Source organism: Drosophila bipectinata, chromosome 2L (assembly GCF_030179905.1).
Source record: "Drosophila bipectinata strain 14024-0381.07 chromosome 2L, DbipHiC1v2, whole genome shotgun sequence".
Classification (NCBI taxonomy): domain Eukaryota; kingdom Metazoa; phylum Arthropoda; class Insecta; order Diptera; family Drosophilidae; genus Drosophila; species Drosophila bipectinata.
Genome location: NC_091736.1, coordinates 12,330,264 through 12,859,541, shown reverse-complemented (window position 1 = coordinate 12,859,541; position 529,278 = coordinate 12,330,264). Strand labels below are relative to the sequence as shown.

Genomic DNA, 529,278 nt, shown 5'->3' with positions numbered 1-529,278 from the left:
AAATGTGGTTAATACAATTATAATTTCAATTTGCTCTTCAACGGTGTTGCGCACTTTGCCGAGTCTATAATGTGACTCTTCAATTTATTTTAAATCTCTCTGGCATCATTCTTAAAATTATAACAAATTATTTTGTTGATTGTGAATTTGCTGATGCCACAATATGGGCAAAGCGATAGTTGCATCTTTTTTATTAAACTAAAACGATTTGTGGATCAATTCAATTCAGGCACAATATGGACTCAACCAAAGGCTATATCTTTGCCAATAATCATCCAATTTACAAGCGGAATACCCTAATCGATTTGTATAGGGATTTCTTTTAAATCTGCATCGAAATCCGGAAACAAATTATTTTTAAAATTTTTTTCCAATTTTCTGAAGGATCACCTTTAAAAATGGGGAAAATGCATGAGGGCACAATATGGCCACCTCCGATAGCTATATCTTTGTCAATAATCATCCGATTTAAAAGCGGAATACCTTAAAAGATTTGTATAAAGATCTCCTATAAATCTGCATAAAAATCCAGAAACAAAATGTTTTTCAGATTTTTTGTTCAATATTCTGGACAATCCCCTTCAAAAATGGGGATAATGCATGAGGGCGCTATATGGCCCACTCCGATGGCTATATCTTTGCCAATACTCATCAGATGCAAAAGCGGAATACCTTAAACGATTTGTGAGTCAACTCTCTTTAAATCTGCATTAAAATCTCCCAACAAAATATTTTTAAGTTTTTTTGTCAAATTTTCTGGACAATCCCCTTAAAAAATGGGGAAAATGCATGAGGGCGCTATATGGCCCACTCCGATGGCTATATCTTTGCCAATAATCATCCGATGCATAAGCGGAATTCCTTAAACGATTTGTGGAGGGATTTCCTTTAAATTTGCATCAAAATCCAGAAACAAATTATTTTTCAGATTTTTTATCAAATTTTCTGGACGATCCCCTTCAAAAATGGGGAAAATGCATGAGGGCGCTATATGGCCCACTCCGATGGCTATATCTTTGCCAATACTCATCCGATTCATAAGAGGAATACCTTAAACGATTTGTGAAGGGATTTCCTTTAAATCTGCATCAAAATCCAGAAACAAATTATTTTTCACATTTTTTTGTCAAATTTTCTGGACGATCCCCTTCAAAAATGGGGATAATGCATGAGGGCGATATATTGCCCACTCCGATGGCTATATCTTTGCCAATAATCATCCGATTCATAAGCGGAATACCTTAAACGATTTGTGAATCGATTCCTTTTTAATATACATCAAAATGGAGGCATCAAATATGGCTGCCAGCGAAGACTACATCTTTTCTAATAACTATCCGATTTCAGAGCGAAAAACCTTTATCGACTTACGTATGTATCTTTTTCCCGCTGATCCATTATAAACATTTTTTAACTTTCAAACTCCAACCTTTATGTAAAATATAAATTACTTTTCGCGCTCTGCCATAATTCCATTGTTGTCACATATACACTGGGTTTGATCACATTCTTCTGCCAAGGCCACCCAATAGAACATTTCCAGGACATTCGTTGTGATTCAACCTCGAGGAATTTATCCTGCGCTTCCTTATTGCTATTTTTGTTGTACTCTAGCCTCCATTTTCTGTGGCATATTTAATAACAGCGCATTAAGATGCGACACATTTGCAGTCAAGTCAACAAATTGCCGGCGGCAATGCTAAAACCCCTCGCCTTCAACCCAACCCAGTCCAGCCCACCAGCAGAAAGACCAGCACCAGCCCCAGCCCCAGCATATCTTGCCCCACCAATGCGGCTCACACTCTAAAATGTTGACGACGTGCGCGCTTTAATCTTGTTTAAAAATGCGCAGCTGTAACAACAACGATGGCAACGCGAAATGCGTGACTATGTGTGAAGGCAGGGTGCCCAAATACCCAAAGAAAAGCATCCTTTAAAGTCGAATTTTAATACACTTGTGAAAGTCTTAAAGATAGTTCTTCTTGAGAAACTAAGCAGAAACTTGGTTCAAGAAAAACCTAAAATACAATAAATTTTTATTTATATTTTTTTTTAATTTATGAATAGCCCATATATAGCCCATTTAAGGGTATAATGAACTGGGAGAACTGGAATATGTACTTTTACTGAAAGGGAAGATGGTGCTGTGGGGATTCCAGCTAAAGGTGGAAAACGCTGGCTGTACTTAGGCGGACGTCTTGTCAAATCTGCGCCGTGAAGCATTCTAATGAGAAGTGCTTTGCTCCAAGTTTACTTGGCTCACCTTCGTTACAAGGCCAGCAACAAAAACAGCAACAACGCAACGGCAACAAAAACCCAAGGAAAAAGAAAAAACAAGCAAAACAACAAAGCCGTGCTATCACAACCGCATAATCAAAGGGCGTTGGGCATGGAAGCCACTTTGCCTGCCTTTTTATGCTCATCTCAGAGTTTCATGTTTTTTCCTCCTTTGCGCAGTGCTTTTTCTGTATTTTTTTACGTGCGATATATAATTTCATATTTTTTAAGATAATTATGTCGATAAGTTGGGAAAAGGTAATGCATGCCAGTAAGCCAGGGCGGGGAAGGCCTGGCCCAAGGGTGAAAATAAACTCGAAAAAGCAAATATAGGAGCAGACAGAAAAGCAAAGATGCTTAAAGAAAATTTCCACCACCTGGGAGCATCAGAACACTAGCAGTAGATTTTGTGATTTAATTGATTTAAAGTCTTTAAAAATAATGAGATTTTCGGTGAATAGATTGCTTAAAAACCATATGATTTTTAAACAAAAAAAAGTACCATTCTTAAAAAAAAAAATTAAGTTTAATACTTTAGTTTTAAATGAATTACAATGCTCTGAAATTTCGAAACTGGCGCAATATAAGCTTTTGTGAAATTTGTATTTCATGTGCGCATTGTGCGGAATTATCGTGACATCGGCCTTCCAACTTAATTAGTCTCCCCTATTTCATTGGTGTCGCGCTGTTACCCACTGGTCGATATAATCAATAGCTTCAATTATGCGTGCATCGAATATTGCAATTTGAAATGCGAAATAGTTGGCTCTGGCCGCGCGGCCACACAGCCATTGCCCAGGATCAGCGATGGAAACCTCAGCAACATTTAGCAGCGATGCATAAATCATAGCATACTTAGCAGCGCAAACACGCATGGAAATAAAGGCAACAACGCACACGTTCGCCAGCCGAATGTCCTGCCGGCTCGCGGTTGTTTTGATTTTGTTTGCAACCTTTAATTAGAAATATTGCCGCATACTAAATGAGTCGAAAAGTGCGGCCGCGTTGAACGGCCGAGTGAGGGGCCATAATTGACTGGGGGTAAGGTGGCCCGGGACGAAACAACAAATTAAATATTGAAAAACGGAATAATAATTATGAGTATAGAATTGAGTGCTGAGAGACAGAAGGTGAGTTAATCCTGGCAAATGCAGTTAACCGCACTCGTGCATTTATCTATGCATTTATGCGCAAAATTAACTAATTTAAGTGACATGAAATATTTTGGTTACCATTCGGTTTCCATTGACGAGCAGACAAACAAAGCTTTATTATCGTCCTGCCGCTGGTGGCAGTGCATTGAATTAGCCGCCAATTGAGTTATAATTGAGTTAGTTGGCGTACAGAACGAGTCTGGCACAAATTATACGTTTTCACTGATTAGGAACTACAAACAGCTCTATCTGCGATTGGGTTAAAATTATACCTATTTCGACCCGATGAAACTTTGTTTGTTGGGGAAACTAGGCAGGGCTAGTACTTTGGGGCCGAAACTTTGTTGCCACTCTGACTGAGAGCTCAGCACTTGCCGCAAATTAACTTGGAATTCTCTCATGAACAGAATCTCCCGCAAGAATTCCAAGAGGGCAACCTTTGTGGCCATGGCAAATCTCTAAGGTCTGCCAGTAAATCAAATACAAAATACTGGCACGTGCCGAATGCCAACGCGATAACTAGTCACCAGAAGCAGAACGAAATGATCTCAAAGACGAATCCACTCTGAGTTCCAATCCGGAACTCTGAAAAAGTGAGTGCAAAAAGGTTAGAGAACTTATGAAGAAGCGGTTCACAAATCCAATTTATAAATTTTTAAAGTCAAATATTGTGCCCGTTTCCGGCTCTCGTCACAAGGTTCTTGGGATAGGTCCTGGCCCAAAGCCTCACCCCACATTCAGCGCCTGTTGGGTCGGCTTCGATTATGGTTACGTGTATTCCGGGCCATAAATCACAGGACCAGGCGAAGATCTCGCCTGTTGTCTGCCACTCTAATCGCATTAAAACCTAAACGGCAAAATCTTTACTACGTGTTCTTGTTAACTTTTGCAGGCACTGGCCTGGCTGTGGTATTAGGCCCTAGAACAACTCCTCGGATGAAATTGAAATGGCAGGACTCCCAATTCGGGTGGTGAGTTTCTCTTTAAGCTATAAACACTTCTGGGTCAGGGAGTCGGCTTACTTGACCTCTGCGGGGATTGTAAAAGAAACGTCTGAAACGTCTTGGTTAGACTTAACAAATTTTTGAAATGGTACTGTAAGGGCTTAAAATTTTAACAAATTATTACCCAACGAAAATAGAAATAGTAAAAATATCATCTGAGGGGAAAAAATTAAATTTGTTTCTGCCAGAAGAGCTCAAATTTAATTTAAATTTGTTTCGTTTTCTTCGCATTTGTCACAGTTTTGTCAGACAGTTGATGCAGATGTTGAATGGATTTCTTTTTCATTGCTGGCCATTTTTGGCCCTTGTTGGTGTTATTGTTGCGTTTGGGTTTTCGTTCCCGAAACTCCCTTTTTTCTTTCTATTTTCAGAAGGGAGGGTGCTTGTGGGTTAAGAACTTTGAACTTGTGCTGTAACTTTTTCGTCGCTGGGGCTGGATGTGACAACATTTGATTGCTCATGAAATCGATCGATTGTGGAAACGTGTTGATTGTATTGTTGTGTGCTCAAACCCAAAGGTCAAAAGTTTTCAATTCTCTCGTAAAAGTTGTCTCTTTGCTGGGGCATATAAAATGAAGTGTCCTCGTTATTCTTGGCTTTAGAGAGAAATCATTTAAATACATCCCAGTTCCCGCAACACATTAAAATTGCATGCGAAGTGGTCCCGAAGGTCCGAAAGACGAAACAAAAAACCAACTGAAGGGCGGAAACATTGAATAGATACTGGCCTTAAAAGTCAGCCATTACACTTCTAGGTTCATTCGTCAAAATGTCGTGACTTTCAATGTGAGATTAATATTTGACTCGGAACATGATGGATGTCCGAGGCATATCATATTTTCGCCATTAATTACTTTTAATCTCAATATTCCTTTTCGGAAATCCTTTGTGGGGGTGAATGATCCTGATGGATCACTTGTTGATTCTTTGACCAAATAACGATTTGTCTCATCAGTCATTCTCGTTCAAAAAGTATCCCTAAAGATTGTCAATAAGATTTGTTTCTTTTCATAACTTTTGGAGGATACTATGTCCTTGTGGAATGTGTAACAGATTTAATATTTTTTTTATATTTGAATAAAAATTGTTTCTGTGCTATGCTAATATACGTTTATTGCAAATTGGCTTTGTGATAAATCTTAAATACGGAAAACAATTTTTGCAACTGTCGCAATATGCAAATAATTCAGTTAACATGTTATTCTATTTGATTGCACATATTTTAATTTGCATAAACATGGTATCCTCCGGCCCCGGTCCCGGACCCGTCTGACCTGATTTGCGTTTCCCTATCTACTTATTGCTTCGATGCTCCAGTGCACGATGCTGCGTGACACGTAAATCCGACACGTAAAATAATAAGCGGAAATGTTGAAAAATTCAAAACGCTTTCCGGCATCCCGGCGTGCCCCGCACCCCACCGCTTTTCCGGCTGTACCCGAAATGAGCACCTGAAGACTGGGTGCCATTATCGCATTGATGTTTGCCCGAAAAGTCAAGATTTGTGCGCATTAATGGCTGCGATTGAATTTTCAATATCTGAGGAACGTGACTGTCGCGGTCGCATCGATTTCATTGAAACCTGACGTGCTCAACATGTTTAATTGCATCAGAGGAGCGCGAAATACCGAAGCTAGGTGGGAATGGCATATGAATGGGAATGAGTATGCAAGGCTAACACCAATATTGAAGCTTCTGGAATATCATAGAGAGTGGGAGTGTAGTGTGAGTTGGGGTGATACCGACAGCCAATCTGTAGGCCATAAATTCACACAGCAATAACAGACAAAGTGCACACACCAGAGGGTCTATATATGACAAAAAGCAAATGATGGGTGACAGAAAGATGAACTACTTTCAGTACACTCTCTAATATTTTATGGTAGTTTTTGAATAAGAACTAGAAAGCTTTAATGGCTTAAAGATCTGATTTTGGTTGAATCTTGAGTGTACGCTGCTTAATTGCATTTTGAAGAAAATATAATGAAAAGGTTATTAAATTTTAAGATTTTTCATTTATCCCCTGCTGCCTGGACTTGCAGAAAACTACATATAAACATTCGGCTGTGCCTCTAGTCCTTGGGATGGGCTTTTGCACATCATACGTTAGGCGGAGATTAATGGCCGCACTGAGTGCTTGGCACCTATCAAATTCAATCAGAGGCATTCATCAATTTTCAATTTGGCATTTGCTGGACGCAGGACCAAGGACGGACCATCGACGATGAGCGACGAAGGATGTGGAAAAGAAAAAAAACTACGGAAACAGAAAGTTTATTTCGGCGGCTTGGGTTCCATTTCTCCATCCTATTGCCATATCGCCAATGTTTCCCATATCGAGGGCAGACATCAAAAGCGAACCCGGAGCGCCAATGTCAGAAGAAGAAGCGCAAAAAGTGCAGAAAAATATGAAAAATCGCCGCTGACCGCAAAGCAAACACACTCAAGCCCAGAAAAACACACACACACCAGCTCACACCTAGAAGCAACCCAACAGCAGTACTGTGAAAATTGATTCAATGTCATAAATTAGATTTGAAATACTGAAAAGCTTTGCCAGAGAGCTCTTTCTCTTTGCCCCTGAATGGGCAAGGCGACCATAAAAATGTGTGCGAAATTTGTTTTTTTGTCGTTGGCATTTTGCACTAGAGGAGATGATGGGGAGGATGGGACTCTGGAGCCCAATGAAGCACCGCAAAATAAAGTAAATTATATTTACGTGTATTTTGCATAGCAATTGCGATGTGATTTTATTTGGCCGCTTCGGAGTTTTTGTTTGTCAACCTCTCGGGCGTATGCGCAACATTTTTGTTTACACTACATTACCAAAAACAGTTCAATGGGAGACAGGGCCCGATCGAGGCTTGGGGGGAGACTGGCGCGTGCGTTATAAATGATGTACAATCAATTAATTTGCGGCCTGTTTACAGAGCAACTTAGAGCGCTGCATCGGATGGGGCATGGGGCATAGGGCGTGGGACTTTGGGCGAGATGCGGAAGCAATAACAAACACAAAAATGGCCTCCAAAAAATTATGCTCAATTTGGCATCAAATGTTGACGGCAGTTGCTCCCGGCATTTATCACACTTGATAGGCAAAGTGTTTTTCTTAATGACGCCCTGTCGCTTGACATTTCTAGAAAAGTAATTTGTTTCGGTTTCGGGTATTGGAGTCAGTCAGGGCAAGACAAATGGCTTTCAATTCAAACCAAAATTTAATAAAACATCCAGTTGATTATCATTTCAGAACAATTAGGAGAATTCTTGAGAGCAATTATTTATATTCCAAGTAAACAAAATCTGAATACAAATATTGAAAAGCCATTAAACTTTTATGCCAAATCGCGTAAATGACATATGATTTTTATTTTGTCCGCAGTATCAAGTACCAATGCAAATATTTGTTTTGCAAACAAAGCAAGGAAGATGTCAGAGTGAATCGAGTTGAAGGGTCCGCAACCCCAGACCCTCACAAGTCATCCTTTCCTCCCTCCCATCTCCTTTCGAGGCCCAGTCTCACACATAACCCAACGGTTTTATGACTGCAGTAACTTTACGCCATAAAATAGGATTTCCTACTGAGCCTATTCACAACTTTTCGCATTAGACTTAAGCGCAAAGCTCGCTGCCAGTTCTGCTAGCCCTTCTTCCTTCATATCACCGGTTTTACCCATTTTTTTTTTTTATTTTTTTGGAAGCGAAAGCGCGAAGCGTTTTGCCTTTCGGCCAACCCAGCACCAGGACCAGCACCCATGGCAATAAAAAACCTATACACATGTGAAATGTGAAATGGTGGCGGGATTTATGGATGCGACGCCTTTTGCCAGCGCCAGAGCCAGTGCCAGTGTGGGTTTGTTGCTTTATTTTTCTGTTGCGCTTTTTCACAATTTTTAATAACCAGTCAGACAAACCAACAAAGCCAAAAAACCAACGCCCCTCCCCAGGGCGTTTATCAGCTTTGCGGGTTTTCAAATAATGAAATAAAAGCACACATTTAAGAAATAATATTTGAAGTGTTTCCCCAAATAGCATACACTTACAAAAATGAATATTTTCTTTGGGAATTATCAACTAAAACCAGTGAAAAATATTTTTTACTGTGTCCAATAAAGACTTCGTTATCACCTTTCCTTTATGGACATTCAAAACAAACAGGAATCTTAATTAAATAAAATTCGTGCCAAAACAATTTGAAGAAATAAATATTTTATGCATCCGGAAGAGGAAAATAAAAACTCCAAACAGTTGAAACGTGTTGTGACCAGCAAATTGAGCGAATACCCGGTTAGGAAATCAAAGGCTTTAACCTCAGATATCCTTTTAAATGTTTCAAGCAGCAGCAGTATCAGGAATACCAACAACAGGAATAAAAATAGCAGAGAGGAAAATATTGGAAGGCAGGCAAGCAAATAAATCAATTCCGATAATATCGTGCGTGTGGCCCCTTACCCGTTTTATAATAAAAATGCTTTATATGTTTTGATGGCAAGGCCTGCCGTTTGCCGACTTCCGCAATATACCCCTCTACTGGCGTACGATGGCCTGCCCCAAGAAAATCCCAATAAATTGAAAAACAAAATCATTCAATCCAATGGCAGCAAATCAGGCGAGTAGGCTTGGCATCTCAGAAAAGGGTTTTTGGTAAGGGAAATGGGCGTGAAACATATAAGACATCAGCGTTGTTGGTTTTACTTCTTTTCTGGATGGGGAATAAAAATAAAAATGTTGAAATAGTTTTACGTCTACAGTATTTATTTATGGTTTTAATTAAGACCCAATTTATTAAATTTTTAAAGCTTGAAATTCTAGACTCTACTTCCCCTCGTTTAATAATCTCCCTTCTAATTTTAGATCTACAACAGGTTGCTAAAAACTTTCTGCACTCCTTTGTGGAAAGAATGTTCGCCTTCATCAGGTCGCTGCGTAATGAGAGGTGAACTCATAAATTAAAGTCAAGTTCGAGTGGGCTGTCACAACTTTGACCTTCGCAGACTCCCCAGTTTTAATTTAGTTTTAAGCCCCGACCGGAGATTCCTCGGATCTGTTGTTGAGGAGGTCATTGTTGTTGTCGGTATTGCTTTTGTCATAGTGTTGGGCTGTTGCTCTCGGTATTGTGAAAGTTTTCAAACTTTGCCATAAAGTTAAGTGGCGAACATTTTAGGCGCTGTCGAAAACAACAAAGAAACTAATTGACTTGGATTAGCGCTTTCGATGTATGTGGGTATACATATAGTATATGGTGTGCGGGTGGATGTATGTATGTAGATAAGTAGCAGTGTGACTGCCACTTCTAGCATAAATCTTTCAACGAAAACTTTGGACACAAGACAATTTCGTCTCAAGGTTGTCGCGTGGGCGTGATGCCTGAAAGCCTCGATTCCGATGGCCTTGCCACAAGTTATAGTTTCCAGTATAGCGCATACGCCATGTGTGCCGTGGAAACGCAAACTTCGAGCTTTAAGTCGATCCGCATATAAAATCAATAAGGGAAAGCAGCTCACTGGCCACGCCCCAACGCCCTCTGGCCACGCCTTTCGGACAGCGTCTTCCGCTGATTCTTGCCAACGTTCGCAAAAATTTATTGTGTGTGAAAATGTGTTGACTTCACTCAAAAGTTGCCAGTGCCAGTCCGATGCCAAGTTGGATTTATGTATATATAACACCATCTTTGCCGCCCCTCTCCCTTGCCGGGCTCCAGTGTTGTTTGGTCAAGTTATCGTGTGTGTCTCGTTTTTATGGGTATCTTTCGCTTTCTACCCAGCCGTAGATCCCGCAGTCTGTAGACATTGCATTCGCAGTCTCCTTAGATTTATTGCCCGCCCTTGATGGACTCGTACTTACTCCTTTTGCTCTGTTCGCTGACTTGGCAGGGTTATCCCCCGAAAATTCTTTAAGCGGAAAATCGCTGCTCCGCCACCGATTCATATGAAACAAATGATGTAAATGTGAAACTTGAGCTGGGAAACTGTCCCTCCGTCGGCTATTAAAAATCACTTTGAGCAGTCAGGCGCAAGGCAACAATTCACTCATGAAAAAAATTATGATAAATTGTAGTTTAATCTGTACAAAATTATGCAAATGCTAAAAACGAAAACAAAGGAAAAATCCAGCAACAATGCCTTTGGATTATTACTCTTTTTCCAACTCAAAAAAAAGGAGTTATTGAAATTCGTTGAAATGCAATAACATTACAGATAATATGCTTTACTAACGCTATTGAAATAGTTAGTTTTTGTTTTAGATTTTTGTGCATAAGCTTTCCTTTCAATAGCTTATATTATGTTTGGGAGAGTATTACATGGAAAACCCTTTGAAAAAATTGGGTAAACGTCAAATCCAAAAAAAAAAAGGGAAATGTATTAAAACGTCAGCAGCTTAGAAAAAAAGGGTTGTCCGGAGAATACCGGGCTTAGGCTCATTATTCCAATTTTTCATTTATCATTTTAGATTGATGTAAAAGTAATGAAAATTGGATTACCCGGTAATCATTGGTCTAGTCCCATTTGAAGTTAAATAATAGTTTTTTTCAAATGAAACAAAATAGTCTTTAAGGTCTGGCCGAGTTTAACAAAATTTTGCGGTGACCTTAAAGGAGCGTCGACATATTTTGTTGATTTATGGGCTGACCGCAGGAGTCTTACTGGCGGATTTTCCGCGAGTGTCGGCGGTTGTCAATAAATCAGGCCCACAATAAGGGCCAAAAGCTGCCGACCAGCTGTGAGGCGGGACGCAAATCTAATTGTAAAGTTTTCAAAGTGGGACCGAATTAGTAAACTCCAACAGGCCGCGCTGTGATTATTAACGCAACGGGGTTCCCAGAACAAACACACCGCAGAACTCGAACCATATTTCTCTTCATCCTGCCCTCTAATCCTGTCCACCATTCCCCAATGCCCAAGGCATGCCCCTTGTTTTCACTTTTGCTCCCTCACCCTTGGCTTTCCCGGCTTTCTCTGGGCACTGGAATCCTGGTAGGCTGGATTTGTTCCAATTTTAAAGCCATAAATTTTATGGCCCTTTAAGCGTTTAAAGCATTTTTGGCCAAGTCGAATATTTGGTATAACAATTACATAAATGCCGGCTGCTTATATGCATCAGTAGACAAGCCGATGTCTAAGAAGAAGTCAAGGCTCAAGGACCATTCTCGTCTCAAGAAGAGATAATAGCTGCGGGCAAAGAAAACATGGACAATTCCTATGGAAAATTTTTATTATGTTTTATAAGTCTATCAATGGAAAAAGAGAAATGCGAAGCTCAGTTTAGGGCTGGGTTGACAGGTATAAATCAACTACAAACTATTATATTAACCAATCCAATGATGATAATAGTGCACTTATTGTACAAGTTGTAAAAAATCTCATACTCTCCCTTGAATTCTAATTCAATTTGCCAGCCCTGGAATGCGTTGGCCGTATCCTTGGCGGCCGACTGCTAAAAATGCGCAGCACAACAAATCCCAAAATCCCCGCTAGCAAATTTATTTTAATTCACTTTTGGACGCTGCCTGTCGCTCGTTTCGCTCTGTTCTGTTCCGTTTGGTATCCTGTCCTGTCCTGTCCTCCTATTATATTTTTTTTGGTCGGTTCTTGTTTTTGGTTTTGGCATTGCCAATTTCCTGTGCCCCAAACTGCCCCGGCTTTTGGGGTCCAACTCCTGCTGCTGCTTCTCCTGCCCACGTCTTGCCCTGACACTTGGCGACATTGAAATGAGCACTTTAGGCAAATACGCCAAGGGCCAGGGCATTGCTTGGGATTGGGGAATTGGGGGCTAAGGACTGGGAACTGGGAAGACTGGGGAGCAGAGACCCAGTCGCCCACACAACGAACTAAACACCAAAAACAGAAGTCGTCACTGTTATCAAATGTATTTTTATGCTCTTTTGATTTTTATGACCACAGCTCTTCGGGCACTTGATAAGTGAGCTGGGGAATTGGGCGGGAACCCATGGCGATTATGTTCCAGGCAGCTTATGAGACTTGCCAGGGGAATAGTTTTAGCGTGGGGTTGTGCCTAGGGCTACTTAAAATTAAACAAATTACTGCGACAGACAGCATTGTTTATCCAAACGCTGTCGTCGATTTGTCCCCGTTGCCGTCATCGTTGTCAACGTTGTTTTTAGGGGATATACCATTGCCATTGCTATGTGGCAGGCGCGTGCTGGAATTAAATGTGCCGTGAAATAAATCCAAAAACGACACTGCCAGAGACCTCTCTCAGCCTCTGAAACTCTGCCAACCAAATGTCCTTCACAGCGACTGACTGAATCCCTGTCGGTTTCTGCCCATGTGCGTGTTTGTGTTGGCTTGTCATTAATAGATACAAAAAGTGAATTGAATCCGAAACCAAACAATCCCGAGTCAGAGAATTGCTAACAAGCTAAGGCTCCCACTCCCGCTCCCGGGGGTGAAATGGGATAGAAAACAAAAGGAGATGTTCGTACAAGAAGAATAACAATTATGGCTCGCCGGAACACAACCGTTCTTTAATGGGGATTAAATCCTCGGAAATAATTCAACAGCTTCTGCAGGATGTGTTTAACTGAAAAGCGTTCTAATGTTATATTATAATCGCATGATGCAAAATGTATATTATAATTGTTTTTCCATTGTTGGGGAATTAAATATAAATGGTGGTCTGCTCTCCTGCAACGTGCTATGTTTGTGTTTGTTGGCTATTGCACCTTAAAGTTAAAGTTTTTCCTGTTTTCACAGTGAAATACATTCTTTAGTTGGCTGGACAAAGTTGTTAACCGAATGAAAAGTCCATTAATTGAATGGAGGACTACAACAAAGTCAGCGTTAAGTTGTCTAGCCAACCACCGAACCGTCAGGCAGCCAACCACTTGGCCCTTGAGTTCCTCCCAACCAACCGCATTGATAGCAGCTGGAATCCTTGGCAACAAATGGTAAGGAATTCGGGCAGCCACAAGGACACCATCAGCATTTGGCCTGGAGAGTGTGTATGTTTTGTGTGGGCTTCCTTCGGCCTTATTTATCTCAACACAAAGATGACATTTGTGTTGAAACAGGCAAATTAGTATTTATTGCTTTCTGCTGCTGCTGACATATTATTTTATTTGTTTAATTAATTCACCCAAAAATGACCACAAAGCAGAATCATCAGAGTCCTACGTCTGTCTGTGTGTATGTACGTCTATGTGCTGCTGCATATGTGTGCTGTTTCCTCGTCCTTGGACTTTTCCCAGTTTTCTCAACGCTGTTATGTCATATGGCATATGGCATTTGTAATAAATAAGCAACAGATAACCGAAAAGAACAATTAAAAGACAACCAAAAACTTCGGGGCTCGTAAATTTTGTGCCGTAGTTGGAGTTGATTTAATGGTTCTCCTTCCTTTTATGTATCTCCCGCCCCAGTCCACCCCCAACTCACCCAGACAATGCCTCAGTATGTCCACATAATTAAATCAACTAAATATTTAACGGGACATTTGTTTGGCTCCCCTCGTCCGGGCCTCCCTTGCCTTTTGTCTTTGGATTTTTATTACGTTTCTGGAGCATTAAGTGAGCTGGAAGTGGGAGGAAAGTCTGGTATTCCCATCCATAAATCCAGAATCGCAAATTATATTAAGTAAATCATGTGGGGCAATATTTACAGATTGTTTTGGTTTTTTTTTCTTGCGAGTTTAGTGAATAATGAAGTGTCGATGGGTAGGACCCCATTTAACATGAAATTCAACGTTTGATGTACATTTTTGCTTACTAATTAAACTCTAGTAACTAATTACCTTTCTAAAATTTAACATAAATTTAAAAAATGCTAATAACTTATCTTAAAAAGGTAAAATCTATTAAAAAGGACGATCCAAAAGAAATATCCAACAAGCTTAATAAAATGTAGCATACTTAAGAGGGCTTTGCAGAATAGAATTCCACACCGTTTTGTAACCAATCCGCTGACCATTTCAAAATCCATCCGAGTGAAAACGACAGCCTTTTATGTGGGTGTAACGGAGCCGGTGGACTCGTGGGCGTGGCTGGTTTGTCAATTCGAGAAAACCACTTGCAACTTTGTAGCTTTATGGGTCACAACCATTTGACTGCATTCGTTTGGTGGTCGCTTGTTGGCGTCTTGTTGCCTTCTGTTATTGTTATGGCTAGTGTTGCTTACAGCTTGATGTCGCGTTGACCATAATAAAGCAAACATATGACAAGACAACGGCTATGGAATTCTTGAGAGAATCGCAAATATTTTGCCCGGCAGGCACTGCCGGACGAGCAGCGGCCAATAAAGTCGGAAGAAGCTCTGAACAAAGTCATGAAAAATGTTGCCAAAAAAAATAAACAACGGCAGAGTGCCAAGGCTGGATGGCACGAAGGGGTGTGTGTGTGAGTGTGTGCCGAAGGGTGGAATGTTGGTGGAAATGCCACAACGAGGCGGGAATGTATCTCGGTGTTATTATTATTTTTACTGCAAGGCATTCGCATAAAGGACATAATCATATTTTTCATCAAAGTCAGCAACAGCGATAAAAACTACAAACATACTCATACATATAGAAAGCCAAATATGCACTGAAAATAAAAGGAAAATTCTAAATTTATGAGATTTATTTAAGGCTATATACAAATTTACAATACTATATATTCAATGCTTTTTCTAAGAGCTTTAGTAAGGTTAAATAATTATTTTTGAAATCAGCAATAAGGCTCTATTTTCTCTCTGTGTACATACGAGTGATGGCTTGCTCATCCCCCTGCTCCTTGCCCCCCAACTCTCACACTCTGCTCACTCGGCGCATATCTATTCTGCAGTTGCTGTCAACATTTTTCATATCATAAACACTTTTAGTGTTGATATTACCAACAATAACTTTTCCCTCGCTCACACACACAAGCTTAGCACCAGGGCTATGTGGCGCTATGTGTGTGTGTGCGACACGCCCACCCGTCGAGCTGGGTGACGGTTTATCCTTTCCTGGCTTGATTTTGGTTTTCGTGCCCCTGACGCGACCCTTGGCCCAGAATCCGCTACACGAATGGTTGGCCTTCGATGGAAGTAAGCCAAGTCCTGGCCGCGTTTAAGTCAGAATGCGTGTGGCGGGGAAGCTCTTTAATGATTTTCCATCTATTCCCCAGATCGATCGAAAACTTTATCGTTTGGGGGTTAAGCCATCTTTAAACAAAGGCAAACAAAGATTTTTAGATGTTCTCTAGGATAGGAGGGGGTTTTTAAAGTTAAGAAATTAAAAAATACCCAGTTAAGAAGACATAAAATGGGCTTACAACAATTCTATTCATTATTTCTTTATTTCTGCTTGTGTAACCATCTTACTTATCCTTGGCTTCATGTGCCGTGATGCGGTAACTTTATTTCGTTTTTTTGCAGGACCCAGATTAAAAGTAATACTCTGCTTTGAACAAAAATATTTTTATTAATAAATAATCTATTAATTTTAAGTATATTAACAATTATAAATAAATGGAATCATAATTATAGAAAGCTTCTAAAGCCATACTTTGGAAAAAAATTCTTACAATACTAGTTTAATGATGACTTTTATTAAAAGATTAAAGGATTATGCTAAAAAAATTTTATTAAAATTATATTTACTAAAAAAAAATAAAGAGCATTTAATGTTCATTGCACTCATGTCGGATTTTTTTAAAACCCTTTCCTTTATTTAGTGTTTGTTCGCGCACTTTTTATTGTACTTTTTTCTGGTTTAAAGAGATAATTACGAAAAATGTTTTGCGTGCCGCGTTCATTGCGCGATGGGCCGGGCATAATTATGACTTCTGGTGGGGTTTCCTGACAGCGCCTGGGGGATACAGTAACTGCTTAGTGTGCGGGGCACTCAGCTCTTTTCACAGTTCAACACAGTTTTTTTTTTGGGGCCAGGCCGGGCCGTTTCATTTGGTTTCGTTTCGCCGCTTGTTTTTTATGTCTGGCGCGTGTGTTTTGTGTTAAAATTGTAGCTCCATTTTGTAGCTCCAGTCCACGTAGATAAGACATTAAAAAACGTGGCCCCGCCGCAGAAGGAAGTTAACAAACGGAACCAGGGACAGATAAGTGCCGGAAGAGCTCACGAGTCAAGACTGACTATTCAAAGAACAATTGTCCACCTGCTTATGCTGGTTGAATTGAGGAAATCAAGGATTATAGAAAATTTTCAATTTGCCAAGCAAATAGCTTGATCCCATGAGAAGAGTTGAAAATCGATTTGGGTCTGAATAGAAAAACACATGTTGCGTTTATAGCCACAGTCCATATCCCTCGGTGTGTTCACTTTTTCATTCAAAAAGATGCTGTCTGTCCATTTCATTTCGCTCTGTAGTGCAGTTTATAGTTTAGACCCCCCGAACCATCATCCCCGATCACCCCAGTCCCCGGAACTTTGGTTCCTCGTATACCTTTGATAGCTTGCCAAACAGTTGGAATATGATTTTTGCAATTTTCGCATGAACTCAACCAAAAAATTAAACTTGACTACACTGCACAAATTGTAAAGTTTTTAATACGTTCTGGGGTTGCTCCCCGTCCCCGGCCACCCCCTCTCTTTTTTTTTTGCAGCTTCTTCAAAGGGGGCGTGGCAGTTGCCCCTGTCATGGTTGTCAATCTGTGCGGCAGTCAATCGGGGAAAAAATGTGCAGCTCCACTCTTGCCACTCCAATTCGGTAATATTTGCACCGCTCCACTTTGGCTGGGGCTGCATGAAACTTTTTGCTACGAAAAATATTTGAAAATTATTTTAATTAAGGCATTTTAATTAACACACATACTCACACATACTCTAGCATGTGCGTCCCACACTCACATACTCTAAAGTTGATGTTGGGTTCATATGTTTGTTTTATTTTTATTTTGCATAAATTGTTTGGAGGTGAGCTCGGCAACATCTCACCAAGCCGCATGTTGACACAGAATTTAAATTTATTTTTCTTCTTGTTTGCGTGATTATTATTACAGCCCCATTCGAACAAAGTGAGGTATATGCGTTTACAAAAGAGCTTTGTTTCTTTTAAAAGGAATTTCTTAAGGGTTTTATAATTAAAACATAAAGTCAAGAGTCAACAAAGTGGTTAAGGATTCCAGACTTACTACCTATTTGATAATTATTCTTTCAAGTCCAGGGCATTGAGGCTTCGGGGTCCTGGCTTGAGATACATTTTTTTTGAGAGTTTTCCGCTCGCAGTTATGTAACGATATTGCCAAGCTGCCATTAGTTCAACTTGGCTAGGTCGCCGAGGCGAAGGCCTCTCAGGGCGCCTGTAATTTATTGACGTGTTTCTATGTAACTGGTTTTCCCTTTATATACACAATGTATGTATGTATATATATATATATTTTTAGGCCAAACACGACCGCTTAGCCATAAATTGTTGCGTTGAGCGACGTACGTAAAAAGGAAATAAAAAATAGAAGCAGCTCAGGGAAAAAGCCAAAAAACTGAAAACAAAAAGCATATGGAAGAAGGCCGTTGCGCTGAATTTCATTTCATGCAGCGCTGCGTTTCCAACGACATTCGAGTCTACTCCGTTGGGGTCAAGTTGAAAGTGTAGGCTGAGATTTATGGCCCAGCCAGGACTACTACACCCACACTCTCTCCCGATGGGGTGACAAATTTGCAAAATTGGCGCCGCGGTCAAGGCGTGCGCGGGTTAATTGAGTTCAAATATGCAATTACATATGCATTTGTTTACGGCGATTATTGCGACCTGTCACATGGCGCAATAAATCAAATAATAAAACTCTGATGTTTTAATTAAAATTGCCAGCAATAAAAATGGTAAAAATTCCAACAGCAAAAAAAGAAGCGGTGGCCCTTGCTCATTAATTTAGCTAACAAAAAGTGTGGTTGGTTTTTAATTAAAAACCACTAAAAACGAATTTACATTTCCATTTAGGTTATTATGAGCGTCGAATGGCTCAATTATGAGTTGAGCCTTGACTCGGTGGATCGGCTGCGAAATATGTTTCAATCGGCCAACTTTGTGCAGGGCGTGCGAGGTCATTTGAATGCTTAAAACAAAAACCAATATTAACTTTAAAACTTCTCTCTCGCCCAGGCAAGGGCCCTGGCTGCTAATTGCGTTGACAATGCCCGGGACAAAGTGGTCAGAGGAAAAATACAGAGTGCAGAGGCGAGTCCATGGACAAAAGGAGGTAACTTAAGGGGGTGGTGACTGGATCGTGGGCTAGGTTCGGGGGCTAGGACGCGACTCGCCTTCTGCTAATGAACATCGATTTGGCCTCAGCTGTGTGCGGGACATCAGCAGCTCGAAAAACGCTTTCTCCGTAATCGAAATCGGAATTTAAATTGACTCATTAAAACGAAGCAAAAAGCGGGTCGCACGACAATTAAACAAACGCCCGTTTCCCGGCCCTCTCACCAGCCACTTTTTCCCAGTTTCCCGGCAACAATACTCCTCCACCTACAGCTCTCGATTGGAATCCTTGGCCCCCCTGCATCTCCGTCATGGGGTCATTAGTTAATTTGCCAAAGCGGCTTCTCTTTGGTAATTCGCTGGCAGTGGCTTTGGCTCGGCTGGTGTTATAACATTGTTGGAAAGTTCGATAATGAACAAAGAAAGCATCCGGTGGGAAGATTTGGTAAAACGTTTACACCAGTAAGTCATTTCACAATTCATTATATTTTTAGTATGTTTTTATATAAATAATATAAATAGTTTCTACTCTTCATAACCACATTTTATGACAAAATTGTATACCCAGAAAGGAAATATACCACAACTTAACATTTTGATTTCATTAACTTGGCTAATTCTTTGGGGGCTAGACGATATATTCAACCGTGACGTCAGGCTGTCACACTTTTTGGCATTTATTATGATGGCTATCAACCCACTGCCAAGGACGAGCTTTGTCCTCCGTCGGGTAATTTATGTTTGCCACCTAACCAGGTCCGTCGCGTATCCGCCCCGTTGCCCGTTGCCTTGGTGCGGTGCGTGCCGAGCCGCAATCTTCCCGGGCTATTAGATTTTATTGAGCCGCTGATTTACACAATGCGCTTCCATTCAATTCTCTGGTCGATTCCACTGGCTCGGAGCTTTAGGTCGCACTCTCTCTATGCGATAATCGGTTGTGGGGCAAAAACTCTAAACGGGAATTTAATTTTCACACATAGTTTCGGCGTGGAAAAATCAATATGATAACACAAACAGACTGCTGGGAAGGCTGGCCAAAAACAAAACCATAAATCACGCGCATAATTTTGTTAGAATGTATTTTTCCTTTGCCTTTTCTATTAAAGCTTTTTTCTAGGCCATCGAGAACAACTCCCCTTTATTTGGATTTACTGACCTCGGGCCACCGAAGGGATGTGTTTTTCTGTTTCCTTGGCTTTCATTGCTTTTTTATCCTTTTTAATGTGGTATGGGTATGTCTAGGTCGGGTAATTTCTGACACGTGTGATGTAAGAAAATGTAACAAAAAAAAATCCATGTCGGCTAGATAATTAGATACTTGAGGAGAGCCATAACGTGGCTAACTACTTTGATATGGCAACTTGGCTATGAATAATAACCTATGCAGGATTGAGTGAATGAATTAGTTTTTAATTACTGAGTTCACCTTCAACTTGAAGGCTTCAAGTAATTAAAAAGTTTCCCCAAAATGGCAGCAACTTTTTATTCTTCCGTTGGCTCCTTGATGGTGTCGATTTAACTTATTCAACTCGAAGCTCCTCAGTCAGCGCGGTTGACCCCAACCAATTGGGCTCTGTGGCACGTCCACCCACGTATAAATTTGATTTACTAATGAAGCAGGTCCTGTGTCCCACAGGAGGGAGAAAATCAGGAGAACAAAAAAAGGAACCCTTGTCGGAGCATATGAAATTTTAAGTAGTTTTTTCGCTTGGCACTTGCGGTTTGTCTTGCGGGTGTTGGGAATTGTGGTTGCCATGCGAACCACACGGGACGGGTTTCATGTCCGAGCTGGAGTTGGCCAGCAGATTTAAATTGGCCAAGTGTGGGCGGCTAACGATTTCGGACATGTGTCGGCCAAAAAAACCAAATTTCAAATTAAAGCCAACAAAGTTGGTCTCAACTTCCGAATTGGATTCCAAAACAATAAGTTCCGACCGCAGAGCGTCCGAAATAATTAATTAACTCGCTTGGGTTTTTGTAGCTGATCTATATTTACTTCTCGAGTTCTGGTTTACATTCCGATTACTTCATTTAGGTTTTGTCACATTTTCTCTTTTCGTCTTAACACTTTTATTGATATTTACGCTTAATTCTGTTAGACTAGCCATTTTAAACTCTTCCATTTACTATCTTCTATTGTGGCTTAAACCTACGCTCTTCCTTCTAAACATTTAACGTTAGTATTACTTAACTCTAAGCAGGACTTTGGGCCGCACAGAACGGCGTTTCAAACTTAGTTACAACTATTATTTTTTAATATCTATATACAACAACAAAAGTAGGTTTCGGGTGTGAATATTATTTACTTTATACACTTTACCTTATGTACAAATTTACTTGCAGTAATATTTAATCCAATTCTAAGCTATTTTTATCTTTGGAATATTTTTGCTACAAAATATTTAGCTACTAAATTGTCCGAGTCTTTTTGAAGTTTCCTTAGAATAGTGTGTATATATAACTGTGTGGTTTAATGAACTTTGAACGAATTTATTAACTTCTCGAATGAACTGAACACAAATACAGTTTTTGGGCGAATTCTCAGCGAATTGATAGAAAAGAAAACAAGTCTCTAGAGATTCCTCCGATTTGTAGCCTTAATCTGTAATCTCGATATGGAGTTTCTTTATTCGATATAACAAGGGATATGCTATTGAACCAGAAGATATGGCCTTTTCCTGCCAGTTTACGCGCAGTTTAACAGAGTTCACGTTTCGCCTAAGTTTAAGATTAGATATGCACAGCACCTTAACGGGAACAAACTAATGGACTGGTTCCACCCTTCACATTCTTTTGAAAATGCTTACAATTTGGGTATTGGAAGTGAAAACTGAAACCTGTCCATTTGACATTGATACATACATATTCATATACCCTAAATAATTATTTAAACTTAAGATCCTTGTAGCCAGAGCCTTAGACGCAGCTCTCTGGCACCCTCTGCGTCATTAGGCAATCCTTGATCGCATTGATGTTTATGTTGTCATCGAGGTCCTGCGACGAGTTGCACGATGTTGTGGCTGTCGTTGTGGAGTTTGAGTTTTTGGCCACGCCCACCACGCCCATGACGCTGCCCGAACTGCCGAGCAGCAGGTTAGAGCCAGAATGGTGCTGTTGCTGCTGATGATGGTGCGGGAGGTGGTGCTGCTGCTGTTGGTGGTGGTGGTGCCTGTTCAGGGTGGCGGTGTGGGTGCCTCCCCCTCCAGGCTGCTGGTGCAGTCGTCCGGTGGCATAGGCGTTTAGTATGTAGCCCCCACCACTGCCCAGGCCCGGGGGCAGGGTGCCTCCCACTCCGCTGCTGTGCATCGGCTGGAGGTGACCCGCAGCGGCCGCCAAGGTCGAGTTCGATGACAGGGAGGTGGGTGAACCGATGACCATGCCCCCAATTCCGAGGCCCAGCGGCTTGCCCAGCCCGCCCATTCCACTCAGCATGCTGCTGCTGGGCGATATGACGGTGCTGCTGCAGCCGCCCCCCGCCGCCGCCACGGCCGCCAGAAGTTGAGCCCGCTGGGCGTTGATTTGATTATAGGTGACAGTTGCGTTCGATGCATCGCCGGACAGCATCGTCGTTGTGGTCAGGGGCACCACCTGTAAGTAGGAGAAAATCTTGTCACTGATACACTTGGAAAATAAGGTTAAATGACCTTATGACTGTTAAGCTCAGTCATATACATACATACTATTAATTAGTAATCTTAAAAAGCCTTATTCAAAAGTTTTATTGCATTTTTAGCCTAACTTTGAGTAGCTTTTAAGGAAAATGCTTTACCAATTGGAAATATGGGGTGTGTATGGCTTATGTTTGATTTCCTTTCAATTTTCAATTAGTTGAATACAATAAAACATTGTCTTAGCACAACAAAACCCAGTCTTGGAACTTGATAGCCATTTGGCTATAAATTCATTTAACCATTTCTATGCCCAATTTTTATTGGAAACAAAAACAAGAAAGTCTGAATAAATGCCATAAAAATGCTAAATGAACATATTCAAAAAGTAACCAAGTTTAAGAATAAATGTAGCTATTAAAGAACGAGTGTCTCAATAAAAGAAAAATTTCAATTGAATGTACATTTTGTTGTGTGTAAAGAATATTGCATCGGAAGCCAATCAATTGGAAACGTCTCTGCCAGGAAATTCCTAAGTTTTCCACGTGAACGAAATGCAATCGAATAATTCTGTTTGCATTAGTTTTCCCTAGGAATTGTACAATTTTTTTGTAAATCATATAAAAGAAAACAAGTGGTATGTAATTTTCAAAAAATCCAACAAACTACTCCGTTTTAAACGTGTTTAGACCAAACGATATAAATTCGCACTCAACGGCCACAAAATGCTCGTCCACAATCCAATTATAGCAGAATGCTCATGCTTTGGAGAGAACTCCTAAAATCGGTGAGGCAGTGCTTTGTTGTTTGGCATTTTTATTCTGCTGGCTGGCAAAATGAAATGAAATTCTAATTGAAATCTCTCAATGCAATTTGCAGGTGACGGGTCAGCGGGATGGGCTGGTCGATGGTAGCTAGTATGGTAGATGGTGGCTGGTAGCTGGCAGCTTGCCGGTTTGTATGTTCGGCTGTTATGGTTGGCAATATTTAAAATTATTTAATTAACGAATTGAGTTATGCTGCTATTGCCCATTGGCCGGCAGGAGACGAGGCCAACAGCCTCCCTGGCTCAGCCCATACCGGTACACACGAACCACATTTTAAGCCCGCCTGGAATGGTAATTTAAATGTAATTGAAATCTGCGCAGCACAAATCCCATTTACAGAATGAAACAAAAATTCTCTTTCAGCCGAACTCCGGATGCGATTGGGGGCTCGGACTCAGATACTTTGTTATCTGGTGGTTGGAGGGGAGAAGGGAGGCTTTTCCGTGCATTGCGGAATGTGTGGGTGGGAATCGGGGGCGTAAAACCGCAGCGCTGGCTGATTTTCCAGATACTTCTGTTTCGGCTTTTTTTCTGCATTGCAAATTGGTTTCGGTTTGGGCCGAGGGATGAGGCTAATGTTTTTGGCCAGATTAGTGATATATATACATATATTCGCGGACTGGCAGTCAATTGGTCATGGTCGATGCATATGGCCATTTCCCGGCTCTAATCTCGTTCGCACAGCTTATGGTAATGGCTTTCGGGGATCTCGGCCGTTGTCAGCGCATAAAAGAGATATATACATGTATGTCTACATATATATTTGAATATTCATATGTGCAGAATCCAGGCAGGCAGGGGCAGCCCATAAATAAATTCTAATTGCGAACTTAATGAAATGAAAACAAATGTGTTTTGGCCAACACTCTAATCTCGGATGGTCGACAAAAAATTTATTCGCCAAAAAAAAATATGAAAAGTGCGCAAAAAAATTTAAAGTGGTTGTAAAATTTATTATTTCAAAGAGCTATGCCCATGTATGAGATTTAATTTACCAAATAAATGCAAAAGCTGTAGGGATAAACCAAAATTTACCTACGTTGAGCGGGTAAATGATATTACATTTTAAGTTTTTTAAAAATTTCACTGTGAGTGGAGACTGGCTCCTTTGCAGATTTTTCAGGCGAACTGCATATTGCATACTAAGCACCACTATTCCCACACCTGTTGCCAGCTTAAAAGCCACTCCATCCATCAGCAAAAAACAACAAGCTAAAACGAAAAAGTATCTATGGCTTGGGGAATCCGATACCTCAGCTCCGTGCTCAATACAAATGCGGAACAAAAATTGATTGATTACGCCCCACTCAACATGATATATTGTGTTTTAAAAATCTCGCAATTACCTCAGAGCCCGCCAGCCAAGCTGCACGTTATACCCCGATTTAGCCAATGGATTTTTATTTATAACCTGAGTGGCAGCGGACCGAGGAGGAGCCCAAGTGGGCGAGAAATTCGAAGATGCCCTGACAGTTTAAAAGCTTTTTTTAATATAGTATGGTGTTAGGGGAGCTTTTCGCCTCGGACCCTGACGTGCCAGAGGCTGAGTGTGGCAGCATGCTGAATGCCGTTTACCAGTCAGCCAGCTAGCCAGCTAGCCATCCAGCCAGCTACTCTCTGCTGCCTGTTTAGCAATTTGACAATTCCGGTAGTTGATTGCTTTCAGTGCACAGACCAGATTGCCAGGACAAAAGGACAGCGGGCTCACAAAGTCTGGGCCAGCAAATGCGAACCGCAACTGACAACTGACAGACGTTAAACTGTTCTCCTGAACTAGTCCGGCTGCCACCTGGACAACGGAAGTTCGAAGCTACAGGACTATGGAGTCCTAACTCCTGGAGTCCTGGCAACAAAACTTGCCAAATCAAATTGCATTAGCAAACCAAAAGCAAATGGGAAAAGGCAGGAAGAGCCATTGGCTATCCAACATGAATGTCTGTACAGAGGTGACACGTTTTAATTGTTCGGCAATCTATCAGATAGTGATGAGAACTGAAAGCTGTTCTTAAAAATTGATAAAGCTAACGATTCATTATAAATTTTTCCCATATCATACCCATCCTTTAAACAGGACCTACGTCAGTGTCTTTGGGTACTTACGTTGCCATTGGGCGACCACTTTGAGGAGCCTCCTCCCACGCCGCCCACTGATGTGGCTGATGCAAACTGATGGGCATCTGCGGCTGACACTGCCGTTCCTGATACGGATGCTGATGCGGCTGAGCTGACCGCGGATGCCACCACCGCGGTAGAGGTGCTGCTGCCAGTGGCGGTGCCGGCGGTGGTGCTCCCCACGTTCGAGGCATTGCTGCCACTGCTGCCGGCGCTGCCGCCACCAACTGCTTGATTGAAATTTATTGATGAGAAGCCACGTTTCGAGTGCCCAGTGGTATGTCCAGTGTCCAGGGTCCGGTGTTAGATTGGCGGGTTCCGTCGTTAAAAATATTTACGATTAAAAGGAAATTGCATTGGGTGATTGGATTGGATTGGTTTGGTTTCATTCAGTTTGGGTTTGTTTCGGTTGGGTTGGGTTGGCATGGAGTCCGTGGCATTGTTGTTGTGTTGATGAGATTGATTACGATTGCGGGTCACCAAAGAACAAAGAAGCCGGATGTGCAGATAGCGATTGCCATTGCGATTGCGATTGCGGGACACATGAAAGTAAATGTCAGAGAAGTGGCCATAAAATTTGATTAAAGTTTAATACTCAAAGTGCAGACTATAAAAAAGCAGCTTGACTCTCTCCGGTTACTTTGCCGGACACTTGACTCGCGGGCTTGGCATTAAGAAGCACGCCGAAATTAAGCAATTCCGTCAAGTCGCTGACCGGTTGCCCTATCTTACTGTTGGCCACATAAAAACCCGTGGCATCATTTCCACACACTCTCTCCCTGCCAACGTCCCTGCCAAGTGTCGCCACAAAGTGCCAGCCACTGCTTAAAATCTTACCGTATTGCGATGGTATTACGTCCGGATCACGTTCGTCCTCAACCAAATCCTCCGATGATTTCGTTTTTATGTCCGTGTGCTGCCATCGCGGTTTCTCCAAGTTACCGCCCTGAAAACGAATAATACGTACATTAATTGCTCTGAAAATATAAGAAATCCGGAGTACGGAACTCGCAACTTGGCCAACTCAACCCACCTTGAAGACATCGCCAGGTTGGGGCGTCACTCCCGCGGCGGTCGCCTTGTTGCCGTGATGGCGATTGCGGCGCAAATTGTGCACAAATGTCACCACGAATATTCGTATCGCGATAGCCACACCAATAATTATGATGGTCAGAACACTGCCGACAATCACCGGCGACAGTGTCAGGGTTACGTCGTCGTCTGTTGTTGTTATTTGCGTAATTACAGGTTGACAATCGGCGTTCATAAATCATCATCGGGTTTTAGATAGATTGCCATCGAGCCATCGCACAAACATATCCGCACATCAAATTGATTGCCGTTCGGAAGTGGTAGTTAAGACAGGAGAGCGGGATTCGGTTCGGATTCCGTGGCACGTTAAATTTGTCGACAATTGACGGTTTTATTTTTAGCCAAAAAAAAGCGTAGCATGAAAATGGAAAAGGCAGGACGATAAGTATGTCATAAGTGTGTCAATGTGTTGAGGCTATAAGAGCGTTTAATGATTAATTCGGCTGGAGGATGTTGGGATGGAAGGCAAAGACCGTGGGATAAGTCTTGGCTTAAATAACACTTTTAAGTGGTAACACCATGAGGGATGTTTGACTTAAAAATATGATGTATATATTTATGAAAACCCCATACTGATAAAATATTTATAAAAATAAAAAAAATATACATATATTTTCATGCTGTCCCACCGTTCAGTGTCTTGGAACCACCCACGACCATGTCATAAAGTAATTTTACACATATTTTACGCCATCGGTTGATGGCAGCAGTGGAGTGATGGGGCTGTAAGGAAACCTGTGGCTGGCATTTTGATTACGTAAGCACTGCAGATGACTGGCGGAGAGACCCACCTGTCAAGGAGCCCTGAATGTTGAAGCAGAGGCTGTGTAATGGTGCCTATTGCCTGCATGGGATTATTGCAGGCAAGGAAATCACAGGCCTAGCCCAAAGAAGCCGAACCAGATATAATTCTCGGCGTAGGCCCATCAGATGCGGGCTGCTCCTCACTTGTCAAGAGCACAGTACCGCCCACATACTCTCCAATATATGTATAGGCAGGCATCCCATCATAGCGCCTCCATCCTATCATCCTATCATCCTTCCATCCAAACCATCCTTCCATCCATCAATCATGGCAAATTGTGATGTTCGTTTTTCGGCGGCGCCATCTGGCGGCTGGTAGTGCCACTCACCTGTCTTGTAAGCTGTTGAGCCAATTATGAAATCGGGCAGCAGATAAGCGGCACTCCGGCCCTTCTGGTTGTACGAGTAGATGCGGAGCCGAAGCGAGTTGTTCTCCTGGACCATCATCGAGGTCAGGGTGTCCAGGTTCTCCAGCGAGAAGAGGGCCTCCTCGGCGTTGCTCAAATTGAATCTGCGGAATTGGACAGAAAGGATCAGAGTCGAGATGATTGCGAATTAAATCAAACGAAATGGCTAGGAAATCAACGGCATTAAGCCTTTAATCAAATGTGCGGCCAGAGCGAATGCCAATGCCGCAAATACTTTCTGGCAGCCCTTTTTCTTTTGGCATTTTTACGGGTTTTTCGTTTTCATGTTTTCCTAACCCCAGGCCTGCCAGGCCCCCATTCCTTTCCAGCACCCCCTTTTCCGCCAAAGAGGATATACGCTCTTCCAATCATGACCTCAATTTGAATTTGATGCCTTTGCCAGCGACTGCGGCTTTGACTTGTCCGCCCCATCTGCTCCTTTTCGATCTGGCGGAATCTTTTCTCCGGCAAGTTCTGAAATATTAGGGTTCAATGTCTATATATACATTTATTTTTTTTGCCAAACATTTGAACATTGATGACGATGTTTGTTGCGTTTCCGCTTTTCAATGAGGGTCTTATATTTTTCCCTTTTCTTTTCTTCGGTTTTGATTATGTCTTTGTTTTTAATAAGAAATATTTATTTGCCATATCCCCGAGCCGTATTCAACCCAAAATGTATATGGCACAAAATTTATTCGAAACGAAAAATAAAATCAAATGAAGACAGTCTCGCATAATGTTATGTTCGGCTATGAATTTGATTTGCCATTTACCATAAACATGTGCACACATTTAATATCCACTACGAATTCAATGGCTTGAGGGTCCATTTAAAGACAAACACATCCTACCCAAGAGCGGTCTGTTTCACGCCTAATTACACACCTACATCGAGTGCTATATACATATCTTATGAGGTGAAAGCACTTGAAATACATTCACGAGTGCCCTAGCTCCGGCTCCTGCCGTCCGATATAGTGCCTTGCCTGGTTTCCTCGAACTATTATTGAATAAAATGATGCTGGTATGTCTTTGTGGAGGTGTCAGGCTCAGAAACAGGACGTGTTCTCTATCTAAATGCGATTTTACGGAAGGGCGGGCCAGTCCTCGTTCATATGTACTGCCATCGATGCATATCTACTTACATCAGGAATATAAAGACTACTACTGGTAGCTATTTATACTAAATTAAAGTATGAATTAACTTTCAGCACCTGTGGAGTTTTTTTTTCTCCTTGGCCCTTGACATTCAATTCAAAAAAACTAAAAAAATTGAAACAAAGAGCAAAAATGATTAAAAAAATATGAGAGACCTCAACCCTTGGGAAGGCAAACTGCAAGAATTATGAGGTATACCATTTGGCTCTTTATTAGCCTTTCTTTTTCATTTCCAAAACTTTCTTAAATTGTAACATTCTTTCAAGTAAGGCAAAGACCAATACATATGAAACTAAGCCCTGAAGAAATGGAAACTAAACCGGCTTTATTTGATTAAAATTATGTTATGTGCTCCAACATTGCCACGAACTGCCCGAGGGTTAAGGCCTAAGCATATACATACATGCATACAATATGTGTATTCCCGAAACGATATGGAGCCATTTGTTTGACATATGCCCCGTATCTGCACTCGGGGTCAATCTGGCACCGCCCGGCTGCGCCCTTGCCGTGATTGACCCCCTTGTGCTGCCCCCAGCACCGGATATAAGCGGCTTAAAAGGAAGCCACAAGCGGAACGGGAACGTGGACTGGCCTAGGGGTCGTTGTAGTTATAGTTGATTAATAAGCTTACCTGGTGATGCCGGTGCGTGTTGAAAACATTTCGAGAACAAATATTTGCGGCAGGCCGCCGTCATAGCCCGGTATGCACTGTATGTCAACACTCAGTTCGGTGCGGTTGAAGACGGTACAATTGCTGACGGCATTCGGCAGTGCTGAAATCGGAATGGGATTTGCAATCCGCACACAGGCATCCGAACCATTTCCAACCAGGAATCAGATTTATGTTTGGTCCACGTTACGCAGGAAATTAACAAGCAGCACCACCGACAGTATTACCACCGGTAACAGCAACAGCAATAGCAACATCCACATCAGCAGCACATCCACATGAGGAAAAGTAAAAGGGGGCAACATGAGCATTTGTTCTTTTTCTGAATGAAATCCCCCGGCTTTCCGCCCCAAAATGCACAAAGCCCAATCTCTGGTTTTTTGGTTTTGTTGGTTTTTTTTGGGGTATGACTTCGCCTGTCCAGTTTTGGCCCGGTGTGTCTCCCAGGACTGAGTGCCGTGCCCTGTCTGTGTTTGCATGCGGCATTAACATGTTAAGGTCAAATTGCACGTAATCAGCAAAGCAACAGCAAACAGAAACGAGGGCAGCTCAAAAATAGGGTAGTAGTGGTCATGTTTAGCTTATACAAACCTCTTTTTTGGACTGACACAAGATAGTCGTCCTTTCTGGATAATCAAACTATCATTACTAAACCTTCTTTTCAAACGTGTGCCATACGATCTATTTTAGCTTATTTATAAGTAAACATTTTTGATCCCTTAATTGGATAATTTTAAAAATTCATAACATGAAAATTGTTTATTTTTTTTTAAAGCAAGATCTAGAAACCATTTCTCACCCTCGGCTATCCCAAAGAACCACAGAGATTGGACATGGCTTTCGAGGGCGTTTTCTCCCCAAGGATACTCACCGGCCAGGACCACTTGGAACAGACAGGGATGCTGCTGGGTGCCCACCTCGTTCGAGGCCCAGCACGACAGTGTGCCATAATCCTGCAAATACATATTTATTTATTATTTAAATTGCGGCTCTTGCTTAATTGCCCGGAGCAGCTTTCGGTCTCCGCTGTGGACACTCTCCCGTCGTGCGATTATATATATACATATATAAGGTTCTATACGGTGGGGAATCAGAATGTTTACCTGATCTGTGACTGGTGTGTACTTTAAAATGCTGCGGCTGCCATTCACGCTGAATCGTTCACTGCCCACGTCCAGAGTTTCGCCCGAGTTGTTGAATTTCCAACGAAATGTCCTGCGAAATATTTGTGCACATGTGTGAGTAAGTTGCGTTGACATTTTGACAGAAGTCTGTGTGTGCGGAAGGCAGAAGGAGAGCGACAGGACACGCCAAGTAAAAGAGGATGGGTCAGGATGGTGAGTGAGTGAAGCATGTTTGCAAAGTTCTCCATTTTTAAAATAACTCGTTAAAATATTAAAGGTTAAACGCACATACGTCTGAAATCGTCACCGGCAGCCCAAAGGCCTGTCCTTCAGAGCCGTTTAAAAGGTTAATTATCTTTGGCATATTCGGTTGGACGCCTTTCCATCTTCCCAGTGCGAAAATAAACGTAAATCAATATACCCACGAATCCATTTTAAAATCGACAAGAAGAGAGGTAAATTAAATCAATAATTGACAGTAAAATCACAGACCGTTGAGGGACGTTGGTAAATTTATTTTCTTTCGTTTATGGTTGATAAAAGTAAAGTTTTGTCATAAATATTCTCTATCTTGTCCTGTTATTTTGATTATCAAATAAATTAATTAAATATTTCATCAAATAGCAAAGAAAGAAAGCAAATACTAGCTCAGTCTAATCGTTTCAAATCCCTCAAAATGCTAGCAAAAATTTCTGCAACAGTTTTGATTAAATTTTTAATACATTAACAAGCTGAAGAAATACATTTTTTTTCGCTGCCGCTTGTCAGGCATTTAAATGCTGATAAATTAACTTGTCGCACCCGACGCCCCTGTGCGTCCTTTCCACAGGAGACCAGCCTGTAAGCTGGCAGCAGCTTTTTAATGCTCGCAGACCTTCGTTGTCTGCTCAGATGTTTTCCATTCCCGGCAAGAGCAGCCACAACAATTACACGGCGCCGCAGCTGCCTTGGCCTCGGTTTCGGCCTCGCATATTTTCCGCCGGCTAATGATTAATTATTTTAGCATAAAGCGTCAGCTCAAGACGCAGCCCGGCAGCAACGAAAAAAATTGAAATTAAATACAGGACATGACAGAGGCAACGCAAAAGCGGCCAAGACAGACGCACTCAGACAGCAAGGACTAAGGATGAGTGGCAGTTGGCCGGAGTCTCGGTGTGGTGTGGTGGCCTCATTAAAAAAACATTAAAGTGGGCAGCATCCATGCTGACCGTCTAAATCCCTCTAGCCGGAAAGAGAATGCCAAAGCCAGTTGCACATTTAAAATGAATTAAAATCAACTATTTAAAGTGCATGGGAAAAAAATTACATTCCTAAATGGTAAATAAAAACGAAGATAAAAGAGAAAATTCAAGGGGATGAACACAAACCAAAAGAACAAAAAAAAAATAACAAAATATTGTTAAATTTTCTCACATTTCCTACAAAATAAACAGCATTTTCCGCTACGCACATCCACGCCGGCACACACAATCACAATCATTTGTCAATTTTGCAAACTTCCTTTCAACAGGAAACCGGAAGCAATCGCCTACAACGCAGCAAAAAACCTTCATGATGGGGACGAAGGCGGGCTATGGGTGTTCGGTTAGGGGTTCTGTAAGGGGGGATGAGCCGGAAGCTTCCCAAAGATTTTTTGTTTAAACTTACCGTGGTGGGGGGTCTGCCTGAATTTCGCACACAATCTCAACCGTCTCGTCCTTTGAGGCGCCAATTAATATTACGCGGTCGGAGTGCTTGCAAATGGGGGTGTCTGTAATGAGAAAATTACGATAAGTTCAGGGCCATGGTATAAGCTCGACATGGTGATACCATAACCGATGATTTTTAATAAATTCAGTGTCTGGAAAATTTTTCCTTTAATATATATTCAAAATATATTTATGAGCTATGTAACAGCTGGGCTGATTAGCATAAAAATTTATTATCCCTAAAACTAGACACTTCCGCATTCCTTTCACCTGTTGATGTGACTAACCAGATCCCCTATCGGCTCCAGGACATTAAAATGTTGTGAAAATCGTCGGGAAATGAGCCAAAGTATTTGCCTTTGTGTGGGCGTGGGCGTGGCATGTGAAAAACGCACAAAAGTGATTTAGACAGCAGGGAGACCGTCAGAAGGCGCGACGCCTCCACATCAGTCAGTTAGTCAGTCGACAAGGGATCGAAAACACTGGAAAAAGGGGTCCTTGGGGTCACAGGGGGGGGTCTTATTTGAAAAGCTTTCGAGTGACGGTCCCCTGTTCTCGTTCACGGGAAATTAATTAATGTGGCAACATGATTTAGTACTTCCCAGGTAAATAGGCGTTCCATAAATGTTAAAGGATTATTAGCTGACAGCACACGTGGCGTATGCGTAATTTGCTGTCGTCGGCGAACCCACCCACCCATCTTTCTCACTCCGTCACAGTTACTTCCTCTTTCGGCTCCCCCAGCCCTTGTGGTACATCCGCCTGGCACATTTTGGATGGGAAACTTGAATTTCTGATGAATTGTTTATCTTCAAAAATGTACACAAAAACCAAGGGGCGTAATTAATTAGCCGGAAAATTACGCCCAATTCGGGTATCCTTGTTGTTTCTCTTGTGGACTTAAATATTATGTATTTTGGATATAGAATGGGAAAGAATGTGGAATGATTAGTTGGTAGCTTTGCTAATTAAGCAGTACTTGAGGAGTGTTATGGGAAAGTTGAAACTGACCTACATATATGTGTATGGTTGGAATATGTGGGAAGTATTCCCAGAAAAAGCAACAGGTTTGTATAAGTTAAACCAAATTAAAGCATACTATTGTTTGGCTGATTTATTTATTTTTTTGTTATTTGTTTAAAATCAATAGCATAGTTTCGGCTTTATAGTTTTACATTTCATTAACGTTTCAATTATTAGAAACAGAAAACATGAATACACTTGGAATGTTTGAAGTTAAAACACAGAAGCCTATTTAAAATTTAATCAATTCTCATGGTTTTAAAATCGTTGAAATTTCTTCTAATTACACTCACAAGCTTTATTAACTTTTTCAGTGATTAAGTGGCATTCCCGATCCAATGTTTCTCAGTGCAGCCAGTGTAAAAGGCAACATCCTTTGCTCCTTTGCTGCAATGGCGGCGCACTCCATTTAATTTATGACTGGCAGCAATGCGCCTGTCAGGCTGTATGTGAGAGTATCTGTGTGGGGAACTGAGGCTGGGGCAGCAATTTGTATGGCTCAAAGAACGGGGCAAACGGGGGCTAGGAACTTGCAACTTGCAAGTGTAGGTACATGTGTATCACTCCAAAACAGACCCCAGCCGCAGTTGGAAATCGCTAGACTAAGCCACTAGTACGCCTGGCTCATTACGAGCCACGTAATCATCATCATCATCCATACAGAACGTAGTGCTCCTCATCAGGCGAGGCGTCTGTCAAATTGCTTAAATTCAAGCGGGGATCGAGAGGAGGTTGGCTCGGCAGCAGCTACATTTCGCGGGCTGTTAAATTGAAGCATAATTCCGCCAGCAGCCGGCTGGAGAGCGGCAGCCTGCGATGAAATATGGCCGAAGCCAACGCATGTGGCAAGCATATGAAAGGCGGAACAGCGGCAAACAAACGGAGAAGCCAAGGAAAATGTTGTATTTATGCAAAAAGCGGAATGAAAAATATTTTTTCCCCAGCCTTGACGTGCAACTGCGCCAAGACTCCCAGGCTTGTGTTGTAAAATGAAAACGGACCGAGCTCAGCTAAAGCTGCCTGCTATACTATACATACATAAGTATGAAAAAAGCGAAAAATAAATATGTACAGCCGGAGAAGAAAAAAGAAAATTGCAATACATCAAATGAGTCGTGGATATAGTAGGGGGGGTTTAGTCGAGGGATGACAACTGCGACGGCTGCAGCTCTGACTTTATGATAAGAAAACAGAAAACAGACGAGCTCCGAGTGTCAGACAAGGGCCAAACAAGGAGCCGGGTAGTGCCATGCCCCCAGATAGATGATGCATTCAAACAAAGTGGCGCTTGGCAAATTTATGCTTAAAATCGCTGATGCATCACAACAGTCCGGAATCCAGAGTCTGCTCCAACGACTCACAGGATCTTTGTATTTTTGAAGTAATATCTCTAGGCTAGTCATACTCACATTTCACCCGCAGTGGCAACTGATTGCTGACCGTCTCTCCCTCGTCGTTGATGGCACTGCATGCGTAGTTTCCAGCATAGTGCTTTGTGATCTTCTGCAGCACCAGGCTCTGGTTGGAGCGGATGACACGGGCCGACGTATTGTGCTCCAAGTGAATGCCCTAAAAAGCATAACAAAATCCATATAAAATAAACCAATCTAGAAATATAAGTAGAGAAGCTAAATCTAGTCTATATACTTGTCTATCAATGCTGTTCATGGGATACCCCATTGTAGGTATACCCCAAAAGCCTAAAATAAAATTTTCAAATCTGGATGCTGTATGGATTGTATTGCCAATCATTTGTTCAAACCTTCCAAACTGTTAATCTATGCATAAATCAGAACTAATTCAGTAATGGATCATTCAGCTAGGAGCACTAAAATCTAAAATCCGTTCTATAACCACTCGAGTTCGAATTTCAATTTGCCAAAATCCGCTAAGCGCTTCCGAAAAGCAAAAATTCCAGCCACCCACCAGACACACTCGCATCGACCCACCCACCCACATTGGACCATACTCTCACCCAGGGGGGCAGGAAGCGAGAACGGATGATAGTGGGATCTGGGAGGGATTGCGGGGAAATATGGGAACTTGGCCTGAGTGATTGGCAAGCGAATGCGGACTGCAGTTGAGCGACGGCAAATCAATGCCGCAAATCCCAAAACTATTTTACCCAAAATGGCACATCGTCAAGCCACGGACCACCCTCTTGCCTCTTGCCTCTTCACCACTAACCGGCTCACAAGCACTTTCGACCAAATACACACAGACACACACACAAACACACGGAGACCACAAGAATTGAAATGAGCAAATGTGGCACAGGCCAGGTTGCATGCATCATGACATCATCGGCGGCGTCTCCCAGAGCAGCCACCTCAACGCATACGCAACCTGCCTTGTTATTGACACTTAAACAGAAATGAATGCACGGTGCCAGCCAAGCAGATAGCCTGGGGATGCCTTTCAGTGGTTCAGTCCGGAGACCGGAGACCAGACATCGGAGAACGGAGACCGGAGTTCCTATTCCCGCTGTCCGGGCTCCGGAATCCCAGCATCAAATGGATTCGATTGGATCGAATGGGGAACGAATGCCAGGTCCCGGGCTATCCTTCTCTTTTCGGCTCCAGCTCAGGCGACCTACATTATGCAACCACAACAGTTTCCGCCACTGAGGATTCGATTGTACGTGACACTCGAAGTAAACATCGTCGCCTTCCTTGATATCATCCGGTGTCAAAGTTGAGCCCAAGCGTAACGCCACCAGGGGAGGATCTGGAAAGAGGAGCAAAAGAGCAAGTCAATTAGCCAATAATTGAGAAGATGGTATCTGTAGGTTTGTAAAGAAAGTATATATCATGTTTGGTTTAAAATATTAAATTAATTGTAGTTTTAATTAAAAGTTATTCTATGTTGTTCCTCTGGCTAGTTGAGGTTGAGATGGCTGGAGGAGTATCGGGTATCTTATATTCCCTGCTCTCCTATATTCATATCTTAAATTATTTCAAACTTTATAAGATGAGTAAATAAAATCAAGGCAGTAGCTAAGAGCTTCCTGGACTCACTCTTAAATCTATCCAGTTTATTCATACATCCCATCCGACATGATGTCTATATATAACTCTTCTCCACCATCATTGCCCTTAGCCCATATAGCGCACACTGTCATGATCAAGCTTATTTAATAGTTTTTGCAAATATGAGCGATTTAGAGCAATAACTGGAACAAAGTGAAGCATCAGCCAAGAGTTATGACGACACAACCCGAAATGTCCCGCCCATCGACGACCGCTGTTTGCCAACATGTGTTGCCGCTTAAGTCGTTTGAATTTGCTTAACGAGCCACAAACTTTGCAACAAACAGAGACCAACAGCGACAAGGCTAACCGGATCCGGGATTCCGGACCCAGACAACACCAGTCCCGACCAAAACCATGACCAGAGAACCAGGCTAAGAACCAAAGTCGGCAGAAGGACAAGAACCAGCTCGAGTATGGGTGTTGGTACGAGAGGGGCGCGCACGTGCCAACCTTAATATTGTTGAGTTATTGGCGGCCAAAACCAAACGCCGACAGTCAAGAGTTGGGCCAACCCAAACCGTAGCTAAAGCCAAAAAGTTCCCTTCCGCCAACTGAAAACTTTAGAATGGCCTGGAAAACTTTTGGCCCAGCCTGGGGTGGCACTTTTCTCCACTGGCATGCCGCGGCACTCAGCCCACTTGTCCCCACTTTGCCAGCCAGCCAGCCATCCAGGCGTCTGCCAATCAGGCAAAGTGCCCAAAGGGCTGCGAAAACTCTTTCGCCAAGAAAGTCGCGTCGCGTATTTCCGCACACATGTTGCAGGCCATTTTTGTGATTATCATTTACCGTTGCTGCCACCTTGGTTCCGGCCGGGTCCCAGCTCCTTTTACTTTTGGCCCAAACGGCCATCGATCGATATAACGGAGCGCTAGTCAACGGTTTCTCAGAATTTATGTGCAAATGAAGGCTGCCTTATTAGGCCGATTGCCTCGCGGATTTCGCAAAGTCTTGATTTAAATATTTAAGATTTTTTGGGGTATAAATTTAAGCTTAAAAAAATATAAGAAATGGCGTTCAAATGGGTTGTGGGTTACATAAGTATGAGTATGCGTTACATAATAGATTATTTTAAGGTTATGGTCAGAAGAACATAACATTTTCCAACACTTATCAGGGGCTTTTTTAGTACATTTTGAATTATATTTTTGCTAAATCATGACTAGTAGCTTTTGGTAAAAAAAAAAAATCAAGTAGTCTGTGGAAAATGACTTGCAATTTAATAAGAGCTCCGAACAAGAAAAATATTCTTCATTCGGAAAGAAGTTCTTGCATGGAACACGTCGTATAATTTCAATAAAGTGAAATAAATCCAGTAAATAATAATTATTGTGAAAAAGTTATTAAAGTGCATAAATTTAAAAACAGGAAAATAATGCCGGCCAGATCAAGGGCAAGTGGCTCTGGTAGAGGAGGAAGAAGTGCCAATGTGGCGAACGATCAGGCAAGTATGATAACAAATGAAGAGAGTCTGCAAGTGGCCGGGCCACCAAAGAGGGCTGGTAGAAAGACCCGCAAACCTCCAGAGCCGGTGGTAGATTCCCCCGAACCCGCCGCAGCTCCTGCGAAGAGGAGCTACAAGCGGAAGAGGTCGCAGACGAGCGCCAATAGTTCGGAACCCTCCGAAGTGGAAGCTAAACGAAAGCCCCGAGTCTATGCAAGTCGCAAGAAAAAAGATTCTTCAAATCCCCCAGGGATTGGGGGATTGGAGGATGAGGCTGAGAAGCCTCCATCCAAGGATGAGGCTGAGAAGCCTATCTGGTCGGCTCCACCTAAGGAGGAGGCTGAAAAGCCTGTCTGGTCGATTGCATCCAAGGATGAGGCTGAAAAGCCTATCCAGTCCACGACGTCCAAGGATGAGGCTGAGAAGCCAGTCTGGTCGATTCCATCCCAGGATGAGGCTGAAAAGCCTGTCCAGTCGAGAAGCTCTAGAGGAAGGGGAAGAGGAAGAGGAAGAGGAAGTAGTAGTGCGCCGCAGAGAACTCGCCGAAGCTACACTAGGAAGACTAAAGCTAACCAAGAAGAGGTAACTCCTTCCACTTCTTCGAAGGCCATTGGCGCAGTTATATCTGGTGAGGTGAGTGAACAAGCGACCTGGTCTGTGCTGGATACCAACATCAACAAGGGTAATATAATCAATGCGAATCTACCCATGAATATGCCAAGCTGTAACCAGGTATGAAAGCAATTATTGAAAATGTAGTTGAAAAGAACATTTTTTTTTAAAGAAAGAATTTTACAGGAAAATGTCTTAATGGAAAGGACTTTCATGGAAAACGTCCAACAAAACCTTGTCAACCCAATTCAGATGAAAGTCACCCCTACAGAGAGAAAGAAGAGGGTTTCCAAAAGATCTATTAAAAATGATCTGGTAGAGATCGAGGCCAAGGATACAAAGCCAGACATATCACAACCTATGCCGGAAGCGTCTGATAAACCAGAAGAAGAGCTAGTTCCGAAAAAAAGACGCACTCGAAGATCCCAAAAAAAAGACGAACCAGAGAAGCTTTCGGGACTGAATGGCGGCACTGATTCTACAATCGGCTTGGATAATTCCTATCGCAGTGAGTTGCCTTCTACCTCTGGACGGAAAACACGCGGTCGCAAGGATGTCAAGCCAGTGGATGCTCAAGCCCTTAACAACACCCGGGATCTTATGCGTCTAGCTGAAGCTGATTCCTGCTCCATGTACAAAACTAAGTACGAAGCAGAGACACCAAAGTTCAACTTCAACCCGAATGAAATCAAAATCGAAAGAGCGGAAGATTATCCGTTGCACAAGCAAGGTGATCCTTCATTAGAGACTTCTGGAGCTTTATATGCAGGGCTGGACAATTCCTATCTCAATGATTTGCCTACTACCTCTGGGCAGAAAACACGCGGTCGCAAGGATGTCAAGCCAGTGGATACTCAAGCCCTTAACAACAACCGGGACCTAATGCGCCTAGCCGAAGCTGATTCCTGCTCCATGTACAAAACAAAGTACGAAGCAGAGACACCAAAGTTCAACTTCAACCCGAATGAAATCAAAATCGAAAGACCGGAGGAATATCCGTTGGACAAGCAAGGTGATCCTTCATTAGACACTTTTGGAGCCCTAAATGCAGGGTTCAACAATTCCTTTCACAATGAGCTGCCTACCACCTCTGGAAGGAAGAGACGCGGTCGCAAGGATGTCAAGCCAGTGGATACTCAAGACCTTAACAACACCCGGGGCCTAATGCGCCTAGCCGAAGCTGTTTCCTGCTCCATGTACAAAACTAAGTACGAAGCAGACTTCAACCCGAATGACATCAAAATCGAAAGAGCGGAGGAACCTGTTAAACCCACCCATCCGTTGGACAAGCAAGGGGATCCTTCATTAGACACTTCTGGAGCTTTATATGCAGGGTTGGACAATTCCTATCTCAATGATTTGCCTACTACCTCTGGGCAGAAAACACGCGGTCGCAAGGATGTCAAGCCAGTGGATACTCAAGCCCTTAACAACAACCGGGACCTAATGCGCCTAGCCGAAGCTGATTCCTGCTCCATGTACAAAACAAAGTACGAAGCAGAGACACCAAAGTTCAACTTCAACCCGAATGAAATCAAAATCGAAAGAGCGGAAGATTATCCGTTGCACAAGCAAGGGGATCCTTCATTAGACACTTCTGGAGCTTTATATGCAGGGCTGGACAATTCCTATTACAATGATTTGCCTACTACCTCTGGACAGAAAACACGCGGTCGCAAGGATGTCAAAACGGTGGATACTCAAGCCCTTAACAACACCCGGGGCCTAATGCGCCTAGCCGAAGCTGTTTCCTGCTCCATGTACAAAACTAAGTACGAAGCAGACTTCAACCCGAATGACATCAAAATCGAAAGAGCGGAGGAACCTGTTAAACCCACCCATCCGTTGGACAAGCAAGGGGATCCTTCATTAGACACTTCTGGAGCTTTATATGCAGGGCTGGACAATTCCTATCTCAATGATTTGCCTACTACCTCTGGACAGAAAACATGCGGTCGCAAGGATCTCAAGCCAGTGGATGCTCAAGCCCTTAACAACACCCGGGATCTTATGCGTCTAGCTGAAGCTGATTCCTGCTCCATGTACAAAACAAAGTACGAAGCAGAGACACCAAAGTTCAACTTCAACCCGAATGAAATCAAAATCGAAAGAGCGGAAGATTATCCGTTGCACAAGCTAGGGGATCCTTCATTAGACACTTCTGGAGCTTTATATGCAGGGCTGGACAATTCCTATCTCAATGATTTGCCTACTACCTCTGGACAGAAAACATGCGGTCGCAAGGATCTCAAGCCAGTGGATGCTCAAGCCCTTAACAACACCCGGGATCTTATGCGTCTAGCAGAAACTGATTCCTGCTCCATGTACAAAACTAAGTACGAACCAGACTTCAACCCGAATGACATCAAAATCGAAAGAGCAGAGGAAACTGTTAAGCCCGTCGAAACCACCCCTCCGTTGGACAAACAAACGCATCCTTCATTAGACACTATTGCAGCCATAGATGCGGTCCTGGACAATTCCTATCTCAATGATTTGCCTATTACCTCTGGACGGAAGAAACGCGGTCGCAAGGATGTCAAGCCAGTGGATACTCAAGCCCTTAAGACCAAACGGGATCTGATGCGTCTAGCCGAAGCTGATTCCTGCTCCATGTACAAAACTAAGTACGAACCAGAGCCACCAAAGTCCACTTTCAACCTGAATGACATCCAAATCGATATGGCGGAGGAACCTGCTAAACCTGTGAATACCACCCCTTCGTTGGACAAGCAAACCCATCCTTCATTAGACACTATTGCAGCCATAGATGCGGTGCTGGACAATTCCTATAACAATGAGTTGCCTTCTACCTCTGGACGGAAGAAACGCGGTCGAAAGGATGTCAAGCCAGTGGATACTCAAGCCCTTAACACCAAACGGGATCTGATGCGTCTAGCCGAAGCTGATTCCTGCTCCATGTACAAAACTAAGTACGAACCAGAGCCACCAAAGTCCACTTTCAACCTGAATGACATCCAAATCGATATGGCGGAGGAACCAGAAAAGCCCGTGAATATCACGCATCCGTTGGACATGCAAGAGGATGACCCTCCATCCGATTCTTTTGCAGCCCTAGATGCGGAGCTGGATCAAATTTTCCGGGAGGTCACTGAAAGTGAACCAGGCTCTAATCCTAGTCCCGTTGATAAAGACTTCGCCTTGGAATTCGAGCTAGAGCCACCAAGTACCGAGGACATAGACGCTCGGCTGGAGGCTGAACTCAAGTCACTTATGCCCGACGAGGATGTGACTTCAGGGCAAGTCTCGACATCAAATACGTTCCAAGTACAAATACCGTCGCCTAGGCAACCGGCCACAGATGAAGATATCGAAGCACGTCTGCAAGCGGAACTAGACTCATTGCCCATGATTGAAGCCGATCCTAGCGAGCCTGACGAGTCTCTGGATGACATCCTCAGCTCGATCTTTAATGAAGTGCAGGCTGTACCTCCTAAGGCTACACCTATGGCTGGTGTCCCCGCATCCATGGCTGTAACTTCCGCACCTAGGATTGCTGCCCCCATACATAAGGATGCTGTCCCCGCACCTATGGATGTAGACCCCGCACCTATGATTACTTTCACCACATCTAGGATTGCGGCCCCCGAACCTATAGCTGCTGTCCCCGCACCTAGGATTGCTGCCCCCACACCATTGGTTGCTACCCCTAACCCTGACTCAATGGGACTACCAGTTGAGGGCTCCGGTCGTGCAGATTGCAGTTCCGTTAACGTTATGAGGAACGCTCCGGCTGCTGTAACCTTGTCCAGGGCGCCGATACATCAGCGTGGCGGCGTGGTCCCTCAGTTGCCGATGATCACGCGACTGCATAATGTTCAGGGCGAGGATATATCGGTCTCCTACACCACAGGACCAGACGGTCTTGTGACCAATGTGGCCATGGTGCAACCGCTGTCGGAGCCCGACAGGCCGGTCCAAGACATGAAAAAAAAGGAACTGCCAAGCCTTACGGCCAGCCAGCTGCATACGATTTTGCAGACCTCCAAGCCGTACTTGACCCTGCCGATGACCATGGCCGGCTGTCCAAACATCCGAGGGCGAGGTCGAGACTTAGTCAACCGAGTCATTCTGGCCAACGAGCAGGCCGTGGAGGACGAGGAAGTCGATTACGAGGAGATCGGCGTAGCAGACACTTTCGCGGAGTACTGGCCCAGCAAGCTCAAGGTTGGGGTGGCCCACCCGGATCCTGTTGTGGAGACTGCGACTCTGTCATCAGTCGAGTTTCCCGATATTACATACAAACTTTCCTTACCGGAACGTACTACGTCCTCGCTGAGTGCCCTTCAGTTGGAAGCGGTGGTATACGCGTGCCAGGCTCACGAGAAAATCCTTCCCAGTGGCGAGCGAGCCGGATTTCTCCTGGGCGACGGCGCCGGAGTGGGTAAGGGCCGAACCATTGCCAGCATTATATATGACAATTACCTGAAGGGCAGGAAACGAGCTCTCTGGATTTCCGTATCGAACGACCTGAAATTTGACGCCGAAAGAGACTTCCACGACATAGGAGCTTTGGACAAAATCGATCTCTGTTCTATAAGTAAATTCCGGTACAGTCGCATAGACTCTGATGAAAACGACAACTTTAAACGGGGGGTGATATTCTGTACATATACCGCTCTTATTGGTGAGTCCTTAACAAGCAGTAGTAAATACAGAACCCGTTTAAAACAAATCACCAGATGGCTGGGGAAGAAATTCAATGGCGTGATCGTCTTCGACGAGTGCCATAAGGCCAAGAATCTGAGCCTGATGAACGTCGGAAAATCCACCAAGACTGGCACCACTGTGCTGCAACTGCAAAAGGTGCTGCCCAACGCCCGGGTGGTCTACGCCTCCGCCACGGGAGCCAGTGAGCCTCGAAACATGGCCTATATGGTGCGTCTGGGATTGTGGGGACCTGGAACTGCCTACCCAGACTTTTACGAATTCGTCAACACGGTGGAGAAACGAGGCATAGGTGCCATGGAGATCGTCGCCATGGATATGAAACTGAGGGGAACCTACATATCCCGCCAGCTGAGCTTCAGGGACGTGAGCTTCCGCATCGAGGAGGTGCCTATGTCAAAGGATTTCCGGAAGGTTTATAACTTGGCCGCCGAACTGTGGGCCGAAATCAACAAAAAGTTCCAAAAAGCCTGCAGGCTGATGTGCGTCGAAAGTCGAGTACAGAAGATTATAACATGCCAGTTCTGGTGCGCCCATCAAAGGTTCTTTAAAAACCTGTGTATTGCCGCGAAGGTGAACCACGTGGTCAGGATGACGCGCCAGGCGACGCGAATGGGCAAGGCGGTGGTCATCGGCCTGCAGTCGACCGGAGAGTCGCGCACCTTGGAACACTTGGAGCGACATCATGGAAAGCTAAACTCATTTGTTTCCACATCGAAGATGATCATACAGTCGTTCGTGGAGAAGCACTTCCCGGCTCCCAAGCGTGACTCCTTCCATCATCTGCTGAACACAGGGGAATTCGTGCCAGAGTCCCGTTCACGACCACCAGGTCCCAAAAAGGCCAGGATGAATCCAGACTGGTTCGATGACGATATGGATGCAGAGGCTGGCGAGAGCGATATTGAGATGTACGAGAACAGCTGGATCTCTGAGGATGAGCGTAAGGCAGGACGAAAGCGTCGTGGCAGGCCCCCAAAGGTCGAAAAGGGTAAGTTTTTATCTTTTTTTTAATGAGATTTATAAATTTTATATCCATGTTTTATTTCAGCGGAGAAAATGACGATGCAGGAACGCATCTTGCAGCATTTGTGCAACAATATGCGGGATCAGGACAACGAAGACGATACCAACTACAATATCGACAATACCAAGCCGCAGAAGGCCAACATCACAGAACGTGATGTGGAACGATGTATTTGTTCACGGGAGGTACTACTGGAGAAGATCGAGGTCTTGGGCCGTCGCATGCCACCCAATACGCTGGACAAGCTGATCTCGGATCTGGGTGGACCCACCAAGGTGGCGGAAATGACCGGACGACGTGGACGCGTGGTGCGTACCGAGTACGATGGCTACAAGTATGAGCCTCGCTGTGAGAGTGATACCTCAACGGATGTGGTGAATTATCGGGAGAAGCAGCGCTTCATGAACGGCAGCAAGCACGTGGCCATTATTTCCGAAGCCGCCTCGAGTGGCATCTCCTTGCAGAGCGACAAACGGGTGTCCAACCAGCGACGTCGTCTGCACATCACCCTGGAGCTGCCGTGGAGCGCCGATCGGGCCATCCAGCAGTTTGGTCGGACACATCGCTCCAACCAGGTCAACTCGCCGGAGTACGTGTTTGTCATCACCGACTTGGCTGGCGAGCGACGCTTCGCCTCGACGGTGGCCAAGCGCCTGGAAAGCCTGGGAGCCCTCACCCAGGGTGATAGACGAGCCACCGATGCCAGGGATCTGTCCCAGTTCAATATCGACAACAGCATTGGCCGCAGTGCCCTAGAGAATGTCATGCAACAGCTGACCGGCGACAAGACCCTGGACATCTCGCACTTGCCCACCAACTACAAGGGCGACTTTGCCCAAGACTGCGCCAGGGCTATGGCCGGAGTGGGCATGTTGAATGTTCGGGAAGAGAACAAGACCAAGATTTACACCGTGGAGAAGGACAGCAACAACATTCCCAAGTTTCTTAATCGCATTCTCGGCTGCCGCGTCGAGATCCAGAATGCGCTCTTCAAGTTCTTCCTGGACAAGATGTACTCCCAGATTTTGCAAATGAAACGCTCGGGACGCTTTGATCTCGGCATTCTCGACCTGGACGCCCACGGGGCAAGTGTCAAATCGATCAAGCTGATGAAATTCACTCGCAAGCATTCCACAGGAGAGGCAGCCACTGAACTGCACACCGTTAAGGTGGAGAGAGGCATGTCCTTTGAAATCGCCGTGGCCAAGTGAGTATTAATTTTTAAATAAAACTGAAATTAATTTCTAATTCTTGCAGGTTCCGCAAGGACGCCCGTCAAGATCACGACGGCTTCTATGTGCTGAAGCAGTTGCGGCGCAACAAGAACTCTTCAATCTTGTGTCTCCCGGCCCCGTCTAATCCGAGGGATAATCCTCCTCCGCCGACCACACCCAACAAGATTAACTTACAGATCTACCGCCCGAACACCGGGCCTCAAGTGCGCTTGGAGACCCTTGGCTCCATTAACAATCGCTACGTACGAGTTTCTCCGGACGTGGCTCGCCCCTTTTGGCAGGAGCAGTATGATACGTGCCTAGATCACTGCTCTCACTCTTACTGGAACCGGTACTGTCCCAATCCCGTGACCTGCGAGGTGGGCCTTCGAATCCGCACCTACCACGTTCTCTCGGGCCTTATGCTGCCCATCTGGGACCGAATTGAGCAGATCGTTGAGACAAATGGACACAAAATACAGATCATTCGGGTCAAAACGGATGTAAAAAAGAAGATCGTAGGCACCGTGGTGCCGCACACCGTCTACGATGCCCTGGTGGCCGATTTGTCCACCGATTCATTGGTGGAAAGCTTCACCCCACCCACATTTAAAACACTCGATTGCGCAAGCTCCTCCAGTGAGCTAGCGCCACTTTAAAAATATCAACTCAAATTGTGGCATTCAGCGCAATACATATTGCGTTAGCTCTGGCTTTTTTCAAATGCCAGGCACGCTCCGGCATCCTCCAGCTACCATACAACATCCTACAGCGAGCTACCAGCATCCAGAAGGCACCGCGGAGCAGAAGCAGCCCGGCCATAAACAACAGCAACAAAGACACATACTGGAAGACACTTACAGCTCGTATGCGTGCGAATGTGATTCATACATATGCACTGAAGAAAAATACTTACTCTTCAATATTGTATTCTTAAAATTTAATTTTGTTTGCTAATTTGTTTTACATTTGGTTTCTAATATTGTTAATGTTCGGCTTACTTCAACTGTTACATTTTACAATTGGATTAATTAAGCATTCACATCTAAAAACAACTTCTTGTATTCTTAATAAAAAATTAAGCAGGACTGATACTATAGCCCTTTCAATCAAAGATTAAACACTATGCGGACTGGACCCTTTATGTTTTTCTCAGAATACGCAATATTACTTCCCTTTCAAAGTCGGTTCCTTTATCAGAAAAATATCCCTTTTCCTTCAAATTTTAATAATTTTTTTCTTCAACTGCACCATTTCTGGCTCTGCAGTGCACTCTTGGGGGAATCTGTAGAGCGTCTGTGATTGCATTCCATGTTTTGTCTTGTTTCCATTGCTAGGAGACCAACTAAGGCTCCCGCGCTCAGTAACATTATAAATTTTAAAACGAGCATGTCACACACTCGCTCTTTCCACTCACATACCAGATATAAACAAAATTATACAATGGGAGGGATTGGAGGGGACTGGGGCTTCGAATGGGGCATAAAGCATGTCCAAATGGCCTTGGCAAATGTCGTGCCTAAGGAGCCAAAACGCAGTTGGCATAATAACTCACGCGTGATGCAGATATCGTATGTACTTTATTCCATAAACGAAATCATCCCAAACGGAGACATAAAGAAGTCAGGTCATATACAATGTCAAAATTGGAAACAACTGCCAGAAATATTAGAGAACTTTAAAATAGAAATATAATTATTAAAAATTCCCTTAACCGTTTTTTGAATCTAAACATTGGCCCCCTGTTCTAGGTTAATGAGTCCTTCGTGCCCCCTACGGTCTTGAAAGTCAAGTCATTTATGCAAGAAAATTAAAAAACACATTCGTTTCTTGGAAATTACCCAAAAGCACAGCCTGCCTCAACAGGAAAATTTTCGGAAAACTCTCACATTTGCGTATGAGCTGGTTGTTGTTGTTGTTGCTGTTGCTCCTATACGTGCCGATCATAAAGTTTATTTGCGCCAACGTAGCAACAAAATGGGAACAAGAAAAACATCCTTGAGGATGGCGAGGAGCAGCAAAGGAGCGGCAATCGCCTTAACGTGAGCAAAAACAAACAAATAAAATATAATATTCTAAAACATAAAATATGAGCCTGGAATGTGAATGTGTGGCGCATAAAAAATATAATCATATTACGTTATAAACATATCTATATGCGCATACCAACAGACAAATATTGCCGTACTTGTAGTAATTTTTGGACTGAGAGTGGGCCTGGGGCATGAGCGTGTGGGTGTGGCTCAATCCCGGATTGAAGTAGCGAAAATTTTCATATTTTAACAAACGAAAAGCAAAGAAATGCCATTACGTGATGCCTTGGCAACATAGAGTGGGCAAAAAGGGAGAATCACATTTTGGCCATACATGGCGTATACGTAACGCAATTGAGTACAACGCGCTTGGGAAGCCAAACCGACACTTTTGCCGTGAACTTTACGATGTCCGCAGTAGCTCCCTGATGGTTATGTTGGGGCTATGGAATACGGATTCGAGTGGCTTACCGGGAGAGACATACAATAATTGCGAGATTTCATTAAATTTTCAGGTATACCTCCTCATCCTCTCATGGCGATAAAAATAATTTCAGACCCAATTTTGAATCTCCACTTTTGGACTACTTTACAAAGTTATTTTTTGTTTATTTTCAGGATTTTTTTTTGAAGCAGGGGTATATGGCAAAAGTCGTTCATTTAATTTAAGCGACTGCCATACATTTTGTTAGCCCACATATTTCATTTGGACCGTTCCCCTTCGATGCCACAGTGTTTTGGCCCTTTGGCAAATTATTCACAATTTGTCATTTGTCTTTGATTTATTTGCATTTTAAAGGCTTTCAACGGCTGCGATGGCGATGGCGACATCGCCGACGTAATAAATTTTAGCCTGGTCTTGTCCTGGCCCAGGACTGTCTACCTTTTGGTAGCTGTCGGCAATGGTAGCTTTTCCTTTGCCGTTGCCTCTGGTTCTCCTTTTCGGTTTCTTTTGGGCGGCCCTTTTCTTTGGCCTGCTTCTCCTTCGGCCGCTGCCTCTGCCACCCCAAACCTACCCCATTTCACTCATACTTTAGACTTAAGCACAATTTGTAATACTTACAAACGACATTCAATTTCCACATGGTCTCCAAATACAGGCCATTCACATTTGGATTTTCCGCACGGCATGTTATCGATTTGCCATCGTCGTCTGTGGTCGGCACAAAGCTCAGCTCGGAGCGTGTCGAGTTCTTTGATATGTCGTCCTGAAAAAGGAAAGACGAGAAAAAAAAGTGCACAGAAAATATAAGAAAATGTTTCTGCATTAATTAAGTTTTTTCCCCAACACCAGCCACTCCAGTGCCAGCCTGGCTAAGACGGTACTCCGACTTTGGCCAAAGGCGACGTTCCTTTTGCGTTTTCCCCAACAATTTCCCTCCTTTCTTTGTGCTTTTTTGTTTGCAAATTTGTCGAAATATTTTATGTTTGCAATTTAAAATTTATTGGTGTGTTTGCTCGGGCTTTATGTGCCCACGTGTGGGTAGTGGAGTGTGGGAGTGTGTGTGTGGGCTGGCGAGGTATTATAAATTTAATGGCAGTCAGGGACAGCGGCAAAGGCTTCGCACAATTAGTTGAGCTTCGCTCGCCGCCTTATAGTTGCTTTGGTCATAAAGCGTTTTACACACATCTCCCCTCGATATGCTCCTTTGTTGGCAGTTTGCACATTGCTCGGATTGCTCCAAGGCAACGTTTTCCCGAGATACGTACGAGTATGTGGGTGCCAGAGTGGGTTATGGGGAGTCGGGGTGTTAAAGTGCCGGCAGTTAGCGGGAATATAAATCCTTGTCTTTGGCGGCATATGACCGATTGGGTTTACGTGATTTTTTGCGGTGGAAATGATTGATTCTCAGAGCAACAGTAACCCGAAATAAAGTTTATTATTTATAGAGTTTAGATTTTATCTTTAAACTCCTTTAAATATTTTAAGGAAAATCAATTTTAGTGAAGGGTTGTCCGTTTGAAATATATTATAATATATTCCACAACCATATTTCACTTGTGTGTTCTGTTTGAAATGGTACGTTAAACTTCTCAATTAGAGCGTCTGCAGAGCTTTGATTAATGCCATGTTTCCACAGCTAAAACACTCAAACCAGAGGGGCAGAGCTCTAGTCTGGTCTCTGGTCTCCCCCACACACACAACCCGACATTCGGACAGACGCAGACATACATTAGAGACCCTAAAAGTAGGGTACCAAAAGCCATGTAAAACATGTGGGATGGCTCGACCGGGCCTCGATTGGCGAGGAGTCTATGCCGCATTACGGCAACTTTATGCTACATGAAAACTACTGAAAAACATTTCCGGCCTTTAAAAACATTGGCCCAGGAGGAGGCCCTAGCCAAAACGGCAAAGCAATCAGCGTGTATGCATATAGGCGGATAGACATGGACATAAACAACGGGCCAGACCTGAGCGGATAGACCGAAACCAGGACTCGACTCGAGGTCCCGGCACACAAAAATGAATTGCAACAAAATTGCGCCAAAACTCCCATAAATTTGTCCAAAGTTAAAGAAGCAAAAAAAACCAAAAAAGAAAAAAAAATGAAAACGCAAACCCAGAACAACAAGCGTAGTAAACCGAACATACAAATACGCTTACAAAATACATCAATAGTTTTTTTTAAATTTTTTTTTCAATATTTTTGCAAAATATATCTTCAAGAAGATGAAACAAGATTTCTTTTAAATAATATACATTATTTTATTAAAAACATACGTTGTATTTAATTGAAGTATAAGTTTAATGGAAAGAAACGACAATAAATTTTTAATAAAATTAAAAATACTTTAGAAACATAAAAAAGAAAATTATTCAACCCCAAGAAAGAGTAAAAAAAACCCAAGAGAAGGGAAAGAACCATTGCGATTTGCTAAGCGGGGTAGAATCGTTTGTGTATTGTGGAGTTTATATCACATTATCTGTGTTTATTCTAACCAAGTTGTGGGGGCGACTGGCGGCAACTGGACTAGGACACCGTTGAGAGTGTGAACCACGCCCAGGGACAACAAGTGGGTGGTTTCGGGGACCTGGTCTGTGTCTCTGATTCCGTTTCTGTCTGTTGTGGATAAAGCTGGAAAAGGAGGAGGTTGGTTCGGAGTAGTCGGTGGAGGAGTAGGAGAAGGTGGCCACGAGTTACGAGCTACGTTTGTTTGGCATGACTGTGCAAACACAATAAGTTATCGAGCTGAACGTGAGTCAGTCAACAGCAGCATAGAGCTGGCCAACTACCTGCGTCAATTGCGGTCACTCTACACTCCACTAACCACCACCACCCATTCTCGACCATTTTCACCCACCTTCAACCCACCCAAGGCCCAATTTGAACTACTTTTCCCCCCCACACTCACCTTTGTGCGTCGTAATTGCCGTTTTCCCTTGTACCATGTGATGATGGCATTCGGCCGGGAGCCGGAGGACTCGCAGGAGACCTCATAGCGACGATCTGCAGTCATGGAGCTGGGCGGATCCATGATTCTTACCACCAGGGGCTTCACTGTAATTGGACAGGAAGGACATTCAATTCAATGCAATTGTAATTAAAACAGTTTACCATAATATTTCATGGTCTCATAATTGCAGTTCGTTTTGTACAGCAATCATTTCTGACCACCTTCTCGGGTACTTAGCCTGACTATATCTCACTGTGAGTGTGTATATGTGTTCATATCAACAACAATTTGTGTCTATTACGTCTCGACAGCTCTCAAGTGCTGCACTTCCTGGCAGGATTATGACTTTGTCCGGCCTTTGGCTGACTGCTGCCGGGCGGGCTACCACGCCAGCAAGCTGCCTAGCTGCCGGGCTGCCAGGCTGGCTGGCTGCCGTGTCTACAGCTCGTTGATATTTTGCTCCTTGAGCTCCTGGCGTTTTGTGCTTTGTGTTTTGAGTCTTGAGGGGAAAACGGGGAAACTGGCTTTGCAGAACACTGTACTTTCCCGGCAGGTCCTGACATTCTACAGTCGGCGACGCCCACCCCATCGACAATGTAGTACTCCAGTTGGCATATAATTATTTAATGGCCCTTATAATGCTGCTTTGAGTTGGTATTTAACCTTATGGCAAATGTGCGTTGGACGCTGAGCCTATGCCAGCTCGAAATTCGTATCATTGTTTATAATCTAACCTATGCATAACCTGCCGCAGCCAGAGCTGTAATTTTGTTTAATTTCTAAGGAATATTCTCCGCAAATGGTATTATTTTATGTATATTATGGTTAGCTCTCTAGTTTCTTGTTTGAGAAGGTTTAATTAGATACAAGTAATAGGTACTAGTTACTGCCTTTCAAAGTACTTCAAAGTATAGATTTCATTAAAGACAATTTATCAATAAAGCCTTACTCATTCTTAGAAATTATATTTTCGGGTTCTTATATATATAATAGATTTACCAATAGATGCCCCGATTTCCAGGTACACCCAATCAATCGGTCTACTTACAGTGCATATCCAGTATAAAGCTCTTCTCCTTGGGCTTATCTAATTGAGTATTCAGTGCCTGACATGTGAATACGGAATTCAAATCGTTGCGCTGCACCGATGGCCACAACAGACGATTCTCGATAACATCGCCGGAATTGTGCTCGTTTTGATTGTCGACAAGCAGTCCATTTACGAGCCACCGGACTTGCGGTTGTGGCCGACCTATTGGGAGGACGCCCCCAAAACGAAAACCAATGGAAAAAGTTTAGTAAGCTGCTAGTAAAAACGAAAAATGGTGCAAATTAAAAAGTCAAGCTTGAAAAAATACCACAACCCAAGCCAAGCCGAGCCAAAGCCAAAGCTAAAGCTAAAGCAAGACAAAACCAAAGCAGACTTTGTGATATTTTCATTTGGAGCAGTTTTACTCCTTCGCTGTATGTTATCCATTTTTTTTTTGTTTTGCGTTTTTGCCGGTCAAAGCTTTTAAGGAAATTAACAGGAAATTGTCTAGCCGAGCATACGGATATGGCTCGTGTGTGTTTTATGTGGGGGAGTCTAAAGGGAGTGTGTGTTAGGGACTCTGGGTATTTGGTATTGGGGTTAAGTTCGTCTTTTGTAGTCAGTCAGCTCAACTTACCGCCCACCACACGACAAGTGATAACGATATCATCGCCCTCCTGTTTGGGCCCCAATTGAGTGCCATTCAGCTGACGACCCCATCGGTCCATGATGATTGGCTGCTCCGGAAGTACTAAAGAAGCAAACAGATGGTAAGGAAAAACAGAGACATTTTTCAATGACAATCATGAATATATTTCGAATGCTTCATTTGGGGTGACACTCACTTATTACTGACAAATTGAAGCGGAAACTTTGCGTTTGGCTGGTGCGAAAGTCCACACGACATCGGTAAATACCCTGATCATGACGCTTGATATCCTGCAAGAGTGCCAAGTTATTATATGGTTAGGTGTTTTAGTGTGTTTTGGGGGGAAACAGACGATTAGCATTCACACAGTTGCAGACCCAGACCAAGCTTATATTATTTTCAATTATTGCATGACACTTGAGCTTTTGCGGTTGGCAAACGAGAGGCCGTAAAATCCAACAATATTTTCCTCTTGTCACCTACATTTAAATTGATTCTCACATGACACTACTGTCTTTTTCCAAACCTTTTCAGATCCTGTTCCGACTGACTTGATTCTCTCATTAAATAATTCAATGAAGCGTAAACGAATTTCTTCCATTATGAAGTTTATGGTTGAAAATAAAATAAATCTTTTTTGACTTTAGACATTTGGTTTTATTTTGAGGTGATTTTTGTTAATTTTATATCAATTAGTATTCTATTGCTAAGCTTTTCAAATGCTATTGACCTCATGGGGACTACATCCTTTGATGTCAGCCACTCTTAGTTATCTTAGCCACTCTTAGCCACAGCGTCAGGTTAATTGGCTTGCAATTGAAACGCAATTAAAATTCATTTATAAGCTGAAACCCGCCCGCCAATCCCAAGCCAATTTTAGCACATAATTTATGAGTAATATTTTTACCCAGACCACTCTACTCCACTCCCTTGGAGTTACCTTGTCCTGCGAGTACTGCCTGCCAGTTTCGCATTATGAAGGCTTGCAGGGCTGGCCGCCTGTTCGTGTGCATTTCACATTCATTTCAAAATGCAGCTCGTTAACGAAAGGCTCCCTGGCTGGCTGTTTATTGCTTAACTCACTTAAGACCTTAACTAAGTTGGCCTTTAAAAAGTCAAAAGCCTGGGCAAAGACAAGTCCAGGGCAAGGCGAATGGCGAATGGCAATCCAAGGCGATACGCTGAATTGAAGTAGCAAACACGTTGCATAAGGACCTAACTCAGAGCTCACAGCTCACAGCTCACGCTTACACATACAGCTTACAGATGCGCTGATGTATGTGTTTGTATCTATGTATTGCATGACAGAAACGGTAAATCAAGTTATCTGTAAACATGCAAGACATTAATAAACATTTCGCGTGCGCCAAGCAATTTAACAACTTTTGATATCTAAATTTGTTTTCCACATTCCGTTCGGTTTCCTCGGCTCTTCTTAGCCATGTTTTCACCATTGCCGCTTCCGCTAGCTGGCTTACTCTCTTCCTGCTTTGTTATGCTTCTGGGAATGTATTTTTTTCCCCCCAGTACGCATTTCAGATTTTTCATTTAATGTACAATACTCACAGCGTCATTGGATTTTTATCACAAATTGCATTATGCGAATAACAAAAAAATTGTGTTAAGTTTGTTAACAATTTTCGCCTTTTTTTCACAATCGGTTTTAAATCTAAATATACATTCGCAGTGAGAGCAACGATTTTCCACAGATTTATTTATATTTACATTTTCACAACCCGCCACAATTTAATTTTTTTTTAGTTCTTTTTTTGTCGGCACATTAATTCATTTAAAATGTGCATTTATGTATACAGTTTTTTGTAATGCAATGCCCAGTGGCCCCGAAAAGTTGCCTTTTCAGGTGCATATCCTTTCAATGGCATATTCAATTCAAACTAATTTAAAATATTAAATCCTCCGCTGCTCCACCACTCTAGCACACAAATTAATGAGCGCAGGATTCATGATCCCACGGGCAAATCTCACCTTAATTTCCAAGGTTGCTGGCTGCGATTCAAAATGGAATTTGGCACGTGAGCCAAAAACCTCCGGTGCTGACCAGTGTCGTGGCTGGTTCCGGCTCTCCTTATCGCGCACATCGAAGCTGAAATGGAAGAAAAAAAACACACACACAAATACATTAAATAACATGAAGCCAGAAAATGCCCGCCCCATACCCATTAATATTTAATGTGGGCGTGGATCGCGAATTAAATCAAGCCCCAACATTTCGACCCACTCTGAAATTAATGAAATCCATAGCCGATATATATTTCAACCTTCTCTCTCTCGCGCTATTTTTGGATGCCTCGGAACTTTTTGCACGAAAATTAGCGTAATTTATTTCAGCCTGCTCATTAGGCGGGGGTGCAAATTTTTGGGTGGCTGGGGTGTGGATGGGGTTTGGGTTGGCTTTTGGCAGAGCCTTCCTTGCCAAATGCAATTTATGCGCTGCAGATAAAATTAAATTTTTGTTATGCTTTTCAAGGATTTTTATTTTTCAATTTCAACGGAACATTTAGGCCTGCATTGCATTTAATGGGCCAAGTTTCTGCTGTCACTGAGTTACGAACTTTCCAAGAAACTATAAATTTCAATGAACTCGGATAAGGATTAAAGCCAACTTTGGCAGAAGTATAAAGATTAAAGCTAAAAGAAAAATAAAATTATAAATCGCCGGAGATGTTTGGAATTAAGCACTAATCTTAATGTGTATATAACCATTTACCGATAAAATTTTATTTTGCGAATTAATTGGTAGACCGTAAATTTAATTTCGTTAAAGCTTCCCCGGCAAATGGAAATTTTTTGTCCGACCTATAAGAGGAATTTGTAGCCAGACTGAGGTCTCTCAATCAGAAGAGGTCCTCATTCGCCACTCCGATTGCTTCTCAACCCCTTCCCCTTACGCGGGGAAAATGTTTCGGCTGCGATTTCAGCCACTTTCGGCCGCTACTGCGGCGGTCTGAGCGTTAAGCGCCCTTTTGTATGCAACACACAATAATTTATGCGGGAAGCCGTGCCACCCCCCTCGTCGTCGTCCGTGGCAAATGCAACAACTTAATTGCGGCACGGCCAGCAGCCGACTCAAGTGCAGCTGCAGTAGTGGCAACAGCCAGGCTACACGACAAGAAAAGTTTAAATTTTAAAGTGTCTATAACTTATCTTAATTTTGGGGTCTTTCTATATCTTAAGAATCTTATACGTTTTTTATTATTTATATATTTTTTTCCTTAAGAATTGTATCTTTAACATTTCTTACAGTGCAGCTGAGAGCGAAAGCTCCCCAACTTTAACCCAATTTTTTTTTTTCCTTTTTTTTCGTTCCTTCGCGCCGCCATTTTAATTAAAAACTAAAAAACAGTTGCACTTCGCTTAAATGGAGGGAGTAGCAAGTGCGCGAGTGAAAGGGCTGAAAAAGAAAGAGAAAGGGCGCTATGAGTGTGTGTGTGTGTTTGTGAAAGTAAAATGGCTGAGAGAGTTGCCCAACTTAATAACGGTTCTCTGGGAGCCTATGCAGCAAATGTTTATGGCTAAATAATACGCAACGAACTCGGCTCAGAGCCGCGCGGCTCCATGCAAATTGAGTGTAATGAAAATGCACCGGACGGGCCGGGCCGGATGAGGTGGAGCTGGAAGGGAGTAAAAAAATATAGAAAGGACGAGACAGGATGCAAAGTGCAGGGGCTGATTGAATTTGGAAATACCCTTAAAGCAAATTGAGTTGACCTAAATGGGCCGCCTTCCCCCCACCGGCGACAGTTAAATGCAATAAAGTTTCTAAGCATTTAGGTAGCTTTTGAATGAGTCATGAGTTTTCTAAATAAAATATTCAATGTTTGAAATGAATAGTTTAAGTCTTTAAGTATTTCTAGTACAATCTTGAGTGAATTAAATTGCTTAGTAAAGTCTAGAAGCCTTGTAACCCCTCTTGATTGTATTTTGTGTCCAATAACCCTTACTATACCCTAACCAAGGCAAAAGCAATTACGTGCAGAAAAAAATCTTTGGTTGACAACCAAAAGGCGCAACGTGCCATGAAAATGCCGTGAATGCAATTAGAAGCTAACCCAGTGCAGGACATTTCTTTTTTTTTCGCCAAGGGCCGGCAATTACAGACACTTTATTATGGTCCTGCGATCTGGCCCTGCGTTTACTCGGACCTGCTACGTAATTTAATCTTTGAAGTCGGCGCTTGACTCGAACATTTTCGCCTGCACATAATTCCTGTGGTTTGTCATGCCCCCAGGTTAATCACTCTAAATTAGGTAAACATAATTAAGCTAATTCCATGGCCCAGACTGGGGGAAAACAAATGCCAAACAAAAAAAAAAGGAAAACAGAAAAAAAAAACTGAAACAAAAACAGGTGGGAGCGCTAAGCTAAATCACACATTCTTTCGACCCAGACCAGGACAGATAAACACACGGACCACACACACAGTCACACACACACAATCGCACGCAGAGGCATACTTAAAGAGGGTAAATCATAGCATACTTATGTGCGGCAGCGCCCCAAACGATTTAAAAAGCCAGAAACTCTTGGGACTCTGGTTTGCTTTTAATTATATGTGTGTGTATAAGCCGAGACAATGGACCAATTGAGTCCTCAGACTCCCAGGGTAACTCCCAGGCAGCTCTACTCACCTATAGAGGGGTATGCCCGCATTATCGCGGAACCATAGCACCATATACACGTTATCCAGTGGCTCTGTGATAGGGCAGGGCAAGGACACTGATTTACCCTCGACGGCCTCAATGTCCTTCGTTTTCACTGTGTAAGGTTCCGTTTGAAGGCACGAAAATTATGTTGTTACGGATTTTTTGGTTTTATTTCGTTGGTATGTGGTTGGTCAGCATCATCATCATCATCATCATCGTCGACGTCGTCATGAAAATAGAAAATAAATGCGTAAAATTTGTTAATTAAATGTTCCATTTCTCTGGCGTACTCGCTGGCACGTTTACATGGCATGCGTGGCTGCCTCGTTTGGAGTAAAGCTTTTAGCAATTAAATGTTGATGGCGGCTTAATTCCTACGTAATTACAAATGCGTAAATTTGAGCCGTCCGTTAACAGGCCCCAACATTCCGCCCCCATTGGCTTAGCAACATCCCGCGGCCTGAGGGCCATGGCCTGCCGCCGCGGCGGCTGTATTTATTTATTATGCATGTGCAAATGCGTGCACCAACATTTTGCCTTCTTTTGGGTTCGACAGGCTTTCAGGCCCTTTTATTGAATCCCAAAACCCAAAGCTTAATTGGGCTAGTTAGGTCCTAATAAAAAAAAAACCAAAAAATAAGTAAAAGTAAAGCTTGGTCTATTGAAACTCTCACAATATAGAAAGATCCATTGGATTGTAAAACATTTTAGGATTAAGTTGACGTATCTCTGCATTTATTTATCGTGCTTAGTCAGCAAAACTCTAATTGTTTCTCTCTTCAATTTTTCCCATTTTATGGATTTATGCGGCGTTTTAGCTGCAACAACGTTTTGGCATTGAATCAAGCCGCACAGTGGCAACAACAGTGATGGCTGTGATGGCTGTCACATGTGTGGCGGCGGCTGCCACTGGTGTTGCTTTTATTGTTGCCGCTCCGCGTCATCCCATGTCAAATGCGCGCAGATAAAAGTATATATAAGTACATATAAATAAAAATGTCTGCGTTGAAAATATTTCACATTATATGAAAACCAAGGACGGCCGTAAAAAAATGTTGTAACATCCTTCACAAGCCCCCTTTCGCCCACACCCCTCCTAAGCCTAAACCATCCCCAACCCCTGCCATCATTTTTTTTCCGTTGACTTTATGTGTAAATATGAAAAAATATCATTTTATTGCCACAATGCGTCGAAATTTTGTGAAAATTTATTGCGCATACGCAACGTTGTACAATAAATATGCGCTTAAATGCCCTCCAAATGGGTGTGAGTGTAAGGATAGGTTTTTGTGTATGTGTGTGTCTGTATGTGAGCATATTTTATGCTTTTCCTGTTTGTTTAGAACTGCCGCCTTTGTGGACAGAGGCTGGTTCACAGCATTAAAGCCAGCAGCGTAAAAAACTGAAACTGTTGCCAGCAAAGGTCGGGAAAACAGTTTTGTTATAATTTTTAAGCCTTGCCTTATTCAAATTATTAATATTTAAAAAGAGCGACAAATTGCATTGGGGATTCATGATAATGATTCCTCCTGACCCATTAATCTTGGCCTAAGAAGCTGTTTACCCATTAGTCTGTCATCTCGGCTCCTTGCCATTTGCCTGCCTAGGTATTCAGATGCATTTTCCAGGCGTCCAATGCCAGTGCGTCAAAGGCGAAATGCATAACGTCGCCTGCATTGCTAAACGAGTCTAAACTGCTCAACCCTTCCCTGGCCTTTTCCAAAAACTGTCTACTCAGCCCCTTTCCCATGCCTCAGCAGATGCAGCTTCTCTTCTTTCAATTTTTGTGTCTGTGTTTTTTTTTTGGCAGCATTTTTGTGTCGCCTTTCGGTTTTGGCCTTCACTTAACTACAGCAACCAGCCCGACAGCTCGTGCATGTTAAAAGCTATTTAAATATGCTCTCTTTGAATGCCTTGATTGGCTTACTTGGGCGCTCTCGGTTCGGGATGCCATTCCTGGCGTTGCTCAGTGCCCCTTGCCCCATGGCCTCTAACCACTTGGCCCGGAGTCCGCCTCTTTTGGCTTGACTTGCGTTCGGTTTGCATTTGCGTTTGCTTTCGGTTTGCCTTGACTTGGAAGCTGACAAAAAAGGATGGAAAAGCCAAATGAAATAACAACGAACATAGATGGCGAAGTGAAGTGCTGGTCCTGGTGCTGGGGCAGCATAACCTCTTTGCCAGAATTAACCCCATAGTGGCCAAGGGCCATTGAATGATAAAGTGCTCAATGGTTTTCAGATAAACTGGTTTATTCATTAAAAAACTTTAAGCCTATTATGATTGATGGATAAATCTGAATTCAACAATTATGAGCGATAACGCTCATTGGCGTTATTATATAGCCTATCCAAATAAAAAAGTTTATGTATCCCAACATTATATCTAAAAAATATAAATTTTTTCCACTTTAAAGAGATTTTATAAAAAAATTCTACTTAATGTCAAAACATCAAATGCATTTCATTCGTAAAATGTGATTTTTTTTCTGGGGTTAAACTAACCTCAATCAGTATCAGCTACCACATACACACAGGCATCTAGACGCGACAGCCACCACAGTGCCACGCCCCATCACACACCAGGCAACCACACCCACCGCCATGCCACGCCACGCCACCTTCTACCACCACCTTGCCTCCTACCTCGTGCAACACCCGCACTCAGAAGCTTTCTGTTGATGCAATTTCAAATGCAAAACTTTAATGGAATTTTGTGTTGGATGTGTGCTTCTGTTGGTCCGACTATGTCTGTGTGACAATAGTTTTGAACAACTTGACGCTATCGCAACTTTTACGTCAAATGCATTTTGCAAATATTTTGTTGCATATTTCTGGGAGTGCGTGCATGAGTGAGACCGAGGCCGAGGCACAAGGATTAACTTCTTGTCAGCCATTTTAATTGATATTTAACAAGGAGTCTCTGGTCGCAAAGCTATTTCTATTTCCGACATAATTGCCAAGAGGCCTCGAGACCCACAATTACCTGTAATCAAGGACACTAGCATGATGTAACCACTGTTGAGCCTTTCAACTCCTGGATCCTCCTCCTCATTTTTATTTTTTGTACACATATGCTAGCGACATTAACACGTCACCAGACTGAAGCTCTGCGGGATGGAAATGTACTTGTTTACTCTGGCATTTTTCGATTAATCGTCGGGCTCATTAGTGGTGAAAATTTTTATTATGACCCATGGGGCTGCAGTACGAGCGCGGGTGGACATTAAATATGTATAATCCAGCGCAATATTCGTAACTCTTATCTACACTCACCGATGACATAAGTTAAGCTGAATTTAAGTTGACTTTAAAAATTGAAGAAGGTAAACTCTACCATAGTTATATTGAAAAATCATTTTAAATTCATTAATGATTTTTTGCTGTAGTCGTAGGTACTCCGTTATATGTATATACTCTATTTTAACCGACCTTCCCATTCAACCCTTGATCTTTTTCCACGGCCTAATGAGCCAGAGAGCTGGTTGACTTTTTGAGCCGCTTTGTTGCCTCTTTCCTGTGGTTGGCATTATAAAAATTACGAGTGTTATGGCGACGCATTAAGCCGCTGCTGGAAATTATCGTATATCGTGTGCGTCCTGTGGCCAGAGAGTCCGTTTTCAGTGGCCATATCTCCTGTCCTTTTGCCACATTCATTTTTGGTCACTATGTGGGCTTACTTTACAAAATGCAATTTTTTGCGCTTTAAAGCCTCATACACTGGCAATGACCCGTTCTGGCTCGGTCAGGATGCCACTCAAAATTAAATACTATTTGAAAATGGCCCAAAATCCAATATAATGTAGAGGAACGACCGACAGCCAGACAGGGGCAATAAGAATGAATAACAAGGTAAACTTTTATTTTATTATATTTCAAATTTAATCAAAATGAAATTCAGACAGGACAAAGGATAACGACAAATTGGCTGGGTTCCAGCACGAAAATAAAATTTTAATAAGACTGGAAAAGAAACGAGACGAGAGACCAAAAACTATGCTTTCCCAGCAGCCAAAAATATTTAAATCTAATGATATTTTAACACAAAATTCAATTAAATTCCCCAAAAACTTGTCATTGGATTTGGGTTTGAAAATTCGCATAGCAATTGTTGCAAAGCCAGTTGATTGGAATTTGAAATTCGACGTTTGCGTCAATAAATGAAAATAAAGACTGGAAGCCAAAATTCCCCAATATTCCCCTTTTTAAATTATCGAAAAATTTAATAGACCCAAAGCAAAATATCTCAATGGTTTTTATATTGAGCATTGTCTGTCTCCCTGTATTGCTGTTCTAATGGGTCAAAAGTAAAAACAAAGCCAATCGCAATCGACCCGGAGCAACAGCAGTTGCTGCAACAATAGGATCACAAACATCCCCAGCAGCCTGTAGCTAAATCAACAGAGGAGGCAAACATCTAAGCCAGTTTTATAATAAAGTAACTGAAATCTGTTTGATAACCCTCCTCCTAGCTCGCCCCAGCATTGTGACCTGACCTGAACCTGGAACTTTGAAACAAGGCTTTGGGGTTCCCTGTTGTTGGATAGTTGTGGCCAAATCAAGCCGCTTGTCTGCTGAGCCCTGGATGGAGCCGTATTCAATTTTATGCTAAACGCAGAGGCAAAGGGGCGGCAGGACAGTAAGGGTCAGGACGGAAAGTTCAAAGGTGTTGACCATGTTGAGGGCAAAAAAGCATAGCGAATATTGAATTTGTTTTAAATGGCAGGCATAATGAGACGACAGGAGTTGCGAAAAAGTTTCCGTTGTCTCTCCCTTCCCTCAGCCACCGAGCACAGGCAGGTCCTGAGGTTCAGCAAGGCCATTTCTACCCAGGCCAAGGCAACAAGAGCCAGGACAGATAAATTTATGGCTCCTAGGGGCGCCTTAACTGCTACCAAAATTTAAATATAATTTGTTTAGTTGACTTTTGTTACATCGCCCGAGTAGAGGGGAGATAACGTTTTTGATGGTGATTTTATCTCTCGAGTTGGAAAGTTATTCTTCAGGGTATATTCGCACATACATACATATGTTTAAAAGCTTTTAAAGCGAAGGTTGTTTTCAAACGACTTTATCAATTTTCTGCAAAAAATAAGACCCTACATTTATATTAAAGTTTTGAAGGACATTCTCTAGAAAATGTGACAAACAATTTTGAAAATATTATGTTGTGAGAAAAGAGCCCTCCAGAACATGTGACTGTAAAAAATATTTTGTTCTGAGATTTTGATGCAGATTTAAAAGAAATCGATCCACAAATTGTTTTAGTTATTCCGCTGAAGAATCGGATGGCTATTGGCAAAGATATAGCCATCGATGTGGGCTATATTGTGCCTCCATGCACTTTCCCCATTTTTGAAGGGGACCCTCCAAAAGATTTGATAAAAAATCTAAAAAATATTTTGTTCTTAGATTTTTATGCAAATTTAAAGGAAATCGATCCACAAATCGTTTAAGGCATTCCGCTCAAGAATCGGATGGCTATTGGCAAAAATATAGCCATCGCTGTGGGCCATATTGGGCCTCCATGCAGCCCTTGTCTCGTGAGTGTGTGTTCGAATCGTTTTAAAATCGGCTTCAAAATCTTCAGAAATACTTTAAGCTTTTCAGTTTAAACATAATCCGTAATTCGAAAGGCCAAATGTTTTTCGAAACATCTAAAACAAAGTCCGATACATATTCTCCATGCATTTTTTCAAGAAAAATTGGCAATTGTTGGAGGCTAATAAAGTTTTATGAAACAAACTTAAATCATCATCTGGCCGAGATTGTGATTCATTCCGTTCAGCTTCATGGCAAAGTCTTTAAGCCGGCTGTCCTGGCTAAAGGAAAATCGACTTAATAACCCAAACCACCTGCGACCTGGGCAGCTGAGAGGGAAAATGCCAATGTGGAATGGGGAAGAGATTTACATACTAACATACTAGAGTGGTGAGCCACAAAATTCACCCAGCTCATAATCTTAAATCTAGGCAATATGATGAGTGAACGAGAAGGACACATCCGAAGAAATGCTCCAAGAAAGAGAGGGCATGGAACTATGCTCCGCTAGGAGAGCTTGGGGAGCTGTGATGAAGAAAATCGAGGCTTTCGGGCCGCTCAACCCACACACACACACACTCTCGTAATGATATGCAAATGTGCAAGAATAAGTGTGCTGAAGTGTGCCGAGTGAGCAGACTAACACTTATACAGACACACCCCCAGCCACCCACACTCCGGTCGTAATCCGGCTCACACATACAGGCACGTTGCCACAACATCAAAGTGAAGTCGAGACCTACGTCAGCTAGTTAGGAAAAGGAACACTCCTCCATTGGCTTCGACGTTAATGAAATGTGCAAATGTACCAATTGACCAAACCTCCAACCACCAAGCTGAACCACCAACACCAGCCCTCACCACCAACTGCCAATAGCCTCAAGACGCTCATTTAGTCATTTGCATATTAAAAGCTTTTGTCGCACAAAAGGTTAAATCAAAAGATAAAGCGCAATAATTTTTTGCGCCTTTTGCCTTTTCTTTGGTTTTTGGTCTTATGAGCGAGTCCTGCCCCAGTCCCCATGCCCCATATAGTTGTTAACATGCGAATCAAGTAGGTCTGGATGGGGTGATGGGCTTGTGGGTGTCGGCATGTGCGTGTCGATAAAATATTTTCCTTTGACGCTATGTAAACACTTTTGTGGCATTTCTTTGGAGTTTTTTCTGCGGGCCAGTGCCAGTTATGATTGACGGAAGAAAAAAACTGAGGGCAGTGCAATAACAAAATGCGGGCTAAAGGACTGAGTGAAGGAGGAATTTCAAAAGGGATATTCAGAAGTGAGAACAGGGCTTTTTTTTTATTGTTTCCGATTGAATATGTGGGCTCATGTTTGTTTCTATGAATAAAAAATGCATTAAAAATAAACAAATTGCAGGGAACATAGAGCACCGGATACAATTAATACAATCAAAATAAATTCCTAAGAAAATAAAGTGAATTCCCACATAACTGGCTTGTTTATTTACATTTATAATGACTAGCCACATATTTGGTTACTAAAGAAAAATATTTATTATTATTTTTTTCCAGAGCCACAAGTGAATTATTCCATTCATTTTGAATTCCTGCTTAAGCACATGAAGAGGTCGGTTTATAAAGAGTTTACCTCGATTTATTTGGTATTTTTATGGGCCAATAAGGAAGCAACTGAGGCTTGTGTGTATGTCGATTACTGTCCGCATTGCCCGCAATTGCTGAGAGTTAAATCGGCTTCAATGCCACACACACTCTGAGCCGACTTAAAATGCCACAACAATTGCAGACAGCTGCTGCCTAGAGAGCGGAGAAGGACTGCAAATGCTTAGCTCAGCACAACACAGCGATTGTCATTCCAGAAAGCATACAAACACACTCGAACTCGAACAAATATATAAAATCTGTGTGTACATTAGACTCGCGCTATAGTATATATACATATATGTATTTCATATCCATTCCATCTACTCCCGCTGTTATGGCCATAAAGTTCAATAGCGAAACCCTCGCAGCTTCGTTTGCCCAGGCCACCTTCCTGCCTGCCTTCCATTGCCACATCGTATGCCCGCAGCTGTGCAAGTTGACATGATGAGCGATTTTAACACTTGTGCGGTGATATGTTTAAAGGGACCAAGGCAGAAAATATTGCAAATATTCAACCTACTTTCCTGTGACCTTACCACACACCCCATCAACCAGCGCCAGCTAACAGCAACCAACAGCGCTGCCACACAAAAAGAAAACCAACAGCCATCGCCGATGTGTAGTTATTATGATGGCTTTTGTCCCGGCCCGGCTTATGGCAGCTAAGACTTTGGCTGCCAGCGGTCGGAGTGTGTCAGGGTATACATGATCATGGGAGGACCATTATGGCATGGCACTGTGATGCTCTCTAAATTGGAAGACCTACTGCAATGCCTTGAGGCCTTTAGAGGGTTATAAAAATTGAAAAAAAAATATCTCAAGGCTTTGTTTACTTATCTACTAGTAATAATTCATTTAATTTAATTTCTTCAATGCCTATCAACATTTTTTACTTAAAACTTTCCGATCAATTACTCAACATTTTCAAGTGCTAAGAAAAGGTATCTCCTTTCTGGATTCTGTACTACCCTATTGCGCTGCAGGGTGTTTATCAAATAATAACAAAAATATAAACGCTTCTATTTTATTGTTATGTGTCAGCAATGTTGTTGTTTGCTGTCGCCGATGCTGAGTCAAAAGCCACATAACCAACTGGCAATGACATTTGACAGCACACACACACTGTTACACTGGCGCGAACACACACTTACCACTCACACACTGATAAGGACATGTTTACATTTCCAATGGGGAGCCACCGGCCCTGGCAAGTACATACTGTGCTATATATAGTAAATACATATACATGATAAACAACAATAGCAATAATAGGGGAAAAAAATGAAACCAAACCCTCGTAAAAAAAGATAAAAAGTTATGTTTTTGGTTGCTCTCCGGCTTGAGGTCCTGGCTGGCTGGCTGGGGGAGCCTCGGGGGATATCCTGGAAGCGCTGAAAATTTCATGTGCGTTGATTTGTTTAGCTCGGCTGGCGCTCCATATTTGCTCAGAGGACTCTGAATACAATTACTTTTAATTTATTTGCGCGCCTTAAACGCGTGCCGGAAATCCTTTTAAAAACGCTTGCACTCGCACAGTCGCCGAGGGAAGCACAAATGAAGTGTAATTTCAATTTAATTAACTACGGGCGAAGCAGGGAGAGCAGCGACCGGGGCGGGGGAAAAAAATAATTATAATACACTTAAAGTTTAAATCCAGTATAAAGTGCCGAGAGCCGTAAAAGCAAGAATAAAATATATCGTAAAGAAACGGGGTCATCTGCATCTGTTCCGTGCTGGTCTTCATCCGGGATTTCGTAATTGAATCCGTATTAGCTGATGCCTCATCATCCAGCTCCATATCCAGCCATGTGGTCCGGCAATGGCAGGATATAATAAAGTTGAGAGGTCACGACACTAAAGCCAACCTAGCCAGCCCAGAAGACAGGATTGAGCGGAGAGAAAGGACTCCTATACACACACACACATGAGACAGCAGCTAACGAGGTCAATTGTAAGTTATTTTCCCTCCGCCCAGCAGCAAGGATATCGTATAAAGATGTGGCTGGGAAAAAAAAAACAAATAGAGAGGACAAAAGAAAAACAAAAGCGGAGAATAAAGAGTGAGCTGAGCTGAGCTGAGGTCCTGGCCAGTCCAGTCCAGGAAATAGCCGGGCATGAATATCATTAATGGCTAAAGAGCGTTAAAGGTCATTGTTCCTGTTAGCCTTCCTGCTGTGTGAAGTGGCAGCAGAAGTGAAAATAAAGAGCCAAGTCAGCTTAGTCCGGAGAGGAAAGACTAACTCATTATTATGGTTCCGATTCTCTTCCTCTGCGCTTTTGTGCGTAGCTCTGAGATCCATAGACTTTAATTAAAGGACTCCTCACTTAATGATGAAGTTATCCAAGAAACCTACCTAAAGATCATTGCGTATGGCCAGCCTAAGCAAAAAGCTCTTTAAAATCCTCTCATATTTCATATTATGCAGCTGTCTGCCAGGGTACGTGGTAGAACAATTCTCATTTAAAATACCATCAGCAAAGTGCATTTTAAATTCGAGAGAAAAATACGAAACGAGGAATGAAAATAAATGAAGCTAAATGCAAAACTATGAGAAAAGTAAAATTGTGTCACCTAATTTCGCAACAGCTCTTAGCTACGCATCATTGCACAGGACAAATATCACACATACGCCTCGTATGACAAATTGTTAGAGTTACAAAGGCAGCGAGAGAGAAGGCATCAATTGGAGAGATTTTGGCCAGAAAGAGACGGATTTTAAACTATGCACCTGAGCTCCATAGAAATAAGAGCAACATTTGCATGGAATATGGAATATGGTCTGCTGTCGCAGTTGCAGTCGCATTTATTTTTGCCTTTATTCTCCCTCTCAGGCGAAAGCTCAAATTTTCCAGTCTCCTTTCACTGTCGCTCAGACCAGACGCAGAGACAATTGTATGCATATTTAATAATTCATAACTTTTTTCTAGATCAGCAGAAATATGAATATTCAGATGCAACAAGAGTCAGAGACAGCAATGCAGTGTCACACATAACTATAGAACCAAGCATCACAGTAATTAAATTTGAATAATAATATGGAGGAATATATTTACCAATAATTTTTGATAATTTCATGGGAATAATGCGTATGCATATTTTTAATTTTTAAAATTAAAATTACTTCTCTATATCGCAACGAACATGAATGTAAACTTTCACAAAATTCTCTCATTGTTTTCCTCAGTCTTTTGGCTTTTCTGGCAGTAGCAGTCAACATTTATTATATTTTTTTTTCTGAAAAAGTTTAAAAAAGTTTTCCTGTCGCCAACATTGTCGCCGTTTCCCTAGGCTTATCGCCAGCCACTATAAAACTATAGTATTATTTTATTCTTTTCAAGCTTCAATTGTTTAAATTTGGGTCAATGCATGCATCCACCAAGAGAGAAATTGAGTGAGCCTGACTGACAGAGGCAGAGTCGGAGATTCCCTCATAGCCTTTGTCTATGGGCGGCAAACAAACGAGCAACCGGGAGGACATACGGAAGGACAATGGCAACCGAAACATTTCGAAACATACGTGCTTTGTATATATCAGTGCCATGTTGAGTCCTCCTCTTAGCCGAAAACAAAACGTGAAGCAGCAACGACAAATTTTATTTTATGCAAAATAGTAATGTGTGTGCTCGAGTGTCGCTTCGACATGGTACAATACAGAATGTTGTTGTAAATGTTTCACGTTTTTTTGCCGCATTTTGTTATTGTGTTTTTGTATTTTTGTTCGTTAGTTTTCATGTTGTTGCTGATATATTGATTTTTTGAATTTTTAGGTCGCACGACCTGGCTGCTGGGACCGTCGATTTGCGGTGTAGGTGTAGGTGGTGCGACGACCAAAGGTGGTTACGAAAAGGTGTATGTGATATGTGCGCCACACACACGTTTAATGAACACAGATTTATGATACGAGCACGAGACTCGAAACTTGTTCGCAACACGAACACGAAATCTAGGTTAAGGTGCGCTGAGCTCTGCACAATTTCTTCCGAAAATGTTCATAAGTTTTCCGCTTCTGCGAGCCAATCGAGCCAAAATTTCAATTTACATTTTTCGCAACTTCTACTACTACGCGCTGGCCAATTCAATCCTCTTTGATCTTGTTGCTAAGCACTCAGTTCCGCCTTCCTCAAACATGGGGTTTTCTTGAAATGCCCTTGGCTCTGTTGACCCCAAACTGAACCTGGTCCAGCCATAAACTGGCTAACCCCAAAGCGTTGCCTACTTGTCAGCCTCACAAGTCGGGATGAAACTTTAAAGGCGAAAAAAGGCAGGAGCTGAGTATCAGTAGCTGTAGCAGTAACCGAGTTTCCTCTGGTAAACATTAAATAAATTTTTAATAAAGTTTTGCCCTAGAAATTGTTATTTTTAGCTGCAGACTGTGGCTGGAAGAGCAACATCAGCAGTGTCAGCAGGCGAAGCAGCCAGTAGTGGGTGCAGATAAAATATGACATTTATAGCTGCCTGAATACGTAAAAGTTGAACGCACCCCGAGAGCCAGAGCCGGAGCCGGAGCCGGAGCCGAGAACGCCGGAGAAATCAACAGCGAGCTGAATTTTATGTGGCTTATGTAACGCGGCGGGGGGGCGGATGAATTTGATTGTGGTTGAATATATATTTCAGTGGGTGGGCGTCGCGACGGATTGAACAAAGTTTGTTTTACGACAAGGTGGAAGAGTGCTTGTCTGGTGGTGCCGGCAATATGATGATGTATCCTCTGCCAATATACAGATATGTATAAGTGGGAGGGTAGAACGAAAAATATACTTTCAATGCATATTCAGGTAAAGCCACTTATTTGCATAGCTCCGCTCAATTCCCGCATGGATAAAGGAACACACCCCCATTGAGTTACATGGGGCGATGGAGATCCTTACGAAGTTTTATTAAATTTTCACCAACTTCCTTGGCACTTGCCAAAAATGTAAATTACACAGGAGGAAAAGAAAGTAAAAGTAATATTTAAAAGAAAAAACAAATAGATAGGTACTGAAATAAATAAATTTGTTAAAATATTTCTCAAGGATTTATTTCCTATCTTATTTAATAAAACTTTAAACATATTATATCTTTCCTTTTAACTATATTTCTCTCAGTGATCCTGCTGTGACTGCCACAAAGACAAAGGACATTTATGCCAACACCTTCTAATCAAGCAAAGAGCTTAAAATAAAGTAAAGCCAAAAAGAATGAAATGAAAGATATTATGAAATTTCAAACACGCCCTCAACTGGCACACACACAGACTGGCATACGCGTTAAACGAAAATAGCAAAAGGCAAAAAGGATATATACGTGCTAGTGTGTTTGTGTGTGAACATGTGTGTGCCAGCTCGACAAAATGGTAGCCCTTTTCGGCATAAAGACAGAGATGGTATAAATATATACAAAGCACACATAACTGTCAACCTATCCCCTGGCAAGGCCCATCCCCCAAAAAAGCCTCGATCCTTTCGCATCCCACCCCTTCTAGTGCGTGTTTGTTAATGAAATGTTTGCCTTTCGCATTTAGTTACGCTACGTTAGACACTTTTGCTTATTAGTGCAAAGCGCAATTTAAGCGCTGGGCATACAGAACAAGAAAGAAAGCCAGGATACATAGCTAGAATTTCTATACGAATAGGAATTCTCTTTTTTTAGAAGATTGACCAAAATATTTATTCAACTTCATACAAATAGAGAAACTCTTGAAAGTTTTTATTCTTTAAATCAATTTAGATATTTAAAATTTTATTAAATTCAACCTTTAAAATTATGAAAGCTCCTACTAACTTGAAGAGTATCCTTAAACGTTGCCCACGTTTAGGCGCAGACAGGAGACTTTTGTCGGGACGACAGAGCCCAAGACAATGTCCTTGTATTAAGTTACGCCAAAAGCCAAAGGCTGTTGTTCGTTCCTCCTACTTTTTCGACATATTCTCCTTGTTTTTGTCAGCCGGGGTTCAAGGTTATAGACGTGTGGGCCTTGAATTTCTATTTATTCTTCTTTTTTCCATTCTTGTTTGTCGATTTGGCGCAGTGCGATAATTTCAGAGAATTACTAAAGTGTTGGGTGTTTGTGCACGTTTTTGGGCAATTAAAAATTAAATTGCGCATACATCACGTACAACAAAAGGAAACAAAAGTTGGAACTGGGCTAGGAACTGGCAGTGACTTACAAAGTTTAATTGGATTTTGAAGGTTGCTTGATAATTAAGGATACAAGAAGGCTGAAGTGAAATATTTCAACATACATGGAGGGATGTGAACTTGTATAGGCTATTATTACAAAAGTATTTTCATTTTATTTGATGAGTATTATTGATTTTAATCCTTATCCCTTCAGTATTCTTTATTGATTTTATTCACAATAAGCCCTAAAGGCTGACTGAGTCAATTTCAAGTTTTCTTAGCCTCCTGGCAAGACACTAAAAACGTCTAAACGATGGTGGTTACATGGCTTAGCCGCTGCATGTCGGAAACACCTGGCCAGCCCATAACCACAGTCACCTCAATGAACCAGGCCCACTCGGTAGTTTATTTAAATTAAACCTTTTCTCTCACACCGGCATCCACTTGGCTGGCTTTCCTTCAGTAGATTTTCTTGTTCTTTTGTTACTTTTTTTTTTTCAATTAACTTTCTAGGCCAGCCGCAAAACAGCAACAAAATACAACCCAGAAGACAAGCAGATGTTGATGGTAATGATGACGACGATGTTGGCGACGACGAGCCAGAAGAAGTCCAACAAATTGCAAAATCCCCGTCAAGCCCCGCCACCTTGGTCACGGCAGGGCAAACATCTTTGAGCTCTCGGCCAGGTGAGCTCAGCTTGACTGTGCACTCAGTGCGTATACTTAACGTAAAACCTTAAACCACTAAAACCACCAAAGGAAAACACCCAGAAACAGTAACCGTCATCATCATCAACACCGGCAACAACAAGATAGATAGATAGGATGGGAAGAAGACTTTGTGTATTTTACTGGCCACCATAGCATTTTATTTAAACTGCAGTTAATTTTCACTAAAACATTTTAATTGTATTTCTGCAATCTGTCTCTCACAAGTTTGCCACAGGGTCAGGCCCAGTGGAAGGAAAACCAAGAAGTAGCAAAAAACTGGGAGGGCGACAAAGGCCAAGACAGAGTCAGATCGAGGTACACTGAACTTAACTTTATAGAGTAAGAAATGGGTGATAATATAAAAATTATAAAACTTCAAGCTTCAATTAATTAATACTCCAACAATTATTAATCAATTTAAATTGATTTAATCACAGCCTGTAATTTCATTAAAAAATTAACGATTATTGCCATTTTTGGACCACTGTGAATTGGTTTTTTCGGTCGGGACCAACGCCCTTAGGTCCGAGGCCGCAATGGCCAAAGCCACTACCATTTTTAATGCAATAAAAGTCAACTTAAAATATGCAAATTACGGTAGTTTCGAAAAATTTGTGCAGGCTTTGGCTGAGACGCCGGAGCATTTACCAAACGGCGGATGGTGTGGCGCTATGGCGATGGGAATGGGCGGGGATCTTGAGGGTAAAAGGACTTACACTAAACTCCTGCTACGACAAACTCTGTGGCAGTCTGTTGTCATTAACATTTCTCTGGGCCATGGTCTTTTAATTGTGTCTACGACTGTGTCCGTCTACGAGTCTGTGTCTTTCAGTGGCTTTTCTGGGTTTTGGAGCTTCCTTGGGATCCCCATTGGTGACCTCAGGCGGTGTCACTCGGGGTGTCCTTTAGCAGTTGGCCCAAGACATTAATGTATATTAGTGTCGCAATAAATTAAAAGCATTTTGCTGTTCATATTTGCTGCCAGCACCCTGGCCAGCCGCACTTAAATCTAATTGCAATGGCGTAGCTGTAGCCAGACCGGCCAGAAATGGCATTTAAATGGCCACAACAAGGCGTCTAATCAAATGGCGAAACTCGTTCTGCAAAATCTTCTAATGAGCCAGATCGCATTACCTTACAGGGGGAGTGAGAATATTGTTACGCCTATCGATAGGAGACCTACGGATGGCCAAAAGGGTGGCCACTCGAGCTCAACGAAGTGGGCGAGGGTCGCTAACTTTTGACTTGGCTAAGCTGCTTAGCTGGGCGAAGGTGTCAAGTTTAGGAATCAATTACTTCAAAGTATGCAAATGTTAACCGTTCGGATGGCCTCTCCCTCTTAAGCCCTTTCCGTTGGCCTTCTAAACAAACTTCCAACGAGGGTGGGCTTACACAGAAAACAGCTTGGCCGAGATGGTTGGAAAACTCCGTCAACGGTTAAATCGATTTCGTGGAGGCAAGTACTTACAGATAACCTGGATTGATAATGGTTAATGATTTTTTTCAACAGTGCGCGGTAGATATTTCCAAGGGAAATTTTAAAGAGTTATTTTTTCTACCCAAAATCATTTAATATTGTGGTTTTAAGTTTTAATTTTAATTAAGTCTTCACATGCCCTCTTTGATATTTGTTTCCGGAAATTTAGAGCCATGGAATTTAGTTAAATAAACATTGCTCGTCCAAAGGCTTTGCCGGCACTTCCTGATCCCACTCCAAACTTGGAGAGGTGCTTCCACCGCCCCATTAGAAACACATGCCGCAAATGAATGTTTGTGCGCCACATTCAAAGCATATTTTTGAGCCACTCGGCGCTTGGAGCTTGGCGCTTGGCGCGTGTTTTGCTCGAGTTCACAACTTAAATTACGCAGCGAGCACACGCACAGGCCCCCACCCCACTACTACTTTTGCCCCTCCTGCCATCGAGTTTCACAGCCTTTGATTGATGAAGAGGCAATTCGTTGGGAGAAAACTCAGCCACGTCGGCCACGCCAGTGTTAAACACTAATGGCAGCTTAAATTAGATTACAGAAGACTCGTTGCCGGAGTTTGAATAGAGCTGGGGGGCTGGGATTGGGGCTGGAGTTGTGGGGGGACGAAGACTGAGTGCCAAGCGTGACCAACGCATTTGCAACTGCCTCGGCTGTCCACCCCATCTCTTCATCCCTCCATCCAACCATCATGGCATTTGTATTTTATAGCACAAACCATTTATTTAAACTATTCTTACTCAATTCTAGAAAAGTTAACCCCCCGAAAATTCAGCTGGTATCAAAAATCAACTCATAAAAATCGCACAAAAAGACATAAATAAGATTTATTGTTATAGTTTTACACCAGCCCCCCCGAGTCCCGCGTACCGGCCACCACGCACGCACACAGACACGTTTCAATTGCCATTACGTATACGCAGCGTGTTCGGCCAAATGTCCAAACCGAAATTCGCCACCGCAGCTGCTGCCTCTGCCGCTTCCTCTGCTGCTGTTCGGTCGTTTATTTTGGTGTTAAATTTCACGTAAAAATTGCACTAAAAATTAAATATAAATATTTGCTTAGGGCCATTAAAATACCCTTAAACTAAGTTGTTTAAGTTTTTCGCACAACTTGTGGAAACTTTTTAATCGCAACTTTTATGGCCTTCAAGTTTGCGCCTTTCTTGGATAGTAAATGGGACATAAAGTTACTCTAGGCTTGAATTTCTCAATGAATATACATAATTTATTATTTAAGATAAGAAAACTCAACAAAAGCGTATATCCAGTTCGTGGTATACATATATCATTATGTTTGCGTATTTTGTTTCGGTGTCGTGCTTAAATCAAAACACGAAAAAAATCCTTTATTATGCAGATAGTTTGCGATGGCTGGGGGCTGGCTAACCCCACGGAATTTCATGGTTACAAATAGTTAATGTACAGTTAATTATTACATAATCACTGACCGACACGAAACGAGGCACGGCTCCCCAATCTGAGGAGCGGAATACTTCCTACAACACACAGTACGTATGGTCAAGTGCATTGACTCTATGGGTGGCTTTTTCTAGTTTTTCCTTTGGATTCTTTGTATTTTCGTATGTTTGCCGGTCATAAATATTAATTATAAAACACGATATCCATTATACAATTCTTCAGGCACGAAATCATCATCATCAACTCAAAGGATTGGGACTACAACATTTTCCTTTTCCAGCTAACCAATTTGTGTATGAAACTTTTATGGCACTCGAAGCCGAGGGGAATTAAATATTGCTGTGCCTACTATTATAGTAGAACGCTAAGCTATTCGTGGGTATGGCAAGTGCCCTATTTTTAAATTGCTTTCCTGCCAGCAAATTATTCATTCAATGAAATCAAGACTTCTGGGTGAATGGGGTTCCTTGGCCCCTACCTGAGTAAACAGAGATTTAATTTCCAAGTAAATAGTAATTGATTGGGGCAGACAAGGCTAGAAACTTCTTTAATGTTTAATTTAGTTAGTTTGTAAATAAGAACTTAGAACAATTGAACTTTTATTGAATTATTACAATAATTTCATTTAATTTTAAGTGTCTTGGGTAATTAAATTTCAATTTTCAGTCTCCCATTTTAAAGTCCTCGCCTTTACTGCCTGAACATTACCCCCTGTTTTGTCCTCATTTGGTATGTATTGTATAATCATAACATAAAATAATTTATGGCAAATGAAAGTCACAAAAATGCCAAGCCTGGCGACGAGGAAATGGAACGAAAACTTGGTTTCATGCTCCATTCCCCAGACTGCCGTTGGCTGCCCATTTTCCCGCCGTTTCCCATGGCAACCCCTTTTCAAGGCGACTCTTTTGGAAAATGTGTTCGGCGTGTATATTTTTAGGCAAAAACCAAAGCATATATAGAAACTCGCCTGGCCGCGACACCTAAACTTTCATTTTCCTTGGCCGAGCACCGTTCCTTCTTCCTTTACAAATTTTAAAAAGGAGAGAGCTGGTGGGGAAAATGCGCCAAGAATGTTTCGCTTGTATCCAGGCTTTTGTGATCTGTCGTCTGGCCGCCCCTAGGTCTGCTCTTCCCTCCCATGTCTTCTACGATGCTTTCGGGGTTTTTTGGATGTTTCAGTCAAGCCTTTGTTTTAAAGGCTTTTGTCGCGAATGCTTTGAATTTGGATGTCTTTGCTGCACAAGCACAAGCTCCTGCTGTTGCATTTTGATGTTTTGCCGAAAATTGCGCCACAAAATTCAGAAATGCTCTGCACAAAGCATTTGCACCCCCTTGTACCGCCCCACCATTAAAAGCCTCAAAGGCAATGGAAATATTCGCTGGCAACGATGTAATATAAAGCTTTGTGTCGAAATCTCTTGATAATCTCAAACATTCAATGAACACAAAGGGGAAATAAATCTCTAGTATGCCTATCTGGGTATTCATTCAAGACTCTTTGAAATCCAACAAACATATAAAACTTTCCCTTATACTTATTTTGAGTTAATTAAAGCCACAGTTTCGAGGATACCTTTCTCTCTAGCCATCCACCTGTCAACCTGCTTGTCAATTGGTGGTAATTAGAAATTCTTTGTCTTTTAGCCTTCACTAATCATTAAATTCCTCCTGGTAGATGGGTTGTCACTAAAACTTGGTTCATTTGACTGCCAAAATATTTTCTATAAAGTTTTTGGAAGGCCAGGTATATAGGCCTGAAAGGTTCAGCTTCGTAGCTCACAAAATACTTTTAGTTCATTAAAAGTTCTATAAGCTTTATAAAAAAAACATCACTATTTTTAAGGATCATAACTTATTTATTTTCTCACAAAAACCTAACATTTTCATCCCACAATGTTGCCTTAAAAATTCGTAGTATGCAGTCAACTATGAAACATAAATTCAACTTCTAGTCAACACGCAACATTTTTATGTGTGAAGGGCTAATCTCACAACCTGGCCAGGGACACGTCTTGGCCAAACAAAAACCGTCAATCGCCGGGGTCCTTGACGCGCTGACTTCGTTTTCAGCACATTTCCGCGTCGTGTTTGTTTTTGCGGAAGGGCTTTTGTCGGTCGAAACGTGTTGCCGGCCACAAAAGTTTGCCACCCAACATTGCGGCGAAGGTAAGGCGGCATCAACCTTATTTTTTTTTCTCCACCTGGAGAGTATTTGGTAACTGCTGCACTCAACACGTTGACAAGTTTTTTGGAAATTGTCAGACTGGGACGGGTGCGGCGAAACGGAGCCAGATAGCGAGCTAACGGCTGAAATTCGTCAGTTAGTCACTCAGTCAGGCAGGCAGTCAAGTTCTAGAACTCGTTGCATACTTTTGCCGCCTGTTTAGCAGAAAATGCATTACGGAGAGAAAGCGGCAGAAGAAACCAGGGCGTCCAGCTCCTTAAAGATTTATTATAGCTCCTCCTGCTGTTTCTGCTGCTGCTCCTGTGTGGTAGTGGGTTTTGTTTTCGTTTCCTTACTCTTGTGTTCTAGGATTCTGGGGTTCCGTGTGATAAAATGCTTGACACTTTTCTAAACGGCCAAACTTTTTGACTGCCAAAGAGATTGTCCCGGCTATCTCTCACACTCCCGAATTTGTGCCTGTACTTTTTAATGCTCCATAATGCCTTGTCCTGTGCCGCCACCCATTCCCATACCAGGTCTTATCCCTTTCTCAACTTTCTCCACAACGCCCTTCCTTCCTTTTTTGGTGTCTTCTGTGCAGTTTGTTGACACTGTCTGGCTTAGAGAGCGCATAAAGTGGAAATGATTTACGCAGTTCACCTTGTTGTGCCAGTGCGTTGATGTGTATGCCACTGGCAGTGTGTGCGAGTGTGCGAGTGTGTGCGCTTACATCCTGTGGGCATAATAAATAGCCCCAGCTTTGGTCTGGCAGTTTTGTCAAATAGCACTTCTGAGCTTGAAAACACCTGAAAGCTGTTTTTGCTTCCGTAGACCCATGGCGAGAGCTTACCAGAGAATTCTACTCACCCAGTAGAGAGAAAGGGGGTCAGAAATCTTCGAGTATAAACTTTTCAATCTACTGCGCAAGTTGGCGTGCCTTTTGATTTGTGGCTTTTTTCACGCTTTCCAAATCTCCAAAGACAGGCAATTCTTAAAAATAAAACTTCTTGCTAATAAAGTTTATTTTAAAGACTTCTCGTTTATAGAAATATTTATGAAACCTGTTAATCTTTCGGCTTCATTTCGTATTAGCTTAAAACTCATTACTCTGATGCTACGTGGAACTGACTTCAACTGCTTATGGCTTATTCCCAACCTGTTCAAAATTCCATAAGCATTTGCTTTCCTGCTAATGGACAGTTTAGAGAGGCGACCAACGGAGAAGCTGCCACGGAACTGGCTGCAGTTGGGCTGCAGACTCACAATGGGCGAAATGAAATCATAAATGCCAGGACACGTGCCAGGACAACGTGCCTCCAGTTGCAACGAGGTGTTCAAGCATTTCCCACCCACTTTCTACACTCTTTCGCTTAGATTTTGCTTTTTGTTTTATTTTTATTATTTTTTTTTTGGCAACTCCCGACAAGTTGCGAGTGTCTCGCATTCTGAATGCAAGTTTGTTAAATATTTAAATTTATTTATTGGACTCGACTCCTGGACTCCTGGACTCCAGAATTCGTGTACTCTGCTGTCTGAACCCAAAAGCCCGGCAGCCAGGGCCATTTAAAATAATCAAAAAAAAGAGTAGAAATAAGGCAAACGGTAAGTAAGAAGGATAGAGGTGGACTTACCGTGTGCATCCTTGGAGGATGGGCCGCTCCCACCGCCGCCACTGACGCCGCTGGAGCCTTGGTTGCTGCCTCCGCCGGACATTCCGATGCCGGAAGTGGAATGCAGGCGCGCTAATGTGACCGGCATTAGCAGAGCTATCGCAAGGAGCAGGGCCATAAAAATTTTCCACATTGTTAACGTGGCCATTTGACTTTTATTGCACTTCATTTTCCAGTTCTTCCTCTGGCTCTCGACTACTCTCGCGTGTATATATATTTTTCTATAATTTTTCGCTGGCTCCGTTCGCCCTTCGCCGCTTGTTGATTTTAATTTGATGTGACTTAAGTTGGATTTGGTTTGCAGATTTTGCGTTGCACTTTTTTTTTTGCCCTACTATTATTATATCGCCATCCTCCTCCAGTTCCTCCTCCTTCTAATGGAAGCACATTTCGATTTTTCTGGGGCCTCGTCCTCCCAGAGCCAGTCCCAGTTCCAGTGGCAGCAGCTGCAATTGAGAAAAGAAAAGAGGGGGTGAATCCATCGGTTCCATTGGCTTGAGTATTGAAAAGTTTTTAGTTTGGAGGCTAGTTAAAAAGTTGAACAAGTTTCTTTTTGCTCTTTTATTCCACTCTAATTTTTTTTTTTTTTGTATTTTGTTAAAGTCAAGTTGAAGCCGCAATTATCGAGTTGTAAGGCGACGCGCCCTGCTAAGACCCCCACACAGATGTTCATGTTCACAGAGGGTGGAGGGCAGAGAAAAACTCAATTTTGGTAGCAAAAGTTTCTCAAAGAGAGATGAGCAAGTTCGTCACCTTGCTGGAAAGTTTTTTTGGGACTCTGAGGGAGGTGAATCAAAGGTGGTTTGACAACATTAGTCATGGAATTTAAGGAGCGTAATTACTGAAGCGAAAGGTCGGAGTGGAATAATAAAATATTACAACTCTTCAACTTTTAATACGATTTGTGAAGCCAGTGATTTTCTTAATAAAGTCAAAATACTTCATATCAGGTTACTTATGTAATATATATATTTTTTAAGCCATCTTGCAGTCCTCAATTCTTTTTTTCGTGGAATGAAATTTAAGATAAAAACGCCAAGACAAAAAATACAAAAATTTACCATTTCCGTTCATCAACCCTACCTTCGGCCAGCATCCATCTCGTCCTTTTAACCAACCGTAGATTGGCAACCAATGATAAAATTCGCCATAAGCAATATTCAACAAAGGACGAAAAATATCGCTCCTTTTCCCCATTCAAAAGGCAAAATAACTTGTACAAAATAAAGGTAAAAAAAATTGACACACGACTGGGGAAACAAAAAGACATTTCATGTATCTCTCTTCTTTGGAAAAAAATGTCCTCCGAAAATAATAATGATTTGCAAATATACAAAGCAGTAGACTGGGACTGGGGCTGGGACTGGGAAAAGGACCCAACTTAAAGGAGGCCAGGAGCTGACAAAGGAGGGAAGGTAGCGCCAAGAAACAGACACAAAAGGTAGCCGGAGAAAAGATACAGAGATGGAAGAGATGTTAACCCTGGGATGGGATAGACAAAAAGGCAAATCAATAGGCTACAAGGCGGCACGGACAAAAAATCAACCCAATGTTGGACAGAAATTTTTCAAGTTTTCCCGTTGGTTGGCCGCCCCCGGTAGCAGTTTCCGGCGCCCCTTGTCTCCATCGGCATTGCCATTGTCATTTTGTCAACGTGTCCGTCGAGTGTCGTCAACTTGGAAGATGGGATTGGGAGGACCTTCCTCTTCCTAATAATGATAAGAATGTAAGACAGCGCAATAAGCGACCAAAAATATGGCCAGCAGATAAGCAACAAGGGACGCTGTCGGAAAGGTGTCAATGTAAAGCAATATAATAATAATAATAACGACAAACCGCCCCCAACCCACCACTCAAAATAATGATGATAAAACTAATGGTCCGGCTGACAATTATAAACATTTTTTTTTTTCTTTACAGTTTTTCCTTCCTCAAAAAATAAGAATTGGGTAAAAAAAATACATAAACTGCAAGGGCTGGGGGGGCTCAACTTGAACTACACTTGAGCAATTCGCGCACAGTCGAGTGCGCACATTAACCCACACAAAGGACTCGCACTCATGGCCCGAAAATAAACAACAGGAACAACAACAAAAGGCCAATGGCAAAATCAACATGGCGTACAGTGAGCGGAAATGGAAACGTCGACCAGCCGAGCTAGTGACCAGCAACAGAACCAGCCAACCAATAGACAACCACAGAGGGGTGTATAGAAGGACGTGTGGTAGGGGCACTATTTTTTTTAAATATGTGAGGAGGTTTGGGAGATTGTATTCTAGAAATGCGACTAATAGATCTCCTTATAACTTAAATAATGAATTAAATAATATATAAAAAGTATGAAAAATATATTAAAATATTTAGAGATAAATAAACTCAATTCTTATAAGCACTATTTTCTAATAAATACTTATGACTTTCTCAGAAAATCTTTTTCTAAAATTACCCTTTAAACTAGTACTTGGAGATTAAGTTCCTTAAACAAGACTTGGCTAATTCAGGCTCTTTTTTTCCCCAAGAGAGAAAATTAAGCAAACGTTAAAGGGAAGAAAAAGGATACATTTGATAGACACATTTTATTGCATGCAGTCGTCGGCAATGGCTGTCGCTGCTGCTGCTAACGGACAGTCTGAAGGACTGAAGGCAAGTGCCCCCCGGCAAGGATCTCTTCCACGAAGCGAAACCAAAACTCATACACAGACAATCCAGACAATAGTTGTGGCATTCCGGCGCTCCCTTCCAGCGCCTTCTGTGGCTTCCGTGTCCTAAGCCCTGTCAATGGCTGCCTAGCACTTCCTGACCCTCAATTGCCCCTCTCACATTTGTGTCTGGCCCGACTGGCTCGACTGGCTGTTGTAGTTTATTATTCCCGCTAGCCTCATTCTTTTCTATTTGGTCTAAATAAATTTTTATCATGTGCAAAGGGCCATGGAGAGCAAACAATCTCTGGTTGGGGTCTGGTCCGTCACTCCAATCTGCGCTGTCCTGCACTTGGTACGTCATTCCGACGGCCCGTCCGTCATTCATTCAGTTATTCATTCGTTCAGTCACTTCATCTACATCCCAGGGCCTGCCCAGCCCCGTTTTTGCCTGTTTCTTATGGTCTTTGTGGTTATTGAAGCGATCATTCGGAACAGAATTTTCTCTCGTTTTTATATATTTTGTTCCACCAATCCCCCTCCACAACTTCCGTCCTCCAAAACATTATTAATGGAAAAATCGTTTAATATGCGAAAAATTTAAGAAAATTGCTTACATATTATGACATTAATGGCGGCGCGAACGATCCGATACAGCAATATCTGATTTTTAGTGTCGTTGAGATTAATGCTGTCCGATGTACGAGCATCGAGCATTTTCACAAATAAATCTGTATATCACTCATACATTTATGTACGAGCAGGGCCAGTTCTCTGTTGAGATATGGCCAACACTTAAGCCACTGGCTTTATGCCGCACCCGGCGTTGAAATTTATGTGGTCGCCCAGGAAATATCTCTTCATATATATTCGCACATATTCATGTATTTATTGTTTATACGTACTTGCGGTCAGGCAAGAGCAATCGACATGTTTTTGGGGGTTCGTCGCAAGGTCTAGTTTGATTAACTTTGATGGCCCAGTTGTGGATAAATACCAACAAAGTTCGGTTTATGTTATTGGAGCATAGAACATAACACAAAATATGGCTTCCTATTGATTTTCACTTAAGCTCTTAATGCCAAAGTGGCAACAAAAATGGTTTGTTTTCATTGGGCCTATCCATAGCCACAAAAATGGCATAAAAACAATGTATTACACGCTATCCATTGATTGTTGTTTTTTGTCTTAAAAATACTCCTATTTTTTTTTATTAAAAAAATAAACATAAGTAAAGGAGATTTGATTTATGCAAAAGGAAATTGAAAATATTGTTTTTAATTTAATTTTTCTTTGCGCCATCGAAAATTATATTCCAAACGAGGCATAACAAATAAGCCAACCAAAAAATCAAGAAGAAAGGGATCTTAGCAACAAGGAGCCCCATGTATGGGTATCAACCAGAGGCCTTAAGAGTGGGCGGAGAAAAACGACTCCTTCTATGTTTTCCTTTCCTTTGTCAAACATTTCCCTCCCGATGGCTGTTTCAATAAACTTATGCAAATATTCAATTTGAGGAAGTTTTTTTTGACAAATGATAAGACCAAACAAAAGGCAGCCAGACAAATAAAGTTTTCACACCCAAACCCGAAAAAAAAGGCGCCTGAATAGGGGATAAGGAAAGAGATATCCGGCGGTTTGCTTAGCAAAATTAAAATGGGAAACGCACATATAGGAAGGATGGTGTCTGTGTGGAAGCCTTAGAACGAACGGAAATGCAGAGTTCTAAACAACTTTTCACCGGTTCTCCATCATGCGAGCCGCCATACCAATCAAGCCAAACAACTTACTCCTGAGACAGGAGCTCCTGGCCCATACCCGGGCCGGCTTCTTCCATTGCCTTCTTTTGTTGTGAATGGAAACCGAAGTAAATTTCAATTTAACCTTCATCGACCAAAACTCATTTATATTTATAAATTCGCCGACAAAGCCGCAAAAAATAAAATAAAAATAAAAAAAGTGAAATAAAAAGTGTAAGCGAACAAAAATAGGGAAAAAGACAGACACAGTCCGAGGGAGAGAGTTGGAATATGTAACGAGTATAAATAAATGCCAAGTAGTGGGGTAAGGGGGCAGAGAAAAAAAAAACACAATAAATAAAAATGCGTGTGTCTGTGGTGGCATAATAAAATTGCAGCAAAGCAACAGCCACCAAACCAAACCGATACAACCAACAAAACGAGCAGGAAACAAATTCCCGAGTCCTTCACAAAAAGAGTGGAGTGGAGTGGCGGCAGGTTAAGGACGAGGCAGCGAATAATAAAAGTGCGGCTGGCCCACACGGAAAAGCGGCCAAAAGGGATAAAAATCCATCAAACTTGCAGATAAGCCACCAGACGACGAAGATGGGTTCCAGGACTCGTCGTAGGAGTATAACCAATAATGAAGACTGCTGTGGCTGTGGCCCTGGAACACACACTCTTGTCTGAGAACGAATTCCCAGGACTGGGGGCGGGCATTGGCATCGTAAAAGGCTAAAATATTGCGGAAAATGATGTTTCATTTCGGTAAAATAACATACTCATCATTGAATATACAATATAAATGCAAAAGGCAAACTGAAGGAGTACGAAGAAATCTTAGGTCAGGTTCTGGTAAACTTTAAAAATTTAATAAGTAAAGTAGAGTATAGTAAGCAGGTTCTTAAGATTATTGAATATCAAGTTTCATCGGAATAAAAACATTTGTTTGATTAAATGATTGAAAAGCAACCATCCATTATTTTATATAATTTTAGATGGCACGTTTTTTTTTTGGGGAAATTCAATAAGCCAAGATTTTTATCCAGAACCACCTGCCCAGGCTCCATTGGCTCCAACAAATTCAATTGCATTTTCCTTTCCAAGAACTTAACAGATCTCCCAAGTGACTACGTTACCAGCTCAAAACGTCTCCAGAAAAAATAAAAAAAGGTGAAAATTGTTTTGGAATCATTCACAGACTCAGGCAAAGCTCCTTTACTTCTCATCCTTGTTTGGATGAAACCTCAGAGCAGACATCTGTTTGCTTCACTGTTGGGTTGCGTTTTCATGCCACGTCAGGTTTGGTTGTTGTTCGGACGAGTAATATACAATTTTTTATGCCATTTCATTCTGTTATTGTTCAGATCGATTACCGTAACAAGTGCCAGATACTTGAGCGTAAAATTCAGAGAAAAACGCACGTGTCTACCAGCCGCCTTTTATTCTTGTTGCTGTTTTTGGTTTGTCTGTCATTAGGAAGATTGATTTCAAAAGCATGGAAATGTTTTCTTTATCGCCATTGTTATGGTGTTATAGCACCCACACGCAAGCCAAAGCCTGGACCTTAATATAGCTCGATATTAGGCTTCTGCTTCGGATGGTCCGCAACTCAGTAGTTTCGACTCCACAATGGATAATATATGTACAAGTGTGGGTAAAAAACCTCATTCAATTCTATAATATTATAGTGTTTATTTAATTTTAATAGAAAACCGCGAGCTGAATTACATCTTTTGTTTGCCGATAATAATTAATTTTTCTATATTTTTTCCCCTCCGACATGGCAATTAAATATGAATGGATACAGAACAGTGACAATAAAATGTTGAGATTTACTTTTCAATTTGCATAACTGCAAAAACTTGTCCGGGCAAACAAAAACTTTCTTAATGCACATTAAAAACATTAAAAAGAATCATGAAATTGCATAAAACTTTAACTTTCTGGGTACACACAAAATTGTACTGTTTGCCAAAGGACGAGACTAAGGACGGGTTGAGTTACGGGCTGGGGGGATGTAAGGTAACAGAAAAAGGGGATGAGAGGGTAAAAAGTACATTAAAATCACATTAACCCGTCAACGGCAAAGGTTGGGTATGCGTAACTTTTGTTTATACGTTTTGGCGTAATGCCTTTTTGAAGTATGCATACGAAGCACAGAGCCCTACACGTATGTATTTCCGTGGATCCATGTTTTTTTTTCAAGTCCAACTGTCAACTAACCCCGAGCTGCGGTAAATCCCTATGGAAAAATATTAATACCAAGCCGAATTTATATCTTATTTGTGTCCCCAAACGCACGTAATTGACATTTCTCCCTAAAACACACTCACACACAGTATCAGATGAAATTCATTCTGGCCATTCATTTCTCCACACTCACCAGCTCAATTAGCCATAAAGCTTTTGGAAATTGTCAAAAATGTTCCAGAGCAATGTGCGAGGAGGCCAATCAAAAATTCAGCCTACGAAGTTGTATCTATGTATCTGCATCTGTGTCTGTTTGTGGCAACCGACCGACCGACCGAACTAACTCCCTGCCATGGCCCTTATCTCGTATTTTTGGGGAAGTCGTGCGTGTCCATTTGGCCGCTTAGATCGGATTTAAAGGGGTAGTCTCATTTGCATATTGTAATTGTCAAAAAATAAGATGGGACTTTGTTATTTCACTACAAAATATAAACATTAACTTTTCCATCAGCCCAAAGTATTTCAGTCTTCTATTTTGTTTTCATCTAACTTTTAAATTTATTTTTAAACAAAACTAAGCTCTGTGGGAAAACTTGCTTGAAATAGAGCTAATAAGGTGGAGACAAGCTTCCACTTTTCTTAATGAAAAGCGACATGCAAATTTAATAAACTGATGAGAGTCCTGAAATTTAGATGTCCTAGCAGGTGGTTTCACTTTATTAAATTATGGCTTGATTTGTTTTCCCAAAAACACAGCATGAATATGAAATTCCTAATTCTTATTAATTTAAATTTTCATATTTTTAAAATACAAATTTTTAAAACATCCCATTCTACTTCCTTTTTGTGCTTTGCATTGCTACTACCTATTGTCTAGAAAACAAAAAAAAGATGAGGAAGAAATGGCAACAAAAAACAAATAAACTTTAGGCCAAAGTTTTTGGCAACTTTCTGGCAGTCAGTTGGCGCATTTTAAGTTACGACAATCGGCTCAGGCCAGAGGCATCGCGGCAGAGCCAGGAAGCCGGGAAGGTGAGGATATCACTGGGGAATACTGGAGAGTTGCGAGTGTCGGGGGGATAAGCGGAGGGGCGGCAAAAGTGAAAAACTGGCGCATCGAGACAAGAGCTTAAAACCGCGAATGCCACAACTCACGCACTGACAAAAAATGCTAGCATATTACAGGGAATTTTAAAGCTGAATTTAGGCAATAAAGGTTTTTATTTAGAGAAAGTATTAAAACCTCTATCTAAAGTCAAAACTATTTAATTAAATATAAAAGAAAGTACTTTTTCTCTCAGTGATACTGACAATGGGGAAGGCGATTTCAATGTTGGCTTCTAAAGTTTGCGGCTATAAACATAAAAAAAAGTCAACCTTAAAGAGCAAAAAGTGAGACAAACTTACCTAGCCAACAAAATTTAAATTTGTCCCACGCAGGATAATCCTTTATTGTAGTTGTAGTTATTTTATTTCTATTTTTGCTGCTGGCTGGTTTGTATATGTATATAGTTGCTGGACTTTTGTCACGCACAAGTCGAAGGCAGTGGGCCACTTGGAGCTGACCACGTGACCATCAAAACACAAATAAACACACAACCGAGGACCCGCATACACACGCACACTGGCACAAGACACTAGGACACTTGCGAATACTTAGTTGCTGATTCTGAAGTTGGAGTTGTGGCAGGTTTTAATGTATGGTGCCCCCAAACGAGAGCAGGCCAATTAAAGCGTCTAAGCGGAGACCGAGTGGAGCGTTTATGTGTGCAACAGTATCAGCTGCGAGTTGAGTGTGTCGCATGATTTTCTTGATTTCGAAGCACGCAAACATTTCCAGCTCCCCGCTTGGAGTTACTGGCAAACTGCAGTTTCCCTCAGCGTGAAGGAATATTCTAATTTAAGCTAATATGGATTTCGCTAATTTGTCCTGTTGGCGGTAGAATTTATGCGCCCAACACCGACTCAGTACTGACGAACGCGACTCCGAACCCGATTTTATGCAGGACGAGACCGATAACTTCGCTATTCGATGGCTGGCGCGACGAGCGTCAGCGTCCTTCCTGCAAATACGTTCGAAACTGTCCGACGGCTGAGCTTCAACTGATTCGGCCTGGCCAGCTCAGAGCCCCACAAGTCCCACAAGGTTTCCCCCCAGAAGCGGGAGCCCGAAGCTCTTCCAGTCTGTCGGCTGCCGAAGCGGTCGCGACCACCTGCCGAACGCCTACTAACGGGATACCAGAAAGCCGAGCATTCCTTCGGCAACAAACGGAGTCCTTACGAGCCCCCACAGCCGGCTGAATAAAGAGAAAGCTTCATTTTATCCTTTTAGCCTTGGAGCTGAGACTCTCATCGGAATTAGTGAATATTTGAAAATCAACAAAGATTATGCGAAACTTAAACATAAAGCCATTAGGTTTGGGAATTTTGAAAAGATAATATTTAAGTTAGTTTAGGAATAAATTTCAAAAATATTCAAAAATAATTGGAAGATATTTGGAAAATTTAATTAATAAAATATACGAGTATACTCTGAATCTTACATAATCAGGAGATATACATTTTAATATAAAAAATTATTCATTCAAGATTCAAAATAAGGTATATTTCCTATAAAATAATTCTTGGAACATAGTAGGAGTAGAGGAAGTAAAAAACAAAATTGTTTAAATTTTATTTTGATTTAAAAAACTAACAAGCACTCATTAGCTTTCATTCAGCTTAGGTATAAATATTTTGACTTTGCAATAAACTTATATTTTCTGATTGGATTTTATACCATAAACCTATTAAAAAAATAGATATATTACTTACTTAAAAATCAGTAAATTGTTAAGTTAAATAAGACTCACATATAATATAAAACCACTAACCATACAGCATATAGACAACCCATTTCATACAACGAAAATGGACGCGAAAATTTCTTGCTACAGGCCCCAGCAGGCCCCAGAGCGGATTTCTTACGCTCTCTTACGCTCATCGTTCGTTCATCTTACGCTCATTCTCGCATTAAATGTTTTCTGTTTCTCAGTCTCTAAACGGAGCGCGATGAAGAAGGTTGGCCTGCGCTTCGGTTGATCTTTGTATGTATGCGTGTCACACATTCACATACATGGGTGTATGTGTGCGTGCGATTTCGTTTCGAAGCCAGCGCACAAAATTTTGATTTTTCTTACTTTTAAGGCTTGCTACCCTAACAAAATTCGGGTATTCGTTATTTGATGAAATGACGAAAGAAATTATATTATTTTGTATATTATATTTTTTTATTATTTCAGCATACATTTTTAATTTATTTAGGAATAAGATTAAGTGTTAGTAGTAAAATGTTTTCTGTATATATATTTTTACGAATCATTAAAAATCAATATACTGAGAAAGTGTCAGAGTATATTTCGGTCGGAGTCACTTAAAGCGCCGTTTGCTTTTAAGTTTTTGTTGTTCTGCAAGAGGCTTGTGCATGCCTACTCTAACGATGGAATGATTTTTAGGGGAGGGTGAAGACGGGTGAAGAATTAAATTACTTTTTAAAGTTATTATATATAAGGAAATATATATAAGGAAATTATTAAATTAACGACAATAATTTAATTAAATCTCACAATAACCCAAAATATAATAACAAGTGCCTGAAAAATTGTAAACAAAAAAGGTAAACAAGTCCATCAGCTGTTTTCGTGTCTTCACCCTCCCCTAAAAATCATTCCATCGTTAGAGTAGGCATGCACAAGCCTCTTGCAGAACAACAAAAACTTAAAAGCAATCGGCGCTTTAAGTGACTCCGACCGAAATATACTCTGACACTTTCTCAGTATATTGATTTTTAATGATTCGTAAAAATATATATACAGAAAACATTTTACTACTAACACTTAATCTTATTCCTAAATAAATTAAAAATGTATGCTGAAATAATAAAAAAAAATAAAATAAAAAATAATATAATTTCTTTCGTCATTTCATCAAATAACGAATACCCGAATTTTGTTAGGGTAGCAAGCCTTAAAAGTAAGAAAAATCAAAATTTTGTGCGCTGGCTTCGAAACGAAATCGCACGCACACATACACCCATGTATGTGAATGTGTGACACGCATACATACAAAGATCAACCGAAGCGCAGGCCAACCTTCTTCATCGCGCTCCGTTTAGAGACTGAGAAACAGAAAACATTTATTGCGAGAATGAGCGTAAGATGAACGAACGATGAGCGTAAGAGAGCGTAAGAAATCCGCTCTGGGGCCTGCTGGGGCCTGTCGCAAGAAATTTTCGCGTCCATTTTCGTTGTATGAAATGGGTTGTCTATATGCTGTATGGTTAGTGATAAAACTTAAGAGCAAAATACCTATTGAAAAGATATCTCTTATAAACACTTTTTGGTATAAATGGTTTTAGCCAAGACTTAAACCTTTGCGTAAGATGATAGGGGTGTAAAAAGATATTTTTACATGGAAATCCATACAAAAAAAATCTGAATTTATATATTTTTTAGATAAATATTTAATGTATGAAGTTGCATATATTTGAATGATACCATAGAAAATTAATATTTTAAGATAACAGCACCTAAAAAATAATTGGTTTGTTATTACAAGAAAAATTCGCAGTTTAAATAACAAGTTATTAGAAGGATAATGTCATATAATAAACCATTCTCTAATTAGTTGATTGACTTATACAAAATAATATTTATAAAATGGCAAAATTAATTATTGATACATCACCGACATCAATCCTATGCTAATTAATGTAAAATAATTTATCCTCCAATTACTCCAACCCATAACTAATTAATGTAATACAATTTGTATGCTAATTAAAAAAAAGCTTGATTTAGCTTACCTCCCATTCCCAATAAAAAGAATCCTGTGACTCAAACATCGTTTCCACCATGCGGCAATCACTCAAAGTAAAAATTGTCATCAACCTCCTGGCAGCTCATAGAGGCAGCTTAAAAAATGGCAGCCAGCGAAAAGGGCAGACCGGGATAGTGAAACCCGAAAACGAATTGCAGCAAAATGCTCAAACACACTCTACGAAATTGACTTAAATAAATAAATGGCATAAAAACAAAGACAAAACACATGCACAGCAAGAAAGTGAATGACCGGGCTGGGGACAGGAGGCAGTGGTGGAGCTTTCGGTAGACAGCGTGTCATAGAAACAAAGTGCATTCCCTTGAGCAGAAGACGAAACTTTACGGGGCTTTGTCAGCGTGTTCCTTGTTAGCTTGTTGCAACATTTTCATTTCATTTTATTCAGTCAATGCAATGCAACATTCGAATGCAACAACTGCTCAAGCAGTAGTGGAAGTGGCAACAAGGACAGCGTTTAGTAGCTCATCCATTTTCATTTGTATTAAGCAAAAGGCAAAAGACAGTTGCCGTGGCATGTCCTTTACCAAAAAAAACAAATAACCTCCCTAGCCCTAGCCGAAAAGTCCTTCGCATTTCTACCCGCGTAAAATAAAAGCGTTGGCATTACTCAGCAAATACTTTTGTTGTTGTCGTGTTTGTTAGCTGCCTTGACAAAAAAAAAACAGTCTATACCCCTCACCAGCATCAGATCCTTACCAGCAACCCAGCAACCATCCCTGGGGCTGCTCGTTAGCACAGATGCCAAGAGAATTTATCTTACTCCTACGAATGCAACTCGATTTTATTTTATTTCATTTTATTTTTCGTTTGCCCCCATTGTTTCTGGTTCTGTTTCTGTTTGGCATATTGGACATATTGTTAGCCCCACTGTGATCGATGCAAATTGATGCGTATTGTTAATGGAATTTCTTTTGTGCGGCATTGAGAACATGGCGGCATGGCAGCATGTCGCACGAAAGTATGCAACACAAATTGGGCGGAAAACAAACGCTTCGTTCGGAAAAGTTAATAATGCTAATGACTGTTTTTCAAAAGATCAAATGTAACTATTTTTTTGTGAATTATTTTATGAGATTTAAAGATTTTAAAACATAGCCTTAAATATATATTTTAGTTTCAGGACCTCTCTTGAAACTTTAAATCTTTCTCTTTTTCACCTTTCCTTAAAAAAAAAATAAAAAAAAAAAAGCAAGAAAGAAGGCCCAAAGCAACCGGGAGAGGAAAAAATGTCATAAATAAGAACGTTTGCAATTTGTTTATATTAAAATGGAGAGTCAAAAAGCAACCTTAGGCAGAGGGCGGCAACCGGGGACCTCCTTGTTGTATCCTGTGCACAGATTCCCATTGCATTTGGCTCTGCCAGCTACAACCACCACCCACTCCCGTCCCCATCGGTTTGCCTGTATCGCCTGCTGTTTTGTGAATTATGCGCCTTCCGTTGCATGTGGCGGCATTTCCCAGCCCCAGAACCAGATCCTACACTATGATAGATTATATTTTTGAAAGATTTCAACATAAATAAAATTAAACTAATAAATCGGAATGTAGTTTTATAAGAATGGGTCTTTAAAAGGGTTTTTTAATCCAATTCCTATAGCTTATCATTAAACCAGAAGCCTTTTAGCCTCTTATTTCAGTGTAACTGCTGCCTTTTCCAAGGCCCAAGCCCAAATAATGGCTTGACGCGCCTGGCTGCATATTTTTGAAGTCACTGTAGCTGCGGAATGCAGAAGCTAGTCTGGGTGATGGTGGAGGAGGAGGCGAGCTAGTCCACCGACTACTAACTGCGCTCGTTTTTGTAATAAAAATGTCATAAATCTTGATTTCTTGAACTCTAAACCGAAAAGCGTGCGATAGCGACGCAGGACATCGTCCTGGCCTCCTCTCACATTGTCTACCAGGTCCTCCCTGCCCAGCCCTGCCCCCCACTGGTATCCCGGGTGTGGGTGTGCAATATAACTGTCTATTTATGCTCGCCTTGCATATGAAGTACATTTTATTTGTTTTTATTTATTTGCACTCGCTGGCAATGCTTTGTGCAGGTCCTTGTCTGCCTCTAAGGAGGATGTGCTGAGATAATTGATTTATTTGACGGGTTTAAGTGAGTAGGTGTGCTTGTAAAGCGCACAAAAAATTTAAGATAAATCTACCTCAGAGATTTCTTCTTCATGGAGCTTAAGTCCCAACTCAGGCAGATATCAACTTTTACAAAATAATTAAAAATCTTCAAAATTTGTTCTTCTAGTCATCGTTTTTTTATCCTAATCGTTTTTAAACATTGTCATCGACTTAAAACTAAACTTACAACAATTTTACATATTTTCGCTTTTATCTTATGATTTACAGACACTGGCATTGAATTCATATTACAAATATTACAAATAATAAATTACTAATTATCTTAAACATTCGATTTTGTTGTCATAACTCCTGATCCTGGTTTCATCATCTTTATGCATTTTTCTGGGTACGTGTGGCAGGATTGTCTTATCACAAATGAACATCACTAAGAACATTATTATTTCTCTTTCTTTTTAAGCTTATGCCTTTAAAATAATTTAATTAGGATTAGGATTAAAGTTAACAATTTCTCATTCGATCGCCAAGGTCAATTACTAAAATGTTTGTATCCTACAATTTATGTTTCTGTTTAAATTAGGTGATTATCACAAATTGTTTTTGTCATTACGAGTTTTTTAAAAGTATTTCCAATTAGTCAAGTTTTTATTAAGCCCTAAAAAATGTTTGATTTTTATGGTTTGTCCAATGGCTGTCACCAGTGATCCATGTCACGTATACGCTCTACCGGAGGGTTACTGGAATGGAAGATGGAAAATATATTCATGACATATTTCTTTCGCAACTAATAGTAACTATAGATTATATTTAATCGAAAGTACTTACGGCAACATTCGCGCCAGAGCATGTTTGTGCAGCGGCGATATCTGAACTGCTGCCGAGGCGATACTGGATCCCGAGTCCTGGGACATGGTGCGCTGCATATGATGCATAGGATGCTGCACCACCGGCCCGCCAACGAACTGCAGTTGCTGCTGGTGGTGGTGCTGGTGGTGTTGATGGTGCTGCTGCAACGGATGCTGGTGCATCGGATGTGCCTGATGCTGTTGCTGTTGCTGCTGGGATCTGCGGAAGGGATAGCGCCAAGGACTCTTTGGAGCATCCGATTGGAAGGCCTTGTTTTCGACACCACCACTGGTGGACACTCCAGCCGGGCTGTCTCTTCTTGGGGCAGCATTGGACTGCATGTCGCGAGCTTTCGAGCTGAGGCGTCGCAGGATACGCGACCCTAGACCAGGCGGGTCCTCCAGGCTACGACTATTTCGCGGTTTGCGGTAGCGCACATCACTGGACTCCTCCAGGATCACATGGCGATCATAGGGAGTGCCGTAATAAACCTCCAGCACAGTGGAGAAGGTGTGCGGCCAGACCAGGTCGATGATGGAGATGAGAACCCCCGCTATGAAGCAGAGGATTCCTAAAAGAGTTCCATATATTACTATTTTCAAAAACTACTTCCGTGTTCGTTACAAGCAGTGGCTTGGCCACCCAACTTACCTGCTACCAACACCAGCCAGTAACACCAGCCGAAATGAAACTCCAGACGTCCGCCCTCGAGGTAAATGCAGAGAGGCCGCTTTGGAAGCAGGCAGTGGTAGCCAATGGTGGTGCAGACCAGCAGGGCTCCGGTTAGGGCCTTCATGTAGGCACCGTAACGCGGAACAGCAATTAGCAGCAGATTCATCAGCAGCCACGAGGCGAGCGAGGCCCACAACATAATGCTGGCAAAATAGCCGGCAGCCCGGTACTGTCCGCCCCAGGAGAAGCCCTCGCGACCTAAGCTGAAGTACTCGGCCACCGTGAGGATGGGAAAGGGTAATCCGCGCTGCAGGGCATGACGGTAGTTGGCACTCATGTCGTTGGCCCCCTCCCAGGTGAACCGCTCATTGTAGTCGATATCAGGTGGTGTCCAGTTACCAATAGGTATGGCTACAAAAAGATAAGTGTATTTTTGAGTATTTTATGAAATTAAATTAAAGACGAGTGTGTGTCACAGACCTAGTTACACAACCATTAAGCTAGGGCAACTGTAAATAAAAAAAATCCCCACTCATCGGGCCACTCAGACACATTCACTTGACAACCACTTTACAGTGTAAACGTGGCTCAAAATCAAGTTAGACCCCGGCCATTTGACAGGCCAGAACCTTTCATTCCCCCAGCTGACAAATGGCAGCTGGCAACACCTTCGAATCGCACTCCATCGCATAACCTTCACAGCAATTACAGGCAAAAAAAAACGAGCCAAACATAGAAATTCAAAATATCATTTCCTGCTGCAGCCGGAAACGTTTGTTGCACCCAGTGGGGACCACGTTGCGTATGCGTAATGCCGCTCCTCTCATCGAGCAATTCATTGTCAATGGTTGAAACAAGCTAACCTTACACAAGCACTCTCAAGTGAATGGCTTAAAAGTGCACCAGCAAAAACAACAACAATCGTAATGTGCAACAAGTAACATTTTTTTTTTTTTCAGTTTGCATATTTGATTCACATTCGTCAATGATTTTTCCGGTTTACAGCACACGCGCTTTTGGCCCGTTTTGCATTTGGCTTATATATTTTTTTGGTGTTATTTGTTATTGTATTCCTCAACGAGTTAAAGAGGCGAGAGAGAGACAAAAAGTTCGAGCAAATAAGCAAAAAATTTGCATAATTTATAGACAACTTTGCACACCTCTCGAGCGGCCAAACAACTTAAGCGAAGTGATTCCGCGTTCGTTAAGTCCATTATAAAACACAACCACCAAGTGAACACCCTTAGATATAGAATCACATGACGCAGGGGGGTTATTAGAAACTAAATCTGACTAATGGGCACTTTTTGGGAATTTTGTGAATGGAAGAGAAACTCTATCGTTTCCTTTCCAAAATCCATAAAACAATAAAAGGAATGCAAATGAAACTCACTGCCCACTCTAATGTGGGCAGAACTTGCGTCTTTTAATTCTCAAAACATTTTAAAAATTTATGCAGAAATCATTAATCTTTTATTTTTAAGTTGCTCTGGCCAGTTAAAAGGGGTCTTCATCGTCAAGAATTGTGAAATGATATATGACTTGGATGGTTTGAAGTCGGAGGTGCTCGGGTTGCCATAGTGTCTGGCACAGAGTGACAAAATATGCAAAAAATTAAATTAAATATTTAAGAACTCATTTCTAAGCTCTAATAAAGATTGTGGAAAAAAACATTGGCGAATAAAACTATTAATAAATGAGATGATTATATAAATATTCATAAGTCTTGATCGGATTATTATTTTAACAGAAAAACAAAGTTAATCATGACTACTCTTTTGGAAAAAGCAACTATGCACTATTGGAAATATTTTCATATTTTATGGAGATTCCCACGCTGAGTCTTATTATTATATTTCAGTGACTCATAGGAGAAACGTAAGCCGGCAACCGACTCCAATGTGCCCAAAATTGGCTGCCGCCCGCCAAAGTAAGCTTACAAATTACAAACTCAGCGCCACAAACAAATAAAATGTACAAAAAAAATTACATAAATCGTCAAAAGTTGTCATATAATATATGCTTGGGGCTTGGCCTTCGACTCGGAACAAGGTTTCGGCCTGGCCTCTGGTTTTCAACCCCTCCCCAGCCCGAATAGAAACTGCACCGAAAATGGCAACCCCGACCTAAGCCAAGCCAAGTCTACGCACTGTCTACGCACATTGTGGATCGATTTTGGATTTTGGAGTCATTAAACTGACAATCGTTATGATTTCCCAGTTGGCGGTGACCGGATAGACTTGTTCGAGACCGGGGTCTTTCGTGAACGTGGAAATGCTGTAAGTCGAACCGGTTCAATTTTCGTTGACCATTTGAAATGGTAATCGCTGAGCTGTTTTGATTTAAACACTGTTTATGGCTGCAGCGATACAGATCTATCAAAGGGGAAGTAACAACACTGAGATCGTAAAAAATTAACACAAAAACTGAAATGGGTGATTGAGTAAAAAGATACAAACTCAAGGAAATCTAATGCTTGTAGTGATCTCTTTAAAGTCTTGCTTAATTTTAATTAAAAAGTTTCAGAAACATTAAGAGTCTTGATTTGGCATTAGTCCGATTTCTTGCTCTTTAGAAACCAAGAACCATTAACCACTCGGCTCATTAATAACTTACAATACCCCATTGTTTATGGCACCCAGTATTAACTTCCGCAAACTTCAAACTTTTCCTAAAGAGCCAAGCGCTCTTTTATTGAAAATTAAAAGCAAAACCAACAAGAGCAACCTAAAGCTAAATAAAGAAAAAATTACCATATCGACGTATACGAAATTGATGTTTCCCTACTTGATACTTGAGGCGGATGACGATAATGTTGGATAGCTCGCGCTTAAGTATGGACACAAAAAAAAGCAACAGCAACAAGAAAACAAAAAAGATAAATAAATTTTAAGCATTTTTATGCCTTTTCATAATTTTAAGTGATGATTATGCTGATTTTCGTGTTTACTTTCAGTTGGCCAGAGGAGGAGGACGACGTGGTACGTTGTTTGGGGTAAAAACAATTTGCCAGCAGTAGCGGCGGCAGTTATTTAGAAAAAAAAAAAAAACCTAAATTAATCATGACTTTACAATAGACAGAGGCACACGACACACGACACAATACACCACAAAGACAATGAATGAGTTAAAATGTTTTTTTCTCTAAATTGTTGGCCATCACATCATCACTCGCCAAGTGTCGGCAGAACGAACGTTCCATTTCTGTCATTAGTTTTGAATAAAGCTCAAGTAGCCCATGTCCATCTCCATTAAATGATGGCCAGGGAAAAGCAATACAACATCCCAGATAGATAGGTACTTGAATTTAAAAAAAGAATTCTATAAAAATAGTTTCTTCGTTGGGGTCTATATTTGGAAAAGCATATGTGCCACACAAGGGTCATTGGCATTCAAGTTGATGGCTTTATGTCTTTCAGATGAAAAAGGCTAGAGGAATAAAAACCCTACAATATAGTAGACACAATTACGTGCAACACCTGGCAATTGAAGTCATAGGCCGCAAACAAGCCGACTAAACGCCGCAGGTAATTGAGCTTGCGGCACACACCCACGATAGACACAAATGATGGAAAAGCCGACACATTTTACATATAGCACAACCTATTCAAGAGTCGAATAAATGCCAGACCCAGACCGCAACGAAAAATGCAACACACAAATGGAAGTGCACCACAGTCATAATGATGTATAATTAAGTGCAACAAAAGTCACCGCAGATTGGCCCAAAAACTACAATAGCAAAAAGCCAAAAACAACAAAAAAATAAAAAAGAAGTCTTTATAAAAATCGGTAATCACCATTAAAAAAATATCATCATTATTGGGTTGTTACTCATATTTTTGTATACTTTTTTTTGTTACAAATGAATACATGACATTTGGTTGACTTTGATTTGGCAATGTGAACTCCTTCAGACTCAATTGAAAATTTCAAAAAAAAAAAAACATCGCGATGAATAACGAGTGCAACAATTAAGTTGTCAAGCCGGACTAAGTCTGATCCAAAATACCACTCTCAGAAATTGACATGCGCTTGATAACCGTTTTAAAAAATCAAAAATTGTATCTAAAACAAGAAATACTCGTCGAGCAGCTGCTGTCAACTTGAGCCAACATTTGCCCTTTTATCCAACCATCCAACCAAACGCCCACAAAGCCCCAAATCTAACAATAGAGAATGAAAACACGTGAAACACTTTTGGCAAGCGTCACTCAATCGGCTTTGAGGGATTCGGAAGGTGGAGCAGGAGGTCTGGCCCTGGGAAATGCTACCGAAATAGCACTCTGTCGGTGGGGGAGACCCCGGATGTGGGCCCAGGATACCCCACAAATCGGTATTAGTCAAAACCAATATGGCAACCGACATAATGGCCACAGTCAAGAGCCAAACAGGCAACAGGGTAAATATATATTAATGCAGATATGTGTACTATCACTAAGAAAAATTATTACTAAGAGGTATAGGATTAGGTTAGATATTTCAAGTCTTAATCTTTACTTTTCAAGTTCTCTAAGCCTATACTTACAGCCTTTATAGCCCAGATTTTATTTCACAAAATAAACATTTTTGAAAATCCAATTACCCAGATGCCAGAGCAAAAGCCAAAGCCCAAGCACTAGACCCACTGACGCAACAAATATTTAGATTTCCGTATAGTAGAAATCGTTTGCCCTCAAAGGGCATCATAAAGTTTAATCTCCCAATATGGCAAACAAAAAATTATTGTTACTGGGCCAAACAAATCCAATCCGGCCCGGCACCGGCACTTGCAACACCGATTTTGTGACCCGAGGATGAGGCGGTATGATAGGATTGGATGGTTGCTTGGATTATTCGTGCTCGAGTTGACTTCAAACTGGCATTCCAATTGATTCAGCTGGGGTCTAAGGTAGCCTCAGATCAAACACAAAAGCATTTCACCTTTTCGATGAGCCAAGCCAGTCAGTGAGTGAGTGAAACGAGCCAAGAATCAAACAGGCAAATGAATATACATATGTTCGGATGGATATGTGTGCTTAGAGGCCTCCTCCTCCTCCTCAGCGAGCGCTTGCCATTGGAATCGAATATTTCCGCAGGTTTCGAGCTAAGCGCGAGTCGAGTGGCATTTCAATTTGTTGTTGCTTTGCTGCCTTTTGCCAGCGATGTTGCTTTTGTTGGCAAGAATCGTGACATGCAACTTGACTTGGCACTTGGCAGGAGCCAACAAACAAAGCAGCAACAGCAACAGCTCTAGCAGCTACCACCGCAGCTGACGTCACCGCCCACACTCGGTCTGATAACTCAAACAAAAGCGAACGGCCCGTGGAAATATCACAGAAGAGATCTGCCCCAAGTTTTGAAATCAATTAGCCGCCAGAAGCTCGGCTCCAGTCGAACCTTAAACCGCAACTGCTACCCAAAAATCGGCAATTTTAATTAAAATTTATATATGTATATGTACACACGAATCCATTTTTTTGTCTTATTTTTCGGATGAGCGATTAAAATCTTGAATGAAAATTACTCAATTGTTTTCGTTGACGTTCGAGCCAGTTTATCTCCCATCGAGTATTGCCTCGAAAAATGGGGACGTGGGGTTTTGGGATTTGGGGGGCACGACACAGCCACCAGTTTCATAAAAAATCGACGCTGATGAAAGGGGTTTTCAGTTTGGATAATGAGATAAGACTCATGAACAATAAAAGGAATCATTAGTAAATCCTCTTACTATGAAAGCCCCATCGGTAGAGCTGTCAATACTATAGTTTTCTTAGATCATCTATAAAATTATGTTTGTTTTTTTTTTTATAAATGTTCAAAAGATGGCCCACAGCGATGGCTATATCTTTGCCAATAGTCATCCGATTCTTGAGATAAATACCTTAAACGATTTGTGGATTGATTCTCTTTAAATCTTCATCAAAGTCTAGAAACAAAATATTTCTTAGATTTTTTGTCAAATTTCCTGGAGGATCCCTTTCAAAAATGGGGAAAGGGCATGGAGGCACAATTTAGCCCACAGGGATGGCCATATCTTTGTTAATAGTCATCCGATTCTTGAGCGGAATACCTTAAACGATTTGTGGATTGATTCTCTTTAAATCTGCATCAAAATCTAGAAACAAAATATTTTTTAGATTTTTTGTCAAATTTCCTGGAGGATCCCCTTCAAAAATGGGGAAAGTGCATGGAGGCACAATATGGCCCACAGCAATGGCCATATCTTTGTTAATAGTCATCCGATTCTTGAGCGGAATACCTTAAACGATTTGTGGATCGATTCTCTTTAAATCTGCATCAAAATCTAGAAACAAAATATTTTTTAGATTTTTTGTCAAATTTCCTGGAGGATCCCCTTCAAAAATGGGGAAAGTGCATGGAAGCACAATATGGCCCACAGCGAAGGCTATATCTTTGCAAATAGTCATCCAATTCTTGAGTGGAATACCTTAAACGATTTGTGGATCGATTCTCTTTAAATCTGCATCAAAATCCACAAACAAAATATTTATTAGATTTTTTGTCAAATTTCCTGGAGGATCCCCTTCAAAAATGGGGAAAGGGCATGGAGGCACAATTTGGCCCACAGCGATGGCCATATCTTTGTTAATAGTCATCCGATTCTTGAGCGGAATACCTTAAACGATTTGTGGATCGATTCTCTTTAAATCTGCATCAAAATCTAGAAACAAAATATTTTTTAGATTTTTTGTCAAATTTCCTGGAGGATCCCCTTCAAAAATGGGGAAAGTGCATGGAAGCACAATATGGCCCACAGCGAAGGCTATATCTTTGCAAATAGTCATCCAATTCTTGAGTGGAATACCTTAAACGATTTGTGGATCGATTCTCTTTAAATCTGCATCAAAATCTACAAACAAAATATTTATTAGATTTTTTGTCAAATTTCCTGGAGGATCCCCTTCAAAAATGGGGAAAGGGCATGGAGGCACAATTTGGCCCACAGCGATGGCCATATCTTTGTTAATAGTCATCCGATTCTTGAGCGGAATACCTTAAACGATTTGTGGATCGATTCTCTTTAAATCTGCATCAAAATCTAGAAACAAAATATTTTTTAGATTTTTTGTCCAATGTCATGGAAGACCCCCTCGAAAATAAACATGTTTTTACATTATAGCTGCTTATGGTGGCTATATCTCAGAAAACAATTTTTTGATTTGTTTATCCGTATAGGTAGAGATATCAATACTTTAATCAGTTGTGTGTGTTTACTAAGATCCGCCTAAGAAGCCCTATACCTTAAAAACGATTAAATTTAAGCATACCAACCAAAAAACCAAACAACCCAAACCCCACACTTCGTAGTCATCTCTTTAAAAACTTCGGAATAATCAAATATGACATCTCATTCACCCATGGCGAAGTAGGTACTTGTTGGCGGATTGTTTGGATTAGATTGGATTGGATTGGATTGGCAAACTTACCCGTCAGCGTCACATTGACGTGCATGAGGCCAATGTGGGTGCCGATGCGCGCCGGTAGCTTCTCGCGTGAGAAGGCTTTGTAGGGTGCTATGATGGTTGCATGTGCCACATGCCACGCGGATCCCAAGCGGGTGACTGTTGAATAAAGATGTGTAGAGTTTCTCATGATATAGGCATTGTTGGTGTTTATCGTATGCAAATGGAATATAATATCGTGTTAATTGAAGGTCACTCTACTCACTTAGTATGACTAGGCCCACAAAAAGACTCAATGTGACTGTCGAAAAGGTTGTAAATTTCTGGGAACAAGAAAACATTTTAATCAAATTAGTATATGCTGTTATTAAAAGTGGCTAACTAACTAACTAACTTAAGCTCAGTGCTTGCAAGACTGTAATAAAAGTCAGAAGACAAGAAAAAAGGGCGCGCCAGGCGAAACGGGTTTACTTAAGTCACTCATTAGGTCTCTATATAGCCAAGATTTATCTGACATCTGTTGAAAACGTGCCAGCGATTAAAGCTGTTACCAGCAAGGGGCACAATTCAATTAAATAGACCAATAGTAGCGTGAGAAAATTTATTTCCAATCTAGCTAGCCATAGCTATAACAATATACATTTATGTATTTTTTATATTATAGATATTATAGTCATGACTTTTATAAGCCTTATTTCTTAATCTTAAGTCTTAAATAAATTGTATTAAAATACGAAACTCTCACCTGCTTCCGTACACCCGGAAAGATGACCAAAAATGCAACATAGAATGTCGCAAATAGCACTGATACGGCTACTATGGAGACGTCTCCGGTTACGGGTGTTCGATTTGAGAAGGAATATAGCGTTGGACCGCCATCGTCTCGAAACGCATCGAACCAGCCCTTCATGCTGGCCGCTGTTGGTTGTGTCGGGTTTTTGGAACCTATTTTAATGAAAATCACACCATTATATAAAAATATTATAAAAAAATAAAAACAAGCTTATAATTAAATTGATTGATATTTATGCGTGGACTTTTTGCAAGACCACTCAATTAAAAAGATTTGCATTGCAAAATCATGTGAGACTCTGCGAAACTGATCTCATCGCATCTTGCAGGCACATGTATCTGCAATTCGTGACTAAGCTTTTAGGTAGCAGATACTTCAGCTTCAAGTGACAGGCAGCTCAATGAAAAATTAGTTTGGTAAACCGAAAAAAATATGCAAATAATTTTTTTTCGCAAAAACATCAACACCATACGCAACTACCCGGAAATGTAAAATAGAAAATGACTTGATAATCGACACTGAGTATGAAATTACGTTCTTTTGGGAACCGAAACAAAGGAATTTCAACGCTCTACAAAATTTTGTTTGAGATTAAAAAAAAAAACTCAACAAACCAGAAATAAGAATGAGACCTAGAACCGGATCCAACGACAAACAAATTAACAATAAAACCCAACGTTGAAATCTTCAGAGACCATGCGGGGGGCTCGAGCAATTAAGAAACCGAAACAGCAACTGAGACCGGCGCGAAATCATCATCATCGCCAGTCGGAGACTGCTGGCTGACTTCTGCTTCTGAAGCCATGACGTAGGCAAAAGTTATAATTAAGTGTCGATAAAATTGAATAAGTGGAAAATAATAATATCATGATCATGACGAATCTGTAAATACCCTTAAAATGGGAATGCTAATGAGATAGGGCAATGGTCTTCAGAGAGACTTCACACTTGCGCCAGCTTTTGGCCTACAATTGAGTAAATAAATCGATTTATTTACGAATTTAATCAAGACCTCCATTATACCAGGATTTGGCACAAGAGAATATTGCGCATACGCAACGTGTTACGTGCACTGGCATGCGGATGTGGGCATCAGCTTGGATTTTCCCACTCGGCCAGAGTTCTCTGTTGTGAAAGTCGATAGACCCCGAGGGTATATGAATAATACAAATAAGAAAGAGAATTATACATGATCGTATCGCTGCCCTGAGGCTATGGAGCTGGCTAGTTCCGCAAAGGTTTTATTGTTCTTATTTGCAAGTGGTTTTGGTTTCTTCATCAAACGGAGCTTAATGGCCTAACAAATCATCCAGCATTTGTTTCATAATTCAATCTCATTCATCAAGTCTTAAAGTTCACTTACCAAACTTGTCAAGTAGAAACCGGCATACAAAATTATTGTTTTAAAATCTTGTTGTTGGTTTTTTGTTTTGTTTTGTTTTCAAATTTGTTGTATTTTTTTTATAATCCAATTTCGTTGTCCAATTAATAACTTCTATCTAAATAATCAGCAAATTTGCATTTATGATTAATGATGAAAATAATGTAGCCAGTCAGATATTTGAAAAATACACACACACGCTTCTAAACTTGTTGAAATATTTCGTTGAAAAATATTCTTGTTTTCACAGCTGCGAACAAGCGTTTAATAATTTTTTATTTAAACGGTTTTTAGTTAGCAAAATTAGAGATTCTTTTTTGTCGTTTTATTATCAGAATTTTATTTATTTTTCTTTTCTGGCTTTAAAATACTGATACAGAATCAGAATGCTACCTTCTTTGATTCCAATTAAAATACACATTTATTCATAATTTAACTAAATTGATTTCGTTTAAAATTTATTTTAGTTCAGTTGAAACATATTTGTGCAATTCTTTAAACGCCAGAAAAATGTTTTTCCCAGCAATTGCATTTTTCTGACTCTGGGGCTGACTCGCTGCTTGCACCCCCATCGAGTGGACGCTTTTTGTTGTTGCAGCCTGCTGCAATGAACCGGTTTAACTAGTCATGTTCGCCGCCGCCAGACTTTGCACATAAATTGCATTTTATTTTTAAAACCCGGTAATAAATTGTTTCATTTATAATTAGAATTTTTCACCAACATGACAGCTCCTACATAACTATTCCATAAGAACTTGAACTAAAAATGTACTATTTTAATAGTAGGGTGTTCTCAACCTCCTCCTGTTAGAGTTGTTACTGGTTGACCTTCGCATATTTTTCGGACAGGAGTTGCTTTTAGCCATAATTTCCAATGCTTTATTAGCCCAATTCAGTTCTGCTGGTGTCGCTGCCAGCGTCGACGCTGGACTTGGCACCAAAACGTAAAGCTCAACGCATGGCAGCGGCATGTGGAAATCGTCAAGCACAGCACATTACGTTGCTATTACGTTGCAACAACAATGGCCGAGCCGACACCCAACAACAATGGGAAAAACAGACATTACAGTTACAAAATGAAACTGAAACCAAGCGGCAAACGGGCCAACAGAAGTCAAGTACAGTGGGTTTAGATTGGGAGATCAAAAGAAACAAGATCAGTTTGTAAGCCTCAGTGACTTAACCTACTTTATTATTTAATATACATATATATCTTTATTTCTATAAGTATATACATACATACATAGATTCTTAATTCCTATATGAAATATCTATAAAAAACAAAAACTTTATTTTCTTCTTGTATGATGCTTCACTGTATTAGCCCCATCTAAACGCCATATGCATCCCACTTGCTTTTCGTGCTCTCACTCTCACTTGCTCTCTTTCTCCTGCTAGTCTTCTCAGACCAACTGCAGCTTTTATTTTCAAGTCCAACGAAAGTGAAACTGCCACCGCCCCTCTTTCACCTGCCTCTTTTCGCCATCATTTTCACCTTTTCTCTCTCTCGCTTGCCGCTTGCTGCTTGCCTCTTGCCCCGCCGGTGTTGAGGAAATGAAGCAAACATGAGATTGACATAATCAACACGCAGCTGGGCCTCTGCAAAGACAACAAAAACAACAAAAACCACTGTGCTTTACAGGTTTTTGTGTCGCCTTGTTGGTATTGCTTTCGTCGCTGTTGTTGCTGTTATTATTTGTAGTTATATTTTTTTTAGGTTTTTTTTTTTTTTAAAAGCTAGTGGCGGCGTGTGTTCAATGAGCGCTGGTGCGTGTAAATATGTAAGAGTTGCCTTCAACCGGCTTTTTCATGCAATTTTTTTTTCTCTTCTCTACTGTGTTTTTGCAGTGTTTTTATTTTTGCGCTGGTCAGTGTGCGGTGTTGAATCATCTGGCCATATAGGAAATGAAACGGGAAGATGAAGTAATCTTTGGGGCTTGCCATGGAAATTACACAGTCTAAACGCATCACCGAAATCAACCTGATGCACACACATCTCACATCACAAATTCAGCCCCACAACCACCAACAATCAAAGGGCAAGAAGCAGAAAAACAAAGCCAAGTGTTGGGTAAGCTCCCCCCAACAGAAGGCAACGGGAAAAATGTGCATCACGTTTTTCCCACTCCCACCCACACTGTTACACACACACACTCTTCACACTCAAAAACACCCACAGCAGCGTACTCGTTCTCTTTCTGTTTCTATAATTTCTATTTTAAGATTTCAGTTTCAGTTTATTTTTAATTTTATTTTTTTCTTGATGTATTTCAGACACTTTTGATAAAAAAATAAATAATTTATGAGATCATTGTTAACAGTATTTTTGATTTTTTTAATCCAAAGCCATTGGGAAACATTTAAAATAAACAACTTTAAAGCCACAGGTTTATTTGTAAGTTATTTCAACGTTTTATGCACTTTGAATTATTTCGCACTTTTTTTTTTTTGTATAAAACCAAAATTGCAAAATTTAATGGTGGCCAGGTTGATTTACTTTTTATGATTATGGCCAAAAAATTTGCTCATTTTTTATTCACTTTAATTATATTTTATTTGCCCTCAAATTGGTTGTGTAAATGTGTAAACTAAGCCAACTTTTTTGTAGCACTTATGTAGTATTTGCTTTATATAGTTATTATTTATGCAAAAAGCAGCCATCACTATTAACTAGATGAGCGCCAAACTTTTTACCGTTAGTTTACCGTTTTTCAAAATTATAAGTATTTGGAATTGAGCGCGGCTTTTGCGGTTTTTTTTTTGTTTTGGCAAACTTTTATCGGTTTTAGGAGCCAGCGTTGAGCATGGCATAACAACACAAAACAAAAGCAAACAAATAAAAACACAATTCAATTTCGAATTCGGCGTTGTTGTTGGCTATTTATTGGCCGCATGCGCACCGTCCGCGTCGACTTACTTTTCAGCGTCCGCGGTTTATTCCGTTTGAAGAGTCTGACGGCTGAGCGTATACTTTTTCTTATAACTTTTTATCCGAGCGAGCACCACGATCTTATCCGGTTGCCATACCCGGTTGAGAGAGAGAGCTCCATCGAGCGGTGGAGCACAAAAGCTCTACAAAAAAGCTCTTTTGGACCTCCCGCTAATTGCTGGATAACTGAGTGTGAATTTATGAAGCATTTCAGCGCAAAATCAACAAAAACTTGACAGGGAACCCGGGCATTACGACGAGGGCTGCTCCTGATCAGGGACCTTGTGCAAGTCTACTTTGGCATACTTTCCAGCCCGAAACTGGTTCACTTTGGAACGACCTCACACTATATAATTAATATTAATAAATATCCAAGATCAATATCAAATTGGCAGGTGATTCTGAGTAAAAAATACCTTTAAGTTTATTAATTGTCACTAATAAAAGACTTAACTAAAGCATAGCAACTAAGAAACCCACACAGCATTATTAAATTTTAAAAATTAAGTGCACCTGACCAGCTGCAGCGACTGTTGCTAATTGAATTAGCATCGAGAGCCGGTTAGTAATTAATATTTAATTTTCTAATTGAATTTTTACAAGCGACTACCGTGCCACGCACCATCCAAGACAGGCCAAGCCTGGCCAAATCGCCAAGTTAGCCTCCATGATCTCTGTTTATGTTCGTTTCAGCAACGATCTCATCTCGTAGATCTTGACAGTTGCAAATTTGGCTGGTCAACACGAAGACCACTTCTCTGTTGCATTATGCTAAGTTTCGAAGCACATACGTACTATGTATGTATTTTATGAAGTGCCAAATTGGCCATAAAACACATCAGCAAAGCAACCATTACAGTGAATATTGAATAAACATAAAGTTGCACTTTGAACTTGGTAAATGGGTAATTAAAAATCATTAAACAAAACTAAAATTGGATAATACAAAAGTTATGACCAACAGCGCGTATACGTAATCTATGCAAAGTCACATTACGCATACGCCGCGTATCCCAAATAATGAATTAACTTCCGGAATCTGGACCAGAAGCCCGTGACTCATCAGCAACAAATATTTAAAGAAATCTTAATAGTTCTCACAATAAATTTCGAATTTCGAACACATGTTTACTCACCCCAAGTTCGTTGCCGAAGTCTTTTGTTCTAGCGGCATTTATATGCAAAATTATCACCTTGATTGGCGTCTAAACGGACAACAAATCTGAAAAAACATGCCCAACAGCATCCCGGACCTGCGGCTAACCACAAACTTAAATTAACGAAAATTCGAAAAACCAAGGTCAGAACAAAGCGGTCATCGACTGCAGCCGCCACTCGGGAATGGACAACACGAAATGCCCTTTTCGGAACAACAAACGAATGGATTTCTTGTTGGCGTTGATTTGTTGATTGCAAGTAATAAATAAAAGCCAAACAATTAAACTGCAAAAAAAAATTAAAATTAATCACTCGACAAGGGAGCAAGCAGCAAAATCAACTTCTGGGCTACGCAAAAAAACAGCTACCGTTTAACATTTCATTGCTCACCCAAAGAGACATTAAACATTAAACAGAAATAAAGAAAAACCAGAGACACAAAAAAAATACGGATATGTCGCCGCTGACTATGAAGTTGGAATGCCTTAAGCTAGTCGAGGACGGTCATTGGACTCCGGGCTAAGAACCAGAGCTGAAATATACCAAAAAGATACAGATTTATTCGCGGATACAGTACGTGTCCCATATCAGGAATGCACAACACGCGGTGGTCACTTTCAGTTTTTTTTTTTCCTCTACGGGTTTTTTTCTTCATTTTTTATTGCTTGGTTTTGGGAACTTGCTCGACTGACTCAGTTTCTGCGAGCTTCCACTAAAAGCATTCATAACTCAGCCGCCAGCTGTCAGCGGCAGACAGAGCGGCTTACTTGCCGAAAAGGGAAAGGGCAGTGTAATGGAAAATTATAATGGAAATAAAGCGATTTGCCGGCAAGTGATGCGATGTGCTCTTTCAGCTTGCAATCGCCAAGTTCAAGGTCGGCTTGTTGGCCGTTCAGGGCAATGAGATTGCACTAAAAGCTATCCGAGGTGGGAGATTGTTGTCTGCCGATGGAATGGTAATTGTAGTACAATTATAATGGAAGACTCAATGTTTGCGATGGCAAATGACTGGTCAAAAAACTGGTATAAAATATGTTCAAGAAAGATATGGTTTTTAAAAAGAAACTATAATTAACAAGCTATATAATTATTCCGATTTTTTCTATAATATTTAAAACACTCCAATTCATTTTCCCATGCAAATCCACAACTATGCGTCACTAAATTTTATTTAAAACCAAATAAGGAAGTAATCAACTTGAATGTCAATTACAATTACACACGCACTTGGACTGCCAGACAGAGTCATAAATAAATCGAGTCGCGCATACGCCATGTAAGCCGGCCGCCAGTCTCCTAAAAATTCAATTCAGTCGATTCACTTGCCTTGATTTCAACCCGACAAACTACAAGCCAGAGCGAGCCAGAGCGCAACAAAAAATTACGTTACGCACAAATTAATTTCAAAAAGTTCAAAATCAGAAATTCCAACAGAGGCAGCGGCTAACGAATTACTTGGCAAGTATATGCCCCCTTTGTATCCACAACCCCTTGGATCCCTATTTTTTTATGCGGAAGGTCAAGTGCACGCGCCAAATGTGTTTTATATTGTTTTTCACATTAGTCTCGACTTTTTGTTTAATTAATTTTTAATACAATTTTTTTCGGTGGCTTGTTTTTGACGAGCGTGCGATGATGATGTGACAGGCGGCACACACAACCTGGGTGGTTCTGGAGGCTAATTGTAGCACTTGGCGGGGCACTTGGCAGTTCAGGTGTCAGATGAACGACCTTCGTTAAAGGGAAGTGGTGTGAGAGTTTAAAATATGGAAATATGGAATTGAATAGAAAAGCTATTAGTTAGCTCTCCAAACCTAATTATAAAATGTGAAGGGTTGGATGATAATTCCCAGATAATCCCAGTTCCTAAGATGACCTTCATAAGCCTGTAGACTCTGCCCTTGTTACTAGTTCACAGAACCTCTATAAAATAATTACACAATTCGAATCGACCGCCACTCATTGTTATCGAATGCTCAAAATCGAATTTAATTACTTCCACCCACTAACAACTTCCGAGGCACACTTCGCTCGGAAGCCTTGGCCAGCTCCATAATAAGCTTGGGTAGGTAGCTCCATACGAAAGGCTATCTATATGGAAATATTGACAAACTGGAGTTTTATTGTCAATCATTGTCAATCAGCCACCGAACAGGGGGGGCCACCCAGCAAGATAACCAGAAACCAATAATGACACTGAGTCTCCAAGAGAGACGGCTGGAAAACCTTTAAAGTTCAATCAACTGACAGACACAAGAGGCTTAATCACATTTTTCATATTTCGCTTAAGTAGGTTGGAGGGCTTATAGCCGACACCGATCGGCTATCATAGTTTATCAAATCCGTTGAAAGGTAAAAGGAAGTGGAAACAAGCCAAATCACAACAAAATCAAAAATATTGAATCTAATACCCGGCCCGATTTCGAATCAAAGCACCAGTTTGAATCTGAATCGAGGCTCGTGCCTCGAGGTTAGCCTTGCCCATGGCATACAAAGTCGAACATTGGTTTTGGGATATTTTTTAGGTCTCTCCTCGGGTTCAAAACTATTAGCGCCCGCATGCAAAAAAAAAAAATGAAAAAATACTTTAGAGCTCAATAGAGCAATCAAAATTGGAACAATGTATGAGGGTAAAACAAATAAGCTTTAGGCAGATACAGTATGGAACATTTTTAATACTATTTTACAAGATAATAGATACTACTAGATAATAAATGGTGTTACAAGGTACGAGACTGCTAGAATATCTAATAGATACCATTATACCAGTACCTAGTATTACTAGATTCTATTTCACCTTAATATGAATCTAAAATGCATATCTATGATTATAATAGAAAGAGCTCTAAATAAATTAATTAAAAAACACTTTATTTCAATCTTGACACCATTAAATTATAATTACTTCTTTTATCTCTAAACCTAATTAAACTTTATTATTATGATCCGCACTGTAGGTACAAGCTTAGGTGCTGTTGTCAGCAATATTGTTGCTGCTGTTGTCGTGCGTTGCTTTTTTGACAGTTAACTCTCTACTGGTTTTGAATTTTTTTTCGTGTACCATACGGGGGCCACTTAAATTTTGATGTTGATCGATTTTGGCGCAAAAAAAAACCGAAATAAACACATAGAAAAACGGATTTTTAATGCGAACTCAGCCTCGGGGCATAGTTAATGTATTAATTAGCACAACTTGGTCAGTCTGAGGTCGCTGCAGGGGTAGCAACAACAATGTTCTGCATGCCACGCCCATCCAAGCATGACGACAGGGGCGGGGGCAGTGGACGAATATAATTTGTATTATAAATATTCGCCACATGAAAAGCGCATTCATTTGCACGCTTCACACAAATTTTCTTACTGTTTGTTCGACTGCGCTTAACTCAAACATCGGCAACTCCAACAAAGCCAAGAAACCGCCTCCCCACCCACTCCTCGGCCACCCCCAGCTACTGCCATTGTCTAGTACAGTCATTAGTTAGTTCTTGAACTCGGCTTTTGAACCGAACCCATAGAGTATGAACGCGAGCCGCTCCAACTTCATAACTAATCGCGGGCTACTCGTTTCGCGGCGAGATCTTGACATAAGGAAGCCATTTGGTGGCTATATTGTATTGTAATGAGTGTAATTAGTGGAAGCCGCAAATTATTTGTTCGAGGGAGAGTTAGCACTAAGATATTAGGTTTTAAAATGTAATATTATTCAGCCAAAAAAAGATAATGTTTATCTTAAATTTTGAACAATTTCCTCTTCTACAGAATTTAATCTTAAAATCTATTGATTTTATTTTCTATATAAATGCAAACAATAAAAATACCAAACAATAAATTTTCATTGAATCTACAACATTATATGACTAAGAACCGCCCCTTGAAAATATTATATAAATTTTTCTAAAAATATCCTTGAAACATTTGTGGAAAACTCGCATTCCGAGAGCGTCGTGTGCCATGGCCCCCCATCTGATAGTCACCTTTGTTCTGTCAATCCGAACATCGCCACATACATATGTCAGAACACAGGTACACTCAAGCATATATGTATGCATTTATCTATGAATTGCCAATTATAGATACACTTTATCGATTGAAACAAAAGACTTGAACAAAAAACTTGTTTCACTTGCCGTTGTTGTTGTTTCTCGTTTATTGTTTGTTGTTGTTTTGTCGGTCAGCATTAAGACCTCCATGCAAAAAGTGAAAATATTATGCAACGTTCTCCCCGGTCGTCGTCTCTGTCACACTTTTTCCTTGCCTCACCTTGGGCCCCATAAATTCAATAAATACTTTTCTCAATTTTTTTTTAAGGTAATTGCAATTAATTTCATTTGTCGTTTCTCCTTCATTGTTGCATTATTTTAACTCTGGTGTTCTTGGCCATAGGATAGATACAAAATATTAACGTAATTCATTTGCAATTATTTAATTATATATGACATGACTCGAACTCAAACTGGATAGCACTGGCATTGTTTTAGTAAAAACTTAATTTTTATTTATTAATTATGGGCTGGACTGTTTTGGTTTTCTCTCTCAGGCAATGTTTAAAGTTTAAAACAAAAAATGAAACTGAAACGTGGGGAATTTTCGAGGGTAGGCGGTTTTTTGGAGTGCGTGTGCTTTTTGATCTTGATTAGCTAGCCATTTAATAATGAATTTCCAACAATAATAACCCATTATCAAGGTTGTGGATGAGTTGGTCACTGTAAATATTTACATAGCTTGTCAATAATTTTTTCCCCTCGAGCCATTCAAGGTCGTAAATCTTGGGATTTTATTTCAAGGCTATAAGAATGTTGGAATTCGAATTTCAAGGTTAAAGAATTATTCAATTTTTTGTAACTCTAAGAACTTTGAGATTTCATAAAATACTTTTAAAATTTTTTCATATAATACTGGAAAAAAATAGAACAAGCCTTTAAAAGTCCTCGCCACATGCTAAGATAGAAAGTCTAACTAAACTTATTCTAAAATTATATAAGAAAAACTATTAAATATTCGTAAAATGATATAAATAATCACCTTTCAACTGCTTTAAAATCTGACTAAACAACTTAATTAATAACCGATTATTCGCAACCTCCTCTTGATGAAAACAACACACAACTATAGACACAATCTGAAGAACCGAAAAGAAACAATTCCAAATCATTTATTCAGTCTACTCATTTGAGAGCTGTTTGTGTGCACAACTCAATTAATTTCCAAACATTGCTCAAGTTCAAGTTTATTAACCTTAGGTTCAAAAGTGCAAACACCAAACAGATTAATAGATTTTAATGTGGTTTTTCATATTGAAGGTTAGACGGTTTCTGTTCTTTTCGTGAGGCGGATTCTTCAAAGCAAATCAATAAAGTAAAACAATTGTCGGCAATTAATTTCCGAAGAAAAACAATAATGCCAAAGTTCAGATGGTTCACTCGATGAAGGTCAAGTGGGGAAAATATGATTTTCATAAAGATATAATGAATTGAATAGCTTGGAGGCACTCAAATCATTAATTAAAAACTGTTTATGAAGCTATTTCATTTACATGCTGACAGCATAATGATACCCTTTATTTGGGCAAACCCTAATCGATTGACTTCTGCAAAAGGCAGAGAACCAAACGAAAAAAAATAGAAACTGATATACGCAAACGCAAAACAAATTAAAATGCTACCATGATTAGCCCGCAACGAGGCATGGGCATTCGAGCGTGCACCTTGAAGGTTAAGCACAGGGCTGGGCCGCGATTATTAAAGAGCATTAATTGGAACATCGTTGCAGAGCCGGACAGCGGGAAGTTGAATTTTCGGAAGGTTACACCAATCGGCGGGGGGAGGGAGGCCAAGACTCGTTGATTTCGCCGCCAGCTGTGCGCCGAATTGGCTAGCGGCAATTATTCACATTTTCATTCTGCCAGAAGATTTAAATCTGTGAAGAGCAGCTGTCTAATCTGCATCGTGATTGTTGCTTGCAAAAGGTCAGGGTCATTATGGTTTAAACACCTGCATTACCCCTTTGGCAGTCGAAGACGCCTATAATTCGTTGCAAGTCGCGTGTAACTAATTATTAATTAGATGTAATGGAAAATGCAATGGGCTTGTTAGGGAAATTACAGACTGCTTATTGGTTTTTTTAAATTTCGCGGTTCTTGAGTCAAAGTCGATAGTTCTGCTTATCGATATGTCAGTAGTGTTATTAAGCACTCAATGTGAATAAATGCGACAACCCTGACCGCAACAAAACAAAAGTCCACAACATCTGTAAAAATATACAAAAAACCAGTCGCGATAATAACCCACTAAACTGCCAGGCCATTATGGAACTTCCCGACACCTACTACAGCAAGGATGAATACGTTGAGACGGCAAGTATTGGCAATGATACACATCGATGGCTTTATATCCCAATTATTGATGACCTCATCATACTAAAACTATGTTTTTTGTTACACAGGCTTCTGGAAATAAGGTGAGCCGGCACACAGTGCTCTGTGGCTCCCAGAACATCGTCCTCAATGGCAAAGTGATCGTCCAAAGCGGAGCTATTATTCGCGGGGATCTGGCCAATGTGCGAGCAGGGAGGTACTGCGTGATTAGCAAGGACTCTGTCATCCGGCCGCCTTACAAACAGTTTAGCAAAGGCATCGCCTTCTTTCCAATGCACATAGGCGATCATGTCTTCATTGGTGAAGGCGCCGTCGTCTCGGCGGCAACAATAGGTTCCTGTGTCTACATTGGAAAGAATGCTATCATTGTAAGATATCCATGCCATCTAGAGAAGATTTATAAAGATATGTTTGATTGTAGGGCCGCCGATGCACTCTTAAAGATTGCTGTGTGATTGAAGACGGCGCCGTGCTGCCACCAGAAACCACAGTGTCCAGTTACATGCGCTACACTAAAAAAGGCACCATTGAAGGCGGTCAGGGAAATCCTTACTTTGTGCCTGCAGCCATGCAGGAGGAGATGGTCAACTACACAAAGTCATTCTACGAGCATTTCGTTCGCACCCCTGCTCCGGCCAGCTGAAAATAATAGTTTTTTAATGCAAGTTCCGGTTTTAAAGTAAAGTTGGACTCTTGGCTTGAAAAGTTGGCTCCACAAGGGAATACTGAAACTGCTTAATTTTATACATTATTTATGAGATAAATATATAAGTATTCTACAATTAAGTATATTATTTTTCATTTCACTAATCTATCAAGCCAGTTTCACAATCGTATGCCTCGTCGCCAATCTCGAAAATCGGAAAACTCATGCCGGTGCGGCGGGCAATCACAGAAGCCAGTTCCTCCGAGTTGTTCTCCTTGCGGGCCTGGATATAACGATTGAGTAACAGGACTGTGGCAGTGTTCCGACAGTTGGACACCGTGGCGGTTATGTGCAAGGGCGTCTGCTGGCCTTCCGACTCTGCGTTAATGTCGGCTCCGAACTGAAGCAACAGGTGGGCACAGTCGGCATTGTTCCACTTGCAGGCCGAGTGCAAAGGTGTCCAGCCGAGCTCAGTGCGAGCGTTGGGATCGGCTCGGTGCTGAAGCAGTAACTTGGCCATGTCAACGAAATTGTTGTAAGCGGCCCGGTGCAGTGGCGTGTAGCCATCGTTATCCCGGGCGTTTACAGCGTCCGCATCCAGGCGCAGTATTTCGCGAACTTCGCTAATGCGGTTCTCGTTAACCGCCCACAGTATCATGCTCTCGATGCTGGCTGAAATTTAATCAATGAGAAAAACATTCGGCTTTCATATTTTAACTTACATTGCGGATTCTTGTCCTCCTCAATTAACTCGTCCGCATCGTCATCCCAGCCACTAACATGCATTCCACGCGGCACCTTCGCATAGCGGAGTTTCTCCACCTGCGATTTCTCATCGTCCGAGTCGTAGTCTCCCATTTTCAAAAGAAATTCAATAAAAAACCAAAAGCTTCCAGTTTTGTTTATCCTACATATGGTTAAGGACTTTTCCAATACTGGTCATGGGAAAACTATTTATCGATTGCATGATGTATATCGATATTTTTATTGCTCTGTTTTCCGAAATTTCCCAGCACTCCACATGCTGTCTTGAAAAACAACAAATATAATAAATTTTGTTTACGTTCGCAGAGTTAACCAACGCTATGGCAAATCCGCAGGAGGACTTGCTACCGCCCAGTGCCGAGGACGACGAATTGACCCTACCGCGAGCTAGCATCAATAAGATCATAAAAGAACTGGTGCCCACAGTGCGGGTGGCAAACGAGAGTCGCGAGCTAATCCTTAACTGCTGCTCAGAGTTTATCCATTTGATCAGCTCGGAAGCTAACGAAGTGTGCAACCTGCGTAACAAAAAGACCATCAATGCAGAACACGTACTGGAGGCGCTGGAACGGCTCGGATTTCATGACTATAAACAAGAGGCGGAGGCCGTGCTGCACGACTGCAAGGAGGTGGCTGCCAAGCGCCGCAGACAGAGCACAAGGCTGGAAAATTTGGGTATTCCCGAAGAAGAACTGCTACGTCAGCAGCAGGAGCTCTTTGCCAAGGCCAGAGAGGAGCAGGCACGCGAGGAACAACAGCAATGGATGAGTATGCAGGCGGCGGCAATGGTGCAACGGCCACCCCAGGCAGACGGCTCCGTAGCCAGTAAGCCCAGTGAAGATGACGACGACGATGATGATGATGATTACTAACGGAAAAACAATTGGTTTCTCTTAATGCACTAATGTAATTTAATCTTAAAATATATTGCCATAAGTTGTACTATCAGCTAATATCGGCCTTAATTTGTGGCTGCTCGTCTTCCTGCTCCGAAGAATGCTTCTCATTCAGTTGGTTCTCAACCAATTTGGGAAGTCCCTCTGGTGAACTGTAGCTTCCAGGGACATATTTTCCAAGGATCTCAGTGTGGTGCTTCCAGAACTGCGAAGAAATCAAATCTTCATGTAGAGGCACAATGGCTTGTCTTCCCTTTCGGTCCACCAATCGCTTTCTGAGCAGAATCGTTCCCTTTCGATACATGGCCGGAAGGTTGTTGTAGTTGATGCCGAACTCCTGGAAGAGTAACTCGTTCTTGTCGGCCGAGAAGGTTCCCCGCAGCCGCTCCTCTGCCTGCTGATTCGAAAGACCCTTGTCCAGGACAAGTTTCCAAAAGGCAGTATTGTAGAGATTGTTGACATGAACGTCGGCCTGTCGCCAGCTAAGATAGTCCCTTAAATTCTCGTCCGATGGATACAAAACTACCCTTCCGTCGAAGCAGGGAGCGTAGGCCAGGGGACCGCTCTTCCAACGAGGCCACTGCATCACGTAGCTCGAAGAAAAAAGGCTGGTGACATAGGTGAGTAGTTTGGCTGATCGCCGTTTGAACGCGGTAGTCTCCTTGCGAAAAACGAAGGAGTACTCATCGCTCTGACCATAGGCCAGAACAATATCCCGGAATTCTTGCATCACAGCTGTAGCAGCAGCATTCATTACATTAAGTGCTGTGGGAAATATTCGTCTTTAGTTTACCATCTTCAAACAGAGTTACTCCTTTTACCATTTTCATCATTGGGCTTGTCAAAGTCGTGGGTCTTGGAGAACTTGTGAAACTTCTTGCCATCAATCCGGATCACAATCCACACGTTGGGAAGGATGCTGTCGTCCTGCTCGAAGGACTTTACATACTCAAACCTGCTGCACGCCATTCTGCGAATGGGCAGAACTCGGGAAAATGGTGGATTCAGAAATTTGTAGAAAGTATTCAAAAAACCAATTGAACGCATTGAGGCGACCGCATGAGAAGATAACAGCTGATGGCTGCTGTTAGTTAACAGCACTGGTAACAGTAAGAGAAATAGAGATGGGAGTCAAATACATCTCTAGCGACCCGATAACATCGATAGCTCGAACGGTCTCATCACAACAAGGCAATCTAGTGAAATTATGAGCGTAAATTACGAACAAAATGCCGCTGATGAGCAATTTGCGAGAGCACACAAGGCTGTCAGCTTGTCAGATGACGAGGAAAGTGAAAGCAATGGAGAAGGACTCTCGGAAAGGCCCCAGGAACCGCCTGCGACATCCAGCAGTCTGGCACAGGAGTTCTACGAGGAGCCGGGTGGAAAAGGTGGTGGTGGTGGAGATGGCGAGACGCAGGAGGATGAAGCTGCCGGCGGAGCGGCAAACACACATGTGGTGGCCACCCACTACAACGAGCTTAAGGAGGCCGGACGCAAGGACCGGCAAAAGTCAAAAATCTTCTTCATGCGAAACTTTAACAACTGGGTCAAGAGCCAGCTGATCAACGAGTACATGGCGCAAATTAAGGAACAGAAGCGCGTCGGTGATGCTCTTCGCGTGCTAGACATGTGCTGTGGCAAGGGCGGTGACCTGCTCAAATGGGAAAAGGCGTCCATCTCGCATCTCATCTGCACGGACATAGCTGAGGTTTCAATAGAGCAGTGCCAGCGGAGGTATCAGGATATTCTGCGAAGAGCCGAGAACTCAAAGTTCAGCAACAAGTTCACCGCCGAATTTTTCGCCTGTGACTCGACACTAGTCCGCTTGCGTGAACGGTACAAGGACCCTTCTTTGCAGCTGAATCTTGTATCCTGCCAGTTTGCGTTTCACTACTGTTTCGAATCGCTGGCCCAGGCCGACTGCATGATGCGGAATGCGGCCGAGTGCCTGAAGCCAGGCGGCTTCTTTATAGCCACGATTCCGGACGCCTATGAGATTGTTCGAAGGCTGAAGGCAGCCGGTCCAGAGACGCGCCGCTTCGGAAACGATGTCTACAGCATCGAGTTTGACTGCGAAACAGATCCACTGCCACTTTTTGGAGCAAAGTACCAGTTTCACTTGGAGGGCGTCGTTGATTGTCCCGAGTTTCTGGTGCATTTCCCAACGCTGGTGAAACTGGGCCGTAAATATGGCCTACAGCTGATCCGGCGTTCCACCTTTTCAGAATACTATAAGGAGACCCTGCCCAAAGGTCGGCAGCTCCTGCAGCGTATGACGGGCTTGGAAACGGTTCAAACCCAGCGACATGGTAGCGAGGAACAGTTCGCCCATATTCGGAACTTCCAGGCAACGCAACGCGGAAGACCGCTGGGTACACTCTCCAAATCAGAATGGGAAGCAGCAAGTAAGTTTTATTTGCATGTTTTGATGATAAATATTTAACTATGGTTTTTTTCAGCACTTTATCTGGTTTGTGCCTTCAAAAAATGCAAAAACTCTTGGGATACCAATGGCAAACCCGTGTTTGAGTTTGACGACTGAACAGCAACCAGCCAATTATACGTAAAAAGAGTCCTTTCAAGTCCTGTTTATGGTGGCCCAAATATTTAAAAGATCATACTCGAAAGCGTGAACAGATTGTATTTTTAGGCATTTTATATGTGAAAGTGTTTAGTTAGATTTTTAGATTTTCAAATAATTACAGAGGTTTCTTTACTAAAGTTTTCACCTTTAAAATATTTACACTGATTAGCTACAAGAATTTATTTCAATTAAAGTTAAAAGATTGTTTGAAAACTGTATGAATATTATAGATCAACATGCAAATATAAAACTAATGTGTTATCTACCTTATTTAGTGTGGGGTCAAGTAGCATTATATGTCTTAAAAAGTGTTCATAAAATTTTATTAAAATCATAATAATAATGAGAACTTTTATTTTCTATAGAGGCCTTATGATGATTATAAAATATTAAAGATTAAATAAACAATGATATTTAATTTTGAAAAGTAAACTTATCTAAGTAAATATATTCCTTAAGATATTCCTTGACCCAACCTCTCTGGGGGGAGGAGAAACTGACTCGCGTGTGTTCGGTTCCACCGAAAGCTTTGATAAGAACGCTTTCGGATGGCTGAGACAAGTTCGAAACTGGAAGGACGACGATGTCGGAGAAAGCTTTCGTGGACGGGGCGCTGAGAGCGCACAGCTGTTGCTTTCACGGCGACGGCGCCTTTGAAGGACATTGGACAAAGGTTAGTCCTGACGTTTACGTTGCCGGGTCGTGCCTGCGAGCGACCTAACCTGCTCTGCTCCGCTCAGCTCTACTCCACTCTGCTTGGTAGCTCTGTTCCAAAACGTTCAGTTCCGTTCCGTTCAGGTTGGCCTGGCCCCTGGCCCCTGGCCCCGATGCGAACGAGCGTGTCGTGCCAGGCGCCCGATGCATCAATGAATTATCGTAGCTCAAGTGTAAATAAATATTTGATAACGTAACAAAGGTACCGTTGCGTCGGAGGGGGGTAGTGTGGTAACTTTCAGGTGGCCAATGGTGGAAAGGGGAAAAATAACGGCATAAATTACGCCATTGATTGGTTTTGAAGAGCCTGAAGAAAACTTTATATTGAGGCAATCAGTTAGCTCTCCCTTTCATTACCGCCCACCCTTCCCAATACTCTCTTTAACCACTGCCCCCCCGTTGGTTTCTCTTTGTCCATCTTTTCTTGAGATCCTTTGCCCAGTTTCTCCAAGTTCTTGTCAGATAATTTCATTATTTAAAGTTTTGCTCATAAAAATCAACTTTGGGTGTAAAGTTTAAATTTGTTTTGCACACACTGACGCACACACTCACACACATACACTGATTGTTTACTACAAGCGGTAGGCAAGCAGGAAGGCTGGGAGGCAGGCTGGGAGGCAGGCAGGCAGGCTGGAAGGCTGGCAGGCACGTGGGCAAGAGTGGGTTGCGCTGGTGGAGAATGGGTGTTCCTGGGCGGGCGGGATGGTTGGCTGGTCGGTTGGTTGGTTCGGTTTGCTTTGTTTAAAGTAGAGCGTGCGTATTTATAAGGCAAACAACGGAGCCAGAGCCAGAGCCCGAGCCAGAACCAGAGCCAGGGCTACCCTAGCTGTTTACGTTTACACACACGACGACTTTTCCTGTCCCCTGGTCCTATGGCACCTCCTACCCCTCCTTGTTTCCCACCTTCCCCCTTTACCTTTACCTTCACCGCACTCTCTTCACACAACTAACCCACCGCTTTTGGCCAGGTCCTTTCCGCATGTCCTTCGCCACGACTCGCTTTGCACTGATTGGCCCTAATGAATCTTTTTGTTACCTTCTCCATGCGGCCGCCTGCGCATTGTACCATAAGGTCTATGTAAATTAGTTCACTTTTAACCCAAACATACATACATAGCTCCAGGGTGTTTAAAATTAATAACAAATTAAAAAATATTATAAAGTTCTAAACTAGTTTAAAATATTTCAAAGCAAGAGTCCAAGTAGTTCTGAAGTTCCATGCCTATTGGCTGGATGATCCTGGCCGTTGAAGGGTTAAGGTCTATGCCACAATGCCACAGAACTGAGTAATGTGCATACGTGACTGCAATGTGCTCGTCGTCTGTGTGATGGGTCTGGGTGTTGGTCCTGCTGGGCACTGACAAAACGCAGGTAGGAAATGTGCGGCCTTACATTACGTATACGCAGTGTGTACAAACAAAATACATGCCGCAATGTTTGTTTTGTAAGCCTGTCGAGGCAAGCGAGCGAATAAGTGTCAGCCTCTCTCTCGCTCACTCCCCTCCCTGCCATCCTGCATCCTCGCTCATTTTCACATTCTCTGTAGATCATAAAATGCATGTATATGTTGGGAGGGGGGGGGTCTGTCTTGGTGTGTGTGTGTATATCTGTGTGTATTTGTGTGTGTGGTGGTGGGGATTGTGTTTATTCAACCGCATGGAACAATGTGAAAAACGCATGCCAGGCATGCGGCGGGACGGTGTCCTGGTCTTTGCCTCCTTACCCTCGCCCCTCGCCAGCTTCAGCATCAGGCCCATGCTCCTACTCAGCGGGAATGATTCAGAGAGTGTGTCCATGTCTGTGTGGAGCGTTCCGCTATGCTAAACTTTTTACAAGGATTGCCCCTGGAGCGGGTTGGCTTGGTTAACGCAACAATTTAACACAAAAACCGAAAAGAAGGTAAAAGAAATGAAAAGAACGAAAGATGAAAAAAAAGCGTTCCACACATATTTCTCCATATATGTATTATTGTATACTCTACCATAGTATAGTATGTATGCCCAAGGACTTAGCCGCGCACGTTGGCACCCATTGAAAGCCCATGTGAAGATGATGAGCTGCAGCTCATCGCTCGGTAATCTTTTGTGGTTCTTTTCTGGCCAAAGAGAAACTTGAACTCTGCCTTTCAACGCTCGAGTGTTTTAACATTTATCGTGGTAGTTACTCTTGGCTTAGTTGAATGCGGTTTTCCTTCCATGCCAGCCAGGTTGAGGTCAAATGTTAGCTTAGTAATTATTTTCAGTTTTGACATTCAGACTCAAAAATGATTGACAGAAAGTCTTTTTTTAATTTACTTCCCCTCTAGGTTTATTTTCCCAAAAAACAAATGTAATATTTAAAATTTTTGAAGTAGAGGATACTTAGTTATAGTTTGTAAAAGATGAACCTTTTTTCTATTTTTTATGGAATTAATAAATAATAAAAACATAATAAAAATGTTTGAATTTCTCTAATAATAATAATAATATTAATAAATAAGCAAATGTACTATAAATATGTAAAAATATAAATACTAAGCTGAAGGCCTTCTTTGTCATTGTTTTACCCATAGTGTTAGTATTAATTTTAATTATAACTTACCTTTTAAATAATAATATTAATAAAATTCAATAATAGACAAACTTTTAAAACTCTTTAAAGTTTAAACAAATCAGATTTCAAAGCCAACCCCTAACATTTAATCCTTATCCTCCCCGATTAGAAACTCCCTCACGCCTCAGAAAAACAAATCAATATGAAAGTTCATTAAGATCCTTATACAGTATTTGCCATTTTCCATTTTGCACCTCAATAAATACTACTGGCTTTGTAGATGCCATTTGACCTCATAAATAAATGAATTCAGTTTCCCCAATTATTTTGTGGCCAGGACTTTGAGGAAAAGTGCATTTCAATACTCCACCGGTTTAGTTCATAAATATTTGAACAATTGATTTCCCATGTTGATGAATTTGGCTATTTCCGTTCGGTGTCAGCAGTCAGCAGCCTTGGCTTAAACAATCGGTCTAAACAAATAGTAGTCTATTCCTGACCATGGACATAGTGTGTCCTTTCGAATGGATGCCACTTAAGGATGTCAAGTCAATTGTAAAATTGTCAATTATTATTTATTCAGAGCCAATTAAGTTGCAAACTAATTGTGAATGCCGGAAATCAAGTACGCTATCGCTATCGATTTTGAAAAATATTCAATAATCCGGGAGAGCCTTGATAAGCTCATCAAACATGCACATGCCGCCATAGCCGTAGGGGGTTGTGTGTATCGAGGACCTTCGGATTGTTTTCGGGTTGGCCACGGTTCCCACAGTCGCGCCCGGGCCCGGGGGTACCGGGTACCCCATAAATATAGGTAACTCGGTGTACAAGTTGCTATGGCTCAAGCTCAAGGCGTGGCATTTGGGCATTAGGTGTTGTAGTTATTTTTTGGTTGTTGTTGTTGTTGTTGTTCGTGTCGAGTCGAGCCGAGGCAACAAAAGGTCAACTCGACAAGTGAGTTAAATGACAAGGACCTCACCTTGCCTTGATGGCCTGGTATGGTCCCGGCCGAGGCCCGTGCGTGTTTGCATGTTTGAGTCGATTGGCGACCCCAAAAAATGAAACTTAACTTTGGCTTTGAATATGGCATGCAACCCATAATGGTTTCCCTTTCGCTTTCAAAACAAAGCCCCCAGCTCTCCAGTGGAGGAAGTACTACTACTACAACATACTACCAACTACCGTTGTTGTTGTTCCTCCTCTTCCTGTTATTATTGTTTTTGTTGTTGGTGGTTTGCTGCCCTTGGCCAATTGCGAGTGAATTTTGATGTTTTGACTGGCCATTCCTGAGGCCATTTGACAACTCTATAAAACCGGTGTCCTTAAACCCCACCCAACTTCCACCCCACTCCCTCTCTATCTCTCTTTCTCTTTTGGCCTCCATGCTTTTGGTGGAGGTCCACCCACCGCCCTAATAACGGTAATTGCCCGGAGAGTTTCGCGACTTTCAACTTAGCCACCAAACTAAAAGCGAAACTTCAAAAACCGTCTTGGCAACCGACTGGAAAAGCGGAAGCCGAAGCTTTCGGCACGCAAGCTTTCCACACATCTCGTCGAGAAGCTTTCGTCCTGGCGAGGCGAAAATGTAAATGTCAGTCATGGAGTTCCAGTCGTCGGATACATGTGGAACACAACGAACACAGAAGGAGCCATTCGCCGCGTCTCATCCCCCGAATACAATGCGAAAAAGTCTCTACAAAAAATAGACACAAAAAAAAAACTCCACTCTGTGCACCAAATAATACTCCCAAATCGTATCAAAAAATCGTAAAATTAACAAATAAATAAGTGTGTCTAATGGAATTGATAATGTGAAGTGTGGTGTTAAGGTTTACCGTTAGTGAAATTTAACCAATACATTAATAATTCAGTTCAATGAAATGAAAGAGAGCAAAGCTAACAGAGATTTGTAGAAGAAAATATATATATAGAAAAATTAATTATAATAAAGAATTAAAAGGAAATTAAAAGTTAAGCCGTTTTTTTTATTTTTGGCCAACACCGCTAAGAGGCTCAACACAATTTGATAATAATTTAAGCTTGGCCGAAAAGCTCCAGCCCCTCCCGTGTATCAGTTGAACTACTCAGTTTCCACGTTCCCCGTTTTTTTGTTGTTTTATTGTGAAAGTGCAACAACCACAACCACACGGAAAAAAACAAGAAAAAGAAGAAGAAGTAGAAGAAAGGGGCTGCTGCAGCAAAGAATTAGTGGCAGTCATCGTTTGGGGATTACGGAATTATCGGGATCCGTTTCATTAAAATGGATTTAAGTCAATGCCGATGCGCTGAGCTGCATTTGTGCATGGGATTATCGATTGTAATGCGCAGTCATCAAATTATGTTTGAACAACACCGCTCCAATAGCTGCGATACCAACATCATCATCAGAATCAGCAGCAACAACAACAGCAACAACAACAATCACTGAATTGGCCTCTTTGTGACCCCTTTGGAAAAACGCGCCCTATTGACGCCCCCACCACCCTTTCAGTTCAGCCCGCCTCGCTAAAGAAGAAGAGATTCTCGTCTTATGAAACAATTGAAGCACCGGCCAAAGGAGCAAAGGAGCAGACAGAGACAAAAACGAAGACCAAGGAGAAGAGACAACGGCAATTGCGATAGCAGCAACAACCAGGAGCACCAGGAGCAGGAGCAGCAGGAGCAGCAACAAAAACAATAGCCACCACCACCAAAATCGCATCACATTTTTAAACGGCAATACGCAAAGTAAGTGAAGTGGAAGGAGAAGCAGAGAGGGGCACGAATATCCTTTGCACTAAAAAAAATAAAAAACTAAAAAATAACTATAAAATAAATACAATAAAAGTTAAAATTAAAAGGGCTTAACGCTTTTTATTTAAGAATTTTAAGTTCTTCGAAATATTACGTATACGTCCTGTATCTTAGACTTAAGTAACAGTATTAATTTTAAAGAAAATGTATAAATTATATTCTATTATAATTAATTTAAGAACACTTTTGTAATGGTGTTTAATTTAATTCAATAAAACCTTACCCCATCATACGTTGCGTATACGCAATGTAAGCCTGTGTCAGCATGCCTTCTAGGCAAAGGCCTTCTTTACTTAAAAGACTCGTCTATTTCAACAAGCAACCTTCGTTTTTCTTAATTTCTACCATTTAAAAGACCATTATTATTATTTTTAGACAATTTGTTAACAAAAAGACAACAGAAAGGCGTTTAATTTTAAACAAAACATTTTATTTTTGGTGTAACTGTAAAGGAGAGGTGCAAAAGCTAGAGTGCCGAGTGGAATGGAGTGTGTGGAAGTGGAGATGCGAGTGGAGGAGAGAGACTGTAGAGGAGGAGGAGGTGGCAGGGGTACCAGGTGAAGAGGCAGCCAAGTGAAGTGAAGCATTTGTCGCATTTTGTGCAGAATTCTCGCCGTAATTAATGTTGTGAGTGTGAGTTTTTTAAGTGTGTGTGTGTGGTGTGTGTGTTTGTAAACTAGGTCACTAGGAAGTTAGCCCCCGTACCTATCCAACTGGCTTCCACCGTCAAAGGTGTCAACTCGCAAAATCTCCAACCACACCTTAGCTTAGTACATCCTACCTACCTGTACGCCTGTACACTCCCCGATACTCATACCATCCTGCCCACCTCAACAGCATGATTAACGCCTCAGTGAGATTAACTGGCAAACAAATTTGAAGTGGTTGTGGTGGTTGAATGACTGACTATATATACAAGTCTGGGTGTGTTGTGCGAAATATACATACATATAGTACATACATGATGACTACCGCCGTAAGCATTTTCATTCAATAACCACCGACACTCATACAAGAATACTTGACAAAATAAAAAAAAAATTATGAATAAAATGCAAATGGAAAATTTTTCGCTTGTATGTGAGTCCAAGAGTGTGAAAGAGAAATTATTTTTTCATTTATCAAACATCGAAAGTCTCGCCTCTCCGCCTCCATAAAAAATTCACAAATATTTATCCTTGTACAACAAATTATAATTTCGCTGACACAAATTTTAATACAATTTGAAGCCTATTACGAATTATTTCCACTCAACGCCTAAAAATACACCTGCAGTGCAAAAAGCTCACGTACTACTGTACAACACAGGTGCATACGTGTATATGCTAATTAATTAAAGTATTTTAATGGCAGCATTTATACTGCATTATGGGGTGACGAAATATTGATATTAATATCATCAAATGACAGTAGTAGAATATCCTTGGCAAATTATAAATATTTTTTTTAAATATCTATATATTTATATTTTTAGTCTCCATCCAGACATATTATATCTGTTTCTAAGTATGCGTGTATCTACCTCGCACTCGCTGGGACATATACAAAAGATAAGGAGGCTTCCCCAAACGTAAAAGTTTTTCAACGTTTTTATAGGAAAAAATTGCTGGCTGGAGTTTAGAACCTTGCCAGAGGGGCTGCGGACCAAGGCAGTGGGGGTGTTAGCAAGTAAAAGCCATAAAATTCAGGCGCCGAAGCGCAAAATGCCCTTGCCTTTTGCCTTTGGGTGGAAACCTACAATAAAAAACTGAGGATAAAAAAAAAATGAGGAGAACAACAACAGAATAAATAGAAACTGCTTATTTATTTATTTGTTTCGACAAATCTCAATTGAAACAAAGCTTAAAAGCTTGGAAATCAAAACTTAAATAAAACCACCCAGACAAGGAGGCGAAAAAAAAGGACACAGTCTGATGGGCAGTGCTGGCTGGTGGCGGGTGGGGGGCAGAACAAAGAGACAATTACTATTAAATCCAAGTTCAATTCGGTCAGCACACAATTGAATTTGTTGCAGATTTGATTTGGCCTCATGTGGCTGGCGATAACTATTATCTGGGATTAGTGTGGAAGCCACTCGGGCTACACATCCTAATGAGATTGTTTTAATTAAAATGAAATTCCTTAAATGAATTTAAATGATTTTAGGGGATATATCTATTATTCGATTATTGATTTTTATCAAAAAAACACAGGATAATTTTATGGCCTTAATACCTTTTTTGGGGCAACTGACCTAAGCTAATCCAGATTGACAATTTACAATCGATAAAAGGAAAATGTGTTGACATTTCTTTTATTTTATCATTAATATTTCATGAAACGGAGATACACAACATCTTGCGGGTATAAAATTACCGTAAAGTGGAGCTTATATTATGTCATTTTGGTAATTCACAGCTTATTCCAGAAAGAAAAACTAATAAAAAAAAAAACTCATTTAAGATGCATACAGTTGCGTCAATTTTGGGGAATGGATTTCGCGGGCCGCAGAGATCTTTTTATTTCAAAATTTGTTTAAAAGTATTTGCATATATTACGAGAAAAAAAAACACACACACAAAACAAGATGGAACAAAAGCTCTTAAACCTTTAAAGAGATATACGCATATAGGAACAAATGAACGAAAATCCGGGGCCTAATCCTGCATTAAGCGACAGCCAAAAACATATCCCAGAAGTATGCAACAAAAAGACGTTTTAAATCCAACTGAGGAGAAGAATGAATGAAATCTTTTCTTTTTCTTTTTTTTTTTGCTTTCTTGTATGGAAATACAACAATAGTTTTCTCTTCTTTGTATAAAGAGGATTATAACGAATAAATTTCAACAAAATGTTAACACAAGATCATAATGTTCGCTTTTGGGGCACAACAAAAAAATGGCTAGTCAGCAACTGAATATAATATGATAGTCATGGCTATTCGATTTAAAGAAGGAATAAAACTTCTGAATTAAAAATCAAGCTATTTTGATTGGATTATTATATTAGAGAATAAAGGATTTCTTCAATCAGACTCACTGAAATATGTATCAGCCATTTTATTTACAAGAAATACTTCTTATTTGAGGTGCGGTTGAGTTCCACAACCCACGGAGTATACCCCACTTTGAGGAACACACCAAAGTGTATAAATTGCTTACGTTTGCCCATGTAGTCATAAAAATTGCTTTGGCACATAAAACGAAGCTTGACGCTCGCTTTGGTTTGCCTTGGTTTTGGTTTCCCTTAACGTTTTGTCTCGTTTTGTTGCCATCGCCCATGGGCTTGTTTTTTGGTGGGAACGATATCGGGAGGTCCTTCTTATATTTCTATTTGTATATTTTTTTTTTTTGTATTTCTATTGCTATTTGTATTTGTATTTGTATTTGTATATTTGTAGTCACCGATTTGTATTTTGCGCGCTCACCAATTTAGTAATCATATTTCAAGCGTTTGTCTGTGTCCTTTCCCGTTACAGGATATGACAAGTGATGGTGCTGTTACGTTTTGGATATTTTTGCTTTGTTTGATCGCCTCGCCGCACCTGGAGGGGGGCGAGGCCGGGAGGCCCGATGAGCTGCACATCGGTGGCATCTTTCCGATAGCCGGCAAGGGAGGATGGCAGGGCGGGCAGGCGTGCATGCCGGCCGCAAGACTGGCGTTGGATGATGTCAACAAGCAGCCAAACCTGCTGCCGGGCTTCAAGCTCATCCTGCACAGCAACGACAGCGAGGTGAGTACTCTCTTCGTCCACGTCAAGTGTGATAGTTGAATGTGAGTTGGACGCGATAAGCCCTACTTACTATACTATATATGTATGTATATACGACCATAGTCTGTCCTAGTGTCCCGAGTTTCGTGCCCGTGTCCCGTGCCGACACATACCCTTGGGTGCCACTTATTTTGTTTCGTTTTTGTTTCTGTTCACTGATGACTGGAGTGCTGCTCCAACCAACTGGTTTCAGGCTGGCTGAGCACTGGCATTCATTAGCATATTTCTCTAGGGGATCACGGGGCTGGGGACGAGGCACTGAGAGCCAAAAGGATGAGGTCGTTAACAGAGAACAAACAGTTTTATTATGATTCCTTTGCCATTGTGCCGCATTAAAGGGTATTTGCCTGCTGTGTTCCACAAATTGAATGGAATTCTCCGCAAAATTTGCCATGTCCATGTCCATATCCAACCATATTTGGCAATGTCCCCGATTCCCCGATTAATGGCATCACATAAATTGTATTGGAGGCTTGGCTTAGAGCACGTTCGCGTACTGCCAATGGCAATTACATCGACAGAGTTGGGTTAATAGGGGCATTAAGTGCGTGATTTGTAATTAATAAAAGGTAGTTAACAAGAAATACTATTATACGAGTTTATTCAATCAGTGTCACGTCTTACATAAATGGATTTATAGATGGTACTTTAATAATGCTTTGTTTGGATAGAATTATCCACAACTAGCTACTGTTCTAGAAAAATTTTAATATTGTTTACGGCTTTAACTATTTTATTTCAGTGGATCTCTTGAAAACTTTTGTTAGCTAATAGAGCAACCACTATGAGACATAAATGGCCGCCATCTAAAGGGCCATATATCATTTTAAATGGCCAGTAAGCGTCGCAGTTTTCTAAACACAACAAACCCAACTAACACTGGCTGGTATATCAATGCGCCCTTTGGCGCGAACATAAAATACTATTTTTATTTAGTTTTCACATATTTTTGCAGATTTTTTGGTGTTTTTCATTTTAAGGGTCTGCGGTACAGTTGTTGCGGTTTTGACTACTTTGGTTTCCGTTTCCGTTTGGGGTTTTGGTTTCGTTGGCCTGCCTGGCTGGCTCTAGCTGGCTCTGGCTGGCCCTGCCCTGCCCTGCCTATTTATAAGCGCGAACCTCATTAGTTTTAAGTGAGCGAAAGCTTAACTACTTGTTTTGAGTTTTGAATGAGGTCACTTTGCCCCGGCCCTGTCGTAGCTCATCATTTCAGTTATTTTTATTCAAGGCTGGCCAGGAGGGACAGACACTATTCTAGTATATCCCCTTATCCTTACTATCCTTAGCCCACACGCCAACCAGATACGGACAGACAGATAAGGCCAGAGCCTGTAAAATACAGGACCAGAAGCAGGAGAAGGAGCTTGGTTAGTAGCAGGACCTCCGGTAAATTCAGTTCTGGTCCGTTCATCTCTATTTAGTTCTCAGTTCTGTGTTCCGTATTCCTATGTATGTCCTCTATGTGTTGTGGTCCCAGTATATTCTCTTCTGGTTAGTCCAGTTGAGTTCGCTTCGCTGGGCCCTGAGTCGAGCCAGGACGGGGACAGGACAACAGCTCGGGCGCGTTACGTTTGTGGCTTAGGCAAACAGCTTCCGTTAAATGCTGCATAATTAGTTGCCATCTCCCATGCCACATCACATGGCAAGCGACAAGCGGCAAAGGTCGCACGCAATGTTTGCCTTTGCCGTTGCCGTTGCCTTTGCCTCAGTCAGAGTCGCTGCCTTTTGCTTGACCTACTTTGATGTGTGAAAATGTCCCAGAGAAGCCCGCCCAGAAGCACTGAGACTACAAAAAAATAATAATAATAAAAATGTGGTTGGCTTTAAGACAATCGTGGTAATACTCTTTCCAACTTAAGAGTATTGAATCCTAAAACCAAGGCCAAGTTCACTGAATTTCCATTTAAATTGTATACCAAAAACAAATCTAGAAATGACCTTTCGCTTTTGGCCAAAATTGCATTTGCGGAGAGCATGCTCCTCTGGTCAAAAGTTCAAAATGTCCGGCCTATTTCAGATTGCGATCTAAACGCACACGGTTGACACATCCGTAAACGTGCCCACCAACTGGTCGTTGGACGTTGGACGTTGTACGTTTATGAATTACCTGTCGCTCAGTTTTGTGGCAGCCAAATGTCCGCTTCGTGATTTCGTTTTTATGAACGTTTTATGAATTCAGAACTGGACCAGGTTTGTGGTTGTTGGCCATTAAAATGATATATATATATAAAACAGATGTTTTACAGATAGATTATTGCAGTAAGCCAACGTCAATCTAAATTCGTTAGATGTCTCATTTTAGTCCATACCCTGAGCAAGAGTATCTTTAAAGGGAGTCACTAGGACATGCCACACAACTAAACATAAATTGATGGCGGGTGTAGGAACAGGATAATACTTATGCATAAACAGGGGCTGGACATGAGAAGGACAAAACAGAAAAACACAAAAAAAAGAAAACAATTAGAAAGGTTGTTTACACGCAAACCAAGTAAGAAATATGAAAACTGTCGCCTCCTTCCTGGCCAGAACTGAAGGCCTGGCTGGAGAAGCGGAAACGACAAACAGCGAAAACGAGTTTGCCATGTAAATGAATGAATGGGAGAATGAATAACTGAATGAATGAATCATTTATATGGTCAAACGTGGATATGTGTAACGCCACCCCCAATCTTTCAATCCCCCAATCCCCCACGTGCCGACAAAATGAACAAAAATACGGAGAGGAAGCGACAGGCATTCCTGAATTATTCATTGTCATGAATGAATCCTGTTTAATTGATAAATACCATGGCTTGGGAATTAATAAAATGAAACATGACCCAAAGTATTATCCAGGTGGAGGTACAAATTAGTAAGGCTATGAAAATTGAAATGTCTTTCAAACTATACCCTATATTTCTAATTCGAATTTTAACCAAATGCTATTTCCACTCACTTCCCACTTGGCGGCATATTAATCATAACCATAATTGTTTTCCAATGAAGACCAACATATAAATTATATGGAATCGAACATTAATAACTCGTCATGGGTAGCTGCTAAGAATGGACCGCGTAATCAATAATTCTCGACATCAGTCGAGCGAAACTTATTTATGAATATTTATCGAAGAGTGACGTAGAATATAATTTTTTTTGGCATCTCTCCGAGTTGGTCTATTCCGCTAATTCACTTTCCCTTCCCGACAGTGTGAGCCCGGTTTGGGCGCCAGCGTGATGTACAATCTGCTATATAATAAGCCGCAAAAACTAATGTTGCTGGCGGGATGCAGCACGGTCTGCACCACGGTGGCGGAGGCTGCCAAAATGTGGAATCTCATTGTGGTAAGTGGCACTTGCATAATGCCAGACGAGTGAGTCCGACCTTTGGCTTCATTCAAAATCCGCATCCCATCCGCAGCTCTGCTATGGAGCCTCGAGTCCCGCCCTATCGGATCGCAAGAGATTCCCCACCCTGTTCCGGACCCATCCCTCGGCCACGGTGCACAATCCGACGCGCATCAAGCTGATGAAGAAGTTCGGCTGGTCCCGAGTCGCCATCCTGCAGCAGGCCGAGGAAGTCTTCATTTCGGTATGTGGCACAAAATCCAATTTCCTATTCCGTTTGTGAACGCTAATGGAAATGCCATTTCAGACCGTAGAGGATCTCGAGAATCGATGCATGGAGGCTGGCGTTGAAATCGTAACTAGACAATCATTTCTATCCGATCCAACAGACGCCGTGCGCAATTTGCGACGCCAGGATGCACGCATCATTGTGGGACTCTTCTACGTCGTGGCTGCCAGGCGAGTCCTTTGCGAAATGTACAAGCAGCAGCTCTATGGCCGGGCACATGTCTGGTTTTTCATAGGTAACATCTTTAATTTCAAGAGAACCATGTCCTTTAATGACTCTTATTCAGGCTGGTATGAGGACAACTGGTATGAGGTCAACTTGAAGGCCGAGGGTATCACGTGTACTGTGGAACAGATGCGGATTGCCGCCGAAGGACATCTAACCACAGAAGCCCTGATGTGGAATCAGAACAATCAGACAACAATATCCGGAATGACTGCAGAGGAATTTCGGTAAAATATAAAAAGGATATCTAATGAAATAAGAAGGATATAATGTTTTCTGTTGACAGGCATCGACTGAATCAAGCATTGATAGACGAGGGCTATGACATCGATCACGATCGCTATCCTGAGGGCTACCAGGAGGCGCCACTGGCCTACGATGCCGTTTGGAGTGTGGCTCTGGCCTTTAACAAGACTATGGAACGATTGACCTCTGGCAGCAAATCGCTTAGGGACTTTACCTACACGGATAAAGAAATAGCCGATGAGATCTACGCAGCCATGAACTCTACCCAGTTTTTGGGTGTTTCGGTGGGTTTCCTATAAAACCACATCTTTAAGTAAAATTAATCTAAAAATTGTCTTTTTAGGGTGTGGTGGCATTCAGTTCTCAGGGCGATCGTATTGCCCTTACCCAGATCGAACAGATGGTGAATGGAAAGTACGAAAAGTTGGGCTACTACGATACCCAATTGGACAACCTGACATGGTTGAACACCGAGCAATGGATTGGTGGCAAGGTGAGTAGGCTTCCTATAGTATTTAGTTACCTTAGAAATATCAGTTGTATCGAATCGGCATTGGGGCAGAAAGTATTCTAACAAAATGTCGGAAAAACAAAATCCAAAAGATGAAAAACCAAAAAATTCTTCTGAGGAAGAAGATAATAAAGGTGACAACAAGGGAGAAAGTAATCGCGGTGTTTCCATTGTGGAAAACGATGATCCCGATTTAAAGCCCAAGGAGGTACCCGAGGGCAGCACAAAAAAACAATTTAAAATCGAAGATACAGAAAGAAAGTCGGAGACTCAAACTAGACCTTCCCCGGTACCCAAAAAAAAGGACTCTGTTTCGAAGCAGCAGTTTAAAATCGAAGATACAGAAAGAAAGTCAGACACTCAAACTAGACCTTCCCCGGTACCCAAAAAAAAGGACTCGGTTTCGAAGCAACAGTTTAAAAACGAAGATACAGAAAGAAAATCGGAGATACAAAGACCTTCTAGACCTTCTGCAGTATCCAAAAAAAAGGACTCTGATTCGAAGGCGAGTGGTTCGTTTGTATTTACCAAGAAGCCACTACCATCAGCCCTTAGCGATGATCTCCTGCAAGGCGAAAGAGTCTCCGATAGAAGATCCGAAAGAAGATCCGAAAGAACATCCGATAGAAAATCAATTTCAATCAAAAAGAAATCCCTAGAAGATCGTAAAGAACCAAAAGATGATAAAGATACAAAAGTTCAAAGATATAGTGAGGAAACCACCAGCATTTTAAAAGAACAAAAGTCGTCAAAGTCAGGATTAGATGATGAAAGACCTAGTACCAATAGAAAGCAGACATTCGAAGGTGTAGAATCCGGTGATAGCGATGATGACGAAGAAAGCCGAAAAAGAAGCGATTTTGGAAAATCAGTTACCATTTCAACTATAATCTCAAAAAAGACAATTGACCAAGACCAAGAAGTTGGTAGAAGAAGGGGAACCGTGGACACTTTTGGTTCCGATGATGATGACGATGTCGAGGGTAACGAGTACCTTGAATCGATGTTGGACTATCAAAGCTTAACCGATACCCAGGAGGACGAGACCGAATCCCATGTGCGAGACGGTTCCAGATATACAAGCCGGGGTACCCAAAGTGGCATTTACCCAATCGAAAAGACAACAACAAGCGGTCCTGACGATGAATGGTCTATCTCCACAGCTGCCACCGCGTCGGGCTATCACGTTGACGATGAGGGAATGGGGGAGGACGATAGCTTGTATGGGTCATCAACCACGAACAGCACCTGGGGGACAAACCAAAGTGGGGACGAGCGATCCGTGATTCTGGCCGAAATAATCGACATCGGGAAACTAAAGGAACTCAAGCAGGATGAACAGTCAACCCATGACTTTATGAGAAATCGCAGATCGGATAAGCCCATCGACGAGATCAGAGGTGCCAAAATCACTGGCACAGCCACGAGTCATATCGAGGAAGTGGGATATCCTTCCTCATTTGATGAGGATGAAGACGTTAAGAAAGAGAAGAAAAAGTGTTATATCCTTGGGAAACGGAAATCCCAAACTGAAATCTCCGAGGCATCTCGAAATTATTATAAGAAAGCCAAAATGGATTCAAAGCCAACGGGCCTGAATAGGTGGAGATTCCCCATCGAGGACAACTTGTACGATATCTCCGGGGAACCACAAGAACTGAGGCGCAAAGATAAGGTTCGCATTGGAAAAGTCACTAAGAGATATAGATATATGGGTGTGAATACGGACGTAAGCCGAAAGCCTCGTCCAAAGGTTGAGGTTCACGCCGAGAACGCCGAACCAGTCTCTGAACCAGAACCCGTCACCTTTACGGTAGGACGCTCAAATGCCAAACCCCGAGATGTGGGTGTCAACACCACTATTCCGGCACAAGTTTTACAGTCAAACATATCCCATCCCCGGCTCCACGTTCACGCCAAAATGAGGGATATAGGAACCAATACCCCAAAGTACTACGAGGCAATTGACGATGGGACACCTGTGAAGTTTTCAGATCCGATCCACCCGGATTTGGGACACCTTAATGAATTGATTGTAAAAAAAATGAAGCCGCCGAAGAATCCTATAGACTTGGACATTAAATCACGCAGTCGGCTGTATTACGAGGACTGTGAGCACCATTTCCCGCAGCGGAACTGGCGACGATACTACTACAAAAAGGACGAACAGGGCAGGCACATATTTCGACGACCCAGCCGCTGGCTATACACTATACTGTTTACAATAGGCTATCTACTATTTGTACTGCTCTTCGCCATGGCCTGGTTCGATCACATCACAACCAACACTAGCCTTTTGCAGCCCATGCTGAGAATGTCCCAGCCATCCTTGAGCCTTGCACCAAGTGGACCCAAGTCCAGCCCGTATTCCATAGCCTTTGATCCGCGGAATAACACGGAGGTCATGGAGAAGTGTAGCAAAGTACTCACAATGATGGAGAGGTATGGCGATTCTGGGCATAACCCACGTTTCGGGCCCTGTGTTGCCAGCGAGAAGTTTGGCTACGAGAGTGGCGAACCATGTGTTTTCATCAAAATAAACCGCATAATCGGCTTCAAGACCGATCCATTCACCCACGCCGATAATGTGGTTAGAGGCAAGATGGACATGAAGGACTACATGGCTCTGAGGCGCCTCTTGAACAGCATACCGTCCGATGCAGATCGCGAAAATCGGACATGGATCAATTGCCGTACCAATCCCCAGAAGATCGTCAAGGTTGAATACTATCCAGAGCCGGCCTTTCAAATGAAATACACCGATATCGAGTCGAAAGTTGAGCACATGATAGACAACAGAACCTCATTCTTTAGCCCCGCGGATGTGAACCGAATAGTGGCTGTAAGGATTAAAAATCTGAAACCCAATGAACGTGTCCACCTTAAGTGCCAAATATATGCCCGTAATATCAATCAAGATGGCCAGGGCCTGGGGCATGTTTCCTTTTATGTAGTTCTTGCCACCAAGAAGAGTCGCGAAAAGATGCAGAAAGTTCTTAAAACTCATGATTCATTATAAAGTTATTGTTTCAAAATTAATATTTGTTAATGTTCTATTATGTATTAAAATTGTTTGTAATTATTGTAACGAATGGAGTTTCATTTCTATTATAGGTTCCTCAAGATAGAACAATTGTCACGCATGTCCTGCGCACCGTGTCCTTGCCATTGTTTGTATGCATGTGCACAATATCCAGTTGTGGCATCTTTGTGGCCTTTGCCTTGATCATCTTTAATATATGGAATAAGCATAGAAGGTATAACATCTATTATCCATTTCAAAATGCATTTATAAACATTTTAATTAAATTTCTAGAGTAATACAGTCCTCGCATCCCGTTTGCAATACCATCATGTTATTTGGTGTCATCATTTGTCTAATATCTGTCATCTTACTGGGTATTGACGGACGCTTTGTCAGCCCGGAGGAATATCCAAAGGTAAGGACACATATATCTTTTAAATACTTTAATCTATATATGTTTTTAAATAGATATGTCAAGCTCGAGCTTGGTTACTATCCACCGGTTTTACATTAGCATATGGTGCTATGTTCAGCAAGGTCTGGCGTGTGCATCGATTTACAACTAAAGCAAAAACTGACCCAAAGGTAAGTTTGACTTGAAATTAATGTATTAAATATATTGATAATATTTTAATATATTTTTCAGAAAAAGGTAGAACCTTGGAAGCTATACACCATGGTTTCGGGCCTCTTATCAATAGATTTAGTGATATTACTCTCATGGCAGATCTTTGATCCGCTGCAGCGTTATCTCGAAACATTCCCACTCGAAGATCCAGTATCTACTACTGATGATATTAAAATACGTCCAGAGCTTGAGCATTGTGAAAGTCAACGCAACTCCATGTGGTTGGGTGGGTACTCTAACTATTCTTAGTTAGTCCTTTGACTAAATAGTTAATCTTTTTGTTTCAGGTCTTGTCTACGGCTTCAAAGGTTTAATCCTGGTATTTGGCCTGTTCTTGGCCTATGAGACGCGCTCTATTAAAGTGAAACAAATCAACGATTCACGATACGTGGGCATGAGCATCTATAATGTAGTAGTTCTCTGTCTAATAACAGCTCCGGTGGGCATGGTCATTGCATCGCAACAGGACGCGTCCTTTGCCTTCGTTGCTCTAGCTGTGATATTCTGTTGTTTCCTAAGCATGCTGCTGATATTTGTGCCAAAGGTTAGTTCTTTATATAGTATACAGCTTAATAAACTAATAATAAACAACCGTAGGTAATTGAGGTCATACGACATCCGAAGGATAAAGCTGAATCGAAGTACAACCCTGATTCGGCCATATCGAAAGAGGATGAGGAGCGTTATCAGAAACTGGTTACCGAAAATGAGGAATTGCAACGTTTAATAACACAGGTATTTAAAACAAATTCAAATCAAAAAGATCAGAAATCAAAAGATTTTTGTATCTTCCCTTAAAAATTTTGTTTTCCCTAACACTCAACCGATTCTCAAGCGGAGTACTTTAAACGATTTCTGGATCGATTTCCCACCATTCTGCATCAAAACCCCGAGACAAAATATTTTTCAAATTTTTTGTCCATTTTTCGTGATGGGATCCCCAGAAAATGAGGTTTTCCCCTGTATGGCCCACAGAGTTCGCTCTATCTTCCCCAATTCTGATCCGATTCTCAAGCGGAGTCTTTTAAACGATTTCTGGATCGATTCGCCACCATTCTGCATCAAAACCCCGAGACAAAATATTTTTTAAATTTTTTGTATATTTTTCGTGATTCCTAGGGATCCCTAGAAAATGAGGTTTTCCGCTATATGGCCCACAGAGATCGCTCTATCTTCCCCAATCCTGATCCGATTCTCAAGCGGAGTCTTTTAAACGATTTCTGGATCGATTCGCCACCATTCTGCATCAAAACCCCGAGACAAAATATTTTTTAAATTTTTTGTCCATTTTTCGTGATGGTATCCCTAGAAAATAAGGTTTTCCCCTGTATGGCCCACAGAGATCGCTCTATCTTCCCCAATTCTGATCCGATTCTCAAGCGGAGTCTTTTAAACGATTTCTGAATCGATTCGCCACCATTCTACATCAAAACCCCGAGACAAAATATTTTTTAGATTTTTTGTCCATTTTTCGTGATGGGATCCCTAGAAAATGAGGTTTTCCCCTATATGGCCCACAGAGATGGCTATATCTTTTCCAATTCTGATCCGATTCTCAAGCGGAGAACTTTTAACGATTTCTGGATCGATTCGCCACCATTCTGCATCAAAACCCCGAGACAAAATATTTTTTAAATTTTTTGTCCATTTTTCGTGATGGGATCCCTAGAAAATGAGGTTTTCCGCTATATGGCCCACAGAGATCGCTCTATCTTCCCCAATCCTGATCCGATTCTCAAGCGGAGTACTTTAAACGATTTCTGGATCGATTCGCCAGCATTCTGCACCAAAACCTCCAGACAAAATATTTTTTAGATTTTTTGTCCATTTTTCGTGATGGGATCCCTAGAAAATGAGGTTTTCCGCTATATGGCCCACAGAGATGGCTCTATCTTCCCCAATCCTAATCCGATTCTCAAGCGGAGTACCTTAAACGATTTCTGGAAGTTTTTAAAAAATTAAATTTTTGTAATTTGCAGAAAGAGGAAAAAATACGAGTCCTGCGACAGCGGTTGGTGGAACGAGGCGACACCAAGGGCACAGAACTGAATGGGGCAACAAGTGCCGCCTCTGCCACCGGCGCTGCGTCATCTTCGCAGCCCGCTTCTCTCATGAGCACATCCGCACATGCCACACCTGCTGCTACACTCGCAATCACACAAGGTGAGTACTGGGATTCCCCTTAAGGATATACCCATTAGCCCGCTGCATGTGGTATACAACTTATAGTATTGTTGGTATAGCTTTTGACGTACTTAATCGTTATGTTTTCAATTTTGAATAGAGATTTTAGCCATTTTCGTGGGTATTGACACAATTGATTAGGACCAGCCGATGGAGTTCAAAGGTTATGGTTGCTTATGTTACTGCTATCAAAGTTTCACAATTTGTGTGCTTTAGTAAATGGCACATTTCCACAAAAACCACTTTTATTATACTAATATATATATAATGTCCTCACTCACTCTGTAACTAATATAAAGATAAAAACTAATACTTCTAACTATGCTTTAAATTAAACTTAATCTTTACTTTAATATATATCTAATATATATAAATATTTTATATTTCAGATACTCATGAGCATCGTACATGAAAAAACTTGTCAATTTCCTTTGCGTGATAGGTGAATTATACAGAAAATTATAAAAAATATAAAATGCAAACAAAAGTGACGTCTGACAGGAGAAGGATTTAATAAAAAGGATGAAGCGTACTTAATAAACTTTGTATCAACTTTAAGCTGAGCTAAATAAGTGAATTGGTAGCAGCAATTTTGTAGAATAATGAAATATGTATTGTACCTTAAACGTGTTTAGAATTAATATTGAAAAACGAAATACTTTTAACTTAAAACATAAAACAGATAAAACAAAAATCGCTATAGCGTCTGAACTAAGCAAATTGTTAGGCTTTAATGTTGAAACCGAAAACCAAAAAGTTGTAGTAAGTCGATGAAATACCTAAGTAAAGATCATGTTAAAGTTAGTCATTTTTAAAGAAAACACAATGAGGGTAAAGAAACTGTTGCGTTTTTAGTGAATATTGTTTTTGGTTCGAACCTCTTTTGCTCAGTGCTGTCTCCTAGAGCTCTCTATATTGTATGCATAGATGAAAATATTTAGAAAAGATCACCCAAAATGGCGGCCTTCTCCCATTTCCTTAAGTTATGATTTTAGGCAGAATTTTCGATTCGAACCCAACCCCACTCCTAGACTTCAGGAACCAAACTATACTGTATGTACATCTCTCAGACCTCCATAGCATGGGGGATTCGGCTTGATTCCTTATTAGCTAAGTTAGCTTTAGAAAGTTTGTATAGATCCTTGTGTGTGTCCGTGTGAAAAAGTGCACTCGATAAAAAGTTTTAATAGTTTACAAATCGTAAATCGTAAATAGCACAAATCGAATGAAAAGTCTAGCAAATCGTAGTTAATGAAGGAATATGTATACATATAGGCATAGACTAGTGTAGCATCAAAAATGAATATTACATGAGACGGTAGATGGGGTGGTTCATGGCTCAAGCAACGTTTTAATTTTTATGTACTGTTATACATAGACAAATTAAACCAGTAATGAGACGTTTTTGAACCTACTGTAAGTTCTAAAATTGCATTTATAAAGAATATATATATTATACACAGGAAATAAAAAAGGAAACCGAACATAAATGAGCGCATCGTTATATAGGAATTGACTTTATTTAAACTAAAACTAAAAGAAAAAACAAAAAAAAATACGGAAGCCTATTGAAAAAGATGAACTCACTCAATCACTCACCATTACATACAGTCTTTCACTCACCTTTGAAATAATTCAAATCTTTAACTTAAATCACCAATATCACATTTTCACATCCAATCACTCCACTAAAAATGAACAAAAATCCATAACGAAAGTGCTATAAAAAAAACATACATAGACAACATCAAATTCCTACGAAATGAAAGACTTTAAAATCTAAGCCGTTAAATGAATGGAAAATAAAGTAAAAGAATTGAGAACTATACACACAATGATAAACAATGATTATATATAATTATTGAAATATATATATATATATGAAATTTACACACTTGGCAAGATACATCTCTAGTACATTGTAATTTGTTAAGGATCGTTGGAATTTGTAGTTTAATTGGATTGTATTTCATACACATACCATATAGGGAACGCTGTTAGGGTAGACGTGTAACTCGAAATCATGTATATTGTATATAGAACATTTAGCTGCGACTCCTAAAAAAATGAAAATAAAATAAAAACCGTAAAAAAAACACAACCAAAACCAGGCCAACAATTGCAATATTAAATGGTAATCAAATATTAATTTTCAAATCCGCGCATCGTTTAATTTGCTTTTATCCTTGAATCACAGCCGAAAGAAGAACTTTTAGTAAATTAAGACACACTTTAGCCAAGCTAATTGTTGTAAAATAAAAACGAGTAAATAGTAAAAACAGAAAAACAAAATAAATCCAGATTTATTTCAAATAAAAAACACAAAGCAAGTGAAAATCTACTGTTAGTGACAAAAAAATAATCGTAAAACCAGAACAAATGGTAGCAATATGCAGGAAAAAAAGGTCAAAGTATAAAAAACTCGGTATGTTCTTATGAATGTAACATTAACGAATTAATTTAAAGTTTAATAAAACGGAATAAATGAGAATTTTACTGAATAAAAAAACCAAACAGAATTCAAGAAATACTTGTGTTTCATTTTATTGATTGGAACCTGGAGTGACCATTCCCAATGTTTTATTTATACATTTTATTTGCTTCCATTTATTCACCCACAAATATTCTTTCTTAAAATGCAAATCACTTTCGATAAACCAACATTTTATTTTGCATTTTGCACTCGTGCCGCATTTTTAATAAGGGATTCAATAACCTTTTGCATTAAATCAACAGATGGATTATTAATGCAATCGGAACATTCTAACTTATTAAAATGTTGAATAATTCATTATGATTATTTACAAGTTCATAGCTAGAAAGTGACTCAAAGTATTCAGATTCATTTCAAATTCTTTCCGAGTCATTTAATGAAGTTTGAAGGCCATGAATTTTAAGGCCTATGATTGTTCACACTTCTAAAATAATTCACTGTAAGATGGGCTGGCTACAGGTATGAATGAAGTAACCCTGAATGATATTTAAAGCTATCCGAGTCGGAATAATTTTTATAGAATATTGACTCCTTTTTTATTAAAAAAGGAGACTTCAAATAGCCATTTATGATGTGTATGTTCTCAATTTTAAAGCTGGAGTTTCCTTCCCAATCCACAGAAGAGTCATCTAAATATATTGAAATTTTGCCACGATTGATTTTCTTAAGCTTCTTCAAAGAACGATTTAACAAAGAAATTAAATCGGAATTAATTTTCGAGCAACGCCATAAGACATTCAAGACCCGTAGGCAGCAGCACCCGAGCAGCAGTTCCAACAATTGCTTATTTGTAATGCCTTGCATTTGCAGATGTAGGTATTCAAGAGATTTCAGCTTCGTAAAGCCTTCCACATTAAAATTATCGTCTGTGCTGCCTAGCCAGAGTTCTCTGAGGGAAGGAATATCACAGATATGTCCTATCTGCTCCTTACACAGATTCGATCCAAACAGAATAAGGCTCTCAAGAGGAGTGCCAGTCCTACGTACAAGCCCCTTAATGAAACCCGGTCTTCGACGGGGATAAGTCAATATTATGTGCTTCAGGCGGGGCAGCTCACAAACCTTTTCGTATGCCGCATTATCGAGAAGTTCGTTGTCGGTGAACCCAAGCGTTTCCAAGTTCCGGCAGTTCGCGACAATCGCGGAGAAGTTTTCGTTGTTCAGGTTTCTGGTAAACATTCCAATTTTAAGAAAGTTCAGGTTTTCCATCTTGAAGCAGCAATCGGTCAGGTATTTGGCATCTAATTCGGTATTTTTATCTATCTCTAGATGCTGTAGTTTCTCCAGCACTTGGAGTCCTTTCCCATTGTAGTCGGGAGCTTTCAAGACTAGCTTTCTCAGGCACGGTAGGTTCTCTGATAGATTTGAGAAGAACTTCTCGTAGACATCAGTGCTACTAAACTCTAAATAGGCATGAAGAGTGTTTAAATTCTTCAATTGGTTCAAGTCCTCCCATCGGTCTTGCGTGAAAGCCATCGTGAGGCGCCGCAGCATAGGGCAGTGGATTCTTAGTAACCGCAATTGCTCCTCGTCTCTGGAGGAGGGATCCAGTGGTGACTCATAGCTGATAACATGTTCGTTGACTTGTTCCACTAAATATTCCAGATAAGATTCCGCGAGGGTGGTGGTGATGTATTTAGTGATGTGTTTGTACTTCCGTTGGGCGTAGTTCCTGTAGATGCGTTCTATTTTGCGATTGGAACGCGAAAAATTCAACTGATCTTTTAAGCTGAGAAATGAGAATATTATTTCTAGGCAATCGTTGTCCAGGACTAAAATATTGGACCAAGTTTTGGATGGTACTCTTTGGGAGCTTGAAGAGGGCGCAGCTGAATCTTTCGGATTATTTTCACTGATTGTGCCCTTTTTTGCACTCGAGGAAGAGCTATTTATAGGCGAGTCGCTCATACTTATTCCGCTCGCTTGGACTCGACAGCTGGAGACTCGATAACCGACTGACTGACGGCATTATAATCGCATTTGGTATACTTTGTGCAATAAAAGTGGGTACTTCCCCTTTTTATTTGTGTATTGTCGAGTGGTCAGCTTTTATCGTAGATTTCTGGAACTAGAATAGCTTTTAAAATCAGTGATGACAAATATATATGTGAGGTTGTGGGTTTTGTACAGGGTGTGACTAGTATATCCTATAGCTGTCATATAACTGATTGATCGGAAATGGTATAATTTTGGTGTTTTTAAAGTTAGAAAGCTGGAACTTGGTAAAGATTATATTTTTGGTCAGTTGATCCAACCTACCAAATTTCATTAGGATCGGCCGACTATATCCTATAGCTGCCATATAACTGAACGATCGAAAATGGTATTTAGTAGAAATATCAACTTTCGTATTTTTGAAGATAGAAGTTTGGGACTTTTTTAGATTTTTTATTGTAATAAATTGGATTATATATTCCTATTCCCATAAGGATCGGCCAACTATATCCGATGTTTACGATATATATCCGGTTTTAACTGCAAGGGTATATAAACTTCGGCTCCGCCCGAAGTTAGCTTTCCTTTCTTGTTTTTAATATTTTTTGGTCAAAAGTGTGCAACGCAGTGAAGGAGACATGTCCGAGCCTATACAGTATATATATTCTTGATCAGGATCACTTCCTGAGTTGATATGAGCAAGTTGAGAATGTTTTGATGAGAGAATCGAATTTCTGCACTGAGCGAATCGTAGAGTGCGCTGCTTATGAAATTATTTTGAACCCAAATAAATTTTATAGGTTGCTGGAGCGAAAGAAAATTAACAGGAAAAACTCAACAAGTCGGGACAATATTTTTCATTTTCATTCAATTATTTTTAAGTTTGTTTTCCGTTGTTTTCAGTGTATACGCTGAACGTAGAGAGCACCTTACGCTGATTTATGAAGCTAAGACGAAAATTTTAGTTACAAAAATTTTTATTGTTTAATGTGTGTTCATACTTTTTAATTATTCCTAATATAGAAGAGGCTGGCTAAGGGTATGAATGTAACAGTAGTCCTGACTGATATTAAAAGCTATCGGAGTCGGAATAATATTTATGCAATATTTCCTTTCTTATTAAAATAGGAACTTTCCATAGAGCGCCTTTTATGATTTTAATGTTGTCGAGTTTAAAGCTGGAGTTTCCTTTCCAATCCACAGAAGAGTTATCTAAATATATTGAAATTTGTTCACGATTGGTTTCCTTAAGCTTCTTCAAAGAACTATTTAGTGAAGAAATAAAATCGGAATTAATATTCGGGCAACCCCATATCACATTTAAGACCCGTAGGCGTGGGCATCCAAGCACCAGTTTCAACAACTGCTTTTTAGTAATGGCTCGCATATCCAGATGTAGGTATTCAAGAGATTTTAGCTTCATGAAGCCTTCCACACTGAAATCATCGTGATGGCTGACTAGCCAGAGTTCCCTGAGGGAAGTAATGTCACAGATATGCTCTATCTGCTCCTTACACAGATTCGATCCAAACAGAATAAGGCTCTCTAGAGGAGTGCAGGTCTTACGTACAAGTCCCTCGATGAAACACGGTGCTAGACGCGGAAAGGAAATTATTAGGTGCTTCAGGCGGGGTAGCTCACAAACCCTTTCGAGTTCCAAATCATCGAGGAGTTCGTTATCGCGGAATTCAAGCGTTTCCAAGTTCCGGCCGTTCGCGACAATCGCGGATAAGTTTTCGTTGCTCAGGTTTTTGGTCCCCTTTCCAATTTTAAGAAAGTGCAGATTTTTCATCTTGATGAAGCAATCGGTCAGGTATTTGGCATCTAATTCGGAAAAGTCATCTATATCTAGATGCTCTAGGTTCTCCGACATGTGGAGTCCTTTCCCATTGTAGTCGGGAGCTTCCAAGACTAGCTTCCTCAGACACGGTAGATTCTCTGACAGATTTGAGAAGAACTTCTCGTAGACATCATTGCTACTAAACTCTAAATAGGCATAAAGAGTGTTTAAATTCTTCAATTGGTTCAAGTCCTCCCATCGGAGTTCTACCATGAAATTCATTCTGAGGTGCCGCAGCATAGGGCAGTGCACTCCTAGTAACCGCAACTGCTCCTCGTCTCTGGAGGAGGGATCCAGTGGTGACTCATAGCTGATCACATGCTCGTTGACTTGTTCCACTAGATATTCCAGATCAGATTCCTCGAGTCTGTAGGTGATGTATTCAGGGATGTGTTTGTACTTCCGTTGGGCGTAGTTCGTGTACACGCGTTCTATATCGCGATTGGAACGTGAAAAATTCAACTGATCTTCTAAGCTTAGAATTGAGAATATGCTTTCTAAGCAATCGTAGTTCAGGACTAAAATATTGGACGAGGCTTTGGATGGAAGTCTTTGGGAGCTTGAAGAGGGCGCAGCTGAATCTTCCGCATTATTTTTACTGATTTTGCGTTTCTTTGCAATCGAGAAAGAGCTATTTATAGGCGATTCGCTCATACTTATTCCGCTCTCTTGGACTCGACAGCTGGAGGCTCCAAAACTGACTGACTGGCTATGGGGAGAGGGCAATATGATCGTATTCTGTATACTTTGTGGAATAAAAATCGGTACTTTCGCTTTTTATTTGCGTATTGCTTCTGTCGTAGATTTCTGGAACTAGATTAAAATCAGTGATGACAAATGTGTGAGGTTGTGGGTTTCGTACAGGGCGTGACTTGTTGACTTTCAAAAATTCGAAATGTTGAAAATTCTACATTTTCGGGGACTATCTGTATAAAAATCGGAAGTAGACTTGGATCCCCGGGGGCTATGGCTGCTTAGGCCTGTTTTATTTTGTTTCAGTATTGGTGTGCAGGCAGGGGCCGGACAGAGATATTTCCAACCTCCAAGGTACCTATGGATATACACATACATACCTCACCATTATTTCAAAAATAAGTTAAAAAATTATTTATTTGGAGGAATTTTTATTGTGTAATGTTTGTTCATACTTTTTAAATAATTCACTGTAAGATGAACTGGCTCCAGGTATGAATGAAGTAATCCTGAATTATATTAAAAGCTATCTGAGTCGGAATAATTGGTAATAAATATTGAACTCCTTTTCTATTAAAATAGGAACTTTCTTTAGATGGCCGTCTATGATGTGAATGTTCTCAATTTTAAAGCTGGAGTTTCCTTTCCAATTCACAGAAGAGGTCTTTAAATATATTAAAATTTTGTCCCAATTTGTTTCCTTAAGCATCTTCAAAGAACTTTTTAGTAAAGAAATGAAATCGGAAGTAATATTCGGACAACTTATCACATTCAAGACCCGTAGGCGGGGGCATCCAAGCACCAGTTCCAACAAGTGCTTATTAGTAATGCCTCGCATGTGCAGATGTAGGTATTCAAGAGATTTTAGCTTCATGAAGCCTTCTACACTGAAATCAACTTCAGTGCTTCCTAGCCAGAGTTCTCTAAGGGAAGTAATATCAGAGATATGCTCTATCTGCTCCTTACACAGATTCAATCCAAACAGAATAAGGCTCTCTAGAGGAGTGCCAGTCTTACGAACAAGTCCCTCGATAAAAGCCGGTCTTTTAAGACGCGGATAGGTCATAAATATGTGCTTAAGGCGAGGCAGCTCACAAACCCTTTCGAATGCCACATAATCGGGGAGGTCTTCATCGGTGAACTCAAGCGTTTCCAAGTTCTGACAGTTCGCAACAATCGCGGAGAAGTTTTCGTTGATCAGGTTTTCGGGCCACATTCCAATTTTAAGAAAGCGCAGATTTTTCATCATGATGAAGCAATCGATCAGGTATTTGGCATCTAATTGGCAAAGGTAATCTATCTCTAAATTCTCTAGTTTCTCCAGCACTTGGAGTCCTTTCCCAGTGTAGTCGGGAGCTTCCAAGACTAGTTTCCTCAGGCACGGTAGATTCTCTGATAGATTTAAGAAGAACTTCTCATAGACACCAATGCTTCTAAAGCATACCCGGGTATGAAGAGTGTTTAAATTCTTCAATTGGTTCCAGTCCTCCCATCGGGGTTCTCCCATGAAATTCATTCTGAGGCGCCGCAGCATAGGGCAGTGCATTCCTAGTAACCGCAATTGCCCCTCGGAGGAGGGATTCAGACTTGACTCATAGCTGATCACATGCTCGTTGACTTGTTCCACTAGATATTCCAGATCAGGTTCCTTAAGGCTGTCGGTGATGTCGTCAGTAATGTGTTTGTACTTCCACTGGGCGTAGTTCCTAAACATGCTTTCTATTTCACGATTGGAACGCGAAAAATTCAACTGATCTTCTAAGCTCAGAAGTGAGAATATTCTTTCTAAGCAATCGTAGTTCAGGACTAAAATATTGGACGAGGCTTCGGATGGAACTCTTTGGGAGCTTGAAGAGGGCGCAGCTGAATCTTCCGCATTATTTTTACTGATTGTGCGAATTTTCGTACTCCAGGAAGAGCTATTTATAGGCGATTCGCTCATAGTTATTCCGCTCGCTTGGACTCGACAGCTGGAGATTCGATAATCGACTGACTACTTTGACTACTTTGTGCAATAAAAGGGGATTAACGGATTACTGGAACTAGAAAGCTTTTGAAATCAGCGATGACAAATATGTGAGGTTGTGGGTTTTACACAGGGTGTAACTTGTTGACTTTCGTTACTTTAATAATTTTACAAAATTAAAAAAATTACATAGGCTAAGTTAAGTTTTTATACCCGTGCAGAGGGTATTATAATTTTGTCCAAAAGAGTGCAACGCAGTGAAGGAAACATCTCCGACCCTATAAAGTATATATATTCCTGATCAGGATGAGTTGATATGAGCATGTCCGTCTGGCATCGCACTCTTCTAACAAGAAAAAGAGCCTTCCCGGCTTTGTTTATGCACTGCCCAACAAAATGGGGATAATATCCATCCCCATACTCCTTAGAGCCAAGGTTAACCTACCTCATCCTCATCTTCATTTCATACTCAAGTAGTGAGCCTTTCGGTTTCGTTACAAAAATTATTTATTTGGCGCATTTTTCTTTCATTATTCTTAAGATATTTGATTTTTAAACATGTTGGGCTATAGTTTCTGGGTTGTTGCTTTTCTCCAAGGGTCTCCAGTTCCTCATCCTGCATCCTTGCCTGGCAGTTGGTCTAAATATGCATATGAATATGAAATTAGTATTAAAACCCGGGTCTGGTTGGGTTAGGTGCTGGTGCTTACCTTTCAAGTTTCCGTTTCTGCCATGGCCTGGTCCCGGTCCCTTGAATTGAATTGAATTTTCTATGCCAAGAGCTTGTGTCTTGCTTTCGGGTTGTGTCTAAGGGGGTTTCTAAGGTCTTGGCATAAAAAAAAACCTATGAGTTTAATGCGTAATTTAATGTTTGTTCATACTTCTTAACTAATTCACTGTGAGATGGGCTGGCTACAGGTATGAATATAGTAATCCTGAACTATATTATAAGCTATCGGAGTCGGAATAATTGTTATTGAATATTGAGCTCCTTTTTTATTAAAATAGGAGAATTTAAATGGCCATTTATGATGTGTATGTTCTCAATTTTAAAGCTGGAGTTTCCTTCCCAATCCACAGAAGAGTCATACAAATATATTGAAATTTTGTCACGATTGATTTCCTTAAGCTTCTTCGCAGAACGATTTAGTAAAGAAATGAAATCGGAAGTAACATTCCAACAATATAACACATTCAAGACCCGTAGGCGTGGCCATCCAAGCACCAGTTCCAACAATTGCTTATTTGTAATGCCTTCCATATCCAGATGTAGGTATTCAAGAGATTTCAGCTTCGTAAAGCCTTCCACATTAAAATTTTCGTCTGTGCTGCCTAGCCAGAGTTCTCTGAGGGAAGGAATATCACAGATATGTCCTATCTGCTCCTTACACAGATTCGATCCAAACAGAATAAGGCTCTCAAGAGGAGTTCCAGTCCTACGTACAAGCCCCTTGATAAAACCCGGCCTTCGACGCGGATAGGTCAATATTATGTGCTTCAGTCGGGGCAGCTCACAAACCTTTTCGTATGCCACATTATCGAGAAGTTTGTTGTCGGGGAACCCAAGCGTTTCCAGGTTCCGGCAGTTCGCGACAATCGCGGATAAGTTTTCGTTGGTCAGGTTTTTGTTCCACGGTCCAATTTTAAGAAAGTTCAAATTTTTCATCTTGATGCAGCAATCGGTCAGGTATTTGGCATCTAATTCGCAATTTATCTCTAGATTCTGTAGTTTCTCCAGCACGTGGAGTCCTTTCCCATTGTAGTCGGGAGCATCCAAAACTAGCTTCCTCAGACCCGGTAGATTCTCTGATAGATTTAAGAAGAACTTCTCGAAGACATCATTGCTACTAAATTGTAAAGAGGCATGAAGAGTGTTTAAATTCTTCAATTGGTTCAAGTCCTCCCATTGGGGTCGACTGAAAGTCATGTTGAGGCGGCGCAGCATAGGGCAGTGCATTCCTAGTAACCCCAACTGCTCCTCGGCTTTGGAGGAGGGATCCAGACTTGACTCATAGCTGATCACATGCTCGTTGACTTGTTCCACTAGATATTCCAGATCAGGTTCCTTAAGGCTGTCAATGATGTCTTCAGTGATGTGTTTGTACTTCCGTTGTGCGTAGTTCCTGAACATGCATTCTATTTCGTGATTGGAACGTGAAAAATTCAACTGATCTTCTAAGCTTAGAATTGAGAATATTCTTTCTAAACAATCGGTGTTCAGGACAAAAATATTGGACGAGGCTTCGGATGGAACTCTTTGGGAGCTTGAAGAGGGCGCAGCTGAATCTTCCGCATTATTTTTACTGATTTTGCGATTTTTTGGACTCCAGGAAGAGCCATTTATAGGCGATTCGCTCATACTTAATCCGTTCGCTTAGACTCGACAGCTGGATACTCGATAACCGACTGACTGGCTATGGGGAGACAGCAATATGACCGTATTCTGTATACTTTGTGAAATAAAAGTGAGTACTTCCCCTTTTTATTTGTATATTGGACAGCTTTTATCGTCGATTTTTGGAACTAGAATAGCTTTTAAAATCTGTGATGACAAATGTTTGAGGTTGTGAGTTTTGTACAGGGTGTGATTTGTTGACTTTCGATATCTTTATAATTGTACAAAAATAAAAAAGTTACATGGGCTTTACTTAGTTAAGTTTTTATACCCTTGCAGAGGGTTGAGAACTAATAAAGTTCTCCTAACGATCAGCCAACTATATCCGATATTTGTGATCTATATCCGATAATATAATTGATCTCGCATTGGGTCTATTGTATTTTTGCATCCCTGGTTTGGAGGAGTAATTGTGAAAGGGTCCCACTGGCACTTCAGCTGACTTTAGTTTTTGCGGCACATTGTAGAATGCTTTAATTATTGGGAAGATAATATTGGGCCTCCATGCGTTTTCCAAGTTTTTTAAGGGACCGCCTAGAAAAAAAAATCAAAATCGCGGGATTGGATTTTTTGCTTTGCAACAATTATGAAAATTGTTTAAGTTATAACGCTTTTCTCAAAAGAAGTCAGTGCTATTTTACTAGAAGCAATAAGCGAAATGGCTTTACTCACTTCTTTTGGGAAAAGTGTTTAACTTTAACAATTTTCATGATTTCCTAATGAAATTGGTCTCGTTTTTTTTATCGGGATTAATGAGACAATATTGATATGTATCAAATATGGTATCATTTCTTGGAAGTTGTACCGAAAAAATGGCGTCAAAGTCCGAAAAAAATCCAAAAATGTAATTTTCTTGTGTAAAAATTGTATCCTTTTTGTTTTAATTAATTAAAAATCTATTAATTAAAGATTTTTTTTTAAAAGCTACAACATTTAACTATTAAAAAACGTCGGAAATTTTAAATTACGCGTTAAGGAATTTTTAAAATCAAAAAAGTTTTTTCCCGAAAACCTAAGTTAATCAATATCGTTTGTCGTAAATCGTTTTTTCTAAGTTAATCAATATATTGAGGGTGTTAGAAATATTTCAAACACGGTTTTGTATTATATTCGACCTAATAAACAATTCCTACTAGTGTAATCATTGGCCAAGATATAGCCTTCACTGTGGGCCATAATGTGCCTCATGAAAAAAATCTAAAAAATATTTTGTGCTTGGATTTGGATCCAGATTAAAAGAGAATCTATTCACAAATCGGATAAACATTGGTCAATATGTAGTATATGTAGTATGTAGTATATTGGAGTGTTACATTGTAGATTATACACATTCGTAGACATTTAATAGGAAATGCAATCAGGGCAAGATAATTGTGTTACTGAGTGTTTGGCATGGAGCTGAGCAGTAGATAGAAGAATGAAACTACCAACTAAACTTTAGATACATTTATTTTAAATGGTGACTACACCAGATAGAGATTGAACTTGCCACAATAGAATTTATAGCCCCAACAAGGTAGTGCCTCTGTGCTAGTATTTATTTAATTATTTTAAACATCATTGTTATACCCTTGCAGAGGGTATTGTAATTTTGTCCAAAAGTGTGCAAGCAGTGAAGGAGAAATCTCCGACCCTATAAAGTATATATTCTTGATCAGGATCACCTCCGGAGTTGATATGAGCAAGTCTGTCTGTCTGTCTGTTTCTACGCGAACTAGTCTCTCAGTTTTAAAGCTATCGTCTTGAAACTTTGCACACCTTTGTTCCTTTGTACGCAGTTTAGGTACATATATATACATAAGTCGGAACGGCGGGATCGGCCGACTATATCCTATAGTTTCCATATACCTGATTGATCGGAAATGCTAGAACTTTGGTGTTTATAGAGTTAGGGATTTCGTACGAATGCTATTTTTGGCAAAATAATACGACATTCCAAATTCCAAATAAATAAACAGATGGATTATTAATTGTAACTTGTTAAAATGTTGACAAATTCATTATGATTATTTACAACTTTATAGCTAGAAAGTGGCTCAAAGTATTCAGATTAATTTGAAATTCTTGCCGAATCATTTCATTAAATTTTAAGGCCATGACCCATTAGTCTCCCAGACGCTACTCAGGGTTCACTGCACAGTTGATCATCTTCCAGATGCACACACTTATGCTAATTCCAGCCAGCTCCCTAAAAGTATTTTTAAAGTATTACCTAATAAATTCCAGATATGTATGTATGTATATTCCTTCCGCTTATTTTTTGCTAATTTTAGGTCCCCCCACTTGGCAATTGCCAGTGTCCGGCTGGTGGGTGCCTCTGTATAACAGATTATAACAAAGTCGAGCTTTAAGCTCTGCTCCAAGCGGAGCCAAGCCAACATATTAAGCCGTCTCCAGGCCAATCTCTTGCAGTGAGCGGGCTCAGCTCGAATCAAACGGAGGTGTTGTGACCGAGAACGAAAAAGCTAATAGAAACCCAACAATTGACAGCCGGGATCAACCAAAATGCATTCTTTGAGATTACCAAGTCTGGGTCTGGTCTTGTGCCTGATCGGCATCTTCAGCGGGAGTGCATCGGCCAAGCTGGAGGAGAAGTTCTCGTGGAAACAGCTAGCCTTCGATTGGCCCTCTCCGGAGGCCGAGGCGGAGGCCAAGTCTAATGGCCACTACATCGAGGAGAACAACCTGCCACTGGGCGTGGAGCGCTGGCAAAACAGAATCTTTGTCACTGTGCCAAGGTAAATCACCAAATTAATAACCGAAAAAACGTCCAACTAAAATTCGTGTTTACCCGTACTTACCTTTTCTTTAATTTTTTTTTTTTTATTATTTACCTTTTTTGTTGGTTCGGTTTGTAATTAAATGTCAAGCTAGACTTGCAAAATCATTTGAGTATCGAGGAGGAAACCGGTTCCAAGCTGGCTAGTTAACTTGATCAGTTTTTTTTTTCTTCATTGTGTAAACCTATTTTGCATTTCAAATCGCATAGTAGTTTCTAAATGCAAATCTAAACATCCAATTAAATTAAAATTAATAAGAGAAAACAACACATGACCGGAAAATTCTATGGAAAATAACTGATCCGATTCGAGTTGAAACCTTCGAAGCTGATGACCATCAGTGGTATGGTAGTGTGACGTCACCACTTTTTGGGACTCACCCAGATAACCATAATGGGGGAAAAAGTCCCAAAAACAATTCCCGTTTTCGGAAGCTATTAGTAATCAAAACAATAAACAAAAAACGTCATCAGATGGACAAAAAAAAAGACGGAATATTTTAGTTTGAAGAACTAATCTATTAATCATTTAATAACAGTGTTTTCTAAAAACCAGTAAGATTATCTTTCACTATATTTATCCATTATATTTTCTATTATAAAGGGAACTTTAATCACATTAAATTACAGATCTGATTTCCATTTTATAATATCACAATAGAGGTACCAGTTACCTTCATAGTACACACATAGATTCTTTTATAATTAAAAAATAATTCAAGGTATAAATTAAAGACATAAACTTTAATTAAATTAATTATTTATCTTTAAATTGCAATTTCCTTTTAATATCAGATGGAAGGCTGGAGTGGCTGCCACTCTCAACTACATCGATCTCAACTCTACAGAGAAATCCCCTAAGCTTCATCCTTATCCCAGCTGGGAAGCCAACAAACTCCCTATTGATGTTAAGCCGCAGGATCAGAAGACACCATCGGGTGGACGTCTGGATGCTGACAAGGCTCAGGATGCTGGGGTCGAGCTGAAAAACAACTCCACCATTATTTCCACATTCCGTATTCAAGTCGACGTGTGCGATCGTCTGTGGGTTCTGGATACTGGTCTGGCCGATATCCTCGGTAGTCCCAAGCAGATTACACCAAACTCCATCCTGGTTTTCGATCTGAAGACTGATACTCTGCTGCGTCGTTTCACCATTCCAGCGGATCAGACCAAGGAGGATACTTTCTTTGCCAACATTGTAAGACTACAATAATTTAAAAAAAAAAAACATACATCTAAAATATTCTAAATCCCAATCTAGATTGTAGATTCCGATCGCTCGGAGTGCCAGGATGCCTTTGCCTATATTCCTGACTTGGGCGCCTATGGAGTCATTGTGTACTCTCTGAGAAACGACAAGTCCTACCGCGTCAAGCACAACTTCTTCCACTTCGACCCCCTGCAGGGTGATTTCAACGTGGCCGGCGTAAACTTCCAGTGGACTGATGGAGTCTTCGGCATGGCCGTTGGTCCTATGAACCCCGATCACTCAAAGGATATCTACTTCCATGCCTTGGCCAGCACCAAAGAGTTCAAGGTCTCGAACCGTGTGCTGCAGAATGAATCGCATGTGACTGGCGGAGATTCGTATTATGACTTCAAATATGTGGGCGATCGTGGAATGAACGGCCAATCCACAGCCGAGGTCTTTGATCCCGAGACCGGCGTTATTTTCTACACTCAGGTGAACAAGGATGCCATCGCATGCTGGAACATCAAGCGACCATACACTCCAGACACCCAAGGCCTGATCGATTCCGATTCACACACACTGGTCTTCCCCAACGACATGAAGATCGACAACGAAGGAACCATCTGGGTTCTTTCCGATAAGATGCCAATGTATCTGTACAAGGAGCTGGATCCCTCGGCCGTCAACTACCGCATTCTGACTGGCCAGAATCGTGATCTCATCAAGGGTACACCGTGTGAAATGTAAACACCCAGTGTATCAGTGATACAGCAGAATCTTTAGAATAATCTAAGGTTATTCTGTTAGGTTAAAGATTTCTGCAACATCCTTGTACATTTTGGTCGAAATTTCGTGACGCGGTGCATTTTTGTATTTACATTATGAAATTATTGTTTGTTAGTAAGTCAGCTTAATAAAATATTAAAATGTGATTGCTTCAGTGGGTCGATTTGTTCCTAAATTAAATTCAGATGTCAGATTTCAACAGGTTATCGGCCAGTTGAACCTTCTCTCCAGGCTTAAAAGCAGGCATGCCCAAATAGGGGCAGGTGGAGCAGCGGAAGGCGTCACCCAAGTAGCACTAAAAGAAATTATATATTAATAAACAGAAATACTTGTTGTATAATCGCATTTTTGTATACTCTTCAACGAAGTTTCGAGAGCAACATAAATAGCGACTTCCAAAGACATGCTCTCTTGTTACACTTACATTGCCGCAGCTCGACTTTGCGTTCTCAGTAGCAGTCTTGGTCTGCTTCTCGCTCTCCAGCTCCTCTGCCAGACCACATGAGCAGTTTTTGCATGCCTTGCGCTTCCCTGTGGTGCTGCAGACACGAAGACCGGCCGGATCCGGCTTCTGCTTATCTTCCTCGTCCAGTAGATCCTCTTCATCGATTAGCTCCTCATCGTCACCGCTAATTTTCCAGACATTCAGGGCACTGGCATCCTTCTTGGCAAATGACAGACGAGCGGATGAGCCGGTTTCGTAGCCTGGTTTCTCGGCAGTCAAAGCATCATCCGCATCCTCGCGACAATTTATGAACCCTGACAGCTTGACTTCCTGCAACAGGCTGGATGCCGGTCCGATGAAGGCCACCAGGTGAAGTTTTCCGCTCGGCTTCAGCATGTGCAGCAGCTTTACGTAATTATCAGTCAACTGGGCACACTCGATCACAATTAAGTCGAAACTGGAGTTGGCGTAGGAGGCTGAAATGCACCCAAGTTTCCAAATAAATCTGCTGACTCACTGGCTAGACAAAAAAACAAGATACTCGCACGCAACTTACAGAACGACAGACGGTGGACATTTTCCAGGGCCACTTCGCCACCTGTGGATGATTTCACTTTCTCCACACGCTTGTCCAGATCGGTGCTGTCAGTCCATATGTATAAAGTTTTCTGCAGTCCTTTAAATTGTTCCATTATCACTGAGTTTTTAGGAATATCTACTAAGTTCAAGCACCGCTGTTTGATTTCGCAATTAGTTGTGGAAGTCTGGCGATATCGATTGTCTTTGCCGATAATAGTGGTGGTGTTCATCGATAAGTTCTTCCCAGTAATATACACACTGAAAAAAAATAGATGTATCTTTTATTTCAGTAATACAAAATTTCGCATAAAATTTTCTATAATATACTTCGATATTAAATAATACTGAATGAAAAAAGTTAACTCCTATAATCAAATGTTTGATCTAAAGTGGGTGTTCTGAAAATTGCTGCAAACATATTTTATTTGTCTCATAATGAACACTGAAATCTAGTTTCTAATTAATAAAAGATTAAAAATTCAGTAAAACCGTATAATTTTAATGATAATAGTAAATGATGGGACCTTAAATTCCCTGGAAATCACACAGTTCAACTTCTTATAGTGTTGTGCAACGACCAACATACCGGTAAATGGCGACTATCGTAAATAAAAGGCTATCGATTCATCGATACACAGTCAACATCCTCACTCACTTTTTTAGTTGTAGCATAAATATAACTCGAGCACTAGTCGCAGCGTTAAATACAAGCCAGCCGCTAGAACCGCCAGTCGCTAGTCAAGTGCTTCTTAGACATAAATATGTAATACCGGTGCTTAGGGCTAAATTAAATCCACCCACAATAGCAATAACAACAAAGCGAGTCCGCGGCCAAGAAGAAGAGTGCGTGAGAGAAACGACAGCTGCTGGTCGTGTGTGTTGGTGCAGGATAACAAATACAAAACAGCAAAAACGACAACAACAACAAATAGTACGCAAGCAGTGTCTAAGTGCCAAAAGAATTTGCCAAAAAGCCAAAAAAAAGTAAACCACCTGCCGGTCCAAGAGTATACAATTCATACACACAGCTCAATGCAGAAGACATGTGCATAAATGAAGAGCTACAGCCAATTTAATTTGAACGCCGCCGCCCCGCCCGCCATCGCCTTCGAGAACGCAGCCGCAGCAGCAGCCGCCGCAGCTGCCCTCCATTCGAATCCGAACGGATCGCCGCTGGATCATAGTCATCACCACCAGCAGCAGCAGCAGCAGCAACAGCAACGCCAGGACATGCCGCACTTTGGACTGGGCAGCGGTCCACAGCCACCGGCTCAGCAGCAGCTACAAGTGCATCACCAGCAGCAGCAGCAACAACAGCAACAACAACAGCAGCAACAACACCAGCAAATGCAAATGTCCTTGCTGCCAGGACCCTATCGGCCGCACATTGAAGAGAAGAAACTGACGAGAGATGCCATGGAGAAGTATATGAGAGAACGGAACGATATGGTCATTGTGATCCTGCATGCAAAGGTGAGGGGGGGAGGTCCTTTTAGTTATGATGGAAGGATTATTAGATGTTAAGGTCCTTTGAGGTTTAAAAATAATTTCGAAAAGATTTCCAAAAGAGGGCAAAAGTATAGAAACATTTTTTTTAAAAGGATTTCATTTAATAAAAAGTTAAAATACCAAATTAGTTAATGTTTAAAATAGTAATCTTGGTAATTTTCTTATTAAATAAAGTTTATTATAAAATTAAACCTTCAAAAAATCATTTAAAATAAGGATACTAATTATAGTTTTCCAAAAAAGGAAAAATTTGAAAAGAATTTTAAAAGTTAAAGTTTTTTTTAAATAATTTCTTACATTTCAACTCACAATTATTTGCAAATGTAGGCCAGTTTAGATCATTTTAAAATTTTTATATAAAATTTAATTTAAAAAAAAAATTAAAAATGTAAAATCTAAAGATCTGACAGGTCAGTCCGAGCCCTTCATCTCACCGTTCCGAACATTCTGAGGTGCTTTTCTATTGTCCACTTTAAAGTGTTACATTTTTGCGGTCTGGCGGTCTGGATGGCAGAAACAAAATAAAAATGGAATAAAATTGTCGCGGTTTTAGTTGGCGATTTAGTGGTGGCGATCTTCAAGCGCCGACTGCCGCCAAATGCGAATCCTTCACACTCGAATGCCCCCAAATTGAGCAACGCGAGCCCGGTCCGGTCCAGTCCGCAAATGAAAATAATTGAAATTAATTACAGAAAATTAACAAACTGCATTGCTTGCGGTTTTGATATGATTTTCCGATAATCTGGACGCCAATTTGTGCTAATTGAGTTTCCCTGCACCTCTGTGGATGCACTTTGGGTGCTGTCTTACTTTCAGGTGGCCCAGAAGTCGTACGGCAATGAGAAGCGCTTCTTTTGCCCACCGCCGTGCATTTATCTGTTTGGCAGTGGGTGGCGGCGACGCTACGAGGAGATGCTCCAACAGGGCGAGGGCGAACAGGGTGCTCAGCTATGCGCCTTCATCGGGATCGGGAGCAGTGACCAGGACATGCAGCAGCTGGATCTCAACGGCAAGCAGTACTGTGCGGCCAAGACGCTCTTCATTTCGGACTCGGACAAGAGGAAGCACTTTATGCTCTCGGTTAAAATGTTCTACGGCAATGGCCACGACATTGGGGTGTTCAACTCGAAGCGCATCAAGGTGATATCGAAGCCGTCCAAGAAGAAGCAGTCTCTGAAGAATGCCGACCTGTGCATAGCCAGCGGCACCAACGTGGCCCTGTTCAACCGCCTGCGCTCCCAGACCGTCTCCACGCGGTATCTGCATGTGGAGAACGGACACTTCCATGCCTCGTCCACGCAGTGGGGTGCCTTTACGATACACCTGCTGGATGACAATGAGTCGGAATCGGAGGAGTTTCAAGTCCGCGACGGCTACATTCATTACGGAGCCACCGTGAAGCTGGTTTGCTCGGTAACGGGCATGGCGCTTCCGCGTCTGATTATCCGTAAGGTGGACAAGCAAATGGCCTTGCTGGAGGCCGATGATCCGGTCTCACAGCTGCACAAGTGCGCCTTTTACATGAAGGACACCGATCGCATGTACCTCTGCTTGTCGCAGGAGAAGATCATTCAGTTTCAGGCTACTCCTTGCCCGAAGGAGCCCAACAAGGAGATGATCAACGATGGCGCCTGCTGGACAATCATCTCCACGGACAAAGCCGAGTACCAGTTCTACGAGGGCATGGGTCCTGTGGCGTAAGTTTCCTCGATTTTATTAGGAAATTATTGTTTTTTAAGAAAAGTATTCTCCATTTTAGATCCCCAGTCACTCCAGTGCCGATTGTCAATTCGCTGAATCTCAATGGTGGCGGCGATGTGGCCATGCTGGAGCTCAGTGGCGACAACTTTACGCCCCATCTGCAAGTGTGGTTCGGTGACGTGGAGGCCGAGACCATGTATCGATGCACGGAAACGCTTCTGTGTGTGGTACCAGAAATCTCACAGTTTCGCGGCGAATGGCTTTGGGTAGGTTGGACTTAAAAGACTTAGTAATATCACACCCCTAACTCTTGGCATATTACAGGTACGACAGCCCACGCAGGTGCCTATATCCTTGGTGCGAAACGATGGCATTATTTATGCCACCGGCTTGACCTTCACCTACACACCCGAGCCAGGTCCCAGGCCGCATTGCAATTCCCAGGCCGAGGATGTGATGCGAACCCGGCACAATAATAACAATAACATCACTAGCATCAGCAACAATAACAACAGTAACAATGCGGGTTCACCGGCCGGTGGCAACATGCAACAGCAACAACAACAACAGCAGCAGCAACATCAGGCGCTGCCCTCCATCTCAGAAGTGCAATGGAATAGTCACGGTAGCGGCTTGTCCTGAGTGCAGGACTATTGCATCGTACACTTATTTATCCTAAGTTATTTATAGTTTTTATTGGAGACTTTAGTTTGTAGATTGACAATTTTTCTCATACTTATTTTCCACCTGTCATGACGTAAACGAAACTGTGTGTCCCCCACCCTACTCCCTACTCTCTATAAAAAGAATCATCCTATATACACCTATAACTAGTACTAGTTTTGGAACCAATAGATTTGTAAATGAATGACAAGATTGTACATAAATCGAGAAAGCTCACTGACACATATATATCTTTATATATATATATCTTTGTATGTGGATGGAAATACATATACAATATAAAATGTAACTCTAGTTAAATATACAATCGATATAAGTCTATAGACGATTTTTTAATTGCGATGCGAATTTCCAAAGATTGTACCGAAAAGGAAAAGTACAATGAAACCATAAACGTTGGCCTTGCCATAAAGAAACATTCCATTTTCCCTTTTTCCAGAGTTTCCAAAAAAGTCATAGACAAGACATAGAGAAGGGAAACATTTTTCTTTAACCCATAGCTTTGGTGCAAGCTCCTTGGAAATTCGTAGCAATCACAGTCTCATACAATATTTTGTAATATAAAAATCGTAAAAAAAAGACAGAAATGCGATTTGTTTAAGAGCCTAAGAGAAAAGCCTAAAGTAAATAAATCAAGAACGAAACCCAAATTTATGACCAACACAAAACCCAAAGACCATGTCAGTTTAAGTTTTGGATTTAGCATGATTTGGACTTTATTCTTGTCCACCTGGGGGGGAGGATAGATGGCCTTAAATTGCTGTGGGAATTTGGCCCAGTATCGTGTGAATATTTTTGAACAAAACAAGTGCAGCTCTTCCCACGATGGCTACCTCCTTCCTTGGCGCAACCCCCCTGGTGGCCTGACTTTAATTATAGTTTGGTCTGGAATGGCTGAACGCCACCAAGTCAAGAAGCAAATACACATCTATATTTGTATATATATAACACTATTGTTTCCGTTTTGGCCAAGTTAAGGGACAGAATTTTCTCACAGCCCAAAAACCGCCAGTGCGGCTGCTGCTGTGAGAAATTTTAACTACCTTTTGTTGAATATTTATGCAGTTGTTGCTTTTACAGATTTACAAATTAAGATTCGCAGTTTTGAATTAATTATCGTTGACTTCCGCTCGCTGGAGTGAGAAGAAGGTTACCTGGCACTAAGCACTAAAACTCATCTCCCGTCTGGGAGACACATTTCTTATCAGAAGTCAGCCAAGCAATGAGAACGAATGCAACCCCTAAGATGTCCACTGCACCAGTTTATGAGAACGAAAGACTCAAACAACAAACCTCAGTTGCGTGATGATGATGATGATGGTGTGGATTTGAAGGGAAAACCCACCACCAAATGTCTCGGGGCTGGCAATTGGAACTGCAACCTCTTAAGGTCGTCGTCGGTGTCTTATAAGAAGCTGAATATGAAATTAGTTTGGAATTTTTAATGAACCTTTCCATCGCATTTCCCCCGACTTTCCGCCGACTACTGGGCAGGTGAGTGCGATGATTGTGGTCGTTTTTTAGAAAGGGGGGGACGTCAATTTCTAAAAGTTCTCAGGACTGATACACCACTTCATACCTAGCCAGCCACTACTAAAATAAAAAAAAGTTAATTATCTTGAAAAATCTAAGTCTACCGTCTTGAGTCGTTTGCCTGTTGACTGCTGCCGTTTTTCACACGCTGGGGAAAAATGGAAATTCTCGCAAAATACAATGCGTGGGAAATCGTTTGCGTGGGAGCCGACGAAGAAATATCCAGAGAAACTCTATATGCAAGTCCTACAAATATTTGTACTTTTAAGCCATGTATGGACACATATTAGTTTTAATAGGTTTACTAAAGGTATTGATTAAAAATGGTATTGAATGGTATTATCCTTGAGGGATATAATTATTATTTTATAAAAGTATTTATAGATTTTAATGGAATTGGATAAAAAAAAGGGGTCTATGGTAATAAAATAATTAGTTTTTATAATGTCTGTAGTTGTGTTTAAAATTTTATTTCTTTAAGAGTTTCCTAAGCTTTTTAACTAGCTATTTTGAACATGACTTTTAATAATATTTAAGGAAACGGCTGGTAAACCCTTGTGGTAAAGTCAAGTTTTTAAAGAATTTGCATAAAGGTATTTATATTTTTATTATCTTTAAAATATTTTTGAAATCCCAGCTTTTATTCAAAAATGTAGAATCCTTTCCTTCATATTATTTATACAGAAGGGAGAAAAATAAGGTACACGTTCAAAAATTGTTTTTAAAATGCTTAGAACACACGCGAAAGTTAGTATTCTTTCTAAGATTACGTATTCAATTCCTATAAAAAACTGCATATTTATTTTAATTCTGTAAGAATCTGTTCAGTGAATTTAAATTAAAAACCTCAGTAAAATTTAAATACCTCAGTAAGACAAAGTCTTGACTCTAGATATTATCAACCACAAAATATTTGAAATATAGTGCTCTCCCTTCCAATAAAGTAAAAAACTCATTTAAATTTTATATAATTTATTAAATAATTGAACATTTCTATGTATTTGATACAAAAAGTCATCAGTACAGATATGCAGTTAAGATATACAAAGAGATAGATGCGTAGACACAGTTCTTATCTACAAAACCTCAATACAATAGTTTACCGGAATGTGCGATAAAAAAATAACTTAAGACAGTTATTGCAAAATTTATACAAAAAATTAAACAGAATATTTAAACACAAAAAATGGAAAATTTGTTTGGTATAATCGATAGCTGAGCAAGCCAGAAGTGGAATGATTTCACTGTGGAGGGAATGCCATTAAAGTGTAGGGAGTCGAGCGTGTGGGGGAATACTTAAAACTATAAAGTACTAGGCATGTATAAGTTATTGCAATTGTAATTTATAATAATTATAAATATATTCCGTAATTGTAGGTTTTACTAGTTGGCTCGCAAGGTCCGATTCTTGTTCATATTGGTCAACATCAACGATATATATGAAGTCAGCAGATCGTCCATCTTGTAGCCCAGCGATGTTTCGCATAACAATTTCGAGCCCCGTACCAGATTGCCGATGGTCATGTGGAAATAGGTGTTACCCGATGACCAGTTCGAGATACGTGTAAATGGATGGGTGACCAATATATCCTGGACGTAATAAATACAAAAAAATTATCATAACAGAAGGGCTTATGCTGGAGTCAGGCACTTACCTTGGTCACTGGATGTATGAGACTCACGCCGTGTTTGTTAATAGCTATCAGTAACATTTCGGGATAGTTCGGTTCGGTAGTTTGTTTCACCTCGAAGAACGCAGAACCAAATGTAGGCCATCTGTTTAACATTCAAATATTTATTAAAATCATCCAAAAACATCATATTTTAAAGCACAAACCTGTAGACAATCTTTAAGAAAGCCACCTTGGCATCTTCGGAGGTCATGCCACCATCCTGGTTATAAGAAGCCACAATCGATCGCTTCCATTCGCTAGTGCTCTGCATTTTCATAATGTCCGAAGGAATGAGTTCCCTTAACATTTGCCTTAAAAAATATAATATAAAATAATAAAAAAAGGTTTAAATCTAATGAAGAGTCCTATCTTACGGTATGGCTTGCAGTTCTTGTTTATTTTCCCCGAAGCGCACCCGGAAGACAAGGGCCGCAAGTTTAGCCGCCTCCTCCCTGGAGCACTTGTGATAGCCGCGCAATAGCTTGGGCAACTCCTGGTGATAGTGGAAAATGAGATCGGCATTGCGATCCTTGCCTGGCACTGTGTTCGTCCACAGTTTCTTCATGAAGAAGACCTGGTAGGTGAACTGTGGATTGGCTCCGTCTCGAATGGGTCGCGCCTTCTTTATCCAGTCGGTCAGATGGCGTACAAAGTCGAAGAAAAAGTCGCCCTCTGGTACCTTAAACATAATATAAATATTAAAATTTAATTAATTAACTTAAGAGATATTCTTAATTACCGAGATAACTTTGTCAGCAATCTTGACGAACAAGGAAAAGCCCTCACTGGTCCGAAGCGATAAACGTTGCGAGATATTATTGCAAAAGTCCTTGGCCCTGGTGGAGCTGTCCACCTCAAATGCCTCATCGGTGTCATCGGGGAAGTAGACCTTGTGGAATATCTGTGTGGTTTTGTGCTGTATGGCCTCCACCTCCACTTGATGTGGCGGATACTTGCGCTGCCCGTGGCGAATGGTCTTTTGCAAACGATGCATGGAGTCCTAAAACAAGAGTTTAATTAATAAATAATATACTAACTGGCCATTTTAGTCAGTTACCTGCGAAATGGGATGACGACGGCTGCGCAGGAAGAGCAACAGTTCCTTCAAGAGACCCTGGGAACAGGCAAAGAGTCCTGTGGCCAACCACATCAGCTCCCATCCGCGCTCCTCGGACATTCGGTTCCTGTTGTCCGTCAGTTGTTTCATCAGCTGGCAGTAGATCTCATCCCGCAGGATTTCGTGCTTGAGCGGGCCATCAAATATGTGGTCTGTGATCTCGTTTCCCATCCGCGGACGCTTTGAGGGAAGATCGCCCATGTACTTCAGTATGGCGGCAAAGGCGAAGCAAGCCTCTTCAGCCAGCTCCTCCTTGCTTTGCAGCTTGCGCAGCAGTGGCGCCTTGATGGGATCCCGGGCATAGCGCCACAGTTCCTCGCTCCTCTTCGAGCTCAACGTAAGCGTCTTGGACATGGTGCGTTTGGGTGGCAGCCGAAAGTGGTCGAGAGCGTACTCCATCAGCGTATGTGGTCGGTCGCGTGGCTCAACTGCCCCGCCATTGGAGGCCATGCTCAGACGCCTGCCATGGTGAGCCTCCTCGATGTTGAACAGAGCCAGGATATCCTGCGGGGGCTTGGACAGGGTGGGCAGAACATAGACAGTCTCAGCGGGGAAGTCACCGCGCTCCTGGGAGCGATCGCAGCGTCCTATACACCAGCCGTTGTTCAGCACGGACTCTCCACAGGACTCGTCTTCGAGGATGATCAGATCGCCCTTGAAGAAGGACAGGAAACTCGTGCCGTCCGAAGGAGCGCGATAATCTTGCAAGGCGATGACGAACTTGGAACTGGAAGAAAAGCAAGGAATCAGTCAGACAGAAGTCAAGAATGTGGTTACTCCAAAACACCAACCGTTTCTTCAGACCATCCAGGAAGTAGACCACCAAGTCCCTTATATCCTCCGCGTTGGGACTCTGAAACGTGAACTCCTCGCCTCGCACTGTGGACAAGCTGAAGGTTTGGGTAAACACCTTGTTGGTCTTCTGGCTGGACACAGCGGTGATCTCCGGGAAACTAAGCTCGAGCAGAACCTGCTCCTGATCATCCACCACATAGACACCCGTCCAGTTGACGGCTATGATGACATCGTTCTTGGGCAGATTGGGGCCCGAGTTGCGGTATGCCTCGTAGAATCGTGAAAAGAGGAGTGGCCACTTATACTTGGCATAGCTGACGATGTCCTCCTTAATTTTCAGTGGGGCTATCTTGTCCTTGACGTAGTAGGACTTCTTGTAGGCCTGCAACACCAAGGCGGCCCACCGCTCGATGGCCTTGTCCACGCCGCTGAGACAAAAGTCGGGAATGAAGTTCGGCAGCAGAGTGAACAGCCGCTCCATGGACATGTCGGTGCCGTATTCGATAAAGTACTGCTGAGCCGCAATCATGGCCAGGTCCTCCTCCTTGTCGCAGCGATACTCCCCAAACTTGACGCCACGAACCACCTGCTGGTATATCAGATTGGTGGCCACCTGGTCATGGGTGGGTTCATGCCAGGGAGCAAAGATCTCCTTGCGGAAGAAGAGGCGCCACGGAGCATTCCTCTCCTGGGCGCCCTGCTCCTTGGCGTACTGCTCGCACTGGGAGATGGCGTCCATCACGTGATCGCCGCCACTGCCCAGGGAGCTGACTTTATCGAACAAAGCGATGTACAGCGAGAAGCCGAACTGGTCCTTGAGGGTAATTTTGTCCGACAGCTGATTGCACAGCTCCCGGGCCGTGGTGGCGGAATCGGCCAGCAGGGTTTTGGTATTTCCGTCCATGAATGTAATGGGAAGCATGATTGGCTTCTTGGACTTGGTGGCCTGAAGCTCCAGCCAGGATGGCGGCTGGTTGCGAGTTCCGTTGTTGAAGGTCCGCTTGAGCCTCTCCTCGCAGTAGGGCGCATATCCAGGTGGTCCTTCGCGAATAAATGCTCTCAAGTAGTTGACAAACTTCTCCGAGGGCGCAAAGCAGCCGACGCACAGGGAGAGCAGAATCCATCCCCTGGCATGGGAGGACTTGAGGGGATTGTTGGTCAACTGCTTGCAGATCTGGCAGTAGATTTCATCGCGCAACTCTGCCCTCAAAATACCATGCCCGATGATGAAGTGGAGCTTCTCGAGATTCGAGGTGGGCCGTGACTGCAGCCACGACTGGTAGCTATCCGCTGTATATTCGTCATCCTGCAGTCGCCTCCGGACATCCTCGCCCAACTTGTTCTTGCGCTTCAAGGTCAGGGACACGAGTTTGTGGCGAATCGAACGCGGCTTTTGCTTCAAGAAGGCGTCGGGATCCAGGCCCATGAGCTGGGCTTCTTGGAATTCCTTTAAAAAATTAAAAATATAATAAATAAGCGATAGATTTTAAGGCATTTCTGAGGCCAACTCACCTTGCTTCTTATGAAATTACGCCCCAAAGTGGCCGTCACTTTGGACATAACCGATGTGGTGTCCATGCGATCCATGGTGTGATACTTGGGTTCTGGCATGTCGCCGGTGAACCTGAGAATGGTTATCCATAGGGCCTGGGCGGCCAGTTGGTCTCCCTGCGTGTGGAGCGGCAGTAGAGGATGCTTGAGAGCCTTCTTCGCGTACTGATGATTCACATTGCCCTGGAAGTAGGTGGCGGCGAACTTTTGGAACTTGAACTCGGAAAGATCCTCCTCGTCCTCGGATATGTGGATGGGTGCAATAATATCCTCCTGGTTAACGTTTTGAGCATGGGGTAGGTCATTGAACACTGAGGTCTCCCTGCCACCGTGTGGAGTGGGAGCATCGCTGCTCGAGTCGGGAAGGAAATCGAACATGGCCTCCACCAACTTGCTGTCGTCCACTGGTTCCTCCTGTTTCCGGGCCGCATCGTTGATGATGTTCTTCTTGACCTCCACACGCCGTCGATCCTCAAGCTGCTCCTGCAACTCGCGCCTCTCCAGCTCGTGCAAACGATCGCGATAGTGCTGCTCGGCGATTTCGCGGGCATGTTTGTTGCCGCGATGCAACAGCTCCTGCTCCTCGAGCTTCCGCAGCTGCAGAACTTCAGCGAACTGCTTATGCTCCAGGCGGAGTTTCCGGTAGCGACGAACAGCAATCATGCGCCGCACATGGGACTGGATCTTGATGACAGCCCACATCTTGTGGCCGTACTCCCGCCTCACCAAGTAGCCACGAGCATGCGCCTGCAGGCCCACAATGTGACCTCTCAGATGGCGGAACCGATGGGACAGGACCCGGGATCGAATCAAGGCCTGCAGCCGCATGTAGCCCACGCGCATGTTGCGGTACCTCTTCCGCTGGGCGTATCCCTTCCAGAATCTCTGCACGGTGATGGCCGCGGCTCGAAGTCTGAGGAAGCGCCTGCGATATACCCATCCGCGAATGCTGCGCTGTAGGATGAGGATCTTGCGGGTGAGCACCCTGTCCCGCTCCTGCTCCAAGAACAGATCGTGGGCGTCCTTTAAGAACACCTTTGTGTGGCCCAGCTGGTAATCGGATTTTCCAAGAACCATTGCACAGATCCGCGAAGTGGCGGCCTGGCAATCGGTACGATGTGCCGGCGGCACTCCGGGTATCAAGAAGCGATAGCGCTCCACAAACTCCCGGAAGCCATGACGGATGGGGTAGCCGGCGCGTCGGATGCGTATGGTTTCCATCATACCGGAATAGCGTAGCTGCCGGCAACACAAGCCACGATCGAACATCATGGGCTTCTTCAGTTCGTTGGGCTTTATGCACCGAATGAAGAAGGGCTGGCAACTGCACAGGGTCTTCATGAGGGCATCCAGGGATTTGCGGAACTGAGTGGAAAGCGTCGGAGTTCGTTTCCTTGTCTCCGCGCCCATCTCAATGTCCTGGGCGAAAATTTGACGCAAGAACTTGTTGCCACTCTGGCTAACCAGGTGCAGCAAGTCCGGACTGAAGGTGTCCCGGTTCTTGTCGAGGAATCCTCGCGTATCGTAGAACACCACACCGGCAAAGTGGTTCAGACCGAAGCTAGTGTTGATATCAGACTTGGGTTTCAGATAGTTCTTGTGCGCTCCGTGGGTCTTGTGCAGTTTCGCCAGCATCGTCTGATCCGTGCCCTTGGGGAATCGGGCCTCCTCGTCGATCAGCGCCATGATGTTCAGCTGCTTGATGGCTATCAAGTCGAGGGCATCCTGATTGTCCACAAACTCAATGTGCTGCCAGTTGATGGCCTCGTGGTTGTACTCCTCCTGCTCCAGCTTAAAGATGTGCTGCACAAAGAACTGCTGCAGGTTCTCGTTGGCGTAGTTGATGCAGAACTGCTCGAAGCTGTTCTGGTCAAAGTTCTCGAATCCAAAGATGTCCAGTACCCCGATGGCATTGCGGGAAGTACTCCGCGGCTTGAAAATGGCCGTATTTATCTTCCTCACGATGTGCACAAAGAGTCGGCCATAGATGCCCTTTACAAAGGCATCTCGTACATCGACGGACTGATCTCGAGATAGGGTGGACACCACCGTCTCCCCGTGGGCAAACAGTGTGCGTCGTGTGAGGGCATCGATGAGGGGCCCTATCGGCAGACCTAGAAGTCCGGCCACACGCTCTACATTTATGTGTTCTGGTATCTCAGTGGCGTCCAAATTATCCACCACCGTGGCCTTGTACTTAATGTTTCCGCAATGCAGCAAGGCGGCAAGTAGCTTGATGATCTCCCAGATCTCCTGGTCGGAGAAGAGCAGAACCTTCATGGCAGACCGTATGTCTGAGAATTCGGCGGCATCATCTCGTCCCTCGCAGGTGATGCTATTGCCTCCGGTTAGGTATCTATCAGGTAAGAGGGGAGTATTATAAGAAGATGATCCATCTAGTTAGGCTTTTAACTCACTTGTAATCTGCTGCCATTCCCAGATCGAGACGTCCCTTCTCCTCTGATGATAGTCCCGCCAAAATGCAATAAAAGACATGATAATTGCGCTCGCTGTGATTCTGGGAGACGATCCGCGACTTCTCCAACAGGTATTGTTCGATCTTGGCTCCCTCGATCACGCCATTGGCGCTAAAGTGGATGTCTATATATTTGCCAAACCTGTTGAAGTCATTATATCAATTAATGCCCAATCTTTCTATAAAAATTAATAAATAATAATAGTTACCTCGATGAGTTATCATTCCGAATGGTTTTGGCATTTCCAAAGGCCTCCAAAATGGGATTCGCCTCGAGGATTTGTTGCTCGATCCACGAGTGCTTGCCACTGATGGCTGCCAGGTATTGGAGGATGAGTTTTGTGCTCTCAGTCTTGCCAGCTCCCGACTCGCCCGAGATGACGATGCACTGATCCTGGCGGTAGCGTTTCATGTGCGCATAGGCATTGTCCCCAATGGCGAATATGTGTGGCGGCAGCTCTCCGATTTTGCGCTCCTTGTAGAGTTTTATCTGATCGGCCGTGTAGATGGGCAGGATCTGGTAGGGATTCACCGCAACCAATATGGAACCAGTGTAGGTCTGAAAAGAGAGTATATTGTAGTCTACTTTCGCCTTGGAAGTTACTCAAATTTAATCAAAGAAGGAAGAAATATTGATAAGCCCTTTAATTCCAGACGATAATGATAAAAAAAACGATATCATAATTCAATGAATAATGACGTAATGGACTTCTTGATATCAGAACTTAAATAGGTTAGTTCTATTATATATTTTTATAGACTTTACTTCCTTCACTCACATATATCAGATTCTCCTTGTAGCGGATGAGAAGATTTCGCAGAATACCAGCCTCATGCAGATCGCCGAGGGATATCATGTCCTCCACTCCCTGTACGGAGGATGCGTGCATGGCCTTGATGCGGCGCTCCGGCGCCAGCCACACCTCGTCGCCATCGTCATCGCGAACCTGGATGCGGCGACCCTCGGCGGAGATGACACGTGCTCCAATGGCCACATCGAATTCTCGCCCCGAGGCGGGCTCTATCCAGATGTAGTCACCCTGTCGAAGTAGTCCATGATTAAAAAAAAATGCTACAATTTGACATTCAGCTCTCTTTACGAGGCTGCCACAATCGATGGCCATGGACGGAGGGGGCCATAAAAAAACGGTGTTGCCTTTTTTGTTGTAAGAATCACTTGAGCGGAACATGAAGCGAAATAAATAGTGATGCCAGGGACAGAGTACTATAGTACTAAAGGGAATATAGTACAGTGGGTGGTTTAGTCAAGGAATTATAACAATAAATAGTGGTACGAAAGTTCTTTTTAAAAAGACCTTAAACATCCACCTGTTGCACTATCCCCTGGCATATTATTCTCGTTTCAGCCCACTGTAGAAGAGGTATGGTAGCCAAAGTGAGGTATGGCTTACACACTCATACACTGGAAGTTGGTAACTTCCGCTTTTGGCTTCTGTTACCAAGACTGGGTCCCATGAAGAGAGAAGAGAGACTGTGATAAGGAGTGGTCTGGTACTTACACGTGTTACAATCACCATATTCGTCGTCCTTCATTTACTGATCCTGGCTGGGCATCCAAATACCAAATCCCGTTCCTCTTGTGGTTTCTATTCAAAAGAGAACAAGTGGAAGAGTTAGCCATCATCGACAATAAAAACAACATCAAGTTAGCGCCTCCGGCAACTAAAACCGGCTTTGGAAAAAAAAAAAATATAAAAAAAATTAAGGTGAAGTTTACGGTAAATTGAAAGAATTCACAACTTGTCGCTGTCTTCGTTTGTGGTCCGTCGTCGATGTTATTGTATTGCTGGGTCTTCTCCAACCCCAGCTAGAGCTAGAGCTGGAGCTAGAGCTTGAGGTAAACGTCTTTCTTTCTTTCTTTCGTCTATTTGGCAAACAGATACCAAAAGGTCTCTCATTAACGACATCCAACAACAAGTTAGTCATCAGTCACCACAAATCCATAAAAATCATACTTTCGATACTTCTTTTCTTCTTCTAAAAACTAGGGAAACCGAACCGAGTCAACACCAAGCTAAAAACCTTTAGAAATGCAAAAAAGGCCATCGAGCCATCGAGCCATTTTCACTTTTCAACTCGAATCCGATGTTCCGGTCAACGCCACAATCGATTGGATACGAGAACCATCCATGGGCTTCCATCGAAATGGAAGGTATCAAAGAAGTGCGATTGTTATGTAAATTACATATGGATTTCATTGAAAAAATTTACTTTCATTACTTAAAACGGTGTGACAACAACATGACAATAATATTTTTTTTTTGATTTAGGCAATAGAAAACTGCAGTGTCTTAATGGAAAGCTATAGGTGATTGAAGATCAACCTGATTTGAATTAGTATCTTTTTCCAAAAACCATGAATCAGAATTTGAAGCCCAGTCGGTTGCCTTGGTAACCGCCTTACAATTGGACACCCCATCCATCATTTAACACATGGACTAACTGGAGGCATCAGGTATATGTATAGCTGAACCATTTGGAGGCGTCTCTCTTCCCCATAGTAATTGCAACATGCCAGACTAGCACTAGCACTAGCAACTAGCAACTAGCAACTAGCGGCAACGGCATGAGCCACCAAATTTAGTGGCACACACAAAAGTGAGGCATGTACATATATACCAGTCTGGTTACGCTCTGCCGGGCAAAATACAAGTCCAATGCACATAGGGAAGCGATCTACACCGACAAACTACTCCCCAAAAAAAAAACACACTCATAGATACAATCATTCTCCCTACATAGCAACCTGAATTGTTAGTTAGAGTTCAACCATTTATGGTTAGAATGGAATATTAAATAATATTTCCTAATAGTCTACAGAGACTCTTATCAGTGACACAATTGTACTATATTCTCTCTTGAATATAGCCTCTAAAACTTTACATATTTCCCTAAAACTTGTGTTAGTCTGTTGCTAAACACAGTCATACTAGAATTATTTAAAGTTGATTGCTTAATACACAACTGCTGATATCAGCGGCGCTCAAGAGCAGGCCGGGAGATAAGCAAAAAAAAAAAAAATAATAATAAAACATTAAACAAGGTGTAAACTAGGGGGGTAAGGTGGCAGAGGTACATACATATCTCTGGGCATGACCAAATTACCGATTAAAAGCCTAAGAATTTCCGTCTCGACAGATTCTGCATCGGATAATGGCCATCAATGGCACTAGATTGGCACGTACCTAAACTGAATTGTTAAGACCGAGACGAAGACCGAGGTAGTGGCAGTGGCAGGGGCAGGGGAAAAGTGCAACACACGTGAGTGAATGAGAGAGCGCCAGCTAGTGGTGGAGTGATTCCAAAAGTTCACCGCGAGTCATTAGTGAAAGTTCGTGTGTGGCTGCCACGTACAATTACGGTTTTATGCCATCTACTCTACATATAGGCTTATACATATATCTGTATTATATACTAGATAAACCTTGCCCGAAGCTATTATAAACCTATGACTCTGACATTTGACAAAATGTTTCTCGTTTTTTTAGTAATCTAGGTTATAACCTTGGTATCAAGTCTGCCGATCCTCATTGTAATCTTATCTTTATAGGAATCTAATGTGTCTAAATTAGTATTTTATTTATAGAACCTTTTGAGGAAAAGCATAACTAAGGTTTGAAGTTTTGAGATTTCTTTTTAATTTATATTCTAGACATTTTTTTTATCACATTCACTCTTATCAATTACCATATTACCAATTGTTTACATGATAACCCCTTGAAAAAGTATTTGTTTGCTTTGCAAATTCTAATTTCTAAAAAAAACTAGGCAAAGTATGATATTATATTCATTTTTTTTTATTTTTTTTTTTTATTATGTATTTAGAGAAGACCTTAAAAAAGTTTCACCAAACAAACAGAAAGTCGCTGCGTGCGTCTACAAAGTCGCGAAAGCCCCCCCCAGCAACAACAATAAAAACAACCACTACGACAGCCAAGCAACACAACACATTAATGGAACCCAACAACCTAGATGAAAAATAAAAAAAAATAAATAAAATAAAAAAGGTTGCGATGGGAGAAGAAACAAAAACTGGCTAATGAAAAGCGTTTATTTCAAGAAAAAAAAAAGGGTTTTCCAATTGTCCACACACGAAAATGTCCCGTTGTGCAACAGCAGCAGCAGCAGTAGAAGTAGCAGCAACAACAAACCGGACAAACAAGTGTTGTTGGTAAGAGAATTCTTGGCCATTTAAGCCAGGTTCAAGCTCAAGGAGAGAGAGGGTGAGGGAAACAAAAAAAACCAGCGAGAGAGAACAGAACCAACAGCAACAGGCGGAAAGGTGGACGTTGGACGGGCACCCAATGGATGGATATGTGTTGCACTGTAAGCCTCTCTTTACGCATGCCTCTCTCGTTCGCTCTTCGGCAGGTGGCTAGTACACCAAAAAAAAATATATATTATAATATCTAATAGATATTTTTGAAGAAAAAAAAAGATCTTCAAGAAAACCTTTTTTTAGTTTTTATTAAAAAAATAAAATTAACATTTTTTTACAAAAAGTGTGGGTATTTTCTCCAAGTGTTGGTATTATGTGTGTGTTTGTGCACGAGAGAGAGAGCGACCGTGCATGTTAGTACCGTTCTAGTCAACGAAACCTGAAGCGTAGCTATAATTTGGCCATAAAAAATGCAATGCAGCCACGTCTTCGTCTCAAATATTTAAAAATCAATGAGACTTGAAATCACACAGATGCGCCGTAATTAGTTTTTAGTATATCTTTTCTCTTCAGTTGACCCTTGTCATTTTCTGTTGGCTTTTCTAGCATTATACACCAACACAATCACCAAAAAACACCGACTTGCAGGGTTAATGCACTCTTTTGGATCACTCTCTACCTATGTATATTTTTTCGCACTATTCGTTTTGGGCCGGAAGCAACTAAATAAAATAGATCTCTGTTTTAATTAGCACTTTAGTCACTCGGGACGGGAACCCAGAGTTGAAAGCGGGATAATCTTTTTTTTTCAAAAAACAGGTTACATAAATAGGTCACGCACCAACAATCGCTGGAAAAGTGCAGCGCGCCGATCGCTCTTTTCTCAAGTCGACTTAATCAATCAAGGGATTTAGATATTTTCCACCTTTTCCGTTTATCTATCGCATTTGTTTACTGAAATTCGAGGTGTAATCTTGAAAAAGAACCGAGCTCCAACCGAAACACGACCGGCCGCCGCCGCTGTTTTTTTTTGTTTGTCCCCCCCAATTCCAATTCTTCAACCGACCAGGGCTCCCACTAGCCATTTTATGGCTAGATATAGCTTTTTTTATTCTTTATTGACAACAACTCGCTTCGAACGGTTTGCAGCCCTTTCGACCTGTCTTCTAAGATTCAGTTATCAGTACTGCCAACTATCGATCGCCAGAAGAGGCCAAATAACAGTATCTGAACGTTTTTTTGTTTAAATATTTTTCAAATCTTGGTCATTGGGGGTATTTTCTTAATCTATTTTGTTTTAAAAGTTTGTTTCTGAAAGTAAACTTGTAATAAAAAGTATGTTATTCTCCAGGTTTCAAAGTAACAGAGCTTTATACGATTATGATAACAATTATGAAACGGACAAGCAGGATGTCTTTTTTTTACTTAAGATTTTAAATTTTTCACTCAATAAATACAAAAAATATCAAATAAAATGATATTTTAAGGTAAATATACGTGGTTTTTTAATGCTATCGCGAAACTTTTTCGTTATTTATTCAGAAAGGAATTTCTAACCATACAGAATGGAAATAATTAAAAATAGACAAAATGTTGGAATTATTTTGACTTCACCAAATAAAATTTTGAAACCAAATTTTGAAAAAAAAAAAAGTCCGTTACGATATATACCAAAAAAATATACCGAAACTGTTCGCTCTGGAAAGTGTGGCAACCCCAATGCGGCATGGTCTTTTTATTATTGGATTGGATTATTTATCAACGATGGAAACTGAACTGGATGGCTCTGAACTGGGAACAAAAGAGTACTGGGACTCCAGCTATACCCGGGAGATTGGAAACTACAAAAACCATGGTGACGTCGGGGAGATCTGGTTCGACGAAGACTCTCAGCAGCGCGTAATTGACTGGCTGATAAAGCAGAAGATCGAAAAACAGGCCCGGGTACTGGACTTGGGATGCGGCAATGGAATGTTTCTGGTAGGCCTGGCCAACGAAGGATACGAGCAGTTGACGGGTGTGGATTATTCTGCGAATGCCGTTGAGCTGGCCAAGAATATTGCTCAGGACCATGAACTGAAAATTACCTACAAAGTGGCGGATTTGACGCAGCCACAGAATGAATTGGGAGCATTCGACGTGGTTCATGATAAAGGCACTTATGATGCCGTTAGTCTCTGCCCAGAAAATCCCAAGGAGAAACGTGCTTTGTACCTGGCCACGGTGGAAAAGCTACTCAGCTCTGCGGAAAGCCTGTTTGTCATCACATCCTGCAACTGGACCGAAGAGGAGCTAGTGCAGAGCTTTGCCGAGAAACTGATCAAACATGCTACTATCCCGACACCCACATTTAAGTTTGGAGGCAAGGTTGGCAATGTGGTGACCTCGGTGGTGTTTAAAAAAAGATGAACACATTATTATTTGTAAATATCAGATTGCATTTGATGAAAACATCTTAATAGATTTAAAAATATATAAAAAATATACACGATAAAATAGTTGGGCTAAAATAGGGTTATAAGCATGCAAGGGTCATCGCTTCTTAGGTGTCCCCAGGGACACGACAGTGTCAAATGGAATCGCTTGCTCCTCGGCAAAAGCCAGGAAGTCAATGCCGTAATGCTGTATAAGCGACGTCAGCATGACCACATCAGCCTCCGCCTGATGAGCATTTGTTGCTGGAAGATTGAACCTGCTCGAGTATAAATTTCCCAATCGGTATTTTAAACGAGGAGGGAAGCGTTGAGTTTTTGCACATTCTAGTCCACTGAACAACTGACGTCGCGACCGAAATTCTTTTATCCCTCTTTTCGGTGTAGAGGGCTCCTCATCCTCATCAAATGGTCTTCGGCTCTTTAAATCAGCTTCACTGCGTTTCACTGGTCGCTTGGGAGTGGTTTCATTCATCTTTCTCCAATCAATCTCTTTTACTGGTTTTGGTTCCTGGAATGGTTGATTTTCTATCTCTTCAGAGAGCTCCTGTTTTTCTGAAAGCCCACTATCCTGAGCGGTATCAGCTTCCTTTTCTGGTTCAGCTTCCTCACAAGCTATCTCTGGCATTTCCAACAAGCTGTCTTCTTCGTGGCACCTATCGTCTATCTCCAAAAACGCACGAAGCGAATCCAGACAAGTTACTCCAGGTAGGAGTCCGGAGGAGGGAATTTCCGCGATGTGCTTCTCCAGGGCCTGCTTGAAAATCGGAAAATCGAAATGCCAACCATTGTGCGCCACTAGACAAACTGGAGCTGGCAAGTGCTTCAGAAAACTGAGTATTAGTCCCACGGAATCCTTGCTGAACTTTGATTCGCGTTCCAGAAGATAGTTACTCAAACCTAAAAGATATAGAATGTATTATTTTCTAATTGTGGGAGTTTTAAAAGGATTACCAGTGGTGTTCTCTGCCTCCGGGCTCATCATCATGGAGGGCTGAAACAGCAGGTTTAATTTATGCACCACTCGCGGTGGCGGTGGCAGGATAGGATTCGAACCATTTTTCCCATCCACCTTATCATTGGGTTGCTTCAAGAGAGCTGCATCAAATGCATGAATGCACAGTTCTGTAATTCCAACCCGGTTGTTACAATAGGCAGGTAGGTTTGTAGTTTCCAGATCGAGCACAGCGATTGTGGAAATTTGAGCACGATCTCTGCTAGTCCCTTCATTCGGATCCATCGTGTGTTTAATATTTTACTTTAGTTACACTGATTAAAACCTGGCATTCTATGAGTAATTGTACATATTTTCGAAATTAAATCTACTTGATAAGAAGATAAGATGCAAAGATAAGATAAGATCAGTGCTGCCAACTCAGCTTTTTTCACGTCAAATCTGGCTTTTTTCAAAGTCTAAATGCGGGAAAAATTTGGGAATTGCGGGAAGCGGGAATTCTGGATTTTTTTTAAAACGCAGTTGGCTTTTTTCCGCTTTTTCTAAATTTAAGAAAAAAAATAAATACAAAAAATAACAATAGCGCGGTAACACCTACCAGTGGTGTATATATGTAAGTGGCAACATATCATATGTTCTTGTCGATTTTTGCCAATACTACCATTTACACAAATTTACACAATGCCAACAGACTATAAGCAAAAGTGCAAATGCTATCGTTGCCATGGTGTAATCCAATCTCCAACGCTGAGATTGAGCGCGTATTCAGCCAGCTTAGCCTGGTAAAATCCAAGCTAAGAAACTCAATGAGCGTAAGCACGACTAACAGCATTCTTAGCATAAGGTAATATTTTATTGTAAGTAAAAAGATAAATCCAATTTTTATATCTTTTATTTGAATATACAGATATGGTTTACGAAGACTGGGAAAATTCTGCTATGAGTACGAAATTCCATTAAATTATCTTCGCATGATCGGAACAAACTTATTTTATGATAGCGAAACTAATGATAGTCGCAATGAATTGGACGACTTGTTAAATATTTTATAAATTACACAATTAAAGAAGATTAAAAACAAAAAAAATTTTTTGCGATTTTTTTGCGCTTTTTTCTTAATATTTTTAGCTTTTTTTTTGTTTCTCTCTAGTTAAAAACAGCTTTTTTTTTTAATCAAAAGTTGGCAGCACTGGATAAGATGCAAACAAAAAAGGTATCGATATGTAACGATAGGCCTATCGATTATTATTGATCATGGCCCACACTAGAAGGAAACGGAAATGTCATTGGTGGCAAATTTAAAACTTTTGTTTGGATTTAATTGAATTTATTTAAATTCTTTTTGTTTTATTAGAAACAAATTAAAATTCAAACACTTTTAACGTTAAAATACGGGTCAACTACAAAGAACATGTTAGTCAATACTGAGGGATTCTAAATCCCGCGTCTGATGAGTTAAATGGTGTGGAAAATATATTCGAGAAGGGGTCTGGCACGCAGAAGGCACGGGAAAGCTTTAAGTTTGTTAGACACCACTACCAGCCAGGGCTTTAGCTTCATCTTTTTTCTTATCTTTCGTTGCGCGCTCCACAGAGAACTGTAGATAATCGGCTGTCGTAGCCGCTTCATACTCCTGCACGAGGCATTCAACCGTCTCCCGGGACTCATCCAGTTCAGTGAGATCGTCATTAAAGACATCCTCCCGACGAAACTGGTCAAGAAAAGCGCCTCGCTTGCGCAATTTGTCGTACTGGTTAAGAGCTCGCTCAAATAGGGAGCAGATGCTAGTGTGGTTGGCCAACATCAATCCGGATACGCGGTGATTGCTTTGGACGTACGGTGAGGAGCGGGACAGGGCCACTTGGATTGACGTCGGGGCCCAGGGTATAAACTGGGCCAACTTGCGGTCGCGTATACGCTGCAGGGACTTGTGTACTTGTGTGGGGTCGACTTCGCCCTGGATAATGTTCAATATGGATATGTAGCAATGATGGTTCGTCTTGTCAGGACCTGTGGATACCATCATATTTTTCGGCTGGAGAAGACGTCGCATCACGTCCAGCACCGTAGTCTTTCGTACATTCACGGTCTGCTGACAGTTTACGTCGGAATCGCTAGTCAATGGCGTGTAGCCTGTCATGAGGAAATGCAGCTGTGGCGTCGGGATCAAGGGTGCCATTAGTCCTATGAGATTATTGTTCATGTAGGATGGGTACCGCAAGGTCGTGGTACTCACGCTCATGATAGTGGAAACCAAGTTATTGATTTGCGAAAAACTTGGGTTCTGAATGTGCAGCCTGTCGCATGCAATTCTATTAAGTGCCGTGTTGTCCAGCACGACCACGCTGTCTGCCGCACTGGTCAGTCGCTTCAGCGTTAGCATCGAGTTGTAAGGCTGCACAACCACATCGCTAATTTCATCCTGGTTGGGGAACACGCTAAAAGTCTGAATAAGCTTCTTTGGGTAGCGGTCCGCTAAGCGCTCCATTATGAAGGATCCCATTCCCGAGCCAGTGCCACCAGCTATGGAGTGGCAAAGAACAAAGCCCTCCAGGGAATCGCTTCCATCGGCTTCTCGGTCAATAATGTCAAACACCTCCTCCTGCAACTTGTCGCCTTGGCTGTATCCTGAGGCCCAATTGTTTCCAGCGCCGCCACCATGCTTGGATAGGTATACATTTTCTGGGTTGTAAAGTTTGGAGTAGGCTGATCCCATAATGGTGTTTATGACCCTCGGCTCCAGGTCCAGCAGTACCGCTCGCGGTATATAGTGGTCATCGTCCGCTTGATAGAAGAATACGTCTTTGCGGTCCATGCCATCGGTAGCAAAGTCCTCAAGGACACCATTCGGGGAGATGCCATGCTCCAAGCACAAACGCTTCCAAAACTCAAAGCCAACTGATAGATGAAATTCAATAAGCTCAAATGGGACTGCCATTATCTTTTGTTAATTACTCACTTTGATTGCCGCATTGGCCCAATTGAAGAGTGATTATTTCGCTTGGCATCTTCGATTGTTTTCAGACACAAAAGTAAGATGATGCTGCGTTCGTTTTTCCGCTCTCTTCGGTCCGAGCCTTCTTTTTCCAACGGATGGTAGATATTTGTATGCTTAAGATTATGAGCAACACAAAAGTAAACAGATAACAAATAGCTTTTCGCCTATTATTTAAAAAAAATGCCCCAGCGGGTTTCTGTTTGCAATTTTTTTTTTTGAACAGTGTTGGAAACGTTTTTTTTTAATATCATCCATGCACTTTGCCTAAAAGGTGGCACTACCCGCCTGTCAATTAATATCGATTTAAAATACAAGACACATTTTTTTTGTTTTTAAATGGTTTATTAAAAAAATGAGGGAACTATTCTGGTACTATTAGGCATATTTAAAGTTTATTTTATTTAATCGAACCGATACAAATAAATCAATCATTTTTCAATTGGTATTTCATCAGATAACACCATCTATAGGATAGATGGTTCTTTTTGTTTTTCAAGTTTAATAAAATTTTATAAATATTTTATTAAGAACAAATTCCAATAGTTTAATACTCCTAAAGAAGACAGTTAGTAAAGTTTTTGAAAATAATTACTTTTTTCAGTGCTGTGTAACGTCTTATAGTTTTATAATATTCAACACTGAAAGCCGGCTTCTTGCGTCGTTGCCCGCGCAGTTTTTTTTCGCGTGTTGATTAGACATCACCAAACAACAAATTAAAGGGCCAAAAATAAGACAAAATTAAAAAGTACTTGCCTTATACCTTTATTATTTTAAGCACATCTCCAACATAAAACATGCGCCGCGCCAAAACCTCAAATAAGAAGGCAGAGACTGTGTCTGAGGCAACCGACCCCACTCCCAATGGCAATGGACTAGTGGCAGCCGAAGAAACCGAAAAGGCTGCATCGGCACCTATTAAAGGTGCCGCTAAGGGAAAGGCACGTCCCAAAAAGAATGCAAAGGAGGAACCTGAACAGAATTCTCTAGAGGATCCGCAGCCTGTGGAAAATAAAAAGGCGCCTGCGGCTTCGCGTGGCAAGAAGAAGCAGCCGTCGCAGGATAGAGACGATATCAGTGAGCCTAAGGTAGTAAGCAAACCGAAGGGGCGTGCGAAGAAGCCGAGCGATGAGCCGGAAGCGGCTGAAACAGAGCAACCCGCTGTTAAAGCAGCTCCGGCCAAAGGACGTAAAAGGAAGGAGCCCTCTGCAGATGCCGGGACATCGGCCGAGCCACCCAAACGTCGCGCAAAAAAGGATACTGCGCCGCTAAACGAGGATGTGCCTGTGCCGTCTTCACCCCCAGAAGAGAAACCTAAAAAGGGAGAGCGTGTTTCCAAGCCGGTGCGGGGGACTAAGAGGCTGGCAGAATCTGAAATCGCTTCGGCGCTAATGGAGGAAGACGAACCGAATGTCGAGCCCCCTAAAACTGCGCCAAAGCGTAGCAGGAAGCAAAAGCCAGAAACTGACCTTCCCGAGGATCCCAAAGCTGCGGTAAAAGAGGAACCGGTTACAGAGCCGCCCAAGACTGCTCCCAAGCGTGTTAGGAAGCAAAAGCAAGAAGCTACTCCACCAGAGGATCCCAACTCAATAGAGGAAGCTCCACCGAGTGAGGGAGTCAAGAAAAGAACTGTTAAAAAGGTAAAGGAAAATGACGCTGACGCTGGCACTGAAACTGGTCGAAAAGGCCAAAAGAAAAACACAAAGCCTGCAGAGGATCCTGACTTAATTCAGGAACCTCCACCAAAGGCAGCCGCGAAGAAGAAAACTACCAAAAAAACTAAGGAGAAGGACGCTGAAGATGAGACTGAGTCAAAAGACGAAAAAAAACCAACAAAAGCGCGGGGTAAGAAGCAAGCTACAGAGGAGGAGAAACCGGTGACCACCAAGAAACGTGGCCAAAAGGCAGCCCCTACAAAGGACGATGCTGAAGATGAAATTCCTAATGAAAACGCTGAACCAGGTATGTATTAACCACTCTCGTCCAAATAAAAGCCATATTAATTTTGAAATCTTACAGTTCGGGGACGGAAGAAGGCAGTAGCTAAGAAGCAAATAGATGATGAGGAAGTGGACGGTTCGAAAAGTATGTTGGCTGAACAATCCGGCTGCGGCGGCGGTGCGGTATTGAAAAGCTTGCAAAACATGCTAAACTTCTGTTTTCCAGCATCCAAAGCTTCCAAAAACGGGGGAACCGGGGCTGTTACGGAATTGGATAAATCAGCGTTTACCCTTCCCAGTGACAAGACGTTCAACTTGAAAATATCCAGCTGGAATGTGGCTGGTCTAAGAGCCTGGCTAAAGAAGGACGGGCTCAAGTTGCTGGACCTCGAGGAGCCGGATATATTCTGTCTGCAGGTAAGCCTATATTGTATCATTCAACTATGGAGTGTAATTCAAATTCTATTTAAAGGAAACCAAGTGCTCGAATGACCAGTTGCCAGAGGAAGTTACTCGGCTACCAGGCTATCATCCTTACTGGCTGTGCATGCCCGGCGGATATGCAGGGGTGGCTATTTATAGCAAGATCATGCCCATCAACGTTGAATACGGTATAAAAAATGAAGAGTTCGACGACGTGGGTCGCATGATTACGGCGGAATATGAAAAGTTTTACCTAATCAATGTATATGTGCCGAATTCGGGACGCAAACTAGTGAACTTGGAGGCGCGCATGAGATGGGAAAAACTATTTCAAACTCACGTACAGAAGCTGGATGCACTTAAGCCAGTTGTCATTTGCGGCGACATGAACGTCTCCCACATGCCCATCGACTTGGCAAACCCGAAAACAAACACCAGGAACGCCGGTTTCACCCAGGAAGAGCGCGACAAAATGACAGAGCTGCTGGGTCTTGGTTTTGTGGATACCTTTAGGCATCTCTATCCCGATCGTAAAAACGCCTACACCTTTTGGACTTACATGGCCAATGCACGGGCTCGCAACGTAGGCTGGAGATTAGACTATTGCCTCGTCTCGGAAAGGTTTCTCTCCAAGGTGGTGGAGCATGAGATTCGAAAGCAATGTCTGGGAAGCGACCATTGCCCAATCACCATTTTCTTTAATATTTAAACATAATTTGAATGTTTTTGCTATCCGATTGTATTTATTTTTCTACCGCATTTATATTCGTAATGTCTGTTACACTTAACAATATGTATTATGTTGTAGATCGACCTCGAAATTTTGGTATTAAACCAACTCAATATTTCACTCAGAAACTGATATTGTGAAGAATAAAATTAATAAAGAAATAAAGTTTTTTTCGAATTGAAGTTTGAAATTTAACGGCTGATCCTTTCTGGAGGTGAAAAGATCGTGTCATCGATATAAGAATCGATTTTATTTCAACTTCCACCCCTGACTTCCCGCTCTATATTTATATTCCCGCCAAATTGACATTTATTTACAATTCATTAACATCATAAGTCGATATGGCTGAGCCACCGGAAAAGAATGCATCTTCCTCGCCCAGGATGTCGCCTCTTAAACAGGAGCGCCCAGAGGAAAACACCGACGAGAAGCAGTACTTGAATCTTCTGCGCAGTATCATCAATACTGGGGAGCGTCGAATGGACCGCACTGAAGTCGGTACTCTGTCCATCTTCGGTTCACAGATGCGTTTTTCTTTGAGGGGCTGCTTTCCCCTGTTGACCACCAAGCGCGTCTTCTTCCGAGCAGTAGCCGAAGAGTTGTTGTGGTTTGTGGCCGGCAAGACAGATGCGAAGCTTTTGCAGGCCAAGAACGTTCACATCTGGGACGGAAATAGCACCAGGGAGTTCCTAGACAAGCTGGGACACACGGACCGCGCCGTTGGTGACTTGGGCCCGGTATACGGTTTCCAGTGGCGGCACTTTGGTGCTGAATATACTACCTGTGACGATGACTACCGCGGCAAGGGCATCGATCAACTGAAGCAGGTTATTGACACGATCAAGAACAATCCTTCAGATCGACGTATCATCATGTCAGCGTGGAATCCGCTGGACATTCCAAAGATGGCATTGCCGCCGTGCCACTGCTTGGCTCAGTTTTATGTCTCTCAGGAGCGTGGCGAACTCTCCTGCCAGCTGTATCAACGAAGCGCCGACATGGGCTTGGGAGTGCCCTTCAACATTGCCTCCTACGCCCTGTTGACCTATATGATTGCTCATGTCACTGGTCTGAAGCCTGGTGACTTTGTTCACACCATGGGAGACACGCATGTATATCTAAATCACGTGGAGCCACTTCAGGAGCAACTCGAACGCGAGCCGCGTCCCTTCCCCAAGCTAGTTATTAAGCGCCAGGTGCAGGACATTGAAGATTTTCGCTACGAGGACTTTGAAGTTGTGGACTATAATCCCTATCCAAAGATAAAGATGGACATGGCCATCTAAGGATTTCTTATATATTGCTAGAAGAGGTACATGACATTCTCAAATAATTACATTTTATATTATTGATTTAATCAGCACCCATTCAAAAATTATAATAGAATAGAATATTGTTTTAAGCACTCTTTAAGAAGAAAATAAAGTATTTTCTGTAATCTCAAATTTATAAAAAAAATGCACGATTTAAACACATCATTTCATAGCTTTATTTGAATAAATTGTTGCTTTCATTCATCATGTGTCGCGTGTGTATGGTGTTTGTAAATTCTCAGAGTAATCCATAATGAAGTATAATTGATTCTTAATAAATCTTGCACAGAGTATACCGTAAATATGCTATATAAATTTACTTGACATTTTCTCCACCTAATAATGTGATTTCCATCATTGTTCGTATTGGTTTTCTTGTATTTTTGTTTTTGCTATACGTTAATTGAATGAAAATTCGAAGAAAATTGATTTTATGTTTAATATGAAAGGTTTCGACAGTAATTTAATATATAATTTATGCACTTTAATTAAACTGGATTAATTCTTTTCCGTTTGTTGTTCAGTGATGATTAAAGATAAGTATATATTTGCTACAATACAATACTGTCCACCAATATTTTGACAATGTATATAAATATAACGACGAGAAAGGATCATACATATTTTTTGTTCGGTATTTAATATATGGCATAATATACTATGCAAGCTAAACCATAGACGAATAGAAATTATTATATAATTATGTTATATAATAATAATAATTATATAATAATATTAACTTATGTTGAGCTTGAAAGAGCGAATGCCACTAGAGTTCTGAGTTGAGTTTAGATTCCATACATATATATTTTGAATTTTGGCTAAAGTGATTCCAGCTTCTTTAATTCAATTACCGTTCCCCTTGACATGCGTTTAACAATAGTGCTTAAAATTAGTACCTTTGACTAAGTTCCTTTCGGCTAAGACATTTTATTTAATTAATTTATAATAAACTTTAAGTGTTGTATTTTGTTACTTGAACATTTAAACATATATAGAGAACGTCATTCCCACCGAATTGTTATGACGACGAGCACTATTAAAATGGTATCTTTCTATGTAATATAGTATGTTTCGATAACCGCGATCAGTTAGATAATGCTATATATAGGACACAGGAAAACAAAGAGTTTGGATAGAAGACTCTACAAGCTCTCCGGCTGGGAAACTTCCGATGTCTAAATAATGCAACACATTCATGAGCAGGGCTTTCGCTAATTTCGATTCAAGTTCGATTCTCCTCCTAACTTATGTGTCTCGTATGTAGTAATTCTTTTTTTTTTTTTTTCTCCACAACTGTTGATGTGGAGAAGAGGAAACGGTCTTCCGGTTTGACCATTTGTTTAATTTCGAGTTATGTGTTGTTGTAAGAGAAACAGACAGATTTAAAGAGAGCGCGCTGCAGGCATCTGATCCTGTAGATCCTGCAGGCATTTGCACAACCTTTTTGGCTTCAAAACGCGAAGGGGCTTCAAGAATTGATTAACAAAGTGAGTTAGAATCGCTCACTGTGCTTTGCCATTGCATACGTCTTTGGTTTTCGGATTTCATTCCATTTGTTTTTTTTTGGGTGTAAAAGTATAAAAGTGTACTGTAATTAAGCCTTTCACTTGGTAGTTAAAATGGTTTGTAACTCGTCCATTTTTTGTAACTTTTCGATTTCGATCTCCCGCCGCGAGAGATCCCATTTTCATATACGAGTAGTCATCCTTTGTTTTCAAGATATGCGCTTTGTTTTCTATTTCCCATTCTTTAGTGTTTTTGTTTTTGTTTCTTCTTTTAAATGTTAACATTATTTCGTTTTTATTTTCCTTCATGTAAAAATTATCAATTTACTTGTTTGCCATATATTCTTCTTTCTCGATTCATTAGTCTTTTCTGAATTTAGTTAAAAGTTCAGTTATCAGTGATCCTTCCCGGATTTCGTATCCCATTTACGTATGTTTCCTTTTTCCTATCTTGAACTGTCCATCGCCCTATTCGACTCGAAATCGTTTTTTTTTTCAATTCATTCATTTTTTTTTGTATATTATTGTGCGGTGTTTTTGTTCGTTACCATACCCATTAAGTATTTAATATGTATATATAATATAATATATTGTATATATAGTACTCATGTATATATTTAAATTTTTAAAATACTTTTTTGGTTTCCTCCCATTACCTTTATCATTTATAAAACATTTCTTCTTAAAAAATGTATATAATCGATTGCTTTTTGTTGTTCATGCTTTTCAATTACCTTTACTCTCCTTTATCTGCAATTGCAGCATCCTCCTGGGCGATACGGATCGAATTCGGAGCTATTGCCACGCATGCGCACAAAAAATTGTGCCTTTATTTATTACATATTGTATAAAAAACGTTTCATCTTGGTGTTGTTTTCATTAACTATTCATTAGTATTCTTGCTTTGAAAATTACTGGAAGGTATTCTTTTTGTTCTAATTTACTGATGCTTTATAGCCAGAATTACAATTTAATTTTTCAGTCAAGCTTTTGCGCATGATTTGAGTTGGTTTTTGCAAATGTATGTATAGTATAGTATGTACGTGAGTGACCTGTTTGTGGTTTTTTGTTTTTAGTTTTTGGTAGGATAGAAAAGTGGACTAGAGGAATATAAGCCGATGAATTCTACAAACATTAGAATTGGCATTTTGGTTTCTCTATGGACTACGCACATACATACCTAATAATCATAACCATTATTATATGTGTGTATAATATCATTTTCATTTATATATCGCTCGGTTTTTCATTTGCAATTAGTTTCAAATAGTATGCAATAAATTTATTTGACTTATACATGAGAATGGATTTTCGATTTTTTAATGCTCTCCATGACTTAGTATTCATCGTATTTTCATGGCAATTATGTATAAGTATTTAAAATTTGCAATACACAACATCAATATATTGTTAATCATATGTAATAGTTTTTTTCTTGTATAGTTATAGATTTTTAAGATAAAGATATAGCATAGTTTAGTTTCGTAACATTGCGATATTTATCTATCGAGGGTTTCTTCTAAAAAAATTTAAATAGGAATAGTGTCAAAAATAAATGTTAAACTAAAAATTGTGATTTGCTGTAGGAATATTCCAGAAGATACCGTATTTTTTTTTGTAATTAAAAAAATATATCTGAAGCACCATATTAAATTATGTCATTTTCAATCCATGCCTTGCACAAACTTTCTTAATTTCCCCCTTTTACATTTTCATTTAAAAATTTATTTATAATTTGGCCATTGTTTTTCAAGTTAATTTTATTTAGTTTAAACTATTGCTGTGGAATTGGGCTTAAACAAATTCGTTTTAATGAAACGCATTGTCATCTACATACACATATATGTTACTAACACTTCGCCTGGTTTGCGTTACTCTGTTCGACTAGGGAGGGACTTTCTTATGAACCTTGTTATCAGATCTATAACATATTCTTGAATGGCATGCTTAGAGTTTGTAGCTGGCGTTGATTTGATCTCCTCAAGCGTTGATCACTTGTTGTATTTTCTCTCTCACTGTTTGGATTCCTGTTTTCAGTTTTTCTTAAACATTTATTCGTTGTATTCGAAAAATTCTGATTTTTGGATACTTTCACTAAGTACATGTGGGCCATTCATTTGTCAACTGATTCTGTTACCAACATTTTTTTTTTGTTTTGTGGGATATAGGCCTATAGTTTTAAGTGTTTAATGATGAATAAATAGCGATTAACATAGGGTAGTGCAAAGGGGTTCCTGGGCAACGGAACAAATATTACGATAGAATAAAGAGTTTGAGTATAATATTATGCATACATCTTTTATTTTAGCAAAAAGTTATACATTAAATATATAAAACATAAACATATGTATGTCTTGATTGTTTTGCTTTACGTAATTCCTATTTAGCTTTCATTTAGCATTTAGCATTTAGCTTTAGCATATCGCATTCCGCATTGTCTTCTTGCAAAATGGTTTGACTATAAGCCAAACGTTTTTCGGTTTAAACATTCAGTTCTGTTTGTCGTATTTCAATTTATACATTTATTTATAGCTTAAATATTTGTCAAGTTTGCTTTTCATTCTTTGGTGGATTGTTGGCTTCAATGCCTTGAAATTTTACCTTAATATTCTCCGTTTAAAAATATCCCATTGAGTATATACTCATCCTTCTAAATCTCAAACAAAAACTTAACTACAGATTTAGCAAGTTTCTTTTCTCTATTATCGTTTTTGGAAGCTTGTATTTTGCAAGAGATGACTAGTAGCGTTAAAAACTGCAACGAAATTTGCATCCTATTATGTTTTAATGTTGGCGCTTGATCGCCTAACCTAAGATAAACCAGAAATATGTAGACAAAAAATTAGAATAGTATCTCGGATAGAAAACTTAACGAAAAATATTTGAAACATGGTTAACTATAATAGATAGCTTGATAAACAAAATAAAACGTAGGACTCGGAAAATGAATGCCCCAGATAAGATAATAAACGGCTGACATACGTTCTGCGTCATAGAAGACGGTTGCAACAAACTAAGCAATCGCTGCCTCTTAAGGCTAACACTAATAGAACCAATTGGACCAGGCGGACATATAACCGTTGCTACTGTTGACGTTCTTGTTGCCAGTACCGCCACCGGGGGCATTGGTTACCGGATGTCCCAGCCCTAGTCCGATGCCTCCATTGGTTCGCTGGCTTATTGAGCTAGTTGAGCTGTTGCTGGGTGTAGCTGCGGCAGCAGCACTGTTTGCCACATTAGTCAAGAACTGGGCGAACTCCTGCTGCAGCTGCAATTGCTGCTGCAACAACTCAAAGTGATTTTGGGGCTTGTTGTATACAAATTTCGTAGAGGTCTTGAGGATGCTGGTCGACGATGACGGTGACGAGAATGTGGAGGTGGTGGCAGTGGCTCCAGTAGCATCGCCATTGGACTCATTGTGGCCATTGCTGCTGCTACGAATTGTTGCTGTTGTTGATGCTACAGTGGATGATGTGACTGAGTTGCTACTAACTGGCCTCTTCGGTGGAGGCAATATTTGTTGCTTGTTAGTCGAGTTCGATGGCTTCGGCTTGTTCGTATTGCTATTGTTACTAGGGATGTTGCTGTTGTGCTGTCTGTTGTTGCTATGATTAGCGTATTTGCCAAATGGATAGGCCGCAGTGCAGTTGTTGTGGTTAGTGTTTTTGATGTTGCCAATGGTGCTGTGATGGTGTTGATTGTGTAGCACTAGACCATTGGCCGCCAAAGCCGCCGCCGTCGCATTGGCATTGACAACAGCAGCCAACTTTGTTAATAATTACGTTTGCTTGTTCTTGTTGGTCTTGAAGCTGACCTGAAGTACACGGTTGCCAAGTGTATAGCCGTTAAGCGACTGAATGGCCAGCACAGCCTCCTCGTAATTCGTCATTGTAACAAAACCGAATCCCTTGCATTTATTGCTTTGAAGATCACGAATCACCTGTTAAAATATTGAATAATTAAATATATTGAAACTAAATTAATATATTAATGCTTACCTTGACTGACTGGACAGCTCCAAAAGGTCCAAACAGCTGCCATAGCACATTCTCCTCCGTTTCAGGGGCCAAGTTGTAGACGAAAATACACCATCCGGAACTGGCAATGGTATTGCCTTGGATCATCCCATTGGTGATCAGATCGCTGGTCAACGGTGAGTAGCGTGAGATTACAGAACTGTAGGCATAATAAATAAATTATTACTTAAGAATTTATTTAAGTACATCATTACCCACCTGTAGCGACCTGCGTTTGGATGAATGGCAGCGGCAGCGGCGGCGGCTGCTGCTCCTGCAGCGGCATTCGCCGGAAATGCTCGACCGCCCCTCGCATTTTGGGGGGCTATGTAGGCTGCCAGCGGTTGCATGCTATTCTTGTTGCTACTGGGATTATTGGCGAACTTGACGGTGATGGGTTCGGTGGAATTCTTTGGTGTGGTACCATTTAGCTCCTTGATAGCACGATCGGCTTCAAATCGTTGATCGAAGCGTATGAAACCAACGCCCTTGGAGAGACCTGAAAACATTAGAATATTGTTATTTGTGTGAATCATAAAAGAAAACTTTAAAAAACACAGGTTAAGATCAAATCATAAACAAGAATTAAGCTAATGATATTTTTTTTTCTAATGGCAACGTTTACAAATCAATGAAAATGTAAGCTTTTCTAAATGAAAACATCTAACAACTACCTTTATTTTATTAATATGCGTTAAAAACTTAAATTAGTTTGAATTTTTAAAGCTAAATATTCAAATAAGATTGAAGTAGAGTATCTACAAAAATCTGTAATAAATTAGAATCCACGCATGCGTATTCACACACACAGGATCCACCTGTTCTATCAAGCATTTGTTACATTTAGTCATAGTTTCATATGATAGCTCTTATTAAAATTAGTGTTGGTGTTATTATTTTGTCTGTAAGCTTCATGTGCGATGAACAGCAATCAGAAACAGTTAAACGTAAGAAAATTAAAATTAAAAAACATACCCTGTGCATGTTCATCTTATTTGGTTTGAATATTACATGTAAAAATAAGATAAGGTTGCATTAAATATAATTCAGAAATAAAAGCATGGAGAGTATATGTATGTTTTTATGGATCGCCAGCAACATTTCAAATTGTGCAATCTAGGATCATATAGTAAATTTCGAAATTTCACTTTATTGATTTTAGGATGACATGCTTCATCAAAATTATATGAAACAAAAGTTGAAAATTATAAGTTTCCCAACACAAATTTAATTTTTTTTTTAGATCTTAACTTACCAGTGATATTATCACATAGTATGCGCGAAGTTATGATCTTGCCGTATGGACTGAACAATGATTCCAAATCGGACTGAGTCATATTTTTTGGAAGACCCGATACATAGAGATTTGCACCTTTGATGCTCTCGGAACTGGGGCGAGCAATAGAGACCTTGATAGTTTTATTCTGAAGCCGCAAACCATTCAAGGCATTTATAGCCTTTTCTGCATCCTCCTGCTTCACATAGTTGACGAAACCATAGCCCAAGCTTTGACCTAAAATAAAGGTTTATATTAAATAAGGATTTTGAATATTGTATAATTTTTTAAGTTTTAAAAGCTCACCTGTCACCTTGTCGCGGATTAGTTTACAGCTCTCCACCTCCCCGAAACTAACAAACAACGAACGTATTTCATCCTGGGACATGGTCTGTGGCAAGTAATTCACAATTAGATTGGTCTTGGGATCCGGTTCATTGTTATTATTGTTGTTTGCGGCCGAGTTATTATTATTGTTGTTGTTGTTGTTGTTTTGGGGCGCATTATTAGTTCCCAACTGTCCACCAGTTGTGTTTGTTGTGGATCCAGCTGATGAGGACACTGGTGTTGCAGGTGCAGAGCCACCGTTTGTTTGAGCTTGGCTGTTGGTTCCATTGTTGGATGCCGTTGATCCTTGGCCTGCTCCAGTGGTGCTATTAGTACCGCCAGCTCCCGAAGGTTGTTGTTGCTGTGGCTGTTGAACGGCTACCTGTCCTTCCACCATGATTAGGCTACCGAAGTGTATTTGTGGTTAATACTTGATAACCAAATGATGATATAGGGCTTTAAGCTTGTGCGGTTAAAATAATATACTTATTTTTATCTTTAAAATTTTTATAATATTTTCTTTTTATATTACTGTAACCGCAAAGCTTTGACTTTAAGCCAATTAATCATTACTTCTTTGATGAAAACTTGGCCAAGAGACAGAATTAAAGAGGGAGAAGTTCAATAAGTGTCTGTAGATATAATACTGCTATAAAGTCTGAAAAAGTGAAAATTTTTAATACTGATTTAAAGGCTTATGCGAGTTTAAGCTTACCCTTTTTAGATGCACACGCCAAGCAACCAAATTTTTTCTAAAATTCGATTTTTCTATAGCCTAGTTTGAAGCGTGCCGGGATGGTACCCCACTGCTTACTGGCATCCAGTGCGTATGAGAATTAACTACGGGCCAAAGTTTACTGAAATGAAACAAAAAGAAAAAAAACTAGACCAAATAAAATAACAATAAAAAAATCAATTATTTTAATTCAATTTAAAGGAAATGCGGGTCTAGTTCATGCTTTCCAAGCCGCTGGGTGGTATTTTCCAATGTTTATCTCAGAAAAACAACAGTAGTAGGCTACTTTTATATGAAACCCTATAAATGTCGACATTTCTTGTCGCTGTTCTGGTTGGGTTTAGCGAATTTCCTGGTTGGCAGACATTTTTCAAAGACTATAAGGAGGTAGAAAACTAACTAGGTATATATTAAGTGTATTATTTTATTTAAATAATTATGAATTAAAATTTAAAAATATTCTCCCATCACAAATGATGATTAATTGACATGATGGTTTTCCTCTTTTTTTGGCATATTTTACCAACAATCAAACAAAAGCTAATATTTTAAAAATAAACAAACCGAATGAGAAAACGCAAATGCAAAGAATTTGCCTCTGCGTAGCCGGCAAGATTAAACATTCGAAAATATGTATTTTTAAAACAATAAAAACCCAGTCGCAGCTGATGAGAAGAGAGCTGTTGCCGATCTTGAATGCGTATTTTGAGGTTAAGTTTTAACCAAAACTTTTCAATTTTTTCTCAAGAAAATCGAAAATTTTTAAATATTTTTTTTGGGATTATATAAAGATCTGCATGTTTACCTGTTCGCTGTATTTCGCATTAAAACGAAATTAACTCATCGCTGATTTCCGATTTTCGGCGTGATTATGAAACAATTTTCATTGGATATTTTGGTTTTATATATTTTTAGTAATAACCGCACCAATTCCGAAACAGATTGAGAAAAAAACTCTTCTCAAAAACAAAGCGACAAACAAAACAATTTCGAAGTTCAATAAAACGGTCAAATAATATTAGGATAATATTTTTGGTATCCAATTTGTTGTTTTAAAAAAATTAATAAAAACGCAAACTTGAAACTAATTCGTAATAAGAATAATAATAATAAGGAAATAAACCGAACGGAAAGTAGAAAAGAACGCGTTCCTGCAACTCAACAGAACAGAAATAAACTGATTTGGCGAGCGGCGTGGAAATTATTTTTATGCCAGTCGCCTACGAAGGCAAATATACATTGTTCGTCCAAGAATCGGGAAAATAACGATGGGGGATATAGAGAGAGAAAGACACCTTGTTGGCCAGAACTCATAGTAGTTTTCTCTTTGGCAGCACATGGGACATGAGAGATGTCCGTCCGTTTGGAATGGATCACAACATTCACAAAATATACATATGTACAATGATGCATATACATATATCTACTATATGTTCGGCCATATCGTGCTTATAGCCGTAAGGTGGATGCATGAGAGGAGGTAATTTATAATTGGATTTTACGCAAACACATATATTTACATACACTGTATTTCTGTAATTGCGTTATAAGATTTTTGTTAAAATTCAATAGTTTTGATTGTCAAGGGAGACAGCTGTTATTATGGCAAGCTGGAATAAAAAAAACAAGAGTCTATTTTGCAAAACAGTTGTTGAAACTACAAGACACAGAACCTAAAAGATGGTTTAAGTCCAATTTCATCATCTTAAAAACAGGTCTCATAAAATGTGTAATAGGATAGGATTTTCCATATAAAATCTTTTTTAAGAAAACGATTTGAGGCTATTGATTTCATTGGTGTTTTAAGATCATACTTTAATTTTTAAGGCTTTACTCTTATTTCAATGATTTTGGGTGGTCTTAACAGGATGCCCGATGTTATTTTTAAAAAACAAACAAAACGAAGCTTACAAAAATATTTTGAAAACCTATGTAATTTTACGCCTTATCCTTTAATCCTGATTTAAGAATTTCTACATTAAATTGTTGTTTAATATCACATTTATATTTACAAAACGACATTATACAAACAAAACGAAGCTTACAAAAATATTTTGAAAACCTATGTAATTTTACGCCTTATCCTTTAATCCTGATTTAAGAATTTCTAAATTAAATTGTTGTTTAATATCACATTTATATTTCTATAGACATTTGTAAACTCACGAAAAAATATAATTCAAACTATACACTTCATTCATAAATTTTTGAAAAATTGGTATTCTGGTAATTTATGGATAAAAAGCATTGCATATCTAACCAACTTTGCATGTGTGGGAAGAGCGCCACTATTGTATTTGCATGCAAAGAGTCATTCAAAGTGCAGGAACAAAACAAAAAAGTGACACACCTTGCAACGGAGACTGGGAGAGCAGGAGAAAATACTGAGAAAAGGAACGGACAAAAAGAAAAGAGGAGCATCTAAGGCTAACGGTTTCAGGGAGCCACATATTTGGGTGCGGCAAAATAAACAGGAGATATACCGGAAAAAAGAGAAAGAGGGACCGCCTACAACCTGCACCGGAAGCGCAGCAGTCAGCTGAGCGCGCCCCAAGATATGCAATGGAAAGAGAGGGCTAGTCAAGCTCAGAGAGCCAAGCTTAGCTGCAAGCATCGTCTGCTTTGGCAGATGGGCGATGGGGGAAAGAATGAGGGGGTTGGCGAAGCGGTGCTTTGGGATCAGGGGCGCTGTCGATGGCACTTCAAAATATATTGGAAAAATATTAAAGCTTATTTGGTAATTTTTATTATTATTAAACATAAACCAAATATTCAGCATATATTTTAATAAAACTTAAAAAATGATCTCCTAGAAACTAGTAGCTATAGTCCTGATATCTGGACCACGCTACTATTAGCCACTTTTGGGAAATATGGGGTAGGTCCTGTCCAAATAAAGCTCCGCTCCTGTGCCTCGTTCTTTTTTAGGTTAAATGGCGGCTGCAGGATGCCGGCGCTGCACGAAACCCAGATGCATTGATGTGTGTGTAGGCGGCAAATGTATGTACATCTGAGTGTAGAGAAATGGCGATTCTGTCCACTGCTGCTCTAGCAGCCCCATTGAAACCCGTTTTACTATCGCAATAGCTGAGAGGGGGCCGCTGAGGGGGTTTGTGCATTTCTCTTTTCACACATATACTTACTTACGTATGTACATGTATGCATTGAAAAAATCGACTTTGGGTGTGGGCACTTTTTAAATAAAATGCTGTAACTATTTTCGTTGCTTGATTTGTTCGCTTACGTTTCGGTAAGCGCCGGAAAGTATTCCGTCTATGCCGTATTTCACAACTTTACGTTAACGCTGGTAATGAATTTAGGAATTTTTTCAGTCGTAGCAAATTATGATTTTGAAAAAACTAAGTTTTCGGCGCACACACACATTGAAGGCTTTCGAAACTGAATCCAATATACATATGTATTTGTATTTAAACACTTTTGCAATGGGCACATATATTTTATGTACATATATCCGTGGGCACAATTGTGTAAGTATGCAAGATACCGATATATAACAATTCAGAAACGACGGAGAATCAAAAAACACAACTTGCTGCCGGAGAGTGCAAGAACTAAATGTGTTCGATTGCCGCCAGGATAGCTGCAGCAAGGACTGCAGCCAAGTGGCTCCTTCTCCTGGCGTACAGTCGAGTACGCTGAGAGAGTGAGATAAAAGCCTAGCATAACTGCGTAGTTTTGCAGTGGAACGCACTGTGGGGTGAAATGCATCCATCGACAACGAAAATCCGAAAGATAATTATCTTCGAGATGACAATATACGAATTTCAAGAAATATATGAATAATTAATAGCCACTAGTTTATTTAATCCACTTACCTTTCTAGATTAGAAAAGTGCAGTTACTACTTCCTTATATTAAAGACTATTACTTTTTCGAATACTAATAGGATATAACTATCTTTAAACATCTTTCTGAATTTTTAAACTTAATGCACTAGAAAATTTAATTTTCACATTGTTCCCGCGCAAGTCTATGGAAGGCCCAAATAGAAAATGGAGGAGAGGTTGCAAATGTTGCTCCAACAATAACAAAAAAAACCTGGAGCTGCAAGTTGCGCAGCCTGCAATATAACGGTACTGGTACTCACTCTCTGCCAATTACTGGCGCTCTCTTTAGTCGGTACTTAGCCGAATGTACCCTACATTCGTTTGCAAAACATAAACAAGGAAATGCAGCCGTAAACACGAAACGAATTGCGGTAGGTTCTTTTCCACAGAGCGCTCATGCAGAGAGTCGTAAGCCGGCCGCTTCGTTGTCGGGAAAGAGAGTCACTGGCACTGCACCAAAACAAATATTTGAACAAGGAATGGAAAGCTAGCTTCCTGCAGAGCCAAAGCTTTATATACCCTTTCAGGTACAAACCTAACAAAATGGCACATAAAATATGTTATGAATCACTATTATCTTTCAACTTTAAAGGCATCTTAGAGATACAGTGTATAACAGTACATAACTAGATAGATCCAAAAATAAAAGCTTTTTCATTTCAGTATTGAGTAATTTCTTATTATATGTATTTCATTATTATATTAAAAATACTTATTTTTTTGTTGATTATCCTTTATAGAATACTCACTGAAAGGGTATAACAACAACCACATCGAAGAGAAGCTTGAGTAAGAGAGCGAGAGCAATTTGGCGAGCTCAACTTGACATCATTTGTGTCAAAAGACCATTGAACTCTGTAGAATATCCCCCAATGTCCCCACCCTTTTCCAGGGGGCATTGTTTTGTTGCTTTTTCTCGTCAATAACACCAGCCACTAACTCACACGAATCTCTGCATATGGGACCATTAACCAGTACCATTTGAAATCCTTGTTACTGTGTCCAAAATTGCTTCTTGATTTGGTTTAAAATTAAAGTTTTATATCGAAAGAGATTGGCAAAGGATAATATTATATACGATTAAAACTAATGGTTATATTTATGTTTTTTAAGAAAGTTATAGTAATTATAAACGAAATTTTCAAGAGAGTCATATTTTAAAATAGGTACTTTCAAGTTCAATAAAAAAACAGTCTTCAGTTTAATATTAAATACGCGAGTGGGTGTCGTTACTGTTCATAAAAATAAAATAAAAAAAAAGAAACAAAAATTATTCAGAAGGACCTCTGAAAGCTATATATATATCTTAGCATCGCAATCCCTGTTTCGAAGTGAAATTATAAGTTAGTAACGATAATGCTGATAAAAATTTCCCTGTGTTCTCGGTCCCTGCCAATTTACAAAAGATGAAGTTTGATTTGGAGGATTTCCCATTTGGCCAAAGTTTGAATGTTGTGTCCGAAAGGTCATGCAATTAAGCTGGAGATCATATGTAACAGGCTGATTCTGATATTGACTTTGGGTATTGAAATGATATGCAGTTTGCGATCCGTTAAAATTATGATATCCGGTCGGATGGTTCATGCGATGAAACTGGAACTCATTATTAACATGCTGATGCTGATTGTGATTCCAACGTCGATTATTCCAATTTTGGGCATTCCAATGGGGCTGTCGCTGATTAAAATAATGATTCGATGAATACCAAGTTTGTTGCTGATTTTGGTAAGATCTTTCCTGCGAATTACAATTGTTACGAATTTGGAAGTTTGTGTTTCTCCAATTATAATTTTGGTTTAGCGAGTTCCAGTTTTGGTATCTATTCGGGCCTGAACCATATCTTCCATTATTATTCCAATGCGAATTGTAAGAATTCCAGTTGTTGGTGGTCTGGTAATACCAGTTTTCCGATCTGCGTTGCTCGATTTGGCGATTGAATTGGGGATTACTTTGGTTCCAATTACGGATTCTGAAATTCCCCTGCTGCCTTTGAGGATTTATTTGATTATTTGAGCGATTCCAGTTTGAATTCCAATTGTTTCTCGAATTCCAACGATATTGGAAATGGGGATTCCCCTGGTTATTTACAGGATAACATTGATTATCTGATGGTAAGCTCTGTACATGGTTAAATTGTTGATTTTGATTATTAAAAGGGTCAAAGGGACAATATAGTTGATATTGAACTTGATCCAATTGAAGTGTGTTTGGATCGTTTGCCGGAATGGGAGACGCAACGAGGGTACTCACTGGCAAGATTCTAGCTTCAACATTAGTATTGGGAATTAAATTGGTTACATCTTTCAAGGGAGCTCCGCTGTGGGATTCTGGGGCTGGAAGCACTTTGTTAATTTCGTTCACCTGTAGTACTTTAAGACCATCCTTAGTTTCTTTGCTTTGATTCGAATTTTCAGCGTTTTCCTTCAGCTCAGGGAATACATTTGACGACGCAGTTAATTTCGAAGGAATATCGCTTACCTCCAACTTGATTTTTACCATTCCAGGACACAGTTCTTTCTCCACATTTAAGGACTGTCGCTTCCGATTACCAGGGCTAGCTCCTTCAGTTTTAATACCGCCAATTATAAGTCCCGTTCCAGTGCTATCTGACGGTTCAGTTTTGATAAGACGTGGTTTAATATCATACTTCTTAGATTCAGTCTTTGGCGATGTAATGCTCTGCACAATCTTGGCACGCTTTCGCTGCATACGACGGCGTTTCGACCTTGTGAACTCGCCCGGGGTTTCGCCCACATCTTGCTTCACGGATACTTGCTCCTTGTTCATAATTCTACACAACGCTTTAACCATTAAAACCAAACAAACCAAAAACTGTAATTTTACTTACATTATTGGCACGCCAACAAATTAAGCATGGGTTAGGACCACCAACTTCCAGGAAATAAGAAAATCAGTGTTGTGAAACCAGCAAATCCCGAATTTCCGCACTTGGGCAACATTTTTAATGTCGAATAAGCCATTTTTGCAAAAATTACATTTTAAAGCAGTAGCTAACTAATTTAAAAGCAATAAAAAATATATCTGAAAATTTGACTATAGCTTTTACATACATTTTACATACACCGTACATTTTGACTGTGGTGGAGAGGATCGCCCAAACAGAGTTTCACAGCACTGTTCCGATTTCAATGTGGTATTTTTTGCATTTAAAGTTTAAAAATGCTGCCCATCACCATGAAGCTACTTAGCTTGGTCAACAAGGTTTTCGGGCTGGTTTTTTTCAGGAAAATATCCATAACTCGGAAAATAATAGTCCTATCTATGAATGGTATACCTTCCCGATCATAGGGCTCGTAGTAGAATAATTCTGCATCAAAACCTGGCCAACTAAAATCTCACCCCATTTTCGCAATTTTTCATAGGGGTAACATCATGATTTTGGCCAAAAAACGACCAAAAATTGTATTTCTTGATTTTAGGGATATTTTGATGCAGATTGAAGGACATGAGTTTCCTGATTGGTAAATGGTAATCCTTTTCCAAATCCGATAAAAATTACTAAAATATGTCCTAGGAAGTGTCCTAAAAGTAACTATTTTGGCCATCCTGTTCTTAGCTTGGTCAACAAGGTTTTCGGGCTGGTTTTTTTCAGGAAAATATCCATAACTCGGAAAATAATAGTCCTATCGATGATTGTTATACACTCCCGATCTTAGATCTCCCAGTAGAATAATTCTGCATCAAAACCTGGCCAACTAAAATCTCACCCCATTTTCGCAATTTTTCATAGGGGTAAGACCATGATTTTGGCCAAAAAACGACCAAAAATTGTATTTCTTGATTTTAGGGATATTTTGATGCAGATTGAAGGACATGAGTTTCCTGATTGGTAAATGGTAATCCTTTTCCAAATCCGATAAAAATTACTAAAATATGTCCTAGGAAGTGTCCTAAAAGTAACTATTTTGGCCATCCTGTTCTTAGCTTGGTCAACAAGGTTTTCGGGCTGGTTTTTTTCAGGAAAATATCCATAACTCGGAAAATAATAGTCCTATCGATGATTGTTATACACTCCCGATCTTAGATCTCCCAGTAGAATAATTCTGCATCAAAACCTGGCCAATTAAAATCTCAGCCCATTTTCGCAATTTTTCATAGGGGTAAGACCATGATTTTGGCCAAAAAACGACCAAAAATTGTATTTCTTGATTTTAGGGATTTTTTGATGCAGATTGAAGGACATGAGTTTCCTGATTGGTAAATGGTAATCCTTTTCCAAATCCGATAAAAAATGACTAAAATATGTCCTAGGAAGTGTCCTAAAAGTAACTATTTTGGCCATCCTGTTCTTAGCTTGGTCAACAAGGTTTTCGGGCTGGTTTTTTTCAGGAAAATATCCATAACTCGGAAAATAATAGTCCTATCGATGATTGTTATACACTCCCGATCTTAGATCTCCCAGTAGAATAATTCTGCATCAAAACCTGGCCAACTAAAATCTCACCCCATTTTCGCAATTTTTCATAGGGGTAAGACCATGATTTTGGCCAAAAAACGACCAAAAATTGTATTTCTTGATTTTAGGGATATTTTGATTCAGATTGAAGGACATGAGTTTCCTGATTGGTAAATGGTAATCCTTTTCCAAATCCGATAAAAAATGACTAAAATATGTCCTAGGAAGTGTCCTAAAAGTAACTATTTTGGCCATCCTGTTCTTAGCTTGGTCAACAAGGTTTTCGGGCTGGTTTTTTTCAGGAAAATATCCATAACTCGGAAAATAATAGTCCTATCGATGATTGTTATACACTCCCGATCTTAGATCTCCCAGTAGAATAATTCTGCATCAAAACCTGGCCAACTAAAATCTCACCCCATTTTCGCAATTTTTCATAGGGGTAAGACCATGATTTTGGCCAAAAAACGACCAAAAATTGTATTTCTTGATTTTAGGGATATTTTGATGCAGATTGAAGGACATGAGTTTCCTGATTGGTAAATGGTAATCCTTTTCCAAATCCGATAAAAAATGACTAAAATATGTCCTAGGAAGTGTCCTAAAAGTAACTATTTTGGCCATCCTGTTCTTAGCTTGGTCAACAAGGTTTTCGGGCTGGTTTTTTTCAGGAAAATATCCATAACTCGGAAAATAATAGTCCTATCGATGATTGTTATACACTCCCGATCTTAGATCTCCCAGTAGAATAATTCTGCATCAAAACCTGGCCAACTAAAATCTCACCCCATTTTCGCAATTTTTCATAGGGGTAAGACCATGATTTTGGCCAAAAAACGACCAAAAATTGTATTTCTTGATTTTAGGGATATTTTGATGCAGATTGAAGGACATGATTTTCCTGATTGGTAAATGGTAATCCTTTTCCAAATCCGATAAAAAATGACTAAAATATGTCCTAGGAAGTGTCCTAAAAGTAACTATTTTGGCCATCCTGTTCTTAGCTTGGTCAACAAGGTTTTCCGGCTGGTTTTTTTCAGGAAAATATCCATATCATTATTTTGGCTAAGAATCGGCCAAAATTTTTAGTTCTCGGCGTTCACAATATTTAAAAAGGTCGAAAGCAATTGGATTTCAATTTCAAATATTTGAAGAATATTGAAAAATCATAAATGAAACGACAAAATTGAATTGTTACAATTTTTGATGTTTTATTCGTTTGATTTATCAACTACTTTTACGGTAATTGCATATTAAGTTGGTTGTTTCAGTTTGTTGTTGCTTAAACTTTAATAAGTGTACTTCGTTTTAGCTGCGGCTGATTTTAATTATATTTTTACAAAATGTATATGTTTATTTTTTGACTTTTGTTAATGAACCACGTTTTGTGTATTTAATTCATTTTCATTTTCATTTTTCTTTTGTCTTTTGCTTTTAACGCAAAACCCCAGCATAGAACTTAATTATGTTCGCCCTTCTATCGTTATGGTTTCTGTTTTTGTTTTTTTTTACTAGAATAACGCTTAACAAAATATAATTACTAACTATTACTAGGCCCGTTTTAATTTGTTTTTGTTGCTGTTTGGTGATCTTGCCGTTTCGCTTATCGCTTATTGCTGCTGCAAGTTGAACTTATCGTTTTGAAAAAATTTAACTATAATTTCTACGTCGTTTAGTTGTATTCCTTCGTGTATATATATAAAAATATATATATATGTATATATCATGTCGTATATACCAATATATAAGTTAGTATATGTATGTGTATGCATGTATATGTATATGCATATGTATATGTCGGCGAATGTATGTGTGTGTGTGTGCGAATACACATTTTCGTGTCCCAGAGTCCTCCAGGTTGCCAGGCAACCGTTGCTAGGATGTTGTCGCTTTGTAGCGAGGCGACAGCGTTGTGTCGCTGTCGCCGATCGAGGTTCGGTAGTATGCACAGGAGGTAGAGAATTAGACGCAGGCAGTTGCGTACCAGAACTTGAAGTGTGTACAAGGCTGAAATCGTTGCGCCGCAATGGAAGACAACAACAACAACATCGAACATGATTTGACATATATATATGTATCTACTGTGATGGAAAAAATAATAGAAACGAATTTTCCCTTTGGGTTCAAATACGTATTTTTAATAGAAAACGTGGTATTGAGTGTAAATTTTAATTTTTCTTTAATATGTTTACATCTATCTTACATACTAAAAAACAGAAATCCATTTAGTTTTATTCATTTAGCTAAAAAATTAAACTAAAGTTAAATTTTATGTTATTGACCTGGAAATAAAAAAAAAACGAAATGACTAATCCTTCTCTAAATTTACTAGCTTAGCAAAATTTACCATAAAATATATTCAGCTTTAATATTTGGTGCCGTTACCATAGTTTTTCAAAACTGCAACACACCTGCGAGGCATACCCTCCACCAGATTGGAGCATATTGCTTGCTAAATGGAGTACCACTCTTCCTGGACTTTCTCCTGCAATTGATCCTTATTTTTTGGTTGAAACACATTTAAACGTTTTTTTAGGATGCCCCACAAATGCTCAATAGGGTTTAAATCGGGTGACTGAGCTGACCAATCCATAACGTCGACTTTATTGTCCTGGAACCACTTTTTCGCAAGCTTGGATGTGGGTTTGGGATCGTTATCTTGCATAAATTCCCACTTCCAAGGCATTTCCTCTTCGGCATATGGTAACATAACGTCCTTGATTATGTTTACATAGTCTGTAGAACACCTATTTCCTTGTACCCGATAAAGGTTGACCAACACCTGAAGCAGAGAAACATCCCCATAGCATTATATTGCCGCCTCCTTGTTTGATTGTCTTTTTGGTGTATTTGGGATCGAATGCTTTGAGGTTTGGGCGTCTAACATGGGATCTACCATCAGATCCAACAAATCAATCTTTGTCTCATCGGACCAAAGGACGTTTTTCCAGTTCTGGCGGGTCCCTTGGTTGGATGCCTCTAGCTCATAAAAGGAACTCTCCTTGCTGAATGCGCTTTCAAACCACGCTCAATCAGTCTTTTGCAAGTGGTATGACTTGTTAAGGATGCGTTCATATAGTTTTTAAGATCCTTCGAAGGAGGGATAGGCTCTTTTTTCGACTTCCTAATAAGGGTAGTGTCAAATTTTGTGGAAGTTGCTCCCTTTCTGCAACGTTTTTCCTGTTTATCTGTATAGTGGATAGCAGAAAACACTTTTTTTTGGAGCAGTCCAATAGTTTGACAATTTTTCCTATGTATTGGACTTCTGCTTTTAATGTGAGGATTAGATTCCTCTCTACTACGGTGCAATGTGCTCCACGAACCATTTTAAGCTTTTAACAAAATTAAATGATAAATTGTAAAAAAAATTGCTATAATAACACTCCTTGTAATAAAAATATTCCAAACAATACCTTTTATTTTAATTCAAACGAACAATAACCACAGATTTTGACAAAATACGACCGCGTTTCTATTATTTTTTCCAACCCAAACACAAGACCTTCTGACGAATTTCCATGAAACACCAAAATTGCGGACTAAAAGAGTTGAAAAAGAAGATCGTGACCAAGTGTAGTTATCCACGTTACAAACTCAGTGGATTTTATAAATATTTCTAAAGCCTAAACATAAAAAAAAAGCTTTTAAGTGAAATAGAAACATTCCTTTCTATTATTTTTTCCATCACTGTAACTGAACAATCCGAAATTACCCAACTTTCGTGTTTTTGAAGATAAAAAGTTGGAACTTCGTACAGCTAATGGCTGTATTGGTATATCAGACACGATGGTCATAAAATCACCAACCAACGGCTCCGCCTTCCGCACCTGCTCCACTACAATCGGTCGGCCATTAAACAATTTTTGAATGTCCGCGGCAACCGTCTGTGGAGGCGGCGATGCAGTTGCACCTGTCTGAACAGCCTGTGCCGTCGTTGTACTTGCAACCGTCTGTGGTGGCGGCGATGCAGTTGCAACCGTCGTTGTACTTGCAACCGTCTGTGGTGGCGGCGATGCAGTTGCAACCGTCGTTGCACTTGCAACCGTCTGTGGTGGCGGCGATGCAGTTGCAACCGTCGTTGAACTTGCAACCGTCTGTGGTGGCGGCGATACAGTTGCAACCGTCGTTGTACTTGCAACCGTCTGTGGTGGCGGCGATGCAGTTGCAACCGTCTGCACAGCCTGTGCCGTCGTTGTATTTGCAAACGTCTGTGGTGGCGGCGTTGCAGTTGCAACCGTCTGCGCCTGTGCCGTCGTTGTAGTTGCAACCGTCTGCGCCTGTGCCGTCGTTGTAGTACCAACCGTCTGTGGCGGCGATGTAATTGCCACAGGTTGTGGTCTGTATACTGTTGCTGGTTGATATTGTGGTCCATATACTGTTGCTGGTTGATATTGTGGTTCATATACTATTGCTGGTTGATATTGTGGTCTGTATACTGTTGCTGGTTGATATTGTGGTCCATATACTGTTGCTGGTTGATATTGTGGTCCATATACTGTTGCTGGTGGTGGTTGTTGTGGTTCATATACTATTGCTGGTTGATATTGTGGTCCATATACTATTGCTGGTTGATATTGTGGTCCATATACTGTTGCTGGTTGATATTGTGGTCCATATATAGGAGAAATAGGAGAAGAAAAAGAGAGCAGAAAATCTGTCTCTCTGAGTGGGTTGGAAGCGCAAAGTTGGAAAACGTTAAAAACTTGACAAGTGTTGTGAAAATTACATTTTCTGTCTGTGTGTGAGCTTCGTATTTGTGATGTGGTGAATTTTCCTCTGTGTTTTCTTTTGGCTGGTCTAGTTCGCCTTGTTTGGCTGGGCCTGGGCTCGGCTCGATCGGTGCGGGAGGGATCGGATTCGATCCGAGCGACTTTTGGTATAATTTTGACTTTGAATCGGGCAATAGCCTCCGACTTTGCCACCCGGAGCACATTGATTGGCCGGCCAAAAAATAGTTGTTCCAGGTCCGCTGGTTGGGCCGCAGGCTGCGGCGTCGCTGGTTTCGCCACATGCTGCGGCGTCGCTGGTTTCCAAACATTTTTTATGCATTAAATGCAGTCCAAAATTCGATAGTTCTTTTGAATAGGGACAGAATTCGCAGTGGTGCAATTTTGGGGTTGTTAGACAATTTTCGAAATGTTTTTCTAGAAGGTTATTTGATCTAAATACCCCAAAACAATAAGGGCATTGGGACCCCTCTGTAATCCAAACTGCACCATTGGCATCTTCATGCCAAGTGGAAATGTCACAATTTTTCACAATTTGTCACAATGTCACAATTTAATGCTAATGGCTGTATTGGTATATCAGACACGATGGTCATAATATCACCAACCCACGGCTCCGCCTTCCGCACCTGCTCCACTACAATCGGTCGGCCATTAAACAATTTTTGGATGTCCGCGGCAACCGTCTGTGGTGGCGGCAATGCAGTTGCAACTGTCTGCACAGCCTGTGCCGTCGTTGTACTTGCAACCGTCTGTGGTGGCGGCGATGCAGTTGCAACTGTCTGCACAGCCTGTGCCGTCGTTGTACTTGCAACCGTCTGTGGTGGCGGCGATGCAGTTGCAACCGTCGTTGTACTTGCAACCGTCTGTGGTGGCGGCGATGCAGTGGCGGCGTTGCAGTTGCAACCGTCTGCGCCTGTGCCGTCGTTGTAGTTGCAACCGTCTGTGGCGGCGATGTAATTGCCACAGGTTGTGGTCTGTATACTGTTGCTGGTTGATATTGTGGTCCAACACTTGTCAATTGTTTCATTTTTTTTTATAACTTCGCGGTGCAGAAATAGGAGAAGAAAAAGGGAGCAGAAAATCTGTCTCTCTGAGTGGGTTGGAAGCATGTTCTGTCTGTGGACTTTTGGTATAATTTTGACTTTGAATCGGGCAATAGCCTCCGACTTTGGTATATACTGTTGCCACCCGGAGCACATTGATTGGCCGGCCAAAAAATAGTTGTCCCAGGTCCGCTGGTTGGGCCGCAGGCTGCGGCGTCGCTGGTTTCGCCACATGCTGCGGCGTCGCTGATTTCCAAACATTTTTTATGCATTAAAATTCGATAGTTCTTTTGAATAGGGACAGAATTCGCAGTGGTGCAATTTTGGGGTTGTTAGACAATTTTCGAAATGTTTTTCTAGAAGGTTATTTGATCTAAATACCCCAAAACAATAAGGGCATTGGGACCCCTCTGTAATCCAAACTGCACCATTGGCATCTTCATGCCAGGTGGAAATGTCACAATTATTCAAATTTAATGCTAATGGCTGTATTGGTATATCAGACACGATGGTCATAATATCACCAACCAACGGCTCCGCCTTCCGCACCTGCTCCACTACAATCGGTCGGCCATTAAACAATTTTTGGATGTCCGCGGCAACCGTCTGTGGTGGCGGCGATGCAGTTGCAACTGTCTGCACAGCCTGTGCCGTCGTTGTACTTGCAACCGTCTGTGGTGGCGGCGATGCAGTTGCAACCGTCGTTGTACTTGCAACCGTCTGTGGTGGCGGCGATGCAGTGGCGGCGTTGCAGTTGCAACCGTCTGCGCCTGTGCCGTCGTTGTAGTACCAACCGTCTGTGGCGGCGATGTAATTGCCACAGGTTGTGGTCTGTATACTGTTGCTGGTTGATATTGTGGTCCAACACTTGTCAATTGTTTCATTTTTTTTTTTATAACTTCGCGGTGCAGAAATAGGAGAAGAAAAAGGGAGCAGAAAATCTGTCTCTCTGAGTGGGTTGGAAGCGCAAAGTTGGAAAACGTTAAAAACTTGACAAGTGTTGTGAAAATTACATGTTCTGTCTGTGGTGATGTGGTGAGTTTTCCTCTGTGTTTTCTTTTGGCTGGTCTAGTTCGCCATGTTTGGCTGGGCCTGGGCTCGGCTCGATCGGTGCGGGAGGGATCGGATTCGATCCGAGCGACTTTTGGTATAATTTTGACTTTGAATCGGGCAATAGCCTCCGACTTTGCCACCCGGAGCACATTGATTGGCCGGCCAAAAAATAGTTGTTCCAGGTCCGCTGGTTGGGCCGCAGGCTGCGGCGTCGCTGGTTTCGCCACATGCTGCGGCGTCGCTGTTTTCCAAATATTTTTTATGCATTAAATGCATTCCAAAATTCGATAGTTCTTTTGAATAGGGACAGAATTCGCAGTGGTGCAATTTTGGGGTTGTTAGACAATTTTCGAAATGTTTTTCTAGAAGGTTATTTGATCTAAATACCCCAAAACAATAAGGGCATTGGGACCCCTCTGTAATCCAAACTGCACCATTGGCATCTTCATGCCAGGTGGAAATGTCACAATTTTTCACAATTTGTCACAATGTCACAATTTAATGCTAATGGCTGTATTGGTATATCAGACACGATGGTCATAATATCACCAACCCACGGCTCCGCCTTCCGCACCTGCTCCACTACAATCGGTCGGCCATTAAACAATTTTTGGATGTCCGCGGCAACCGTCTGTGGTGGCGGCAATGCAGTTGCAACTGTCTGCACAGCCTGTGCCGTCGTTGTACTTGCAACCGTCTGTGGTGGCGGCGATGCAGTTGCAACTGTCTGCACAGCCTGTGCCGTCGTTGTACTTGCAACCGTCTGTGGTGGCGGCGATGCAGTTGCAACCGTCGTTGTACTTGCAACCGTCTGTGGTGGCGGCGATGCAGTGGCGGCGTTGCAGTTGCAACCGTCTGCGCCTGTGCCGTCGTTGTAGTTGCAACCGTCTGTGGCGGCGATGTAATTGCCACAGGTTGTGGTCTGTATACTGTTGCTGGTTGATATTGTGGTCCAACACTTGTCAATTGTTTCATTTTTTTTTTATAACTTCGCGGTGCAGAAATAGGAGAAGAAAAAGGGAGCAGAAAATCTGTCTCTCTGAGTGGGTTGGAAGCATGTTCTGTCTGTGGACTTTTGGTATAATTTTGACTTTGAATCGGGCAATAGCCTCCGACTTTGGTATATACTGTTGCCACCCGGAGCACATTGATTGGCCGGCCAAAAAATAGTTGTCCCAGGTCCGCTGGTTGGGCCGCAGGCTGCGGCGTCGCTGGTTTCGCCACATGCTGCGGCGTCGCTGATTTCCAAACATTTTTTATGCATTAAAATTCGATAGTTCTTTTGAATAGGGACAGAATTCGCAGTGGTGCAATTTTGGGGTTGTTAGACAATTTTCGAAATGTTTTTCTAGAAGGTTATTTGATCTAAATACCCCAAAACAATAAGGGCATTGGGACCCCTCTGTAATCCAAACTGCACCATTGGCATCTTCATGCCAGGTGGAAATGTCACAATTATTCAAATTTAATGCTAATGGCTGTATTGGTATATCAGACACGATGGTCATAATATCACCAACCAACGGCTCCGCCTTCCGCACCTGCTCCACTACAATCGGTCGGCCATTAAACAATTTTTAAATGTCCGCGGCAACCGTCTGTGGTGGCGGCGTTGCAGTTGCAACCGTCTGCACAGCCTGTGCCGTCGTTGTAGTTGCAACCGTCTGCGCCTGTGCCGTCGTTGTAGTTGCAACCGTCTGCGCCTGTGCCGTCGTTGTAGTACCAACCGTCTGTGGCGGCGATGTAATTGCCACAGGTTGTGGTCTGTATACTGTTGCTGGTTGATATTGTGGTCCATATACTGTTGCTGGTTGATATTGTGGTCCATATACTGTTGCTGGTTGATATTATCGTCTGTATACTGTTGCTGGTTGATATTGTGGTCCATATACTGTTGCTGGTTGATATTGTGGTCCATATACTGTTGCTGGTGGTGGTTGTTGTGGTTGATATACTGTTGCTGGTGGAAAATAATAGTCCTATCCAAGGGCGTAGGCAGGGGGGGGCAGGGGGGGCACTTGCCCCCCCCTGATCAGCCGAGAAAGTTGATGAAAATCAATAAAAATGAATCAAAATATTTTTTTAAAGGTTGAATTACTTCAGCGCATTTTATATATGTATATATATGTATATATTTTAGATCATAGATGGGCAAGGCCATGGCTCCTCAAAGCTCGCCCTGTGAAAAATTCTGACTGAATCTGAATTTTTGTCCCCCCCTGTGAAAAATTCTGACTACGCTCTTGGTCCTATCGATGATTGTTATACACTCCCGATCTTAGATCTCCCAGTAGAATAATTCTGCATCAAAACCTGGCCAATTAAAATCTTAGCCCATTTTCGCAATTTTTCATAGGGGTAAGACCATGATTTTGGCCAAAAAACGACCAAAAATTGTATTTCTTGATTTTAGGGATATTTTGATGCAGATTGAAGGACATGAGTTTCCTGATTGGTAAATGGCAATCCTTTTCCAAATCCGATAAAAAATGACTAAAATATGTGCTAGGAAGTGTCCCAAAAGTAATCATTTTGGCCATCCTGTTCTTAGCTTGGTCAACAAGGTTTTCCGGCTGAATTTTTTTCAGGAAAATATCCATATCATTATTTTGGCTAAGAATCGGCCAAAATTTTTAGTTCTCGGCGTTCACAATATTTAAAAAGGTCGAAAGCAATTGGATTTCAATTTCAAATATTTGAAGAATATTGAAAAATCATAAATGAAACGACAAAATTGAATTGTTACAATTTTTGATGTTTTATTCGTTTGATTTATCAACTACTTTTACGGTAATTGCATATTAAGTTGGTTTTTTCAGTTTGTTGTTGCTTAAACTTTAATAAGTGTACTTCGTTTTAGCTGCGGCTGATTTTAATTATATTTTTACAAAATATATATGTTTATTTTTCGACTTTTGTTAATGAACCACGTTTTGTGTATTTAATTCATTTTCATTTTTCTTTTGTCTTTTGCTTTTAACGCAAAACCCCAGCTTAGAACTTAATTATGTTCGCCCTTCTATCGTTATGGTTTCTGTTTTTGTTTTTTTTTACTAGAATAACGCTTAACAAAATATAATTACTAACTATTACTAGGCCCGTTTTAATTTGTTTTGTTGCTGTTTGGTGATCTTGCCGTTTCGCTTATCGCTTATTGCTGCTGCAAGTTGAACTTATCGTTTTGAAAAAATTTAACTATAATTTCTACGTCGTTTAGTTGTATTCCTTCGTGTATATATATAAAAATATATATATATCATGTCGTATATACCAATATATAAGTTAGTATATGTATGTGTATGCATGTATTTATATGTATATATATATGTATGTATGTACGTATGTACGTCTTCCAAATGACTATCCCATGCCTTTTGCCTAAATTATTTATTATTTACAGCGTCTTTTCATTTTTAACAATACACATGCGTATTCATTTGTAATAATTACACTTAGTTGCTAGCACAATAAAATTGTGCTCATCTCTCCAATCTTCAATCTTCAATCATCATCATTATCTGTGTTAAACCTAAAATTTGTCTATAATTAAGATTTTTTTTTGTTTCTGTTTCGTGTTTTGAATTTGAGTGCATTGTTTCCCCAGAACCGTATTATTTTTTTCTTCACAAACTTTACATTTTTGTTTCGATTTTTATTTTTTATTTTTTGCCAAAAAGTCAATAACCAAAGCTTCTTTAGCGAAACAACGCCACACCAATTTATCAAAGTATCGACGACCTCCAGAATGGGTGGCCTATTTATTTATTCAAACTTGGCTGATTTAAAACTGCTTAAATTAGTCAACTGCATTCCACGCTTGTTTTTGGCATTTTTAAAAATATATATATATTATGTCTATATATATATAATATTTTTATATAAGTATATCGATTTCAAGGGCAAGTCCATTTCGATTGAATCTTAACTCGTTTAATTCTACTAATGCACTATTAGTTTTTGCGTTTTGTTTTGAGAGTTTCGAGGCACCCATTATGAATCGAATGAAATCGAATAAATCGAATGCTGAATGTTTCTTTTAGGGCACAACCAAAAAGAAAAATGAAACAAATAAAACCAAAGATCAAAATTCCATATTTATATATTTGAAATATATATATATATATTAGTATACAATTTTTCATTTTTTTTGTATTTTGTTCTAAAACGTGTTGTGATTGTTGTTGTTTTTGTTTTTTTTTAATGAATTAGTTTAAAATTAATAAAAAAGGTAGCATTAAACATAATTCATAATAAAAATATTACAATAAATTTACAACTATAACTTTGCTTTATATAGGCCATAATATGTATATATTTGCTAGCATTTGGACATTATCAAGATGCTGCAAATCAAAAAATTAACTAAAACTTAAACAAATTAAAAAGCCGTTGTTGTTTTTTTTATACTTAACTTTCTAACGCAAACGAAAACAAAATTCACCTAAAATTGTGTGTGTTGAGGGTAAGAGATACAGGTAAGGGGGGTTGCGAGAACTTGCCTTTTTTTAGCATATCTGTTTTTGAGCTTAAAGTCTAAACATATAGCTATTATAACTTGAAATGTTGTGGGTGTATGTGTGTTGTTGTTGTTGTTGTTGTGGTAATATCAACTAAAACTATGCATAAATATAAAGCTAAACATGCTTACAACAATTGCAAATTGAGCATAAGGAAATAAGTAATTGGTGTGCATATACAAAATACAAAACATATACAAATTATAAATTACTAACAAATAATTTCTTGTGTTGCTATGTTTTTGATGTTTCCTTTCTTTTCTTTTCTTTTTTTTTTTTTCTTTTGGAAGGTTATTGGTTTCGACTTTTATTTCTTTTCGTTACTTGTTTTGTTGACTAACTAAATAGTAGCTTGTAACTAGTATATTATTACATACTATAGTTGCTAATTTGGCCTGACTTTTGTTTAGACACGTTTGGTGGTGTTTCTGTTTTCTGTTTCTAATTTCGTTAATTTTTTTTTTTTGTAATTTTTGTTTTTTAGTTCCGCTATTGAGTTGGATGCGCCGTATGCGACACTGCATCCCTGAGCGTCTTAAGACCAGCTTGCACATACCGGAACACCTCGTGCATAGTGCTATGTAGCGTCAATGGTCCGTTTTCATGGTCCAGTTCCCGGAAGAAATCTATAAAGATTAAGAAATTAGTTTCTATTTTAAAGAGGGACTTGAAACTATTACCTGTATGATTCCCTTTGCGCACCGAATTATCGGCTTGATCCCACAACTCATGAGCACTGTGTAAATAGCTCAGATATTCATTCTGTTTCAACAGCTGATTTTGTATGTCTCTAGGCACTATTAGTCCCGGCGGCGTATTCGAACCAGAGCCCTGTATAGATATTAGTTTAGTCATTGAGGTTTAAGGTCTCAGGACTCTATGGTCATACCTGTGAGCCCACCGAGTTTGATGGTGAAATGGACGATGGTGTGTTTCCATTCACAATGTCCCTGCCGGTGCGAAGGAAATCCGTCACGCTGGCCAGGATATCCCGACAATTCGCTCTCCGTAGATTGTACAGCTTTAGCGATATCAGTGATTGGCAACGTAAGCTATAGGAATACATTATGGATTTAGGATTATATATTCTTTATATTCTTTGCTATAAGGTAATACCTAAGTATGGCCACTTTGGCCATATGAGTCTTGGTCTGGCCGTTTGCCAAATGTTGGGGTCGAAACTTGAAGGAGATGAATCTGCAAGTAAAGAATTTATTTTAGATGGGATTAGATAGGCCCTTGTCGTGGATAGGTCCAGGAGGCTCTTAATCCTTGGCACACTTTACTCACTTAATTAGGGACAAGGTGTCCTTATACATAGTGTAGGTGGCCTCAGAGCTACAACGCTCCATGGCGTCGGCAGTCAGTAGAAAGTAGACGACAGCTTCCAAATACAAGGTGACCTGGTTGAAGGAGTCAGGCTCCGCATCCGCGGCGTGCTTCCGGTTGACGGCCTCCTGCAGGAACTGGTTGTTTTTTCTACAAAAAAGTCGGAATAAACCCAGGATGAGTATCAAATGATATAGTAGGAAAGTAAAGCTATAATCCTACCTTAAATCGGCACTAGGATGCGCCTCTTCGCGATCGAAATACGATCGGTATATAAGGCGTGTGACGGGTGCTGGAGGAACTGCCACGGCTGGAGGTGTTGGCTCCGCGATGGCCGAAGCTGTTTGTGGAGACGTGGACGTCGTCAGAGGTGGTGTCGTCTGCACGGCTTCGTTGCAGGTGATGGGCGGCACAATGGTAATGGCTGTGGTTACCGGGGGCGGCGGAAGAGGAGACATGGCCAGTAGATTCTTTCTGGGACTGCCATTGGGAGCGGAGCCAACGCCACTCGCAGCGACAGCGGCAGCTGCATCCTCGTGGAGTAACTGAAGCTTGTCGTAGGAGAGGCGATCGTGGTTGGGTATTCGCTCGTGGTTGTTGGATGGCAGCAGCTCCTTGCAGATCTGCAACTGGTCCGTTTTCTCCTTTTTCCGCTTCTTCTCCTTGTAGGGACTAGAGCTGGAACTGGAGCTCCGCTTCCGTCTTCGACCCGGCGGCTGCTCTCTATCGCGTTCCCGTTCCCGCTCCCTTTCACGCTCCCGCTCCCTGTCCCGGTCCCGTTCCTGCTTCAGCTGGAACTCCTGCTTAACACTACCAGGCTTGAACTTGGCCTCGAAGTCCGGATCGGGTTCGGGCTTCACCGGGTGCTCGGGCTTGACTTTGGTGGCGGGAACAGCGTCATTGGCATACCCGTTGGGAAGCTGGGCCGCCGACGGTGCCTGGTCCTTGGGCGTCAGGTGGCCATTCTGCTGGGCAGGCGTCAGTTTCTTCAGGCGCATAATCCGCTCCCGCGACAGCTTGCTAAGGTCAATCTTACAGATCAGGGAGGTCAGGTGTGGCGTGGTGGTCCTGGCGGGGGAGGCCAGACTCGTGCCCAGCATCTGCTGCGACTGGGCGTGCTGCTGCTGCAGTTGCTGGGTGGGCGTCATCCTTGGCTTCGCGGCAGTGGCGGCAGCAGCCACTTGCGACGACTGCGTCACCGCATCCAGCTTGCCCTGCTGTTGCTCCTCCTGCAGGTCCATTATCACCACCTGGCCCTGCTTCTTGGCACCGCCCTCCTTGGGGTTGAAGATCCTCGTCAGCGTGCTGATCTTGTTCTTGTCGCTCTTCGGCTTCCGCTCCCGTTCCTTCTCGTGCCGCGCCTCGTCCTCCTCGCCGCTGCTGCTGCTGCCGGCCCCAGTGCCACCCCTGTCGCCACTCGACGAGGAGCACTCGGAGCTGCTTAGCTGTTGGCTGTGCTGGCTCATCACCTGCGGCTTGTACGGCGGCAACTGCTGGGCCAGTGCCTTTCCGCCGCCCGCCTGGTTCCTCGCCTGGACCTCCGACTCGCTGCCGCTGCTGCAGGGCGAACTGCTTCCGCTGCCAAGGAGCACCTTTGCCGCCACCGCCCCCGTCTTGTTCAGCTTGACGATCCGGCAGTTGGTGTTCTGCGTCTCCTCCGTGTCGTCGCTGCTGCTCGAGGAGCTGCTGGACTTGGAGCTGGATCCCCCACTCGAGGAGCTGTCGTCGTCGGAACTGCTGCTGTCCCGATGGACACTGGCGGTCTTCAGGGGAGCCGACATTGACATGGGTGTGGCCATCTTCTTGGTTGGCGTGTTGCCGTTGGAGCTGCTTTGGCTGGAATGGTCCCGCTTCCTGGCACCGCCCATGGCTGGGAGCACCTTGCACAGCGGCTTCTTGGCGGCCGTCAGTGAGGGTCCCTTGGTCTGAGAGCTGCTGCCCGCCGAAGCACTACTCAGGTTGCCACTGCCGCCGCTCTGCTGCTGCTGCTTCCGCGGCCTTCCTCGCTTCTTCGCCGGCGCCGCCGCCGCCGTCGCCTGGGAATGAGCCGTAACTGCGGTGTAATCCAGGCCCGGATGCTTGGGCGCCGGCTCGTCCTCATCGCTGGAGTTCACAATTGGTGTACTCGTCTTCTTCTTGCGCTGCTTCTTCTGGCGCTGCTTTGGCGAGACGGGCAGCGGCAAGATGGGCATCAGGGTGACACTGTTGCTAGACGGCGCCTTCTGCGTCAACGTCGTGGGCACTCGCATCACCGACGTAATGGCTGCGGGCACCCCGGGGATCTGCAAAGTCTCCCCGGGACCCGGCATAGGCACAACCTCGCCACCGGGTGCACTTTCCGAGCTGCTGCTGCTGCTCGACGAGCTACCGCTGGTGCCGGAGTCCGAGAGCCGGGAGGCGATAAGCGCCTCCGATGACTCGCGTTTTATTTGGTTTTTTGGAATCGCCGTCAGGCCCATCTCAGACACTCCGTCGATGGCCTCCTTTTTCACCGACACCGGTGTCACGCTGAGATCAGCTCGATAGGGCAATTGCTGTTGCTGTTGCTGCTGCTGGTCCTCGTCGTCGTCGTCCTCCTCGACCTCATCCATGTCCATGGGATCGTCGTGAATCTTCTCGTTCTTAACGATCGCCGTCGACACTTCGATGGGCTCGGGTATGATCTGGGCGCCACCTGGCAGGATTCCTGGCACCTTCATGCTCACATTGCCGGGCGTGGCGCTCTCCGTATTCGTCTGGTTGGCGGGCTTTGGAAAGAACCTACTCAGTGTCCACTTGTTGCTCTCCGTGGGCGATGGCGTCTTGTTCGAGGAGCTGCCGCCACTGCTCATCGTCCCAGCCGAGGCGCTAGCCCCACTCCCTGCCCCACAGGAGTTACCTCCCGGCCCACCATTGCCGCCACTTCCGAATCCACTGGACGTCAGCAGTCCTGTGATGGTGTTGCTACCTCCAGCGATGATCGCATGCTTGTACTTTTTCTTCTCGCTCTTCCCATTCGCCGTCAGTGGCTGAGGCCGTTGCTGGAGGAGGAGTTGCTGTTGCTGGAGCTGCTGCTGCTGTTGGAGGGGTTGTGGCTGCTGCTGGTGATGGAGCTGCTTGTGATTGGACATCGGTTGGGCATCGTTCTTGCTGCTCGACTCGCTGCCCGACTCACTGGAATCCGACTCGGAGCTATTGCTGCTGTTGCCCCCCGATCGACTATAAAAAATTAATGATTTAATTTTTAGTTTAAAATATATTTTAAATTTTAAAAGCTTACCTCTCTTTTTTGGGCTGCTCATCTTCCGACTCGGACAGCTCTAAATCGTTCTCGAGGCTACAAAACAAATGGCTATAGCTCGTGGAGGAACACAATATGACATTTCACTCACCACGAGTCCTGCTTCTCCAGCGAATGGTTCTTCTCGGTTTTAAGCGGCTTGGCCGCTGCCGGGGACGTGATGACGGAGGCGGCTTTGGGTGGCGTGGGTGGCAGTTGCTGCAGTGGCGCCAGACCCAACCCCACCTCGGTTGAACCCAAGGTTAGACTTGTGGCACCGCCGAGGGGCGGCAACTGGCTGGCTTGGGGCGGCGAGGCGATGGGCGCAATGGGGGCGAATAGAGGCGTCATTAGGGCCGAGGGCTGGCAGAGCGGGGAGCTGATCATGTCGTCCATGTACTTGTTTTTGTTGGGCCCGTTGAGGTTGTAGTTTTCCCGGACCGGGGCGTGCGGCGTAGCTGCTATTGAGGTCAACGGCGTAACCCGAAAGTTGTCCGCCATTTCGCTGATCATCTTGCTGATGTCCTTCTGCTGAGCCACAAGTTGGGCAAAAAAGAAAAGTTAATATCTTGGCTTTGGGAGTGATATGTTGTCCTGGCGACTCACCTCCTGTGGCAGTGGCTGTTGGCCGGCACCGCTGCTGCTCCTTTTGCTAGCCGCTGGCGGGATGAATCGACCGCCAGTGCCGTTGTGCAGCGACGGGGCTGGTGGGCCGAGAAACGACTTTTCCCGCCCATTAGGCATCTGGGTGGTGAGGGGCGGGCCCAATGGCGTGCTGGTTGGGACTCCGCTGGTGTTGTTTGTGGCGCTGGACTGTGAGTTGCTGCTGCTGGATCTGGGCGGGCCGCGTGGCGGTGCCATGCCACTACTCGAGGGAATGTCATTCTTCATCGGCTGGCCAGGATACCCGCCCCGTCCGTTGTAGGGCGGCTTGTTATCCGCCTGCTTGACATAAGTCGATGGACGTTGCTGTTGCTGGTAGTGCTGCTGCTGCTGTTGCTGCTGCTGCTGGCTGGGAACAGCAGAGCTGGCGGATGCAGATGTGGAGCCCGACGATCCGGTGTAGGAGGGGGAGTGGCCCAAGGTCTTTGGCGGTGGCTGTAGGGGTGCCTGCAGGCGCGGATTGCCGGCGCCTGGCGTATGTCGACTAATCCCCACCGTTGACTGATTAATATAGACCCGGGCGTCCCCAAACTCCCCCAGTGCCGCCGTAATGTCGGCATCGGTCTCCGTCAGCCGTCTCGGCTCACCAAATAGACTAGTTTCCCGATCATCGATCTGTATTCCCTGCTGCCGTTCGATTTTCTCACGCTCCCGTCTTTTTCGCCTCTCGTACTCCTCCATGCTGTGAATCGAAAATAAATTAAGGTTTTTATTTAATTTTCATTTTTTTAAATAAACATATATATATATTTTACAATTTTTATTTAATTTTTTATGCAATGACAACAACAACAACAGCAAATAAACATCACATGAAGAACAACAACAAACAACAAGCGCATAACAGGGGTTGCTGGTCTAATTTTTAGATCACATCTGGAGTTTGGGACTATTCTTGAAGGGTTTATATATCTTATAGATAATAACATCATTCCCACATGCAGATTATAAGACAGGGGGACCTGTTCAAGGGTTAATGTTAAGGGTTAATTCATTCATATTAATCTTCTTTTTTTATGGAAAATGGATATAAGATATAGACTCTAAGTCAACCATCTTCTATATATCTATTGTATGTAGATATTCCCTTCAAAAATCCCCTTGTAATCGTTACACCTGACAAATATTGATCCTACTGTTGTGGACAAGTCTGTTGTTAGTTTGACAAGCATTACGGTTAGTTTCAGCGGTTTGACATGCACACACGCAAGCAGAAGCATCAACACACATAGTGTCCACATTAGGGGGCATATAACGGCATTTAATATTTTTTTTTTGTTTATTATTTTATTATTGTTTTTAAAGCCAATACAGAGAGATGGGGGAGGGGGTTAGTGGTACATTATATGTATGTAGGTGTAGTGCAGACATGCTTGATAACAAAACACACACATACATGTACATAGTACAGTATTCACTGTACAGTGTGCTAAGTAAACCGAGAGGACGACAGGCACAAACATAGAAACAGACACAAGGACACTTAGACAGAAGGAGACAGAAGACACAGGACAGGAGTCGGGAGATAATATCGTTGACAGCCAAGGACTCTAAAACTTACTTATAATTTTGGCTGTACAAATTGTTATTGTATTGTTGTAGCTGTTCTTGATGGAGTTGTTGCTGTTGTAGGAGTAGAATGCTGTTATTGTTGTTGTTGTTGCTATTTTGATGCTGTTGGTGTTGTTGTTGCTGCTGTTGTGCCATAACGCGCGATTAGCATAAACACTAATTTATGTATACAATTAAATAATCCTCAGGTGAGAGAGAAGGCACAGACAGACAGGCAGACCGACAGACAGACAAGCGAAGGGGTGGGGGGACAAGTTGGGTGGAAAATTAGGAGGGGGTGGGAGGGGCGAGGCGAGGCGAAAACTAAACGCAATCAATCCCCTCTCTTTTGCTCTCTCTCTCTCTCTCTCTCTTTATATCTCAAGCTTTCGCTCTAACTATCTCTTGCACGGTGACTTATGTTATTGTTGTAATTTTGCGACGTTCGAACGGCGCTTTGCTCCTATTGTTGTTGCTGTTGCAGTTGCTGTTGTTGTTTTTGTTGTTATTATTGCATTCAGTTTGGATTTGCTTTCGTCTGTCATTTGGCGCTTGCAACATTTTGCTTTTGCTTTACAGTTTTAAAGTTTTGAAGATTTTAAGGCTCTGCAATTGGACAAGTCTTCTCTAGTCTTCTCAAATCATTCTCAAATTCTTTGTTTTGATTTCTTTTCTCTTAACAGACTTTTCTCTTAAATGCTGATTTTTGATCTGTTCAATTAGTTAGTTAATCAATAGTTCTAGAACTGTTTATTAGAAGTCTTTTATTGCTTGAGTATGTCTTCTCTAAAAAATGTGTGTGTGTAGTGAGTGGAAAATATAAACTTGTAGTACCTGAAACGAAAAAAAAAATAAAATAATTTTAATTAGTAAACTAGTTTACAATTAAAATCATATAGTTTATAATCAAAATTGTAGTATTTTAATTTATTTATAAAAATAAAACTAAAAAACTTAAATAAGAAAAGCCCATGTAACCCTTCTCTTAAGCACAGCTGATTTCTCCTGACCGATTTATAACTGAATGTACATATGTACCTTTATAAAGATAACGAAAATCACACCCTGTACAAAACCCACAATCTCACATATTTGTCATAACTGATTCTAAAAGTTACCAGTAATCTACGATATGGACGCGCACTCGGCAATACACAAATAATAAAAGGAAGTACCCACTTTTATTTCACAAAGTATACAGAATACGGTCATATTGACGCCTCCCCATAGCCAGTCAGTCGGTTTTCGAGTCTCCAGCTGTCGAGTCCAAGCGAGCGGATTAAGTATGAGCGAATCGGCTATAAATGTATCTTCAAGCTCCCAAAGAGTTCCATCCAAAGCCTCGTCAAATATTTTAGTCCTCAACTACGATTGCTTAGAAAGAATATTCTCACTTCTAAGCTTAAAAGATCAGTTGAATTTTTCGCGTTCTAATCGCGAAATAGAAAGCATGTTTAGGAACTACGCCCAGAGGAAGTACAAACACATCAATTGCGACATCACCGACAGCCTCGAGGAATCTGATCTGGAATATCTAGTGGAACAAGTCAACGAGCATTTAATCAGCTATGAGTCACCACAGGATCCCTCCTCCACAGACGAGGAGCAGTTGCGGTTACTAGGAGTGCACTGCCCTATGCTGCGCCGCCTCAACATGACTTTCAGTCGACCCCAATGGGAGGACTTGAACCAATTGAAGAATTTAAATACTCTTCATGCCCATTTAGAGTTTAGTAGCAATGATGTCTACGAGAAGTTCTTCTTAGTTCTATCAGAGAATCTACCGTGTCTGAGGAAGCTAGTGTTAGAAGCTCCCGGCTACAATGGGAAAGGACTCCACATGTCGGAGAAACTACAGTATCTAGAGATAGATGACGAATTAGATGCCAAATACCTGACCGATTGCTTCATCAAGATGAAAAATCTGCACTTTCTTAAAATTGGAAAGGGGACCAAAAACCTGAGCAACGAAAACTTATCCGCGATTGTCGCGAACGGCCGGAACTTGGAAACGCTTGAATTCCGCGATAACGAACTCCTCGATGATTTGGAACTCGAAAGGGTTTGTGAGCTGCCCCGCCTGAAGCACCTAATAATGACCTATCCGCGTCGAAGAACAGGTTTCATCAAGGGGCTTGAACGTAGGACTGGCACTCCTCTAGAGAGCCTTATTCTGATGGGATTGAATCTGTGTAAGGAGCAGATAGAGCATATCTGTGATATTTCTTCCCTCAGAGAACTCTGGCTAGGCAGCACAGACGATAATTTTAATGTGGAAGGCTTTACGAAGCTGAAATCTCTTGAATACCTACATCTGCGTATGCGAGGAATTACTAATAACCAGTTGTTGGAACTGTTGCTTGGATGCCCACGCCTACGGGTCTTGAATGTGTTATGTACTTGCCCAAATATTAATTCCGATTTCATTTCTTTACTAAATAGTTCTTTGAAGAAGCTTAAGGAAACCAATCGTGAACAAATTTCAATATATTTATTTGACTCTCCTGTGGATTGGGAAGGAAACTCCATCTTTAAACTCGACAACATTCAAATCATAAAAGGCACTCTATGTGAAGCTCCTATTTTATTGCAAAAGAAGTTCCATATTCCATAACAATTATTCCGACTTCAATAGCTTTAAATATCAGTCAGGATTACTTCATTCATACCTGTAGCCACCCAACTCACAGTGAAATATTTAAAAAGTATGAACCAACATTAAATTACGCATTAAACTTATGGGTTTTTTTTTTTTTTAAACCAAGACCTTAGAAACTCCCAGACACGACCCGAAAGGAAGACAGAAGCTCTTGGCATAGAAAATTCAATTCAATTCAAGGGACCGGGACCAGGCCATGGCAGAAACGGAAACTTGAAAGGTAAGCACCCGCACCGAACCCCACCAGACCCGGGATGTAAGACTAATTTCATATTCATATGCATATTTAGACCAACTGCCGGCCGAGGATGCAGAATGAGGAGCCGGATACCCTTGGAGAAAACCTTCTAACCCAGAAACTATATCCGTTTCAAAAACTAAATATCTTAAAAATAATGTTAGAAAAATGCGCAAAATAAATAATTTTTGTAACGAAACCCAAAGACCCACTACTAGAGTACGAAATGAGGATGAAGATGAGGTAGGTTAACCTTGGCTCTAAGGAGTATGGGGTGGATATTATCCCCATTTTGTTGGGCAGTGCATAAACAAAGCCGGGAAGGCTCTTCTCCTTGTTAGAAGAGTGCGTCAAGAATATATCCTGATCAAGAATACATATATATACTTTATAGGGACGGAGATGTCTCCTTCACTGCTTTGCACATTTTTGGACAAAATTACAATACCCTCTTTGAGGGTATTAAACTTAACTAAGAAGAGCCCATGTAACAGTATTATTTTTGTACAATTATAAAGATATCGAAAGTCAACAAGTCACACCCTGTACAAAACCCACAACCTCTCATATTTGTCATCACTGATTTTAAAAGCTTTTCTAGTTCCAGCGATCAACGATAACAGCTGTCCAATATACAAATAAAAAGGGAAAGTACCCACTTTTATTTCACAAAGTATACAGAATACGGTCATATTGACGCCTCCCCATAGCCAGTCAGTCGGTTTTCGAGTCTCCAGCTGTCGAGTCCAAGCGAGCGTAATAAGTATGAGCGAATCGCCTATAAATAGCTCTTCCTCGAGTGCAAAAAAGCGCAAAATCAGTGAGAATAATGCGGAAGATTCAACTGAGCCCTCTTCAAGCTCCCAAAGAGTTCCATCCAAAGCGTCGTCCAATATTTTAGTCCTTAACTACGATTGCTTAGAAAGAATATTCTCACTTCTAAGCTTACAAGATCAGTTGAATTTTTCGCGTTCCAATCGCGAAATAGAACGCATCTACAGGAACTACGCCCAGAGGAAGTACAAACACCTCACTGAAGACATCACCAAAAGCCTCGAGGAATCTGATCTGGAATATATAGTGGAACAAGTCAACGAGCATGTTATCAGCTATGAGTCACCCATAGCTTATATCCCACCACTGGATCCCTCTCCCAGAGACAAGAAGGAATTGCGGTTACTAAGAAAGCACTGCCCTATGCTGCGGTGCCTCTCGATGACTTTCAGTGGACCCCATTGGGAGGACTTCAACCAATTGAAGAATTTAAACACTCTTCATGTCTTTCTAGACTTCGGTAGAACTGATGTCTACGAGAAGTTCTTCTCAAATCTATCAAAGAATCTACCGTGTTTGAGGAAGCTAGTCTTAGAAGCTTCTTTTTTCTACAATGGAAAAGGACTCCACGTGCTGGAGAAACTACAGCATCTAGAGATATGTGACTTTTCCTATTTAGATGCCACATACCTGACCGATTGCTTCATCAAGATGAAAAATCTGCACTTTCTTCAAATTGGAATAGACACCTTATTGAGCAACGAAACCTTCTCCGCGATTGTAGCGAACTGCCGGAACTTGGAAACGTTTGGGTTCACCGACAACGAACTTCTCGATAATGTGACATACGAAAGGGTTTGTGAGCTGCCCCGCCTGAAGCACTTAAAATGTATCTCTCCGCGTCTAAGACCGGGTTTCATCGAGGGACTTGTACGTAGGACTGGCACTCCTCTAGAGAGCCTCATTCTGAGCCACTCGAATCTGTGTAAGAATCAGATAGAGCATATCTGTGATATTACTTCCCTTAGAGAACTCTGGCTAGGCAGCGAAGACGATAATATCAATGTGGAAGGCTTTACGAAGCTAAAATCTCTTCAATACCTACATCTGGAAATGCGAGGCATTACTAATAAGCACTTGTTGGAACTGGTGCTTGGATGCGCACGCCTACGGGTCTTGAATGTGTTAGATTCCCCACATATTACTTCCGATTTATTTTCCTTACTAAATAGTTCTTTGAAGAAGCTTAAGGAAACCAATCGTGAAAAAATTTCAATATATTTAGATGAGTCTTCTGTGGATTGGAAAGGAAATTCCAGCTTTAAACTCGACAACATTGAAATCAGAAAAGGCTCTCTAAAGGAAGTTCCTATTTTAACAAAAAGCAGCTCAATATTCGACGCCGATAGCTTTTAATATCAATCAAATTAATTCATTCATACCTGCAGCCAGCCCATCTCACAGTGAATTATTTTAGAAGTATGAACCAACATTAAATTACGCAATAAACTCATAGGTTTTTTTTATGCCAAGACCTTAGAAACCCCCAGACACTACCAGAAAGCAAGACACAAGCTCTTGGCATAGAAAATTCAATTCAATTCAAGGGACCGGGACCAGGCCATGGCAGAAACGGAAACTTGAAAGGTAAGCACCCGCACCGAACCCAACCAGACCCGGGCTGTACGACTAATTTCATATTCATATGCATATTTAGACCAACTGCCGGCCGAGGATGCAGGATGAGAAGCCGAAGACCCTTGAAGAAAAGCAACAACCCAGAAACTATAGCCCAACACGTTTCAAAAACTAAATATCTTAAGAATAATGTAAGAAAAATGCGCCAAATAAATAATTTTTGTAACGAAACCCAAAGGCCCACTACTAGAGTAGGAAATGAGGATGAGGATGAGGTAGGTTGGCCTTGGCTCTAAGGAGTATGGGGATAGATATTATCCCCATTTTGTTGGGCAGTGCATAAACAAAGCCGGGAAGGCTCTTCTCCTTGTTAGAAGAGTGCGATGCCATGTGTGTGTGGTGTGTGGTGGTGTGTCTGTTGGACAGGATTTATTATCAAATGGGCGCCATAGACTAACGACCATGGCCACAGTCGCTTCCCCATCCCCACCCAGATGGCACAGGCCGTAGCGTAGTGCTTTCGTATGTCTGAACAAGTGGAGTCAACAAATTTTATGGCACTCATTAAACTTTCTTTCAGCCAAACGCCGCAAACTGGAAGCCAACTTCAGCGAATACTTCTTCCCTCCGACTTCTTGGTGGGTTAGAGGCTTTATTGCTTTAAGGTATTTTTTTTTTAATCTTTGTTTTAGAGGTTTATTAAATTGATTTGGCAGGTTATACTAGCACATAGGCACTACCTTGTTAGGTCTATAAATTCTATTGTGGCAAGTTCAATCTCTATCTGGTGTAGTCACCATTTAAAATAAATGTATCTAAAGTTTAGTTGGTAGTTTCATTCTTTTATCTACTGCTCAGCTCCATGCCAAACACTCAGTAACACAATTATCTTGCCCTGCTTGCATATCCTCTTAAAATGTGTCCACGGATGTGTATAATCTACAATGCAACACTACAATATACTACATACAACCACCCAACCACCCAACCACCCAACCACCCAACCATCCAAACCACCCAACCACCCATGCCAACTCGTACAATTTGCGGAAAAGTTGTACTTTGATAGTTGGTAGCATTTTTTAGCGCTTTTGGTTTTTTGTGTCTGTCGCTTGCCTCTTGCTGTTTTTGACAACTTACTCGTGCGTTGTATCCCCCACTCCCCCCACTAGTCCTCTATTCTTTTCATCGACTAGACATTTTTTTTTTGTTTTACTTTTTTAGAAACAAAAGACCTTTTGCCAACAGAGACATCTTTAGGGTCAACATTTTGCTACTCCTGTTTACTGAACATCATTGTTTTAAGGGGTATATGCAGTTAAAATATTCAAAAAAATCCAACATTTTTATTTTATTTTAATCTACATATATATGTGGAGGTACTTTTCAAATTTCAACTCAATCCGATAAATATTTTCAGAGTTATACATTAATTTTGGGTTATACATTAATATACATTAATTAATAGTTGGGAGTCTAAAGTCGGTGATCTCGATATCTGGAAAATTGATAAATATATCGATCTTTGGATATATTCTGTAGGTAATAAACAAAGGCATTTATTTTCAAAAATGTATTAATATTTTTTCTTTGATTTTACTGTTTTCTTAAAATATTATATATTTTGTACCTAAAAGTATCTTCTATTTGGTAAGAAATTCCTAAAAATTCGTCTTTTTTGTGAAAAGAAGTGTGACCCCTTGAATAATCAACAAAAATCAAAGCCGGTCTTAGACTTAATTGACTTGAAAGTGCTATTTAAAAATGCATTTGCGACAAATGTCACAGGAATCATAAACAAATATTTAATATTTCATCTAAATATTTAATCATCTAAATATTTAATCATCTTCACATTCGATGGGCCACTATGCTATTGAACTTTGAACCATCAAGCCAACACATCCCGGCCACTTGGTTTTTCGGAAAAGGTCTGTAATGTAATTTAGAGCCAATCGATATCGACCTGTTGGCCGATTGGGCTGATGATGACAAGAAAATGGACAGCAGAGCAGGGCAGGGCAGGGCACACACAACGCAGTCAGTCAACAAGGTTACATTAAAAAACATAGTTATGCGGGCGCGTTGGCGCCGCAGACACTTACTCACATTCCCCAAGCCCCGGGCCCCATGCCTTATGCCCCAGGCCCAAAGGGGTATCCCCAGGCCAAAAGTTGTGGGAAATGGGTGAGAGCTTGTGGCTGTCTGGGTGGTGAAGTGCCCTCCTCCTTACCCCAACCAGAGGCAGTAAATTACCACAACACGACTTATGGTATTATCTTTTTATAATGCTGATACTGATGGTTTAAAAATCTATCAGCCCTGATAGGAGAACTTCTAGTTGTTGTGCAATATGTTTATAGCTCTCTTATCAAAATCTACCTAAGTTTGATTATGGAAGTTTGCAATTTTCTTATATTTTTGTTGTTGAATCAGTTACTTTATTCAAGTCTCCCCTGGCTCCAGTCGTTGTGCGTCATTCAATATTTATGTTATGGCTAAAAATACATTCATAACTGGGGGAGCTTACAAAGGCAACGTCAGCACTACAGTGGATTCTGCACTACAGCACTACAACTCTATTTTAATAAATATTATTTTCCTAAAATAGTTTACCACAGAACCAATTAGGTAATTATTTAAGCCGCTTACTTTGAGAGGCCACTGACCAGATATGCAACCATAATAAATAACAATAACTATAATATTATTGCAATATTATTGCAAGTCTATTGACACAACCACACAGCAGCCCACCAACCACCAGTCTCTAAGTGAGACACACACCTCATTAATTTCGATTTTATGCGCGTGCGGTTTTTTTTATTTTTTTATAAACAAGTGGGGTGTTTAGTCCTGAAAGTTCAAGGAGGGGAGGGTAGCTTACATAGCATTGTTATGTGTAAGCATAACCAAATAAGTCCTCCAACCTCAAACCACCCATCCTCTAACCACACAGGAAAGTCACGCGAAATATGAAAATCATTTCGGCAAATGTCTTCTCCGGCTTGGTTGCTCCTTTATTCCTCCGGCCAAGTGACTGACTGGCATATTGAGCAAAACATCAAGTCAAGACAGGGGTTGGGGTTGGGGATGTATATGTCTAATGGGCAGGATGGGCTAGTGGGCGCACAGGGTCATACGTGCTTGTTAGACATAACTTCCCATTACAATGCTCTCTCCCAGACTGGCAACAAGACAACACAGCATGAGAATTTCAAATATGGTTAAGGATCTATCCTCTACGAAGTGGTTGATACCCTAGAATGGAGTATAATTAGAAGGATAGGATAGTTCTAATATAGATAGAGGGTATGGAGAACCCTCTTCAATAAGATATATCCCTTTCTGTTTTATTTGCCTGGTTAGCTTCATTTTGAATCGTTTTGTGGGTGGAAGAGTCGCCACAATAGCCATCCAATTCTCGGGTTTCGGTTAAAACATCAGAGTCATAGTCACAATGTGCGGCAGCTGTATTGCCGGAAATGTCGTTAAATGGAATTGTTCGAGTCGAAATTAATGTGGAGACAACAAAGTCAAGAAGACGTACTGCGACACAACACAATCATGGGGTTAAGGGTTAAGGCGCATGTGGGGGGCGTCTCTCGGATTGTGGATTTTGGTAGCTACTCGTACGTGACAGATTTTGATGAAATTTGTTCTTTTTTTCCTCACCCGTTGTCTGTGGTTCTCAGCTGGGTGTTGAATATCTGACAGAGTTGTTATAATTGCCTCTTAGAGTGGGGAAAGTATCTAAAAAACAGAGCTTTTCTTTAACCTTTCATACCTCATATGTGGAGAACTATTTATTTCCTAGTTTTCAAAGCATTCATAGACAATATTGTATATCCTTTCACTCTACAAGTCTCATACAGGCTGGAAGGATATAGGAAAAAGTAATTTATGAAGGAAGCAAACATAGGCTGGCCAATGAATCCTTCACTCTTTTTTGAATTAATGGGAGAGTGGCTAAGAAGGATGAAAGCCGAAGCTTAAATACCTTAACTTTTAAATTAAAAATTTGAAAAACAAAAAACAGGATTTTATACCTCAAGAGATAAGGTTTATTATAAGATAACAATTATTTAATTTAAAATATTTATAACTTTTATTTAAAGAGTTATCTTCAGAGGTACTCCTCTCGTAGAGTAGAAAACCCATAAATCTTATCGATAAAAAAAAAAAATGGCAACACAAACTCCCTGGGGATGAGGTGGAGAAGGTTAACAATCCAATAGTTGGATTTGTTTCCAAGAGAAAGGAGCGGCAGGTGCAAGGGGCAGGTTTCATTTCATTCCATTCCAGTCCTCTTGGTTTCTGGGCTTTGTCTCTCTATTCAGTGATTAAACCCATTAGGAACTTTAGTTCTTTATGGCTGAACAGTGGTGGTTAAATCATAAATTGGTTCAAAGTGCTTCTAAATAAATTAGTAAGTAATACATCTTTAATAGCAGAATTAAATAATTATTCTCCAACAATATACAAGCCTTCAAATAGCAAGTTTTCTTGGCAAGTCTCCCAGCTCAGCTAATAGAGACACGACTCGAAATCCAGCCCACAAAAATGCGTATGCTAAGCCTCCTAACTTGTGTCATCCCCAGAAGACTGTAAACTGTCACTGCCCTATGGCTTTGTAGACATACAATGGGCCATTCACAGCCAGAGTCCTTCTTTAGAAAGGCTTGCAAGCCATTAAATTAATGGAGCATGTGGGTTTATAAAGTTAAACTTTGAGACGAGGTCTTCTTACTAGTAAGAAAATGTATCAAAAATATTGCGAAAAACAATTATATTTGCTGTCAGTTCTTTGGCTATAATTAAATATATATATTTATATTATATTGTAGCGTGTGCCATATGGCCTTACGTGTTAATGACCCGAAGGAGACCCTCGAGCACAATTGAAGGTCGTTGACCTTGTTGCCAGAACATGAACCGTTTATGTAAATGTTGAAATAAACAAGTGGTAAGTAGAGTTGTACTTTGCAAAGGACGATTAGGGCTATCTAGGATGTTATTTCTATTAATATTTGTCTTAAATATGCCTTAAAACTTAGTCAAGTCTATATCTTATTATATAAATACTCTACTAAGACGTTATTTTGCATATAACTTGACCCTCTTCCACCTATTTAATGCCCAAGTATGTCAGAAGCTCATAAACTAGTAGAATTGTGACACGAAACTAGCCGGAAACACGAACCAGTTCTGATAAGAGGACACCCTTCCCCGACAGCTTTAATATTTTTCTAAAGGGTTTGCCACTTTATAGCTTACTGAGTCCTTAATTTAATCCTCTAATTGAGCCATGTATTATAATTGAAAAGAAACATCTTTTCTCCAGATGTAACTATTGAAAGTTTATTGGAAAAAAAGAAACTCACTTGAATAAGTTTTCACAAAGACACACCCCTGGCTTGATGCATTTCTTATTTCTTGAATTACAAGTAAGGGCCCTTTGTTTTCTTGGCGTTGGGAATATTTATAGAACAAGTCAGTGGATCGATGAAATAGGGAAATAACAAATAAAAGCTAACTAGAATAAGATGGCGATGGTTTTGATGATGACGAGAGTTAGGGGTTAATTTTAATTGTAATTAGAGGGTGTTTTAAAAAGGGTTAATTCTAGGGACGTTCTTTAAGCAAAGGACCTCAATAAGACCTCAAGAAAACTCTTTTGTATTATTACCAACTCCCAAGAAAAGTGTTAGGGGTATAAATGCGTTTGAATCTCAAAGTATTCCTTATCTTAAAGTTATCTTTTAGAAAAATGATTCACAAACCATCTTTGCTTTCTTTATTTTGGCTTCTACTCATTTATTATTCTTATTTAATAAATTAAAATCAATTAGCAAGCAAATAAAAGTTAAAACGAATCGATAATTATTTCCGCAGGTGGCAGATTTATGAAAGATAAAAGTGAGAGATTCCTCTACCCACCTGGTGTTGGCTTTCGACATTTTGTTAAAAAGGAAATTAAGGTTCAAGGATTGAGCTATATAGCTTTAAACTTTTATTGTTCCGCTTCATTTAAATAAGCCACTTTAAAGTATCTAAAACTCCCCACTCCCCATCATCCGAATGTCCTATTGCATTTCGGCCAACAACAGCGGGAACCAAAGAACCAAAAATAAACGGCCTACATTTTAGAGGCTGGCTGTACCTCAGAGTAGTTCCATTCCCATTCCCAATCCCAATCCCACCCCGGCCGTTCGTTCCACTTTGTCGTTCACCCATTTCGAAATACGAAAATATCTTTAGCGAAAAGTTCAATAAATGCTTTATTTCCATTCGAAAGAGACTTTCGTTGGCTGTGTCTCTCAACAGAAACGGCTACGGCCGTCAACCCAATTGCCTTTGGTGGGGTTTTGTGGAGCACTATGAAGGGCTATATATGGAGGGACGTAGGGCGCTTTTTATTATTTTTTTTTTTTCCAACATATATATATTTCTTTTTTTTTCCGCTGCACTCTAAAGCTCGATGATGAGTGGGAGGGGAGGAGGAGGCTATACCGATTTCCTGGCAGCGGGAGGCTCAACTGTAAAACCGGAAAATTTCCTACTTCCTGACTGAATGCCAGTCCTGCCGAAGGACTCGACCGAATGAAAAATGCACTAAGATCCTTATAGACTTTAGCTTTATTTGTGGCAGTGTAGCAGGCTGTAGATATGCTCCCTTTTTTTTTTTTTTTTTTCAAAGTTAAATTTTTAGTTCTGATATCCTTTTTTGCCTAGCCACCCAACCACCCAACCACCCAGCATCCTGTCCTAACACGAAACCCACTGGTGCCACTCAACGCGCATAAAACTCTTGAAAATGCTTTTGCTCGTAAATTTTGAAGCAACTGGGAGGAGGAGGGAGCTGGGAGCAGGGCTGCCAGGAGGGAGCTGGCAGATGAGCAAGTATATCCCCTGCAGGCGTCTAAAGGCTGCTGTTTTGTTGGTATTTATGTTGTTGTTGATTTCGCTGTTGCAGGACAAGAGGGGAGCAGCATGCAGGACACTGCCGCAACCATTGTTGGCTTGCCGCCGCCGCCTTTCCATCGTCATGCAAATTTATTTTCAAATGCGGCCAGTAAAGGGCCATGTGTGCAAACAATCTTCCCTCCCCATCTGGCTCCACCTCCTTATAGCCATATCCAGGTCTCCATATCGTCTGTGGTACTAAAACCAATTTCGTGGAAAATATGTTGCAGCATCCCATACAACCACCTCTAAACCTTGTGAAGGATTCAAATTATGACTATATTGTTGGTTTATTTAATATTTAGTTCTAAAAACTAAACCTTTATTATATTTGCTAATCTTTTGAAAGGTCTTTGAGGTCAAAGCTTAATAATTTCTATGAAGTTCTAGAAAAAAAAGCTTAATTCTTATCATTTTTCAGTGTTCCAACTATTTCATCATTAATGACTAATCAAATAAAAATAAATAAATAAAATTCCAATTACAAATCCATCAAAGATACGCAAACATTGCCAGTAGAAGAGTATCTTCAAAGGGAATATCTAACTCCAGCATTTTGTATCTACAACTGCAGGCTGATGGTTCTGGTGGTTGCAACTGGTTGCAAGAGGGAGATTTGGGAGTGGCTGTAGCAACATTTCACAAATAAATCTGTAACCTTACCTTTTAATGTAAACTTAATCAAACATTTAAATAAAAAATCTTTAAAAATTAAATTTGCATTTAAGTACTAGATGCACGTTCTTTTCTTGTACAACCTTGTATCCTACATGAACTGGGTATACAAGAAAAAACAAAAAACAAAACTTTCCACAACTTTTTCAACAGCTGCGCTTGAAGTAACGCTTCCATTTACCCTCCTGGTGGGGGGACCAGACCAGTACGCCTCATACAACTAAGAAGACAGCGTCCACTTTTGACTTTTCAACTTCTTTAACCACTTAGACTCATCAACTTCATATGCTGCTACTCTTTTTGCTGTCACGGTGTTCTCTACCCTAGGAGAGGGTATAATGGTTAATAAGGACATGTACTAGTAGGAGACTAACTCAACTAGTTATGTTTTAAGACTTAGATTTAGAACATGTACTGTATTTAAGATATATTTCAAAGACCTAACAGGTTTTAAATTTTATTAAATATTAAATCAGCCATAAATCTACTTAAGAGTATCTCAACTTCGTTCATAGCTTAAATCCTAGCCTTGTTGGCTTCTTATGCAAGGTTGTGGGTGTGATTGGAGGCATTCTAAGTAACTTTTTTTTTCCAGAAAACTTTTGCAGGCCACTTTAATTTGCGCCAACCACTAACAACGACTATACTCCTCAAAAAACTTGACTAAAAAGAGAACAAAACCAAGTTATATATTAAACTAAAATATAGGCCATACTTTATTTGAAATAATTAACTAAATATCATGCATTTCCAATCTTCCGATCTATATATCAGTTTCTCGAAAAAAAAAAGATGGAATTGCAGCAGATGGTACGGCTACGTGATAAGAAATATCCAAATAAAAGTAAATAAAAAAAAAAAAAAACAAAGAGCCGCCTCATCGTGTAATGGAGAAATTTTTGTTTGTTTTTGCGCTCTCTTTTGGCCCCATCTTGGTTTCGGGTAGAAGGCAATAACCTTGAGGCAGGTTTTTCACATAACGCTGATGTCGGCTCTCCGACAGAGACACATGTATATAGCCGATTCGAACTAAACGAGTCGGCAGGCAGCGCGACGGCTGAAGAGCGAACGGCTCTCTGAGTAATAAAATAAGCTCCATTAAAAAGGTGAGCCAAATAACAGAAAAAAAAATAAATAAATACAAAACAAAGGTAAAAAACAATGCAAATTGTGCTTATACGCAAGTAATTTATAAATAAATAAATGTGAGTTGTCAGGGGAAAATTGACAAAAGAAAAGTAAATGTACTTTTCTTATGAATAACGAGGGCATTTTTAGTTAATTATTTAAAAACTAAAATATAGATGAATTATAAAATTAATCAATTAAATAAAAAAATAAGTACAATTTTTAACAGAAACTTTGGATTTACACATTGGGTCTAATATATTTATTATAATATAAGCCGCAAGGTAGGAAGGTCCTAAGAAGTATGATATAGGAAGTATGATACTCCTATCATACTTATATCATTCTCCTGTCATACACCCATTATAGTCGCAATTATTATATTGCTATGCATCTCATTCCTATCGTACTCCCTTCACATTTCAATCGTACTTCCATCATACTCCTATAACCCTATCATATCCTATCATAACCCTATCATGTCCCTATCATACCCCTGTCATACTCCTATCATACTTATCTTACTCCCATCAAACTCCTTGGATAGTTTTATCACACTAACATAATAATCATACATATCATACTCCTATCAAACTCCAATCATACTCCCATTATACTGACTATAATAATACCTCTATCATACTCCTATCATACTCCTATCATTCTTCTATCATACTCCCAATTAGTATACTACCATCATACATCATACATACATCATACACCATCATCACACTCCACCTTCTTATCTTCCTATAGGTCAGACAAATCAATAAAAATTTTCCTTTATCGCATTCCTCCTTTCTCCCCACTGTCAGCTCAAGTTCTAAACACTTTGAAGCAGTTGAGGTGAATGGCAGTTTTGGCAGTGAAGACAGCGAAAAATGTTTCTGGGTCACCGGCGTAAAGAAATGCCAACCATGTTTCAAGACTCTCTTTTAGTGCCCACCTCTCAGTTCAGTTATTGTTGTTGTTGTTGATGTTTCCAGGAATTGTCATTAATCATTGTCAGTTAAACAATAACAAGCTTAGACAGAAGGAGGGAACTCAACAACAACCACATTTTGTCATCGAGAGGGTGGTAGGGTAGGGTAGCTTGGTCCAAACAAGTGGCACACGCATCGCGTGCCAGCGTAGAAGAGACTAGAAAAGTGAAAATATTGTCAAAGGGAGTAATTATAAAGAAAAGAAAGATGGTAAAGCGAAAAAAGAAAGGGTTTTAAACAAAGAAAGTATCTGTATTGGCAATCGAATCTCCAAAATCCTAAAAATTAATCCACAAACCCTTTTTCGTCCTTAAAAGGTAAGCTTACTTTGCCTATAAAGCACCACTTTCAACACCGACCAAGACTCACCTGCAAAGAAAAACAATACAAATTATATAATTAGTGAAATGTTTATTATTTTTGTTTATATGTTTATTTATTTACTTAAAAACATGAAACTTTGCTTTGGGAAGAAATCTAATACGCCCTTCCAGGTGCCAAGCCACGCAACTCGGAATCGACCTTGTGGTGGCGAGTTCTCCTCCCTCGCCATTGTTCTTGGCCTATTTTAAAGCTTCATCGATCAAACTACCCCCCACCCAATGGGTAACCCCACAACTCTGTCGCCTATATTGACTGTACAGTAACCAAGTACTGGAGTAACTTAAAACTCATGTTTTAAACTGCTCGCACTTCTGCCCAAAATATTAACGAAGCTACATACACCACTTCTCTTAACCTGGTTTGGTTTTTATCGAAAGAAAATTAACAGGAAAAACGCAACAAGTCGGGAAAATATTTTTTTTTGTTCATACTTATAAAATATTACACTGTGAGATTGGCTGGCTACGGGTATGAATGAAGTAATCCTGAATTATATTAAAAGCTATCGGAGAATATTGCTCTCCTTTTCTATTAAAATAGAAGCTTCCCAAAGAGTGCCTTTTATGATTTCAATGTTGTCGAGTTTAAAGCTGGAATTTCCTTTCCAATCCACAGAAGAGTCATCTAAATATATTAAAATTTGTTCACAATTGGTTTCCTTAAGCTTCTTCAAAGAACTATTTAGTAAGGAAAAGAAATCGGAAGTAATATTTGGGCAAGTGCATAACACATTCAAGACCCGTAGGCGTGGGCATCCAAGCAACAGTTCCAACAACTGGTTATTAGTAATTCCTCGCATACGCAGATGTAGGTATTCAAGAGATTTTAGCTTCGTAAAGCCTTCCACATTAAAATTATCGTCTTTGCTGCGTAGCCAGAGTTCTCTGAGGGAAGTAATGTTACAGATATGCTCTATCTGCTCCTTACACAGATCCAATTCATACAGAATGAGGCTCTCTAGAGGAGTGCCAGTCTTACGTACAAGTCCCTCGATGAAACGCAGACTTCGAAGACGCGTAAAACGAATTCTTATGTGCTTAAGGCGGGGCAGCTCACAAACCCTTTCGTATGCCACATTACTGGGGAGTTTGTAATAGCTGAACACAAGCGTTTCCAAGTTCCGGCAGTTCGCGACAACCTCGGAGAGGATTTCGTTGCCCTGGTTTCTGGTCAACTCTCCCATTTTAAGAAAGTGCAGATTTTTCATCTTGATGAAGCAATCGGTCAGGTATTCGGCATCTAAATAGGAATGGTCATCTATCTCTAGATGCTGTAGTTTCTCCAGCACGTGGAGTCCTTTTCCACTGTAGCCGCGAGCTTCTAAGACTAGCTTCCTCAGCCGCGGGAGATTCTCTGATAGATTTGAGAAGAACTCCTCATAGACATCATTGCTACTAAATTCTAAAGAGGCACGAAGAGTGTTTAAATGCTTCAATTGGTTCAAGCCCTCCCATCGGTCTCGTCTGAAAGTCATCGTGAGGCGCCGCAGCATAGGGCAGTGCATTCCTAGTAACCGCAACTGCTCCTCGTCTCTGGAGGAGGGAAACAGACTTGACTCAAAGCTGATTAAATGCTCGTTGACTTGTTCCATTAGATATTCCAGATTAGACCCCTCGAGGCTGTCGGTGATGTCTTCAGTGATGTGTTTGTGCTTCCTCTGGGCGAAGTTCCTGTACGTGCGTTCTATTTTGCTATTCGAACGTGAAAAATTCAACTGATCTTCTAAGCTCAGAAGTGAGAATATTCTTTCTAAGCAATCGTCGTTCAGGACTAAAATATTGGACGAGGCTTTGGATGAAACTCTTTGGGAGCTTGAAGAGAGCTCAGTTGAGTCCTCCGTATTATTTTTACTGATTTTGCGCTTTTTTGCACTCGAGGAAGAGCCATTTATAGGCGATTCGCTCATACTTATTCCGCTCGCTTGGACTCGACAGCTGGAGACTCGATAACCGACTGACTGAATATGCCGAGACGGCAATATGACCGTATTCTGTATACTTTTATTCTGAAATATAAGTGGATACTTCCCCTTATCGTAGATTACTCAAACTAAAATAGAATAGAATATCAGTGATCACAAATATGTATGTGAGGTTGTGGGTTTGGAAACAGAATGTGACATGTTGACTTTTGGTATCTTTATAATTTTACAAAAATAAAAAAGTTAAACTTGCCAGAAAAACTATGCGTACATGTTCGCTCACTTTGGCTTCGAAAAAAAATACTAAATTTTTCTAAAAAGTAGTACATTTTATTAACTTCTTAGTTCCTAGTTCTTAAACTATAGATAATATAGAAAAAAAAAAAAAATTGTCTGATTTTCAGTCAGAAAAAGTATTTGTACAGAACTTAAAATATCGAAAAAAAAAACCTTCTTTTTAGACCCTTGCAGAGGGTCTTATAAATTTGGTCAAATTTGGTGAGGGAATTGAATTCCTGCAATGAGAAAATCGTAGAGGAGAAAATTAACAAGAAAAACGCAACAAGTTGGGAAAATATTTTTCCTTTTCATTCAATAATTTTTAAGTTTATTTTTCGTTTGTTGCAGTGTATACGCTGAATGTAGAGAGACTTACGCTGATTTGTTAATCTAAGACGAAAATTCTACATTTTCGGGGACTATCTGTGTAAAAAGCGGAAGTAGATTTGGATCCCCGGGGGCTAAGGCAGAGGCCAGAAAGAAATTTCCAACCTTGTGTGATAACCTTGTGTGTTTTGGGCACCATTGGTACCTAAGGAACCTCATCCTCATTTCAAAATTTTGTTAAAAAATGATTTATTTGTAGGATTTTCATTGTTTAATGTTTGTTCATACAATAATTCTTAAATAATTCACTGTGGTGGCTACAGGTATGAATGAAGTAATCCTGACTGATATTAAAAGCTATCGGAGTCGGAATAATATTTATGGAATATTTCCTTTTTTATTAAAATAGGAAATATCAGTAGACGGCCTTTTATGATTTTAATTTTGTCCAATTTAAAGCTGGAGTTTCCTTTCCAATCCACAGAAGAGTTATCTAAATATATTGAAATTTGTTCACGATTGGTTTCCTTAAGCTTCTTCAAAGAACGATTTAGTGAAGAAATGAAATCGGAATTTATATTTCGGCAATCTAACACATTCAAGACCCGTAGGCGTGGGCATCCAAGCACCAGTTCAAACAAGTGCTTATTAGTAATGCCTGGCATTTGCAGATGTAGGTATTCAAGAGATTTAAGCTTCGTAAAGCCTTCCACATTGAAATTATCGTCTTCGCTGCCTAGCCAGAGTTCTCTGAGGGAAGGAATATCACAGACATGCCCTATCTGCTCCTTACACAGATTCGATCCAAACAAAATAAGGCTCTCTAGAGGAGTGCCAGTCCTACGTACAAGACCCTCGATGAAACCCGGTCCTAGACGCGGAAAGGTAATTATTAAGTGCTTCAGACGGGGCAGCTCATATGCCACATTATCGAGGAGTTCGTTATCGGTGAAGTCAAGCGTTTCCAAGTTCCGGCAGTTTGCGACAATGGCGGATAAGTTCTCGTTGGTCAGGTTTTTGTTCCAAGATCCAATTTTAAGAAAGTTCAGATTTTTCATCTTGATGATGCAATCGGTCAGGTATTTGGCATTAAATTCGCTATTTATCTCTAGATGCTGTAGTTTCTCCAGCACGTCGAGTCCTTTCCCATTGTAGAAGAAAGCGTCCAAGACTAGCTTCCTCAGACACGGAAGATTCTCTGATAGATTTAAGAAGAACTTCTCGTAGACATCATTGCTACTAAACCTTACCAAGGCATGAAGAGTGTTTAAATTCTTCAATTGGTTCAAGTCCTCCCATCGGTCTTGACTGAAAGACATCGTGAGGCACCGCAGCATAGGGCAGTGCATTCCTAGCAACTGCTCCTCGGCTCTAAAGAAGGGATTCAATGGTGACTCATAGCTGATCACATGCTCGTTGACTTGTTCCAATAGATATTTCAGATCAGATTCCTCGAGGCTTTTGGTGATGTCTTCAGTGAGGTGTTTGTACTTCCTCTGGGCGTAGTTCCTGTAGATGCGTTCTATTTCGCGATTGGAACGCGAAAAATTCAACTGATCTTTTAAGCTGAGAAGTGAGAATATTCTTTCTAAGCAATCGTAGTTAAGGACTAAAATATTGGACGAGGCTTTGGATGGAACTCTTTGGGAGCTTGAAGAGGGCGGAGCTGAATCTTCCGCATTATTTTCACTGATTGTGCGATTTTTTGCACTCGAGGAAGAGCTATTTGTAGGCGATTCGCTCATACTTATACTGCTCGCTTGGACTCTACAGCTTGAGACTCGAAAACCGACTAAAAGACTATGGGAGACGGCATTATAATCGCATTTAGACGAGTGGACATCTGTATCGAAGATTACTGGAAACTTTTAGAATCAGTGATGACAAATATGTGAGATTCTGGGTTTTGTACAGGGTGTGATGACTTGTTGACTCTCGTTATCTTTATAAAGGTACATACATACATTCAGTTATAAATCGGTCAGGAGAAATCAGCTGTGCTACAAAGAAAACAATATTTCTAAAGAAACCCCTAGTGAAACAAGATTTTTACATATAAAGCCACAATCTATAGCTGTATCTTTTACAATAATCATAAGATTCTTTAGAGGTTTACCTTAAATCAGAGGTCGGCACCCCAATACATTGATATGATTTTACCGCATTAGTGTTAGTAACGTATAGCAGAAAGTAGGCTTTGAGCATGACGTTTCACACATTTATACTGTGTGTGTGTGGCAGAGCTCGGGCAGAGAAATTGCCCCCGAGATAGGGCCGTGCCGACCTCTGCCTTAAATAAATCGTAGATCGATTCTCCATCAATCTATTTTGTATATTTTTTGTCCAAATTTTCAACAAAATTTTTTATTGATATTTTTTTATATTTTTGCCTTGGAGCCTCTTTAAAAATCAAGGTTCACATATTTCGCTACTTGACATGCCTATATCTTTGCCAATTTCCATGATATCCTAGAAAGGAATACCTTAAACTTTTTTGGAAGGTATTTTCTACTAATTTTGATCAAAATTTGGCAGTAAAATTTTTGATCTCTATTTTTTCATATTTTTCAAAAATCAAACCCCTTTCAAAATCTTGGATTCAATTATATGGAGCCAAACCACACCTGTATCTTTGTCAATATCCATTCGATTCTTATGTGGAATACCTTAAAAGCTTTGTAGATCAATTCTCCATCGATGAGAATTTCAATTTCTCCAAAAGCTGGGAATTTGATCGATATTTTTCGTATTTTTTGCCTATAAAAACCCTTGAGAAATACGGAATACCCGCATAACACTAAATATTCATGTAAATAAATTTATAAATTTGTATTGGATCCTTCAAATTAGTACCTTAAACAATTATTGGGATAAGCCCAATCCACATGAAAATTTTAAGATAAAATTGTCAATAGATATTGTGTTAGAATTTTAGCAAGGCAACTACTAGTGAGAAGATAAGACATTCTAACCAAACCTATACCAGCCAATATCCATAAGATACCTTTAAATGAATGCCTACCGCTCCAAATCCGACAGATAAGAAGTAACATAGTCTGCAAGGAACTACCAAAAAGACCGAAAAAACAAAACAACCAAAAAAAAAAATTTGTCAAACCGAGAAGCTCGAGAAAAAACGAAGCAAATATTTAGGCCAAAGACAAACAAAGCTGCTACCAAATTGCATTAGCCAAATCACAGAACCAGAAACTTTTCAAGCATGAAACAGAACCAACAACAACAATAAAATAACGAGAAAAAGAAAGCAAGCTACTAAAAAAAAGTGAATAAAACAAAAACAATTAAAGAGCAGAGAGAAAAAAAAAAAAAAAAAAACACACACACTATCTAGCAGAGATACAACTAAAACCGGGCATCGAAACGAAAAACGATAAACATATTCGAGAGCCGAAAAGAGGAAGAAACTAAAAGAATGAGCAAAAACATAAACTAAATAAGGCAACCTTGACAACAATTAACACACAAATGTCTGTAGAGAGAGCGTAAGAGAGATAGACATATGGAGGGAGAGCGCCAAAGGTGTGGGGTAAGAGAGGTGAGAGAGCGGCTAGCGACCCAACTACTTAAAGGTGGGGGGGTGGGGGCGAGCTTTAAAAAGTGCACGCGTGCACAGTCGCGCCTCCGAGGCAATCAATCAATGTAAGCGCGTTTTTTAAACAAAGAGCACTAGAGCAATAGATTAGTAAGGTGGCTATCGATAAACAAAACTTAGTCACAGATAAACAAAGCAACTATGTATCCACTGGTTTAAATGCATAAATATTCCCCCCCTTTTATACGTTCAATTAAATTCAAAAGAAACTACAAAATAAAAGCCTTCAATGACTTGTAAAATACATATCAGTTGTGGCAACATAGAGGGAAAAGGAGCTTCAAAGGACTTCTTCAACAAAAAAAAAAAACAAGGAGCTTGGGGGGTTAGGAGGGCTTACATGTAGAAAAGAATGAAACTGCCACTTGAAGCAGAAACCAAACGAAAAGCCAAGAAGGGGGGTGGTGGGGTGGAGACGTACACAAAAACAAAAGAAATGGGCAAAAGCCCAGCAGGACGACGGAAGTTTCCGACGAGGACGAGGACGAGGACTAGGACGAGGGCGCGGGCGAGGACGAGGACAGGCACGAGGACAACTTCAGCGTCGACAGTCGCTCGGGCAAACTGAGAAGCAATGATGATTTATGTACGAGGGAGCCAGCAGGCCCTGGTGAGAGAGTACAGGGAGAGGAAAGTACTTGAGTATTCATGCAATTTCTGGGTTATAGCCACCATTAAACTTGCCCCAAACTAAACGTACACAGTGTCCTAGTACTGAAATAATAAAAAATAAATACAAAAAAAATAACAAAAAAGTTTACAAGAAAAATTATAAAAGGTGATGCCGATATTCAATTACCAAAAGTCGATAAGAAATTGATATCTGGTAACTAGCACGACTCACGCTATCATATCCATACACCAGGACACCAGGACACCCCAAAGGAGTTGTAGGTTGTGTGTTTAAGTTGCATTTGGAAATTACATGCCAAAATGGGAATGGATTGTGGGGCATCAACAACGCAGTCAGGGGGCAGGGGCAGGGCAGGCAGGGCCTACAAAGTTGACAATCCAATGTTGCATTTTCAAAGTGAGGCAGAAGAGGGATATGTGGCAAGGCAGACAGAGTTCAGTGGTTGGGCTGAAGGATATGCTGCCACAGAGTGAGTCGAGTGGCGAGTCAAAAGAAAGGGGAAGAAGGCTCTAGCTCTAAAGAGGAGAAAGGAGAGTTGGCTCTTTTGGGTGTGGTTCTTCCTAGTCCTTATAGCTTTTGATCTGTTGCTCTGGTTGGTATATCTTATAGACCTCTATCTTGTAGATACAAATTATAAGCGACATAACCGATTCCTGGCAGCCACTTTGCCTATAAAAAGTGTGGCACGTGGGGCAGCGATATAAGCTGTTGCGAAACAGTAACACACACACAGGACTCACGTTCCTCACATTTCTCTCATAGGATATAGTCAGGACGTCTGTGTGCAGCCAGGACTTTGGCTCTTTTTTTTTTATTAAATTACGTGACTCGGAGTCCTCTTGTTTACACCTAACTTGGGCTATACACTTGAAAGATTTAAGTGCCAATTGTGGAGAAATATAAACAAGACTTATAGTCTTATATTAAGTCGCCCTTACTTTTAATATACTTTTATTATTTAATTTTATTTTTCAAGTGTAGTATCGAGGGGACTTTTTTAAGTTAGTTACTGCAAGTTTGGCGCAACGTGCCGTCCTGAATGGAAATGAAAATTGGTTAAGGACTTGTGGACCTGCGATGAAAATTCGCAAGTTTGGTTCAACTAGAAGTTATTGGCTTCAGCAACTAACTGCCTTCTCAAGATTCAATTCGAATCAAGGTAAAAAAAAAAAAATCTGAAGGCCGCTAAAACGTGCAAAAATGTACATACTATACAGAAATATTATATATATTTGTACATATATTCATTATAATTCCAGCAACCGAACCGAGTCTTACTGCTTTCTTATCAACTGGGCAAGTTATCAGAATCTAAATACGCTTGTGTGGGTATCTCTTTGACCTCTATCTCGCTCTCTTACGCTCTCTCTCTCTCTGTATAATCTCTCGCTATCAGGCATATGAAACGTGATGGAAAACAAGCCCTCCAACTCAAATCAGCGAAAAAGATTATTAGCTTGGCTAACCTTGAATGCCATGTGAGTTGGTTTTGTAATTACTTCAAAAAAAAAAAAACAAAACGTTTTTAAACTGCATTTTATAGCAAAGACTATTTTGAAATCATCTCGAATCTTAAAATAAAATTGCACAAATCGTTTGCAACTACAAAGTATTTAAAAAAAGCACAGGCCACTTTATTTTTAGATTCAAGCAAACGAGCATAAAGAACACAATTCTAAAGAATGAATTTATTCAAAAAAACTATTTCAAGCTAAATGAATCATTTTATAAAATTATAATCATTTTTGTAAAAGATTGAAATTCTTAACTCTAACCCGTATGACTAACCTTACCCTCGTTACTCATGAGAGAGTCTGTTTTAGATTAAAATGCCCTTATAATTTAATAATAATTTAGAAATAAAATTAAACCAAAAACCAAGACCCTTGGGGAATATATATTTTTCAAAATGCAAATATTCTTATTTCTTGGAAAAACAAAAGCAATTCTCTCACGTTCCTGGCATTTTCCCCTATATTTAAACAAATATATGGGAGTGAAAATCAGCGGAAAAATATCATTACAATGTAATCCAAAAGCAAAAACCCTACCATGTACGCACAGCGGGAGGAAACGCACATTCAGACACTCTATCGATCGTAATAAAGAGTCAGCACGAGTCAGTAAGTGAATAAACCCATTTACTCACATAATAAATATTTATATAAATATATTAAGTAACCAGAAATAGCTTTTAAGACAAGTTTCTGATAATAAGTTTCTCACGGAAACTAAAGTGATCTGAATATACGGGAACCTACTTCCTTGCCAATAAAACACTCATTAAAAAGTCCTTCAGTGAGGCGGCCTCGGGTTACAGTTCTCAGCCACAAAAGCAACTAATTCACCACCGGAAGTTTTCCAGAACCGGGGGAAAGGGCAAGAAGAATGGGTTTGAGGTATAAGATAGAAAAACGGCCAGTTCAGTTTGCTGCATTAAACACAAAAACAAACACGCCATTCCGACATGCCCCAAAGGCTTGTTGATGTCCTTTTGATTCTCCTCCCCATTTATCCCTGACCCTTGGCCCCGTCGGCCTTGTCGATTCTTTGTCTCTTCTTGTCAATATTAATATTGAAGGAAGAAGGATAGTAAACGGAAGAAGGACAGGAGGAAACCATCTCGGTAGGTTAGGAGATGATGGTTTTACTCTTTCGCGTTTATTTTTTTTTTAAAAATAGACTTGGATTCAACTTTTATAAACTGGTATTCTTAACTGAATTTAATCTAAAGGGAGGTCCCTTTTAGGGAGATGTTTAGTTTATTGATGAAACAAGTTATAAAATATTACATTAGTATCGTACACTTTTTGATGTATTTCTTTATTTTTATCAAGATATATCTATATATTCTATATTCCTGTTTAGTTCCTCTATGAATTCTTCCTCTTTTAAATGGATTCCTGTTCAGTTCCTTTGTGAATTCCTTCTCCAAGACATCCTTTTTATAAACTTCTTGCCTTGGAATGACATAATTATCTTATTTAATTTCAGATATCTACAAAAAGCATATATATCATAGTTAATAGATTCTTGTATAATTTACCTGTAAATTCTTACTGATTGGAATGGATTCCTAATCTTTTCCTCTATGAATTCCTCTTATGAAGTCAAGAAGTCTTATCAAGTATCTATGAAATCACCTCTTAAAACGTCTATAAACTGTGAACGTTTCCTACTGTAACCTGAAGATTCCCTAAAAACTATTTAATGACAACACAGAATATTAAATATTTTCTCAGTATCTACTCCTTTGTTTCATTTGTTTACTGAAAGTTTAGAAAACTACAAAGAGGACACTTATCATAGTTTGAGAGATTCCTGAATAGTTCTTCTTTGAATTCCTCTTATATGAGTCCCTCTTTAAATCTCTATAAACCTAAAGATTCAAAATAAATGGATACTAAATTTGAGAATACACAGAATATTAAATATATTATCAGTATCATACTCTTTTGGTTGATATTTAAAGAGTACTTGTCTGTACTTTTAGAGAGTTCTTTCTCTTCTTTCAGAAGAGATAAAGATAAAGTCTTTCTCTTTTGAATGGATTCCTATACAGTTCCTCTGTGAACTTCTCCTCTATTAGTTTCTACTTATCACCACATTCCAGATTAATTTTCCTATGAATTATTTTTGTTTGAAATGGATTCTAGTTTAGTTCTAAGAGTTTTCTTAATCAACTTCATGGCTTTGGTGGAATGAAAAAATTGGGCTAACAAAACTACAAGAAGGAAAGCATATTTTTCTGCAATTGGAATACTTTTTTTCCAAAATACCCTACTAGAATCTAAAACCCTCAAACACCTATGTATACAAAGTTAAAAAAAAAAAGACTTTATTGGACTTTAAATAACTACTTGAGCCGAAGTTGACATACCCTTGCAGTTAAAACCGGATATATATCGCTAAAATCGAATATAGTTGGCCGATCCTTATGAGAATATTATAATTAAACCTATTAATTACAATACAAAATCTAAAAAAGGTCCCAAGCTTCTATCTTTGAAAATACCGGAAAGACTGACATGCTCATATCAACGCAGAAGGTGATCCTGATCAAGAATATATGTATATACTTCATGCGGTAGAAGATGCCTCCTTCACTGCATTGCACACTTTAGCACAAAATTATAAAACTTTGTAACTTGTATAAACCATATAACTTTTTTATTTTTGTACAATTATAAAGATATCGAAAGTCAACAAGTCACACCCTGTACAAAACTCACAACCTCTCATATTTGTCATCACTGATTTTAAAAGCTTTTCTAGTTCCAGCGATCAACGATAACAGCTGTCCACTCGGCAATATACAATATACAGTCTCGCCATATTCAGTCAGTCGGTTATCAAGTTTCCAGCTGTCAAGTCTAAGCGAGCGGATTAAGTATGAGCGAATCGCCTATAAATAGCTCTTCCTCGATTGCAAAAAAACGCAAAATCAGTGAAAATAATGCGGAAGATTCAGCTGCGCCCTCTTCAAGCTCCCAAAGTGTTTCATCCAATATTTTAGTCCTGGACAACGATTGCCTAGAAATAATTTTCTCACTTCTAAGCTTAAAAGCTCAGTTGAATTTTTCACGTTCCAATCGCAAAATAGAATGCATGTTCAGGAACTACGCCCAGAGGAAGTACAAACACATCACTGAAGACTTCAGCTACCACCTCGAGGCATCTGATCTGGAATATCTATTGGAACAAGTCAACGATCATGTTATCAGCTTTGAGTCACCAATTCAGCGCTTCTTCGGAGACAGGGAGCAGTTGGGGTTAGTAAGAATGCACTGCCCTACGCTGCGGCGCCTCACGATGGCTTTCACGGAAGACCATTGGGAGGACTTGAACCAATTGAAGAATTTAAACACTCTTCATGCCTCTTTACAATTTAGTAGCAATGATGTCTTCGAGAAGTTCTTCTTTAATCTATCAGAGAACCTACCGTGTCTGAGAAAGCTAGTCTTGGAAGCTCCCGACTACAATGGGGAAGGACTCCACGTGCTGGAGAAACTACAGAATCTAGAGATAAATTGCGAATTAGATGCCAAATACCTGACCGATTGCTGCATCAAGATGAAAAATTTGAACTTTCTTAAAATGGGAAGGTGCACCAAAAACCTTAACAGCGAAAACTTCTCCACGATTGTCGCGAACTGCCGGAACTTGGAAACGCTTGATTTCCACGATAACGAACTTCTCGATAATGTGGCATATGAAAGGGTTTGTGAGCTGTCCCGCCTGAAGCACCTAATAATGACCTGCCCACGTTTCATCGAGGGACTTCACCCGAGACCGGGTTTCATCGAGGGACTTGTACGTAGGACTGGCACTCCTCTAGAGAGCCTCATTCTGTATCACTCGAATCTGCGTAAGGAGCAGATAGAGCATATCTGTGATATTACTTCCCTTAGAGAACTCTGGGTAGGCAGCGAAGACGATGATTTCAGTGTGGAAGGCTTCATGAAGCTAAAGTCTCTTGAATACCTACATCTGGATATGGAAGGCATTACTAATAAGCACTTGTTGGAACTGCTTCTTGGATGCCCACGCCTACGGGTCTTGAATGTGTTATATTGTTTGGATGTTACTTCCGATTTCATTTCTTTACTAAATCTTTCTTCGAAGAAGCTTAAGGAAACCAATCGTGAAAAAATTTCAATATATTTAGATGAGTCTTCTGTGGATTGGGAAGAAAACTCCAGCTTTAAACTCGACAACATTCAAATCATAAATGGCGCTCTTTGGGAAGCTCCTATTTTAATAGAAAAGGAGCGCAATATTCTATAACAATTATCCCGACTCCGATAGCTTTTAATATAATTCAGGAGTACTTCATTCATACCTTTAGCCACCCAATTACAGTGAATTATATAAGAAGTATGAACAAACATTAATCAATAAAAATCGTAAAAATAAATAATTTTTGTAACTAAATTTTGAAATAAGGGAAATAAACCTTATCACACAAGGTTGGAAATTTCTCTGTCCGGCCTCTGCCATAGCCCCCGGGGATCCAAATCTACTTCCCCCCTTTTTACACAGATAGTCCCCGAAAATGTAGAATTTTCGTCTTAGATTGACAAATCAGCGTAAGTTGCTCTCTACATTCAGCGTATACACTGAAAACAATGGAAAACAAACTTAAAAATAATTGAATGAAAATGAAAAATATTGTCCCGACTTGTTGCGTTTTTCCTGTTAATTTTCTTTCGCTCCAGCAACATATATAATTTATTTGGGTCCAAAATAATTTCATAAGCAGCGCACTCTACGATTCGCTCAGTGCAGAAATTCGATTCTCTCATCAACACATTCTTAATTTGCTCATATCAACTCAGGAAGTGATCCTGATCAAGAATATATATACTGTAAAGGCTTGGAGATGTCTCCCTCACTGCGTTGCACACTTTTGACCAAAAAATATTAAAAAAAAAAAAATAGTTTAAGATACAAAAACCAACTCCCCTCCCCAAGTCCCTAAACAAGACAGAGTTAATGAGAATTTAATTACACTAAAATTGAATAGTTTGAGATTCATTTAAGGTTTAATTCAAACACACCTCCCATCTCCGAAAGCTTCTTAAAACCGAATTTCTTACATGTTAGAGGTCTTAGGGGGGAGGGGACCCAAAACACAGACGAAAGCATGGGCCAGAGAGGCAGCAATGCAGTGGGAGGTGCTGCTGGTGCTGTGGAGACGTCTGCAAGTGAAAGAGCAGACCGACAAAAAAAAACCCCACAAACTTGGCTCTCTCTCTCTCTCTCTATCTGTCTCACGCTCTGTTTATGGCATGGCGCTAAAAGCAACTGAGGGCCGTTGTTTTTTTTTGTTTTCTTTCAGTTCTTTTATTTTATTTTTGTGGGGACTGCTATTTATATGTATCTATTATAGCGATGTGCATGTGCTTGTTTGTTCTCTGGGCAGTAAATGTGGGCGTACAATTTTCAATTATACATTTTAGTGGTCGGCCGCATAGCCCATTGACTGAAACTGAGAGGAAAGAGTCGGTCGTGTTTCTACTATTTTTCTAATTTAAATAAATCTATCATATACTTATCGAATTAATAATAATAAAATAAAAAACTTACCGTGGCTTAGTTAATTTTTTCATATGTATATCCATATCGCGTTCCCGTAATCCGTAATCCCGTCGTCGCCGTACATTGGCGTCTAGTTAATCCAAGGCGCTTCGATTCCCCAGCGTTATTCCAAAGGAAAGTTAAGCTAATACCTCCCTTAAGTCGAGATAATGTTGATGGTTTTCCGATTTGAAGAAAACTTAAGTTTGCGATGGTTATTAAGCACCGCATCAGTTGTTGTGTTTGTTGCTGTTGGCAGGTTGTTAGCTTTATCTTTTATTATATATTTTTTTTTATTGTAGATTTTTTATATTTTCGGTTGTTTTTAATTTGAATTTTAACATTTAACAATTTAATTGATAATTATTGATAATATTGCTCGATTCGCTGTTGGTTGTTGTTGAGGTTGCTGTTGTTTAACAAAGTTTGTTTTGTTGTTGTTTGTTTGTTTGTTTGTTTGGTGTTGCTTAAGCACTTGGGGCGCATTTAAAAAATTTGTTATTCTCATTGATTATAACCTATGAATAGTAGGGTAAATGGATTTTAATATTCAAAATTTTTTTATATTTATAATAGGTTCTTTATCTTTTTTTTTTTTTGTAATTTGCACTTGTTTTTAGTAATCTACCTTCTCTTTTTTAATGTAATATTTTACGGATAAAGTAATTCCTTAAAGTAATCGCGTTGGTTTAAGCTTCTAGACTCCGTGGATTGTATAAATTGTTTTCTTTTTTTCGTATAAGATACTTTTTGTTAAAATGTATATGATATAGCTACATAATTATCTTCATTAAGATTTGATTGCACCGTTATAATTTAACGCACTTTTTTTTGTGAATATAAATCATTAATTGTTAGAGCTATAAGTAGGCTTATATGAATCATGCGTGTATATGTATTAGCTATTGGAAGGCGGACTTATAGTAATTAGCTAATTTCTGCTCGATAGGTTCACCTTTTCATATTCTTGTTTTTTTTTTATAAAGCTAATAGCTACGATATCGTTATAATTCAATTGATAATAATCGCTTTGTTCTACTATAAGGTTAACTTTTTTCTTATTACTAATTTATGCTTGTATTTTTTTTTTTACTTTTTATTGCTTTTATTTGAGGCGATTTTAATGGGGGTTTTCTGAAAATATGAAAAGGTTGAAAATAATGCTGGGAATAAAGGAATTCCAAGTCATCAAAAGTTCGTCTAAGATCTAGCCCTTGATATGATCACGGTTTAGTGTCGATAGCCCACTAGAGAACCCATTAAGATACAATGTTGTTCAAACCCTTGAGATTTGTATTTAGTTTTCCAAAATATTCTCCTCTTACGACATATCCTCTCTCTTCCAGCTGCGACAACAGAACGCCACAAAAATAAAAAAAAAAATAAAAACCACATGCAAGGACACACACACACATGCGCCAGCTCTCTCTCTCTCTCTCGCTCTCTTTATCATTGTTGCTCTGCCGGCAACAGCTGTTGATCGCAATTGCAGTACTGAGCTGCACTGCACTGAGACACACACACACACACAGAGTTGATGGAAGAACAGCAGGTGTTAAATATAAAATCAAAAATGTACATATCATAAAAACACCAGATGAACGAGAAAATTATCTTGATACTCTCCGGAGAAGCTTCGTACTGGTTGCTCTTATTGTTTTTGTTTTTTTTTTTCTTGTTTGTTGTTGTTCCTGTTGTATCTCGAGCACATTCATTCATTATATGTACAAGTGTTGTTGTTGTTGTTGCTCTTGTAGGAGTAACCAAAGGGCAACGCACCGCTTCAAAAAAAAAAAAATTGTTCCTTTGCTTTTGCCGAACAACAACAATACAAACAACAAGAGCCAGCAGTTCCGTTAGCCGCAGCGAACGTGCGAACAATGAGCGAGAGAAAAAAAAAAGGAAAGACAGAGACGGAGAGCAACACAAGCACACGGTAGAGGAGGTTCAAGTGCCGTTTGAAAAATTGACAATAAAAAACGTTCCGAACCGAAGTCAATGCGCATTTCACTTTTTTCGCTTGCCTCTTGTTTGTCTCTTCTTTTTCGTTTTCAAGTTATATTTTTTTTTTTTCTTCTTCTGTTCACTCTGGTATAAAAATGAGAAAGCGAAATTGTTGTTGTATTTGATCTGTTGATTTCTTTTTGAATTTGTTTGTTGTTTTTATATTTATGTACATATATTTAATGATTTGCATTGAAATAGCGCGCCAGGGAGGACATTTTATAAATATTTTCCATTATATTCACTTTTTTCACGGATGGAACTTACATACATACGTTTTCAACATTTCGACTACATTTGCTTTGGCTTTTGCTTTTTCTTTTACTTTGCTTTTGATTTTGATTTTGCTTTTTCTTTACTTTTGCCTCTGAACTTTGCACACTGAAAAAACATTGATTGCACACTTCATTTATAATTAAAGCACTTTTATTGGAGTAGAATTAGAGGTTTTCGCGTATGCGGCGCGTCGCGGTTGCTAAATGGGAATTTATGCGATTTTTTTGGCAAAATTGTTTGCCATTTTTGTAATTTCGATGCGACCGCTATGAAATCCAAAACAGAGTGAAGAGTTCAGCCGAAGCTGAGCAGGCCAACGCAAGAGAGAGAGAGCCAAGAAAGAGAGGCACCAAGAGAGAGAGAGAGAGTGTGAGCATGCTCAGGGAGAGGGAATTGTTGTTGTCAATTAATGTTAGTGTTGCCAATACATTGGAATTTGAAACCGTGCGAACAACAAAAAGGGAAAACGCTACTGCGGATCTTCAGGTCCGGATGGGAGATTGTTTTGAAATTTGAATTCATGAATCAATAAAAATTAGTGACGTTGTCACTGGTTTTTCATACCGTGATTTGTTTGTCAGGGGAGTGGGTAGCTGTGGGAGTAAGTTGGAAATAGAACTTTGGGGCGAGAGTCCAATTGGATGAGTCGGCGATCTGTATCTTACAGGATATCTCTTAAAATAGGGAATTTTCTACTGAAAAAGGTTAAAATCTTTATAGATTTATCTACATTGGGGGTTCTATTGAAAAAACTATACTTTTAATTTAATAGAATTGATCCATTTCTTTTGAAAAAGTTTGCGTGGCTAAATGTATAACTAGTTTTTATGGTAAAAAGGTCTATCCGAGGGGTTCCGGTTTTGGCATTTGCATCAAATTCGATTTTTAAATATTTTCATAAATGAATATAAAAAATTACTATTTTATTTAGAAAGATTCAGTTTATAAAACTTCATAGCCTCATATTATTCATTAATATAATTCAGTCTGATCGTGAGTAACTCTTTTTATCTATAGATTTCTTTAGTTTGCATAAACTTTAACGTTGCGGTTAAGATTTACATATATACTTATATATATATAATCGTATGTACGATTGTTTGTCAACAAAAATTTCATCAGACCCCAAGATGGAGACTGGGATTTTAGTTCCAGTACGGTGCCTAATATTTGATTATTTGTTTTTCTGGGCGAGTGGACTATTGGAATGTCGGCTTTCAAACAATTAAGAACTGTTCTTATCAGAATTGCCTTGAGGTGTGTTTGCTGCCCCAAGCTCTCTTTTCTATTCTTTTATTTTAGTTTTTTTTTTTTTGTGTTCCGCTCTCCTTCGTCATCAGCTTGTTTTTTTTTGAATTTTTCGTCGAAATCAAGTATAAGTAACGGAATCGTGGGATGATAAGGAGGGTGGGCTGCTAAAAAAGGCTGCTAATTTTTGACTCTAGATAAGTTCTATTCGGTGCATACACCTAAATAATAAATTAAATACAAATTGAGACAAAAACAAAAACCGAGCCGACCCATCACATCACACACACACACAAATGCACCCAGCGCCAAAAGAGCGCGTCCGTCTGGTATTTGACGTTTATTACTTCGCAGTTCTTTTTGTTGTTGTTGTTGTTGTTGCTGGTGCTGCTGTTGCCTCTTTTTTTATTCTGCCTTTGCGCGCGAATTCGCTGCGCATAGCAAATTAAAATTAAAAGTTTTGCGAGAGAGAGAGCAACAAAAGCAAAGCCAGGAAAAACCAAAATTAATTTCTTTTCTTTTCGATTGGTGGGGTCAGGCGGGGGGCATATGGGGGAGGAGAGAGCACTGGCTGGCTGGCTGACTGACTGACTGGCTGGAGAGAGGCAAAAGAAAGAGAGTGAAGGCGAGAGAGCCATGACGAACTTTTGACACATTTGGCTGTGCTTAACCAATTTTGTTTATAACATTTGGCTTGTTTTTTTTTTGGTTTTTTTGCACTTACCTTTTTCTGCCAAGCTGCTGCGACTACAACTTAAAATTTAGTTGTGGGCAAATTAAAAAATGTTTTAACATTATTTAACACAAATACGCACACATTCACCCATTTTTCAGTGTAGTAATTTGTTGTTGTTGTTGTGATGGTGGTGGTGGTGGTGGTAGTGGCGATAAAGCCTTGTGGTTGTTTCGTTGGCGGTAAATTGTTGTTGTTGCTGCTTCCAGCATTTTCAGCGATTGCCGACCGATGCACTTTTCACATTTTATTGGTCAAGTTTCTACCATTGTTTTATTTTCTATTTTGTAGTTAACATAAAAAACGTACGCGAAAATGCAATCAAAGTCGCTGGTACACGCACACCATCAAACGATTGCACACACACACACACACACAGCAACTAGTGTAATTCTGCTGTGCGAAAGGGAGGCACAGAGCGCTTATGAAAAATGTTTGTGCAAGTTTCCCGAAAAGCGATTTCCACCGGAAAATCTTCACTGCACTCGCATTCCGGGCGGCCCCGTTAGCCTCTTGGTCACTTAATAGGTTTAGTTTGCATTGTTTTAAATGGGGTTTTAAATTATATTTAGTTGCGTGTTTTTTGTGGGGAAGTGAGCACGAAAATACACATATCTAGGCCTAGAGGTGGGACTTTCGGTTCAAATGTATATATGTTTGCTTGTATATATAAATAAAGGTATGTGTATATTTTTACACGGGGGCTATCGTTATCGGATTTATTATCGAATTTTTTAATTTTTGTTTTGCTCTTAAGATTCTTTTCCCAACAGCGATCTGGTAGTTTGCCCGCAATTTCAAATAAGACAAAAATGTTAATTATGATAGAGCAGATGATGTTGGAAAATCATTATTTATTCTTATAGAATTAGAAGAATTTATGTAAATTAATACCCAATCTAAAATTAAAGAAATAGCATTATTTAGAAACCTTTTGTATTGTTTAATTTGAACTATAAACTGACACGGGGTTTGAACAGATAGCGGTTAATAAAAAGTCTAAATTATAGACTTAACTGTGTAGATATGGGGATAAATTTTAAAAATACCTTTGTTTTTAATCAAGGAAAACGAACAGCTGATTTGAAATTAAGGCAACTGCTGTTATTAAATACTCTGGCAACGTTAGCGGCCAAAAAACAACAACAGCCCCGATAACAATTAATTCTTATCGATGATTTTATCGAGATTTCCCACCTCTATAAATAGCAGCTGGTTCCCACATTGGGGTTCGAGTTGGTTTTTCGTGGTTTTTCGTGCTATTTATCAGTGCGCACCACTATCTTGTTCGTTATTCATTTACCCGGTTCGTACATGACCGGTCCGCGAGAGAGCCGGAGAGATAACTGAGCGCACCTGAAAATATCTTTGTATCTTGTATCTTTTGTATGAGTTTTTGGAGTGATCGGCTTCGGACGTAAACAAAACAGTTTCGCGTTTTAACTAGCTATTGCGTTTGTCTCAACCATTAAGTATTTACATAATTAGGCGCAAAACAACAGAATGACAAACACCGATGTGCGGAAGAGAAAAGTAAGACAAAGTTCAAAGGGTGAAAAACAGCATTTGTTCTATGATCATTCATCGAAAACATTCATTCACACACACACTAACACACACACGTATAGAAAAGTGCCGACGAATCAGATTCCTGAAATTGTTGCTCTTTTGACGCGGAAGTTGAGAACTAAATGATTCGTACACCCATGAAATTAATTGTTTCGAGCCAAAAGTTGAAAACTATATTTAAAAAAATAACAATGTAACTTGATGAAATAAAACTAATTGGAGGAGGAGCAAGTTTTTAGGGGAAAATCTTTCTAAATGTTATATCCTTAATAAAAATTTTATTAAAAAACTCCCTCTAAGCTTAAAACACGTATCATCCACATAGCTTTTGTTTTTCTGATATGCAAATTAGTATTTAAATAATAAACATGTGCCTGGTACGACCTGTGGTGTTATAACATTTTGAAGCTTTCGTGGATTAGTTTTTCTTAATTTTTTAATCGTATCACCAACGAACATTTTGTTGAGGATCACATTATCCGACTTTCTCATTCGCAAGGTCATTTGGGGGCTAATACGAAACAAAAAAAAAAAAAAAACATCAAACAGTTCACGCGATTAAGTTGGCATCTATTCCCCACATCTAGCCAGACAACTTTTTATTTGCTGTCTGGGACCCCGCACGGATACACACGACATTTTGGGGGATCGTGAGGGATCTGTTAGATTGCACTTCGAGTGGGCGGTGGAACAGGATGAACTATCATCAGCAGGGGGAGAAGCGCCGGAACAGGTTGCAAGTGAGTGCGAACGTGGCACACTACTCCTCCCACTTGATCCAAATTATCTTTATTGTTACACTTGCCAAAAATCAAAGCCCATTTTACTAATATTTTTATCTTAAAAATGAGTTTAGATAAGGAAAAGGTCATGTAATGGCAATATAACTTCCAATTCATGAAATTAAATTATCAACGAACAGGGTTATCTTTTGGTTTTAAGACGATTTTCATTTATAGATAAATATTGAATATCATTCTTGGTTCCTTACTCATCGTTAATCGGCATTTAAAGCAACCACGTCCCCGGTTATCAATTGATTTATTGATTAGAGAACCGTGGGCCCCGACACAGATGTGCTTTACACCCAGAACGTTAAATATTTCAGATATTCGTACATACATATTTGTTCTTTTTAATAATTACCCTCACGTTTTGTTTTTAAAATAGTATACTAGAGAAGATAATGGATTCCCCCCCCTAATTGTTTGTCTAGTTAACAACCAAATTCCATTAGGTTTTTAAAGTATCTCTAGGTTTCTTTTCATTATTTGGCTCTATTTTTACGTCAGACTGTAGCCACTGAAGGAACATTTGTTTAAATAATGGGAATTTCGTCAGTTTTGTTTGTTGCCCTGGCCCAATATAATATTTAATCAAGCTAAAAGATTGTTGTTATTGGGTGCTTAGACGTTTTCACCTTATCGTTGTCATATCGCTCTAAGGTTATATGATAAGAAAGTCTATTCTACTGTTTCGCGTCCTACTGAAAATTGTGTAATTTAGCATGACTTTGAACTTTGAGAAATGAGGTTTTTTTTAGAACTTGAACTAAAAGTAGTATATATCTAGTACATATCTTAAATTTAATATTTCCAACGGCATAAGCGGGCTAAAGTAACCGGCATTATTGCCAAAGTGGCGTTATACCTACATCGCCTTTGGTCACACTATTCCTTTAAAGTTCCCTCAACTAGGGAAATTTTTTACCCATTTGGGAAATTTGTTGATGTTACCAAATAAAGAAAGGGGGCGGTGAATGCGCAGATTATTTCACGCCGCATGTGCCCCATGTCTAACGGTGTATAACACAACAAAATAAACAACAACAAAGTCAAGTTGGCAAATTTTCGCAAATTGCTTTTCAATTGGCGGACCTGGCGATAAAAGCCAAGAAACCCCAAAGAAAAATGACTATAACGTAATCATTGACGTTCCAACAGATAACAGTCACCGAAGTGGGCGGAAGGAAGCAAATATTTAAAAAAAAAAAAAAAAAGATCCAACAAAACAGCTGCACCTGTGTTGGCGACAAGTCAGCTACATAGGCAGTTATGCATAAATATTGTGACCCGAAAACAAAGTCGAGCCATGAAATACGAATATAAGCTGGTAGAGAAACATTTATTATTAAGCTCGATATTTGCATATATATTATATATATATTATTAAAATTCTATTCTTTATTAAAATTCCAGTTGGCCACCGATGAGAAGCCGCCACGACGAAAAGGCAGCGCTTCTCCCAATGGCGGCAACGGAGGAAATCGTGGCGGTACCAGCGGCCTCAAGATCTCATTTCTGTGTCTGATCATATCCGTGATCCTTCTCCTCTTTGTGTTCGGTGTGTATCGTTATTATTATTGTAATAATACTCCTGCCCCAAGAGTGCTAACTAAATCCTCTGACTTCCCCACTGTTACTGTTCCCTACTTTCATGTGGAACCTCATTTTCCGCCGCCGCCACCACCTTCGACATCGTCCCCACATCGTGCCGCCTTAAAAAAACCAACAACCAATCCACAAACTTCAGGCTTTGTATCTGAGAACGCCAGTCCATACCTCGCCCGTTTGGCCTCAAAGTTTGGATACAGCAAGGTGCAATATGCCGCCATCATCGATGCTGGCTCGACTGGCAGCCGGGTTCTTGCCTACAAGTTCAATCGCAGCTTCATCGACAACAAGCTGGTGCTGTACGAGGAGCTGTTCAAGGAGCGCAAGCCCGGACTAAGCTCCTTTGCTGACAATCCCGCCGATGGTGCCCACTCCATTAAGTTGCTTCTGGACGAGGCTCGGGCCTTCATCCCCAAGGAGCACTGGTCGTCCACGCCGCTGGTCCTGAAGGCCACTGCCGGTCTGAGGCTGCTTCCCGCCAGCAAGGCTGAGAACATTCTGAACGCTGTGCGCGAATTGTTCGCCAAGTCCGAGTTCAACTTGGACATGGACGCCGTGGAGATCATGGAGGGAACCGACGAAGGCATCTTCAGCTGGTTCACAGTCAACTTCCTGCTGGGACGTCTCTCAAAGACCAACCAAGCCGCTGCCTTGGACTTGGGAGGTGGCAGCACACAAGTCACCTTTTCGCCAACCGACCCCGAACAGGTGCCCATTTACGACAAGTATATGCACGAGGTGGTGACCTCCAGCAAGAAGATCAACGTCTTCACGCACAGCTACCTCGGACTGGGTCTGATGGCCGCCCGACATGCCGTCTTCTCGCATGGCTACAAGAAGGAGGACACCGTCCTGGAGAGCGTCTGCGTGAATCCCATCATTGCCAATCGTACATGGACGTACGGTAATGTCCAGTACAAGGTCAGCGGCAAGGAGAACGGAAAGTCCAGTGCCGAGCAGCCCATTGTCGACTTTGAAGCCTGCCTGGAGCTGGTGAAGAGCAAGGTGATGCCACTGGTTAAGCCCAAGCCGTTCACCCTCAAGCAGCATACAGTGGCAGCGTTCAGCTACTACTTTGAGCGGGCCATTGAGTCTGGTCTGGTGGATCCTTTGGCAGGTGGAGAGACCACTGTGGAAGCGTATCGCAAGAAGGCCCAGGAAATCTGTTCGATTCCCAACGATGAGCAGCCTTTTATGTGCTTTGATCTCACATTCATATCCACACTGTTGCGCGAAGGATTTGGTCTTAACGACGGAAAGAAGATAAAGGTGGGTTTAACCTTTTCTTATTATTTTTTAAAATAATAAATATTCATGTTTCATTACAGCTTTATAAGAAAATCGATGGCCATGAAATCTCGTGGGCACTGGGATGTGCTTATAACGTCCTGACTAGCGATGAAAAATTCAGTAATTCCTAACGCTCCTCCATAGTAGTCCATAGATGATGATATAGCAAAAAAAAAATGATAATTTTTAAAACGATTGTTAGCTGAAATTGTTTATATAGAGTGCCTTAAACGTGCATCGAGTATACTATTGATAGAGACCCTCAAATACACTCAGACATTGCCTATATCTACATACCTATGTGGTCGATAAAATTTAGTTTGTGCTCTGTACAATTTATTTCAATTGTCTCTTAATTGAAGCTGGAGCTGGATGGTGGACTGGACTGGCCGCTCTAACCCATACACTGTGACTGCACATAATGTTTAGTTTGTAATTCCAATTTTGTGTGATTCATACATATATTTTGTGTCGTGGGGCCGCCTTTTTTTTGGCCTTAACTCTATAACTCTACACTGGATTCCTCTTGTACATAACTTTACACCTCGGTTTATATTAATACGAACTATGTAAGCCAGCCTAGGACTTTAGAGAGAATATTTCTATTTGTTTTTCCATTTTCCACATATGCAAATGTTAATTTAGTTATTTTTTGCAAATCAATAAAATGTTAACGAATCTTAATTTTGTTTCTATAATAGATTACTTTATTTTAGTATTTAAAATTCTGTGTAGAGACAAGGTCTTGTTGTTGGAATTTTGGTAAAAAACGATTGGGGGAGGAGAGGTCTACAAATAAACTAAAACAAAGGTTCTCACGACCTCGCCAGTATCTGTGGCTTAATGCCTAGCCGATCTATAATATACTGCGGCATGCATAGCGTTGGGTTTATGGGCTTCAAGCCGGAATGTCCAAGCAGCGACAGGCCACCGATGCCAAACAGGGTGTGGAATATATCGGGCATGTTGCCAGTGCGATCGGAGAAGCCACCAGTTTCCAAATCCTGGCAAGAGAGGATGAACTGCTGGAGCTTCTCGGAACTGATCCAGTGCAGGCGACCCATAATGGTCAATGAAGCGAGCACCCACCAGGAGTAACAGACGTCAGGCAGCTTTTCCGGCCGGCCGTTAAGACCGCCTGACGGCAGCTGACGCTCGCACAGCCACCAGCCCAGCTTGTCCACGTCCAGGAGGTGCAAACGATTCGTTAGCGAGAAGAAACCCACGCAGCAGTAGATGAGGCCTACAATACAGAATTTATTAATCTTGGATTGAGCTCCATGGTTGGGTAGTGACTAACCTGCATGCGACTCGGCTCCCGGCTTGGATCCAAAACCACCATCTGTCTGATTGCAGCAGGATAGTACGAACTTGACCGCCTTCTCCACATCAATGCTCTGCTCCAGGCGCTGGAGCAGCGTCAGTGTGGCCACGGCACAGAAACTGAATCGAGTGTCCACTTCGCCCCACTTGTCTCCGAAGAAACTGCCGTCCGGTTGCTGTAATCCTACGACGAAACGCACCACAGCATCACAATCAATCTCATCCAGAGCATCGTAGGTGCACAGGATTTGCACCGCCGACAGGGTATACAACAAATGGGGATCGTGACCCTCGCAGGGAGAGAATCCTCCAGTGGTGGGGCACTGACACCGCTTCACAAAGTCAATGATGAACTTTCGTTCCAAGCGATCCAGCTGACCCATTATGTCCAGGGCAGTGGTGCCCCAGTATATGCCCGACATGCGCAAGAACTCTGTCATACAGTATTCGTAGTCGTCCTCCTGTTTTCCATGATTCTCAATGTACTCGACATGCTTCCAGAACTGCAGAGACTTGTTGCTAGCTTCGGCATCGCCACCTCCGTTTGTGGGCTTAACGAAGGTCGTGAAATCCATCGCTTATTGCTTTCAATTGGTTCGTCCTCTTCTCGGTGCTTGATTAAATGAATTAATTGTCGGGAAAACGGTGGAACACAGTTTTTGGGAGAAACGCAGCTGATTCATCTTTGCGATAGTTGGCAACGCGGTCAATTGTTATCAGTCAGCTGTTCGCTTCCGAGGCTTAACCAGGGGGATGGCATATATTGGCAAAAATAATTTGATTTGTTTGTTAAATTTATTTATATTACCAGGTTTTTACCACGTCGGTCTATTGTATTTTTTGCATCCTTGATTTTGAGAAGTATTTGTGATAGGGTCCCTATTGTACTTATTTTTTGCATCCCTGGTTTTGTGAAAGGGTCTCACTGGCCGCGCTTTGTCGAATGCTATTTTTCGAAATTCTTTTCCTGCTAATGGATTTAATGGAAACGAACAAGGATTTAAATATTGGCGATCAGTTTCCCATCTTCGAGGCCGAGACCAATGAGGGAGAGATCGATTTTTACGAATGGATAGGGAATAGCTGGGCTATCCTGTTTTCCCAGTAACTCACGACTTGTTCAGACATACGAAAGCACTACTCTACAGGTTGTGCGATCTGGGTGGAGATCGGTGGTACACATGGCATCGCACTCTTCTAATAAGGAGAAGAGCCTTCCCGGCTTTGTTTATGCACTGCCCAACAAAATGGGGATAATATCCACCCCATACTCCTTAGAGCCAAGGCCAACCTACCTCGTCCTCATCCTCATTTCATACTCTAGTAGTGGGTCTTTGGGTTTAGGTACAAAAATTATTTATTTGGCGCATTTTTCTCACATTATTTTTAAGATATTTAATTTTTGAAAAGTGTTGGGCTATAGTTTTTGGGTTGTTGCTTTTCTCCAAGGGTCTCCAGTTCCTCATCCTGCATCCTCAGCCGGCAGTTGGTCTGAATATGCATATGAATATGAAATTAGTCGTACATCCCGGGTCTGGTTGGGTTCGGTGCGGGTGCTTACCTTTCAAGTTTCCGTTTCTGCCATGGCCTGGTCCCGGTCCCTTGAATTGAATTGAATTTTCTATGCCAAGAGCTTGTGTATTGCTTTCGGGTAGTGTCTGGGAGTTTCTAAGGTCTTGGCATAAAAAAAACCTATGAGTTTATTGCGTAATTTAATGTTTGTTTATACTTCTTAAATATTTCACTGTGAGTTGGGCTGGCTGCAGGTATTAATGAAGTAATCCTGATTGATATTAAAAGCTATCGGCGTCGGAATAATTTTTATGGAATATCGAACTCCTTTTCTATTAAAATAGAAGATTTTAAATAGCCATTTATGATGTGTATGTTATCAATTTTAAAGCTGGAGTTTTCTTCCCAATCCACATAAGAGCCATTTAAATATATTGTAATTTTTTCACGATTGGTTTCCTTAAGCTTCTTCGAAGAACGATTTAGTAAAGAAATGAAATCGGAATTAATATTTGGGCAATCTAACACATTCAAGACCCGTAGGCGTGGGCAACCAAGCACCAGTTCCAACAACTGCTTATTAGTAATGCCGTCCATTTCCAGATGTAGGTATTCAAGAGATTTTAGCTTCATGAAGTGTTCCACATTGAAATCATCGTCTTCGCTGGCTACCCATAGTTCTCTAAGGGAAGTAATGTTACAGATATGCTCTATATGCTCCTTACACAAATACGAGTCAAATACAATAAGGCTCTCTAGAGGAGTGCCAGTCCTACGTACAAGTCCCTCGATCAAACCCGGCCTTTCAAGTCTTTGAAGTACCACTAGTAAGTGCTTCAGGCGGGGCAGATCACAAACCCTTTCGAGTTCCACATTATTGAGGAGTTCGTTACAGGTGAACTCAAGCGTTTCCAAGTTCCGGCAGTTCGCGACAATCGCGGAGAGGTTTTTGTTGGTCAGGTTGTTGGGCCACCTTCCAATTTTAAGAAAGTGCAGATTTTTCATCTTGATGCAGCAATCGACCAGGGATTTGGCATCTAAATTGCAAAAGTGACCTATCTCTAGATGCTGTAGTTTCTTCAACACGTGGAGTTCTTTCCCACTGTAGCCAGGAGCTTCTAAGACTAGCTTCCTCAGACACGGGAGATTCTCTGATAGATTTAAGAAGAACTTCTCATAGACATAAAATATTCTAAACTGTATAAAGGCATCAAGAGTGTTTAAGTTCTTCAATTGGTTCAAGTCCTCCCATCCGACTCGCATGAAAGTCATCCTGAGGCGCCGCAGCATAGGGCAGTGCTTTCCTAGTAACCGCAACTTCTCCTCGTCTCCGTAGGAGGGTTGCGATAGTGACTCATAGCTGATCACATGCTCGTTGACTTGTTCCACTAAATATTCCAGATCAGATTCCTCGAGTCTATCGGTGATGTGTTTGTACTTCCGCTGGGCGTAGTTCCTGAACATGCATTCTATTTCGCGATTAGAACGCGAAAAATTCAACTGATCTTCTAAGCTCAGAAGTGAGAATATTCTTTCTAAGCAATCGTAGTAAAGGACTAAAATATTGGACGAGGCTTCGGATGGAACTCTTTGGGAGCTTGAAGAGGGCGCAGCTGAATCTTCCGCATTATTTTCACTGATTGTGCGAATTTTTGTACTCGATGAAGAGCTATTTATAGGCGATTCACTCATACTTATTCCGCTCGCTTGGACTTGACAGCTGGAGACTCGATAACCGACTGACAGGTTATGGGGAGACAGCAATATGACCGTATTCTGTATACTTTGTGGAATAAAAGTGGGTACTTTCCCTTTTTATTTGTATATTGGACAGCTTTTATCGTCGATTTTTGGAACTAGAATAGCTTTTAAAATCAGTGATGACAAATATGTGAGGTTGTGAGTTTTGTACAGGGTGTGACTTGTTGAGTTTCGATATCTTAATAATTGTACAAAAATAAAATAAAAAAGTTACATGGGCTTTACTTAGTTAAGTTTTTATACCCTTGCAGAGGGTATTCTAATTTTGAGAACTAATAAAGTTCTCATAACGATCGGCCAACTATATCCGATATTTGTGATCTATATCCGATAAAATAATTCAACTCGCATTGGGTCTATTGTATTTTTTGCATCCCTGGTTTGGAGGAGTAATTGCGAAAGGGTCCCACTGGCTCCCCAGCTGACTTCAATTTTTGCGGCACATTGTAGTAAGCTTTGCTTTATTTTTCGAAATACTTTTTCTGCTAATATGTCGGACAAGGCTTTAAATATTGGCGATCAGTTTCCGAACTTCGAGGCCGAGACCAATGAGGGGAAGATCGATTTTTACGAATGGATGGGGAATAGCTGGGCTATCCTGTTCTCCCATCCGTCGGACTATACTCCCGTATGTACCACGGAATTGGCTCGTGTTGCATCCTTGGTTCCGGAATTCTTGAAGAGGGGCGTCAAACCAATTGCGTTATCCTGCGATACGGTTGAGTCGCACCAAGGATGGATCGAGGATATCAAGAGCTTCGGCAGTAAGTTTAGAAAACATGGTTTGATTTGAAATCTTTCAACGTGTCCTTTCAGAGCTCAGAAGCTTCGATTATCCCATCATTGCCGACGACAAACGTGAGCTGGCTGTGAAGCTCAACATGCTGGACAAGGATGAGCTCAACGCGGATGGCATTCCCCTCACATGCCGTGCTGTTTTCATAATCGACGAAAAAAAGAAGCTGCGCCTGTCGATCCTTTACCCGGCGACCACTGGTAGGAACTTTGAGTAAGTATTATAATATAGTATTCTAGAATTATAATAACCCCCACTTAATGGTTGAATCACCAACTATCCAATTAATTTTAAACTATACCTTTTCGTTTTGATAATTGCAGTGAAATACTTCGAGTTATAGACTCACTGAAGTTGACGCAAACGAAGAGCGTGGCCACGCCAGCAGACTGGAAACCGGGCACCGATTGCATGATCCTGCCAACAGTAAAGACCGAGGACATTTCGGAACTCTTTCCCAATGGAGCCGTATGTGTTGCAGTGCCTTCTGGCAAGTCTTATCTACGATTTGCACCCCAACCATAGGCATAATTACCTTTTAAACATGACTTTATTACAAAAAAATATTAAAATACAAATTAACAACAAAATAATGCACAAGAGACTGTTCACATACAACCATAATTACACGGGAGACACTTTAAAAATAAAATAAAGCGTCTGCTGTTGGAAAAATTGTACAAGAAACATTTTGCTTACAAACTAAATCAGATGTGGGGAATGCGTTTTGCAGTACAAAATAAATATACAAATAATTTTAGCGAATCGATAAAATATAGTAAAGACATTGCAACTGGATAACCGTGGGGTTAGGATTCTACAAATAAGGCCGACTCTGTACAATAACCGAATAATGCTTTCGAGGATAGATGAAAGCTAAAGACCAAGCTTGTGCCCGCAACCAAAGGAAACTGAAATTAGAATGAAAATATTATTAAATTTAAAGTAATTTCATAAACAAGCAAGTCTTAATTTTATAAGAAACATAAACAGAAGAGTAGGGCGCAGCTTTCTCTTCTAAGTGTTTCTGAATATGCTAATGAAATGCAAATATTAGGAAATGTTAAGTAAAAGTTATCGCCTATAACCGGTTTTTATTTAATTTGAATATTTGCGGGAATTCCTCGGGAAATATGTGTTGTTATTGACAAACTGATACAAAATAATAAGACATTCTGAATAATATACTATATTCTGCCTAATCATTCCGATTTATAGCCTTAATTTAACGACTAACATAAATCTTGTACTCACATTTTAACTAACTATTGCCCCTTCCGCTAGTTGATAAGGACGTTGGCGTCAGCGTCTGCGTTGTGGCGCTGTTTGGAGCAATCCCGCGAAGCGTCGCACCACAAAAGGCCACAGGATCAGAATGGCGAACCATAGGGGCGAAATATTTCTGAAAGGCCACCAAGAAGGCTGTGAACTTTTCCACGCTTCTCGCTTTGAACTTTGGCCGCTGGGCAGCTCCTTAACCGATTGTTCGAGGCTCCTGACCCGCTGTTGCACTGTTCCCACGTCGCTGTTCATCCGCGAGATCGCTGTCTGGATCTGTTGCAGTAGCTCCGTGTTTTGGGCAATCGCTTGGGTCAGCTCGTGGCTAAGGTCGTACGGATCATCGTATTCATCGTCCGAGGGCTCTACAATCGCCACACTGCTATTGTTCGTGTAGTTGTGGGGATCGTGTGCAAAGTTATTATGCTTTCCAGCATAGCCATTGGTCAGTGGTGCAGCTATGTGGCCATTAGTTATCACCGCCTCATCCTTTATCGACTCTGATGATGCCAGCGGAGCATCCAGATCTTCGTCAGCGTTGCCGTTAAAGCCGTGCTGCGGACTGTTTGTTCGCGAATGGAACGGCGAGTTGGGATGCGATTCAGCTATCTCGCGCATTCCCGGCGAAACCAGTTCCAGCTCGTCGAGATTAATGTTCCCCAAGCCGTCAAGACTGCCCACAAAGTTTTGTACATTCTCTGTAAACGACATCGTCTCGATAATTTCCTTAAGGCTCTCAACGTAGCGCTGCATAGCCTGTTCCTTGTTCAGGTGGCGATTATCGTGCCAGGCATCCCATTTGGCTCTGCCGACCACGTCCCAGAAGCCGGGCTTTTTCTGGTCACACGCCCCCTCAGTGGCCTGCTTGAAGAGGCCATAGAACTTCAGCATCATGGAGGTGCTGGGCTGATAAGGTCCATTCTTGGGCAGTCCTTTGATCACGTTGACGGCGGCCTGGAAACGCTGTTCAATTGCTGCAGCCATGTCTGTAAGATTAGGAGGCGAACAAAAAAATCAAGCATCGATAAGATAGAGGGGGGGCCAAGTTCACATATTCGGTGCCGATAATCCCCAGCCCCAAGTGAACGTCTTGGATGGCGCTTACAAATTACCTAATTAATTTGTGCAATAACACTGATGCAAGCTGTTTTGGGCAGTGACAGTGCCTGTGTAGTTGGAGAACGCTATTGATTCCGACTGGCAGGTCATATATCCACGACGAATAAGATGAGGCTAATGAAGGTTTCCGTGCCAAAGTTCGAGTTCTGAAGTTCAGTTGCCGCTCTGCCCGTTTTCCTCGCCTTAAGCTTCTTCTGAAGCTTTTCCACTCGCCTTTGTTCTTATCAACCTCGGCGTATCGAGTCGCAAATAACTTGTGCGAAGAGCGCTCTTCGCACTGGTCAGGCCTTCAATTCAAGTTGCAATTAAAAAAAAAACTAAACAAAACCCAAAAACTCTCTCTCTAAATTGGTGAGCGTGAACGTGTACATGTGCGTGTTTTTGTTTGTGTTTGTGTGGGTGTAGCAGTGTTGTAATATTGATATTATTGATACGATATCGATATCTATGGTTGCAGTTGGAAATGAAAACAAAACAACTTGTTGGATTACATTTTATAAAAAACAAAAAATTGATAAAATAAAAAATATTTTATAAACTGATTATCAGTTAACGCCTTTAAGAATCTTGGCTACCTTACACTGTCTTTGTCATGATTTGGTATTTTATATATTTATCGATTGTTTTCCATCGCTAATTTGTAAATACTAATTAGCAAAGTTTGGTATTACTGTCACACTGCTAAATGGTCACTCACTTTTTCATTTCGTCAAAATCGGTAATCAAGGGCTTAATTATTTGCATTATTTTTAAAGAAACGCCCGCAGAGCTTTCCGAAAGCTGCTACCATTGAGTCAGACAAAGTGCCAGCGCTGGCGAAAACGTAACGCATTGTTAAATCTCTTTAAACGGTAAGGAGAACGACAATAATCAGTAATCGAACGGCGGCGAAGGCAATTTCACAAGACTTGCGAGTGGTGGAGTGTCTGCCAAAGAAGCGGAGAGTGACTTCATTGCAATTAAACATGAAATTAGCTGCAACGACAACCAGAGCACGAAATTTTTGTACTATAGCAGCCAAGCAGCAGGGAGAACATCAGCGTATAAATAAAATACACCCGCGTTCTTCGACGACCTTCATTCTGCGATCGGAGCTAAGCATTTCCAAGCACCAGAGACAATCGTGTAAAATTGCCAAAAATTGGAAACACCAAAGCTTTTGCATAGGTGCTTCCTGATTAAAAACGTTTCAAATCACGAATATAAATCAAATCAAATCGAATATTCAACAAATTCTAACCTAAATTCCAACGTCAAGTAATCAATAAATCGGAGCAAACACGTGCGTTTTTAGTTGCCGCCAAAGTGTAGACATTTTTACTGTCGTGTAGACATCTGCTGCCGTTGCCGCTGCCGTCAAAGGACACACTCGGCTACAGGGTTAGCATCGTTTTGCCACAGCGACAAAGCAGGCCAAACCAAAAGTAACCAAAACGTCGTCGTTGATAGCCTCAAACTTCAAAATTCGTGAACAACGCAAAAACCAATCCACCAAAGGCAACAACAACAAAAGCAACATCATGCCGCGACGCAACAAGAAATCAGGAACAGGCAAAGGTGAGTCACCCCCCCCCCCAAGTGCTAGACAAAGATAAAGATGCAGCGGAAGCAGGTATAATTTTAGCCAAAAAAATGTATATTGTAAGAAGAATAAAGAGCTGTTCCTTAGAACATCTGAATCTGCAGCCTTGAAATGTCTACAAAATGGGGTGAACCACCCAGAGAGAGAATCTTAAGAATGATATATTTTTCATACATATCTTGAAAAACGTGTTTAGGAAACTACGCAGTAAAGTTTTAAAAATATTCGAATCTATTAGCTATATAATATTTAATTGTTTAATAGCTTAATAAGAAAAATACTCAACAGCTGTTGTTTTTTTTTTGTTGATATTTACATAATACAGCCTTGCACTCTATGGTTTATATTTCTTAAAGTATTTAATTTAGACTTTCAGAATTTCAGTGCCACTGAAGCAAAAGTTTACATTTTCTTTGGTTTATGACCTTTTCGAATTAGTCATGCATTGGGTATTGAATATTTCGCCAGTTTTGTGCATTGCGTTTGTTTAACAAACAAAGCTTTTTCTATCTGCAACCTGTTTGGCAATCGAAAAAATAATTATTTTCGTTTTGTTGCTGTGCTGTGATGTGTTGGCACTGAAAGCTTTCCTTTCCTCAGCGCTCAGCTGACAGTCTCACAACAACAACAACAAAATATTATCAGCAAACAGTACACTTTATATACAGATGTAATTGGATGTATGTATATAGTATGTATGTATATTCAATGACAGATTATCGGGAACAAACATTACAATTACCAAGAAATTAAGTAATACTTCTCCTTTTACATGCCTTCTTTTAAAAGCCAATAGTATAAATTAAGGTTATATAATTGCTGTAATAATTACTGATTATTTGGTTACTCACTTGCTTCTAATTATGCCTCATTTAGTTAGTTACTAGTTTGTTTATTTGCCAAGTAAAGTCACTTTAAGTAACAGCTGTTATTAAAAACTGTTAGGTGAAAACAGCTTTAGCCCCAAATAGAAACAGTGGAGAAACAGGAGGGAAAAAAAAACATCAAATTGCCGTAACGGGTTTTTCTTGGAAAAGAAACTTGTTGCACAATACTGGCTCCCAAACTGTAGCCTTGAAGGTCATTGCTGTGCCGTTGGCATGAAATTTATTTGATTTTTTTTTTTTTCTACAAAGTATATTTATATATATATATATATCACCTCTAAATGAGAGTACATATGTAGAGAGAGTGAGTAATAAATAGCTTTTTCTTATGTACACTCAAACATGTGCAAACATGCAATGATTCCATACAGTTTTAGAACCATAGGGTGATAAGAAAAAAGTATGATAGGTTGGAGAGCATTAATATTTTTGGAAAATTAATCAAAAATTATCCCTTCCAGGTCGCAACAACGACTCCAACTCTGACGACGAGTCCTTTGATAATGTCAGTGTATACTCTCATGTCTCGGAGATTGCCTCCTCGGAGGCCACCGACGAACTGGCCAATGAGCGTTTTGAGGAAAAGTTTGAAAAGGCTTTGGAGCAGGCCACCGAGAAGTCGGCCCAGACCCGTGTCCAGGCCCTGCAATCGATTTGCGAACTGCTGATGCATCGCTATATGCCGGACTTTGTGGAGGACCGAAAGATGACACTGATGGATTTCGTGGAGAAGAGCATACGTCGGGGCAAGGGACAGGAGCAGGTGTGGGGCGCTCGACTGGCACCCCTTCTGGTGCTGCAGATGGGCGGAGACGAGGGCATTTCCAAGGCCATGAATCAGTTCCTGCTGACCACCGTCCAGGACAAGTCGATGGGATATGACGCCCGGGCCAAGTGCTGCACAGCCCTGGGATTGCTCAATTTCCTGGGATGCGAGGATGTCGGTGAGCTGGTGCAGTTGATGCAGTGCTTCGAGGGCATTTTCGCCGGCAGCTATCTGCGCGGCGATGACAAGACTCCGGTCTCGGTTACTGCCGAGGCGGGCGCCTTGCACGCCGAGGCCTTGTCCGCCTGGGGATTGTTGCTCACTTTGATACCCTCTGGTGACTTTGTTTCCCTAATGACTACCGGACAGAACATGTTCCCGTGAGTATAAATCTCTAATACTGTCTTGGATATGGAAAATGATAGTATTATCATTTGAAAATGGAAATATCTTCTTTACTCGATAGTTCGATTAAAAAATTCTTGGGTCTTTTGCAATCCACCCACTTGGATGTTCGCATGGCCGCTGGCGAGACCATTGCTTTGATACTGGAATCGGGCCGTGCCCACGATGAGGACTTCCTCGAGGAAGACATACCCGAGCTGTGCGATGCCGTTAAACAACTTGCCACCGATTCGCACAAGTACCGGGCCAAGCGCGATCGCAAGGCCCAGCGTGCCACCTTCAGGGATGTGCTCCGCTACTTGGAGGTAAGTTTCGAAAAAAAAGAAGACCTAGATAGTTACGCTACCAAAATGTAATTCAAACCAAAAAGCACACGACTATTACATTCAAAGGAATCACTTCATTTCCGCACAAGTGAACTTGAGATCGTGCTTACAGTACTTGGCCAAGCACTTGGAATGATCGTGCAGCTTGTTGCGCATAATGACACAACCATTCCGGCTAATCGAATCCATATACTCGCTAAAGTTCGGCATCTTGCGGTATGTCGTTGGGGCGGCATTCCAGTGCGAGTTGCTGCCCGAGTCGACGAAGGAGGAGGAGTCAGCGAAGGTGGTCTTAAACGGCTTGTATGACTTCTCGCACTCGTCCCGGGACACGTCGTACCCGGTGGAGGACTCACGTTCCAATTCGTTCATGACATTGTCCCGGAACTCGGAGCATGGTCCGCGCTCGCTCATCAGTTTGTTCGAGTTCTGCTTGGAGGACTCATCCTCAGTCTTCAGACTCTCGTATATGCCCTCCGGGTACTCGTTCATGTTGCAGTAATCGATCTGATAGGTGGTGAACATTCGGTTCTTCTCCAGCCTCCGGCTCAGTTCATCCTTGGGCAGCACTTTCAACCGCTCGTACAGATCGGGGTAGACGGTGCGCAGGATTTTGAGGAAACGGTTCGGCTGGAGCTTGAAGCAGTCAGTTTCCGCCGAAAAGGCCATCTTCTCGACCTGGTCCTGGGTCAGTTGGGTGGGTATGAGCCGTGGATCGACTAGCTTTCCCATGGGCGCAATGCCCGTCCACTCCACACCGCTGCAGTCCTTTGAGGCAGCTGGCGGCATGTTGATCTTGGACTCATCAGCGCATTGGCATTCAATTACCTTGGGCCCGTCGTGACCCTCGAGACCTTTGGCACGTGTGAGGAACTCATACCGTTTGGCACTGGGTGGCACATAGTCATGCTGATAGGTTGACAGCATCATCTTGCCAAGAAGTTTTTTTTTTTGTTTTTTAGTTTTTTTGGGTTGACCAAAAATGTATATTTACAACAAATTTTGTCTGCTTTTTATGAATCTGTGACTAAAATTGATAGTTCCACATGCTTCTGCTTGAAACCATTATTCCTTGCCTACCTTGATTCATTTATTAATTCATTGGTTTTTGATTCCAGGAGGATATTTCACCAGAAATCAACATTCGTTTCGGCCACGAGTCTCTCACCCTGGATGCCTGGTCCATTCACCATCAATACTCGGCCCTGTGCACGGTCATGGGCCCCGGAATGACCTCGCAGCTGCAGGAGAATGAATTTATTCGCGAGATCTTCCAGCTGGGGGCTCGTCTAACCAACACCGGCATTAATGGCAATGCCAAAGTCAAGCAGACCAAACTCGAACGTGTAAGTTGATTATATTTTTAATTTTTTATGAAAAATAATTGACATTTTAATTTATTTTCAATAGCATCTGGTGAATGCTGCCGCTTTCAAGGCCCGCTCTATTTCTCGTGGAAAGAATCGCGACAAGCGATCGGCCGTTGTCACTTAAAGCTCTCCAAATAGTCCCCACTCATCCGAGATTCATCCCAAGAATCTTTTCTTTATAGCTAACTCTGGACGTACTAGTTGAATTCTTTCTGATTTTAGCTTATACACGGCGCTGCGTAGCCAAAGTCTAAATTTAGAATAATTCCCAATGATTATGTAACAAAATTCGTCTAGTTGGTAACTACACGGAGAAGCCATCATTTAAATATTATTGAATATTTATCGTTTACACAATATTGTGTTTCATTAATTATAAGGCAGTCCACAGTGGGGCGACACTTATATTGTTGATGTTTTTTTTTTATATTACTATACGAGTAGGTATAATTAATAAATATACATATATGCCGCTTTAATGTTGCTAAATTAGTTGAATGGTAATCTACTAAAGTTAGTCATCGCTTAACTTGGCGTCTATAATGCATATTGTAATAAGCTATGTGTATGATACATATATATTTTGTAGCAAATACGTCTAAAATAAATAACTAGGCTTACAAGAAATTTTCAATGTCCGTTTTTTCTTAAAATGGGAATTTGTATTATGGGTCGATTGTAGATGATTGGTGGAGAATAGATTTAGAATTTTGGTTAAAATCGGCTGATTATAAGCCAAGATACAGCCATATACAGATACAGTTTCCCGACTTCAAGGCCGAGACCAATGAGTTGGATTTTTACGAATAGATGGGGGATAGCTGGGCTATCCTGTTTTCCCAGTAACTCCCGACTTGTTCAGACATACGAAAGCACTACTCTACGGGCTGTGCGATCTGGGTGGGGATCGGTGGTACACATGGCATCGCACTCTTCTAACGAGGAGAAGAGCCTTCCCGGCTTTGTTTATGCACTGCCCAACAAAATGGGGATAATATACATCCCCATACTCCTTAGAGCCAAGGCCAACCTACCTCATCCTCACCCTCATTTCGTACTCTAGTAGTGGGCCTTTGGGTTTAGGTACAAAAATTATTTATTTGGCGCATTTTTCTAACATTATTATTAAGATATTTAATTTTTGAAATGTGTTGGGCTATAGTTTCTGGGTTGTTGCTTTTCTCCAAGGGTCTCCAGCTCCTCATCCTGCATCCTCGGCCGGCAGTTGGTCTAAATATGCCTATGAATATGAAATTAGTCTTACATCCCGGGTCTGGTTGGGTTCGGTGCGGGTGCTTACCTTTCAAGTTTCCGTTTCTGCCATGGCCTGGTCCCGGTCCCTTGAATTGAATTGAATTTTCTATGCCAAGAGCTTGTGTCTTGCTTTCGGGTTGTGTCTGGGGGTTTCTAAGGTCTTGGTATTAAAAAAAAACCCATGAGTTTAATGCGTAATTAAATGTTTGTGTATACTTCTTGAATATTTCACTGTGAGATGGGCTGGCTGCAGGTATGAATGAAGTAATCCTGATTGATATTAAAAGCTATCGGCGTCGGATTAATTGATTTGGAATATTGAACTCCTTTTGTGTAAAATAGGAGCTTCCCATAGAGAGCCTTTTATGATTTGAATGTTGTCGAGTTTAAACCTGGAGTTTCCTTTCCAATCCACAGAAGAGCTATTTAAATATATTGAAATTTTTTCACGATTGATTTCCTTAAGCTTCTTCAAAGAACTTTTTAGTAAAGAAATGAAATCGGAATTAATATTCGGGCAACGCCATATCACATTCAAGACCCGTAGGCGTGGGCATCCAAGCACCAGTTCCAACAACTGCTTATTAGTAATGCCGTCCATATCCAGATGTAGGTATTCAAGAGATTTCAGCTTCATGAAGGCTTCCACATTGAAATCATCGTCTTCGCTGGCTACCCATAGTTCTCTAAGGGAAGTAATGTTACAGATATGCTCTATATGCTCCTTACACAAATACGAGTCAAATACAATAAGGCTCTCTAGAGGAGTGCCAGTCCTACGTACAAGTCCCTCGATCAAACCCGGCCTTTCAAGTCTTTGAAGTACCACTAGTAAGTGCTTCAGGCGGGGCAGATCACAAACCCTTTCGAGTTCCACATTATTGAGGAGTTCGTTACAGGTGAACTCAAGCGTTTCCAAGTTCCGGCAGTTCGCGACAATCGCGGAGAGGTTTTTGTTGGTCAGGTTGTTGGGCCACCTTCCAATTTTAAGAAAGTGCAGATTTTTCATCTTGATGCAGCAATCGGTCAGGTATGTGGCATCTAGACAGGAAAAGTCATCTATCTCTAAATGCTGTAGTTTCTCCAGCACGTGGAGTCCTTTCCCATTGTAGTCGGGAGCTACTAAGACTAGCTTTCTCAGGCACGGGAGATTCTCTGATAGATTTGAGAAGAACTTCTCGTAGACATCAGTGCTACCAAATTCTAAAGAGGCATCAAGAGTGTGTAAATTCTTCAATTGGATCAAGTCCTCCCAATGGGGTCGCCGTAAAGTCATGTTGAGGCGCCGCAGCATAGGGCAGTGCTTTCTTAGTAACCGCAACTGCTCCTCGGCTCTGGAAGAGGCATGCACATATGACTCATAGCTGATTAAATCCTCGTTGACTTGTTCCAATAGATATTCCAGATCAGATTCCTCGAGGTACAAGGTGATGTCGTTATTGATGTGTTTGTACTTCCATTGGGCGTAGTTCCGGTACATGCGTTGTATTTTGCGATTGGAACGCGAAAAATTCAACTGATCGTCTAAGCTCAGAAGTGAGAATATTCTTTTTAAGCAATCGTAGTTCAGGACTAAAATATTGGACGACGCTTTGGATGGAACTCTTTGGGAGCTTGAAGAGGGCGCAGCTGAATCTTCCGGATTATTTTCACTGATTGTGCGCTTTTTTGGACTCGAGGAAGAGCTACTTATAGGCGATTCGCTCATACTTATTCCGCTCGCTTGGACTCTACAGCTTGAGACTCGAAAGCCGACTAAAAGGCTATGGGAGACGGCATTATAATCGCATTTGGCCGAGTGGACATCTATATCGTAGATTACTGGAAACTATTAGAATCAGAGATGACAAATATGTGAGATTCTGGGTTTTGTACAGGGTGCGATTTTCGTTATCTTTATAAAGGTACATATGTATATTCAGTTATAAATCGGTCAGGAGAAATCAGCTGTGCTTAAGAGAAAGGTAGTACTCTTCTAATGCTCTCTTAAGCCAGCACAAGTTCTCCTTAAACAATAATAAAGTTTCATGGGCTTTACTTAGTTCAGTTGTTTGTTTTATTTTTATAATTAAATTTAAAAATACTACAATTTTGATTATAAACTAGTTTATTAATTAAAATTATTTTATTTTTTTTTCGTTTCAGGTACTACAAGTTTATATTTTCCACTCACTACACACACACATTTTTTAGAGAAGACATACTCAAGCAATAAAAGACTCCTAATAAACAGTTATAGAACTATTGATTAACTAACTAATTGAACAGATCAAAAATCAGCATTTAAGAGAAAAGTCTGTTAAGAGAAAAGAAATCAAAACAAAGAATTTGAGAATGAATTGAGAAGACTAGAGAAGACTTGTCCAACTGCAGAGCCTTAAAATCTTCAAAACTTTAAAACTGTAAAGCAAAAGCAAAATGTTGCAAGCGCCAAATGACAGACGAAAGCAAATCCAAACTGAATGCAATAATAGCAATAACAACAACAACAACAAATTTGACAAAAAATCTAAAAAATATTTTGTGTTTGGATATTGATGCAGATTAAAGGAGAATCTATTCACAAATCGTTAAAGGTATTCCGATCAAGAATCGGATAACATATTGTGGGACATATTGTGTCTTCATGCATTTTCCACGTTTTTAAAGAGGACCTCCTAGAATTTAACTAAGTTTTTAATAATTTTTTTTTTGGGTAATTTGACTTGCATTGGGCCTATCCTATTTTTTTTGCTTAATATTTTTCCATCCCTGTTTTAGTATCCCTCCTCCTCATCCCTGCAGGACTATTGTGAAAGGGTCTCACTAGCACCTCAGTTGACTATTATTTTTGCGGCACTTTGTAGTGAGCTATTTGGAGATCAGTTTCCCAACTTCGTGGCCGAGACCAAGGAGATGATTTTTAGGAATGGATAAGGGATAGCTGGGCTATCCTGTTCTCCCAGTAACTCCCGAGCTGCGAGGTAACGTAATTTAATGTTTGTTCATACTTCTTAAATAATTCACTGTGAGATGGGCTGGCTACAGGTATATATGAAGTAATCCTGACTGATATTAAAAGATATCGGAGTTGGAATAATTTTTATGGAATATTGAACTCTTTTTTTATTAAAATAGGAGATTTTAAATAGCCATTTATGATGTGTATGTTATCAATTTTAAAGCTGGAGCAGTTTTCTTTCCAATCCACACCAGAGTCTTCTAAATATATGGAAATTTTTTCATGATTGGTTTCCTTAAGCTTCTTCAATGAACTGTTTAGTAAAGAAATTAAATCGGAAGTAATATTCGGGCAATAAAACATATTCAAGACCCGTAGGCGTGGGCATCCAAGCAGCAGTTCCACCAAATGATTATTAGTAATGTATGGAATTTGCAGATGTAGGTATTCAAGAGATTTTAGCTTCATGAAGCCTTCCACACTGAAATCATCGTCTTCGCTGCCTACCCAGAGTTCTCTGAGGGAAGGAATATCACAGACATGCCCTACCTGCTCCTTACACAGATTCGATCCAAACAAAATAAGGCTCTCTAGAGGAGTGTCAGTCCTACGTACAAGCCCCTTGATGAAACCCGGCCTTCGACGCGGAAAGAAAATTATTAAGTGCTTCAGTCGGGGCAGCTCACAAACCCTTTCGTATGCCGCATTATCGAGATGTTTCTTGTCGGTGAACCCAAGCGTTTCCAAGTTCCGGCAGTGCGCGACAATCGTGGAGAAGTTTTCGTTGTTTAGGTTTCTGGTAAACGTTCCAATTTTAAGAAAGTTCAGGTTTTCCATCTTGAAGCAGCATTCGGTCAGGTATTTGGCATCTAATTCGGTTTTTTTATTTATCTCTAGATGCTGTAGTTTCTCCAGCACGTGGAGTCCTTTCCCATTGTAGCCGGGAGCTTTCAAGACTAGCTTTCTCATGCACGGTAGGTTCTCTGATAGATTAAAGAAGAACTTCTCGTAGACATCATTGCTACTAAACTGTAACAAGGCATGAAGAGTGTTTAAATTCTTCAATTGGTTCAAGTCCTCCCATCGGTCTCGCATGAAAGTCATCTTGAGGCGATGCAGCATAGGGCAGTGCATTCCTAGTAACCGCAAATGCTCCTCGTCTTTGGAGGAGGGATCCAGTGGTGACTCATAGCTAATTAAATGCTCGTTGACTTGTTCTACTAGATATTCCAGATCAGATTCCTCGAGGCTTTTGGTGATGTACTCAGGGATGTGTTTGTACTTCCAGTGGGCGTAGTTCGTGTAGATGCGTTCTATTTCGTGATTAGAACGCGAAAAATTCAACTGATCTTCTAAGCTCAGAAGTGAGAATATTCTTTCTAAGCAATCGTAGTTGAGGACTAAAATATTGGACGAGGCTTTGGATGGAACTCTTTGGGAGCTTGAAGAGAGCGCAGCTGAATCTTCCGGATTATTTTCACTGATTGTGCGCTTTTTTGGACTCGAGGAAGAGCTACTTATAGGCGATTCGCTCATACTTATTCCGCTCGCTTGGACTCTACAGCTTGAGACTCGAAAACCGACTGGCAGGCTATGGGGAGACAGCAATATGACCGACTTCCAGTTTTTAATTGTATGTATATTGGACAGCTGATATCGTAGATTTCTAGAACTAGAAAAGCTTTTAAAATCAGTGATGACAAATATGTGAGGTTGTGGGCTTTGTACAGGGTATGACTAGTTAACTTTCGATATCTTTATAATTTTACAAAAATAAAACTGTTACATGGGCTCTTCTTAGTTAAGTTTTTATACTCTCACAGAGGGTATTGTAATTTTGTCCAAAACGCAGTGGAGGAGACATCTCCGACCCTATAAAATATACATATATCTTCTTGATCAGGATTAGCATGTTAGGATTAGATGAGCATGTCCGTCTGGCATCGCACTCTTCTAATAAGGAGAAGAGCCTTCCCGGCTTTGTTTATGCACTGCCCAACAAAATGGGGATAATATCCATCCCCATACTCCTTAGAGCCAAGGCCAACCTACCTCATCCTCATCCTCATTTTATACTCTAGTAGTGGGCCTTTGGGTTTAGGTACAAAAATTATTTATTTGGCGCATTTTTCTAACATTATTTTTAAGATATTTAATTTTTGAAAAGTGTTGGGCTATAGTTTCTGGGTTGTTGCTTTTCTCCAAGGGTCTCCGGCTCCTCATCCTGCATCCTCGGCCGGCAGTTGGTCTAAATATGCATATGAATATGAAATTAGTCGAACATCCCGGGTCTGGTTGGGTTCGGTGCGGGTGCTTACCTTTCAAGTTTCCGTTTCTGCCATGGCCTGGTCCCGGTCCCGGTCCCTTGAATTGAATTGAATTTTCTATGCCAAGAGCTTGTGTCTTGCTTTTGGGTAGTGTCTGGGGGGTTTCTAAGGTCTTGGCATAAAAAAAACCCATGAGTTTAATGCGTAATTAAATGTTTGTTTATACTTTTTAAATATTTCATTGTGAGTTGGGCTGGCTGCAGGTATGAATGAACTAATCCTGATTGATTTTAAAAGCTATAATGTCTGAATAATTTTAATGGAATATGGAACTCCTTTTGCAATAAAATAGGATCTTCATGTAGAGAGCCTTTTATGATTTGAATGTTGTCGAGTTTAAAGCTGAAGTTTCCTTCCCAATCCACAGAAGAGTCATGTAAATATATTAAAATTTCGCCACGATTGGTTTCCTTAAGCTTCTTCGAAGAACGATTTAGTAAAGAAAGTAAATCGGAATTAATATTTGGGCAAAGATCTAACACATTCAAGACCCGTAGGCGTGGGCATCCGAGAAGCAGTTCCAACAAGTCCTTATTAGTAATGCCTTCCATACCCAGATGTAGGTGTTCAAGAAATTTTAGCTTCATGAAACCTTCCACACTGAAATCATCGTCTTCGCTGCCTACCCAGAGTTCCTTTAGGGAAGTAATATAACAGATCTGCTCTATCTGCTCCTTACACAGATTCGAATCCAACAGAATAAGGCTCTCTAGAGGTGTGCCAGTCTTACGTACAAGTCCCTTGATGATACCCGGTCTTCGAAGACGCGGACCGGCTATCATTATGTGCTTCAGGCGGGGGAGCTCACAAACCCTTTCGTATGCCTCATTATCGAGAAGTTCGTTGTCGATGAACGCAAGCGATTCCAAGTTCCGGCAGTTCGCGACAATCGCGGGGAAGGTTTTGTTGCTCATGTTTTCGGCCACCAATCCAATTTTAAGAAATTTCAGATTTTTCATCTTCTTGCAGCAATCGATCAGGTATTTGTCATTTATTTGGGAAAAGTCATCTATCTCTAGATGCTGTAGTTTCTCTAGAACGTGGAGTCCTTTCCCATTGTAGCGGGGAGCTTCCAAGACTAGTTTCCTGAGGCACGGGAGACTCTTTGATAGATTTAAGAAGAACTTCTCGTAGACATCATTGCTACTAAACTCGAAAAAGGCATGAAGAGTGTTTAAATTCTTCAATTGGTTCAAGTCCTCCCATCGGTCTTGCGTGAAAGCCATCGTGAGGCGCCGCAGCATAGGGCAGTGCTTTCCTAGTAACCGCAACAGCTTCTCGGGTATGAAGGAGGAATACCGATATGACTCAAAGCTGATTAAATGCTCGTTGACTTGTTCCACTAGATATTCCAGATCAGATTCCTTAAGGCTGTCGGGGATGTCTTTAGTGATGTGTTTGTACTTCCGTTGTGCGTAGTTCCTGAACATGCATTCTATTTCGTGATTGGAACGTGAAAAATTCAACTGATCTTTTAAGCTCAGAAGTGAGAATATTCTTTCTAAGCAATCGTTGTTCAGGACTAAAATATTGGATGAAACACTTTGGGAGCTTGAAGAGGGCGCAGCTGAATCTTCCGCATTATTTTTACTGATTTTGCGTTTTTTTATAATCGAGGAAGAGCTATTTTTAGACGATTCGCTCATACTTATTCCGCTCGCTTACACTCGACAGCTTGACCCTCGATAACCGACTGACTGAATATGCCGAGACAGCAATATGACCGTTTCCTGTACACTTTGTGAAATAAAAGTGGGTACTTCCCCTTATCGTAGATTACTCGAACTAGAATAGCTTTTAAAATCAGTGATCACAAATATGTATGGTGAGGTTGTGGGTTTGGAAACAGAATTTGACATGTTGACTTTTGTTATCTTTTTAATTTTACAAAAATAAAAAAGTTACACTTGCCATAAAAACTATGCGCACATGTTCGCTCACTTTGCTTATACTATACATACATACATACATAAAAAATTCCATTTTTTTCTAAAAAGTGGTAAATTTTATTAACTTCTTAGTTCCTAGCTCTTAAACTAAAAATAATATAGAAAAAAAATTTTTCTCATTTTCAGTCAGAAAAAAAAATTTGTACAGAACTTAAAATATCGAAAAAAAAATCTTCTTTTTACACCCTTGCAGAGGGTCTTATAAATTTGGTCAAAAGTGTGCAACGAATCTGTTGGTGAGGGAATCGAGTTCCTGCACTGAGCAAATCGTAGAGGTTGCGGGAGCGAAAGAAAATTAACAGGAAAAACGCAACAAGTTGGGAAAATATTTTTCCTTTTCATTCAATAATTTTTAAGTTTATTTTTCGTTTTTTGCAGTGTATACACTGAATGTAGATAGCAACTTACGCTGATTTGTTAATCTAAGACGAAAATTCTACATTTTCGGGGACTATCTGTGTAAAAAGCGGAAGCAGATTTGGATCCCCGGGGGCTAAGGCAACGCCGGACAGAGAAATTTCCAACCTTGTGTGATAACCTTGTGTGTTTTGGGCATTAAAAATTATTCTTAAATAATTCACTGTGGTGGCTATAGGTATGAATGAAGTAATCCTGATTGATATTAAAAGCTATCGGAGCCGTAATAATTATTATAGAATATTGCGCTCCTTTTCTTTTAAAATAGGAGATTTTAAATGGCCATTTATGATGTGTATGTTCTCAATTTTAAAGCTGAAGTTTTCTTCCCAATCCACAGGAGAGTATCTTAAATATATTGAAATTTTTTCACGATTGGTTTCCTTAAGCTTCTTCAAAGAACTATTAAGTGAAGAAATGAAATCGGAAGTAATATTCCAACAATATAACACATTCAAGACCCGTAGGCGTGGGCATCCAAGAAGCAGTTCCAACAACTGATTATTAGTAATGCCTTCCTTATCCAGATGTAGGTATTCAAGAAATTTTAACTTCATGAAGCCTTTCACATTGAAATCATAGTCTTTGCTGCCTACCCATAGTTCTCTAAGGGAAGTAATGTTACAGATATGCTCTATATGCTCCTTACACAAATACGAGTCAAATAGAATAAGGCTCTCTAGAGGAGTGCCAGTCCTACGTACAAGTCCCTCGATCAAACCCGGCCTTTCAAGTCTTTGAAGGTTCACTATTAAGTGCTTCAGGCAGGGCAGCTCACAAACCCTTTCGAGTTCCACATTATTGATGAGTTTGTTGCCGGTGAACTCAAGCGTTTCCAAGTTCCGGCAGTTCGCGACAATCGCGGATAAGTTTTCGTTGGTCAGGTATGGGTTCCACATTCCCATTTTAAGAAAGTGCAGATTTTTCATCTTGATGAAGCAATCGGTCAGGTATTTGGCATCTAATTCGGAAAAGTCATCTATCTCTAGATGCTCTAGGTTCTCCAGCACGTGGAGTCCTTTCCCATTGTTGTCGGGAGCTTCCAAGACTAGCTTCCTCAGACACGGTAGGTTCTCTGATAGATTAAAGAAGAACTTCTCATAGTCATTAGTGCTACTAAACTCTAAAAAGGCATCAAGAGTGTTTAAATTCTTCAATTGGATCAAGTCCTCCCAATGGGGTCGACTGAAAGTCATCTTGAGGCGCCGCAGCATAGGGCAGTGCATTCTTAGTAACCGCAACTCCTCCTCGGCTCGGGAAGAGGCATACACATATGACTCATAGCTGATTAAATCCTCGTTGACTTGTTCCACTAGATATTCCAGATCAGATTCCTCGAGGGTGTGGTAGATGTATTTAGTGATGTGTTTGTACTTCCTCTGGGCGTAGTTCCTGTACATCCGTTCTATTTTGCGATTGGAACGCGAAAAACTCAACTGATCTTGTAAGCTCAGAAGTGAGAATATTCCTTCTAAGCAATCGTAGCTAAGGACTAAAATGTTGGACGAGGCTTTGGATGGAACTTGAAAGGAAAGGCCGCTTTGGAAGGGCGCAGCTGAATCTTCCGCATTATTTTCACTGATTTTGTTATTTTTTGCACTCGAGGAAGAGCTATTTATAGGCGATTCGCTCATACTTATTCCGCTCGCTTGGACTCGACAGGTGGAAAATGGAAAATCGACTGACTGACGGCATTATACTCGCATTTGGTATACTTTGTGCAATAAAAGTGGGTACTTCCCCTTTTTTATTTGTATATTGCCTAGTGGACATCTATATACAAAAATTTTGGAAAACCTTTTTAACTTTAACAATTTTCAAAATTTTCTAATGAAATTGGTCTCGTTTTTTTATCAGGATTAATGAGACAATATTGATATGTATCAAAAATGGTACCATTTCTTGGAGATGCACCGAAAAAATGACGTCAAATTCTGAAAAACCCGACAAAAATTCATAAATGTCATTTTCTTGTGTAAAATTTTTATCCTTTTTGTTTTAATTAATAAAAGATCTATTAATTACATATTTTTTTCAAAAGCTACAAAATACAATCCACAAATCGTTTAAGGTATTCCGCTCAAGAATCAGATTACTATTGGCAAAGATATAGCCATCGCTGTGGCCCATATTGTGCCTCCATGCACTTTCCGCATTTTTGAAGGGGATCCTCCAGGAAATTTGACAAAAAATCTTAAAAATAATTTGTTTCTAGATTTTGATGCAGATTTAAAGAGAATCGATCCACAAATCGTTTAAGGTATTCCGCTCAAGAATCGGATGACTATTGGCAAAGATATAGCCATCGCTGTGGCCCATATTGTGCCTCCATGCGCTTTCCCCATTTTTGAAGGGGATCCTCCAGGAAATTTGACAAACAATCTAAAAAATAATTTGCTTCTAGATTTTGATGCAGATTAAAAGAAAATCGATCTACAAATCGTTTAAGGTATTCCGCTCAAGAATCGGATGACTATTGGCAAAGATATAGCCATCGCTGTGGCCATATTGTGCCTCCATGCGCTTTCCCCATTTTTGAAGGGGATCCTCCAGGAAATTTGACAAAAAATCTTAAAAATAATTTGTTTCTAGATTTTGATGCAGATTTAAAGAGAATCGATCCACAACCCGTTTAAGGTATTACGCTCAAGAATCGGATAATAATTTGCCAAGATATAGCCTTCGCTGTGGGCCACATGTCGTTCGGGCCCCAATCTAGAGAGTCTCTAAACAAATCCTGTGAACAGACATTAACCAATTACTCGGTTTATATGTAAATTGATAGAAAAGTCCATTTACCGGAAAAGAAGCTTATATGTTGAATTCTATAAATTATATAGTTATATTTAAGTTGTTGGATTTATCACAAAAATTGTTATGGTTACTTATTTTATGTTTGTTTGGGTTCTCTCATCTTTTGCAGTTTGCTTTGCTTTGCTTTGACAAATCTTGTATCTTGTGTACCTACTACAATAAAATGTATATATATTGATATATATGCTTGTATATATATGGGAGAAAATAGTTTATAAATTAACATCTTAAACGGGAAACTTATTCCGATAGAATACAAAGTAAAACCTAGTTGCTTAACTTAATATTCGCCAAGTATTTCCATTTATACTTTTATACGGAAAATGAAATTTAGGAAATCAAAATGCTCTCGTAAATTAGTTTTAAATAAAAGAAAACTAAAAACTAGACAATATGGAGGCTGACTCACTGGCTTATCGAAGCATCAAATATGTTGTTTCTTCACTTTTCAGGCTACTTGGCAACGCGTTTATAATCTCAAGATGTTTTTTGTTTATTTTTTTATTTGTTTTGCAATTGATACTGACCTATGCTTAAACTACATAATATTTGGCTTTTCTTTTAATACGATTCGCTTTCGGAAACTTGAATGATTTGAGAAACAAAATTGACTCGCTAATCGAAACTGTTTTCGCTACTATCTCTGCTACTCAGTAACTGGTTAAACCTATGTACACAATTGAGGATGGGGATGGGTGGTAGCACCCGTCCCCATGTGTGATGCATAAACTAATAATTGAGCATTGAGCAAATAGTGTGCTGAACGCATTCTAAACTAAGTAAGTTGCAATGTCTGAAATTTCAGCTGATGTGTGTGTGTGTCTGTTAACGACTCCCTCGATTAAAGGACTCGGCATCTACGTGGCCACTCCCGTCCGAGCTGCTGCCGCCGAGGTACTTGCGCTGACCTCCTCGCAAATGGTGTGTAGTTTTTCCATCTCAGAGCTTGTCACAATGTTGATCGAGCTTACTTTGGCCCGTTGATACGCCACCACAGTGTTCTCGCCCAAGCACTTGACACAAACATAGCCAATGAGAACAGCAATTCCGACGGTCATGACGCGCACCAGTGGATCCACATACATCTGTATAACGACCCAGGCAGTGGCTCCGGTTATGCACATCAGAGTGATCAGAATGACCGTCTTGGACCAGTGCTGGATAGTGAAGCCCTTGTCCCATTCGAGTCTGGAAAGAAAACCAAAATTGTTAATGATTTTTCCTTGATAATAAAGGTATAAAGATTATAAGTTTTTGGCTATTCTTATCGCAGTGATTCGGACTATTTTGTTTAAGAAACTAGTAATGATTAATTGATAAAATGTTCAGTCTAGGTCATAAAACCAAAAACTGCCAAGTCTAGTCAAGATTAGGTGCCATAGAGTACACTCTGTGCTTTGTTTTAACTTACTTTTTCGACTTCTCGATCTCATAGGGATGTCCACACACCTTACAAGCCAACAGAGCCTCCGTATTGCTGCAACTCTCCACGAGCCATCGCTTGAGGCACTCGTGATGAACGGAGCTAACGTCCCCGGTGCATCGACAGGGCTGGATTAGTGGCTCCGGCTTATCGGAGTCGTAACAAATCCAGCAATCCTTTTTGGTTAAAAACGACTGACCCTCCTCGGGCGAGAGCTTATTGGTCTCGGCATTCAATGTCGGTATCGATGGGTCGATTTGGCGGGACAAGAGTTTCCGGGGATTCAGGATCCATAGCTGTTCGGGAGCCATTGAATTCCAGAGGCAGCAGGGAAACCAAAGTGCAACTCCGATCTCGGCAATGCGGAAAATGATGTCATGCCAGTTGCGAGAATGAACTGGAACCCTTAAAAAAAATGAGAAATCAATTGGTTGATCGGCAGCTGTTGCCAAATTAAAAGCTTCCACTTACTTTGCTTTCCAGAAGTCGCCCAAAGTCTCCGATGTGAGAAAGCCCACAATCACTATGAGCATCACGGCCTGACTAAGTAGTCCGAATCGCGACTGGTGCAGCTGGGACGCATTAACGATCGCCTCGCTGGGACCCAGGATTTTTCCCGTCTGATCGTAGACGAAGCCGCCGCGCAGCTTGAAGAACACCTCCACGCCGTAGATGAGGAAGAAGACGACCACGATCAGTAGTAATACTGCATAACAGCCGTTGAATATGTGGGCATAGTCCCGTCGCTCCGCATTGATTAGCGAATTGAAGACCTCTATGCCAAACAGGCTGTACAGGAAGAAGTTGAAGGCAATGAAACCGAGGAAGCTCTTCGACAGGAACTGCGACTTCTCCCAGCGGATGTCGCGCAGGTGAAAGATCTGGAACGGCGAATGGAAAAAGCCCGAATGAATTATTGTAGCTGGCAAGGTAGGACTCCCCCACAGAATCGGCCTATGCCCTGGTGTACGTCTCCCTCGAAACTAATTAATGGTGTCCCAAGATACGTCGGCGAAAACAATTGATTCTGCTGGCAAGTACAAGTGCACTTGACACCTTATCGCGTATATGTATGGGCTAGATACGAAATGGCAAGTACAAGTGAACTCTAAACAATTCGGGAACACAATAACGCTGTTTAGCGATGATGATGATGTTGTTCTCGGGTTCCCACATTTCTCATTGTGTTATCAGGAACGACGTCAGGCTATTTGAACGCCATTTTGGAGTTGATTATTTTTATTATAGTTAGTGGTGCGTTCGTGACTAAATATTGGCTAGGTTCAGCATATCATAGCGGGCCAATTTTAAATAGAAATAAGCATGGCTGGCCAGTAATCTATCTAGGGATATTATTTCTTTATCTAACCTAGAATGACATGTCAGTTTATTTATAAACTAAAGTCCGTTTTGTTTCAGACTAAATGATGAAATATTTATTAATTTTTGGCCTATCTGCCTACCCATCTTTTGGCAAACACTATCTTGGCTAGAACTAGAAACATTTACCCTTTAAAAAGTTGGCAGGAAGCCTAGGAAATTATTCCCCCAAACCTGAGCAGTTTGTTTTCACAAAAGATGTTTATGAAACAACCTATAAGATATTTTTGCACCCTGGACTCTGCCTCCTCTTCCCAGTGAATCTTATCCAATTATATATTCCATAGTTTCTCCTCACCTCGGCCCACATGCAGACAATTAGAGAAGCACATGTCATGAGCAATGGATAGTAAGCGGACATCAAAGTCACGGCCCATTGTGGCTGCAGATCCAACTGAAATATAAAAGATACATTTTAAGATACAATTTTCAATATTTAAAAAAAAAAAAAGACCACTCACTGGTGTTGTAAAGTAAGCTCCGCGTAATGAAGCCGCCACAAAGACCATGAAATAGAGGAGCTTCTGGGTGGTGATCCGACAGGCACGAAGGATCGATGGCTGCTTGAGGCGTTGATACTCGGCCACAATGCAGATGAGCAGCTGGATGACCGAGACGAGAGCCACCACATAGAAGACCGTGGATATGCCAATGTAATAGGGAAAGTTGAAGATGTCGCACTCGTTGCCCGCATATCGAATATCGCAGACGCACGTGTTGTTGATGCAGTCCCCTCGTCCCGAGCAGCTGAGATCGTTGTCCGGCGTAAAGGGTCCATAGATGCCACCGGATGCCGCCTTGCTGTGACCATTCCGCATCTGATTGGCGGCCGCTTCAAGCGGCGATTGCAGAACTCGCTTCGAGCAACGCATTAAGGTATCGAGGCTGGGAAGCATTCTATATTAAATCAGCTGCAAATGGAGATTGAAAGATAGGTTATAAATTATGATACATAATAATATAAGGTATAAAACAGGGCTTGAACTCAGTTAAAAGTGGAATTAAATTCTAAAAAAAAAAAAACTATTAAAAACTCATTAAAAAAGTGCCTAACGAAAGTAAAGTCACGGTTCTTACTTTGAAAAACATTTCAAGCCAAAAATAGAAGAAAATAATTGAGGTTAAAGGTTGTTTGATATTTTTTATAGGTAGTTTTTCCTGTTGGGGAAGGTTTTGTTTTTTCCATATTAAGTAATCATACTTATCATACGATTGAAAGTATTATTAAGGTACAAACTTTTTATAATTGTTTCATATTTTTTAAAAATTATTTTATAGAGTATTTCCTTGTCGATTAAAGTCACTCTCTCCCTAATCTTTTTTTTAAACCAGTGGTGCTCATCCCATTGCTCTCGCTGCTCATTTGTTTTTGCAAATGCTCATGCATACCGAGTTGTGTGCGACTCCTCACGCCATAAGACTCGTTCCTCACGCCATAAGCATCGTTGGTCCCAGCATAAGCAAAGGGCAATTACAAAAACAATTTTTCGTGTTTTCCCTATTCTCCTCAATCGTACTAATCCGAATGAATTTTGTTGTTGGAGTTCCGATACTTCTTATGTGTGTGCAAAAGAGATGGAGATATTGCCTTCTCACGAGGCAGGTCTCTTGCCTACACTGAGATTTAGCTGGACTGCACTTATTAGCGAGCAAGCGAGGCGAGCGGTTGATGCTTATTTTGATCGGAAAAATGACTGAGAATTTTGAGACCATTTTCTTTGCACAAAATTTTAAATGCGAATTGCAATGCGTAATTTGCAAAAAGGTTTTGATTGGGGATAAGAAATACAATTTTGAGCGACATTTCCGATTATGCCATAGGGCGGATGTCGTGAATGGATTGATTCCAGACCCCAAAGCTATTATTCAAAAATTTTACAGCGATGATGCAGAAGAAATACTTCGACATATAGAAAATAATGTTGAAGAAATAACCATGCAGCAACAAAAAATTATTTTAACTGAGGACATTAATAGTAAAGCGGCAATAAAAGCATCGTATGTAGCCAGCTTAGCCATTGCCAAACATTGTAAGCCCTTTTGCGATGGCCCTTTTATTAAAAAGGTATGCCTAGAAATGTTAGGTTGTTTTGGGGAAATTGGTGATCAGACAGCCAAAATAATCGATACCGTGTCATTGTCCAGAGCTACTGTAACACGTAGAGTTGAAAATTTAAACACTTATTTAAATTCTTTCTTAAGGGAAAAGTTAAAGTCGTGTTCTTATTTTTCTATTGCGTTAGATGAGTCTTGCGACAATTGCGACATCAGCCAATTAATTTTAGCAACCCGAATGGTCGACGATAACTTCAATGTTACTGAAGAAATTTTTGGACTAATTCCACTTCTAGAAAATACACGTGGAATTGATATTTATAATGCGGTATCAGAAAAATTAACGTTAGCCAAAGAAATAAAAAAATTAGCATCCGTATGCACAGATGGTGCTCCTGCTATGTTGGGAAAAAACAATGGGTTTATAGGGCAATTGGTTAAAAATGACATAAAGGTACCATCTTTTCATTGTGCCATTCATCAGGAGTCCTTGTGCTGCAAATGGACAAGTAACATACACACTATGAATGTGGTTATTAAAATTATTAATAAGTTGCGTGGTGGCCACAATTCATTAAACCACCGTAAACTTAAATTATTTCTTGAAGAGTGCGAGACCCAATATAAGGACCTGCTTTTGTTCACGGAGGTGAGATGGCTAAGTCGTGGAAAATGCCTAAAGCGCTTTTTTGAGCTTAGAAAGGAGTTGGTTGAGTTCTTGGAACAGAACATGGCAAGCTTCGAATTTTTAAGCGAAATAAAATCACAATACTTCAACATCAGTCTTGGATTTTTAACAGACTGAGCTTCTCACCTTAACAATTGGAACTGCAACCTTCAAGGTCAAAATAGGCATATTTTTCATTTATTGGGTTCCATTGAAAGGTTTTTGAAAAAAATCGATGTATTTTTATTTGATTGACAACCCAATAGGTTAAGTAGTTTTCCTTCATTAAAAGTAGTTTTTGACGAATTTAATATTATTTCTTATGATTTTACTGAATTTAATAACCATATTAATTTTTTAAAACTTAATTTTGAAAAACGTTTTATGGACTTTGATGATATTAAAAATAGTATGGATATTTTTTATAACCCCATGAATTGCAAAATACTAGATCAAAATCCTGCGTTTCAATTGGAGTTGTGTGATATGCAATCCGATTATGAACTAAGGGCATGCAATTTAACAGGGCTTGATTTTTGGAAATGTGAAGGTGTCAAAAAATACACAACTCTGCGTAGTAACATATTGCGAATGTATTCTATGTTTGGGAGTACGTATGTTTGTGAAAGCGCATTTTCCACTCTTAAGTTAATAAAGAATAATCATAGAAACCGATTAACTAATAGCAATTTGGAGGCCCTTTTAAAATTATCTACAACTAAAATTAATATAAATATTGATGAGTTTTTAAATTTAGTTTAATTTTTAAACAAGAATTAATTATTTTTTATTATTATAATTTTTTTTTTTTTATTATTAAATTTTTTTTTTTTCTATTTTTTTTATTTAATACCTATTTTTTTTTTTTTTAAAGCTACCTATTAATAATATAATAACTATAATAAAAAAAAACTACACATTTCTTTTCTCTCAGTGAACTTCTTGAAACACACCGACTTTTTCGTTCTATGTGTGCGTGTGATTTCGTTCATATGTATTGTTTCATGCTCTGCCGTAAGGCAGTTTTGGGCACCACTGTTTTAAACAAAAATTAACATACTTTTTTGGACAAACATCGATAACAGAATAACAAAATAAGAGACCATAAATAAGCGTGAAGGTTTTATTTACAAAGTCACACAAACATATGGCTGTTGTTGCCATTTAAGTCGATGTATTAGTTTAGATTTCTGTTGCCAGCAGTTAACCCACAACAACGTTGCCGTTTTTTTTTGATGGCGACAATTCGACGATAAGATAAAGTTAAACCAAAAGTCGCAGACAAAGTAAAATTAGAGAGAAATTCTAGCTAAAAACTATTTCTGAAAAAAAGTAACCTTCACTATTCAAGATACTTTAGTTAGTTTTGAGATTTAAATTCCATATTTTTTGTGACTAATTATGTAGTTCTTGTACATTCTTTCTTGAAATTTCTTCGAAATTTGTCCCAAGGATTACGTCATTTTAATTTCATATTTATTATCGTCTGGTATAGCTTCCATTTCTTTGGAATTATTTTTCAAAAAGCATTTTTAAAATGCAAGAGGCTATTTTTGGTTGGCGATAAGAAAATGTCAAGGCTGCATTGATTGGACTCTTGGTCGATGTTTAGAGGGCAACGTGATGATGATGAGAAGGGATGTTCGAGAAGTTAACTAGACCGGAAATATTGAAATCCGTTTAAACGAGCGCCCACCAATCACCAGCTGACAATGCCTGGGGGCCAGATGTCTGATGTACCCCATTATGAGAGCACCCACCATTGTTGTAATTCTCATCATGGGTGCTTTCGGTTTCATTTGTGGCACATTTCATAGAAAACCAGAAATTGCATACGTTCCGTAGACATTTTCACTTGATGTTTGAGCTTCTCTCTCTGTGTCTCTGTGTGTATTGTTTGTATATCACGCAAATAAACAAGATCCGTGGGCATAGATATAGTTTATAGTTTATAGTTAGTGCACATATGCGTTTAGTTAGTGTGGAACGTGGTGGAACTCGTTGGAGCGATCATCGCGAGCGTAAAGTTTAGACTGAAGTGAGTCTATATATTCGCAGACGATCTCCCGGGTGCGCGAGTCCAATCGAACGAACAACAAAATGTATATGTTTGCGTATCAAAAGTATGTCTCTCTGACACTCTCTCCAAGCAATGGGTTTTTAGTTGAGTGGCCAACACAACACAATATACACAGCACCCAGTTCAAGTTCTTATTAACTTAACAACAACTCGGCAATTAATTTTCATCACGAGGCGTACGCTCGCGAGCTTAATAAATTTATCCATAAACAAACAATGAAATACTTTTCGCTTTTTTTTTTTTTTATTTTTATCCTCCTAAAGTTTCTGGAAATTTAAAAAATTGTATTTGCCACATGGGCTATTGGACTGTTGCTGGCTGAAATTAGCACTAATTGTAGATTCATTATTTCCGGTTGACAAGAATTGTTTTAAAACATAATATACATTTTTTTTAATAAAAAATATATGTACGAATTTTCTGGAAAAAGACAGCTAAACTTTATTTTTAAATTTGAAATAAACCGAATCTTTTTAAGATACATTTTTAGAGACATCTATAGAAGCTTTTAAAATGTTTATTAGACACATTTAGGATTTTTTAATGATATATTAAAAGCAGCTACTATATTATTCATTTAATTTTTTAAACATATTATTTAAAGACCGTATCTAAGTGTGTTTTATTAAAAAAAAAGCTTTTGATTTTAAAAATGATCTTTTAGGACATATGCACATATTTCTTAAGTGAGTACCGGGTATCTCACAGCCAATATACTCAATTTTCTTGTCCGAAACTAGTTTTCTATCTCCCACAGCTGACTTACACTGAACCGGTTATTTGATCTGTCCACTAATATACCTTACAGTCAGACCTCAAGCTCATGGCCTTTGGTTGAATGAACGCATAACATTTATCGGCTATGAACTTAGGAGGGGTTTTCAAATGGGCTTCATATTTTTAACAACCGTTTTTAAGTGCTTGTGAAGTTTTTAAAAAAATGTATATATATTTTTTACTCAACCTACATAGTAGTTGCTTGATTTGTGAAAAGGGTAAAAACTATATTTAAAACATAGTATATATTTTAAAAAGAACAACAGTTTAATTTCTCAAGATGTCTAGAATTGAATCATTTAATGAATTAAAAACTCAATTACTTTATAATTAATGCAAGGCTTTTGTAATTTGATTATGTGCTTGAGGTGCGCAGATGTGTGAGCTAGTTTGTCCGGTTCCTAATAGAACTCTAAATAAATAATTGGATAGGCTTTCACGGTTTCCACCCTTTCTGTACATAGTATAATCATATATAATCACATGGATATGGTATATGGCTGTGGCGTGGCTGTCAACGCCCCTTGACAAAATTCAAGTAAATGGCTCTGAAAATTATAGTTATTTTGACGAGGAAAACTTTTCTAATGACAATTGTTTAAAAAAAAAAAAACAAACTATTCCATCCGAAAACCAATTTTTATCTAAATTTTCAAAAGAAACTGCGTCATATGCAAAATAAATAAATAAATAAAAAAACAGGAATTCCAGAATTTGTGCGATCCAAGTGCAAAATAGGTGAGTACATTGATTGATAATAAATTCATCAAATAAATTGAGAACACCCAGCCGAACCCAATTGAAAACCAAATTCATGACCTTCAAATTAAAATTTAATTAACTTGTGTGACGTACGCGTACTTCTGCACCTAGAACTCGGCCATAGACAAGTCAATTAATTTCCATTTAGATGCCATTAGTGTTCATTTAAAGGAAATAACCGAAATAATCCCACACAGAACTAGTGCAAACTGATCAAATTTAGATTCTCTAGAAATAGAAATAGAATCGTGTCGTGGCATTCCTTCAACATCATTATGGTGTCAAAATTACAATTGTTTTTGTGGATTCTATCCCTATCAGTGGTCAATGATATCTAATAGAGTATTGGTCTTATCAGTATGACAAATTATTGCCATTTAAGAGTGTAACCTCTTGTTTTGATACATTACATACATGACTCAATAGCTTTGAGGATTTTATTGATTTATTTTTTTAAGTAAGTCATCTGGTTCTGTGTTTCAAAATAAAACAATTAACTACTATTAAATAATATTCATCTAATCATTGGTAATATGGAAAATACCTTTATTATATAACCGATAAGCATGCAGTTCTATATGCACAACAACCCATAGCTTACCACTCACAAAGTATCCATTTGGGTGCTACGATTAGGAAAGCTTTTGTTTCAAGGCTGTATGCTGAATCTAGTGCGAACTTTGACCAACTAGCCTAGGTGCTATGCGTAAGCTGAAAGAGAATCGCTGAGGTTAGCCACAATTACTTCATATGTGTCGTCGCATATGAATATTTTAAACCAGAAAGTCACAGCTGATCCACCACAACAGAAACTAAAAGTAATCCCCAACTAAAAGCAAAAGTTACTAAAAAAAACTGGGGGAAACCTTAAAAACCTTAGCTTGAAAAATAACCAAAAGTTAGATCAAATATTAATATTAGACCATAATACAGAAATAATAAATTTTTTTTGGGGCTCGGTACGTATCGGAGACAATGTCTGGCCCATTAAATAAATCCTCATTCCAGGGGAGACTGGTGTGTGTGTGTGTGCATTTCCCACTCCGCCCAGCTGCCCACATCGATGTAGTCTTCGTCGTCGTCGCGTAATTTTATACAGAATACAGAATTTTCTGCCTACATTAACATTTCATTTTCCCCCCCAGAGCGTGTGCTGTCTACCTACGAGTACGAGTATATCCTCTGTTCCGTACCTGGGCACAAGGTATGGAGCCCAACGCGTGCCATCGTCTTCTTTAAAAGACGCAAAATAAGAAAAAAACAACAAATTTAATGCAAAACAGTAGACCCAGTTGTTTAGTCAATATTTTTGTATAGTATTGCGGTTTCTAATAAATTAAAATATTTCTACAATGATTAATAGTAGTTTATTAAATACTTATTAAATAAAGATATATTTGTTTAGTATTTTTGAAGAAATTTAATCTTAAATTATTATTAAATATAAAATATCATTTCTGACTCTCATTTCATGTTAACGAGGCCTGCCTGTAGGCGACGATCAAAGTTTCGGTGCAAGTAAATAGAAGCGAATATTTATTTGCGGACAACCAGATAATTTTGAATTTTTTTTGTGGCTAAAAAAGATAAAAAATTATATGGAAAAAAGCACAATAAATAACAACAACAAAAAATACGAAGAGCAAAAGCAAATTAAAGTGAATGGACGTGGGGCATTGGGTGGTTGTGGTTGTTGTTGTTGGTTTGTTTGTCCGACGCCGTTACTTTGGCGAATGGCGCGTCAAAAGCCAAGAAATAACCAAGAGGGGAGAGAGCAAAGACACACACACACACATACACAATTCATTTGGCCAAGTGCGATTTGGGTGCAATTTAAGTGCATTTGCACTGGGCGGGGTGTATTGTGGGTGGGTGGGTGGTGCACAGTGGAATGGGAACGGAATTAAGCGCCACAAATATAAAAGCAGGCCAAAGGTTACGTTTTATGTAAGTCAGCAAGCGTTGACAGCTTAAAAAACTGCACTCGTAATGCAAAAATATTTAATGCTTCTTGTATCTTGCTTTGTAATGAATAAAATATAAAAAAAAAGAGATAATATTTCCTTTGTCCACTGTGCCACTCAAATTGCACTCCGCTGCAATCGCAGCATAAGCTCTCGGCTTTGTCTCGTGTTCGACGGGGGTATTATTGTTATTATCGTGAGTCACCTTTGGAGGATCTCGTACCTGGGGAGTCGCTCGTTAATGAGTCAGAAATCAGCACGCGACGTCGTAAGGGCATACGACAATCAACATAATATGAGTGAGATTTTCAGTTCTACGTGGGTGTACACAATACGTAATTGAACCTCGATGCATAAACTTAATCACTCACCTAATACTTTTTGCACAAATTATAAATTGTAGTCTGATAAATACTGTCCAAGTTAGTGCAGGCCTCAATCAGGCAATTAAATGTTTATTTCACTGAATTACATAAATTATCCCGAAAATTGCTTGCAATTTTATTCGCTCCGTTGCGCACTTATTTTCACATTTTCCAGGACGCGCAGCTCCCGTTTTGCACTAAGGTGGGTTTTTTTATGCTCGTTACCCTCAGTGGTTTGTGCCCTAAACTAAAAAACTAAAAACTACAGCACATTTTATTCCGACTCTATTGTTTTGCTCTATTTAGTTCAGGGCTCAGTGTGACCAGACAAGGGTTGCGAGATCTTCCCGATAGGTGCCACTCGATAGGTTTTAGTATTTTTTTTCGCTCGATTAAATTTGCAAAACGATTTAAAAATTGTGAGGGCTTTACGAATTGTTTTTAAATTTAGCAAATATATATATATAATATAAGATTTAAATATACTTGGTGTACAATTTATAGTCAGATATAAAAGGATTTGTCAATAAAGCTTTTGTAGTTATGGCATTTGTTTATATTTTGAAACAATATCTTAAAATTTTAATTGTTGATCATGAATATGGTAGGAAAATCTTCTGGGTAGAAAATATTTCTTTGCTTAAAAAGAATATAGGAATATATAGCATAGGAAAGCATATATAAAAATATTTGAAGATCCAATAGTGAAATCTATTTTCCTAGTACGACAAATTTCTATTAAACCAAACTCGAATTCCATTATTGAAAATGTCTAGCTTTTTAAATTATATTCATAGTCACAACAAGCACAAGAATAATACCCAAGAGGTAGTGGCACAAATAAATGTAAGTAAAAGAATAAATCTTTTAAGAAACAACCTTTGTTTACATTGGATTTGTTTCACAAATTCGAAAACTACCAAGATGACTGATTCTAAAAGGAATTTAATCACTTTTGAATTATCAAATAAATCCATAGAATCCCGCTTAACAACAAAAGACACTTTTGATACGTTAAATTACAAGGGAATTCGCTTTATTACCAAAATCATGTTCATATTATTGTTTTTTTCTTTTAAACATTTAGAAGTTCCTGAAAGAGAAAACAAGATTTCAATTAACAAGAGTCGATAAACAATAAGAAATGGGTTAGCTTACTTGGTAATGAGGCCGTCCTTCTTGGCCAGACGCACAATGCAGTCGTCGGACTCTCCCATGCGACGGATCTCTCCGCAGATGGCGTAAGTCTTGGAACCGTCGGTCTGACGGCCGGTCTCGGGATCCACATCAACGATGGTCAGTTGCACGGAAGCGTGGTCCTTGGCGTGGATGATCCTGTTGGACGCCGAGCTGCAGGAAGCAACAATACGGTTTAGATATCGCCATCCAATCAGAGGGGGAACACGTGTTTCACTTACCATTTGCGGGGCACATACAGATCAACATTCTCACCGGCGTCGTTCTCCATTTTGTTGGTCTGCAAGGTAGAAAAACCAATTAGAAATTGTAGAGTTAATTATAATGGGCTAAAATCGTTGTTTAACTCACTTTTTTGGGGCTATTTGCAAATCAAGCGACCGCAATCGGCAATGGAGGCGAAAAAGAGAAAGAGAAAAAGAACTGACAGATAGACGTGAAGTTGGCTGCGCTGCGAGTGGCGTCCTCTAGCGGAACTACTTCGCACTACGAAATTAATGTGGTATTATTTAGTAAGTATTTTTTCTTTATTTCCCACGGTCACACTCGGTACGCCTAAATGTGGGCTGCAAATTCGCGACGTCTACGGAAATTCTTTCGGAAATATAATATGCCTCGAGTAAATTTCTTTGATTAGTGCGGATTTATAAAGTATTAACAATAATTTTACTTTGGATTTATTTCGGCCCACATGTAAGTATTGATTTTTAAGAAAAAAAAATAAGCAGTTCCTTAAGTAAAACAGCGGAAGAGGAGATGCGGGGGAGCTTTGTGACCTCGCTCGATGTCAGCAACGATTTTCGTCAATGGGAAGCAGTTTTTGCTACTTTCCTATATTTATTCCTACAATTCCTTGGCTTAAGCATGTGAAGGAATTGTGTTGAATGGAATGGAGTGGAGAGAGGACATGTTTTTATTGTGGCCTGAGCGCGCGCCGTGTCGTGGAAAGCGCAATTCGCGTTGCCTATTTATAGGCGTCGCTCGCAATACGTATGTATGTATGTGTGTATGTTGTATATTCAATGAACTTTTAACGGTGCGCCTGGGGTCAGGCATGGCTATTGCTCACTTGATGGTTAGCGTGCAATCTTTGAGAAGCAAAAAAAAATAAAGAAAATGGTAGCAAACATAAAATACCTCGCCATAGTTTATAAATCTGAAAACTTTAAGCTTGGGATATAGTAGCCGTCTCATCTTTCCGAAAGCGAACCGGTTACTCGTTTGCGAACCGGGTGATCACGAATACGATCTCATGCGGATAAAAGCTCGGATAAAAGCACAAAAAATCAAAAACCAAGACCAGAAAACTCAAATCCAACAAGTTGAAGAACTTATTCGGGTTCGGACGGTTCATTCCGCGCTCGTTTTTTTTACAAAAGGTAAACGGCGTGAGTTTGAGAGGTGAGATCTCAGACACAGGTTGCCCGGTGACCTTTTATTTGTGCAAATGATGATATTTTTGCATAATCTGTCGGGGGCTGACAGATAAATATACGCGAGAGTCAAAACGATAAAAGAAAATGAGATCACGATAACGTGAGATTCTATTTTTAAATTTTAGCAAAAACATTATAGTGTTTGAGTCCCGAAGGTGTTACTAAAAGTGAAAATCGGTATAGGTGTATAATTAACTGGTGCTGTTTTACAAACCATCATTGTTATTTTTTATATCAATTTCAAGGGTATGTTAAGACCATCTTATCAGTTCCGAGTCCATCGAGTCCACTATTCTTTAAACATATCAGTTCTTAGCTTATCACTGAACTTTTAGCCATTCAAAGATATTGAAAAGCATACTATTGATAATCAAAGAACTAACTGTTCATACAAAACAGGTTGTTAATATCATAATTATGTGAGACTTATAGTATTACCCATTAAAACCCCTTTAAATGAAAACCAAAAGTACCTCAAAAATGATATTAAGAAGGCATGTAACTGAAGAAAACCCCAAAAGGAAATCTGACCCGAAAAGAAAACTGTAGAAACTGTGATGTCAGCACCACAAAGTGCGTGTCTGCCCAGCAAGATGATGATGAAATGCCACACACAAAATAAAAACCTAAAAACTAAAGCACTTTCTAGGTCAAAAGTTGAAAGGCAAACTGCAGGCATCGTAATCATGATGATGGCTCATAAAAGAATACCGTATAGGCAAGAAAAAAATAGCTCTTGCATGAAATGCAATTAATAAATGAAGAAAAACAAAGTAAAAGCGCGCCAATGAAATGAAAATGTTTCACTTAGCAACGTCTGTTGCATGTTGATAGTAGCAAGTCAGTGTTGAACCCCGGGGCAACCTGTCATTTGTCAATAATCATATTAACAATAGAGAAATTTAAATTATTATGGGAAAAATGGCAGTGGAGGATGATTGGCAATAAAGCTATCCTAAAGCATGAACATATGTATATATTTGAGTTAAATATAAAAAAAAATTAATGAAAATATACACGATTTCCTATCAACTAATATTAGATAGGGAGGTCCACAGTTTAAGCCCTACCTTTCTCCAGATTTTTGATTTTGAAAAATACTTTCTTTTTTCCTTCCCCTTTTCTGACCATTTAATAAAGTGAACTTGATTTTGCACTTTAACTTAACTATGATCTAAAACGGGTCTATTTAATACCTTTTTTCTAGAGGGTAATATTATCTTTTAAAATCAATTTTAAATACCTTTTTTTTTGTTATATTTTCAGATCTTGTTTTTTTGAAAACTATTAACCTAGAATTAAGATGTTGCCACAACTGCTGTTCCCTGTTTTTGGCTAGGCTTCTGCCGTTTTGAGCCACTTTTGTTAAACTTGTTGGCTGTATTGCTTGTTGCACTGGTACTGTTAACCAGTAGTTTCTGACGACGGAGGAGCAGCGTTACAGTTTGAGAAAAAATCGGTCAATGGAAACGGGCTTGTAAGCAGGTGCAATAGCTTGGAGAGCCAGTAACAGACTTAGATCCATTGGCTAGGCGGGAGAGGCTTCACCAGAATGTCGCTAAAGGTAAGTAAATGATCAATGGTTGACCCATAAAAAAAGTAATTGACTCATTCAGAACAAGTTGGATGGGTTTCGAACAAGAAGATTGTTGTCTAATAATTTTATTTTTATTAGATTTCATTCTATTTTTAAAAGAATATCCTTGCTTCTCGCTATTCATAAATATCAAAGTCATCATCGTCTTATTATGTAGAATGAGTATCACGAAAGCATCCATTGTCATTATGTCATACGAGGTGCACCAGCATTTGCATTGTTGCACCTCGATGTGGCAACTTGAATCACGTTAGGTGAGGTGTTAGCTTGTCTTTGTTAGCCTTGTTTTGCTTTTCAACAGGTGCTTCAACCCTCTTCACAGAGTGCCCCTCGTAGGCAAAAGTACATGCATTCATGTGCCACACTTAATTCGCTTTATTAACGCAAAGTTGACATTTTAAAAACATATTTTTTGTGCTTCCCCATTGCAACATGTACTTATGGACTTGAGTTGGGATGTGAAATAATGTTGCACTGTTGGTAAAAGGTTATTAAAAAATAAACTATTTAGTTTAAAGTAAACAACGATTTGTTCCCTGCTTATTATCATAAAAATCAATCGAAAAAAATAATAATTTATGAATTCAGACAATGTTTTGTCAGGGCTTTGACCTTAATTAATGCGGAAAAAGAAATTACACCCATTACCATTAAATGTTACACAATTTTTGGGACTCTGATGATGCAATTACGAAGTGGTCTTTAGTTGTGTTTTGACAGCTGCCTCAAATCTTGTTCTAATGGTTAATTTTAATTGATTTCGTTCTTCCAAAATAGAAGGAGACACCCTCCGATGTGCAGCTGCACATGGCAGCCATGAGGGGCGATGAGGTGGCTCTGCTTCGAGTTCTCGACAGCGGAAAGGTTCATGTGGATTGCAAAGACGAGGTGAGTTTACTTCTTAGCTAAAAAAATATTAAATATAAAAAAACTATGAGTTATTGAAATTATTTTTAGTTAAAAAGAGTAAAATCTAGAGAATACTTAATCAAAAAGACATAAACTTTCTTTAAAATAAGCTCTACAAAAACATTACATTATGTAATCACTGATCATAATTGATTTAACAACTTTGTCATTAATTTGTTACAAAATTGTTGCGGAAAAGGAAAATAATGTATTATGTAGGCCCAAACCGTGTTAAAATCAGTTAACACTTTGTTGGCTCAAATGCGCACCAATTGGCAAAGAAGACGAGTAACTGCACCTTAAAAAGAAGAGAGAAAATATTGGTTCGCAGTTTATATACCCTTGTATGTAGTTAAGAAAAAATAATAAAAAAAAAAAAAAAAAATTGAAACAAAAAAAAAATATTTACAACAAAATAATTACAACAATAATAATTACAACAACCAAAAAAATTACAACAAAAAAAACAAGAAAAATAAACAAAAAATTTGCAAAAAAAAATTATTATTTTTCCGATTTTTTGGCTTGCTTAAGTGCAACCTATGAGAATCGAGGAGGAGGGCGCTATTTTTTAATTATTTATTTTTAAAAATTTTATTGAATATTTACCAAACTAAAGCGTCTACCGTCATGTTATCATACGCAAAAAAACTGTAAAATTTTACTTTCCATTACTATTAGACTTCTAGGCACCCTTCAGAGTAGGCAGCGGAAAGTTGCGTGTTTACATTTTCAGATTTATAATTTATAAACAAATATGTTTTTCTTGAGAAATAAAAGAGTAATTAAATTATTAAGGAATAAGGATATTAAGGATTAACCCTAAGGAATAAAGGTTATACATACATACATCGCAAATATCGAATATAGTTAACCGATTCATAAAGTCCCAAGCTTGTATCTATATCTTTATGTTCGACTACCAACGTACCCTATAGTTTAAAAACAAACAATACTAGGCCTAAAAGAAGCTTAAAGAAGTGCAGTTAATGTAACGTTTTAAAAGAATCTTTTATTACACCTTGAAAGTGCATAAAAATCGAAATTAAATTTCACTGTAAGCTCACCGAAGCGTGGACCCTCCAACCAAACTAGAGTGGGTCGTGGGGGTACCACATTGTACAATGTACATATATACATATATACACGTAGATGTTTATATATATAGTACCAGATGGCTTGCAAGAGACCACAGAAAGGGCACACAAATGACTTGGGGCTACGTGGGTCCCCCTTTTTTGGATTTGGATCAAGCGCATCCAAAGCGATTTGCGCATTTTCTCTTTCAGACTTTCGGACATTGTATTTTCATTGCTATTTCCTTATTAAACGATTTTTTATAGAGTCCGAACAGCAGACATGCATGCAAATTCACACGAACCAGGCTAAACAATTAGAGAAAATTGCACTGCATTTAGATCTGAATTTGTAATGGATGGAAAATTGCAAAAGCATTTGTTATGGGTAGATAAGTCTGTGCGTGAGTTTTATCGATTTATTCTATTTTAAGATCTAGGTTTTATTCGAAATAAATAATTTTAATTTTTTTTTTTTGCTTTTTGCGAGTTGTAGGATTAATTTTTTATATCTTAAATCTTCCCTAGGATGGAACGACACCTTTAATATTGGCTGCTGCTGGTGGTCATACCTACTGTGTAATGGAACTCCTGGACCAGGGAGCCGATCCCAACTCCCGCCGTCTAACAGGCACGACACCCCTCTTCTTTGCCGCACAGGGCGGCCACTTGGATGTGGTTAAGATTCTGATGAAGGCCGGTGCCAGTGTAGACACGCCATCGGCGGATGGTGGAACGCCCCTCTTTGTAGCCGCCCAAGGCGGTCACGTGAAGATTGTACGTGAACTCTTGGACTGCGGGGCAAATGTCAACGCACACATGAAGGTTGGTAGATATTTTTAAACCAAACCGAAATTTTGGAAGCTAATCCTCACATTTCTTGATAGGATCGTGCCACTCCAGTGTTTATATCAGCTCAGAATGGGCACCGCACAGTGTTGTCTCTGCTAATCCAGGCGGATGCCGAGATCGATGTTAAGCGTATGGACGGTGCCACACCCCTTTGGATAGCTGCTCAGATGGGCCAGGACCACATCTGCAAGGTACTGCTGCAGAACGGTGCCAATGTGGACACGGTACGCTGTGACGGCGCTACCCCGCTCTTTAAGGCCGCCCACAAGGGCCATGCGGCGGTCATCACCGTGCTGCTCAAGTACCGCCCCAATCTGGGCCTGCTACCCAACGGGGAGTCGGCGCTGCATGCGGCGGCCATGTTCGGGCACATGACCGTCTGCAAGCAGTTGGTGGCCGCCGGGAGCGATGTGCTGCTGAAGAACCAGGAGGGACTCACGGCCCTCCAGTTGGCCCACCAGCAGAAGTACACCTCCATCTGTGATTACCTCCAGGAGCGGGTGCGAATGGTGGTGGCGCGCTCCGCTAAGGCGTTGGCCCCCAACACGATCACATCAGGAATGACCCCAAAGGTCACAACGATGTCGGCGTAAGACATATATCGGCCTTCAAGCCTCCAATGTACCTTTTTGCACAATACGTTGGCCTTTTTGCTTATGTTTAAAGAAAGTTAGAGAGCACTGGGCAATCCATAAAGGAAGAATTCACATATATAGCTACAATTTGGATAATAAAGTATGGAATTCTGCCTCAAAGTGGATTGTCCTGAGCGGGGTTACCCAAATACCCCATCCTCAATGCAAAAATAACCGAATAAAAAATTCACTACTAAGAACACGTCCATGCTAAAGCAAATAGCAGCCCCCCAGAATATAACAAAAAAAAAACCTTATATATATATATTAGATAATGCGTATCATTCATATAAACAACAAAACACTTTGAGCTTGTATTTTTGAATTTAAATCTAAACATCAACAATAACAATAAAGATACCGATCACTATAAAAAATGTTAACATGGACCCAATATTAATAATGCAACAATGCCCTCTGTACATAATCATGCATATAAAGTAATATTTTAATTATATTTAACTCTATTTATAGTCCAAAAACTTACCCTAAGCAATTGTTGACGAGTGCTTTAAGTTTTGCCGCCTTTATGTATTTAAATTAGAAATTAGTTATACTCGATGGTTTTCAGCTTATTTTTCTGTAAAAATACTTATTAATTTTGTATCTAATTCGCAAGTTTAATAAATTGACCCAAAATAAGTAAGAATTTGTTTTGAAAAAGGTGGGTTTATGCAGAATCAAATATAAGACTGTTTATATGAAAGCTTTTGGGAGTAGAAGAGTTGAAAATAAGCTTAAACTGCTTAGAACTGCTTGAAAAGCGTTAATTTTAAAATGTAACATGATACATCCATATTCCTAATAATATCTATAGAGACATACATATAATTTTAAATAATATTTGTTAAATGTATTTTTTCAGGAATATGATTTTATATTTTTTAAATCATGTATCTATACCTTAAAATTTAAAATAATTGTAGAACTGAAAACATTATTTTAGTAACAAAGAAATTAGTCAGAAAAAATCCCACTTATCCAAAATATTCTTTTGATAAATCACCCCAAATAAACAACAAAATCTTTAAATTTATGTTTAAAATTTTATATTGATATTTTTGAGTTATATTTATAGTCTTAGTCCTTTAAATAATGTAGCTAAGCCTGTTTTTTGTGAGTTTTACTCAAGTATTTGAACATTTCGTTGATCCATTGTATTACTTCTTAAAAAAGTCATGTTTAATCAACTGTTCCTTGGTAATCTAATTGCCGAACCATTAAGCCAGACCTAGCCAACTATCTGGATGTTCAGTCTGGTGGTAAACGTTTTCGAGCTCAGTTCGGGTTCACATTACACTGTCTCGGCTTTGACGTAATAGGCGCAATTCAAATTTTTATTGACACAAGTGCAGTTAAAAGGGAAATTTGAAGTGACCTCAAAAAACAAGGGCTGTGGAAAATGTCAAGCGCAAGTCTTCTTTCGCGTTCTCTGCTAACTGAAGGTAAATTTATTTCAAAATGCTTTGAATTTTTAGTCCTTGAAAATAAGTTTTGTAAGCAAAGTTAAGGAAAAGACCAAATATTAATGTTTAATGAAATAATTATAATTTGGTTGTCATGTGATATTGTTTCAAATATACATATAAAGCAAACAGTTCAAAATTTTAAATTGGTCCTTAGTCTTCAAGGGGTGTAGGTCTTCAATTTGAGAGAATATTTACCTGATTACTCAATTTTAACTGGAATATATTTACATATGTACTTTAATTTTAAAATTTATCTATTTAAATTCATCATACGTATAGTAAACCAGAAAGCAAGGCTAACTATTGGAGAATCCGAAGTTTTTGTACCCTTGCAGTTAAATAGTGTTTTAAATGGTATGATAGAATCCTGGATCGGAGAACTATTTCGTAAAACAAGAAATTTGAAAAAGGACCCAAGCTTATAGCATTTCCGGATGTTCAGTTATGTCGCCGCTACGTGATAGCATCTGACGATCCTTATAAAATTTGTCTAATTGGATCCGTTAACCAAAAATAGAATCCGTACTGTCCAATACTTTTAATATTAATACAAAGAATTCGCAGAGAAAATAAGGATTTAATTGCGTAAAAGAGTCAGACCTACAGACATGGCTAATTCGACTCAGAAGGTGATGCTGATCAAGAATATACATATATACTTTAAAGGGTTAGAGATATCTTCTGTAGTCCTGTTTTGAAAAAAAAAAATAATGCACTCTGCCAGAGTAAAATATGTGGTCTCCCAAAAATAAATTATAACTAAAAGTTCTGAAAAGCTATATTTTTTAATATATTTAAGCTATTTTTTTTATTGCATTATTATTTTTAATATTTTTTATTATTATTAAAGAAAGAGTGAACAAATTTCGAGAAACAACAAAATAGGACATTTTAGCATGAAACTGTAAGAGTTATTGGTAGCCATTGCCACCACTCACATCAGGCGTGTTCATATATTTTGGAATATCTCACAACTCCATTTTGCTTTTTCACCTGTGCGCCGTATGACGTCTGTATGGCGGTTGTTTTTACCAAATTCAAAGTTGTTGTGACATCTGGAGAAAATAATAAAGATATGTGCCAGTTCCATATTTATTTTCCGAAAGAACACTGAACAAACTATTAAAAGTTATTAGCTTACTGCCGTTGACCTAAAGTCAATAAAGAGTGATAAAAATAGGTTCTAAGTGAGCAATTTAACTATTTTAGCGCTTCTTGACTTAATTTTTTGTTCATTTTTATAATTAAAGCTCCCCGCTCCAAAAATAAATCGGTTTTTATCCTAATAATTGGATTGGTGGTAGGCTACTGCATGGCTCAGTTGTTCTCAACCTTATCGCCACAAGACAGTCTATATCCTTACCTCACCAGGCGTTTAAGTTTTCCCAATAAACCACCAGGGGACCACGAGTCCTTTGCCCTCTCGGATGGACCCGAGCATCATCCCTTCCAGCATGAGCATCCGGATGACAACTCCACCGCTGCTGAGCAGCTGAAGAAGGAGGTGCGAATCCTCTGCTGGGTGATGACCAATCCCACCAACCACAAGAAGAAGGCGCGCCACGTGAAGCGGACATGGGGCAAGCATTGCAACAAACTGCTCTTCATGAGCTCCGGACACGACAATGAGTTGCCCACTGTTCAGCTGGATGTGGGGGAGGGACGCGAGAACCTGTGGGCCAAGGTCAAGGCCGCATTCACGTACGTCTACCAGCACCACTACGACGATGCTGACTGGTTCTACAAGGCGGACGACGATACCTATGCGGTGATCGAGAACATGAGGTACATGTTGTATCCGTACGACCCCAAGACACCCGTGCACTTTGGCTTCAAGTTCAAGCCCTTCGTGAAGCAGGGTTACATGTCCGGCGGAGCTGGTTATATTCTCAGCAAGGAGGCACTCCGCCGTTTCGTGGTGGAGGGAATTCCCAACAAGAAGTACTGCCTGCCAGGAACGGTCATTAACGAGGATATCGAAATCGGCAAGTGCATGGCCAACTTGAACGTAACTGCTGGAGACTCCAGAGATGAAAGAGGTCGTGGCAGGATGTTTCCCTTCATTCCGGAACATCATTTGATTCCAGCCAAGTGGGACAAGAACTTTTGGTACTGGAACTATCAATACTACAAAACTGATGATGTAAGTAATAGGGAAATGTGGTTGCTACAGAACTTTAGAATATATATATTTTTTATTTTCAGGGCTTGGATTGCTGCTCCGACTTGGCCATCTCATTCCATTATGTCGCTCCTAATATGATGTATGTGATGGATTATCTCATTTATCACTTGAAGCCCTATGGCTTGATGAGATCTTTGGAAGCTTTGCCTGCAAAACTCAAAGTGGGTCAGCTCCTGCCCCCGCCTGTAGAACGACCTGCTGCCAGTAATGAGGATTCTGTTGATGATTACGACAGGATATTCACGACAACAACAGAAAAGCCAAAGGAACCCGATGCCAGGGAAATGGACTCTAAGGAGCTGGAAAGTGAAGAGAGAAAATACAAGGAAACAGAAGAAGACTCTGATTCCAGAGGATCTAGATCTAGGGAATCACGCGAAGAAACGGAAGAAACAGATGAGAGTGTAGATGATAAATCCAAAAGACATTAATTACTATTCTATAATTTATATATAGGAAATTAAAGAATAGAGAGAACTACTATTGTGTATAATCCATATGTACTTAAATCTAGTTTTTAGAGTAAAGCTCTTAAATTTTTTACCTTTTAAGAGATTTTATTTAAAATACTTTGTGGAGAACCTTGGTGCATGACTAAAAAGCATTTAATATCGTTATAGTGGATTTAAAGAGAGTATTTTTAGTAAACCATCATTTTTCATTTTGTTTAGTATATAAATTTGTGAGAATCAGAAAGTATTGCAATCTTGGAAAGATTTGCTGGCAATGTATCCAAAAGAATCACTTTTCTTGAAACGAAAAAGTGATCTTCATCATCAGCAGTTAACGGGGTCTTCATCCCGTCCTGTGCTTTTCCTCCTCCTGGGCATAGGAATTGGTTACCTTATCACTCAGAATGTCCTATTGCCTGATATAGATTTTAAATCATACTCCAATCATACGGAAAAAGGAAGTCTCCTTTCTATAGACATGACCGAAAAGGTTCGAATTTTATGCTACGTCAGCACATCATACCAAGAGGCAGCAAAGGCGGTACTTCGTACTTGGGCAAGACGATGCAATAAGCTCATATTTTTTACTAACAAGGTGGATCCGGCACTACCGGGATCGGTGGTTTTATCGGAAAACTCTAGCCTTCGAGAGTCGTGGAAAAATACCAAGAGTGCCCTTAAATATGTCTACAATCATCACTTGAACGATGCCGATTGGTTTCTGGAGGCGGACGATCAGACCTATGTTTTGATGGAGAATCTGCGCTACATGTTATATCCCTTTAGTCCGGAGAGGCCAATCTATTTCGGATCCCCTGGCACTGTGATGAGCCGGGACGCTTTGCGAAAGGTCGTAACGGTTGCCTTGCCAAATCCAACCAAATGTGAGGAAAAGGATACGGGTTCAACGATGGGCAGATTGAAGGAGTGCCTTGACAATGCAGACGTTGAGGAGGGAAACTCCAGAGACTCGAAAGGACGTAGACGAATGTACCTCGTCGAGCCACAGGCAAGATCTAATAGGTATCTGCACTACGAAGCCTATTTTTGGTACTGGAAGTATATAACCGTGAGGACCAAAGATGTATGTAACCTTTGAAACTTCAAAAATACCAGCATTAATATGAATACTCTCTTTCAGGGCATTTTTGCTTGGTCTGACTATCCCGTATCCTTTCCCTTCATAAACCATCATTATATGTACAGTTTTGAATATATGATATATCGGTTAAGAGCCTATGGTCGAAAACTTGCTAATGAAACCCTTCCCAGCCCGATTGTACCACATAAAATGAAAGAAAAAAACCAACAAAGTGGGGAAAACGAAGTTCCATCCGATTACGCTTACTAATAAATATTATTTTAAAACACATTAAATTAAATTTTTGTCCATATTTAAATAGCTTTCTATTTGCTCTATATTTTCCAAAAGCCATCGGATTCTTAGGCTGATTTGTAGCTCGATTCTCTGCATCAAAACCTAAAAACCAGGGACCGTAATCATTATGCAAAATACATGGAGGCACAATATGGCCAACCGCGAAGGCTATATCTTGACCAATCATTATCCGATTCCTAAGTGGAATACCTTAAACGATTTGTAGATCGATTTCCATTTAATCTGCATCAAAATCTCAGAACAAAATATTTTTTAGATTTTTTGTCAAATTTTCTGTAGGGTCCCCTTCAAGAATGGGGAAAGTGCATGAAGGCACAATATGGCCCACAGCGATGGCTTTATCTTTGCCAATAGCCATCTGATTCTTGAGCGGAATACCTTAAATGATTTGTGGATCGATTTCCTTTAAATCTGCATCAAAATCTTAGAACAAAATATTTTAAAGATTTTTTGTCAAATTTCCTGAACAATCCCCTTCAAAAATGGGGAAAGTGCTTGGAGGCACAATATGGCCCACAGCGATGGCTATATCGCTATATTTGCCAATAGCCATCCGATTCTTGAGCGCAATACCTTAAACGATTTGTGGATCGATTTCCTTTCAAACTGGATCAAAATCTAAGAACAAAATATTTTTAAGATTTTTTGTCAAATTTCCAGGACGATCCCCTTCAAAAATGGGGAAAGTGCATGAAGGCACAATATGGCCCACAGCGATGGCTATATCGCTATATTTGCCAATAGCCATCTGATTATTGAGTGGAATACCTTAAACGATTTGTGGATTAAATTTCTTTAAATCTGCATCAAAATCTAAGAACAAAATATTTTTAAGATTTTTTGCCAAATTTCCAGGACGATCCCCTTCAAAAATGGGGAAAATGCATGAAGGCACAATATGGCCCACAGCGATGGTTATATCTTGGACAATCATTATCCGATTCTTGAGCGGAATACTTTAAACGATTTGTGGATCGATTCTCATTTGATCTGCATCAAAATCCAAACACAAAATTTTTTTTCGATTTTTTGTCAAGTTTTCTAGGGTCCCTTTAAAAACGTGGAAAATACATGGAGGAACAATATGACCTTTGGAAATGATTGAATTACCTTTGGAAATGATTATCCGATTCTTGAGCGGAATACCACAATCTGTTTGTAGATATATTCACTCGTTGGAGGCCAAAGCCCTGCAAATTATCGAAAGTAAATAAAATATATCGATAGACCTACGAAAATGTATAGTTATGCAGCACTACACATTGACAATTAAAAAGTTTTCACTAAAGGCAGGATGGAGGTTGCGCAATTTGTTCGAGAACTGGTTGTTGCAACTGTGTTTTGGCTGCTTTTCATCGAGTCGATGATATTTTACAGGAGCACCTTGTTTAACGAGATCCACGAACTAATATTTAAACCCTACAAGGAGGAACTAAAAGACTATAATATTGGAGTTCGAAGTCAGCATTGGGACGATGATACGGTAGCTCGGCAGCTTGAGGACAATGTCCGGGTACATTGTCTCGTGTACTTAAAGCCTTCGGATCAAAAGTTGGGCTTCTTGAAAGTTAAACATATACAAAATTCCTGGGCTCGACGCTGCAACCATCTGAGCATCGTAAGTCTTTGGGAGACCACACTGCCAGCTGCCTTTCGTCAGGTACACAAGGACTTTCGTGAAAGTTTTGACTGGCTCTTGGTTGTGTATTTGGATTCCTATGTGATTTTGGAGAATCTTCGCTTTATGCTGGCACATTATTCGTCCAAAAAAGCTATATATTTCAGCGCCCAGCACTCTTTCTATATATACGCACATGTTGGCCAGGTGGATACCACGGATTATATATTTAGTCGAGAGGCTTTGGAGCAACTTGTCACAAGGAATTGTCTTAAGGACGATGTCTACATGGAGGAGTGCTTGAGAAGAGTAGAGAAGGGACCCAGCCTGGGTCTTCAGCCCTTTACAGTTTCGGGCAACGTGGTGCCCTTTACTTTGCGCAAAGAGTTTTGGTTGTGGCCGTGCATATACCGCTTTGTGTATGAAAACCAGGTAAGTCCTTAAAACATAAAACATCTCTATCATTTTTTATAAATTTCCATTTTTAGAGTAGGGAGGAGTGTTACGCGCAGAGTGTAGTATACCCTTTTGTCAGTGGCAAGCAGATGAACATCCTGGAATTTTTTCTCTACCATCTGCGAGCCTATGGCCATGTCAACGGATTACAAGAACTAAAGTCAGAGCATTTTCCCTTAAGGATAGCTGCTAGGCCGCATAATAATAAAGTGGCCAGTCACCTTTACGGTTCCGTAAGGATCCTCTGTTTGGTGTTGACCTGGTCGAAGAATTACATGAAAGGAATGAAAGCCATCAGTGAGACCTGGGGACGTCATTGCAACCGGGTGATCTACTACAGTAACTCTTCAAGGATCAACATGGCCGGAGTGGAGACTGTGGCTCTGAATATCAGTGACAGCTACGATACACTCTGGGGCAAGACCAGGGCTGCGTTTCACCATGCCTACATGCATTATCACTCCGAGTTCGATTGGTTCTACAAGGCCGATGACGACACCTATGCCATTATAGAGAATATGCGCTACTTTCTAAAGCCCTACTCACCTGAAGCGAAGATTTATTTTGGATCCACATTTGGTAAAGAGGATAGCATTTACATGTCCGGAGGAGCAGGTTACGTCCTCAGCCGGAAAGCAGTAAGGATCTTCGTGAAATATGGAATCAAAAGAAAGATATGTTATTCGGATGTCCATGGCACTGAGGACTATGAGATGGGAAAGTGTCTCAGTATGTTGAATGTAACTGCCGGTGATTCCAGAGACATCTATGGGCGCCATCGATTCTTTTCCCTCTCCCTCGGACACTTTATAATACCTGGCTATGATGATCAAAGCTTTTGGCTGAAAAACTACCTACATCATGAATTTAGTTCGGTGCGAAAATAGATTTATTTATTGATTAATTTTTTATTCAAATCATGTTTTTTTACAGGGTATGGAATGCTGTTCAACTTATTCAATATCGATGCACTATATATCCCACCATGAGATGTATTTTCTGGAAACAATTTTATACAAGTCGCGACCGTATGGGATTGTAAATGGACATCCTCCATCAAGAACATCGAGATTAGCAACCATTAAATTGTGAGACTACTAGTATTATTTAGCTCCAATAATAAATACAAATCTAGATAGTTTAAAATAATTAAATTGTAGTTATCATGGCTCTTTATCTTTGGCATTGTAGATTAGTTTAAGTTAATGGATTACTTTGGCTTCTGAATAAATCTAGGTTGTATTCTGGGATGTCCCGGGAAATAGTTTAATTGTAATTTTCCCTTCGGTGGGCAAGTCGTTTCTCCATTTTTCCATTTCATTTTTCATTAATCTTTTAACAGGCATTTTCTCCAGATCTTTGGGTACTCCAAAGGTTTTGAGTCGGTAGATAATATAGTCCAGAACATATAAATCGTTGGGATAAATGTAGTGAAAAGTTATCGCCGAGTTCGAACAGCAATCGGTGGTTACCTTCAAAATAATAAAATAATATCGAATATTAGAGAAAATCATTATAAAATATTGTCGTAGGACTTACATTGGCCAATTTGTAATAGGGGTAAGGCGGATACCACTCTGGTGGTTTGGGATACGACTGAAGAGGGGAGTATGGTATAAAGCGGTTTAAGCCATGATCATCACGGGAGTCACCACCCACCACACCCACCGCTTGTAGACAGCGTCCCAGCTCAACGTCTTCGTATCCATAGCTGCGGTTACTGCAGATACTGCCATTACTAAACCCGAATTTCATGAACCTGTGAAGGGCCTCTTTGCTTAAGACATAACCAGCTCCACCCGACATGTAGCCCTGTATTGTAATTATTATTAGAAATGAAATGTTTTTAAATGATCTCCTGTTTTACCTTTTTTACTTGTGGACTGCGAAATTTATTGCCAAAGTAAACAGGTTCCATTGGACTATAGGGATATAGAAAGGAGCGAAGGTTTTCCATGACCACATAACTGAAAAAGGATTACTTTACTTTGATGTTGTTACTGGTATAGTTTCCACTCACGTCTCTTCATCAACCTTTAGGAACCAGTCATAGTTTTGGAAGTGATTTTTGTAGGCATACTGCAGTGATGCCCTAACTTTTCCCCATAGGTTTGAGTTGCCCTCCTTGACCTTTAGGTCTACGGCCCCCAGTGTCTTGTCCTCCTTGGTGCTCATAAAGATTAGCTTGTTGCAACGCGATCCCCAAGTGCGTTTAATATGGATGGCCCGGCTTAGATGGGTCTGTGGGCTGCTGGGCACTATGCAAAGGATGCGGGTCTCGTTGAAAAGCCGACTGGCTAGAGGAACACTCATATTTGTAGGAGTTATGGTAGAGACGGATGTGGATGGCGCTGTGTGGCAGTCCCTAGTTCTGAAGCTGCTGGGAAAGTGACCTCTAGCCTGCAGAAAGCTATCAGCAAACTGCCAACGGGTACGACGCATCAGCTCCGACAAAATAATGCCCCAAGCCACGCCAATGAGCAGCATCAGGAGCAACTCCATACGTTTGCGGATTTGTCTCAATGCTTGCATATTGCTCTTCTTTTAACTGGCTGTATAAAAAATAAATAATAATATATATCTGCTGAGTAATTGTATCACAAGTAAACATTTTTTAGGTTTATATAACCTTGTCAACACTTTTAATGCACCTCCAAGGCCATTTTAATATTCAATAATAATAAGGTGTGCCTATTTATATCTGCAAATTATTCAAAAAAAAAAAACAACAAAAAATGGCAGTCTTGATTTTAATATTATTAATAATAACATTCATAAGGCTTTTAAAAAGTGTAAATAATTCGAATATTCCACAAAACAAGTTTAAATAAAAATATTTTAATAAAATATTGCAAAAAATATGAAACAAAATATTTAAAAACATTTAAAGTAGTTGACTGATTGTCTAAACCTCTTAAGGGAAATCCCAATAAAGTTTGTGAGAAATCATTTAAATATTTATCTTCATAAAAAAAATTCATGAATCAACTGATTTTTGTTTGTTTTTGGTTTCTGTGAGTATTGGGGCTTTTGTTTACGTTTTTTGTCGGCAAACTGATGTCGCTGGTTTTGGTAGCAGTCTTTGTTGTTGTCTTCAAAATTCCGAATTAACACATTCTTGAGGCAGTGACGCAGACGCGGACGGCGACACGAAAGCTTGTAAAGATGCGGTTGACCTTCGGGCTCCCAGACTCGAACGCTCAGTTATGCTATGTTGCAATAGTAAGTCACAATTTTTGTAAGTTCAATACGATTCGCAATTTAGTAAATGGTAAATTGGATAGCATTTCCAACGTTTTCCTCAGGCGTTGCAATCGCATTAGGTCCGTTTCAAATCGCTGCCTTCTGTCACCTGCCTAGGGTCTTTGACTGCAGACCAATTATGTGACTTCTCCGGCACTTTTCTTCGATTGACGTTAGCTTTCCGCTTTGTAATTGTATGATCCAGCACTTGTACAGAATTTCAAACAAAAATAAAAAGGTAATAAATACAAGTAAGTCTCGAACGCGACGTGAAGACCAAAACACAAAAATAAACAAAGAGCCGAGCCCCGGACAAAAACGAAATACCTGAGACGTCTTCGCGCCTTGCCGGTTGTTGAAAGACTTAGACTTGGCTGGAAAAAAAGGCGTTGTTAATGTTGGTGAAAAAATACAAATACTAACGCTTTGAAGTGTTGCCAGATTGGCCACTTTTCAACAACAAATTTTTAAAATTTTTAAAATTAAATTGTACATTTAAAGCTTAAATTGTAGAAATTAAAAAGAGTATCTTCAATTTATTAACACTCGTTTTAATTTCATATCAAACATGAGTTAATATTTTTTCATGTCAAGGTATTGCACCTGAAATTGTTTTGTAACCATGTTTCGACTTACTCTATATTGAGGTACCACTGTTGTCTAAAAAGCTTTTTTAAAAAAAGCTAAATTATCCCTTAAACTAGACTATTTAAATTTTAAATACATAATCTTTCAAGTATAAAGTTTCATGTTTATTAATTAAAAAACTAAAAGTAAATGAAGTACAATAAGTGAGTACACAATGACGGCGTAACCTATTAGGATAGCTCAGGCATAGGGACCGCCAGAGGCGTCCAGTCCACGAGGAGCATTGGCATAGCTGTCCTGGACGAAAGTGTTGGTCGCTCCGGAGCTGGAACTTGGCCCAACAGGCACTGATTCCGGGTTGTTGGTGGATTCCTTCGGATTCGGAGCTGACTTGGAGCGCTCATCCAGGCTAAAGGTAGGGGTAGCCTGAGCCACCTGAGCCACTTGAGCCACTTTCGTTACCCTGGTGCTGGGAATCACTACGGTCTTTAGGGCATAGGGCACTCGGTTCACCACTGCATTGAAGCCATGGACATCATCCGCCGTGTAGGTTACCGTACGCTTGTAACCATCGGGATCGATGAGACTGTAGTAGCCTCGCACCACATAGCCATCCCGAGTCTCACTGTGCTCCTTGATATCCCCAGTACTCTCGTCATTTACGGCGTAGTTGAAGCTATAGCTGGCGGGCGGGAAGACCTCCGGCTGGGTCTCAACCTGGCTCTGGCGGAGCACGGGCAGCGGGGAAGGCAGGAGGACGGCTTCAGCGTTGGCAGCACTAGCGGCGTTCTGGAGAAGATTGGAGGCTTGGGCGCTGGCCGATCGACTGCCTGCGGCAAACTGACTGTTTTTGGGAGCCACGTAATCATAGCCATCGGGTGTGGCCTGGGAGTTTAAGGCATTGTTGCTGGGAGTATGATAGTCGTTGAGGAAGTCCTCGCCAGAACTGGGAGAGTTCTGTTCCAAGGAGTTGACGGCCGTGGCTGCCTTGTCGTTGTAGTTGAACTCCGTTTGCCCAGCTGCCATTAGGGCCATAGATAAAAGGACGATTGCCTGCAAGTTATCAGAAATTTTTAAAGTCTTCTGAAAAGTAAAAGATCATGATAACTACCCACCTTGGCTGCCATCTCACTAGATTTGGATCTTCCTTCCGTGCGTCTGTCTTCACAATTAGTAGAGTAACTGTCGTGATAATTGAAGGTACTCGCAGTTTATATACCTGGTCTCCTGCACTCGATTATTACTCAATTGAAGCAGTTATACAATGTCATGCGCTACAATTGATTCATTGATTTTCCATTGTCCAAAGACATCACCCAATATTGGTAACACTTTCATTTTCATCGGGCCATCGTTTTTATGCTGCGTAAGCTTAAACGAAACTGGAAGATGATGGGCAAGTGGCTGAAAGAACTGGAACAAAGTTCGAAATGGTAGTAAGAATACATTTTATAGTTTTTATGGCTTGTGTGCTGCCTTAATAGCATGATAATAGTTTGAGTATAATTATAATTTAATTAGCACTAAGTCGTATTCTTTGCACTATGTTTTTCTTGAATCCCATAAATGTCAAAGTATAAGTAACACTTTCGTTTTCATTTAGAGATGTGGCTTAAGCTCGAAAGATAATCTAAGCCTTTCTTTAATAAAATGATATATTTTGTTGTAATTAGTACTTATTTATCATGAAAATTAAACAGGAACTTGGTTCCTAAATGTGGTTTAGCGGGAATGCTTTTCTAATCTCCCACAAAATCGTAGTCTTTTGATGGCTTTGATAAGAAAACCAAGTAAACCGGTTGCTGGCCAACTCTACTGACGAGCTGCTGTTTGATTTTGGCTGATTGGCCGCTTTGGTCAAAACAATCGGGTGCCGAACGCCGCGGAGAACACAACGCACCCGCAACATGACGGCCAAGATTAGGTTGCGATCTCAGTTGCATTTATTGACGGGATTCACGGGAGGATTCGTGTTTGCCTTCGTCCTCCTTTTGTATGTCTACGATGTGGGTAGAGAAGAGCCGTGCTGGAGCAGCTCCACGACATTCTCCACAGCCACGGCGACTTTGGCCAGGATAGCAGAAGTTCCTCCGTCGCGAATACTGTGCATGGTACTCACCCATCCGGACAATCTGGACGGACTGGCCAGAACTGTCCATGACACCTGGGGTCAGCGGTGCAGCCACCTGGTATTCGCCAGCAGTGACACCTACGAGCCTCTGGGCGTGGTCCAGGTGGTGGAGCCCAACGGCGGTGGCTACGAGGATCTGTGGAACAAGACCCGCGAGGGGTTTCGTCATGTCTGGGAGCATTATGGACGCGACTACGATTGGTTTCTCAAGGCGGATGATGATACGTGAGTTGTTCCCGAGTCGTTAAGAGTTCCAGACTTTTATAATCGTTTTGGCAGATACGTTATAATGGAGAATCTCCAGTACCTGCTCAGCGGCTTCGATCCGGAAACGCCAGTTTATTTTGGATACAAAATGTCACGCTATAATGTGGTGAGTTATAAGTGATACATCAATTGATGATATGGGATAATAAAATTTTGATTTGTGTAGTTAGTTGTCATTATAATTAGAATATAGAAATTTTAGATTTTTATTTGAAAAGTTATCTTTTTCATCAGCGTTTAATTAACTGATCCTCTTCCATGTTATTGTCGCCCGTTTCTCGAAACTAATTTGAATTGCAAAATTTTGGCACGGCATTGGGAGATGGTTCTAGGATTTTCGGTTCTCCAGTTGACTAATGACTTCCGAACCTTGTGGACATGGTCCAGTCAAGCTATCTATGTTTCTGTCCAATTAAGGTTTTGGGAATATATATTTAAAGTCAAACATTTAAGTGATACATTTACCACAGAATCAATTCAAAAAAATTCCCCTAATTTATTATTTTCTTTTGCAAAAGCTCAAGTAATCATTCGAATGATGCTATTCAAATATCTGTTTGTATTCATTTGAACTTTATTTGCTTTAATTGGTTGTAGAAATTCGATAATAACAGAGAGTTTTTATGCAGGAATAACCGGTCCCTATTGTGTGTGTAATCTCTCTTTACAATTAATAGGAAATTATTGTGCATTGTGTGGTGGTTTATGAAGCCGTTAATTCTATTATTGGCCGAGTGATATCATGCTGGCTTGTTATTGCAGACCAGTTAATAATGTGGCTACCAAAAAAGCTTCTTGTATTAGCCGTGTGTGTTTTCCGTGTGCATAGATCAATCGCAGGCAGCGGCAGACAATAAGAAATTAAATTCGCATTAAGACTGACAGAGGCCTGCAGTCTGCGCAGACTAATGGCAATGCCTCACCTGAGGTCATCACGATTACCTGTCACGCATCTTTCACAGCCGCGCCTTGTTGGTCAGTAGTCGTAGATTTATTTGGCCTCTTGACATTTCCAAGACTTGTGCAATCGTTTTGTAAGACAAAGTACAAACATTTTGGGCTGCATACATAAACAAACAACCTGTGGAAGACCCCCATCTGGTCGGTAGTCTCTTTGACAGCTGCTAGGTTTCTAAAAACTATGGCAGTCAAATATGTATTTTCTTTGTTTCTATGGCTGCTTCTCACATATTTTGTATAGAAAAACAAAAACATTATCAGTCGTTAATTATTCCTAATGCATCATAAATGTTATAATGATATTTGATTGATGTGTGTGATTATTCACCTGACTTTTGATAAATTTGGCGGTTTTTCCTCAAGTTTTTTTTTAAATTTTGTAGATCCGCCAGCATCGCACCAATTAACATACTCGCCAGTTTGAATGAATTATGCGGTGTTTAATGAGATTTGGAATATTCAATTTATTTTTAGTATGCTTATTGAAATGGAAATTTGTATTTGTCATAAAATGACTTACATATTTTGTTTCAGTTCATTTTATAGGATTTTCTTAAACAAGGGATTACTGTCATGTTTGTATCTGTAATCTGAGGTGACAATATATTCACTCTATCATCCTCCATAATTTGCAAGCTTTGCTTGTTCGCATGGAGTTTTCTGATGTATTTTGACACTTAACTCCCTGCTGTGCGACCTCTACATGGGGTTTTAACAACTTTATGATTTTTTTTTATTGTCGCGGGGTTGCTAAAACCCGCACACCGTTACTAAAGTTAGAAATATGTAGTTTTCGGGCCTTTGATGGCAATATTTATTTTTCAAGGCTATTTTCTTTTAAGTTATTGACATTTGGTTTTTTTAATTTTGATCAGAAGTTTCTCTGCGTGGCAAATACGAACTTAAAAAAATACTAAAAACAGGCTTTATTTAAATATAAAAAACGTGCTGTAATGTTATACATTCGCCGAAGATGATTCTCTTTCTCTCTGTATTTACACAACTACAATGTACCCTTGAACTTTACGATTATAAAAGTTACTAAAGTAATATACCGGCCAATTGAGTCAATGCGGCATTGTCAATCCAATATACATAATAACAATTATTCTAACAACTCCCACACCTGACTTAATATAAAAACGTGTGATGATCATTTGCGTGTGCCAGTTCGACATTCCAGCTTCAATTCATATCTTTCCAAAAGTTCCCATCGATCGGTTTCAGTTCAATTCTTTACGAGGTAGACGGCACACTATGGAGTCTCGTCTTCGAGCCACCCATTACAAACTCTTTGCTTTCAAACCCTTATACAAACTCTTTGCTATCTGGTGCATTTTGGGCTTTCTGGTTTACTTCATCCTGCGGCGAAGTGATTACTCGAATTTGGAAGTTATAGAATCCATACGACTGCCAACAACTCGCGGATTGGGACTCAAAGAAGACAACTTACCTGGTGAAGAAAATCCAAAGACACAGAAATTCTTTGTGAAAACATCGAAATGTAGAATTCCGTATGTCGATCCTTTTACCGCCGAAGTCATGGAGATCTACAAGCCTGAGACTCTGGTGACTTGCACCAATGATAGCGATCTGGTATCTACGGAATATAACCCAAAGATCCAAAGATATGTTTTACGAATCGACGAGGAAGTTGCAATGGAGTTGCTTAACCATACCAATGTGGAGTACAATTGCTTTTACAAGGAAGTTGAGTACGGCAGTGAGGCAGACACCTTTGACAAGCTCAGGGCTAATAAGTACTTCTTGGATGGTTATGTAGTACCCATTCATGTTGAGGGTATTGTGGTTGAATGCCGAACCGCTGACGAGCCAACGAAACTTCTTCAAAAGGACGCCTTTACTTTTGTCCAATACCAGCCCCTGCCCAAGAACATGAAGCAGAAACAGGGGGCGCGAAAACCTAGTGTTATTATGTACGGGATAGATTCACTTTCTCGGATAAATTTGAGAAGAACTATGCCCAAGGTATTCAAGTTCCTTCAAGGTGATGGATGGCACGAGATGCAGGGATACAATAAGGTTGCTGACAACTCTTTTCCCAACATCTTGGCCATGCTCAGTGGCTATTTGCCCGAAACGGCAAAGGAGCAAATTTGTGATACGGATGTTAAAGGTTGTTTTGACAAAATGCCCATAATATGGAAGTACTTTAAGAACGCTAGCTATTTGACCGGTTACGCTGAAGATGAAAGTAATTCAAATCACTTCAGCTACTTAAAACCGGGCTTTCAGGAAAAGCCAGTGGATTACTATTTCCGGCCCTTTTTGAAGGCCCTGGAGTCCAAGTTGGATATATATCGAATACCCGAGAATGATTATATGCGATATTGCTTGGGCCGCCGGATAGCTAATCGTTATATTTACGATTATGGACGCATGTTCACGGAAAGGTTTGTCCAGGAACGTCCCATCTGGGGAATGTTCTGGTCGAGTCACTTTAGTCACGAAGATCCTTTCATGCCCTCCGCTATGCAAGACATGATCCTTGGCGACCTCTTAGACTTGAATGCGACTGGTGCTCTAGAGGAGACAATAATGATTTTCTTCGCCGATCATGGAAGCAGATACGGACGCCTGACCGGACTTAAGGAGGGCTTCCTGGAGGAACGACTGCCCATGATGTTCATTTATCTTCCACCCTGGTTCCGGATCACGTATCCTTATTTTGTCCGGGCACTGAAGATCAATCAACAACGGCTGTGCTCCAACTTCGATATCCACAATACGCTGAAACACATCATTGAGTTGGGAGGGACTCCGGATGGACCCGTATTACCTAAATCCTTCGACTGCCCCACATGCCAGTCCCTGTTTCATATCCTGCCGGAGAATCGCACTTGCGCCCAGGCGGCCATCGACAATCATTACTGCACTTGCGAACCTTACATCCCCATCCCTGACACAAACTGGACAAAACAGATCTCCCTCAGTGTGATCGATCGAATGAACGAGTATTTCGTGGCCAAGAATCTATCCAAACTCTGCTCCAACTTGACCTTGCTCAAAGTCACCAAGACGGAGATCAAAACGGGCCTAGAAGTAAAATGGAAAGATAAGCGAGTACCGGAGGTGGAGAAGGGCGTCTACCTGGTCCACTTTCAAGTGAATCAAAATTACGCCGACTTTCAAGCTACTGCCGTCTACAATAATGTCACCCAGGTATCCGAAGTAAATGTGGAAAAAATCAGTCGACTAAACACCTACCGCGAAGACTCCACCTGCATCGAGGACAAGCTAGCGAAGCTGTACTGTATTTGCTACAGCAACCTCAAGCAGTAAATGTCTCATTTAAACTTTAATTGATGGGTACAAGAATGTATTCCTCTCTTAATTTTACTCATTTTAAGTGTTTAGAAATATAATTTTATTTCAGTGAAATTTGTAAACCAAAATTAAATATTTTAATGAAAAAAAAAACAAATGTTTAACCGGTTTAGTGACTCAATAAGGGGCGTGTGGCTTCTTAACAGCATTTTTAGTATCTTATGAATCTTATGAATATTATTTATAGCTGATGCTAAAATTAATTTTTATAGAGTTACATGTCCGGTGGAGCTTCTTATGTTCTAAGTCGAGAGGCTCTTCACCGGTTTATGACCCAGGCTTACGAATCAGATGTTATATGTCCACAGCCTAAGAAAATGGGCATCGAGGACTTTTACATGGGAATCTGTTTGCAGAACGTGGGTGTCCATTTTGTAGATTCAACGGAAGCTTTAGCTGGAGACACAAAGCCAAAGTTTATGCCATTGGACTTAGAGAACTATCTAGCGGATTCAAACTCAAGTATACCGGACTGGTTGCGCCTCATGAGTGTGGGATCTGTTGAAACAGTAAGTTCTTGTTTTATCTTATTAAATATTTATTATAATATTCATATATTTTAGGGTCTTAGATGCTGTTCCAATTACTCTGTGGCCTTCCATTATGCCAACCACGAACGCATGCTCCTGTATGAATTTTTACTCTATAATCTGAGAGTCTTTGGTCGATCTGAGACCACAGAAACCTACAAAAAGTATCAGTTAAGCATAACCGATTTGATGAGCCGTTTCCCTCTGGAAAATAACTCGTATATAAAAGACTTGCAACAAATGTCAGAGAAGCCTGACAATTTTTAGACGTTTAATCTACATATTTATGATCTTATCAGTTAAGCCTATGATGTGATTTTAATTTAATAAACGTGGAAGCTGTACCGGTTTATGAATTGTAAAGCCTTAAATTTTAAACTTGAAATTTTGATACCTTATTTGGTTTAGTAAAGATACTTTGTTTTAATTTTACTTAAAAAAGGACTGGACTTTTATTTTGGTTACTCTTTTCGCTACAAACGGAAAAGGAACCTATATAGCCAAGTGTTTTATTTATAATATAAAGTCAAATATAAAGTTTCCATTTTAATTCCATTTATTTAATAATTTATATAGTTTTAGGTGATCACTGATCAGTACCAACATGCCATTTTACACAATTTTTCGCCATTTTACTTTTCTGTGACAGAAAATTTTTAGTATACTTTTAGGCATTTTGTTGAGGTCATATTAAAAAGAAAAATACAATTATTTTAATTTCATTATAAATAGATTATAAACTATAAACAAATAAACAACATAACTATGAAAAAAAAAAATATTTATAAAATAAAGTTATTTATAAATGATCCCAAATCCCTATAAAATATTTAATACACAAGATTTCTTTTTTTTTTTTTATTCAAGATGAATCTGAAAATATTCTTTAGAATATTACCTTTAAAATGTATTTTAGTATCTTTAAAATGTAGTTAATTAAGTTGCCTTGCAAATGATGCAATTAAAGAATAGACGGCTTGGATGACTACATAAAGGCTAAATATTCAGTTTGGTTTTCCTTCAGGAGGGCATTCTTGCATGAAGGGCTGATCGAATCCACCGGATTAGTCGGGAACCAATAAAGTGTAATAATTTTTAGTTCCAAAGTCAATGCCTCAGTCTCACCTCACTGCCGCTTCACCGATACATCCACCAATACCGACGCCGACTGTTTATTTGCGAGTGTAAGTGCACAACACAAAGTTTGTTTTAATGGCAAGCCGTTGCCAAGTTAAACTTAATTAAATCCAAAATCACGTACGCATGCTCGGTGTGTGTCAGTTGGCATTTTGAGTCTTTCCTCCCCTCCGGAGTCCGGATGGTGGCTGGAATGCGTTTGGAGATTGAGATGTTTCACAGAAGCCGAATAAAGCATTTTATGGTCAAATATGTAGAAATAATACACACAGTGCACTTTAGCTCGAGTCGCGAAGCATCGGTCATTAATATCATGTATTGCAAGTGAAAGGGAACTTGACGCTTTAGTTCTGATTTAACATTTGTACTTACATTGTAACATTACCCGGCTTGGATTATAGTTAGGCATGAGCTCAGTATGTTAATGGGTTAATACAAGTAATTGAACATAAAAGCAAAACTCATGCATGCCCACACATCGCATCCATTGTGGAAACAAATTCTCCAACACTTGTTCAAACAGGGCGCTTAGCTGGTGCTGGGAGTGGGCCATAAGTGCACCTTGGAATTGCACTTGAATGCAGAGCTATGGATATGGGATGGGTCCGTACTTCTTGGACGCACTAGGGCCTTAATTGTTTATTTAAAGTGAACGTGGGAAATAGTCCTAGGCCTTGCCATTTCAAAATATCTTACAAATACAATTTAATTACATAGGATTGTGGCAAAAAAAGAAGTGGAAAGGGATCTTGATAAATGTGCGTATTATTTTTCATGAATCTCAAGTTTTTTCGGGTACTCCAAAAATTTCTGGATAGCCACGTTGTGTTTACCAGCATAACCTAATCAGCGCTTGTCCCTTTTCTGCTTGTCATGATGAGGTAATCTATGATTTATCAATAAAAATCCATCACTGATCAATTAGAAATTATTTTTAAAAAATTTTGTAAATAAATTTGTTGATTGATAGTTCTAGAAAGATAAGATATTAAAAGAAATACCAATTAGTCTTCGTAAGGCTATAAATAAAAATAATGTGAGATTAAAAATAGTTAAATTTCAATTGAATTTTTTTTAATTAAAGGGAATTTACATTTTTAAAAATAAAACGTTGTCCAAGCCAAGTAAGCTTTATATTCTAGTTCCAGCAACAAGACTTTAATCTCAAAATCGATTAAAACCCTTTACATTACTGGTTTCTTGGTTAATTAGCAATTTAAGTTTCAATCGAGCCAGATCAAAGAATCCAATTAGTGGAAAATCCACTTAATTTATGAGACTTACAAACTCAGCACTGAAACTATTTGCTAACAAGCTAAGCTAACATAGCTACCAATTGCAGCTACCTACCTACCTACTAGTTAATTCAGTTTATTTATTTACCAAAGCTCAATGCTCCTCCATTCCAAAACGGCCGTCACACAGTGCGTATGCTTAATGCGTTTGCCTTAACTTTGACTTACTTCGCTGCGCTGTGCTGCGCTGCCTGAGAGTTGTCTGTTTCAATGGCGCGTGTTCCATTTTGTGGGCCGACACAAGCTATACAAGTTGCTCGGATTGGCTTTTTGTTGCTGCTCTTGTTATTGTCACCTGTCTGATTATTATTATTATTTTTTATGCCTTTTTTTCTTTGAAATGTGCGTTGTCTACTCGTATTGCGTGACCTTCGGCCACTCGATTTGCAAACCATTAAAATTGATTTTATTTGTAACTGGAATTTGAAATTGTATCGAAATCCAAGCTGTAAAAAATCAATTACTTTGCAATGCGTGGCTGTGTCTTAGTCATAAATTGTGTATTGTATAAGTATTTTTTTACCACACAATTTTTTACTGTGAAAGTTTATAAAGTATTTTCCCTTTATGTTGTTTTTGGAGTATGATGCTGTGAAAGATAAATAAATTATTAATGCGGTTAAAATAGTTGCAGGTAATTCCAGAGGTATAAAAAAAAGTAGGTGACGAACGAGACAATTTCTGGAATTGATTTTAAGTTGGTTTTATTTAAATATGAGCCTTCACCTCCAAAGAACCTCCTTCCTTTACCTTATCTGTACTTTAGTTGGAATAATTTTTGTTATTTTCGCTACCTATCATACCCACAGTGATAAAATTATTTCCAATTTTTTTTACCCTTCACTTTTTTTGTGGCCAAGAAACAAGGAATGCGGTATATTTGTTTGTGTTTTCCACTTTAGTGTTCTGTGTGCGTAGATTGTTGGGGAGCTACTCGAAAGCTTGTTTAGAACACATAATTGATGTTGATGCCCAAATTGTTTTGGGAATTCTCACAACACTCTGAGATTGTCATTCTCTTAACAGGAACAGAAACTAAAGATCAAGTCTATACTATTATGTGTCATGGAATTGTATCTTGCCTATATTGCTGAAAATTATTAGATGCTAAATGGTTAATTGTCAATTTAAAATTCCATAAAAATCAAACAGCTGCTGATCAAATCGAGTTAACTTACTCAACTTCAAATTGTTCACTTAGAATGGGGGCCTTCGCAAAAGAAAAATGCATCTACAAGTTGCCTCATTGCACGCACAGATAAATCAAGAATCGACGACAATCGGCAGCACATGAAAATTAATTAATTTAATTACTTATCAACTTGAATTGCTTTGGAGTTTCGAGAGCTCAACTTATGTTTTGTATTTTTTTGTGTTTTTTTTTGTGTGCTTATTTAACGACAATGGAGCTAGTACTGCTTCAGAATTGTTACAAAGCCGCTGCAATTTTTTTCATATCTGTAATTCACTTTGAAGATATGTACAAGTGCATAAAGATTTTTGAGTTTTTCAATGCGTGTTCTCTTCCATTAATACATATTTATAGATGCGACCGTTTCTGCTTCCATCACACTGACTGCACTTGTTAAGCTCGGCTCGAATCGAAGATAAATAAGAATTTTAATTGATTTTAATGTGCACAGCTGCACTATGGAGACCCAGCCGCATATGACGACTTCTGACTATTGACTGACATCCGAACAAAGATCGAAGAGCCACGGGGCAGAGGTACGGGGCATGTAAGAAGACGGGACAAAGGGTGAGTGAGCTGTTGACATATCCATACTAAAAATTGACATTAAAATATTATCTATACAATAGCTCAAAGATTCACAAATAAATCATTGTTTAATTGATTTTAAACATGAAATGGTTTCTGTCGATGAGGTATATCTAAGTAGTTTCACACCGGATTATGAAACATTTACATTGTAATCCTATTTATAGAAAAGTGTTTGTATATTTTCGAACTAGCTCCACAGAGCCCAAAATTAACCGTCTAGTCCGCCTCAAGAACAATCCAGAGACCTCTCTTGCGGCACGAACAGGAACTCCTCGCAGCATGGGTGCCGGATTTAAAACCACTCAATTAGTTGTGAGAGCAAGAGCTAAGTGAGAGAGTGGTTGGCTTCCAGAAGATGGGCTCTCGTGCCTGCTGCACTGCATCCGCCAGGCTGGGAAATTCCCGTTCATTGGCATGAACTATGTATGCTGCGAGAGAAAGGGCAGGAGGCAGGCAAATGATTAATTCGACACGTCATGTCAAATATGACGGAACTCATTTAGAGGCGGACATGGCGGGATCCCAAAAGCCGAACCGAAATGGAGCAGCAGTAGCTCAGTTGGTGCCCCAACAGAGTGAGAGAACGAACGTACAGTGGGTATTATAGAAAAGGGGGCCTATTTTAAGGTTTAAATATTTTTCAGAAAAAATATATTTTTACAAATATGTATTATTTAAATATATCAGTATTACTAATAGTTTTCTAACAATCTTTCTAACAATCTGGGTCAATCAAAACAAGTATTACCTTCTAATACATTCTTCTTCAATGAAATAAACATTAATAACATTTTTAAAATTAATTAATATTTGTTAAAATCTATTTATTTTCTCTAAAAAAAAATTACTAATGCTAGAGCTACTGATCAGGCTATAGCGCCCACTGTGGACCGGTTCCGATGTTCCCATCGGGCCGAACTCCAAAGTGGAGGTCTCCCGCATAGCTGAGCTCAGTTTTCATCGAACTCTAGGCCCCACCGGACGCAGGTTGCTGCCAGAGCCCTCGCCCCCCACCCGCTCCACACTCTCCCGCCTCGCTCCGGCTCCGGTTCGTGTGTGCTGGTGAGATTGCAGACGAAGACGAGAGTGAATGTGAATGTGAAACGTGTCGCGCATGCGCCGCGTCGTCTTCACCGTTATTGTATAGTACGCTGTGCGTGTGTGCGGCTCTTTGTTGCCGTTTTTTTTTCAAAATTTATCTATTTTATGCAAAGTGATGACCGGAGTTATGCCAAAATACTTAAAATTGCCGGAAAAAAGTAGTGCAAAAACCCGATAAAAATCAAACACCCACCAACATGATACAAATTTTTGTGGATAATTTTTGGAGCTCGCCAGCCATCTCTTTTGCTCATCTTTGAATCCATTGGCCCCTCTCTGTCGCTCTACCGTGTGTTTGCGTGTGTGTGGGGCTTTTTTGGGGTCCCCTTTCGGGGTTTCGAGTCTTCTTTGTTCGAAGCTTCGTCGCTGTCTTGGCTTTGCTTACGATTTCGTTCATGAATTTAATTCATTTTCGTGTTTAATTTTTTTTTCTTTTATTTTTTTTTTTACACTCTGCCACAGCCTCCCATACCTCCCAAATAACAAAGTCGGGTTTTCGCAATATTTTTGTGCAGAAAACCCCAAGAAAACAACAAAGTTACAGGCCATATACAATTTGTTTCCAAGGAGAAGTGTTAAAAAATCTGGTAAATAAGAAGTAACACTCTGAATACCAGGCTTAGTTTTTTTCAGTTGTTGGTCTTGTAGTTTGTTCATAAATTAAATTCTTATTGCAAACATCATCTTTTAAGTACATCAGTAATCTCCGAAAGAGTTTTACTCCCTCACATCACATCACTTCCGTAAAGTAGCAATTTCTATGACATTTTTGGAGTTCTTTAAATAAATTTTTTGTTTTTTTTTTTGTTATAATAAAAACAGATCGCAAAACCACTTAACTTGAACTGTGAGTTTGTCATCGATTTTCTATAGAATTTTTAAATTCCGGCAAGTTTAAAGTATGACTCGCTCCCAAAAGTTAAAAAACAAACAAGTATACCAAAATAATATAATTTTCTTTCGTTTAAAAATAATTAAAATCCAGTGCTTTGCAGACAAACTTAAAATTAAAATATTTTTGTCGAATGTATTTAATATACGAGTTCATTGTCATTAAAAATGCTTTGCCGTTTTTATATTATTTAATAGCAGCCAATTCTGGTTTTGGATGCCAAGTCCACTAAACGAGTTGTTCAATAAGTTTCGGAAATTATCTTGATTTTTGCGCAGCCATTTCAGAAATTAGCCAAAGAAATATTTATTAATTGATATGAGGAAGCTGCGGGCTATGTTCAATGGTCAGAAAGTTGCGGCTTTTGGCTTCTACCACAAAAAAATACGCTTTTTTTGTGCTTTGTACCGTAATTTCAAAGTGATTATTGCCGTTCAGCCAGTCTTCCACGCTTTCTTGACTTTCTCGCTCGCCACCACCTCCTTTTCTTCGGCGGTTCGCCCACAATTTACAGACAATTTGAATTTGGCTTTTACCGCATAGTGTTTTCTCTGGCCTGGCAATTTAATAATAATCTCTAAACATGCATTAGGCTGAAAAATGTTTAGCGGTTTTGAGAGGGTTGGTAGTCTTGTCTTTATGACTTTGTTAGCTTTAGCACTCTCTGCCTGCCATTGTTGTAATGTTAATTGTTTGCAGTTGTGCAATGGCATTTTATATATTTTTTACTTCTCTTTATATCTTCTTTATGGGTATGCCATACCTATACATATTCATAGTAATATGTTTTTTTCGGCTTCTTTCTCTGGCATTGTCGATTATGACTAATGGAATCCGTTTTGTCGTTATGTTGGTTTGTAAGCCATCAGAAGGTCAATTGTTTTGTGGGCAATTCCGTTTGTTTAACCCGGCCTCTAGTTTCGCCTCTATCCTTCTCCATCATTCTCCTCTTTTTTTTGTATCCGCCTATTTGTTTTGCCATTTATTTGGCCATACACCATATTGCATTATCTTATGCAATATAATTAATTTGAAAACATTAACGAACCATTTCGGCATTTACTTGGGCTTTTCTGCGGTTGAGTCCATTAAATATTGGTTTAAAAAACGAATAACGAACTAAAAAGTTTCAAATAAATGATAACTTTTAATGAAAATCTTTATAAAAGTGATATAATAATTATATATATCTTCAATTCATTTCTTTAATTTTAGAGATCAACATGTACAACCCTTAAGTGCGAAATAAATAATCAAAAAATGAAACGTGAAATAATGCAAAATTAAATATAAAATCAACCTACTCAATACCATAAGTTTGCTTAATTAATTTAACAATAAAATTGCACCGTAATCGACCGAGTTTTGTGCTTAGTAACAAACAAAATAGAAATACATAATAAATATTGTTTCAATCAATATGAGTGTTCCAAGCGCGCCCCGCCAGGGGGCAGCAGCTAGCAAAAATCGAGATCCATGTCCAAATAAAAAATGCACACCGCGGCTCCATTTGCTGGGATATGCCGCTAGCTGGGTCTGGCTATTGTTACTGATTAGTCTCAGCTTGGAACTGGGCTTCGTGCATTGTTATGGTGAGTACAGACATCCCCCGCATCTTTTTGTATGGTTATTCAATTCAATTAGCCTTATTTGCATAGGAATGGATTGTGTCTGATCTGATCAATAATCATATAGAAAGTTTTCATGCCTAAATTAGACTTTATTTTAATTATTTGCACAATAGTTACAGTTCAGAACTTTCGTTACTAAAAATTATCTCTTAGTGTCAGTATGATTTATGTATTTTACTTATTTTGCAAGTAAACATAGCTATGTTTTACAAAATGAATTTAAACTACTGAATACTTAGACAGTAAATGGGATAGCTGGAGGGCAACTTTGGTGAATTACGAAAATTTACGACGGTTTAGTTAAATAAAGCTGTCAGAGCTGCTCTAACAAAATACTGTCTAGCCTAAGGACTCAAAATAATTAACAGCATATTTCATATTCATTTATAAACTTTTTTGGTGGAAAACTAAACTGATCTTTTAATTTAATTTAAAGTCTTTTGCCTAACCCCCTGATTACATAGCACCTGTGCACCTGTTTGCAAAGCACTGAAAAGAGGTGTGTCTCATCGCCACCCGAGTCAAATGTCAACGCACGATCAATGGTTTCTCTTCACACCGCCTCTCTAGTTGCCTCTAGTCTTTTCTTTCCATTGTTTTTGATTTATTTATAATTTTATTTATGAAAGCCAGCGGCATAGAGAGTTGCAATTTTTTTCCTCCAACCGTTTAGTGTAATGAAATTAACACAATCAAAAGTTCAATACATCCCATTGTGAAGACTAACCCCACCTTTCGTGGCATGACTGTCTTCCTGCTCTTTGTATGAGCAGTTCAATCGAAAGTTTTCGCGATCTCCGATCTCAGCAGGGGTCTGGTGCTAATTTGTAACACTTTGTTTTCTAAATAGGATTCAGGACGGTGTACAAATTTTCCATTGTTTAATAATTTAATTTGGGTATTTTTATGGAAAAATTTATAAGGTAGATTATGTTAACAAAATGATGTGCACATTTTGATATTATTTGTTACTAAATAAAAGGGGGGTTTTATATGAATCATTTATCTCAAAAAGTACCTAATTTCTCTGAAGAATTTTCTTCACAACTCAAAAAACCCCTAATATTTTTGTAAACTACCTTTAATAGGTTCTTACCATTGGTATTTTGATTAATGAATTAAAAATGATTTGAACAGATACTCGCAAAATTGGAGTTACTGCATTCCTTTTGTATTCTATATAGTCTTAATAAGGCTGCTTAAATTGAAATAAATTCTTTGAGTCTCATTAAGCTGCCTGATTTGTGCGAATTATATTTCATTGTAAATTTAAATTAAGTCATGTGCGCATTTTTTATATTCCGTCAGATTTGGCAACCAATTAACAGCTAACAAATAGATGTTGCTGTCAACGTTATTTTATTTTTTACTCCTTAATTAGTGCTAATTTTGTAAACAGGCTCTTAACGGAAAGCGAAAGTTTTTTTTGGCTTTTGAAATTCAGTCAGAAAAAAATATGAAGTACACATGTAACTAATTATGCCAACTGGGTCATATGTTAAAATATTTTATTTGCTGGGTATATTAAAATCTTAATAAAATAAAAAGAAACTGAAATTCTTTTAGAAAATTCTTTAAAAAAAATTATTATTTTTAACCTAATGCTTTATTATAGTTTAAAAAATAGTAATTTTAGATATGTGTAACATATAAAGTCATTTAAGTCGCGCACAAACCAAAGACGAAAGTGCATTGTTCGACTTTCCGCACATAAATCAAAAGACTTAGGAAACGAACGTGATAGTACAAAAAAGCCGTAACATACTTAAAGCACAGAAAGTGCGATACTGCAATGAAGAATGACAGCAACGGGCTTGGGAACACATAAAAATTCCCCATAAATGTATTTTTTATAAGGTACAGCGTATAAATTAGTTTTTTTTTTGTAAAGGGAATCCGTGTTGTCGTGCATGTTTTTTGACTCTAAAAAAGGAGCAACAAGTATCAGATGAGACCGTCTCCGGATTGCGGCTTCTCATCATGCAGGTGTTGCTTATGTATTTTTTTTTTGTAAACTTTATTCTGTACAACGCCAACGCAGATTGTTTTTCTACATTGCCGTTCAAGTGAATAGATATAGGTTTAAAAAAGTAACATCTTAAATTCGAGTGTAGGAACCTATTCAGTTGAGCGGCACTGTATTTATATAATTTAGCAGAGTCAGCTGAGACCTCCTCTCTCTGACAGCTTCGCATTCTGGCCAGGTTTTGGTTAACCGGATCTGACTCAGTTAACTGTCTTAGGCATGCGACTGAATTTTTGTTTGTCTTTCTGTTATAGCCATCCATCCATCACTTCCTTTCAAAGCACTAAACTACTCAAGCTATTTCTGGCCAATGCCTTTAAAAATAGTACAACTATAAGTAGTCATGATCTGCAATCAATGACGATTCTTCAAAAGTCATAGCCTTGCCGTCAAATAATAACAAAGTATCAAAATGATGTATGTACATAATAAAGTAAGTATTACCGGTGTCTTCATAACTGAATTAAAATCTTGTGGCTTCATTCGAGCCTATTAGAATAACAACAAAAACTGGTTTAAACATCTGTTACGAGTTTTTCGTCGTCTAAACATTTTTTTTAGAATGTTTGGTACTGTTTTTTTTTTTGACTTCGGGCATTGGCTTGGTAATTTTATAACTGGTTTTAGGTCTCCTCAGTGCAAATAAACCATAATAAAAACGTTTAGCGTCAGAACAATTACGCCTTGCAGATTTTTATCACCCAAAGGTGTCGTCCATAAAAAATCATTTTTATATTCACAACTTATATAAAGTTTTTAAGTATTAATTCTTTCAGTACCATGTAAACAATAAATCGGTTTAGAATTATTAAAAAACTATTACAATAAATAACTCAATATTGCTAAAGCCCAATTAAATAAGTATAAACATAATTTTCGAACTAAATAGATCATAAATGTCCGATTGACTCAGCTTGTGCTTACTCCATTTATCCATTCAATTGGTAACATGTGCTACAATTATCCGCGTGTGTGATTGACAAAACCAATTAGAATTAAGGAATGTTTGCTGTTAATTAAGTTTTACGATGACAAGTCGAGTGTAGACTATTTTCCGAAATGATAAAACGATTAAGTTGATTGAGAACCAAACACAAATATGTAAATTAGTGCTCTAATATGGCTGAGCCAAAAAAAAGGATTTTTGATATACTTAAAATATCTATATTTATTTATTTTTTTTTATTTTTCAGAGAAAATGTATAGTCAGACTGAAAAACAGCGATACGACGGCTGGTACAATAACCTGGCCCATCCAGATTGGGGATCCGTAGGTAAGTCGTGGACTGGAACGTCCGGCAGGTGCTGACAACTTTCACAAAAGGGTAGAACCAGACGATTACGCTTCAATTAGAATCTGTTGGCCATGTGTTCGATCTGGATTTGCATATTGATTCGAATTTACATATTCGCCAGATGTGAATGATAACCTTTGCTCGTCTTTCAGATAGCCATCTGGTTCGCAAGGCACCGCCCTCTTATTCCGATGGTGTCTATGCCATGGCAGGAGCCAACCGGCCCTCCACCCGCCGGCTCAGCCGATTGTTTATGCGCGGCCGGGATGGTCTGGGATCGAAATACAATAGAACAGCCTTACTAGCCTTCTTTGGACAGGTGGTGGCCAACGAGATCGTGATGGCTTCCGAGTCGGGCTGTCCGATTGAGATGCATCGCATTGAGATCGAGAAGTGTGACGAGATGTACGATCGGGAATGCCGGGGCGACAAGTACATACCGTTTCATAGGGCGGCTTACGACCGGAGCACCGGACAGAGCCCGAACGCGCCCAGAGAACAGGTGGGTGCTGGTGACGTGGTCTGAACAATATCGCAATAAAGCCTACTCCGCAGATAAATCAAATGACTGCTTGGATTGATGGCAGTTTCATTTACAGCACCTCCGAGGCCTGGCTCAACGCCATGCGCTCCTTCCACAACGGCACCCTGTTGACGCAAAAGGATGGGAAGCTGCCGGTGCGCAACACCATGCGGGTGCCGCTCTTTAACAATCCTGTGCCAAATGTGATGAAGATGCTCAGTCCGGAGAGACTCTTTCGTAAGTAAACATCCGTTACACCCTGAACCCTTTGGAACTAAATCTGAAATTGTATCTTTAGTGTTGGGAGATCCTCGCACGAACCAGAATCCTGCAGTGCTCTCCTTCGCCATCTTATTCCTGAGGTGGCACAACACTCTTGCCCAGCGCATCAAGCGCCTGCATCCCGATTGGAGCGATGAGGACATCTATCAACGGGCTCGCCACACAGTGATTGCCAGTTTGCAGAATGTGATTGTCTACGAGTACCTGCCAGCCTTTCTTGGATCAGCTTTGCCGCCCTACGACGGCTACAAGCAAGATGTTCATCCTGGGATTGGTCACATTTTTCAAGCGGCTGCCTTTCGTTTTGGTCACACAATGATCCCACCGGGAATTTACAGACGTGATGGACGGTGCAACTTCAAGGAAACGCCCATGGGATATCCAGCTATACGTCTGTGCTCCACTTGGTGGGACTCCAGCGTAAGTCCTGATCCTTTCTGGTGAAAAAAAAGTAATGTTAATGGTTTTTAACATTTTTCAGGGATTCTTTACCGATACCAGCGTGGAAGAGGTTCTCATGGGTCTAGCTTCCCAGATATCCGAAAGGGAGGACCCCGTCCTATGCTCCGATGTGCGGGACAAGCTTTTTGGACCAATGGAGTTTACGCGCCGAGACCTGGGAGCTCTCAATATCATGCGTGGTCGCGATAATGGCTTGCCAGACTACAATACAGCTAGAGAGTCCTACGGCCTGAAGAGGCACAAGACCTGGACGGACATCAATCCTCCGCTTTTTGAAACGCAGCCCGAACTCTTGGAGTAAGTCCTGCTAAGATTTCAAATACAATTTTTGTTAAACTTTACCTTTTCCTTAGCATGCTGAAGGAGGCTTACAAGAACAAGCTGGACGATGTGGACGTCTATGTGGGTGGCATGCTGGAGTCCTACGGCCAACCCGGAGAGTTCTTTACGGCTGTGATTAAGGAGCAGTTCCAGCGCCTCCGTGATGCCGACCGCTTCTGGTTCGAGAATGAACGGAACGGAATTTTCACACCTGAGGAGATTGCGGAGCTGCGTAAAATCACACTGTGGGACATTATTGTGAACAGCACAGACGTGGCCGTCGATGAGATCCAAAAGGACGTATTTATGTGGCGCAAGGGGGATCCCTGCCCGCAGCCCATGCAGCTGAATGCCACTGAGCTAGAGCCCTGCACTTACCTGGAGGGCTACGATTACTTCTCTGGCTCCGAGCTAATGTTCATCTACGTGTGCGTTTTTCTGGGATTTGTGCCCATCTTGTGTGCTGGAGCTGGTTACTGCGTGGTCAAGCTTCAGAACAGCAAGCGTCGGCGTCTGAAGATCCGGCAAGAGGCGCTGCGAGCTCCCCAGCACAAGGGCTCTGTGGACAAGATGCTGGCGAGGGAGTGGCTGCATGCCAATCACAAGCGTTTGGTTACAGTCAAGTTCGGTCCCGAGGCAGCCATCTATACTGTGGATAGGAAGGGCGAGAAGCTGCGAACCTTCAGCCTCCAGCACGTGGACGTGGTCAGCGTAGAGGAGTCCGCCACGAATCACATCAAGAAGAAGCCCTATATCCTGCTGCGAGTGCCCAGTGATCATGATTTAGTGTTGGAGTTGGAGTCCTACGGAGCTCGTCGTAAGTTTGTGAAGAAGCTGGAAGATTTCCTTTTGCTGCACAAAAAGGAGCTGACCGTGATGGAGGTCAACAGGGACATCATGCTGGCCCGTGCCGAGACCCGCGAACGTCGCCAGAAGCGGTTGGAGTACTTCTTCCGCGAGGCCTACGCCCTGACCTTTGGCCTGCGGCCAGGGGAACGACGAAGGCGGTCGGATGCCTCCAGCGACGGAGAGGTGATGACCGTGATGCGCACTAGTCTGTCCAAGGCGGAGTTTGCCGCTGCTCTGGGAATGAAACCGAACGACATGTTTGTCCGCAAAATGTTCAACATCGTGGACAAGGACCAAGACGGCCGAATCAGTTTTCAAGAGTTTCTGGAGACTGTGGTGCTGTTCTCGCGCGGAAAGACGGACGACAAGCTGAGGATTATTTTCGACATGTGCGACAACGATCGCAATGGAGTCATCGACAAGGGCGAGCTGAGCGAGATGATGCGATCCCTTGTGGAGATCGCAAGGACAACGAGCCTGGGCGATGACCAGGTCACCGAGCTGATAGATGGCATGTTTCAGGACGTGGGCTTGGAGCACAAGAACCACCTAACCTATCAGGACTTTAAGCTCATGATGAAGGAATACAAGGGTGACTTTGTGGCCATTGGACTGGATTGCAAGGGCGCCAAACAGAACTTCTTGGACACCTCCACGAATGTGGCACGTATGACGTCCTTTAATATTGAACCGATGCAGGACAAGCCGCGTCACTGGCTGCTGGGCAAGTGGGATGCTTACATCACGTTCCTCGAGGAGAACCGCCAGAACATTTTCTATCTTTTCCTCTTCTACGTGGTGACCATTGTCCTGTTTGTGGAGCGATTCATTCACTATTCCTTTATGGCTGAACACACGGATTTGAGGCACATTATGGGTGTAGGCATTGCCATCACCAGAGGATCTGCCGCCTCGCTTTCGTTCTGCTACTCTCTGCTGCTTCTGACTATGTCAAGGTAAGAAACCTCATTCTATAAGCTGAATCAATGCTAATTGAGTCGCATTTTCTATAGGAACCTCATCACCAAGCTGAAAGAGTTCCCCATCCAGCAGTACATTCCATTGGATTCGCATATCCAGTTCCACAAGATTGCAGCCTGCACGGCGCTCTTCTTCTCCGTGCTGCACACCGTGGGTCACATAGTCAACTTCTACCATGTGTCTACCCAGTCGCATGAGAATCTGCGCTGCCTGACCCGGGAGGTGCACTTCGCCTCGGACTATAAGCCAGACATCACCTTCTGGCTCTTCCAGACAGTAACTGGCACAACAGGCGTCCTTCTCTTCATCATCATGTGCATCATCTTTGTGTTTGCCCATCCCACGATACGAAAGAAGGCGTACAACTTCTTCTGGAATATGCACACGCTCTACATCGGCCTTTACTTGCTAAGTCTGATCCACGGGCTGGCCAGACTGACAGGTCCACCTCGCTTCTGGATGTTCTTCCTGGGTCCGGGCATTGTCTACACCCTGGACAAGATCGTCTCCCTGCGCACCAAGTACATGGCACTGGATGTAATTGAAACCGACCTTCTGCCCTCGGATGTAATCAAGATCAAGTTTTATCGGCCGCCCAACCTGAAGTACCTGTCTGGCCAGTGGGTGCGTCTGTCGTGCACAGCATTCAGGCCGCATGAGATGCACAGTTTTACGCTGACCTCCGCCCCGCACGAGAACTTCCTCAGCTGCCACATTAAGGCCCAGGGACCATGGACTTGGAAGTTGCGAAACTACTTCGATCCCTGCAACTACAATCCAGAGGACCAGCCCAAGATCCGCATCGAAGGACCGTTCGGGGGCGGTAATCAGGACTGGTACAAGTTCGAGGTGGCCGTCATGGTGGGCGGTGGCATCGGGGTGACCCCGTACGCGTCCATTCTCAACGATCTGGTCTTTGGAACCAGTACCAATCGGTACTCGGGAGTTGCCTGTAAGAAGGTGTACTTCCTGTGGATCTGTCCCTCGCACAAGCACTTTGAATGGTTCATCGATGTGCTACGCGATGTGGAGAAGAAGGATGTAACCAATGTGCTGGAAATACACATATTCATCACGCAGTTCTTCCACAAATTTGATCTGCGAACAACAATGTTGGTAAGTATTTGATGAAACTTTTATGTTGTAGATTTTATTTATTAATAAATATATATGTTTTGTTTTCAGTACATCTGTGAAAACCACTTCCAGCGACTGTCAAAGACTTCCATATTTACGGGTCTTAAGGCAGTCAATCACTTCGGGCGACCGGATATGTCCAGCTTCCTGAAGTTTGTTCAAAAGAAGCACTCTTATGTGAGTTATTTTTATACCTTTTTCATAAACATAAAAGTAATTTATCATTTGTATTTTTTAGGTATCTAAAATAGGAGTCTTCTCCTGCGGCCCACGACCGCTGACCAAGAGCGTGATGTCTGCCTGTGATGAAGTGAATAAAACACGAAAATTGCCTTATTTCATTCACCACTTTGAGAACTTTGGCTAAGTGTTCGCCAGCGATTTGTACTTAATCCTGCCAACTGCCGGGAGGGCCCTGTCATCCTCCGTTCTACCTGCCGGCCTCACTCTGAACGACAGATAATTCTTAAGATTTCTTTAGATTCTTAAGATTCATTCATTAGTTTAACCAATTTACTTAAATCGCTATCTCTATCTATATCTCTTAATGTTAAGCTACGCGTTCAATCGTATTTTAGTCAAGTTTCGTTTAGTGCATTATGAAAAATTATCCCATTGATACAAAAAACCAGCAAGAGAAACAAATGAAAGAACAACAAAACGGCCTCTACTTATATATGTGTATGTGTGTATATGTGTATTTATTGAAAATATGATTTGTTATCAGTTTTTGTAAAGCATTCGCATTATTTATTAAAAATTTACGATTATGTTGAATAGGCGCAAAGAATCGAGTTTCAAAATGGGTTTCAAAATGGCGCCATCAAGCAGTTTCCGATTAATGACTGCGCATGCGCCGGAAACAGCTGTTTAAGGATGACTGTCACCCCAAACAAGCAATCACAAATGTTTATTTTTTACGTTTAGTCGGTTTTTGCTTTCCGAAATAAATAAATAAATAAAGAAACCAAACCATGGAGAATCTAAGACTGTTGGTGATGGACACCTACAGCACCTTACTCGACCGGGAACTTTGCATCAACGAATGGGCCCAGGAGCGGTTCGTTTTGGTTGTGTTTTCTGGAAGCCCTCTCTTAGCTAAGTTTCATTAATTTCAGATTAAGTTTTGCGGAGCCCTTGTGGCGATTTATGAGCATTTATCTGGAGCCCAGTATTCTTTTTAATCTCCTAATACCTCTATCCGGCATCTATAGTCAGGAGCTACTCACGCACTTGCTCTCGGCGGTTACTCTGGTCAGCACTTTGAACTCCTTTGAGAAGTGGTATGCTTTAAAGAAAATTGAGTTTAAAATCTAATAGATAAGCCTTTGAAAGTTCAGTTTTGGTATAGGAGAATAGAGTTCCAAGTTATTTAATCGTTGGAGGACACAAGGGCTTCATGCCCAAAAAAGTAGGCTACAAAATAATGGTCCTCTTAGGCACTGAGCCCTTTTAAGTTTAAAATGTGTTTATTTTGTAAAAACCCGAAAGAAAATGAAGTACCTTGATTCTTTTTAAATTTTGTAAGCTATAAATTAACCATTTTATAAAAATGTATATGTTTTTTCAGGATCTATCCAGAAATGCGTCCTTTGTGGTGGCTCAGAGAGCAATACGCCAAAGGTCAAGTGCTTAACAAGCCGCAGGTTGCTCTGGAAAGCAATAATCTGAGTTGTGAAACCAGCGGCGGGCTTCCCTGTGGCCACTCAATGACCTTCACCGTATTTGTTCTGATCCTGGCATCCTTTTTCTTCGTTCACTGCTGGCAAAGATATGTGTACTGGCGTTCCTCCATTTGGCGTTTTTTTCTATATCCTTTGATTGTCAGTGTGGTGGTCTGCATGTGGCTAAGCCGTCTCTTCCTGGCCACCGAGTTCCTACACCAGTGCGTTCTGGGCAGTTACTTTGGCATCAGAGCTTTAAATTGCTTTGAGGGAAACATAAAGTACCTATATTCCACACGACGACGAAGTGCTGTGATGGTGGTTATCATTTTAGGAGGAATCGCTATAGGAGTTTATTTTCTTAAGCTGCATCTTAGCATCGATCCACATTGGTCTGTGAGAGAGGTGAGTATTCACAAGCTTATAAAGTTTAAAGCTTTAATATCTTATGTCCTTTTCAGGCTTTCAAATGGTGTCCCGAAGCCACCTTCATGCGCCATGAGGCTAGTCCCATATTTATACTGACCCGAGATTTGGGAAACCTAATGGGAATGGCTTTGGCATCCCCCCTATCAAAGCAGTAATTATCCCTTTTTAGGGCTATGGCATATCAAATACTAATGTTTTTATTGCAGAAGAAGCAAGGAGTCGACATTTTTGCGAAGGTGCAGTGTCTTGGGAGCTTTGGAGTTGATTAATTATGGCTTGAGGCAAGCTACTCCCAAACAAAACGGCCGATTTGCTTTCCTAGCCTATGAATTTTCTAGAAATGCTTTTCACTCCCTGACATTGTTAAAATATTTAACAAATTTGTACTAGATTTATATTATATTTTTTAAAATAAAACTAATTTAGGCCAAATTTGATTTTGTAAAAATAAACGTAACACTTTATTTACTTTTTATGAGACTCGCTGAAACTATTTTTTTTTCTCGATCACATCATGTGGAACAAAATATTTACGAAGGATCTATATTTGAACACTTTTCTTGGCTGTAAAATAAATTAAATTAAGGAATTAAAGAAAAGCATTATACAAATATGTACTTACTGTCAATGACTTTCTGTCCCTCCTTCTGCAGGTTGGTGTTTTTAACGGAGTGCCGCCTATCCGACCGGAAGAGGCAGTCCACGTTATCCGCCTCGAAGAAAGCGTACACCACGCGCACATTATTCGTGAATCCACCTCCATCCTTCCAGGCACTCACAATGACAATGGGATCCCCGTCATTAATGATGTCCGCTTTCTTGGCGATGGTGAGGGCAAACTGGACCCTGGAATCTACATCCGTGGTGTAGTCGTTGCTCGGTTCAGAAGTGTAGACCACGGGGAGAATACCCCGGTGTATATACACCCAGCGGGCGGTCCTTTCGCAACGAGTAAGTGCCAGGATGGGACACCGGGGACGGAACTTGCTAATCAAGGTGGCGGAACGTCCCGAACTGGTCAGCACCACAATGAGGGTGGCATTGGTGCGCTTGGCCGTTTCCACGGAGGCTATGGCCAGCGAATGGGCAGCGTCCAGCTCGCCGCGAACCTCGCTAACTAGGTCCGAGAAGAGATCCCGAAACCAGAGAACCTTTTCCGCCTCGCGGCACAGCTTGTCGCAGGTGGCTACGGTTTCGTTGGGATAGGGCCCGATGGCCACCTCCGAGGAGAGCATTATGCAGTCCGCTCCATCGATAATAGCATTGGCCAGATCAAAGCACTCTGCCCGAGTGGGCTGAAGTTGGTATCGCATAGTTTCCAGTATATTGGAGGCCACAATCACCGGCTTGCCTGCCTTGTTGCACTGGCCCAGGATGCTCTTCTGGGTGATGAACAGCTTCTCCATGGGTATCTGGGTGCCGAGATCAGCCCTCGACAAGAGTAGACCATCTGCCGCTCGCATTATTTCTGAGAAGCGACTGAGGGCGATCTTGCTGTCCATTTTGGCAATGATCTTGATGTGCTTCCCCTTCTCACCCAGAACAGTGCGAAGTTCCTTCACATTCTTGGCACTGCGAACAGCCGACGCAAAGAGAAAGTCTACATTGGCTTTCATGCTGAACTGAATGTCGTACATGTCCTTCTCGGAGACCGCCGGCAGGTCTATCTCAACCTCAGGCAGGATGACGTTGCAATTATTGTTCAACTGTCCGCCCTGAATGACCTCGCAGAGTAGCCCGTCCACGCCCACTTCCATAATGTGGAGCAGAAGCTTTCCATCGTCTATGAACAATCGATCACCCGTCTTGGTCAGATTGATGATGTTCATGTAGTCGACATAGACAGCCTCCTTGTTTCCTTTGTCGTACAGATCCCGATTAATGGAAAGTCGTATGTTGTCACCGCTGCGCAGAAACACCTCTCCATCCAGCAATCCTGTTCGGATCTGAGGTCCTCGAGTGTCCGCCGCTATGGCCACTGTTCGTAGGTGTCCTGTCTCATGCTGGATCCGCTCGAGAGCCTCATGCACCAGCTCAAGGGTCTTCGAATGCATCTCGTGGGACTCGTGAGAAAAGTTCAGCCGGAAAATGTTAACGCCCTTTAATATCATGTGGTAGATTGTGTCCAGGTTCCGCGAACTATGGGATATAGTTGCTATCAAGGAAACCAGACGATGGTGCGTGGCTGGGTGGGAGATCTCTAGCTCGCAGATGTGATCTAGTTGGGTAGAGCCCTCCTTCAGCACAGGAGTCGCAGATTGAGCCATTTTTTTTATTTAAAAAAAAACTAAAATTTTGATACAATTTTTTAAAGTTATACCTTTTAGTCTGACAAGAATACAAAACAAATTTGACCAGAAGGTTTTGAAATCATAGGAATATAGCAAATGTGAGAGAGAATCTTTACGAAGGAAGCAAATTATAGTGATTGGAACTATGGTAGAAAAAACAGGTTAATACACACAACTGAACTAACTAAAATATGTGCTAGGAAGTGTCTCAAAAGTAATAATTTCCGACATCCTGTTCTTAGCTTGGTCAAGAAGGGTTTCCGGCGGGATTTTTTTCAGAAAAACATCCATAACTCGAAAAATAATTATCCTATCATTGATTGTTATACCTTCCCGGTCTTAGATCTCCTAGTAGTAGAATAATTCTGCATCAAAACCTGGCCAACTAAAATCTTACCCCAATTTTGCAAATTTTCATAGGATGTTACCATCATGATTTTGGCTAAAACACGAGCAAAAATTTTATTTCAAATTTTTGTAATGTTTTGATGCAGAATAAAGGCAATGAGTTTCCTGATTACTAAATGGTAATCCTTTTCCAAATCCGACAAAAATTAACTGAAATATTTGATAGGTAACCAAGTAAACTATTTGGATATTCTGTTCTTAGCTTGGTTAACATGGTTTTCCAGAACTTTTCCATAACTTGGCTAATATCCGAAAGGCGAAAGTTATACCTTTTCGTTCTTAGATCCCCCTCCCCCGACTCATTACTAAAGGTTTTTTATTTTCAAAAGAGTTTTATTTATATTTTTTCTATACTTTTTTCATCATCAAATATTAAATACGCTCTACTTCACAATCCAACTAATTTTAGTTAACTATTATTACTCCTAACTGATTTGAGCTAGTGGCTAACTTCCTATATACTTCGAGCGCTTAAGTACCTTTTACATTAGCTTTATGTTAAGGCATTAATTAATTGCAACTAAAACTAATGGCAGCGCATGCTCTTAGGATAACTATCATTAATTTAATAACACTAATGTAAATGCCTGGAAAATGAGTTTAAATTAATTGAAGAGAAATGGATCTGAACTCTAGGTGAAATGGAGTGAAAGCTACGTCTAATTTGTCCGATATGTTAGTTGGTTGATAGCCAGCGGAACTAGTGTAGATCTCTGGTCCAGACACCGACTATCTGCAGCCGCACGACTCCACTACCATGTTGGGCAGGGTCTTCAACGTGGCCGTGTTGCTCGAATCCATCACGACCAGCTGCAGCGAGGAATACTGTTTGGCGGTGCAGCAAGGCACCAACTCTAGCGACTTGTTTGCATTGTTTGTCGATAGAATTTTCTGAAAATAAATGAAACATTTATTAGTTTTTGTAGAATAAGTATATTAAGACTGTGACTCTTACCATTAAGGAGCTGTGATGGGAGGCTGCTTGCGTTACGCTCGCCACTGAGCTGCAAGATCCTCTACAGAAATAGGCATTGTAGCCCTCCGGCTGCAGGATCCAGTTGCTCCAGCCGATTTCCTTGAAGGAGATGTAAAGCTGCTCCCGACAGCACTCGGTAACGCCACTGGAACAATTAATGCTTCGCTTCTGGCGGGATTTCGTTCGCCGGCTCTGCGTATCGATCATGATGAATGGTCGATAGTCCTTGTCCACCGAAATGATCTCCTCCATGCTGCTGACGTCGCAGGACTCGCAGGATATATGGATGAGATGGCTCAGTTCGTGGCTGCCTATCCAGCGCTTGATGGGCCATTCGATGTCGATTTTCATCCACTCATCTAAAAATATAGATCAAGAAAAAAAGGTTAGTTTACTTGATAAATACCCTTTAAAGCCTAGACCAGGAGAAGCTTTTTCCCTTTGGCTTGTTTACTTTTCAATTAGAATAATATTTTGAAATGTTTTTTCTTATCAAGCGAATGACCCCAGAAACTCCTATTTTCGGGGGTAAGACGGACGTTGATGCCTTTTGGCCAAAGTTCAGTGTTTTCAGTATTTTGTCATGTTATTCACCCACACGAATCTGCGGCGGTCCTATCACGAATCTGCGAAATGATCTGTCTAATTGAAAAAACAAACAATGATGAAGCGGTCAGCGGTTGTCAACGTTGCCACTTATCTGCCAGCAATACCATTTTTTTTTTAATTCCCCTATAATATAGAGGGTGTCACTGAATTTGATTTCTTTCCTAGGGCTATTAGGGTCAGTTTTGGCAGCTTAACTGCTGATCAAAGGTCCAAACGTGCTGATTCGATTCTTTTAAAATTTTCATTGATTAGAGTGTGACGATGCTTACCTTGTGCATCCACCGACTGAATGGCAATGGTTTTGGCCACTGGCAAGTACTTGGAGTCTTCCTGTTGCTCCACCTCCACCTCAGAGACCACGATTGTCTGCTGCTTCTGGGTGCTGTTCAGTTGGGGACCTTCCTCAACCACTGCGGTGCGATTCTGCTTGTTCTTGTAGAGCCACAGAACGGCGGTGCTAACATCGAATCCTTCGGTATTCGGATCATCGATCTTGAAACTGAAGCACATTGACGGCTTCGAACCCATGCGCTGGCATTCAACATGCTCTGAAAATAATAAATAATAAATTAATTTTAATACTATCTTTTAAAGTAAGCTATTATTTAAATTATAAATTTTATTGTAAAGATCACTCACCTCTATTAAGCAGTATAAACTTTTTGCTGGTTCGTGCATAATAATCGTCGAGTTCCTTGTTTTTGGTGGAGTCATCAGGATGGGAGAGAGTCACACCCTCGAAAATGGGTTTCGGGAGCTCCACGGCAGCCACCTTTGGGCTTTCTTTAAGGCGTAGCTTCTCCAGGATCTGCTGTTTCACGAACTCAATGCGGAGGTGGGTTAGCTGCTCCTCAGTGATGTGCTCTACTTGGCGATTGCTTTCGCATTTGGGACAGCCGCCGCCGCTGGACTTTACTGAAATGGTGATATTCTTCTCCAGCAAATGGGCATCGGGTACTACTGGTGGCTCAGGCTCTACTTCCTGGTCCTTCTCGTGCTTCTGCTCCAGCTCCTCTTCCAGCTGGTGCCTGCGATCCTCTGCCATTAGTTCATTTCGGGCAAATTCCAAAGGAGTTAGGTCCAGATCGGATAGATCGTCGGATGAGGAGGATGCAACTTGGGGGGCATCACCAAACATGCGGGGATAGTCATCGCTCTCGATTGGGTTTTGGTTGCGGTGGTCCTTTTCGTCCTGCTCGAGCAGGAGCTGCCACAGATGAGGCAACGGCAAGTGCTCCGGGGCATGGTGGTTGTAGCTACGCTCCTGCTCCATCAGGTGCTCCTGCTGATGCAGGACATGTCGCCTCAGTCTGGCGTAGTACTCTTCCTGGCTGATCGGTGCTTCGTCCTCCTCGCTGGTTGGATCCGGTTCTGCATGCTTCAACTGCCTTGATCTCTTTTGGCGGATGTGGTGCTGCTGTTGCAGCTGCTGAGAGGTGTGCTGCACTAGAGGATGTGGCTGGTGCTTGGGGTGCGGACGCAGGATGTCGCCACGGGAGCTGGGATGCGATCGGGCATGCAGGCGATTGTAAATGTTATTATTCTCCAAGGCCAGGCACACCAACAGCACCAGAGTAATAAAGTATTTCGCCATTTTCTTTGTTTGATATTTTTTCGGAAATGGGTTTGTAAATTTAATTACTTTGTTGGTTAATTTTTTGTCACTCAAATTTGACTTTTAGAATGGCGCTGATAACTATCTGTTTGGCAGCATTAACACATCAATAACTGTCCTTTCTTCAATTACAAAACACATAGAATTGAATCTGTGCTCACTGGGTTGTGCCGTTTTAACGTTTTCTTCAATCACGTTTTTTTAATTTTCTATAATTTATCACAAATTATTCGCCTCGACGATGCATGATTTAAAGTTTATAGATTTCTAATATTTATGTCTGCAAATAAAAGACAATTATATTTTTATTAATATACATGAAATCATTTTCATAAAATTAAGTTTTTTTTTTAATTGTAAATTCTCTTTAATTTTATCACTTTTCATAAGAAAATCTCACTAAATTCTTTCAGGTATTTCGTCATTTATTTACTTGCCAAGCTCAAAACGATAACGAGACAAAGTGCAAATATTCTTTGACATTAATTTAAAAAAGATTTAGTTTCGCTTTAAAATCTCAAGCAAAACGTGCACAAATTTTATTTGTTAAGGTTATCTCAACGAAATTGCGCACAGCCCGCAGGTTGTGGCTGCTAATCGGTCCGGTCCAGGACCTAAACCGGAGCGTAGTTTCGAGCAGGGTTGCTGATAAGCAGGTGCAATTAGGTCTCAATTAGACGGACCACACACGTACCGTGGGGCACTCCGGTTGGCTTTATTGGAATTTGATGACTTGGCACCCAAGTCGCCGGGGGGGGCAACGGTGATCACTTTGAACCCGGACACGAAACGCGAGCTCTGAGGAGCTTCTTATTTTTTTTTTTCGGCCGCTTATACGGATCGGGAGTATATATATTTTTTATTAGCTTCCTTTCGGACATGCGACAGCGCAAACGAGTTGTGAATGAATGAAGCGGTTGGCTGATTAGTAGAACAATTTATGTGACGATGGCCGCTGATTGATCGTTCCGCAAGCGGGCCAGACAGAGAGAGAATACGAGCCGAAGTCACCCGAACATAGACCGATCGGTATGCGATTACGCGGCTATAACTCGAATTCCCAGACCTCTGAGACCGAGACCACGGTTACGGTTACATGTCGCTCTCGGCAAAGACAAGTGCATATGCAAATTGTCTCGCTCATTGCATCAGCCTCAAGAAAATGCTAAAAAAAAAAATTTTAAAATGCGATCTGCATAAAATTTCTTGCTTGCAGTTTTATTTTTGGTTCCGCAGCCCACCTGTAAGTGCCACGCCCCTAGACGGCGCCGGTCACGTTTCATTTTTCGGAAGCGTTTAGCCGCAATGGGCAATTTTGGTTTCGATTGAATTTATGATTGAAGCGGATGGAATTCAATCGGATCGGATTGGATCGTATCGGATCGGATCGGGCCGAATAGCCATTCATGCTAATTACCCCGAAGCGCAATCAAGCTTTACTTTGATGATCCGACGCGATTGTGTGTCAATCAATTAATAGTGAACACGTTGCTGATAAGAGCCTCCCCCTTTTGCGCCCCACCTCAAATATTTTATGGTTGTACTTGCCAGTTTTGTGTCAGTACGACTTTTTTTTTTCTTTTCATATAAACGGGAGCATGAAATATGGCACGAATCCAACGACCAATTAACGATGCTTACTAGTATATGAGTTAATCGGATTTGGGTAATCGAAGCGACCGATTAAAAAAGCACTTGCATTCTAAATGATTGGCGCCGCCTCTCAAATCGTCAACTTTTGCCTTTACTTTCCGATTTCCAATAAGGGGGAATATTCAAATGAAAGTGTGGCGGTTGGAAAATTTATGGGGGTTTTAAGTGGGCGATTCACGGGCGAATATACATATATTTCTGTTTGGGAATTTCATCAGCCAGATTTTTTATTTTTTTTTTTTTCTTTTCGTTCTAGGCTAAATGTGGAACAGTCGGGTAAGGTCAAGAAAACTAAAATGAAGGCCAAAGCAAATCACGAGTTGTACAGCTTTCGATTTAAATGGGGTTTTAAAACGGAACACGTGCCTTCTTCACACTCGTAGGCTGAGAACTTCTAGAAAAAATTAGATCATCATATTAAATAGAAACTAACTGTGTATAGGCATTAATTAAATTCAAATAAATACTAAGAATTCTGTACAGATAGGCGTTTTTGCAACTTTGTACAAGAGTTGAATGACAGATTAATGAAACCTGAGTGGGGGCTGATTCAAAAGGATATTACAAAATACAGGTTATGTCTGTACATTTTGGGTTTTGGCATTTAACAAGTTATATAAATTTATTAAAATATTATTAAGAATTATTTTTCGTCCTTGATTTTAAACATAGGTCGCCGTACTTATCAACTCATCGCATATTTTTCCACAAACGACAAACGACGTGGTTTGCCACGTTCCCAAATCTCAGTTTTTACCCCATCACCCCAAATGACGCCGATCATGGCAGCAGGGGGGCTGTCATAACAGATCAAAAGCCGATTGGACGGGATCGGATGAGGAAGTGGCAGCGGGCATCACCACACACGTGACATGCGGCACACTTTTTGACGCAATCAAGGCTCTGCACTGTCCGAGTTATCAGTAGCAGAAATCGACCAAAGGCGTGTGGCTCGTCGGAATGCGTGGCAAAGGGGTGATAACTGTGCTAAGGGGCAGAACCCGAAGAAGGTCACTCGAGGCCCAGCGAGTGGGGCAGCGCTACAGCGACGTCACTGACCACATTGACAGCGCGTGATCGCGACGGGCTCCCGGTTGCCAACGCCAGCCAATGCAAATCGGAGCTTTTTATTTTTTTTTTAGTTGGGTTTTCGAGTTGGATTTCAAGATGAGTTGCTCTGGTCGGCTCGGCACTGCACCGAGCTCTGACAGAGCGATGGGAGGTGCAAAGTACAGCAGCATTGAGTGGCTCCCCGACTGACTTGACGACTCTTCTTGGGGGTTTTCCATCCGCACAACTCCCAGTATCATTTTCGCATTAATTACGGGGCAGCGGCTGGGGCTATCGTAATTGGCGGGCATTATCACTTGCATTTCTTTCGCCAGCAGTTGAATGCACTGCGAAAAATGCGCTGTCTCCTGGCTTGGTTTTTGGCAATAAATCTCCCAAACGCTGCTGTACATTCTGTTTACTGGGTACGGTGATCACCGCCTGGCAGCATGTCTCGCTAGTGAACTTTGGAACCGCTCACGGAGATTGCCCCGATTGGCAGCAGCAACGCAAATTAATCTGCCTTAATACTTTTTCCCCCACACGCTGACTGCTGATGTTCAAATAAATTTCAGGATTTTCTAAATTCACTTGGGAATACGTTTTTTTTGCCAAAAATTCCACAAATGTGTCACACTTCAGGTAATACAATTTTTAGGTTATGAAAAGTATATTGAAAAAAGGCCATTTACTAATCAATCGATGATAAACCTATCAAAAGTAACATATTAGACTTCAATCAAATATTTCACTTTTTATGTCTTGGGAAAACTCCCAATTACCCACATTTTGCTGAATAATGTGTTTCATGGGAATATAATTTTTATATCTCTATAAACTTTTATTAAGCCATAAAGTTCGTAATAATTTCTTTGATTTAAACTGCTGGAATATTCTTTAAAACCAAATTGTAGCATTATATAACTCACCTTAGTTAGTAATCCATTGGTGGTTTATAAAAAAAAAGTAAGCCCTTTAAGCCTTTTAATATTGTTGCTTTTAGAACGTCCTTGAATTTTAGAAAATCAGTTTTTGCTTATTTTGTGCCTTTTTGCAATTCATTTGCACTGACTTATCATTGTTTTTATTTCACCATTTGAACTTGATCTCCTCAGAGTGACAAGCCACTATTTTATTCAACAAATACAAAGGCCTTATGTTTTCCCCTTTTTTTAATGACGACGAGGTGTTTTTCGTGGAATTCCACCTAGAGCACTATTTATCAGGATTTTTAAACTGTATTTGTCACCCAACTGGGGTTACTGGTCGTATAAAATTATTGGATTTTGGTCCGATCGTCGAGAACGTCTGCGTGTGAATAATTCAACGATGGGCGACAGCAACCGCAAAGGCTGCCCTGGAATTGGTATGACAATCTGTATCTGTATCTGTAGCTGTATGGGTGTGATGGGGAATGGGTGCGAGAGTGGGTACGGGTACGGGTATGGGTATGGGTATGGCCCAGTCTGCAGCCCGCAGACAGGCGCGTTGTTTGATAACAGACATACATAAATGATTGGCGCACTCCTTCGACGGTGCTGTGACTTATTAAGTGATGCGCAATATTTTTATTTTTTTAATTGAGAGCCGGGAGAGAGCTGCTGAGCTGATAACTGATAAGGTGCAATGGCTACGGTGGAACCGATCCGAAATCCGGTTCCGTTCGCCTCCTGCATCGAACACCCACGCCGAGCATCAAACCAAGTTCCATGCTCCAAGCCCCACGTATCATGTTCGATGTTGGAGCTCGCTGTTGGAGCTCGATGGGGGCAATTCGTCACAGCTGACGTCGGCTGGGGCTGGTAGTCATCCACTGGCGGGGTATTCTGCCTTGCCCGACTGATGGGGGGACTTGGTCCAACGGGTCCAAAGTTCGGAACCTGCCGGCCTGTCGTCTGATAGCGGACATGTCTTTAATGGCTAATGCTTTCGCACCAGCGACGATCGCCCCCAGCCCCCAGCCCCCATCGCTTTCCCCATCGTTGATAAGTGAAAGGGGCTCTTCTGGGAGGTAATCGATTTATTTTTGTTTAGCCACTGACCACTGCCCAATGGCTAGTAGCCACTTATCGAGGGGCAATTACGACGTTCTTAAGGTTATTGTTTTCCCCTTGCCATCTGGTTCCATTGATTAGCATGTGTGATCGAATAATTTGGAGTATTCACGCCCGTAGAGCATGCTGGATCTACATGGAAATCCACTAGGATTACAAATCGAGTCTATAGACTATGCAAATTATAGACTTTTATTAAATTCCTACCAATGTTTTTAGAGGTTTCACTTTCAGGGCGCATGACTATCGACAGATTAGGTCTGTCTACAGTTTTACTGTAGACACAATGCGTTCACCTCAATCAAATAAAATAAAACAATTGTCTAATGAACTATATTATACAAAGTAGCTCAGGATCGAATCACGATCTGTTCCCAACCTAAGTCTAATTTCTAACTGGCGCGCGTGCTTCTGAACACGTCACAGAAGCTTATCTTTGTCGGGCCTCTATAATTTTTATTTTAAAAACTATTTAAATGTGAAATCATTTATTCTCAAGCTATTAATTAAGAATTTGTTTTTATTGAATACCCTTACTGAGGGTATTTGAGAGACCTACAGAAATATAACGCAATAGTTTTTATATTAAATCGAAAACATTAATGATATAGGGTATGGACTTGTTAACTGAGAGTTTGAATTTTCTTTAATATCATAAAAATATGGCAATTGTTAATACTTCTTATAAATTCCCAAAAATTAGTTTGAAAACTTTCAAAAATTATTACTATGGTTTCGGTTTACAGGTTAGATGGGGGCCAACGAACAAAGTCCTCTGATTACAGAGGATTTCTTGTTGACAACCGGAAAGTGGCCAGACATAAACACAAATATACAGTTTTTATTTATATATATTTTGATAACCATTGATAACACCCACGACTTTCGATTTAATTATAAATAAGAACACAAAGAAATTTAATTGCAAACAAAAACAAAAAACTCATTGGAGGGCAGATTAGTAGCGCAATAATTAATTAGACAAGGTTGATACGTTTACGGAAACTGACTAAAAGTAAACTTTGAATTCGGAAATACAAGCTTTAAGAAAACTATAAAATGTAAACAATTCTAAGCCACAAAACCTATAAGTCAAAAGGGAAACTAAAAACTCAAAAATGATACTGTCCCATTAACATGTATTAAATTTTGGAGGCTCTGCTATATGGACAGGTGTTACGCCGATTGTGGTCTGGCCATGTGGGCCCAGCGTGAATCCTCGAGAGAAGATAATCTGAAGAGACCCGAAAATAACCGCAAATAACCTGCAAGAATTCAAATTAATTAAAATTTGAATTGAGCATTTAATCAGTTCGTTGGGGGAACTTTCCGTTTCCTTTGTAAATGTGTGGCAATTGATATTGAAGTGAAGTAATTACGAGGCCCCGAACGACATTGTACGAGAGGCGATGATGGGCTGGGAATTGACATCTGGACTTCGTACCCCCCGAATCGCTTGCATTCAGAGTCACAGCCGCAGACAGCCAGACTAGACGACATCATCTATTTTTTACTCGAAACCGAGCCACGCGAATGACAGAGTAAATTAAGATTTTTCTTGGGCGCAAAGTCCACTTACGAGTCATGCGCCAGACGTGTGAACCAAATTCGAATTTTATCGAATTGTGTTCACTCAATTCCCTCAATCATTCGGCTGCAGTAAAGAGCAATTAATGCGAAGTGCCCCTCTCCTGTGACACGCATGCAACGCGTGTCCCTCAAAAGAATTTCGACCGAGATGATGCATTTATTTAACAAATTCTAAGCCCTGACGTCGTATCTCGTTTCGGTTTCGGTCCAATCGATGACGCATTTGGCAAGATTTGCCTTTCTTTTTAGAGTTAAAAATATACATTGTCCCCTCTAATTTTAGCTTTATTGCATAGCAAATATTTTGTCACTAATATACACGTATATTTGGCGATCTCTGTGGTCAGATTTATGCTTTTCCAAGAGAGATACCAGCCACGAGGTGCCACATGCCGAAAATCTAATGAAGAGGTGCTAAAAAGTAGTATTAACATATCCATCTGCGCCTCAAGATGTGGTCAGTCAATAAATTTAGACTGTGATGAGACAGTTTAGTAGAGCGGAAAGCCCTCCAGATAAATAAATGGTTTATTTCCGAGAAAATAAATATTTTTTAAATAGAACTGATATAGGATTAAATAATCTATAATACGCATAAGTACGATTCAAGTGAATCATATATTGGAAAGGCGAAACAAAGTCTAAACATTAAAAATATTATCAGTTAACAAATTAGCGCAACAAACTTCGGGGCAATGATTAAGAATCTAAGTGCACCATTTGGTTATGGATCCGAGATAAGGGGCATACAACCAAACATTAATAAAAACAATAATATGCAAACCAAATAAAACCGATTTCACAGTAGTATTAGGGGCACGTGTAGCCTTGCCATAACCTCGACCACCAAATTTTTTTTTGATACCAAAAGAAACAAGAAATAAAAAACATAGGAAAAAAACCAAACATCATTTGATTGGAGGAATCTAATCTGATGATGCACGAACGAAACTGAAGCGGAAGAAAAGGAAATGTACCTCATCATCGGCCACATCGTACAAAAAGTTGCCACATAATGTATGGATTGCCTTGGATGACACAGCAACCCGAATCCCAAATTGCAATTACCACACGGTCGGTCCGAGCGCGTGCCGAACATGGTCCCTTATCAGTACCCGGGGGCAAGTTCAAGTGCCCCGCTCTGCCCTCCACCCAGCGTAGGTGATAAGTGCGTGGACGAGTGCGTGTTTACATTACGTTCCCCAGGTTCAATCATCAATCTTGGCGAATAATGGTTTGATTTGAGGCGTTCTTTTCGAGGACTGAACGATACGATGGGTTTTAATTAATTTTCGCTCGATTACTGATTGCTTTGCAAGGGTTTTAAAGATAAAAGATATTGAAAATCACGAACATCGATTGTATAAGCGTATGGCTGACTGCCTGATCGCAACGTGGTGGCCGAGCACTATCCGATATCGTGATGTATTAACTAGGTCATAAAGGACCGTCAGTGGTCTAAAAATAAGTATAAATTAAACAAAATACAATTTAATAAATAAAGTAGTTAATTATAAGGATTATTAAGCGCCATCAGATTATAAAGCTAAGAAACACGTGCTTAGAGGTCACCCTTGTAATATCACTCATACGCACTGTTGCCTTCCTCTCTAATAAAGGAAATAAAAGACAACAATCTTAGTTAATACTTTTTTCATTTATTTTTCATTCTTTTTTTTCATTTGTTTTATGTTTTCTGTTCCATCGTTAATAATATTTTGTTTTATAATATTTTTAGCTGTTTTCTTCCTGTTTCATGTTGTATTAATCTTAACTTGGGTTTAATTATTTAAGTATTACCAGTTACTTATAATTTTCGGTTTATAATTAGAATAATGAGCAAGTTTATATTCATTTATAATTAATTTATGCATGTATGCGGTTTCATTATTTTACCTTAACACTTAGGCTTTTCGCAAACATGTGGATTTTTGTTCTTTACTTTTTCTAATCGTCAATAGTTTTCATATGTTTTAAACTATTAGGTGAAATTCTTTGTAGATTTTTCATACAAAATAACATATATGTATGTGTGTGCTGATGTGTGGTGTTGTGTCCTGTGAGCCTTTTCGTCAGTGTTTTTTGTTTTAAACCCAAAATATTTGTCTTTTTTCTATCCAAGTTTGAAGCTTTTTCGAACAATTTCGTTATTTATTTTACGCCTTGTTTTTTTCGGGTCTCAGAGATATACAGATATATATATGAATTACACATGTGTACATATTTATATGTATTACGGTTTCGGTTTTGCTTTAAACATTTATATTTTCAAATCTCATAATGACAAATTCAATTAAACAACAATTTTTTGTTCACAATTTAAAAATGGTTTTGGTTTTGTTGAGTTTTCGTTTCTTAGTTTAATGCCTTCGACAACAATAACAGAATTTATGAACCTCGAATATTAGTTGATAGAATGATTTAAGTACCAAATAACGCCTTTAGTCAGTATTAACTGGTTTTTAATTTTACATGAATGTATGCGTAGTTGCCATTCCGTTGCAATTATCATCATTTTCGGTTTTCAGTTTTCGGTCTTAATTTAATTTAAACACTGAATGCGGCAATTAAAAGTTAAGAAAATTATCAAAGTAAACGGCAGCAAATTAGGAAATTTTATTTCGTCTAGTCTCATCGTAAATATTTGGAGAAAGATTTTAATTCATTGATATTGTAGATCGCTTTGCTTGTGCTATATAATTATGACCATTTTTTTGGGGTTTTGGATTGCTTTATATAAATTTTTCCATATAGAAAGTTGCTTGTATATAGGGTTTATAGAGAGCAAAAGTGTTGTATATTATAATTATAGTTGATTTTGGTTTTTGTTTTATCTTTAGCAAAAAGCACGATTTCCAAAAAGCAAAAATCGCATTGTCAAAAATTGTATTTAATTCGTAATTCAATAATTGTAGTTTTATTTTGTAATTCATATTGTTTTTTTTTGTTTTCATTTTCCATTAAGACCAATAAATATTACGTTCCATCTTTTTTTATTCATTATATTTATATGCCTTTAGAAAATTGTGGACTACACATACAAACATTTCGATTCTCCTATAAAAATAAACAAACATAGAAAATGTGGCAGAACATTATCATAATCTTACGATTTTTTCGTAAAAAGGTTTACTTTATTTTCAAAACTTGATATTGATATGGAAATTGTTGTTGTTTTGAAAAAATTGAATTATGTTTTCGAATGAATTGGTTTTTGTTGCTCGAGTGAGAATGTGACCGAGATAGAGAAAGAGATTGAGAGGAAATGGTTGATCGTGATCGTATGTAATTGTAGGTTTATTCTGTTTTCTGCCTTCTACGGCCTACCAGGTATATATCCATTGCAACTGCCTCATAACACACTTTCTCACATCCTCACCCATGCCACAAAATGTCAGTCGATGCCCCAGCCATGCACACACCCAAAAACCATCCCAGACATGCACCCCGGCACACACCAAACACCCATACTCAGTAATCATCATCGACATTGGTAACAAACAGCTCTTATGAGTTAATGACTTACAATTGAATATTAGGTTTTTGGTTTATTACATATTTATATTAAGTATTCTGCTAATATTTTTTCTAATGCTTGTATGGATTCCTCGCCTGCCTCGCCTTTGCTGACCTTGCCGAAACTATCAGCCCTAACTAACTACATTATCTAAGATTCTATGGGTGTTCTAATGCCATTTTCGTTTGGCTCTTTCCATTCCAGCTTATAGCTGTTTATTCGGCTGAGAGCGAAAGTTTCTTTTTTTTTAATGTTTAATGTTTTGGGTAATGACGTTTTCGAGTTAAATGTTTTTAGTATATATATGTCCTTATATAATCGTATTTTAGTTTAAGTTAATAAGTAGTTATTGATTAATAAATTGTTTTACTTTGTTTGGATTTCTTTTTTCGTTAAGTATTTTAATGGAAGACATTTTTTATACAAGTTTAAGACACAGAAAATATTCTTTTTTTATATATTTATGTATGAATGTGTATGCTATGCGTTTTTTCAGTGTTAATGAGTGAGTTTAATCGTGAATATGTAAGTGTTTCAAGTAATTTTGTTTTTGCTTAAGATTTTGGAAAAAGGTTGGGTTGTTTTAGGAGAAAATAAAATAAGATATTTTTGAAACATCGATCGATATGTTAATTCCAATGTGGTCAACACAAACATCGAAAATAATATTTTGGAAAGGATTAAAAATTATAGCTAATTTATTTTTTCTTCTTATTCCATCCTTTTTTTTATAAAAATGTATATAAAATAAATGACTATTTTTTCCCTTAATTTCTTGCTTATATTTGCTTGCATTGAAACTAATCATAAATTCAGTTTTGAATGCAGGCTTCCAATAAGTTGTTCATTTTTTGGAAGTAACCTCTAGTCTCTGATATGGACTTTCTATTTAATTAATTGTTTTCGGCTTAGTTTTTCTTTTCTTATTTTTTTTTGTGTGCTTTTGCTATTTTTACATTGCTGTCGAGTAGTTCAAGTCTTCCATTTGTTCAGTGAATTCGTTTGTGTTTGTCTTTAAAATGATATAATACTTTATAGTTGTGCGTACGTAGTTGAGTGCATAATTAACCGTCGTTCTTACTTGTGTTGTACAATAGAAAACAGGAAAAAACTAATCATTATCGGTAGGAATTTTGTTCATATTCAATGTATATTCATAATATTTACAGAATCCAACTGTCGAATAGTTTTGCTTCATTATTACATTTGATAAATTAGTTTTGCACTCATTATTTTGTATTTCTTATTCGGTAATTAGGATGAAATAAACACTTTTTTTGAATATCGGGAAACAAAGCTCGCGCTAGTAAGTTTCTTTTTTTATCTCGACTAAATCATTTAATTATTTTTTGCTTATTGCCCACTGAATTCATGTTTAGCTATAATTGTTTCTAATTTTAATTTTCCTCTCCCGCAAATTATTGTCTACAAACATATAAACTCGTTAGTGTTATTTTTTTGTAATGGTTACCTGTTGCTTGCTGGCTTGATTTTCCGAATCTATGAAAAATATTATATTTTTCCCATTGGCCATTTGGCTATGCAAAATGGTGGCTGAGAAGTGGCTAACAGCATCCACTTCCATGGCAAATCAAGTAACAAAAAGCCAAAGCGTGCTTCCGCTTGTTCCTGTGATACAAAAATAGTCCAAACCTAATCCTCAAAAGTAATCTAGTGCTCGTATCACGCGTTGGCCAGTACATAGGTCACGACCACCATCAGGAGATGGGCCACCACCACCGACCCGGACATGTGCAGAAGCGTGCTGCCCCGCCCACACTGCTGTATCTCGATCTCCTCCGGATGGTAATTGATGCACTTCCTAGGTCTTCGACGCGACTCCTGTTCCTGGCCCTGTCGCCTTGTGCTACAAGCTCCTGTTTGGCCCACAAAAACAAAAACATTAAAGATTACTTTTGGGGATTATTTTCAGTCAATTTACCTATGATTCCAGACTCCTCCATTGGCTCAATGTCCAGTTGCTTGGACCCACAGGGACACAAGGTGTCCACCACCAGCAGGATGAGATTGCTGTGTGGGATCTTCTGAACACTGAATGGCCTTTCGCAGCCCGATATATGGCAATTGGTGAGTTTTCCCTACAAAATTCATTTGAATAAATTGCAATATTTATTGACCTTAAGCCACCGACCTTTAGAGGATTATTTTGACCACCCTGTATTAATCGTTCTGGCTGGAGCATGTAGAGATCCGTTCGCAGGTCGCACCGTCTAGCATTCTGAGGATCCGGCGCAAATCTTGGTCCTGCATGAGGCTTGTGTTGTCTTGGTGGCGGCGTCGTATACTCCTGAATGATACGTGAACATAATTAGTATATTATAAATATTAACCATTATTATTAACTTACCACATCGGCTGTGGTAAAGAACTCATCCATTTCCTGATCCACTGGCAAGTTATAGTCGTTTTCTTCCGGTTCGTATTCATCTGAATAGTTGTTTTCCATAAAGATTACGTCCTCGTTATCGTAGGTGTAGTCATCCTGAGGCCAAGCTCGTAGGGCACTCGGCATAAGGGCCAACCAGGCAGCGCTCAAGGCCACCAAATGGTTGAAGAACCAGGAGGCGATGCGATTCGGTTTCATTATGCCACCAGCAGCAGTGTAAGGATTATCAGCATCGGAGCAGACTCCTTGGTAATCATTAACCGTAACCCTTTTGTAGATGCGATCCTGGACCAGGGAGTCCATAATAGTGCCGTCTATTTGGCCAAAGAACTTGCCAGTGTGTTCCATCTCCTCGGAGATTATAACGAAGCCACTATTGTCTAGGACATAACAGTCAAGATTGTCTGAGGCGCAGGTTCTTTTGCATCCCGTCATTCCAGTGCACTAAGATTAGAGGCATTTTATATAATAACCAAAGAATTTTTAGATTTTTAGACCTACCGTGGAAGTAATATTTATAAAGTGCTTGGCTAGCGAGTCATGCTGGAACTGGAGACCCACAACGGCGGCTGGAGCCTTGTGGCCACGGTGCTCCACGAAGATGGCATGGGAAGCCGTAACCAGGGTGGCATTGGACTTGATGGCATAACCAGAACCGAATGGGACACTATAGACGAAGCTGTCAGGCTCCACGGTATGTTGGTCGATGGCACGTTTATACCAGGAAGTGTCCATGGCCCGTACATTATCTTCGCTAAAGTGACTGTAAAATAAGAAATATGGGTTTAATAATATCGAAAAGAAGACTTCCTGAAGACTTACGGTTCGGGGGTATCTTCGGGCCTCTTGATATGATCAATCCAGCGAAGAAGACCTGATCGTGTCCCCACAAAAGAAGTGGCCACCACAAACTTTTGATACCCTTGCCTGAGAATAAACAATAAAAACTATTAGTGTCGTGCATTGGCATACATTTTATAATTTAGGGGCAGCATTTCTAGGGAATAGTTTTCAAGCCTCTATGTAGATGGTCCTCTAAGGTGGCTGCTCTGCTTAAATACCAATTCCATTCATAATACTCTTCCATTTACCTCTTTAAAATTGCCATCAATGTGGCGATTGGACTATAGAAAGGTTTCATATAAGATTTGTGCATTTTAGTTAAAAATTGCATTTGGTTATAAAAATTATATAAAATTAATTGCAGTGGAGAAACAATTTTCAATTATTTATGATGTGGGATGTGCAGATATTGCGCAAATAATTATTAAATATATATATTTTTTTATTGTATAAAGAAATAGAGTGAGGAAATATATGCGGAGAGAAAGTGATGTTTGTGCTTTAGTAATATTCTTCAACAAAAAGATCTATCAGAATTGAGTTTAGCATAGAAATCATAAAGCGGTGTTGAAAATAATATGCAAGCTACAAATTACTTTAATAAAACAACTTAAAATAAAATAAATGAAATAAGTAAACCCGGTTCTTTGGATAAAATATATGCCTTAATTTTGCCGTAAAAGTACCGGGTGTAGTTTTAAATTATTTTCTTATAAATAATATGCAAAATAATATTTGTATCTAGACATGCAATGGTTTATAACGTTTTCCAAACAAAACTAAAGACTAAAACTTACTGCTTGTCTTCCTTGCCATTAGAAGTGCCTGTGGTATTCCGGTCGAGTCCATCGGTTACTATGGCATCGCGCACTAAGCTCTGGATAAGGGTTCGATCGCAGAAATAGGGCTCAGCCTTGCGAGATCCCTGAGAGTTTAGGTGCTGCGATCCAAAGTGGCTTGAGCCGGGTGCATTGCCATTAGAGCCACTGTGCATATTGTGGTGTGGTTGCGGTGACTTGGGTCGAACCTGGTCAAGTAAGGAGTTTATTAATAAAGTACACTGAACCAAACTGTTGACCCTGGTAAAGGGCCATCCTCTCTAGATAGATTGCTTACCGACATCCACTTCCAACCAGGGCGTCCGGCGCGTGCCAGGAAGTGCAGAACCTGCTCTTCTGGTGACCCAAAGCTGGGCTCTTGATCGCGCGAAGAGTATTCTCCGGAGCTCTCCCGCTCCTTCTCCAGATCGCTTACGCTATTGTACTCGCAGTACACCCAGTCGGGATGTACGCGCCAGTTGTCTCCCTTGAAGTATTCCGTAACTGAAAAACAATACCATTGAGATTTGGGAGGAAAGGAAAGCTAATCAGTGATCTCACCATTGTTACGGGAATGCCGGATTTCCTGCTGGGAGACAAACTCATGGCTACCGTATTTTTCCGGGAGTACAATAGCCAGCGTGAAGGGTGTGTCCTCGATGGGTCCATAGAAATAGCGATGGGTACGAGTGGAGACGCGTTTGGTCTCGTCGTAGTGATTCAGAACGGTGAACTCCGTTTCTCCCTCCTTGGGTCGGATCATGTCGCCACGCATCTATTAAATAAAATAGTTATAGAGTTTATTTTATAAAACAGTTGCTACACCCACCTCATTCAATAGATTCTTGTTCATTTCCACTATCTCGTGATCGTTTCCGACTTCCGTTTCCGGCAGTTCCAACTCCGTGATATCGACCGAGGCATACTTGGGCTTCAACTGATCAATGTACTGATTGCCATCACTCAAGGGTCGCAAGTCCGGGTGATACAACACACGCCCATTATTATCGACGATAAACGAATAGCCATTCGGTCCTAGCTTGTGCTGGGGGATCACCTTGCGGATCTCCTCGATGGGCACATCGGTGCCCACCACACCCAGCAGATTGGCGACGCGAACCGAATGGTTCCGTCTATCGAAGACCGGAGTTGAAACTGTCGTCACCAGGCGTCGCTGGTACTCTGAGTCCCGGCCGAGTCCGCCCGATTTTCCGGCCACAAACACCGGGCTCCAGTGCACCGGATGATCCGCCTGGTACATGATCATCGGACGGGCCATCACCAGTGCATAGTCGATTACTTTGCGGCGGGCCTCCTCGTAGTCGTTGATCTGCACAAAGAATCCCTTGTTGGAGCACGCCATGTCGTGTAAGTTGCTCCTGCTGCCGGAGTCACTTCCAATCAGGTATGTGAAAATCCGGACAGGCATGTGTGGCCAGTTGTACTGCTTGATCACATCCTTGTGTGACTCCGAGGTGCTCTCTGTAATTAGCATGATAGCCTGGTTGCACTGGCTCCCAACTCCTGATTGGTTATACTGCAAAACAAAGGATTAGCTTGCCAACTTGAAGCAACTATCTAGATGACATACCTTATGCAGCAAACTGAATGCATACTCCAGTCCCGCCGTAAAGTTGGCCGTGTCCTGCAACTTGATGGCCTTAACCGCGGACTTTATCTCCTGGATGTTGTCGGGCGTGGCCCGAACCATGCGATCCTTGAAACACGGAACCGGAGTCTTCACCACCTCCGAGAAGGTGATGAGGTTCACGAAATCGTCTTCGCCAAGAGTATCCAAGATATTGAAAGCAGTTGCCATGCCAAGGTCAAAGGACTTCTCAGACATACTCGAAGAGGCATCCAAAAGAATCATCTGCGAGGATAATACGATTTAAAAGACTCTAAGGAGAGGGAAAATGGTATACTTACAATATCCTTGGGCGATGAGGCTGCCTGCACGAACCAATTGTGGGTGCGGAAGTCATGGATTAGTTTGCTGCCCTTGGAACCCTCCGGGGGCCAGGCAGTGCCCGGAAAGCGGCGCAGGAAGCCCGTGGACGAGCCGAAATATTGCCAGGATAGTGCCGGATCTTGCTCTAAGTTGTTCTGGAAGAGCGGGTCCAAGTGGGCGCTCCACTGCAGCGCCGACTTCACGTCCGCCGCCTCGTCCAGATCGACACCGTGGGGCACCAGAATCGAACTTAGACTGAGATTGACTGGCAGGCGCTCGAAGCGCCGCATGAACCGGATGTCCATGTGCCGGGCTCCGTCCGCCAGCTTGCCGTCGGCGTTGTACTCGTTAATCCGCCGGGCATCGTAGTGCTGTTGATTGCCCGAGGGTGACTCCCCCTGTCCCTGGCCCTCCAGCTCGGAGAGGGCCGCCTGTTCGGCGGAGTCCATCAGGCGCTGAAACAGTTTTCAGTTTAATTCAAGTCTTGGCTATAATTTCAGGGTGGGAATGTGGGGGGTGTGCTGGAAAAGTTTCAACGCTTTATGCAATTTATTCTCTCTCGGAAAGGACTTAAATTGCATAAAGCAAAGGAGTTTCTTTGCCACGTTTTGTTTTTCTTTGCCCAACTTGGGCTCGAGTATGGGCATGTGGGTTGTAATTCAAAGCTCCTCTGAAAAGTATGCAACACTCCTCTTGTTCTTAAAGTAAAATGTCAAAATAGGTAATGCCCTGAAAGTCTATCAACATTTTAGTCTAGAATCTAGATTTTGATCAAAACTATTTTCAACTTTAGTTTCAAACTTTCTACGATTATGTATTTTAATGCACATTTCAATATTTCCATAACAATTTGCAAAGAGCTTGAATATTTAATCGCATTCCTATGTAGCCAACCAAGACCCAACAAATCACTAAAATTCTGTAGAGGATTCTGCAACTTGGCACACAAATTATTTTCCAAAGTTTGACTCGGCTCCCGCAGTATACTTTTCATAAGACGCAAACAAGAACTTTAGCTGCAGCGAAATTAGACCCGGAGACGGGAACGGAGCTGGAGAGCAGAAAGACTAGGAGGCGGAGGAGGCAGACATCCTCCCCAAAGGAGGACAAACACCTGCAGTCATAAACACTGAGGATGAGCCAATTCAACTCCCAGACGCGCCTGAGGAGAGCGCCGCGGCGGAGCTGAAGCTGGAGGAGCGCCCGGGTGACCCGAAGACGCTGCTGCCAGTGCTAACGTGCCTTGGTGCATGTGGGTGCATTGAAATACTTCAACTAGTTTGGCACAATGGTAAGGAGAAGCTTAAAAACAGAATAAAAACTGAAGCTGCAAACTCTCGCACGTAGACTTCGAGTCTGGGGAAGATTTCAATGTAAATTGGTTGCCGTTGGGCCAAGGCTGGAGCCACGGGAATGTGTCAGCGGCTCCGACAAATAGCAGAAAACTAAAGAAAATGTGCTCCGATAGGAGATGGCGGAGTGGGCAAAGAAAGTTGTTGCGTTGAAAACTTCATTCCAGGTGGGCCGCCAGCTACCAAGTTTCCTTTTACAAGCCTCTAAGTTATTTGCACATTTTTCGAGGCTTCAAATTAGTTAAGGACTCTTAAAGTTGTTGGCCAAAAAGGTGGCGAGAATCAGGCTAGTTAAGGTATTAAGTAATAAACATCCAAAAGTAAGTCAATAGAAGAAAAAAAAAACTAGGTGAGGATAACGAAGAATAAACTGTAGAGCTTCTTTGGGGCACCAAAGGTTTGAGCTTTCAGGATAGCAGGATTGCAAAGAGGGATCGTTCCAAAATGGTTTTTTTGAAGACCAAAACTATTGTGATTTTTCAAACTTATCTCACAAGTCAAACAAAGTAATGCTTTCATGTAAATAATTGCAACATTGGTAGTTTCTCTGTTCAACACAACTCGAGACGTAACATGGACAAGAGAATTATGAAATGTATCTTGTATATTTTTTGTACAATATTATGCACTTATGGAAAGGTCGTGGCAGCGTAAAAATGTCTCCGACACAGAAAGGGTTGCATGCAGTATGGTGGTGGTGCTATATGGTGGGTGGGTGGTGGTTCGAGGGCGAGGGCGAGGGCCCTGAGCAATGCCCTCTCGCACACAATTCTCATTTGACACCAGCTGGCTTCCCTCTCGCTCGACTGTGCAGCTGTCGACATCTTAACATTCAAAAGCCAACAATGACAACGACGGCTAGGAGTGGGACTCAAGCCACGGCTGCACACAAAAAAAATAAAACCCAAAGTTTTTCAATTTATTTAAATATTAATAAAAGTAATATTCACGAAAAGGATATGAAAATATGGATACTATTTTAAGTTTTTATTTAGTTTATAATATTGTTGTCTTTAATAGGAGACTATTTCAGACATTTTTTTGTATGTGTAAAAGCTAGACTGTGGCAACCTGCTCAAATGTCAGCGGTGCAGTGTCTGAGCTCTGCCGGAATTAGCAAAATGCAGCTACTTGCACGCAATTTTTTCGCAAGCCGAACGGCGCGAGGGACTGAGAATGTGAAGGACTCTCTGGGCGTTGGCTGGAGCAACAGCCTCAAAGTATGCTGTGGAAAAATGCTCGGTAAAAAGAACCCGCGTTGACCATTTGCCAAGTCAAAAGCCAGAGCCAGCCGAGTGATTTTCTACCCGTTTCTTTCCCAAACCCATTCCTTGCGTTTCTGGTCGTCTTGCCTTTAGAAAAAGACTGGATGTGTGTTTAAGCTACGATTTCTGTCTGCCCTAAGACTTTTCTTTTCTCAGCTCTCGGATTGACTTTTTCTTTTTTTTCGATTTTTTTCTTTGGTGATTTTTTTTATTTTGGTTGCTCAATATATTTGCCAGCTGAATAGACGTGCCAAATGTTGAGGCAATAAGTTTTTCAGCCAACAGAGAAATTTATATTACGTTTTAATATGAGTTTGGCAAAATATTTCACGCTTTAACGATGTCACATTGGAAGAGGGGTTTTTAGACAAAAATTTAAATCACTATTCCTAACCAAGTAACTTTCTAGGGTCTCTGCTCTAGGAGCTTAATGTTTTTCTTAAGTACAAAGTGCCAGGCAGTTGTTCCTGGTTTCTTTGACTTTTTCCAGTAAGAATTGTGGTTAAGATAAGCTTTATAAGAAAGGGTTCATAAAAAGAAATAGTCGACTAAGCTATTTTACTTTTTAAGCCATAACTTTTTCTAGTTTTATGTTTTATATAAATCCTTTAGTATGAGTAGTGTCTTTTTTCCATATAACAAAAATAATGCAGTTTGAAACCATTCTCAGTGGGAACTAAGACTAACTTATCATTTTAGACCCCAACACTCTTCGAGAGATATTCTAAGAATACTGCTCGTATGTAGATATCGATTCTGATAATATACCCTTGCTACATTGCCACTTCAACCATATACTTTTTTGATTTTCAAGATTGACTTGTCGCCACATATTTGTCGTGTCGGGAAATCAAAAATGAATGCTTTTAGTGCGAGCACACGTTGTTGCATGTTTCTATTTAAAACAGCCGAAGAGCTTTTCAATATACCAGAGCATGTACACATTACGCTCTATCTTTCTTTACCCCATAGTGCCACCACAGTGCTTATGCCCGCCCCCTTGCACAATGTCAACGTCAAAGTGCAAGTGGCATTATAGCAAAGAAGTCAACAGCATAGAGGAAGCGGGCCTTGAACGGTGGGGGTTGGTGGTGGTGACGGGTGGCCGGTGGGTGGCGGCTAAGTGCGAAGAGGCCAACGAGCCGAGCAGACACACTGTGTAGGAGGCGGGACAAAGGGGCGTGGTAGTGCGCTTTTTTGCCATTAAATGCAATTTTAAAGTCAATTTTAACTGGGAAGTGAATGCAAATAAAGGCTGTCAGCAACAGGACACAGCGATTAGTGAGAGTCCAGGGCCAGCGGGTGTGGTGGCGGGGGCGGTGAAGCGTCAAAGGTTTAAAACTTTCTGTTGGTGTTGTAAAGGAAAAGCAGCAGCAGCATTGACAGGCGTTGATAGAAATCGAATTAGCAACGGCGATTGAAACATTTTCCAACCAAGGCGGGTCGGGACTGCAGGAGAGACTGCAAATTATTACGCATACGCCACGTTGTCAGGAAGGAAGGCATGAAGGTGGAAAGCGTTGGCCTCGGGATAGAGATGGCTGCAGGCAAGAGAGAGAGAGAGAGAGGGAAAGCTGGTGGTGGTGTGCGTGTGTATATTTGTGTGTGGCATCTGCAGTTGCCTTTATGTTTACAGGCAATTAGCATTTTATTGCCGCTCCAAACAAAAGGCAACTGCAGGTGCCCATGCGAATGATGCGAGGACCATGGGGCCCAGCAGAACAGTGCAAACTGAGAGCTGACTATGACGTTGATGGAGGTGGAATCCAAAAGCACTAACGAAAGGTACAGCATGGGGGTGGCAGGTGCTCGGCTGGTCGCACACGAGTTGCTTTTCATTATTTTTCATGTTCGACATGAGCGCAAATTGTCGGCGGCAGACGAGCCTGGGTCCTGGGTGACTGGTAGACTGGCAGTTCGCAGAGTCGGGCTCGATTCTGTGGACTATATTCTGTCAAATTGATTTCGTAAAAAATAATTATTGGGGCCGCCACACAACCACTCACTCATTAGCATACTTTTTATGGGTGGGAAACCAAAAATACTGCAGGGAAATAATTTGTTTATTGAATGCAAAAATATTGAAAACATAACAAATATTTTGTTGGCAATCAAGCTTTGATTTCATGAAAACAATACTTTATTAACCAAACTCAAAACAAGCCATAAAATATCGAATACCCGGCGTGTGCCCTAAATATTTATTTTATTTCCTCACGTGTCATGCATATGGGTAGTTTATATAACACGTTTGTATTAAATGAGACAAATCTCTCAAATTAATTTGAACTCTTATTAACATCTTTTATTAACTAAATGATTATAGATCTTCCAAGCACATGTCTGCTATTAAATTCTCAAAAACACAAACTTTGACAAATAACCAGTTTATTAGAAAGTTCATTGACCACCACCGGCATGTTTTTTTTTTTAATTTAAACAAATCGTTTAATTGTATTTTTTTTGAGTATTATATTTTGTAGTTGACATACTTTTAGTACACTTTTCATTTATTATTATAAAACATTAGAGGAAGATATTTTAAGCTGCTTATCCTCTTGAACGACGATGCTGCTGCTGGACACAATTCAACAAAGAGTTCACATCTTTCAGGTCGATGACTAGGTTGCCGTTTTGGGAATAGAACCCACCGTTGCATCCCTGAGGTGCTGCCAAACAACAGCCCACAATCAGACAGCAAATCAGCAAAAGAAAAACAAAGGCCGGCGAATCCATTCTCAGGCGAACTGTTCGATGCAATCAGCAAAATAAAACTGCCTGGCCAGATCGACTTCCGAGCGAGATTATATGTGATTCAAACGAAATCGGGAGATTCCCAAAGACGAGATTCAGAGCGTAATGCGCAGATAGTATATATAGTATGTGTAGTATCAATTACCGGGCCAGAAACGGGTCCATCATTGCTGCAATCGCAGAGATGTTTCAACTCTAAACTCGTAGCTGGTAGAAATTCCCAAATGCAATTCTTATTATGAGCTTAATATGCTATTAACTAACTACTATTAAAGCCAACTTTTAATATAAACATTATTAAAATATTATCTCTTCGAGCTCCCTGTGTGCTACGCCACTGCCCGTACTAAGCTTGTTATTCTGCTTTAATCTAAACATGAGTCTGAAACCTGTATCTTATATATGGCAATTATAACCTGGGCATCGCCCTAACTCTTGTCGGTCTTAGCCCGATACTTGGAAATTTTCTTTGATAATTTTAGATACTTCCTGGTGCAAAATTTTCTGAAGATTAATTTTCTAAATGCCTAGGGAGGCTAAAGTTGGCTCTAAAGTTGATTATTTTTATTCCAAAACTCATATTATATAAAATATATATTAAAATTTAAATATTATGCAAAATAAACTTCATTTAATGTGGTCCCACTTTATTTCTTTTAAACCCTTGCATAAACAAAATCCCTATATATATGAAAAATGGTAAGATTTATCGTATGAATAAAATAAAACCATCTTGCATACATAATTTTCCGTATTTTTTTTTGGGAAAATTCTTTCATTTTTTTTCTCTCTATCACTGATTTTGCTCCTGGCTGTTTTTGATGCTGCCACGTCTGTTTTTGGTATTCGTGTAGGTTGATTTTTAATTAATGGTGCTTCGTATGCGTTTTGCGTCATGGCCAAAAACTTCCGGCTAACAGAAGGGAGCGAAAGCTGCGGCTACTCTGTTCTGGGCGCGCTTGTGTGCCGGAGACCGAAGGGACAGCATCTGCGTATCCTGGACGGATGCGTGCGTATGTGCGTGTTGTCCACAAGAAACCGTTTGCAAAGGCAAACAAACCAAAGCAAAAAAAGCAAAAAAAAAAAAAAAATGCGCACACCACACACACCAAACAAATTTAATCGATATTTTGCGGAAATCATAAAAAATTATTTATGTATACCCACGCACTCGGCTGCCAGACCATAAAATCCTGACCCATGCGTTGATTATAACATTTAATTGTTATTCTGGTCTTATTAATGATGACTGTACCCACGAGTTTGCGTATATGTGTGTGGGTATCCTTAAAAACTCGGTTCATGTTGTAAATAATTTCATAATTAAATTAAATGGTTGCGAGAAGTTGATGTAGTAGGACATTCTGAGCAATTTGCCATTAGGAGACCAAAGTGAAACTTTCTTGCAGATGAATGGCCTGACATCGAAGACGAATGTCAAAGGACAGAGACAGAATGCGGATAGAGCGAAAGAGAGGGCAAAAAGGAAGTGCTACTTTATAGAGGGAGATGGGCTGACAAGCTAAAGAGACACTTTGCCAAAACAATCAATCAAAATGCCCAGCTTAAAACGCAGTAAATCGGTTCAGTTTTCCAAAGAGCCATTGACATTTATAGCGCGCACAGCCAGTAATGATAAAAATTTATTAAAAAAAATATCTAAAGAAACCAATGAAATGGAATATCTAGATTTAAGATTTTCAGAACAATTAAATTAATTTCTTACTCCAAAAACACACAAACTACGAAAATAAGTATTTTTGCGGCTGTGGGTCTGTAAAACAATTACCATAAGTAATATGCTCTTTAAATATATGGCACATACATATATCCTTTTATGTACATATTAAACTGATTGATTGGCCCCATCGATAAACCACTGTGTAATCCATCGTGGTCGGTAAAATGTACCCGGGGAGTGCCAGAGAAGTTCACTGATTCGCGGGACACTTCGTGGAGCCACAAAGAGAGACAGACCGCAAGTACCACAGAAAGAAGGCGGATTGAAAGTGCGGTAATCGGGTGGGTGGAGTGCCGGGGCATGGCAGCTCATCCTTGGCCAGGACGAGAGCCTGGCCCCGTGACAACGCTGAGCACGCACTCGCAGCAGCTGCGGGCGCCATCAAAAACTTGTGCTTGTGGCGGGGCGTACTTTAATTTCAATTTGTCGCCGACCTCCGCACCACCATCACCTCCGGGCAACGGGGACAGCCCCACCGCCGGAATGAGACTGGCCCAACGGCAATTTATTGTTTTCCACTTTACGCCAGTGTCCCACTAGAGAACTTGTCCCGTCCGCTTGTTATTGTTTTGTTGTGTTTTTTAGTGCCCTGCTCGAATTTGAGATTCTCCCATCGCCATTTCCCGTGAGCTTTAAGCAATTGAGCTACTTGTCAATCGCGGGCACATCCAAAAGAAACAGGACACCAAGTTACAGAGAAAGAAAAACACAACAACATTGGCACATTGAAAGGAGATTATTCTCACAAAATGACGTAGAAACTAGGGTGTTTTTTTAAGTGTATGATGGAATGGGCACCGTTGTTATGACAATGGATCCGGGGGTTTTCACTCACCATGACAGCATTCCGCTTAAAATCCATAAAGTTCTTCACCTCAGCGGCCAATTCTCGGAGCAGGATAATCCCATCCTTGCGTTTCACTTCGATGTCGCTGTCCTTGAAACGCTGCAAATGAATAAAAAAAAGAAATCATCAGATACACAATTCTCAGTACATTTTATTGCAATAAACTATATAACTGATGGGTGATTCCAGAGTACAAAAAAGGGTTCAAGGGTTGTAAAACTTTTGCGTTTTCTTATTGCCCAACATAAAACTCTGATGTACTTCGGGAATGGGAAAGAGAATGGGAATTCGCTGGCTAAGGATGGTTGTTATGGCTTCAGGCTGTTCTTAAATTGATATTAAATTGATTTTAGTACATCTTATTAATTTAATTAGGTTTTCATTAGCTACACAGAGAGAAAGAGAAAAATGAGTTAGAGAGCTCGAATCAGACTCTTAAAATACCTAAAGTCCTTTGAACTTGCAACACTGGGGATATAAGTATAATTAAATTTCACATACCAATGCACTATCCACCGCGTCCCACACACATACGCCTCTCACTCCAATTGGCAGGATCCTGCCGCAAACTGAAGAGGGACACGCACACATTCTAGTTTCAGATTGAAGCAGTCGAGACACGCATTTAGTGGCCAAGTTAATGGCTTCAGCATTTTGTTTTGATTTCAGCCCGCCCACCCACTCACTCAAAGCACACTGCCACACTTACGAGGATGCCACACTTTCGTCCTTATAATGGGTTTTCCATTGAACGTGTTGTCATTTGTTTTAATGGAAAATTCTGATGAGTTTTCGTTCTGTTCGTCTCTGTTTTTTTTTGCCCCTGATGAATTCCACAACCCATAATCATCGACATCAGAGGCAAATGCATTTTATGACTTTTTCATGCATTCGAGTGCCACAAATTAGCAATTTGGAAATTAAGTTATTTGGGGGTGTGGCCGTGTCCCATTTCAAATTGTCACTCTTCAAAGCAACTGTCAGTTAAATTATATTTCTGCCCGTCGCATTTGTTATCATCAACGTCATTGCAACGAAAGGAAAAAGAGGTGTCAGTGTGGGCCTGGGGAGGTGGGTAGCTAGGGACTGGCAGCAGCACAGAGGGCGTGCGTGTGTCTCCAGCGAATTAATTAGAAAACTTTTCTTAACTGATCCGGTGCCAGAAGGACCAGCAGTCGGAAAACAGAGGAGTCCTCAAAGCAGCTTGGGCAGAAAAGAATATGCTGCTCAGCTAGGAATATGCACATAAATACATTTATACGATTTGTTAGGGTGGTTCTCCTAATGCTTAGAAACGTTTTAAAAAAATGTAGAATTGTCTCTTTATAAGCCTGAAAATATTATCTTAAATTGGTTAGAAAATGACTTTCAAAAATACTACTCATACGTAGTGTTGTCATAGGAACTTCTTATGTTCCAACGCCATAGATTAATGATATTTTTCTAATATTTAATATTTAAATTGGTAATAATATTTATAAGTTTTCCTAATGAATGGCTGGGATCTGGAGCACGGTTCGTATGAGTGATTTTCTCAACAAAATTAATAAATTACGCATACGCAGTGGTGTCAAAAAATAAAAATTAAATTTTTATAGACAACTGGTATACTTGATCCGTTGTCCAAAGATTAACGTTTAAAGTTAATATTATTGTACATTATAGCCATTTGTTGGTAAAACTTTACAGGGCGTATACGTAATATTTAGCCAAAAATGAACAAATCCTATTTTTGACAATAAAATTCATATAGAACCACCCTAATGTTCATATATACATACAAAAGGATATAAATACGTATTTGTGTGGGTACGTTCACCAGAGACACTGCAAATATTTGTGGCTTGAGCCAAAACCTAACCATGTACTCTCCGTGTGCTTGGTCTTGGCATTGTGAATATGTGTGCTGTCGTAGAACTAAAACTGTAAGGAGAAAACTCTTTGAGGCATTCATTAGTTGGCTAAAGAAAATGTCACCCACACAAGTTGAATGAGAAAAAAATGAGAGTTTCCCCCACTTTTGCTCCACATCACCCTTTGTCTGTCATGGTTGTAGTACCATTGAGCATTATAAATTTTACACGAGGATTTCGAAACCTCTGAAATCTTGTCTTCTGGCTGCGCACGACTCACACATAGCTCTATTCGACTTTGGAAGACTTAAACGATGGCATTGGATGGACATTTGCTAAATGGCTACTTGGCGATTGGCTTTTTGAGAGAAAGTAGGACCCCCAAAAATGGATATTTTTTTGTGGTTTTTCAGAGATTTAAAGATTATCGACACGCTGTAATTGATGACTTAAAAGACAAATCGATTCAGAAGTTGGGAACTACAATTTTAAAAGTTTTCTAAATAGTATGGCTTGCTGCCTTAGATGTTGTAATTCTTTTGGCAATTAAAACCCACTAATTAACAAAAAAAATATTGCAAATCACTAAATGTAATACAAAAGACGATGGTAATTAAAAAGATGTTGAGCAACAAGCCGCATTGTAGTAGAATCACAAAAAAAAAAACTATATTCTGTATATACATGGAGGAATCTTGCCACGGCTAGGTGGCAGTCTCTGCGGTGGCCTCGCCCACAAAAACCTCACACAGCTTTTATGCGATGGCAACATTTTATAAAGCAATTTCAACGAGAGAAGCATCGAAATGCAATGCACGCCTGAAAGATGCACGCGTGTGTGTATGTGTGTGGGTGTGGGTGGGTGAGAGTGTCCTGCAGGGGGGACTGTGGGTGGTGTAAAAACTATATACAATATGTATACAATATGGGTAGCACTCGAAGCTAAGAGCGAGAGGCACAGCGGCCATAGAAAGTTTTTCATTTTGCGGTTGACTCTGGAATTCGAAAATGTTGCGCAAGGCGGAGTCCTGCACTCCCGTTCGTCCACCCTTTTCACCCTCCCCCCACCCGGGGTGGGGTGCGTATGCAGCTGGCACAAAACTTTAAGTGGAGCAAGGACATCCGAGGGGGGGTCGGTCATGGGGCAGTGCTGGAAGAGAGTGGAAATAAGGAGCATTCCTGAGCTTTGGCTTCTGCTCCCGTTGAATTCTTGCGCAAGTTAAGAAGCTTACGCATCCAGGAGCAAGATTCAACAGCAGCTCCATCCACCTCCACCTGTACACTAAACAAAAACTAGCATAAGATTCATTTTATAAATCCAAACCATATTTTATCAAACAAATACAGGCTTATTCTTGAACTACTTGTGTTCTTCTAAAACTAAATTTTTAACTTAATTTCTTTTAAAATTTCAGTGTAATGCTTTACATAACTGGGAGTCCCGACTTCCTCTTGTATAAATGATTATGCACCAAAGTGCCCTGGCAAGTTGGGAAACCAGAGCCAGTCTCTACCATGGTCTTGTCTGGAAATGCGCTAATTAGATTTTAATGAAGATGTCGCCGGCATCCCTTTACTTGTGTTCCCCTCCCAACCTAATAGTTGGCTTCTCATCTGGAAAAGGAGTATCCGTGTCTCGCATCAAGGCACATGTTAAACTTTCAGTTATTTTTACAGATTTTCTTCCCAGTTTCATAGGGTTTTGGATTGCTATGAGTAGCATAATAATATGATAGATAGATAGACCTACATCGCATATCCTGTGACAACCTTTTACCAGTTAAGACCCCAACATTTGTTCAACTAAATATTTAATTTACCCTATACTTTCATTAAGTATAATACCCAAAAAGCCCAGAGCTCCTCACTTAACATTTGTTTGCCGGCAGCTGTATGTCATACTCGCATTTTCGCCACCAAACGACAACGACAGACCCAAATGTTTGCATAGACAAGCACTGTCTATATGCATACATTTATAAGGCTCGGCGTATATAAGCTTATATGTATTAAGCAGATATGCAGGGCTCTGTGGGTCTCTGCAGCAGGGTAATGCATTTGGGACCCCACAAAAGCCAGCGTAGTAGCCCCATAAAGGAGTTGAGTCTCCCTTAGCCTTTGGGGAGACCGCACCGCTCTCATACCGAGGCCCTCAAGTGCGTCGCCGAGTCGTCGCCTTGATTTACGATTAGTCTCTTTGCAGTCCGCAGCACTGTTCGCCACACACTTAGTTAGCCAAACACACAAAACCAACTCGATCTGTCTACTCCAAACTTCACGCCCCAGCTTTCTCTATGTTCAGTCCTCCACCCACTGACCGCTTGGTGCCTTACAAGGCCTTTGTATTTTCCACTAAATTCAGGAGCGTGGGAGGAGCCCACATTTACGTGTATAGGAGACTGTTCTCAGCTTTGCTATTTATAATGAAAACTTTAAATTTGGAAAATATTAAAGCTAACGACAGCACGTTTGGCTGGCGAAAAGTATTATATAGCTCATTATTTTAGAATACGTGCAAAATGAGAAAATGTCCTTTTTTTGGTCAAAAAAAAAATATACAAAAGAGTATAGGTTTTCACAATTTTCACAAACTACAGTTTAGATCTTCCACATTTAAATTATTCAATTAATTTTCAAAGATTTAACAAAGTATCTCTCAAGTAAGCTGTGCTCTTAAGTAAGCTTGCTGGTTAGTTGATAGGCCCTAGAGTGACTGTACCTTGTTGGAGGTTTCATCTGACTGAACAACATATTTCACAGCTTAGGTAGATACTTTCAGCTTTTTTTTTTGTAGTAGCTAGTCAACGCTAAACGCCAACGGCACACGGAAAATAAAATAAATGAATATGCGCCACGCAGAGGCATTCCACACACACTTTCTCACCTAACCCCGAGACCCTGGCACCCCCTCGGCACCTCATTCGTGGCAGCCATTTAATCTTCAGGTTGTTTTTGTTGTCCTGCGACGCCTTTCGCATAACTGAACGTGTACGCTGCATTTGTTTTTTATTTTATTATGCTACTTTAAAATGCCAAGCGAACAACGGAGAAAGCAGCTAAGCAAAACATAAAAGAAATGGAAAGAAAGACGCGACGGATAAACGAGGGCGGCGAGTAAGGATATGGACCGCACCCACAAACATTGTCCGCTTTCCTTGTTTTTTTAATTTTTTTAAGGACAAAATTCAATGGAAGTACAAAAAAGGAGACCAACAATAAGATGACATTGAAGATGAATAATTCTATTAAAATATCCGAGCTGACATGCCAATATTTCAAATACTGTAATAACCATTTTGTTTATGTTATTAATTTTCAATAGACTTTAAACAATTAAAACAATATTTGCTCAACACCTTGGAGTTTACTCTTTTATTTTGTCGTGTCAATAATTTTAAAATACATACAATTTATTAGCTTTTGCTGTTAACAATAGAGTCGATGGCTGAGTATTAAAACGAAAGGCGTTAACAGGAGAGAGGGGTAGCTCACCCAACCACGAATACAACACACAAACAAACAGACTGAAGGACAGATAAACTTTCCCATACACAAAATGGCATGACATAATGTTTGTAATGCACATACAAATGTAGATACATACAGGCACACATATGTGTGTGTATTAACGCATATGTATACATATGTATATGAAAACGCACACAGGACAATTTCAGCCGTTCGCTTTTCTGCCGTTTTCCCAACGCACCACGTCGCGTATACTTGATATTTAATTCAATCTGGGCGTAGGTTTTCATTTCCTTTTTTTTTCTGCCGTTGTTCAGTACAGTGTCGTATGCTTTAAATTAACACAAACAAACATTGTCAGCGACAGCAGCACCCACCGACAAAAACAACAACAACAACAACAACAAGAAAAACAAAAACCCAACAGCAAGTAAGAACAGAGCAACAGCAACAAGGCACTTGACAATTACAGACTCAATGACAGTCACAGCCAGCAAATTTATTTGCATTTTAGCTGCCTTTCTGGCAGCCGACTTCGCACCCATTCCACTCAAAACACTAGCCTTCTTTTCCCATTCTCTTATACTATGTCCTTTGTAATACCGCTGATATTTATACACTCCTTTAAATTATAGCTATTACTAAAGATTATTTTTTTTTTTTTTTGCTTGAATTCATTATACTTCCATTACTAGTAACTAAATATAGGAAATCCTTAAGTTTTATAGAAATTCCTAAATGCAGAGGTTAGCTCTTAATGCACCTTGTTAGATTTCATAGTTGGACTTACAGGATTTAACCTGTACTTTCAAAAAATCCATCTTTTTTAAGCTTAATCCTTTACAAATTATTTAAATTCTTAAAGAGTGTACAAATTTAAGATATAAGTAGATACCAGTCGTACCACATAAGAAAGTCCCTATAAATGCCCTCACACATAATCATACTCTCACAATAATAGCAGCCCAGTAACTCATGTACGTCTGATTAAACGCGAAAATAAGCGACTGGCCAGGGTCTGGGGAGGAGGAGTACCAACGTGCCATCCCTGGAATCCGCCAACATCCGCCACAGACCACGCAGTCAACCAAAGCCAAACACAGCCATGCTTATTAACATAGATAGCACCCAGTCACATACTTACGTATAAAGTATAAGCCCGACTAACTTCCACCCACACCGCCCAGCTTACAAAGGGGGTCCGGGCCCCCTCAATTAGCCTTATTTGTGTTTAAATTGCATTAGGGACAGGCGGCAGTAGCAGACAACAAAAGCGCCAAATAAGAACGTCAAAGAAAAACACGAAAAATTGACGCATTCGTTGGTTAAGCTCCGGCTAAGCCCAGCCATTCGGAGCATTTATCGATACATTTTTTCTTATCGATAAAGTTCAAATAAGTGCTCTAAGAGCTTAACTGTATTTGTTACGACTAAACCATGGCGGAGCAGGTCGAGCGAAGCCATTAGGCAATGCGATTTGTAGACCCACATATCAGGATTATCTGATACATATGGTATGGCCTATGGCCCACTAATATGGATGTGCGTGCCAAGTCTGGCCATATGCCGGTCACATTTACTTACATTTTTGATTTCGTTCATTTTCGTAAATTGACGTCCAAACTCCCATAGGTCGACACCGAACTTCAAGGCCCAGTTGCGAACCCTGCAATAAAAAAAGAGTTTTAATATAAATGAATAAATGATTGCAATTGCAGAAACTTTAATAAGAATGTTTAATGGATAGCTCGTTACACATTCCTCAACATGTGGCTGATTAAAAATCAATTTGAATAAATTTTAAATTACGCATAAATTATTTCAGTTTAATTACGTATGCGCATACAAATCTTTCATTAAGCAATAAATTTGTGGCCTCCGAGTGCACATAATAATTATCTTTATTATTATTATAAAACGAATCTCTTTGAAAATATTTGCCAAGTTTCGCGAAGAAAGGAAGCCAAAATCAACAAGCTCCAGAGTCCAGCTCACACAGCAGGAAAACTCATTACGAGACAAAGGGGGGAGACTCCTAAGAGAAACTCCCAAGACCAACAAGCAAGCAACTATTGTAAAAACATTTTCCAAACATTTATAATCTAAACGCGAGAGTCGAAAGCAAAACAAAGCCAACACAACGAGAGCTCATAAAATCGTTCCAGGGGCGGAGTGCCAACAGGAAATTCCAAATAAAGTACAAAAACACAGAATTGGAGACCAGAGTCAAGTCAGTAAAGCCAGAAGCCAGAAAGTTGATACAAAAAAAAAAGGAAAAATATTAAAAATAAAGTAAGAACGAACCAACCAACCAACACACCCGAAAAGCCAAGTAAAGTTGAGCCACTGTAAAGACCATGCAAAATAATGCCCCCAAAAATATTTGCACAATTTTATGGCATTATCTGCAATATCAATACGCGCTGCCAGAGTGCCGATGGGAGTGGGTTGTTGGTAGGTAGGTGGAAAGAAACCCAAAGCTCTGCCAGCAGTAACCGCACCAACGTTGCGTATACGCAATGTTGATTATGTTGAGCCGGCGGCGAGCAAAACGAGCGAGAGAAACAACAACAGACAAGGACCAAAAGGACGAGAATGAGGAAGAGGACCGAGCTTCCCTATCTAGATACAAAATAAGCGCATGTTTATACGCTATGGGCCACAATGGGCGGCACCGATACGTAGATCGGGGCTGGAGGGGCCAGTGAAGACGGCAGATTGCCGGCGAGGAAGTGCAACTGCAGTCAAGCAGCTACAGACAAAGTTTTATGGCTTGGGCGATGGCAAAAATGAATTTAAATTATATGAAAATTGTATTATGAACGGATGCTCCGTCGAGGAAAGCCCGCATTCTCTACCCCTCGGTCTTGCAAAAGCGTAAACAATGAAGCAAAATAAAGTGGCCAACAAAGTGATTGAAATTGGATAATACTTGGAAGTCTGGCCTACAACAATGGGCAGGGCACTTAAAAGCCATCAACTCATAGGTGATTGTATTGTTCTTTAAATATAAAAAAATTGAAAGCTTGAAAGTAAAACAAAATTCCGTTTGGAGTTTACCGAAAAAAATATGTCAGCTATGGCATTAAGATAATGTGAATAATCCAGAAGCAGATACAACTGCCACATACATCATATAAGAATGCTTGTATGTATATGAGGAATAGAACAATGCATAAGCGTAAACCCAAAAGTAAAAGCATCTAGGAAAAACATTGAAATCTGGCTCAAAGCAGCAAAAGGCTTGAAAGGCCTTCAACATCATCTCCTTGGGCCACAGTAGAATGGATTTTTGCCTGCTTCTTTGGAATCTTCCTTGCCGGTGGCCAGTAAAATAAAAACTAACATTTTGTTTAGCTTGGTTGTTTTTTTTCCTCTTTTTTGTTTCCTATTTGGCCAGAAACTTGACAATGGCTTAAGCCATATACACGTCTATGTGAGTGGGTGGGTGGTTAGGTAGGAATGAGGCTGAGAGTGCTCAGGTGTATTCGTAATGACTTTCTATTCTGCCTCAGCATTTTGAGCACGAACGAACCACGTATGTCATGCTCAAGTACCATATACATACACCTAGAGCCATCGAACTAGTTTCGTTTCATTGCCTTTTTTCACCGTTGCTCCCATTGGCCGTTTCTTGTTTGGCTTTGACGCTTTTCACTTTTCTTGCTGGCCTGCTCAGGTGAAAATAGGCTGAGAGTCTGGCTGGCTGATGGTAATAGTAGCTGAGAGTAGGTCGATGGGCTCTTGCCAGTTTTGCTTCTTTGCAATTGAAATCAATTTCCCTTCGACGTTGCCAGCAAACTTGAATGCATCTTAACAAGAATACAGTCTTTTTTTTTTTTGCAACGAAATATCCTTGAGGACAGCATATCCATTTAGGTGACGAAATCCATCAGGGTATAGCGAAAAAAAAACGAACCTAGGATTTAATATTTAAGGCAGTCTAACAAAATACTCGGGAAAGGCTGATCTCAATTGTTGCAAATTAGTTTGTCGTGTTGCATGATATCCATTATCCACTTGTATTCAGAATGGGGAGTGAAAAATAAAAACCAAAATAATACGCTAGACGTTGCACTGCTGTCACTTCAGTTTATGCTCCGTTTCGAATGCCGCTTAATGCACTTTCACTGTTTTTTGTAATAAGTACTTAGCTGGGGCTCGACTGGCTCCCTTTTGGTTGTTGGTTTTGTGTTTTTTATTCATTTAAGCTGGCATGGCTGTAATTAGATCTTTCTCACTTACCCGGAAAGGCACCTACATCGCTTAATGTCAGTTGTAATCAGCACTTAGTCTGCATTAAACTCTATTATAGACTTTCTGACTTTAAATCTGACTCGTATAATTATACAATTTTATAGTTTATCCATCGTTCATTTGCAGGACAGTTCCGAAAATAAATCATGTAACATCCTCGAGGAAACCAGCTGTCCCCCATTTTTCGGGCCTTAAACTTTCTGGCCGTGGCACGTGACCCACACTCCCAATCAGTCAAGGCAGCATTCTTGGACCCAGAGTTGCACGAGAATCCTGTCAATGCAACGGCCAGGACTGAGGCAGCAAAGGGATGCTTAAGCAAACGAAGCATGAATTAAAATGAGGATGGTGGCCACTGCAACTGAAAATGAGGCAATTGAAGGGGCACGTAGAACACGAGGAGGCACTGGAACTGGCTATAAGGACTGCCTAAGAAAACCCCGTTGAATCCATGAAGGCCAGGAAAAGAGAAAAGCTTTCGTCTTCAGCTACAATAAAGAACGAGATTTGGGTCAGTTACATGAAAAGCAATGGGCTCAGTACCAAAGCGTATAACCATTTCCCCAACTGCTTCCAGAAACTGAAGCCCGAAACAGGACCAACTTCATCATCATCAACATCATCCCTGGCCAAATCATAATCGTCAAAGCTGAGCCCTCAAGGCTTCTCTCACAGTTCGTCTTGTCGTCACCCGGACTGGGGGGTTTTCCGCCTGCCAGCAAAAGTTGAAATAAATTTAATTGAATTTCTGCAGTGACATAAAGCAAATGGCAACATGGAAGCAAGACAGCAACACGACCAAAAGAACTCAATGCGGCAGCGGCAGAGGCAGGGGCAGCGAAAGCAAAAGTTTGTTTTATAAATTAATAAAATTCATTGTATGCATATGCTACAAGACATAAAAATTTGAAAATGGACAAATAAAGGCAACAGACTAAGGAGTAATACTTTTAAAATTGTGAATGCTAAGGTCATTTCTATAAGCACTTATGATACGATTATCCTCTCCTAATAATGACTGTTTCTCTGAAACTATAACTTTAGGGATTATTTAATGGCTACATCCATTAAGGTCTTTAATCTAATACATAAACCTTAATCAAGCTTAGTTGCTAAAAGTGGGAAAAGAAATTCTATTAACGAAACTACCTAAGCTTCAACAAATAACTAACTAAATTCCCACATAAAAACCGTATGCCAAAACTAATTTCAATAAATAAAAGTGACATTAGATACAAGAGGAGAACAACAAAAAATCACTTAGTGGCTCGGTTCCGGTTCCCGACCCCGCTTTTTTCCTTGCCAACCCCAGCCCACACCGGCCAAACATTTCCAACAGACGCCACTTTCCCTTGCCTGCAAATGGCAGTTGGTTTTTGGGTTAATTAGCCAAGTGAGCGCTGCGGTTACGTGTGTTTCCTATGCCCCCACCACCTAGCCGCCCCTCTGCCTACAGGTTCCGAGTCGCCGTTAAAGCTAATTGCAAAATCCTATTATGTATCCATTAGATACGCATACTCTGTGTGTCAACGTCGAAATAGACAGGCACAAAAATATCTTTTCGCCACATCAAAGGCCCCAACCCACGTGGTTCAAAACCCCTGTTTGATATTTTAATTGTAGAATATGTGCTTCGTAGCAAGTCCTCTCCAAAACCTCGTCATGTTGTTTTTTAAAATTCTATAACAATTTTGTGATTCAGAGAATAGTTCTACAAATCGTTTAAGGTATTCCTTTCAAGAAGCGAATAATTATTACCAAAGTTATGACCTTCACTGTGGCCAATATTGGGCATCCATTCATTTTCCTCTCTTTTGAAGAGGACACCCCAGAAAATTTGCCAAAAAATCTAAAAAATATTTTGTTTACAGGTTTTGATGCAGATTAAGAGAGAATCGATCTACAAATCGTTTAAGGTACTTCGCTTATGAATCGGATGATTTTTACCAAAGTTATGCCCTTCACTGTGGCCGATATTGGGCATCCATGCATTTTCCACTATTTTGAAGGGGACCCCCAGAAAATTTTTCAAAAAATCTAAAAAATATTTTGTTCCTAGGTTTTGATGCAGATTAACAGAGAATCGATCTACAAATCGTTTAAGGTACACCGCTTAAGAATCGGATGATTTTTGGCAAAGTTATGCCCCTCACTGTGGCCGATACTCGGCATCCACGCGTTTTCCACTTTTTTGAAGGGGACCCACCAGAAATTTTAACAAAAAAACTAAAAAATTATTTGTTTCTAGATTTTGATGCAGATTAACAGAGAATCGATCTACAACTCGTTTAAGGTACTCCGCTTATGAATCGGATGATTTTTACCAAAGTTATGCACTTTACTGTGGCCGATATTGGGCATCCAAGCATTTTCCACTATTTTGAAGGGGACCCCCAGAAAATTTTTCAAAAAACCTAAAAAATCTTTTGTTCCTAGTTTTTGATGCAGATTAAAAGAAAATGGAAATACAAATCGTTTGAGATACTCCGCTTAAGAATCGGATGGTTTTTGGCAAAGTTATGCCCTTCACTGTGGCCGATATTGGGCATCCACTTTTTTGAAGGGGACCCCCCAGAAAATTTGACAAAAAATCTAAAAAATATTTCGTTCCTAGGTTTTGATTCAGATTAAAAGAGATCTACAAGTCGTTTAAGGAGAGAAAATTGCTTAAGAATCTGATGAGTATTGTGAATTATTCAGGCAATATTTCACCGCAATTTGTTAACCCACTTATTCGAAATAAGACAAAACTTGAAAAATTGATCAAAAATGAAATAGTTATAATTTCCAGAAGCACTTATCGTTTAGCAGGAAATGAAATAAAATGTTGATGCAACATGGAGCCTGGGGACTTGTGGAAACATTCCGAACAGAATAAACAAATTTACAATTAATTTCCTGTTGAAGGAAATTGCCAACATGTTTGGCAAATGCATAATTGAGAATTTAGGTGTTGGATGTGGGGTGCCTGATGCGGAATGATGAATTAAACTTACTCATTGTGTGGTATATCCTCGTCCGGATCTCCTACAGCACCAAATATGTGCATTTTGAATATTAGCACGCCCAGCACAATGGCCACAAAGCAACTCCAGTGTTTGCGTTCCATTTTTGTTTATTTTACCCGTTCGTGTGCGTATTTATTTGGGTCAATTTGTTTTGGATAGTTCACAATTCACTAGTTTGAGGTTTCCTCCACTTTAGATTGGTTTTTAGTTGCAATTGCCAAAAATGTCGAATTATTTGTTTCCCGCGTCCTTGCCACGTTCTATAAAACCACACACAAATATTTCCAGCTAATACATATATCTATACTCGATTTCAATTTATTTTATTTCGTTAGGATATGTTTGATTTTTTTTTAATAGATTTGTATTATTATTTTTGATTGCGATGACTTTTTCATATACTGGATGTGAATTTTTCACACGCTGACATTTTATATTGCCAAATGTTTTTATTGTTTTCATCAGGTGTGTTCAACATTGTTACAAATCAATAAAGTCGGTTTTTTTCCGATGAGAAATTTTCATGGGTTTTAATTGCACAGGTAGTTTGATATGTGGGCTTTTTGGATGCAAAATTGAGGATTTGTCTGGAAGTAAAGATGGTGATATATTTAATTGAATGACATGCTTATAAATTTTAATACTAACATCATATAAGAATAATACCTTCTACCTAGAAGAGTTGCTGTAGTCTAAATACCTGTACTGTACAATATTTTTGAATATACATATATTCTTATTATAGCTTAGATAAATAAACCACATAAACTCCTTAAATTATGTGGTAAGCCTAGTTATCCTTTTATCACCCAACTATTAGTTTCAGGTTGCATACAGCTAAAAGTTACTACTTAAAAAAAGATTAAAAGCTTTTAAAACTCTAAAAAAATCTAACCAGATAAACCCATTTCAAAATAAAAGAAAACTTTCTGCCAACCTGGTATGCTCCTTGTGGCTTAGCAATAATTTTGTTTGATAGAAACATCTGTAGTACAGAAAAATAATTTATAATCGGGTTGGAAATAGTTTTCGTTTCAACTCTCAAACAGAGCAGTTCCCACGCATGTGGTCGCTCTGGTGGGGCAATGGGCAGTGTTCCGGGCTTCACATGAATTTGACCTAGAAATGCGCTTCCACCCGCCACCGCCACTCCGACCTTACTCACACACACATCGATGCAGTAGCATAACTCACATGTACATGGGCAGAACTTCGGGATGCTTTCGAGCTCGAACTCGAACTCGAATCCGTTTTTGTGGGACATGCGCAGTCGGGGTAGGCGGCTTTACTCATTCACTCCGAATCCTTTTTGACACAGAATGGTGTATGTGTGAGTGTTTTTTTTTTTTTTGTATGGGCATGCCGCCCCCTAAAACAGCACATAGTCTTACAGACTACCCAGCATGCGAATGGTCCTGCAAGTTCCCAAGGATATCGCGAAATTATTTTCATTATATATGGTGGAAGCATTCGCCTTCTCTGGCCTGACAGCCGCATCTGCATAAAATAAAGACAATTTGTTGCGGCCAATACGCACTCACAGACATACATAAATAAATGTATGCTTGATTCCTCTTTGCGTACATATAACTAAGTACCCGTCGTATACAGGGCCAGTGGATGCAACCGGATTTTATACGCTTCTCTGGCTCCCCTGCCTTTTATTCCTCTTCTGGCTCGACATCAAAAAGTTTGACAGAAATGGAACGGCAGCCCCACACTTGCAACACAGAACACGGAAGATGAATCCGATGGAAGGCGTCGACATTACTTCATGCCACATATAAATTTATCTTTAACCGCATATTGAAACTGTTTTTTATCCTGTGCAAAGTTATTTGAGGTATTTAAGTTTCATATGCTTTTTAATTTAATTGGTTTATTTTTCAGTCAAATATGCACATATAAACTGAATAAATCTGCCATGAAAATATTTAATTAGCTGTAAAATTTATGTTTTATTTCAGAATAGTCAAACATCCTTATTATTATTAATAAAAATAACCTAAAGATCTCAGACACCATCTTACCAATATCTAAAAAGTCATTAGTTGGTAACTATTTATTGAAAATAAAATATCAACAAAGAAATATATAAAATTATCATTCAATTCATTTATTATCTATACAAAAAACTGAAAAGTTTTTGGATTCAATGGCAATTGAATTCTTAATATCAGAAGCTAAGTTGAAAATATTTCATTAAAATGGGTACCACCGGTAAAAACTTTTTGCAATAAGCTGGCAAAAAGCACATTTTTCATTCACGATTACACACCATCGAAAGGGTATTGAGTGGAAAAGAAAGCAGCTAAAATAATAGTGATAATAAAAATAAAAGTATGTGCAACATGGCGTATACGCAACGTTAGCGCCAGGCAACGTCAAACGAACGAAACGAAACCATTGTTAAAAAGTGAAAGTTTATAGTTGGCGCACGTTCATAAAGTTTTGCGTGTTATACAAAAGATTTATTATATCGCACATATCGCTAGCTCCTGCCGTTCTTTTTTCCATTTCCCCATCCTGCGCAAAGGCCCGCGTCCGCCTTGATTTTTGCCTCACATTTTGTTTTTTTTTTTTCTTCACTCCTCTCTGTTTTGTTTGCTTTGGCTTTTTATGTTTGGCCTGGCTTTTTGATTTTTGCCTGGCTTACAACAGCAGCAGCCCATAAGTCCCAGAGTCCCAGAAGGCAGCTAAAAAGCAATATGGCCTTGGGAGTTTTCATAATGGAATTAATGTGCCTGTGAAAATTTCAATAGGCAGCGGACGAAACTTTTTTTACAGCCAAAGACGGATGGGTCTGTGTGGCTATATGGAATTTTGATAAGTTATAAATGGGAATTGGGTTTTATAAGCAGGTTATATGATAGGTTTTTTGAATATTTATGGTCTAATTTATATGGAATATTTTATATAAAATGTTTATGATAATTTTCAGTATAAAGAATATTAGGGTTTCAAGCTTTGTAAACATTAGCCAGGTCCATTAAAAGCTATCAGATATTTTTCCGTGAATAATTAATGTTAAACTTGATGAAGGCAACTAAGAACTTGCTAAGGAAGCAACATTTAAAATTCACACAAAATTTTGAATAAAGTACAATAACTATCTTTGCAACTAGTAAGACAGTTATCCAATTTATATATTTAAAGGGTTCAAGCCACAAATTACTATTTAGAATTAAATCCATCAGAGAAACGGCCTAAACAGGTACTATTAGCCTGGTTTTTATGCTCCTATTAACATGAATATAGAGCTTAAATAGGAGCTGGCTTGCAGGAATCTAGGGAACTGGAGAAGGGGTGGCCAGGCCAAAGGTTACGAGGTATTGGTCAAGCCTTGAGATTTTACGCAGCTGCGTAAGCTGCGTGGCTATAGTACACGTACACGATAAACCGTTATTATGTGCTATATACACGTGTTCGTGTATGGGTTTTGCGGGAGCGTGCGTAGTAGTAAATAGTAAAACGGCATAGCATACTTTTTTGGGCGCGCAAACAAATCGCACGCACACAACCGCAGCAGCCATTACCACTCACAAGTATTGCAAAAATAAACGGTATATGCGCGTAATTGAAGGATTGCCTTTATTTATGAGAGTTGTGTGATTTCGGTTAGCTTTTATTAGTTATTTAACTTTTTGTTTTGTCCATTTTATTGTGCAATCAACGAGGCAACTCGATCTCTCTCTCCACCCACTCCTCCCACTTTCGGTTCGGCTCTCGCACTCTTTCTCTTACTTACTTGATGCCTCTGCGCGCCAAATTCGCAATTCCGAACCCGAGTGCGAAAAAGTTTACTAAAAACAAATCTCCAAGCTTCAGGACCTCCAACGGATGGGGCGGATGACGGGTGGGTGGCGCAACGAGGTGCAGCGTTGTGCCGACACTTTTTACTACGCGACTTTCGAGATGGAGAAAGCGACGAAACGCGATGGCGAAGGACGAAATGCGAATTACGAAAGGCGAAATGCGAAACGGAGAGACGAGAGATTTATTCGACTGCGCGGCTTCGTCTCTTCGGTTTTTTTGGCGCTCACAAATATTGCACCACCACAGGCACACGCACATACATAATACATATACACATATATCTGTATTGGATTTTTTCCAACGTTTGGATTTCAGGATATCCTGCGGCGTACAGAGCTTCACGAACTGGCTTTGTTAATTTTCTCAAATTGCGGTGCAATGTTTGCCGCTTTTTTAATTGCTTCTTGTTATTGTTGCACTTTGAAACAAATTCTATCTTGGCTGGAGAAACGATTATTACACTTTTAGTTGTTTTTCTCTTATTTATTTGATTTTTTTGTAATATTTTCTCACACCAGGCTTTTGGGCAGAATTAAATTCTATTTGGGCGCGCTTTCGGCTTAAAACGCAACCACACTCGCCAGATTCTCGCCACGACTGAGTGTACACTTGGGGCAAGGTTGCTCCCAGTTTCCTTTCAACGGATATATCGAAAATTCTTTCGATTTCGAAAAACTTGGAGTCTCTAGCCCTAACATGGTCCTGGCGTTGCCATAACGCTAAAGTCTTGTTAACAGAATGTTATTTAACATGTCTATCGCTTACAGTGCGATTGGCAATTTGGCGCCCTATCAATAATTCAAACTGCCCGTCAGCCAGCGGTTAGGTTAGGGTACAGCCTTGATCAAACTGCCCGTCAGCCAGCGGTTAGGTTAGGGTACAGCCTTGAGTACGTTAATAATAACCTTCACGCCTACATATAGGTAAAAAATATGAACACTTCTCTTAAGAGACTTCTGGAGAAAGTCCTAAAATGGAGGCCAAGGAGATGCTGCGATGGTGAAGCTTCCCAAAGAGGGATAGGGCATTCGCCTCCAAAACGCCTCCTTTTTCTTGTGACCATCGCACGGCGCGTGAAGTATAACTTAAGGATAGAACTTTAGGTCCTTGGACGTAGCCGCCTTCATCTCTTTGAAGCCGCAACACTAACCGATTACAAAGATCACACCAAGATCTCTCCACGTAGCTTGGTAGCCTTCATCCGGAAAGCTGACACATCAGACACATAAGCAGTTAGAAAGGGAAAAATCTCAGATAATTCCACATCTCTAAATTCCCTTCCCAAAAATTAAAAAATTTACAATTTCTTTTTTAGAGTTGTATTTACAAAAAATATATATATTTATTTACTCGTTAAATTCAACTTGAATTATATAATGATTTAGTTTATGGTTTATTGACATCAAATCATAAATATAAGCGTACTTTTCAAATTACTTAAAATCAATTCATATTTTTAAAATGATTATTGCTTTTAAAAACTAAAAATAAAACATTAAATACATAAGATTTTTTTGTTTGTTTTTCTGTTTAGTGTTTGTTTTTGTGTTTTTGTTGTTGTTGAATTCAGCCTTAATAGTATGAACACTTATATATATTTCTACTACATCTACTATATGTTATATTAAATTTAGCAAATATTTTTCTATTTTGTTTGCCTTGTTGCCTTTTGAATGTACATAAGATATATAGTAAGCCGTATATTGTACACTTATATAATAATATATTATATGCGTTTCAGTTAAGGTTATATTCATCTTTTTTGTGTTTTTTCTTTTTGTTGTGTATTTTGTGTGTGTCCTCTGCTTTATGTACAATGTTTATTTGCTAAGCAAATTATGGCAAAAATTAGTCTAAATGTAGTCTAAATGTTGTATCCGTACTGTTCGTTCAATTCATTTATTTTGTAAATCAATAATTCATCAAATGCCAATTCTGTGTCACTCCATGTCAGCTGTGGATGGGTTGTCCTTGTTAGTCGGGTTAATTTCGGGTTCAATGCGAATGAATAGCTCAGCATTAGTCGGTTTTAGTCACTTCCCTCGACTTACACACTAATTTTAGTTGATTAGTCAAGTATGATTGCTTGGGGCTGCTGCTGCCCCCTTCATGTATATGTGTCAGATTAGTGGGTTAATCTTTCGCTTTTCGATATGAGTCAGTGGTGGATAGCTGGACATGGTTGTCGAGCGACAGATTTCAAGATTCAGAGTTCAAATTTCAGCTTGTACGAGAGTCTATTGGTTAATTCAGTTTTCCCTTGTCTGATGGTATCTCATTGTAATCATCATATGTATGTTGTTGTGTGGATAGTGTACAATTAATATTATATTTCTTGTTTTCTGGATAAATACACAAAATTTAAATGGTAAACTGTGCGAGGAAATGGTTATCGCGAGTTAAGCAGCAGAGTGCGCGTAGGATATTTCAAATTAAATATATGTATGTTTAGAATAGGAATTAGGCAACTAATAACTTTTCACTTAACAAAAATAATTTAAATATAAGAAACACTTAACGTAGAGACTGTTTGGGCGGGTGTTGTGAGAGTTAGAGATTGACCAGGAGCCAGACCGCCGATCTCTCAGCGGTTGGCCCTGCTGCTGCTGCTGTCGTGGCTGCTGTTCACAGCGATGCTGCTGCTGCTGGTGCTGCTGCCGGCTACGGCGCATGTGGCTGCGGAGGTCAGGCCGCTATTGGTGGCTGCATCCTCACCCTCGTCGCCCAGATCCTCGTCCGGCTTGTGACTAGAGGCGGGAGGTGTCAGCAGGCTTGCGGGAGCGCGCAGCGCAGTGGCCGGGGAGGCCTGGGTGCGAGCTCGCATCGCGTGCGCCGCATCTTGAGCCATCAGTACTTCGTCCTGGAAGAAATATAAATGATATATTAGCATTGGTTTATAATGGTTTGGTTGTCCTCCCCCTATCTCCCCCCTATTACTCGACATCCGTCAGATACTTACATACATATCCATGGTGGTGGTGTGGGTTTGGATAATGTGCGCATCGTCGGTGACAATGTTCGGGCACACGTGGGCCAGACCGAACTTGTTGCTGACCTGCTCGTTCTGCTCATTCAGATGCAGGAAGGTGGCCTTCTTGGAGATGACCCGGAAGAAGGGCTCCATCCAGCGGGCGCAGGGCAGGATCACCTGCCAATCCAATCCAGAGCAACGCTGAGCAATCTCACTAAAGGATAGAAGATGATGTTATAATATTTTCCTTTTAAGAGGAACATCTTCCTATCTTACCGATTAAATGTATGACTGATGGCGGCCGCCGCCAGAACCGAATAGGAGTAGTTGGCCATGCCCACGTCCAGGGTGCACAGATCCAGCAGCTGCGACGTCTGCACGAACTCAAAGCCAGAGAACTGCGGGTAGATGAAGGCATCGTCCGCCGCCGAGGCTTCGGCCGCCTTCTGCCGGCTCATCTGGGCAAACGAGGCCGGGGTGCGGTTATTGGCATTCAGCTGCATGTAGACGCCCAGCCAGCCAGTAATGGTAATGGGACTGATTTCCCAGTCGAGGGCTTGCAGCAGGACTTTCTCGTGGTTTAGGATATCTCGCTCCGTGCAGGCGCCATCAGTCACGTAGGCAAACTCTCCGATCTTGGGCGGATAGATCTCCTCCACCTTGGCGGCCACGAAGAGGCAGGTGATGCCGATCAGCTGTAGATGGGTCTTCTGCACCTTCCGCGCCACCAGCAGATAGCGATCCAGATAGTCGACGGCCAGGTAAAAGGTCTCCCGGTGCAGCTTGTAGACCTCACAGACCTCGATCAACCAGTCCAGGAGGATGGCACGCATGCGCGGCTGCAAGCCGGGGTGCTGCTCCAGCATCGCGGTGCTGCGCAGGCGCGAATCCTGCTCATCCCGCTGGCACATCAGACGCCATACATCACCGGCATTGGCCCAGGCCAACGCCGGAAGCGGGCACTGGCGTTGCGAGTTTTCCTCCGCCGGCGACATCATGAACTCGAAGGACACTGGCTCGATCACATTCATCGCAAAGACGCCATTCCGCAACTGCTTCTGGAAACCCGGAGTTCTTTCACCACAGACAGGCTGCTGTTGGCTGCTGGCCGAAGAGGCTGGAGAAACAGTGGAGGAGTTGATCTCCTCGTTGTCGTCCTCCTCCTCCACGTCGCCGACCTCTTCCTCGTCGTAGGAGTACTCCTCGCAGCTGTCGTCCAGCAGATCATCGTCCTCGTGCTGCTCGTTTTGGGAGCCAACCATCTCGGTGCCATAGCGGACCACCACGGGGGCCTGCTTGCCGGCCAGGCCGCGATCAGGGCTGGGCGGACTGTCCGGGCTGTCCGGCAGCGGACTGTTGGGCGCTTCCGGCAGCTCCTCAGCCGGCGAACTGCGGATGCTCAGCAGCTCCTGAGTGCTCTGCCCGTCGGCGGATACCACTGGCGATGTGTAGACCGAGGAGGCCACTGACGAGAGGTTGCTCTGATCGCTGCCGTACAGTACGGGCAGACGCTGCATGCGCTTGGCCGATGGAGGCTCAAATCCGATTTCAGGATCCTGGAAAGAAAAAAAAATATATATATTTAATATAAAATATAGGGATAATAATGAAGGAATTTCTAGAAACCATAAAGATGAGCAATCATTACCATTTCAATGAACTTTCTCTTCTGTTCCAACTTCATAATAACATGAACCGAACTATGAAAAGGACAATCGAAGTCAGAAACAGGATCACACGGATGGCAGCGGAATTAGAAACGTGTCTTGGATATAATTAGCCAAGAAGGATCGGGGGCAGGCGAGTAAATTTATGTGGGTACGCCTGTCAAAATTCTTAATCCCAGATAGGTGGACCAGACCAAATGCACCCGCACGAAAATTCGAGCCAGGAGATCACACAAAAGATCAAGGATTCAGCGTTCGTATGGAGGTACAACAATAACACTTTCGAAGGATATTCACTAGAGGGTATTCCGTTGGTTTCTCTTTCAATATATCCTTGATTATCCTTTTGGTATATTATTTTATTTTTGAAAAAAACTCTATATTGCACTTTCGAAGTCTTTGGTTATAATTTGGGTTGCGTTGGTTCTTTGGTGTGATTATACGATCGTGCAAACAGATTTTTTTGGTTATAGCATTTGAATTAACTAATTTTAGGCTTTGTTTTTGTATTTTGTTGCAGTTGTTGGTGATCTTGGGAATCCGGTTCTTAAATTAGTTCTTTGCACTCTATGTTGATTATTAAATATGTGTTTCAGTCTCAACTTTAGCTACTTTGCTGTCGTATTCTTAGCAAGAATTCATTTTTGGCTTCAGTCTCTGTTAGCTGTTTTGTTTGTGTGTATTTTTTTTTTTGGTTTTACTCCGCTCTTGGCCAGATCGAGTACCAATCGCGTTGACGTGCGCTGTGCAACTGAGCTCAACGTACCCGAGTCGTTCCAGATCGCCGATCCCCGTAGATCGGATCGTCGTTATCCTGCCCAACGAGTGCAACGACGGTTCCAAAATAGGGGTTGCTTTGCCGTTGCAGGATCGTAGCCAGTTTTCCATCTCATTCCCTCCCTACAGTTCGGGTATTTACCCGAAAACCCGAGGGTAGTTCCCCTTCCCTGATCGGAGATCTTGTCGATCCGATCCCCTAGGTCTTGAGACGTTGTTGTTTTTGCAATGCATTTTTTCGCCTCTGGGTGTTTATCAGCCCAACAACAAATCCTCCTGACGGCTGCGGCCCCTGATCCTTTCTTCAATTATTTTTTTCAACATTTCTGTGCGTCCAGGTAGACGCAAGACATTGGAAAAATCACTACCTACTTCCAAGGAGCCAGACATACATATCTCCCTTCCGCCTTTTTGTCTTTTGAATTTCGCGGCTATGTACAAAGCGCTACAGAGCTCGTATCTGGCAACACTATACATAATTTAAAAGGTCTTGACATAACCTACAAAACGGATATTGCGTTCACCAGTTATAGACGTGTAAACATGGAGTTCACTAACGCCGAAATTCGCGCTATTTTAAAGTTTTCCTTCGTTAAAGGCAAATCCGCTAGAGAAACGTTCCGTGAGATTAATGGGGTTTTGGGGGATGGTACTCTATCACTTCGAACCGCGGAGGAATGGTTTCGACGATTCAGAGCCGGTGAAAACGACACCATGGATAAGCCAGCCGGCGGAAGACCTGTGACGACAAATACCGATCAAATCATGGAATACATCGAGTTAGACCGGCATGTGGCTTCTCGTGACATCGCCCAGGAGATGGGAGTTAGTCACCAAACCATTTTAAACCATCTGCAGAAGGCTGGATACAAAAAAAAGCTTGATGTTTGGGTGCCGCATGATTTGACGCAAAAAAACCTTGTGGACCGAATCAACGCCTGCGATATGCTGCGGAAACGGAACGAACTCGACCCATTCTTGAAGCGGATGGTGATTGGCGACGTAAAATGGATCACATACGACAATATCAAACGAAAACGGTCGTGGTCGAAGGCCGGTGAATCGTCCCAAACAGTGGCCAAGCCGGGATTGACGGCCAGGAAGGTTTTGCTGTGTGTTTGGTGGGATTGGAAGGGAATCATCCACTATGAGCTGCTCCCATATGGCCAGACGCTTAATTCTACCATCTACTGCGAACAATTGGACCGCTTGAAGCAGGCGATCGACCAGAAGCGTCCAGAATTGGCCAACAGGAAGGGTGTAGTGTTCCACCAGGACAACGCCAGACCACACACTTCGTTGATGACTCGTCAGAAGCTACGGGAGCTCGGATGGGAGGTTTTATCGCATCCACCATATAGCCCGGACATAGCGCCAAGTGATTACCACCTGTTCCTGTCCATGACGAACGCCCTTGGTGGTGTAAAGTTGAACTCAAAAGAGGCTTGTGAAAAGTGGCTGTCCGAGTTCTTCGCAAATAAGGAGGGGGGCTTCTACGAGGGAGGTATTATGAAGTTGCCGTCTAGATGGAAACGGATTATCGAACAAAACGGCGCATATTTCAACTAAATCGGATCACTGTAACACTTTTTATAAAGCATTGAATAAAGAGCAAAAAAGCGGAAGGGAGATATTTGACAACCTATGAGTATATGAATTATTTCTCTTAGTATTAAGGCTCTTGGGTCTAGGCTACTTTTTTTTAATAAATAATATATTTTGCAAAGATATCTGGTGGGGTGGGGGTCTTTGGCAAAAAGCCAAAAATGGTAGGCTAGCCTTATGGCATCTTATTCCACAGATTATGGATCGTAAGATTACAGCACGAGAAAGCAATGACAAAAAAAAAATCAGCCTGGAACAATGGATATCCTTGACCATTGTTCTCAGAGACAGACAGATGATGGAAAACAGAAGCCAAGATCAGAAAGTCCATAAAGCAAAAGTGATTGTATGGAATATAGTAGAGATATAGGAGAGTAGAGACTTTAGGTCTCTAAATTTTCTAGATTGTAAATCCTAACTAGCAATCTCACACATCATAAAAGCTTAACAATATCGGGTGGCGGGAGCAGCAACCCACCCTCCCGGAAAACTTTCTGCCGGTTAATGCTCATTAAAGATTTTCACATAATTTGTTGCGTAAAAATGAGGGAAAAAATTCCATGATATTTATGTGACAGTTTTAATTGTTTGAGTAGGTTTGCCTTCAGGAAGATGGAAACTCTCCCCTCGGTCGAGGTACATAAATTTTTGCAGGAAAGACAGGAAAAGGTCCAAGACGCATGACAAATTTAATTTCTTATTCTTTTTTGGCCAACAACTGCAGTCGAGGAACCAACCCCGCCAAAGATGAGATGTATGTAGGTAATGGAGAATGACAATCTGGACACATGCCAAGCTACCGAGACCCAAACCTAGACCCAGATGCAATGTAATTAAAATCAAAGCGTGCAATGGCATAAGGAAGCCTGGTCAGCAGCATACAATGGGCATTCCTCCACTTCAGTCAGTTCCTTGGTGCGTGGACATTGCATCTGCCCCTGGAGCCGAGGAACTGGTCAAGCGGAATATGGAATTGGAAAAGATTATGGCAAACAGTGACATGTCGGCGGAGTCTTGAAGAAAAGTTCAGAAAACGAGCGTGTGAGAATTAAGTGAACTGTAAAGTGGGCTGGAATCTGGACCAGAGAGGGTTGCATCCTAAGTTTAACAAGGGTTAAACTGGGTTGATGCCCTTAAGCCGCCTCAAGGATTCTGGGCGAAAGTCCGACCGAGGAGCAGCTGCTGCTCCTGCATTGTCGATCCTCAACCGAGCTCCTCGAGCTCAAGCGCAGCCCACAACGAGGCACCTAAAACACATCTCGAAATCACTATGGGAGGGAGTCCGTGGGTCGCCAGGGCAGATGATGCAATTCCTCTCAAGTTCTGGGTACAAACACACACACACAAGTCAGTCAAGAAGCAATTGTTATGCGACAACCTCCGCGTCGTCAACCTCAATATCCTGGTGCCCCATTGTGTTCACTCTCCAGCCGTCTCTTTCCATCTGGCTAGAGCGATCTCTTTCTGTTGTGGCATTCGTTCAAGTCCTGGGCTTATGTGTCGTAATCTTTCGTCTGCCGTCTGCTCGATACCGAAACACCTTTACTTTCCAGACCTTGGCGTGGGTCCAGGTGTAACTTTTTGCTTTTGTTGGTGCTATATGTTGCCGTCTAATACGCTGCTTTGTTGTTCCATTCAATTTATTTTCTTTCTTTTTTTTATTCCCATTTCTCCCCACTTCTTTCAATGGAATTTAATTTAACTTTTATGTATTATAGTTACATAATTGTTAACTTATTTCCAAGCCAAGAAGGAGAAATCCTAGCGCATGTCCTGTCCACTTCTGGGACAGCTCCCCGTTGCTCTTCTTTTAACAAATGATATGCAAACAACATGCCAGAGGACAAATCCCAAATGGACAATAACAAACACTCATATTTCTAGGCCGAGTTAGAGCTGACCTCTGGTCAGTCAGTCCCGGAAGGGGTTATCCTTTCGCGAGGATGAGTTTCAAGGGTCGCTCATAACTCTCGGACATGTAATTAATCATGGAATTGGTGAGATCCATGACCAGACGAATTAAAGCATAACCCAAAGGAGGGTATAAGTGGACAAAGGACAAACCGCGAATAAAATTATAAATGTAAGAGAATCATCATATATCATTAGATCTCTAAGACTTAAGAATCAATAACATCTCAAATCATAGAAGCTCTTATCTTATCATCCACATCATGTACATCTTAGAAACAAATCCCCTTACTTTCTATTACTTTGTTTACCATCTTTTTTATAAAATCCTCTTTAAAACTTTGGGAAAACTTTCAAGATACAAACAACATTATCCTTTATCCCAGAATGGGATGCAATCTGGGAAACTGAAACTTGAAATCATATTCCCACAATGTCCCAGAACTGACTTGACAGAAATCAAGCCCCGCACTTGATGGCTGAGACGAGGAACCCTCCTCATCAGCAACCCTATCTCTTGTTTTGGGATAAAAGACACAAAGAAGTTTTTTCCAAAAACTTTCGTCGATTTCATGGCTGCCATGTAAAGGGGTTTACATTACACTGACAAATTGGTAAAATAATACCATAATTTTTATCCTTGTGCCAGCAGCAAAACAAATATTGTATATTATTTCAAAGAAATGCATTCTGGGAGAACAGGATCTGGTTCGTGTCCCAAAGACAGACGGTGGCAAGGATCCCTGGATGAGGATGATTTGCATAAAAGTTTAACGGAAATCTAATGAGCAGACGTCGCTGGAAACGCAGGACGCATTTGCATAAGGACAACGTCAATGTCCTGAAACGGGGTAGCTTCAGCAATGCAACCCAGTCGGAAACCATTTTTTATGGAATGGCATAACATCTTCTGAAGAAGCAAATGTCGTCTCGATGAATATTTAATTAGGGAAGAAATGGAAAAACTCGGCCCAGTGATCCTTGAAAAGGATAAGGCATTGCTCAACCCCTCTTCTGCTGTTTTGCGGTTTTATGTGTGTCCCATGTCCCATTCCCTAACGGAACGCATCCCGATCCCGTCTTGATCTAGTTTTCCTGCCTCAAGCTAACCTATAACTATCGCAATTTCAAATTCTTCCTTTCGAACGTTAACGGACATTTGCCGCCTTGACTTCTGGGATATTATTTGGTCTCGAAGTTCTGGCTTTCGATGGGAAAACCCACCCCTGGACTGGCGAGAGGGAGAAGTCCGTCTTTGGCTCAAGGTGTGCGCGCATGCGCAACGTCGTCGTCGTCGCCGTCGCCGTCTGTCCTTGGTCTCCTTTGTCCTTTCGTGCATATGCTCAACATACTGCCAAGACCCCTCTTGGAATTCTTACCCAACCAATGTTTGTCGGAAGGGGAGCCAGTAGCAGTACCATACGTTACTTGCAAAACGTTTTTTTTTTTTTGTATGAAAGTGACATTTGTTTGAAAAAAAAAAAGCGAAACTGGCTTGCAAAAAATAAACAAGAAACGAATTATGAAATACCCTTGCTGAAATATTATTTAGATTTCTTCTTAGGGTAATATAGTTTTTTTTTGCCATCATTTTGCACGTTTTGATGAGGGGTATTCCCCTGAAGATCCCTAGAGATTCTCAATACAACCTTGGAGGGGAAATCCTTTGCACCAATACAGCTGCCATTGCCAAGAAGCCATTGTTTCCTCCTCGCTGAGATTGCAGCTACTTGAAAGGCAGCTAACTCTGACTTGAAAGCAATGGACCGAATGCTGCTAACTGAGCGTTTATTTTTGGGCTCATCTTTGGGTTGGGTGAAGTGCCAAGTAGCCGGCTACGTGCCCAACAGCTTGTTTGACTGCAGATCTCGTGAGGATCAAAGGAGTAGAAGCCTTTAAAGGACTACCATTACAATCAAGCAGCAGAACAAACAAAATATTGTTTACTAGAAACAAAATAACAAGACAGATAGGGAAGCTATTTTCAAAACAATCGTCTGATTACTAATCTAAGCCTCGGAAGATAAGAACGATGAGTGATCAGTTGGAAAGTATTCGATCCAAAGTTCACCACAAAAGATCAATAGACACAAACATTAAATTAATTTCAAATTCCAAAACTAGAATAAAATTCAAAACCCTTAACGATCAACTTTGCAACAAATTAGTGGATCATCTCGGTTCGTTGGCTCCCGATAAGATTGCAAAGCCCAACGAGGTCACCGGGGCCTGATAATGCAACTTCATTCATAAAACTTATCTATCGCGAATAGGGGGTGTGGGTGGGTTGGATGGATCATCTACTCACCTTAGCGTCGTCGTTGGAATCGCTGCTTAAACGCCGTTTACGTTTATTGCCATTGGATGTTGTGGCAGATGTTGTGGATGTTGCAAGGTTCTGGTTATCACAGGAGCACATCTCGTTACCTCTGGACTGAGACGAGGTTGAGGGGGCGATGGACAGTTGAGGCGGGTTGGGGCTATTGTGGTTACTGCTGTTGCTGTTGTTGTTGCTGCTGCTGACGACGACGACAATGTTGCTGCTACTTCCAGCTTCCAAATCGCTGGCGGATGATGTGACTATGCTTCCATTTGGCTCAGTGCTGCTGCTGGTAGAAGAAACACTGAAAAAATAAAATATTATAGAGTTAAAAAAATGAAGAAAAGATTTATAAAGTTAGATTACACATTCTTCTCTTTAACTTTCTTTATTTTCCCTCTCAAAATTAATAGAATACGTGGTTGTCAGGGTGCCTGTATTTCAAAAATTTCTTTTGTCTTTTTTGCAAAATAGAGAAATTTAATATTTCAGAGAGGCTGAAAGCAGCAAATCACATAGGGGCGTTCTAAAATAGATACAAAGCGAAACGGAACGACCATAAATTCATTGAATTTTGACACGGCATTCGAGAATCGCGATGCCTGAGTCGAGATTAAGGCGCCCAACGGATACATTAATATTTAACATCCGGGAAATTGAAATCGAGATGACTGATCGAGATGGGAAATGGGATCGTTACGAGGGCCTTGCCCGGGAAAGCCTTTCCTCTTTCCAAGATTATTGAGCAATTTTGGCAAATTTGCATGCACATTATGCATAATGCAAGAGGCTGAACCAACGGAAAGAATACTATTTCCAAAAAGGATTCCTATTTAGAAAGGAAGCACCCCAAGGGGCAGATGTTCTATCGTCTTGCCGCTCAAGTGGTGCGAATAAAAAAAGGAAACTGCACTTCAAGAGCAATTCGATAAGCGAATTTTTTTTAGCAACTAACCCTTCAGGTACCCTTAAGAAAAAAAAAAAAAGGTTAGACCTGGCCAGAGGATCGAAGCCTTGCAGCCTCCTGTTTTGATCCTTGCCCCGGCCTGCCCTTCGCTATCGATCGCGTTTAATGGTTTAATGAACAAGAAAAAGTAATCACGTAGTAAATTACAAGGAAATGAAATCGCTTAAGAAATGAGTTATGGCCAGAAATGTATCTCGGCCTGTGGAGAAAGGACTAATGGTGTGTACGTGCACGAGAGTGTACGGCCGGCAAGTTTTCCCGCTTTCTTTTTCAAAGCCGATCCCGGATCCCAAATCCCGGGGTCACGGGTTGTCGCGGCTAAAGGTTCAAACTGAAATTTGTCATTTCGAGGTGAAAGTTTCCTTTCTTTTGCGGCGCAACCAGAAACCTGGTTTCGGTTTGGTTGGTTTCCCCTTTTTTCCCGGGGAGGGGTTCCTGTCTGAATCCCTGTAGGTAAGAAATAAAAATCAGTATGGGGTTGAGTCGCAACTATCTTCGTGATGATAAGGAAGGAGTTAGTTCTTGGAATGCTCCATAAGGAGCCTATCGAAGGACCCATCTTTCTCACATGATAAATTATGTCAAAATAATCGGCTCCCAATGGAAATTCGTAATTTATTACTTAATTTTTTAGGAAAATCAAACACTAAGGTCTTTTTTCAAACATAACCTTTGGAATACTTGGATGGCCCTTAAAAGTATGCAATAAATTTCAGGCCTCAACATTCTTCATAAATTCCGTTATAGATGACTGCGATAGCATTTTCGCAACACATACCAGTAATTATGTCGCACACATGTTGACCACGAAATATGTCCATAAAATGGACTATCACTTAAGTGATCGACCAGATCAGTGGGAGGAGAAGGAGGAGGAGGAGATGGCCACTGGGTCGAGGGGTCGCAACTGACATAACCAAATGACTAGGCAATTATGCAATTATTGTCATGCGCAGGCACCCACCATCACCCACAAAAGTCTAAACAGAGAGGGTGAAACATATTAAACTCAATTAATTTTTTGTCGAATAGTGTCGGCCAGGACATGACTATGACAAGGACAACGCAGCAATGACAACATTATCATCCCAAGGCTCACCCCTATGAACCAAAATAACTGACCCCTTAACCAGAACACTATTTCTAATGACATTTTCGCGAGCAATTATTTCCTAATCACACGCAGGACCTTTAACCATGGAGCGATCCTGTCCAGGTATGTCGACTGTAGAGGAATGCGGCACTTGGTTATCAGCACTGTATCCACTTTGACACCTACAAGCGCCATCTGTTCGCTTGAAACTTTTGGAAAATGTCAGTGAAAATGCATTTTAGATTATCACACTTGAGTCGGAAAAGGTGGAAACGACTGCGGTAGCAGTAGGATCCCAAAAAACAGTAACAGCTCCTGCGGGTTTATCTAATTTTTCCGAATGCATTGACGCATAACCAGTTGGCCAACGTCACTTTATAATTACGAAGGAAAAAAATAGAAACTATTAGATAAACATCTTCTGGAAAAATGAATTAAAGAAAGACTCAGTACCCGGTACCAGGATAGTTGGTGGCAGAAAGGAAGTGGGTCGGATGTCGCCGCAGGAAGTCAGTTAGGAATTAGTATTAGACAGTTGGAGAATCGTCTTTTTTGGCTTTCATGTGGGGTGTTAATTAGCTTGGTTAATACTAAAGAGGAAATGGAAGTCACGAGTTTGATGGGAAAAGGAAGTCACTGGTGGAGAGAAGGACAACCAAGGCCATAAAGAACTTTAAACAGTTCAAAGAAAGTATACAAATTTTATAAAAAATATTTTATTTATTATTTATTACTTTATTTTATAATTATTTTTATTTATTATATATCTTACCTCTTGGCATATAAACCCATAATTGTACGGCCTAAAGCTGCCGTTGATATTTCTAATCCTGATGGTGTTTGTAGAAGCTGCTCGTAAAAAGCAGTTGCAAGTTATAATTTAAAATAAACTGCAAAGAAAATAAAGAGAAAATAATAATTATTAAAAATATAATAAACCTTAAAAAATCATTAAAAACTAATAGCCAGGATATGGTCATCATATGCTGCTGGGTTTTTTTAAATTTTACGACTTGACATAGCCTATCAACAACTATTCCAGCATTTCCTCGAGATCCTTTTAGAGGAAAAACAACATATGATCCTTGAAAACAGAGGCTGATAGGAGATCTCACACGCAGCATGTGGTCGTGGAGTTTCCTTCTCGTCTCCCAAAACCCAAAACAAATTTGTTTACGTGAGTTTTTCTCAAAAAAATACCAAACTTTTTGCTTAAACGTAGGATAGTAAATATTTCCCGATGAGGGTAAATACATATATTCAAATTACAGGATAAGATGTTTTCGGTTATCTAACAGGTAGTCACGGGATGGTCAATTTTTTTTATTTTAATAGAATTTCCACGAGTCTCAATCGATGCCAACTGCTGCAGTTTCAGCTTCAGCTGTCACTTCTACACTCTAAAAAATAGTGTAAACCCCATAATTGTATTATTTTAATCAACCCTATGATCTGTTAGTTGAATTTTTCGTAGTGTAGGCAAGGTCAGGTGCTTCGCATTCGGCGCATGCGCAGCGTCAACATTTTCTAGTGGTTTACAACGCTTAATTATATCGATTCCCCTGATGCACCTGTTGTAGCCGGGTCAGCATTAATGCCGCATCCTGGCGATGGCGATGCGGGCAGGTGAGTGGAGAAGAGTGACGGCAGCTGGCCGCCGGGATGGGGGATGGTGTTGCCCCCCACCTTAAAGGATTCTATGTTCCTGGCTGTAACTTCAATTGACTCTCTTTCCCCCTCTTCTCCTCGCTAATTGTATCCTGTCGCATTTCCTTGTTCCGCCCCTCCCCTTGCATCCTTCCTTCCTGTGTTTTTCCTTTCCGAATTTTATTTTCTTTTCATTCGGCAATGTGACATATGGGCCTGGCGTTATATTCGCCACGATTTATGGACCTCCCTTCGGCCTGCCATTCAGTTCGACACCTTTTTATTTTTCTACCCCATAAAGGAATGCTTTTCTTTCGGACTTTCTTTCCCTTACTTTCTTATTCTTATGCTCTATTTTGTAATATTTTCGTCTCTCTTTCCGTTTGCTTTTCCGGGTTTCCCAGGCGCATTATTTCGCTTTTCCAAACCATCATTTTCACACTAATTGCGGATATGCCTTCTAATTAATTGGGTTTCTGTTCTTCCCCGAAAGTCCTTTCAGGATATATTTTTCGGGTTTTTACTACCCTCATTGGCTAGTTTTTAAATAGTTAAAGTTTAAGACAATATCTCATAGAATTTCTTTAAAAAAAAAGACAAAATACTTCATTAAAATATAATTTTTTAAATTCAAAACCAAACAAGATTTAAAGATTGTATCTTCTGACAGGAGGACTCTTGCAAACAAATGACTTAATCCAACTGACTGTCCAAATACCTGCAACTAACATTGATTAAGGACTAACTATTGGCCTGGCTAGTGGCCTCACGCAGGCAGCACTCGAAGGATCATCGTATCATGCAGCTTCCTCTAATGAAGATTAAGTGAAGAGCTCTGGACGGGATGGCAGTTAAGTGGAATTCCGCTGCGACAGGTATAAAAATATGAATAATGCGGTGGATTGCGCGGATAGAGATACCCGGACTTCCCAGGGGTTTCCTTTCAGAGCCTAATTAGCCTTAGTTTACCTGGATGGGGTCCAAGGTCATTCAAACAACCGCGAACGGATTTAACTGGAAATCTAGAGTGCTATAGCAGATATAGCTCCTCACCGGGGGCTATTTGCTTTATCCCAGAGATTTCCCAGACGAGGAAATGGAGCGAGAAGTGAAGAAAAGAAGCCGAGATACCAAAGGCACCAATGAAACTCGACGCAATGCAAAGAAGAATGCATAAAATGCGAAAAAGGAGAGCGCAAAAAAATATATCTCTACATATGTACAAAATATCTGTATACATATATAGACGCATGTATCTGCGTATCTGAATGTGTATATAAGAAGGAAAACAGGTCTCGAGTTATCCAAGGGCCTCTCTCGAGACGGCGTCTTTTGTCTGGCCCTGCAATTTTTGTGCGTCCTTTTTTGTTCGAGTTGCATTTTGGGCTATGCACATGCAAGAAGATACATTCCAAAGATACTCGAGATAAATGCACAAGAAGTATCTGAGTATCTGTTGCAATGTCAATGTTGCTGCTGCTCCTTGGATGGCTTTTGTTGTGGTTTTGGCCAGCAACTCTTGCAATTAGTTGGAATTTCGAATGTCAGACTTGAAAATAAAATTAATTATGACCATTTTTGGATTAAGATACTCTGTATACTAGTTACTTATCAAGACTGCAGTAGCTAAATGTTGAGTATATTGAGTATACCCATAGTTTCTTCTTCAAATACAGGGTATTAAAAAAAACGAAAAACAGGAAAGTCGATCGCCGTAGAAGACCTTCTTTCGGTCGTGTATTTGTATCTGTATCTGCGCCAGGGTCTTGGGTCTGGGCCTTTGTATCTGTGTGGCCATGCATCTGTATCTGGTATCTGGGCAACGGCGTGTGAAAGTAAAGCAAGGACCGGGATGGGATGGAGAGAGAACAAATCAAAGTTCTTGAATGGAGAGAAGTGGCGGCGGCGTTCCAGTTCCAGGAATCGACGGCCTTGAAGTAGCCGTTAGGACGACGACGACGGCGACGAGACGCGCTCAATTGACTATTTAGTTTATATTTAGCAGCGTCTAAAGGATGCCCATAACCAGCTCAAGTGGCCAGCGTCCTGTTCCCCATTCCATCTCCCAGCCCAGACTGCCCGGACTATCCTTTGTTTGTCTGGAAAATAACTGGAAACTGTTTATCATTGTTGTTTCTGCCCGTCATACGGCTTCTTCTGGCTCTGATTCTGATACCTTGGATTCCATTCCTTCCTCCCTACTCCTTCCAGGCAGCATAAATTTTGATAAGTTCCAGCAACAAAAAAAACGGCATATTTCTTAAACAACAATCCGCATTTGTAATTGAGAAATACCTAGATACATACATATACCAGGAATTCGGGTTAATATAGGCAGGTGATATGTCTGGCTCTTAACATTACATGATGGGAAAATATTACAAATGAGAATTTTCCTTTTCATGAAAAATCCTTTGAGAGGATGCCGCTGGAGGGTGAAGGTGGGAAGCACTTGAAACGGGAATTTGTTGGTCCAGCCCCTCCATAAACTGACAAGGTGCTAAGGTTTTGAATAAGTAATTGTTGAAAGGGGACAAAATAAACAAATATGAGATATAGTCTTAAAGAAAGAGGTTCAAGGGAGTAGATACATTTTACATAATATTTATTAAGACCTTTCCAGAACTTGTACTTCATCTAGTATACATTTTTTCTTACTTTCTTGAGAGCAAAATGTTTTTGGCGATCATGACATAATCCAAGGCAACACGAAACAATTAAGTATACAAAAACCAACCCCACCAACCGTTTACTGCCACCACCCCCTTTCGGCAACGCCCCCCCAACCCACACAGCCCCCATAACCAACTCAACACGTTTGGCGGCGCAAAAGAATGCGAAAAAAAGATATAAGAATATCTATATATGCGCGAAAACCAGAAGAGAAGAAAGTCGAACAAAGCAAAACAAAAACAACAATATACACTAACTATGTATAAAAGAAAAACAACAACAACAACCAAATAAAATTGTAGCAGGTAATTTGGAGGCACAGTGGAGGCAGAATTGGCGGTAAATGGCAAGCACGGCCCGCGAAATATCAATCAACTCCACCACTCTCGTAAGCGTAGATCGGCTTAGATGACCTCCCCCACGCCCCGTCTCGCTCGCTCAGAACAGCGAACCCCACGTACATGAAGGGGGACGTACTACCAAATATATTTTTTTTTGCGCCACTTTTGGCATATTTCAGTTCCCAGCTCGCTGAATGTGTTGTTGTTGTTGTTGTTGGGGTTTTTTGTTTTCTTTGCTTGGCTCGTTTTTCCACCTCTGCTTTGTTCGCTGCTTCGTTTTCGTCAAGTTTTCAAAGGTTCGAAGTTTCGCGTTGTACTTTTCCCGCCGTCACCGTCACCGTCGCCGTCGCAGTCGCTGCGCAGTCAACGCCGCTGTTGACGTCGACCGAGAGCTGGTACTAAAAGTTTTTGTTTCTTGTTGCTGTAGCTGCTGACACGCACACACATACAGAAGCTTTTCAGAACTGGAGAATGGTGAAAGACGTAGGGGAAAAAGTGAGTTCACTCGCTGTTCTGATTGGAATGAAAACGGAAGAGCGCCCTTCGATGTGTGCGTGCGTGCATGGAGCAGAGCGCGAGAGAGCAGAGCTATCTCTCCGCGGGAGCGCATTTCTACCAGCGAACGTGACACTGTGTGTGTGTGTGTGTGTGTGTCATTGGGGGGAAGCAGCGTATATAAACGAAATGAGCATGGGGAAAGAATGGAGAGACACAAAGTGGCGCGAATTAGGCGTTTGGGCTGGCGCAGTTTTGTTTTACCGCCCAAAATCTATGCGAATGGCGGGAAAGTGCAATTCGGGCGGGAGAAAGATTAGAAAGTTACCCAAAAAAAGCTCCATCAAAATCATGTATTGCCCCGGGCTGGAACGGGGGGGGTGATCTGGCCAATTCCAATAAAATCCTGCTTCCATTAACTGACCGCCTACAACAACAACAACAGCTGCAACAAAGTAGGCAAAAAAAGAACAGTTCACTGAACTTGAAGTCTGTGCAGTCTTATAAGACGGCAACTGTGGGGGTCCGGCCATTTCCAATTGCAATTCCCCCTTCCAATTAGAATCCAACGGTTAAATCTCATGGCACGTCAATTTTCTTATTAGATCGGCTGTGAACCACATTTGAAGCTTTGTATTTGTAGCCAAAAATGCAAAGACACGACGACAACACGGCATTCTCTCCCACTTTCCCTGTCTCCCCACCCGCGGCCCGCTATCCGCCTCCTCACATACTATGTACCCCACTCTCACACACACGCGTCATAATTTTTTTTTCGTAAGAGACACTTATTTTTTTTTTTCCGATTGCCGTATTCGCAGCAAATAATCCGTGGAATTGTGCAATGGTTTTTTACCTTTTCGGAAAAAGCACTTGCAGCCCATTTACCGGAGTTTCCTTATGGAAATTAGCATTTGGGGGGCGCCGGGGATACCGCCGGGTAGAGGTGAGCACTTGGAATTGGGGATTTGACCGATTTTTCAAGAGATGTGTCGCCGTCGTCGTCGTCGCACGCCGGACCACGAAAACTTCACGAGCAGCGGCAGCAAAGTGATCGAAATCGGCACCCAACCTGCCGGCTGCCGGCATGTCGGATCGCCGGCAGAGAACGTCAACGTCGACGGTGACGTCGACTGCGGCGAGTGTGCAGAGGAACGCGCCAAAACAAGCGGATCCGAAGCGCCAAAAAATGCAACAACCACACTGCTGCCTTGTTGTAGTTGTTGGTATCTCAACTGACATTTCGAAGAGAAGAGCGAGAAAGGAAGAGATTGTGGAGATTCTCCCGCGCAAAGTGGAGCCAAGGAGGAGCGAGAGAGCTCCAACTCCGCTGGTGGCGGTGGTCGCATTTTATTGAATGGAGTCTGGAATTGGAGCTGCCTGTGAAAAAAAAAAGGACGCCCGGCCCCATTCGAAAGGGGGGTGTGCGGGCGGTGACGAGCTCTGCCAGCTGCCAACAGCTGATAGGGCTACCAGAAGGTTGGAAAAAGTTGGAAGGTTATAGAATATTAAAAATATAAAAATGAACACTTGTTTAAACAACCCAAACGAATAAACATTATCAAAAAAGCGTAATACATAAAACATTGGAGAACATTTTTGTAAAAATATTTACATAAAAATGCCCATAAAAATCTTATGAAATCCATATAAAATGCATTAAATAAGTCTAATTGTATTTTTTGCACTTATACCAGGCAAAATCAACCAATAAGCTGGTTATTTTCTTAAATTTTAAATCTCAATTAAAATATTTCTCTGACCACAGATGATCGACACAGTTTTGCCGACTAGGTGGCAACGCAGCTCAAACCCAAACAAACCGCAGCCGCTTTGTTGTTGTCATCGATTGGCATTCCATCGTTTTTGGCATGTTCTTTGCAGGCCTACCAATGCGTTAAAATGACTTAAACTATATTGCCGCGTTAGTTCTTTGGAAAGGTAAAAACACGTAGAATCAGATTTTTCAATAAAATCGAAAATCCTAACATATTTCCGGAAAATAGGAGCAACCAAAGTTGAGGATTTCCCGCGCGCGGGAACCTGACGCCGCTGTCAGCACTGACAGCTGCGACCGCGATCGGAGAGGAGAGAGAAAGAGAGCGAGCAAGCAGGTTGCGGCGAGCAGAGAAAAAACGTGAGGCGGCAGCGACGTCGACGTTTTTTCATAGTATGGGGATATTGGGCAAAGAAAAAATTGTTAAAGCCAACGGAATCTTGGGGGGAGATGAAAATGGAAAGAACAGGGCCGTGGCAGAGGGCAGTGGGGTCACGATCCCTAGGGCCGGGTTCAAACGGGAGATCTTGGGATTCTCGGCTATCCCGGGACTGCACCTGCCAGGTGGCCAATGGCCATGCCTCCGGCTAAGATCACTCACCTGTCTTCGCAGCGTTGTAGCGTTGTGCCTGGCGTGGATCTGGACCTGGCTCGATTCTCCTGGGGGCCACGCGATCTTCGAGACCGCACACACTAAAACACACGCGGGTTGGTGATGAAAAAAAATTGCACACACCGCAGCAACACACACACATACACCAAAAAGGCACAGCAGCAGCCAGCAAGACAGTTTCGTCGTTTTCACGATCGCCTTTTCTTCCCCACACTTGGCCAGCTGAACCTCCTACAAGTCAAGGCCAATAACAGTGGCTCGATCCCCGATGGCTTATAGAATCTCTGGCCTTTTGGATTTTCTGGTTTTTCAGTTTCGCCTCGAACAGCACACAAATTATTATCGGCAGCGGCGAGTGAGATCGGTGCGCTCAGTTCTCAGTCAGCAGGGTTGCCATTTTAGCTATTTTGAACGGCCTAAGCTATTCAATTTTGGGAAATGATATTAGCTGGAATTCTAGCTATTTCTTGACTTTCTGGCAATATCCCGGCTCGATCGATAGTTGGCATCTCAAGCAAGGCGCGCGATTTAAAATGAACAATTCCAATGTGCAACATATTCGTTTTTCTCAATTATTTGCGAGTGTGAGGTCAAAAGTGTGAGGTGCGAGTGTGAGGTCGAGGTCAAAAACGGTAAAGCATAGTGCTGGATTCAAAAAAATAAGTATTACTCAAAAAAATTCACAAAAATTGTACTATTTATAAGAGCCATTCCACTTCATATACTAGCCATATTATTGGTTTATGCAAGTATTGGCTTATGGGGTATTTCCTATCATTTTTTTTAGAAGCCTAGATAGGTTATAAAACTATTATTTTTTAACAATTTTTATCCCGTTTTTAATTTTTGAAATATAAAATACTTTTAACATTTTGTTGTTTTGTTGTTGTTGCACACTCTCTGTTATTGGCTTAACATACACTGTTAAGTTTCACTCTGTTTCTGTTTTCACTCAATAAGTAAATATTTTTAACAATATTGTTGAGCTTAGCTTTGATCAATATTCTATATTTTTTATGATTTTCATATTTTTATATAATTGCTTTTATTATCTTATGCATGTCACTAGCAACTCACATAGCCGAAGAACACCGTAGCCAGGCGCTATATTATTAAGTTTTGTAGTCTATTTTTGAAAGTTTTTCTATCTTTTATAATAATAATAACAATCTTATGTATTTTGGACGATTTGTTTAGTCATTTTGATATAATATTGCGATATTTTAGCTAGAAAACACTTCACGGTAAGACACATTATTCTTGTAATTAAAAAAAATTTGTTTCGAAAATAAGTCGCCCTTTTTTAAAATATAGCTTCATATGAGCAGTTTTTTTGAAAAATTATTTTAAAGGCACTATAAAGTAAACACGGATTCCAAATGTCTTTTCTGCTGATTTGAGTCCAAATATTTTTAATTTTTACACGAAAATTAGTACTCTACAGAAGTAGTCTCCGAACTTTTAAATATCTTCGCGTTTCTATTTTTTTTTAAAGAATTTTATTAAAAAATATTTTTAATTAGAAGTATTATTTGAATTCATTGGAGGCCATAGAGCCCACCGCACTTGGGTCTCAGCCGGACACGGAAATGCAACTAAAAGAAAGTGGCTGATAAAGAACGAAACAGCGGAATTGGGGCAGCTTTAAAGTGCTAGAGCAGCTTTTCAGATAATGCCAAAGCAAAAACATACAATTTGCCAGACGCTGCATAAAAACCTCTTCCTCAGCACCGAGGCAATGGCACAAGCTACCTACACCACTCTCCACCACTTTCGGTTTTTGTGTTTTCGTTTCCATGTTTATTGCGATTTTTGTTTTGGTATTATAAATTTACGTTTCAAACTTAAGAAAAATCACTAAGCCAGTTCGGAGGCGGTTTCCGTCCGGCTTATAGAGGCGATTCCTTGAAGCCACGGGCAGCGTAATCGGACGGCGCCGACCGATCGGACACCTTGGGGTATCCCTCGTCGCCGGGAACGCACGCTTTGCGGGAGGAAATTACACGCCAGCCGCCTTTACGAGTCCAATCCTGAAATGGAAACCAATGTTAGAAATATAAAGCTACAGCGCAGGTGCAACCCGTCTTCCAATCGCAATTACTTACATTCTGATTGTACTTGAAGTAGTAGGCACCGGCGTAGATTCCGGTGAGGGCAATGAGAGCCTTTCCGGTCCAGTAACGCACTGTGAACGCCCGCTGGAATCCCTGCGGAAACGATCCACCATTAAACCAAAATATTTTGTGATTACATAAGGGGGGACAGCGGATAGCTTACCAGGGCCGGGGTCAGGATGGAGCACACCTTGTCGAGGGGGGCACGGTAGAAGCGTTTAATGGGATTGTTCAGCTCCAGCTCCAGGGCGGGAACCTTGCGCGGTCCGTGGTGCAGCTCCTGATCCTTGAGCCACTGTTTGCGCCAGGCCCGTTCTTCGGGGGACATTCCGATGAGGCGCTCCCGCTCGCGCACCATGCGGCCGGCAATGGCCATGGGCTTCACGCCGCCCGTGTCCGAGGCTCCTCCAGCCACCATTTTCGCTCTAGTATGGGCCTGGTGACGAAAAGTTGTAAGAAAAACGCTGGAAATTCGGTAATTGTATAATGTTTTTACAGTTTTGTCTAGAGATGGAAAATCCCTAGGGTTGTTGATATATGTGTGAACTGTTATCGATTTGTTGTGGTGTGAAAGGCCTTAAATCCAGCTGGTTCTAGCTAGAGAGATGAGGAGTACCAGTCCGGTATTTGTTATCGATTTCTACCATCGATAATATCACCGGAGGATTCATTCCCATCACTAGATCGCAGCCGCGTGCGTTTAATAAGGTAAAAATAAAAGAGAAAAAGTAAACAACGTGGAATGGACATAGACGAGCTCTTTGACTGCTTCAACGAGGCGCCTCCCGAGAACTTGGAGGGCCCACCGGCCTTCAGAGCGGAGGAGAAAGCTGGTGTGAAGCGACAAGCACAATCCGCCGCTGAGGCGGATCAGAAAGAGGAACCATCTGACGATGGGGAGAAGTCCAAGAAGCGGGCCAAACAGGATGCCAAATCCAGTGACGAGGAGCAGGAAGATGATACCAAAGACGAAGACGCAAATGACGAGGTAGATCCCGAGGATACGGCCGACTTGGAGGCCTTGCGCACGCGGATTGTGACTCATTTGTTGGAGTCGCCGGAGTCTTGCACCCACGAGGTGGCTGCCCATCCAGACCACGAGTACATACCGCTAAAACCGTTTACCGGTGTGCCGGCCAAGGAGTACCCCTTCGTGCTGGATCCCTTCCAGCGCCAGGCTATACTGTGTATCGACAACAGCCAGAGTGTCTTGGTTTCGGCTCACACGTCTGCGGGAAAGACTGTGGTGGCGGAGTACGCCATTGCCAAGTCGCTGGCAGCCAAGCAGCGCGTTATATACACCACTCCAATAAAGGCTCTGTCCAACCAAAAGTTCCGTGAGTTTACTGATGAGTTCAAGGATGTCGGTCTGGTCACTGGCGATGTGACTATTAATCCTTCCGCCTCCTGCCTGATCATGACCACTGAGATTTTGCGAAACATGCTGTACCGGGGTAGCGAAATTATGCGCGAGGTGGGTTGGGTAATCTTCGACGAAATCCATTACATGCGCGACAAGGAGCGCGGAGTGGTCTGGGAGGAGACGCTTATTCTGCTGCCGGACAACGTGCGCTATGTCTTCCTCTCGGCCACAATACCCAATGCACGTCAGTTTGCCGAGTGGGTCTGCCACCTGCACAAGCAGCCCTGCCACGTGGTGTACACCGACTACCGACCCACTCCGCTGCAGCACTACATCTTCCCGGCCGGTGGCGATGGCATCCATCTAATCGTCGACGAAAAGGGGCAGTTTAAGGAGGACAACTTTAGCACAGCCATGGCTGTACTGGCCAATGCAGGTGGGAGTCGGGTTATATTATTACCAGGTCTACCAGTAGCTCTAATAATATTTTTTTGGTTCCAGGGGAGGCTGCCAAGGGCGACCAAAAGTCTCGAAAAGGAGGCATCAAGGGCGTGAATGCCGGACAGACGAACATCTTCAAAATAGTCAAGATGATTATGGAACGCAACTTTGCCCCGGTGATCATCTTCTCGTTCAGCAAAAAGGACTGCGAGATATACGCCATGCAGATGGCCAAGCTGGACTTCAATACCGCCGATGAAAAGAAACTGGTGGATGAGGTTTTCAATAATGCCATGGATGTTCTCTCGGCGGAGGATCGCAAGCTGCCACAGGTGGAGAATGTACTGCCCCTGCTCCGGCGCGGCATCGGCATCCATCATGGTGGATTGCTGCCCATTCTGAAGGAAACTATCGAGATTCTCTTCGGCGAGGGTCTGATCAAGGCGCTCTTTGCCACTGAAACCTTTGCCATGGGTCTGAACATGCCGGCCAGAACAGTCCTGTTCACGGCACCGCGAAAGTTCGACGGCAAGGACTTCCGTTGGATCAGCTCTGGCGAGTACATTCAAATGGCGGGACGAGCCGGACGTCGAGGGCTCGACGACAAGGGCATTGTCATCCTAATGATCGATGAGAAGGTCTCACCGGCTGTGGGCCGCGGCATCGTCCAAGGCAAGGCCGATCCCATCAACTCTGCCTTCCACCTGACCTACAACATGGTGCTGAATCTGCTCCGAGTCGAGGAAATCAATCCGGAGTACATGCTGGAGCGAAGTTTCTATCAGTTCCAGAACCAGTCCGCCCTGCCAGGCCTGCACGACAAGGTGGAGGAAAAGACGGCCGCCTTGAACAAGATAGTCTTCAAAGATGAGCACAACATTGCCTCCTACCACCACATCCGCTCCCAGCTGGAGCACTACGGCAAACAGTTTCGTCAGTGGATAACGCGACCGGACCACCTGCTGCCCTTTTTACAGCCCGGCAGGCTGATCAAGGTGTCGGCCGGCTCCCAGGAGTACGACTGGGGCATTGTGCTGAACTTCAAGAAGCAGGACCAGAGCCGCAAGAATCCGCTCAAGAGCGAGATGAGTGTCACCATCGATGTGCTGCTGCACGTGAGCGAAGCGGCTGCCGAGTCTGGCGATACTGAGCCCTGCGGCCCCAACGAGCGCGGCTGCATGGAAGTGGTGCCAGTGGCCCATTCCCTCGTTACCCAGATCAGCTCCATCCGCGTTTACTTCCCCAACGATCTGCGCAGTCCAGACAGCAGACTAACCGTTCTTAAGACCATCCAGGAAGCCAAGAAACGTTTTCCACAAGGCCCACCCGTCCTAAATCCCATCGACGACATGAACATCAAGGCTCAAGAGTTCCGGGATATCGTCAGCGCCATTGCTCAGTTCGAGCAGCGCCTGGAAGAGCACCCGCTGCATAAATCCAAAGAACTGGAGGGTGTCTATAGACGCTACCAGGAGAAGGTGGCGCTGCAGTCGGAGGTGACGGAGCTGAAGAACGAGCTAAAGGCCGCCCGCAGCCTCCTGCAGATGGAGGAACTGAAATACCGGAAACGTGTGCTCCGCCGCATGGGCTACTGCAAGCCGGGCGACGTCATCGAGTTCAAGGGTCGTGTTGCCTGCGAGCTGAGCTCGGCGGACGAGCTGCTAATGACCGAGATGATCTTCAACGGAGTGTTCAACGAGCTGACCGCTCCCCAAGCGCTGGCCCTGCTGTCATGCTTTGTTTGCGACGAAAAGTCCTCAGAATCCCCGAAATGCGCCACCGAACTGTCCGGTCCTCTGCGTTCCATGCAGGATCTCGCCCGTCGCATCGCCAAAGTATCCTCCGAGTGCAAGCTGACCATAGACGCCGATAGCTATGTGGACAAGTTCAAACCATTCCTTATGGATGTGGTGCTGGCCTGGTGCAAGGGCTCCAGTTTCCTTGCGGTGTGCAAGATGACCGACATCTTCGAGGGCTCCATTATTCGATGCATGCGCCGGTTGGAGGAGCTGCTGCGTCAAATGTGCCAGGCCTCCAAGACCATCGGCAACACGGACCTGGAAAACAAGTTCTCGGAGGGTATTCGTCTACTGAAACGCGACATTGTCTTTGCCGCTTCCTTGTATCTTTAAGAATGTATCTGTAAGCTTGTACAACCTTGTTCATTATTTTTATTTTTATACTTTGGATTATTAAAATGAGACTAGGCTATAGTCCTATTTAAGAAATAGAGAACTTGTGTATATTTTAAATGACAATTTAAATGAAAAAAGAAAAATACAAAAAATATAAGATTTTGAATTTATTTTGAGGGGGATTGTATGGATGTAGAAGATACATTTTGTAGAAAGAATGATGATGGTTACTTCTTAGAGAGTCCTGCCAGCTTAAAGAACATTTACTTTGTAAATTATTAATATTTTATTGATGGAAAAATACATTAGACTATATATACTTTTAAATACATTAAAATATATATGGAAATACTAATACAATATGCTTTCAAACATGTAAAGATACAAATATATACAGTAAACATTTACAAGATGCGTATGAAAACAAAATTATTGGACGGTTCACACTGAATTGGTATGGTCTTTCTTGGCTTAAATATGCGACACATAAAACATATAATTTAAACTATAACTAGGTGGATGTATGTTATATAATGATTGTAAGGCACACTTGGTCTATGATTGGATGAGGGCACCGGTTGGGAGTCCATCAAAGACAAGCTCGAGGAATGAAGGCACTTTAGGTATTGCTCGATGTGTGGAGGGCTCTAAAAACTATCCATTTTTAATGTTAATCTTACACTAAGGGACGTGACAATCTTATGAATATGATTGAAATAATTTTACACTTTTAATTAAACCAATTATTTATTATTTTAGAATATGTATTAGTCTATTTATTAATTTTTGTTACAATTCACTTTCATATTTCTGTCACTGTTTTAGAAAAAGATTCACAAAAAATGGGATTATCTTAAACGCTTTAAAGTAGCTCTGATTAAAAATAAGTACCTACATCTAATACACACGTTTTTATTAAAAAAAGTATTTACAAGCTCTCACTTAAGGCCCCTGGAAAGGCTATGGAATGTCATTGATATGGATTCGTATTCGTTGGGTTATCGAACTTAAAAACAAATTTTAAAATTTAAACTTTAAACTTTAAATATAAAGTAGCATAATCTAAAACTCGGGATTGAGATCTTAAAGATCTTTCAAAAACAATTCATAAATACTACATTAAACTTAAGAAATTTTGAAGGAATTAACTTAATTCAAAATAATTTCCGGTAAAAACTGAAAAAGATTTAAAAAAATTAATTTTCGAAAATAATTGGGGGTTTTGAGGGAATATTCTCAACTCAACTTACCCTTGTTCATCGAAAGGCTGTGGTTGGCTATGTGATTGGACGATTCGGCTGACTCTCTAAGCGCATCCCGCACTTAGAGAGCGGTTACTTAGACGGACGTTTGAGGCACTCCCTCCACCAGCTGGGTGCGCCTCGGCTGCGGCGCCGGCTGGGAGCTGAGGGTGGCCGTCGTTGTGGTGGTGGTGGTGCGGGCTGACGGAACAGGTGTGGTGCTACGACTGCTGCCCGACACACTGGCCGCCGTTGGGACACGCTTGGCCGGCTCTGCCTGTAATTGTGGCACCGGAGTGCTAGAGAGCGGCTGCAGCAGACGCTTCTCTTCGACGGGTCCGGCGGCGGCTGACTTGACAGCGGTTCCATTGCCATTCCCCTGGGATCGGGCTGAAACCGATTTGGTCAGACTTCCGTTGGTTTCTTTCAGCGAGATGCCCGACTTGAGGGAGGCCTGGCTGCCGGACTTCTGGGTCATGGCCAGGGAGCTGGGCGAGCGCAGGGAAGTGGTGTCGGTTTGGGCCTTGCTGGCCAAAGTCTTGGACGAGGGCGAGTCTCGGTACTCGTAGATGTTGTCCCTGGATCGCAGGGCATGGTGGTTGGTGACCATGTGGGCGTTGTCCACGCCCCGAGTATCAGGTTCCGGCTCCATCCCCTCTCCGTTTATAAAGACATCCTCATCGTAGAAGCGATCGGATTGTCTGGAGAATCCAAAGTCGGATGTTATATGTATTTCTACTCCAGTTAAACCTTGGACTCACCTCTTGGCGTTGCGCCACATGATGCAGCAGATGACCACCAGGACAATAAGGAAGAAGCAGGTAACGGACATGCTCCAAAAGGCGATTTGCAGGGGCTCCTTGGGCTCCCACCAGTACTCGGTGGTGGGTGGGTAAGTGGGAACCAGCACTCCTATCACCGTTGGGAGGTACTGCGTCCAGAAAGCGCACTCCGTCTGCCTGTAGTTCAGCAGGATGGACGAGTTGAACGTGGTGTTGACGTTGAGGTAGCGAATCTCACCCTGGTAGGCCCTCTGGAAGTGCATGCCCAGGACCTGTTGGGGTGTCGGATTTCTAAAGAGGTCCAATTGGAGATATAGTATCTGACGATGGCATGAATGGCTGTAGTAACTCACCCGTATCTCGCAAAGTTGGAGTACGTCTGCATGAAGAAGTGACTCATGTTCCGGTCATTGTCGGTCCACATGTTGCGTTGCAGGTGCTCCTTTTTGGGGAAGAATTCAGTGTCCATGAAGGGTGCCCCCGTGAGGAAGTAGCGCTCGATGTCGTGGGGATACTTGCGCCACTGGGGGAGATTAAGTGCCTCCACCGTGGTGTTCAGTACGTACATGTACACCGGCACCTTCTGCTCGAGCAGCAGCTTCACCATCTGGTCCACTGGTGCACGGTAGTAGAGATCGCTCAGCAGGTTGATGTACTGGTCCCGGATTATGGTGTTATTGTTCGGATCCGGCCAGTAGGTGTACATGTACTTGATGGCCTCGTAGACGCCGTTGGGATTCAGAGTGTAGTTGTACCGGAAGACGTGTTCGCGGATCTTTTGCTCGAAGAACCTCCCGTCCAGCTCATAGTAGGGACCCAGGGACTCGTTCTGGGCCACGATGAAGGCCGCCTCCTGGGTAGTAACTCCCGTCATGTACTGGATGTTCCTGTTGAAGCGCCCGGCCCGGATTAGAGTCTCCGGCGTCTGGGTGAGAAACCGCCAGTCCTTCTCCCGCCAGCCCTCGTACCAGTCGTCGCCGGGCAGCGTGAAGTTGTGGTCCAGCACAGGACCCCAGGGGAAGCTGCCCACCTGCGGAGCGAACTCGGCATTTCCCAGCTCATAGAAGCTACGTCCGGTGCGCAGGCAGTTGACCAGCTTCCACGATGACTCGATGGAGCAACCAAGAAGCTGACCCAGCACCCTGCTGGTATTCTGCGCCCGGTACTTGTCCTGAATCAGTGCCCAGTCTGCCAGCGCCGATCCCGACTGGGCGATGACTCTCTTTACGATGTTCTTGGTCTGTGGCGCCACCATGAGCAATCCGGCGGAGGCACCTCCCGCTCCAGGGCCGAAGAGCGTAATTGAGTCGCGATCCCCATTGAAGAACTCGATGTTGTCGTGGATCCAGCGTAATGCCATAGCCTGATCCAGGATTCCGTAGTTTCCTGGCGAGTTCTCATCCCCCGTGGACAGGAAGCCCAGAGCGCCCAGGCGGTAGTTGAGGGTCACCACTACGACGTCGTAGAAGGATGCTAGTATGTGGCCCTGGAACAGGTTTGAGGCGCCTCGGATGAACTCTCCGCCGTGGATGTAGACCATTACTGGGTACTTTTGTGCCACTCCAGCACCAGTCTGGAAAGGGTCAGTTACAGGTGAGAAGTGGTTCAAAAAAGTATAATTTCGTAATCCTTACCTTGGGTGAGTAGACGTTCAAGTAGAGGCAATCTTCATCCATGTCCATGACTCCCTTGGTGGCACCCGTATATCTAACGGGCTGGGGGCATGCCGGTCCGAAGTCCACAGCCTGCAGCAGCTGCCAGCCGCGATGGATCCGTGGCGGTTTGAATCTTCCCTCAAAGGTGGGCGGCAGGGCGTATGGGATGCCCAGGAAGGCGGAGCATTCGCCCATCACACGATCCACTGTCGAGTGATAGGGACGGTAGAAGGACTTCGGATCGGGATTGTCGTACATGTACACCTTGAAGCCCTGCACCTGTCCATAGTTTGTGGTCACAAACACGTCCCGCTCCAGGGTCAGTGAGTCTCTGCGCTGCTTGCCCTGCAAGTCCTCCCTCCAGCCGGCCAAGACTCCCGGAAACTGAGTCCGGGCATTGGGGTCATTCTAGAGGAGGGGCGGCAAAGAAATTCAGACCATCATTAGCACCATTCCGAGGAGGAACAAATAGACCCACTGAGTCGATCCATGGCTGGGAAACATGTGTAATTGATTAAGTCGCCTTTGGCTTCACCCGGTGGCCTGAAATCTTAATTAAGATTATTGCTCTGGTATTGGAGCGATCTGCTCATCGGATGTACTTGCTGTTTCAATGGCTTGTCATTGTTCTTCCAGAAACATGGGTGTCACACAATTTAATTGATAAACCCCAAGTTTGGGCAGCGTTGGATGACCAGTAAGATCTTATACTATATACTACAAGCTAATCTTATTATTTAATCAGCCAATGGGATCTATTTTATTTTATAAAAATAATTTAACAATTAAATTCTTCAACTCACCGGATCGAAACGGAAACGATCTTCATTGGGCATTCCCTGTGGATATTGGCCGGGTGAATTCCTGCCCGGGTAGTTGGCACCAAAGCCATTAGGCTGGTAGTGACCATAGCGACGATCGTTGAAGGTGTAAGTTCTGAGAACCGGAAACTCCAGTTGAAATGGCGATAAGAATAGCCAGTGGGCTGACTCACCTGTAATCTGGATCACCCGGGTTCGGCCAGTCGACGCCAGGACGGGAATAAAATCTAGGATCTCTCGTCTGGGCCTCGGCCAAGTGGCCCAAACAGACGCAGATCAGAAATCCTCGAAGCCATTTAACTTTATCGCGATATTTTAATTTGTGCATCATAATTAATTCTATAAAATAGAATATAAATTATTAAAAATTTGTAGAAAAAAAAGGGAAACAATTCTACGACATCATAATTTAATAAACAAACAGTGGAACAACAAATCTCGGCTTGGAGTATGAGTAAGAGTGACCAAACAGGTTTCCCATTACGTTGCTTGGCTCAAATACCAAGCCCGGTCTTAGAAGCCGAGACAAGACCGCCACAAACCCGTTTCAAACTTGGCTCAAAAAAATGCGCTAAAAATAAGTTACAGCACTCCAATTTGGTGGCCAATGCAATGGACGGAGATTCGTTTAAGTGGAGCGACCTATTACACTGGCGGGTATGTGCATTGTCTGGGCGTCAATGGGTTAATTGCCCTGGTGAAGGTGAAAGGTCATTGCCTAAATTGGTTTAAGTTAGATCAAGATAGGGGGGAGGGGGCCAAAAATCAATCTTTCAGAAAGCTGAGGAATCTATTAGATACTTTTTCAGATATCAAGAGTTTCAGATGCTCTTCAGTTAGAAATTCGATTTCCTTTCTATAAAAACAAGAAGTGCAGAACCTGAAACACCTGGTGTCTAACATTTTTTTTCAATCTAGACACTGCATTATCGATATAACTTTGAAGTTGAAGCTACCCCGTCGCTGCCAAGTATCTGCATACATGCACGTAAAAAATGCATACAAACTGGCACAAGGACTCACACAGATACAGGGCAGTACGACGGTGGTGTGAGTGCCGGGCATTAACCTGCTTGTGGATGGTTGGAGGATGCCTCAAGTTACCCGGTTCCTCGATTTCTCAACCCTTCAAGACAGGGGGTTCTTATTTAATTTACGGAAGTGCAAACGCCTGCACAAAACTTAAAACGACGACGGGCTGGGAATTTTCATATCAAATATCAAGTGTTGAAATATTGTTAGCTGTTTTGTAGTTGTATCTGGCGATGGCATTGTTTGTATTCTGGCCGTAACACAGAGTGAATCACTAGTAGTACGTAGATTCGTTTTTTTTTTTTTTTCGCAATCGGCCAAGCAAACAATAAAACGCAACGATAACGCTGAAAGTGAAGCACAGGTGGGTCTCTGTGTTGGTAAATACAAGCGTATCTGTATCTGTATCTGTATCTGGGCAGGTGTTGTTGTTGTTGGCTTAATCTCACTCTGGTTTACAGTTATGCTCCAGTTGATGACGTTGCCGTGGCAACTTGTTGCGGCTTCTACCGCTCGCCCTTCATTTCACTATCTAATCGCGATTTTCCAACCAACCAGTCACCAGTAACCGTCCATAACCATAACCATTTCCATTTCAATTTTTATGCCAATGTTTTTCACTCACAAAACTTTCTTAGCCAACGCCCCGAAAACTTAACAAAATAACAGCCAAACAAAAAAAAAAAAAACATTCAACACGCGAGAAAAAACGTAACGCAACTGAAAATGACCGTTTTTGAGTCACAAGCCCAGGTAGTAGCCCAGGTAGTGTAATAACGTTAAAAAAACGAGCCAAGAGCCGTCTCCTCTCTCTCACCCACACTCTCGCACTTTCGGCTTTGTTAACACTCACACAGAACAGGTATATGTAGTATGTGTTACCAACAATTCGAGCCAAAACCAACACACACACCTGGCTCGAAACGCGCGCAGCTCGAAACGCTCCCAAACCGACGAAAAAACTGGAAACCGACTATCGAGGAGCGTCTGACTCTTTCGAACGCTGACACCGAACTGACTGACTGAAATATAACCATGGGGGCTTGAACAGGCCGGGAGTCATACTACGCCAGAGCGGGAGAACCCAGCGTGGGTGAGAGTCGGTCTTTAGCAGGTTACCCTCTCATAGTTATAGTTGCTTTATTCCGGAGGAGATCTGGCTCAAGGGCATATCAGGAAGGGTATTATAAATGTGGTAAGGGACATGCCATCAACCCCATATAGTTACATTAATGGTTAGAGTTTATAATAATCACATATGGTTAATCATCTTTCAAGAGATCTCTCAGAATTTTGAATCTTTTAAATGTCTTTAAAAAACATTTCGAAGAAGAGCTCCAATATGGAAATTGGATTTCGTTATAAAATAAATTTCCTAAATCATAAATCTATTTAAAACTACTTATCCAGGCATGGTATCTGACCCCTTCTGGAGGGCGACAAGTGCTCCACTTATGCCTCTCCAATTAATATTATTTTTAAGGGATAGGTCATAAATTATATACATTTTTAATTAGATCCAGATCCCTTGAAACTCTATCTTTACAATACATCCAATATCGTATTTAATGCTTAACATGCATTATTTAAAAAATAAAACTCTTTAATTTAAATGGTTTTCTTTGCCTTAAGCAGCATTTAACTTAATTTTTCCTTTGGCCTAATTGACTTAAGCACTTCATTAATAAAGAAAGGGTCAAAATTGTAAACAGAGCGTGTCCGCGTTCAAGTGTTTTAATTGCTTCCCGCATCTTTGACATCGGAAGCATCGTCTTCGTCGTCGGATAATTGAAATTAGCAGCTACGCCCATCCCTGGACAGACTCAATATGTGGGGGTCAAAATGTGAACCGATCTCCAATTGCTTTCTTGTCTTCAGTGACTGGGTACTGGGACAAAGCATGAATCACAACCCATCATCTTGGCTGCCTCTCGGTATATAATAGACATTGATTAGAAATTATGCAAAGTACAATTCACTTTTGTGATGCAAAATTTCTAATTACTGAATCTTTGAAAGCGGAAATTGTGTACATTTTTGTCCTACATACCTAAGCTTTAGTTAAAGTAAAAATATAGCTAATTTAATGATTAAGATTATAGTTATAATTCAAGAAATTCTAAATAACTTTTTGTTCAAATTTCGAATAAATATGCTGATAAATACGCATCCAAGTGAAACTGTGCTAGACGGTTTACTGTTGCTGATTATACTTGAAATAATCATACAAATCCATATAATTAGAACAAGAAATTTTAAAATTGCCGCCCAAAACGGGCAACGTTGCCAGATATGCAGATTTTTTTCCACCAGTCACGCAGATTTATCGATGCATCGTTTTCCATCCAAGTTTCTCCACCACTAATTGTGGAGCTCCTTGCATTGATTTTGTAAATAAACGCTACACAGGAGTTCGAAAACTACACAAACATTGAGCCATGGAGCCGCCAACAACTGGCGGGATCAGCTCTGCCTCAAACGTCGGAAACAGCTCTACCCACAAGTTCCACCCATGCGATGAGGCCGTGATAGCCACCAACGACGATGCCAGTGATTGCAAACGGTGTGCGGTGCGACTGGGCTACTGGAAGGACGACTATATTGGGTACTTTGTGCGGAATCAGGAGCGAAAAGCACCAGAGATCAACCGTGGTTACTTTGCCCGCGTCAAGGGGGTAGAGATGTGCGTCGAGAAGTTCCTGAAGGTCAGTCTGGGCAAGTGGGCAGAGGGGGTGGCAAGGACAGTGCAAAGGCGTCGAAGCGTCTGGCATGTGCAAAGGTCGAATCGACCTCCTGTTGCACTGTCCAAGGACAGCTCCAAGGCCACCGATGCGCATGCTTGCGCTGGAGAGGATGGCCTTGTCGGGAAACTCATAGGCATGCATTTTTATTGCAGAAAACGTCGGGAAACTGCCAGATCATCAACCTGGGCTGCGGCTTCGACACCCTCTACTTCCGCCTGAGGGACACCGCCCACCAAGTGAAGAACTTTATCGAGTTGGACTTCCCCACGGTCACTGCCCGCAAGTGCTACACAATCAAACGCAACAAGGCCCTGCTGGCAAAGATCCATGACGAGGATGGCGAGGTACGGCTCAGCCCTACCGATCTACATGGACCCAGCTACCACTTAATGGGCGTAGATCTGCGCAATCTCGACGAGGTCGACAGTAAGCTGCAGCAGGCCGAAGTGGACTACACCCTGCCCACAATCTTCCTTGCCGAGTGCGTACTCGTCTATATCGAGGCGCAAAACTGTCGCAATCTCCTACAATGGATAGCGCAAAAGTTTCAGGCCGCGGTCTTTGTCAACTATGAACAGGTAACATATCTGTTATAAAATATTATATTATATAGTTATCATATAACCTGCTAAAATCGTCGTAATGTTAATTAAAATTTGTAATCGTCTTAGGTAAACATGAATGACCGGTTCGGCGAAGTAATGCTCAACAACCTGCGGGGACGGGGATGCAGTCTGGCCGGGGTCGAGTCCTGCTTGTCGCTAGAAACCCAGCGAAACCGCTTCAAGGATAGCGGTTGGAGCGGAGCACGCGCCTGGGACATGGTGCAAGTGTATGAGAGCATCTCAGCGGCGGAGCGACAGCGTATCGAGCGGCTTGAGATGCTCGACGAGGGCGAGCTCCTCTTGCAGCTTTTTCAACATTATTGCCTGGTTGTTGCCTGGCTGGGACTGGCCTTTCAGGACATAGATATCACGTGCGTGCCAGTGTAAAAATTCGTATCTAATTCGCAATCTTTTTCCCTTTTCCGCAATATTAACAAATGTCATATCTCTACTTTTTTTTTCTAAAACAGGGTAGAGGAGCTAATGTCCTCGCTGAATATTGACTAAGAAGAGGAACGAGCCTATGAACGATGGAGGTGGAGACCAAACCACATTAACGCATCATTTATTGTCTCTTTAATATGCTGGAAAGGCTATGCCAAAAGTTTTTGCTTAACGTGTTAAATTAAAAAAGGAATATTCAAAAAATCTGAACGTATTCAAATATTTATCCCGCATACAGACCCACCCACAACAACATTAATTTGTAAATTATGTATTGTTCCTTAAGCGATTTCCTTGTTAAACTATTTATATTCATAAATCTTTTTGCTTATTCTTAGAAAACTAATTCATCACCAACGAGTTGTGCATAAAAGCAATGGCGAAAACTATTAATGAATGACTAATTCATTGGCCATACGTTTTTTTCATTCCCCCATTTATGTGTGCGTTGATAAAGTGTAAATGTATTTGAAATTAATTAAAACTAAATGTAATTGGAAGAAACACTTTCGAAGTCTTTATAATTTGTGTACATGGTTGAAAGTATTCAGCTGAAATGTGTAAAGGTCAAGCTTTACAAAACGGGGGTTAAATTTTCTGGGGACTACTATTGAAAATTGTGAGAAAGAAAGGCAGGACGATGGAGCACACTACGAAGGCTTTATCTTGGCCAATATTTATCCTATTGTTAAGCGGAATACCTCAAACGATTTGTAGATCGATTCTCTTTCAATCTGCATCAAAACTTAGCAACGAAATATTTTTTAGATTTTTTATTAAAATTTCTGGTGGGTCCCCTTCAAAATGGTGGAAAATACAAGAGGGCACAGTATGGCCCACTGCAAACGTTGTTTCTTGGCCAATTTTTATCCGATTGTTGAGCGGAATATCTTAAACGATTTGTAGATCGATTGTCTATTATTCTGCATCAAAACCTACCAAGGAAATATTTATTAGATATTTTCTTTAATTTTCTGGAGGATATTTCCTCAAAATTCTGAAACTAAACATAAAAATGAAGGTAAATAAAAGCAGTAATTGAATGTATGTATATTACAATTTATTTAAAAAATGAATTAAAATGTAAATCAGAGTTGGTTTAATAAAAGCGTATGTAAGAATCATCTCATAATATAGAACAACAACAATATATTTATCATTCACTTTACGTGGAATGTTTACGAGTCTTGGGCCGATTCCTGATCGTTCCAATTATCAATAGTAAAGTAGGAATTTAGGTGGAGCTCATCATCCAATTCGGGTTCGCCCAGAACCAGAGGACCCAACTGCTTTTCTACCATGACATTCTCCCAAAAATCTTTGAGGTGCTTTGTAAGTGTCGTCTTCTTGATGTCCTCGGCGAACTTTTCGTATTCCACAAAAGCGTTAAACTCTAAACAGCTCTGTCTGTAGAGGCCGATTAATTCGGCCAAGAGTTCTAAGTTCAGGTTCTTTCGTTCCAACAGGGCGATGATGACCACGCGCATTTGGGCTGAAAGGGCTTGAAAACGGGCATCCTTCTCGGTGGCGTTGGTATGGGATCGAACGATTTCCAGAATGCGTTTAAAGTCTGCGGCAGGATTGGATAGACCCACCAACTCTTCAGGCATCGTAATATTCTTTTCAACAGGCTCTGGCTTCACAAATTTGGATTCCTCCTCCTGTTCCTTGGCTTTTAGCTTCTCCAGCCAGGCACGACTGTAGCGGAGTGGAAAGAGGTGTTTTACGTTGGCAGCTGCCTGCTTGGACTTCTCTTCGAGAGGCTCTGGCACGGACCAGAACACTTCAGCGAAACTCTTATCTTTCAACAGTTTCTGGAACTGCTCTTCGTTTTCGTCCTGGTTCTTCCGGAGCACCCGGTGCAGTAGCACGTCCATCAAGTTCTGTTCAAAAATACTGGGCAGTCCGTCGAATGGTAGCAGATCGTTCTGAGGCCAGGGCCTTGGTTGTTGGTTGTCCCGCAGCGAGCACTCTAGATCGGAGCTGTCGATCAAACGATCGATTGCTTGTAACTGATCTTCGCTGCACTCTGTCTTGGTGGTTCGCAAAGCGGGAAAATCCCAGAAGTGGTGCTGGCCCGAGTAAGATACTTCTAGCATAAATAGCGAGGCCGGGTTCACATCATCCGCCAACCGAGGCAGCAGTACCACCATTCGCGGCGTATTAAGCTCTTTACTATAAATCTTCCAGCAGAGAATGGCACGATCGGAGGCAACCAGAGCACGCACCAGGGCATCAAGTTTCTTGGCGGAGGTGGTGTTTTCCTTTTGGTGTACCAGCAGGTACAGCGAGTCACCGCAAAAATACTCGTCTGGAACAGAGTCGCGCTTGATGAACCCGAAAAAGTGAAGTCCCGGCGGATGCGGTACCTTCGCCTCCAGCAAGGCATCGTCGTACGGCACCGGTGTGCCGCCAAGCATATATCCAGCCACCAGGTCCTCTGGTAGCGGCTTCACTTCGGTGCCCTTCAGAAAGTACCGGGTTTCGCGAGTTACCACCTCATTATCCGCAGCCCAGACTTTCTCCAGTTTAACCGGTGTTTGGTTCTTCATGGCAATCATGCCCTGCAACTGAATGCTGATCGTGCTGCCAATGTGCAGCTTGGCGTTCCACACCCAGGGTCGCCGATTGGTTATTTTGAATACGGATCGTAATGCCTCCTTGAAGCTGCACAGGGTTGCGTTGCAGCGTGGCACCAGGTTAAGGGCGTACTTCTGATTTTCCAGCTCGTGGGGTCCACACTTTCGGGAAAAGTTGAAAATGGACTGCGGCGTTCCGGTCTCGGCATTATCGATATAGGATACGTTGTGGGAGCTGAAGAGAAGCACTACAGAATATGGCATTTTGTGGCTGTGAAACTGCTTACCCCACAATGAGTTCAATGCCTGCTTCGAGCAGGTTGTCCGTGATGGTGTTGAACTTATTGTAGTCCTGCGGCATATTATTGAAGTCGAACAGCAGGAGTATCCTTTGCCTCTGAGGCTTCAACCTGGATAAGAAAGGGATCAATATTTTTGAAGCATTCCTGGTGGTCCACACTCACGCCAAACCCTTCTCCTGCAGAGCCAGTGCGACGTTTAATCCTTCAAGCCACTCACCCTCTTCAGATGCGGTTTCGTTTACGAATTTAAAGAGCTTCAACAAAAGGTCCCAGTTGCAAAGTTGCGGGTCCCCGAACTCCACTATGTTGGGAGCATTTAAAGAGTTTTCGGTGCGGTCACATCCCACCAGGACAAAGGACACGTGGTCCTTGCGGTCGCAGACGATCTGTTAAACACTGGTTAGCAAAGTCCTTGGAGATTTAGAACTCAATATTTACTTTATCCTTCAGAATCTCTGCGACACACTTGACGGATTTCAGCTTAACATCCTCGGCAGCGCTGAGTCGGATATCCAGCACGATGATTAGGCACTCCTGATCACAGAAACATGACTTTAGCTCTAGATAGGTGAAATTAGTGACATTCTTACCTTATTAGACGCCATAGATTGCGATTATTTACGAAAAACTACAATTCAAAATAAGCCGGAGCAGATATTTCACAACAATAAGACCAGTTTTTCGGCAGCCCTGAAATCCCGCCACAGAGTAAGGTTTGTAGCAAGCAGCTTTAAGTTGAGAGCATTTTCGCGTTGCCAACTAATGGGAAATATTTGCCAATTGTTTTTATATTATACATTTTTAAGGCCTTCTATTTAAATATATTAATGTTATTATTTTATATTTGTGTATATTTATTTATACTATTATAAATGTAAGGTTATATTTATATAACTTATTGTTATACGTTTCTACATATCCATGTAAATAAACTTCAAAAATTTCGGGACATTTCAAAATTTTTGAAATGCCTTTTGAATGATTTAATGTTTATTTTAAATAAATTTTTTTAATAACATTAGTAGACTTATGATATTTTAACCACTTATTTTAAACTTTGCCTCTGATAAGCTATTTAGTTATGACAACAAACAAAACAATAATTAAATGATTAAAACATTTTTTTAAAATTATAGCTTCTCATATTTCTGTAACTTTTCCAAATATTCAGCATTTTGCAACAAATGATTAAATATTAGATCTGTGTCGAGAACATTTGTGGCAGGACCACCATATTCCGCCGGTAGGTTCTCGTAGCCAACCATATCCCGGAGTTTGCCCAAATGGCGTCCATCGTGGGTGAAGATCTGCAGTTATTCAAAATAAATAATAAAAAAAGATTTAAAATAATTTAAATATTTACTCTTTCTTTAAATTCCTTGTTCATGAAGGGCATGAAGAGTGTGGATGTGACGTGCATAAGAAATCCTCGTTGAATAATGTGGACAATACGCTGACTGAAGGGTACGACTCCGTTTTTTTCATTAACGACTTTCATAAACGTGGGGGAAAACTGTCTCAAAAAATTTCGAGTGGTTCTGTTTAAAAATAATCATAAAAAATATTAAAAATTTTGATTTTTAATTATTGTCTCACCCCTGCAGATCACAAATGACTGTAATGCCTTTTTCCTGGACCCGTGGCAGCAGAAGCAAGGACTCGAAGATGAGGTCGTCCATCTCGACGAGACTTTGCAGATAATCTGGAAACCGCTGGAATCCATCTACGGTCTTGAAGATGACCAGAACCCGTCCATCCCGGTCCACGTGGGGCATCACAAAACGGCAGTGGGTGCCATAAAAAAGGGGGCGGTAGTGCTCAATGGAATGACGGGCCAACCAAGTTGGATGGCGTTTCTTGAACTCATAGTAGGCGTGGATGGCCTGGTATGCCTTTATTGTATCCCACCGGGTGTAGTGTAGGAACTTGGTTAGCAATGTGTCCTCCGTTCCTACGCGTAGTTCATCGCATTCTAGAAGAGAATGTCTGAGTGCTTTCATTTCAAGAGGGATTCTCCTTAAAAAGATGATCTTACTTTCCACCAATTGCCTCAATTGTTTGATTTTAAAAATCTCTTCATCTGTATGGTCGAGCCGGGAAGTTAGGAACAACATATTATTCTATTATATAAATTCTACAAATAATAACTTTAGTTAATTATAAATTTTCAAAATCAATCCGTTGTGATCCGCACTCGAAACGCGATCGTTTCTCACTGACTAACTGACTTTTGAAATAGGTTTTTTGGGATGTGGATTGTTTTTGTTTATATACATATCGTACGCGTTGGAATTATTAATAGCCGTTAATTATTGGGAATCGCTCGATTTTGTCAACTTGAACTTGGCTCGAGACAGGCCTAAGTGTTTTAACTGTGGGTATATCTAATATATAAGTTATAAATACATTTAAGCTGTCAGATATATAAAAATTGGTGGATAAGTTTAAGGGTGGAAGATAGAAAAGCCCTTTACCAAATAACACTTTTGAAAGAGCCACAAGTTTCTGTCACCGAGACCTAACCACGTATTCTACCCACAATTCATTTAACCCGAAAGACAGAAAAAAGAAGAGGAGCCAGCGAAGAAAAAGTCTAGTCGAAAAGTAGTCGGACGCAACGCGAAAGGAAACTATAAGTACGATAATTGAAGAAAATGTCAGCTACACACGATGCTACGTGACTTAATAATGCCCCTTGTCTGTTCATAATAACAGCCACATCGTCCGCCCCACCCCCACATCCAACCCACAGTTTCTAGCAATTTCATCATTTTCCATTTCATTAGGGTTTATTGATTGTCTTAGAAAAGTTTAGCTGGCCAAGAAAAACTGTACAGTCTTTTAATTACTAAAATACGAACGCATTCAGAGCGAGAAGGCTGGATGGGCATCCATCAAAGGCAGTCACCATAAACGAACAAAATAAGTCGTGACTGTGATTAAAATGACGAAATTAACATTGCACTATGAGTGTCTAATAGATAGAAATAGATTTATTTTCATTGGTATGGCTCTGTAACTGCCCAATACACATCTGCATCGAAATGATGAATGCTTCGAAAACGGTATTAAACGGGGTTATGGAATATAGTCGGCCGATCCCATTTATTCCAACTGATTAACCTGAAGAAAAGAAAATCCTGATCAAAGATGTGTATACTTTATGGTATATATCACTGCGTAACTTATAATATTTTGTACTGCTATGTATTTGACCCGTTTTGATAAGGGTTTTATTAAGTCATAAAATAAATAAGTATAAATATGTTATTATATGGCCAGGTTGTAAATATGTATAAATTATTCCTAAGAACTGGCAATCGTAGTTTTGGACAAATATGTAAAAAATATGTTTTTTTTAGACTTTCTTATCAGTATTTGGAAGGCAACAGAAAAGTATAAAAACCCCGCCGCAAACAGGCTGATGGATTAGTTCTTTTTCGTTTTATACAAATTGGTCGCAAAATTAATTCATCAAACTATAATACAAAATAATACTTGAAATATGTACTCGTGGCTAATAGGGATTTTGATCCTTCCATATGTGTTCTCTACCAACGACGATGGGTAAGTTGAAGCAAAGAAAATATTCGAACTATTTTATTGAATTATACGACGAATATTTGTATACACAAATATTATAATTCAATTTGTTATACATTAAAAAAACAAAAACTACCAATATATGGAAAAAAAATTATATGTGATGCAAAAAAAACTGTAAATTCTAAATGATTTTGGAAGAGCCGAAGAGTGTCTTTTTAAATGCAACCCAATAATAAAATAGCTCATAATAATAATTTTTATATACTTTCTTGCAAACTTCTGGAAAATCAAAAACAAAAAATGATAAGAACTTTAACTTTTACTAATAAGACTAGAACAAATGACTAACATTTTAATCTGAATTTTCAAGAGTTTCATAAATCATTTTCAAAATAATTCACTTTTTATTCTTATCAATTATTTTTTAGCATATACTCAGTTATGGTTCCTGACACTATAAAATCAAACATGACCTTCAATGTGGCTGTTTCCCTGCACAGTGCCAGTGGAGACTGTAATATCGTTGCCACTCTAAGTGGCCCCTCGTATCAAAAGACCGAGAGGATTCAAATCCAGCCCATGACCACAAAGGTTATTCCTTTCGAAGTGGAACAACTGCCTGAAGGTGATTATCAGCTCACCGTAGAAGGGTCAGGTAGTGTCGAGTTCAAAAAATTTGCGAAGCTAAAAACCGTCGTCGAGAAGCCCTCGATCTATGTCCAGACTGATAAAGCTACCTACAAGCCTGGAGATCTCGTTCAGTTCCGAGTACTCTTTTTAGATAGATATATGAAAGCCCCCACAATTCAAAAGCCTATTACCATATCCATCGCCGATGGAGCTCAAAACCGTATCCAGCAATGGACCGACATTACACCAGTTAATGGAGTATTCTCGGGAGAGCTCCAGCTCTCTGATCAGCCTGTACTGGGCACCTGGCAGCTTACTGTCTCGATTCAGAACGAAACCTTGGAGAAGAAATCCTTCGAGGTAGACAAATACGTGCTGCCCAAGTTTCAAGTGATTGTCAAGACAGAAGAGAACATATTGGCTACCGCTGGAAATATCAAAGCATCAATCACAGCAAAATATACATTTGGCAAGGGGGTCAAGGGAATGGCCACCATATCCATCGAAGGGAGCTCCCAGGCACATACTATCGACATCAACGGCAAGGTCAGTTTAGAGATTCCATTCGTCGCCAGTATGAAGTCACCCTTGAAGGTCGTGGCAGTGGTCACCGAGGACCTCACTGGCATCAGTCAGAACGGGTCCGCTTATGTAACCCTCCACCAGTACCGATACCGACTGGAGTCCTACGAATGGCCAACCATTTTTAGCCCACAACAGGAGCTTAACTTTCCCGTTGTGGTTAAGAATTTAAATGATTCGGCCGTTACTGGTTTGGAAAGTAATGTCAGCTACACCTTCTCCTGCTGCGGTATGAAACGCTTTACCGAAGCGCCGATCAGAAACGGCATAGCCACCGTAGCGATGCTAATGCCCGACTTAAGATGCAGGGTTTGCCACGTAATTGCTACTTTAGAGAACTCAGCGAGTCTAAGAGAATCAATTTGTAAAGAACAAAAATCTTTTCGGCTTGAGATTAACAATTCAAAGTGAGTATTCTTGGGATTCATTCTCGAGCTTATCTTAAATTAATTTTTGTATTTAGACGTCCCAAGTTGAATGAAAGACTACAATTTAATGTGGTATCCGAAAGACCTATTGCGAGGTTTTTGCTCACGATCGTCGCAAGGGGTAATATCTTATACAACTCCTACATTAAAATGAAATCGAACACGAGGAATAGGACTGTAAAGATGACCGTTTCATTCCGCATGATTCCGGAAGCCACGTTCTATGTCTACAGCTTCGAGGGCGAGGAAATGAGAATGGATATGAAGACAGTCACTTTTGAGAAGGATTTCGGCAACTCGGTATGTATTCTGAATGATTCGTCTTTTCGATTTATTATTTTTTTTTATAACTTTTCAGATTCAAATAGCAGATCAATGTGTTCTACTACTCCGAGGTGGAAACGACCTGAGTCGGGAGAATATATTTAGTGATCTTGGCACTCACGGAACTTCTGGCCTTATAATTTTAACGAACGCAAGATTAAAAAGCGATATTATCTATGGTAAGTCTTACAGAACGCAAAAGAAACTCTAAAATTCTAAGTTAATTTAATCTTTTTTTCAGAGGACTGCCATGATGGAGGTGAGTTTTGTTATTTGACTTTAAGAAATTATGAATAAAATTTATGAATAATATAAATTATGAATAATTTAAACACATTGTATGAAATATCTCTAAAAAATAGGCGACATCGTGATTCCTGCTCGTTCTCCGTCATCAACCTCTTCTGAAACATTTAATCCAATACACCGAAACCACTTTTCGGAGACTTGCCTCTTCGAAAATTTAACCGAGTAAGAAAATAATTTTTAACTATCCACGAACTATAACGGGGACCAGGTTGTGTATAATTTCATATAATTCGACAATTTGAAGCCTCATCAACCGATCTGCGTCACAGTAATAGCAGCCAGACTCCAAGTGGTGGCACAGCAAAAACCCTCCTATGTCAAGCTATACGATTACTATGACACGAGCCTCAGTACCGTGGAGTACTACGATGTTGGAGCCTCCTTTTGCGACATCTGCAAGGGCGCCGACTGCGGAAAAGAATGTTAAATATTATGTTTCGTAGCGTTTTTCCTAAAAGGATTATACCCAAATAAAACCAATATTCGTAAAGGTGTGCAACGCAAGGAGCCAACATCCTTTGTTTTATTCCTCAAATATTATTCATGTTGTTCGAAATAGAATTGGATTAAGGATTTTAATTTTAAAATTCCCCGTCACGCATTAGGTGCTCATTAATCCATTCACGATTCTTTGTAACGTTAGCAAAAACGGGTTGGTTTTTCTCGCCGGTCATGTAGCTCCATATTCCCACTACAAAGTATTGGTTCCTCTCGTTGGGACAGATAAGAGGTGATCCCATAAAATTATAGCGCCTGGAGAGGCTGACACTTGACTTGATGCTTCCATCCCAATCACTTTTAGAAGTCTTTGTGGTGTCTACGTCCATCTTAAAAACAATATTTCTTTCTGGCGGAAATTTAGCATATTTAAATACATTCCATCCTACGGCAATGCAGCTAGTGTTAAGTATCGAGGTGCCAAGATCATCGTATTTGCAAACGGGAACTATGTGCCTTGTACGCGGAAAGGCGCTCTCCAGGATCGCCAATGCTAAATTGTATAGGAAATCTGACAATATAAACTTTTTATGCACAATGGTTTTCTTGACTAAGCGATCTTCGTGCGGGACTATCTCGTTGTCCGTTAGAAGGTCCCAGTCGCCAGCCCTCACTATCATGGTCTCATTTGGAGGAAAACAGGAAGCTGCCGACAGAACCACCGTGTGACTTATCAGGACACCGTTGCATATGGGATTCGATGCCGAGTCCAGAATGGCTACCACGAAGGGATACTCCGCAAAGCTAGTCTCGTTGCCACTGCTTTTCACAGTCATATAAAGGCCTTCCACATTGGTAATCCCGCACTGATTATTTGCTGAATTGACTTCACGTGGAGATGGCTGGAAAATCAAAAAAATTAGTTTTAAAAAATTTATCAAATTATAAAATTTTTTAACTAACTTTAAAATATGTAAAAATATTTCTTTTTTACAACAAAAAAAAATATATGTAAAAATATATATATATTTTGTCGAACTTAAGCATATAAGGTTTTTTTTTACAATAGTGCTTACGGATTTTTTTATTTCGCTTTCTTCGCAGCAAGTTTCCAAATAATGGCACAGGTAGTTTTCGGGTCTATCTAATTCAATGATTATTTTTCCAGTACGACTTCCACACTCTTCGTGTTTTACACAGTATTTAGTGAATCCACACGGCTTTCTTATATATATCGGTACTTCAATGGTTGTGGTTGTGTTTGTGGTTATGTTTGTTGATAAAGGATCAGTTCCAATATCGTCGTAGACTTCTTCATTGTTTTCTTCGTATTCATCAAATCTAATATTATCAGTGGGAGTCGTAGTGAGTGGGCTGGTTGTCAATGTGGATAGGGTTAAGGTTGTTGATGCATCATCTTTATTTCCGAAAGAAAGTCTGAAAAGATTCACGTTTAATAAAATTAATAGCGACACAACTTGGATTTTAGCATTGCTCATTTTTTTTAGCTAAAATTTTAATTTTTCTTAAAAAAAACAATGAAACAAGTCGAAACGAGAGATTGAAGACGACTGATTTTCATTCAAATTTTAAAAGATTAAACAAGAGAACACTAGACACAGTAAAGCTTGGCCCCGATTTAAATTAATATACAAAAGAAATATTGATAATATACTACAAAAAATAAGTGGGGTTCATTCTAAAATTATAAAATGGTGCGCCTATTAGGTGGCCCAAGGAACCTGACGAACCATAAATTAGGGTATAACACATTGAATATATGGTATTAATATTGGACAATGTAGGTTAATGCACATATTATGCCACCGTACTTCTTAATAGAGTCTACATATTTTTAAAAGAATGTCCCTATTAACAGAATTATGAATATACATTATTTTGAGTCATCCCTGTTTCATTATCAGCGGCTGATAACGCTTACGAGTTTGTCTCATGTTTCTGTGTTTTTTCAATTGTTGACATCAGTTTCATTTTGGCTCTCCACATAGTATAATGAATTTAATATTATGTATGTCTGTCTCTATAGGTACATAATCCGCTATCTTGGCAGAGTGTCAAGTCGAGTATAACTTTGTGAAACAATTCGTATGCAGTCATAAAGAAGACTTCCCATAGGTATTCCCCACAGGATGCGAGGCCTATGAGCCAATCGGGATGAACTTTTCTGGATCTTACCGAGAATTTGGATCCACTTCGCAATATATGTAATTTTTAAATAAAACATTGGATTACCCTTATTGAAATAAATAACATTTCAGTCTCCCGTCACGAAATGGCTCGATTTTAATTATTCGCCCATGTTTTGTACATTAATAACCACAAAATTTGGACCCACTTTTTGATTTTAAACATTCGATGTAATTTAAATTAGTCTCTTTTGCCAACGTGACTTTTTGTAATTATCCAAAATCTATAAATAATGCATTTAATTTGAATGTTAAATAATAAACATTTGGTTTTGCGGTCGGGTTTCATATTCTGAGTAGCCGGCATTGTTTGCAGGCTGATTAAATTGTGGTTACCTGGATTGATGCCGCATTTGGCAGTAATCAAGTAGCATTCATTTTTACAATGAGTGCGTGTTTATTAGGAAACCCCAAATATAGAGTCGGTTTACTAAAGTGTATAGATAGCTACTAGATAGAAATTATCCATATAAGCAAATTCGCTAGGAGGTAGCTACCTATTTAATTTTTATTTGAAAAAGGACATTTAGAAAAAAAATAAGAAATAGGAACAAATCTTTACTAACAAAGTACCTATAAGATTGCAATGTAAAAGTATGTATGAAATCCTACCAATGCCTATAATTTACAGCACCGCCCAATGTCCTTCGGCTTACTTAACCAATGTTGAGTAACAAACAAAATGCAAAGAAAACAAAAGTGGGTTGGAATCCCCAACCTCATCTTACAATCCCCCTCTAATGCATTGGAGTCCGAAGGACTCTGGGCAACAGGGAACAAATTACAAGTGTTGTAAAGTGTCATTTTTCAACAGGACCCATGACGAGCGGTCAGGGGGTAGGTGAACGCAATGTAGAAATAATCATAATGGCCGAGCGCATATTTGAGACGAAATCTTGCGTGGAAATGTTGTAGAAACAATAGCAACGAGCGCACAAAAACGATGCAAAAAAGAAAGGAAGAAAAATGTGAGGAAATTTCGCCGCCACAAGAAATGACCGAGAAACCAGAGGGTAAGGCGAAAGCTTTCAGAAAAAAAAAAAAAAAAAACTAAACCAAATTCCAATTTGTCAGGAATTTGTTCAATTTTAGTTTTGCGAAGGCGAGGACGGGATAAGCGGTCGCTGGCCCGGTCCCGGACTCAGACCGGATACCGAAAACCCTACCCACACCCCGCCACTGACCATCTGCATGCCCCACACGTGCCGCCATGCAAAACCATAAGAAGCATAACGGGCAACCCCCCGAACCACACCGCCCAGCCCCTCTGCCATTGTGGCACTCTGGCAGTGGCCATTAAAGAGCTGCCACGACAAATCGCACACATTTAACACGCACACACAGTGAACCCGGGGCGATGGGGGAGGACCCCTGTGGGGGAAAAAACTGCACACTTAACAGGCCCACAAAAAACCGTCAGGGGAAACAGCTGTTCGCAATGGCTCAAACAACGTCTCCCAAAGAAGCCAATCGCTAGAGATGGGAGCTGGTTAGAAACGGAAATGGGGCTTATCACTTCCGGCATATGTATTTCTTTAAGAAATGCTATGCTATTTTGCAACATTTAGGACTCTGTTTAGAAAATATTATCTAATATACACTATAGATTTTTTTAAGCTTTCACGTTTTCATCTCAATCCGTTGCCAACAATCAGTTTTCTTTTGCTTGGGGCCTCCCCTAATGACATTTGTATGCCACTGCAGACATGTGCAACTGTCGGGCCCAAAATACACAGCTTTAACAACCTTGGCCAAGGGATCTTTTGTGCTTTTCATTAGCAGGACAGCTTGGCAATTTGCATTGTCTGGTGTAAGAAATAGGCCTGCCTTTCTGGACGGCCAATATCCTATATCTAGTCTCGTTAAACCGAAAAACAATTGTTAGATTATATTTTTCAAATGCTTACATTTAGCCACGGGACAAATTGTCTCCCCAAACAGTTGATAAATATTTGCCAACAAGAAACTTAAGGAAAAAAAATTAGAAAAACGCAAAAACCACTCAATTTTTTGTTGTCTTCGTGAACTGTTGTGTCTGCGAACGCAACAGAAAAGGAGATTTTTGTTATTCTCCCCCAGGCAACATCATATTCGCAGCACCATTCCAACTCCCCGATGGATTTGTGGCTTGGGGAGGAGCTTACTAAATCTGCCGGTGCTGGGGCTGGTGCTTCGAGAGTTTTAATTGAATTTTGAGTGGAGTATTTAGGGATTTGTTATTTATAATAGAAAGAGCACACAGCCCGGGGAGCTGACGCAAATGGAATTGGCAACGTCCGATGTGCAGTGTCATGAAAATATATGGTACCAGACTTTTCATTCTTATGATTTTTTCAAAGTTTTTAAACCACAGATAAAGTAACACGGTATTTACTCACAGAATTTTAAAGGAACATTTATTGGTCGAAATGAATTAGAGTTCGGGGTTTGTAAAAACGAATTGGATATTACTCAGATGGCCCATCAAACAAAAGAAGAATTATTTGAAAACTCTGGGTAACTGAATCCAAACCATAGAAGGCCAGGCTCCAGATCTCCATTATAAGATGTATCCAGGTCAGATACACCGAAATGATTTCAATTTGACGACGGAAAGTCAAAGTGGCCAAATCAAGTCCAGCATCCTTAAAAAGTTGGTACAAGTTTTTGTTGGAAAATTTCATAATCAAAAAGTCCTAAGATTTTAAAATTTATTGAAGTAGTATTGAAGTTGTTATTAGAGGCCAACTAAGGTATGGGTGTGAAAATAATATATTTTCACTTTTACCGAATAAAAAAGGTTAAAAAAAAGTGTATCTTAGATAATTGGATCTCAGATAAGTGGATCTAAGTGGATCTCTTATTTAAATTCTTATTTCTTAAAAGAATATGGTTAACAAATTTATTCGCTGTTCAGAAACAAATGACTTAGTATTATTGTTTGGTTCTTGTTCGGAATTGTGTTATAAAAAGCAATTTGTTAACGCCATAAAAGCTTGACCTCGTTGTTCTTTTTTCGTTTTTTGTTGGATGGTTTTTTTTTTTTTATTATAGTCGATGACCAATTTGAAAAGCAATATGTGGGAGGAAGCCTGGCGGTTATTCGAGCTCCCAATCATCGGGCATGAGACCAGTCAACTCGTTCGCTCGTTCGCTCCGCTGGCCGCCCCAGCTTGTGGATGGCTCGAATTTACAGCAGCTATTTATTTTTGGCCAGCATTTGCGGCACATGTCGCATGGATGGGCTTGGAGTGGCTCTGGCTTTGTTTTCCTTTTACGAGTGTGAGTGCATTTGTTGTTCATTTCATTTAAATTACCCTGTGGCCGACCTCCTTGTCACAACATGTCGGTGGCGTCATATTGGGAACTGTTTGGTATCCCGCAATTCGCAATCGAATACTCATTGACCTTTTTTTTTCCCTTCAGATTTGGCTTTTATTTCTATTTTGTTGTTTTTGTATTGTGGGTTATTGTGGTTTTTTAATCAAGTTGTATGTGAACAAATTTTTGGCAAACGTATAGTGGTTCGAATGTATTGTATTTGAGGGGAAAAAAGTACATTGTACGCAGAATCAAAACAACCAAAAGGGTAAAACGAAATTAATACCTTGAAAATAGATATTATTTTGAAAAATCTGTTAAAGTCCTTGTCAGGTAAGTGTTTTCTTTTTAGGAGTAAGGCCAAAACTTCCGAACTTATTTTTAGAAAAAGTTGAAAGAGGATTAAAGGATCTGTTGTTAGCTGAGCTACTACCAATAAGATACAGACAGAAAACACTCTCTCGTATATGTTTATTTGTTTGCATATACCGGCACTTAAGAGCTCGTATATATTTTTTTGGCTCAAATGTGTAAAAAGGCATGAGCATAATACATTTTACGACTGCGTTATGTGTCTGCCAAAGTATGGAAAATTATTATTTTTCTGTCTGTCTGGCTGTGTGTGTGTGTTTGTAAGCTTTAAACCTATTTCTGGCTGTCAGAGAAAAAGGGAAAGATGTACGACATTTTATTATATTTAAATTACACAAAGCATTAAATATAATTCACTCACCACGCTCCATTTACTAAGGCTATACGAGGCAAACGATGGCATTACTGTCTGCGCATATAAGTATGCAACAACAATGTGCCGTTGAAAATCGCTGTAATACTTTTTCATCAATTATATGATGCGCAAAAATATATATGCTGAGATTTACAATATCAAACATGGCTCACACAGACACACTCATACACAAATGTCCTGCCACAGCTTTGAGCACATACACAAACACACTCATAGACTGGCACACACTTAAAGAAGCACAGATATACGCCGACATGCTCTAGATGGCAAACGCGTCATACTTTACTACTTACTAAATCCATTACAAAGTATTTACGTAGAAAATTGCTTTATATCTCTGCATATCTCTCGGCCGACGTCATCGTCTTCGTTGTCCTCCGCTGTGCGCACATTTATGTATTCGTATGATTATGGGAGTTCCTACAGCTAAAGAAAAAAAATTTAAGTACGTGGAAATAATAGTAAGGGGAAAAAAACCTTTTTTAGTTATGTTCCTTGGTACTCGCTTGGTAAATTCCTCGAAGGAACTTCTAAGGTAGTCGACTTAAGCCCAGCTCAGAAACAACAACACATTGATGGCAAAAAGGCAGTCTGCAGCAATTTATATGATTTTTTCCCCCTTAAATGTCAGTGGCAAATAAGAAAATATTAAAATAGATTTGTGAACGAACGATGAAGGCAAAGACAATGGCTGAGTAGCTACACTGAGGATTTAAATGGAAGACAAAGTCGACAGGCAATTTTATAAGATTATACTCCTAAAATAGCCTTTTCAAAGATCCAAATAAGTATAAATTATAAACTGTTTCATCTAGAAGAGATTAACTTTCTTTTTCCCTGTTACTAACCTATGATTTTTCTTAGTCTATTGTTTATCCAAAACCACAAAACATATACATGAAATTTTGCTTAGTAAACATTTTTTCTTCGAGTCTACTTCATGGGTAGCTATCGTCAGTTCTATGATTTCCATTGCCAAGATGTTGGCGGTAAATCACAGCCAGTTTTTCTCAGCCTTCAGCCCACTTACACACATACTACATGTATCCTACACACAGAGTCATAAAAAATGAAGGCAAAAGTATGCCAAAAGTAAGAAGCTATGTGTGTAATTCATAGAGGATTTGTGTGAGGGAGGGAATTATTCATGCGGACATGATTGTGCTCACAACAATGGAGTTGATCGCAATCAGCGTCGCCCGTCATCATTTTCATCAACTTCTAGAGCCCCATCTCACATATTATACTAGTATTTATGCACGTTATACTTTAGGTTAAAGATTAAATTCTTGAATACTTTGCCAGGTATTTTCAACTTATAATTGCAGGCAAACAAAAATAAGTAAAGTGAAAATGTATAAGAAATAAATTTGTCGTGCAGCGGTGCAAAATGGCAAACGCTGCTGCCTCGAATTGCACTACGAATCACTCTAGCGTGCTATCAATTACTGTGGCAAGTGTTGCACGTGCCACAGACACCGATCCTGCCCCTTTTGCCTTACCCTTGGCCACTATCTAAGTCCTTGGTCCTTCTATCCATTCAGGACAGCTTGCTCATCTCATTGTGTTCCTTGGCATTTGCTCGCCTGGCTTTCCTTTCCAATTTTTTCTATTTTGTATACTCTGGTCGAAGGAGTATTATCCTTCTGATGCAGTCTTTGATATTTAACCATAAATTAAGATCTTGAATTCGTATTTCTTTTTAAACTTTTATGCTTGTTTGAAACTTACTAATTTACCTAAAAATTTTACGAAAATATGGACTAGGGTATATGGGATTCGCTTCCATCTGAATATAAACTTTCCTTCGCCATTTTTTTTTTCTAATTTCTTGTCGCACTTTGGTCGTTGTCTTGGCTGCTTTTTAGTCCAACATTCTGTAAGTGCCATGAACATCGTTGCATTTTCTTGACAATTTCTTTACTTTTTCAGCTTTTCTATTCCCTGCTTTTTGAGGGCTTTCAATTGTTGCACAATTTTTTAATTTTCTGTGTGGCCAAGGAAATGAAAGAGTTGCCATTGCTAAAGGAATTTTCATTTAAGGTGGCAATGCAACATATAGTAATGTCTTGTCGAATTATCCTGTTTATATGCCATTAAAATGGATATTAGATTTCAAATCTCAAAATGTTCTCTACATGTACTTATTTGGGTATTCAATTAACCACAAATGAGCAAACAATTTTCACATTCTCTTATTTGGCCAAGTAAAATCACAATAACTCTGTTGGCCACAAAACAAAACAAACTTCAGAACGAACTCCTGTTCGAGGGTGAGAGCTCCGTATGGGAATTGTTCGGCTTTTGAATAAATTGCAATTTAATTGTATGCAATTTGCCGTCGGGCTTAATGCATAATATCGTAAAAGGACATTGTCCTAAGCCTTCGTAATAAGCCTAACCCCCAAAGCTGGTGTTATTATAATTCGAATACCTCTGAGCTTTGAAGGAATATGGGAAATTTAAAGTTTTGGGTAAAGTGTTTGTGTTTGATAGTAGATGACTGTAGATCTTCTAAATATTGTGCAAGAAATTATCAAATTTGAATTGTAAGCTTTGCTGAGAATATTTTGAAACCAAATTAAACAGAACGCTAACCAAAATTCGTCCTCACACAAGTTTGCCTTTCGTATTAAATGACAAAATGTAATAAGCATTAAATTTCGATGCAACCTGTAAACTGGCAAGATGGAAACACGCAGCCTGACAGCCCAATGCAATTACATTGTAATTACAAGCCACAGCCGGAGAAGGTTTTAAATTTTGTATGTGCTGAGCAAATGTCTAAATGCAATAGCGCTCCCGAAAAGGATTACGAGCAGGATGAGGCGACGTTGCACTTAAGCTGAAGCTTTTGCCATAAACATCCGATATGAGTTGGCTCTCAATGTCTGTGTTGCAATAAAATTACGCTTGAAATGTGGCACGTAATTGTCGGGCCTCTTAGTCGCTTTGTCTTTCTAGTTCTCTAATTGCCGCAAGTGCCTGGTCCTTTGCATGGTTTTAATTAGAATTAGGGCTCTAAGCCGGTGTTTTGATTCTTTAAGCGTCCTCCACATGTGCTCAGTAAATACACTTATGGTATTCCCTAGCCTCTGACCCGCTTCTCCTAATTAGCCAACTCAGATATCCGGAGATGTTTGGTAATCAAAAGTTAGTATGGCCTATAGCTGTAAATTAATTTCCTGGTTACGTTATGCAGCAATTGCAGTTTCCAGGCTCAATTACAGCAAACTTGCTGCAATGCATAAATTTCCAGTACACACGGACCGGGGCCAGGAATCAATGATTAATTTTATGTGGTTTCCAGTTCGATATTAGTTGAAATAGGAGAAGGGCTTCGAGGGCTGTGTGCTGCTAGCCGGGCTCCTTCTTTAATTAGGTCTGCAAGCAGAAGGATGCCGATGGAAAGATGGTTACTAATAATAATACCAAAGTACCCAGTCTTAATATGTATAATGAAACTTATGTAAAGCCTCTTAGGATTTTAAAGCTTTTAAGGGAAATCATTGCTCTTAAAAGTGACTTCTCACGGAAGCCCCGGAGACAAGGCAATGCCCTCTGTTAGGTTTCACACTCATCCGAAATCCGGATATTCCAATTGATAAAAACATGGCTCAAAGAACGCCCAGATCATTAAAAAGCAGAATGTGTGACATTGTGTCAGGCATAATAATAAAATTACAATTGCAGCCCGGCGACAAACAATCGAGGGGAAATGTGCAAAATCAGCGAAAAAAAATCGGTGGGGCGTCTCTCAAGGAAATGTCAAATCAAATTTATTGACTTCCATTGTTTGGCGAAAAAAAAAAAAATGTGGAGGCAGTGACTCCTACTCCAAGTCTCCGGGACTCATTGAAATGTGAAAAGCCAATGACAGGGGACGAAGTGACATCGATGTGCACCTTTTTTTTTGTGCGCTTCTGTCTCGCAGAATCCTGCCGGGATTCGCCTTGTGGCACTTGTCGATTTGTCCTGCACTTTTCCTATTCGTATTTGTGCGCGATTAAAGAGCCGCTTAGCACGTTCGAATGCCTTCCAAAAGGTCCGGAGACAATCAGCGAAGCTCCATTCTTCTGCAGGAATTTAACACACAGAAAAATACAGGGCTGTTACCCAAAGATTACGATGCTATTGATTGCCAGGATAAGCAGTGAGTATTTCTTTCTGTGTATTCTCTGTTGATTTTGCACAATGCCTGCCGGCAGCGCTATAAAAATCATATGCTTGCCTTCATGGCAAGGGGTTGCCTTTAGTTTTTTGCAGCATCGTCTTTAGTTGACTTCCTTTGTTGGCCAGCTAAGTTTGACAATTATTTGCATTGTTCAGTGAAGTCGTTTGTTCAACATGCACATGAATCGGTAACTACAACATAAGTGACTCCATGGTTATGGCTTCCCATCGGGATAGTTGGGTCCTTTCGAAAATCCCTTTCTATTGTGCGCTATCCTTTGAATTTGTTGGGTGCGGAAAACGAAGTTAATACTGCTTCTACAAAAAGTGAGCAAACGATTAAATGGAGTAGAAAATGTTTGGTGAATGATTTGGGTTACTTTGTGTAGGATTAAAGAAACCTCTAGGCTAATCTTATGTACCTCTGGACATAACATTATTATTTTTCATATAAGTAGAAAACAAGAAAGGAAAGAATTCTTCTGCAAATATTGGATGTAGTTGCCCATAGAAACTTCATTTTCAAAATAATTTCTTGTAATACAAATTTTGAAGAAAATCTTGAGCCTTCAAAATACAATAGTTATCGAATTTACGATAAATCAGTTACATGTGTATATAGAAGCTACAACAAAATTACAACATAAAAAATTAAAACAACAAAAAAATAAAAAAAAAAAAAAAATAATAAATAAATAAATTATTAGTTTCCCGATTTTTTGGGCCTGCTTAACTGCAAACTATGAGAATCGAGGAGGAGAGCGTTTTTTTTTAATTAATTTTTTTTTAATTTTATTGAATAGGTACCTAATTAAATCATTTTCTGGAATGTTATCAGACGAAAAAGAACGGTAAACGTTGACCCTTCATTATTCGACTTCTAGGGGCCCTTACAAGTAGGCAATGGGAATATAATGTATGTAATTAGAAATTATAGATTTTTAACTGAGAGGCTGGTTTGGTTATACCAAGAAGCCTGATCAAGAATATATGTACATCTATAATTTATAGGGTGGGAGCTGTCTCCTTCACTGCGTTGCACACTTTTTAACAATATTAAAATCCCCTTTGCAAAGGGTATAAAAATCACTTCATAAAGTCAGTGGCTGTTAGACAGCAGCCACCAATTTTTCTCACACGAATATTCAAAATAAATGTTCTTCGCTTGACCCGAGAGCCTGTTGCCTTTCGACAACGGTCCAGGCAGGCTCTAAAAGAGACAAGCATGTTGCCAAAAAAAAGGAGTAGGTTCTTTTTAAAAGAATCTATCTCTATCTCTGTCTGCTGACTGCCTTTTTAAATGGCTGTTTCCGCTTCCGGTTCCGTTACGTTTGACTTGCCTGCACGTAAATTTTGTGCTATTTTGTGAAAGAAAATTCGGTTGTTCGGCTTGGCTTCCCCCCTCGACTTCACTCATGTCGGCGGTAAATTTTAGTACAATGCATATATAATCTTTTTCACTTATCTTTGCATAGTTTTCTTCTCCCGCGCCAGAACTTTTTACGGTCTGGGGTTAAAAGTAGTGTCGTACATTTGCCGAGCCAGCACCACGCCTCACCACTCGAGATTCGCACCGCGTTGAGAGCCATGTAATGAATGAAAAGTTGGCCGGGAGTTGGAAAAGGTTGCGGCTTCCATGGCTCCAGCAAAAGGTGCAAAGGCATCGCAATTTTTGCAGAATGGCTTGGTTTAGTTTTTGCACTTGTCGACAATCTCGTGACAGATTTATGGGTTAATTATTGTGAATGGTGCCGTGGGAACGTGAAATGGAAAGGAAATGTAGTGAGCAGGTTAAAAATGAAATCAAATTTGTTAGATTATAGCACTGAAATAGTAGTCAGACAAGTATTCAACACAGGATTCAAAATGTTATCGAAAAATGTATAAATCTAAAAATGTTTAAAAATGTGATTCTGTTTAATGGTAAGAGGCCGTCATTTTAAACGGATAAACTAGATAAAAAACTTAGCCCTTCATAGTATAACGGATATCAGAGGAATACAATCAAGAAATGGACAACAAACACTCATCCAAAACCGCAATATACCAAGAAGCCTTCGATTTCCAGCCCGACATCAAGCTGCCCCAGTTGACTCCGAAAGACAGCGATCAGAATGGCTACGATGTGTTCATGGGTTTCGTGGCACTAAGCGCCAGTCTGGGAAACTTTTATCACCATGTGCCAAAGACGATGAAATTTTTGGCCGAAAACGGAACACATCAGCGTGACCCTTGCGAGCTGGTCCTGTTGAACAATTTTCGCAAGGTGTTCGACCACCACAACAATGACCCAGACGAGAAGACGAGGACATTTCATGAGGCCCGGGGCGAATTTTTTATGATTCTTTACCATCTACTGATGGTTGACACTCAGCTAGAGGATAAACAGTCATTTATGCCATTTATGGAATTGTGCTATGAGCTAATCGGTTCCGATCGTCAGAAGAACCTAAAGGAGCACGTTAATTGTTTGCTTGTCCAGGTCAAAAATGTTGTGCATTCTTTTATAGATAAGTATTTAGACTCTAAAATTGAGAGTGTCCGTAATCTGCACGCCGATAAAAAAAGCCTTTCGCTTCAATTAGGAGGCCTAAGTATTAAGAAAGGCATTGGCGTTGTCCATAATCGAAGGCTAACAACAGCCGCTGAGTTGCGGCCAGAGGAAATAAATTTAAATTTGATAAGCCATTTTTCGGATAAATTAGCTATAACCCAAAAAAGTTATTTAGATTCTGAAATAATTCCAAAGGAAAAAGAGTCTTCGTCCAGATCGTCGCCAGACATTTCCAGACAGGATGAAGCAACCTCGGCTGAAGATATTTTTGAGGACTTTCGTGGAAGTAACTTCATCTGTGATTCTAAGGAACCTTTTCATGACTTCAATACTAAGAACGTATCTGAAGACAGTTCTTCTAATGGTTTCGAAAAGGATTTTTTAGTAAGTTCCGTTATAAATATTTGTCAAAAAGCTTCAAGGGAATCTGAAGTATTGGAGACACCTAAGCCTTTGCAAATGGTTCGAAGAAAATATTTTTCCCAGGTATTAGGACCATTTGCCACGAGCTCAGAAGATGATGATCCTCCTTTGCTCGACTTCAGTCCAAAAGATTCGATAGAATCTTTGAACAATATTGATATTAACTCCAAAAAAGAGGTATTTAGTGATTTGGAAAGTAGTTCCGAGAAAAATGTAAAAATTAATCAGCCTCAGCTACCTCAGCCATTAAGTGATGAGTCCTCAATAATAAGTTCAAGCCTAGAAAAGGAATTAAAAGAATCGTCCAATATGATTCAGGAGGCAAAGGACAATCATAAAAATGAGTCACCAAAACAATCTAGGTTGGTGAAGGAAAATATGATGTCTGAAGAAAGTGAATCGCAATTACCATCATTCATAGAAAAACTTAAAACTCTTGGCGACATTACAGCTTCGATTGCTTATCCAAATACTAATGTCAAATGTTTAAGTGATTGTCCAGTGTCCCTTAAAAAGTCTGATGAGGAAATAATATCAAGTATCAAGGTTAAAGAAAATGTATCCCATGATAGTACTATTCAGGGAAATCTAAAAAAAATACAGAACTTGTTTTCCGATTTCAGCAATATAATCGAAACCATGAAAGATGGATCTGAAAGTACCGATTTAAAAATGCATAAGGTTACCCCAACATCTTCTTCATTCAATGGAAGTGTAGAGTCTCCTATAATCGGGCGTAAAGATTATTTAAATTATGAAACTCCTCATTTGGAATTATATGAAAAGAATTCTTCAAGATCATCTTTGAGTAATGAAATTGGTTGTGAAAAACATTTATGTGACGAGCGGAACGACGATGATGAACCCCTCAACCCATTCTTAGGTAAAATTAGCCAAACTTTGAGTGAGTCTAGATTGAATGTTTTAAAGGAAGTGGACAAGTCTTTGACGGAACTCCAAAAAAAGAGTTTGTTACCCAAATCATATATTGAAGAAAAAAATGGTTCTTTGCAAGTGGCTGAAATAAAGAACGACTCGCCAATAGTAGAAATATATAAAAGCTTAAAGCCAAGGAACTCACATGACGATTTGGAAAAGCCTACAAATGAAACTTGTAATAAGCATTCGTCTCGTGAAATTTTAAATAATATTAAACAGACAGCCAGTGATATCAAGCTTAATATTTTGAAGACAATGGATAAATCTTTGTTGGCGTTAACGTCATCTAGTGAAATATCTGAAAAATTCCCAAACTTTCCAAAACCGCCATGGGTTAAAACAAGTATAATGAAAGTGTCAGAGGAGGTATCAACCAAAACTACAATGGATGTTTTAGAGGATAATTGTGTAACGTCTAATAAAGATGAACAGATGGAAGATTGCAATCAGATGAACAAACTAACTACTGCGCCAGACAAAGAAACAGGTTCATGTTCAGAAATTTCTGAGAACGAAATTGTTTCAGATTCCCAGGAAATAAATTCGGAGTCAGATAGAAAATCAGAAAATTTTCTCAAATGGCAGCATCAACGCCATGTAATTGCAGCTCCTCAGGTGATCGTTAAACTCTTGAAATCGAAATCCACCCCTGAGAGGTCTCGGCAGGATGGAAATGAATTGAGTTTCTTCGAACAATTGGATCAGTTCTTCGAGATAATGAACATGGAGAACTGTAGCCTAACCTCGGAAATAAATTTGGCAACAATCCAAGGCAGACTGGGAAAATTTCTTAGTCGAATCAAAAGGCAGTTACCCAATGTACTGAATCACTCCGATTTGGTGGCAGCGGTGGCGAAGTACCAACTGAAGAACCTGCTAACCAGGCAGGAGAGATTCTCGTACGAGGCAGTGAGGTTGCAACTGAGAGATAAGGACTTAGATGGCAAGACCAAATTCGAGGCAGCTCTTTACGGAATGTTGGGCTACGAATCGCCTCTTCTAAAAGCCACCGATGGTAGGTTGCAGATGCGTCTGCCGCACCACCAGGAAAACATCGGTGAGTCGTATTTGATGGTGGCATTCGGCCACTTAGGATATCTCTACCGGTCGCTTCAGGAACATGTTGAGCGACTAGGCCGAAAAGGAGACATTGCAAATGCCGTCAGAAAATGTCTCCAGAAGGAACTTTTGAGCTTCTATGAGTTGTACAATCTGCGTAAAAATCAGCCATGCAGTTTACTTCAGTTGTACAGGGAAACGCGGGTCTTTCAGTGGCGATTTCAATGGCTTCTTCATGTGCTACAAAAATTTATTAATGAAAAGTCTATTATCGTGTGCTTGATTGAGGAGTTGGATAATAGAGTCGGGGCGCAAAGGTTACTAATCCAAAATTGGCTCAACTCAGCCAGCAAGCCTCTGGTTGCCAAACTTTGTCGCTGGCTTATTTCTGACCACCTAACACCTTTGGATCGACATGAGCTTCCTATCGAACGATGCATAACATCGAATAATAATGATTTTTGGCAAAATCGCTATATGGTGACTGACACCTTTTCAAAAGTTTTCTATTCAAAGCTCTTAGAAATGATCCTAAGCATTGGCAAGACTCAGGTGTACTCTCAAAAGTATCTGGGTCTTCCGGTAGAAATCTCTTGCAATATCAAAGATCTGAATTACAAAATGCGTGATGCTTTTACCCAGTTCTACGAGGACAAAGACCAGGAACCTCTATATAAACTACTTTGCAAGCTGCACTTGAAAGTGTCGGGCCGTGTGCTGGCACATTTTTATCAGAAGAAAATCGAGCCTGAGAACTTATTTCAAAATCTTCATCACTACCTAATGCTCGCTGACCACCGCTATTGCAGAGAACTTATCGACATTATGGAGCCCGTCCTTGAGGAACCAGCCAATTCGTATAATGCCGAACTGTTGAACCAGATGGTGGAGCAAATGCCAAGCAAGCCATTGCCAGATCTCTATGTGGCCGAGGCCCCAGGTTCCGGCTCGAAGTGCTGGTCACGGTTCCTTCTTCAATGGCGGTTTCCACCTTACTGGATAGCTCTTCTGGGGAAGGAAACCGAAGAGTACGATATGATTTTTATGGGACTGTGGAAATTCCACTACACCAACTATGTATTCCGCGAAAGGATTGCGCGCCAGCAATATCATTTCAGCAAAAGATTGGAACTCAAATGCTTCAATGGTGTGGCTGAGGTCGATTTGGGCTTTGCCCACCTAATAAAGTACATAGCAGGGGTGATGAAAGTATTGAGAAGCTATTTCCTTGACGAAGTACTGGAGCAGGCTTATGTCAAGCTTCTTAACGACTGTAAGGGGGCCAAGACTCTTGATGATCTTCTGAAGGCAAACCGAGTCTATCTGCAGGATATTAAGGATGGCTGGTTCCAAACTCAAATTTCACAAATGGCTATTCATCAGTTGGAGAGGATCTTTAGCCTTATTATCGATTTGGAGAACCAGCAACACAAGTTTGTCCGTCTATCCCAAATTCTCCTAGACTCTCTGAAAGAAGATCGCGAAAAAAACGAATCCAAATCAGTTAGGTCCCATAGAAATCGAATGCAAGAGTTTTACTGGTCGTGTCAAAATACCTGCGAAGCTCTGAATGTGCTGGAACAACGTTTTCATTTGGCAATGATAGATTTTCTCATCAGCTTGCACCAAGCAAATCGTGAGTCGTTCCGCTTGCTGGCTAAAAAATTAGACTCCGTAGGCTACTATGAGAAAAGAAATGAAAAGTTGTGGCTCATACAACGCTTTGCATATAAAAGGAAGGCAAAGATGCTAAAATCCGATGGCTCTACTTTGCAACAAACACTCTGACTACTAAATACATTTTGTATATTTTTTTACCAACAAGTATGTGTAAATATATGTAGTAATTTACATAAAGTTCGACATTGTTGTTTTGTTCAATATTATTTTTGTGACGAAAGTCAAAAGAAGAAGATATATTTCTTTACATCCACTGTAAGCTAAAGTGATAATTCATTTAGCTGGGGAAAGATGGTTTCTAAGCTCTTTTTTGACTCTTTGTCTATATATAAATTGGATTTTAATTGAAAATTAAGAATCGACTTGGCAATGTTTTCATTGTGCAGCTTTGGAGCTGCCTTTTGTTATGCAAATGTTCTTTATTTTGTGGTCCCGTGTGAATAGGAGCCGAATGGGAGGGACAATCCGGACTACGACGACGACGAGGACGACAGTAAGCTGTTTTAAATTAAAGAAAATAATGGAAAATTTACTTTTTGGCTTACGCTGCGGATAGACAACCCTCTCCATGGCACTGCCACTTCTAATTGCTTGGCGCAAATTAAATGAAATTTTGATTTTCACTTTTCATATTTTTATTAACAACTTATGCTAACACTTTCGCAACAGCTCTCATCTGCATAACTTCGTTCGTTCTCTGAAAACTCGCACTGCGATATCTTTCAGCTGGAATCTCTGCCAGAAAAGTGAACAATGGGCCAAGGATGGCCCAGTCTTGGGCTCTTTGTTATCTGACAAACCCAGCTGGCAGTCATCTCGGAAAGTCTTTCACATATCAGCGACTGAGCTGGATGAATTATAAAGCCAGACCGGCTTCAAAAAAGAATGTCAAGAAGATAATTGAGCCCAGGCAGCAGGCATTTAATAAACTTGATTGGAACGACACGGAGGAGTGTCACTCCGGGGAAGGTTGACAAGGTCTTGACGTGCTGACTCCTTTGAGAATAAGTTAACCGGCTGACTTGCTCGGCTGCTGATAGGCCAAATTAATTTCAAAGGAAATTTTTCTTTCTGCGAAGCGTTTTTTTAGGACATGTGAACCATTTTTCCACTTGGGAGTGTTGGTCGGGAAAATCTGAAATAATTTTGTTGGTATTTTTGAATTTTATGGATTCAATTATGTTGTTTGCTTTCCTTGGAAAACCACCATATCAATGAGAACAATAATTTTTGCCCACCAATATAATTGTTTGCCGTGTCAAATTAAACTATAAAATTTATTATTATGTCCGTTGACATACTTGAACTGTGCTAGGCAATAAATTCCAATACAAAGTGGCCGTTTCGGCTCGTATTTCTCCACCCAACGATATTGACAATTTGCTGTCAGTTTTTCTCGCCCAAACGCCGTACAATTTATGTGGCTGGGGCTAGGGCTTTATGAAATACTTCTCATTACAGCGCCAAGGGGAGGGAAGTCAATGGCCACCGAGATGGCTGGAACATATTTGAACTATTTTCATTTCGATTGCCAACGGTTTGGCGCAGAGAAATCAATTGAATTGCCATTTCACATATGAAATGGTCATTTGTCAATGAACAACAATTGGAGGGCGTGGTCGCAGATGGCTTGAACTGCTGTGGTGGTATGGGCTGGAGCCGGAGATGGGATGACCGCTGCACAGTTGTGTGGTCACTCAAAATAGCCGCATAAATATGTCCTTCTCGTCCTGGCCGAGGACGACGATCTGCTGGCACTTTGCTCCTCCCACCAGCTAAATTGTTGGTCGTTATTAAATTTCCGCTGCGTTGAGTTCTCATTTCCGTTTCAATGGTCATTGCAGCTGCCCGTCGTTCAATGGCCAAAGGATGCTTTCACGGGACATAGATATACACCCACAGCCACACACATGCCCATACAAATCGACGTGCATTGTATAAATATTTTCGGTCCTAACTTTATAAACAAAAGGGGTTACCACACAAAAAGCCCCCGCAGTCGCACTCGGCCCACGTGGCGTATGCGTAATATTCGATTATTATTTTTATTATCGTTTCCCAGAGCCTATACAATAATCCTCATTTATCCAGTATTTGTGGCGATCAAAAATTGATTCTACAATTGAAATGTTGTTGCGTTTGAAACATATACACGAACAAATAAATGGGCTTGGCTTTTTAGCTAAATTGAAACTAATTGAAATATGTGGATGCCGCAAGCCGATGAGAGGGAGAAGTGGGCCAAACTTTTGCCATAAATTTCAATGGGAGGGCATTTTTGGTATTTGGCTCCCCTTATCTCGGTTATAGTTCTCTTTCCTGTTTAATGTTTTACTTTTACGCCATCGGGCCGTGACCTTATTTATTGTTTTGTTGTCACAGCTTTCTATTATACTTTATTTTGGTTTTCTTTAGTGTTACTCGAGCTTCTTGTAATTATGTCTTGTTTTCCAAGCGTTTTCCATTTTCTTCACAAACTTTCACTGGCATATGGAGTTTGTAGAAACTTTTTCATCAAATTGGTTGCTAGAAATTAACTTGCCCGTTTAATTAGCCGAAAAATGCTTTAACGGCATTATGCCCCTAAAACCCATTAAATATTATGGTTTTTAATGAAAATATAATGCAATGCCCATCAAAGAACTCCCCTACTTCTGTCCCATGGGTCTCTTTTATTTTTGGCTTTTCTTTTGTGGCCGCAGCTCCTTGGCCGCAACGAAAAAAAAAACTGAAAACAAATAAATAACAAAATTATTCAAAATTATGGGCGACTCGTTGTAACTCTCCTCATGGCCCCCAGTCTTAACCCTTGTGCTCCGTTTCATTTTCCGCCTTTTTGGCCGTACTCATCCGAGTTTTTTATTAAACCCACACCATCATCCACCGCCGGCACAAAGGAAAATCTTAGAAAATGCATTAAAAAGGCGCTAAGTAAATATTAAAATTCAGCCAGACAACGGCGTGCGAGTGAAAGCGAGATTTTAACCCATTTTATTATTATTACTATTGTTATTGCCCCGACTAAATAGAACTGGCTAATGGCCTTAGCCGTCGGACAATGTGGTCCAGTGGTCCTGGTTGTTTATTTACGCCGTCCGCTAATGGACAGCGCGGAATTGCTAAAAGAGTTTCCTTCGGTTGATATTATTTATTGCGCCAGGCGATGACGACGAGGCCGAGAACAAAGGATGTAATATTTATTCATTTATTTATTGATTTATGGCAGGGCATTTAAATCAAAATCCAGGCAAGAATGCTGAACATTTTATCAATTTGATATGCCTATTTATTATGATGTTTGTACTTTTCACCGCTTGAGTCGCTCCCACCCAGTCGGCTTCATGAAATTTATGCCTCCACTGACCACAAAAGATTCATCTTCATTTCGTCTGTCCATGCACACCCCTCCGGGCCGGCCACCCATCCACGCCCATGCTTGATTAGTTGATGACACTTTGGGCGGGAGCGAACGAACTCGGCTCTAACAATGTGTAGTTTTCCCATCCACAACTTGGCCTGTGGTGTTTGTGGCTAATTTGATAAATACGCGCGCGTTTATTCAAATCAATCAGCGTCAGAAGCCACCACGGGTGGCTTGGGTTGAAGACAAAGGAGGCGAAGCCTTATCCAGTCGAGAGGACAAGTCATTGGCATCGTCTTCGCATCGCCTCCCATCGCTTCAGATTATCTTCTCTCCTTCAGGATGCACACATCTTGTGGCATATAAATTTCAGCTGCTTCCACATGCACATCGGGCTATAGACACACACGCACAGGCACACATCGCTCTTCGGAGATTTCATTAATGTGCGGTTAACTATAATGAGCCTGGTAGATGGAAGCACACCACGGGGAGGTCCTTTGGTTAAGCTGAGCTAACTGAAATCTTTTGGCGAAGGCGATGGGGCAATTTATTTGAACGGAAATTCAAATTATCTCAGGCCTTTTGTGTCTGATTAAAATAAGATATTTCTATTTAATGTAAGAAAATATTGAACACAGCTATAAAGTTTCTTCTGTAAATTAACTTTATCCCTCCACATTTGCCAGTTCATTTAAAAAGCATATGGTGTGAAACAATTTTGCGGTGATATTCCCATAATTCACAATTGAAAATGACACTGCTCTTAAATCACATTAGTCCAAGGATTCCGCTCTAGAAGGGAAAGCTTGATGCTCATTTTCCTAATGATTTCACGAGTCTTGAAAGTCAAGAATATATGTGTAGTTTTGCAACCTGAGCTTTGGGTATTTACCTACTGGAGGGTGGACAATCAGCATAAACTCCAAATGCAATCAAAATGTTGAAATAAACTTAACAAATCCCCCGTAAAGTTTTCTACTTTTTTTTGTACAGCACATTTTCTCCACCTGTCAGCGGGAGAAATTTTGTGGGTAGTGTTTAGTCCTTCCACGGTTGACTTCTGCTTCACGAATTTTACTCCATTCCCGCCCAAAAAAGGGGTTGCAGAAGCTTAGAGCTTGTGGCTGCGTATACGTTGCGTATACGTAATAAATTTCGCAATTGCCAGAGGAAAACTGTCCGCAAAAGTGTAATTGTAATGTTTGCTTTCGCCCTCTGTGTTTCGCTGTATCTTGGTTTATAGTTGGATTTTCTTGTATTTGCCAAGCGCTTGGCTAGCGGACTTGGAAATGCCGGTGAGGACAGCTCCTTAATCTATTTTACGCAATTTTTATAAAAAGAAGTATGCATTAAAATGCACATATGACTGGCAGTTTTATTTGGTAAGAGGGTGCAGAGCTGTTTCAGGTGTCCTTAATTTTAATGAAATAAGTATAAACTATTTGGAATGTCTGGGTGCAAAAAAGAATTGCATTTCTTCAACCATTTCTCGCTGAAGTCCCGTTCGATTGTCTAATAAATGTCAGACTTACATTTTGACGTATAATATTAAATTTCACGCACTCAACGACATTCCCGCCACTTATTCCCAAGAAAAAAGCTCATTTAAAAAAATTCCTTCAATGATAAAAGGACTAAATTGTTTGTCAGGCGATTCATTAGGCGATGAAAAAAGTTCCATTTGAATCTGACATGCAAGAGTGTCAAATTACATTAATTTGGATTCTTTCTTGAGGAGTCAAGGCCTTTTGCCACTCTGACAACCGAAATCTAATAATGTAAGGATTTAAAAACTTTAAAAGTGCCATCATCCAAAGAGAATCAATACAAATATGACCCAAAAATGGACAAACATTAAATATTGATTGCCAAAAATGAACATGACTGAGAACAAGAGAGGCATTTATTGTAAAATATATATGCCGGAGTGTATTGGACTTTCAAAGCATAAAAGTTGTTTATTCGCATCCATCGCTGCCTTTCATATTGCCTGTTGTGCAGTTTATTTGCTCCGATTCCATTTTTAATTTCCTGACGTCTGGGTGTTTATTAAATTTTATTAGCTCTCTACTATATTGGATTCCACGTTTTTGTAGAGCCAGGGGTGGTGTCCTGCCTTGTTTAATATTGACAAAGCGTGTTTGCCTGCCTTTCGTGTTTCAAACGAATTCAGATTTTTTCAACTTCGACCAGTTACTGCGCCCTTGATCAATATGAGATTGAGTATGTCTCTGGAAGCTCCTAATGTTACGCCAACCGATTACACATCTTAAACTAGTAGAGCCATAAAATAGCTTCAAATACACATATACTCCTCCTCGTTCGTTTGAAAAGAGAGGCACTGACTGACAGGGATAAGGGGGGCTCTGTAGGTTGGGAGGGGGCATAAAAAACTAATAAAATTTACGTTTATCCTTGAAAAGGCACTTGAAAATGCGCGCCTAATGCGCCCTTCGCATGGCGATGATGCTGATGGCAATGATGATGACGCGAAAGGCAGCTGAGCTTGAGCCTGAGCTTGAGGGACCGGGAGCCCTAATATAGACAAGCCCAGGACATGCCCCGAAATACCCGACGAGCCCCCCATCCCAGGCCCGGCTAAAGTGCCATCGAATTTCAATTCAATTTGCGAGGCACGGCATTCGCTAAGGGTGCGAAAAAATGTCTATAGCAAATTTTTGTGCGCCGCCTTTGACTTGAGTTGTTAGATTAGGGGAAGGGGGCATTGGGCATTGGTCGTGGGGGCGTGAAGCCATGAGAGGGGCGTGCCAGGGGCCCAGTGTATGAGTAATATTTGAGCAAAGGGTTACCCAGAATCGCTGATATTGATAGTCGCTGGCTGGAGAGTAAGTAAGTCCGCTTTGAAGGATTTAGGGTTTCTTCTTGAGCTTTTTAGCGTAAGAATTTGGCTCCTTTTCGCCTTTTTTCCTTTATTATATCACGTTCTCAACATAAATGCGTTAAGTGGAGACCGAACTGGTAGCGGGGGTGATTCAGGGCGTATTTGAAAAGCGCTTAAATTCAGTTGAGTTTTTTTTTATTTCTGAGAAAGTCTTAAGAATTGGGCACATCCTTCCAAATGTGATATGCGTTGGAGAGTTTTTGCGTTTTTTTCCATTGTCATTGTCGGCTTAAAGCCGTATGAGCCCGCGGGCCTTTCAATCTCTTTACTTTGGTAGCAGAGTAATACAATATTGGCAGGGCTTATCCCTTAGTTTATGTTATTAGCCTGTAGAGTGTCATCATAATTGAAAGGATTCGTTTCTGGCAAGCATGGTTTTTGGTTTTAAAGAAACTGTGTATTCCTTTTTGCTAAAACATAGGGTTTATACTTTAGACTCTCTAAAGTGTTTAAAATTAAAAATTCTATTCTTAGTTTTCTTTAACTTTTTGAGAAACAAATAGTTTTATTTTAGCATACCTTAACAACCTTTCTCGTGCTCTATTTAACTCCTTCTATGGCCTCGCCTGCTGCCAGATGTTCCAGATTTATATGAAAAACTTGCAAGAAATCCAACCAACGTACTTTTCAATTTCACCAACAATTTTTTTTCCGTTTTCGGCTGTAAGCGAAATGTGTGTTTTAGTGGCTTGGCATTAGCATGTTGGTTATACATAAAGCTCGGCTGCTGGTCCAAGTCCGCAGGACCCCTTTTTCCAGAAGGCATTGTGTCGTCCCGTGAAAAAACATTCTTTTTTATGAAATTGGATGTTTTTGACTTTTGGTGTTGAAAATTTATGGGCGGCAAATATGTGGCTTTGCTTTTTTGCAAGCTCGTTCTCCGTTTATTTTTGGCCAAGAGTGTGACATATGGTTATGATGATAAGTTTTCGAATACTACTAAGAAATTTTACCTTTAGGCCAGCCATGCCCTAAATTGGTGACCTCGAAGGTCAGTCCGTCACTTTGTGGGCTGTCAGTGAAAAGAATGGAGAAAGCTCATCAATAAAATTTGATGATACACGTGGTGGATTTTAAGGACGAATTGTCAATGCGGTCTGAAGTGGCCCAGACAATGAAAACAGCGAAAACAGAGATAGAACGTGGTGGTCCTTTTGAAATCAAACACAAAGCAAGATCCAATATTATTTATTGTTTTGTCCTTGTGGATTCATTGAAATCTATTTTTATACAATGTGATTTATAGTCGTGGGCGCTTAGAAAGGGCATTGGGATGAGATTGTTTTGAGACTTGTCAATTAATTATGATTTCAATTTATTTATATATCTCTTATACCATTTCTATTAGCCAAGCCAATTCCGTCGATTAGCAAGTTCAGTTTCCTTGGCCGCCTGGTCGAAGTTTGTGCAATAAAACCAACTTCTTTATGGGGAGTTGAGAGCACTTTGCCTTTGGAGTAATATCGCAACCATTATCGTCTCATTTTTCTTAGTTTTCTAACATTTTCTGGAGCTTGTTACACAGCAGAAGGGGATCGGGAACTCTTTTCGCGCTTCGCCACTTCGACATTAGTTTCGCTTAGTGCACAAAACTTGACCACACCGAACTGTAGAGCGTGTCGGAAAAACAAAAACCACTCGGCAAACTCAAGTTTATTGCCTTCTTTCACATTTTTCGTTCCACCTCCATATACCCTTCTTTGCGATAAAAAAAAACTTTTACACACGTCTTGGCAGGACATTTTCTTCCATCTATATACCGGAATATGTATGTATTGAAAAGTTTTTTTATTTGCCAAACTGATGTTTGATACAATTTAAAAGAAAAGAAAGTTTTCTTTTAGTTTGGAAAATTTTGTCAGAGTGTGGCCCGATGGTAATAAATCGCTTAGAGCTTGCAAAAACTTTAGATTTTTAAATAATTTGATTGAAAAAATGCTCCAAATCGATAATTTAAAATATTAAATTTAAACTGCCTAAAAAAAGTGTGCCTCTTTTTATCTACCTCATTTTTTTTTTAAATGTACCAAGAAGTATTAAAAGTTTTCAAATGAGCGGAATACGTTGAGGTTCTGTTTTATTGCAAGTCTTTCATATTTCCACCCTTTTTTTAACAGGTTTTCGTGCTATAATAACAACATTAAATTTTTTAATGCCACACGCCGTGGCAGCGAAAAAAAAGTAACCAAACCAGGGTAAGCATTATGACCAAAACCAAACCCCTTCTCCGCCTACCAAAAGCGCTTTTTGCATAAAGTTCATATTAGGCACAAGGCCAGCGAAGGAAGATATGAAATAAGTACAAAAAATGAGCACGGGCGAAATTTCATTCAAATCATAATGAAAAGGAATTATGTATATGACCCGTAGAGTGAAGGGAGAAGGGTTCCAGTGAAATAAAAGACTATACTCGGCTCAAAATAAAATAAAATGCGTAAAAAAACGTACGAACACGAGAATTTTACCCTTCTGGTTACAACTTGGTTTTAATTAAAAGAAATATAATCAGGTTGTAGTGGAAACATAGTATATGTTTTTAAATCCACAAAATACCTCTATCGGGGGCCAGTCCCTTCGAGCTGAAAGCTTGAAAAAATTTGAATTCTTGGGCTTACAAATTGCTAAATATTTTCCATTAAAATGAAATGCAATTTTCCCAAAAAACTCTCAAGTGCCAAGCCAGCAAAAAAATAAAAACAGAAAAAAACATTGAAAATTAATTAATGCCAATTTGTAAAAGCACTGAAATCGAAAACTTTTCTGTTCGTCCCAACACTTTCATTACTGCTTTGGCTTCAAACAAAAATGACCCTAAGAGTAGAAGAAAAAATTCTTTTCAACAAAAATTGTTCGTAAAGTTTTTAATAGAAATTACCATTTTGGTTGCTTGGCCGTTTGGTCAAGTGTCAATAATTGGAACCCAAGGACCCTCTCTACAAATCTCGGTCAGAAGCAGGGCCAATGCTTCTGCGTAAGTCGACACTTTTGATTTCAATAAATTCTTGTAATTAGCGCCAGGCGTAAATTTCTTTAGGGTCAACTTTTTTTCTGCAATTGCTTCTTCTGTCAAAATATGTAAATTGAATTTGGCTCTTAGAAAAACTCATTCGAATGGAAAGACTTGGTTGCTAAGCCAGTTGTACAGGTAAGCTTGGAATGGTTGAATAAAAAAGAATTTGGGGTTCTTTTAATTTAATTAATGTGTAGTAACTCGGTAGAAATCGAAACTTTTCTCTTAGGTACATTCTAGATGCTGAAAATTCAAAGGAACTAATAAACAATTTTATTCACAAACCTTACCTTGGTCAGTATCCTTTTGGTTACAAAACAAATTCTTAGCACCCTCTTCGAAGGCAACAACAAGAAAGACAAATCACAGGAGAAACAACAAAGAACATATTACAATAAACGAAAGGGAAAAATGCAAAACCGATGTCAACTACCGTCAAGCATTGTAATGTCCCATATTTCCACAATCCATTTTTAACCCCATAGCCTTTAGCCAACAACGCCCGCAATATCAAGTCAAAGTTCTGGGCAAAATTCCTAAGCAAAAGACAAAGAGAAAGACATGAAAGGAAAAATTATGCCTTTGGCAGTTTTTAAAACATTTTGCTGGCGATTTCCTTTTGCTTGTTGTTGGCATTGTGTTTCTTCTTACTGGGTTGTAGACTTTTATCGTTGCTATTACTCGCATATTTGTTATACAATGAATGTTTTCTGCCCCGCCCATCTGGTAACAGGGTTCTTGTTTATTTTTCATTTGTATCCGAACCCCGACCTACCCGACTTGTTATGCATATGATCTGCATACGCACAACCACCCATACACATCCAAATACCCATTCGTACTCACATATATTAAGTGTTTATCTGTATGGGTAAGAGAATTCGCGAGGCGGAAATGTACTGAAATGAGAAATTTCCGCTTCTGGTTCCGATGTCGGAAGTAAAACAAACGCCGATAAAACAGGCCCACGACTCTACCAACGAATGTTTCGTGTCTCTTTCAACAAAAAAAAAAAGAAACATGAAAAAATTATAGTCACACGAAAAGGAAGACGGCTGAAAGGTATAAATGATTGCCATTGATAATACGAGCGAGCGAAATATTGAAACCAGTTGCATACTTTTTGGCGTACTTCCCGAAATTTACGAACCATTTTCGCCATTGCCCCCCCACTGAAGGGCATAAATCGGAACGAGGCACAGTTCTCTGGCCTCCAAATGCGTTTTTCGGCACCCGCTAATGGCACATAAATAACAACTACTAACTAAACTGTGACAACGCAGGCCCTACTTGGTTCTTCATATTCTGTTTGAATAAGTATTTGGAGTGTGGGTTGTTTTGTTTTCATACACTACTGTTTATTTTGGTTTTGTTTAGGTAAAAAAATAAGAAAATAACATTGAATTGAGGCAAATTATGATATATGTATAATTAAGACTCTAAGCTTATATATATAATTAGGCTCTGTTCTCAATTAGTTTTACATATATAAGTACCTTGTATTTTGAATTACTTATAACTTTATACTTTAATCAAAGCTATCAATCTTAAAATATTTTAATATCTCAATTAATCAAAATGATAATAAAAAAGCTTCTTTAAAGAAATACTATATACTATATTTCCAACTATGTATTTTCTTTCTCAGATAATTTCATTACTTTTTATAGGGCACTCCCAAGTTTCTCACAGTTTCAAAAGCCTGTCCTTTGTTTTGTTTTATGTTTGTTGTTTAGTTGATGCTAGCTGCCCTCAACCGCGCACATTAAAATTGTGCTCAGAGTAATGTAGTCGGCACCTAAGGCCACCCCACAACCACCCAACCCAAGTGCCACCCAACCATAAAGAACATAAATAAAGGAGAGAGGCGATGCTTCCCAAATGGTCGACAGGATTGTGCTGCACTCGTGGACAGTGGACATTGGCAATTACCGTTGCCGTAGTTGTCACAGTTCCGTTCGTCCGTTCCGTTCTAACCAGAGCCCACCTTCTTCCCTTGACACTCACTTTCTGGTGTACCCCGTGGTGTGGCTCATAACTGCCCACCCACGGCTACTCAGAGCGAGAGGATTATTTGTGGCGGTTTCTGGCTTTCCTTTAGGTGGCCAATAAACAAGGCAACAATGCGTATACGCAGCGTGTGACGCTGCTGAAATACAATAACTGTGAATGTGATTGCACGTGTGTGCGGCAGTGTGTGGGCTTGTGGGTGTTGGCGCTAATGTGTGTTGGTAATAAACAATCAATTTGTTCAAGAGTCGGCTGGATATTAGTGCATTTGGTTTATGGTAATTAAATAATAAATATTATAATATGAAATATGATTCATAATTTATGTTTCCTCTTTGTGGCGCGTCAATTAGTTTAATAAAACGCAATAAATAACTTTTCAAACATTTTCCTTCTGAATATTAGGACATCTAGAGCACCATTTTCAAATCGTTTCGCCCAAACTTTTGCAGTTATCACCCAACTCTATAAACAAGTAGACCGTGAAGTGAGATACACTCATCTGCTATATATAGGTTTTTTGTTTTTAGACGTACATATCCCTACCGCCCTCTGGTGACAAATAACACTAAATTAAAATTTTATTAGGGTCTTTATTGTGCGTCGCTTTGCGGGAATGTGAAAAAAGGAAAAGGAGCGGAAAGGGGCGAGTGAAAAAAAAGGAATAACTGGGAATATGTTTTAAATGTTTCCCAAAAAACAAAAAATTTCTGTTGTCTGCCGTCTGTGTTTGCCTTTTGGGGCCAACAAACAAACGGCACAACAAAGCCCACCAAAGCAAAAAAAAAAAACAAAATCCTGGGACAAAGAAAGAAAACGGGAATTCCCCAAATTGATTAAAACTTCATAAATTTACATTTTTATCGCAGTGGCCAAACAAACGGCAGAAGAAAAAAAAAACAAACAAGCAAAAAATGGAACAGGGGTCTGCAATTTCAACCCCAAACACCAGAAAAACAAAAAACCAATTCAACACGTAAGAAAGTAAAACGAAAAACCACCCAGATACGTACAGATACACTTATGAATATTTACACATGTTTCGGCATCGCAGCATTCCTCACCCGCATGGAAAAAAATGTTTTTTTGTCACCTGGCTTTTGGGTCCCTAAGCTGATTTCAACTCGAAAGCCAATGAATAAGGGGCTGCAATAAAAGAAGCATTAGGGGAGCAGGCTTTGGGGCTGGTGGTGTATGGGGGTTGACTTTCTCCCAAATGAGAAATAAAAGTAAATTCACATCATCACAAAATATTATTAAGCAATCAGCCTCTGTTCTGGGTCTGCAGAAATGTGTGCGTTCAGAGGGGTGTTTACCTGGGCCGTCAGAACCCGCTGATTAAGGGAAAGTGATTGAGTTGCCGGGCAGGGGGACACGACATTCGGCATAAGCACTTTCCAGCAATGACACATTTAATTAGAGTCGAGTAAACAATTTTAATTTATGCGTGCAATCAAAAAAAAAGGCTTGATGTGTATTAAATTAGGCCTTGAAAATGCCTAAGAAATCCTACAAAAAATTTAGAGGATGGTATTACCATTTTCTCTAGAATATAATAGTATTGTCCCGCAAAAACAACTTTCTATATCTATTAATTTTTGATAATACCATTAGTAAGCTAATAATATTTCAAAGTAAAAATAACTGAAACTATTCAAGGAATTTATTCCAACTGCACACTAACTTTAAGTCAAGAACGCACTTTTATGCAAATGCATTTGGGAAAGTTTTTGCGAATATAGAAAAGGTTTAAAGGACTTTTTGCAGGTGCGCTAAATAAAATTAAAAGTCAAAGTCATTAAAAGCCAAGTTTCGGTTTTACCTAAGCTGATTGGTCCGACACTGGCAAAAAGCTTTTTGAACTTCCTTTTTCATTAAGGCATCAGGCTCCCTCCCACCCAAAACAAAAGGCTTAAAATATAGTTTTAAGCTTATCAAGTTCGTCTGCTATTAGCAAATTTACGGCAGTTTTTTGGGGTGAGGATGATAAGCCTGAAAATCGACGGGGGTCGAGTTGGGGAGCAAAGCAAAGTCCACAACAATTATCGCCATTCTGTGCAGTGGAATTCAAGGAATACCACACTATACACCCCAACACACACGCCCATAAATGCTCAACCGTCTGCAGACAAACAAATCGCAAAACATGGTGGCAGCAATTACTGTTATTTGGAAAAGTCCTCGAAAAACAATTTTTGGATGGGAATAGGAACATTTTAAATACTCTGAAATAAGTGTCTCAATTAAACATTGTTTTAGAGAATAAAAAATTTGGAAGAACCCAAACTAGGTTTAAGAAAGTCACCTCCAAGGCCTTTAAAAAGGACAATATTTGTTGGTAAACTCTTATAAAAAATAGGCATATTCTCTATTTTGGATAGAGTAGCCTCTACGAACAGAAGAGGCTCGAAAAAAAGAATGCAAACAGAATTGGTACAGAGGCAAAGTTTTCAATGGATAACGAGACACTGCACAGTATTGCACGGCGAGTACTCGCCCCTGTAACTACACACATTTCGGGGGCATTTTCAGGGCGCAGACTGAAAAACAAATATGCATTCTTCTGCCCCCTCCGCCCCCATTGGCAAAACAATAACAATGCGCAATGACCCAAAACTAAACACCGAAGACTCTGAAAAAACTAGTAAAAAAAAGCAATGAGCGAACGTCGAAAAAACATTTGCGCCGCGCTTTTCAGTTTTGTTTTTATGGTTGCAGGGAAGCCAGAAAAAAAAGAAAAAATTGCATATAGCCGACGACGTTCATTGCGGATTTTTTTTGGTTAGATTTTCTTGTTGGAGGCGTGAAAAGGTACCTTCTGAATAACGAAAACTCGTACGGGTTTCTATTGAGTTTCAGTAGATACCTTAAAACATTTACTCAAATATTAAGCTTTATTTAATTATTTTCCAAACAGAACCGAATTTTTTTTAAATATTAAAAAAATGTCCTTTGTCGATCGAATTAGAATTTTGGAACATCGCAAACGTGTGACGGCTTGTGTTGGCATAATCAACAATATTTTGAGTGTTTTTTGTGTAGAGTTGTAAGATTTTTTTGGCATCGTGTTTTTGTGCAAAATTTGTTTTTAGACGATTCCCCGTCGCTGCTGATGATGATGATGTTTCTGTTTCAGTTGTTTCGGCCGAAAGAAGAGTAACTTTAGATGTGCGACGGCTGAAGGACAAAAGTTTTTTGTGAAAACCTTTGTTTTTTAATAGTTTCTGATCGAGTTTCGTTATTTTTCAAGTACCTTCCAAAATGCTTGGTTGTCAGTTTATGGTTAAAATATAATTGACAATATTAATCATAATTTTTCACTCCTATTTAGAAATTTGCGATGGCTTTTCTAGAATCTATATATATACCTATAAGTATTTTGCAAAGCTCGCTTTTTTCCTGCCATTTGGCTTTTAGTCGGCTTCCTTTCAACTGCCGTGGAAAAAGTTTTGGCCACAGTTTTTCATGCTGGTGCGTGTTATCTTGTTAAAGCAAAACTTTAACTTTGCCAACTTGTCTTTACATTCGCACGGATACTTAATTCTTTATCTGTGTGAGGGTCTTTGTCGGGGTGTATGTGTGAGTGTGAGTGGTGCAGCGGGTGCAACAACAAATGGCCGGGCTAAGACCAAGGACTCGGGGCACAGTTGGGCTTTGGTCCCTTGTCTGGCACATATCAAATGCAACATTTGCGCACCAATAGCCTGCCAGTTCGGAGGAACGGTTAGAAAAACAACATAAATTTCCACTTAAGTAAGTGTTTAAAAGAAAGATGCAGCCGAGCGAAGACAGCACCAGACCTCTGATAAACGATGTCTGAGAAAATAAAAATAAACGTTAGAGGGCAGTCAAGAAGTTCGGAATGGCATGGGTACTATGAATTCATAATAGGATAGTGGCATTGAATATCAATTGATTTCAGATAAAAATTGGAGAAAAATAGGGTTTATAAAAAAGAAATATCTAAATAAAGGACTAAGATTCCTATTTATTATATAAAGCTTTAAGATTAAAGTTTATATTTTAGAGTATCTAGACTTCTTTATATAAAGTATATTTCTTATTTCATTCTCCTTCACTAACGATCTTTGTCTAACCACCCATTTCTGCATCGCCTTCTTGAATTCCTCTGTGGAAATATGCAAAAGTGCCAAGACGCTGGAGTTTGAAAGTTTGACGCCACTTACTGGGTCGAGTCTGGTCAAAAATTTGACTTTACGCTGCAGTTGAAGTTTTGGTTGATGGCTGAACTTCCCCGCTTAGCACGAAAAACAAATAAAGTATGACGGACTCCCCCAGCGGGGGACACCGACTTTCTATATAATGAGAATGAGACCCAGAGTGTGAGCGTGATGGTGTGGGGGCTATTTCTTCCAATAGAGCTTAAACTGACCAGCGAAATAACATGGACAAATCCGCAAGTAATCCAATGCGAACAGTTCGAACATTTGCAACCAGACCTGGCTAAAACGATAAGCAATAGCAAAGAGCAAAGAAAAGTCTACCCGCAGGCAGCTCCAAAATACCAGAAAAATATTTTCAGCTACAACTCTGGAAGTCTAGGTGGGATGGATGGATACGAGATGGGGCGGCTATTTGGGGTGATGGGGTGTTGGGATGTGGGGGACTGCTGGTGGAAGTGAAAAATCAAATGAAAAACTTTCTTGCAGTCAGGTGAAATGGTGGAGCTGCTGGTGCATTTGAACTTTTAGCCTTTTGGTTGTGCGAGTTGGTTGAGTTTTCTGCTGAAATGACTAAAAAACCCCAGCCGAAGAATGAGCCAAAAAAAAAAGAAGCAAAATGGGAAGAAATGGGAAGCCAGCAAAGACGAACGAACATTCCTTCAAGTCGGGGTTTTCTGGGCTTTTGGGTATGGGTATTCTGGCCACCCGTAAACCATCGTTCCCGAAAATTCCTTGGCGTATTCTACGACCGGGCGCTCCTTCGACTTTTGGGGATTCGGAGTTGTGGCGTGCAAACACATGCGTTAAATGGACGGCCATTTTGAATGGAGAGGGGTAGGAGGAGGTGTACTTGTGTTTGTGTATGTATGGCTGTGTGTGTACTTCCGATGCAGGCTAAACTTCCGCTGAGGCAGAGGGCTGCCATTGGAGAGATTGCGCCGGCAGCCCAAACAAAATGAATGTGCGAGCATTTACCTGCGAGGCAAGCGAATCCTGAAGCCATTAAAATGCTTTTAATCAAATTAGTGCAAATATTAGCGTATTTAGTATTGAGTTACCTACCAGTCCTTCAACAGCTGCAAGCTAACGATTGAGTCAGTTGCAAACGTCCAATGAAGATGTACCAATTGAGATTTGTCTTATCGATTGAAGGTAATGTGTTTGAAATCAATTAGACAAAAAAATTGTAATTGAAAAAGACTATCTACTCCATTCAGTACCACATTAGCTAATTGCTAGAGAACTCCAAAAAATGAAGTTATCACAGTTTTTCATACAAGTTTAATCCTTTAATCATCATGAATGTTGAAAAGATTGATTAGGTAATGTTTTTGGAATTCATTGTTCATAGTCGAATCAAGAAAATAACTTATATTTTCCATTTTAGTTGACTAACTTCTTTAAATTAAATTTAAAATTTTATAATTATTCCTTAGTAACCAATAAATTTTCTGCCTAAAAGCCAATCTAACATTACCCAGGTTTTAACATTTTTGAGACAAATTCCCACTTATTAGGGATATTCCTTTTCGATATCGAAATCGTAGGAAAAAGCTTATTTGCCGATGCTCTCTGGCAGCTCTATTCCCAGGAAAGTCTCCCTCGTTTGCTGCTCTCTGTTGACGATTATATCTCGTGTCTCTGCGCCCGATTTCCCACTGACCTACAACTTCTGTTTCGTTAACAGAATGAGGCCCAAAACCTTCAAGTCGCGTCTGGAGTTGTGCTTCAGAAAATGTTGTGATAGGTTGCGGGATGGTTTTGTTCTCTGGAGCCCATGCAGCACCACTTTGGGGAAGTGTTCTCCAAGTGGGTCGTGGTTCAGTGTGTTCTCCATCTAGAAGTGGATACTGAAAGTTAGTGAAACTTTTACAGGCTTAAACTATTTTTATTGGCATAAATGTGTATTAATGAGAAATGATTTGCTTCTTTAACTTTCTACTCTTTACCAGTATACCTACTCTAAAGCATTTTAATTAAATGCACAGAATTATCTTCTTTATCGTTCAACAATAAAATGTTACCTTTGTATGTAACAAACGAGTCCCCAAACTCATGAATGAGAATAATATAATGCAAACAACTGGGAAAAAACTGAAAAGCTCATTAAACACTTGCCAAATCACACTTATGCCCCATTAGAGCACTAAATAAGCGAAAAACAGGCTGGGTCCAGAGTCCCAAAAAGCAGGCAACGACAGCGGACCCTGTCGAATCTGGATCCGGGACCGGAGCAAGACTCGGACCCACAATCCCAATCCCAGGGCAACCAGACTAGACCAGAACTTTGAACCCAACAAATAACCCGCGGCGCGGTAGCGCTGGCAGATGGAAATGAGGCGAGAGTTGGCCAGAAGGGGGTAAATGGAGGGGTGGCTTTGGAGCTATTTAATGCCAAGGCTGACAAACTAACTCTGCTACTTTAACCCCTGCTGACCAATAAAGCCGCTTGTGTGATGTGCACAACAACAACAATGGAAAAGTTTACCCCGAAAAACACATGTTCCAACTGACACAGGAAAACACGGAATCCAGAGCCCAGAGCCTGATGCCGAAATAAAATTGAGCACATTAAAAAATGCTTCACAAATTTACAAATCTCCGAGTGAGATAAAATGTGCGATAAATCGAGGGTGAAAAACAAAGTACATAGACCAGAAAAAGGTCAACGGAAGGGGTAAGGTTTGTAAAAAATGAGGCAAGTACTGCCACAACCCGAATTTTAGATTGGCCCTTTGGAAAGTGTGACTTTTGTTTAGATTTAATGTTTATAGATAGATATTTTAAATAAAAGTTTTAAAGCCAAGTTTAAAGCCAGTCTTTAAGCTTAGCTGGGTATTATAATATGATAAAAACTAAAATTCGAATCTTTTTAATTTTTTTCTATTAAATTAACTCCTCTTGATTAAATCGTATTTCGACATAATAACTTCAGTTAATTATTTGTTATTGCATTAAGTTACAAAAATATCCACCTTTAGTCAAGGCTTCACTCACATCCAATAGCTCTCAGAACCCAACCAGAAACAACATCGTTTACTTCCCACCGGAAATGAGGGCGGGAAAATCGTATTGCCTACCCCCAACATCACCGAATTCTCCTTCGTCCTTCCCTGTGCACACAAATTACGCGTAATAATTTTATTTGCATGTTTTATTTAATTTTTCATGCCACTCTGATTACAAAATTGAATTGGCAGCTTAGTTTTATGCGCGCGGCTACTTGAGGCCCACGGAGGGATGGCGGGGGTTAAAATGGCGCCCAGGTGGAAAGATTTTCATCCATGAATCAGGGGCCCTCTGATTCATCCCATCCTCCCACTGTGCCACTCGCCCTGTTGTCATACAATTAGCAAGGTCGGATGAGTAAAGCCCAGCAGAGCACCCTAACTCCAACAAAAATCCACCAAGTTTCTAATGATGTTCGTCCGAAAATTTCTTCTGGTCTTCAGTTTCATTTGCTTTGACGTCGACATCGTTTCACTTTACTGATTTGTATTTGTTGTTACTGCCACTGCTACTGCTACTGTAGCTGTAGATGTTCCTGTTCCAGGTCCTGTTTCTGATTTTGTTGGTTTTTGTGCCTTTCTCCAGTCACCCGAAATTTCATGCTGAATCATTACCAAGGAGAAGGACATGGAAGCCATGGCAGGAGCCGGGAGGCTGGGCAACTTAAATGCGCTTAAAATTAAATCTGATTTCATGAATATTGATTGATTGCTTTTACCTTGAATGAAAATCCGCTTCTGTGCTACTTTTTCCTCATGCTTCGTGTTGTTACCTCCAGCTACCTGGCCGCACATCCTGCTCCTGCTCCTGCTCCAGCCGTTGCTCCTGGTCTTGGCCCTCCTATCTCTCTGTATTGTTTGGCCTGAATTTTTCATTCTTTCTTTTTATTGGTAAGTTAAATTAATGAGCTTGAGATCTCGACCTTCCAGCAGTTTTTTCTTCGCTTTTTTTTAGGCATTATGTAAAATAATTTGGCCGAAAATTTAATTGAGTGTGAGGTGGTTGGCTTCTATATTAAAACATTTGGGCAATTTTGGTGTTTACCGGCGTAGGAGGAAAGTTCAAGGGAATAGCAATAGGATTAAAATAAATATCTGACAAAGCTTTTAGCAGTTTTGAATATACAAATTCTTTTAATTAAAGAAACGAATTTATATAAAATCAGGTTCTCGCAAGTCTTTAAGTCTGTAAAGGGTCCCGCTTCTGGCCAGCCAGAAAAACAGAGTCCAAACAATACTGGTTAAATAAAATAAAAACTTGTAACAAAAATACAAAGAAAAATAAAGAAACAGGAGAAATGAATTTCCCGTGGAAAAACAATAACAAAAACAAAATAAGGATGAACCACAAACAGACAGAGAAACACATGCAAACAAGCTTAGAATCCGGCGGAGACCGAGACCGAGAAAAAGAAATGACAAATACTCATCGAAGGGAAACAGCTGGAAAACGCACTCGGAAAATCCCGTCCAGGGCTTCACTTGTTTTCCCTTTTATTTTTTTTTGTGGTTTTGGCCTTTCTTATATTAAAATTTGATTTCTTTTGGTTCCAGCAGCTGGCATTGCTTCGATTTTTGGGGTTTGGGGGTAAAAAATATTTTAGTTGTCTGTGGAAATCAAAAAGAATTTTTTTCAAGATTTTTGACCTTTTTTTCCGCTTTTCCTTTCTTTTCGCCTGTCCAGGCGGTGACTGTGTGATTGTGTTTGTTGCTGTCAGTTTCAGTTCCGCTTTTGGGGGATGCCAACTTTTGACTTCCTGTCAATGGTGACAGCTGCAGCGGTCTAGCTATCATCTACCACCCCCTACCACAGTTTCTGTGTTTTTCTAACTCTGCTGTAATTCAATCTTAAGATTTCTCTCTTTTTCTTGGGTTCATCTTGAAACTTGTTTAAGTTCATAAGTATAACTTAGCAAGGTCAGTTTTGCAGGAAAACTAGAGCATCACGTTTTCAATACATTTTTTCAGTATATTTGCATAATGTTCTCCTGATCAAACAAAGTTTTTCGAGCCACAGAGTGTGGAAATGTCGTTGTGTGAACCACGGATGACTTTCCTAGTTTTTTAAGCCCTAGACTTTCTAAGGCACCTTAGTTAACCTAGTTTTATGAGGCAGCTGCTTTTCGATGAAAAGCGCATTGAAAGCGAGAGTTTCAAGTGAGGGCTGGCTGGAAATGGAAAGGAATCTGGCAGAATAAAGCGCCAAGAGGAAAGCATGTTTGCCACACTTCGTTTTTGTCAGAGTTCGGATTGGGTTTAGGGAAATAAGGGCACTATTTCAAAACTACCTAGAAAAATATTCTTCTCTCAAATATTTATGGAATATAACTTTTTTGAACTCGTGTTTGTTATTATTATTATTTAAGTAATAAATACCCAATTAAAAATAAGTAACGTATTTATCACAGTCAGCGAAAAAGTTTCCCTCTATTCATATACTACTTTGCATAATTTCCTGCACGGAAAACTTTTTGAAATTTAATATTCATACTCCTAACAAAAAAGTTTACATGAGATTTTTATATTATTCTTCCATTTAAATTCAAATTTTTTATTTATTAGTTTATAAACATTTAAACAAGAAGCCATTTCAATAAAAACTAGACTTTGCACGGGCATCATATTTATTAAAGGATATGAGTTCATTGAAGATACAAGTAATATAATATAATTTTAATTGGGGCTCCCACTTTTTTTAAATTTATCATCCGGAAAAGTAAAATATACACGATGTATATGTAACTTTGCTTGTATTTATATTCATGAGTACTACCTAGATATTTTTTACAAGTCTTGGAGATTTACTATTTTTTGTGTAGGGAAAAAATACAATTTCCGTGCTAAGTTGAAAAACAAACAAAAATTCCCTCGACTGCCAATTTCTAACGTTATGCTAGACCAAGCTCCGAAAAAAGCAACTCACTACATTTTTCCCATTTCTACTGCTCTAGAGCCATCCCAGCTTCCAGCTTCGGCGCGCCTCTTGCAGATAAAGCAAAAGTAAATTTCCACTTGCAGTCAATAATCAACTAAGCATAAAATAGTATTTGAACTATTGAAGCAGCAAAAATGTTTTGCTGCTCTTCGTCGTCGTCAGGGTAAAAATATAAGGACGAAAAATAAGAATCCGCTTTAAGTAAAGCACGGACTCTTGCCAAAGTCGGAGAATCGAAAACTTTTCATTTTACTTCCTATTTTTGTTCCCCATTTTTGTTGTTTATTGTATATATATAAATTTTGTACATTTACTTATGATTCTACACATGCTTGCACTCAATTTAAGTGAAATTATTTCTTGGTGAACTTTTATGTTCTACTCACAGTTTTTGCTACAAATAATCGACTAAGCTGAGCTCAAAATAAGCTGTCTGGAAAAAGGTATGTAAACAGAAAGGGTTAAGGTGAGAGAAGAACAGAAAAAATGGTTAAGAGAAATGCTGACCTGTAGGCAAAAGATTTCTAGCTAATTTGCGGCAATAACATCAAAGCCGCTTTTTGGCCTTTTTTACTACCCTTTTTTTCATTCCGTTCCCCATCAGCCAATTGGCCTTTTATGGTTTTTTTTTTCTTAGCCGTAAGCTGTGAGTGTGGGCAAAATATTGGGATGATGGCACGTCAGGTTCATTTCACATTAAATTTCTTTTCACTGAGTCTTTAAAGAACTAAGAGAATTTATTCCATTTTTTTTTTTTTTTTTTTTCAAAAATGTTTGGCAATTTCTTTCAATGGGATGACTTAAAAATGGGTCTTTTCCTTACATGGCCTTCAGTGATGGCTATATCTTCCCCAATATAGATCCGATTCTCAAGCGGAGTACCTTAAACGATTTCTAGATCGTTTCTCCATTAATCTGCATCAAAATCGTGAGACAAAATATTTTTTAAATTTTTTGTCCATTTTTCCTGATGGGATCCCTTGAAAATGGGTTTTCCCCTACAGGGCCCACTGCAATGGCTGTATCTTCGGCAATTCTCATCCGATTCTCGAGCGGAGTGTTTTAAACGATTTCTGGTTTGATTCTCCACTATTATGCATCAAAATCGTGAGACAAAATATTTTTTCAATTTTTTGTCCATTTTTCCTGATGGGATCCCTTTAAAATGGGTTTTCCCCTATAGGTCCCACTGCGATGGCTATATCTTTCCCAATTCTCATCCGATTCTTAAGCGGAGTACCTTAAACGATTTATAGATCGATTCTCCATTAATCTGCATATAAATTCTGCGACAAAATATTTGTTCAATTTTTTGTCCATTTTTCCTGATGGGATCCCTTGAAAAAGGAGTTTTCCCTATAGGGCCCACTGCGATGGCTGTATCTTCGCCAATTCTCATTCGATTCTTGAGCGGAGTACCTTAAACAATTTATAGATCGATTCTCCATAAATCTGCATCAAAATCGTGAGACAAAATATTTTTTCAATTTTTTGTCCCTTTAAAAATGGGGTTTTTCGCTATATGGCAAACAGTAATGACTATATCTTCCCCCATTCTCATCCGATTCTCAAGCGGAGTACCATAAATAGCGGATTCACTATTGTGCTTAAAAATCCTGTAAGAAAATATTTTTTAGATTTTCTGTCCATTTTTTAAGATGATTCCTTGAAAATGGGGTGATCCAGATCATAGATATACGTATGGTACTTTATAGGGTCGGAGATGTCTCCTTTCCTGCGGTGCACACTTTTTACAAAAATTATAATTTCCTCTGCAAGGGCACAAAAGTACTTTGGCAGCCATATGTCAACGCACTGAAAGGACTTCCGGCATGTGCAGTATGTTGTGTTTTTTTTTTATTCCAACTCAACGTTGTACTTTTATTTTGTTAGTCTCAGACTGTGTGGATCGGGTTTCTCATCAGAATATTTTTGTAGTCTGCAACGAAAATTGCTCATTAACTGAATGAAAAACAGACAGTGCCGAAAACAAAACAGTCTGCAGAAAAAAAGTATGAGAATCTTTGAAAACTAGCAAACAGAATTTTAAATTGCACCCACAAACAAAATCGAAAATTCAATGAAATGTAATGGAAATGCAATAAAAACAGAAAAACGATTTGCGATTTTATGGGCACGTTAGCCCCTATATTCGAATGTATGTATATACAGCCATGGATGTGTCCTATCGAACTTTGTGTTATAATTCATTAGAGGGTTCAACGGACCGTAAAATTGAATTATGCTTTTGTTGATGATTTCATTTCGTTTTAGCCGTTTTAGTATTTCTTTATAATTATAAATTTCGCGATTTTGCTGGAGCTTACAGAATTACAGATATGGTGCTAGATATTTAGATACTTTTAGATGACAGATAGGATATTTTAACAAAGTTTTACTCTTAATTTTTAAAGAGTACTCTGAATACTATTAGGCAGCTTAGTGGTTGATGTTTCTGGTAGAGAAGCCACAAATATAAATCTAACTAAGCCCATTACTCACCAATTGTACCAACAAATAGCAGGCAGAAAAGTATTTATAACCACCAACGCTAATGATACCCCAGAGACCTCGTTCCTGGCCAAGCTGTGTCTATGAAAACATTTTTGTTTACCTCTTCGTGGACGGCAACAGGAAGCCAAACGGGTAGCCTCAAGTCCACAAAAGCCGGAATTGATTCAATTGGGTCCTGGTCAGAGAATAGATACATTCGCCGAGCCAAAGCTATAGCTAGATCCAGAGGAGGCATAGCCAGAGCCAGGGAAAAACTCGTTTGCAGTCGGAGCGATTTAGGGGATTTTCAAGTTAAGCGTTGGCTGTCAGCGATTGGCATGCGGCTTACAGGTGGTCCTGGCCCTTGGTGGGATTCTGCTCTGGGGAGGGATCCGGTTACGGAGCTGGTTTATGGGCTCAGCCAGCAAATGACTTTAACTAAATGAATAGTATACGGAGGAGAATTATCTGCTCAATTGATAGATAAGTCCGTGGCTATTGTTTTGAGCGGTCAACGGCTGAAGCTTATTTTTAAGGGAAATAAAACGATAAAAAGTATCTCAAGAATATTTTAAAATATAGGTATAACTCCCAAATTTTTTTAAGCTACAACAGAGAAAAACTGAAAACGGCTTAAAGGGTTTATCAACACAAACTCATCTTCTTTGCGGTTCATTCGAGATATTGAATATAGCCGCCTGGAGGGCGCAAAATGTCAATCAATTTTGTCGTTAAAAATGAACAGCCCCAACACGCAACACAAAAAAAAAGAAAGTAAAAAAAATGATATACAATCTATAATGTTGAAAAGTCGAACAAAATGCCAACTGACCTTCAGTCAAATGTTAACCCTTTGAAAATTTGCATATAAAGAGGCCACGTGGTGAGGGTAAGGTGGGGGCTAAGTGTGGGGTAGATGGGGGCCCAGACTGTTAAAAGACGCTTTATGTTGTCAGAAAAGCGTGGAGAGGAAAATTCTTTATCCCGATTGTCATCTGGCGGCCATTGACTGGGGCGTGTGAGTGAGTGAGGTATGTGTTTTCAGTGTTTGTATATGGGGACTACACACATTTATCAAGCATTATCTCCTTTTCACCCGTATTCTTTTTTATTATCCTTATTTTTCATTTTTTTTATTTGCGGTTTCTCCTCTGATAACAGCTGCAGTCAATTTGCATAACATACGCAGGACATTGAAAAGTGTGAAAGTGAAAATGTTCAAAATTTATTCACTCGAATGTGCGATAGGCAATATAAATTATGAAACTTTTCAAAATTATATTGCAAAGTTATCGCATCTTGTCATATTGTCAATGTCAACTTGCTCAACCATAAACAAATGCTGACAAATATTTAAGTTTTTTATATGCTTTTTATGAAATATCTTGAGAATCTTGAGAAAATCGAAAAAGTTTGAACGATAATTTGAACGAAAAGGATTCTTCTGAGTCTTAAACAGTTCAATGAACATTTAAGTTTAAAATTAAAGCATTTCTTTTCGTGTGTAGAAAGTTTTAAGGGTTACTTTGAGAATTTCTCGTTGATACAAAAGTTTTAAATTTTGTGGATTGAAAGTTACTTTATTTTCCCCCTTCTGTGTTGGACTTATATACCACAAATTTGTAGCGGCTACAAATTACAAATTGATTATACGTTCAACAAATGTGTTAATGTGGCATTGTTGGCAAACTTTTCTGATTGTGGACGAGAAAGTCAGGGATGGCTGAAGCTCTCCACTGACCATAATATATTACAACAAAACTCGCACACTCAACACACACACGTTACAGAGATACCAATATGGCTGCAGCATGAAAAAGTTTTTTTTCGGATTTTTGCAAGTTTTTTGAAAACATTGTAAACCGAAACACACAACTGCGTCCAACAACACCAACACATATGTACATACATAGATAGCTCGCTGACAAGCGAAAAACTTTTCCTCGTGGCTCACAATTTATTATAACAAAATCCGAAGGTCAAAGTAGTTAAAATGTAAGTTGCCTTTTCAGATTTGTTGATGCCTTACGTTCGTGCCTGATTACGTTTGCAAAATGTATGGGTTGTGTATTTATAAATATTTAATTTGTTCTGGTTGTGTTGTTTTATGACTGATCGAATGAATAATTTCATCGAGTTAAGTGTCCTGGCATAAATAATACAAATATCTAAATAAAAGTATGCATATATTAGATTGTCTTTAATTTGATTAAGTAGATTTATTTATTTAAGAAAGCTGAGATACAATCGATTTATGTTGGCAAGTTTAAAGTATCAACCCCTAAATTTTAATCATTTTCTACCCATCTACCCATCATTCAATACAAGTCCTCTGTGCCACAAAATGCAACCACAAGGACAACCGGAACTCTAGTTGCCTTAACAAGCAAATAAGCCAACTAAATCATGGCAACACCTCATTGAGCCTTAACCACCATGACCTGGGCAATGTTGCACGAACCATTAACGTGCCGCATTTGGATGCTGTGTTTCGTTGGACCGAAGAGAGTCACTAAAATTTTAATAATGAACCGATTTGGCCATAAAATGAAAGGACATAGGATGGAAATGAGAAAAAAGCTCGATGAAAAAAATTAACGGAAAAATAATAATCGGGATAAAAAGTTATGAAGGGATCTTCACGTCTAAGGGACGCTTCAGGAAATAAACTGTAAAATTGACAAAACTGACTTTCTTGCAAAAAAAATCTTTAAAGTAACTCCTATTAAAAATACAACTAATTGTAACCATTTATTATTTAGTTTATTGAAATAGGTATCATAAAATCCTAAAAACTTTTAACACGCTCTTATGGAATGATTTATTTAAAGCCTTTCCTTTTATCAGACAAAAACACCGACTATCCTTTCTTGTGTCTTATTCTGTTGCTTATAAAATATTTCCCACAGTTTTTTACCACTGTTAAAAAACAAAAAAAATAAATATAACCGGAGAAGGAAGAGCAAAATGTGACACTCAACTTTGCCATGTGAAGCAAATAAATCATCGTAAGTTTTCCGCCGGTGTAAAGGGCAGTTTCCCCTGAAATGTTTCGGGTCTGCTCTCAAGTTAATTCAATTTAAAGAAAAAGAAAAAACTTTATCGTGCAGTTTTCCTTTCCTTTTTGTAAGTTTTTTTTTATGCTGTGAAGGTTTCGCTTTGTCGCTTCATTTTGCGCAAAGTTTGCAGTTCCACAAAAGTTGACACGTCATCAACACAAAGAAGTTGTTGTCCCGCCCACTGTCGCCCACATCGTCTCCGAAACCCACATCCCTGCTCGTAATTTCTCACTCAATCCAAGTCAAAATAAACCATTCAATATGGAATATAACGAAAAATGAGGCAAGTTATTTGATCACCAAAACTATACAAAAAAAAAGAAGGACGAGGTATCTTCGGGCGAAGCTGAAGCTTACAATACACTGACAGTCTCTTAAGTGTTAAACGTGTATAATGTTTTGTAGCACTCTTACAGGATCCCATGCATTATAAAATATGTCGTCATTTTTTAATTTTCTATAAAGAACGACAGCAAACATTTTCAAAAATCTGCCTTTATGTTTTGATGGAAATTGGTAGAGAATGGATTAATAAATCGTTTAAGGTATTCCGATCAAGAATCGGTTGATTTTTGTCAGAGAGAGAATCTTCGCTGTGGGTCATATTGGCCTCCAATGAATTTTTTTATAATTTCGAAGGGAACCTCTAGAAAAATTTGACAAAAAGCTAACAAAAAATAAGCCCCTAATAAAGGGAGTGCAGTAATATTTAGTATTATATCAGGTAGCAATATTAACCCCAATAGAACAAGGAGAAAATGGTTATGATAAAACTTTTGGATCGAACCTGTGTCATGACTTCATGCTCCTGATGTTGTGAGGGTGGAGGACGATTATAAATCCACAATCCAACAATTTGCTATGGCTCTTCAGGATACACTTGGCATACATGCCGCCCAACCACCCTCAGTCTCGATTGATGGGAAAGTTATGTGAAAAGTTTTGATTTGTTTTAGTAAATTTATTTCGCAGTGGAAATTCTTTCCTGTTCAGCTTCACTCTATTCGGGTAGCCGGAAAATGAACTCTTCAAATTAACTGATATTCGAAGCTCAAAAGTTATACCCTTTAAGGAGGTGTATTTATGTATTTCCTTTCCTTTTAAATAAACATTAGCATTGGCTGACTTTATTCTCTATCCCGGGAATATTTCATGAAAATATAAAAAGAGGAAAAATAAATTAATAGTCAAATAAAAATAGCAAAGATTGTATAGGACATAAAGAATTTAATATAAAGGATATGAAAACTTCGACTATATATTCTTTCTATAGGTTCAATTTTCTGACTGCTATTTTTATACCTCGCTTTCATAGATTATTGTTTTGGGTTTTGTTGAAAATTTGATGTTTTTTTTGCCTTCCTAACTCAACAGCGTTTATGCTTTTCTATTTGGACCGTTTCCCTTCCTGTTTTCCTGGACCTCCCTCAAATTCGTTCACAAGTTTTCCTTTATAAACTTGAGTTATAATTGAAAATATTGCCAAGTGTCTGGGCTTTCCTTTTATTTTTCCTCACTTCCTGTTAAGTTTTCATGTTCTTACTGCTGTTGATTTTATTGGGGTTCACTTGAGGAGCAGCTGTGTTTTTGCTTTAATTAAATTTTCCTGTCCACAAAGTTTAAATAGGTAACATGTTGAGAAATGAGTGTGTAAACAGAAATCATTTGTTTACGTAAAAGTTTCCTGAATAAAGAACAATAGGAGATGGAAAATATAGACTTGATAGGCGTCTTGGACCCAGAAACACCATAATTTTTAGATAAAAGATCTGCAGGTAAAAGTTTAAAAGTAAAATAACAAAAAGAAATACGTTTTTCATTAATAAATGGTAACAACTCCCCCAGCTCGTCACTATTATGCGTACTGTTCTCTAATGTTGGACACATGGCTTAATTAACTAACTTAGACAAACACTCCAAGAATTTACCAATAATGAAAACATTAATTAATTAAAATGTCTAAAACACATAGTGTAGTTGAAGCCTACAATATTGTTGAGTATTGACAGCTTAGTAGTTCTTTGTACATTTCAAGCCGAAACTATTTAGGCAATTATTAAAGTATTTCCCAGTCAATGCGTGTTTGCAGACGTCCATTTGTTTATCCTTAATTAACATTGATTGAAATTTCATTTTGGCAATCGCTATTCACACAAATTTCTCTCATTTCCCTCTTCCAAGCAATTTAATTAAGAATAAAGAATTTTGGTACATTTAAGGCCATGATTTCCGCCGGCTTGGGCTTTCGGTGTTTGCTGGCCAGGCAAATGCCGTTTTATTAAAACTGCAGCTAGACAAACTTGCAACAAAGAAATCTTCTTCAACTCGGAAAGTAACTAAAAACCCAGCCAAAAACTAAACTAAATGCAGACATAAATATTTTATGCTTAAAGCAAGAAACTTTTGCAATTTGACTGCTGGTGCTGCTGCTCCACCAACTGCTGTTGATGTTGGTCCTGCTGGTGCTGGCGCTGTTGCAGTTGCCAAAAACCTCGACATACAACAAGGCAAACAATGTGGCAACCGGCTTAGCTGTTAGCCGTACTCTCCAGCACTTGCCCTTCTTGCTACTGCCATCGTCTTTTTTCTGGTTCTCGGGCTTGGGCAAAATCTAAACATATGTTAGCATTTAAGTTGGCGCAGGGCACAAAAGCATAAAATACGCACAACTACACACACGCTGTGAACCGCAGATTTTCCCCTCCGATTTCATCTCCCCTGATGACGCAAATGCACAGTGGAGCGAAGGGTCCTTATACTCAACGCATTTACGTTTTATTATCCTTCAACAGCCTTCAATTATGGGTTGTTAAAATAATATTAATTTAATATTAATAATTTTATTAATAACAAGTTACAATTTAAAATTATTTTGTAACTGTGATGTTTGTCAGGATGGTGACCTTTTGGTGCAGAGTATTATGGGATTCGTTCTCACACAACAGGTACAAACAAAACATTCGGAAAGTCAATTAAAACTTACCCCCTTTTCCGACTGCAAAGGAGCTTTAGCAAGTTAAAATGATGGGATTATTTGGATAAGTCCAGAAGGGAAAATTAAAATGTTGAGATGCGATGAGCTGGGAATAACCAATTAGTTATATCAGTTTAGATACTCGTTAGTAGAATGGGTACAGCTTTGATTTCAAACTCCCAAAGTAACGTAATTCAATGCAAAAATTATATATTGAAGACTTTTTGAATCGCCTCCCATTAGGTCCCATCCATGGGCTTTTCTGTTAACATTTTTTCACATTCCATCCAATAGACAAGAGAATGGCGCAAAACCAAAAACGGCAAAAAGAAAAATCCATTACAATGCCCATGGAACGACGTGGCATTGAATAATTTATAGCTTGGGAAACTAATTAAAATTGCATGAACACGTCTCGAATGAAATTCAATGAAAATATTTGATTTCGATGTTGTGGCGAGTCACTTTGGTCTAAGCTTTTTATCTGGAACGTTTATGTCATTGCTCAGTCTGGCCATTATCTTCAGCCATGATTGGATCTTCTAATTTAATTTAGCTAAATATTTACTCTAGACTATAGACCATACGCTCAAAGAATATATTTTAGTATAGATTAGATGAGTTTTTCTTTGATCTTTGTCATCATTCACTATTTAAATAAAAATACTGAAGTATAAAAGAAAAAAGTACATTTGTTTAGTAAAATTAATAGAATATTTAATAAAAACAATTTGTTAAAGCCTATTGATTTGCGAGTCTGCAGACCTTGTCATTTTTCGATTGCATAAAGCCCGCTTACATTTAAGCCACGACACATGGATGCGGACAAGTTGGCCAATCAATTTCAATGCCCGCAATTTGCCCGGCATTGTCATAAGCGCCACTAATACCCCGTCCCTAAGATCTCTTAGAGATTGCCTCCGCCCACGGCCCACAACCACCTGTCAATTATTTTAACAAGACAAAACGCATCAATGACCAGTGGCCTGCACGGGGTCAGTGTGGTGTTCTGGTCGAGACGAGTTGGCCAAATGGGGAGGCCGTAAATGTATGCAGTGCTATAGTCGGTCTATTTTATCTACATGAAGTGCACGGATCCATCCACGTACAAATATGTATTGGGTATGAATACATATTAGTGTATTGTCCTGCCACGCCAAAAAAAGAGCCATCGCCGAGTGAAGAAAGTCGAAAATGAAGGGCCGAGGCAAATCCCCTTTGCGTTGAAATGGCTTAATGTCACTTTGTTTCATGCGGTCTTGTCACGTCTTTTTTTGTTCTCATTGAGGACAGGGTATATTGGTTCTATAGATTTTAAAAACAGCTTTAATATAGGGATTATTTTTAGGAAAATTTAAAAAAGGTTTTGGTCTTAAACTAAAGGTACAACTAGAAGTACGTACAGAATAGAGAGTTATTATTCATTTATTTATAGTATCTGGTAGAAAAGAAACGTCTATAAAAAAATAAAATCACTAAGGAGAAATATATGTTTTACATACTCATATATTTATACATTATTAAACAGTAGATATTTTATTAGTCGAATAACCCTGTGTATTGCCTTTTGCTTTATTTCTTGCGTGTGGCTCAACTCGGCTCAGCGCGACTCGGTTGGGTGTTCGGTACTCAGGGTTCCATTGTTCAGCTGGCCCGGACACGATGTCCATCAGTCAAATGTATATCGATTTCTCCGCCGTCTGCTAGCCGCCCGGCACCTCGTTTTCCCGTCACTTTATCCAGCTGGCATTAGTTTTTGCCAATCAACACGCCCCGAATAGCTTGTCAATTATTTGCCAATTTCGAATCCCGAAACCGGGTGACAATGGGATTTGCTTCGTTTCATTTAATATCTGTGATGCCGGCAGACAGAGCCGGGATCTTGGTTGGTGGCCAACTGAAGGGTGCTGGCCCTTGTTATATATACAATTTTCGACATCCATTTAATTCATTAAAAGTAGTCATTGCCGCGGCCTCCGGTGCTCTCCAACCCATTTCAATTAAAATGCCAAACTTATTTATAGCCGAGTTGGGTCGAACGTTGCCCGATGTAATTGTCGTCATGGGGATCACCGATGCCCCCATATCGATGCCGGGCTGCGTGTCATGCAAATTGAAAATTAGTAGTAGTAATCCCCAGCCCCACCAAAAGTCCCACGGTTCTAGGCTAATTGTAGCCTCCAACCGTCTAAATTTGTCGTTCAATTCGCGGCCGAAGGGATTGACATTTGTGTACTTTGTTTATATTTTTTTTTTCAGAGACGGGAAAGGCTACTGTCGGTTGGCAGTTGATTTATTGAGTTGTTGAGGTTGTCTGCTTGATTGACAAAAGACTTTCTAATGTCTGCAAATATTGGTCAAGCAGTTAGGAATATTTTATAAGCTAATATCGACTTTTTACAAAATGAATGCTACTTATGAAACAAAACTTCGGCCATGATCTTGATTTCGTAAGGAACTAATATTTGTCGATCTATATCCTTTTGCCAACAAATCACAACACCTACTCTTCCAATCGAGGTTAGTAAATAAGGGAAGGGAAACCCCGAGGACATCTGACGGTCGACTTCGCCCCCTATCAACAATAAAGTAATTGAAAAAATAACTCCAACCAAAGCAAGCTCTCTGGCGTTAAAAAATATATGCCATGGCCTCAACATACATTGCAGATGTGCCTGCCAAATGCGCAAGGACAACCGAAAATGGAAGAAGGTCCTTTGGAATGGGTGAAGAGCAACAACTGAATGCCGGGGTAGTGGTTGCTCGTTGGTCACTTTGGCTCGTTGAGAAATTGACATTTAAACATGAAATTCCAGCAAAAGTCGATGCCATGACAATGGCTAGGGTACTTTGGGGACTCTGCCCCCCTACTGCTTCTCGTCCTGTTGGCTGCCTGTTGTCCTGGCAATGCTGGACTGCAATCTCAGCACTGCAAGCGCATTGGGCAAACTTTAGATGCGTTCTGCTGAAAAAGAAATTGAAAATATATATCCGAGCGTACGTTGAGGTACGTTCTGAACTGTTTCCCACATGACTGTCTATCCAACTGTCCATTGCCGATCCCCTTCGCTGGCGTGTCTGTGTGCACTTATCGATTTCTGAGACGCCCAGCCAAAGTGTTTCAGAAGAAAGCTTGAATCAAATAACCCGCAAAAAAATAATGCCAAAAATCACACATTTTTTAAGAAAAGAGACGACGGCGGAGAAACCCATTAACACTAATCGCTTCCCCACAGACACATAAACAATTTATCTGACACACTCGCACCCACATATGTGCAGGCTTTTCTTTTTCGGGCAAGTTGGCCGCAGGATCGAAGCCAGACTTTTGGGTTTCCTGTGTGGGATATTTTGCTTACGCTGCCGAAAATTTATCACGTTAACCTTTGGGAAATGCTCGTATAATTTATCTTCAAGAAAGTAAATTTTCCCCAAAAAAGAAACCAGTGTAAGACTAAGGAAAAACGCCATCCACAGCAACCAAAACAGTGTTGCGGGAGAGCAGTTGCGACCGGCAGGTACTGGAAAACTTTTCCAACTGTGGATGCTTTTCGCACAAATGTACTCAGGGGTCCCAGTCAGTATGTATGTATGTATGGGTATTCTACGAAGGTAAAAAATTGCCCTAAGTTTAAAAACAAGGTGTGGCTGTCTGTGTGTGTGCCTATGTTTGGGGGCGGGCCAACCTTTTGGGCAGGCCAAGCCCCTATTTTACACTCCCATCCCGACTTGCACCCAAAACATTGAGTGGATAAAAAATTAGGTTAATTTCAGGTGTGCGGTGGATTGATGGGCCACCATCCAAAAGCACTTGGCAAATAATTAATAAACATTAGACGTATTGCCCCTCTCAGAAAGGCTTTAATGCCCATTAGCTTAGGTTCGGGATTAAAGGTTTTTGATTTGTAATTTATTGTACAATACATCTTTAAACTTTAATTTTTTTCCCCGAAATAAATAAATAATCTTAGTAGCTGGTAGTGTTAAGGAACTGGACCGCTTTTCTGCAACTCTTTTGATGCCAGGGAACCTCATTTAATATGCTTTCATTGCAAACTTGCTCGCTTCTTGGAGTTTCTTAGAACTGCATTTTTTTCCTAACATTTCTTCATTGCTCACCACATTGTCGTCGCTTCATTAAGAAAGTTTTTCTTTGCCGTTTTCCTAACATAAACGCTGAAAACTTAATTTCTTCTAAGTGAACTTGTTAAGTTTTACCCCTCGATTCTTTCCTTTCTTACTCACTTTCCCTGCTTCTACTTATATATATATTTTTTATTTAGTAAGGGGGTTTGGTTGGGGGTTACATGAGAAAATTCAAGGTTTTGGTTTGCCAGTGGCTGCCGCTGACACTTTTCCGCCCACATTTTGGTTCTTTTTTGTTTTCGAGCAGATTTAAGCGTATTAAAATGGGTACACTTTGGCGGTTAGAGAATATTGTCCAGTATGGAGGGGAAGTTTAAATTTGTTTATATTATAAGTACACAAATTAGCAGTTAACTGACTTAATTTTAAGGACTTTGAAGTTTAAATATTTTAAAGTGACACCGAAAAATATCTTAAGTTTTGTTATATTTGCTTGATTTTTTATTTAATTTTACAAGGCGACCCCAATCAAAAACACATGTTTTCTTCATAAGTGCCCTAATTAAGTGGTTAAACATGGCTGCAGCTTAACGAAGCACTTTTGCTGACTTTGAGGCCAGGCATCGAAAAGTGCATCAAATTTCAATTAAATCAGACACACATCAGCACTTCATAAACATGAATTGAGTTCGGAGCCACGGACGAGGAGGGCGAAACCCGATCCGGCCAGACGGTATATTGCTATCGGAATGGAGCCAGGTTGGCAGGCGATGCACATTCAGTCAAGTTAAATGAACCGCATCTATTGGATATCTCCTCTCTCTCTTTCACCCTCGATTGCACCGTCTCTTTCTGGCATTTTGTGTGGGAGTGGAGTGGAGTGCGGAGTCGACTGTGTCGAGGAATCAAACGACGGCGATGGCAAATTTTGCTTTTGAAGGCAACATAAATTTTTCAAACGATTGACTCAGCAAAATGACCATGAATGTGTGACATCAGCATCGGCCAGGGGCATCCGCAGCGCCCCTCAGTTCATTCTCCTCTCCCGCTCTATCGCATCCTCATTATCGTCCTGCGACAGGACAAACAGACAGGAGCAGACAGAACTGTCTGGAGCGAAGGGGGAGAAGGTGGCTGCTGCCCACCGCTCGATCCCCTGCCAAATATCCAGAGGTAAACACGTGCATTGCCTGCTTCCGTTATCAGTCAGCTTGTTTGCCAGACTGCCGGGCCATTTCCATTGGACACGCCCACCTGGCTGCCCACCCCCTTCCCTTTTGGCTTGTATTTGTCTGCTTATTGACGCTTTGAAGTCTGTCGAAGTCGCACAATTTTCTCGCCCCCCGAAATGGGTGAGAGACTGACTCGTCTTGACTGTTCTGTTTGCTCGTGTGTCGAAAATTAACTTTCAAAGATTTCCGCTGGCATGAAATTGTTTGACATAGCAGTTGCGGTTCAATGGATTTGATTCGTAGCCACCTTTCAAGACGATCACGGAATGGCATTCTGATGTCTATTTTGGGTCCACAGTGCGTATGATTGATGCGTTTGTTAAATGTTAAATGCAAAGGGATGAATTCGATTAATGGGATTATTAAAGCGGTCGAACTATAAGCTGTTGTTAAAGTAACACTCTCTTTTAAATAAATGCATCAATTTATTGAATATTTTTCTTAGCCTAGGGCTTAACAACAAAAGAGAATTAAAAAAATTTAAATGATTCCGCCAATGTTGCCCCAAGGTTAGCCCAGCAGCGCCAATGTGGTGGCAACTAATAAAACGTGCACTAAATATTTATGAATTTTTATTTTACGACACCTTTGATGCATACCAGCTGTCACAATACACCCCACCACAAGCAGCGCAAAAAAAAATCGGAACAATTTCGTTGCTCTTCCATAATTTAACTTAAGAACGACACACAACCAAATTAACATAAAGCGTGAATGTGGTCCGACAGAAAAATAAGAGAACCAAACAAAAAGAAAATCACGTTTTGCAATTAAACAAAAAAAGGAGAATGAACTGCTAGAGAGGGAATAATGCTATCCTTGAGTTCCTGGTGTCCTTACTGTCTCCCCCCGCCCCCATAATAAAGTGGCCCTTGGAGCGACCCAAGGACCTTGTTTATTTGGGTAACCAAAACAAAACTCAAAACTGAAATGACAATGCAACAAAATAATTAAAAATTCGTGTGCAGAGGTTGATTTCCCAGCATGGGAAGCCCAGTAAAATAAACCTCGCCTTGCCGCCAGTCGGAAATTGCTTATGAATTGTAAACAGGAATGTCCTCTCGTTACATGGCCTTCTGGACTCTTGACCGGCTGGTCTGTTTGTGTTACGTGTGAATCATATTATAATTTTCGGCGCATGTTGGCCATAAAATTAGACAGAGTAGGAAAAGGAAAAATTTTTTAATATTACCTGTACAAAGGCCTGCAGTACCGGGTATCCTACAGTCAAGAAACTCTTTGCTTTTAATATAATTTAAGTCTGTTTTTCAATAAGCATGACCATGGTCAGTTGAGACTATTTTGTAGTGGTTCGTATCGCACCAAGAACTTTTCAAAACAATATAATATAATTTAATATAATTTAAAGTCTGTTTTTCAATAAGCATGACCATGGTCAGTTGAGACCATTTTGTAGTGGTTCGTATCGAACCAAGAACTTTTCAAAACAAATCCTTCTGTGGAAAATGCAAATGTACATAAAAATAGTGGCAAAGAAATACAAAACCAGCCGCAAACAAATTGGGAGATCCAGAGCTTAAGCCCAAAAACAAGTCACGTATTCAGGCACAAAGCGCATAGATATACGCAGATATAGTACACATGCAAACAAAAAGTTGCAGACCCGGTCGCATAATTGTATTGCATAATTTTAGCACGCGCACTTCCGTCCTCCGTCCTCCGGCTCCTGCCCAGGCTCTTGTTCTCCGCCATCATGCTATGTGACGGCAAACTAAGCGCAACCCATAAATACGCCTAGAAATATGCTGCAATATTTTTGTAGCAGCCTCATTCGCAGGCGCATTCGCATAGACGATTCTCCACTACTTTTCTCATTACAAATTGGATTTTGCAGTCACATTTTGCTTATTACATTCAAAATCCATGCAAATTTCTTTATATGCCGTGCCGCCCCGAAAACCTCTTCCTTTTCGCCCATTGAACCGCAGTCGCCGGTTGCGTTTTTATGCCCCGCAGTTGCACAGCAAAAAAGTTTTGATTTTTATCATTTGATTTCTTAAGTACAGATTTAAAATGAGATTCATTTATTTATTTTTTAGAGATAGGATTTCTACTTCATGTATGTTTATTGCATAAATTATTAAATAATTTTTTTTCTGTGCTGATTACACTTGCATCTCATTACTATTGCCCGCAGATAGCTGCAGTTGCAGGCAAACACACACAAACAAAGAAACAAGAAACGCAATAATATATATACAAGCGACGGCTGCCAAGTTTATTGTGCAAATACAATAGAATATATTTTTCTTTTTTCTCTGGCTTCGCTTTTTCAGAGCCCCCGCTTTTCCACTGCCGCGTCGTCGGAGTCTGTGTGGAAATTAGCTGTGTGCAACGTGATAATACAATTTCAGTAAATTTTGCCAGCTTACAGAGTGCACTGAAGGAACTTTATTGTCTGCAAAAGTGTAGATTATGTAATCATGATTGGGCTAGGAGCCACTCTACTTTATCGGTGGTCTTAAGATATATTCCTTGGTACTAGTGTTCAAATTAGGTAGGGATGCGTTTCGGATTTAAGATCCAAAGCCTCTTAGATCAAAACAGTAACTTTTAATACAAATTAACTAATCACTAAAATACATATTTTAGTAAAATAATTTATAAAATACTTAGCGGTAGAACTTCTCATGTGTATTTCCATAGAATGGGGAAAATTCATAAGAACACAAATTCTTTATTTTGGGGAATTTTTGATGAATATTTTTATGTACTTAACAATTATAAGATTAAATATTCGTGGAACTCTAAAAGCTGTTATAAAATGTATACTTGGAAGTAGAACTTCTTATGAATATGGAAATTTCCATAGAATACCTCACAAGAAAAAAAATATTTTTGCTACATTTTTTTTCATGTATTTAACAATTATAAGATTAAATATTCTTGGAACTCTACAAGCTTTTTAATCAAATCTCAACAAAAAATAACTTAAATAGGGGATTACACAGAAATAAAGCAATAATGATAAGCCTTGGTTGCTTATTTGTTTTAATTATAAATTACTACGCATTTAGCAATTTTTATGGTGAAACAACCACGATTAATTTTCCGAAAAAATATACTTGTTTCTGGAATCTACATGACAACGCAACCCGGTTGGGGTTCAGCGTTAATTTTTGAAAGATCGGTTGATGAGGTATTGGTGCTGACGTCGCAGTATGTCGTTTTCGGTTCCACTTTCATAACTGAAACCATGCTAGTCTCCATCTTGGGCTCTGTGGCCAACGGCTCCGGCAATGGGGTACTTTCCTGCTTTATATCATCTATTTGGGGCAGATTGACCGCCAAATTGCCCGAATGTACTATTTTATTCTCTTCATCGTTGTCGTCGATAGTCAGTCGAATTATTTCCTTTTTACGCAACATGGTGAAGGGTGACCTCATATTAATGCTGAATACCTCCAGACAAGATTGCCGCGGCGGTGTTGCACCAGTGCCGTTTAATCTTTTGAGGGCCTTTCGACGTGGAGTCTGGTTACTAATTGGGGCATCCTTCATCTTACGTTCATTCACAATATCTTTTGACTCCTGCTTGGGCACCCTGGGTGAATAAGCTGTCTTCTTGGGTGTTCTAGTTTTTTTCGGCGTAGCTGCCTTCTTTGGAGTCTTTGCAGCCTTCGCAGGCGATTTGGGGGCACGAATTGGTCCTCGTCCCCGGATCTGGGCATATGTCTTGGGAATTCTACGTCCGGCATTGGGAGTTTTCGAAGGTCCCGCTTGTGGTTCCGGCTCCTGAAATATCACTCGCTTCGTCTCCTGCTTAACATCCAAACTTTTTGAAGTTCCTGAGCTGTTGAGTCTGCGGCTGCGGTTGCGGCCAGATGGGGTGGACGTGGCCACTGGCTGGGCGTTGTTAATCGAAGATGTGCAAGAGTTTGAGGGCTCTATGGCCGAATCGGTGGGCTGAATATCCCGACGAGAATTCATCGTAAAAACTATATAATAATTTATCTTTTTTGCTTGCTCGAGGTAAGTTTGTTTTTAAAAAACGGAGCTATTTTCTCATTTGACCAATTGGAAAGCCCTTGCTTGACACAAAGTTCAATTCATTACCTAGTTCAGTTCATTACCTGAATTTTTTTTCAAAGATTTATTTCAGTAAAGGCACAATTCATTTTCATAAAATCAGTTTTTAATAAAAAATGAACTCTACACAATTTATTAAACTGGATTAACTTCGAAAGCATGACCAAAAAAACAAAAAGGGTACATCTTTTTCAAGTCTATATTTTGCAAAAAAAGCGGAGATATTAATTAAATTTAATGCCTGTCGAGAGTAAGAATAACGAGCACCCATGGAAATAACCGCTGCGAAAACTTTGCCAGCTGTATTGCATTACGCCTTTAATTTCATTACAAGCCCGGGGCAGCCCCCAGAACTCCCGATCCGAGTTAGCCAATAAAATAGAGGAAAACACTTGTAAAGTCTGCCGGGGCGTCGTGGTGGTAGCTCATATTCCATGGCGTCTCGCCCATCATTGCAGCTGGAAACGGAGCTGGGGATGGGTGTGACGGGCAGAAGTCCTTGCTGGGGGCGGGATCAAGGGGCGTTCAGCGGTTGGGGTTTATTATTTAATACTTTGAGCATCGTACGTTGAAATTAGCGGCCATAAATCAATGAAACGACCCGCACAAGTCTACAATTTTACAAGAAAAGAGCGACACACGCATTTTGCCTGCTACATGAACTAGTTATTTTGGCTAATTAATTTAAGAGACACCATGCTAGCTAAGATGGGGTTTCTAAGTAGTTTTACTATGTTTAGAATAAGCTTTAATCAAAGACTTTTTAAATAAAACAAAGTAAAACAATCTGATGAGGTATGAACTTCGCTACAATTCATGAAATCCTCAAGGTTAATGAAGTCTAAGTACTTTCTGTTCATGTTCGAAGCTTTGAGTAATTTCAATATAGGTATAGTTAGATTTTATTGCTGCTTAAATTATTTGAGCTTCTTTTCATATGAGAAAATAACAATTGATCTGTGATAAGCGGATAGACCAGATAACCTTAACCCGTAAAATTTGCAATGAATCGTAATATGTTTGTTTTCTTTGACCAGCATCGAGTATAATTTATAGACTGGACTAATTAGAAAGTTATCTGAGTCGGGTCTGGGCAAAATATTTCAATTTGCATTTGATAGAACTTTTGGCGCAATTGCTTAACTAATTCCCCTAGCCTTTTCGACTGGAATGAGTTAAGCAAACAGAAGGCGAGCAACTTTCCACATACCCACATACATTTAGCGGGAACAGACAAGACAAACAGCAAAACCTAGTTACAACAACGCTGGCGCAGAAAACTCAAACAAGACAAGACACAGCACAAGGACAAGGCTAACCTAGATGGGTGGCATGGCGGTGGGTGTTGGGCGATGGGTGGCATGTGGTGTATAGTGATGGCTGGAAAGGGCTATGGAGCTTGGGGTGTGGGGCAAGAAGTACGGGTACAACCGGCAGCAAGCTGGAGCATTCTGCGTGACGGTTACAGCATGGCAAACAAGACGGCAACGACTAGTAGTCGCACTGGCAAAGTTCTACAACTAATCCTGACTGATGTTGCGACAATATATACAAACAGCCATCTGGATACACACTTTTATACAGTATGTATCTATGTATCTGTATATGGAGTGGCACAACACATGCTTCAGATGCTTCGCAGCTACGCTTTGCTGCCTTATTTTCTGCCCCCTTGTTTGCAATTTGTGTTGAAGATTTATGCGTTAGCGCAAAAGTTGCATTTCAAATGGATTTGTATAAAAATATAAAAAAATAATATCGCTCTTAAAAAAATGTTGGGATAGTCTCAAAATAGTCTCAAATCGCTTGAATCTCTCTCTATCAAAGTTTTATGTTTTTAAATATTTGGTTAAGTGTTCATAGTTAAAGTAATATTCTATTCCCAAGGGTATTCCCGCTAATTAATTTATATCGGTGGATAATAATAATTATCCAATACCTCTCTCAAAATTAAACTTTTAATGAGAAATTAAAATTTTGCGGAAATTATTATAAGCTAAAAGTTTAATTCATTTAGTGCTGACAGCCACAAAAATTATAGCAATTGGTTTCATTAATTAGGCGTAAAACGCCATGCGACCTGGCGTCATTAAGCAAATTAGTTAGTTAACCTTATATTCAATGTAAACAATGAAACATTGTTAATGGTTGATTGATAAATTAAATTTTAATTGAAACCCTAAAGTGCCAGTCGGATTTTATTTGGGGGTGGTGAAGCCATAAATAGGTATATCATCCGCCCGGTAAAACTTTCAGAAAATGATTGAATGTATTTTCCAGGCCACAGCTGCGACTAGTAGTTCATCGCACTTCCTACATGCTTTTCTTGAGTGGCGGGATGTTTGGGTGTGAAAAGTTAGCTAAGAGCTTAAGTAATCCCTAGTCAGGTTAAATATTCTTTCCCCTCAATCTATAATTTGTAGCACATTGTTAAACAAATAGCTAAATTTTCAAGAAGTACTTGTGAGTCAACCTGTCCAAGAATAAGCACATGAAGCAGCATAACCCCAGCACAAGTACGGCGCTCTTTTAAAGGAGGTAGGTTTAGTAATTTTAACCGGCAATTATACGACGGGAGGGAAGTGGCAGTATCCCAGTTTAAGCCTTTTAACGCAAATAGCAGAAACTGCTTTTGGACTGATTCAATCCTCCTTTGGTGAACAAAGTATTGCGGACTCCAAACGCTAGAACAGTATTCTAAGATAGGACGAACCAACGATACGTATAGAGTTTTAGTTGTGAAAGGATCATCAAATTCTTTAGACCAACGTTTGATAAAAGCTAGCACGCCTCTGGCTTTATTCACTGTTAGTGATATGTGGTCGTTGAAGGACAACTTATTGTCAAAAATTACTCCAAGATCGTTAATTAGGAAAACACGATCTAAGACGTTATTCCCAAGAGAGTACGAAACGATGTGAGGCACACTGCGATTGAACGTCATAACCTTACACTTAGAGCAGTTAAGCAAAAGGAGATTGTTTGAGCACCACAAGAAGACTTCGTTAAGGTCTAGTTGCAAGTGTCTATGAAGGAAATGGTCTGAGAAAGAAAGACATAACTTGACATCATCAGCATACATAAATGTAGTAGCATAGTTTACAACACTAGGTAAATCGTTGACAAAAAGAACAAACAGAAGAGGTCCTAAGTGACTACCTTGTGGGAGACCAGATGAAACATTTATAATCTGTGATGAACTGTTTTTAAACAAAACACGCTGCGTGCGGTTCGATAGATAAGAGGTCAACCACTGTACTATATGAGGAGAAAACCCCAAAAGACACAGCTTATGAAGGAGGAGATGGTGGTTAACAGAGTCAAACGCTTTACTAAAGTCAGTGTACACCACATCAGTTTGCATGCGGCTCAGAAAACCTCTGTGGATAAACGAAGTGAATTCAAGAAGGTTAGTTGTGGTAGAGCGATGCTTGACAAAACCATGCTGTGAAGTGGAAATAATACTTTTACAAAAATGTTGCAGTTGGAAAGTAACCAGTTTCTCAAGCAGTTTGGGAATCGCAGATAGCTTAGCAATCCCCCGGTAGTTCTCAATAAGTGCTTTAGAGCCTTTCTTATGAAGCGGAATAATAAAAGATTCATTCCATCTCTTGGGGATACATGCCAGCTCCAAGGATAAGTTGAATAAGATAGTGAGAGGATAGCAAAGGATATCAGAACAGTACCTTAGAACACAGCTAGGAACATTGTCAGGACCAGCAGAGAATGATATATCTATTGTTGAAAGAGCTTCGAACAGATCCTGAATTCGAAATTTTGTAAAGTAAATGTTGTTTATATGTGGTAATTTATAAGGATAAGTAGAATTGTGGTTATATGAATCGGACGAATAGGTGGTTTGAAAAAATGACGCAAAGAGATTAGCAATACCTTGCTCAGAAGAATGTGAAATATTTTTATATGATAGGGAAGGAGGAAAAAGATTTGATTTACGTTTCATATTGACAAAAGAGTAGAAGGAGCTTGGATCATTTCGAAAGTTTACCTTACAATTCCTGATATACTGCTTATAGAGTAGATCGTTGAGAATAATAAACTGGTTGCGAACATAAAGAAAGTTTGACTGGTGGCACATCGATCCTGACTTAAGAAACTTTTTGTAAGCTCTGGATTTCCTGTTCTTAAGACGAGAAAGGTGTTTATTATACCAAGGTGGTTTTGTAGACAATGATACAGGGACTTCCGGAACAAATTTGTTCAAGGCATTATGAATTATTTCGTAAAACGAATCCGTAGCTGCTTCAATTGTGTTTATAGATGAAAGAAAATTCCAATCGATTTCAGCTAAATGATTCCGAAGGGCAATAAAATCAGTCTTTCTGAAGCATTTGAAACGAGGTTTAGCATTAAAGCAAGCATCATTGTGAGGCACATCAATTAACACCGATGCTAATAATGTAGGGTGGTGAATGTCTTCAGGAAGCGATAGCGGCGGGGACCGAATGACTGTCACAGAGGATGACACATTAGAAAAAATAAGGTCGAGAAATCTGCCATGAGTGTTATGAATTGGATTAATTTGGAGCAGGGCAAGATCGGTTAAGCCATCGATAAAGTCGTTATGACAACTGGAAAGCAAGGAATTGTCTACCTCAGACGGGATCCAGGAAATGATGGGAAGGTTGAAATCTCCCATGATTAGGATTAAATCACGGTCCTTGGCCAACGAAGAGATAGACCTAATGGCATCAAGATGGTGAAAGTACACAATATCTTCAGCCATGGGAGGAATGTAGGAACAGGTCAGAAAAATATGAGACGAGCCAATTAAAATTTTCACCGCAATGAACTCAATTCCGAACTCGTTCGTGAAAGGAATAATTTCAGAAGGGTACTTATTAGTAACAGCAATGAGGACACCACCTGCAAAAGTTGGACGATCCAATCGAAACACTATGAATTTGGAAACAAGAATTTCATAATCAGAGACAGAGGAGTTAAGCCAAGTTTCAGTAAGCACGATAGCATCAAAATCAAAAGAAGCAATCTTTGTAAAAAACTGGCTCAGCTTACCCAGAATACTTCTAACGTTTTGATAGCAGCAGGAAAATACTATGTTATTCAGTTTTTTGAAGCAGTTTCTGCAGGGATAGGATTCTGAGCGTCTTTTGCTAGGAATTCATGAACGATACTGTGCTCAGGCCAGGCTACAGGATCAAGTGCTTTTTCAAGGTAGGAATCAGGTAGAACTATTTTAAAAGAAGATATAGAACGCTTATGCTTAAAGTTAAACTTAAAAATAGCTATTTCATTAGGAGCTACCTTAAGATGGTTTAACAGGTGACTCTTGACATCATCAACAGTAGCATCCGGCATAAGCCGAGAGACAAAAATGGCCTTACGAGGAGCAACCGCCCTCAACGTAAGTCCAGAAGATCTAACTTCAGGCGCCACACCAACCAGAGGCCTTGGAGACATCACAGCTAGAGCAGAGGGTAGGTTGTCCAACGATGGGGGTTGTCCAACGATGTCCAACGATGGAGGCTCCAAGATGAGAGGTGGCTCGAGATTTGTACTTGGTACGCTGATCGCTTCTTGCAAGGGATGAATATTAGAGTGCCCTGAAGGAAGGCTCATCAAGTCCCTTGGTACTGGAACAGCATAAGTAGGTAGACTAGTAGGCGACGGTAAAATGTTTGGTGTTGAAAATTCATCGACTTGTACAGCATGGGATGTAGGGGTATTCAATAATTTAGCAGTCAGCAGGTTGTTGTTCGGAATTTTTCGTCTGGGGGATTCACTTAACAACTTTAGCCCAAGGAATTGAGTTTCAAGAGCGAGGAATTGCTCATTAAGGGCCGAGAATTGCTTGCGGACATCTAGGAAACCATTTCTCGTCTGTTTCATAAAAGTCCGCATCTCTGACTCAATTTCTCTACAAGCGATGCAAGACCATGTCAGGCCAATTTTCTTGTTGATAAGGTCACTTATCCGTCCATTGTGTCCTCCTCCAGCACATTTAATATGTGAGCAGTTATTGCAGAGCCAACAAGACAGGTATGAGTCACCCGTGATGGTTCCACCAAATTCACATTTTTTTGCTGTGCAAGTAAGACTCATTTTTGGCTTCTTTTTGACGGAATGCAGACCACTGTAATAACGTGTAAAGAATTTAGGCTCTCTGAAGCACTCTGTAGCCGAGAGTGGACGATCAGATTCAGATCGGATGTAAGAGATGACGTTACAAAAGAGATGTGCAACGAAGGTTCGGCGTCGTGAAGAACAACAAACTCCACAGTAACTATGAATGTAACGGGTTACGTCCGGAGAGTACAGCTCGGAGAGACTTATGTTGGAGAATATAGTTAAAGCGCAACAGAGATAACTTTAACCGATTAAATGTATAAATTGGAAATAAATAGTTCAATGAACTTAATAAGTCGAATTTATTTTTAGGTATTAATTGTTATATTTCAACTTGTCGCAGAAGGAGAAAGCTTGAGTTCAAGATCGAAAATAATTGCAAACTGGCAAGAGCGATCGAAGAAACACGTCCGGGTACGGCAAGTGAATATACAGAACTGATGGACTCCTGTTGTCATAGAAGCATTCCCTGATAATTATAATTATATAAGCTTTTCAGCCAATATCAGTATTTTTACGCCTCAGAAGCCTTAGAGAGCAAAATGCAGCAGGATAATTCTGGTAAGTCCTTTAATTTCATCAATAATTGACTCATCTTACCAGTGTTTTGTCACATTACTGAACGGCAATTGAAATCAAATATGATTGTAAAATTGTAGAAACAAATTCTGTTAATTAAAACTACCAACTAAGACTTCAATGGTCTAATAATCTCCCATCACTGGAATCTATAGTTGGCTGGCTTATACATATTAGCAAGTTGTATACAAACTGAGTTTGCCCAGTTAACTGGGCTTTGCCATTTAATCATTGGCTGTCAATAATGTGTCAACATTTATGGCATTTCATGGAGCTGCTGTTGTTGAAAAATTGGCATATATTGGACTATGGAAATAACCGAAAATACTTCACATATTTACTCAGTTTTTATAATTACAATTTTTATGCTTTACAGCTTGCTGACAGAGTTGACAGCGTCCAATGGAATATGCATATTTATGTGTAAAGCCAGCGGGTCAGGATGAACAAATGAAATGTTTATATAGGTGACATCGTAATTTGCTAACGTTCACTAATTACACCACATGCGAGTATGCATCGCAGCCCAGCGCATTCGATATGAATTCAATAAACAAATAAATTAACGAAATTTTGCAACAAATCGGCGTTTGATTTTGTTAATTTCAAAATATGCTTGCTACTGGACATAGAGTACCATACAAATATTTTCGGAATAAGCTGCACTACCCGTAATATAGTGATCGAATGTGTAGGCAAACAAAAGCTATATTTGGCATAAAATTACTAAGAGACTTTCGTACTCACTTTTTTTTTAAATAAAGGCCATATAAAGGCTCTTCTTTTAATGATACAAAGCTTGAAATACTTCCATAATTAATTAATGTTTCTGGAAATTAATATTACTGACTAATAAGAGAATATTATATTCATGGAATATGGTTCGTTTCAGACTTACTGTTAGTCCAACTGCCTGGTTTATTTGCTTAGGCCGCGTATTTTGGGATTTGCAGTTTCCCAAATACAATTGCGATTTTCTGGATTGCATATGTGAGTGAAGTGATGTGTGCTTTGGTGCATTGTATGGCTCAACAATTACGTTGTATTTATTTCAAATAGTTTACCGGCAGTTGCCGCGGGTTACCTCACTTCGATCCGCCTTTACCCGAAATCTATACCCTGCTTTCGACATAATTATTGCCATTTATTTTGTTGCGAAAATCTGTGCGAACTATTTGTGAAGCACAAACATATACATACATGAACAACTTATATAGGTACATCTGTATATATTGAACATCATTCATACTATGCTTAGTTGGCTTTCGTGCAAATTGTATGAAGTGTTGTCGATTGCCAGGCTGGATCCTGAATTGGGGGGTCGGGTTACTTCATTATAATTGCATGCAGCGCAGTTATGCTGCGAGTTTATCAATCAAACAGCATTCTCGAGTTTCTATATGAATATTTTGTTAAGCTTGCAGTTTGATTTTATGGTTTTTATTCAGCGCGCCAACAGGATAATTCGAATAGCGATCAGGCTTTGGAGTATGGGGCCAATTGAGCGGGTTTGCATAAAACTTTTGTAAATTCTGTTTTTACCAAAATATAAAATCAGGTTTACATTGGTATCTAACTAAAAATATAAATTTGTAAGCCGCTTAAGTTGCGAAAGCAAATTTTAGCGGCAGATTGAGTTGTAAAAAGTATTTAAAAATTGAGTTTCTCAGAAACCTACATATATGGTCCTTTCTAGGTTCACCCTAATCCGCTTGTGGCCAATTATTGCCGAAACCCCTAATTAAATGTTTCCATTGTTCTGGTCCTAATCGAAATCTCCAAAAACTTTTGGCCATTCACCTGTCGCGCCGGGCTCTCGTTAAACGTTAAATTAATTTTGAACTGGAGGCAAAAGTTTTAGTCTTTATCGGGGCAGGTGAAACTTTAAAAAGACAAGCCTCCCCGAAAACTAAGTGTAACTTTTTCGGTTGGGCCTTAAGAAGACTTTGGATTACTTGGAATGCGACAGAACTTTTCTCAACATCAAATTCCTAACTTAATTTTTTTTCACAAGTAAACACTTTAATGGAGATGGCGCGTTCGCCATTTGAAAAGAGTTCAGGTCTTGGCATTGGCCTTTTAATTAAAGGTTGGCGAGAAATTATCATAAATTGTTGGCATTCTAGTTTTAGAAACCTGGATGCTTCGAGAAGGAGGCTTGGTAGTGAAACAATGCGATCTACAAGGAATAACCGCCATCTTGCTGTGTCCCCCACATGGACAGTTTGATGTTCACTTATCAAAAAGCACTCTGTCCACGGTCTCATGACAGGAGGAGTATGCCTCAATGGAGCACTGCACCCACTTAGTTGAGGTTTCAACTGGGGGCTGGGAGTAGAGAGCTCATTTCTTGGCAATCGATGAGAATCGGGGTGGTGGCTGGGGCTCTTCAATGGAGCTGTGGCTAGAAAGCCAGCGAAGCAAATTGTTTTTAATTAAAAGTCAACAATATCAATTCGTTCGACAGTTATCCTGTGATGGTGCTGACATAGCTGGGTGCTGCCAGGATGCAGGACGGTGCCGGGACCTGTTCGGGCATCCGGTTGCATTGTTCTCGAGGGGAGGGATTAGGCGAGCAGCAAAACTAAATTATCAAGTGGCGTCTCCCAGTGCAGCTTTGACATGGCCTGTTCATTTATATCCAAACGCAAACATTTTCTGCCCTCGCTCCTTCCCTTCTCGGACTATTATTAATTGTCTCGTCTGGATGAACGGGATTATTCCAAAGTTAATTTTCTTTGTATTGGATGAAAGTTAGTGCTGCAACAACTCTTTCATATTTTATTTCAAAGTTTACAGTTCAGGCATTTAATTTGTCTGCTAGATGGTTCTTTTTTTCATTTTTTCTTCAGTTATTTCACATCGTAAATGAATAGACCGAGTTTGCAGAAGTTTGGAAACTAATTTTTTACTTATAACGGAAAGTGTTGCTTTTTTACTTTTAATTTTTCAATTCTCAACAAACAAAGGCGAACTATTTTAAAGAAAACTAGAACCTTTTTTATAATATGCAATTTGGAGGAAGTATTCTATTATCACTCCAGAATTATCAGTATTAAAACAGCATATGTACTCCAAATGATATGCCTGGGGTCCTTTTTCCCCCAAATAATTTTTTCTATGTTTCGACTATAATAGCTTCGAAGTACACACTCGGCGTCCAACTATTTATTTTTATTTTTATGACTTAATGTTGCTACAGTCTTGTCTGAGTGTGTGCAAAATGCTGCCTTACAAATATGTGAAAATTGCTCATTTGAAAAGCTGACAGAAGCCAGAGCGGGTAACATAAAATGGAACTACAGGAGGGGAAAATGTGTAGGCAAATTGCCAGTCCAAAATGTGGTTGACAATTTTTTTTTATTCCTTTATTTTGTACATTTCCTGATGCTTATCAAAAATGCTTGACGCAATTTTGTGCAATAAAATTGTATGATGTGTTTATTTGCACTGTACTGTGGGCCAACAACAAGTTTAAAAGTTCAAAAATAAATTTTTAATTTTTGAGAATATTTTTCAACGATCGTTAAATGCTATGTGGACATTTTTGAAGATTTTCAACTAAATTCTACAATCTAAAAGAGAGGTTGTCTCTATATATTACAATTTAAAGGTACTAGACTGAATGGACTTATTCTAATTTTGTCCCAATAGCAAACATATTCTAGTAATTTAAGCTCCAGACATCATTGTAATAATAGAATTTGCAATCAAGCTTAAAATTCGTTGAACTCAAGTTTGTTAGTCCCCGAGCAAATCAATTATCTGAAAAGTTTAGAGTCAACTTTTTGCATGTGCCTCGCCTCCATAAATTGTAAAAATGATGCTCGTATGTGGCTATTGGGATATATGCTCATATATATGTTGACGACTTCTGGGACATTAGGAAACCTAATGAATGGAAACTTAAATCAATTAGACGGTAAACGATGATGAATGGATGTAATATTACATATATTTTTTTGCTAAAACTTTTCATTTTAAAGAGCTGCAAGAAACTTGGCAACAATATGAATGGCATGAAGGTCCCCAATGGGGAAACAGGGAAAACCCGGGTTGTTTTTGTTGCTCTGCCTATCACGCCTTTTTGGTTCCTGGAATTTTCTATTTTTCTCTGTTGTCATTTCACGCTGGAATACCCTACAGATTTCTGTATAGAACTTTCCACTTACCTTTTGGATGAAGTTCTTTAATAAGAAGATATAAAATAATAACGAAATTGGCATTGATATAGTTTAAAATACTTTATACACGTCTAACTATTTCATTCTATTTTTAAAGAAGGTTTCCTTATTTTTAAAAGGGAATTTGTTTGTCGTTTTTTAGCAAGTTCTAAAAAATGTGTCCATGTATACTACACATGTTTTTCCCTTGGCTGCTTTGTATGCAGGGCCTGCTATCAGTTGTTGGATTTTCAATAGCCAAGTACACTTTGGGTCTGAAAGAAAACCTCGAGAGCGCGGACGACGGGGCATTATTATCAGTGACAAAAATTTACAGACAAAACAATTAAGTAAATACAAAATTAGGTTGAAATATTAAATAGGCATTCAAATGTAAATGATGACCTTACATAGGTAATAGGTCAAAGTAGAGGATAAATTTAAAGAAAAAGTATTTCTTTAAAAAAAATTACAAGATAAATAACTCATTTTTCTGTGTAAAAAATATATAACGAAAACATATTCACAATGCCACCTGGACGGGAGGCATAATCTCTAGAGAAAACGACTTTAAGGCCCAGAGCTGGCTACCTTTATGGGGGCCATGCAACTTCTGATGCAACCTCCTTTAAGTCAGCATGTAATTTGCTGTTTGGACAACTTGTCGCTGGTGACATTTTGGCTGAGCCTCGACTGGGATTGGGTATCTGGGTCCCGCCTAACTAACTTCCTGTACATGGGTGATGACTTGTTCGGGCCCGGCCATCCCCGGCCGACCCAGCATCTTTTGTCCTGCCAAACTCATGTGTGCAGGCCACGTTGTCGGTGACATACTCCGCCAAATGACAACAGCCAGCCAACAGGGTTCGACTTCGGTTTTAGCTGCAGATGCAGAAACTCGTTCCCAGCTTCCCAAAGTAGCAGGGGCTCTAGCTACAGTTCCTCGATGGAGTGCTGGGAAAAACGCTGGGCCATGCCTGGTCCCAGTTATAGATACATCATGGTTGGATTGGTTTCGGCTTTAGCTTTCCCTCTCCCGATTTTCTTTTCCTCTGCTTGCTTTTCCAGCCTGTGTATCAATCCAACAACGTGCCACTTGTTAACGCACAATGGAGTCCTTTTCACAACGTTGATTGATATGGCTTGACTGAGGGTGCCCCAAGGATGGTCTTTGTTCAGGAGGAAATTTAGGCGTAGTTATTGTACATTGCCTGCTGAGTTCTCTAAGATTCCGCCGGAAAAACTATCTCTAATCGAACTGCAGCTCATACAGTAACATAGATTGATTGGCTATTGTCACAAAAAAATTATAATCCGAATCTCTAGTCAGTGTATAATTTATTTTAATTGGTTTCTTTTTTAATTTAGTTTTAAAAATGATCGTGACTAATTACAAGCCGATGTGCCTCTAAAAACCTTTCATAACATGTTGAAAAGAATTTTTATGTGGCATATATGGAAGTTGCACCTTTTTAGAAAATGTTTGCAAAATATTGACAAAGCTATTATGTAGCGCGCTCAAATTAATAGAAACGACAAGGTAAACACTCGAACGTGAATACGGCAACCGAGGCGTCGGATGGGCAGGGACGTCTTTTCAGGTGGCAGCCTTCTCTTTTGGCAAATCTCTTAAATGCTGTTTGCATGTTTGTCCGTGTCTTTGTTGGCAAATTAACACACACATTCAGGGACGTACGTGAGCCTACACAAACATATATACAGCCAGGGTAAACAAAATAGCGTTGCCTACCAATGCGGGCGGTGTATTTATTTACGCCTTTGAGTGGTTTACTCCCAGCATCCTGCCATGCATCTACACCGCTCGCTCCCATGTCCTTTCACATGTCACTCGGCAGTTTTTATGGCTTTTTTATATGCCGAAATACTTTTTTCTCTTTTATTTTACACCTTTGCAAACAGTTTTAAAACAACTTTTGTGGCAAAGGCACTGAATGAAGTGGGCACATATTTATAAGATTAATTGGAGCCGGCTTTGGCCAAGTTTTTTTTTAAGCTAGCCAAGGGCATATTCATGGATAAATAAGAATATTTTTCCTAATTTGGCATAAACAACTTTGGGATATTCTGGGATTTATAAACCAAGCAGACTAGTCTTCTTTTATGAAAAAATGTTTTTTTTTTAAATATTCTTTCCATTTTGCATCCGATACCTTGTTTATATTTTCGCTAATTACCTTTTATTTGGCCTGAAACTCTTGCCAAACTTTTAGAGCCTGTAATCAGCTAATTAAGCAACTTTACCAATCGATAAGACTTTTTGGGCTGACATGCCTCAATTTCTTCTCAAAATCTCCTTAACGAAAGCTCAACAGTTTACTAATTTTTATCAAAAAAATATATATGAAGCCAATTCTGTAGATAAAAAAATATAATCTTTTCGGATGTATATCAGGATTTTTTCAACCATGCATTTTAAAATCAATAAACATACATTTTAGCATATTTACGAATTATTATGCAATGCAAATGGGTGCCTGTACAGGAGAGTATATTCAGGAACTTTAAAATGAAAAATAAAAAACTGAAATTATTGTAAAATATACAAAGCCAGACAACAATAAACTTTTTCCACAGACTGTGTTCTTGGCACTTTTCGCTTGTTTTTCAGCTTTCTGGCGCACCTGTTACCGCAACAGAAAAAACAACAGCACAACACCTTGCTTCAAGTTTTTTGTTTGGCTGCAGTTTCTCTGAGTTTTGAGTTTTGTGTTTGCCTGTCAATGCAAAATGGTATAAGGGAAAAACAAAAAATCTGAGAAGTTGTACCTGATAATGCTTTGTGGGCAGGAGGAGTACCTCTAATCAAATTGGAAAATAATTTGCATTTTATATAAAAGAAAAGTTTTTCGTAATCTGTTGGCCTGCCAATTCGAAGGTGTTTGTGGTTTTTATTTCAGATATTGCCTTCGACTATTTGTAATTACCATATTGTTTACAAACATGTTTATTTAGTGTTATATTTATGTCTCTGCAACATAAGGAGTGCTTCACGCAAACAATTTGGCCAGGAGATGTGTCGAGATATGCCACTTAAACTTGACATGAGGAGAACAAGATCTTAACAAGATGGGTTGCATGTCCTTTCGCATGAGCAGCTCATAAAAATGCGATGTGAGACGGCAACACTTGTATGCTTTATGTTGGAGAAAGTCCTGAGCCCATACAACCCTCTACCTGGGTCAGGTTACGTGCCCCAAGGCACTACCAGAGTACCAGAGCTCTTCCTGCCAACACGCCATCCTGTCGGGCTCTCACTCAACGCCCATTCAGAGTTTATATGATACTACATACATATATAGTATGTGCGGCAGTGTCCTTTTCTGTCTTTTGACGCTGCTTTGCTGGGGGGATGTGTTAATTACAGAAAAATTGCGAGAATTTGTATTATTTACTTTGTTTTCAAGCTTGAGTCTGTGCGGCCCGTTGTTTACCTCTTGTAGCATGTGTCCTGTGCGTGAATGGGTTGCAATGTGAAAGGACATACATAGTCTAGGCAATCTCAGTTGCTTGGTTGCCAAGCGATACATGAAAGGGGCTTGATTGTTGCTTATCGCTATAATAATCTATCACCATATAATGTTTGCACTGTAATTTATCTTGTACTCTAAACAAATGTATTTCCTTTTTTTAAATAGTAGTTCCTCTTCGAGCTTGAATGGGCGCTATCTAGCATACATTCTAGTCCTTCGGCATTCTTCCTTGGCATTCCATTTTAATTGTCTTTTGCGATTTGGCTAAGGCTTGTCTCGTATCTGAGTGTGTGCGCGTGTATTTGCGGCATTGTTTTTCCGATTTTGTTCCTTCGTGGGTCCTTGCCTCCGTTGTTATTGCATTCCTTTGCTTTGGTTTTTCGTAGCGCGTAAATAAATTTCATATCATGACATTTATTACTGACCCTTAAGCCAGCCACCCCACCTCCCCACCACCCCACAGTCGCCCAATCCGCAATCCGAAAACCCACAAGCCCAATACATGTGGGCCTGGAGATTACCAACACTTTACCCCCAGAGTTTTCCACTACCATTTCCGCTCGCAACGGTTTCCCAATGGCTTTTTGCACAGCCGCAGCGGTTACAATTTTCATTTAAGATTTGTTTTCGCTTTTTAGCCGCTTCTGGCCCCTCACACGCCTTTACATTTTGATTTATTTTAGCACTCAATGGGAGCTTCGGGGGTTAAGGCGACGAGAACAATGACGAGAAATGCAAAACAAATGCAGAGGAAATGAACGAGGCCTGAAATGAATGCGCAATGAATAACGAAACGAATGAAAAGTGTATGGAGCTGGAGATGAAGATTAAATGTAAGTGGACGGCACACAGAAACAATTGTAGTTAATTTACGCGTGCACAGAAAAATGCATAACAAATTAATGAGGGCTCCAACGTAAATAAATGCACTACAAAAAAATATAGTTTCATTCATCAACAGGCTTGCTTGAAAGATATGGTGGGATAAAGGCAAGATTTAACCTTACCTCCTTACCTTTTAGTTCATTACTCATACGCAGCGTTGCCATTGTATGGATAATACATTTTCAAATAATTTTCAATAAAAAAGTGGTCACTAGCATGTGATTTTAATAAAGAGTACAGAAATGAAGTATATTTAAAAATATTTGAAAATCTTTTAAGTACGACTGGGCGTATGAGTGATTAGATCTAAGAGCCTGACTCAAACATTGAGCCATTTAGAGACACGGCATTGTAGGCTGATACATTTTTAACAAAAATCGTTTAAAAGATTTCTCAGTGCACTGTAAAAGCCCAAGACACTATTCTTGCCTCGAGGACTCGGATGTCCTTTGTCCTGCCTGGCAACCTCGCTTTCAAAGCTCACTTGACTGTGAAATAAACGGACAACGCAAGATCTCCAGCCTGAATGGAGGGCAGCGAAAGAAAAAACGCATTGTCTTTGTCTTTTGCATAATTTATTTATATTTCCATTTTCATTGGACGACGACGCGCCGTTCGCGCAGTTAAGATGGAGAACAAGATGAAGAGGCGGCCGACAGATGCCTACATTTCCGGATCAGCAAATAATTACAAGCTTAATAACAAATTTAATATTGCGTGCCCTCGAAGGCCATTTTATTTATTGTTTACCCTTTGTGCTTCCTTTATCTGAGTCCCACCTTCTACAGCCTCACCGCCTCACAGTCTCGCCGCCTCACATACCCACGCGCCTTTTGCCTTTTAATGAGGGAAGGACGACTGTTTGCGCTCCACTAACAATGAGCAGGTCTCCGCCAGCCAGGATTACAAAGGTCCTTTCTTCGCTTTCGTCCGGCGACCTCTTTATTTGCTGTCCATTCGTTTACAGTTGCTGCTATTAAAGCTCGCACACGCTCATATTTACTCGTGACAGCCCTCAACACCCCCAAGTTACATGTTGTTTGTAGCACTTTAAGCCGTCTGAAGAGCTCTTGGCCTTGCAATTAGTTCGGGGAGAATCCTGCGCTTGTTTCTATTTGTTCCGCTTGTTGCAGCACACATTTTGATGGGAATGCTGCGCCTTGGGCCCACTTCCAAATTACTGGACACGCTGACAGGCTCACTTTAGAAAGTTCTTACGGAGCGTTACTTAGTCGCTTCTGCTAATTGCCAAGTCAAGTTCTTGGCCAGCACCAGCACAACAAAGGAAGGAGACTTAAATGTCGAAAGTGCTTGAGGCAAAGATCATGCTAGGAGCTTCGACAACATTATTTAACATTAATGGCCAACATTTTGCGTCAGAAAATTTAACGAATAAATCTTAAACAAATCACAAAACTCTAGTTTGTTGGAAGCATTTGAAAAAAACATCATTGGTTTTCAATTCTGGCTTGAATGGATACACAACCTCTCAGGCACATACAATAGATCTAGAAAATTACTTAGTAGCTCAGAACAATGGGTACGACAACCCCATCTATCTATTTTATCTATTTTATATAATTTATATCCTCAGCGGATGGAGAAACCAAACGGGGATCGGGGCTGGATCCGCCTCTTTTTGTGACATGTGACATGGACCAGTTCCGGGACCCAGACAAGAAACGTGCAGCTGTCGATGCCTGTGAAGAGCTGGAAAAATTGGATGCCCAAGACGAGATCAGTGTGTCCAGTATAATCTCAGCCCTGCTGCGACCCATCGAGCCTTCGGATGATCAATATAAGCAGTGTGACTGGGGCATAGATCCCAAGCAGTTTCTGCCCGTCAAGCAGGCCATTATCTTCAAGGAACAACTGTTCGTGTCCCGGCTACGGAACACCAACTGCAAGCTTAACGAGGACCTGAAGATCTTCTTTGAACGGGAACTGGAGCAGATCGGACGCTTTTGCCTGAACGTGGAGGAGGCCTTCGATGGCTACGTGGTGTTCTGCAGCAGCAAAATGAAGAAGGGACGTGGCGTTGTGGAGTGTGGCCACCAGCTGAAGGGCAAGTACGATGATAAGTTCCTGCTAATTTGTGAAAAGCGCTCAGAGTTCGATCGGATTGACAACACGCGGGTGGAGAAGATACTGGAGGTGCGAAACCACGCCGATCTCCTGCTCACAGCCATCCGGGAGACGCGGATCAACGAGGAGGTTCAGCGCTTCAAGGCGCGCATTGACATCAAGGACCGTGATCACGTTTTCGTCCTGGACGGAGGCATTATGCTCCTAATGCGTCACCTGGTGTGCAACAACTTTGTCGGAAACTTTGAGTATTACACAATGAACTTGTACGGCCGCGTCTTGCGCTGCAATCTGGTGGTACACAAAGAGCGCAAGGTGGTGCGCATCTTCTATCGCACCTACAAGAACGTGGTGCACATCCTCACCCAGCAGTGCTTCAACGACGAGTTGCAGGATGTGGCGGAGACCTTCATGACGCCAGAGGGTCGAATCGTGATCCACTATTGGCGCGGCTACAACTACCTGCTCCATGCCGCCTGCATGCCACCGAAGCGCAAGGAGACGATCCTTCCCAAGCTGGAGCTTATGTGGCGCCAGAATGTCCAGCTGAACCGCAAGTTCCAGGAACAGAAGGCTCTCAATTACGAAAATGCCACCAAGTACTTGGACGGCAATACCCAGCTGGCCGACTTCATGCAGGACTATGTTCTTAATGTGCTTCGGTACAAGCCCTCCAATGTCCTTGAGTTCTCTATCATGTTCTTTCAAAATATGGCCAAAGGCAATTAGACCATGGCTATTATCAATGAACTACTGATCTTGTAAATTTTAAGTCATTAATTGGAAATATGAATAACTATGTACTTCTTTTGATAATAAATTAAGTTTTTTGGCTTGTTTGAAGATCAATAAAGTGAGAATAATGCATATCATCCTAAAGTTATTATTCTTAAAATTTGAAAGTCTAACAGCAAAACCCTTTAATGAGTTAAGTTCCTTACTATATAGTAACCGTTGCCTCCACAATGGCATCCCAGCAACCCACTTTCCTGTTTATTAACTTCAAACAATCGTTTCAAATATTTATTTTCAGTTTCAGTTTGTTCCTCAACCAATTCGTAACTAGTTTCCGTATATACACAGTTGTTTTTACCTTACCAGGTGGTTAGCAACCGTACTCTAACAATGAATTGTCTTGAAAAGAAGGATGAGTTCCTGCCGCCCTGCACGACCACTATAAATCTCAATCCGGGATCAGGGGAATGTCCGGCTCCGATAATCTGTCCCCTGCCCGAGGAGCCTCGCTCGCACCGGTTGAAGAAGCCACCTCAGCCGGCGCTTGTGGCTCTCATTCCACACCCCGATGAGGCCGCCCAGGCGCACATAGTTCAGAATATAACTGGTCCCGCCCAAGACCACCAAAAACTGCAGGCCGACCTTCAGGCTGGCGTGGATCACCAACAACAACAGCTGGCCGATATGCGTGCCGTGCAGTACAAACAGTCGCAGGAGCCCCGCCAGATGGAGGAGGTACAGTTCTCTGTAAGTAATCCTGTCTCCAAAGCCAGGAGCTTTTCTATTTTGATTCCTTTGCAGCGCTCTATGGATCCCAATGCGGACAATCTGCACAACCCACCTTGCTACATGCCCCAACAGGGCGACGATCTGCCGCACAAGGATCAGCTCATGCCCATGGGACCCATTGGACCCTGGGCGTCGGGCAAGGTGGACTGGAGCCCCATGGCGGGTATCACAGGAACCCGGCCTGTAGTGGATCGCTACTCCATCACTCGGTACAGTCCAAATGAATGGCGCGCTAGGAACCATGAGACGGTTCAGATGGTCAACGGAGCCACGGGCAGGGCTGATAGGTAAGTATTTCCTGCTATAGCCCTCTTCATAAAACGCTCAAAATATTTATAAATATGCTTTTTCTAGAAACCGATTCAGCGCAGCCACTGAATTCCTTCGCCTATCCGCCTTAGTGACCAAATCGCAGGACGAGACCACCGACAAGTTGCGGACGCGTTCGCAGTTGATTGGAAAATGGAAGAATACTCTGGAGAATGCCATTAAGGCCATGGCCGACGAGATCGCCACTATGGAGGTGGAGCGGATCAAGCTGCGCAAGTCGATGGTTGTCCTCGGGGTCCCTGAGTCTATTGTAAAGGAGTGCATTGATAAGCGGGCCTCCCGTCCAGACACCGAACTGGTGCGCGACCATGTGGAAGAGGAGCTGGTTAACGAGTTGGCCTTGATTGCCGAAATCCGCCGGCTGTTAATGAAGACCCTCGAGGACTTCCAGACGCAGCAGGTAGAAAACCGGACTGCACGCCAGCGTCTGGAATACGACTGGAGTGACAAAAAGGAGGCCTACGAGATCGACACCCTCAACACCGGTCTGAACAACAGTTCTCGGACGATCATGTTCCGCCCGGGAGCAGTACGCCAGCCCCCGGAGCAGGCCTCCGAGAAGTACTGGGAGCACTTCAGTATGGAGACCCTTGACGAGTGCGAGAAGTGCCGAGCCAAGTCGGTGGCTTTGCGCAACACCCTCAACTCAATTATGATGAATGCCGCCAGGGACATCCGCACCCAGGCGGACATTGTGGAGAAGGCCTTGACCTCCAGGATCAACTGTACGCAGGAGGCTGTGCAGCGCTTCGAAAATGACTTGCGCAACGTCCTGCAGGAGCTGGCGGACGTGGAGAACCGTATCGTGAATATGCAGCGCCGCATCGATTCGTTCGATGCCTCTATGAAAGTGGCCCAAACCCGGATGGACAACCGCAGCTACCGGCCTAATGTGGAGAACTGCCGCGACTTGGCTCAGCAGGCGCTCATTGACGGCGTGCACACCATCCAGAGCAGTGTCTCGGCCATGCTGCACGAGATGGAGGAGGCGGAACGGGTCAAGATCGACCTGGTCAGTTCCCGCAGCAAGCTCGAGCGGGAGATCATGCTGAAGCGGCGCACCCTCTTCATCGACCGCGAGCGGTGTATGCTCCTTCGATCCCATTATCCTTCGGCCAATACTCTCAGCGGAGCCGGTCAGTGATAAGAGCTATTGGGTAAAGGCCCTTTGGCTCTCTTTTGACCAAATTTTGGTGTCCTTTCTTTCGGCAAGTGACTAAATTTTTCTAAGTTTGATTTCAAGGGGAATATTGTGGTATTTTAAATGTGACTAAATTTGTTAGTGATGGCCTTTTTTTGAATAAAATGTGTTGTGGAGAATGATCCTTCTTACAAAGAAACCTACTTTCTGAAAGAATCTATAATTTATTTGGAAAAGCTTGACTATAATATTTTATATGCTGCTTTTACACGCTTCGAAGCTTAAAGACTAGACATATGTTTATTCTGCGAAAGCAAACACCATTCAAGGATCTAATTTGCGGATTTTGGTTTTAGTCCTTGAGCTCCTAAGTTGCTTTTAATAAATGCAATAAAATGCCATTAGAGGGCAATCAGACACGTTTGGAAATCCATATAACTGAAAGAAATATGTTGCCAATCCCCTCCCGGCTCCTTTATCCGCCCCAGGGTCCCCAGGACACGTGTTGGCCTTAGTACTTACCAAAACACGTTCAACAGCTAGAACAACACGTACTCAATTTAGAGATACACGCGCGGGAACCGAGCGGGTTCGATATTGATACGGAGGTAGTTGAACATTCGTTAATGTTTGCCCTCCTCGAAGCAACAAATATTGGGACAGTTTGGCTAAGGTCCTTCAATTCTTTTTTCTCTCTCTGGCTCTCCATATATGTACATATATGTGTCCTTCTGTTTAAATCTATCTAGCTGGGATGATACATGTGGCACTCTGCTAGGAAGCCAATAAATTACAGAAACGGTAGAGCAGCATGTTGGAATTTCCAATTGAAAACAGAAAACGTTATGGCTCATTGAATATATTTTCCATTTTCCATTACAGTGTCCATATTTGCCCCACATTTCCACATTGACTGAAGGTCAAACGATGCACTGTCAATTTTAAGATACACTTAAAAAAAAGGAACTAACCGAAAATGTGACTTGCCTGCCGGCTGTTCTGGATGGCGAGTCCCAGACCTGTCTTCGGAATGTTTCCTTCTTTCCCATACGTGCAAGGCACTTGTCGGCCAAGATTTATTGCCAACGAACGTGTTGTTTCTCATGTTGGCCAACAGTGGCTTGGCCAAAGGATTACAGCCTGCGGGAAATAGTTTCAGATGAATTCCCCATCATGATTTTATTCGTTATTGCCAAGGTCAAGGCTCAAGAGGTATTCCGGTCTACGAGGTTTGTAATCTTTTAATCCTCAGATGCCAAAAGACTCTTCAGCTAAAAATGTTTTACAAAATGTCCTCCTTAACCTCAAGACTCTTGAGAGTAGAAGTAGTTTTGGCTAAAAGTTTTTAAAGCCACGATACAACTCTATTACCAGAAAGCGAGTCTCCGGGGCATCAAACAGCCATTACTCACATTTTCCACTCTCTCTCTCGCCCCCTTTCGTCCTGACCTGTCTTAAAAGGGAAATATCGTTTTTCTTATGTTTGCTGTATCCTGTTAATATTTCGTAATGCCGGTAAAAATCACAGCGTGTGGTTTTCGCAGCCAACTAAAAACGGCAAGAAAGAAGCATTGCATACATTTTGGCGCTGGTGCCGCTTGCAAAAATTGGCGACCACCATCAGGGTCATAGCCCAAACCTCCACACCACCCAACACACCCACTGCCAACTGTTTTTTGTGCTGGCACCATGCGGTGGCTAAGAAAAAATCTGTTGCATACTGTTTGCGGTAAAACGCAAAAAATGTTATATTTCAGACGCCCGCTGGGAAAATGGGGGAAAATGGAATCCAAGCCGAATCGAAAAATAGGCATGAGACTAAAAAAATGCCTGTTTGATGTTTGGTATGGTGGTTCTGTGTTCTTTTTATAGTACTCGTCCGGAAAAAGTAAGCTTTATTCTCTTCTATGGGCTGTTTAAAGTTGAATGAATGCCTCCTACTTGAGGTAAGAAACTTTTTCGGCAACTATTTTCCAGTCCGGAGATGTAAAGTTGAATGCCACACCTTCGACCCTGGGAGGCAATAATTTAACTTCAACGCAGCAAGACATGCAATTTAATTTTAACAAAACCTGACATTATCACACCAGCCAACAACAGCCTTCTCCTGCCCCGCCTTGGAAGACCTCTCACGCACACACTCTCAGCCAAAGACACACACACACACACACAGAGACTGGTATGGGTTGCAACACAAAGTTAGTAACATAATAAGTAGCAATTTTCGGTTTCCGCTTTCCGGGCCAAGCGGCGGCAACGTCACTGGCTGCAAGCTACCATAAAAATACATAAAATTGCGCCAGCTAAAAGAAAGCCAGCGAGTGCAGGAAGCTTACACACACACAGACCCAGTGAGCTGCAGATCCAAGGCGAGAAACACCAGCCCCGGGGCACTGCCAGGGGACACGGAGAAGGAGCTGGGCTGGGCGTCCGGAATCGGAATCGGAATAGGGCGGGTCTGGTTGCCAAGAAAGTATAGTAACTGCATGCGGAGTAAATTGGAATTTTATAGTTCCAGCCACCAGCCAGAAGCACAGGTGCCAGCAGCTGCTGGTGCCTAGCTCGGCGCGTGTTGCTAACACTGAAACAGAGACCTTAACCACCTCTGGCTGTTCCGGAAAAGGATTTCGCCAGGAAGTGGTAGACCACATCCCAAATGACTATATTTCTGGGTAAATAATTCAAAGGACACTCGTTTGTACTTTTTTTTGACCAAGTCATCCCTTTGTAGAATATTAGTTAGGGAATACGCTTTCTGGGAATCCTTTTCCTGGAACACCAAGTGCGGCTTATCCCGGGAAATGAAGATGCCGCTGACTTTGCAATGGCAGCTAAATTAGTTGCCGGCCACCTTCCGCAGTCTTGCGAAAGTCACTCAAAGCGATGACAACAGGGCGCCGGATGGTGGCTGGGTGGATTTTCCCAGCCGGTCGAATGGTGGCGGTGGGTGGTTGGGTGTGGGTGGTGGCAACAACAAAAGGTTGCCGACGCTCGTTAGCATTTTACAACACTGGCATCGGGTGTAGCACGTACAGAGTCGAGCAGCAGCAGCAGCTCCTTAGATGATTTGTGACCAGCTGCAACTTTTTGTTGCCAACGCCACCGGCAGCCATTTTTGATATTATTTCAGAGCTGCCTCTGCACTTCCGTTTCCGTTTTGGCCTGCGCCTCGACTCGCAGCGTTGCATGTAAATGGGGCTTCCCCTTTTTTTTGCGATCGCTTATCAGCCATGCCAGCAAGGACCTTGCCCACTTGGAGTGAGAGCGAGACGGCGTGTGCGTGTGTGCGAGGGAGAAAATTGAAGTTAATGTGGGTGACTGTTGATTTTATCTTCCCTGTTGACTTGTTGACTTGTCGGGTTAACTGTTGCAATGTTTATGACTTCATTATGCTAATAAAGGACATTATTTTTGCAGTTTTTCGGCAGAGTGGGTTTCCCCGACATTATATAACATTTTAGTGTCAACAAGGCCATGTTTTTGAACGGGATTAGACATTAAATGTTTTATTATATTAAAGCTAACGACCAAAGCTAATATTGGTTCTTTAAAAACTTTAAATTCCACTGCAAAGCTTTGGACCATGGGTCTAGTCGTGTGCAGGTATGACAGCCACAGACATTTGATGCATTTCGCAGGATTGCCTGCACCTCGCTCCGACCACCGGACCTCCGTCCCCTGCCATCAAACAAGCCGATTAGCATACGTTTATCTGAGAGGCTCGCAGAAGCCACCAGACCACGCCACCCTACAAGCCCCCCTTCGTAGCGTTGGTGGTGATGGGGGTTGGTGGAAATCAGCAGATCGTGTCAAAAGCATCAACACAGGGCACCACAAGCTGCAAACGCAAACGCAACCCTAGCCCGAGCCCCAAGCCTAAGCAAACCTCACCGAAAACCCCACCAAAACCGAACCTAACCAAACTAAACCAAAACCTAAATTCGCCGCTCTGTGTCCCGTGTCCGGCTTGCAGACCCGGACACGCTGGCCGCCCATCGCTAATGCGGCGTGAATATGCAAGGAGCCCTGGTCGACGGACGTGGTGATGTCAGCCGGGCCAGCCAGGACGTTATCATCATCAATGCACGATTTTTTGGGCCGCTGTCAGGCTCAAATGTTTGCAGAGCTCTCGCTCTCTCTAGCTCTCTGATACGACTAGCTGCTGGATAGCTGCTTGCTGCTCGCCGGGATTCCCCGTTTTGCTAATGTGCGGTTTGGCGGTCGCCGGGGATTAGCCCAAGCCTTCCTCTTTTCCCGGTGCCCACCGACACACATACACACACACCGGGGACCGGGCATCCATCCACTCACCTGTTTCTGTGTTGACGTTACCTGAAAAATCAAAATTCCGACACGAGTAGATTGTTGGGCATTTCATTACCAGGAATGTTGACGCCCCACTCAGAAAGCGCTTGAATGACAATCCTGAAAAAAAGGGGAATCGGACAAAGGAGCTGACACGTTTACAAACTTAATGTATGGGGGGCAATGAGGTGGTTTTTTAATACAACAAAAGCCAAGAATTCTCTGGAAATTACGCATATATCCTGGGACTCTTCCGTAGACTGCTCTCGGGGGGGCGATACACAAGAAAATGCCATTTAAATGCAAAGCACACATATTTTCGACAGGAGCACTGGAGTCCTCATAAATCTGAAGAAACTTCCTGTCATTCCTTGTCACTTGTTGGGGGTTTTGATTTTATTAAGAATATAAAAGAGTTTCTTGCGAAAATAATACCATCCCAGGTCTTCTAACATACATCGATAAGAAAGAAGAATTTCTTGGAATATCCTTAAAAATAGATATTTTCTTAAAGACAATTCATTCAATTTCTTTGTAAATTATCCTTTTTTTAAGAAGAAAGCTCAGTAGTTAATCGTTTTATTGAATTGTCAAACATATCATAGGAGTATGGTCTCGGAATGCTTTCCAAACATAACTAGCCGTTCGCCAAAACTCTTGGCCCAACTTTTCCACCAAAAGTTCTCATTTACAATCTCTGTTGGCAAAGTGTCTGAAAAAAGCGAAGCCCGAGAAGTTAAAACTGTGGCTCAGATGTCATGGCTCGACTTTTGAGCCAGGAGCCGGGCAAAAAAAACTTTTACTTCTTTCGCGCCCCAAAAACATCCGATGCCAGTGGTTCTGCGAATTCTTTGTTTGCGCATTTGTATGAGTGCCCTGACATGTGTGTGTTTCTGGTGTGGGTGTGGGTGTGCCGGCATTGAGCTGTTTGTCTTTTAATTGTTTGCACTTAAGTCGTTTGTTTGTTTGTTTGTTTGCTTGTTCGTCGTCTGGCTTGTCTGCCTGCCAGGTTATGACTTTTGTGAGAAAAGTCGTTAGGAGAGCGCTCAAGCAAATTACAGCCACAAAGTATGAGGCTTTTTTCGGTGGCATAATGCCGGCGGTGTGGGCTATTCATGAAATCATGTTTTTGGACATAAAACGAAAAATGCCATGCTCAGAAATTCCTAAGATAATTTATTCTCTAGCTAAATGCCACAAAATTTGAAGACACATTCTGTTTTGGCCACATATAACATTGATATATCTGTAGTAAACTACCATGAAGAAAAACTACCAAATACCAATTCTTTTCAAGCACACCAGACCCAAGCATAGAGCCGCATATATTTCCCATCTGAAACACCTGCAATCAAATGCAATGCCAATTGACTTATCTGTGCGGTTGTCCACCGCCAGACTGAAAGTCCGGACTCCGGAAAATCCTTCTTTCTTTTCACATACCAGCGTTCGATCCTCCGACCTGCAATAACCAAATGTTTGCCATGACAAACAACAACCAGGGCCCGGTCAAATGCAATCCGAATCCTTAACCTTAACACTTGGGTAAATTGATACACACATCAAAGTTGCGTTGCAATAGCCTCAAATCTTTCCGTAAATCAAGCAAAATGCAAATTTCACTAAAAGCTGAGGCATTTTCCGCAGGAAAGCGGAGACCGCAAAACCCGAAACCCGGATCCGGAAAAAAAAGGGGGAAAGCCAAAAGCGAATGGCGAAGGGAAAATTGTTGTCCAAAATGGCTGCCAGGTAAACGGACATCGGTGAGGACGCCGAGTGACCAAAAAGGTCCGTTCCCCACCGCCCCCGAATGCCATATTTATCACTTGTATCCCGGCATAGCTTCTCACCCGTCCATTACCAGATTTGGTTTTTGAAATCGCATACGAATGTTGGCCAATTGGATCGGGTTAGCCAAAGGAGTTAGTAGTTTGGCCTAGAATGTAATACGTTATATCCGGTGAATATATCTTTTGTAAAAAATATTTAAAAAATGGTTAAATATTTCTTAGAAAACTATCTTAAATCATGCAGAAAATTTAAATAAAAGTCTAAGGAAATAGTTTAGAAATTAAAAAGATATCAAACTTATCTATCTTGAATGCCTGTCGATTTTAAAGAAACTTTCTTTTTATTTAAAATGGAAAACTTGGCAAGTTGATTTATCGAAATGCTGGATCAAAGGTATTTCACAGTTCCAACTGGACCTGCTAAATGCAATTTTCCTTGCCATAAAATTGGTATTTATTAATCCCCCTCGAGGTCGAAAACAGGACCAAAACTCTTCTCGATTTGGGCTTATTTAATTAAACAAGGAAGCAGGCGTGTTTTATTTCAATTAGCCGTTTCCTCCCGGGGCGAAAGGAAATCGCCGTAGCCAAAGTGGAAGTTGCAACGCACAAAAACCTGTGCAACATAATTAACTGCATGCAACAATTTTCCAGCCACGCCTAACTGCTGCCTGCCACTGCACTGGTGACTGGTAACTGGTGAAAGTGGCAGTCGAAGGGTGTCAGCGGGGGGTCAGGGGTGAGACCATGGTATTAAACCCACTTCGCTGGGGTTCGTTTGCCCCACATGCAATGTACGAAAATGGAAATCTGCATTTAATTTATTGATGCAACAACGGCAACAGCCAGGACGGGACGAATGCGGCTCTGGATGAGGATTTTCGCCTAAATGTATGCAGCGTAAAATTGTTAAATGCGCGCTCAATCTGCATATAGGCGTGGATGCCGAGCCACGCCTCCAGTGCCACAACGCCCACCTCCTTTTGGTCGCCGTGGCACCCGTCGAGCTCGCCGCCTGCATGTTGCCGCCGAAATTGTTTCATTTCCCCATTAAAATGTACAGGCGAAAATGTTAAACACTTTATTGGTGGGCGGGACTGGATGGAGCTGTAGGTGTGGCCGGAGGTGTCTACCTCCGATTGTTGCGGCTGTTTGCCACGTTAGCATATCTGTTTTTCATGTTCGCAGCGCTAATCGGGCCATGCCCGTCTGTTCTGCTTGTCTGACTCGATTTGGGGGATGTCCTTCCCCCATCTATGAAGCGCTTCCTCGCTGCCTTTCTCATGGCCAAAAGTGGCAGTCCACATGGGTTCATTTTAGACGCCAGACAAGTGCACGTCGCACGTTGCAAGAAATGAATTTGGGATTTATTGCACTGACTCGCACGACGACGTTACAGATAAAACTAATGGCTTGAAATATTATCCATAAGATACTTCAACAGGTGCACCTATCTACTTAGTTTAGTGGCAGTTTTAATTTTACAATTTAAATCCATATTTGTAGTCAAAAATATATAGCTGCAAACCATGACTAGTTTTTGAACAGAATACCGGCAGCTACAAAATAGAAAACGAGTTAGTGTTCCGTTTGAATCGAATTTGTCGTCAAAGAACCTTATTGAATAATGCTTTTTACAAAATGTGTACTTGGACTTTTTCATATTTTTTCTATGCACAGTTTTTTTCATACACATATGTATCTCACTCTGGTCATTTGCTGTTTTTAGTTTTCAACATTGAAACTTTTTGGTGTCTTTGTTTACTTTGGTTTCAGTTCAGCCGCCTGCCTTTGTGGGGAGCCTGTCTCCAATCCTCTATCCTAATATAACTAGTATTCTGGCTAGCGGCCAGATATCGGCCCCAGCCTCTATATAAAGCCATATATATTTGTACAGCCGTCTCTGAACCGAATCGAATCACCCTCCTGTGGCAGCGAGTGGAGTAAAGTTGAGTCGCAACCTTTTTGATTAGATTACGCAACGTAAAACTGGTTTGCAAATTGAATAAATGACTTTTGCGTTGCCAATATAAAACGTGTTTGAAATTTTTGATTAGGTAAACACACACAGGACGCGATTTTAGACCTTTCAGGCGCACCAACAGAAACATAAAAAAAATAGAAAACAACAAACAACAGCGGCGACAAAATGAACCGAAATGGCAAAGGCCCAGGACATGGAAGCCAAAATGTTCCGGACGAACTGCGATTTTTCCCGAGTCACTTTAGAGAAGGAACCCTGCGAACCGAATGTAATTTTTCAATTTTGTTCGGTGGCTATGGGCGGCTTTGTGGTAAACGTGTTTTTTCGGAAACAAGAGGGGTCCAATTAAAATTCATTAAGCGTAAATTAACATTGAAGTCGGTCATCATAAATTAACTGCCCAGAATCGGGCCATTAGGGAGAGCAGGCCAATTGAATGGGTATTTGTGATGCTAATCAGATCCTGGAGTTTAACAAGGTTGCCATAATAATTTTAGTTTACTAAAGTGGGTTTTAAGGCAATATATAAACCATTTATACGAGAAATGAATATTTATAAAGAAGTATTTTCTAAAAAAGTAGTTTGAAAGATGATCTCATTATTTAGAAAGTGCATTTCGAAAATTACGTTTAAGAATGCAAAAGAACTCGATGTTGCCAAGTTTCAGAGGCGTTTAAATCGTGTAAGCTCGATTCCAATTCCAGCTTTAATGAGCTGTGTAATATTTGCATTTTGTTCACACCATGAAGCACTAATTTCTAGAGGACTTCCAGAGCCAGAGCCAGAGCCAGCGCCAGCGCCATCGCCAAGAAGTAGGCGACGCTTTATTTTTCTTGGCAGAATGCCGTGCAACAAATGTGCCGCAATTGCTTTAGCCTTTCTGGCCGAACACTTTTTCCTGCCAGCTTGGCAATCAAAGAAAGGAAATAGGAATCGGAATCGGAGATACAAGGGACAACGACGGCGACATAAATCCATTACAGATTGTGAATGCGGAATAAATCAGTGGCCATAATTCAATATTAAATCACTCAAACGCCAGGTTAAACCAATTCCAAATAGTGAATGCATCTCGGGTCACAACAAGCAGAACAATTAGTGTGTCACTCACTGCGGCGGAGAAAGCATGTAAAACGACGAATGGAAGTGAAATGAGAAATGGGAAAATGGCTTTGGCTTGGCTTGCATGCAGGCTCCGCTCTTAGCCAAATGAAAACCTCAAATGTGAAAGCCCTTTCCACTGGCTGGATGCTGGCTGGGTTCAGTTGCTGCCTTGGATATCTCTGCCTTCTCCGGCAAAGTCAACAAAATATTTCAAAATAATAAATGTGTCCATTGGAGCTGGGATCTGCTGTGGTGTAGCAGCAGCAGCAGCTTCAATGACAAAGTGCTTGCAAACGCACAATATTTGTCTAGGTCATGCATATCACAATCCGGTCTGCAGGACGGCGAAGCTTCAGGGACAGGTGAGCCAAAGGCGGGCTGCAGACCGGGAGGGAGGGACTGAACACCTCATTTTCCTATCGCAGCGATTTCAATCCAGTTTGCCAGTTAAATGCAAACAAAACACAAAGGCAAATACACAAAACGCAAGACATATTAATCAGTGCAGGGACAGGTGTTGGGACAGGGTCAAGTGAGGGGAGGAAAGCGAGAGACCGATAGATGTACAAGCAATTTCCAGCATTGGCTTCGGTTGGCCAAACAAATAAATTGCAATTTGTGTAATCTTAACACCTAGAGGCCAAAATCAATGGAGAACAAAGTCCTCCAAGTCACACACTGTCGCAGTTGGACACACACACCCACATACTAACACACATGAGTGTAAATATATGCGTTAAGGTATCAGGTGTTTGGCAAAATATTTACAATCAAGCACAAAGCCAGAAAATGCATTGGGACTCTACGGCATTGTTCTACGTGGGCACTCCATGGTAAGGGAAACGATTATACGATTAGGATTAGGACGAGAGGCTCAGAGGCATGAAACATTGCTGGTTCTCAGATCAGAAAGGTACATATAATATTCTCCGATCGCAAAGTAATCAGCAATCATAAAAATACAATAAAAATTGAAAAATCAAAGAGCCTCCTTCTGCAACACATTTAAGGAAAATAAAGTTTATTAAAGTTTGTTGTAGGCGGCCCAAATTAATTAATTGTAAAATGATTAAATGATTAGTTTTGAAGAATTCCATTTATAAGTAATCCTTAATCCATTTTAGATTCCTTACAATTTTTTCGAATACAACATAATTTCCATTTTCCTGGTAGCTCCATATACCCAATAAAAAGTATTGGTTCCTCTCGGTGGGACAGACTAGAGGTGCTCCCTTAAGATTCCTGTACGGATAAGGGATAACACGTGACTTGATCATTGCATCACGTCCATTAATGGCTGCTGTCTTTGTGGGTATGTCTAGTTTAAGAACAATGTTTTCCTTTGGATCAGACATAGAATATTTATTTATTTTCCATCCTGTGGCAAAACATCTAGTAGTGTTGAGCTTCGAGCTGCCGAGGTCATGGAACATGCAGATGGGAACTATATGCCTAGTTCGCGAAAAGGCGCTCTCCAGGATAAGTAGGACTAAGTTGTTTTTCAATGTTGTCGAAACATACTTTTTGTGAATAATGATATCTTTGACTAGACGGTTTTCGTGTGGGACTATTTCGTTAGTCGATAGAAGGTCCCAGTCGCCGCCACTCACCGTGAGGTTCCCATTTAAAGTCAAGCAGTTGGCCGCCGACAGGACTACTGTGTGGCTAATCAGGACACCGTTGCAGATGTGTTTTGATTCCGAGTCCAGAATGGCAACTACCCAGGGATACTGCGCAAAGCTAGTTTCTTGGTTTTTGCTTTGTACGGTCATGTAAAGACCATCTTCATTGGTAATGCCGCACTGATCATGTGTTAAATCGACATCAAGTGGGGGGCTCTGTAAATTCAAAAAAAGAGTAAAATTATTCAAAATATTTTCCATGATGCTTACTGATTCTATAATTTTGCTTCGCTCACAGCACGTTTCCAAATAATGGCACTCGCCTCGTGGTTTATTTAAATCAATGTTTAGTTTTGGAGTACGAATCCCTGTTGCACACTGGTTTAGTTTTACACAGAATTCATTTATCATTGACCTGCACGGTTTTGCAAATATGGGATTTGCAGTGGTTGTAGTTGTAGGTGCATATCCGATAGGGTCGCCACCAATATCGTATTCATAATCAGATTCATTATATTCATCTCCAACTGATAATCCGAAAAGATTCCCATTTAATAGAATCAATAGAAGAAGAACTTGGGTTTTAGGAGTTTTTCTCATTTCAAAAATGTTTTCTTTCAAAAAACTACAATTCAGAGCGAATGATTATCGACGACTGTATCGCATTAAGAAATTCTCACAAATGTGATTATACAAGCGAACACCAGACGCATTAAAGCTGGACCCAAATTTCCACTTATATATAAAACAAATATTAAAACAGAAAAAATGAAAAAATTCTTTAAGAAAAAGAATTGGGGATCACCCCAGAAAAAATACTTATAAATAATCATTCCCAAAAGATAACGCGGGGCAAACCGAATACATTTTTTACGTCGCCCCTCGATAACCTAAACGATGTGTCTAATATGAAAATTTCTAAGAATTTCAAAAATTTTTATAATCAAATTCGTTCCAAGAACTTAATAAAAAGTTGCTTCCTTTAAGTTTTGCTTAGTAATTTGCTTAGTACATAGTCCCACTTTGTTTTTTATTGACAGCTTTTCCTAAAAAGAACTAATTAGACCACAAGCTAACATAAAACACTAAAAAGATATTATATATTTTGAAGCTTCTATTTTTTCTTCTGAATTTTCATCTTTAACCCATAAAAAGACCATTTATTCTAGCCCATAAAGCCAACGTTTCGATGGAGAATCAACACTCTAAGATGGCCCTGAGGCCAGAGCACCAAAGGGTCTAACCAGAGTGCTTAAGTGCCTAAGCGCTCCATGATGAATGCAGGCCCGACTTAAGCTTAACCCTAAAAGCGCATTTTTTAATTTCGGATCCTTGCCACTTGCCACCAACTCCTCATCCTTTTAGCAACTCTTTCCGGTGAGGCTTAAAAGCTTTAAAGGAATTTATTGCAAACACTTTAAGTATTTTTCGTGCAGCTTGGCGATGTTTCTGCTCTTTATATATTCCAGTATATGTACATACGTATGTATGTAAGGGCAAAAATTATTCGCTTGGGTGTAAAGTGAAAGCAGCTAGAAAAACAACAAAACACTTGCAATGAGCAACAGTAAATGGCATCAACGGAACGAAAGTGCTGGAGAAAGTGGAGAAATGCGTAGGTGTGCGTGTGCTGAACGTTATTTACAATGAGAATTTTATGGCGAAAACATTGGCCAGACCCGACGCCAGTCCGGGCCACATTTTAGCCGTTGCAGCCAAGCCTTTCAATATCTTCACACTTTTGTTTTTAGTTGTAATGCTTTCTCCATGCATGTGCCATCGCCAACGACATATGCGATGAGAGTTTTGTCTCAAAAACGCAATACAATTGCACTTAATGGCCCTAGTCCTGTGCCTTGCAAGTAAATTGCCTCCGAGGTTGCTTGGCTCCAGCTGCCTGGCAAAAGAAAAATGGCCAAGCCACTACACATCGACGGAGTTGAAAGGACACCAGGCAACAGGACCTTGACAATCTGGCCTGAAATGTACGAGCTCTGCTTGGAGTTTTCCCCAGGAATTTATGGGAATGGTAAGCACAAGGAAAATATTTACACATTTGCTTTCACTATTGTTTTTAATGATTTTGCAGAAGTTTTTAAATTAGTTACTGGTTTGAAAGCGATGGAAAGTAAATAAATGATTAGTTAAATGATTTACGGTCCAGGTATCGCCATTCATAATTAACAAATATTTAACCTCAGCACTTTCCCAGCTAATCGATTTTATCGGTCCAGTGTTTTCATTTCAAAGCCGCAATCTTTTTTTGTTGTTCTTTTTTTTCGTAAGCCCGCGAATTAATTATCAACTTTTTCTCATGGCCTTAGTTTGTTTTTTTTGGCAATATGCAAATATTTTGCAAGGAATTTGACACTTTGGCCGTCCAGGGAAAATCAGTGCATTCTTTTTATCCAAAGCAATAAATAAGTTATTAGGAATTTCCACAAAAAGGTACAAATAGGAAAAATTTACGGTTTTTGTACATTGTCAAAGTTTAATTAATTTTCACATTTGTGCTTTTGTTTTTGTTGGCAAAAATTAAAAATTAAATTCCTGTAAAAAGTAGAATCAAACCAAACATTGACAATTGCAAAGGATACATTGTAAAAAGTGGAAAAGCTTAAAAAAAATCCAGTCTTTGAACGAATTTTTATTTTGACGTTTTTGTATCGGTATAAAGCGTTGTTGGTTTTACGTTTTTGACGTCCCAGGTATTCTTTCGCCTTTATTTCGCCTAATTAATGTCGTCTATAAGCTCATCAGGCAACGGATAAACATTAAACGAACTCAAACTGCATTTCAATTGATTTATGTTAATTACTGTTTAACAAAATACGCCTGACTGATTGCTAAATTGATTTTAAATGATATGCAAATACAGAAAAAATCAACTCGGCCACATAAAAAAGGAAATCATTCAACGCGCCAATGACGATAATGACAATCTATTTTATCGCACTGATTGCTGTCGGTGTTGCAATTATATGCAAAGAGTTAAAAGTGAGTTGGAAAAACGGTGAAAATGGTTCGAAATGGAAAGCTAACCGCAGTATTTGTTAACATTGATTGCATCCTTTTGTTCGAAAAAAATGCCAGAGCTTAGGTAGGAAAGCTTTTGCTAATTTCAAGAAATTTTTAAGGTAATATTACACAGAGGTAGTTGATCCATCTAGTACATCTATTTGACCTTAATAAAAACGTTGTAAAGTTTACAATGGTCGAATTAAGCGGCCAGATCGTGTTTCATCTGGTATCGGGTAATGAAGGATGAGTAATTAAGGACTTCTATCCTATGTCGGCGATTAGGTTATGATGGGGGCCCGACAATAGGCCCTATTGACTTGTTGTCGGGGACTCAGCTGTCAAGAACAGCAACTTGGGGGGGCTGAGATAATGTCCTGCTGCGTCGGGCAGGCATTCCTGGGTTTCAGGCCTACCAATGCTCTGTTTCACGGCGGGAAAGCAACTTGCAGCCGACTTGGCCCCAAAATGCAGATGCGTGTGTGTTGGTTTTGTGTCTTGGCCGAATGCCAGCACACAAAACTTGCCATAAATCCAGTGGCAGCATATAATTAATAAGGATTAATTGTGCACCCGAACTTGTGCAGCGACAATGTCACACACAAATACAGATGCACACCAAGACAAAGGCCAACACAATGTGTGGTATGAGGGGCATGGGAAGCTGGGGGCAAATGGAAATGGTATGGCCGCAGTCACAATTTAATTAATTAATAGCACAACTTTAGGCAACCTGCATGAGTGTGTAAGTGGGTGTGTGTGCTTAGTATCTGAGTGCAAAGGGAAATTTGCTGGGAACCGATAAGCAAAACTCGAACTCAGAAAATTATTTCCGGCATGTGTTTGTGGAAGAAATATTCTTGTAAAATGTTTGCCTTAATTAACAGATTCGGATCATGGCTCTTTATTAGAAAGCTAATTGCCAAAATACTAGCATTCCGTAAAGTAATATTGAATCAAATTATATGCATATGCTGCTTCAAATTATATATTTTGTAAGGGAGAGCGTAGAACCACAGGGTCATGGGGTACTAGCGCCACCTAGCGGGAGGTAGCTGCTGCAAGTGGCAACATTATATCCTAATTTATCGGGAATCTGCAAGACTGCATTTTCGTTAACGTAGAGTCTTCTACGAATCCCAGCTCTAGCCCCGGCAGGAGGCCATTGCTAAACGCTCCATGCTTTCTTTTCGAAACCATACCTTGACCTGAAAGGTTGCATCTAGAGAAAGGTCCTAAGCTGCCATAAAAGGAATAGAGTCCCGATCCGTGTCTCATTTTTTTTTTGCGAGGGACGAGGCTTATTATTGTGAAACAGTGGACAGTGGAAGCGTTTTGGCCAGATTCTGGCCCAATTACATAGTTTTTCCCCAGACCCATAAGGGTAAGTTCGGATGAGGTGCAGAGCAAAGCAAGTGAATATGCTCTCACACAAACATTTTTTTTGTTCTTATCTCAGGTAGGGAACGGCGTCTTCAAATAATCTTCAAATAATCTCTGCCGTGGAGACAAAAACGAGCAGAGCAAAATTGATCCCCGCTCCAAGCTCAGTTTATCTTTGGCACGGTCTCCGTACGGTTCGTCGGGCACATAATTCCCGGTTTGGGGAAGAGGGGACAACTCCCCCCAAAACCACATGGCGATCTAAGCGTTATAAGTTTCCTAAGAGAACCCAAATCGTCGTCGGGAAATCAAAGTTTTTATTTTATTTATTTTTAAGTGTCGCAACCAATGAATTAATGCAGAAATGAAGAAATAGTGGGAAAAAACCCTCCCTTTACAGTTAACCGCAAATAATAATGTAGTCTTAAAAACCTCAAAAATCCAAGAAAAGTAGAAAAATATTTGCAAATATTCTTAATAAAAAACAAGAAAGGAAAGCTAACTTCGGGCGGAGCCGAAGTTTATATACCCTTGCAGCTAAAACCGGATATATATCGCAAACATCGGATATAGTTGGCCGATCCTTATGAAATTTGGTAGGATGGATCAAAATATAATCTGTACCAAGTCCCAGCTTTCTATCTTCAAAAACACAAAAGTTGGGTCATTTCCGATCGTTCAGTTATATGGCAGCTATAGGATATAGTCGGCCGATCCTAATGAAATTTGGTAGGTTGGATCAACTAACCAAAAATAGAGTCTGTACTAAATTCCAGCTTTCTATCTTCAAAAACACGAAAGTTGGATCATTTCCGATCGTTGAGTTATATGGCAGCTATAGGATATAGTCGGCCGATCCTTATGAAATTTGGCATGTCGTATTATTTTGCCAAAAATAGCTCTCATGTCAAATTTGAACTCTCTAACTCTAAAAACACCAAAGTTATACCATTTCCGATCAATCAGTTATATGGCAGCTATAGGATATAGTCGGCCGATCCCGGCCGTTCCGACTTATATACTGCGTGCAAAGGAAAGAAGGGTGTGTGCAAAGTTTCAAGACGATAGCTTTAAAACTGAGAGACTAGTTTGCGTAGAAACAGACAGACGGACAGACGGACAGACGGACAGACGGACAGACGGACATGCTCATATCAACTCAGGAGGTGATCCTGATCAAGAATATATATACTTTATAGGGTCGGAGATGTCTCCTTCACTGCGTTGCACACTTTTGGACAAAATTATAATACCCTCTGCAAGGGTATAAAAAAAAAAATCTCTAAAATCATGAAATATGTATAAGTGAGTAAACGATTAAAAGTTTAATAAGTAATAACCTAACGGTAAAGAATATGTAGAGAATGAAACAAAAAAAAAAAATTTTTGCGTAAGGCGTTGTAAAATAAGTTATCAGTAGGGAAGTCTAAGAATCATGTAAAGGAGGATTTTAAAAGAAAAAAAAAGAAAAAAAGAAGTTAAAGTTTGTGTGTGCAAAATTTTGGTTGCTTGTGTGTTTGCCGAGTTTTCCTCTTGTGTCAATTCTTTTTACATTCGATTAACAGAATTTACAGCATCACCGCCAACGAATGGAAGCGCTTTCATCATTGGAATAATTAGGGTGAGCCATGTTAAACCATTTAATTTAAATTTTCGGCATTCTTATTTTAATTATTTCTGTTACCGAAATTTATGCTACACGATCACTTGAATAGTTGAATACAATTAGCCTCCCACAAAAAAATGTAGAATTATTAAATAAAAATATATATATATTGAGTTAAATTGAAGTAAACACAAGAACAAAGTTAAATAATGAATTCAAGTAAATTAAATATGAAAAGAAAATCAAAATTACCTATTAAACACTTATACCTATTTTTTTTTGTATAACTTATCTTCCAAGTTTTATTAAAATACACTTTAATTTTAGAATATTTTATGAGCCGATCAAATGTATATCCTATCTTTACTTTTATTATATAAATAAACCCATATTATAATGTCTGAGTAAATAACCCTTTTTAACTCCATGCTGACCCAAGAGCCGTCGTAGGTTCAACATATTAAAAGGGGCCTAATGCGTGATTTTATCGGAAGAGCATTGGCCATGGTAGGGAGGGCTAATAACACCCCCATTTACATCTAGGGGCGTGGTATGTCTAGCGAGAAGTTCTATTTCCTTTTTCTCATCCGTCTGTCCGATTTTCATGTTATCTCTTTTCCGGCCGATTTTGAATCGTTACCAATTCGCACGCGATAAATTTTAATTATTAAAGATACAAGTGAGCACCCGTAATCTGTGTCCTCTAAAGAACACCACGACATTTGCCGACGAGACATAGCCGGAATTCAACGCGTGCGGGACAAACAGTTTGCATGACCACCAGCTCAACGTTGTTCGTTACAGGAATAATATCTAAAATAATTATGGCGCCCAACGTGGGGCTTTACTGTACAGTGAAACCCACTCAATAGCATGAAAATACTAATCTTTTATAATCCTTTTCTATTCTATTTCTGTAAATTTTCCTAGTCAGGTGGGTCAAGTCTTTCATTCGCATAGGAATGCAGTGTTTATACTTTCATAAATAGTAAAACCTGACCACGAAGAAAGTTTGGCGCAGCTGTCCCTTTGTAATTTTTTCTTTAAAATCTTTCTTAACATAAGCCAAGTGCTTCGGACTTTAGTCAATTAGCATTCACTATATGTTAGGGCTAACCGCGCTTGGCGTAGCGACAACTAATTTAAATTAGATCCGACAAGTCATCACTGCAGGAAAACAGAGCTAATGCCCGCGAGCAATAGCCTGGCCGCGGTTTAGATTTAGGACTAATATGATTTGTTTAGTTTTTTTGGAATCTGACAGATTGGAAAGTGCTTGGAACTACAATCCTCAAAAAAAAAAAAAAAAAAAAAAAAAAAAAAAAAAAAAAACTGTTAGTAGTTGAGGTTGGCCACGCTTTAAATAATCGAACCAGGTCAAATGAGCAAATCACCTTTATTTTTCCTCTTTCTCAGAACGTCTCAAATAAACATACATAAGAGCTTCGACAATGAGCTCTTGGTTAAGCATGGAGTAATTTAATTTATATATATTTTTATATTTTTATAAAACATCTTTTCGCACCCATTATACATATATGTACACCTATATCTTACATATATCATACACATCTTTTCGCCTATTTTACAAATAATTATTACACGACTATAAGGTTGGAGAATTTGAAATAAGAGTTAGGTTTATTTTTTTTAGTTTGGTTTTTGGTTAGAAAAGTCCGAGAAGTATCGTATATATCAGAGACTTTATTTAGTTTTAATTTATGTGAGGCAAAATAGTACAATAAATCTAGCTTTTCAATACCAAGCAGTCAAGATTGAGTTTAGTGAAATGGGTCTTGATCATTCGGATACCGAAGAGGCAAGTGGTTCAACAGAGTTCTGTACGTTGTGGGCGAACTTCGTCCACGGAATTGTTTAAAACCAAATGTGGGCATAGTTTTCATTAAATCTGTATAAAAACGCATTTTGCAAAGGATAGAAATGGTCCTGTCTGCAAGGCATCCTGCCAAGGAGAATCTGTCGGAAGACCAGATAGTGTTGCACAATATACAAGGCAGAAAGGGTCGCAAGTTCACAGGTAGAAAGCGTTGAACAAAGAGTCGCTGACATGGAGAATCGAGGGCAGACTAGTGGTCGCGAAAGCATGGTCGCATGCTGCAGGATGCAGTAAAAAGGATGCAAAACGAGTTGCTTACATAGTTGACAGAGAAAATATCCCTCTTAATTCATTCGAATTTGGCAGGCTGGAGACAAGAAGCTACACCTTGACGTGTAGCTAACGCAAGTCCGTCGTTTGACCATCTGCTACGTGTAGATGCGGGTCAACCTAGTGAGATAAAGGAGCCGGTTAACCCAAACTATTCACCCAGGTCAAACCTTTCTGACCTTCCAAAACGACCCGATAAGGTCTCTCATATAATGAATGGGTGGATGTTGCGTTTTAGTGGTGCCGAGGGTGGAATAAATGTAGATAATTTTATTTACAGAGTTCAGGCTTTGACTTGCCAGACACTTGGCGGAAATTTTGATATCCTCTGTGGAAATGCAAGCGCGCTGTTCGAAGGGAAAGCCGATGATTTCTTCTGGCGGTACCATAAATCTGTTCGAACTGTGAGATGGGACGATTTGTGTACTGCTCTCCGCCGTCAGTTCAGGGATACGAGAACTGATGTAGACATCCGAGAAATGATCAGGGATCGTAAACAGAAAGAAAGGGAAAGTTTCGACTCTTTTTATGATGCGGTGGTCCAACTGACAGATAGCTTAGAGGATCAGATGGGGGAAAGGGAGTTAATAGAAATCCTTCGGCGAAATTTAAGACCCGAGATAAGGCACGAGATCTTAAATATCTCTATTAATTCTAATAATGTCACGGCTTCGCGAAATTTGTAGAAAGCGGGAGTGTTTTCTGGACGAGCTTAAGAGAGAGCAGGTCTACAAAAAGGGACCGCCATTCAAGAGCCACGTGTCTGAGCTCCTTGAAGATTCTCATGACCCAACCGAGTCAGAATTTTTCGATGAGCCGGAAGGAACTGTGGAGGCCATATCCTTAATCTGCTGGAATTGCAGAAAAGAAGGACATAGGTACCAGGACTGCACAGCGACACGAAAAGTGTTCTGTTATGGTTGTGGGGCTCGAAATACCTACAAACCATCGTGCCAAAGGTGTTTAAAAAACATACAACAGAACACCCAAGTTGTTCGTTCGCGGACTGTTCTGAAGGCGCAAGGAACGAACACGGAGAATCAGGAAGCATAGAGGTCAAGGAGAGTATTCCTGAGAAGGATATCCTTGAACCAACTGAGGCCACTTCGGAAGGTTGGCACCAGAGGGTTTCTATGGTTAATAAGTTTAGTAATAGGGGTACGAGCAAAAATATTAAAAATTTTAGGATTACAGCTAAGTCTAGAAATTCAAACAGGTTAAGAAAATTTTGGAGAGTCACTAAAGATCTGTGTGCGCTCCGAAAAAGTTGTGTCGATAAACGGCCGTATGCAGCAGTAAAAGTCCTAGGCAAGGAAGTGAGAGGGCTGATGGATACAGGAGCAGCAATGAGCTGTATAGGCGGACGATTTGCACAAGAAGTTTTAGGAAGCGGAGTGCCCATTCGTAGAGTATTTACGAATATTTCGACGGCAGACGGCAGCAAGCAAAACATTGTCGGCCGAATAAAGACAGAGGTGGAGTACAAAGGCAATAAAAAGCTTTTGGAATTATATATAGTTCCTTCGTTAGCGCAGGATCTCTATTTAGGCATAGACTTTTGGAACCTTTTTGATCTATTACCTCAAGAGATTCAGATTTCGGAGCTGAGCGCCCACGAGATATCTGATGATCAGAGAAGAAGTCTGCAACAGGTGGTAGGCAAGTTTCCATCGTTTGAGGTATCGGGGCTAGGTAAAACAAGCCTTCTGTCGCATCAGATCGATGTTGGAGATGCGAAACCCATTAAGCAGAGGCATTTTCCTGTCTCTCCAGCAGTAGAAAAATTACTCTATGCAGAAGTAGATCGAATGCTGCAGCTAGGGGTAATTGAGGAATCCGACAGCGCCTGGTCATCACCGGTAGTCCTGGTTCAAAAGCCCGGGAAGGTTAGGCTTTGTCTAGACAGTCGCAAAGTGAACGCGGTATCTGTTAAGGACGCATACCCGTTGCCACAAATTGACGGTATCCTTAGTCGGTTGCCCAAAGCTAATTTCATTAGTAGTCTAGACCTCAAGGACGCATTTTGGCAGATACCATCAGATCAAGCGTCTAGAGATAAAACAGCCTTCACGATCCCTGGGAGTCCACTTTACCAGTTCAAGGTGATGCCGTTTGGACTCTGCAATGCGGGACAAACGATGTCACGTCTGATGGATAAGGTTATCCCAGCAGCCTTACGAAATGAGGTCTTCATTTATCTCGATGATCTCCTTATAGTTTCCGAAAGCTTTGAAGCGCATATGGAAATACTTACGACAGTTGCAGATTGTATCCGAAAAGCAGGCTTGACTATTAATGTTAAGAAAAGTCATTTCTGCGTGCAACAGGTCAAGTATTTGGGTCATTTAATTGGGGAAGGTGTTATACGCACGGACCCAGATAAAGTGGCTGCGATTGAAAAATTTCCATTGCCAAAAACCCTTAGGAGTCTGAGAAGTTTTTTTGGTATGGCTGGCTGGTATAGAAAGTTTATTGAAAATTTTGCTACAATCGCGGCACCGTTGACCGATTTATTAAAAGCAAAGAAAAAGTTTAGCATGACGGATGAGGGAAGAGAGGCTTTTGAGGAACTAAAGCGTAGATTATGTTCAGCGCCAGTCCTTAGAAGTCCAGATTTCAACAAGCCTTTTTATATTCATTGCGACGCAAGTAAAAGCGGGGTAGGAGGCGTTTTGGTCCAAAAGACAGAGGAAGGTGATGAGTACCCAATCGCATATGTATCCAAAAAGCTCAATAAAGCCCAGAGGAATTACTCTGTAACTGAGCAAGAGTGTCTTGCGGCGATCATAAGCGTGAAGCGCTTTCGTCCGTATGTAGAAGGCCACGAGTTCACCATTGTTACAGATCACGCATCGCTCAAGTGGTTGATGAACCAGACGGATTTGCATTCGCGGTTAGCAAGGTGGGCCCTTAAGTTACAGGCTTTTAGATTCACGATTGAGCATCGGAAGGGGTCACTGAATGTTGTTCCTGATGCACTCTCGAGGCTAAACGAGGACGAATTAGCAAGCATAGACGCCTCTAATGGCTTGTTAGTGGATACTTCCTCCGAACATTTCCGTAGTCCTGAGTATATTGGTCTGATAGACAGTCTAAGAGCCAATTGCTCGAAATTCCCGGACTTAAAGGTTGTGGACGGCTTAGTGTATAGGCGCTCAGAACACGCAACAGGTGAACCGCTCCACGACGTGTACATTTGGAAGCTTTGGGTACCCGTTCAGCTGGTAGGCGAGGTTTTGAAGAACGCGCATGATCATCCGCTTGCAGCTCACGGCGGAGTTCACAAGACTCTAGAGCGAATTAGACGCTATTATTATTGGCCCGGTTTAGTGGGAGATGTGAAGGCGTATATTGGCGGGTGTGAATCTTGTAAGACCACTAAGGCACCCAACAGTCCTCTTAGACCTCCAATGGGTAAAGCGCCAGAGTCGGAAAGATTCTTTCAGCGGATCTATATCGATTTCCTGGGTCCGTATCCGCGTTCAAAGAGTGGGAATATTGCTATTTTTATAGTTTTAGACCACTTTTCGAAATTTGTATTTGTTAAGGCCGTGAAGAAACTGGAAGCGTCGGTCATAATAAAATATTTAAGAGAAGAATTGTTTCATCTTTGCGGAGTCCCGGAGACAATTATATCTGACAACGGCTCACAATTTAGATCGGAACAGTTTCAGAAGCTTTTGAGGGAGCATAGAATTTCTCACAAGCTGACTGCCATTCATTCGCCCCAAGCAAATGCGTCAGAACGCGTTAACCGATCCATAATTACTGCAATACGTTCTTATGTAGACATCAGTCAAAGAGACTGGGACGCAAACTTAAGCAGCATTTGTTGTGCTTTAAGGTCAGCTACACATTCGGCTATTGGTACGTCACCCTACTATATGGTATTTGGCCAGCATATGGTAACGTCAGGTGGGACATATGCCTTGCTAAGATCGCTTGAAGTACTGCAGGATAGAGGGATATCTTTTACTAGAGAGGATTCGCTGGAATTGGCTCGAGGCAAGGCAAAGAAACTTTCACAACAACAGGATAGCAAGAACAGAGAACGTTATAATCTGAGATCGCGAGAAGTGAACTTTTCTAATGGCCAAGAGATATTTCGCCGTAACTTTAAGCAAAGCTGCTTTCAAACCGGCTACAACGCAAAGTTAGGACCAGCATTTTTAAAGGCACGAGTGCGACAGAAGTTGGGGAACTCTTATTATGAGATCGAGGATCTCCAAGGTAAATTGGTCGGACGCTATCATGCAAAAGATTTGCGCCAGTAATTATGGCGGGATCAGCCTTGTTGGGTTCACCACCAAGTCTGATCTTGGCGGGGGGGTGTTGTAAGGGAGAGCGTAGAACCACAGGGTCATGGGGTACTAGCGCCACCTAGCGGGAGGTAGCTGCTGCAAGTGGCAACATTATATCCTAATTTATCGGGAATCTGCAAGACTGCATTTTCGTTAACGTAGAGTCTTCTACGAATCCCAGCTCTAGCCCCGGCAGGAGGCCATTGCTAAACGCTCCATGCTTTCTTTTCGAAACCATACCTTGACCTGAAAGGTTGCATCTAGAGAAAGGTCCTAAGCTGCCATAAAAGGAATAGAGTCCCGATCCGTGTCTCATTTTTTTTTTGCGAGGGACGAGGCTTATTATTGTGAAACAGTGGACAGTGGAAGCGTTTTGGCCAGATTCTGGCCCAATTACATAGTTTTTCCCCAGACCCATAAGGGTAAGTTCGGATGAGGTGCAGAGCAAAGCAAGTGAATATGCTCTCACACAAACATTTTTTTTGTTCTTATCTCAGGTAGGGAACGGCGTCTTCAAATAATCTTCAAATAATCTCTGCCGTGGAGACAAAAACGAGCAGAGCAAAATTGATCCCCGCTCCAAGCTCAGTTTATCTTTGGCACGGTCTCCGTACGGTTCGTCGGGCACATAATTCCCGGTTTGGGGAAGAGGGGACAACTCCCCCCAAAACCACATGGCGATCTAAGCGTTATAAGTTTCCTAAGAGAACCCAAATCGTCGTCGGGAAATCAAAGTTTTTATTTTATTTATTTTTAAGTGTCGCAACCAATGAATTAATGCAGAAATGAAGAAATAGTGGGAAAAAACCCTCCCTTTACAGTTAACCGCAAATAATAATGTAGTCTTAAAAACCTCAAAAATCCAAGAAAAGTAGAAAAATATTTGCAAATATTCTTAATAAAAAAAAAAAAAAATCTCTAAAATCATGAAATATGTATAAGTGAGTAAACGATTAAAAGTTTAATAAGTAATAACCTAACGGTAAAGAATATGTAGAGAATGAAACAAAAAAAAAAAATTTTTGCGTAAGGCGTTGTAAAATAAGTTATCAGTAGGGAAGTCTAAGAATCATGTAAAGGAGGATTTTAAAAGAAAAAAAAAGAAAAAAAGAAGTTAAAGTTTGTGTGTGCAAAATTTTGGTTGCTTGTGTGTTTGCCGAGTTTTCCTCTTGTGTCAATTCTTTTTACATTCGATTAACAGAATTTACAGCATCACCGCCAACGAATGGAAGCGCTTTCATCATTGGAATAATTAGGGTGAGCCATGTTAAACCATTTAATTTAAATTTTCGGCATTCTTATTTTAATTATTTCTGTTACCGAAATTTATG

At 40.6% G+C, this 529,278-nt stretch overlaps 70 protein-coding genes and 3 long non-coding RNA genes across 112 annotated transcripts; 33 read left to right on the top strand and 40 right to left on the bottom strand.

Moving 5' to 3' along the window:
* Positions 1 to 21,404: 21,404 nt before the first annotated feature.
* side-II (sidestep II) lies at positions 21,405 to 77,990 on the bottom strand. Its single transcript, XM_070276816.1, has 19 exons — positions 77,553 to 77,990; positions 56,858 to 56,984; positions 54,195 to 54,312; positions 52,405 to 52,498; positions 52,197 to 52,310; positions 51,578 to 51,781; positions 50,488 to 50,633; positions 48,194 to 48,338; positions 35,679 to 35,809; positions 34,492 to 34,651; positions 32,019 to 32,121; positions 30,351 to 30,462; positions 30,119 to 30,200; positions 29,209 to 29,350; positions 27,336 to 27,517; positions 26,144 to 26,331; positions 25,948 to 26,056; positions 25,099 to 25,337; positions 21,405 to 22,151 (listed from the first exon to the last, which is right to left on the bottom strand). The coding sequence occupies exons 1-19, from the start codon at positions 77,758 to 77,760 to the stop codon at positions 21,480 to 21,482; spliced, it is 3,276 nt and encodes a 1,091-aa protein (XP_070132917.1). The 5' UTR covers positions 77,761 to 77,990; the 3' UTR covers positions 21,405 to 21,479.
* Positions 37,340 to 46,234, top strand: LOC108125263 (uncharacterized). Its single transcript, XM_043212583.2, has 4 exons — positions 37,340 to 38,287; positions 38,354 to 43,847; positions 43,908 to 45,090; positions 45,141 to 46,234. Exons 1-4 carry the CDS (start codon positions 37,487 to 37,489, stop codon positions 45,754 to 45,756), a joined length of 8,094 nt encoding a protein of 2,697 aa, XP_043068518.2. The 5' UTR covers positions 37,340 to 37,486; the 3' UTR covers positions 45,757 to 46,234.
* On the top strand, positions 46,748 to 71,045 carry LOC138925711 (uncharacterized). Its single transcript, XR_011441913.1, has 3 exons — positions 46,748 to 47,139; positions 70,647 to 70,820; positions 70,893 to 71,045. It is a non-coding gene; the product is annotated as an uncharacterized lncRNA (long non-coding RNA).
* A 13,282-nt stretch (positions 77,991 to 91,272) lies between the features above and the next one.
* On the bottom strand, positions 91,273 to 105,179 carry mol (dual oxidase maturation factor 1 mol). 2 transcript variants are annotated; one of them, XM_070277490.1, is made up of 8 exons: positions 105,135 to 105,179; positions 102,200 to 102,335; positions 100,789 to 100,988; positions 100,309 to 100,366; positions 100,068 to 100,202; positions 92,617 to 93,048; positions 91,945 to 92,536; positions 91,273 to 91,856 (listed from the first exon to the last, which is right to left on the bottom strand). In XM_070277490.1, the coding sequence occupies exons 3-8, from the start codon at positions 100,951 to 100,953 to the stop codon at positions 91,814 to 91,816; spliced, it is 1,425 nt and encodes a 474-aa protein (XP_070133591.1). In that variant the 5' UTR covers positions 100,954 to 100,988; positions 102,200 to 102,335; positions 105,135 to 105,179; the 3' UTR covers positions 91,273 to 91,813. The 2 variants fall into 2 exon arrangements, with proteins under 2 accessions (XP_070133591.1, XP_043068554.1); XM_043212619.2 differs by having other exon boundaries at positions 104,923 to 105,169.
* A 7,327-nt stretch (positions 105,180 to 112,506) lies between these two features.
* On the top strand, positions 112,507 to 113,463 carry DCTN5-p25 (Dynactin 5, p25 subunit). The gene is made up of 3 exons (XM_070277111.1): positions 112,507 to 112,656; positions 112,746 to 113,045; positions 113,099 to 113,463. Exons 1-3 carry the CDS (start codon positions 112,609 to 112,611, stop codon positions 113,318 to 113,320), a joined length of 570 nt encoding a protein of 189 aa, XP_070133212.1. The 5' UTR covers positions 112,507 to 112,608; the 3' UTR covers positions 113,321 to 113,463.
* Ankrd49 (ankyrin repeat domain-containing protein 49) lies at positions 113,457 to 114,246 on the bottom strand. Its single transcript, XM_017241667.3, has 2 exons — positions 114,046 to 114,246; positions 113,457 to 113,995 (listed from the first exon to the last, which is right to left on the bottom strand). Exons 1-2 carry the CDS (start codon positions 114,179 to 114,181, stop codon positions 113,484 to 113,486), a joined length of 648 nt encoding a protein of 215 aa, XP_017097156.1. The 5' UTR covers positions 114,182 to 114,246; the 3' UTR covers positions 113,457 to 113,483.
* Positions 114,247 to 114,310: 64 nt separating this feature from the next.
* NC2beta (negative cofactor 2beta) lies at positions 114,311 to 115,041 on the top strand. The gene has a single exon (XM_017241669.3). The coding sequence runs from the start codon at positions 114,409 to 114,411 to the stop codon at positions 114,958 to 114,960; it is 552 nt and encodes a 183-aa protein (XP_017097158.1). The 5' UTR covers positions 114,311 to 114,408; the 3' UTR covers positions 114,961 to 115,041.
* On the bottom strand, positions 114,976 to 116,079 carry THG (tRNA-histidine guanylyltransferase). Its single transcript, XM_017241665.3, has 2 exons — positions 115,806 to 116,079; positions 114,976 to 115,749 (listed from the first exon to the last, which is right to left on the bottom strand). The coding sequence occupies exons 1-2, from the start codon at positions 116,029 to 116,031 to the stop codon at positions 115,034 to 115,036; spliced, it is 942 nt and encodes a 313-aa protein (XP_017097154.3). The 5' UTR covers positions 116,032 to 116,079; the 3' UTR covers positions 114,976 to 115,033.
* Positions 116,080 to 116,133: 54 nt separating this feature from the next.
* Positions 116,134 to 117,848, top strand: Rnmt (RNA guanine-7 methyltransferase). The gene is made up of 2 exons (XM_017241664.3): positions 116,134 to 117,392; positions 117,447 to 117,848. Exons 1-2 carry the CDS (start codon positions 116,192 to 116,194, stop codon positions 117,527 to 117,529), a joined length of 1,284 nt encoding a protein of 427 aa, XP_017097153.1. The 5' UTR covers positions 116,134 to 116,191; the 3' UTR covers positions 117,530 to 117,848.
* Positions 117,849 to 122,429: 4,581 nt separating this feature from the next.
* On the top strand, positions 122,430 to 138,835 carry GABA-B-R1 (gamma-aminobutyric acid type B receptor subunit 1). Of its 2 annotated transcripts, XM_043212536.2 has the most exons (16): positions 122,430 to 123,547; positions 127,071 to 127,325; positions 130,557 to 130,691; positions 130,768 to 130,938; positions 131,002 to 131,218; positions 131,270 to 131,435; positions 131,495 to 131,738; positions 131,798 to 131,947; positions 135,080 to 135,222; positions 135,282 to 135,405; positions 135,459 to 135,575; positions 135,637 to 135,844; positions 135,906 to 136,162; positions 136,216 to 136,353; positions 137,598 to 137,781; positions 138,192 to 138,835. In XM_043212536.2, exons 2-16 carry the CDS (start codon positions 127,074 to 127,076, stop codon positions 138,212 to 138,214), a joined length of 2,529 nt encoding a protein of 842 aa, XP_043068471.1. In that variant the 5' UTR covers positions 122,430 to 123,547; positions 127,071 to 127,073; the 3' UTR covers positions 138,215 to 138,835. The 2 variants fall into 2 exon arrangements, with proteins under 2 accessions (XP_043068471.1, XP_070132997.1); XM_070276896.1 differs by lacking the exon at positions 137,598 to 137,781.
* Positions 131,987 to 135,019, top strand: LOC122321689 (uncharacterized). The gene has a single exon (XM_043212511.2). The coding sequence runs from the start codon at positions 132,033 to 132,035 to the stop codon at positions 134,982 to 134,984; it is 2,952 nt and encodes a 983-aa protein (XP_043068446.1). The 5' UTR covers positions 131,987 to 132,032; the 3' UTR covers positions 134,985 to 135,019.
* A 2,320-nt stretch (positions 138,836 to 141,155) lies between the features above and the next one.
* Positions 141,156 to 142,204, bottom strand: LOC138925752 (uncharacterized). Its single transcript, XM_070276988.1, has 2 exons — positions 141,284 to 142,204; positions 141,156 to 141,185 (listed from the first exon to the last, which is right to left on the bottom strand). Exons 1-2 carry the CDS (start codon positions 142,202 to 142,204, stop codon positions 141,156 to 141,158), a joined length of 951 nt encoding a protein of 316 aa, XP_070133089.1.
* A 1,440-nt stretch (positions 142,205 to 143,644) lies between these two features.
* LOC138925784 (uncharacterized) lies at positions 143,645 to 144,952 on the bottom strand. Its single transcript, XM_070277196.1, has 2 exons — positions 143,877 to 144,952; positions 143,645 to 143,824 (listed from the first exon to the last, which is right to left on the bottom strand). The coding sequence occupies exons 1-2, from the start codon at positions 144,723 to 144,725 to the stop codon at positions 143,777 to 143,779; spliced, it is 897 nt and encodes a 298-aa protein (XP_070133297.1). The 5' UTR covers positions 144,726 to 144,952; the 3' UTR covers positions 143,645 to 143,776.
* Positions 144,953 to 145,290: 338 nt separating this feature from the next.
* LOC138925751 (uncharacterized) lies at positions 145,291 to 146,706 on the bottom strand. The gene has a single exon (XM_070276987.1). The coding sequence runs from the start codon at positions 146,704 to 146,706 to the stop codon at positions 145,291 to 145,293; it is 1,416 nt and encodes a 471-aa protein (XP_070133088.1).
* A 520-nt stretch (positions 146,707 to 147,226) lies between these two features.
* On the bottom strand, positions 147,227 to 149,275 carry LOC108125317 (uncharacterized). 2 transcript variants are annotated; one of them, XM_070277654.1, is made up of 3 exons: positions 147,612 to 149,275; positions 147,441 to 147,556; positions 147,227 to 147,370 (listed from the first exon to the last, which is right to left on the bottom strand). In XM_070277654.1, exon 1 carries the CDS (start codon positions 149,087 to 149,089, stop codon positions 147,704 to 147,706), a length of 1,386 nt encoding a protein of 461 aa, XP_070133755.1. In that variant the 5' UTR covers positions 149,090 to 149,275; the 3' UTR covers positions 147,227 to 147,370; positions 147,441 to 147,556; positions 147,612 to 147,703. The 2 variants fall into 2 exon arrangements, with proteins under 2 accessions (XP_070133755.1, XP_017096936.2); XM_017241447.3 differs by having other exon boundaries at positions 147,441 to 149,275.
* Positions 149,276 to 151,583: 2,308 nt separating this feature from the next.
* On the top strand, positions 151,584 to 154,031 carry yellow-c (L-dopachrome tautomerase yellow-c). Its single transcript, XM_017241702.3, has 3 exons — positions 151,584 to 151,863; positions 152,700 to 153,105; positions 153,169 to 154,031. The coding sequence occupies exons 1-3, from the start codon at positions 151,631 to 151,633 to the stop codon at positions 153,844 to 153,846; spliced, it is 1,317 nt and encodes a 438-aa protein (XP_017097191.2). The 5' UTR covers positions 151,584 to 151,630; the 3' UTR covers positions 153,847 to 154,031.
* On the bottom strand, positions 153,948 to 155,104 carry CIAPIN1 (cytokine induced apoptosis inhibitor 1). The gene is made up of 3 exons (XM_017241703.3): positions 154,887 to 155,104; positions 154,310 to 154,806; positions 153,948 to 154,180 (listed from the first exon to the last, which is right to left on the bottom strand). Exons 1-3 carry the CDS (start codon positions 155,020 to 155,022, stop codon positions 154,067 to 154,069), a joined length of 747 nt encoding a protein of 248 aa, XP_017097192.2. The 5' UTR covers positions 155,023 to 155,104; the 3' UTR covers positions 153,948 to 154,066.
* A 424-nt stretch (positions 155,105 to 155,528) lies between these two features.
* Positions 155,529 to 159,471, top strand: Su(H) (recombining binding protein suppressor of hairless). The gene is made up of 4 exons (XM_017241730.3): positions 155,529 to 156,382; positions 157,235 to 158,115; positions 158,178 to 158,385; positions 158,444 to 159,471. Exons 1-4 carry the CDS (start codon positions 155,963 to 155,965, stop codon positions 158,759 to 158,761), a joined length of 1,827 nt encoding a protein of 608 aa, XP_017097219.2. The 5' UTR covers positions 155,529 to 155,962; the 3' UTR covers positions 158,762 to 159,471.
* A 1,820-nt stretch (positions 159,472 to 161,291) lies between these two features.
* On the bottom strand, positions 161,292 to 173,177 carry ck (myosin-VIIa ck). The gene is made up of 13 exons (XM_017241592.3): positions 172,970 to 173,177; positions 169,469 to 169,555; positions 168,728 to 168,988; positions 168,158 to 168,507; positions 167,890 to 168,090; positions 165,434 to 167,828; positions 163,918 to 165,368; positions 163,067 to 163,853; positions 162,749 to 163,009; positions 162,384 to 162,688; positions 162,174 to 162,320; positions 161,992 to 162,112; positions 161,292 to 161,926 (listed from the first exon to the last, which is right to left on the bottom strand). Exons 2-13 carry the CDS (start codon positions 169,484 to 169,486, stop codon positions 161,720 to 161,722), a joined length of 6,504 nt encoding a protein of 2,167 aa, XP_017097081.1. The 5' UTR covers positions 169,487 to 169,555; positions 172,970 to 173,177; the 3' UTR covers positions 161,292 to 161,719.
* A 676-nt stretch (positions 173,178 to 173,853) lies between these two features.
* On the top strand, positions 173,854 to 174,624 carry LOC108125533 (EEF1A lysine methyltransferase 2). Its single transcript, XM_017241756.3, has one exon. It carries the CDS (start codon positions 173,893 to 173,895, stop codon positions 174,535 to 174,537), a length of 645 nt encoding a protein of 214 aa, XP_017097245.2. The 5' UTR covers positions 173,854 to 173,892; the 3' UTR covers positions 174,538 to 174,624.
* LOC108125531 (uncharacterized) lies at positions 174,543 to 175,912 on the bottom strand. Its single transcript, XM_017241755.3, has 2 exons — positions 175,515 to 175,912; positions 174,543 to 175,460 (listed from the first exon to the last, which is right to left on the bottom strand). The coding sequence occupies exons 1-2, from the start codon at positions 175,798 to 175,800 to the stop codon at positions 174,661 to 174,663; spliced, it is 1,086 nt and encodes a 361-aa protein (XP_017097244.2). The 5' UTR covers positions 175,801 to 175,912; the 3' UTR covers positions 174,543 to 174,660.
* Positions 175,913 to 175,994: 82 nt separating this feature from the next.
* On the top strand, positions 175,995 to 176,579 carry LOC138925844 (uncharacterized). The gene is made up of 3 exons (XR_011442081.1): positions 175,995 to 176,128; positions 176,207 to 176,359; positions 176,423 to 176,579. It is a non-coding gene; the product is annotated as an uncharacterized lncRNA (long non-coding RNA).
* Positions 176,580 to 176,820: 241 nt separating this feature from the next.
* Positions 176,821 to 178,741, bottom strand: gammaTub23C (gamma-Tubulin at 23C). Its single transcript, XM_017241419.3, has 2 exons — positions 178,475 to 178,741; positions 176,821 to 178,413 (listed from the first exon to the last, which is right to left on the bottom strand). The coding sequence occupies exons 1-2, from the start codon at positions 178,521 to 178,523 to the stop codon at positions 177,041 to 177,043; spliced, it is 1,422 nt and encodes a 473-aa protein (XP_017096908.1). The 5' UTR covers positions 178,524 to 178,741; the 3' UTR covers positions 176,821 to 177,040.
* Positions 178,742 to 179,142: 401 nt separating this feature from the next.
* Rrp1 (Recombination repair protein 1) lies at positions 179,143 to 181,754 on the top strand. Of its 2 annotated transcripts, XM_017241564.3 has the most exons (4): positions 179,143 to 180,472; positions 180,530 to 180,595; positions 180,677 to 180,867; positions 180,923 to 181,753. In XM_017241564.3, exons 1-4 carry the CDS (start codon positions 179,308 to 179,310, stop codon positions 181,580 to 181,582), a joined length of 2,082 nt encoding a protein of 693 aa, XP_017097053.3. In that variant the 5' UTR covers positions 179,143 to 179,307; the 3' UTR covers positions 181,583 to 181,753. The 2 variants fall into 2 exon arrangements, with proteins under 2 accessions (XP_017097053.3, XP_070133274.1); XM_070277173.1 differs by having other exon boundaries at positions 180,530 to 180,867; positions 180,923 to 181,754.
* Positions 181,755 to 181,929: 175 nt separating this feature from the next.
* Positions 181,930 to 183,123, top strand: Ts (Thymidylate synthase). Its single transcript, XM_017241566.3, has one exon. It carries the CDS (start codon positions 181,945 to 181,947, stop codon positions 182,887 to 182,889), a length of 945 nt encoding a protein of 314 aa, XP_017097055.3. The 5' UTR covers positions 181,930 to 181,944; the 3' UTR covers positions 182,890 to 183,123.
* Positions 183,124 to 185,222: 2,099 nt separating this feature from the next.
* Positions 185,223 to 191,948, bottom strand: Rbp9 (RNA-binding protein 9). Of its 2 annotated transcripts, XM_070277037.1 has the most exons (9): positions 191,585 to 191,948; positions 190,759 to 190,900; positions 190,617 to 190,701; positions 190,023 to 190,447; positions 189,696 to 189,953; positions 189,416 to 189,430; positions 188,660 to 188,939; positions 188,423 to 188,600; positions 185,223 to 188,364 (listed from the first exon to the last, which is right to left on the bottom strand). In XM_070277037.1, exons 4-9 carry the CDS (start codon positions 190,438 to 190,440, stop codon positions 188,203 to 188,205), a joined length of 1,311 nt encoding a protein of 436 aa, XP_070133138.1. In that variant the 5' UTR covers positions 190,441 to 190,447; positions 190,617 to 190,701; positions 190,759 to 190,900; positions 191,585 to 191,948; the 3' UTR covers positions 185,223 to 188,202. The 2 variants fall into 2 exon arrangements, with proteins under 2 accessions (XP_070133138.1, XP_043068592.2); XM_043212657.2 differs by lacking the exon at positions 189,416 to 189,430.
* On the bottom strand, positions 187,468 to 188,141 carry LOC138925748 (GATA zinc finger domain-containing protein 8-like). The gene is made up of 2 exons (XM_070276983.1): positions 188,134 to 188,141; positions 187,468 to 188,029 (listed from the first exon to the last, which is right to left on the bottom strand). The coding sequence occupies exons 1-2, from the start codon at positions 188,139 to 188,141 to the stop codon at positions 187,468 to 187,470; spliced, it is 570 nt and encodes a 189-aa protein (XP_070133084.1).
* Positions 191,949 to 195,408: 3,460 nt separating the features above from the next.
* LOC138925761 (GATA zinc finger domain-containing protein 14-like) lies at positions 195,409 to 197,531 on the bottom strand. The gene is made up of 2 exons (XM_070277036.1): positions 197,476 to 197,531; positions 195,409 to 197,418 (listed from the first exon to the last, which is right to left on the bottom strand). The coding sequence occupies exon 2, from the start codon at positions 197,412 to 197,414 to the stop codon at positions 195,972 to 195,974; it is 1,443 nt and encodes a 480-aa protein (XP_070133137.1). The 5' UTR covers positions 197,415 to 197,418; positions 197,476 to 197,531; the 3' UTR covers positions 195,409 to 195,971.
* A 6,758-nt stretch (positions 197,532 to 204,289) lies between these two features.
* On the bottom strand, positions 204,290 to 207,788 carry LOC122321699 (uncharacterized). The gene is made up of 4 exons (XM_070276979.1): positions 207,598 to 207,788; positions 206,428 to 206,805; positions 205,350 to 205,661; positions 204,290 to 204,761 (listed from the first exon to the last, which is right to left on the bottom strand). Exons 1-4 carry the CDS (start codon positions 207,786 to 207,788, stop codon positions 204,290 to 204,292), a joined length of 1,353 nt encoding a protein of 450 aa, XP_070133080.1.
* A 2,163-nt stretch (positions 207,789 to 209,951) lies between these two features.
* lilli (AF4/FMR2 family member lilliputian) lies at positions 209,952 to 251,392 on the bottom strand. 8 transcript variants are annotated; one of them, XM_070277771.1, is made up of 13 exons: positions 250,741 to 251,392; positions 247,117 to 247,622; positions 246,498 to 247,006; positions 217,200 to 218,023; positions 215,582 to 216,320; positions 215,088 to 215,503; positions 214,976 to 215,032; positions 211,939 to 214,914; positions 211,678 to 211,866; positions 211,504 to 211,584; positions 211,277 to 211,439; positions 211,068 to 211,218; positions 209,952 to 211,013 (listed from the first exon to the last, which is right to left on the bottom strand). In XM_070277771.1, exons 4-13 carry the CDS (start codon positions 217,343 to 217,345, stop codon positions 210,877 to 210,879), a joined length of 5,055 nt encoding a protein of 1,684 aa, XP_070133872.1. In that variant the 5' UTR covers positions 217,346 to 218,023; positions 246,498 to 247,006; positions 247,117 to 247,622; positions 250,741 to 251,392; the 3' UTR covers positions 209,952 to 210,876. The 8 variants fall into 8 exon arrangements, with proteins under 8 accessions (XP_070133872.1, XP_070133871.1, XP_070133870.1 ...); XM_070277770.1 differs by having other exon boundaries at positions 247,582 to 247,622; XM_070277769.1 differs by having other exon boundaries at positions 246,498 to 247,622.
* On the top strand, positions 220,721 to 222,729 carry LOC122321712 (uncharacterized). 2 transcript variants are annotated; one of them, XM_070277778.1, is made up of 3 exons: positions 220,721 to 222,339; positions 222,394 to 222,507; positions 222,578 to 222,729. In XM_070277778.1, exon 1 carries the CDS (start codon positions 220,852 to 220,854, stop codon positions 222,274 to 222,276), a length of 1,425 nt encoding a protein of 474 aa, XP_070133879.1. In that variant the 5' UTR covers positions 220,721 to 220,851; the 3' UTR covers positions 222,277 to 222,339; positions 222,394 to 222,507; positions 222,578 to 222,729. The 2 variants fall into 2 exon arrangements, with proteins under 2 accessions (XP_070133879.1, XP_070133878.1); XM_070277777.1 differs by having other exon boundaries at positions 220,721 to 222,507.
* Positions 243,768 to 245,287, top strand: LOC138925803 (uncharacterized). The gene is made up of 2 exons (XM_070277248.1): positions 243,768 to 244,180; positions 244,304 to 245,287. The coding sequence occupies exons 1-2, from the start codon at positions 243,801 to 243,803 to the stop codon at positions 245,193 to 245,195; spliced, it is 1,272 nt and encodes a 423-aa protein (XP_070133349.1). The 5' UTR covers positions 243,768 to 243,800; the 3' UTR covers positions 245,196 to 245,287.
* Positions 251,393 to 251,970: 578 nt separating the features above from the next.
* NTPase (ectonucleoside triphosphate diphosphohydrolase NTPase) lies at positions 251,971 to 256,685 on the top strand. 3 transcript variants are annotated; one of them, XM_017241650.3, is made up of 4 exons: positions 251,975 to 252,282; positions 254,517 to 254,661; positions 254,851 to 255,980; positions 256,040 to 256,685. In XM_017241650.3, exons 1-4 carry the CDS (start codon positions 252,253 to 252,255, stop codon positions 256,130 to 256,132), a joined length of 1,398 nt encoding a protein of 465 aa, XP_017097139.2. In that variant the 5' UTR covers positions 251,975 to 252,252; the 3' UTR covers positions 256,133 to 256,685. The 3 variants fall into 3 exon arrangements, with proteins under 3 accessions (XP_070133926.1, XP_017097139.2, XP_070133927.1); XM_070277826.1 differs by lacking the exon at positions 251,975 to 252,282 and adding an exon at positions 254,118 to 254,430; XM_070277825.1 differs by having other exon boundaries at positions 251,971 to 252,282; positions 254,517 to 255,980.
* RabGGTb (geranylgeranyl transferase type-2 subunit beta) lies at positions 256,197 to 258,063 on the bottom strand. The gene is made up of 2 exons (XM_017241652.3): positions 257,302 to 258,063; positions 256,197 to 257,244 (listed from the first exon to the last, which is right to left on the bottom strand). Exons 1-2 carry the CDS (start codon positions 257,897 to 257,899, stop codon positions 256,817 to 256,819), a joined length of 1,026 nt encoding a protein of 341 aa, XP_017097141.2. The 5' UTR covers positions 257,900 to 258,063; the 3' UTR covers positions 256,197 to 256,816.
* Positions 258,064 to 258,666: 603 nt separating this feature from the next.
* On the bottom strand, positions 258,667 to 260,765 carry LOC108125386 (uncharacterized). 2 transcript variants are annotated; one of them, XM_070277828.1, is made up of 3 exons: positions 259,054 to 260,765; positions 258,886 to 258,999; positions 258,667 to 258,815 (listed from the first exon to the last, which is right to left on the bottom strand). In XM_070277828.1, the coding sequence occupies exon 1, from the start codon at positions 260,526 to 260,528 to the stop codon at positions 259,146 to 259,148; it is 1,383 nt and encodes a 460-aa protein (XP_070133929.1). In that variant the 5' UTR covers positions 260,529 to 260,765; the 3' UTR covers positions 258,667 to 258,815; positions 258,886 to 258,999; positions 259,054 to 259,145. The 2 variants fall into 2 exon arrangements, with proteins under 2 accessions (XP_070133929.1, XP_070133928.1); XM_070277827.1 differs by having other exon boundaries at positions 258,886 to 260,765.
* Positions 260,766 to 261,008: 243 nt separating this feature from the next.
* Positions 261,009 to 261,986, top strand: Prx6a (Peroxiredoxin 6a). The gene is made up of 3 exons (XM_017241562.3): positions 261,009 to 261,361; positions 261,414 to 261,606; positions 261,717 to 261,986. Exons 1-3 carry the CDS (start codon positions 261,088 to 261,090, stop codon positions 261,916 to 261,918), a joined length of 669 nt encoding a protein of 222 aa, XP_017097051.2. The 5' UTR covers positions 261,009 to 261,087; the 3' UTR covers positions 261,919 to 261,986.
* LOC108125390 (acyl-CoA-binding domain-containing protein 5) lies at positions 261,925 to 264,176 on the bottom strand. Its single transcript, XM_017241560.3, has 3 exons — positions 263,784 to 264,176; positions 262,648 to 263,657; positions 261,925 to 262,304 (listed from the first exon to the last, which is right to left on the bottom strand). The coding sequence occupies exon 2, from the start codon at positions 263,653 to 263,655 to the stop codon at positions 262,696 to 262,698; it is 960 nt and encodes a 319-aa protein (XP_017097049.2). The 5' UTR covers positions 263,656 to 263,657; positions 263,784 to 264,176; the 3' UTR covers positions 261,925 to 262,304; positions 262,648 to 262,695.
* Positions 264,177 to 264,475: 299 nt separating this feature from the next.
* On the top strand, positions 264,476 to 269,760 carry Ifrd1 (Interferon-related developmental regulator 1). The gene is made up of 5 exons (XM_017241559.3): positions 264,476 to 265,347; positions 266,721 to 267,405; positions 267,492 to 267,735; positions 268,875 to 269,102; positions 269,167 to 269,760. Exons 1-5 carry the CDS (start codon positions 265,311 to 265,313, stop codon positions 269,248 to 269,250), a joined length of 1,278 nt encoding a protein of 425 aa, XP_017097048.1. The 5' UTR covers positions 264,476 to 265,310; the 3' UTR covers positions 269,251 to 269,760.
* Positions 267,768 to 268,801, bottom strand: LOC108125391 (uncharacterized). The gene has a single exon (XM_017241561.3). The coding sequence runs from the start codon at positions 268,684 to 268,686 to the stop codon at positions 267,826 to 267,828; it is 861 nt and encodes a 286-aa protein (XP_017097050.2). The 5' UTR covers positions 268,687 to 268,801; the 3' UTR covers positions 267,768 to 267,825.
* A 444-nt stretch (positions 269,761 to 270,204) lies between the features above and the next one.
* LOC108125387 (uncharacterized) lies at positions 270,205 to 272,323 on the bottom strand. 2 transcript variants are annotated; one of them, XM_017241556.3, is made up of 3 exons: positions 270,597 to 272,322; positions 270,427 to 270,540; positions 270,205 to 270,366 (listed from the first exon to the last, which is right to left on the bottom strand). In XM_017241556.3, the coding sequence occupies exon 1, from the start codon at positions 272,086 to 272,088 to the stop codon at positions 270,682 to 270,684; it is 1,407 nt and encodes a 468-aa protein (XP_017097045.2). In that variant the 5' UTR covers positions 272,089 to 272,322; the 3' UTR covers positions 270,205 to 270,366; positions 270,427 to 270,540; positions 270,597 to 270,681. The 2 variants fall into 2 exon arrangements, with proteins under 2 accessions (XP_017097045.2, XP_017097043.2); XM_017241554.3 differs by having other exon boundaries at positions 270,427 to 272,323.
* Positions 272,324 to 272,911: 588 nt separating this feature from the next.
* LOC108125388 (uncharacterized) lies at positions 272,912 to 274,922 on the bottom strand. Its single transcript, XM_017241558.3, has one exon. The coding sequence runs from the start codon at positions 274,855 to 274,857 to the stop codon at positions 273,463 to 273,465; it is 1,395 nt and encodes a 464-aa protein (XP_017097047.2). The 5' UTR covers positions 274,858 to 274,922; the 3' UTR covers positions 272,912 to 273,462.
* Positions 274,923 to 275,417: 495 nt separating this feature from the next.
* LOC108125541 (uncharacterized) lies at positions 275,418 to 277,294 on the bottom strand. Its single transcript, XM_070276814.1, has 3 exons — positions 275,815 to 277,294; positions 275,640 to 275,760; positions 275,418 to 275,569 (listed from the first exon to the last, which is right to left on the bottom strand). Exon 1 carries the CDS (start codon positions 277,292 to 277,294, stop codon positions 275,879 to 275,881), a length of 1,416 nt encoding a protein of 471 aa, XP_070132915.1. The 3' UTR covers positions 275,418 to 275,569; positions 275,640 to 275,760; positions 275,815 to 275,878.
* A 1,312-nt stretch (positions 277,295 to 278,606) lies between these two features.
* On the bottom strand, positions 278,607 to 279,648 carry LOC122321700 (uncharacterized). Its single transcript, XM_043212588.1, has 2 exons — positions 278,715 to 279,648; positions 278,607 to 278,620 (listed from the first exon to the last, which is right to left on the bottom strand). The coding sequence occupies exons 1-2, from the start codon at positions 279,646 to 279,648 to the stop codon at positions 278,607 to 278,609; spliced, it is 948 nt and encodes a 315-aa protein (XP_043068523.1).
* Positions 279,649 to 280,825: 1,177 nt separating this feature from the next.
* On the bottom strand, positions 280,826 to 292,630 carry LOC108125424 (uncharacterized). Of its 3 annotated transcripts, none has more exons than XM_070276794.1 (7): positions 292,309 to 292,630; positions 292,161 to 292,251; positions 284,093 to 284,542; positions 283,930 to 284,025; positions 282,723 to 283,132; positions 282,240 to 282,656; positions 280,826 to 282,016 (listed from the first exon to the last, which is right to left on the bottom strand). In XM_070276794.1, the coding sequence occupies exons 3-7, from the start codon at positions 284,525 to 284,527 to the stop codon at positions 281,686 to 281,688; spliced, it is 1,689 nt and encodes a 562-aa protein (XP_070132895.1). In that variant the 5' UTR covers positions 284,528 to 284,542; positions 292,161 to 292,251; positions 292,309 to 292,630; the 3' UTR covers positions 280,826 to 281,685. The 3 variants fall into 3 exon arrangements, with proteins under 3 accessions (XP_070132895.1, XP_017097107.1, XP_017097105.1); XM_017241618.3 differs by lacking the exon at positions 292,161 to 292,251 and adding an exon at positions 290,575 to 290,684; XM_017241616.3 differs by lacking the exon at positions 292,161 to 292,251.
* On the top strand, positions 283,046 to 284,108 carry LOC138925708 (uncharacterized). Of its 2 annotated transcripts, none has more exons than XR_011441907.1 (2): positions 283,046 to 283,181; positions 283,919 to 284,108. It is a non-coding gene; the product is annotated as an uncharacterized lncRNA (long non-coding RNA). The 2 variants fall into 2 exon arrangements; XR_011441908.1 differs by lacking the exon at positions 283,046 to 283,181 and adding an exon at positions 283,192 to 283,342.
* A 597-nt stretch (positions 292,631 to 293,227) lies between the features above and the next one.
* On the bottom strand, positions 293,228 to 293,996 carry RpS21 (ribosomal protein S21). The gene is made up of 4 exons (XM_070276797.1): positions 293,851 to 293,996; positions 293,721 to 293,779; positions 293,461 to 293,652; positions 293,228 to 293,395 (listed from the first exon to the last, which is right to left on the bottom strand). Exons 2-4 carry the CDS (start codon positions 293,768 to 293,770, stop codon positions 293,386 to 293,388), a joined length of 252 nt encoding a protein of 83 aa, XP_070132898.1. The 5' UTR covers positions 293,771 to 293,779; positions 293,851 to 293,996; the 3' UTR covers positions 293,228 to 293,385.
* Positions 293,997 to 294,029: 33 nt separating this feature from the next.
* LOC108125517 (ankyrin repeat domain-containing protein 29) lies at positions 294,030 to 300,635 on the top strand. Of its 3 annotated transcripts, none has more exons than XM_070276795.1 (5): positions 294,030 to 294,192; positions 296,202 to 296,499; positions 297,310 to 297,420; positions 299,046 to 299,342; positions 299,405 to 300,635. In XM_070276795.1, exons 2-5 carry the CDS (start codon positions 296,488 to 296,490, stop codon positions 299,960 to 299,962), a joined length of 978 nt encoding a protein of 325 aa, XP_070132896.1. In that variant the 5' UTR covers positions 294,030 to 294,192; positions 296,202 to 296,487; the 3' UTR covers positions 299,963 to 300,635. The 3 variants fall into 3 exon arrangements, with proteins under 3 accessions (XP_070132896.1, XP_017097228.1, XP_070132897.1); XM_017241739.3 differs by lacking the exon at positions 294,030 to 294,192 and adding an exon at positions 294,829 to 294,900; XM_070276796.1 differs by lacking the exon at positions 294,030 to 294,192 and adding an exon at positions 294,861 to 294,878.
* A 613-nt stretch (positions 300,636 to 301,248) lies between these two features.
* LOC108125291 (glycoprotein-N-acetylgalactosamine 3-beta-galactosyltransferase 1) lies at positions 301,249 to 304,090 on the top strand. Its single transcript, XM_017241420.3, has 3 exons — positions 301,249 to 301,449; positions 302,724 to 303,616; positions 303,679 to 304,090. Exons 1-3 carry the CDS (start codon positions 301,407 to 301,409, stop codon positions 304,087 to 304,089), a joined length of 1,347 nt encoding a protein of 448 aa, XP_017096909.2. The 5' UTR covers positions 301,249 to 301,406; the 3' UTR covers position 304,090.
* A 258-nt stretch (positions 304,091 to 304,348) lies between these two features.
* On the top strand, positions 304,349 to 305,492 carry LOC108125292 (glycoprotein-N-acetylgalactosamine 3-beta-galactosyltransferase 1). The gene is made up of 2 exons (XM_017241421.3): positions 304,349 to 305,194; positions 305,252 to 305,492. Exons 1-2 carry the CDS (start codon positions 304,385 to 304,387, stop codon positions 305,459 to 305,461), a joined length of 1,020 nt encoding a protein of 339 aa, XP_017096910.2. The 5' UTR covers positions 304,349 to 304,384; the 3' UTR covers positions 305,462 to 305,492.
* Positions 305,493 to 306,747: 1,255 nt separating this feature from the next.
* On the top strand, positions 306,748 to 308,737 carry LOC108125527 (uncharacterized). The gene is made up of 3 exons (XM_017241750.3): positions 306,748 to 307,559; positions 307,616 to 308,458; positions 308,517 to 308,737. The coding sequence occupies exons 1-3, from the start codon at positions 306,804 to 306,806 to the stop codon at positions 308,673 to 308,675; spliced, it is 1,758 nt and encodes a 585-aa protein (XP_017097239.2). The 5' UTR covers positions 306,748 to 306,803; the 3' UTR covers positions 308,676 to 308,737.
* On the bottom strand, positions 308,472 to 311,191 carry LOC108125528 (glycoprotein-N-acetylgalactosamine 3-beta-galactosyltransferase 1). Of its 2 annotated transcripts, XM_043212589.2 has the most exons (6): positions 311,154 to 311,191; positions 310,622 to 311,033; positions 309,604 to 310,135; positions 309,451 to 309,550; positions 309,123 to 309,395; positions 308,472 to 309,055 (listed from the first exon to the last, which is right to left on the bottom strand). In XM_043212589.2, the coding sequence occupies exons 3-6, from the start codon at positions 310,113 to 310,115 to the stop codon at positions 308,816 to 308,818; spliced, it is 1,125 nt and encodes a 374-aa protein (XP_043068524.1). In that variant the 5' UTR covers positions 310,116 to 310,135; positions 310,622 to 311,033; positions 311,154 to 311,191; the 3' UTR covers positions 308,472 to 308,815. The 2 variants fall into 2 exon arrangements, with proteins under 2 accessions (XP_043068524.1, XP_070133275.1); XM_070277174.1 differs by having other exon boundaries at positions 310,622 to 311,187.
* Positions 311,192 to 311,607: 416 nt separating this feature from the next.
* Positions 311,608 to 312,676, bottom strand: Cpr23B (Cuticular protein 23B). Its single transcript, XM_017241476.3, has 2 exons — positions 312,530 to 312,676; positions 311,608 to 312,467 (listed from the first exon to the last, which is right to left on the bottom strand). Exons 1-2 carry the CDS (start codon positions 312,539 to 312,541, stop codon positions 311,655 to 311,657), a joined length of 825 nt encoding a protein of 274 aa, XP_017096965.2. The 5' UTR covers positions 312,542 to 312,676; the 3' UTR covers positions 311,608 to 311,654.
* A 328-nt stretch (positions 312,677 to 313,004) lies between these two features.
* On the top strand, positions 313,005 to 323,477 carry LOC108125540 (glycoprotein-N-acetylgalactosamine 3-beta-galactosyltransferase 1). Of its 2 annotated transcripts, XR_011442133.1 has the most exons (5): positions 313,005 to 313,770; positions 313,825 to 313,918; positions 322,629 to 322,841; positions 322,904 to 322,969; positions 323,030 to 323,477. XR_011442133.1 is itself a non-coding variant. In XM_017241763.3 (4 exons), exons 1-4 carry the CDS (start codon positions 313,322 to 313,324, stop codon positions 318,915 to 318,917), a joined length of 1,074 nt encoding a protein of 357 aa, XP_017097252.3. In that variant the 5' UTR covers positions 313,007 to 313,321; the 3' UTR covers positions 318,918 to 319,017. The 2 variants fall into 2 exon arrangements, 1 of the variants encoding a protein (XP_017097252.3); XM_017241763.3 differs by lacking the exons at positions 322,629 to 322,841; positions 322,904 to 322,969; positions 323,030 to 323,477 and adding exons at positions 318,333 to 318,629; positions 318,684 to 319,017 and having other exon boundaries at positions 313,007 to 313,770.
* On the top strand, positions 316,030 to 318,075 carry LOC108125286 (uncharacterized). The gene has a single exon (XM_017241416.2). It carries the CDS (start codon positions 316,030 to 316,032, stop codon positions 318,073 to 318,075), a length of 2,046 nt encoding a protein of 681 aa, XP_017096905.2.
* Positions 323,478 to 323,832: 355 nt separating the features above from the next.
* Duox (dual oxidase) lies at positions 323,833 to 335,163 on the top strand. 6 transcript variants are annotated; one of them, XM_070277024.1, is made up of 11 exons: positions 323,833 to 323,927; positions 326,074 to 326,450; positions 329,709 to 329,789; positions 329,963 to 330,312; positions 330,366 to 330,570; positions 330,632 to 331,035; positions 331,097 to 331,374; positions 331,431 to 333,203; positions 333,261 to 334,344; positions 334,414 to 334,542; positions 334,604 to 335,163. In XM_070277024.1, exons 2-11 carry the CDS (start codon positions 326,279 to 326,281, stop codon positions 334,730 to 334,732), a joined length of 4,605 nt encoding a protein of 1,534 aa, XP_070133125.1. In that variant the 5' UTR covers positions 323,833 to 323,927; positions 326,074 to 326,278; the 3' UTR covers positions 334,733 to 335,163. The 6 variants fall into 6 exon arrangements, with proteins under 6 accessions (XP_070133125.1, XP_017097109.1, XP_070133127.1 ...); XM_017241620.3 differs by having other exon boundaries at positions 323,833 to 324,018; XM_070277026.1 differs by having other exon boundaries at positions 323,847 to 323,913.
* Positions 335,164 to 335,232: 69 nt separating this feature from the next.
* On the top strand, positions 335,233 to 336,895 carry G6P (Glucose-6-Phosphatase). Its single transcript, XM_017241625.3, has 5 exons — positions 335,233 to 335,425; positions 335,484 to 335,648; positions 335,936 to 336,434; positions 336,491 to 336,609; positions 336,665 to 336,895. Exons 1-5 carry the CDS (start codon positions 335,340 to 335,342, stop codon positions 336,846 to 336,848), a joined length of 1,053 nt encoding a protein of 350 aa, XP_017097114.2. The 5' UTR covers positions 335,233 to 335,339; the 3' UTR covers positions 336,849 to 336,895.
* Positions 336,891 to 338,802, bottom strand: LOC108125316 (pyruvate kinase). The gene is made up of 2 exons (XM_017241446.3): positions 337,081 to 338,802; positions 336,891 to 337,022 (listed from the first exon to the last, which is right to left on the bottom strand). The coding sequence occupies exons 1-2, from the start codon at positions 338,723 to 338,725 to the stop codon at positions 337,000 to 337,002; spliced, it is 1,668 nt and encodes a 555-aa protein (XP_017096935.1). The 5' UTR covers positions 338,726 to 338,802; the 3' UTR covers positions 336,891 to 336,999.
* Positions 338,803 to 339,481: 679 nt separating this feature from the next.
* Positions 339,482 to 346,387, bottom strand: daw (activin beta chain dawdle). Of its 4 annotated transcripts, none has more exons than XM_017241718.3 (5): positions 345,990 to 346,387; positions 341,382 to 342,637; positions 341,012 to 341,290; positions 340,113 to 340,492; positions 339,484 to 340,048 (listed from the first exon to the last, which is right to left on the bottom strand). In XM_017241718.3, exons 2-5 carry the CDS (start codon positions 342,334 to 342,336, stop codon positions 339,887 to 339,889), a joined length of 1,776 nt encoding a protein of 591 aa, XP_017097207.2. In that variant the 5' UTR covers positions 342,337 to 342,637; positions 345,990 to 346,387; the 3' UTR covers positions 339,484 to 339,886. The 4 variants fall into 4 exon arrangements, with proteins under 4 accessions (XP_070133507.1, XP_017097207.2, XP_017097208.2 ...); XM_017241719.3 differs by lacking the exon at positions 345,990 to 346,387 and adding an exon at positions 343,052 to 343,250; XM_070277406.1 differs by lacking the exon at positions 345,990 to 346,387 and having other exon boundaries at positions 339,482 to 340,048; positions 341,012 to 341,288; positions 341,382 to 341,606.
* Positions 346,388 to 350,340: 3,953 nt separating this feature from the next.
* stol (voltage-dependent calcium channel subunit stolid) lies at positions 350,341 to 383,206 on the bottom strand. Its single transcript, XM_017241586.3, has 17 exons — positions 382,534 to 383,206; positions 378,774 to 379,372; positions 373,105 to 373,186; positions 366,188 to 366,298; positions 358,219 to 358,695; positions 357,881 to 358,162; positions 357,119 to 357,826; positions 356,851 to 357,064; positions 356,588 to 356,793; positions 356,269 to 356,498; positions 355,720 to 355,752; positions 355,451 to 355,555; positions 355,130 to 355,391; positions 354,590 to 355,072; positions 354,374 to 354,529; positions 354,164 to 354,320; positions 350,341 to 354,098 (listed from the first exon to the last, which is right to left on the bottom strand). The coding sequence occupies exons 2-17, from the start codon at positions 378,884 to 378,886 to the stop codon at positions 353,905 to 353,907; spliced, it is 3,813 nt and encodes a 1,270-aa protein (XP_017097075.2). The 5' UTR covers positions 378,887 to 379,372; positions 382,534 to 383,206; the 3' UTR covers positions 350,341 to 353,904.
* Positions 363,305 to 363,641, bottom strand: LOC108125405 (uncharacterized). Its single transcript, XM_043212512.2, has one exon. The coding sequence runs from the start codon at positions 363,591 to 363,593 to the stop codon at positions 363,408 to 363,410; it is 186 nt and encodes a 61-aa protein (XP_043068447.1). The 5' UTR covers positions 363,594 to 363,641; the 3' UTR covers positions 363,305 to 363,407.
* Positions 383,207 to 384,911: 1,705 nt separating the features above from the next.
* On the bottom strand, positions 384,912 to 402,126 carry CycE (cyclin E). Of its 2 annotated transcripts, XM_017241517.3 has the most exons (6): positions 401,925 to 402,126; positions 396,685 to 396,802; positions 393,841 to 394,156; positions 385,849 to 387,128; positions 385,561 to 385,786; positions 384,912 to 385,461 (listed from the first exon to the last, which is right to left on the bottom strand). In XM_017241517.3, exons 2-6 carry the CDS (start codon positions 396,702 to 396,704, stop codon positions 385,186 to 385,188), a joined length of 2,118 nt encoding a protein of 705 aa, XP_017097006.2. In that variant the 5' UTR covers positions 396,705 to 396,802; positions 401,925 to 402,126; the 3' UTR covers positions 384,912 to 385,185. The 2 variants fall into 2 exon arrangements, with proteins under 2 accessions (XP_017097006.2, XP_017097008.2); XM_017241519.3 differs by lacking the exons at positions 393,841 to 394,156; positions 396,685 to 396,802; positions 401,925 to 402,126 and adding an exon at positions 387,221 to 387,999.
* A 3,109-nt stretch (positions 402,127 to 405,235) lies between these two features.
* On the bottom strand, positions 405,236 to 406,186 carry ND-B17 (NADH dehydrogenase (ubiquinone) B17 subunit). 2 transcript variants are annotated; one of them, XM_017241521.3, is made up of 4 exons: positions 406,069 to 406,186; positions 405,736 to 406,008; positions 405,564 to 405,665; positions 405,236 to 405,488 (listed from the first exon to the last, which is right to left on the bottom strand). In XM_017241521.3, exons 2-4 carry the CDS (start codon positions 405,988 to 405,990, stop codon positions 405,348 to 405,350), a joined length of 498 nt encoding a protein of 165 aa, XP_017097010.1. In that variant the 5' UTR covers positions 405,991 to 406,008; positions 406,069 to 406,186; the 3' UTR covers positions 405,236 to 405,347. The 2 variants fall into 2 exon arrangements, with proteins under 2 accessions (XP_017097010.1, XP_017097009.1); XM_017241520.3 differs by having other exon boundaries at positions 405,736 to 406,086.
* A 37-nt stretch (positions 406,187 to 406,223) lies between these two features.
* Mtr4 (exosome RNA helicase Mtr4) lies at positions 406,224 to 409,702 on the top strand. Its single transcript, XM_017241513.3, has 2 exons — positions 406,224 to 407,371; positions 407,437 to 409,702. The coding sequence occupies exons 1-2, from the start codon at positions 406,315 to 406,317 to the stop codon at positions 409,506 to 409,508; spliced, it is 3,129 nt and encodes a 1,042-aa protein (XP_017097002.2). The 5' UTR covers positions 406,224 to 406,314; the 3' UTR covers positions 409,509 to 409,702.
* Positions 409,660 to 416,068, bottom strand: Gli (carboxyl ester lipase-like protein Gli). Of its 2 annotated transcripts, none has more exons than XM_043212509.2 (8): positions 415,956 to 416,068; positions 414,184 to 414,349; positions 413,993 to 414,125; positions 413,169 to 413,597; positions 411,888 to 413,107; positions 411,514 to 411,825; positions 410,762 to 411,453; positions 409,660 to 410,687 (listed from the first exon to the last, which is right to left on the bottom strand). In XM_043212509.2, exons 2-7 carry the CDS (start codon positions 414,339 to 414,341, stop codon positions 410,850 to 410,852), a joined length of 2,856 nt encoding a protein of 951 aa, XP_043068444.2. In that variant the 5' UTR covers positions 414,342 to 414,349; positions 415,956 to 416,068; the 3' UTR covers positions 409,660 to 410,687; positions 410,762 to 410,849. The 2 variants fall into 2 exon arrangements, with proteins under 2 accessions (XP_043068444.2, XP_070133937.1); XM_070277836.1 differs by having other exon boundaries at positions 415,896 to 416,067.
* A 1,319-nt stretch (positions 416,069 to 417,387) lies between these two features.
* LOC108125304 (leucine carboxyl methyltransferase 1) lies at positions 417,388 to 419,339 on the top strand. Of its 2 annotated transcripts, none has more exons than XM_017241433.3 (4): positions 417,388 to 417,747; positions 417,939 to 418,364; positions 418,458 to 418,774; positions 418,862 to 419,339. In XM_017241433.3, exons 1-4 carry the CDS (start codon positions 417,481 to 417,483, stop codon positions 418,896 to 418,898), a joined length of 1,047 nt encoding a protein of 348 aa, XP_017096922.2. In that variant the 5' UTR covers positions 417,388 to 417,480; the 3' UTR covers positions 418,899 to 419,339. The 2 variants fall into 2 exon arrangements, with proteins under 2 accessions (XP_017096922.2, XP_017096923.2); XM_017241434.3 differs by having other exon boundaries at positions 417,389 to 417,747; positions 418,458 to 418,762.
* A 573-nt stretch (positions 419,340 to 419,912) lies between these two features.
* On the bottom strand, positions 419,913 to 422,433 carry Ku80. Its single transcript, XM_017241418.3, has 5 exons — positions 422,307 to 422,433; positions 422,155 to 422,250; positions 421,879 to 422,102; positions 421,702 to 421,824; positions 419,913 to 421,649 (listed from the first exon to the last, which is right to left on the bottom strand). The coding sequence occupies exons 1-5, from the start codon at positions 422,319 to 422,321 to the stop codon at positions 420,014 to 420,016; spliced, it is 2,094 nt and encodes a 697-aa protein (XP_017096907.2). The 5' UTR covers positions 422,322 to 422,433; the 3' UTR covers positions 419,913 to 420,013.
* Positions 422,434 to 422,714: 281 nt separating this feature from the next.
* On the bottom strand, positions 422,715 to 423,918 carry LOC108125349 (retinaldehyde-binding protein 1). Its single transcript, XM_017241482.3, has 4 exons — positions 423,752 to 423,918; positions 423,313 to 423,688; positions 423,080 to 423,254; positions 422,715 to 423,023 (listed from the first exon to the last, which is right to left on the bottom strand). The coding sequence occupies exons 1-4, from the start codon at positions 423,828 to 423,830 to the stop codon at positions 422,847 to 422,849; spliced, it is 807 nt and encodes a 268-aa protein (XP_017096971.3). The 5' UTR covers positions 423,831 to 423,918; the 3' UTR covers positions 422,715 to 422,846.
* Positions 423,919 to 426,988: 3,070 nt separating this feature from the next.
* LOC122321692 (uncharacterized) lies at positions 426,989 to 428,047 on the top strand. Of its 2 annotated transcripts, none has more exons than XM_070276831.1 (5): positions 426,989 to 427,202; positions 427,261 to 427,405; positions 427,468 to 427,485; positions 427,589 to 427,743; positions 427,805 to 428,047. In XM_070276831.1, the coding sequence occupies exons 1-4, from the start codon at positions 427,053 to 427,055 to the stop codon at positions 427,699 to 427,701; spliced, it is 426 nt and encodes a 141-aa protein (XP_070132932.1). In that variant the 5' UTR covers positions 426,989 to 427,052; the 3' UTR covers positions 427,702 to 427,743; positions 427,805 to 428,047. The 2 variants fall into 2 exon arrangements, with proteins under 2 accessions (XP_070132932.1, XP_043068489.1); XM_043212554.2 differs by having other exon boundaries at positions 427,589 to 427,697; positions 427,780 to 427,827.
* On the bottom strand, positions 428,022 to 434,536 carry LOC108125311 (phenoloxidase-activating factor 2-like). Of its 2 annotated transcripts, XM_070276830.1 has the most exons (3): positions 434,522 to 434,536; positions 429,050 to 429,410; positions 428,022 to 428,875 (listed from the first exon to the last, which is right to left on the bottom strand). In XM_070276830.1, exon 3 carries the CDS (start codon positions 428,807 to 428,809, stop codon positions 428,117 to 428,119), a length of 693 nt encoding a protein of 230 aa, XP_070132931.1. In that variant the 5' UTR covers positions 428,810 to 428,875; positions 429,050 to 429,410; positions 434,522 to 434,536; the 3' UTR covers positions 428,022 to 428,116. The 2 variants fall into 2 exon arrangements, with proteins under 2 accessions (XP_070132931.1, XP_017096929.3); XM_017241440.3 differs by lacking the exon at positions 434,522 to 434,536 and having other exon boundaries at positions 429,050 to 429,534.
* A 5,639-nt stretch (positions 434,537 to 440,175) lies between these two features.
* t-Grip91 (testis-specific gamma-tubulin ring protein 91) lies at positions 440,176 to 445,236 on the top strand. Of its 2 annotated transcripts, none has more exons than XM_043212625.2 (2): positions 440,176 to 440,324; positions 440,381 to 445,236. In XM_043212625.2, the coding sequence occupies exon 2, from the start codon at positions 440,413 to 440,415 to the stop codon at positions 445,162 to 445,164; it is 4,752 nt and encodes a 1,583-aa protein (XP_043068560.2). In that variant the 5' UTR covers positions 440,176 to 440,324; positions 440,381 to 440,412; the 3' UTR covers positions 445,165 to 445,236. The 2 variants fall into 2 exon arrangements, with proteins under 2 accessions (XP_043068560.2, XP_070133222.1); XM_070277121.1 differs by having other exon boundaries at positions 440,225 to 440,324; positions 440,371 to 445,236.
* A 55,731-nt stretch (positions 445,237 to 500,967) lies between these two features.
* Positions 500,968 to 502,486, top strand: LOC108125329 (uncharacterized). The gene is made up of 2 exons (XM_017241459.3): positions 500,968 to 501,126; positions 501,181 to 502,486. The coding sequence occupies exons 1-2, from the start codon at positions 501,123 to 501,125 to the stop codon at positions 502,398 to 502,400; spliced, it is 1,224 nt and encodes a 407-aa protein (XP_017096948.2). The 5' UTR covers positions 500,968 to 501,122; the 3' UTR covers positions 502,401 to 502,486.
* A 192-nt stretch (positions 502,487 to 502,678) lies between these two features.
* Positions 502,679 to 504,869, top strand: Tektin-A (Tektin A). The gene is made up of 3 exons (XM_017241438.3): positions 502,679 to 503,153; positions 503,208 to 503,482; positions 503,550 to 504,869. The coding sequence occupies exons 1-3, from the start codon at positions 502,797 to 502,799 to the stop codon at positions 504,667 to 504,669; spliced, it is 1,752 nt and encodes a 583-aa protein (XP_017096927.1). The 5' UTR covers positions 502,679 to 502,796; the 3' UTR covers positions 504,670 to 504,869.
* Positions 504,870 to 514,881: 10,012 nt separating this feature from the next.
* LOC108125339 (phenoloxidase-activating factor 2-like) lies at positions 514,882 to 515,996 on the bottom strand. Its single transcript, XM_017241470.3, has 2 exons — positions 515,743 to 515,996; positions 514,882 to 515,688 (listed from the first exon to the last, which is right to left on the bottom strand). Exons 1-2 carry the CDS (start codon positions 515,881 to 515,883, stop codon positions 514,948 to 514,950), a joined length of 882 nt encoding a protein of 293 aa, XP_017096959.3. The 5' UTR covers positions 515,884 to 515,996; the 3' UTR covers positions 514,882 to 514,947.
* Positions 515,997 to 529,278: the final 13,282 nt, after the last annotated feature.

Bases quoted from the DNA above. Each gene is read 5' to 3' on its own strand.
- LOC122321699 (XM_070276979.1), bottom strand. From the start codon at position 207,788: ATGGACCACAATATCAACCAGCAACAGTATATGGACCACAATATCAAC. The intron at 206,806-207,597 runs GTTGGTACTACA...AATATCAACCAG, and splicing joins TTACATCGCCGCCACAGACG to CAACAGTATACAGACCACAA. The intron at 204,762-205,349 runs GTTGGTTGGTGA...AATATCAACCAG, and splicing joins CAGGTGCGGAAGGCGGAGCC to CAACAGTATACAGACCACAA.
- stol (XM_017241586.3), bottom strand. From the start codon at position 378,886: ATGGAACGCAAACACTGGAGTTGCTTTGTGGCCATTGTGCTGGGCGTG. The intron at 373,187-378,773 runs GTAAGTTTAATT...TTTTTATTGCAG, and splicing joins GAGGATATACCACACAATGA to GGTTCGCAACTGGGCCTTGA. The intron at 357,827-357,880 runs GTATGTCATCTA...TTTGTTTTGCAG, and splicing joins CATTCAGTTTGCTGCATAAG to TATAACCAATCAGGAGTTGG.
- Mtr4 (XM_017241513.3), top strand. From the start codon at position 406,315: ATGGACATAGACGAGCTCTTTGACTGCTTCAACGAGGCGCCTCCCGAG. The intron at 407,372-407,436 runs GTGGGAGTCGGG...TTTTGGTTCCAG, and splicing joins GGCTGTACTGGCCAATGCAG to GGGAGGCTGCCAAGGGCGAC.
- LOC108125317 (XM_017241447.3), bottom strand. From the start codon at position 149,089: ATGAGCGAATCGCCTATAAATGGCTCTTCCTGGAGTCCAAAAAATCGC.
- Tektin-A (XM_017241438.3), top strand. From the start codon at position 502,797: ATGAATTGTCTTGAAAAGAAGGATGAGTTCCTGCCGCCCTGCACGACC. The intron at 503,154-503,207 runs GTAAGTAATCCT...ATTCCTTTGCAG, and splicing joins TGGAGGAGGTACAGTTCTCT to CGCTCTATGGATCCCAATGC. The intron at 503,483-503,549 runs GTAAGTATTTCC...TGCTTTTTCTAG, and splicing joins GCCACGGGCAGGGCTGATAG to AAACCGATTCAGCGCAGCCA.
- LOC108125527 (XM_017241750.3), top strand. From the start codon at position 306,804: ATGGAGGTTGCGCAATTTGTTCGAGAACTGGTTGTTGCAACTGTGTTT. The intron at 307,560-307,615 runs GTAAGTCCTTAA...TTCCATTTTTAG, and splicing joins GCTTTGTGTATGAAAACCAG to AGTAGGGAGGAGTGTTACGC. The intron at 308,459-308,516 runs GTGCGAAAATAG...GTTTTTTTACAG, and splicing joins TACATCATGAATTTAGTTCG to GGTATGGAATGCTGTTCAAC.
- Ts (XM_017241566.3), top strand. From the start codon at position 181,945: ATGGCTGAGCCACCGGAAAAGAATGCATCTTCCTCGCCCAGGATGTCG.
- LOC108125517 (XM_070276795.1), top strand. The intron at 297,421-299,045 runs GTGAGTTTACTT...AATCTTCCCTAG, and splicing joins ATGTGGATTGCAAAGACGAG to GATGGAACGACACCTTTAAT. The intron at 299,343-299,404 runs GTTGGTAGATAT...ATTTCTTGATAG, and splicing joins ATGTCAACGCACACATGAAG to GATCGTGCCACTCCAGTGTT.
- G6P (XM_017241625.3), top strand. From the start codon at position 335,340: ATGGAGAATCTAAGACTGTTGGTGATGGACACCTACAGCACCTTACTC. The intron at 335,649-335,935 runs GTATGCTTTAAA...ATGTTTTTTCAG, and splicing joins TTGAACTCCTTTGAGAAGTG to GATCTATCCAGAAATGCGTC. The intron at 336,610-336,664 runs GTAATTATCCCT...TTTTTATTGCAG, and splicing joins GCATCCCCCCTATCAAAGCA to AAGAAGCAAGGAGTCGACAT.
- CIAPIN1 (XM_017241703.3), bottom strand. From the start codon at position 155,022: ATGGAACAATTTAAAGGACTGCAGAAAACTTTATACATATGGACTGAC. The intron at 154,807-154,886 runs GTAAGTTGCGTG...GGTGCATTTCAG, and splicing joins TGTCCACCGTCTGTCGTTCT to CCTCCTACGCCAACTCCAGT. The intron at 154,181-154,309 runs GTAAGTGTAACA...AATTTCTTTTAG, and splicing joins CAAAGTCGAGCTGCGGCAAT to TGCTACTTGGGTGACGCCTT.
- LOC108125391 (XM_017241561.3), bottom strand. From the start codon at position 268,686: ATGATGCTGTCAACCTATCAGCATGACTATGTGCCACCCAGTGCCAAA.
- DCTN5-p25 (XM_070277111.1), top strand. From the start codon at position 112,609: ATGGAACTTCCCGACACCTACTACAGCAAGGATGAATACGTTGAGACG. The intron at 112,657-112,745 runs GCAAGTATTGGC...TTTGTTACACAG, and splicing joins AGGATGAATACGTTGAGACG to GCTTCTGGAAATAAGGTGAG. The intron at 113,046-113,098 runs GTAAGATATCCA...GTTTGATTGTAG, and splicing joins TTGGAAAGAATGCTATCATT to GGCCGCCGATGCACTCTTAA.
- LOC122321700 (XM_043212588.1), bottom strand. From the start codon at position 279,648: ATGAGCGAATCGCCTATAAATAGCTCTTCCTCGAGTGCAAAAAATAAC.
- RpS21 (XM_070276797.1), bottom strand. From the start codon at position 293,770: ATGGAGAACGACGCCGGTGAGAATGTTGATCTGTATGTGCCCCGCAAA. The intron at 293,653-293,720 runs GTAAGTGAAACA...TGCTTCCTGCAG, and splicing joins CTGTATGTGCCCCGCAAATG to CTCGGCGTCCAACAGGATCA.
- ND-B17 (XM_017241521.3), bottom strand. From the start codon at position 405,990: ATGGTGGCTGGAGGAGCCTCGGACACGGGCGGCGTGAAGCCCATGGCC. The intron at 405,666-405,735 runs GTAAGCTATCCG...TCGTTTCCGCAG, and splicing joins CCATCCTGACCCCGGCCCTG to GGATTCCAGCGGGCGTTCAC. The intron at 405,489-405,563 runs GTAAGTAATTGC...TTTCCATTTCAG, and splicing joins ACTTCAAGTACAATCAGAAT to GATTGGACTCGTAAAGGCGG.
- LOC108125291 (XM_017241420.3), top strand. From the start codon at position 301,407: ATGTCAAGCGCAAGTCTTCTTTCGCGTTCTCTGCTAACTGAAG. The intron at 301,450-302,723 runs GTAAATTTATTT...TTATAATTAAAG, and splicing joins GCGTTCTCTGCTAACTGAAG to CTCCCCGCTCCAAAAATAAA. The intron at 303,617-303,678 runs GTAAGTAATAGG...TTTTATTTTCAG, and splicing joins AATACTACAAAACTGATGAT to GGCTTGGATTGCTGCTCCGA.
- LOC122321712 (XM_070277778.1), top strand. From the start codon at position 220,852: ATGAGCGAATCGCCTATAAATAGCTCTTCCTCGAGTGCAAAAAAGCGC.
- LOC138925784 (XM_070277196.1), bottom strand. From the start codon at position 144,725: ATGAGCGAATCGCCTATAAATAGCTCTTTCTCGATTGCAAAGAAACGC. The intron at 143,825-143,876 runs GTTTGTGAGCTA...TTCCGCGTCTAG, and splicing joins ATGATTTGGAACTCGAAAGG to CACCGTGTTTCATCGAGGGA.
- LOC108125304 (XM_017241433.3), top strand. From the start codon at position 417,481: ATGGAGCCGCCAACAACTGGCGGGATCAGCTCTGCCTCAAACGTCGGA. The intron at 417,748-417,938 runs GTCAGTCTGGGC...TTTTTATTGCAG, and splicing joins GCGTCGAGAAGTTCCTGAAG to AAAACGTCGGGAAACTGCCA. The intron at 418,365-418,457 runs GTAACATATCTG...TAATCGTCTTAG, and splicing joins TCTTTGTCAACTATGAACAG to GTAAACATGAATGACCGGTT.
- Gli (XM_043212509.2), bottom strand. From the start codon at position 414,341: ATGATGCACAAATTAAAATATCGCGATAAAGTTAAATGGCTTCGAGGA. The intron at 413,108-413,168 runs GTAAGGATTACG...GACCCTTTCCAG, and splicing joins TGAACGTCTACTCACCCAAG to ACTGGTGCTGGAGTGGCACA. The intron at 411,454-411,513 runs GTGAGTCCAAGG...TGGATTCTCCAG, and splicing joins ATGTGGCGCAACGCCAAGAG to ACAATCCGATCGCTTCTACG.
- LOC108125390 (XM_017241560.3), bottom strand. From the start codon at position 263,655: ATGGCTGCAGCAATTGAACAGCGTTTCCAGGCCGCCGTCAACGTGATC.
- yellow-c (XM_017241702.3), top strand. From the start codon at position 151,631: ATGCATTCTTTGAGATTACCAAGTCTGGGTCTGGTCTTGTGCCTGATC. The intron at 151,864-152,699 runs GTAAATCACCAA...TTTTAATATCAG, and splicing joins ATCTTTGTCACTGTGCCAAG to ATGGAAGGCTGGAGTGGCTG. The intron at 153,106-153,168 runs GTAAGACTACAA...ATCCCAATCTAG, and splicing joins ATACTTTCTTTGCCAACATT to ATTGTAGATTCCGATCGCTC.
- Rrp1 (XM_070277173.1), top strand. From the start codon at position 179,308: ATGCGCCGCGCCAAAACCTCAAATAAGAAGGCAGAGACTGTGTCTGAG. The intron at 180,473-180,529 runs GTATGTATTAAC...GAAATCTTACAG, and splicing joins TAATGAAAACGCTGAACCAG to TTCGGGGACGGAAGAAGGCA. The intron at 180,868-180,922 runs GTAAGCCTATAT...TTCTATTTAAAG, and splicing joins CGGATATATTCTGTCTGCAG to GAAACCAAGTGCTCGAATGA.
- LOC108125339 (XM_017241470.3), bottom strand. From the start codon at position 515,883: ATGATAAATGAATTCTGTGTAAAACTAAACCAGTGTGCAACAGGGATT. The intron at 515,689-515,742 runs GTAAGCATCATG...TTGAATTTACAG, and splicing joins GAAGCAAAATTATAGAATCA to AGCCCCCCACTTGATGTCGA.
- LOC108125531 (XM_017241755.3), bottom strand. From the start codon at position 175,800: ATGGATCCGAATGAAGGGACTAGCAGAGATCGTGCTCAAATTTCCACA. The intron at 175,461-175,514 runs GTAATCCTTTTA...TATATCTTTTAG, and splicing joins GGAGGCAGAGAACACCACTG to GTTTGAGTAACTATCTTCTG.
- LOC108125316 (XM_017241446.3), bottom strand. From the start codon at position 338,725: ATGGCTCAATCTGCGACTCCTGTGCTGAAGGAGGGCTCTACCCAACTA. The intron at 337,023-337,080 runs GTAAGTACATAT...TTTATTTTACAG, and splicing joins GGGACAGAAAGTCATTGACA to CCAAGAAAAGTGTTCAAATA.
- LOC108125292 (XM_017241421.3), top strand. From the start codon at position 304,385: ATGTATCCAAAAGAATCACTTTTCTTGAAACGAAAAAGTGATCTTCAT. The intron at 305,195-305,251 runs GTATGTAACCTT...ACTCTCTTTCAG, and splicing joins TAACCGTGAGGACCAAAGAT to GGCATTTTTGCTTGGTCTGA.
- LOC108125286 (XM_017241416.2), top strand. From the start codon at position 316,030: ATGGAGTCTCGTCTTCGAGCCACCCATTACAAACTCTTTGCTTTCAAA.
- lilli (XM_070277769.1), bottom strand. From the start codon at position 217,345: ATGGCACAACAGCAGCAACAACAACACCAACAGCATCAAAATAGCAAC. The intron at 211,867-211,938 runs GTAGGATTATAG...ACTTTTTTGTAG, and splicing joins CATCCTAGTGCCGATTTAAG to AAAAAACAACCAGTTCCTGC. The intron at 211,440-211,503 runs GTATTACCTTAT...GTATTCCTATAG, and splicing joins GCCAAAGTGGCCATACTTAG to CTTACGTTGCCAATCACTGA.
- Prx6a (XM_017241562.3), top strand. From the start codon at position 261,088: ATGTCGGACAAGGCTTTAAATATTGGCGATCAGTTTCCGAACTTCGAG. The intron at 261,362-261,413 runs GTAAGTTTAGAA...GTGTCCTTTCAG, and splicing joins GGATATCAAGAGCTTCGGCA to AGCTCAGAAGCTTCGATTAT. The intron at 261,607-261,716 runs GTAAGTATTATA...TGATAATTGCAG, and splicing joins ACCACTGGTAGGAACTTTGA to TGAAATACTTCGAGTTATAG.
- LOC108125387 (XM_017241554.3), bottom strand. From the start codon at position 272,088: ATGAGCGAATCGCCTATAAGTAGCTCTTCCTCGAGTCCAAAAAAGCGC.
- ck (XM_017241592.3), bottom strand. The intron at 168,508-168,727 runs GTGAGTGAAGGA...CTCTCTTTTCAG, and splicing joins ACAAGGAGAATCTGATATAT to ACCTACACTGGTTCCATATT. The intron at 167,829-167,889 runs GTGAGTTAAAAG...CTTACCTGATAG, and splicing joins GGAATGGCAGCAGATTACAA to ATACCTAACCGGAGGCAATA.
- LOC122321692 (XM_043212554.2), top strand. From the start codon at position 427,053: ATGAAATCGAACACGAGGAATAGGACTGTAAAGATGACCGTTTCATTC. The intron at 427,203-427,260 runs GTATGTATTCTG...ATAACTTTTCAG, and splicing joins AGAAGGATTTCGGCAACTCG to ATTCAAATAGCAGATCAATG. The intron at 427,698-427,779 runs GTAAGAAAATAA...GACAATTTGAAG, and splicing joins CTCTTCGAAAATTTAACCGA to CCTCATCAACCGATCTGCGT.
- LOC138925761 (XM_070277036.1), bottom strand. From the start codon at position 197,414: ATGAACAAGGAGCAAGTATCCGTGAAGCAAGATGTGGGCGAAACCCCG.
- GABA-B-R1 (XM_043212536.2), top strand. From the start codon at position 127,074: ATGACAAGTGATGGTGCTGTTACGTTTTGGATATTTTTGCTTTGTTTG. The intron at 127,326-130,556 runs GTGAGTACTCTC...CCTTCCCGACAG, and splicing joins TGCACAGCAACGACAGCGAG to TGTGAGCCCGGTTTGGGCGC. The intron at 136,163-136,215 runs GTTAGTTCTTTA...AAACAACCGTAG, and splicing joins TGCTGATATTTGTGCCAAAG to GTAATTGAGGTCATACGACA.
- gammaTub23C (XM_017241419.3), bottom strand. From the start codon at position 178,523: ATGCCAAGCGAAATAATCACTCTTCAATTGGGCCAATGCGGCAATCAA. The intron at 178,414-178,474 runs GTGAGTAATTAA...TTCATCTATCAG, and splicing joins GGGCCAATGCGGCAATCAAA to TTGGCTTTGAGTTTTGGAAG.
- LOC108125405 (XM_043212512.2), bottom strand. From the start codon at position 363,593: ATGGATTCGCCGGCCTTTGTTTTTCTTTTGCTGATTTGCTGTCTGATT.
- NTPase (XM_070277825.1), top strand. From the start codon at position 252,253: ATGACAAACACCGATGTGCGGAAGAGAAAA. The intron at 252,283-254,516 runs GTAAGACAAAGT...TTAAAATTCCAG, and splicing joins CCGATGTGCGGAAGAGAAAA to TTGGCCACCGATGAGAAGCC. The intron at 255,981-256,039 runs GTGGGTTTAACC...GTTTCATTACAG, and splicing joins ACGACGGAAAGAAGATAAAG to CTTTATAAGAAAATCGATGG.
- LOC108125533 (XM_017241756.3), top strand. From the start codon at position 173,893: ATGGAAACTGAACTGGATGGCTCTGAACTGGGAACAAAAGAGTACTGG.
- LOC108125349 (XM_017241482.3), bottom strand. From the start codon at position 423,830: ATGTTGTTCCTAACTTCCCGGCTCGACCATACAGATGAAGAGATTTTT. The intron at 423,689-423,751 runs GTAAGATCATCT...ATTCTCTTCTAG, and splicing joins ATTGAGGCAATTGGTGGAAA to AATGCGATGAACTACGCGTA. The intron at 423,255-423,312 runs GTGAGACAATAA...ATTTTTAAACAG, and splicing joins GTCATTTGTGATCTGCAGGG to AACCACTCGAAATTTTTTGA.
- NC2beta (XM_017241669.3), top strand. From the start codon at position 114,409: ATGGCAAATCCGCAGGAGGACTTGCTACCGCCCAGTGCCGAGGACGAC.
- Rbp9 (XM_070277037.1), bottom strand. From the start codon at position 190,440: ATGGTGGAAGGACAGGTAGCCGTTCAACAGCCACAGCAACAACAACCT. The intron at 188,601-188,659 runs GTGGGTAATGAT...TTATGCCTACAG, and splicing joins CCAAACGCAGGTCGCTACAG to TTCTGTAATCTCACGCTACT. The intron at 188,365-188,422 runs GTAAGCATTAAT...ATATTTTAACAG, and splicing joins GAGCTGTCCAGTCAGTCAAG to GTGATTCGTGATCTTCAAAG.
- Ankrd49 (XM_017241667.3), bottom strand. From the start codon at position 114,181: ATGGGAGACTACGACTCGGACGATGAGAAATCGCAGGTGGAGAAACTC. The intron at 113,996-114,045 runs GTAAGTTAAAAT...ATTAAATTTCAG, and splicing joins GGAGGACAAGAATCCGCAAT to CCAGCATCGAGAGCATGATA.
- LOC108125541 (XM_070276814.1), bottom strand. From the start codon at position 277,294: ATGAGCGAATCGTCTAAAAATAGCTCTTCCTCGATTATAAAAAAACGC.
- RabGGTb (XM_017241652.3), bottom strand. From the start codon at position 257,899: ATGGATTTCACGACCTTCGTTAAGCCCACAAACGGAGGTGGCGATGCC. The intron at 257,245-257,301 runs GTTAGTCACTAC...TCTGTATTGTAG, and splicing joins GGGAGCCGAGTCGCATGCAG to GCCTCATCTACTGCTGCGTG.
- CycE (XM_017241517.3), bottom strand. From the start codon at position 396,704: ATGGGTTTATATGCCAAGAG. The intron at 387,129-393,840 runs GTGAGTAGATGA...TTTTCTTTCCAG, and splicing joins ATTCCAACGACGACGCTAAG to GATCCTGAAATCGGATTTGA. The intron at 385,787-385,848 runs GTAAGATAGGAA...TCTATCCTTTAG, and splicing joins ATCAGTCATACATTTAATCG to TGAGATTGCTCAGCGTTGCT.
- LOC108125540 (XM_017241763.3), top strand. From the start codon at position 313,322: ATGACGGCCAAGATTAGGTTGCGATCTCAGTTGCATTTATTGACGGGA. The intron at 313,919-318,332 runs GTGAGTTATAAG...TAATTTTTATAG, and splicing joins AAATGTCACGCTATAATGTG to AGTTACATGTCCGGTGGAGC. The intron at 318,630-318,683 runs GTAAGTTCTTGT...CATATATTTTAG, and splicing joins GTGTGGGATCTGTTGAAACA to GGTCTTAGATGCTGTTCCAA.
- side-II (XM_070276816.1), bottom strand. From the start codon at position 77,760: ATGAAGTGCAATAAAAGTCAAATGGCCACGTTAACAATGTGGAAAATT. The intron at 56,985-77,552 runs GTAAGTCCACCT...AACCTTACACAG, and splicing joins ATCCTCCAAGGATGCACACG to TGAAAACGAAGGACATTGAG. The intron at 35,810-48,193 runs GTAAGTATTACA...TCCTCTTTCCAG, and splicing joins GTGGAAATTGAATGTCGTTT to ATCCTCCCCTGGTGGCGTTA.
- LOC138925803 (XM_070277248.1), top strand. From the start codon at position 243,801: ATGAGCGAATCGCCTATAAATAGCTCTTCCTCGATTGCAAAAAAACGC. The intron at 244,181-244,303 runs GTTAGTAAGAAT...ACAATTTAGTAG, and splicing joins GGAGACAGGGAGCAGTTGGG to CAATGATGTCTTCGAGAAGT.
- LOC122321689 (XM_043212511.2), top strand. From the start codon at position 132,033: ATGTCGGAAAAACAAAATCCAAAAGATGAAAAACCAAAAAATTCTTCT.
- LOC108125311 (XM_017241440.3), bottom strand. From the start codon at position 429,472: ATGAGCAATGCTAAAATCCAAGTTGTGTCGCTATTAATTTTATTAAAC. The intron at 428,876-429,049 runs GTAAGCACTATT...TTGATTTTCCAG, and splicing joins AAAGCGAAATAAAAAAATCC to CCATCTCCACGTGAAGTCAA.
- t-Grip91 (XM_043212625.2), top strand. From the start codon at position 440,413: ATGGACAACAAACACTCATCCAAAACCGCAATATACCAAGAAGCCTTC.
- LOC138925751 (XM_070276987.1), bottom strand. From the start codon at position 146,706: ATGAGCGAATCGCCTATAAATAGCTCTTCCTGGAGTACGAAAATTCGC.
- LOC108125263 (XM_043212583.2), top strand. From the start codon at position 37,487: ATGCCGGCCAGATCAAGGGCAAGTGGCTCTGGTAGAGGAGGAAGAAGT. The intron at 43,848-43,907 runs GTAAGTTTTTAT...GTTTTATTTCAG, and splicing joins GCCCCCAAAGGTCGAAAAGG to CGGAGAAAATGACGATGCAG. The intron at 45,091-45,140 runs GTGAGTATTAAT...TAATTCTTGCAG, and splicing joins TTTGAAATCGCCGTGGCCAA to GTTCCGCAAGGACGCCCGTC.
- mol (XM_070277490.1), bottom strand. From the start codon at position 100,953: ATGAAGGGCTGGTTCGATGCGTTTCGAGACGATGGCGGTCCAACGCTA. The intron at 100,367-100,788 runs GTGAGAGTTTCG...TCTTGTTCCCAG, and splicing joins TTCCGGGTGTACGGAAGCAG to AAATTTACAACCTTTTCGAC. The intron at 100,203-100,308 runs GTGAGTAGAGTG...TTTATTCAACAG, and splicing joins TGTGGGCCTAGTCATACTAA to TCACCCGCTTGGGATCCGCG.
- LOC108125388 (XM_017241558.3), bottom strand. From the start codon at position 274,857: ATGAGCGAATCGCCTATAAGTAGCTCTTCCTCGAGTCCAAAAAAGCGC.
- daw (XM_017241718.3), bottom strand. From the start codon at position 342,336: ATGGCGAAATACTTTATTACTCTGGTGCTGTTGGTGTGCCTGGCCTTG. The intron at 341,291-341,381 runs GTGAGTGATCTT...TATTATTTTCAG, and splicing joins GTTTATACTGCTTAATAGAG to AGCATGTTGAATGCCAGCGC. The intron at 340,049-340,112 runs GTAAGAGTCACA...ATTTATTTTCAG, and splicing joins CCCATCACAGCTCCTTAATG to AAAATTCTATCGACAAACAA.
- Ku80 (XM_017241418.3), bottom strand. The intron at 422,103-422,154 runs GTAAATATTGAG...AGTGTTTAACAG, and splicing joins CAGAGATTCTGAAGGATAAA to ATCGTCTGCGACCGCAAGGA. The intron at 421,825-421,878 runs GTGAGTGTGGAC...TTTCTTATCCAG, and splicing joins CTGCAGGAGAAGGGTTTGGC to GTTGAAGCCTCAGAGGCAAA.
- Duox (XM_070277024.1), top strand. From the start codon at position 326,279: ATGAGTGTTCCAAGCGCGCCCCGCCAGGGGGCAGCAGCTAGCAAAAAT. The intron at 329,790-329,962 runs GTAAGTCGTGGA...CTCGTCTTTCAG, and splicing joins TCCAGATTGGGGATCCGTAG to ATAGCCATCTGGTTCGCAAG. The intron at 330,571-330,631 runs GTAAGTAAACAT...TTGTATCTTTAG, and splicing joins CAGTCCGGAGAGACTCTTTC to TGTTGGGAGATCCTCGCACG.
- LOC138925752 (XM_070276988.1), bottom strand. From the start codon at position 142,204: ATGAGCGACTCGCCTATAAATAGCTCTTCCTCGAGTGCAAAAAAGGGC. The intron at 141,186-141,283 runs GTACGTAGGACT...TCCTTCCCTCAG, and splicing joins CGGGTTTCATTAAGGGGCTT to AGAACTCTGGCTAGGCAGCA.
- Ifrd1 (XM_017241559.3), top strand. From the start codon at position 265,311: ATGCCGCGACGCAACAAGAAATCAGGAACAGGCAAAG. The intron at 265,348-266,720 runs GTGAGTCACCCC...TATCCCTTCCAG, and splicing joins GAAATCAGGAACAGGCAAAG to GTCGCAACAACGACTCCAAC. The intron at 269,103-269,166 runs GTAAGTTGATTA...TATTTTCAATAG, and splicing joins AGCAGACCAAACTCGAACGT to CATCTGGTGAATGCTGCCGC.
- Rnmt (XM_017241664.3), top strand. From the start codon at position 116,192: ATGAGCGTAAATTACGAACAAAATGCCGCTGATGAGCAATTTGCGAGA. The intron at 117,393-117,446 runs GTAAGTTTTATT...GGTTTTTTTCAG, and splicing joins ATCAGAATGGGAAGCAGCAA to CACTTTATCTGGTTTGTGCC.
- LOC108125386 (XM_070277827.1), bottom strand. From the start codon at position 260,528: ATGAGTGAATCGCCTATAAATAGCTCTTCATCGAGTACAAAAATTCGC.
- LOC108125424 (XM_070276794.1), bottom strand. From the start codon at position 284,527: ATGCTTCCCAGCCTCGATACCTTAATGCGTTGCTCGAAGCGAGTTCTG. The intron at 283,133-283,929 runs GTGAGGAGAAAC...TCGCCGTTCCAG, and splicing joins TTGTCTGCATGTGGGCCGAG to ATCTTTCACCTGCGCGACAT. The intron at 282,657-282,722 runs GTAAGTGGAAGC...ATTTTTTTTAAG, and splicing joins GGCGACTTCTGGAAAGCAAA to GGTTCCAGTTCATTCTCGCA.
- THG (XM_017241665.3), bottom strand. From the start codon at position 116,031: ATGCGTTCAATTGGTTTTTTGAATACTTTCTACAAATTTCTGAATCCA. The intron at 115,750-115,805 runs GTAAAAGGAGTA...TATTTCCCACAG, and splicing joins CAAGCCCAATGATGAAAATG to CACTTAATGTAATGAATGCT.
- LOC108125528 (XM_043212589.2), bottom strand. From the start codon at position 310,115: ATGCAAGCATTGAGACAAATCCGCAAACGTATGGAGTTGCTCCTGATG. The intron at 309,551-309,603 runs GTGAGTGGAAAC...ATCCTTTTTCAG, and splicing joins CTAAAGGTTGATGAAGAGAC to TTATGTGGTCATGGAAAACC. The intron at 309,056-309,122 runs GTAAGTCCTACG...ATTATTTTGAAG, and splicing joins CCTATTACAAATTGGCCAAT to GTAACCACCGATTGCTGTTC.